The 576,716-nt window shown below is 39.4% G+C and overlaps 5 protein-coding genes across 19 annotated transcripts; 2 read left to right on the forward strand and 3 right to left on the reverse strand.

Annotated features, from left to right (window-relative positions):
• Positions 1-3,045: 3,045 nt before the first annotated feature.
• Positions 3,046-63,158, reverse strand: PAICS (phosphoribosylaminoimidazole carboxylase and phosphoribosylaminoimidazolesuccinocarboxamide synthase). Of its 5 annotated transcripts, XM_049886235.1 has the most exons (18): positions 63,074-63,158; positions 56,039-56,432; positions 48,553-48,639; positions 47,072-47,506; positions 45,484-45,573; positions 35,005-35,076; positions 34,124-34,477; positions 33,721-33,786; positions 26,886-27,022; positions 22,561-22,627; positions 20,494-20,691; positions 15,942-16,120; positions 12,935-13,114; positions 12,723-12,836; positions 11,968-12,051; positions 8,745-8,925; positions 7,343-7,501; positions 3,046-3,904 (listed from the first exon to the last, which is right to left on the reverse strand). In XM_049886235.1, the coding sequence occupies exons 2-18, from the start codon at positions 56,418-56,420 to the stop codon at positions 3,738-3,740; spliced, it is 2,952 nt and encodes a 983-aa protein (XP_049742192.1). In that variant the 5' UTR covers positions 56,421-56,432; positions 63,074-63,158; the 3' UTR covers positions 3,046-3,737. The 5 variants fall into 5 exon arrangements, with proteins under 5 accessions (XP_049742192.1, XP_049742194.1, XP_049742195.1 ...); XM_049886237.1 differs by lacking the exons at positions 56,039-56,432; positions 63,074-63,158 and adding an exon at positions 53,765-53,891 and having other exon boundaries at positions 3,048-3,904; XM_049886238.1 differs by lacking the exon at positions 56,039-56,432 and having other exon boundaries at positions 3,049-3,904.
• On the forward strand, positions 22,905-68,352 carry PPAT (phosphoribosyl pyrophosphate amidotransferase). The gene is made up of 11 exons (XM_049886249.1): positions 22,905-23,546; positions 58,467-58,533; positions 59,031-59,237; positions 60,376-60,488; positions 60,592-60,737; positions 61,230-61,302; positions 61,879-62,030; positions 63,077-63,204; positions 64,166-64,387; positions 66,067-66,187; positions 67,260-68,352. Exons 1-11 carry the CDS (start codon positions 23,419-23,421, stop codon positions 67,451-67,453), a joined length of 1,551 nt encoding a protein of 516 aa, XP_049742206.1. The 5' UTR covers positions 22,905-23,418; the 3' UTR covers positions 67,454-68,352.
• Positions 68,353-78,642: 10,290 nt separating this feature from the next.
• Positions 78,643-109,490, forward strand: AASDH (aminoadipate-semialdehyde dehydrogenase). 8 transcript variants are annotated; one of them, XM_049886228.1, is made up of 15 exons: positions 78,643-79,277; positions 79,770-80,035; positions 81,485-81,605; positions 84,795-85,111; positions 86,104-86,296; positions 95,316-95,557; positions 95,932-96,038; positions 96,574-96,746; positions 97,210-97,402; positions 98,255-98,370; positions 99,905-100,700; positions 105,003-105,166; positions 106,300-106,422; positions 107,198-107,329; positions 109,092-109,490. In XM_049886228.1, exons 2-15 carry the CDS (start codon positions 79,806-79,808, stop codon positions 109,479-109,481), a joined length of 3,297 nt encoding a protein of 1,098 aa, XP_049742185.1. In that variant the 5' UTR covers positions 78,643-79,277; positions 79,770-79,805; the 3' UTR covers positions 109,482-109,490. The 8 variants fall into 8 exon arrangements, with proteins under 8 accessions (XP_049742185.1, XP_049742186.1, XP_049742188.1 ...); XM_049886229.1 differs by having other exon boundaries at positions 78,643-78,910; XM_049886230.1 differs by having other exon boundaries at positions 78,644-78,806.
• An 8,687-nt stretch (positions 109,491-118,177) lies between these two features.
• Positions 118,178-448,060, reverse strand: CRACD (capping protein inhibiting regulator of actin dynamics). Of its 3 annotated transcripts, XM_049886221.1 has the most exons (11): positions 447,894-448,060; positions 294,221-294,368; positions 186,804-186,975; positions 159,827-159,962; positions 150,944-151,108; positions 149,135-149,203; positions 139,802-139,984; positions 135,611-138,701; positions 126,610-126,800; positions 125,523-125,688; positions 118,178-121,019 (listed from the first exon to the last, which is right to left on the reverse strand). In XM_049886221.1, the coding sequence occupies exons 4-11, from the start codon at positions 159,944-159,946 to the stop codon at positions 120,859-120,861; spliced, it is 4,146 nt and encodes a 1,381-aa protein (XP_049742178.1). In that variant the 5' UTR covers positions 159,947-159,962; positions 186,804-186,975; positions 294,221-294,368; positions 447,894-448,060; the 3' UTR covers positions 118,178-120,858. The 3 variants fall into 3 exon arrangements, with proteins under 3 accessions (XP_049742178.1, XP_049742180.1, XP_049742179.1); XM_049886223.1 differs by lacking the exon at positions 159,827-159,962; XM_049886222.1 differs by lacking the exon at positions 149,135-149,203.
• Positions 448,061-467,623: 19,563 nt separating this feature from the next.
• On the reverse strand, positions 467,624-559,731 carry CEP135 (centrosomal protein 135). 2 transcript variants are annotated; one of them, XM_049886224.1, is made up of 26 exons: positions 559,488-559,731; positions 550,729-550,886; positions 548,892-549,082; positions 547,740-547,907; positions 542,977-543,118; positions 540,305-540,389; positions 535,462-535,590; positions 533,913-534,128; positions 530,585-530,650; positions 527,666-527,804; positions 524,545-524,768; positions 519,338-519,490; positions 518,281-518,433; positions 514,776-514,853; positions 505,004-505,155; positions 494,811-494,926; positions 494,573-494,727; positions 493,973-494,028; positions 492,153-492,321; positions 491,179-491,289; positions 490,730-490,915; positions 484,468-484,677; positions 478,382-478,584; positions 477,390-477,494; positions 473,660-473,773; positions 467,624-469,179 (listed from the first exon to the last, which is right to left on the reverse strand). In XM_049886224.1, the coding sequence occupies exons 2-25, from the start codon at positions 550,839-550,841 to the stop codon at positions 473,671-473,673; spliced, it is 3,423 nt and encodes a 1,140-aa protein (XP_049742181.1). In that variant the 5' UTR covers positions 550,842-550,886; positions 559,488-559,731; the 3' UTR covers positions 467,624-469,179; positions 473,660-473,670. The 2 variants fall into 2 exon arrangements, with proteins under 2 accessions (XP_049742181.1, XP_049742182.1); XM_049886225.1 differs by lacking the exon at positions 484,468-484,677.
• Between the last annotated feature and the right edge of the window lie 16,985 nt (positions 559,732-576,716).

The raw sequence follows: 576,716 nt of genomic DNA on the forward strand, positions 1-576,716 counted from the left end.
ACCTATTATTTTTGAGGAAAATGACAGTTTAATATTGAATGCGTAATCACCGGACTCACTATCGTGTCATGATTCTCATAACTCTTGCCACTTCCTCTTTCCTTCCTTCCTTCAGCAATTTAGCTAACTCCTTTTCATCCTTCAATATTTCTGTATCTTTCCAGTCCTAAAAGTTACTTTTTTAAGGAAATCTTTGACCTTTCATAAACATTTCCCTGTTACACTGCTATACAGCTGTCTACTTCTAAGTGCTGATAATCATTTAAGACCTGTCTTTCCAGGTGGTGTAAGTTCTACAAGGCCAAGGACCATATTTATCTTGCTCCCTGCAGTATCCCTAATACCGTATTTGCCTGGCACATACTTGGTGCTCAGTTTTTTAACCGAATGAGGTTTTGCTTATTTCTCTCCTAATCTGTGAGTTCTTCAAGTGCAGAAACTATGTCCACCTTGTCGTTATGTCTGTTGGTGCCTGGCATATATCATGCTTAGTCAACATAGTACAATGCAAAGGCAGCACTAAAGGTCATGTGAACTCTAGTTGCAGAATATAATCGTTGTGAATTAGAAAAAATCATGGGAAGAGCTATAATTTTACACTCACTAGATGGCTATTATGTCAAAATAAGAGGAAGTCCTGGTATATGCCACAACATGGATGAACCTTGAAAACATTTAAGTGAGATAATGAAATACTGTGATTCCACTTATATGAGGTATCTAAAATAGGCAAATTCATACAAAGTAGAGGTTACCAGGAACTTGGGGGGAGGGAAGAAGGGAGTTATTGCTTAATGGGTGATGAAAAGTTTTTTAAATAGAGGTGATAGTTTCACATTGTGAATTAATGCCACTGAATCGTGGCATTAAAAATGGTTAAAATGGCAAATTTTGTTATATTTACAGTAAAAACTTTTTTAAAAATTATGATTCTGCCTTCTCATAACAGTGAACATACACGTAAAATTTTGCATATCAGTTTAAAGGGTTCATGGACATCCATATCAAAGTATAGAGATCTATAGAAATCCTCAAGGCTGCATACTGTAACGTTGTTAGCTACCATAGAGTCACCCCACCTCATGGTGACCCCATGTGTTAGAGGAGGACTGCTCCACAGGGTTTTCTTGGCTGTTATCTTTATGGAAGCAGTTCATCAGGCCTTGTTTCCGAGAAGCCAACCACCAACCTTTGAGTCAGCATGGTGATTTCCAAACGCCGGTTTATGGATTGATGATGAACTATAATGAAGATTTCAGTGATGCTCAACAAATAGAAAAATAAAAAATAGCAAAATAAGGCTAAATTTATGTAAAGAACTTTATTTTGTGACTTTACCCTTTCTACTTTGTGTATGTTCTTTAATTAATCGGCACAGTATTTGGTATTGCTCTTGGGAGGTAGTAGGAAATCACAGGCTAGCCATGGAATATATGAGAAACATTCTCATTGGGAATACTGGGAAGCAGAGGTTAAAGCACAGAAGGAGCTAGTACAGGAAGAGCCCAAGAGAAAGGAATGAGAAAGCTGAGCACAGATGGACCCAATTTTCTTAATATGTTAGATCATCTACCTAAAATATACATTTAATGAATATGGCAAAGAAAAAAATGTGGAAACACTGCAATGGGCTCAATTTGGATGACATCATGCTTTAGCTAAGACTCCTTAGTAACCAGCTCGGATGATGGAATGACATAACACACATTCATCCTCTCAGTGACATCTACTTTAGAAGTGCATCTTGCTACACACACTGCCCAGACTATTGCAAGAGAGAAACTAGTTAAGGTAATCAATTGGGAGATTCTAATTTCTGAAATGATGGTAGGCTGGTGATTGTGAGTATGGCTAAAATATGTATTAATAGAATTAAAAGAGTTTTATGATCCATAGAAGGCACCCAAAGTACCAATTTACATAGCTAAATTATTGTTGTTAGTTGCCATCGAGTTAGCCCTGAAATTATGGCGACCTCGTAACAATGGAAGGAAATGCTGCCTTGTCCTGTGCCATCCCCATTAAGTAGAAACATAAAGAAGTATATTTTTTATATGCTAATAATGTGCTCTTATAAGTTCTAATGTTACTACTTGACCCATAAATTTTAGAAAGTTAAAACAGTTATATCTTAAAAAGAGTGGCAAGAGCTATAGTCTTGGTCTTGTGGATCGAACCATTGTAATCCACTGGGCTTCCACTGGCTGATTTTTAGAAGTAGACTGCCAGGCCTTTCTTCCTAGTCCACCAAGTCTGAAAGCTCCACCGGAACCTGTTCATTATCATAGCAACACACAAGCCTCCACTGAGGGACAGGTGGCAGTTGCACGTGGTGTATCAGCTAGGAATTGAATCTGGGCCTCTACAAGGAAAGTGAGAACTGTACCACTAAGCCACCAATACCCCCACATAGCTAAACAGAGTTTATGAAATCAGCAAAGGTAACTACTTTTTTCCACAAGAAAGTACCGATACCAGAGAAAGCTTCAGAAAAGTTCCTTTTCTATGGCTTTCACCATGCCCTTTCATTTTATTTCACGTCTCCTGCTAAACCCAGCAATAGCACGTGATACAGTGACCAACAACCTTAACTTTTCTTTTAAAAAAGCAAAAACAAAACCATCTATCTTTCTATACAACTCTCAACCCATTGCTGTCAAGTTGATTCCCTGCTGGACAGAGAACTGCCCCACAGGGTTTCCAGGGCTGTAAATCTTTATAGAAGCAGAGTGTCATATCTTTCTCTCGTGGAGCAGGTGGTGGGTTCTAACTGCCAACCTTTTGGTTAGCAGCTGAGCACTTTAACCACTGTACCACCAAGGCTCTTGTCCTTCTATAAAAAAAAAAATTTTTTTTTTATAGCTAGAGATAAATAGAAATACCATTTTCTGAGATACTGACTGCAAATAAAAAAACAGCCCCTTAGAATTTTGTAAAGACCATAAATCAACAAAAACTATTGCTCTCGCCACTCTTCTTAAGATATGTTTTAACTTTCTAAAACTTATGGGTTGATATTTACATCAAGTAGTAACTTTAGAGCTTACAAGAGGACATGACTGGTATCTAAAAAATATACTTCATTATGTTTCTACTTAACAATGACCATATAAACCAAAAAAAAAAATAAACCAAACCCTCTGCCGTCAAGTTGATTCCGACTCATAGTGACCCTATAGGACAGAGTAGGACTGCGCCACAGTTTCCAAGGAGCGCCTGGTGGATTCAAACTGCTGATGTTTTGGTTAGCAGCCATAGCTCTTAACCACAAAGCCACCAGGGGTTCCAAGGATCATATAGTGGGTACCAAACCAAAAACCAGTTGATTCCAACTTATGGCAACCCCTTGTGTTACAGTAGAACTGTGCTCCATAGGGTTTTCAATGGCTATGATCTTTCAGAAGCAGATCGCTATGCGTTTCTTTAGAGGTGCCTCTGCCAACCTTTCAGTTAGCAGTCAAGCACTTAACCATCTATGCCAACCAGGGACCCCTATACAGTGGTGAGTAAGTAAAATGGCTTCATCTAAAAATGCTCATATAGTAACTTCACTACTTATAAAGAAATATATTGATAAATATATACAGATATTCTATTAATCCATGAATCTACAGAACCATTTATTCAATACATTTTATTTGTTTTCCCTAATCTAGAATCTTTTCATCTTGCATGATTTTTTTCTGCTGCTAAACTAGGAATTAATAGTTTTTCTCATAAAAAATGCAATCAAGTTCTTATAAACTGCATTCTCTGATTTTCTTGTCAGCTTGCTTCAAGGAAATCCATGTATTTAATACGCTTGCTCGCAGTTTGGCCCATACCAAATGATTGTTCAATCCAAATATCTGAGCAGCAAACTGAGCTGATCCTTCTGGAGAAAGTATAGTTGAACAGCCAAGACCTAATGATTCAGAAAGGAAAAGACAGAAAATTGAGCTGTCAATACCACACATAGCAAGCATTTTTTATTCACAGAAGTCCTGTTAACTACAGATGATAAAATGCTACTGTATTATTTCTTGTTTAAAGTAGGGTCTTTGGAAGGAGATTCCATCTTTACTGCTGGGGTGGTAAAGTGATTTTAAGAGGAAAAAAGTAACATTTATTTGTGACGAACAGATATTTTATATACATCATCTATTACCCTTCTCATTGAACCCACATTCAAAGAAACTGACTTTCCAGTTTTTTCCTACATATACAACTACTTTAGATAACTGGGGAAAGGGAACAGAAGTAAAACAAGGGACAAGAAAAGTGTTATCTTCTTAGACAAACATAAAGTTTGTTATTGTTCTGATAATCTTCTAACTACTCCATCTGTCTTTGTACTTAAAATATTCTAACATTTTTAAGTAGTAAAAGAAGTCAAATAGAAAGGTAAGAAATGTCAGTTTAGAAAAAAACTCAGGAAGATTTAAAAGACAGCAGAATAAGAAAGTAAGGTCCTTTGGGAGCCATATGCCTGCTCAGGCAGTTTCTTGAGATGGTATTATTATTCTGTCAACAGGGTCAAGATCTAGCTAGCTTATAGATCCAAAAGCTCCATTTTCCCAGCGTTCTTGAAATTCATCAGGCTCTTGGATTCTCACTAGCCACAATCATAAGAGACTAAAGTCAATTTATTAATTTATATTAATAATTTCTGTGGCTGTACCACTTACTTTGTGACACTCACTGGCCAAGTTACTTAATTTTAGTGTCCTTATCTGGAATTGACTCCATGGCAATGTGTTTGGTTTTTTATTTGTAAGATGGGACTAACTAGTGATTACCTTATGTAAGGATTAGTAAGTTAATACAGGTGACGTGCTTGGGGCACTGGGCAGCACATAGTAAGTACTCATCGAATGTCAACCGTTATTATTCCTATACTGGGTGAGGCATTCCACTCTAGTACCTAAACACCTATGCCTACTGCCCAGATGCCCTTCCTGATACCAAGAAAGCTTAATTAGAAAAAAACAGCTTATCTTGTGAGCCTGGCATCAGAGGAAGAGAAATGAACAGTCTTCAAGGTTTCCCATGGGCCACTGTAAAACTGTTCCTCAAAAGGTTGTCCCTAACTCTAGTGACCAAGTCTCCTACATTTCCTGTCTCTCCTTCTTGGACAATACTAGATAAACACTGCCAAATTTTTGCTTATCACATTTCCCTTTTTCTAAGTTCCATGGATAATACCTATACTATTCCTGTGGCATCCATTTGCTTATGGCTTCATTTATTAGCTAGAGTAGATTTTTAACTTGAGAAATTGATATAATCAGATGTCTAGGTAAAGATGGATTGAGCACAAGATTTATTTCTGAAACCCTATTAAAACAACAGTAGAGGGAATGAATATAGGCATAAGGCCACAAGGACAAAGAGATGATAGCAGTAACATCTTAGCAGCTGAGAGGCAAATGGAATGGAACTAATTTAACAGATTCAAGAAAACTTAATCCTAAAAAGGGAGAAGCAGAGAGAGATGAGAAACAACCTGATTTATATTAAAGAATCACCAGAAGGTTGAGGAGTTAGTAGCACTTGATATCTTTGGAGCTGGGGGGAGGCGGAAGATAAAAATGGGGCTACAAAGACAACTGACTGAAAGTCTAAGAAATAGGGCCTCAGATCCCTTTCAACTCTATCTGCTTGAGCAACTATCCATTCCTCACCCTGGCAGAGTTTTCAGTTTTTCGGAAGAAGGCAGAAGAAAGTCTCTGGAGTGAGGGGACACCAGGCAGGGTTGAGGGGCTTAAGTTTACCTACATACTGAGATCACTGGCTTCCCCCACTCAGCCTGAAGACATGCTGAGCGAAATAAGTCAATCACAAAAAGACAAATATTGTATGACTTCACTTATATAAAAAACAAGATTCATAAAGGACCTAGAATTAGAAAGGCAGAAAGGTCCTTGAAAATCTGATTTTCAACTTACAAATAAAACCAGTTTTAGATGTATAAGGTGTCAACGAATTTACCTCCTATGTACTCTTTTTTCAGGCAGTTAACAAAGAACTGTGCTTCAATGAAATAAGAAACCAAGAAAAGGGAAGACGTGATCCAGGAAACAGGGAGTCAAGCTCAAGGAAACGCAAAATGAATCTCCAGGACAACAGTATAAGGAGATTCTAAAACAACAGTGGTACAGTAGGCCTAGAGAAGTCAGTCCAGAGTGGAACAGGTCAGCTGTTGTTAGTTGTTGCTGAGTCAATTCCAACTCATGGTGACCCCATGAGTTACAGAATAGAACTGTGCTCCATAAGGTTTTCAAGGCTGTGACTTTTGGAAGCAGATCACCAGGCCTGTCTTTCAAAGTACCTCTGGACAGGTTTGAACAGCCAACCTTTCGGCCAGTAGCTGAGTACTTAACTTCTGCCCCATGCAGGACTTCAGAACAGGGAACAGGTCAGAGGGTTCAAGTATTTAATGCACTTGACACATATAAAGAAATAGTTTACGAAAGTATGAGGTAAGTTTGGGGTTTAATTGGTATTAAATAATAAGCAAACAAAACAACTCTTACTGAAACAATATTGACTCTCACGACTTGCAAAAAAATCAGATTATATCTTGGACTACGATGAACATACCACAGTTCTTTTATTCTAGGAGATCCCGCTCAATCAGCCAACTGATAAGACTTCCTTGTGTGTCATTTACTTTGGGCCCCAATTTTGAAAAAAAAAAATTGTTTTCTCTAAAAAAGTTATATAATCACATTCACTTTAAAAAATTCAATGCCACGAATGATGTTTTCTTATTAAAAAAAAAAGTAAAATGAAATCTGAATCTGATCTAACTACATTTTTTACCACCAATTTATAAAAAATATAGGGGGTGGAAGACCATTACACATTATCCAGCAATGTGTAATGGGCCAAATCCAAAATGTGGGAAATTTCATAGGACAAAAAAAGGAGGGAGGGAAAACTGTTACAGATTAAGAGACTTATACGAGGCATAGCAACTAAATGCAATGTAAGGGCTGTGTTGGATCCTGATTTGAACAAACCAACTACGAAAAGAAAACTTCTGCATTAACTGGAAATTAGATGATTTTAAAGAAATTACTATTAATTTTTCTTAGGTGTGAAAATGCAATCATGATTATGATTTAAAAATAGAGTCCTTATTGCTTAGGAATTCATACTTAACTACTTAAGGATGATGTCTAGGATATACTTCAAAATAATCTAGCAGGAAGGGGCTATAGATGTAACAAAACTGGTCATTTGTTAATTGCTGAAGGTGCGTAATGAGTACATTGGATCTCATTACGCTAGTCTCTCTACTACTGTGTGCATATTTGTCATTTTGTAATGAAGTTTTAAAAAATTCAATACAACCTACCACTGGGCAGTCGAAGAGAAGACCATACATCCTGAGCCCCCCAGTCTGGCGTGAGGGGAGGACAGCTGATAACTGGATATGCGGTGTTACCAGACATCACTGGTCCCAAACCATTGCTTCTGCCTGCTACTGCCACAAATACAGTAGGAATGCCATCCCCTAAGAAAATGACAAGTTTATAATTATGCTACAAATTCAAGAAAGATTTAAAGGTAGGTTTAAACAAAATAAAACAGGGCTATGTGCCTTAACTCCTTGAGTTCCTTTGGTAGTAAAAAAAAAAGTTTTTTACAGAGACTACTACCAAAAAAAAAAATTTTTTTTTTTTGGTAGTAGTCTCTGGAAAAAGCACATACATCATTATTACATATATATTTAACATATAAGGTCCATTCTGCCACTTAAATAACAAAATAACTATAATAGGTTTTGCCATCTTCAAGGTCTACAGTATGAATGAGATGCCACGGTGTTGGTGAGGGAATGGCCTGAATGAAGAATGATACCACCTGAACAGGTGTCACTCCAGCTGGGTTATCCCTCAACCAACAAGGTACAGGGAAACCCAGCTAATAGAGACTTAGGGGTATTTCTTGAAGCGGTACTAAAGGCAAATTTAATAATATAGTACCCAAACATTTAAGACTTCCAGATATATTTTCTAACATATGTCTTATACATTTCATTCTCTGATACAGTTTATAAATTTGCCCTTTGTTTCCTAAAGAAGAGATTCTTAATCTGGAGTCCAAAATCTTATATATTTGCATTTTTCTGGTGGAAGAGTTCTAGCTTTCATTAGCTTATCGAAGGGGCCTGGGACCTTCCCCTCCTCTAAATTAATAACTGCTCTTCTATAGGAATTACCTTCAGAGAGAATACTCACTGAATGTCTTTTTCCAGTTGAGAAAAGGACATGAACATTCTGGTTGTCTCTCCAAGCTTCCATTATTTTAGATCAATGCTATCCCATCAAGACATTTCTTTTACATACTATATTCTGAAACTACTCCTTAATTTCATGTTTGAGTGCCTCCCAGGAGAGGCTGTTTTAGCCACAGGCATCCCATACTTGACATAAGGCCTATTTTGTGTTGGAGTATATTAGAAACTATGCTAGAGGGGCTTCTTATCAAGTAAAGATGCAAGAGGTCCTCATGAATCTAGTCTTTAATCTCCTTCCTTGCTTGTATTTTCAATTCTTTCTCTCTGCTCATTTCTTTTACATGACCCTGTAGAGCACTGGAAACTCTTTGGAGGGACTGTGAAGGCCTAATATACCATATATTTTTTTTCCCTTGGAAATGTGGCAAAGCTCCTTTTCAGCATTAGTAGTCTGAAACGAAATTTTTTGGCACAATCAGGAGAACTTCCTGAAAGGCTCTGGTTCTCTGAAGTTTACCTTCATACTCAGCTTTAATCCTCAGTGTTTCATCAGGTCCTTTATGAGCAGATGTTACCCGAAGTTCACATGGAATGCCAAAATTTCCACAAGCCTTCTTGATTTTTTCACAGTGACCGAGATCAGAGGTTGAGCCCATCAATACTACAACCCTGCACTGACTTTCTGATTTCAGAAGCAACTGGAAAAGAAAAATATGGACATAAAAAAAGAAGATAAACATAGGAATGAGTACTATAATAATAGCCAATTTACAAAGCTATACATTATAGTAAAATTATATCTGAACAGAGTATTTTCTTTCTTAACAGACCAAACTTACAGAGACAAACAAAATAATATAGGATTTATTTTTAAAAGTAGCCTCCACGTATGTGGAAAGGGATCTTCATAATTAAGACCTACAGAATAAAATTTTTAATTAGATAAATTGTTTTCTGATATAATAAAAAGCAAGGATAAATACTCAAACTTTTAAATTAATATTCAGAAAACTATCAACTATTTCATCCTATGATTTTTAGTACATTCTGCTTGGTGGAGGTTTTTTTTTTATTGTATGACAGTTTTTACTTTTCATCACTCATTTTTAACTTTACAAATAAATGATGATAAAATCTCCTGCATCCGCCAAGTGTCTGTCTCTCCTTTTCTGTCTGTAGAGTTTTAAAGCAGATGTCTCAAAAAAAAAATTTTTTTTTTATTTTTTGTCTCAGTGGAAGTTTTAAGGCATATATAGCCAAATTAGAGTGGTATGTTACAAACCTTTCTAATTATTTGGAACTCAAAATGCAGAATTACCATGGAAATAATGATCTAAAAAGGTGGTTATGACACCTGGATAACAGCTCTCATTCACCTTCTACGGAATTACAGTAACAATACCACCATAAACTTTGAAGTGGCATTTTAAAGTCAAATAAAGTTGCAATTTTGACTATGAGGAATCCATCCCATGCTACTGGAACTCTATAGAGTAGCAGTGGAAAAGCTGGTGAGAACTGTAAGGTATGTTCCAGCAGGGACAGGGATGAGACAAAGACTCCAGGTTTCCCCAATAGGATCTGGGAGTTTATTGGCTAGCTTAACAGCAGGGAATTCTGGCACACCAGTGAGGACAGTCCTGCTGGTACATTTCTTTTTTAATTGTGTTTTAAGTGAAAGTTTAAAAATCAAGTCAATCTCTCATATAAAAATTTATATATACCTTGCTATGTACTCCTAGTTGCTCTTCCCCTAATGAGACAGCACACTCATTCTCTCCACCCTGTATTTCCCGTGTCCATTCAGCCAGCTCCTGGCCCCTCTGCCGTCTCATCTCACCTCCAGACAGGAGCTACCCACATAGTCTCATGTGTCTACTTGGGCCAAAAAGCTCACTTCTCACCAGTGTCATTTCGTCTCATAGTCCTGTCCAATCCCTGTCTAAAGAGTTGGCTTTAGGAATGATTCCAGTCTTGGGCTAACAGAAGATCTGGGGACCATGACTTCCAGCATCCTTCTAGTCTCAGTTAGAACATTAAGTCTGATCTTGTTACAAGAATTTGAGGTCTACATCCCACTGCTTTCCTGCTCGCTCAGGGATTCTCTGTTGTGTTCCCTGTCAGGGCAGTTGTCAGTTGTAGATGGGCACCACCTAGTTCTTCTGGTCTCAGGATGATGTAGTCTCCGGTTTGTGGCCCTTTTTGTCTCTTGGGCTCATAATTACCTTGTCTTTGGTGTTCTTCATTCTCCTTTGCTCCAGTTGGGTTGAGACCAATTGACGCATCTTAGACGGCTGCTTGCTAGCGTTTAAGACCCCAGATGCCTCTCCAAAGTGGGATGCAGGTATTTTCTTAACACATTGTGTTATGCAAATTGACCTAGATGTCCCGACCCCTGCCCCTGCTACTGTGGCCTTCGAAGTGTTCATTCAGGAAACTTTTTGGTTTAGTCCAGTTGTGCTGACCTCTCCTGTATTGTGTGTCGTCTTTCCCTTCACCTAAAAGAGTTCTCATCTACTATCTAATTAGTAAATACTCCTCTCCCTCCCTCCCTACCCTTGTAACCATCAAAGAATATTTTCTTCTGTGTTTAAACTATTTCTTGAGTTCTTATAATAGTAGTCTTATACAATATTTGTACTTTTGTAACTGACTAATTTCACTCAGCATGATGTCTTCCAAATTCCTCCATGTTATGAGATGTTTCAAGGATTCATCATTATCATTGGGTAGTATTCCATTGTATGACTATACCATAATTTATTTATCCATTCATCTGTTGATGGGCACCTTGGTTGCTTCATCTTTTTGCCATTGTAAACAGTGCTGCAATGAACACAGGTGTGCATTTATCTGTTTGTGTGAAGGCTCTTTTTTCTCTAGGATATATTCCAAGGACTGCGATTGCTGGACTGTACGGTAGTTCTGTTTCTAGATTTTAAGGTGGCACCGAATCGATTTCCAAAGGGGTCGTACCATTTTACATTCCCGCCAGCAGCGTATAAGTGTTCCAGTCTCTCCCCAACCTCTCCAACATTTGTGTTTTTTGGATTAATGCCACCCTTATTAGAGTGAGATGGAATCTCATTTTAGTTTTGATTTGCATTTCTCTAATGGCTAATGATTGTGAGCATTTCCTCATGTATCTGATAGCTACCTGAATGTCTCACTTAGTAAAGTGCCTGTTTACATTCTTTGCCCATTTTTTAATTGGGTTATTTGTCTTTTTTGTAGTTGAGTCGTTGCAGTATCACGTAGGTTTCAGAGATCAGATGCTGATCAGAAATGTTACAGCTAAAAACTTTTTCTCAGTCTGTAGGTAATCTTTTTACTCTCTTGGTGAAGTCTTGGATGAGCATAGGTGTTTGATTTTTAGGAGCTCCCAGTTATCTAGTTTCTCTTCTGCATTGTTAGTGATGTTTTGTATACTGTTTATTTCATATGTTAGCACTCCTAGTGTTGTCCCTATTTTTTTTTTTCATGATCTTTATTGTTTTAGATTTTATATTTAGGTCTTTGATCCATTTTGAGTTCGTCTTTGTGTGCGGTGTGAGGTATGGGTCTTGTTTCATTTTTTTGCAGATGGATATGCAGCTGGTACACTTCTTAAAGGTGCCCCTTTCTTTCAAGTCATTGAGAAACAGAAAAGTACCATACCCACCTATATTTTTTTTTCTGAAACAGAAAATTTTCTAGAAGAAAAACACACAAAACTATGTAGATTTGCTACAAAAGTTTACCTCTACTCTCTCTGCAACCCACTCGAAATTTTTCTTTACCATCTGCAGCCCTTTAGCAGTTACTTCTTTGAGGTCACGATATGACTAGAAAATAAGACAGAAGGTTTAGAATACAACTATCTCCTGTTATCTGAACCTATTTGGTTTCTGACTTTTGGGTAGGGATTATCAGAAGTTTGGATATATAATGCCAGATATTTGAAAATGTATCTGAACCTACAAACTCATTTCCTAAATTAGGCTCAAGAAAGTTCAGGTAGTAAGGTACGTTTGTATTTACATTTAATTGTGATTGCTTTTCACATTAGCAATTACAATTAAGTCTCCTGGGAATTCTTATATGTTAAGTATAGAGACAGTCTTGTTTTATTGCTTTTTTTAAGAACAGAAATGGGACCTAATAAAAGCCAGAAGTCTTGGAGTAGAGTCCTAGGTCTGCCACTTACTCTCGTAATTGTGAAGAGACTTATTCTCTCAGAGCCACCTCAGTTTTCAATGAGCAAAACAAGGATAATAGTTGTTCTGTTATTGTTATGAGAGTCTATTAATAAGTAAGAAATATGCTCTATAATTGTAAATTTTATTCCTATCTTTTTTTTCCCCAGGATAGAGGAGGTATTTATCTTTAAAAATAAAAAGTTATCAATAAGGTTCTTATCATAGGGAAAAACAATTGCCTTTACTTTTCCTTCCATTCCATCTTTCTTCTCTATCCCTGGCTGATCTTGTGAAGGGCAAAAAACCTTAAGTGTCACCTGTTTGTCTTTCTGTTGGCTTCGATCTCCTGATGGCCAGAGTCTCCAGGAATCGTTATCAATAACATCAGCAAGAACAATTTCTTTTGTGGTTACGTCAACACCAAATTCAATCTAGAAACAGCGTATCACCGAAGAAATTTTTTAAAGAAACTACACTACTTAAGACATTTCTCAGTTATAATCTTTACTTTCAAATCTCCTTATCGTACCTTCATATCAACCAATGTACAGTTCTGGGGCAACCAGGATTTCTCCAGTATTTCAAAAATAGCCTGCGTGGCATGACTCATGATATCCACTTCAACTTGGCCTATAACAACTCCAGCAAAGCAAAATTTTGCAGCAATCAGCTGTTCCTCAGACCACTGTGGATCATTATTGGCGTCATCCTGAGAATAAAATGTAGAAGTACTATTAATTTAAAACTAAAAATTTTGAACTTGTCAGAAAAACTAGTCTTTTTCTCCTCTAATTTCTGAATTCCTCAGACATATTCGTTTTCTCTGATTTAAAAAAAAAAAATTCCTGTAATTCAAATCAATGATCTTTAATTTGCTAACTCTTAACAGCTACTTTGAAATTAATAACATTTAGCTGACTAACTTATTCTAGGTAAAAAAGTATTTGATAGAATTTACCCTCTTGCTATATACCAATTTAAACACAGCTTTAAGTTTGTGATTTCTATTTTCCCTTAGTAAGATTCACTAAAGATGGTAGGAAGGCCAAAACATATTTCAGTCAGTCAAATGTTTTCAGAATGCAATTTTCATAACCTACTGTAAAAATGACTTGGTGGATGGCGTTTAACCTCCTCTAACTTCACGAGGGCTGGGGTGAAGAATCAAGATCAACAGCCTAGCAGTTATGGATACTTCCTAGATACAACCAAATACCCCATGGGATTCATCTACAGGGTTTGAGGGCTTAGGATCACAGTCTTGTGGGGCAACTCAGACAATTGGTATAATATAGTCCATAGAGACAATGTTCTACATTCTAGTTTGGTGAGTAGTGCCTGGGGTCTTAAAAGCTTGCAAGTGGCTATCTAAGATACAACTATTGGTCTGTACTTATCCGGAGCTAAAGAGAAGGAAGGGAATCAAAGACTCAAAGAAAAAACTAGTCTACAGAACAGCCTACATGAACAACAAAATCATCTACCTGGAGGCAAGAAGAACAAGATGATGCCCGGGCACTACTACAGACCGTTCTGACCAGGGACTGAATAGATGGTCCCAGATAGAATAGAGAAAAACGCAGAACAAAATTCAAATTCCTAAAAAAAGGCCAGACTTACTGGACTGGTAGAGACTAGATGAACCGCCAAGACTATATCCCTGAGATATTCTTTAAACCTGGAATTCAAACCACTCCCAGAGGTCACTTTTCAGCCAGATGACTGGTTGGCCCATAAAATAAATATCACCTGTGAGTACTGTGCTCCTCAAAATAATTGCCTAGACGAAACCAAATGGTTAACATTTACCCTAAACCAAAGATGAAAAGGCAAAGGTGGGCGTATAAGCTAGACTAATGTAAACAGAAGAACAAAAATGGAAATTACAAGAATGCTGATATACTGTGAAGAATGTAACCAATGTCATTGTATAATATGTATAAAAAAATGTATAGAAATTGTTAAATGAGAAGCAATTTCCTGTGTAAACTTTCACCAAAAATACAATAAAAATAAAAAATAACAAAAGATCAATGTCCAAGGCTGATTCCTATGAGGTGTAGGTCAAACATACCTCCACCCTCTGACCTTTTCAACAATTCTGACACCAGCTGTCCTCCCAAGGCACTTTGTACTTTTCTGCTGGGTTCCATAATTTGTTGCAATGGCCACACAGAACTCAGACAATATTAGGGAAGTAACAGGGTACAATTCACGATCAGGAACAAATGTTACAGTTCTTCAGTCAGGGCAGGCCTTTCCCTTGGCGCCTAGGCCCCTGGGCCTGGCCTCTGCCTTGCTCAGTCAAGTGTTACAAAGCTCTTTAGTTCCTCCAGTAAGTGCCCAAAGGCACCCCACTCCACCAGGAAGCCTCCTGCCTGAAGGTTCTCAGCTCTCACTCTCTGGGGTCAGCACGCCTACTGTAACTGCCTTGCTCTGTGGGCTGGGAAGCCCACCATGCCATCTTATGCTGGTCCTTCTGCCGCCGTTTCTCTGGAGCTGCTTCTCCCTGTCTTACACCCTCTCCAATGTTACCACTCTCTGTCTCCTGGGTCTAGGAGGTTCTCAGCACAGGGACCCTAGGTCTAAAAGACGCACTCTACTCCTGGCTATTCCTTCTTGGTAATGAGGTCCTCCTTTCCACCTCTAGGATGGCTCATTTTAAGCCTAGTGGAATGGCGAAGCTTACCAATTCCCTCATTAGGGTTCCATACACCTTATTTGCAAAGTCCAACTCAATCATTTGGTGGGAGTTATAAGACTATGGCAAGAATGCTACATAAATGTGATCCATCCCACCACACCTACTGACCTCATTTTTGATAAGAACTTAAAAAAACACAAGTCTTTAGGGACATTATTTTAGATGATAATGCAAGAAACTTCATTAAAAAAACAGATTTTGAAAGAATAAGATACTTTCATTATATCCTAAGTAGTGTCCCAACTTCACATTATTTATCTTTTATGGATTCTTGATTGGTATAATCATAATCATAAATGGGAATTTAAAGTTACACAACTCACTAATTAAAACACTGAACTAACTGTGCTTCCTCAGCATGAGGAACATAAACCAAGATGGAAAGAGAAAAACAGTTTCAATAAAGAAAACCACAGAAACTCATAACCACCGATTCCTATTTCATTCTTTATATATTTTTGCTTTTAGAAGACATTGATAATACAATTTCCCTGTATTGGATTTCAGTAAAATCCTTTATACTAGCTAGCCTTCACTTTAAACTCTTCAAGAGTACATTTTCTGAATTTTGAAATTATTTTTCTTCCTAGTAATTGCTAATTTTAAGTAATTCATTTTGTTAGTCATCTTAGTCAAAAGAAAAATGGATTTTTGCAGATTTCTTTTAAAAAACTGATTTATCCATTGTTAACAGAAGTACACATTACTGACATAAGTTTCTGGAATGACTTCTGGCAATTTCAAACATTTTAAAAATATTTAAATATTTTGATTTTGTAATTATATGTTCGCTGATACATTATCATAAGACAGAGAAGAATAAAATAATTACCTTGAAAAACATCTCCACTTTAGGTGGGTAAAACTTATATCCTTCCTTGACGCCAGGGTTTCTTTTGAGAAAAGAACCAGTTGCTATTCTTCTACAAACCCATTCAATTGGAATCATTTCACAATGGGGCGCAACGAAAGCTGTCTCCCCACATTTTCTGGTGAAAGCAGTTTTGATACCTACATATTGACGGTAAAAGCATTACAATTTCATTTAAAAAGTTACATCTAATGTACAACAAGTCTACCTTTAAAAAAAAAACCCTCTATATAGCCCAATGTCTTACCCCTAAACGATGCTATCAAAAAAGGTAAAAGTAGGAAAACAAAATTATTGTTTTCTACTATCAAATTCATTAAAGAATATTTCATTTTGATGTTGTGCAGCAAAATATATACTGGACCAGAAAATCTGGGTCCTAGTGTCTTTACCATTCATTGAACAGGTTACTAGGCGTTACCTTTGTCACTGAGTACTGAAACTCTGCAAAGGGCACATGACTTATCTAAGTGGCACTAATATTTCTAAATTCAGTTTAGTTCCAGGATTCTTGGATTGAATGGTCCAGTATTATATGGACCATGTAGAATATCAATGTACTGTTGTTGTTGTTGTTAGGTGCCGTCAAGTCGGTTCTGACTCATAGTGACGCTCTGCACAACAGAATGAAACACTGCCCAGTCCTGAGCCATCCTTACAATTGTTATGCTTGAGCTCATTGTTGCAGCCACTGTGTCAATCCACCTTGTTGAGGGTCTTCCTCTTTCCCACTGACCCTGTACTCTGTCAAGCATGATGTCCTTTTCCAGGGACTGACCCCTCCTGACAACATGTCCAAAGTATGCAAGACGCAGTCTCTCCATTCTTGCTTCTAAGGAGCATTCTGGCTGCACTTCTTCCAAGACAGATTTGTTTGTTCTTTTGGCACTCCATGGTATATTCGATATTCTTCGCCAACACCACAATTTAAAGGCGTCAACTCTTCTTCGGTCTTCCTTATTCATTGTCCAGCTTTCACATGCATATGATGCGACTGAAAATACCACGGCTTTTGGGTCAGGCGCACCTTAGTCTTCAGGGTGACATCATTGCTCTTCAACACTTTGAAGAGGTCCTTTGCAGCAGATTTACCCAATGCAACGTGTCTTTTGATTTCACGACTGCTGCTTCCATGGCTGTTGATTGTGGATCCAAGTAAAATGAAATCCTCGACAACTTCAATCTTTTCTCCATTTATCATGATGTTGCTCACTGGTCCGGTTGTGAAGATTTTTTTCTTTTATGTTGAGGTGCAATCCATACTGAAGGCTGTGGTCTTTGATCTTTACTAGTAAGTGCTTCAAGTCCTCTTCACTTTCAGCAAGCAAGGTTGTGTCATCTGCATAATGCAGGTTGGTAATGAGTCTTCCTGCAATCCTGATGCCCTGTTCTTCTTTGTATAGTCCAGCTTCTCGTATTATTTGCTCAGCATACAGATTGAACAGGTATGGTGAAAGAATACAACCCTGATGCACACCTTTCCTGACTAAACCAATCAGTATCCTCTTGTTCTGACTGAACAACTTCCTCTTGATCTATGTAAAGGTTCCTCATGAGCACAATTAAGTGTTCTGGAATTCCCATTCTTCGCAATGTTAATATTAAAGCAGAAACAGGCCAAACTTCTGAAGAGACTTTTTCTCTTAATGTGTAAAGCAGACCTTAAAAAAAGCCTTCGGCAGTATCAGGAGGAACATAGTGGCCAAAGAAAGTATTGGCCCACCTGCTCCCTTCTCTCTTACTCAGATTGTCATTGGAAAACTATGATGAAGAGCAGACTTGTGATGTTTAGGATGGAAGCTATCTCACGTGGTGGCCTTGGGAAATAACTCTTTGATTATAGTTAGCATGTATCAAGTACTTACTTTATGTCAAGTATTGTTCTAAGCATTATAGTTTTTTGTTTGTTTAATCCTCACAACACCCATAAAGTAGACAGTATTATGATCACCCATCAAAACAGACAAGGACAGAGGCACAGTAGCTATTTGTCAGCTAGTATTAGGTGAAGGAGACTTCCAACCCACACTGTCTATACTCCGTCAGCAGCCCGCTTAACCATTATGCACACTACCTCTCCTACCAGAAGTATTTGTATACAAAGTCCAAAATAATGCTATGGAATTAACATAAACTATGTCTCAGAAATCTGCATGGATTTAACATATCAATACTCCTCTTCAGCTTGCAATGTTAGTATTTCCAATCCCAATCTAATCCTCCAATCTAACATCAACTTTTTCTTATCAGGAAAGGGTTAGGAAATTTCTGAACTTGTTATTTATATACAAAAAGAATCTATGTTTCTAGAATCTCTACACTGTGCTGTTTTACATGGCATCTCATTTAACCTTGCATAAAATTTTTGAGGTAGCTATTATTACTTTTGGAGTCCCTGGATGGTACAAACGGTTAATGCACTCAGCTACTAACCAATCAGTTAGAGGGTGGAGCTCACTCAGAAGTGCCTCAGAAGACAGGCTTAATGATCTACTTCTGAAAAATTAGCCACTGAAAACCCTAGGGAACACAGTTCTACTCTGACACATACGGGCTGTTGCCATGAGTTGAGTCAAACTCAATGGCAATTGTTTTGGTTATTATTGCATTTTACAGCAAAAAGCAGAAGAAGCTTAAAGAAGTTAAGTAATTCCACAATGCCAGATCATGTGTCAATAGGTAATGGAGCCTGGGCTTGGTCTGGCTTCAAGAGTCCTTCTTTATTAGGTCTGGTAATCATTAGACGTATTTTTTCATTTGTCTACCAAATTTGAGCAACTAGGATCTGTTTTTTTTTTTTTATTAACTTTTATTAAGCTTCAAGTGAACGTTTACAAATCCAATCAGTCTGTCACATATAAGTTTACATACATCTTACTCCGTACTCCCACTTACTCTCCCCCTATTGAGTCAGCCCTTTCAGTCTCTCCTTTCGTGACAATTTTGCCAGCTTCCCTCTCTCTCTATCCTCCCATCCCCGCTCCAGACAAGAGATGCCAACACAGTCTCAAGTGTCCACCTGATACAATTAGCTCACTCTTCATCAGCATCCCTCTCCCACCCACTGACCAGTCCCTTTCATGTCTGATGAGTTGTCTTCGGGGATGGTTCCCGTCCTGTGCCAACAGAAGGTCTTAGGATCTGTTTTAATGTCAGGATTCCTAATCTGTTCCATAAACCATTCTGTTTAAGAATTTTTAAAAACTTAGATTTTCTTTTATTTCACAGCGCTATATATAAAACCCGGAAAACACCTTTCAATATTACCTATAAACGAAGTACATTTTAGTTACATTAAGCATGCCAGATACAGTGGTTTAAACGTAATTACTGACACACTTCATTTAAAGTGACCACCTGACCCAGTTTGCTAGGAATGCAGGACTTTCATCTTCTAGTACTTAATAGCGTGTGTGTATGCATGTATCTATAGCAACTAACTTTTTAAATTGTTAATATTTTTAAGGGGTTGATTAAGCACCTTAAATTTTTTTTACTGTGGATGGGGAGAGGGAGATAACGCAGGAGATTTAAACATGGATCAGACACTCATCTGCACTGCGAAAGAACCTAATATTAGTCTGATGCTCTCTCTAGAAATCTACTCATTGGGGAAACCATCAATCAAGGAGGTCTTAAAACAAAAATCTTGCTCTCCATGACTGAGGAACTGTGGGAGAGCCTTTAAATATATAGTAACATATTCACTTTCAAAATATAGGGATTTATGATGTGGATGACAATTCAGGTTTGAAATTTAACATATTTTTTCCTACTAACTTAAAAATGTGAGACAGGATACTTCCTTCCCCTCTTCCTTTGCTCCAAATGTCCTCTACACAATGTTCTAATCTTAATTTGGTCTTTCAAATAGACTTTTCAATTAGAAACAGTCTTCATTCAGTTTTAGAGTAGGAAGGTCAGTAGAGATCTTTGATCTAGTCCAAATCCCTCACTTGGGGAATGGTAGGAGAGAAGATGAGAATGGTTATCTTCAAACACTTTTCAGGGCTTTCAAGTGGAAGAGAGATTTGAAATTCTGTATTGTCTCCAAGAAGCAGAACAAAGAACAACTGTGTAGAAATTATAGGGAGTAAATTTCAGTTTACCAGTTATATCTACCTAAAATTAAAATGGGCTTCCTTTGCCAGTAAATTCCTTATGACTGAACATGTCCTAGGAGAGGGAAGTTGCAGAGAAGATACAGATAAATCATCTTTATCTGATACAAATCGTTAAGATTCCTCTTAATCAAATGATACCACTAATTCCAAAATAAGCAAAATGTCATAGTAAAGTTTAAGAGCTCTCGGTTTGGCTTAAACAAGCCTAGCTTGTATGACATCCCCAAATAACATGTTGTTGATCCAAATAATGTTATTTTCCCACGAATGAGACCAGCATGTGTGCGTGTGTGTGTGAGAGAGAGAGAGAGACAGAGACAGAAGGAGAGAAAGAAGGGGAAGGAAGGTGTGGGGCGAGGGAAGTAGGAAGAGGGTAGATAGCCACTTACCTGCTTCCTGTAACAACTGAAAAATACAACTGGTAATTTTATTTGAAATTGCAGCTTTGCCTTCCAGGTGATTCTTTCTAGCTGCATTTCCTGCTGTAATCTGGTCCTTGGACTGCAGGAGGACTTTTCCTGGACTATCTAACACTTCATAGACTTCCTTTGTTTTACCCTCATAGAGTTTTTTACCAATGTTCAGTACTGCAGAAACAAAATGGAAATATATCAGATTTTAGGAAGAAATTCCCTGAAGCCTAAATCATTTAGAAATATGAATCAGTGAACATCCAGTGTGATTAATAAATAAAAATGAACTCATCTGCTTAGAACCTTATACTTACAATTCAGTTTAATAGTTGCTATTGCAAGGCACCTAAGTTGGAGGCCCTCAATGAATCTCCAGCCTCTTAATGTGGTATCCAGACTTATTTACAAGGTTTAAAAGACCATCAGGATACAGCTTCTGCTTAGTGCTCCAAACTCCTATTTCTCTACTCCCTCCCTAGAGTTCCAACTTCCTTAGGGAACTTCTATATCCCCTTTCCAGACCTTTGGACACGCTTTTCCCTAGGTCTGGAACACTGTTCCCTTCCCCTCCGTGTCCCTACTCATCCTTCAGGCCTCATTGAGTCCTACTGATGGATTTTAGATTTTATCCTAAGAGCAACCATGGGGCTTTTAAGCACTGAAGTAAAATGACAGAACTGTGTTTTAGAAAGGCCTTTCTAAAACACAATTCTGTCTTCAGACTGGATTTTAATAGCTCTTATTGGGATGTCACTGAATACTTCTAAGCAAAGAATTGTCTTTTAGAAACCACATAAGTGACATTTTTGGAAAGATTAGCCTGCCAAAGATATGGAAGCTGAAAAGAAGTAGAAGAGTAAAGATTTTAGAGATTTGATTTATCAGATATCCTGATAGAAGGAAAAATTCTGGTCCAATGCTTTTTTTTTTTTGCTTGTTTTTTCAATGCCTTGGTTTTATGGAATTATTACTCAATATTATCTGGATCTCTCTGTTGAATCTATAACCTTTTAATCTGAATTCAATTTTTCTATATAAAAAAAAGCAGCGACTAAGCAAAACAAGCAGTTTGGGTCATCATAAATTTAGAAATTTGGTGTGTGGAACAAGCCAACATTTTATCAACGTATCACCAACGATCTTCCCGAAGGATCTGACCACTTGGGGACAACATGATAAAAAGGAGCCCTGATGGCAGAGGAGCTAAGCGCTCAGCTGCTAATGGAAAGGCTGGTGGTTCACCAGCCCTCTCCACAGGAGAAAGACATGGCAGTCTGCTTCCGTAAACATTTACAGCTTTGGAAATCCTATGGGGCAGTTCTACCGTGTCCTATAGGGTCTCTATGAGTTGAAACCGACTAGATGGCAACGGGTTTGGAATTTTTGGTAAATATAATAAATCTAAAGTGAAGCAAGGAAACTTCTTTGCCTGGGGGTCTTGGAATCTCCAAAGCCACCATGGCATCAAAGCCTAAGACAAAAAAAAAAAAAAAAAGATCTCACAAAATCTGGAAAGAAAACACAAGATTTTCAGAAGGTTCGTTCACTTAACATAGGAAAAGCAAGATTTGTGTTTTAAGAGTCAACACTAAATTTTCACGTAATTGTTTTGCAATATCTACTGAATCCCAAAAGTGATTTCCAAGCACCTTTCCACCTCCTGGCCGCTTCTAGTTACAACTACTCTCTTCCTCTGTTCTCCTTTTCCTCCACCCCAAAAGCAGTGCCAGGTTTCGGACAATTCGGAGTCCTCCGGGAGAGCTCTGACTTCACGAGGCCCAGGACTTGCCAGGAGCGGCGTGCGCAGGTCCCACCGCTCGCCAGGGCCTGGCCACATGTCCGCGCCTTCGGCGGCCTAGAGAGTGGACAAGCCGCTGGGAAGCCGAGAGCTGCCTGCGGGATGGCGGTGATTTGGGCCTCAGTGCCTGCACGTGTCCCTGTCGAGCCCGCGAGTTCAAACTCGGGGGCCGGAAGGCCACGGAGGGAAAGGAGGGAGAGGCGGGCCCACGGAGTTCCCGGCGAACCCCGACTTCTGTTACTCACCCTCAGACGTCGCCATTGTCTTAACTAGGCTGGGGACAGTTCCCGCGCCAGCAAAAGAAGCAGTGATCTGGAAAAAAGGAGAGGTCAGCAAGGCTCACCAGAGCCGAGAAGCCAGGCACCGCCCACAGGCACGCCCCCTTCCCGGAGCCGCGTATCTCTGCGCTCTTACTCGCGCTCACGTCTAGCACCACAACAGCATCCGACCACTTAGACTTCGGGCGACAAGCTTCTCAGGGGCTTCCCGCCGCGCAGGCGCAGCGACGCTACCCCGCCTCCGGACCGTCCCCCGCCTCTCGCGGGCGCTGTTCCAGGAAAGGCAAAAGTGGCGCGTACTGCAGACCCCTCCCCACTCTACAGAAGCTCGCGGGAGCCGACTCCTCTCTGCAGCTACGCGGGGTCATAGGTTGGAGCGTACCAAGTGAGGACTGCTGGGGGAGAGCATGTGAGGAGGGCCACACTAAGTGTACATCCTCTGCGAGAGGAGCTATGTAACTCCGTTATTCTCATCACCTCGGCTCTGGGTGGAAAATAACGGAGATTCCCACGCGCAGGGAATTTAGCCGTCTGGACGTTTTCACCGGAGGACTAGCTCCACCCCTCCTCCTCTCGGCCCGCCCCGGTGCCGCCTCCTCCGCCTTTTCTCACTGGTGGGCCTGGAGGGGGCGGGGCAGGGAGGCGGGGGGCGAGCTAATCACGCTTGTCTATTGAAAGGACGCGCCGCCGCAGTAGCGAGGGTCGACCAGCCGGGAAGGAAGCCGCTCTCTGCAGCGTCTGGGGCGTCAGGGCTGAGCAGACTGCTGGTTGGCGCTTGGACCTCGGTCGTGGCGGCAGGTCCCGCCACGTGTTTTCGGCGGCGACATGGAGCTAGAGGAGTTGGGGATACGAGAAGAATGTGGCGTGTTCGGCTGCATCGCCTCAGGAGAGTGGCCCACGCAGTTAGATGTGCCGCATGTGATCACCTTGGGACTCGTGGGGCTGCAGCACCGGTGAGCAATGGAGTAGGAGCTGGGGGCCGAGCGGCTGAGGGGTGGGAGTGACAGCGTGTATGCTTGTAAATCTGCCCAAGTCCTGCGGCTTGAGTTGGCGCCCTCGCTCGCGCCTGAGGGCGGGGAGGCCGGACTTCTACTTACCTGGACAGGTACCTTCCTGTGATATCCATCAGGTTGCCAGGCATGTGCGAGGGACTCCTTGCCTCTCTGGACTTTAACTTGTCCTACCCCCTGATCCCTGATAATGTTTAGGGGCTCGCCTCCTGGTCTGTGCACTCCTCGTGAGCCTGGCCAGTTTTGTAAGGCTCCGGTTTGCTTGGGCTGGCCAGGACTGGGCCCCTCCCCGACAGTTCTAATCTCCCAGAGTCTGGAGCGTTCTTGTGATAAGCTTGTGTGGGCTCATGGCTGGTCCAGGTCCTACAACACTTTGAGGTGTGCGCGCGGGGCCTCCAGTCACCACAAGCTTTTGTTTGCAGGGGCTTAGTTACTGAACCGAATTGTGGATTCGAAGGTAGTTATTGCTGTGGGAACTTAGGGACCATAGAGTGCAGACCCGAGGGAACAGGACTAGTTGGTGGTAGTAGTAGTAGTAGTAAAAAAGGCAGTGTAAATTAACTGAAAACAAACCAATCACAGAGAATAGAGCGTCTGGAAAAGATTCATGGGTAAACGTTTTGGTTAATGAATGAAAACGTTTAAAAAGGAGGGAAGGGGCGTAGTCCTCCTATGTTAAGGTACACACTGATTTTGAAAAATGGAGGGGGGGACTTAATGTTTAAAAATAACATTGCATCCATATCTTTCCATTTCTGAGTCGGAATCGACTCGGCGGCACTGGGTTTTCTGGGTTCTTTCCATTTCTTCAAACCTGACCTAACTGGAAGTTAATATAAACAGTTGCCTTAAGTTACTGGTAAGAAATATAAACCTAGGTTTGACGTGGTCTCTGAAAGAATTACAAAGTTTCGATAAGGCAATAAAGTAGTCACAGCTAAAACAGGAACGTGCAATGACACTTATATGCGTTGTGGGTGCAAAGTGTATAAATGCATTCCAAATGATTAGCTTTCCCTCACCAAACTTAAATTAGAAGTAGTCTTTTTGCTGTTTTCAGAGTCCCAAACACTAGGATTTCAGTTTCACATTTTGTGACTCCTTGTTTACAAAGAGCTGAGAGTAACTCAGAATCTGGGATGAATTAAAAAAAAAAAAAGCAACTTTTTTTTTTAACTCGAATAACTGTAATCCTGGATAAGGGTGTGTTGACCATAATAGAGATCTTGTTTTAAGAACATTTGTTTAGAAGACTCAATATACAATCTAAGGAAAAATTAAACTCTGGTTCTGTGGTAGTCCAGAATGATGTTAGTTTGTAACATCCTTAAGAGAAATTTTTCTGGCTGGTTTGTCATGGAGGAGGGGATGATGTGTACAAACTAGAAATCTTTAGAGTTGCCTGGGTCTGGGAAATGTATGAGCTGACATTGGATCTCTCTCATTTTCTTAAGTATATTTACTTTTTTGTTAAAGATACTCAAAGTTCTTTTCATTCACATTCTCTCCTCCCCTTTAAAATATGCCTGCTGAAAAAAAACGTTTTTTTTTTTTTTAAGTTAGATATTAGTACTAATTGGAATTCTAGTACTCATTTTAGGAAAATACTTGGTACATATGGTTTTTTTTTTTAATGACTACAACTTGATTTTTAGATACATGTACCTGTTTTCAACATTTGCTTGTCTGTAAAAGAATTATGGGATTAGAAGACATGAAATAAGGGGAATAAAGATGTGATTGTATACTAGTAGAAGGAGCTCTGGTGGTACAATGGCTAAGCGCTCAGCTGCAAACCAGAAGGTCGGCGGTTTGAACTCACCAGCCACTCCGGGGAGAAAAGACCTGGTGATCTGCCCCATAAAGATTTATAGCCTAGGAAACTCTATGGGGCAGTTCTACTCCATCCTGCAGGCTTGCTGTGAGTCAGAATCAACTTGACGCATACAACATATAGTATTAGAGCAATTTTAAATGGATTTCTCTGAGTTAGACTGTTCATTTGGCTAAGCAAGTCTTCGTTAAGAGACTATGGTGTTGAAAATTGACTCTGTGGTATCTCAACTTATTCTCAATAACTATGTCAAGAAACAGTTGCTTCTGGAGAAGAAATGTACTGATGGGACACTATTTGCTTCAGATTTTTGTAGGCATGGAATCTGTAAGATGCATAGAGAAGACTGGCTCTTGCACATAATCCTATTCAATTTTTAACTTAAAGTCTTCACTCTCTGGAAGAACTGATTCTGATTGAATGAAGAGGGAAACTCCCTCGTGTTTATAAAACATGATCTGCTGCTGCTCTAAACTGGTAGGCAGGGGTCAGAGAGAGATTAAGAACTAATTTTTTTTTTTTTTTTATGGCATCGCATCAAGGAGTGCCAACTAGTAGCATTGCAAGCCTACATAGGTTGTCATAGCTTAATGTACAGTAGAGCTAGTTGTACACACATACACATTGACAAGTGCTGGTCTATTGCAGAAGGGTCTATTTCCACACCCTCAACTATGCTGGCTGTTTCTACGATAACAAGGATTTGTTGTTTTTGTTTTGTTTCATTTTGTATGAAGAAATTTGTTCATTTTCTTAAAAAACGGAATTAGAAGTTGAGATTTCTATCCCTTTCACTTTGTTTTTGGTTCTTTTATCTGTTAGGCATGATCTGATTCAAAAAAATTTAACCTCAGGGACAACAGAATTCCTGAAAGTTTTAACGTTATGTGTTTCATATAAAAATGTGAATAGAGTATCAATTACTGACAGTCATGCACTAGGATACTAGGATAGGTTCATCCTTAAGTACCTCGCTTTTAGCAGCTATTCTGGCTATTTGCATATTCACTGGGTAGTTCTGCTTTCTGTCAGGAAGAATTTTAACTTAATATTGTCAATGTTAAACCAACTGTTGTCCCCTTAGCTATAGGCTATGTTTGTGTGTGTATTCATACCAGATTCATATAACCATCAAATGCTTTCTTGGTCCTGAAAACATTTCACTGGTTTGCAGAGTTCTGGACAAACCAGACACCATCCCCTTGAGAAGCAAACATTTTCATCTTTAAACTACAGTCATATCTTATGGAGACTAAAATGGCCTGGATATATTTGAAGGTTCCATGAAAGAAATTACTAAAATTTCACAGATTTAGCCCATGAGTTAGCTAGTTAGCCTTTCCTTAGTTAGGAAATGAGAAGGCTCTGCTGCTCTGGGTTAGGAATCAATCCCAACAACAGCTGAACATTTCTATACTTCTTTCTAAGTTAGAATTTATGAGATTTACCTGATGAAGCTGGGTCACATAGTGGGGCTTCTTTCTGCAGAAACTTCCTGTAGAATCTTTTGATTCTGTTATGTTTTGAGGAAACTGATTTGCAATCATTTCAGGAGCAATTTTCTTAGGAGATACGGACACTGGTTCTGCAAACAGAGTATATAACATTATCACTAGAAAGATACTTGTGAGAAAGAGGTACACTCAAAGGTCTGTGGAATAAGTTCTGAGTTATTGTCACTTAGCATATTGGAGAACACAGGAGTAGGTTGTTGGAGAACTTGTTTTGCTTGGCAAATTAAAGCTGGGGATATCTTATTTTAATTGATTTTTATCCATTAGTGACCACATACATAACATTTCTATAGTGTTTTACTTTTATACCCCTTTAATCTATACTCTGTATTTGAATTGGAGCCCTGGTGGGGCAGTGGTTAAGAGCTACATCTGCTAACCAAAAGGTTAGCAGTTCAAATCCACCAGCTGCTCCTTGGAAACCCTATGAGGTAGGTCTACTCTGCCCTATAGAGTTGCTAGAAATCAGAATTGACTCGAGGGCAACAGGTTTAGTTTGGTTTATATTTAAATCAAGTAATTTTTGGTTGAGGAAATGACTTATTTTAAAAGTGCTCTTGATAATTGCTCTAGTCTTTGATTTGGAAAGACTTAATTCACTTACTTTTGTAATTATGTAATTTAATGATTCTTGATTTTAAATCGGATGTGTTTTCAATTTTGACCAGACTTTCTAATATAACTATTTTTGAGAACTTTATTATTTGCTTTAGTCTGAAGAAGAATTTACCTACCCCTATTAGAAACCCTGGTGGTGTAGTGGTTAAGTGCTATGGTTGCTAACCAAAAAGTTGGCAGTTGGAATCCACCAGGCGCTTTTTGGAACTCTATGGGGCGGTTCTACTCTGTCCTATAGGGCTGCTATGAGTCAGAATCAACTGGACAGCAATGTGTTTGGGTTTTTTTTTTGGAAGAGAGTCTCAGTGACACTGCTTGTCATTCTGGTCAATACTGGGAGCAACTGCTGAACAGGAGACCTGAAATCTAGTCCCAAGTTTTCCAGTAATACCAGTTTGACTTGGGTCTGTTTTTTCATCTGTTTGGCTAGATATATTTATGGTCCCTTTCCGTGTTCAAATTCAGTGGGCTGGGATTGATATATTTTTGTGGTGGTTGTTGTGTGCTGTGAAGTCAATTCTGATTCATAGTGACCCTATAGGACGGTGTAGAACTGTCCCAAAGGGTTTCCAAGGCTGTAATCTTTACGAAAGCAGACTGCCACATCTTTCTCTGGTGGAGTGGTTGTGGGTTCGAACCACCAGCCTTTTTAGTTAGCAGCCTGGTACTTAACCACTGCACCACCAGGGCTCCTTTGTGTGTGGTTGACCTGTAGCTATTTCCCTGTTCAATAACATACCCACTTGAACCCATTAAGAGTAGGCAAAGAAAAAAAAGAGCAAGCTAAAGAAGGCAAAGGTGGGGCAAATCATCAGATTTGCAATTGGTGTCCAAAAATGGAAAAATAAAATTTCAGCTCACTTGAAACATAAGGGGAGGTGTGAGGAGAGGAGAGAGAGGGGAAATTCCTGCTGTTCTTTAGTACCTTATTAAAAAAATGTCTGTTGAGCACCTACTGTGTACATGTAAGGCACTGTGGTGGACACTGAGAATATTGTACCACACAGAGCAGACTGGGTTCCTGCCCTCCCAGAGAAACCTTGTAGCCAGTTGGTTCAGCACAGACCTCTCTATGCCTCAGCGTCCTCGTCCATAAATTAGGAATAATGATGGTACCTGCCTTATAGGATTGTGGTTTAAATACTTTAATATATGTACAGTGCTTAGAACAAACAGTACCTAGTACCTATATGCATTATATATATATTAGCTTACACAGTGATGACTATACTATGGTACTACAAATAAGAATATATAAATAACTAAAACTGGGATGGATGCTATGAAAGAAAAGTGTGGGGTGTGGACTATTTACATATAATTGGATGTTTCCTATTCACACGACATAGCCATTGATAAATGAACAGCCAATAATCATGTTCTTTTCATTTTTCCTATCTTATCTGATTCCGATCTGTTGTTAGTGAGAGGAGAATGTGGCACAAATGGGAATGTATGTGTGTGATTACATCCTGTTTGTGGTTCTGTTGGCAAATAAAGTTTCTCAGTAACCAGTTTTCTTTCTTTCTGTGTTTCTCTAATAACAAAAGGAGTTGATTGTACTGATGTTAATTATTTTACAGAGCCACAAAACAAAAAAAACTAGTTGCCCTCAGGTTGATTCTGACTCTTGGTGATCCCGTGTGTGTCAGAGTAGAACTGTGCTCCATAGGGTTTTCAATGGTTGTGATCTTTTGGAAGTTGATCACCAGGCATTATTCCAAGGAGCATCTCGGTGATTCTTACTACCTACCTTTCAGTTAGTAGCTGACTGCTCAACAGTTTGTGCCATCGAGGGAGTCAGATAAGCTATAGCCTAAAAAATCCAATGCTGTCAAGTCGATTACAACTCACAGCGACCCTATAGGACAGCGTAGAACTGCCCCATAGAGTTTCCAAGGAGCGCCTGGCGGATTTGAACTGCCAACCTTTTGGTTAGCAGCCATAGCACTTAACCACTACGCCACCAGGGTTTTCAGATAAGCTATAAATTACAGGAAATTATAGCAAGGAGAACCTTATCACTGTAACAGTTTATTTTACTATAATCCAGTGTTTTCCCCCCACTTATTTTAAGTAGTATAAAGAGAATTGTTAATTGAAAAGTAATATTAGAGCAATAGATACATCTGTGCTAATGTCACGTAATTGTTACCCTTTAGGTTTGAAAGGAGTGCCAAAAAAAGTATTTGCAACAAAAATAATATATTTAGAAGAACTCCCCAGAGAGGCTCTTTTTTAATCCAACCAGGTCTTTATTTAAAGGTCAGTGTCAGAAAAGAGTCACACAGACCAGAGACTCCATCAGCCTGAGACCAGAAGAACTAGACGGTGCCTGGCTACCGCCAATGAATGCCCTGACAGAGAACACAACAGAGAGCCCCACGAAGCAGGAGAAAAGTGATATAAAACTCAAATCCACTTAAAAAGACCAGACTTAATGGCCTGAGTGAGACTGGAGGAACCCCAGAAGACGTGGCCCCTGGGCTCTCTGTTTACCAAGAACTAAAACCATTCCTGAAGCCAACTCTTCAGACAAATGTTAGATTGGACTATAAAACATAAAATAATACTTGCGAAGAGTGTGCTTATTAGTTCAAGGAAATACATGAGACTTAAATAGGCAGCTTCTGTCTGGAGGTGAGATGAGAAGGCAGAAAGGGACACGAGCTGGTTGAATGGACACGGGAAACCCGGGGCGGAAAGGGGGAGTGTGCTGTTATGTGACTAGAGTCACATAAATACGTGTATAAATTTTTTGTATGAGAAATTAACTTGAGCTGTAAACTTTCACCTAAAGCACAATTAAAAAAAAAAAAAAAAACAGGGTCAGTGTTGGGAGCCTTGGAGCACTGTACTGCAGTAGAACTGATAAATAATAATAACAGAAAAAATTTAGTACTTGTTTCTAAGAGCTTTTCATGTAGTAACTCATTTCACTCTCACAACAACCCTATCTAAACCAGAATACCAAACCTGTTGCCATCGAGTCGATTTCGACTCATAGCAACCCTATAGGACAGAGTAGAACTGCCCCCATAGAGTTTCCAAGCAGCACCTGGTAGATCTGAACTGCTGACCTCTTGGTTAGGAGCCATAGCACTTAACCACTATACCACCAGGGTTTCCCAACAACAACCCTATAAGGTATCTAAATTGTGATCACCTCTGTTTTACAGATGAAAAAACAGGCACAGAGGCGTTAAGCAGTAAAAGTCTCAGAATTGGTAAATGTTCGAGCCAGGTGATCTCATTCTGTATTCTGTAGTTTTAATAACACAGATCAGGTGTAGGCCAAAAGCAGGCCCACTCTTTTCTTCATGTCTGGATTTCTTTTATTTGGGCCTTGTTTACTAATACAGTTGAATCTGTAAGAGCCAGAACTCTACAGGACTGCCTTGGATTTCTGGGTCACGCAAGTTTTTCCGCTTTGACAGGGTGCAGTTTTGCCACTTTTCTATTGCTCGTATTAGAGGAAAATATTTTAGTTTTTCTCCTCTGACAGGTTTCCACCTTACACAGCTTCCGGCTTTCCTAGATTTATGGAATATCTGTACTAATAACAATGCAGGGGGCAGACCCAGGTTTGATTCCTGGCAAATATACCTCAAGTGCAGCTACCACCTAAATCTAAATGTTCTAGAGAATTTTGTTCTCCTTATTCACAGCCAATTGTATAACAGAAACACTCAATACTGTTTTTCTCCATGTGTGTGAATCGTTGGTGATGCGACTGATTATGTATTCTATTAAACACTAAAGAATAAAACATTCACTCCATTCTGTCAGTGGAGGCTTGCATGCTGCTGTGCTGCTGAAGAGGTTTCACCAAGAGCTTCCAGACTAAGATGGACCAGAAAGAAAGGCCTAGCAATTTCCTTCCAAAAATCAGCCAATGAAAACCCTATGGATTGCAAGAGCCTGAACCTGTCATGCACGGGGTCACCATGAGTCAGGGTAGACTTGACGGAAGCTAACAACAAGAAAAATCATCACAATTCAACTACCATAATGAGCAATAAGTGATTTTGCTTTTTTTTTCCCCCCCAACATTGTTTATATAGTAGGTCTTTCCTACTCCAAAGAAATCACTGGACTTTTTGACATATAGGAAAGAAAAACTCACCATCCACGCCCCTCCCAGTTTATTTCAATTTTGTGTAGGTGGCAAAGCAGGTGTCAGAGCAAACATTCCTATTTGCTTTATGCCGATTTGAAAATATTTAAGTTATAACTCAGTGTTTCTGAAAATAGTTAACTATTTGAATGACTGATAAATATGAGAATATGCTCAATATTTTCATTCCAAAAAAAACCAAAAACTTGCTGTTGAGTCTCTTCCAACTCACAGCCACTCTACAGGACAGAGTAGAACTACTCCGTAGGGTTTCCAAGGAGCTGCTGGAGGATTTGAAATGCCCACCTTTTGGTTAGTTCTTAAGCCATTAGGGAAATGAAATTACACCTACAATAAGATACCGCCGCACACCCATCCAAATGCTTTAAATAAAAAAGAAAAAAAAAAAGGCAGTGCCAAGGGTTGGTGAGGCTGTGGAGCAATGGGAGCGCTCCTACACTGCTGATGGGAGTGTAAAACGGTACTATGGCTTTGGAAAACCGTGAGTATCTACTAAAGCAGGGTATATGCATACTCTGATGCTGCAGTCCCACATGTAGGTCTATACTCAACCAAAATGCATACGTGTTCATTGAGATATGCACAAGAGTTTTTACAGCATCATTATTCATAAATAGCCCAATTTGGAAACAACTGAAATGTCCAACATGGGCTAGATTTTAAAACGTAATGGTCTGTATATTCCTACAGTGGAATACACTACAGCAATAAAAAAGATTGAACTACTGCTACAGGCAAAATCGTGGATGAATCTCACAATGTTGAGGCAAAGAAGCTTGACATTAAAAAGTGTACACTGCATAATTCCAAAACTAAGCTATGGCCGTAGAAGTCAGAATAGTGGTAACCTATGTGGGATGATTAATGACTTCTTTTAAAAAATAACAGAAACCACACCTGTTGCCCTTGACACCATTCCTACTCATGGTGATCTTGACTGTGTATATGTAAGGAAGCAGATGCCTCACCTTTCTTGCACAGGGCTGCTGGGTGGGTTCAAACCACCAACCTTTAGGTTAATAGTCCTGCACAAACTTCTTGCACCACCCAGAGGCTTCTGTTGTGTGCCATCGTGTCCATTCCAACTCATAGCAAGTTTATAGGACAGCTGAACTGTCCCATAGGGTTTCTAGGCTGTAATCTTTACTAGAGCAGATCACAGGTCTCTTCTCCCTTAGAGTGGCTGGTGGGTTTGAACCACGAACTTTTTGGTTAGCAGCTGAGAGCTTAACCATTGTTCTGTCAGGGCTCCTTTGGAGGCTTCTAGGGTGCTAGTCATGTTTTATATCTTGATTGGGGTGTGGTTATGTGGGTGCCTTCACTTTGTTAAACCCTTCACTTATTTCTGCTTACTTAAAAACAGTTTCTATTAATGTATAAAATCCTAAAGCTGGATTATCCTAGCGATCCAGGGAGGTGCAGTGATTTTGCTCTGTGTTGAGTGATTAGCATCAGAGAGAGACTTGAACCCAGGTGTTCTAATTCTTGGTCCAGTGCTTTTTCCTTTATACTGCCTTTTTCTTTTATGTGCTAATACAACATTTTATTACCTTTTCTGGTATCTGCGATGGGTCAGGTTGGAACTGCAATTCATTAATTAGGTTGACTTCTGGGTTTGGCTCATCGCAGACTTACTATGTTACACCCATTACTAACTACCCTTGGAGGAACCAAAAATCAAAGCTTATTAATTTGTTGGTTTCTTTTTTTTTTACATCCTAGTCTTCTTACAGCAATTACTGTAAAGTGTAATTTAAAGGCTCGTATTTTTTTTTTTTTTATTAAAGGCACAGCTATGCAGAAAGGGTTATTTGGGACTGGGAAGTTTCCATAAACTGTTACTTTCCCTGTTAATGATCTACAAGATAAATTATCAGCATTCTCTGTTCTCAGTTCACAAGCAATATATTTAGTCTAATTTGTCAAGGGCAGGAATAAGCATCTCTGTTATCAGTAAAAAGCAACAGAAGTTTTTCTCAGTGTGGAAAAACTTGGCATTTCTCAGGGTCTTACCATCTTCATGTGCTTTTCTCTTCATGCTCAAAGTTCCTGGGTTTTTGGTATGACCTTCAAGTAATTCTTAGAACAAACAAAAAACATGGGAAAAGAACCATTATATGACATCATTTCAAATACATTAATCTTTAGGCATTCAAGTACACTAAAGAAAACATTTAAGCAATTGGATAAAGAAGAATGAGTTAAAAAATAAGGAATAGAGGAATAACTTGGTATAAAATTTGGAAAGCAATCGAAACTCTTGATTTAAATTAAGTATTATCTTGCTAGCTTTTTGGGTCATTTGAATATACAATAGTGTTAGTATTTTATTTTTGAAGCTTTTTTCTTGCCAAGTTAAAATGCAAGGAAGAAACTTTATAGCTTTTTTTTTTTTTTAAGTTAATTTCAAGGTTACCATGTTTCCATTTGGCAGTTCTGAGAGTTGGTCCTCTTAGGATGCAGTCAACTTCTTCATAAAATCTCATTTTTCTTCGAGGATTGCCATTTTTCTTTTGTAAAGCTCTGTATTCATATTTTAAATTTTTATATTTGGTACGACATTGTTTCCAGTCTCTGTCTATTCCAAACTGCATTAATCTTCTGGCAATTTCCTCAAATATTTCTTTGTTTCTTGTAGCCCCTTCAAGCATTTGCTTAATTTTTTCATCAGACCATACGTGTATTAGTGCTCTGACCTCATTGTCACACCAGTGTTTTCCAACCTCTGTGTCATTCACTGTTATGATCCGTAAGTGACTTTTAGCATCTTCTAAAGAAATATAATTACCAGTAAATCAGCATGATTTACAGTTACTTGAACTTATAGATAAATCTTGTATTTTGAATTTTATTCTGTTAAAATGCCCAAATGCCATAAAGCACTGAGAATTACATTAATAATTTTAATATGAGGGTCAAACAGTTTTTATACATCCATAGTCAAAGAAAATGTTAAACATTATAAGGCACATTTGAAATACATTAGTATTTACATTATTAGCATGAATAATTGAGCTACTTTTCATCAGTGGGTGATCTTCATTGGACATTTAGGAATATGGAGAGTCTCAGCGCTTGCTAATTTTAGTAGGAAATGGGAATAAGTATTTCCCTTCCTCCCCTACCATTTTCTTTACCAACTTAGGTATAATAAGGAGACATTTTGGGTAACACACAATAGGGATCTTATCCATAACTACTTAAACTGGTACAAATTAGACCTCAAATATCAAGATAACATTACCCACTCCACCAACCACTGCCATTGTATATAGGTTAATAATTTAGACCGTGTACCTGACTCAGTGATACTTTGTGCTGCTGGGGGGCCACCCACATCTTCTGAGGCAGTACTCATGGTGTCTTCCTCTGCCAGAAAACAAACAAGAGGAGCAATTTAAATTTGCTGTATGTAACATTCTGATTTACTTTTGCAATTAAAGATTGTGCTGGAAAACTAGTAGAGCTGAATTCTAGCGTTAGAACTTGAATCCTTGACACCAAGAACATTTCCCATCTAATCAAATTTTAAAATGGCCTCATAGGGTTCACCTTTTTCAGAATCTTGGAAGTATTCCATCTTAAAAGTCACAAGGCTGTACTTGGGAATATGATAACACTTTTAGATCCAATTTAGTAACCTCTTTGTTATTAGTTTAATGTTGACAGAGTTTTTTTTTTTGTATTTTTTTTGTGTGTGTGTGCTTCAGGAGAAGTTTACCGAGCAAATTAGTTTCTCATTAAACAATTAATACACATATTGTTTTGTGACATTGGTTGCCAACCCCGTGACATGTCAACACTCTCCCCTACTTGACGTTGAGTTCTCTATTATGAGCTTTCCTGTCACTTCCTGCCTTCTTGTCCTTGCCCCTGGGCTGGTGTGCCCATTTAGTCTCATATACATGGTTGAGCTGCATGTATTACTGTTTGTTTTATGGGCCTTTGTACTCTTTGGCTGAAGGGTGAACCTCAGGAGTGACTTCAGTACTGAGTTAAAGAGGTGTCCGGGGGCCATACTTTCAGGGTTCCTCCAGTCTCTGTCAGACCAGTAAGACTGGTCTTTTTTTGTGAGTTAGAATTTTGTTCTACATTTATCTCCTGCTGTGTCTGGGACCTTCTACTGTGATCCTTGTCAGAGCAGTCAGTGGTAATAGTGGGCACCATCTAGTTACGCTGGACTCAGTCTGGTGGAGGCTGTGGTAGTTGTGGTCCATTAGTCCTTTGGACTAATCTTTGCCTTATGCCTTTGGTTTTCTTCATTCTCCCTTGCTCCAGACAGGGTGGAACTAGTAGACATATTTTAGATAGCCACTCACAAGCTTTTAAGATCCAAGATGCTACTCACCAAAGTTGGCTGTAGAACATTTTCTTTATAAACTCTGTTGTGCCAGATGAGCTAGATGTCCCCGAGATCATGGTCCCCAGCCCTCAGCCCAGTAACTTGGTTCTTCAGGGAGTCTGGATGTGACTATGAAGCTTCTGTGCCTTTGCCTTGGTCAGGTTGGGCCGACTTCCCTGTAGTGTGTGTTGTCTTAGCTACCACTTATCAATTGTCTAGTTAGTGTTTTTTCCTTTCCAGCCCTCCACTCCCTCATAACCATCAAAGATTGTTTGTAAACCTTTTGTGTAAACCTTTTCATGAGTTTTTATAATAGGGGTCTTGTTGTGGATTGAATCATGTCCCCCCCAAAAAATGTGTGTGTCAGTTTGGCTCTGCCGTGATTCTCGGTACTGTGTCATTTTCTACCATTTAGTCACCTAATAAGATTTTCCTGTATGTTGTAAATCCTGCCTCTGTGATGTTAATGGGGGGGGGGGCAGCAATTGTATTAGTGAGGCAGGACATTACAAGATTGGATTTGTGTCTTGAGGCAATCTCTTAAGATAATAAGAGAGAGAAGCTAGGGGCGTGGGAGGAACCTCATACCACCAAGAAAGCAGTGCCTGGAGCAGAGCTTGTCCTTTGGACCCACGGTCCCTGCTCAGAGAAGCTCCTGGTCTGAGGGAAGGTTGATGAGAAGGCGGACAGAGAGAGAAAGCCTTCCCTTGGAGCTGACACCCTGAATTTGGACTTTTAGTCTACTTTGCTGTGAGGAAATAAACTTCTCTTTGTTAAAGCCATCCACTTGTGGTATTTCTGTTATAGCAGCACTAGATGACTAAAAGAGGCCTCAAACAGTATTTGTCCTTTTGTGATTGACTTATTTCACTTAGCATAATGCCTTCCAGATTCATCCATGTTGTGAGATGTTTCGCAGATTCATTCGACAAAGAATTTTTATGTATGTTTTCTCATTTGATCCTCATTGTAGCTAAGAGTGCTACATATAAAAAAAAGAAAAAAACTGTAAGACTTAGTGGTCTTTGAAGGTTTCACATTGAGATATTAACAGTCTATAGTGTTCATCCGGAAGAGTTTCGCTAGAGAAATTAAGGCAGCCAGACAGGTGATAAACATTTTAAGGAAGTGAGGGTGCTTAGCCTAGTAAATATAACATGAATTTATTCTAGCGTACCAGTGTATGTATAAATATTTACAGGTCAGTTGTTTGTAACTTGGGAGAAATTCCACCGTATATATATATGGTGGACTTAAATTATTGAAAAGAATAGCAATGCTATGCTAGTAATCTTTCATACCAACATCACTTTCCTATACACTGGGATATTTTTTAAAAAAACAAACATTTTGTTTAAGTAGCTGTTTTCGAACAGTAAAGGCTTTTGTGCAGTTGATTGTAATGATTATTGTAAAACTAGAAAATAAATTGTATTAATAGACCAGTGAGACAAAATGTGGTTATAGGGCCCATAAGCATATGCAGTAATAAAGGTGTTTGAAGAATTCATGTCAGGACAGGGCCAGAACTTCTTATTAAGGACACATTCGCGCAATGAGACTGGCATGAAGTTTAGCCTCTGGCAATAACAAAACCTCAAATGACAGGCTATACTCTTGGAGCCACATAGGACCACCTAATAAAGTATCTGGTGAGTGTGACAAAACTAGATATGCTAACATAATAGAATGTTAACATTAAAGAGAAGTAGAAATTCTTTGCATGTGTGGGAAAAACATATTTAAAAATCCCTTATAGGATGCCCTTTATCACCACTCTTATTCAACATTGTGCTGGAGGCCCTAGCCAGAGCAATTAGGCTAGGTAAAGAACTAAAAGGCATTCAGATTGGTAAGAAGTAAAAGTATCTCTATTTGCTGATGACATGATCTTATACACAGAAAACCCTAAAGAATCCTCAAGGAAGCTACTGAAACTAATAGAAGAGTTCAGCAGAGTGTCAGGATTCAAGATAAACATACAAAAATCAGTTGGATTCCTTTACACCAACAAAAAGAACATCGAGGAGGAAATCACCAAATCAATACCATTTACAGTAGCCCCCAAGAAGATAAAATACTTAGGAATAAATCTTACCAGAGATGTAAAAGACCTATACAAAGAGAACTACAAGACACTACTGCAAGAAGCCAAAAGAGACCTACATAAGTGGAAAAACATACCTTGCTCATGGATAGGAAGACTCAACATTGTAAAAATGTCTGTTCTACCAAAAGTGATCTGTAGATACAATGCAATTCCAATCCAAACTGCAATGACATTTTTTATGAGATGGAGAAACAAATCACCAACTTCATATGGAAGGTCAAGAGACCCTGGATAAATAATGCATTACTGAAAAAGAAGAACAAAGTGGGAGGCCTCACTCTACCTGATTTTAGAACCTATTATACTACCACAATAGTCAAAATAGCTTGGTACTGGTACAATAACATATACATAGACCAATGGAACAGAATTGAGAATCCAGACATAAATCCATCCACATATGAGCAGCTCATACTTGACAAAGGCCCAAAGTCAGTTAATTGGGGAAAAAACAGTCTTTTTAACAAATGGTGCTGGCACAACTGTATATCCATCTGCAAAAAAAATGAAACAAGACCCATACCTCACACCATGCACAAAAACTAACTCAAAATGGATCAAAGACCTAAATATAAAATCTAAAACGATAAAGATCATGGAAGAAAATATAGAGACAATGCTACGAGTCCTAACACATGATAAACAGTATACAAAACATTACTAAAAATGCAGAAGAGAAATCAGATAACTGGGAACTCGTAAAAATCAAACACCTATGCTCATTCAAAGACTTCACCAAAAGAGTAAAAAGACTACCTACAGACTGGGAAAAAGTTTTTAGCTATGACATTTCCTATCAGCGCCTGACCTCTAAAATCTACATGATGCTGCAAAAACTCAACTACAAAAGGACAAATAACCCAATTAAAAAATGGGCAAAGGATATGAACAGGCACCTCACTAAGGAAGACATTTAGGCTGCTAACAAATACATGAGGAAATGCTTATGATCGTTACTCATTAACCAATACCAAACTCAGTGCCGTCGAGTCGATTCCAACTCATAGCAACCCTATAGGACAGAGTAGAACTGCCCCATAGAGTTTCCAAGGAGCGCCTGGTGGATTCAAACTGCGACCCTTTGGTTAGCAGCCGTAGCACTTAACCACTATGCCACCAGGGTTTCCCATTAGACATTAGAGAAATGCAAATCAAAACTACAATGAGATTCCATCTCATGCTAACAAGGCTGGCATTAATTCAAAAAACACAAAATAATAAATGTTGGAGAGGTTGTGGAGAGACTGGAACACTTATACAGTGCTGGTGGGAACTTTGGAAATCGATTTGGTGCTTCCCTAAAAGACTAGAAATAGAACTACCACAGGATCCAGCAATCCCACTCTTTGGAATATATCCTAGAGAAATAAGAGCCTTTACACGAACAGATACATGCACACCCATGTTCACTGCAGCAGTGTTTACAATAGCAAAGAGTTGGAATCAACCAAAGTGCCCATCAATGGATGAATGAATAAATTAGGGTATATTCACACAATGGAATACTATGCATAGATGAAGAACAGTGATGAATTTGTGAAACATTTCATAACATGGAGAAATCTGGAAGGCATTATGCTGAGTGAAATTAGTCAGTTGTAAAAGGACAAATATTGTATAAGACCACTATTATAAGAACTCGAGAAATAGTTTAAACAGAGAAGAAAATATTCTTTGATGGTTACGAGATGGGGGAGGGAGGAAGAGGGGTTTTCACTAATTAGATAGTAGGTAAGTTTCATCTTAGGTGAAGAGGAAGACAACACAAAATACAGGAGAGGTCAATACAACTGGACTAAACCGAAAGCAAAGAAGTTTCCTGAATAAACTGAACGCTTCGAAGGCCAGCAAAGCAGTGGCAGGGGTTTGGGGACCATGGCTTCAGGGGACATCTAAGTCAATTGGCATAATAAAATCTGTTAGGAAAAATTCTGCATCCCACTTTGGAGAGTGGCATCTGGGGTCTTAAACACTAGCAGCGACCATCTAAGATGCATCAATTGGTCTTAACCCACCTGGAGCAAGGAAGAATGAAGAACACCAAAGACGCAAGGTAACTATGAGCCTAAGAGACAGAAAGGAACACATAAACCAGAAACTACATTAGCCTGAGACCAGAAGAACTAGATGGTGCCCAGCCACAACCGATGACTGCCCTGACAGGCAACACAACAGAGAACCCCTGAGGGAGCAGGAGAGCCAGGGGATGCAGACCCCAAATTTTTGTAAAAAGACCAGACTTAATGGTCAGACTGGGACTAGAAGGACCCTGGAGGTCATGGTCCCTAGACCTTCTATTAGCCCAAGACAGGAACCATTCCCAAAGCCAACTCTTCAGACAGGGATTGGACTGGAATATGGGGTGGAAAATGTTACTGGTGAAGAGTGGGCTTATTGAATCAAGTAGGCACGTGAGACTGTGTTGGCATCTCCTGTCTGGAGGGGAGATGAGAGGGCAGAGGGGGCCAGAAGCTGCCCAAATGGTCATGAGGAGAGTGGAGGGAAGGAGTGTGCTGTCTCTTTGGGGGAGAGCAATTAGGAGTGTATAGCAAGGTGTGTATAACTTCTTGTATGAGAGACTGACTTGATTTGTAAACTTTCACTTAAAGCACAGTAAAAAATTAATTAAAAAAAATGCCTTATGTAGTACAGAGTAGAACTGTCCTATAGGGTTTTGAAGGCTGTAATCTTTACAGAAGCAGACTGCCACATCTTTTTCTTTGTGGAGTGGCTGGTGGGTTCGAACCATTGATCTTTCAGTTAGCAGCTGAGTGCTTTAGCCACTGTGCCACCAGGGCTCCTTTATGTATAAAAGATCAGAAGAGAAAGGAAAATGTACTACTTGAAATACCTTATGAAAACTACAACCAAAGCTGAGATGGCCAATAAGCAGGCTTACTAAGTAATGATGTGCAGCAGAGGGGGCAGGGTGGAGGAGGGTATACACAGTAGTGCTCGCTAACAGTAAGTTAGAAAGCATCTCATAATCTAAGATATAGGTTTTAATTTTTTGGAATTTTTCAGGTGCCCTGGAAATTTGAAAATGTGTTTACCGAAGTCACTCTTGTTGGATATAGTGAAAAAGAGACACTGGTGGGAATGTCAGAATGATGCAGCCATTATGGAAGTTTGGCAGTTCCTCAAAAAGTTCAACATAGTTAACATATGACCCAGCAATTCTACCCCTAGGTATATATATACTTGAGAAGTGAAAACATATTCACATAAAAACTTGTATACAAATGTTCATAGCAGGATTATTGATAATAGCCAAAAAGTAGAAACTATACAGATGTTCCTCAACTGATAAATGTGGTAATATCCATACCAAAAAAACAAAAGCAAACCCATTGCCATCATGTAGATTCTGACTCATAGCAACCCTATAGGACATAGTAGAACTGCCCCAGAGGTTTCCAAGGAGCAGCTGGTGGATTCGAACTGCTGACCTTTGGTTAGTGGCTGTAACTCTTAACCATTGTACCACCAGGGCTCTGTGTATCCATACAGTGGAATATTCAGCCATAAAAAAGAATGGTGTACAGATACATGCTACAACATGGCTGAACCTTGAAAACATGCTAGATGAAAGAAGCCAGAAATAAAAGGCCACATTGTATGATACCATTTATATGGCAATTCCATACAGAAAGTCAATTAGTGGTTGCCAAGGATTGGAGGAGGAAGAAATGGGGAGTGACTGCTAACAGGTTTGGAGTTTCTTTTTTGGGTGATAAAAATGTTCTGAAATTAGAGAGTGGTTATGGTTGTACAACACAGTGAATAATATACTAAAAACTGCATTGTATGCTTTAAAATGCTTAATTTTATAATACATAAATTAAAACTCAAAAATTACTAGGGGTTGAGACTAGAAAAGGGAGATAAAGTGAATGCAGGTCAAGAGTTGAGGTAAATACAGTGATGCCTATGAGAAGTTATAAAGGAATATGACCTGCACTGCACTTCACAAATATAAATTTGGATATTAGATTTGCATACTGTGTTACTCAAGAAATACTAGTAATCTTTTTCTCTGAAAACTAGGCGAGGAAGAGCCTGAGTGAAAGAGGGTGGTGACTGAATATTTACTGTATAAGACCTTACATGTCTTAGTAACTTAAGATGTGTAAAGTATTAATCTGTAGTCTGTTATGATTTTTTTTTTATGTTAAAAACAGATAACAATATTTTACACCTTTTAACTTGGCACACACTGGAATGCTCATCCCCATCCAGTGTGAGCCTTTTTGGTCAACTTCTCCACTCCAGTAGCATTTCCTTTCATTTAATAAATTACATTGAATTTCAGTTTTTAGATTTACTTGATTTTCAACCGCCAATTGGCCTTCATTTTTTTTATGTCTCATGTATCTAACTTAGTACCTAGATTGCATCTGCTGAATCGATATACTCAGAAATGCTTCAATAGTACATTTTAATACAAAAGTCTTGTTTGTGTTGCTAACAGACCCTTTTTTGAGTAGCACTATCCAATTGTTTTTTCTTTTTTTTTTATCCATTAGAACTTTCTGCAGTGGTGGAAATACATTAGCCACTGCACATGGATATTGACCACTTGAATGTGGCTAGTGAACTGAAAAACTGAATTTTTAATTTTGTTGAATTTTTATTTATTTAAATTTAAGAGGCTAAATGTGGCTAGTAGCTATGTTTTTTAACTGAAATTTGTAATGAGATAATTGTAGAGGTACCTGCAGTTGTAAGAAATAATACAGAGAGATCTCTTGTACGCTTTGCCCAGTTTTCCCGAATGGTAACGTTTTGCAAAACTAGTACTATCATACCCAGGATGTTGACATTGATACAATCCAACCTTCTTACTGAGATTTCCCTAGTTTTACTTGTACTTATTTGTACATGTGTGCACACATACATATATTAAGTTCTATATAACAATTTTATTACCTGTGTATAGGTTCTTCTCTCAACCATCACTGTGAAGATACTGAACAGTTTCAATACTGCAAGGATCCTTCAGGTTACCCTTTTATAACCATGTATACCAACTTCTTCCACCCCTAGTTCTCACCTCCTCAGCCCCCTCCCCTACCTGGTCCTAATGGCTACTTTTTAGAGAGCAACAAGTCCAGGGTAAACTTTGAGCACAAGCCATGTATCAGTAGAATATGAATTAATAAGATTTTACTTAAATGAATAAAACCATCAGTTCTTGATTCAGGCACATGCCCTACTTCTGGGAAATAGGAATGTTTTTAGAGAATTGGGTATTACATAGACATTTTGAGTCATTGGCCCTAGAAAACAAGATGTCATATTGGGGTGAGGATGCCTAAATTTAGCACCTTTTAAAGAAAGAGGAGCATTTAGCTTCTTAAAAGTTTATTAAAATATTATCAACAGTAAGACTTAGAAAGATCATGACTTTATAATTAACAAGTTGCCTGTGTTTCGATTTATTAGCTTACCTATGTCTGAGCCTTCTTATTTTAGATTTATAATTCTTAGGTTTTCTGAAATATTAGAATCAAGCCTTTATCTGGATCTTCTATTGTATTAAAATAAAAGTTCTCAATATGTTTCATGTGACTAAAGTGCATTACTTTACACAGTAACAGTAATTTCAATATCCAGATGGTATGCAACAAGATTATCTGGATTGTATGCAAAATATACAAAAGTGGTTAAGTGTTCATGTTTAAGGAAAATTATTTCCAGTTTTTGGCTTATTGGAAGAAATAAATTAGACCAAACAAGATTCATGGCATTATATAACTTAAATGTGACCTGCTGGCCACCTCATTGTTAATTTTTGTTAAATTATGGGGATGGTGAAAATTTTAACTTTGGAAATATGTTTTACTACAGCCAAAAGGAAAACAGGCAGTTTTAGAATAATTCATAGAAGAGCAATGTGGTCTTTTCACTTGTAATTTTTTTTTTTTTTAGCCTGATGATTAGCGTGACCTCCTCTAATATATGTTAAACCCACTCCCTTCAAGTCGAATCTGACTCATAGCAACCCTATAGGACAGAGTAGAACCGCCCCATAGAGTTTCCAAGGAGCGCCTGGTGGATTCGAACTACCGACCTATTGGTTAATAGCTATAGTGCTCAACCACTACGCCACTAGGGTTTCCAGTATATGTTAGTACTACTATAAAAAGGAGGTGAGCAGTTCGAACCTACCAGCTGCTCTGTGGGAGAAAGAGGTGGCAGTTTGCTTCTGTAAAGATTAGTCTTGGAAACCCTATGGGACAGTTCTGCTCTACTAGACAGCAGTGGGTACTACTATAGGACTTTTGTGCTTAGTTAAGCATTGCCTGTCTTCACCCCTCCCAGCCAAAACAGATCCAATTATGACCGTTCTTCACTAGACACCAGTGACTTGCAAGAATACCGAGATACTGAGGTATTCCACCTCATGTAAATGACAGCTGATATTGGAGATGGATTAAGTCAGTTTTGTTTTGCTCTTCTGTGTAGAAGAGACAGATAAATGATAAGATTGTTAAACACAAATTTCTCTTTAGGCAAACAGACTCTTCTCTCATAACTTTCTGATTCATTTTATCCCTCTTTCTTGCCTGTGCCTCAGACAAGGGAAAAAATAAAATACATTATTTTAGATCCAAAAGAAGTAGTTATTCAATATTCATGGGCCATTTCTTTTTACTTATTTTAATAAACCAAAAACCTGCTGCTGTTGAGTTGATTCTGACTCATAGCAACCCTACAGGACAGAGTAGAACTGCTCCATAGAGTTTCCAAGGAGTGCCTAGTGGATTCGAACTGCTGACCTTGTGGTTAGCAGCGGTAGCACTTAACCACTACACCACCAGGGTTTCCACTTCTTGTAATAGGAGTAGCCGTATGAAGCTTTGTGCTGAAAGACTACATAGGTTTCTGGTTGGGGCTTGGTGCCCCCCACCCCCGCACCCCATGGCTTTGTATAAAACAGATGAACTATCAGATGGGAAACATTAGACTTCCATCAGCTTCACCCCTAGCATTCTATACCACAGGGCAGTGGTGCTCACTTGAGCATGCATCAGAATCACTGGGAGGACTGCTGGAACAGCTTGCTGGGACCCAACTCCATGGTTTCTGATTCTGGTTGGAGCCTGAGAATTTACATTTCAAAACAGTTCATAGGTGACGCTTATGTTGCTATACTTGGAGAACAGTAGCCATAGGGAACATTACTTTCATTAATAATTCACACTTTCCATTTCCATATTTTGTACATATGAATATTATCCAACACTATTCACATAATGTTATAACATTCTCATTTTTTTAATGTGACAGCACACACAAAAAACAAAGAATATTGTTTTACCTGTGTCAGGACTTTGTCTTAAACTTGTATCTCTTAGGTCTTCTGACATGTTACTAACTGAATCATCTTCAGCTACATCTCCAGCAACGACTGTGAACATAATGGGAGATAAAGTGGTTTGCAGTTTTATTCACTTTCAGAATTTTAAACTCTTCAATGTACTATTTTCTGTTTTAAAGTGAACCTGATACTATGTACCGTGGTTGTTTGCTTTTTGATAATTTAAATTTCCCCACCCTTAAAAATCTTTTTTGTCTTATGGTCACTATAGATATCTCTGTGTAAAGTCTCTAGCTAGGTTCTCTGACACATTGCTGATTGAGCTGCCTCTTCAGTTACTGTATGAACATAATCGTGCCCTTGCTATTGGACTACTTTATCTCCCTCCGTTTACATTCTAATTTTAATGGACAGAGGTATAGTTCTTAAGTAGGTCAGTTTCTTCTTTTGCCCATCAGTAAAACATTTTGGCACTTCTTCCACCATTTTCTAATCCTAACTCTCCATCATTCACTTCCCCTCTCCTCTCCTCCCTCCCCCTAGACATAAACTCTCTCTCTCTCTCACACACATACACACTCTCTCTGTCTCTCATACTCGTAGAATTAGGAATATGTCGTTTAAGCCACATATTAAAATATAGGAACTTTTTGGTTAGTAGATGTCTTCAAGACCATCTTGTCCATTCCCCCCATTTTACAGAGTCAAGTCTACAGGAGACATTTGCTTGGTTCAAGGTCGCATAGAGACTGAGTTAGAACTTAGATTTCCTGACTCTGGCCTGGAACTCATTCAGTTTATTTTATGCTGTGTGTGTTTGTGTGTATGTATTATACCTTAATCTATTGGATTAAATTTGTTTTGAAGAATAGCTTTATGGTGTCCCAGAAGAATTTACTACTTCTAAAACATTCTCATGGATTTTGTATTTTTCTAACTTCTTTTCAACGCATTCTCTCTGTTCACTCACAGTTTTACCACAGTTGGTGTGAAAACTTGCTTTAGTTTCTGCCATCTGAGGTTGCATATTTGCTTCATTAACATGTTTGTTTTTAAACTTTATTCTGGGAATTTAATTTTATTTCCTCCCTTAGTATAACTTTGTACTACTGTCTCTGTTCTGGAGAAGATCAAATACAGGCACTCCCTGAGTTATGAACGTCTGACTCATGGACAACTTGCTTGCACTTTAATTATATGTAAAGTTGCCCTTTCTTAGAAATGACTGAGCCAGTTCCTACTCACAACAAATTCTTTATCATAGTCACCTTCATTTGCTGCACATGTAGTTTTTAAATTACTGAAAAAGCTTCAAGCCTTTTCTTGCACCAGAGTAAGGCTAAATAAGAACTTTATGCACCTGTTTGGATTTCCCTACAAATTCAACTTAAAGACACTGTTAGGAACTGGTCTCTCTTGTAACCTGGGGACTACTCATATACATTGTTTAATGATTAATTTAGCAATTAGCTTGTTTAATAACATTTACTAAGACCTATTTAACTTAGACCATACTCATCTTCTTGTGCTAATGAACATTTTTATGTAATGTAACATGATGCTAGGATAACTTCTCTTCACTTCCTACCTGTCTGATCCTCTTCCATTTTTACATCAGCACATTCTGTGACTTGTTCTCCTTTTCGGAATTCTTTTTCTTGTGATTTTTCTGCTTTATTGTGTCTCAGAATAGCATCCAACTCAGTAAAAAATTTCATACTCTTAGTCATGCCTAGGTCTTGAGCTGTTCTTACAATCTTGTATTCATGTTTTAGGTTTTTGTACTTTGTTCTACACTGCTTCCAGTCTCTCTCTATTCCAAATTTCTGAAGCTTGGTAGCAATTTGTTCAAATATTCTTTTATTTCTCACTGTTCCCTCTAGTTGTTGTTGTATACTTTTATCAGACCAGATGCCTATTAGAGCCTTGACTTCTGGCACAGTCCAGTGTTTTCCTCCTTCATTTGCTACAGTTGGAATAAAAGTTGGATTATTAGGAGGTTCCAATATTGATGTAGAGTTACCTGTATTAGGTGGAGAGGAAAAGAGACATATATGAGTTACCTGCATTGTCTAAGATAAATAATTGGATGGAAGGTTATTAAAGAAAGTCATTTTCTCCATAGGAGATGGGATAAGAAATCATAGCTAAGCTTTGGGGAAAATAATTACAGAACCTGAATCTGTTCATTATCATTACATTCATTATAAATAAAGTTGTGTTTTTAATTAGTCACATTTTGATCATCTTTCTTCTCTATGATTTCTCTCTTCCATCCCATTCTTTGTATACATGGGATGTATATCGGTATATACAGTTGAATATATAGTTTTGTAATGTTTGCTAATAGAATGTTTTAAAAGGTCATGACAAATCAAATATATGTCTTTCACAAAAGAACTATGAAACAAGATCCAAATTGATAATTGCTGGCATTAATGAGGCATTGGGGGTTCAATGATAGAACTCTTGTCTCCCATGCGGGAGACCTGGGTTTGATTCCCTGGCAGTGTACCTCATGCACAGCCACCACCCATCTGTCAGTGATGCCTAGTGTGTTGCTATGAGGTTGAAGTGGTTTTATCCAAGTTTCCAGACTAAGACAGACTAGAAAGAAAGGCCTGGTGATCTACTTCTGAAAATCAGCCAATGAAAATCCTATGGATCATAGTGGTCCAGTCCACAACCAATCATGGAGATGGTCCAGGAATCGGCAGCATTTCATTTCATCGTATGTGGGGTTACCATGAATCTGGGCCTGACTCAATGGCAGCTAACAACAATGTGTAATTTTAGCCATTAGATTTCTTATTATATTTAAAGAGTAAAGGCTGGAAAGTAGAGGACTAATGTTTCAAGTAACTTACATTTGTTAAACAGCTCATTTGTTTTAGAAGTGATTTTTTTTTAGGTTGGTAAAAAGGGGGAAAATAGATTAATTCTAAATGTTTCTATCAGGTAAAATCATCTTTTTCTCAGATTTAAAACCAACCTTGCTTTCCAGTTTAAAAGTGGATCAGTTTTTCTGTACTACACTATATCAGTTTTACCATTATGATCATACTGTACCTAGTTCCAGTGGTCTCACATGAGAAACCAAAAGTAAGGGATTTCCCGAGATGTCTTCTTCATCTTCTAATGCAACAGACATTTTGTCTGGAAAGAGAACAGAGTCCCTTTTGAATATAGGAAATAAACAAAATAAAAATCAGGTTAATATAACTGGTAATGCTAGTGACAAGCTGGATTTGATCATATTCACGAAGGATTATAGGTATGTGATAGACACATTTCGTAACAAAGTGGTACCCACCTGTTGCCGTCAAGTTGATTTCGACTCATAGTGACACTAAAGGACAGTAGAACTGTCCCAAAGGGTTTCCAAGGAGCACATGGTGGATTTGAACTGCCGACCTTTTGGTTAGCAGCTGTAGCTCTTAACCACTATCCCACCAGGGTTTCCATTAACAGGATTTATTTTCATCTTCTAGAATTGTTTGTTAATTTCACACGTTTCAAGGAAAAGAAGGTTGTGGTTAGTTTTTTAAAGTAAATTACTTTTTTTTTTTTTTAAACGGTGCTTTTTATATCTTGGGTGCCTTTAACAAAGAAGGCACTTGATAAATGATGTTACACTAGCAATGTTTAAGAGGGATTCTGCAGTGAGAGAGTTAGTGAGAAAATGATGTTTTACTGGCAAACGTCAAATAGTTTAGGGTTTAATAAGTAATTAATTGATACATATTAAAGTTTCCAGAATTTAAGCCGAAAGCAGTAAAGAAAGAGTTATTTAAAAGAACCATGCTAACTTTGAAAAATGGAAGAAGTCACTCTCTCCCTGACTGACTCATTTTATGCTCGGGGTATTTTTACATAGTTTTGCATAAAATGAGGCATGGGCTACTTTTTAAAGTAATCGAATGAGGATAATATGGAGGAAAAAGTAAAGTACATCCTTCAGAGGATCCCAACATGTGCTAGAATTGTGAATACAGTTGGCACACAAAGTTGAGTCACAACTACACCAAATTTGCATGCTAATCAGGATGTAGTTCAGTGCATTTTGATTGCTCTTTGTAATTTTCTGAATTAAAGATTTATTTATCTTATTAATCATCTTGTCTCCGTATACACTTTCCAGGTTTGTTTTACTGAATAATAGAAATACCACTGTATTTTACATCAGATGATCAAATGTTGTGTGTGATTTTATGGCATAAACATTCATTTGAAATTATGATTCGCCATTTTTATTTAGTTATTCCTGTTAAAGAAAAAGAAAAGGAATGCTGTTTATCATTTAAAAGTTTGTTAGAGATTCCTACATTAAACTAGGAAAATAAATGTATGGGAAACAAAAGTGTCACTGTTTCCAAATGGCATAATTGTATATCTTTTAAGCTCAACATAAAAATTTTAAAAAATTAAATCAAGTTTCATAATTACTTGAGGCTAAATTACAGTTACCCCCACGTGTCTGTCAGTTTGTTGCACTGTAGGGGCTTGCATGTTGCTGTAATGCTGGAAGCCATGCCACTGGTATTCAGATACCAGCAGGGTCACCCATGGAGGACAGGTTTAAGTTGAGCTTCCAACTAGTACTAGGAAGAAGGACCCGGCAGTCTACTTCTGAAAAGAATTAGTCAATGAAAACCTTATGAATAGCAGCGGAACACTGTCTGATACAATGCCGGAAGATGAGTCCCCCAGTTGGGAAGGCACTCAAAAGGTGACTGGGAAAGAGCTGCCTCCTCAAAGTAGAGTCAACCTTAATGGAGTAAAGCTTTTGGGACCTTCATTTGCTGATGTGGCAAGACTCAAAATGAGAAGAAACAGCTGCAAACATCCATTATAATCGGAACCTGGAATGTATAAAGTATGAATCTAGGAAAATTGGAAATTGTCAAAAATGAAATGGAACACATAAACATCAATATCCTAGGTATTAGTGAGCTGAAATAGAGTGGTATTGGCCATTTTGAATCAGACAATCATATGGTCTACTATGCTGGGAATGACAACTTGAAGAGGGATGGCGTTGCATTCATCGCCAAAAAGAACATTTCAAGATCTATCCTGACGTACAATGCTGTTAGTGATAGGATAGCATCCATACGCCTACAAAGAAGACCAGTTAATACGACTATCATTCAAATTTACTCACCAACCACTAGGGCCAAAGATGAAGAAACTGAAGATTTTTATCAGGTTCTGCAGTCTGAAATTCATCGAACATGCAGTCAGGATGCATTGATAATTACTAGTGATTGGAATGTGAAAGTTGGAAATGAAGAAGGATCAGTACTTGGAAAATATGGCCTTGGTGATAGAAACAATGCCAGAGATTGAATGATAGAATTTTGCAAGACCAACAACTTCCTCACTGCGCAAATACCTTTTTTCACCAACATAAATGGCGACTATACACATGGACTTCGCCAGATGGAACACACAGGAATCAAACTGACTACATCGTGGAAAGAGACGATGGAAAAGCTCAATATCATCAGTCAGAACAAGGCCAGGGGCCCACCGTGGAATAGACCATCAATTGCTCATACGCAAGTTCAAGCTGAAACTGAAGAAAATCAGAGCAAGTCCACGAGAGCCAAAATACGACCTTGAGTACATCCTACCTGAATTTCGAGACCACCTCAAGAATAGATTTGACACATTGAACATTAATGACTGAAGAGCAGACGAGTTGTGGAATGACATTAAGGACATCACACATGAAGAAAATAACAGGTCAAACGAAAGAAAGAAAAGACTAAGATGGATGTCAGAGGAGACTCTGAAACTTGCTTTTGAATGTTGAGCAACTAAAGCAAAGGAAGAAATGATGAAGTAAAAGAACTGAACAGAAGATTTCAAAGGGCAGCTTGAGAAGGCAAAGTGAGGTATTATAATGATATGCGCAAAGAGCTGGAGATAGAAAACCAAAGGGGAAGAACGTGCTCGATGTTTCTCAAGCTGAAAGAACCGAAGAAAAAATTCAAGCCTTGAGTTGCAATAGTGAAGGATTCTATGGGAAAAATATTAAATGATGCAGAAACCATCAAAAGAAGATGGAAGGAAAACACAGAGTCATTATACCAAAAAGAATTAGCCAACATTCAACCATTTCAAGAGGTAGCGTATGATCAGAAACCAATGGTACCGAAGGAAGAAGTACAAGCTGCACTGAAGGTATTGGTGAAAAACAAGGCTCCAGGAATTGATGGAATATCAATTGAGATGTTTCAACAAACAGACGCAGTGCTGGAGGTGCTCACTCGTCTGTGCCAAGAAATATGGAAGACAGCTTCCTGGCCAACTGACTGGAAGAGATCCATATTTATGCCTATTCCCAAGAAAGGTGATCCAGCAGAATGTGGAAATTATTGAACAGTATCATTAATATCACATGCAAGCAAAATTTTGCTGAAGATCATTCAAAAGTGGCTGCAGCAGCATATTGACAGGGAGCTGTCTGAAATTCAGGCCGGTTTCACAAGAGCATGTGGAACCAGGGATATCATTGCTGATGTCAGATGGATCCTGGCTGAAAGCAGAGAATACCAGACAGATGTTTACCTGTGTTTTATTGACTATGCAAAGGCATTCAGCTGTGTGGATCATAACAAATTATAGATAACATTGCGAAGAATGGGAATTCCAGAACACTGTAATTTTGTTCATAAGGCACTTGTACATAGATCAAGAGGTAGTTGTTCGGACAGAACAAGGAGATACTGAGTAATTTAAAGTCAGGAAAGGTGTGCGTCAGGGTTGTATCCTTTCACCATACCTATTCAATCTGTATACTGAGGAAATAATCCCAGAAACTAGACTATATGAAGAAGAACAGGGCATCAGGATTGGAGGAAGATGCATTAACAACCTGCATTATGCAGATGACACAACCTTGCTTGCTGAAAGTGAAGAGGACTTGAAGCACTTACTAATGAAGATCAAAGACTACAGCCTTCAGCATGGATTGGACTTCAACATAAAGAATACAAAAATCATCACAACCGGACCAATAAGCTGTATCATAATAAACGGAAAAAAGATTCAAGTTGTCAGGGATTTCGTTTTACTTGGATCCACAATCAACTCCCATGGAGGAAGCAGTCAAGAAATCAAAAGACGCATTGCTTTGGGCAAATCTGCTGCAAAGGACCCCTTATAAGGTGTTGAAAAGCAAAGATGTCACCTTGTAAAATAAAGTGTGGCTGACCCAAGTCATGGTTTTTTCAGTTGCATCATATGCATGGGAAAGCTGTACAATGAATAAGGAAGACTGAAGAATTGACATCTTTGAATTGTGGTATTGGCAAAGAATATTGAATGTACTAGGGACTTCCAAAAGAACGAACAAATCTGTCTCGGAAGAAGTACAACCAGAATGCTCCTTAGAAAGGTGGATGGCAAGACTGCATCTTATGTACTTTGTACATGCTGTCAGAAGGGATCAGCCCCTGGAGAAGGACATCATGCTTGCCATAGTACAGGGTCAGCAGAAAAGAAGGAGACCCTCAAAGAGGTAGACTGACACAGTGGCTGCAACAATGGGCTCAAGCATAAAAACAATTGTGAGGATGGCGCAGGACTGGGCAGTGTTTCGTTCTGTTGTACATAGGGGTCACTGTGAGTCGGAACCGACCTGACAGCACCTAACAACAACAGCAACAAATTACAGTTAAGGAATGTTTTACCTTTCGTTGGGAACATGGATTTGTTTTCTTTGGGAATAGAAAATCCTGAAGTTATGTAAGAATTCTTTTTAGACAGAAGTAAGGAAGATACTGATATACCCAGGTCATTTAACACGTGAGTTTGATTATGAGAACAATAAGGAAAAGCAGGGTCTGCTGTACTTCTATTATCTGGTTTAGAACCTAGTTTTATATTCATGGAAAGGAACATGGAGCTGAACATACATGTGGGGGTGAAGAAGATAAGCTCTTTGCCCAACCCCTTCAGGGAATTTTTTTTTTTAATTGAGCATACCAGGTGTGAATCCCAAAATCTCCCTATGTCCTGGCGATTTTAACCCAAACTCTTAAATCATTACTACTTATGTGTTTGCATAAACTAGGAGGAGGGAAATAGAGTGGAAATTTGGTCACCAGAGAAATGTTTTGGCCACAGTAGGCCAAGGGTATTCAGAGTTTCAGGGTAATGTCCGTGACCAGGACATGGAGCCTCTAGAGTTGCTCAGAGGCATACTTGGGTCCTTTGCCAACCTTCAGGCTACCTGCTGCCTAACAGAGGGGACCAGAGCCTCTGTCCTTACCACTTGCATGAGGTTGATGCCAGCAGTGGAAAAAGGCACATTGATTTTCTTTCCTTCTTCTGTTTACCATACACCAATAAAAATTCTGTCGATTCCGCCATAGGAAAACCAGAAGACCTTATAAATGCATCGAACCTGGAGAAAGGAGGGCTTTCTATGCTTTAGAAAAGGAACTATTGTATCAAAAACTTATAATTTCTGTAGGTCAAATAAAAATCACAAAAATTGTAAGGCAAAGGAGATCATGCGTATTTCTAAGACCCCAATTGACATGAACAGTCAATTTGTAAAAGTGAAGGAATATATAGTGTTTCACATCACTAGTAATTAAGCAAATACAAAATAAAAAATTTATTGATAGCATATACCACATAGACATCGTTATTTATTTATTAAATTAGCAAAGCCGTTATTTTAGCAATCTGTTTCAAAGTTAATCACATACTCCTTGACCCAGTAATTGAACTTCTGTTAGTCTATGCTAAAGTAATGTTACATCTGGACAGAAGGTATTGATTGCAACATCATTTGTACAAGAGGTGACAAAGACCTAAACTCTGGTATATGCTCCCATTAAATATTCTGGAGCTATTAAGAATAACATTTAATCCTAAATTATGATTAATCCTGGGTAAAATTTAAATATTTTAAAAATGCAAGCTAAATGTTAATGTGCTTATAATTTTATAATTAAAAAAAAATAAAGAACAACAACTAGTAGCATTGCGGAAGATGAATGGGAAGAGGCTGAAAACCAGAAAGACCAGTTAAGAGTCTATCTTAATATTCCATGTGAGAGAAGAAGTTATGGATGATGAGAATGGAGCACAGAGAAAATTTATGAAACATGTCAGAAGTAGATTTTTTTAAGGATTTAGTGATTGATCAAAGGTCAAGGCTATCTTCAAACTTTCTATTTGAATAACCAGAAATACAGTGATACTCAGGTAGAAGCAATTTGTAGGAGACTCGAGTTTTATGGGGAAAGAAAAAGAGTTTAGTTTTAGAATTGGGGGTTTGAGGTACCTTAAACGTGGTGAGTTGTAGACATGGGCTTTGTGCTTAGGACCAAAACTGAGAAGTTTAGAACCATGGTGGTGGCTGAAAGGACCGGAAGAAGATCTTAAAGAATTGGGGATATTAGCACCCACATCTTCATCAGACCAGCTTCTGAAGCTAAATGATATGATTAGTCAAGCAGTGTTTAAAGCATTTAAATAATGAAGAATCCAGGGTGATTAACTGAGTAAAAATATTGTAATTGCTGTTTAACATGGTAATGACTGCAAAACTTCTGAGAATACAGAATTTAGTGATCAGAAGTATAAAGGGACTATATAAGTGGGGTGATTTTTTTTTTTTTTTACCAAATGATTTCTTATTGAGCTTTAAATATGAAGTTCAGCTAACCCAAGTTAACCCAGGTGTAATCTAATCTGTCCAATTAACCTCCTTCTCACTTGGTACCTTTATTTACCATTTTTCTCTTGAGTGGTTATATTTATTCATAGATTCCCTCTCTTGAGGTTATGCTTTACTGAGTGCATGTAGCTCAGTTTCTTGCACATGGTGCACACAGACAGTAGGTGCTACAGATACTTGAACTGAACAGCTCTGCTCTTAAAAATAGCATCTGCAAGACTTTGGCTTTGAGAGAAATCTCACTTCTGCTGTTGATTTCTCCCCTTTGCTTGGTGATGAGTGTACTTCCATAGACCAAGAGCAAATTCTTTGTAAATGGTTTTGGGTTTAACAACATAGCAGGTCAGGCACCTTGTTTTGATCTTTAAATCATTTATTTATTTTGCTTTATTTCATTGCTACATGAAGTGGCTTTTTCCAAATCAGTAATAAGGAAGTGTTTATTTGTGTTTAGTATTTTATTTATAAATTAAGGAAAATGGGAACATTAAAATAGAGCTGAAAATTCTATATTACTGGGAGCTGTATTCTGAATTTTTTTTTTTTTTTGGCAGCTCTTGTAAAATGAAAACTTAAAATATTTTCAGAACCCAAATCGATACTTCAGAAACATTTCAGACATGTTTAATGTCATATTAATGTGAGTTTTCTGTATTTTACAGATTTAAAAAGTGATGGTAGTAACCTTTTTTTTTTTTCCAATTAATTTTTACCCTGTGCAAAATAGCATAGCAAGTCAGTTTTTTTCCTCTACCCTGGTGTTTCAGGCTATCTTTATCGTATGGACTTAAAAGTTCCGTACTCTTACAGTTCACTAGTTAAACACAAAAGAATAGTACTTTCTCATTTTACCTTCTGTGGTCTCTGGGGCTGCATTTGGGATCAGCGTTGCCAGGCACCTGCTGTTCGCATCCTCCTCTGTTAATTGTGGGGCAGGTTCATGCTGCAGGATCGCATCCAAATCATGGAAGAACTTCATAGTTTTAGAGCTGTTTCCAGAGTTGTGGGCGTATTTAACTGTTCTGTATTCATATTTGAGATTTTTGTACTTTGCCCGGCACTGCTTCCAATCTCTGTGTACGCCTAATGCTTGCAGCCTTTTAGCAATGTAAATAAATATTCCTTTATTTCTTAGTGTTCCATAAAGTTGTTTTCGTATGTTTTTTTCTGCCCAGACACTCAGCAAAGCTTTAACCTCCTCTTCAGTCCAGTGCTTTCCTGCTCCACTCTCCATGTTGAAAGTGACCTGGAAATGATTCACTATTTCTAGCCAAGGTTTTGTTTCCTAGGAAACCAGACGGCTGGTTGTCAATAAGCTCCAAAGACCTGAATGGATCTTGTTTAACTGGTTCAAGCTGCCTGAGGGGAGTAACTTGAGAAACTGCCAAATCAGCAGGCTTTGTGATTAAAGCAGCTTGGACCTAAATGTTTCCTAACCTTATTCCTATCTGCTTTAAGGAAAAATTACCCTTGAGACAAAAGGGAAAGGAAACCATTTTTTGTGTATTTCTTTTCTTATTACAATTTGCTCTGTTTTACTAAATGACTGTTGATTTTTCAAAATTGTTTTGGAAATGATCGGCAGGGACTCTCTCTGCCCTAGTGCTTATAGTTAATGTTAATATTTTTTTTTCTCTGACATAATCACCAAGTCTTCTAGCATCAGTAAATTTAAGGACCGTATCAATTTACTAAATAAACCGTAAGTCATAATTTATTTACTCTCAAAGAGTGTGTAGTATTATGCATATCTATTTTTAGCATAGTATTTAATGCATGCATAAAGTAAATCATTTTCATTTTGATTTTAAAGAAAAAATGTTACTTTGCTAATACATTTAATGTTGTTTTTATTATTGAAATGCTTAAGCAATAATAATATGTAATTTTTGAAAAAGATCATTTTTACCAAATAACTGAGACATACGTTAAAAATTATTAATACATATTTACATATCTGGTAGAGTTTAATTTTCATTTCTACCCTGATACATATTTGGAACAAAAATTGATTAATAAGCATCTAGTATTTATAGCACTTGTTCAGAATTATTAAAAAATTGTGAGCAATTGGCACCATTATTTTATAATTTGAGTTTATACTCCACAGTAGTACAGATTCTCTGTCTCACATGTGTTACCCTTCCTCCAGCCTACCTTTACCTTTATTCTCTGATCATCACCTAAAACATTAAGGCAAGAAACAAGATACAGACATGGGAAATAGGATAGGTACCAAGTCACCTTAGAGTTTTTAAAAGCAGTATTTATTTTTTTCTAGTAACAAAAGGTGATAGATATTTGTTGGAGAAATTTTGAGAAAAGCAGAGAAGCAAAAATAAGTTTTGTTCATAATTCCTAGAAGCCAGAGAAAATCTCCAAATATAAAAGGAGGTAAAATGCCAGAACTGAGCATTTTACCTCCTTTTATATTTGGAGATTTTCATTTATATGCACATATTCATCCCATTGAAACCTTATTTAGAAGTCATATGGAAACCCTGGTGGCATAGCGGTTAAGAGTTTGGCTGTTAACCAAAAGGTCAGCAGTTCAAATCCACCATGTGCTCCCTGGAAACCCTATAAGGCAGCTCTACTCTGTCTTACAAGGTTACTATGAGTCAGAATCCACTCGATGGCAATGGGTTTTTTATGGAAGCATACTGTCTGAGTTGTAATCCTGGCCGTGCCACCTGCTCTCTGGGTGACATTGGGCAAGTTACTTACTAAGTTACTTCTGGTCCTTTAGTGTCTTTATCTGTAAAATGGGGGATGGTGATAATAGCGCCTACTTCATTGGACTGTTACGAAAGCCGAATTGGACCATTCACGTAAAGTACTTAGGACAGTGCCTGGCATATAACCAAAAAAAAAAAAAAAAACACCATACCATTGCTGTTGAGTCGATTCCAACTCAGTGACCCTATAGGACAGAGTAGAACTGCCCATAGGGTTTCCAAGGAGCGCCTGGTGGATTCTAACTGCTAATCTTTTGGTTAGCAGCATAGCTTTTACTCGCTACTTTACCAGGGTTTCCACCTGGCATATAGTTAGAACTATATCAATAGCTCAGTAGGACAAGATCATCTGCTGTTATTGCTAATCATCTTTATCGTCGTCAGGAGAAGTGGTACTAGTACTGTTAGCACCAAATATGTTGTCGGACTAAGTTCATGAATGCTTGCTGAGAAAGTTATGTTTAATCAAGTTGAGAAAGGCATATTTAATCAAGCTTATCAGTTGAACAGATTTAACAGTTGGCACCTTTTTATATTCACAGGGGCCAGGAGAGTGCTGGTATTGTGACCAGTGATGGAGGTTCAGTACCAACATTCAAAACTCATAAGGTATATTTGAGCATCTAAAAAAATTGATTATAAAGATAACAATAGCTAGATGATAACTTGTATATGGAAGTGGGGGGTTTGAATAAATAATTTGGAATTATAAGTAATGTTTTTTTGATGAGCCATTTCCAACTGTATATCCTAATAGAAATACATTCAAATATATTCTTTATGTCAAGATAGGATGAATTTCCCAGTGATAGTGTACTGTCTAGAACTGACGTACTCAAACAGGTAATTTATTTAAATACGTTAAGATGCTTTGATTTTTAAAATGCAAATTATTTTAGTTAATATTTGATAAATTTTATGCTTAGAACATCTGTTCTTAAATATTTTATAAAACCTAAGGGCTTCACAGTTCTCACAATCACAGTAGCGTTTTTGAGATTATGAGGTACAGTGAAATTTGGGATTGCTTTTTTAAGCAAAGGGCTAGCTTTTATTACTTAGTCTCTGTTTTTTTCTAAGATGTGCTTTTACTTTGACTTTGTAAGGGAATGGGTCTTGTAAATCATGTCTTTACTGAAGACAGTTTGAAGAAATTATATATTTCAAATCTTGGAATTGGACACACGAGGTATGCCACTACAGGAAACTGTGAATTAGAAAATTGTCAGCCCTTTGTTGTTGAAACGCTTCATGGGAAAATAGCGGTGGCCCATAATGGCGAATTGGTGAATGCTGCCCGGTTAAGGAAAAAGGTAAGTTTTTTTGAAATGCTTTTTTCATGATTGTGATAGTTATTGAAAATCTTGTTTAAGAACATTTTCTAGCTGTTGCCACCTGTTGTCTGACTGCAAAGAACAGATGCATCAGAATTACCTGGAGTAGTTGTTATAATCACAGATTTCAATATGTTACCCCAGAGTCTCTGAGTGTTGGGGGTGGGTGGGAGGAATGTGTCTGAGAATCTGCATTTTTCTATGCCACAAGTTGATTCATTAGAGATTTGGAAAAGATTTATGGTTGATACCAGAAGCACAGAGAAATTAGAGTTGCTGCCCCTTTAACTTTGTCCCCACGCTCAAAGCATAAGAAGAAATGGAATATAACCTTGAAGATGACAAGTATGAGAAAAAAATATTTTGGAAACAATTACAGAAAACTAAATGTAAGCTGGGAAAGGATGCTAGAATTTACCTCTGTTTTGCCAAAAAAAAAAAAAATTTTTTTTTTTTTTGCCTACTGAAAATATTCTGTTGCATTCTGTAGTCAGTTTAATTAGCCCATGCATGTCAATGGTGATGTCCTTGTCAGTCAGTCTTGTTCAGAACCTTGAATCCATTGTAGAGTGCATCCAACCAATATTTATTACTTCATCTACATTTAATTAGTCCACATAGTCAACTTCTCCTATCTCTATCAGAAATAATCAGTGAGGATGGGTAACCACCATCACTACCACCACCACCAAACCCAGCTTGAGAGTCACCACTATAGCGTACCACTCTTACCTATGGGAATCTGTCCTATTTGTCAGGGTTGTTGAGGGTAGAAAAAGTTAGAACCATAATCCACATCATCCTAGCTCCTTCATCCCCACCCCTACTTCAGGTCTACATTCCTTCAAACTTACTCTTCAAAAGATTTTTTGTGTATCTTCTAAAGCACTTTTTTTTTTTTCCTGTTTGAAAGCTTTCGGGGACTTCCCATTGCATCCAGCAGCGATTCTTAATTATTAGCATATACTTACCCTTAGTAGGATGCAGGATTTTCATAACTGAATACCAACAGAAGGCCTGAATTTTTTTTTTTTATTATTATCGTGGGCTATTTATTGGGTAAAGGGTGGGGTAGAGCTTCCCCTGTAATGATTAAACTCTTTCTCCTTCTAAACAGCTTCTGCGTCATGGTGTTGGTCTGGCAACAAGTTCTGACAGTGAAATGATTACTCAGTTATTGGCGTATACCCCTCCTCAGGAGCAAGATGACACGCCAGACTGGGTAGCAAGGTACTTGTAAAACTGGACTAAACTTGCAGCTCTAGTAATGAGAAATTAGCCTTGCATGTATTTATAACTGAAGTTATTCATTCAGTTATTTAATTGATTTCAGGATTAAAAACTTAATGGAGGAGGCACCCACAGCATACTCCCTGCTTATCATGCACAGAGATGTTATTTATGCAGTACGAGATCCTTACGGAAATCGTCCTCTATGCATTGGTCGTCTTATTCCTGTATCTGATATAAACGAGAAAGGTAATGAACTTCAGAAGGAATGCAACTTCAAAATGCTTTTCAGAGTCCTTGTACTGCTGGCACACCCTGAAACCCTTCGGTATGAAGTGTATGGGAGAGGAGGGGGTAGGTAAAAAGTACATTTCTGTGTTTCTTAGGGTGTGAGCTGCTTTTCATGGAGTTATTGGACATTCCTATGTTTTCTTGTCTGAATTGCCTGCTTGCACCCTTTGACCAGCCTTTTCATTTCTGTAGTGTGATTTTAGTGATTTTGGTTTTGACTTGTCAGATGACTTATTCAAGCAATGGAATCATCATGTTAGAAGAAATGTTGGGAGATTATCTACTTTATCTTTGACTCAAGCCAAATGAAAACCATGTGCTCTTAAAGTCATAGAAATGGATGTTCTGTGAGCTTTTTCATCTGTTTGCTATTTAAAGAGTTTTCTTGACATAACGTGTTTTAAAAATTCTTAGATATATTAACTGAATTGATTGTCCTATGATTTACAGGGAAAAACCCCTCAGAAACGGAAGGATGGGTGGTGTCTTCAGAATCTTGTAGCTTTTTATCTATTGGTGCAATGTAAGTTTTACATTTAGCATATTAGCTTTTTCTACGTTGATAGCGATTTTTCCATGCAAGTTTTTTTCTAATGTTAGCAAGAAAACATTTATAAATGCCGTTTCTCATGTACATTGTGTTCCACAGTTGCACTGATTTTAACTTTAATATCCAGTTTAAAAAAAAAATTTTTTTTTTATCCAGTAGTACCTTCTAATTCTGAAACTGGCATCTTTCTTTCAAAATGCTATGAAACATTTTAGAACGAAAGGGTCTCCTCAACAAGGAATAGTTAGAGTGGAAAAACTTAAGCCAGGATAAAATGTTCCTGTTAGCCTTTATTCTTTCAAAATCAGTAAAACTTAGGCACTTTATTTTTAAAAATTATAAATTGGAATTTATGAGTAAGAAAAAGATTTACAGAAATTACTGCTGGAGACATATTCCCTTTTTTAAAGAAAAAGGCCATCTTTAGACTTTATATTAAACTAGACTGTTTTCTGTCTATAAGGAAGGGGACTGTATATGTTTTACAGTAGTTATCAGCCTTATGGACTTTTTTATTAAAGGCTTCTTTCTTTAACATTATTTTCCAAGATATCACCGTGAAGTCTTGCCTGGGGAAATTGTGAAAATATCCAGACACAATGTCCAAACACTCGATATTATATCAAGGTCTGGAGGGAATCCAATGGCTTTTTGTATCTTTGAATATGTTTATTTTGCAAGACCAGATAGTATATTTGAAGGTAAGGAAAATTTCTTTGTCTATTGTTGAAAACAAAAATCCTCACAACTGGACCAATAAGCAACATCATGATAAACAGAGAAAATATTGAAGTTGTCAAGGATTTCATTTTACTTAGATCCACAGTCAATGCCCATGGAAGCAGCAGTCAAGAAATCAAAGGACGGACGTATTGCATTGAGCAAATCTGCTGCAACGATCTCTTTAAGTGCTAAAAAGCAAAGATATCACTTTGAGGACTAAGGTGCACATGGTCCAAGCCATAGTGTTTTCAGTCACCTCATATGCATGTGAAAGCTGAACAATAAATAAGCAAGACCGAAGAATTGATGCCTTTGAATTATAGTGTTGGCAAAGAATATTGAATATACCATGGACTACCGAAAGAATGAACAAATCTGTCTTGGAAGAAGTACAGCCAGTATGCTCCTTGGAAACGAGGATGTCGAGACTTTTTCTCACTTACTTTGGACATGTCATCAAGAGGGACTGGTCCCTGGGGAAGGACATCATGCTTGGTAAAGTAGAGGGTAGCAAAAAAGAGGAAGACCCTCAACAAGATGGATTAACACAGTGGCTACAACAATGGGTGAAGCATAACAACAATTGTGAGGATGGTTCAGGACCCGGCAGTGTTTCATTCTATTGTACATAGGGTTATTATGAGTCGAAATCAACTCGATGGCACCTAACAACAACAACAACATTGCTGATATGACTCTTTCTTATCTCATTGAAACATGGCTATTCTTGGCCCATAGGTTTACCTGGCACTACAGAGGCACATAATTATATGTTATAGATATGGGACTGAAGTTAGAACATCACTAATTTTTTCTTTCATTCATTTCTTGATTTTTGTTTTTCTTCTGGGGTAAGGATTAGGATTTTTTTGATCTGTATTAAGGTCAGATTGAAGGAAAAAAAGGGGGGGAATTCCCCAGTTCCTATTTGTTTTCAATCTGTAGAGTTCTGGTAAAACTAGCTTTAAGAATAGCAATATTATACTAAGTAAAACTAATCTATTTCTTTTTCCAAACATACCAGGTCAAATGGTTTACACGGTGAGATACCGTTGTGGTCAGCAGCTGGCAATTGAAGCACCTGTGGATGCAGATTTGGTCAGCACTGTTCCGGAATCGGCCACGCCCGCTGCTCTTGGTTACGCAAAAAAGGTGTATTCTCTTAATTAACATGATCCAGTGAATTGCTCTCCTCGGTGGAATAAGAAATCCTTGCCTGTAAAGAGAAATTGACCAAGTTATTGTAAGGAGAAAGGAGGGCTTGAGGGTTCATTTTGATTTGTTTACAAGAATTATTTGTTTTCCAGCCTTTTCATTCAATGCCACTATTTTAATAAAAACCACAAAAAGGCCCACTCAAAGACTTGAAGTTTGGTCTTCTACTCTTTAAAAAGATAACATTGTGAATATATCTAGAATTTAGTGGTAATATTTACTTATTAAAATCTATTTTTTGAAGTACCCTCACAAGCCACTGGTATATTTGTTCTCTGCTGAGTGTAATAATAAAACTGCTTATGTTTGTTTTTAAAATTATGTTCTCAGTAGTATGCTTAATTTCTTTTTTTATAACCAGTAGCTTGATCCTGGGGTATAATACACAGCATTCACTACCTTGGGTAGTTTAGTTTATTAGCTTGTAAAAGAAATAACATGTATACATTTTAGACAGATAATACCTTGAGAAATTAATAAATTACTTCCTGACCCTCGAAAAGCATCTCCTTTGCCTATTGGTTTTAATTAATTTCTTGTAGCTGATAATTTTTTAAATATGTGAAATCTTCTGAAGGTGATGTAGTTTTTGCCACGTCTTCATACGTTCAGTACTCTCTTCTAAGATAGAATAGCGATACTTGTTTGAGAAGCATTACAAATTCTAGCAGAATGAATCGGTTTACTGACCAAGTGTATTTTAATGATTTTTCTTTTTGCCTTTTTCCCCCCACAGTTCAAATAGTGAAAGGAAATAGTAATCTGGTGATGGAGACTAGAGTAACAACATTTTGAAATTCTACATACATACTGTAGTTGCAGTATAACCCACAGAGAATAAGAGCCGAGAGTATTCTGTATACTGCTGCTCATTGTCCTTTTCATTTTTCTCCATCAGTGTGGACTTCCATATGTGGAGGTGCTTTGTAAAAACCGATATGTAGGAAGAACCTTCATTCAGCCAAACATGAGGTTAAGACAACTTGGTGTTGCAAAAAAATTTGGAGTATTGTCAGAAAACTTTAAAGGCAAAAGAATTGTTCTTGTAGATGATTCAATTGTGAGAGGCAATACTATCTCGCCCATAATAAAGTTGCTCAAAGAATCTGGTGCAAAAGAGGTAAGTAATATTAAAAGATATCCTGAAGCACCAATAATTAACAATGTGATATTGTCATAAAAATTGTAATTCAACACAGTGAATCAAAATGGATAGTTCAGTATAACAAATTCACATTTTTCTAATTAACTGGTTTAGGAATAGCTGTAGTAATTTGAAAAATATGTAATAGCCACCTTTATACTATATGCTAAATTTAATCCTTAGTAAATTTAAAAACTAAATATAAGAGCTTAAAAAATATATAAAATTAATTAAGAGACTAACAAAAACCACGAAATAGAATGCATAAATCTATAGATTTTTAATTACTTTCTTTATTTGAAGACATAAAAGAAATCCCAGTATGATAAATTTGACACATATTTTAAAATTTCAAAACTTATTCTAATTCTAAATATTTCAGTAATTCAAGTTACAGAAACAGAAATGAGATGCCATTTGCAACTAATAATTGAGCAAATGTAAAAATCTATTGTAGGAGAAAGTGGAATGGAAAGCAGAATGGAAAAGTATATGTAGAAAGTTTCAAAGATAATTATAATTATGATTTTCCTGCCTCTTTCTGATTAAGATAATCTTACTCTTTGGAATTTATCCTGTGGAAGCCAGGTAACAGAAATAAAGAGTTATAAAGTAAATTCACTATCTATTACAAAAGTAAAAGACAAAAAGTAAAAAACCTGAAAATGGCTTAAATATCTACCAGTAGGAGAATAGTAAATTGATACAACAGTATGATGAAATATGATGCAGCTATTAAAAGCTATAATTACGAAGACTATTTAACACAGGAAAATCTTTGCAATTATAAAAGGTAAAAAGTAAATGTGCACACTTTTTACCATTAAAAAAAAAAAACCAGTTGCTGTCAAGTTGATTCCAACTCATCATGACCCCTCCCAATGTGTTGCAGAGTAGAACTGCTCCATAAAAGTTTTCAAGGCTGTAACCTTTCCAAAGCAGATCGCCAGGCCTTTCTTCTGAGGCACATCTGGGTGGGCTCAAACTACCAATCTTTTGGTTAGTAGTCAAGCACTCAACTGTTTGTGCCACCCAAGAACTTCTTTTTACCATCACAGCCATGTAAATATACCTGACAGAGGGCAGAAAATAATAATAAATATGGCAAATAGCTCTGTCATAGTACTAAGGCTTTTGTTATAACCTGCTGGGTCATAGTTTTCATTTTAACGGCTTTTATAAGAGGTAAATAAAAGTGCCATTCATATGTAACAAAAGAAAATGAAGATGGCCCTAGGGAAATAAAGTCTTTAAATGAGAAGTAGGAGATTGGAAGGAAGAAAATTCCTTATTATTAGGTTATGGGAACAGTGGACAGCTGTATACAGAGAACCCTTCACACGTGACTGACATTTTGAAATTTTTGCCCAGGATTCTTTGGAGTCTAGAGCAAGGCTGCTCAAGTAAGATTCTTTGGTAATGAATTAATTCTGTAAGTAGTTCTTACTGAACACTGGAGTTCTATATGTATATCAGCTGATTTTTCAGGATTCTTTCTAGTCTGTTATTTAGTGGAACAAATTTTTATTGTCCATATGTCATTAAATAGTCTTTAAACAATTTTATGTTGAATTTGAGCAATGAAAGAGAATTTTGCATAGTTATTGTTACAATTAATATTAAACAATGAAAGCATGAAATTATTTCTTTCCAAGGTACACATTCGGGTAGCTTCACCACCAATCAGATTCCCATGCTTCATGGGAATAAACATTCCCACAAAAGAAGAGCTTATTGCCAATAAACCAGAATTTGGTCATCTTGCAGAATATTTAGGTAGGTATTAAATTTTCTTTAAATTTTATCATTAATCCTTTAAGAAAATCCATAGTGTGTGTCTTTGCACTTTTAATTGAGTAGTGTTCAGTATTTGTTAAAAGTAGATATCATATATGTTGGCCAGACCTTGAGCACTATTCTGAATAGTAAGAGTGCATGGCTTATGTAGATGCCACACTCCATATGTAGACAACAACTGTGTTGGAGAGCAAGACTAAGGTGAGATCAAAGGAAAAGGAAAGACTTCTAGGAAATGGTGGTTCTTGAACTTACTCCACAGGGGTCAGGTTGGAGAAGTAAGGCTTTCCAGGTAGAAGGAACTACATCAGTTAAAATCTCCCCAAGTTCAGATGCCAAGAAAAACAAAAACAGTTCTACCACAGATCCCAATAGAATAATTTGAATGTGAATACAAATCAAAAAGTAAAATGCTTATGTAGGCTTACCAGGAGACTTGGAGATCCACGTTACTCTGGTTAAGACTTCGTCCTTTCCGAATCAGGTAAGGTCTCACAAAGATATTCAGCCAGTGTGCACCAGTTGTTTATGGTTGGCATTTGTTTTCACTAATCATGCCTATGCCTTACCTATTAACATTCTGAATGTCACTCTGATGGGTATCATATTGTGAGCACTCTTTATTGCCAGGAACTACATTACATGCTATATCTATATTATCATAATAATGTCATAAAAATTCTACCCTTATGCAGTGTTTTCCCCATTTACAGATGAAAAAATAGATCTACAAATATTTTGAACCTAAATATTCCTGATTTCAAAATCTGTTTTCTTAATGAAGGAAATTATTCTGGAAGTTTTCTAAATCCATATTAGACTAGAAGCTTCCACTGCTATTTTAAACTGTTATCCCCTAAATTCTAATTAAAAAAAAAAAGGCCCTGAGTTTTGATTTTTGTTTTTTTCTTTTTAAAGAAAAGTCAAAAGAGAAAATTTTATCCTGGCTTAAGTTTTTTTTTTTTTTTTTGTAACTATTCTCTGTTGAAGTACTTCCTACCTTCTAAAGGAGTCTCATGGCCTTTTTATTTTTCCCTCTTTCCCCTTATAGGAGCAAACAGTGTTGTTTATCTATCAGTAGAAGGACTGGTTTCATCTGTAGAAGAAAGAATAAAATTTAAAAAACAGAAAATGGAAAAGCAAGATATTATTCAAGAAAATGGAAATGGTCTGAAATGTTTTGAAAAGAATGGTCATTGTACAGCTTGTCTAACTGGAGAATACCCAGTTGAATTGGAATGGTAGCTGGCAAGGGCAGATATGTTGTTTCAGGATATGAAGTTGGTCAAGAAGTCATAGTGGTTATGCCTTGCGGATTTACTATTAATCGGTACAATGTAAAATACCACATACTTATATTTACCTTTGTACATTTTAGGATTTTTCTGAAAAGGGTACCAAAGCCCTATGATTTCTTTGATAATCCTAGGTAAATATTTTGGTGTTATCTAGGAACTTGGGTGGTCTTTTCAGTTTTATTTACTAGCCTAGTAAAACTGTGATGTTACCAATTATGAGAGCATATACACTTAATTTCAGATCTTCAACAGTAACACAAAGAATTTCTGTTTTAGAGAGGAATGCCAAGTACTGTACCTTCCCAAGAATTCTTACAGAATTTTGTGGAATGTTTCTGAGATTTGTTGAAATTCAGTTATGGAATATTTTCATAATTGAACCTACTAATTGCAATATATAGTATGCTTTTTTTTAATACAAGCACTGGCTAGCCTTTTTCACCTGGTCAGAAAAAGCAGGTGCTAAGAGGCATCCAAGTCCATATTTTAAAGAGTTTGCAAGAGGTTGGACCAAGGTAGATGTGCTATAAATAGGACAGGTGAGTTAAATGTAATGTTACAAAGTGTGAATCCATTATGCCCCATAAGGGTCTAGCCTCTAGAGTTAAGATTGTAGTTATGATCTTGGCTTCCCTAACGTTAAACAAATCTTTTTTTAAAAGCCCAACAAACCTTTTTGTGCCTCAGTTTTCCCCAGCGGTGCAGTGGGATGCTTATCTTATTAAATGAAATAATTAATAGGAATGAGTAAATGTCATGTTTTTGGTAGTTAGAGCCATTATTTCACCCCTAAATTTTAGGATAAAAAAAAAAATTTTAGGATAGTGCATGATTATTACCTTTTTAAAAGTTGATTGTTACTCTGCAATTGAGATTCCATTATGATGGAGGAGTCACAGCTGGGCACTGCTTTGCAGCTCTCCTTGATGTCCTGAGAATGGCTGTCAAAATGTATGGGAAAAGTTTTCCTATGTTTGACTAGAAAGTGTGAGTCATAATACTTAGTGCTCTGATAGCATAAGCCCAGCAAAGTAACCTAGTACATCTGAAATAAAAATAGATTGCATCAAACCTTACATCTTTAATTTGATTAATTATACTTTAATGAACTGCTTGATCAGTTGCAAGCATATACACATCTATGTGTATAAATACACACATATATTTGCAATTAAATGATGAAGTAGAAACACTGTAGGGACTGTTTTGTTTAAGGATCAAGGGAATAGCTAGCTTTTTGGAATAAGAATATCCATATTCAAATATCAACTTATAACCACTTTTTCAACTTTGTTTTATTGGGATCTAATGAATTAGATTTTTTAACTGGTGAAAATATCTTACTTTTTGAGGGTTTTTTTCCTTGTAACATGAGATTTAGAATTTTTAAAAGACTTAGCCACTACCATCCATTTGTGTAAATTTTTAAAAGCATGAGTGTTTGTTCCCGTGTTGTTAAGTTACCACAGTTTAATGTATATAGTGCCCCAATCCATTTAGAAAGTATTTATTAAGAATTGAAGATCTGTTGTCCTTATTTGGCATATAGTTTTGATGTGTTACATTACGGTAGGCCAAGGTAAAATCTTGACAGCTCTTTAAGCCCACCTGTAGTGGCAGGTCAGAATACCCTGTGGCAGTGGCATAAGCAAACTGGCATTAAATAAAGCCCTGGGACCATTTCAGAGTATGTGGCGTGTCATCTTAAATGTATTCTCCAAGGAGGTGGGCAAGACTTTTGGGTCACGTTTAGAACTGGCTGTTCTTACATTTGATTTTTAAAAACAAGAGACTCAGGGAAAGTACTAAACCAAATCTCTAATTTGACTTTTGTATTTTCCATGGTTTTCTTTTGCTTTATCGAGATGTTTTTCTAATGGAAAGTAGTATTGTGACAGTTTGGTGATTCTACAGATTTCTTAATGTTTCTCCATCATGGCCTTTTATTTCACAAGTTTCTGCAGTCTCCATTAAATTACATTTTTTGACAAATTTAATCTCAAATAAAAAATGTTCAATTGCTTTAAAAGTTATATAGAATATTGTAAACTGCAGAGAAGATTAAAAACGTGTTTTCACAGGATCTATATTGTCGCAAACTAAACTAAGCCTAGTTTTTGTGATGTTTTTGGTGATGCCTTGGTGACAAATACATGTGAGTATGTCTAAATATGTGTGTGCATATTTTTTTTAATACTGACTTTTAGTGCAGTATGATGACAGTTCAGTGACAACATCCAGGCCCCATATTTGGCATGAGCTAGTCGGATCTTATTTCTCTGATCCAGGCATTTATTGACCACCTATTAGGAACCAGGCACTGGGCAATATTGAGGATGACCTCTGTAGCTCAAAACTGCTGATTGAGTAGAAGAAACAAAGTACACTCACTCCTTGCTTACTGATGTGCTTAGATTCCAAAGACCAGGGCATTATGCCAAAATTGGTGTTATGTGAAATACTCGAAATTTCCTGCCTCCTCCCTGGCCCCATCCATCCTGGCTGGGCGGCTGCAGCCCCCTATGTACCTGCAGCCTGCGGTGCTCACAGGCTTGCCCCTCGCTCTGCTCCCCGGAATCCAGATTCATGCTGCAGGCTGAATCCAGCTTAGGCTGTGCTGTGTACATGGTAAAGGTCTACCACCTGCATCCTGCTTCTGGCAGCACCCACCAGCTGGTGCTTACATGCGAGGTGAGCATGGGGAAGAGGGAGGGTGGGGTGAGCCCAGAGGAGGGAATGGAGGCATGAGCCAGGAGGAGCCAGAGTGTCTGGTGCCCCCTGGCTCCAGATGGGAGTTAAAATACCCTAAGGGAGGTGCCACTCCTTCTTCCCTGGAGGAGCTGTTGGTGGGGTGAGGATATGTGGGTAGAAGGTCATTAGTATGCAAAAGAGTTGGATAGTAGGTTTTTTACTATTGTAGTAAAATATTGTAGTGAAATGTTAGGTAAGAGAGGTGATAAGTGAGGAGCAGGTGTTAATTCGAAATGCAGTGCTAAGTAAGCATTATGATAGTGGGAAGTACTATGGAAACAGTAGGGGGGATAGGGAGGGTCACAGAAGAGAAGACTTAACAAAGTGTGTGTGTTGGGGGAATACTTGTCAAAATAAAAATAATACGTGCATACACGGGTAGTCGCCAGGTTAGGAGCATCCAGGTTACATAAAACTCATAGTTACGAACCTGTCCATAAAGCCTATTATATTAAAAACTCAAAGTACATATAGTGGTTCATAATAACAAACAGGTGCTACTTCGCAGCATGCATCAAGACGTTATTATTACTGTATTATCATGTTGAAGATGTTTAAGTGTGTCTGGAAGTGTTTCTTTAATGTTTTTTTATGCATACAACTACGCACAGTATATTGTATACTAAGATACATTTGACTGACATTAGATACAGACTGTACCTAACCGTTCCGACTTATGTACAAATTTGACTTAAAGACAGACTTAGGAACAGAACTTGTTCATAATTCAGGGACTGCCTGTAGTATAAATGTTGGGAATCAAGAGGTCACCACCCCCCTCCTGTCCTGCTGTCCAGTGCATCCACATTTAAATCTTTTTCTGTTATTAATTTCTGTGTTTTAAATAGTTAGCTCATACTGCTTCTTAGTGTACCACTTTTAGACATCTGGTTCTACCCTGGAATTGCAAAGTCAGCTTTTATAGGTAGACTTAATCCATTCAAGCATATTGATATTATTGTCCCTCAAAGTCTTGCCCTAGATTCTAGGGCGTTTCTAGAGTGTTACTTGGATCTCTAATGCCTTTTTTCTGTGGGCTTCCAGTAGTGCCTGGTCAGCTCCTCTAGGAGCAACTGGGTTGGATAGTGTTTCTAAAAGAGGTCAAAATGAAAATTGAGACCTGGAAAACCTGCATGTTCCCTTAGAGTGACATTTTAGGATAAGCTGCAATATACAGTGCAAATCTTTGGGATTTTTTTGGTGCAGAAATTGGCTTCCCATATAGCTGGGAAGTTGTTGGATGCCAGGAACCAACGCTTTAATCACTTTGGAATCCAGCATTTAGCATAATGCTGACCTCCCTGCACTGTGGCAAAAGAGAAAATGCACAAGAGAGACCCAGATGGCGGGCTTTTGTACTCCTCCTCCTTAATCACTGACAATTGCTGGTTTGGCTTCACTGTTGACATACTGATGGATGGTCATAGACTCACTGTCTTGCAAACAGCCTGACCTCCCTCATCCCTCTGTTTTTTTCATTGTCACCTGGCAAAAGACCACACCGGAATGAACCCAACCACCAATTTTCTCTTTGCCAGCACCTGAGCATCTGAACATTTGGATAAACCAGGGCTTTGAACCAGTTGATTGCACTTCGACCCCTGCTGAGAATTTGCATTTCTAACGAGTTCCCAGGCGATGCTAATGCTGCTAGTTAGAGACCAGTTCTGAGAACCACTGGTAGAGCAGTGGTTCTCAAAATTTATTATACAATAGAATCACTTGGAGAGCTTGGTTGTTAAAATGTAGATTCTGATTCAGTATATCCGGGGTGGAAATGCAAATTCTCAGCAAGGGTTTGAACTGGAATGAACTGGTTGGAAGCTCCCGAGTAAACCACACAACCCACCGACTACATCCTCTCCTATATTCCCCACACCATTACCCAACCCAGTTGCTCAGGCCAGAAACCCAGGGCTCATCCTTGAAACTTCTCACTCCCACATTCCATGTCTGTCAGTCACCAAGTCTGGTTAGTTCTACCCCCTGAACATGCTTGGATGTCTCTTTTGCTCTCCATCTTCATTACCACCAATCTAGTGACAGTTACCATCTCTCACCTCTTAACAAGTCTCATTCTACTCTTGCTCCACTCAAATTCAGTTTCCATATTCTTCTAAAGTAAATCTGATTGTCACCATTTGTTGTTCTTAGGTTCTTCATATGCAACAGAACAAAACACTGCCCGATCCTGGGCCATCCTCATGATCATTGTTATGCTTGTGCCCATTGTTGCAGCCACTGTGTCAATCCATGTTGTTGAGGGTCTTCCTCTTTTTTGCTGACCCTCTACTTTACCAAGCATGATGTCCTTCTCCAGGGACTGATCCCTCCTGAAACATGTCCAAAGATGGTCAAAATAGCCTGCAAATACTTCACCAACTTCCCATTGCTATTGTGAAAAAAATCCAAAATCAGTGTAGCCTGCTTGTGAGATCCTGTCTTCATCTCATCCTGCCTCTTTCTTCTCTGTTCCATCCACTTAACATTGTAATTCTGGGGAAGTATCAAACGCCTCCCTCTGCACCCTGCTGGTCCTTTGCACGTTCATTTCATTTACACATTTTACTTTTTCCCTTCATCTAACTCCCTACTTATCTCTCAGTTGTTAGTATCGTCATTGTGTCTTTCAGGGACATGATCCTTGATTCTCCCAAAGTAAGGTCCCCCCATTATGTGCTCTTATAACACATATCACAATTGGGACAAGACAGTTATTTGTTTCATGTCTTTTTTTTTTTTCCAAAGATTTTAAGTGTGTTGCCTGATTGTGGTGGTTTTAAAACATGGCCACAAGTTCTTTGATACTCTCCCTTTAAGAGGTGGAGCTTAATTTCTCTCCCCTTGAGTGTAAGCTGCACTTGTTGACTCAACTGTTAGTGGATAGAATGTGGCAGAAATAATGTTAGGTGCTGTCTAGTCGGTTCTGACTCACAGCGATCCTGTGTACAACAGAACGAAACGCTGCCCAGTCCTGCATCATCCTTACAATCATTCTGTGTTTTAGCCCATTGTTGGAGCCACTGTGTCAATCCATTTCATTGAGGATCTTCCTCTTTTTCACTGACCCTCTACTTTACCAAGCATAATGTCCTTCTCCAGGGACGGTTCACTCCTGATAACACGTCCAAAGTGAGAAAAAGTCCCATCATCCTCGCTTCTAAGGAGCAGTCTTGCTGTTCTTCCAAGACAGATTTGTTCATTCTTCTGGCATCACATGGTATATTCAATATTCTTTGCCAACACCATAATTCAAATACATCAATTCTTCTTTGGTCTTCCTTATTAATTGTCTAGCATTCACATGCATATGAGGCAATTGAAGACACCATGGCTTGGGTCAGGTGCACCATAGTCCTCAAAGTGACATCTTTGCTTTTTAACACTTTAAAGAGGCTCTTTGCAGCAGATATGCCCAATGCAAATGATGAGGTTGTCATAAAAGGTATTTTAGTTTCCATCTGGCTGTCTCAGATCACTCACTCTAGAAGCCAGCAGACATGTAGCGAGGACACTCAAGTAGCCCTATAGAGATGTTCACGTGGTCAGGAACTGAGGCCTCCCACCAACATCCATGTAAATGAGCCATTTTGGAAATGGAATGCACCAGTCCTTGTCAGCTCTTCAGATGATTATATTCCCTGCCAACAACTTGACTGCAAGCTCATGAGAGACCCCAAGCCAGAACCACACAAATTGCTCCTGGGTTTCTAACCCATAGATAGTGTGAGATAATAAATGTTTATTGTTTTAAGTTGCTAAATTTGGAGGTAATTTGTTATGTAGCAATAACATACTGACTAATCTGTAAGAATTGGGATTGTCTATCTCATTTGCAGTTCTCTCGAAAAATGAAAGCCATTTTGGAAAATGCTTTTCTCTTTCCTTCTAATAGACTCGGTAATTTCTGTAATAACATTTTATGCCCCAATTGAACTTGAAAAATAAAATGAATTGCTATGGTTGAAAAGAGTTGAGATTTCCACCAATTTGGCCTCCCTCTTGGCCACTCTCCCTATCCCTGAGCCCTCCACAAAACCTTGTTTGAAAAGCAGTGATCTGTTCCAACACTCGTATTTTGCAGACGGTGTAACCATCTTCAAGTTCTGTGGAACTGCCTTTATCTTCTTTCTCCACTGCCATTGCTTTGGTTTAGGCAATTATTTTACCCCTTCCTTCCTTGGCAGTATGATAGGCAGAGTTCTAGGATGATCCCCCAATGACTCTTGCCCTTGTATAATCTCCCTTTGAGTGTGGACAGAGCCTATGAGTATGATGAGATTATCATTTCTGTGATTGTGTTACTTCATATGGCAAAAGGATTTTCCAAGTGAACTCAAGGTCCTAAATCAGTTGGGGGCCCTGAACAAATCAGGAGAGTCCTTAAAATGCACTGGGGCCCTTCTGAAGTCAGAGAGATCTGACATATGAGAGGGCGTATGGAGAGAATCACGGAACAAGGAACTATGGGCTGCCTCTAGGAGCTGAGGACAGCCAGCAAAAGAAAGGGGTCCTCAGTCCTAAAACCTCAAAGAACTGAATTCTACCAACAACCAAATGAACTTAAAAGACCTCAAGCTCCAGACAGGAACGCAGCCCAGCTGACACATTTTCACCTTGTGAGAACATGAGCAGAGAACCCAGCCACACATGCCAGACTTCAGAATTACAGAACCGTGAGCTTATAAATGGCTGTTGTTTCAAGCTGTAATGTTTGTGGCAATTTGTTATGTAGCATTAGAAAACTAATATGCTCAGTCTCAAACTTTTTTAGTTGCCCATGACAAGCTAGATACTTGGGGAAACAGGTGCGTAAGATGTGAGTCCCTGCTGTGAAGGTAATTGGAAATAATGCTGTTACAGGTGCTGTGATAGAAGTATATGTCATGGTCTGGGAGAGGTCTGGGATTGCACCCTACTTACCAGCTAATAGGAGCCCTGGCGGCACAGTGGTTAAGAGCTTGGCTGCTAACCAAAAGGTCAGTTTGAATTCATTAGCCGCTCCTTGGAAGCCCTATGGAACAGTTCTGCTCTGTCCTATAGAGTCGCTATGTGTCAAAATTGACTCGATGGCAATGGGCACAAGCTAATAAGCTAGCCTGTTACTGTTTTATGACAACAGACATGAAATTTCTGGGTCAAAGGCAATGGATATTATTACTCATAGCAAAAACAATAGCCAGAGCTTCATGTTTTCACTAGTTCCCTGTGCTCCCCCCAACGCCACCCCAAGTTCCAGGGGGATGACGGGGGAGGGTCTAGATAGATCCCTCCACACACAGTGGTTTGCATTACTGGAGAGGAACACTGAGCTTGTGGAATTCACCACTTGTATGTAAGTGGAAACAAGCTTACTCTTTGTCTGGGGACATTACCTTAGCTCTAAAGATTGATCACCTCAAACACAACCCTGAAAAATGCCCCAGATAAAGAGCAGTCAGCACTTGGCATTTTCAGCAACCCAGCAAGAACCTGCAGTAACCCTTAGGGCCCGTTACAGATTGCCCTTCCTAGCAGAATGCTGAGTTCATGGGATAGGGTTGCAGGGGGCTGAAGGAGGGCAGGTAAGTTCTCATGCAGCGCCTGAAGAAAGGCATGATTGAGGAGGTGATGGTTACATTGTGTTTTCATAAGAGAAGTAAATGTTCATCAAGCAGATACGGGCAGAGAAGAGTTATTTCAGCTCGAGGCCCAGTCAAAAGCACAGGTGTGGAGACAGAAGAGCCTCATAGACTCAGCCGATTTACTAGCATCTTGTTATGGTAGAGCTTACAGTGCCAGGTGTCGGTTTCGGGCTGGGGGTGGGAGACAAATGGCACGGCTGTGAGAGATCAGGTTAGAAAGGGTCATGGGCCAGACAATGAACTACTGTACCTTTTCTGTATGCTAAGGAGTCTGAATGTCAGGCTGGCAAAGGGAGGCCGCTAAAGCTTCTTTAGCAGCAGAATGATACGACTGATCAGGTGTGTGTTTTAGATTTATCACTTTGGATTACCAGCTAAATATGGTGTATTGAACATACACTTTTACATTTGTTCCCTCTTTAGACTCCCTGAAAATGACATTAAAGGACTTTCTAAAGAGACATAAACCTTCAACCTGTTGCTGTCGAGTCGATTCCAACTCATAAAAAAAAGCGACCATATAACAAAAGGAAAAGCGATAACAAGCACAAACATGTCCAATGGAATGAGAACTTCCAATCAGCTCTTAAATACTCCACTTTTAAATATGAGCAGATAATCAAGGATTGTTCATCAGACACCCGAGGAAAGCCTCTAACATGAGTGAGAGAGCCTAAAACCAACTGAAGGGAGGAAAAATTAATACAAAAAACTTAAGGGAAAGAAGCTGCAAGGGAAAGTCTTCAAAAAAAAAAAAGCATTAATATTAGAGTGAAGAGCCCTGATGGCGCAAAGGTTAAGCACTTTACTGCTAGCCTAAAGATTGGTGGTTTGAATCCACTCAGCCACGCTGTGAGGAAGACCTGGCAATCTGCTTCTGTAAAGATTAACCCGTTGCCGTCAAGTCAGTTGACTCACAGCAACTCTATAGATAAAACAGAGTGGAACTGCCCATAGGGTTTCCGAGGCTGTAATCTTTACAGAAGCAGACTATAAAGATCACAGCCAAAAAAAAACCTACTGGGCAGTTCTATTCTGTCACACAGGGCCAACTCAACAGCACACAAGAATATCACAGTTGAAAGATGATACTGCAATAATGAAACAGATGACTCTGGCAGCAATTCAGTCAGGTGGAGCCAAGCAATACTGGGACAGCTTAAGGAAATCCTTACAACCCAGGAGGTTGACCAAGTAAGACTTGAACAAAGGTATCATTAGTGGAGACGCAGATGAGAGCGTTTTAAAAATGCATAGAGAACTAATCCAAAACTTCTGAGGATAGGGTCTAGGAATCTGGCATCTGTTTTTTGGAATCCCCCCAGGTAATTCTTACATAGCAGCTAGGCACTGGTTTAGGAATTGCGGACTGGCGTTCATAGTGTCTAACTGGATGTGGAAAGGTTAAGAGGGAGAAAAACATCTAGGTTTCCTTAATGGGTGGATGCCTCACTCCCAAATAGAGCAACAAACACAAGATACAGGTTTGGGCCCCCCCCCCCCCCCCGAAAAAAAGGCCATCTTAGCTTGAGTAGCCTGTGGTACGTCCTAGTGGTAAAATCAGTTGGCAAGTGGAGCTATTACTTGCATTACTGTTGCAGTTCCGTGCTGAAGAGCATCCTATGCTTTTTCAAGTATTGTTCTTGCTGCTGGACCACACTCGCAGTCCCTCTTAAATATATATAAAACCCGTTGTCCTCTAGTAGATTTCCACTCATAGCTACCCTATAGAACAGAGTGAAGCTGCCCTGTGGGGTTTCCAAGGGACAGCTGGTGAATTCGAACTACCAACCTTTTGGTTAGCCGCTAAACGCTTAACGACTGCACCACCACGGTTCCTCCAGATATGTGTGTGTGTGTGTGGATATGTGTATGTATGAGTGTACATATATATATAATGTATACGATTTAAAAAAAAGATAAAGCTGGTCATTCCCTTTCTGCTACAGCACAGTAGCTTAAAAACAACGATTACTGCCCTTGACACTCGTTAATAATTAATTTACATGTCTGCCTCTCCAACTATAACAACTCCCCTGAAAGCAAACTCATTCAAGCGTTTGGCTTACCTAACTCCCCCTCAGGCCTGCTTTATTTTCTTCATGTTGTTGATGTTATGCGCCGTGAGTCGGTTCCGACTCAGAGCGACCCTATAGGACAGGGTAGAACTGCCCAACAGGATTTCCAAGAAGCGGCTGGCGAATTCGAACTGCCCACCTTTTGGTTAGCAGCCGAGCTCTTAACCACTGCGCCACTAGGGCTCCATTTTCTTCATGGTTCCTATTACAAGCAAAAATGTTCTTAGTTGTCATTTAAATCCTAATTAAAATATCAGCTTAATTTTACCAGGGACTTCGTTTCCAGTCTTCACCCTGCCGTCACAGCCCCAGCAGTCTGGGGCAGGTGCTCAGAACATGTCGAATGATAAAAACCAGTCGCTGTCGTATCTCACGATGATTCCATCTTTCTTCACAACAACCCTATGCAATTTCTTTATTTCCACTTTATGAACTGGGAGAATGCGGCTCACTAATTATGTTGCCCAGAGTTTTCTGGCTAGTATGAGAGGGTACGGCCTCAAGCTGGTCAGTCCCCCAAGTCCAAGACTCTCCGCGGCCAGTGCGAACCTCTGAGTTCAGAGAAGTCAGCAAGAGAAGCCGCCAGCTATGCTCCTACTTTGGTTCCTCAGCCCCGGCAGGTGTAGGGCAAAGGTCGACGGAGATGACGTCAGTGTGTTGACGCAGACGACTGACGCACTAGCCGGCGTCGCTCAGCTTCCCGGCGGGCCGTGCGGCAGAGTATTTTACGGTTTCTGGGTTTGGTGGGATCCCTCTTTCTCTTTGCGGTTCGTGGAAAAACGAAAGTTCCCTTCGGGCTGCAGGGGAAAGATCCAGACGGGTGTGAACGTCTTCAGAGGTCTTCTGAGTGAGTCGCTGCAGGAGGCAGGGTCCAGCGGGGTTCCGTGTGAGGGGGGCGAAGTCTGGCCTCTCACAGGTTGCTGAGCTTCAAGCCTCGGATTTGAGACTGAGGTCTGGTGCAAAGGCTAAACCCGATGCGTGTGAACTCCCATCACCCAGCCTCCGACCCTCTGCCGCTTCATTCAAATGAAAATAAGCTTGACCCGCCTACCTCTTAGAGTGCTTATCCATATCCACTGCCGTCGAGTGGGTTCCGAATCATAGCGACCCCATAGGGCAGAGCAGAACTGCCCCATAGAATTTCCAAGAAGCGCCTGGCGGGTTTGGACTGCCGACCTCTTGGTTAGCAGCCGTAGCTCTTAACCATTACGCCACCGGGGTTTCCAAGCCCGGAGTGCTTATAAAGGGCAAATGGAAAAATGTTTTGGAAGTTATAAAGAGCTATAACGTGCGTTATTATTAAACGAAGTTGCATAATGTAAGTTAAGGAACAGGTGGATACGGGAAAATAAAGTTTCTAGATGATTTACTCGTTTTAAAAATAGCCAGTAACATAAAGAGTCCCAAAAGTAATAAGTTTTTGACATTCTAAGGCCTGTAGTAACTAAGTAGTATCCTCTGTGATTGCAAATTAAGTAGCTGATATCTTAATGATCCTATTGCATATAAAATCTGCTTACCAGATTTTGCTTTTTTTCCTATAAAGTTCCACAAATGTTTGGGGGCATTCATTGAGTATAGTATTCTGTACTGGAGAGAATGTATTTATAATTCAATTAGAAATGAAAACCTGAGACAAGAATGGATTTTGCCTTTATTCCCTGTCGCAAACACTGAAAAACTGGCATTTAAAAGTAGAAAAATATCATTGGTAAATAGATGTGTGTGGTGAGTTGTAATTTGTCATAATAATGCCCTGCCAAGATCCCTAAAACTCCCTCTTTTTCTAATGGTTCTGTAATATGTACAGTTCTCTGCTACCAAAGATGTTTAGCTCTTCAGCGAAATGACTCTTCAGGAATTGGTACATCAGGCTGCTTCCCTTTATTCGGACGAAATAGCTGTGTGCTTCGATGAATGTAACAACCAACCTCCAGTTTATTGCACCTACAAGACTCTGGTTAATGATGCTTCAGAATTATCAGGTTTTTTGCAATTACACTGTGATTTTCAAGGAATTCAGGAGATTGGTCTCTACTGCCATCCTGGGATAAATTTACCCTCTTGGATTTTAGGGTAATTTTTTTAGTGCTGTAAATTTTATATTATTTAATATGTATTGCAAGTTACTGTTCTTTTTACTATTGGATTTTTCTGCATTATTTGGTCAATTTTGGGCAGGTTAAAGGAGTTTGTATTTCCCCTAGCATTATTTTTAATCATTTAAGTTAATTAATCTGAGGTTATTTAGGAGAAACTAAAGGTTTCATCTAATAGCAGAACATTTAAAAATCTCCAAAATATAAAAACTTTTTTTTTTTTTTTACCAAAGGAAAAATGTTTAAAATTCTTTTATTAGGTCAGAGAAAATGAGTATTTCAGAAATACCCTACACTGAATTTTTAGGCACTCAGATTTTCAGTGAATGATAGTTTGGGTTAGCTGTCCATTTAAATTGAGACATGAATACATTAGAAACACTAAGCCAAACAGATCCTTAGAAAGTTCAGTAGTTTCAATTCTTCCGGAATATATTCTTATGTAGCGATTTCTGTACTAGAGTTCTGCAGTAAATAAAAATGATCAAAGAATTAATTTGAGAAGTTGGTATTCATCCCATAATCTGTCTTATTACAGTAATTATGTAAATGTAAAGCAAAGTAATGTTTAAAAATGTACTTTTCTTCAATCATTGACAGAATAATTTTATTGAGAATTTACTGTGTGGAAAAATCTAGCGTCCCCAAAGTATACCTCAGAAGTATTTTTCATTAAAATGACCAACTGGTCTTTGATCTTGTTTGTGCAAGTATTGCCACATACAAACCAATTTAAAATTTTTTTCCCCCTCTTATGGTGTTCTATTTTTGGTGAAATACTTTTTTTGTAGGGTGCAGATTCTAATAATGAAAGCTACACATGGATGTTTAACTTATTTTGTGTTTTCCTACATGGACAAATGAAGAAATTAGACTTTGCTACCTGTATATTATTTTAGTAGTAGAAAGCTAACCAACTATACTACACTGTAAGGAGGCAGTGGTGGCTCAGTGGTAGAATTCTCACCTTCCATGTAGGAGGCCTGCATTTGATTTCCAGCCAGTGCACTTCATGAGCAGCCACCACCCATATGTCAGTAGAGGCTTGATGCCGTGATGCTGAACAAGTTTCAGCAGAGTTTCCAGACTAAGATGGAATAGGAAGAAAGGCCTGGCGATATCTTTCCGAAAATCAGCCAGTGAAAACCTTATGAATCACTGTGGTCGTATCCTGTTGTGCATGGGGTCACCAAGAGTTGAGGGCTGACTGATGACAGCTAAAAACAACATCATACTATAATAGATTAACTTTGAAAAATCTTGAATTTCTATATTTCTATGTTGTAAAAACTCAGGATATTCAGTTTTCACAGCAAGAGAAAATAACAATATACATAACCAAAGATGTGTTAACCAAAACATTCGGGATTTCTGATGAAGCGAAATGCTTCACATACTCTGTGCTGACTCTTCTTTATTTCTTTAGAATTCTCCAAGTCCCTGCTGCTTATGCTCCTATTGACCCAGATTCACCACCAGCATTATCAGCTTATTTTATGAAAAAATGTAATCTGAAGTATATCCTTGTTGAAAAAAAACAAGTTGATGTAAGTTGAGGCATTTAAATTGCTGTTATGTGTATTACATTTTATCTTTCAACTGAAGTTTTTTTTTTTCTTCCTACTTGCTGATTTCTAACTTTGCAGAAGTTCTCAACCTCAGTGCTATTGACATTTTAGGTCTGGTAATTGTTGTGAGGAGTGTCTTGTGGATTGTATGATGTTTTAGCAGCATCCCTGATCTCTGCCCATTAGATGCCAGTAGCGCCACTCTACCCTCCCACCCCCATCCCCATTATTACAACTAAAAATGTCTCCAGGAATTGCCAAATGCCCCTTGGGGGCACTGTTGTTACTGTCATTAGGTGCCACTGAATGCGTTCCAACTCAGCGACTCTGCACAACAGAACAAAACACTGCCTGGTCCCGCACCATCCTCACAATCATTGCTATGTTTGAGCCCATTGTTGCAGTCACTGTGTCAGTCCATCTTGTTGAGGGTTTTCCTGACCGTTGTGGGCACTAACCCTGCCTTACTCCATTGAGAATGACTGGTCTATGGCATGAAAGTATCTTCTAGCCTTGTAATGTATTGTGCATTGTTTTGAATTTCCTTTTTCTTCCCAAAGTATTTCCTATACTGGGAAGATTTTATAATACTTGAAACATTTTATCTTTTTATATTTATGGCAGTTGGAGTTCCCAGGTGGTGCAAATGGTTAATAGGCTTGGCTGCTCATTACTCAGCAACATTATAGAATTGTAACCACGCTTAGATTTTGAAAAAGAAGATGGCACTTAGACCAGACGACTCTGGAAAACTAGATTTATTTTAAGTTTTTAAGTGACTCTCAACCAAACGTCTAGCCAAGAAACGCTCCTTTAGGACAAGAATTGGTATTATATGTTTAGCAAGATGAAGCCTATGTTTCATTATTAGTTCTTTAGTTCTTGTTTACAAATTAATTGCTTTACTGAAGACAAATGAACATTATGGAAGATACATTCATATTAACCTGTTTTTACCCATTTCCTATATGAACCAGTTTTCATTTGAGGATAATTTAAATGCATTCCACATGTGTATGTGTATGTATGTGTGTGTGTGTGTGTATGCTTATATATAGTAATGAGTATTAAAAGCTTGAGGTATGTGGGAGACTTCCTTGACAGTCATGGATACTAAAGTAGAAAGTGGCAACTGAAGTATTAATTTGATTAATAAATATTTTCAAAGTGAACATATATCAGTATCTGGCCAGTTTTTCCTCTGTCTTCTACTCCTCATTGGTAATCCTTTTGTTGTTGATAAGTAAGCAAAACTGAAATGAGATTGTAACATTCATTTTTCTTAACAATCTTGGTTGAAAGTTTATAAAAGCGGTAGTTGAGTGTGAGAATTAATTGTTAATATCAAGGTATTTTTTTTCTTGCACTTTAGATGAAAGTTTACAGCTCAAGTTAATTTCTCATATAAAATTCTATATGCATGTTGTTATGTGACATGAGTCACAGTCCCTGTAACGTGACAGCATACTCCCCCTTTCCGCCCTGGGATTCTTGTGTCCATTCAGTCAGTTTCTGTATTCTTCATGACCACGTGTAGTAAGGAGTTGGGCACATAGCGAACCCCCATAGAAAGTCTCTTGCTTCCTATTCCATGACTTTGATGATGGTATAAGTGCTCTTCCTTCATTTAACACAGAGCAGTCAGTAAATACCTACTGAGCATCTACTGTATGCCCAGCATCCACTAGAGCAATGGTTCTATGGTTCTCAATCAGAGGTGATTTTGCCTCCCAGGTGACATTTGGCAATGTCCAGAGTTATTTTTGATTGTCATGATGGGGATGGGGATGCTGGTATCTATTAGGTAGAAAGGCCAGGGATGCTGCTGAACATCCTACAACACACAACAACAAAGAATTCTCCAGTCCAAAATGTCCGTAGTGTCGAGGTTGAGAAACCACGAGAGAAACAAGGTGGTTGGGAGAACATAGATATATATGAAAGGAGCCTAAGACATGATTCTTGCCCTCCAACTGCATAAAAGCTTAGTACTCCTGAATCTTGTGAGGTCTATACAGTGTGGTATTGCTCTAAGATAAGTAAATGTAATCTAGTAGCAACAGGAAAATTTTAATTTAGGAGGAGGGTTTTGAGCTAGGTCTTAAGAATACGTAGGAATATATATATTGCAAGCTGCCTCTGTACACAACAAACAAACACAAATGGAAAATATTATAGCTTGCTGGTTGTGACCTTTGTGCTGGTTTTATAATTGTATTGATTTCTTAAATGTGAAAACAGGTTATCTTGCATTAAGGTGCTTTTTATAAATCTAAAAAGATATATTCAAATAGAACCTCACTTTTAGTGTGTACAAACTGAATTCAGCATCTTTTTATCTGCCTCCATCCACCCAATCACCTGAGCCAAAAACTTAGCTTGTTAGGCTCACTTCATATCCAGAAAGTCACCAAGTGCTATTGATTCGTTGTTCATGGACCCTTCTGCCCACTTCTGTTGCAATAGGCTAGTTCTGATTATCTCATACCTGAGATATCGTATCTGAATTGTTGCAAAAGATCCATTAAATGACTAGCTTATTAGAGTCTTGTTTATCAGTCCATCCTCTATGGAGTAGAATCTAGTCTATGCTGTTGCCACCTTCAGTTGGATCCTGTAACTTAAAAGTTAAGATCTTAACGTTGGGTTTACCAAGTTATTAAGGATTTAACATCTGCTGCCAGTAGCATAACTCCCACTTCTCTTTCTTCCGTCTCCACTGCAGTTCTTGCAACTGCAGCTTCATGGAATGGTTAACGTTTTCCGCACCACTAGCTTCCTCAGCTCAGACCCTCTGGCTGTATCCTGTGCCCGAAGTGCCCATTTTCTGCTTTGAAATTTATCCTGAACGCTACCTGTGAAGCAATCTCTGACCTTCCAGGTGGAGTAAAGTTGAACCTCCTCTGTTCCCATTCACATTTTGAGCATACTTCATTACCACACTGACCACATTGCATTTCTGCATTTTTATATGCCTGTTTATTCTGAAGGTAAGTTTGAATGTAAGGAGATTTCTTGTTTATCTTTTTATCACTGGATACATAGCAGATACCCCCCCCAAAAAAAAGCTTCGTTGAAGGAATAAATGAATGTCTCATATTCTATATATATATTTTTAAATGTCTTGTAAGAAACTAATATTGTAAACTTCTTTCTATCTCAAAATAGAAGTTCAAATCTTCCCATGATGCGTTATTGAACTACAATACGTTTACAGTAGAACATAATGACCTAGTACTCTTCAGACTTCACTGGAGGAATGTGGAAGTGAATTTGATGCTAAGTGATGGAAAAGAGAAATATGAAAAAGAAAAAATGAAAAACAGCGAGAGTTCTGGAAACAGTGAAGGAAACTCAGAAGAATACATAGATGTGAGGCTAAAGCATTGCTTAGCTTATGTTCTGCACACATCAGGGACTACAGGGATACCTAAGATTGTTAGAGTGCCTCATGTGTGTATAGTACCAAATATCCAGCATTTTCGGTAAGTTCCTTTTTAGAATCTTTCTTCAGAACTTGTATTTTTTAAAAGGGAAAAAAGAATTTTAAAATATTTCTTCTTTATAACTCTCGTTCCTAAATTGATAGTCCTAAAAAAATAGAAGGTCTCTTTCATCTCAGCTGTATCTGAACTTTGCTTTTCTGCAGACTACAGCTTTACCTGTTTGATCCAGGCCAGGAGCCGAATACAGAATGAATAATTCTGCTTTAATTATTAGTAGGAAGGGAGGATGAGTATTCCTGGCAGAGCTACCAGCAGAGGTATGGGAGAAAGAAGGAGTTTACCTTGCTAGGGTGTGTCAGGGCAGGGCTGAGGAAAGACTGGGATGGTAGGAGATGTGGCCCGAGCAGGGTAGGGGGTATGCCTTGTTAAGAAGTTTGAACTTAATCCAGTAGGTGATGAGGAACCGTTAAAGTATTGGTACATTATTAAGCTTTTCACTCCTGTAGCATTGTGGTGGAGCCCTGGTAGCGCAGTGGTTAAAAGCTTGGCTGCTAACCAAAAAGTTGGTGGTTTCAACCCACCCACTGGCTCCGTGGGAGAAAGACCCGGCGATCTGCTTCCACTAAGATAACAGCCTGGAAAACCCTGTGTGGCAGTTCTACTCTGTCACGTGAGGTCACTATGAGTCGAAAATTGACTCAGTGGGTACCTGACAATAACAACAATGGGAAATATACTAGAAAAGGAATTCAGGAGATTGTAGTTCACCCTTGCCAGGTTGACATATCAGAAAACTATACAGTTGACAAATTATGTCATGGTAAAAAGTGGGTATTGCTTTAAATGACTTTTTAATCCTTACAATTATAAAGAAGGGTTCTAGAATTTACAACACTATTTTGATTTATCTAAAAGAGTTGAATAAAATCTGGGTAGTGCCCAGAAACTCAGTGGTCATAAACAGTCTCCTTTAGGATGCGTGTTTATCAAATGGTTGACATTTTTCATGACTACATTCTCTTTTCCTTTAGGATGCTTTTTGAGATCACACAAGAAGATGTTTTGTTTCTGGCTTCACCTCTGACCTTTGATCCTTCTGTTGTGGAAATATTTGTTGCTCTGTCAAGTGGTGCCTCTCTGCTTGTTGTACCAACTTCTGTCAGAGTGCTCCCATCAAAATTAGCTGCTGTTCTCTTTTCTCATCACAGAGTGACTGTTTTGCAGGTACGTCTTAGGAGGAAATGAAAAAAAAATTTTTTTTTTTTACCGTTCAAGATTTTATGTGTTTTAGAGCATATTTTGTACTTTTATAGTTCTTTGCAATGGACTAATGATGATCTAGCAAGATTATCATCAGCAGATCTTGTTTGACTTGGCTTAGGTAAGGAAGAGAAGGACAGAAGTTTATCCTTTCCATTGTATGTGAATTTTAGCTTTGTTAGGGGTCATCTTTTCCCTCCAAAATCAAATTTCTTATCAAATGATATACAAGTCATCAAGAATTTCTGCCTTTTTGTATACTTTTTTAAAAGAACTCCCTGTGCAAATTTTATTTACAATAATAACCCTACCAAAATCTAGTCTAATATGAAACGGGTCTTAAAAGCTCTCGAAAAGAACATATGCTACTAAGTTTTGAAAGTTAGAAAGAATAGAAAATCTTGAGTTATTGTAGGGGAGAGGAGGAATGTCCCAAAATAAGAAGAAATTTTTGAGGAAATGAAGGGCTTATTTTATTTCTTTCAGTAACAGGAATTTTTCCTCTTGGGAAAGAAGGGCCCAATATTTGGTTTCCTACAAACCTAAAATGTATGTGGGCATTTTATATTTGCATACTCTGGACAACAAGGTTATATTATTTTAACTTGATTTCTTTTAAAGGCAAAATTTTTTAATTAGAGAAAAACTTAGATTGGTAGCCAGGCAGCATGTCAGCATAATAGTGTTATTAGTTTTTGCGTGAATTTTTTCTTTTTAGAAACTTTACTTTTTTTCTGTTATTTGCTAAGTTTTGTTTTTCTGTGCCTAATGTGGTTCAGTAGTAAAGGATTTTGACTTGCATTTTGCCACTAAATTTACTGTTTCATTTTATGAATATCTGAAAGGTATTTTTATGCTTTATCTTGCTGAACATTCCTAGATATGCATCCATTTGTAGAGTTTAAAGGTGAAATTATTCTTAACATTATAAATTACCAGAACGTTTCAGATTTGCCTTAGTGAAAATAGAGAGCAGGACCATTTCAGCTTTCAGGTTGACGAGATTTTCCTTGTAATAAGATGGAACAGTTAAGAACCAGATTTAGGATACCTTATAAATAGGAGCCCCTGGTGGTGCAGTGTTAAGACCAATGGCTGCTAACCAAAAGGTCAGTAGTTCAAATCCACCAGCTGTTCCTTAGAAACCCTACGGGGAAGTTCTGCTCTGTCCTATAGGGTCTCTGTGAGGCAGAGTCAATTTGACAGCAATGGGTTTGGTTTGGTTTTTGGTATTAATAGGGTGAACCTTGTATTTTCCAACCCAAAACTAAAATCTTTTGAAAGCGAATAGAGGTGCTTTCGGTAACACTTTGGGACAGTAGGTATATAGTGGGCTGTGGGGCCATCGTACTCATATTTTGACAAGCCATGACCTTAAATCACCTTTCTGAATTATCAAGTTATCCATTAGGGCTTGTAGATTTTTTGGAAAGAAACCATTTAAAAATATGTTTACACAGGACTTCTGGCTATGGCCAAGTGAGGATAGTGTTAAATCTTCTCTCTTAAAAGCACCTGGAAAGCTGCAGAAAATTGACAGAACAACCATTTCAACACTTTAGGAATCAACCAAAGGCATATATGAATCTGAAAAGTACTTATATTTTTAAAAACTGCTGAATTTTATGTAAAAATAGTAGAAATCTGTGATATTCTGGCCTGGGGCTATTCTCTCCCTTCCCTAACCCAAGCTCAGTCAATATAGAGGTTATGCCAGGGTCTGCTGATTAAAGAGGGCTCACTCATTTAGAATGGTAGGTAATGGACCAGTGCTCAGCAACATTGCTAGTGGAAATGATGGTCTTGAAGGTGAATGAGCCAGGAGGGCCAACAGCTCTAATAGCCTGAGGTGGTTTGGTTGGGGTAAGCACATTCCTGTCTGACCTGGATGCTGCGTGCATATACATTAGAGGCACAAAACAGCCTGTTGGAAAATAAAAGCTGGAGCAGGTCTGCAAATGGCCTGAACTGTGAATTTACTCTCCTATCCACACACAGATCCATCTGCATGGAAAATATGTCTACTTATTGGCTGACCACTAAGCTATGCAGATACAGGGGCGATCCCTAGGAATTAGACTTAAAAATAAACGGAAGAATATGTATTAAAAAAAAAAAAAAAAGCTGAGTGGGAATATCAGTGGCCACATATCACATAAAAGAAAGATTTCACAGATTTAGCCCAGACAAGTTACTAAACAAAGAAATGAACAAGCAAACAAAAACCAGTAACAATAACAAGCTTCAGGGAAAAACTATCAGAGTCCAGAGTTGCTACAGTGCATTACTTAACATGCCCAATTTTAACTAAAAATTACAAAATATGCAAAGAAGTAGGAAATTGTGACCTATATGCCGGGGGAAGAAAAAGCTATCAGTAGAATGTATCTCTGAGTATTCCTCAGAGGTTGGATTCAGCAGACAAAGACTTCAAAACAGCTATATCCAAAGAACTAAAACTGAATTTAAAAAATTAAAGGTAAGTAAAACATTATGTTTAACAAGTAGAGATTCTCAAGAAGGAAATAGGTATTATAAAAAATCAACTAAGTGAGCATTCTGGAGTTGAAAAGTATAATAAATGAAGAATTAACTAGGTGGGTTCAACATCAGATTCAAGAATCAGATTCAGTGGACCTGTGGAAAGTCTAAATCAGTGTGAAGAACAGACAGAAAAAGATTAAAGAAAAATGATTAGAGCTTCAGAGGCCTGTAGGACAGCATCATGTGTGCCATATGTATAATAAGATCCAAAAGGAGAAGAGAGAGAAAGGGATGGAAAAAATATTTAAAGACACCAAAACCAAACCAAACGCACTGCCATCAAGTCGATTCCGACTCATAGCGACCCTATAGGATGGAGTAGAACTGCCCCATAGAGTTTCCAAGGAGCTCCTGGCAGTTTCGAACTGCTGACCTTTTGGTTAACAGCCGTAGCACTTAACCACTACGCCACCAGGGTTTCCATTTAAAGAAACAATGACTGAAAACTCCCCAAATTTAATGAAAACCATGAATTTACAAACCAAGGAAGCTCATTCAGCCCCAAGTAGGAAAACACAAAGAGACCCATATCTGGACACATTAGTCAAACTGTTAAAAGCTAAAGACAAAGAAAAAAACTTGAAAACATCCAGATAGAAACAACTCATGACATAGAAGGAAGCATCAATGCAATCAACAGCGACTTCTCATCTTAAACAGTGGAAACTAGAAGGCAGTGCAATGACATATTCAAAGAGCCAAAAGGGAAAAAACCAAACACCTGTCAACCAAGAATTCTATATCCAGTAAAACTATCCTTAAAAAAAATGAAGGTGAAACAAAGACATTCTCATTGCACAAAGAATGAGATAATTGTTAGAAGACTTGCTTTACAAGAAATACTTCAGGCTTCAAGGAAGTGACTCGAGATGGTGACTTAATCCACAGGGAGAAATGAAGAGTAACAGAAATGCTAAGTGAGTTAATATAAAATAACTATATAATTTTTTCATTTCTTCTCTTCTGTAAAAGGCATAATATTATATAACCGTGTATTATAGGATTTATAATGTATACAGATGTAATATATATGACCAGAGGACAAAGGAGGGGACCATAACACAAACATTAGAATAAAGTTTCTATATTTTGTCAGAAATTAAGTTAATATTAACCTGAAGTACTTGCTAAGTTAAAAAATACATTTTAATCCCAACAGCAACTACTACAAAAAAATTAAAATAATAGTTAAAAATAATTAACTGAGTGATTAAAATAGTACACTAAAGATATTTAACACAAAAAAGTCAGTCAAAGAGGAACTGAAAAGACAGGAGACATAGAAATCAAATAGCAAATGCAAATTTAACCATATCAGTAATTATATTCAGTGTGAAAGGTCTAAATACCCCAAATAAAACTATAGAGATTGTCAGACTGAGTAAAAAGTGAGACCCAGCTGTATACTATCTATGAAAGATACACCTGAGATACAGAAACACGAATAGTTTGAAAACAAAGCAGTGGGGAAAGATATGCTGTGCAAACAATAACCATAAGAGAACTGGAGTGATTATATTAATATCAGACCAAATAGACTTTAAGACAAAAAATATTACTAGAGATAGGGACATTTTGTAATGATAAACTCAGTACATCAAGAAAATATAACAATTATAAATATATGCTGTTAGATGCTATTGAATCCCCACCCCTCCACCCCAACAACCTCATGGCAACTCCATGCACAACAGGATCAGATCATTGTGATCCATATGGTTTTCATTGCCTGATTTTTTTTAGAGCAGATTGCCAGGCCTTTCTTCACTGTCCATCTTAGTCTAGAAGCTCCACTGAAACCTGTTCAGCATCATAGCAATGTGCAAGCCTACACTGATAGATGGGTTGTGGCTCCATCTGAGGTACATTGACTGGGAATCCAACCCAGGTCTCCCTCATGGAATTCAATCCATAACAGAAAATATCTGGAAATCCCTAAATATTTGGAAATTAAACAACACATGTCTAAATAGCCCACAGATTAAAAAAGAAATCACTGGGGAAGTTAGAAAACATTTTGAATGGAAACAACGAAAATACAGTTTATCATGGAAAGTGAGAGTTCTACCATTGAATCTCCACTATCCCCTATAAACATACACACGTAAAAATAAGAGCTTCCAAACACATTAAGCAAAAATGGATAGAATTGAATGGAGAAATCGACAGTTCAGAATAATAGTTGGAGAATAATACCCCATTTTCAGTGATTGGTTGAACAGCTAAATAGAAATCAGCAACGATACAGAAGACCTGTACAACACTATCAACCAAATGACATGTTTAGAAACTCTATCCAGTGAACGTAGAATACACTTTCTTTTCAAGCCAATGTGGTACATTTCCTAGAATAGATCATATATGCTAGGCCATAAAACCAGTCTTAATAAATTTAAAATAACTGAAATGAAATCATACAGAATATGTGTTTCAGCCATAACAGAATTAGAATAAAAAATAGGAAGATGTTTTAGTTATCTAGTGTTGATATAACAGAACTATCACAATTGGATGGCCTTAACAAAAAGAAATTTATTCTCCTAACAGTGTAGTTGTTTCGAAGGCCGAATTCTGGGTGCCACGTCCAAGGGAAGGCTTTCTGTCTCTTTTCTCTGGGGGAAGGTCCTTGTCATCAATCTTTCCCAGTCAAGGAGCTTCTCAGCACAGAGACCCTGGGTCCAAAGGACGTGCTGTTCTTCTGGCTCTTGTTTCTTGGCGGTATGAGATCCCCCTGTCTCTCTGCTCACTTCTCTCTTTTATATCTCAAAAGAGATTGACTCAAGATACAACCTAATCTTGTAGATTTGAGTCCTGCCTCATTAACATAACTGCCTCTAATCCTGCCTCATTAACATCATAGAGGCAGGATTTACAACACATAGGAAAATCATTATCAGATGACATAATGGTGAACAGTCACACAGTATTGGGAATCCTGGACTAACCAAATTGACAGACATTTTTTGGGGGGACACAATTCAATCCATAACGGAAAATATCTTGAAATCCCTAAATATTTGGAAATTAACCAACGCATGTCTGAATAGCCCATAGATTAAAAAAGGAAAATAGAATTTATCAATATTTATAGGATGCAGTTAAAGTAGTACTTAAGAGGAAAACTTGTAGTATTAAATACATGAGAAAGAAGTCTCACATTAATAATTTAAGCTTTTATGAAACTAGAAAAAGAAGACAAGCCCAAAACAAGCAGAAGAAAGGGAGTAATAGTGATTGAAGTAGCATTTAATGAAACAAACACACACATAAAGAAAATAAAACAAAAGTTGCTTCTTTGAAAAATCGGCAAAATTGACAAACCTTTGGCTAACCTGATCATGAAAAAGAAAAAAAAAATTTTTTTTTTAAATAGAAGACAAATTAAAATCAGGCATGAAATAGGGGACATCACTACTGACTCTACAGAAATTAAAAGCATTATAACTCTACAGAAATTAAAAGCATTATAATACTATTAACAACTTTCTGCCAACATTTTAGACAATTTACAATGAATGGACAGATTCCTAAAAGACACAAATTACCAAAATGAACTGGAAATCATGGTGTGATAGATTGCTTTTATATGGCCCTTTCCACCATACCAGATGATTGAGTGGAGCTATGCAGATAAAGTGCTTGTGGCCCTCCAAGAGGGTTAGACAGTTTGCTAATAATGCAGATAAGGTGCATGGCAACCTTGGGATAGGACCATACAAATAAGGTATATGGAACCCTAATGAGGGGATTGGTCAGTTTTGCCAGCAGAGAAGTAGAGAGTGCCATGGGAGGGGCAGCTGGTGCCAGAATTGGTAAAAAGGGTTGGAAGATGGAAGTATTTCTGACCTTCACCTCACAGCATTCAGCCTTGGGCTATTGATGCTAATGGTGATTCTCTCTCCGCTCCTGAAATTAGAGGAGGTCAAACAGCCCCCCACCATGCCAGAAATGGAAAATCTGAATATACCTAACAAATATAGAAATTTAATAATTGTCCCAAGAAGTCCAAGGCCAGATGACTTCCTTGGCAAATGCTATCATATATTAAAAGAAGAAATGATATCAATACTTTCCAAACTCAAGAAATAGAAAAGGAGGGAAGATATCCCAAAATAGTCTATGAAGCTGTTAATGACCCTGATACCAAATCTAGACAGAGATATTAGAAGAAAAAAAAGCTATACCCAAGATCTCTGATGAGAATAGATGCAAACATCCTTAACAAAATATTAGCAAACTAAATCCTGAAACATATAAAAAGGATTACCATATTTTTTACACAGAATGATGCACGCCTTCTATGTTTGCCAACTGCTCCCTCCCGCGTGAAGTATTTTCATAAGCGCCACTATGCCAGTTTTTTTTATATGTTGCTGTAAAAAAAAGTTGTATAGCACACTTATGAAAATACCTTGCGGGGGGAGGGAGCAGTTGACAAACATAGAACATGAGCGTCATCTGCTTAAAAATATGGTATATTCCATGATCCCAGTTCAGGGTAGAACTGTGCAACATAGGGTTTTCTGTGGTGGATTTTTCAGAAGTAGATCGTCAGGGCTTTCTCCTGAGATGCCTTTGGGGTGGACCGGAACCTCCAGTCTTTTCTGTTAGCAGCCAAGTAGCTTAACTCTTTGTACCACCACTTAAAAAAAAAAAAAACTCGTTGCCATCAAGTTGATTCCCTATAGGACAGAGTAGAACTGCCCCCCTGAGTTTCCAGGGAGCAGCTGGTGGATTCAAACTGCCAACCTTTTGGTTACCAGCTGTAGTTTCTAAAAACTTAGCACTACTGGGGCTTCTGTGCCACCATATGATGTAATAAATACATGCCTCAGAATCTACCCAAGAGAAATGAAAATCTGTGTCCAAAGACATGTATGCTAATATGTTCTTAGCAAAACTGTTCATCATAGCGAAAAAGTGGAAACAATACAATTACCATCAACTTCCTGAATGGATAAACAAAATGTACGTACATATAATAGAACACTATTAGGCAACAAAGAAGAAGGAACCCCTGATACGTGCTGTAACACGTAAGAGCCTAAAAACCGTGCAAATTGAAAGAAACCAAATGGGAAGAACTACATACTGTATGATTCTATTTATATGAAATACCAAAAATAGACAAATTTAAGAGACAGCAGATTAGTAGTTGCCTAGGGGTTGGGACAGGAGTGGGGATTAACTCGGTGGTCATGTGGAAACTTTTTGGTAAAATGTTCTAAAACTGGTTTGTGATGATGGTTGCACAACTCTATAATTCCACTGAATTATATATAATGGATGAATGTTAGGATTTGTACGTGCTACCTCAATAAAACTTTAAAAAATGTATACCTACCATATGATCCAGCCATTCCACTGATGGGTATTTATCCAAGAGAAATGAAAGCATATACTTGGATGTTGATGGAAGCTTTATTTACAATAGCCAAAAACTGGAAACAACCCGTATCTTCATCAACAGGTTAATAAGTTATGGTATATCTATGCCAGGACCAGCTACACAATTTCTGAGGCTGAGTACAACATGAAAATGGTGAATACCTTGTTTAGAATTTATTAAGAATTTCAAAATGGCGACAACAGAGCACTAAAACAAGGTTAAAACCCTTCTGAGCACCAAGCCCCATGCAGCTGTACCAGCTGCATGTACATGAAGCCAGCCTTGATCCATACAATGGAATACCACTTAGCAATACAAAAGAATGAAGTATTGATACATGCAACAACACGGGTGAGTCGGTGAAAATTCCGTTGAATGAAAGAAGCCAGAGCAAAACAGAGTACATGTTGTATGATTCCATTGGTAAAAATTCTAGAAAATGTAAACTTGTCTGTGGTGATAGAAAATCGGTCAGTAGTTATCTGGAGAAAAGTCCCTTTGAAGGAAGAATTAAAAAGAGGGCACGAAAAGTAATTTTAGGGAGTGAAGGATATGTACATTATTTTGATTGCAGTGATGGTTTCACTGGTGCACACACATACAAAAATTTATCAAATTGTACAGCTTAAATATGTGCAATTTATTATATGTCTTTTATACCTTAGTAAAGCTGTTTTTTGAAATCTTTATTCATGTTTTCCCCTCTTAGCCTCATTTTTTAACCCTTTCATATACTTTTTTCTTTGTAGAGCTAATGGGAAAGGAAATATGAATTGATTTTCTGGATTTTGTCCTTTATGTGGTTAAACCCTTTTATTTAACTATAGAATGAACATAGCTAATATTTTTGCTAAAGTTTTTCTAAAGCAGAAGATACTGCAGCTGCCCCAGTAGCTTTGCTAATATGATTTGCCATTTGATAAAACTTACCAAATTGTACTTTAATTTCCATGTTGGTTCCAAGTGCTGAGCTTTGAACTTCTAATTACAGTGTTGACCTTTTTAAAGAAGTGAAGGAAAAGAAATAAATTATTTTTAATGTTTCTACAGGCAACACCCACATTGCTTAAAAGATTTGGTTCTCATCTTATCAAGTCAACTGTTTTATCAGCCAGTACTTCTCTTCGAGTGTTAGCCCTTGGTGGCGAAGCATTTCCATCATTGACTGTTCTCAAAAACTGGAGAGGAGAAGGCAATAAAACACAAATATTTAATATCTATGGTATCACAGAGGTGTCAAGTTGGGCAACGTTTTACAGGATTCCACAGGAGATTCTTAACTCTACTTTAAAGTAAGGATTTTAATTACACTGAATAGAGTTGAGAGAAAGTATATCTTTCCAGGACCTGAAAACTATGATAGTGTGATGATTGTAGAAACACCGTTTTGTCTAGTATTTTAAGCTAGAAATCCAGAACCTTTCTTCTGTAACTGGTGTCTGGGTGCTACAAATCCTGCTAGAGCTTCTTGTGACTTAAAGAGCAGTGAATAAATAGCATATATGATAACCTTTCCATCTAACCTCTTCCTCTTGGAAATCTTCAAATATAGTATAACAAAAACTTTTTATTTGTCTTTATTTGGTACAATGTGATTTAAGTACATTGAAAAATATTCTATTTAAATGAAAAATTTTAAATCTGGTTTGGGTTGTGTTTTTCATAGATGTGAATTGCCTGTACAACTGGGATTTCCACTGCTTGGAACAGTAGTTGAAGTCAGAGACACTAATGGTTTCACAGTTCAAGAAGGCAATGGCCAAGTATTTTTAGGTTGTTTTACATTTGAGTGGAGATTTTTTTTTTCCCCCAAGAAAAAAATGTCTGATGTGTTAATTCTATTCTTTTCCTGATTCCGCTTGTGCCCGGTATTCTCTTCAGGGGTGATAATTTTTAGCCTCATCCTCATAGTCATGAAGCATAAGTTACTATAATTATAATTATTTCAGATAACAATGTCAAATACTCAAAGGGAAGATATAGAAGTAATTTAGAAATTACAGCGTGGACCTTTATACTTATAGCCAAAATTCTGTTTAATCTATTTCAGAATTTTCTAAGAAGCATATTTGTATTTCTACAAATAGATTTTGTTTTATCTCTTTACTTACTGCAACTTTTATACCAGATTTTATCAGATAACATTTAACAGCTTGCCCCCCTTTTTAATATAAATATTCGTATTTTAAAACATAATTTTGATGTCTTCTGTCAGAAATCTGAACTTTTGGAGATGTTCTTGATCTGATGGTTTTTAAAATATATTTTCATGAATTTTTTATTACACTGATGTGTTTATATTGTGAAGGTGGCAGAAACCGAGTGTGTTTTCTTGATGATGAAATGACAGTACCACTCGGCACAATGCGAGCCACAGGAGACTTTGTGACTGTGAAAGACGGAGAGATGTTTTTCTTGGGACGAAAGGACAGTCAGATCAAACGTCATGGCAAACGTCTTAATATTGAGCTTGTGCAACAGGTAGAACTATTTACATATTAAATGTCCATTAATATATATAGGTATTAGAGGCAGTGACCACCGATTTTCTGTGCCAAGGTTCTTTATCAGTATTTTTAAACCCTAAATTTTTGTAGTAGTAATAAATTACAATAAAAGGTTGGATAATTCAGTGTGCCCTTATTCCCAGCAGGAAGAGATGATTGTGTTTTAAATGAGTGACAGAATGGACTTTTGTAATGTGAAAATAAATTGGTTTATTTTGTTTTAAGAGCTATTGTTTTTGAAAAATATTAAGAACCCTGTATATATGAAGGCACTGGGTACTGGCTATGCTAATAACTGTAGCAAACTTTTATTTAAATGCTTTGTATATTCCAAAATTTAATTTGCCTGTATTGATTTCAGATATGATAAGATCGAGCATTTAAGAAGTTTGTTTTCAAATGTCCTTATTGGCCAATTGGGATAATCTCTCTCATAGGTTGCTGAAGAACTTCAGCAAGTGGAGTCCTGTGCAGTTACATGGTATAATCAGGAAAAATTAATTCTGTTCATAGTGTCCCAAGAAGATTTAGTAAAGGATTACATCTTTAAAGAACTTCAGAAACATCTTCCAAGTCATGCAATCCCAGATGAGCTTGTATTGATTGATGCTCTACCGTTTACATCTCATGGTAAAATAATTTAAAGCAGATACGTTTCATTGCCAAATAATACTAATTATACTCATAGAATATTATTTAATTGCCACTTAAATCCTTATTAGTAAATGATACTAAAACATTTATTGTGGTAGACCCACTGTTAAATGCTTTATATAATTAACTCATTTTATCTTCAGAAAGGAGTTCTGGTAGTACTGTGGTTAAAGTGGTGGGCTGCTAACCAAAAGGTCAGCAGTTTGAACCCACCAGCCACTCCTCCGGAGAAGGATGTGGCAGTCAGCTTCTGTAAAGATTTACAGCCTTGGAACCCCTATGGGGTAGTTCTACTCTGTCTTACAGGGTCACTATAAATTGGAATTGACTCAGCGGCAGTAGGATTAGTTTGATTTGGGGTCTTCAGAAAGTTCTGTGAGTAGGTGGTATTATTTTCATTTCTAGATGAGGAAAATCAGGCTTAACAAGATTGAATAACTTCCCTAAAATCACATTGCTAGGTAATAATAGAGTTGAAATTCTCTCTAGGACTATTTGACTTCAAAATTTATGCTCTTAATTATATTGTATCGCCTTCTTGTTTTCATCTTTATTTAGTATTTACTTCAAAGTGCAGTAATTGCTCATTTAACAGTGCTGTTTCTTTAGCTTTTTAATAAAGTAACGTTAGCTGCTCCCTCTCTTTTTGCTTATTTGTTATTTGCTGCATTTTTGGTAGTGTGGGTCTGCTTTCTTTAGAATTATCTATGACAAACTCTTTATTCTATAGTAAATCTAATCTTTAAAATGAAAAATGTGTGTATTCTTGTTACTAGTGAAGATATAAAGGCTTTGAGCTGAAGTTAGTCATTTCTCTTTTATATTAAGGCAAAATTGATGTTTTAGAGTTAAACAAGATTTATTTAAACTACATGAATTTGAAGTCTGATTGTAAGCTAAATGGAAAAGAACAACTTTGGGAGAAATTACAGCATTTGTGGAAGGTACAATTTTTAAGACACTGATTTGTTGTTGTAAAGAAATCATTTGGTATCTTCAGGGAACAGAAGCATCCCATATAAGTTTGATACATTTTTCTGAGAATTTTATTGTGCCCAGGTGTAGGTGGGATAGCATCATTTATTCAGTTTGTATTAAGATAGGCATTAGGTTGTCTATTTTGAGATTAAGTTCCCAATAAAGACATTTACCGGAAGTGAGGTAGTCATAAAAGGTACAAGCAGACAATGTCTGTTTTGGCATAGGTTTTCCCTAAGAGGGGCAGTGAAGTGCAATGACAGTCTTGCCAGAGCTGAGAAAGTAGCCAAATCTTGCTATATCACAATCCGTTATACTTACAGCCTACACCATTATTCCACAAGCACTTTCAGCAATAACATACATGCTTCTGCTTCAAGGAATTTTTACAACCACTGGACTTTCCAAAGGAGCCCTGGTGGTGCACTGGTTAAAGCACTCAACTGCTAACTGAAAGGTCAGCAATTCAAACCCACCAGCCGGTCCATGGGAGAAGGATGTGGCAGTCTGTCTCTGTAAAGATTTACAGCTTTGGGAACCCTGTGGGCAGTTCTGCTCTGCCCTATAGGGTCAGTATTAGCCAGAATCACCTGGACGGCAGTGGGTTTGGGTTTGGTTTTGGTTTTCCTGTTCTTGGATCCAACTCCTCATTGGCAAGGCCGTGTCTTTCATTTGGATAGGAGAAAGAGTAATAACTGAAGTATCCATGAGTGCTATCTCTGCCTTCAGCTTCTAGCATTCTGCAAGTCTTGTTTTCCCGCCATTGTAAAAAAAAAAAAAAAAAGCCTAGTTTTCATAAACTGACTAGACTGATTTTTGTGGTAAAAAGTCAGCTTTTACAGTCAGAAATAAATTGAACTAAATTTTTGACCTATTTATATAGTGTATCTTATCCCAACAAATGGGCATACAGAATTCTTCTATTTTCAAGATAATTTATTATTTTAAATGCACATATATATACTATTACTACCAGAGGCTATATATATATATTTTTTAATGTGAGTTCTTCTTTTCCAAAGAGTTCTGAAAAGAGGATGTAATTGTTTAGCCTTCTCTGAAAATAGAGGACATTTAGATAAAGGTCTCGTCCACATCTTTTTTAGATTCTTTGGAAGTAATTTTGATTTATGTGAAGCAGATGAAGATCAATATTACTCCCATATTACATAAATACCATCTGTCAGTAGCTTGTGGGCTGTATAATTAGTAAATCTGATGTGTTATAACTCCATTCTCTTTTATGGGTAGGAAGACTGCTTTGAAGGGAGATATATTTTGCAGTTATAGAGTAAGTTTGTGGCAAAATTTTTAGCATAATGATGATCTTTGGTATCAAAAACAATAATAGTTTGAAATTTTATTATAATTATTAAAAATATTTTATATGTCTTATGTTCATATACTTGATGTGGGTACTACTGTCTCTGTATGTTACCTGTACATGTTGAAGTCTTTAGGCCTCTACTTCACCATGTTTCTCCCTTCTCTCATCTGTAGTCTATTCTGAGTCTTCCAGAAGACCCTTTGACTATTCCTGAAGAATCATTGTTCTTACCTAGCGGTGGAGATTCCTTAAAGTCCATACGGCTCCTCAATGAGGTTGAGAGTCTGGTTGGCGTATCAGTACCTGGGCTTCTGGAAATTATTCTCAGCAGTTCCATTTTAGAGATTTACAATCACATCCTTCAAACAGTGTTTCCAGATGAAGACCTACCATTCAGCAAGAGTTATGGCATAAAAAGAAAATTCAGCGACATTAGCCAAGAGGAAACCAGTGGAAAATCTTTACATCAGAAATCTGTCATGCCTTTAAATTGTGACAACGTAACAAGTGCTTTTATTGCCCTGAACAGAGGGAGTCAGATTTTGTCTCTGAATGCTACTGGGTTTTTAACTAAGCCAGGACATTGCCCTTCAGCCTGTTCTTCTGATTTAATTTCACAGAATAATATTCAGAATGTGAAAAGCGTAAATCCCCCACCTATTACTGAGAAGTCAGAGAAGCCATCCTGTGTTGCAAAGGTTTCTGAAGAGGAGAAACCTGTATTAGGGGCTGAGAAGCTGGAGTTACGAGTGAGGTGGAGGTCAGACACAGGCAAATGTGTAGATGCTTCACCCCTGGTTATAGTACCAGCTATTGATAAGTCATCTGCGACTGTGTACATTGGCTCCCATTCTCATAGAATGAAGGCAGTTGACCTTTATTCTGGGAAGGTGAAATGGGAACAGATTTTGGGAGATCGAATTGAATCCTCAGCATGTGTTTCTAATTGTGGAAACTTTATTGTAGTGGGTAAGTTTCTGAATTTGAGGTTTGTAGAATTAAACCTAATTACCGTATAATAATGATGCTGCTGCTGTTGTTAGGTGACATCGAGTTGGTTCGGCTCACAGCAACCCTGTGTACAACAGAATGAAACACTGCCCTGTCCTGCGCCATCCTCATAATCGTTGTTATGGTTGAGCCCACTGTTCAGCCACTATGTCAGTCCATCTCATTGAGGGTCTTCCTCTTTTTCACTGACCTCTGCTTTATCAAGCATGATGTCCTTCTCCAGGGACTGGTCCCTCCTGATAACATAGTCAAAGTATGTGAGATGTAGTCTCACCATCCTTGGCTTCTAGGGAGCATTCTGGCTGTATTTCTTCCAAGACAGATTTGTTCATTTTTTTGGCAGTCTTTGGTTCAGTATTCTTCGCCAGCATCATAATTTAAAGGCATCAGTTCTTCGTTAGTCTTCCTTATTCATTGTCCAGCTTTCACATGCGAATGAGGTGATTGAAAACACCATGGCTTGGGTCAGGTGCACCTTAGTTCTCAAAGTGACATCTTTGCTTTTTAACACTTGAAAAAGGTCTTTTGCAGCAGATTTGCCCAGTGCAGTGCATCGTTTGACTTCTTGACCGCTGCTTCCATGGGCATTGACTGTGGATCCAAGTAAAATGAAATCCATTACAGCTCTTACCCAGTTGTATTTTGAGTGCCTTCCAACCTTTTTTTTTTTAATCCAACCTGAGGGACTCATCTTCTAGCAGTATATCAGACAGTGTTCTGCTGCTATTCATAAAGTTTTCATTGGCCAGTTTTTTCAGAAGTAGACTGCTAGGTCTTTCTTCCTATGCTGTCTTATTCTGGAAGTCTGGAAGCTCCGCTGAAACCTGTTCCCCAGGGGTGACCCTGCTGGTATTTGAAATACTGGTGGCAAAGCTTCCAGTATCACAGCAAAACGTAAGCCACCACAGTATGACAAATTGACACATGGGAGATAATGATGCTAGGACCAAGTTAAATAAAAACACCAATGTGTGGTGGGTTTGGTTGCTGTCAAAGAATAATGGTTAACCTCATATTCGACAGCACTGGGTCTGGGTTTTCATAGTCAGTATACCATGTTGATTTAACATTGTGGACCTTGAGGTCACTGGATCTGAGCCTAACTCTGTGACTGTTACCAGCACTCTGACCTTAGGCAAGCTGCTGAACCACTTAGAACTTTATTCAGTTTCCTTGATGGTAAAATAGGAGTAATATCAGTATCATATTGCTGCATAAAAAATTAACCCAAAAAACTTAATGGCTTAGATCACAGTTTATTTTACAGTTTCTGTGGGTAAGGAATTTTGGAGCAGCTTAGCTGATACTTGTGGCTCATGATCTCTCATGTAAGCATAGTCATTTAAAAGCTTCACTTTGGGCTGGCAAAGCTGCTTCCAGGATGGCTCACTCATAGGGCTATTAGCAGAAGGCTTCAGTTCTTTCCTGGTTCTTAGCAAGAGGTTTCAGCTCCTTGTCACATGGGCTCCTCCCTTTAAGCTGCTTCAATCTCCTCACAATGTGCAGCTAACCTTCCTCAGAGTGAGCCAAGAGAGAATGAATGAGGAGGAAGCTGCATTGTCTTTTATGACCTAGTCACCAAAGTCACATACTGTTTGTTAGAAGCCAGTCACTGAATTCAGCCCACACTCATAAGGAAGGGGAATAAGATTCTACCTCTTTAAAAAAAAAAAAAAAAAAAACTTTTAGTTTTTTTTCTTTCTTGAGAGGAGGAGTATTAAAGAATTGTGGACATATTTTAAATCCATTGCCATCATCATAGGGCTTTTGGGAGAATTAAATGAGATAACTGCTTATAAATCTTTCAGCACAGTGCTAGGCTCAGACTTAAGTGCTCAACAGGTATTAGCTACTAGCTGCTGCTCCATTTCGTTAAGGTATAGGTGATATTTACTAGGAATATGGGGAAGTGGGATGTAATGTCTCTCCCTCACTACCACTCTCTTGATCACTTGCCCAACTATATTAGATTTCATTTTATATGTTCATCAAATCTGTTCTTCAAAGCTCTTCAAAGTAAGTGCTTAGAGTTACATTTTCCTGCTTGTGCTATCCTAACTGAGATGGACTTGAATCTGAGTTTGATTCTTTCTTTTGGAACATCTAATTTTGAAAATTAACACTGCAGGAAATTTTCAGTTGTACATGTGAATGATCTGTAGGTACTTGGGGATTCCCATCCATGAGTCAACTCACTGAGAGCAAGGTAGTGATTATTCCTATTTGTTTCCCAAGTGCCGAGGCTCAAGGCCTGTGGCACATGGTGGTCACTCAATACTTAAAAAAAAAATTTAGGGTATAATTTATATATAGTATACAGTTCTGTGTGTTTTGACAAATGCATTCAGTCATGTTCCACATCCTTGCCAGCACGTGGTATTGTCATTTTAAAATTTATTTTAGCCATTCAAATAGGTATAGAGTGGCATTTTCATTGTGGTTTTAATTTGCATTTCCTAGTGACTAATGATATTGAGCACCTTTTCCTGTGAGATTTGTCATCCATATATATATATCTTTTTTCATTAACTGTTCAGATCTTTTGCCCTTTTTTTAATTGTGTTGTTTTATTATTGAGTGCTGAGAGTTGTATTCTGGATACAAGCTCTTCATCAATTGTGTTTTGCTTATGTTTTCTCATGGTCTGTGACCTATCTTCCCATTTTCTTAACATACTATCTTTTGAAGATAAGTTCTTAATTTTGATTAAGTCCAGTTGATCGTTTTTTTTCTTTTATGGATTGTACTTTTGGTATCATATTGAGATCTTTGCATAACCCAGGGTCACAAAGATTTTCTTCTGTTTTTCTTTTACCAGTAGAATTTTTTAATTGAAATGAACTGAAAGAAATGTATTACCTACCTGAGTCCTGGGATGTAGGACCTTTCTCTTCCCCATCACTCAGCATGGTACTGCTGTCTTGCTACTAAGCAGTAACTGCCAGAAAAAAGACAGCACAGAAAGTATCCTGGAAATTGGGCCTCAAGTGAGCAGCAGTGGCAGGGACCACAGGCAGAGTCTAGTGGCTCTAGTAGCTTCCCCCAAGCTCCACTTGCACTACTTTACATGAACTGCAGGGAATGTGAGTAATCTCCACGTTTTAGATTTTGGCCACTACTCCTTCTAACGAGGTTATTTTGGCTAACCCAAGGTCAGGGACTCCTACCCTGTCTTCTCACCCATAGCAGTGATTTGAGAAAGGGAGTTTACTGTAGTTGTTAAGAGCACAGTCTTTGGAGCTCAGTAGATGTTAGCTGTTGTTAATAAGTTAGCGTTTCTTCAACACCTGTGCACTTGGCATTTATCCACATCATCTTAATTCCCACAGTAATTGTTGTAGTAGATGTGTCTGCATTCTGCAGAAGAATAAACTGAGGCTCAGTGACACTTGGTAGTGATGGCTAAGATGAGATTTGAATCCAGGTCTGTCAGGCTTCTCTCCACTGCAGCATGCTTCATTGTTTTCTTGGTATTGAAGCACTTTGGAGTACTTTTCAAAAATAAGGTGTACCATGCCAACTAAATAGGTATTTTTCACAAGTAATTATTGTTCAGTTTCTGCTTTACATTGCTGAAATTTAAGTCAGATGAGCTGAACATAGAGCCCATGTATACCTGCAGAGCATCAAATATCAATTGTCATGATATAGGTTAGAGAATCGTTTTTCAAGATTAGCCCAAAGGACTAATGGACCACAAGCACCACAGCCTCCACCAGACTAAGTCCAGCACAACTGGATGGTGCTTGGCTACCACTACTGACTGCTCTGACAGGGGTCACAATAGAGGGTCTTAGACAGAGCTGGAGAAAAATGTAGAAGAAAATTCTAACTCACACATGAAAAAAATAAGACCAAATTTACTGGTTTGACAGAGACTGGAGAAACCCCAGAGTATGGCCCCTGGACACCCTTTTAGCTCAGCAATGAATTCACTCCTGAGGTTCACCCTTCAGCCAAAGATTAGACAGGCTCATAAAACAAAACGAGACTTAATGGGCACACCAGCCCGAGGACAAGAATGAGAAGGCAGGAGGGGACAGGAAAGTTGGTAATAGGAAACCCAAGGTTTAGAATGGGAGAATGTTGACATGTTGTGGGGTTGGCAACCAGTGTCACAAAACGATATGTATATTAATTTTTTAATGAGAAGCTAGTTTTGCTCCGTAAACCTTCACCTGAAGTAGAATTAAAAAAAAAAAAAAATTGTTTCTCAATGACATATCTAAATATCATCTTTTATGTTTAATTTCCCTACAGGCTGTTATAATGGGTTAGTTTATGTTCTGAGAAGTAATAGTGGAGAAAAACACTGGGTATTTGCCACTCAGGATGCCGTTAAAAGCTCTGCAACCATGGACCCAACCACAGGACTCCTTTACATCGGTTCTCATGACCAGCATGCATATGGTTTGGATATTTATGTAAGAATTCACCTCTTTAGTTTCCTGCACTGTAAGCAGAGGAGAGCAGAGCGTGACACGGTCAGGTGCTGTTCAGTCTGAGAGCAGGTGTTAACTGTCACCCAAGTTGAGGGTGCTCTGGGAAGAAGAAGTAGTCTTCATGTCTTAAGAAATTTTTAACTTCCTTACCAAATTTCCTATAAATAAATTTGCTACTCAGAGTTTTGAAATGTTAAGAGTGTAGAGTTACTGTCTTGACAATAGAAAAAAAAAAATGTATATATATATGTCAATAAGACCTGATTGCATAAAAATTAAAAAAAAATTATATGACAATGATTATGAAATTAAAAGAAACAAGTTGGGAAAAATGTTTGAAACTAATGTGACAAAAAGCTAAAACTCATATGTATAAATAAAAACTAAGGAGCAAATACAGATAAATAAGAAAAATATCAAGCTCCATATAGGAAAACAAGGGACTTAAAACATACAGGTCCCCAAAGAAAAAAGGGCTAGTAAATATATTTAAGTATTTTATACTTTTAATAATCAAAGGAATGAAAAACTGAGAAAAACAAATGGCATTAGATTAGAAAAGATTGTGGAATGCTTCAGCCATGCTGATGGAGAGTGGCTACAAGTTATAACTGGTGGAGCTTCTAAGAAAAACACTTAGGCATTAGGTAAAAATTTCATGTCCTTTGATCTAGTAAAATTCTTCTAAGAATGTATTCTGACAGAATAAGCAGAAACATAGACAAATATGGGCACCAAGATGCCTATTTTCAGGTTGTTTATAACACAATGAAATGAGGTCTAAACCGTGGTCAGTAGAGAAATTATGTTCTGATGAAATAATAATATTCATTAAAATTATACTTAAAAATTTTGCGAAACAAGTGAGCAAAACAGGATACCATGTGTGTATTCAGAATGATCTCAGCCATGTTAAATTGCATGTATATGTACCAAAATATCAGAAGAGACAATGCTAAAATTTTTAACAGTGATTATCTCTGGTCTTCCTTATACTGATTCTCCACGGTGGGCATGTATTGCTTTTATACTAAAAATTAAAAGTTATATTAAATAGAATATATGGAATTGTTAACTATCAGTGAAAAATAATTCATTTGCTTTCTCTTTTACAGAAAAAGATATGTGTTTGGAAGTTAAAATGTGGAGGGACTGTTTTTTCTTCCCCGTGTTTGAGCCTGACTCCACATCACTTATATTTTGCTACACTGGGAGGACTTTTACTGGCAGTAAATCCGGTAGGCATAAAATAATATGTATCGATTTTATTACATATCTTTTCTTTAATATTCTTTTATTTTTTGTTTGAATCCTGAACATTTGAGGTAGTTTTCAGTTAGATATGGAGTCTCTGGGTCATGCAAACAGTTAATGTGTTCAGCTGCTGACCAAAAGCTTGGCAGCTCAAATCCACCCAGAGGACATTTCTTGGAAAAAAGTCCTGGTGATCTACTTCCCAAAAAGCAGCCATCGAAAAACCTGTGGAACACAGTTCTTCTCTGACATACATGGGGTCGCCATTAGTTGGGATCAACTTGATGGCAGTTGGTACTGGTTACTGTCAGATATATACTAGATATGACTGACCAGAATTCGTTAAAAATGACTGACATGAAATTTAGAGACTTGAGAAAATTTGAATGTCTGTGCATATCTTTTATCTATTTTTTAAATGGCAGAGCTTTAAAAAACAGTTCATATTAAGAACTTCGCGTTCATCATAAGGACAGATCTTGTGCGCTACTTATCTCTTCACTTGTTTTATTGCAAGTTTTTATCCTATATCTTATTAATAGCACTGATTAATTTTATAGGTGTGTGTATGTGTACTAAAAAAATGTGTACTAGCTTGATTTATATGTGTATTAGGTTCGTCACAATGTCAGCATGCCATTATAGCATTTTCTGATGTTTATAGCTCTGCCTTTGGGAGGTGTATGAGTTTGTTTTATAAAGTATAATTGATTAATAGAATGATTTTAAATGCTGTGAATTGCTTTTCGCCCTTGACAGGCCACTGGGGATCAAGTTTGGAAACATTTCTGTGGAAAACCCCTCTTCTCTTCTCCACGGTGCTGCCTGCAGTATATTTGTATTGGCTGTGTAGATGGGAATTTGCTCTGCTTTACTCATTTTGGAGACCAGGTGAAAATTTCTAGTTTTACATATCTTTTTCAAAGGCATAGTAGTGGGTGACAACTAAAGTAGAATTTGAAACATCATTATTCAACTCTTCGTTTTGAAAACTATTATTCTCTTTTGATTGTTAAGCCATAAGTTTATTTTAAAATGCTTTAGTACGTTTAAAAGATTTTTACGCGAACAATGTTATACTTCTTTTGCCACCCACCCCTCCCCGCAATTTTCAACATATTACCAGTTTTTATTCATTTTTAATTTAACTTGTGTTAAGGTTATGAAAGTTTAAAGAAACCCTTGCTTTTTAATATGAAAACCAAAATCCGTTGTGCACCCAAAATTTCATGATTTTGCTTTCATTCCTCAACTTCATAGCTGACAGTGTACCTTCCTTTTGGGTTATTTTAGCTCTTCAGTTGGGGTGGGGGCATAATCTTTACTTCTTTAAATACCCACAAATGACTATCACTTACATGGCCCAGCTTCAGCTATACACTTGATTTTGGGGGTTATTTTATGGATTTGCAAGTGCTAGCACCAACATAAGTTAGTCCATTTATGATCAGTGTTGCTTCAGTTGACCTAGATGCTTTTTATTCTGCATTCACCCCTCATAGCTTTAGCAGTTCTTTTGCTCTGTGTGATAATTTCTATGTGATGAAATCTTATAGTCTCTTAGTATTTTTATTTACAAAGTAATTTGAATATATTCTCACCATTACATGTCTGAGAAATAAGAAGACACAAATGCCATAGAAAGGTTAGAATGGTATTGTCCAAGTCAGGGACAGAACTGAGATTACAAATCCTGCTTGTGAATATGCCCATTGTTTTGTTTTTGCATTTCATTATGCTGCTGTTACTATGCATTTGTAAATACTACCTTACATTTGTGTCTTTTCTTCCTTTTTCTTTCTTGTGTCAGTTTTATAAAAATTTGGCTGACAGGTTTGTCCATAATAACTTCGAAATAAACAAACAGTATATATCTCCAGGGCAGACACACAACTCATAGCCTTGTTTAAAGCTCTAATTAAATATTGTACATAAGCTCTTCCTTTTGGTCCATTAACTTCTCTGCACATCAAGAGAATAAAGTAAGATAGTTTTTAATAAGGTATATCAAACACAATGCAGTTTTATCTTTGAGCTCATTGTGTCCAGAACTTACTAACTCTTGAGTGGGGTGCAAAATCAGCTTACTTTGTAATATTACATAGCAATGAATCAGGTAATAATAACATCCCACTGCATTTTGTCATGGGTTCTGCCACTGGACAGAAGTCTAATATAAGGATGCTGCTTTTCATAAAAAGTTGTTATTTTTATTGTGTTGTTGTTGTTAGGTGCTATCGAGTTGATTCTGACTCATAGTGACTTATGTACAACAGAACGAAACACTGCCTGATCCTGCATCGTCCTCACAGTCATTGTTATACTTAAGCCCATTGTTGCAGCTACTAATGTCAGTCCATCTCATTGAGGGTCTTCCTCTTTTTTGCTGACCCTCTACTTTACCAAGCGTGATGTCCTTCTCCAGGGACTGTTCCTTCCTGATAACATGTCCAAAATACTGAGATGAAGTCGTGCCATCCTTGCTTTTAAGGAACGTTCTGTCTGCTCCCTATTCTACACTCTGTATGTAGTTACTATTAAAATAGTCTTCATCTTTTAACATTTCCATTAAGAGCCTCTTAAAGCTTTAATCCAAGGGGGATTTGTTGCAATTAGATGAATGAATTGTCTTTGCTTTTATTGCCCTCTTCAGGTTTGGCAATTCTCTACCAATGGACCAATCTTTTCATCCCCATGTACCTCAGTAGCAGAGCAAGAGATATTTTTTGGTTCCCACGATTGCTTTGTCTACTGTTGTAACATGAAAGGACACCTCCAATGGAAATTTGAAGCTACTTCAAGGGTATATGCAACACCATTTGCTTTCCAGAACCACAACTGTAGTGATGAAACATTGTTGGCTGCAGCATCTACTGATGGGAAACTGTGGATCTTGGAATCAAAGAGTGGACAATTGCAAAGTGTGTATGAACTTCCTGGAGAAGTCTTCTCTTCTCCTGTGGTCTGGGAATCAGTACTTATTATTGGGTGTAGAAATAATTATGTTTATTGTCTGGATTTATTGGGTGGCAATAAAAAATAATCAGGTGTAGTCCTTACTAGCATATATCTGAAATGTTTGAAAATATTATTTATTTTATAATTTTAGAGCTATGTAGATAGTCTTATTTTATATTAAAGATTTTATTTTTATTAAGAAATGTTGATTGGAGAACAACCATATTTTACTTCCTCTAGGAGCCACAAAAGCTATTAAGAGGAGTTATTTAGAGAACTAAATACATCAATATATTTAGTAGCATTTTTTTAAATTAGACTACAGATATTCTAATTTCCTAACTGAAAGAGAGAAATAGACAGTCATCAAATGTTCTTTTAAAAGATCCTTCTAAAATTGATGCAGAAAAGGTATTTGACAAAGTTCAACACCTTTTTGTGATAAAAACTCTCAGCAAAATAGGAATAGAAGGAAAATTCCTCAGCATAATAAAGGGCATTTATACAAAGCCAACAGCCAACATCATCCTAAATGGAGAGAGTCTGAAAGCATTCCCCTTGAGATTGGGCACAAACAAGGATGCCCTTTATCACCACTCTTATTCAACATTGTGCTGGAGGTCCTATTCAGAGCAGTTAGGCTAGATAAAGAAATAAAGGGCATCCAGATTGGTAAGGAAGAATTCAAAGTATCTCTATTTGCAGATGATATGACCTTATACACAGAAAACCTTCAAGAAAACTACTGGAACTAATAGAAGAGTTCGGCAGAGTATCAGGATTCAAGATAAACATACAAAAATCAATTAGATTCCTCTACACCAAAAAAAAGAACATTGAAGAGGAAATCGCCAAATCAATGCCACTTATAGTAGCCCCCAAGAAGATAAAATACTTAGGAATAAATCTTACTGGAGATGTAAAAGACCTATACAAAGGAAACTACAAGACGCTACTGCAGGAAACCAAGAGAGACCTACGTAAGTAGAAAAACATACCTTGCTTATGGATAGGAAGACTTAACATTATAAAAATGTCTATTCTACCAAAAGTGATCTATACGTACAATGCAATTCCGATCCAAATTCCAATAACAATTTTTAATGAGGTGGAGAAACAAACCAGCAACTTCATATGGAAGGGAAAGAGGCCCTGGATAAGTAAAGCGTCACTGAAAAAGAAGAGCAAAGTGGGAGGCTTCACTCTTCCTGATTTTAGAACCTATTATACCTCCACAGTAGTCAAAACAGCCTGGTACTGGTACCACAGATACATAGACCAATGGAACAGAATCAAGAATCCAGACATAAATCCATCCACATATGAGCAGCTGATATTTGACAAAGGCCCAAAGTCAGTTAATGGGGAAAAGACAGTCTGTTTAACAAATGGTGCTGGCATAACTGGATATCCATCTACAAAAAAATGAAACAAGACCCATACCTCACTCCATGCACAAAAACTAATTCAAAATGGGTCAAAGACCTAAATATAAAATCTAAAACGATAAAGATTATGGAAAAAGAAAAATACGGACAATGCTAGGAGCCCTAATACATGGCATAAACAGTATACAAAACATTACTAACAATGCAGAAGAGAAACTAGATAACTGGGAGCGCCTAAAAATCAAACACCTATGCTCATCCAAAGACTTCACTAAAAGAGTAAAAAGATTAGCTGCAAACTGGGAAAAAGTTTTTAGCTATGACATTTCTGATCAATGCCTGATCTCTAAAATCTACATAATACTGCAAAAACTCAACTACAGAAAGACAACCCAATTAAAAAATGGGCAAAGGATATGAATAGGCACTTCACTAAAGAAGACATTCAGGTAGCTAACAGATACATGAGGAAATGCTCACGATCATTAGCCATTAGAGAGATGCAAATCAAAACTACAATGAGATTCCATCTCCAACAAGGCTGGCATTAATCCAGAAAACACAAAATAATAAATGTTGGAGAGGTTATGGAGAGACTGGAGCACTTATACAGTGCTGGTGGGAATGTAAAATGGTACAACCACTTTGGAAATTGGTACTTTCTTAAAAAACTAGAAATAGAACTACCGTACGATCCAGCAGTCCCACTCCTTGAAATATATACTAGAGAAATGAGAGGCTTTATACAAATACATGCACACCCATGTTCGTTGCAGCAGTATTTACAATAGTAAAAAGATGGAAGCAACCAAGGTGCCCATCAATGGATGAATGGATAAATAAATTATGGTATATTCACACAATGGAATACTACGCATTGATAATGAACAGCGGTGAATCGGTGAAACATTCATAACATGGAGAAATCTGGAAGGCCTTATGCTGAGTGAAATTAGTCATTTGCAAAAGGACAAATGTGAGACCACTATTATAAAAACTCGAGAAATAGTTTAAACAGAGAAGAAAATATTCTTTGATGGTTATGATAGTGGGGAGGGAGGGAGAGGGGTTTTCATTAATTACATAGTAGATAACTTTTAGGTGAAGGGGAAGACAACACAATATAGGTGAGGTCAGCACAACTGGACTAAACCAAAAGCAAAGAAGTTTCCTGAATAAACTGAATGTTTTGAAGGCCAGTGTAGGGGGCGGGGGCTTGGGGACCATGGTTTCATGGGATATCTAAGCCAATTGGCATAAAAAAATCTATTAAGAGAACATTCTGCATCCCACTTTGGAGAGTGGCATCTGGAGTCTTAAACACTAGCAAGCGGCCATCTAAGATGCATCAACTGGTCTCAACCTACCTGGAGCAAAGGAGAATGAACACCAAAGACAAGGTAATTATGAGCCCAAGAGACTGTATTAACCTGAAACCAGAAGAACTAGATGGTGCCCAGCTACAGCTGATGACTGCTCTGACAGGGAACACAACAGAGAACCCCTGAGAGAGCAGGAGGCCAGTGGGATGCAGACCCCAAATTCTCATAAAAAGACCAGACTTAATGGTCTGACTGAGAGTAGAAGGACCCTGGAGGTCATGGTCCCCAGACCTTCCCCCCAATACAGGAACCATTTCCAAAGTCAACTCTTCAGACAGGGATTGGACTATGGGATAGAAAATGATACTGGTAAGAGTGAGCTTCTCAGATCAAGTAGGCACATGAGGCTATGTAGGCAGCTCTGTCTGGAGGGGAGATGAGAGAGCAGAGGGGGTCAGAAGCTGGCGGAATGGACACAGAGTGGAGAGAAGGAGTGTGCTGTCTCATTAGGGGGAGAGCAACTGGGAAAAGGTGTATATAAATTTTTGTATGAGAGACTGACTTGTAAACTCTGACTTAAAGCACACACACACAAAAAAGATCAGAATATACTTAATGGATTAAAAGCTTAGTCTGTGATGTGACATACCATTTACTCATGTACACTGAGACTCATGACAAAAGATTTTCAAAGGATCTATTTATTGAATTAGGTTCCTCATTTAGTATTTTTAAGTGAACAAGATACCAGCATAGAATAAAATATTTATACTGTATGAGTAATATAAATTTCACATACAAATTTCAAGTTGATACACCTTTTCTCAACTTTTAATATACTTTTTCTCAACTTTTAATATACCTTTTCTCAACTTTTAATATACCTTTTCTCAACTTTTAATATACCTTTTCTCAACTTTTAATATCGGACCCTTGATGGCAAGTGTAACAATATTTCTCAGTTGTTAGAGTTTGGTAACATCTATGGTTCAGTGGCTTGGGAGTAAGGAACACGACAAAAAACAGGAAAGAAAAAACAAAACTATAAAGTGTAATGATTTCTCTGAATGCTTATTTGCTGCTTCATTCGTCCTGTAGCACTTTGTTCATGCTTGCATTTGCCTGCTATTAAGTCTCCCTCATAAGATTATATACTCTTTGATATTAGAGGACGAGGTAGTCTGGTACACTGGTAGCCCCCAGTGAACTGTACCTCCTGGTCGTTGTGCCCTTACATAGCCCCCTTCTGTTACATATGGGTTTGGCCTGTGATTTGCTTTAACCGGTAGGATGCAGTGGAGGTGACACTGTGCCAAGCCTGAGCCTGAGTAAGCCCCAAGAAGTTCTGGCAACTTTTGCTCTTGTGATCTTGGGAGTCCTGGCTGTCATATAAGAAATCTGGCTGCCTGTTGGAGATGCCATGTGGTGAGAAAGAAGCCCTGTGTACACTGAGAACTGAGCAACCCAATTAACAGTGACAGCAAGGCCCCATACATGTGGTCCTGGTTGAGCCATCCCAGCCAACTCCAGCTATTCAAGGCCTCTTCCTTGTGGTGCGAGACATTTAATTCCCGACCAACAGGATCGTGAGAAATAATAAAATGGTGGTGGTTTTCAGCCACTAAATTCTGCACTAGTACTCAGTATGGAGTAGTATATTAATGCAGCAAAAGATGACAGAAACAGAGATTGTGCCTTTGTTTTTCAAATCACTTAAAAGGCTGGATACATGAAAAATGAATGTCTTAATTTTCCTTAAAGTTACATATTATAGCTCATGATGCTTATGAATTTAGTCCACTAGTGAGGAGCCCTGGTAGCGCACTGGTTAAGTGTTTGGCTGCTAACCAAAAGGTTGGCGGTTTGAATCCATCCAGCAGCTCTGCAGGAGAAAGAACTGGTGATCTGCCCCCATAAAGGTTACAGCCAAGAAAACTGGGCAATTCTGCTCTGTCACATGGGACTGCTATGAGTTGAAAATCCCAGAGACTGTGCTAAGGGCTTAAAGTAACAAAAATGCAGTTTGTTGCCAATCTTCCTCCTCACTTCTATCTCTACAGTCAATTGTGGTATCCTTTAGTGTGTCCACCTATCCTTCAGTCCAGCATGCCAGAGTTCTTGGTTGCTAGTCATAGAAGCTAAGTCAGGCTATTTTAAGCAGACAGGAATTTTTAAAAGGAATATTGAGTAGCTCACAGATTTGTGAAGAGGGCTAGAGATTTGTAGCCAGGAACAATGAGTGGTATGGTGATCATAGCATTTTGGCCTGCTGAAGAAATAGCTGTACTTGAAGCTTTAAATGCTCAACTTACGGATGACACTGTGAACACTGGACACTGTTCCCTGCCACCGGCATCACTGCTGCTGCTGCTCCAGCAAGGTGACTGTGCTGCTGCTGCTGCCAGTCTTCCTCAGTTTGCCTGCCAAGGACCAAAAGCAAACCAGTTGCTGTCACGTTGGTTCTGTCTGACTCATGGTGACCACACATGTCAAGTAGAATTGGGCTCCATAGGGTTTTCAATGGCTGGTTCTTTTTGTGGAAGAAGATCACCAGGCCTTTCTTTGGAGGGGTCCCTTCATGAACTTGAACCACCAATCTTTTAGTTAGTGGCTGAGCCCTTAGCCATTTGCTCCACTCAGGGACTCCATGTCTTTTGATCAGTTGTTCCCAATTCAGAATCTCTTCCAAGTGGAACTTAGGTCCCTTGCCCTAGAGGGAGCCTAGGAAAGTACTTATCAGGCATTTCATCTGTGGGGGGAGGTGGGTGCTGCCTCCCACCAAGACCCATGAGTTTGGGAATTCCCCAAACACAGAAAGGGGATTCATGTCCTGGGTAGTCAAAAAACAACGGCATATCTTTGGCCAGATTTTTTAACTATTTTAGATCAGTGCTTTTGGAAACTTCCATGTGCCTATGGATCACCTGGAGCTCCTGTTCAAGTAAGTACCCATTTGAGTCTGGGGAGAGAGGGTGAGAACGATGATCAGGAACAGGGCTTCGCTGAGGGACATTGGAGCCTGAGGCAAAAGAAAAAACCAGTAATACTGACTCAGTCTTTCAGATTTTGATATTTTGTTCACCATGAGAATTTTTTGCATAAATTTTGAATTTTTTAAATATCACATTAAAATTTATCTTGGTTACTGAGTTTTTTGGCACCTGAGGCCTCACTCACTTCTCTCTAGGAATTCAGTGAGATTCAGCAGGCCTTGGATGGGGTCCTAAACTCTGCATTTGTAACATGTTCTCAGTTGACACAGTTGCTGCTGTTCCATGACCCACACTTTTTTTTTTTAATAGTACTTTAGATGAAGGTTTACAGAACAAACTAGCTTCTCATTAAACAAGTTAGTACACATATTGTTTTATTACATTGGTTAACAACCCCACGACACATCAACACTCTCCCTTCTCGACCTTGGGTTCCCCATTGCCAGCATTCCTATCCCCTCTTCTAGTCTGTGCCCCTGAGCTGGTGTGCCCCTTTAGTCTCATTTTGTTTTATGGGCCTGTCTAATCTTTGGCTGAAGGGTGAACCTCAGGAGTGACTTCATTACTGAGTTAAAAGGGTATCCGGGGGCCATACTCTTGGGGTTTCTCCAGTTTCTGTCAGGCCAGTAAGTCTGGTCTTTTTTTGTGAGTTAGAATTTTGTTCTACGTTTTTCTCCAGCTCTCTCTGGGACCCTCTGTTGTGATCCCTGTCAGAGCAGTTAGTGGTGGTAGTGAAGCACCATCTAGTTGTACTGGACTCAGTCTGGTGGAGGCTGTGGTAGATGTGGTCCATGAATCCTTTGGACTAATCTTTGCCTTACATCTTTAGTTTTCTTCATTCTCCCTTGCTCTGGAAGAGGTGAAATTAGTGGAGTATCCTAGATGGCCCCTCACAGGCTTTTAAGTCCCCAGATGCTACTCATCAAAGTAAAATGTAGAACATATTCTTTATAAACTATGTTATACCAGTTGAGCTAGATGTTCCGAGACCATGGTCTCCACAGTCCTCAGCCCAGTAAATTGGTCCTTCAGGGAGTTTGGATGAGTCTATAGAGTGTCCTTGACCTTGCCTTGTATACATTTGCTGGCTTCCCCAGTTTCGTGTAGTGTCTTGTCCTTCAGCAAAGTTAGCACATTATTATCTATTTAGTGTTTTTCCATCCCCACTCCTCCTCTCCTTCGTAACCATGGAAGATTGTTTCTTTTTGTGTGTAAACCTTTTCATGAGATAGTAGTGGTCTCATACCATATTTGTCCTTCTGGAATTATTTCACTCAGCATGATGTCCTCCAGATTCATTCATCGTGTTGAGGTGCTTTGCAGATTTATCATTGTTCTTTATCGTTGTATAATACTCCATTGTGTGTATGTACCACAGTTTATCCATTCATCTGTTGATGGGCATCTAGGTTGTTTCCATCTTTTTGCTATTGTGAACAATGCTGCAGTGAACATGGGTGTGCGTATGTCTATTCATGCAATGGCTCTTATTTCTACAAGTGGAATTGCTGAATCATATGGTATTTCTAGCTTTCTAATGAAGCACCATATCGTTTTCCAAAATGGTTGTATCATTTTGCATTCCCACCAGCAGTGCATAAGAGTTCCAATCTCCATGCAACCTCTTCAGCATTTGTTATTTTCTGTTTTTTTTGATTAGTGCCAGTAATATCAGGGTGAGATGGTATCTCATAGTGGTTTTGGTTTACATTTCTCTCACGGCTAGTGATCTGGAGCATTTCCTCATGTGTCTGTTACCGCTTGAATGTCTTCTTTGGTGAAGTGTCTGTTTATTTCCTTTGCCCATTTTTTAATTGGATTATTTGCCTTTTTGTTGTAGAGGTGTTGGATTTTCCTGTAGATTTTAAAGATTAGACCTTTGTCAGATTTGTCATAGTCAACAATTTTTTCCTAGTCTGTAGGTTCTCTTTTTATTTACTCTTTTGGTAGTCTTTTCATAAGTGTTTAATTTTTAGAAGATCCCAGTTACCTAGCTTATCTTCTACACTTTTTTTTCCTAGTATCTCCAAAGGTAGCCCTGCCTTTATTTTCTACATGGACAACTCAGTGACACTGATTACCTTCTTCAGCTGTGCAACCATTCTCACCTCCTTTTCCAAATCGTTCCTCCCTCATTAATATAAACTCACTGACCCCTAAGATTCCTGTGTAATCTTTTGAGTTGCTGTTGTCAATTTGATTTCATATAAATAAATCTTAAAAGAACACAATGCACAAGGCAGACATTCTTTACTAGTTAGCTGAACTATTTGATTTTAAGAAGGCTTCAGGGGATATTTGGTTTAGGGTTTAAATGTTAACTCAGGGCAATAGTTTCAGGGGTTCATCTAGTCTCAATAGCTCTAGGAAGTTTGGACTCCATGAGAATTTGAAATCTTGGTCCGCATTTTCACCTTTTGATCAGGATTCTTCTATAGAATCTTTGACCAAAACATTCAGTAGCAGTCCACGGCCCACCCTTTGCATAAGAAGGGCTCTAGGATCATTTTGTCTGAGATTCAGACCATGCAATTCCAATTAAAAAAAAAACAGTTGAAGAGTTGGTTCCAACTCATGGTGACCACACATGTTGCAGAGTAGAACTGTGCTCCATAGGGTTTTCAAGGCTGTGACCTTTTGGAAGTAGATTGCCAGGTTTTTCTTCCTAGGTACCTATGGGTGGGTTTGAGCCACCAATCTTTCTGTCATAGTCAAGCACTTAACCACTTGTGCCACTCAGGGACTCCCAATTCTAATTTAGGACCAAGGTAAAAATTTTATTTGTCCTAGATGGTTGCTTTTCTCCAAAAAAGAAACAAACAACCCAGTGAAAAATATAACAGAGTACCATGTAAATGTCTGGCAATTTTCCTCATTCAACAAAAGCTACATAAATATAATGAGACTTCTAGTAGAGAGTCATTGAAATTAGTAGAAAGTTTAACATGAAAAGGAAACTCCACCAGTGCTGAAGATCTTGTGGGTATTTTTTATTGAAAGACATTTTCCCTTCAATAATGGACATTTTACATTAAAACTTTATACAACCAAAATCTCAAAATAATATTAAAATCACACTATTTTCATTTTTAGTCTCTACTTAATTTTATTGTTGGTAAAAAATATTGCAAGACACTTGTAACGCTAATGTTTCTGCTTTAAAATAAGCAAACTAAACGTCACAGGAAGAGACAAGACGTACTATACGTTTGCTGATAACTGGCTAAAATTATAATTTAATAGTAATTAATGTTTGTGTAAGAAACAATTGCACTTGAAAAATTAAAAAAGTAAACAAAAAACCCTCTAGTTTTATATATAAGTCTATGAACAGAGGTTAATCATCTATAACCTTGCTGGGAGAAGTGTATGTATGTTTAAATTAAAAAAAAAAAAGTTAAGCTTGTGTTTAATATAGCAATCATTCATTAAAAAAAAAAAAACTGTCATGAATTTTTATATATGTTTTTACAGAATTTCCCCAGGTTGTTGAGCAGAGAAGACTGCAACAGAACTAAAGCAAAATAACACTTCATTGGTATTTAGTGCAAATTTGGAGTGATTTTTACAAGAAATGTTAGATGGGTACCCTTTATAAATTGTTGAAACTACTGCGACTGTCCTTTCCTCAGTATGCTCATCTTTTAAAGACTCTGATGTAAAACTTTTAACTGAGGTATTTCTCCTACTTTGTATGCAGGCACGGAGTTGACTGTTGTCATTCTTTATTAATGATTTGAGTCCCTTACCCCTTTCTGCCATTACTGTGATATTACCCCAAGCTTATAGGATGAAAGAAAAAGTCAGTTCAGAAGAATTGCTGTAGTACTATAATTTCATGGCTCTAGATGGAAAGAGTCCCATTAAAAAGTATTATGTTAGCCAGGAAACCACTGAAACTAACAAATGCCTACATACAAGATTTAGAAATGAGCATTAGTGTGGAAAGCGTGCAGTGGAATACTAATTTTTTCCCATAGCAATAAACAAAAGTTAAAGTTACATTGATTCTTAACAGTCTGAAGGTCCAGTATATATAATATTAAGTCCAACTTGCAAGAGTATAGTACCAGCTTGACCGCATTTGCCAGCTGCTACAGCAAGGCTGAGCTATTGTTCCCAGAAAGAAAATGTTTTCTATATGGTAAATACTAACTTTGCTGTCATCCTTCCTTCAGGGTATATGACAGAATAACTATACATTGCATATTGAGTAGGCACAAAGGAAAGTATTGAATGGATAATAAAAAAAGTTGTTTTGGTAGGAGAGGAAGGGAGAATGGAATTCCCCCTGCTGCCAGCAAAGGACTTGCACACATATTTTGGAGTCAGAATCTAAGAAAAGAGGAATATGCCAACATCGTGAAATGGAAAGCACCAGCAAAAATGTGGGTTTGCTGGTATGTCTATGTGTCATGTAAAGTCAATTTAGGGAGATAAAAAGTGAATATATGTGACTTTTAAGTTGCCAAGTCCCTTTTTTGTATGCAGAGTAACAAGGCCACTTAAAACTCTGAGATATTTATTAAAAGGAGCAAGGTGAGTGCTCTAAATTACACATGCTACTGAACATCTGGCTCTAAATACGAAAAACTCAATTACGATAAAGCAAAAGCTTCCTGCTGGAAGTCCTTTGTACAAAGGCTCCAATCTTGGCTTCCTGTTAACACTCCCTGAAGACTTATGGGCATTTTCAGAGACAAGTAATGTCAATAGCCCCTCTTATCTTGTCATAAATGGCAGGTTTGGGGTTGTTTTATTATCTTCCACGTCTCACATTTGCTTCTTTGGCTGAAAAGAGCCTCCCCTGCAGAAATGGAAAAACTAGAAAACCTTAGAATCAGTAATTCTCAACCTCTGAGAGAGAGCGGACTTCACCTGAAGAGTTTTTGCCAGAATATACGTTCCTGGCCCGGTCACCACAGGATCTGATTCAGCAGGCCTGGGGTGAAACCTGGTCACCTGAAGAAACACTGCAGTAGATAGGTATTGTCAGAGACGGAAAGAGAATTTATAGCTGATAGCGAATTTCCTTTCTTCGAGATATTAAAATAAAAATATTCCCTAGGAGCCAGTTGGGCCAAGTACTTAAGATGTCCTTAAGGAGGGAATTGGAATAACTGGATCAACAGCATTGTAGAAGTGTGAATGGATTTGCCTTTCATGTATAGCTTTGGGATGTGGAAGATTTAAGAAAACCACACATGGGTGCAGAGCTGGGAGCCAGACTCTTTCTCACCATTCCCCATACTCACTGTATTTGGAAGAATGGGCATTCTTGTTTCCATCTATATGTGATCCCATTACTGTAGAAAAGGGTAGAAACCACCAAAAAGATGGAAGGTAAACACTGTGGATTAAAATTAAAAAATCGGAGCAGAGAATCAAAACCCCATTACAAAGATTGGCAAAAGCATGTGTTCCGACTTGGGTGTGGGAGCGGAAGGACCGTGGAATGGGCACAGCAGGCTCTTGTCAGGAGTGCTTAGTTTGGAGATTTTGTTTTGTGTCCCTTGGATGGAATTTTCTCTTTAGAAGTAAGAGGAGCTCGAGGCACTAAGACCTAGGGTTGTGCAAATACACTCTTTACAATGAACACCACCGGTTCAGTTTCTAAACATTATTTTGGAGCCTATGAGACATGCTTCTTTTTCCTAGCTTGGTTTTTTTTTTTTAAACCTTATATAAAAAATAAATAAATGAAAAGGGCAAGAAAGAAGCCAAAAACAGGCAACAGGAATGGGGATAAGAGTCCTTCTTTACTTAATAATCTGTGGGCAGTCGCTCCAGGCCTTGGCTTTCCTTTTGGCCAAAGCCAGCCAGGCTGGTTCTGTTGACACAGGGGCAGCGTCCGGCGTGGAGAACCTTTTCGTGACTTCTTTCACCACGGGCGTGGGGGGAGCTGAATCCGAGATCTCCACTGGATTTTGTTTTGAAGGAAAAGGAGAAAGGAATAAGTCAGAACCATGTCTGGATTTATCAGAAGTATTTGATTCAGAAAGGAAAACTCAAACACAGAGAAGTTTCCCAGCCCTTTGGTGAGAATGTCCTCATTTCAGATTTAGGAAAAGAAAGCTATGTGATAAAAACTGTTGCAAACAGAATGAAAGTGATCACGGCACGGTCAATTCTAATTTCTGAGAATTTCTAGAAGGCTTATGCTCTGTACAGAGAAGTTATGGCTGTATAACAATAAGAAATAAACAGTTGATTTTGTGATCCTAGTCATACAGCCAGTCAAGTCCACAAAGAAAACAACCAAACCAGCAGTTTGAACCTATCAAGCTGATGAAGTCAAATCTACCTCCTCCACCAGGCACCCCTGATGTTCTCCACCCTCTGAGTCCCACAGATTATGCTTGCTCTCGTGACTTTCAATCTTCTCTAACAATTCCTTTGCACAAATCACTTTGTTTACTAGACCTCATTGTTGTTAGCTGCTGTCATGGTGATTCCATGCACAATGCAACGAAATGCTTCCCAGTCCTGTGCCATCCCCAGGATCATTTGCAAATGGGACTGTTGTAACCCACACAGGGTTTTCACTGGCTGATTTTCAGAAGTAGATCGCCAAGCCTTTCTTCTAGTCTGTCTTAGTCTAGAAGCTCTGCTGAAACGTGTTCAACATCGCAGCAACAGGCAAGCCTCTACTCATAGCCAGGTGGTAGCTGCACTTGAGGTGTTTTGGCCAGGGGCTGAACCTGGCTCTTCTGCATTAAAAAAAAAAAAAAAAGGAAGGCAAGAATTCTACCACTGAACCACCACCTTAGAGGCTTATTAAGGTGGGGACTTGGGTCTGATCTTTGGGTCATTTTCAGTGCCTGTGACAATGGCCTACACATCAGCAGTGCTCAGGAAATACTGACCGAGAAGACAAATACTTCAGAACACAGGGTGGCTTTATTAACCTGGAGCCACTCTGGGTTGCATTAACCCGTTAGTACATCCAATAAATCATGCAAAGAAAGATGTGAATCCTCTGACTTTGAAGTTTTCACATTATTTTTAAAGAAATTATCTCTCGGAGACACCCACGCAATGTTTTGTTGTTAGCGTTAATTGCCTCGGAGTCAATTCTGGCTCGTGGAAACCCCATGTGGTACAAAGAAGAGCTGCTCCACAGGGTTTTCTTGGCTGTAATTTCTACTCTGTCACATGGGGTTGCTATGAGTCGGAATCGACTCAATGGCACCCAATGACAACAGTCGTTTTTTTTTTTGTAGCAACATGGGAATGTTTATTATATAATATAAAGGGGGAAAAGCCACATATATAATAATACAGACACTGATTGCACCATTTAAGTTGTATATTTTTCATTTCTATTATTTCAGTTTGTTTTCTACCCTGCCTCTTCATTTTTCGTACCGTCTTGTTCCTGTCTTATGGCCTCTATTCCTTTCATTAGCTCCTTAGCATCTTAAACATACTTCCTTGAATACTTTATTTCAGATTGTTCCTAGGATACAGACTCTCCTAAAAAAAATTGTGTTTGTTGCACAATCCATTTCCTTGGGTCATTTGCAAAATTTTCTTATGAGCTCTTTGTCTTCACCAAGGGTTGTTCTCTGTGGGACTCCACCAGTCCCTGGTCTGGGAGATGAGGATTTGCTTCTCCTCTGCCTAGTATGGTTCTTGCCCAGTTTTTATGTTAATATCTCAGTGCCTTTGGGATGTGGTTTCCCATCCCAGTGCCATCAAGTGCCATGGGTGTCAGAGTAGATCTGTGCTCCATGAGGTTTTTAGTGGCTGATTTTTCAGAAGTAGATCACCAGGCTTTTCTTGCAACAATCTTAACAGAAGCAGATTGCCAGGCCTTTTCTTCAGCAATACCACTGGGTGGGTTTGAATCACCAACCTTTAGGTTAGCAGTTGAGTACAAACTGTGCCATGCAGGGACCTTATATAATGTTTTGAACCCTTAATTCCTTGTATATAAGATCAAATGAAACAATACGTGTGGAAATGCTATTTTTATTTTATTTTTTTAGGAGCCCCTGCGTGGTGCAAGGAAACTCTGGCGGCGTAGTGGTTAAGAGCTATGGTTGCTAACCAAAAGGTTGGCAGTTTGAATCCACCAGGTGCTTCTTGGAAACTCTATGGGATAGTTCTACTCTGTCGTATCGGGTCACTATGAGTCGGAATCGACTCGACAGCAACGGGTTTGGTTTTTTGGTTTTTGGGTGGTACAAATGGCTGTGCTTGATCACTAGTTGAAAGACTACTGGCTGAAAGGTTGGCAGGTCGAGCCCACCCAGAGGCCTGGCAATCTGCTTCCAAAAGGTCAGTCTTGAAAACCCTGTAGAGCAATTCAACTCTGCAACACATAGGGTCGCCATGAGTCAGGATCACTTAGACAGCAAATAACAACAAAAGTGCTATTCAAATATAAAGGGGTGTATGTGCGTGTGTGTGTGTGTGTGTGTGTGTGTGATCAAATAGTAAACATAGTTTTAATGATCAGACGTCCTTACATTTCCAGACCTCAGCTAGCAGGTAACCAAGGCATAGAAAACCCGGGGTCTCAGGGCTGGGTGCCCTCCTCTGGGGAACAGTGCTGCCCAGTGTGGAAGACGTGACCTATCAAGCCCTGGAAGGAACCTTATTAGGTTCATTTATACTCCAAGTGATTTGGAATAAGCAAATAGTTGGGAGCATTCTTGGATTATCTCTTAATAGAAAAGGAAAAAAAAAAGCGCATTGGTCTCTTATGTGTTACCAACATACAAAAGCTGCTGTTGTTAATTAACATCAGGGACCTAGTGTTGGGAAACCTTGTTCTCTAAAATCACGGCTCGTCAGCAACTCTGCTGTTTGAAATTACATCAGTGAGAATGGAACATCTCACTCCTACCTGGAAGATCTGAGCCCTGTGGGTCACTTATTGATACAGAGAAGTAGCTTCGATTTCCAACCTAGGTGAGGAGCCAGGTTTTCAGATACAACATTCCACATATTTATCTCAACTTTGTCCTTTCAAAGGAAACAGGATGTCAGCTTTTCAGATCAGGCCTCATGACCTTCAGTCTCATCTAATGACTCCTTCGCATGCGTATCACTTTCTTTTCTAAACCCTGTCATAAACAGCCCTGCTTTGCTTTAAGCCCATCAAAACACTGTTGTTGTTGTTGTTGTTGTTAGGTGCCTTCAGGTCAGCTCCGACTCATGGCGACCCTATGTATAACAGAACAATCATTGGTATGTTTGACCCCATTGTTGCAGCCACTGCAAAGGTCTTCCTTTTCTTTTTTGATGTTTTACCATGTATGATGTCCTTCTCCAGGGTATTTTCAATTGCTTCATACATGAAAAAGCTTCCCAATGAAAAGGAAGACTGAAGAAGAATTCATGCCTTTGAATTATGGTTGGTGAAGCACACTGAATATACCATGGACTTCCAGAAGAATGAACAAATCTGTCTTGGAGGAAGTGCAGCCAGAATGCTTTTTAGAGGCGAGGATGGCGAGACTTTGTCGTGTCTGTCTTGCTTACTTTGGACATGTTATCAGGGGGGACCAATCCCTGGAGAAGGACATCAAGACACTGTCCCATTTAAATTTTACCTGAACTCCATCCTTCCCCCAAATCCCATTATTACCTTGTCTCTTCCTTTGTTTAGATGGTTCCTCTGGTATGTGGTCTCCCTTGCTGTAGTAAGTTAATAAATCTAACTTTGTTGGACTACAGATGTGGGTGCTGGAGATGGCTCATATCAGCTTGTGAGAGCCAGTCGTTAAGTGCTTGGGCATTTTTCGAGCCAGTGGAAAGTCACATTGACACTGGTCATGGTGGAAGAATTTACACCATGGAAAATGGCAAATGCTACAGATCAGAGCTCCCTGCACCCCCGGAAGAGCCACTTGTTAAACTTTGATCATTACGCCATTGGCTGTGGGTGAGTCCCTGGTGGTCTTTGTGAGATGAGCTTTATCAGAGTCAAAGTTTATGAATGGGGTATGACAGCCCGTGCTTTGAAATGCCTAAAATGTATGCTAGATAAAGTTGTTTTTGTTAGCTGGTGTCAAGTCAGTCTCATGCACGACAGAATAAAGTGTTGCCCACTTCTGTGCCATCCCCATCCCTGTAATCTGTTATGGATCGGACTGCTGTGATCCATAGAGTTTTCATTGGCTGTATTTTGAAAGTAGATTACCAGGCCTTTCTTCCTAGTCCATCTTAGTCTGGAAGTGCTGTTGAAACCTGTTCAGCATCATGCAAGCCTCCACTGACAGATGGGTGGAGGGTACACATGAGGTGCGCTGGCCGAGAATTGAACCCAGATCTCCTGCCATGGAAGACAAGAATTCTACCAACTGAACCACCGCTGCCATTCATATACTACATATTCAATAGTAGAAAATAAAGTATGCTCTAAGAAGGGGAGCTGTAACTACAGTCAACTAGAGATGGACCTGTTGTCTACCTGTCACAGATGTAGGAAGAGTGCTGGCCTTTTTCAGCTGTTCTCTGTGCTCGAGCCTCACCACTGCCGTCTCGGGCTTCCTCTCTTCTGCTGGCTGAGCAGTAGACTTGGGCAGAGTGCCAGCTCTGCTGACACTGCTACTTTCAGGCTGCGGGCTAACACTGACCTGGGTGGGCAGAGAAAGTCAGGTGAAGCATGTGCTCAAATAAGGACACAGAATGAGTGGTCTTGCAGGCCTTGGGGTTTCTGCCTGCCAGCCCCGTCCACCTCTGCTACCAAGGTGGGGTTGGATTGCATTTTGAGCAATGGGTACTCACCTGTCCCTTTCCCCTGCCCCCAATAATGAAGCAACTCAGTGTAATGTGCCAAAGAGGGAACTTGCTACTTTCCTAAAAGAGCCACACCTAAGACTATAAAAATCAGGGTGGCAGAGCAAGACTCCTGATTTCTTCTCAACTCCTGTTCCAATAAAATCGCTTTTGTATTTCTCACCTAACTGTTGTGTGTGTGGATCACTGCTTCTTAAATACAGCATGTTGTTGTTAGCTGATGTTGAGTCAGCCCCTGACTCATGGCAAACCCATGCACGATGGAATGGGGATCCTGCACCGTCCCCATGATTAGCTGCAGATTGAATCGTTGTCCTCCTTTGGGTTTTCACTGGCTGATTTTCAGAAGTAGATCGCCAGGCCTTTCTTCCTAATCTCAGTCTGTAAGCTCCAGTGAAACCCATGTTCAGCATCATAGCAACACGCAAGCCTCCAATGACACACAGGTGGTGATTGTGCTTGAGGTGCATTGGCCAGGAATCAAACCCAAGTCTCCCACATGGAAGGCAAGAATTCTACCACTGAACCACCACTGCCCTCTAATACATCACGGATTCTGCCAAATCGAGTTCACCTAAGAGCATAATGAAACTGGATGATACTGAAAATAGTTCCCTGGTTTAGCAGTGATCAATTTATTGCTCTACCCTTTCTAAGTAATCTCCACCACCCCCACTAACGTTTATTTTTTTCTCCTTGTGACTTAAAAGAGCCAAGCTCAGGGAGGAAAAAAGAAAGTTGAGGACAAAGCAACTCACGTTTTCTTTGGAGGGTTTTCCTGTCTGTTTGGCTTCTCTGGCTTGCTTCCTCTCCTCTCGAGTTGCTTGCTGTTCCCGATACCCCTTCTGCTTTTGCAGTGCTAATGTAATCCACAGTGGCTGCGCGGTTTCAACTTTCTCCACGAGTTTGGAGCCATCTAAAGAGTGTCTGCTCTGAAGCACCGGCTTTTCTGCGGGAAAAAGACAAAAGCAGGCTTGCAGTGAAACTAACCACTCACTTATCTCTGCCTCTCACCTTAAAACTAAATAAAAGGCCTAAACTTGTGACATTTTAATTAGTATTAGTTCAAGAAATAGTCACCTGCCCCTTCCTAACACAGACTGTGTGCTGACACCTGAGTGACTTCACTGGTCATGGGGGCGGAGTTGGGGGGGGAGGAAACATCTTGGATCAACAGGAAAATAGGCACTTCTCTCCGCCTGAAATGGAAGAAGTTACTCCACTTTGTAAGGAAAAATAACATCTCTGGGGTCATAAAATCTCAGGCTTAAGGGGAACCCAGTCATATGATTTGCTCTTTTTAAAACTCATTTGCTTATTAAAATTTATTTTTAGCAGTGGAACCCCTCCCTTACCAAGCAATATCCTATGTAGAACCCCATTGAATCAGGGAGGAAAAAAAGGCACCGCTCTGCCTAACGGGGTTGCTGAGGGCAGCAGGGCTCTGAGGAACCTGGTAGAAGACCTACCATTTTGGTCTAATGCCCTTGTTTGATAGATGTGGGAATAATAGCAATTAAGAGATGTGCCCAAGGCCACTGGCACTTAGTAACTTGTGACTTCCACACTGTGCTTTTCTTGTGGTTTACTTCTTGCCTACATAGTCAAGGGTAAAAACACTTTACAAAAATGTAGAGCGAAATTCCAACTCAGACCTGACTTGCTGACCTGACAGAGACTGGAGGAACCCTGAGAGTATGGCCCCCGGACACCCTTTCAGCTCACAAATGAAGTCACTCCCAAGGTTCACCCTTCAGCCAAAGATTGGACAGACCCATAAAACAAAACAAGACTAAAGGGGCACACCAGCCTAAGGGCAAGGACTAGAATGCAGGAGGGGACAGTAATAGGGAACCCAAGTTTGAGAAAGGAGAGTGTCGACATGTCGTGGGGTTGCTAACCAATGTCATAAAACAGTATGTGTACTAACTGTTTAATGAGAAACGAGTTTGTTCTGTAAACCTTCATGTAAAGTATAATAAAAAAAGAAAACAAAAAAACTGCTTCACAAGTGGTTGGTATTGAAGGTTAAGTAATGGCGCTCAAAATTGAGTTGAACTAAAACCCACTGCAGTGGAGTCAATTCTGACTCACAGAGCTGGCTTTGACCACTATGAGACCTAGAAAAGTGGCTTAACTATTGAGTTTTAGTTTTATTATCTATCAAATGGAAATGATACCAAAGCAAGAAAAATGTGGAACAGAGTTTTCGATTCTTATGAAGACCAGACTTACTTGACCCACTGAGACTGGGGGAACGTCCGGAGATAATCCTTAAACTCTGAATTGAAACTATCTCCTGAAGTCAGTTTAGCCCAATTAGTAAAGAATGTTTGCCTTGAACACTGAGCCCTTTTAAAGAATTATCTGTATGAGATCAAATTGATAACAGTTAACTCTAAAGCACAGATGAAAAGTTTAGGGGGCAGTGACTTTAAGCAGAAGGAGCCCTGATGGCACAGTAGTTACAGCGCTCGGCTGCTAACTGAAAGGTTGGTGGATCCCACTCGTCAGCCGGTCCACAGGAGAAAGATGTGGCAGTTGGCTTTCATAAAGACTTACATTCTTGGAAACCCTATTGGGCAGCTCTACTCAGTCCTGTAGGGTTGCCATGAGTCGGAATCTACTCCACGGCAGTGGGTTTGGGTCTTTGGAGCCTAAGCTAATGGTGGTGAAGCAACACCAGGAGAGATGGGAATATAAAGATGGTAACGAATGTCATCGAACTGCACATGTAGAAACTGTTGAATTGGTATAGGTTCTGTTTTGTATATTTTCACCAAAAATAACATTAAGAAAAAACTAGAGATGATAATGGCACATGCCTCATCAGGCTGTGTGAAGATTAAAAGAGATCCCAGGCATTTAGAACAATGCTTGGCATATAGTAATCACTCTGGAAAAGTTAGCTGTCATCATGTATAGGACAAAATGACCCCCTTCTCTTCTCGTAAGTAAAAATTGTAAGCTTTCAGAGATTCATCATTCTGCTAATGAATCCTTTACTATCTCAAAGGAAAAGGCTCACCACAGTCTGGTTCTTTTCAAATCCAATAAAAGCTGACATCCTGATTATCTAGAACCTTACTGACCAGGGCTCTCTGTCAGCTGCACTTTGTATTGTACTTCAGGATAAGGAGAAAGATCAAATGACAAGAAAATAAGCTCAAATTAGGGATTCGAGCAAAAATAAATAAAGGTAAATTCTGCTTAATTTTTTATACTTTTTCACTCTATAATGCTGTACAAAGAGAATTCCTATTACTAATGAGCCTTGGGAACTGCAATATCCCTAATCAGCAGATAAAGATTCAGTTAAGATCTTACATAGGAAAGAACGCCGACACATTTCAGAATTTTTTTTAAACAATTGAAATTGAAAGGAGTTTTTGATTAATCTTTAGTTAATCAGAAAATGAAAAAGAATTCACCACCCCAAGCATTCTGCTTAACTGAGATGCTTAACACACATTTGAACTAACTTGAGCTCTTGCTTTTCACCCAAGGCTGGGTAACAAGTCTTTGTAAAATCCGTAAAAATCAAACTGCCAAGCTCTAAGTGATCTGTCTAAACAGATTATGCAAAACAAAATGCAGGACTGAATACTTAAACTAAATTTGCCTGGTGAGGCCTTTAGAGCAACCAGTTTCCTGCCAAAGGCTTTGACTGATGTTTACCAAAAGGTCAAATGCCTTTAAAGTAAAACTGACTAAAATATTTTGAAAAAAGAAACCCCTGTCCCGATTTTTATTTCCTTAGAACAGTAGGTTGACCAGAGAATCCTGGAAGTATGGACAAGACTTTAAAAGAGGTGCTCACATTATGTATGTAGAGGCCCAACAGGTCTGGCTTGTAGCTGGGGCTCAAGAAACATGAAATAGTATGCTAAAACGGGACTCCTGTCTGAGGTTTCGCCAAGGATGCCCAAAAGGTCTATAACGAAATAATCAGTGGCACACATTCTCACATTCCAAAGCGAGGTGCTGGATCCCCTACTAGGCTGTGACTGATGAGGTGGCTGAAACAGCCACATCAAGGGCTTAGAAAAATCAGGGTCGAGGCTGAAGATTCCAGAGTAGAGAATTTCTTTGGAAAAGATTGTTGGATTATGATATATTCCTCCCTCCTCCCTCCATAGGATCGAATTATGTCACTCAAAAATATGTGTTGTAATTGCTAACTCCTGTATCTGTGGATGGAGCCCTGATGGGCCCAGTGGCTAAGGACTCTGCTGCTAACTAAAAGGTCGGTGGTTCGAACCCACCAGCCATCCCACAGGAGAAAGATGGGGCAGTCCACTTCAGTTAAGATTACAGCGTTGGAAACCCTTTGGGGCAGTTCTATTCAGTCCTATAGAGTTGGTTGCCGTCAGGGTTGCCGTAAGTCGGAATCGACTTGAGGGCAATGGGTAGTCACTACTCTTGGAAGCAATGGTGGTTCAGTGGTAGAATTCTTGTCTTCCATGCGAAGACCTTAGTGGGTAGTGGTTAAGAGCTATGGCTGCTAACCAAAACATCGGCAGTTTGAATCCACCAGGTGCTCCTTGGAAGCCATATGGGGCAGTTCTACTCTGTCCTATAGGGTCACTATGAGTTGGAATTGACTCAACAGCAACTTTTTTTTTTTTACTGTGGGAGACCTGGGTTTGATGCTGGGCCAATTCCCCTCATGTTCAGCTCCCACCCATGTGTCAGTGTGGGCTTGCATGTTGCGAAGACGGTAAACAGGTTTCAGTAGAGCGTCCAGACAGACTAAGAAGAAAGGCCTGGTGATCTACTTCTAAAAATCAGTCAGTGAACACTCTGTGGCTCTCAAAGGTCCGACCCACAACCAATCACCAGGTGGTGCAGGACTGAGCAGCATTTTGTGCCGCTGTGCATGGAGTCACCATGAGTCAGTGCTGACTGATGGCAGCTAATAACATCAAGTCACTAGTCTCAAAGATCAGTTCTTGGAGAAAGTGGTACTTAGTATCTGTTCTGCCCACTCTAAGTAGGTAGGACTATCAGAATGGGGTAAGAGATGTATTGAAAGTGTTTACAGTACAAACACATGAGCGATTATTATTGCTGTCTTAATTTCCACTGGGGTGGATTCTGAGTTAATGCCCTAAGTGCTGGTCCTCACTGGCCTCAGCCTCAGGAAAGACAAAGGCTTCCAGGAAAGGGTGCATGTGCAGGCAAGTGCATGCACAAGGTAATTCACTGCAGAAAGAAAATACACTTACCACTCCCAGATTCCTATTAGCAAAGCCCACCCTCCCCATTTGCTAAAAACTCTCCCAGGCTTTTATAGGCATTTGCAGGCATAAGCATGCACAGAGTAGCAAAAAAGTCATAGCTGATGTTGAACAAGGCTGCTTCACGTGCCTGCTCGTTCAGTATTCACGGGGACATTATAGACCATGACTACAGAATAACAAGGATTTATATACTTTTTAATTTAAAAATAAAAACAAGGTAAAGCTTTTCTAATATTTAATACACATTGTGGCACTGGCACCTCCACTCAGTTCATATATCAGAAGGCCATGCCTAACAAATGGTATGTCTCAAGAATCCCGAGGGAAGCTGGGAGTGTTACAAGGTGGACATAGGAGGACTGGCAAATAGTGTCCTCACTTGATTTGTGCTTTTAGCATATTGCGAGGTTCTGCAGTTAGGTTGCTATGAGTCAGAATTGACTCGACGGCACTGGGCACTGGGTACTGGGCAATTAGGTGAGTGTTATGGATTGAATTGTGTCACCCAGAAATCTGTGTTGTAAATCTTAACCCCTATACTTGTGGTTGGAGCCCTGGTGGCACAGTGGTTAAGAGCTCGGCTGCTAACCAAAAGGTCAGCAGTTTGAATCCACCAGCCGCTCCGTGGAAACCCTACGGAGCAGTTCTACTCCGTCCTTTATGGTCACTACAAGTCGGAATCAACTTGGCAACAATGGGTTTGGTTATATATATGGTTTAATCCCATTTGGGACTGGGTCTTCTTTGTTATGTTAATCAGGCAGTATTAATGTAGGGTGTGTTTCAAGCCAATCTCTTTTGAGATATAAAAGTAGATTAAGCAAGCAAGCACAAACATGGGAAGACAGATGCCATGCTACATGAAGATCTCCAAGGAACTGCAGAGCAGAAATTGAAGAAAGACAAGGACCTGAATTTGGATTTCTAGTCCAGCCAGAATGCTCCTTAGAAGCGAAGATGGTGAGACTCGTTCTCACATACTTTGGACATGTTATCAGGAGGGATCAGTCCCTGGGGAAGGACATCATGCTTGGTAAAGTAGAGGGTCAGTGAAAAAGAGGAAGACCCTCAACGAGATGGACTGACACAGTGGCTGCGACAATGGGCTCAATCATAGCAACGATTGTGAGGTTGGCACAGGACCAGGCACTGTTTCATTCTGTTGTACATAAGGTCGCTGAGTCGAAACCAACTCAATGGCACCCAACGACAACAACAAACTGAGAAAATAAATTTCCATTTGTTAAAGTCACTCACTTGTAGTATTTGTGTTATAGCAGCACTAGATAACTAAGACAGTGAGTTTATGGAATACCCTGTTCCTTTTTAACTAAGTGATCCCTTACAAAATGGACAAACGGCTTAAAGAAATTCCTGGAAACAGAAACAACCCAGGTGCCCATCAACAGATGAATGGGTAAACAAACTATTGTACATACATACAATGGAATACTACGGAATGATAAAGAACAATGATGAATCTGTGAAGCATCTCACAACATGGATGAATCTGGAGGGCATTACGATGAGTGAAAAAAAAGGTCAAATATTGTACGAGACCATTACTACAAAAACTCATGAAAAGATACATACAGAGAGGGGAGTGGTGGGGATGGAAAACCACTAAATAGGCAACAAAAAAAGTTGTAACTTTGGTGAAGGGTAAGACAGTACACAATACTGGAAAAGCCAGCACCACTTGCACAAGGCAAGGTCATGGAAGCTGCATAGACACATCCAAACTCCCTGAGCAGCCTAACTACTGGACTGAGGGCTGTGGGGACCATGGTCTTAGGGACCATCTAGCTCAATTGGCATAACATACTTCATGAAGAAAACTTTCTACACTCTACTCTGGTGGGTAGCGTCTGGGGTCTTAAAAGCTTGAGAGTGGCCATCTAAGATACTCCACTGGTCTCACCCCATCTGCAGCGGGGAAGAATAAAGAAAACCAAAGACACAAGAGATAAAGATTAGTCTAAAGGACTAATGGAACACAACTGCAACAGCCTCCCCCAGACTGAGTCCGGTACAACTAGATGGTGCCCGGCTACTACCACTGGCTGCTCTGACAGGGATCACAATACAGGGTCCTGGACAGAGCTGGACAAAAATATAAAACAAAATTCTAACTAAAAAAAAAAAAACAACAGACTTATCAGTCTGACAGATGCTGGAGAAACCCCAAGAGTATGGCCCCCTGGATACCCTCATAGCTCAGTAATGAAGTCACTCCTGAGGTTCACCCTTCAGCCAAAGCTTAGACAGGTCCGTGAAATAAAATGAGACTAAGGGAACACACCAGCTCAGGGGCAAGGACTAGAAGAAAGGAGGGGACAGGAAAGCTGGCAATGGGGAACTCGGGGTCAAGAAAGTGAGTGTTGACATATCATGGGGTTGGCAACCAATGTCACAAAACAATACGTGTATTAATTGCTTAATGAGAAACTAGTTTGCTCTGTAAACCTTCATCTAAAGTCCAAAAAAAAAAAAAATAAATTCCTGGAAACGAACTGTAGATTTAATACACTACTAATAAGAAAGTGGAAGAACTGACTCTTGTCTCAGGCCTTGTCCAAGATCTGTGCCTGCCACTTTAAGAAGAAATCAACTGGACAAGAAGTTAGCCAAAGAAAATAAAAGTTAGCACAATGATTTGCAATGTGGATTTATACCCATTGTTGTTAACAATGAACTTCATTCTACATGTACATGGTGCTCCAGGGGGTATTAGCTAATGATGGCACTACAGGCATACAATTAACAAATTAATTGGAGGTTCATGCTGAACATTTTTATTCTGACGGGGTATTCAGTCAAAGTTGGTTAGCCCTGGTCTAGAGCAGTCGGAGAGCAAAATTCCAGTGAAGGATCTTTGGAGGTAACACCCCCATAAGGCAGGTGGTCCTTACTCTCTCAGGCTTTCTTTCTGCTAAATAACGAAAAATTCAGTTAGCATACCCTGACAGCCCAGAATCTGGATACTGGGAAAGAAAAAGGGGGCCGCAAGTAGTTTTTGTCAGAAAATTATAACAAGCAAAGGGGCTCTCTTAAGTGAAAGCAGATCAGAAGAGTTACTTCTTTGAGGAGAAGGTAAGGGGAAGTGATAGAAGTAGAGAGACTTTGAGGATACAACGAAAGCTAAGGACACAAAAGCTAATGTCAAAATTAAAAATGAGCCCCTCATCCAAGAGCACAGACAGAAAACCTTGGGGAGAAATGGTCTGGAAACTGCTGATCAACAAGCCCATTCAGAAAACCAAGCAAAAACAAGGGAAGATTTAAAAAAAGGCAATAGCATCTTTTGTAAAGTGAGTAACCAAACCAACACTCCTCAGGAAACAGCTCTTTTCTCTGCAAAAATCACCCCAAACTCAAACGATTAAACAGAAAGAGAACACAATCCCTTCCTATAATTACATCTCAAAGAATTTCTTGGAGAAATGCAAGGAAATTCCTGGGCTATTAACCATACTTGACCATCCTGCTCTATGCAAAAAGGAGAGGAAAAAGTTATTAGATGAAGACTCTCAGGGGGTACAAAGTGATCACTCAGCTGCCCAAAGCATTTTGTAGGAAGAACATCAGGGTCAGCCAGAGGTAACAGTCTGGTGAACAGCTCTTTATGGGAGGGCTGCGGAGTGGCAAGCAGGTGGGGTGGGGGTGGGAGTGGGAGACCTGATACTGCATTTACAGAGCCTTTTACATAAGATCGAGACCACGTCAATTTTCCAGATGACAACATTTGAGGAGGGGAGGCCCAGTGGAGATGTCTAAGACCCCTTTACCTCCCATCTTGGTGCAGCTACCATCTAGAAAGAGAACCCAGAACTTTCCGCTGGTCTAGGCACCTCCAGTCTTTATCACCACTGCATGTCTCCCTTATGATGATTAATGACATATATACCAATTAGGGGAAACCCTGGTGGTATAGTGGTTAAGTGCTATGGCTGCTAACCAAAAGGTCGGCAGTTCAAATCTACCAGGTGCTCCTTGGGAACTCTGTGGGGGCAGTGCTACTCTGTCCTATAGGGGCGCTATGAGTTGGAATCAACTCGACTGCAATGGCTTTTGTTTTTGGTATACTAATCAGGACTATATTTCAATATCTACTGGCAACGGGTTTGGTTTTGGGCTGTGAACAAAACACCAGTATAGGTGTTGGCACCTTTAACTTACTACTTGTGTAACTAAGTGTCATTAACAGGTGTGAACTGCATACCCGCAGCAAGTAGTCACTAATTCCAAAATTCTAAAGAATGAATAGAGAAGCAAAGAGCCTCACTATGGCTCATGGGTGAGTGTCTTTCAGGAATAGCAGACCCAACCCAGCCCGGCGCTGTCGAGTCGATTCCGACTCATAGCTTCAGGAATAGCAGACTAGCATCTAATTAAGGAAAGTACTCCCAATACTAGCTCCACCGGCTACTTCGGGCTTTGGGCAGTTCTGGATTTTGCTGTGACTTAGACAACGAGCTGGACAGATGGCATGGTTTCCCCACCCATAGCTACATACCTCTCCTCCCAGCCTCAGGTGTTAGGGAAGGCTTCTCGTGGCAAGCAGCAGGCAGAGCAGGGGAAGAAGGTTTCCTCTCCAGCACCTCTTCCGCCTCATCCCTCTTCTGTCCATTCCTTTCCTCGGGGGATGGTGGCAAGGGTGGCCAGGTGTCACTGATCTCCTTGGCCCTCTCGATGGGCTCCGGGTCGGGCTTGGCTGCTCGGTGGGCCAGCAGCTCTACCAAGTAGGGCCTGCTTAGTTTGGTGAGTGGGGATGATGGTGGGGTCTGGCTGGTGGGCTTGGGAGCCAGTGCTGGTTTCTGTGCCAATGGCATTTTATTTGCTACCTTGTCGTGATCAGCAGCCAGGGTCTGGCTTTTGGGTGGCGGGTGCCCAGGCTGACCCACAGGAGGTGAGTGGCTGGAAGGGCTTTCCACGGAGTCCTTCCGGGTGGTCAGGGCCTGCTTCTTCTCTTGGGTGAGAGGCAGGCCATGCTTGAGGGCCACACTCTCTGTCTCTTTCTCGACACTACTGCTCGCCAGGACAGGTGGACCCCCATCAGCACCGTCCCCTGTGCTGCTGTGCCTTTTCTTCTTCTTTTGTTCTGTCTGGTGGTCAGAGTGGAAGCGCAAGGAGTAGTTGGTCCTCCTCAATTTTATTCCAAAAGGTGAGGGTTTTTCCTCCCCACCCAACATCATGTGGTCTGGCTTCCCATCACCACTTGTGGTCTCGCTTTCTGAAACACTCACAGACTCTGTGTGGGTCACCACTTTCTGTGGAGGGGAAGGAAGGCTTGGAACAAGGAAAGATGGAAGGTCTTTGGCAAATTTGCATCCCTCTGTGGTGTCCGCTGGTTCCTGGTGCATCCCCAGTTTCTCTGGACTCTTCCAGCGCTCATGAGGACTGGCAGCTGGAGGCAGGGGCTCTGTCTCTTCACTGGGTCCTCGCACGGGCCTTTTTCGAATACTTTCTCCTTCTGCATTTTGCTTAGAGGTCTCCATGCCACCATCAGAGAATTTCTGCCAGGCAGACATAATAGAGAACTTTGCACTGCTTGGCAGGGCCTTCCGGAGGTTTCCACGGGAATCACTTCGGCTCCTGGGAGTGTGCTCATCACCCGACCTCTGGTCTCTCTCAGCACGCTGGTCGCTCTCTGCATTCTTCAGGATTCTGGACCGAATGGAAGCCCATTCGGCTAGTGCTGTCACACTGCCTGAAGACTCCTGTGGAAGCTTGGCTTTTCCACTGCCTGTCCGGAGGTCGCTGGGTACTTGGGGTGCGTTCTCCACAGTGGGGAGGTCCACGTGCTTCTTTTCCTCAGACAAGCCCAAGAGAGATTTGCATGCCGTGTCCTTAATCTGGTTCAGGTTAACGGCCGGGCCGCAGAGCTGTGCTCCGGTGACCAGGATGGCTGTGTGGGGGATGCTCAGAGCTGAGGGCAGAGCATGAGAGGCTGGGCTGGCTTTTTGGGCCTTTGGTTCAAGGGGAGCAGATGCAAGCCCTGCATCCTTCCCGGGTGTCACTGGGCTCAGGTTGACTTTGGGGAAGAGGATTTGCTTTCCTCCTGAGGACACCTGGAATGTGTAGGGCCTGGGCATGGTCTGCCTCTCATCCACTTCCTGCCACCTGAGTTCCTCCATCTTCCGGTCTGCTTCTGGAGTGACTGGTTCTTTTTTCTCTGGTGGAGTCAGCATTTCTTCCCTTTGATCCTCTTTTTTCTGAGGAGGTTCTGGCTTTTTCTGAGGAGGTTCTGGTTTAGGGTCTTCTTTCTTTCCCAGAGGTAAGCAATGGCCATCCCCATGAACATACCCCCACTTTCCCTGCTGTTCTCTTGACAGCTTGGCCCCTGGGTTTTGAGTCTCATCAATACTTGGCTCCTCAGAGCTTTCTCTTTGCTTTTTGGGCTTCAAGTTTTTTTGTTCTCCTGGTTTCTCTTCAAAATCTTTCTGAAGTGGGCTCCGCAAGCCCGTTTTTTCTTCTAGCTCCAGCCCTCTCTCTTCATCTCGTCTCTGCAAGGCTTCCTGGTACTTCTTTCTGGCTTCCTGCCTCCTCTGCAACTCCATTTCCTCCTGCTTTTTGAGCTCTTCCAGTCTCCTCGCCTCCTCCTCCTGAAGCCGCTTTGCCAACTCCTCATGTTTCCTCTGTGCCTCCAGTTCCTCCTGCCTTTTGAGCTCCTTCAGCTGTTTTTCTTCTTCTTCCCGTAGTCTCTGCTCCTCTTCCTCCTGCCTTCTCTGTTCTTTCAGCTCCTCCTGTTGTCTGAGCAATTCCAGCCTCCTTTCCTCTTCCTCCCGCCTTCTCTGCGCTTCCAGCTCCTCCAGCCTTCTGCGCTCCATCATCAGTTTTTCTTCTTCCTCCCGCCTTCTCTGCGCCTCTAGTTCCTCCAGCCTTCTGAGCTCCTCTAGCCTCCTTTCCTCCTCCTGAAGCCGCTGCTTCTCAGCCTCCTGCCTTCTCTGCTCCTCCTCAAGCCTTCTGAGCTCCTTCATCCGTTTTTCCTCTTCCTCTTGCCTTCTCTGTGCCTCCAGTTCCTCCAGCCTTCTGAGCTCCTCCAGCCTCCTTTCTTCTTCTCGCTGCCGCTGCTGCCTCTCGGCTTCCCACTGTCTCTGTGCCTCCAGTTCCTCCTGCTTTCTGTGCTTCTCCTCTAGCCGCCTGGCCTCTTCCTTCAGGCACTGCAGCTTTTCAGCCTCCAGGAGTTCTTTTACCTCTCGCTCCCTCCCCTCTAGGTCTGGGCCACCTAGCTCTTCCCACCTCTGCCTGGCCTCTTCTTGCTGCCTGTTCTCCGCCTCTATCTCTAGCCAAGGTTCTTGCTCCCTCCTCTCTTCCTCCTCTCCTTCCTCCTCCAGGAGCTGCTGCCTTTGGTTCTCTTCCCAAAGCCTCCTCTCCAGGGCCTGCAGCCTCTGCTCTTCTAGGCGTTGCCTCTCTGCTGCCTCGGCCTTTTGCCGTTTGTACTTGGCCTCAAGTTCTCGCCAGTATTCTTCCTGGCGTCTTTTCTCTTCCTCGGGATCCAGTGGCTCTGGTTCCTCCTCACGCCAAGTTTGCTTGTCTTCTCCGGGGTGTCCATTCTGGTCCAGGGACAGCTGGTTCACCAGGCCACCTTGCTCATTTTGTCCGTCCTAATGTTGATAAAGGAAGCAAAATTAGTTCTTTTATTTTTTCCACAAGCAACCATTACTGACCCTATTCACAATGCCCTTTTAATCTCAAAGGAAGGGGCAGGAGCTCATGAGTATATCTATCGATAAACTCAGGCACAGGTCACACTGTACATTGCAGGACTGAAGGAAAGAACTTTATGTTTTATCCTTTAGCCCCTTTATTTGAAGGAGCCCTGGTGGCACAATGGCTAAGTGCTTGGCTGCTAACCAAAAGGTTGGCAGTTTGAACCCACTCAGTGACTCCACAGGAGGAAGAACTGTCGATCTGTTCCTGTAAAGATTACAGCCCAGGAGACCACATAGGGCAGCTCTGCTCTATCACATGGGGTCACTATGAGTCGGAATTGACTCGACAGCACCTAACAACAACAACCTTTTATGTATCATCCCCAAATGCCTTTGTCTTAATATGAGTCAACAAGCACAGGAAAACCAATACAAGTTTCAGTACCAATTGCAGTCAAGTTGACTCAGCCTCATGAAGACCCCACGTATGTCAGAGTAGAACTGTGCACCATAAGGTTTTCAATGGCTGATTTTTTGGGGGGAAGCAGATCACCAGGTCTTTCTTTTGAGGTTCCTCTGGGTGGACTCGAATCTCCAACCTTTTGGTTAGTAGCCAAGCGTGTTAACCGTTTACTCCACCCAGGAAGATCAATAGTCTAGCATTAAGAAGATGAGAGAAGTTGAGATCTGGACTTCATCAACATCCCCTGAAACTTATGACTTAGAAGTCCAGCCTAATATAATTGAAGGATATTTTGCTAAGGCACGGCAGAGGAAAGCTGGGCCACTTTTCTCTTGCAAATCAAACTCAGAGCCCCTCAAAGGGCAGCCTCTCCCTCTGTGGTCCTCCAGCCTACCATAGGGCAATACATCAGAAAAGGCTCTAGAAAGTCAATGTCCTGCTTACCCTTGTACACTGCCACACACAAGTTCCCAGTGGGGAGAGACCTAGTTCCTTCTATGGGTCCACCACAATACCAACCCTCTGGGGTAGAGCTAGTGCCTGGGAGCATGGACATCTGCCTGGTCAGCGAGGGCAGGGCTGTACATACCGGTGCAAGTCGCCTGTGCTTCTTTGACACCCTTTGTTTTTTTGGCTTAATGGCCAGTTTGTGCTTGGCGGCACTGTTGTCCAGGCGAGCAATGGCCAGGGGGATGGCATCTAAGTTGACACTTTCAATGGTGCCGGCAGAAGAGAAATGCCTTTTTGGCCGAGACGGTTTAACTGGAGCAACCTAGAGTGGAGGTTGAAAGATAAAGTCAGCCAGAATCAGAAGGCAACTTGCAGGGTGCCCTAGAGTGATAGTACTTGTTCTAGCCTGTGCCATGCCCTGTCTGGCCCAGACAATGTCAGGAGCAGAGAGGGATCGTAAGGTATAGTGAAATGAGCTCTGGTCTTAGAGTTAAAGGACCCGACTTTCAATACTTGTTCTGCCAATGACTACTTGTAGTAACTTGTAAAGGTTATTTAACCTTTCAGGGCCTAAGTTTCCTACTCTGAATGATATGGGGTTAGAATAGATCATTGTCGTGTTGTTGTTAGCTGCCTTAAAAGCCATGCACAACAGAACAAAATGCTGCCTGGTCCTGGGCCATTCCATGATGGACTGCAGATTGAACATGTTGTGTTTGACAGGGTTCTCATTAGCTGATTTAAGAAAGGAGATTGCCAGGCCTTTCTTCCTAGTCTGTCAGCCTGGAAGCTCCACTGAACCCTGCTCAGCATCATAGCAACACTCAAGCCTTCACTGACAGGCTGGTGGTGGCTGCACATGAGGCGCGTTGGCTGGGAATCCAATCTGGGTCTCCTGATAATAAAAAAAAGAAGGTGGGAATTCTACCACTGAACCACCACTGCCCCCTTAAACTAGATCAGGGGACCACATCTTGCTCTTGATCTGTTTGGTAAAGTAACGCTTTACTGGTGCGTACATTGTCCTTGGTTGCTTTTATGCTACAATGCAAGTTGAGTAGTTGTGTATCTGCGACACTGTGGCCCTGCAAAGTCTAAGATATTTAGTGGTTTGCTGATCCCTGGACTAGGATCGTCTCTATGCCAAGAACTCTAGAACTCGAAGAGCCTTTCCCACTGCCGTGGACACCGTGTGTACATGCCTCATCTCCTGGACAGAGCTTTAATCCCTTAAAAGAAGACCATTTGTATTTTTCATCTTTGTATCAGTCCCTTTTATGCCCTAGTAGCAACTCCTTGGTATGTATTCAATAAATAGTTATTGAAAGAATAAGGAGAAATAAAGTATGACATCTGTGACTAGAACATGAAAGTTTTAATAAGAAAAATGTTTTAGCACAATCACTCCAAAGCCACAGAGCACTGAGTGCACTGAGAAGCTAAAAGATGGAGGACCCCAGTGAATAAACAAAGCGCAAAAATGTGCACGTAGGCGAGAGCAATTCTTCAGCCTGCAGTTCTGTTGTATAGATGCAATCATTAGAAAACTGCAGCCTCAGACCCTCAGGAGTACAGATTTAGAAAGTTGGAGAGACCATAGCTCAGCCTGAACCCAGCGGCCACAGAGAATAAGCTGGCAAGAGGCCTGAAACTATAGAGAATGAATTCACAGGCAAGTAGCGAGGGAAGGGCTCCTGGCCACACACCACCACCACACAACACCAATGGGCAGCAGGGGGCGTTCACAGCCCTGCCTGCCTGTGCTGGCAGCTCTGCAGGACACATGGCAGCATTAGCAGGCGGCAGGGTTCATTTGTTTGTGTTCATGCTGTAAGAGTAGAATCAATAGGGTTTGGCTGAAGGGCTTGCATTTTGCAATTACCTTCCAAATTTATGCACAAAAGATAAAAGACCAAGCTAGCTCCTGGAGCAAAATGGACACTCAGTAAGTATTGATTTATGACAAGCCCAGAAATGTGGAAAAACAATTCCAGCCTTTGGCCTTCTAGCTCTCATTTATTTATGACAATCTTTACAACTGGTGTCAAATTATGACCTATTTTTGAAAAGAGGTGAGTTAAACATTTCCATCCCTTCATAGCTGCACGAATAAAAGGAGCTAAAGCCAAATGTGACAGACTGAAGACAGAGATAAGTACCTGAAGCTGAGATTTAAATACGTTTCATTTGAGTTATCACAGCTGGGCCTCTTTATTGTTGGAGCAGTGGCACTGTCTTTTTTTTTTTTTTTTTAATAATGTTTTATTGAGTTTTTGGTGAAAGTTTACATAGCAAGTTAGGTTCCCATTTGACAATTCCCACACAAATTGTTCAGTGACATTAGTTACATTTATCACAATGTGTCAACATTCTCTTTAACTGTGTTCTGTTTGTTTCATTTCCAGTACTCTAGTTTCTCTGCCCCCTTATCTTCTCATCTTTGCTTTCGAGAAATTGCTGACGTTTTGGTCTCACAGTGATAGTTGTTAAGTAGGGAACCGATCTTACGTGTAATATCCCTTATTTTGTGTGGCACTCTGCTATTTCGCTTGAAGGTGATCTCTGGGGATAGGCTTGGTTCTAGGTTTAAAGACTGTCTCAGGATGATAGTATCAGGGTATCCTCTTCTCTGCTGTTGCAGTGTGTAGGGCTTTTTTTTTTTTCCTAATAAGGATTTAAGTTCTGTTCCAAATTTTTCTCCCATTCGATCCAGGACCAACTATTGTGGCCCTGGTCAGAAGGGTCAGTGGTGGTAGCCGGGTACCATCTAGTTCTTCTGTTCTCTGGGTAGATGAGGTTGTGGCTCCTGTAGACTTGTTTCTACTCTGAGCTTTTGGTTACCTTCTTACTGTTTTGCTCCTGGCAAGTCGAGGCACATAGTTGTGTCTTAGATAGCCACTCACAAACTTTTAAGACCCCCAGACTCTACTCACTTCACCACGATGTAGATCATGACTTTTGTGAACTATGTTATGCCAATTGACTGAGTTGTCCCATGAGACTGTAGTCCTAAGCCTTCAAATCCAGAAAATCAATGTTGGAAGCTGTTTGGTTATGTCTGAGGAGTATTCGTATTTGAGTCTTCAATGACTATATGTGCCTGCACCCACATATTTATATTTATACATACCTAATTGGCATTTACCTGGTGGTGCAAATGGTTAAATGCTGGAAACCCTGATGGTGTAGTGGTTAAGTGCTACGGCTGCTAACCAAAAGGTCAGCAGTTCAAATCCGCCAGGCGCTCCTTGGAAACTCTATGGGGCAGTTCTACTCTGTCCTATAGGGTTGCTATGAATGGGAATTGACTTGATGGCAATGGGTTGTTGTTGTTGTGCTTTTTTTTGTTTATTTTATACATACTATTCCTATTTTGCTAAGGGTATTTAACAGGAAATTTTTTTTTCTTTTTCTCTAATTAACAGGAATGGGTGTTGGACTTTGTCAAATGCCTTAAATGCCTTTCCTGCATTGATTGATAAGATCATGTGGTTCTTATCTTTTGTTTTATTTATGTGATGGATAACACTGATTGTTTTTCTAATGTTGAACCATCCTGGCATACCTGGTATGAAGTCCACTCGGTCATGATGAGTTATTTTTTTGATATGTTGTTGAATTCTATTGGCTAGAATTTTGTTGAGGATTTTTGAGTCTATGGTCATGAGGGGTATTGGTTTGTTATTCTTTTTTTTTTGTGGTGTCTTTACCTGGCTTTGGTATCAGGGTTATGCTGGCTTCATACAATGCTCTTCCTTTTCTATGCTCTGAAATACCTTTGGTAGTACTGGTGTTAACTGTTCTCTGAAAGTTTGATAGAATTCTCCAGTGAAGCCATCAGGTCCAGGGTTTTTGTTGCTGTTGTTGGGAGTTTTTTTTTTTTTTTTTTTACCTCTTCAATCTCTCCTCTGTTATGGGTTATTTAGTTTGTCTACTTCAATTTGTGTTAGTTTAGGTAGGTAATATGTGTCTAGAAATCTGCCCATTTTCTCTAGGTTTTTAAATTTGTTGGAGTACAGATTTTCACAGTATTCTGTTATGATTCTTCTTATTTTTATTGTGATATTGCCCGTTTCATTTCTTATTCAGGTTATTTGTTTCCTCTTGTGTTTTTCTTTTGTCAGCTTGGCCAATGGTTTATTGATTTTGTTGATCTTTTCAAAGAACCAACTTTTGGTCTTGCTGACTCTTTCAACTGTTTTTCTACTTTATTTCTTCTCTAGTCTTAATCATTTTCTTCCTTCCGGTGCCTGAGGGCTTCTTTTGTTGCTCTCTTTTTATTTGTTCAAGTTGTAGGGTTAATGTTTTGATTTTGGCCCTTTCTTCTTTTTGGATGTGTGTATTTATTTCTATAAATTGACCTCTGAGCACTGCTTTTGCTGTGTCCCAAAGGTTCTGGTAAGATGTGTTTTCTTTCTCATTTGCTTCTGTGAATTTCTTTATTCCATCCTTGATTTCTTCTATAACTCAGTAGTTTTTGAGCAAGGTGTTGTTCAGTTTCCATGAACTTGATTTTTTCCCTTTTTATTCCTTTTTTTTTTTAATTCCTGTTATTCCTGTTACTGATTTCTACTTTTATGGCTTCATGGTCAGAAAAAATGCTTTGTAATATTTCAGTGTTTTTTATTCTGTTAAGGCTTGCTTTGTGGCCTAATATGAGGTCTATTTTGAGAATGTTCCATGAGCGTTGGAAAAGAATGTATACTTGGCTGCTGTCGTGTAGAGTACTCTGTATATGTCTAGGAGGTCAAGTTGGCTGATTTAGATCTTCCTTGTCTTTATGGAGTTTCTTTCTAGATGTTCTGTCCTTCACTGTAAGTGGTGTGTTGAAGTCTCCTACAATTATTGTGGAGCTGTCTATTTCTCTTTTCAATGTTGTTAGAGTTTGCTTTATGTATTTTGGAGCCCTGTTGTTGGGTGCATATATATTTATTATGGTTATGTCCTCCTGGTATATTGACCCTTTAATCATTATATAGTGTCCTTCCTTATCCTTTGTGGTAGATTTTGCTTTAAAGTCTATTTTGTCAGAGATTAATATTGCCACTCCTGCTCTTTTTTGGTTGTTGTTTTCTTGATATATTTTTTCTATCCTTTGAGTTTTTGTTTGTGTCTTTGAGTCTAAGGCGTGTCTCTTGTAGGCAGCATATAGACTGATTGTGTTTTTTAAATCAATTCTGTCACTCTCTATTTATTGGTACATTTAGTCCATTTACATTCAGTGTAATTATTGATAGGTATGAGTTTACTGCTGTCATTTTTTTTTTTTTTTTGTGGTGTTGAGAGTTTCTTTGTTCCATTTAATTTTCTGTGCTGAGTCATTTTTCTTTATGTATCTTCATTTCATCTTTTTCCTTATTGCTGATTTTGTGTTCACTGAGTTTTTATGTTTTTCTTCTTTTTTTATTTTGATGATAGATTTGTTAGTTTCCCTTGTGGTTACCTTAAAATTTATTTCTATTTTTCTAAGTTTAAACCAATCTTTTATTTCCTGATATTGCCTTATCTTCCTGTCCATATGGAAGATCTATGACTACACTATTTAGTCCCTCTGTTTTAATTTTTTCATCATTTACATACTGACATCTCTGTTTCTCTATTTTCAGTCTTTTAGCTTTGACTTATTTTTGCAACTTTCCTATCTGGGTTGATATCTGGTTGTTCTGTCCTGTGTGGTAGTCTTGGACTATTATCTGATATTGTTGGTTCTCTAGCTGGAGAGCCTTTAACATTTCTTATAACTTTGGTTTGGTTTTTACAAACTCCCTTAACTTCTGTTCATCTGGAAACACCCTAATTTTGCCATTGTATTTGAAAGACAGTTTTGCTGGATATATAATTCTTGGCTGGCAATTCTTTTCCTTCAAGGCTTTATATATGTCATCCCATTGCCTTCTTGCCTGCATGGTTTCTGCTAAGTAGTCAGAGCTTAGTCGTATTTACTGTCCTTTGTAGGTGACTTTTTGTTTATTCCTAGCCACTTTTAAGATTCTCTCTTATCTTTGATTTTGGCAAGTTTGATTATAATATGTCTTGGTGACTTTCTTTTGGAATCTACCCTGCATGGGGTTTGAGGAGCTTCTTGGATAGATATCTTCTCTTTACTGATATCAGGGAAGTTTTCTGCCAGCAAATTTTTAGCAATTCTCTCTGTATTTTCTGTTGTCCCCCTTGTTCTAGTACTTTGATCACTTGCAGGTGTTTCCTTCTGATAGTGTCCCACATAATTCTTAGAGTTTCTTCATTTTTAAATTATTTTATCTGATTTTTCCTCAAATAAATTAGTGTCAAGGGATTTATCTTCAATCTCACTAATTCTGACTTCCACTGCCTCAATTCTGCTCCTATGACCTTCTATTGGGTTGTCTAATTCTGAAATTTTATTGCTAATCTTTTGGATTTCTAGTTGCTGTCTCACTATGGTTTCTAGCAGCCTGTTACATTTGTTGTTCTGTTCTTGTATTGTTCTCCTGAATTCCCCTATTGCTTTGTCTGTGTGTTCCTTGGCTTGATCTGAGTTTTGCCTGATCTCCCTCCTGATCTCTTGAAGAGCTGTTTTGAATTCTTTTGAATTCTCCCTCCAGTAATTCCAAGACCTTATCTTCCTCCGGAAGGTTTCCTGGTTCTTTGTTTTGGTCACTTGCTGGAGCCATCTTGACCTGCTTCTTTATGTGATTTGATATTGACTGTTCTCTCTGAGCCATCAGTAAGTTATTATATTTATTTATTGTATGTTTGCTTACTGTGTCCTAGCTTTTTTCTTTGTTTTGATATACCCAAGTAGGCTGGACGTGTGAACTACTTTGGTTACTGGCGTCTTTGAAGCTCTCACATCAGCAGGTGGTTAGAGCAGCTACTAGGTGTGTGAGCCCAGGAGTCTGTTCAGTTTTCTTGTGTGGATTCAGCTCAGGTGTCCTAGTCATTGGTCACTGTGTGGTGCAGACGTTCACCTACAGTCCTAGATGGGTAGGGCTGTGTGGAGAGGCACAGTAATCTGGTTGCAGTGGAAGCTATGTGCTGAGGAAGGCAGGGGGCTGATGGCTGCCCCTGAGTACCTGGGTGAAAGGCATGTCCTTGTCCCCTAGAGCAAGTAGGTGGGTGGGTTTTGCAGCCAGACTTTCAGCACCCAATGCTGTTGGCTGTAAGGACAGGGAGGCACCACTCATTCTTGGACCTGTGTCTTGGGTGGCTAGACAGAATAGGTAATGCCACCAGCCCTCAAGCCCCTGAGGCGGGTGGATGAAGACCCTTTTAATGGCCAGGGCGGTGTCAAATGTCAGGAATCTTGGCTGCTGCAGTTGAAAATAGGCTTCAGGTATATGCCCTGTTGTTCTATGGTAATGAGGGCCTACACTGTTGAACTGGCCCACACAGGTCTAGGCAGGGGTGAAGGGTGTTACAAGTCCATGGACCCCTTATGCCAGTACCTAGGCAAAGGGGTAGTGTTTTCCCTGAGTTCCCAGCTTAGGGGGCACAGCAATTTTTTAAAGCCTCGAGATTGGTTTGGGCATGGATAGTCCTGAGTTCTCAGCTTAGGGGGCTTGGGATTTTTTTTTTTTTTTTCTAAAGCTGTGAGACTGGTTTTGGCGCAGATAGCCCTTAGTTCTGGCTTAGGGCACATGGCAGTTGTCAAATACTGCCGGAACGATGTTGGAGCAGAGCTGGGTAGGGGGCGGGTGAGGAGAGAGTGGCACTTCCTTGTTGTGAAAGTCTAGGAGGGGGAGGCGTTATTTTGACCCCACACGGTAGGTTAGATGCTTGCACTTAACTTTTGCAGGTCAAGTGCAGCTTCCCCCCGGCTCCGGAGGCTTGTGCAGACTCTCTGCTGCCTGGTCTCTACTGACGTGGTGAAACACATACCGAGCACTACTGCTCACCTCAGCCCACATGTGGCTGGGTGACCCAGCCCACAGGGTGCTGGCTATCTCATGACCGACACTGCTTTGCGGCTTCTGAGCTGTCTCTCCTTCCCTCTGCTGCTGTGTCTGACTCCTCAACTCTGTGTTTGATGATCAGGGCTCCTAGATTGTCATATATAATCAATTCACTTGTTTTTTGGGGTCTTTGCTGTAAGAGGGACCACAGGGAGCATCTGATTATTCCGCTGTCTTGGCCCCACCTCCATGGTGTATTGCCGGATCATAGGGTAGTTCTATTTCTAGTTTCATGAGAAAGCAAGTGGCACTGTCTTGAGCCACAGCTTCAGAAGACTTGGGGGCAGACACTGCTCACTGTGCCATCTGCCAGACATCAGAAGGACATCTGGATGGCTGTGTAGAACAAAAGTTCTCACAGAAACAGATCAGCTTCTACAGAAGAGGTGCAGAAGAGCCTCCACAGGGTTCCCCAGACTCCTCAGGTAAAGTCCCCATTTAGAAGGAACACAGAAAAGTTAAAAAAAAAATGCTAAAGGTAAAAAATACTAAAGGTTTTTTTTTGGGAGGCGGGGGATGAGATCTCTAAATAGAAGGGGAGTCTCCTCCTTAGAGACCTGTGTATCTTCAGATGTTCTGGAATGCCTTTTTCAATGGCTGTCTTAATTATCTAGAGCTGCTATAACAGAAATACCACACGTGGATGGCTTTAACAAAGAGAAATTTATTCTCTCAGTCTAGTAGGCTAGAAGTTTGAATTCTGGGTGCCAGCTCCAGGGGGAGGCTTTCTCTCTCCATCGGCTCTGGAAGGTCCTTGTCATCAATCTTCCCCGGTCAAGGAGTTTGTCAGCACAGAGATCCTGGGTCCAAAGGACATGCTCTGCTCCTGGCGCTGCTTTCTTGGTAGTATGAGGTCCCTATGTCTCCCTGCTCTCTTCTCTCTTTTATATTTCAAAAGAGTCTGACTTAAGACACAACCTAATCTTGCAGATTGTCCTGCCTCATTAGCATAACTGCTCTTAATCCCACCTCATTAACATCATAGAGGTAGAATTTACAGTACAAAGGAAGAGCTAAGGCTGCTAACCAACAGGCCAGCAGTTCAAATTCACCAGCTGCTCTCTGGAAACCCTATGAGGCAGTTCTACTCTGTCTTATAGGGTCATTATGAGTTGGAATCAACTCAACAGCAATGGGTTTTTTAGGGAAAAACACATCAGATGACAAAATGGTAGACAATCACGCAATACTGGGAATCATGGACTAGCCAAGTTGACACACATATTTTGAGGGAACACAATTCAATCCATAACAATGGCTTAACAGTGTCTTGAAGCACGTGATACATTTAGGAAAATACCGATCTCTAGGACACCACACACACGGAAGCTGTGGGTGTGGCTACTTTTCAGAGCAGAGTTTAGTTCCAGCAGTTTCATTGCAACATCTACCTCCGCCACAAGGTTGTTTTTGAAGGAATTTAAAGTAAGGTATGGATGCAGTATTTATAAATGGAGAGTGAGACAGTAGATCACCACCAAAAGGAAAAATAGAAGTTAAAGGAAGGAAACTAAGTAAGTACGTTCAAATCATATTACCTTCTCTTCCATCTCACTTGCAGCTCCACGTAGATTCAAAGGACTGACAAAACTTGGCGTGCCACTGGACTGGAAGAGTAAAGAGAGCACTCAAGTCAAACGTTGGAACAGGAAGTTCTGGGAAAATGACCAAACGCCGTGGGTGCCTGGGCAGAGCCACCCTTCCACCTCCACACCAGGGTGCAGCCTGCTTTGAAGAGCCAGCAGGAGTCATGGTGGAGACTTTGCTAAGGTCCAAACTCCACAAGGGCTACCTGAAACCCAGAGTGCACTATCCTATTCCCCAAGTGCAATACAGCTTCCTCACCTGGGCAAACTCCAGGCTCAGTCCTTGAGTCTTTTCTCCTCTGCCTGAGAGAATTTGAGGATCTGCTCAATGACCACCTTCCAGAGAATAGGGATGGGCTATACACAATGTTTCCAACCTCAGAGGTTTCAGTCTGCCAGCTGCCTTCACCCCCTTCACCTGCTGGACCTCGCACTTGTAACCAGTAGGTAAGAAGAAAAGAAAACCCTGCCAACGCTACATGCAAAGGGCTGAGCTGAGAAGGTGAAAGACTAGGGAAGAGGCAAAAGCATAGATGAGGGAAAGCCAAGCACCAGGATGGAGATTCACACTGCAGTCACTGAGGCATGGCCTTGGAACACCAAGTAACTATACCTCTTTTAATGCCCACTGTACTTTCTATAGGAACCCTAGTGGTGCAATGGTTAAGGATTGAGCTGCTAACTAAAAGGTCAGCAGTTTGAATCCACCAGCTGCTCCTTGGAAACCCTATGAGGCAGTTCTACTGTCCTATAGGGTCACTATGAGTCAGAATCGACTCGACAGCAATGGGTATACTTTCTATAAGGAGCCCTGGTAGCCCAAATGGTTAAGTACTAAGCTGTGAATTGAAAGGCTGGAGGTTTAAACCCATCCAATGGTTTCATGGGAAAAAGACCTGGCAATCTGCTTCAGTGAAGATTACAGCCAAGAAAACTCTAGGGGGCAGTTCTACTCTCTCACGTTTGTCAAAGTTGACTTCACAGTACCTAATGACAACAGCATACTTTCTGTCTTGTATTGCCAATTTTTACAAAAGGGTCGTATCTTCATTTCCAGAGCAAAAATGTCTGCTTACCTTCTCTGCACCACACATAGAAGGGTCTTTATATAACATAGGACAGTGCTTAGATTTGACTTTCTGTCCAGTCTAAGTGGCCTTCAAGCTGGCCTGTTTGATATGTTCTGTATCACTGAACCCCTACTTCTTTCTATTTTCATTTCCCTTTAAATTAGTTGAACTCAACTAATAATTACTCAGGGCTACTTCGTAGGCACTGGCTAAGTCATGCGGAGACATAGATGTGTCAGATCCAGCTGTCCTCAAGGAGCTCAAAGTTTATAGAGATGGAGAGAAAACAGTTCCATGGACAGGGACACGGATGGCCTGTAGATGTATAACAAGTGCTAGGGACACATGCCAAAGGCATCGAGGAGATGATGCAGACTGGGGAGTGGGGCCAGGGTTGTGAGGGAAAATGGAAGACACTGGGAAGAGCGTGTGCAAAGGCTCGTGTCTCCTCCCATCTTGCCCCTTCACCCTCATGTTGGCCCAAATGAAGATCAGGGCAACTGTCAAAGAATCCTCTTTGTGGAGGGCACTCTGCCCGTGGAGCGCCCGCCAGCCCTGGGCTCCTCATTAGAAAAGCTTCTCCTGCCTTATTCACTCTACTGCAGACCCCAGGGCTACTGGATGTCCTGTCTACTGTCCAATATCCTCCCTGACTTATTAGAAACCAGATCATTCCCCAGAGGAGACTTACTTTGTTCTTGGTGTCTGAGAGGACGATGTCCTGCTGAGTCACAATTTCCATGGGACTGGTCAGGAACACATCCTCTTCTAAGCTAGCCTCTCCACCGTGTGCCTTCTTCATGGGAATGGCACTGGGTGGTGGCTGCCCAAATTTGATGTTCTTGCCCAACTGTTGCTGGAAAGAAACAAAGGAAAGACATTCTGAGGCAGTGAAGCAGTACAATAATAACCACAGCTAGGTTCCCCAGCATATCTAGTAGGCACTGAAGTATATCCTGTGCACAAATGATTTCTAGACCAACCACCATGCCTATAAATAACACAGTCCTGTAATGAGTTAATCTGTTTTGCACATTCTTTTTCTTTCCACCTCCTTTGAGCCATGAGCTCTTCACCCAGCCACCTCTTACATGGAGATGTCAACATCTTCCAGTGGGTACAGAGACCACGTTTCTAAACCCAATATTGGGATATATGTTATTACAAAATTTTTTTTTTTGTTTAACCTGTAGATTTATTTATATAAAAAGCCTTTTAAAAGTACAGAAAATTATCTAGGAAACAGTTACATGAAATGCAGGAACCACTGGGGTAAATCAAGACCCTATGGCTGCTGCAACAAGAAGACACTCCAATGCCTTTTGGACACATTCCCCCTGACTAGTCATACCTTGACAACCTTCCTCACCAGCCCCTAGCATAAGGCTCCATCCCAGAGAGAGCCCTCGTTCTCTTTCTTAGGCCTTCATCTCTCTTGGGCCCAAGAAAATCATGTTCTGGTCCCAGTGGGTATTGCTGCCAAGGTGAAGACGGCCCCAGCACCCAGCACGTCTTTCCACAAGCAATGCTGGAATCATGGAAGGGACAGGAAAGATCTTGTCCCAACATTAGGACTTCCTCTTTGCCTTGTTACAGCTGCCCACTGTGAAACAGGGGACAGAGGAATCAAGCAGGGAAGGACAGAGAAGTAGGCAGGAGAAAAGAGCCAAGGAAAGATTGATTGCTGGTGGGGTGGTAGCTAAAAGAATAGGGTGAAAGGAGGAGGAAACAGGGAGGAGAAATCAGGAAGATAAATACTACTTGGAATAAGAGAAAGGCCAGATTAGACAAGGAGAAATATTCCCTGGAGAAAAGTATGTCAATACAATCGGTAAAGGAGAGGACGGGGCAAACTATTTGACAGACTGTGGTGGAGAAAATGAATGACATTGAAGAAGAAAAAGGGGGCTGTGGCCACTTGAGAGGGTACTGATTTGAATATATTCACAATCATACAGATTACTGCTTTTATCTAGATCGGAATTTCTCAATTTGGGCACAACTGACACTTTGGAGCAGATAATTCTTTGTTGTGGGTGCTGTCCTGTGCATTGCAGGATGCTTCGCGGCATCCCTGGCCTCTACCCACTTATGCCAGTAATAACCCACCTTTCAGAAGTTGGGACAAACAGAAAGGTCTCCAGACCCTGCCCAATATCCCCTGGGGGGAAAAATCACCCCCAGTTGAAAACCACTGCTCTATATCCATGTACTTAGGTTTCACAGTCCTTTTATGCTTTAAACTTTTTTCCTCTGGTATTTATCTTTAATCTGGTTAATATTTAACTCCAAAGAGTTGCAAAAAGCCTTAGCAACCACCTAATCCAACCCCCTCACTTTGTAAAAACAAAAAACCCAAAGGTTCAGTGAGGAGAGGTGACTGGCTCAAGTTTATGGAAAGAATGAGTGGCCCCCGTAAGGAACCTGAACCCAGGTCTTCTAAAAGCACATTCGGTGTTATTTTCATTGTACTCCCTGGTCCTCATAAATTTGACACTGTACCTCCTTCTTAAACCAGTTGCCAGTGAGCTGATTCTAACTCATGGCAACCCCAGGTGTCACACAGCAGAACTACGCTCCATAGGGTTTTCATGGCTGTGACCTTTCAGAAGCAGATTGCCAGGGCTTTCTTCCAAAGCACCTGAGTAGGTTCAATCCACCAACCCTTCGGTTAATAGCTGAGCACTTAAGTGCTTATGTCACCCAGCCACTCCACTTCCTTCTTACTCAGGCAGAAATAAAGAGATGATGCAGCATCTTAAATTTCTTATGTAGTTCCTGAGCAGGGAAATCCCTTGAGAGAAATGCCCCCTCTCCCTTTAAACTCAGTGGAGCCAAATCCACCCACTGTTGCCCAAATCCCCCTTAGTCTTGCATGGTGGACAGTGAGACTGCACAGACACAGGGAGATGAACCCTAGACTCCCTCCTGGCACCGTGGGCCCCACAGCATGCCAAGTCAGGTGCATGCTTGGCAAGGCTCCCTCCTGCATCAGGGAAGGAGCACACAGCAAAGCCTGTGTTCAGCCAGTGGAGTACAGTCTAAGCAGCCTGACAGGATGCGGGAAGAAGGCTGGACAAGGGTGTCTTCTAAAAACAAGTCAGGCAGGAAGCAGCAGTTAGTATCTACTCTACGCAGATCAATAAGCAAGCACAATTAGAACAGCTGATGGAGTCAGACAAGAGGACACGGAGTCACAAAGCTACAGGCCCATCTTACTCTGCTGCCCTGAGATAACACATTTGTAGGGGAGGAATAGGACACTGGGCAGAAGAGGTGGGACCAATTCCTGTGTCTCAGGTGAAAACCTTAACAGGAGTTCCCATGGGGATGCCCAGCTCAGCCTTGGTCTGTTGATTCCTTCTCTAAGAGTGTTGGCCAAGAGCTGAAAGGATGTAACATCCCTTAGACTGCAGACTTTCTGTCGTTGGGGTCTGCCATTTCCCAGTGGCCTAGAATGAGTGACATGAGGGTATGTCTCCTGCTTGTACCTGGGAAGAATAATTCTGCAGTATGCTCCCAAGGAGAAACTGCCCTAACTCTCTAACACCATTGAAGTAGGATTTCTGCCACCATCACAAAACAGAATGGACTTCATTAGGACCCTTTTTACAACTTTGACGTTGATCCACACTAATGCTTCAGAGACACAAAGGAATATGGCAAAATGTCATCACATTCCACAAGAAAAAAAAAAAAAAACAACTCCAAAGATGGTTGCCAATGGAAAAAAAAAAGAGAGAGAGAGAAAATGGAAAAGGGAATAGATGGAATAAGAACAGGAAAAATAAGGTATATGAAACAGACCTGGGAAATGCAGAAGAGTAACATTAAGAAAAGAAGTACAGTGCTAAAGAGGCAAATTAAGAAGAAGGGGCAGGGGGCAGAGGGGAAGAAGACAGTGAAGGGGCCAGGAAGGGCTGTAGACTTGATGGCAGTTAAAACCAGCTGGAGGCGGTGGGGGGAGGGAGAGAAGAAGAGACAGAATGAGAATGTGTGTTATATATAAGGGTTGATTTATTTCAGATACGTTCATCCTGGCAAAAGAAACAATGCTGCCGCTGCCTTTTAGAACCAAAATGTGAATCTTAAAAGGAGCTGATTTAAAATTTCCCCAGGGAAAAGAAATCCAAACTAGCGGTTAGCGAGCTTAGAAGGAGGCACTGAAATGGCGGAGGGGAGGACCCAGGTCATCAACGAAATGATGGCCGAGGTTTAGGAATGCAGACTACCTACCCAGACAAAGGGCAGTCCTCCCAGACACCCTGTGGCTGTCAGGGATGAGAGAGGGACCAAGACAAGGGCAGGACTTAGTCCAACAAGGCTGAGAACACTGACCCTCAGGAGCCTGAGGACAAGAGGCTCTCGCCCACAGGTTCTCCCACTCCTTCAGTTCCTGCTCCAAACACTTCCTTCAGGGGACAGGAAGGAGACTGGGCTGTTGGGACATTTTGTGCTATTTACTGACAATTAAAAGGTTACTGCTAAAGCCTGTTTGGCAATCTCAGGTAGCTATGTGAACTGAATACTGGCTAAATGTAGAATGGGAAAAAGAAAAAAAAAGGGGGGGATGCTTTTTTGTTACTTGAATCCTGCCCAATTCAGGCATTGTCATAGAAGGAACTGTGACAAAAGCAATCAGTGAAGACCAGTCTGTGAAGATGAGCTCGCCCTTGAGTTTTCAGAGATAAACAACCCCTGCAGCACGGTGGTTTTCAGCACTCACGGGCTGTGTCTTTGTACACGCTGCAATCACAGTCAGAGCGGAGAGTGCAGACTCCTGCCCATCCTGACAGTCCACGTGGCTTGCGGCTATGAATGGAGTTACTGTTGAGATCGGAATGTGAGCTGAAGGGAACTATATTTTATTCGTTCAAATTGGGCCATTTTGTTGTAATATGGAATGCCTGGAGAGTGATGTTATAGGAATGCACATCCATATTTATAAGGTTTTTTTTTTTTTTTATGGCGTGGGAATTCAAAGCATATCATATTCCACAGCTCTCACACCGCGAGGGGTTAGTTTTTCTCAGATTTTCTAATAGTCATTCTTCAAACTACGTCTATAAGACCTTACAAGCACAAGAAAAATTGTCACTGTCTTCTTGAGCAAACTCTAGATGCTCTCATAGGTAAAAGGAGTTTAACAAAAAGAAAAAGAACTAGCATACTGATTTAAAGACATCCGCTCTGGTGGCACAGTGGTTAAGCACTTGGCTGCTAACCAAAAATTCAGCGATTCAAATCCATGAGCTTCTCTGGGGGAGCAAGATGTGGCAGTCTGCTCCTGTAAAGGCTTACAGCTTTGGAAACTCTTTGGGGCAGTTCTACTCTGCCCTATAGGGTGGTTACGAATTGCAATCTACTCAATGGCAATGAGTTTTTTTGGTTTGCTCTATGAAGATGTTGCTAAGAGCAGATGTTTATTCTTTGCATCCTTGACAGTTGCGTTAGGTGTCAAAATCCTCAAAAGGAGGACTTTGGCATCTTAAAGTAAAATGCAGCTGAGGATGGAGGTTTTCCCGCCTAAGCCAAACAGCCCATGACATAAATAGACTAAGCATTTCCTGACAAAGGTTTGGCATTATTCTAAAAATGCTCTGCAGGCCTAGACTATGATAGCCCTGAGTCGTCTTATCAGCTGCACATACCTTCCAGCTGCAAATGGGATCTCAAATCAACCGGCCCCCTCCGTGACATGATTCTGGGCAGCTGTAAGTAATAAGGTCATTCTAGTGCAAATACGGAAACCCTGGTTAAGTCCTACGGCTGCTAACCAAAAGGTCGGCAGTTCGAATCTGCCAGGCGCTCCTTGGAAACTCTACGGGGCAGTTCTACTTTGTCCTGTAGGGTCGCTATGAGTCGGAATCAACTTGATGGCAATGGGTTTTTTAGTGCAAATACAACAAAGTGCAAAGTTTACAGATCTACTCTGCAGTGTTGTTGCTGGGTGCCCTTGAGTCAATTCTGACTCATAGTGACCCCAGGGGACAGAGCAGAGCTGCCCCATAGGCTACTCTTGGCTGTAATCTTTATGTGAGCAGATCATCAGGTCTTTCTCTCATGGAGCCACTGGGTGGGTTCGAACCACCAACCTTTCAGTTAGCAGCCAAGTGTTTAATCGTTGACCACCACCAGGGCTCCTACTCTGCACTACACCAGGTGAAAAATGATTTTGTATAGGTGGCAGATCTAAATAACTGCAGGGGCCCTTCAATTATCATATGCACCCACCTTTTTTTTTATTTTTTAGATGGGGAGGATGAGGTTTGGAGAGGTTAAAAAACCTTCTCCAAAGCCACATGCCCAGGTGGCCGCAGAGGTCTGGTGTTACCTCTTGCCTTCAGATGACCTTCATCCTACTGGCTGTGGGGGCAACCGACTTGTTATGTACAGAGTCCTCAAAAGGGACGCCATGGTTGTTTTTGTCTCTGTCCCATACATTAAATTTTGTTTTGAAAAACAATAAATAAAAGAAGCCAAGCTCACTGTCATCAAGTCGATTCCAACTCCTAGGGACCCTATAGGACAGAGCAGAACTGCCCCGTAGGGTTTCCAGGGCTGTAATCTTTATGGAAGCAGACTGCCACATCTTTCTCCCTCAGAGAAGCTGGCAGTTTCGAACCTCCGCCAACCTTCTGGTTCACAGCAGACTGCTTTAACCACAGCACCACCAGGGCTCCTCATCATGAACATGTTTTGTTTTCATACTCAGAAAAAAAGACAGCATGTAATTTTTCCTTTAAAAAGTTTGATTGGATGTAACCAGTGTCACACTGATCACTGCATCCAGAAATAGGTGAACGGGAGATGGTTTTGCCATGTATATTTTCACCACGAATAAAATAAAATATTAATTTTAAAAGGTTCAATCATTTGCCACAGAAATACTGGAATGCGGAAGGTTCACTTTATTCAGAAAAATTCACTTTATTCCAGTTTATTTATACTGTATTCAGTCATTCTCCATTCAGGAGAGAGACTCTAACCTTGGATGCGACGTTTTAGGTGAGGTTGACCGTGTGTAGACACTAGAGGGCAACCTTTCCACACGCATGATTACACAGGCCTTTGTGAATTACCAGGGCCGGGACGTTTCTTCAGGCACAGAGAAAAATTGTTCCTTTTTTTTTTTTTAATGGTATTCCAGTAGAAATTTCACTTCAGAAGAATGTTGTAATAATGGTGGCTAATCTTGGAAGGATCATTTAATGTCAAATAGGTGTTATCCATTCTCTCTGTCTCTCTCTTTCAATAAACACACACGTATACACAAAGACAATTCCAGACATAAAAAACATACATGCCTCTGATGCGACTAACCACCCTCATTCCATGCTGGAGTCTACAAGGGGGCGGTCTTTTATGCTGCTTACTAAGCATCAGTACCAGCATAACCTTGGCATGGAAAAATGCAAAGCATTCATGCAAGTGAACAAAGTTACTGCTGTTTCTACGACTTACCAGGAACATACTGCTTAGTCGACTGAAAAATAAAGCACAGTCTTTTGGGGGTGATACAGTTACATCTTAGGTCACTCCAAAAATCACATTGTCTATGGTCATGGGCCCCACTGCCCACCTCAAAAAGCCAAGACTTTTATATTTTAAAAATATATAACTATTATAACTATAGAGCTGGAAGGAGGCTTGTGAATTCATGCGTAAAATGCCAAAAATAGGCCAACCTCACATGAATCGATATTGCCAGAGTGAGAGAATTCAAACTGGATAGTTATGCTTCTTTTCTCAAGTTTCTCTTCCTGTGTTAATAGAATTGTTGCTTCAGGGAAGTTAGGCAAGTTTTACATTTCATTAATTCTGACATCAGATTGTTCAAAACCGTGCCTTACTGCTAATAGAAATAACAGGCACTCACATATTTTTATTGCTTCTGTATTTTCAACATTGCAGAATTATATGTTTTCAAACCCCATATCCACTTCCTGGAGTGGCAGTAGCATATGGTCTGTCACAGCAGATATCACTGAAGACAACAGAGTATTATCTAGCCTTTAAAGAGCTCCAAGAAAGCCCTCATAAATACAGCTGTGTCACAGGGCTGAAATCTTTTAAGTCGTTCCTCACAGAAAGAAGTTATTATGGGTTCAGAACTTCTTAGGAATGATATTCCCGGAACTCAAAAGACTTCAGGAAGGAAAGGTAAGGAGGAAGTTGTCAAGGTTTTCTTTGTCCACCACCATCCTTCCCTCTTCTCCCACCTATGAGAAGTGATAGCTTGTTTTTTTCTTCTGAGTCTATAAAAAGTATAACAGCACAGGCAGCTAGAACCAAGAAAGGCGCCCTCTTAGGAGATACTGGGATGTGAAGGAAGCCTATGTTGGCTCTGAGGGCAGAACTCTGGCCTTGGATAGGGCTACAGGAGATAGAAAGATCTAGGCAAGCTTGGGTGGTTTGGGCAATTTCCCCATTTGCCATATGCTATATTCAGCTGAGTGCGTACAGAATATGTGCCCAGACACAGCTCACAGTATACACAGCTAATGCTCAGAAGAAACAAGAACACTCCAAGAAAATGGAAATTGTTCTCTGACTACAAGGTTTCATCGTATCAGGAGCTACTCAGGCCAGCTGCTCCTTTTTTTTTTTTTTTTTCTTTTTTTGCCTGTTCATTCACTCATTTATCCATTCGTCATTATGGACTTACAGGCAGATGGACATCAGCAAACTGGGGCCCTCTATCCATAATTTGGATAGACTCTTAGCTTACCTATCTCAGAGACACACTTGCTTAGGTACTTCTTTAGGGTGAGTGAATTCTGCCAAGCAATTAGGCAAAACTACACAGTCAGATCCGAAGCATTTCTGCCCCTCTTTCTTTTCTTGGATTCTCTGTTATTCCAATCACATTTAGTGAAGAATTATTATAAAAACCCATCCACTGCCATCGAGTCGATTCTGACTCATAGCAACCCTGTAGGACAGAGTAGAACTGCCCCATAGAGTTTCCAAGGAGCGCCTGGCAGATTTGAACTTATTATATTATATCCTCATTATTATTAAGGAGTTACCAGTTGTGTTCATCTTACATAAGAAAACTGCCCCACTCTGCAAGGTGAACAACGAGGGAAGTTTAAGAGCTTTGTAATATTCCTCTAAAACAAGGTGGCTCAGGAGGAGCCAGGGTTACAAAAACAACAGGAGAACTAAGAGTTGTACCATTCACTATCCAATTATGGAAGCTTGGAAAGTGAATGTTGTTGACATGAACTCTGCATTCAGGAAATACAGTCAACATTTAATGGTTAGGAACTTCTTCCTCTCATCGATGTCCTGCAGCTTCTCCTGGGTACTTGTTCTCATATGTCCAGTCAAAAAAGAGAAAATGATTTCAGATAAAAGGAGAGGGTGTGTGATGCAGGTGGGTACAATGGTGGACAGAAAGCTTGCAGAAAACTGAGGCAGATTCAAGAAAGCAAAAATTCTCACCAGCAGTGACCCCTGGACCTCCCAATTCTCTACTCAAGATCAAATGAGGGCTTCTTCCCACTTCCCTCCGTAGCTGGGCCCCTCCTAAAGGCTATGATCTTCCAATTTCAAGCTGTCTTCTTACCTGAAGAGTTTTGACTTTGCCCAGGATGTTGTCCTGTGACATTGCTTGAACTGTCTGCTCACTTTCTGCTCCCCCATCAGGGATAAAAATACTGTCATGGGAAAATGCCCGGGTTCCCATAGTATAGTTGAAGGACCTGGAATGCAAATCATGTGCTTCATTTTATTAGGATGATAAAATTTCTTTCGGCAATTCAGGTTCCTGTTCTTCCTGACTTGTGGCGCTCTACCCACATTTCCTGTCTCATTAGAAAGTCCTCCCAGCATTATCCTTTTCTGCTGGGACTCAGCCAAGGAGTTGGGTAGATGAAGGGTCCCGCAGGAATAAGACAGCATATCCTCACGTAGCCTGGCTCTGAGCCATCACTGAGAGAACTCAAAGACAGTTATTTATTTGTGGAGGATCTAGGACTGAAGGTAATACAGAAATTTTTAATTGAAGGAACCTTTCCCCAGATGAGTTGGAGCTATCAGTTTTACCCCAGTAAGTCTGCTCAACCAGTATTTATTAAGTAACACGTAGATCTAGAAACAAGAGGCAAGAGTTTCTCTTAGATTACAATCAAATTGAAAGATTGATATACACATCTAAAACAAAGAGTAGAAGAGGACTAGAATGGCTGATACTGACTACAAATGCTTTAGGTTTCAGAGAAAGGGGGAGAAAATTTGTGTTAGGGCAATTCAGATGGGTTTCATGCATTGCTCTTGAGTCCATTCTGATTCATGGTGGTGCCATGTGGGTCAGAGTAGAACTGTGCTTCATAGGGTTTTCCATGGTTGATCCTTCAGAAGTAGATCACCAGAGCTTTCTTTCAAGGTGCCTCTGGGTGGACTCAGATTGCCAACCTTTTGTACCACTCAAAACCAAAAACCGGACCTGCTGCCATCAAGTCGATTCTGACTCACAGCGACCCTATAGGACAGAGTAGGACTGCCCCATAGGGTTTCCAAGGAGTGGCTGGTGGATTCAAACTGCCAACCTTTTGGCTAGCAGCCATAGCTCTTAACCACTGTGCCACCAAGGCTCCTTGTACCTTCTTGTACTGGAAACCCAACATTTGTTGGTTGAGGTTGAACTTTAAGGACGTCTGGGCTTGTACTGGATGGTGAGGTCAAGATCTTGGAAGGTAACTCATCTCTGAGAAAGGATACACCTTGAGGCTGTGGACTCTTCACAGGTGGCAGGCAGAATTAAACACCCTCCACAAGGCAAGCCAGGTACATTTCCACGATGCCAGGCACAGCGGCAGCATTCCCAGGAGTAGGGGAGTACTACTTCTCCCTTTGCCCTGTCCAGAAAACGGCACCAACTGGAGGTTTTATCAGTGACCAAATGCACGAGAACAGCCAGCACTGGGGGAAAGTCGCCTCTGAACTGAGTTACAAAAGTACAGTAGGCAGGGTCCCAGGGCAGCTGTACTTGTTATCTGTCTGAGTCTAAAATAGTTAGAACGAGCAATTACCAAATTATATCACCTAATTTGCCAAATTTCAGGCAAACCAAAAAGCCAAACTCATTGCCTTCGAGTTGATTTCGACTTATAGCGACCCTACAGGACAGAGCAGAACTGTCCCATAGGGTTTCCAAGGAGCAGCTGGTGGATTCGAACTGCTGACCTTTTGACCCTTTTGATTAGCAGCCAAGATCTTAAATACTGTGGCACCAGGGCTCCTGTAAATTACAGGCAGTATGGTAAAAAGAGTATGTGGTTTAGAAACAAAAGACTTAGATTTGCACCTCCTGGCTGTGTGGGCTTAGGCAATAATAATAAAAACCAACACTGACTATGACAAAAATAAAGCTGAGAGCTTTACTTTCACTGTCTCATTTAATCCTCATTACCTCCCTATGAGGTGGGTATTACTACCCTCTTGTTAGAGATGAAACTCACTCAGATAGAAGTAGTAGAGTGAGAAACTGAACTCGGATCTGCTGCAATCCCATACCAGCCAGCTAAAGTATTTCAGAATGGTGGAAGGTCTCAGAATATTGTTACCCATGAATGAAAAAGGGTATGGTTGGGTCGGTGGCCTGTTTATAAGCCAATCTTGACCGAGTCATGAAGTTTATCACCCTCTGCCATTATTTTTTCCAAATGTTCCTTATTGGATGGAACATCCAGCCAGGATTTGATGTCCACCTGTCCCTACTCCCAGATGATCAGATTGAAAAATAAGAGAAAAGGAGCAGTAATAATAATAGTAGTAGTGTAAATTATAATAATAAAAAAAAATAATAGCAGTGGCATATTAATATTATTATCTATAATATTATAATCCCCCATGCGTCTATCAGTTTGTTGTACTGTGGGGGCTTGTGTGTTGCTGTGATGCAGGAAGCTATGCCATCGGTGTTCAAAAACCAGCAGGGTCACCCATGGAGGACAGGTTTCATCTGAGCTTCCAGACTAGGACAGACTAGAAAGAAGGGCCCAGCGGTCTACTTCTGAAAAGAATTAGCCAGTGAAAACCTTAGGAACAGCATCAGAAAACTGTCTGATAACAGTGCTGGGAGATGAGGTCCTCAGGTTGGAAGGCACTCAAAATCCGACTGGTGAAGAGTTGCCACCTCAAAGTAGAGTCGACCTTAATGACATAGATGGAGTCAAGCTTTTGGGACCTTTATGTGCTGATGTGGCACGACTCAAATGAGAAGAAACAGCTGCAAATACCCATTAATAATAGGAACCTAGAACGTACGAAGTATGAATCTAGGAAAATTGAAAATTGTCAAAAATGAAATGGAACACATAAACATCGATATCCTAGGTATTAGTGAAGTGAAATGGACTGATATTGGCCATTTTGAATGGAACAATCACACGGTCTACTATGTCAGGGATGACAACTTGAAGAGGAATGGCATTACATTCATGGTCAAAAAGAACATTTCAAGATCTATCCTGGAGTACAATGCTATCAGTGAGAGGATAATATCCATACACCTATAAGAAAGAGCAGTTAATACAGCCATTATTCAAATTTATACACCAACCACTAAAGCCAAAGATGAAGAATTGAACCTTTTACCAACTTCTGCAGTACAAAATTGATCAAACATGGAATCAAGATGCATTGATAATTACTGGTGATTGGAATGTGAAATCTCAAAGCAAAGAAGAAGGATTGGTAGCTCAACAACATGGCCCGGGTGATAGAAACAATGCCGAAGATCGCATGGTAGAATTTTGCAAGACCAACAACTTCTTAATTGCAAATACCTTTTTTCACCAACATAAACAGTGACTATACACGTGGACCTCATCAGATGGAATACATAGGAATCAAACTGACTACATCTGTAGAGAGAGACAATAGAAAAACTCAATATCATCAGTCAGAACAAGGCCAGGGGCCAACTGAGGAACAGACCATCAATTGCTCATATGCAAGGTCAAGTTGAAACTGAAGAAAATTAGAACAAGTTAACGGGAGCCAAAGTATGACCTTGAGTATATCCCACCTGAATTTAGAGACCATCTCAAGAATAGATTTGACCTGCTGAACACTAATGACCAAAGACCAGACGAGTTGTGGAATGACATCAAGGGCATCATCCATGAAGAAAGCAAGAGGTCATTGAAAAGACAAGAAAGAAAGAACAGACCAAAACAGATGTCAAAAGAGACTCTAAAAATTGCACTTGAATGTCGAGTAGCTAAAGTGAAAGGAAGAACTGACGAAGTAGAAGAGCTGAGCAGAAAATTTCAAAGGGTGGCCCGAGAAGAAAAGTAAAGTATTATAATAAAATGTGCAAAGACCTGAAGTTAGAAAGCCAAAAGGGAAAAACACACTCGGCATTTCTCAAGCTGAAAGAACTGAATAAAAAATTCAGGCCTTGAGTTGCAATACTGAAGGATATTATGGGGAAAATATTAAACGATGCAGGAAGCATCAGGAGAAGATGGAAGGAATACACAGAGTCCCTAAACCAAAAAGAATTGGTCAACGTTCAACCTTTTCAGGAGGTAGCACATGATCAGGAATCGACTGTACTGAAAGAAGTCCAAGTAGCACAGAAGGCACTGGCAAAAAAACAAGGCTCTAGGAACTTATGGAATATCAACTGAGATGTTTCAATGAACAGATGCAGTGCTGGAAGTGCTCGCTCATGTATGCCAAGAAATTTGGAAGACAGCCACCTGGCCAGCTGACTGGAAGAGATCCATATTTATGCCTAGTCCCAAGAAAGGTGATCCAACAGAATGCAGAAATTATTGTACAATATCATTAATATCACATGCAAGTAAAATTTTGCTGAAGATCATTCAAAAGAGGCTGCAGCAGTATATCGATGAGGAACTGCCGGAAACTCAAGCCCCGATTCAGAAGAGGACGTGGAACCAGGGATATCATTGCTGATGCCAGATGGATCCTGGCTGAATGCAGAGAATACCAGAAAGATGTTTACCTGTGTTTTATTGACTATGCAGAGGCATTCAACTGTGTGGACCATAACAAATTATGGATAACATTGCGAAGAATGGGAATTCTAGAACACTTAATTGTGCTCATGAGGAACCTGTACGTAGATCAAGAGGCAGTCGTATGTGGTTTAAAGTCAGGAAAGCTGTGCATCAGGGTTGTTACTTTCACCATATTTATTCAATCTGTATGCTGAGCAAGAATGCAGCATCAGGACTGGAGAAAGGCTCATTAACAACCTGCGTTATGCAGATGACACACCCTTGCTTGCTGAAAGTGAAGAGGACTTGAAGCACTTACTAATGAAGATCAAAGGCTACAGGCTTCAGTATGGATTACACCTCAACATAAAGAAAACAAAAATCCTCATGACTGGACCAATAAGCAACATCATGATAAACGGAGAAAACACTGCAGTTGTCAAGGATTTCATTTTACTTGGATCCACAGTCAACATCCATGGAAACGGCAGTCAAGAAATCAAAAGACGCATTGCATTGGGAAAATCTGCTGCAGCAGACCTCTTTAAAGTGTCAAAACCATGGTCCCCAAACCCTTTCCCTGCTATGCTGGCCTTCAAAGCATTTGTTTTATTCAGGAAATTTCTTTGCTTTTGGTTTAGTCCAGTTGTGCTGACCTCCTGTATTGTGTGTTGTCTTTCCCTTCACCTAAAATAGTTCTTATCTATGATCTAATTAGCAAATACCCCTCTCCCTCCTTCCTCCCTACTCTCGTAACCACCAAAGAATATTTTCTTCTCTGTTTAAACTATTTCTTGAGTTCTTACAATAGTGGTCTCATACAATATTTGTCCTTTGGCAACTAATTTCACTTAGCATAATGCCTTCCAGATTCCTCCATGTTATGAAATGTTTCACGGATTCATCATTGTTCTTTATCGATGCGTAGTATTCCACTGCATGAATACACCATAATTTATTTATCCATTCATCCGTTGATGGGGACCTTGGTTACTTCCATCTTTTTGCTATTGTAAACACTGCTGCAATGAACACGAGTGTGTATATATCTGTTCGTGTAAAGGCTCTTATCTCTCTATGATATATTCCAAGCAGTGGGATTGCTGGGTCCTGTGGTAGTTCTATTTCCAGCTTTTTAAGGAAGCGCCAAATCGATTTCCAAAGTGGTTGTACCATTCTACATTCCCATCAGCAGTGTATAAGTGTTCCAATCTCTCCACAAACTCTCCTACATGTATTACTTTGTGTTTTCCGGATTAATGCCAGCCTTGTTGGAGTGAGATGGAATCTCATCGTAGTTTTGATTTGCATCTCTCTAATGGCAAAAAAAATTTTTTTTTTTTTTAATGGCTAATGATCGTGAGCATTTCCTCATGTATCTGTTAGCTACCTGAATGTCTTCTTTAGTGAAGTGCCTGTTCATATTCTTTGCCTGTTTTTTAATTGGGTTATTTGTCTTTTTGTTCTTGAGTTTTTGCAGTATCATTTAGCTTTTAGAGATCAGATGCTGGTCGGAAATGTCATAGCTAAAAACTTTTTCCCAGTCTGTAGGTAATCTTTTTACTCTTTTGGTGAAGTCTTTGGATGAGCATAAGTGCTTGATTTTTAGGAGCTCCCAGTTATCTAGTTTCTCTTCTGGTGTTTGTGCGTTGTTAGTAATATTTTGTATAGTGTTTATGCCATGTATTAGGGCTCCTAGCCTTGTCCCTATTTTTTCTTCCATGATCTTTATCGTTTTAGGTTTTATATTTAGGTCTTTGATCTATTTTGAATTAGTTTTTGTGCATGGTGCGAGGTATGGATCTTGTTTCATTTTTCTGCAGATGGATATCCAGTTATGCCAGCACCATTTGTTAAACAGACTGTCTTTTCCCCATTTAACTGACTTTGGGCTTTTGTCAAGTATCAGCAGCTCATATGTGATGGATTTATGTCTGGATTCTCAATCCTGTTCCATTGGTCCATGTATCTGTTGTTGTACCAGTACCAGGCTGTTTTGACTACTGTGGTGGTATAATAGGTTCTAAAGTCAGGTAGTGTAAGGCCTCCCACTTTGTTCTTCTTTTTCAGTAATGCTTTACTTTTTTTTACTTATCTGGGGCAGAGGCTACTTTAGAAAAAATACTACAGTACTCTTGGGCTCACTTCAGCAGCATACAGACCAAAGTGCGGACTGTTTTGAAGGGTTCATTTCTGTGCTTAAGTGTGAAAGACTTCAGGAAACTCAACTGAGGCATGGATGGGTTATCCCATTCTGTGGCAATATATAAATTGTTATGCTAATAGCCATGCCAACAGCAATATGAAGTTCACATTTTTAAACCGTTACTCAGAGAAGCTTTCATTATTATTATTTTAAACAATTTCAGACTTACAGAAACATTGCAAGCGTAGTATGAAGGGCTTTTGTTTTTCCGCTGACAAGGTGCTTTATCACCCTCAACCTGGGAAGGCAGTTGAAGCTTAGAGGATTTCTCTGTGTGTGTGTGTGTGTGTGTGTGCGGAAACATATACAACAAAACACACACCAGTTCAACAATTTCTATATGAACAATTCAGTAACATGGATGACACTCTTCGAGCTATGCCACATTTCTCGATAACCTTTTCCAAACTATTTCACCATCATTAATACAAACTCACTGCCTGACTAAGCTTCGCATTTATCCTTTGAAGTTGCAGTTAATTTGATCACATATAGATAATTCTTTAAGAGTATAGTGCCTAATGCAGACATTGTTTTCTAACCAGAGCAAACTATTATTTCATTCAAAGATGACTTCAGGGGGATAGTTTCAGTTCAAGGTTTAAAGATTTCCTCAGGGTAATAGTTTTGAGGGGTCATCCAGCCTCAATGGCTCCTGAAACTCCAGATTCCATTCCCAGGACTTGTTCTTGAATGCCTACGACAACATGAATGAAAAGCCCTCAGAAATAAGTGAAGGAGCCTCTGAGGGCAGTTGAAGGGCCAATGAGTATATGATTGTCATTGTTGTCTGGTTTTGCCTCCAGGCTATTGTAATATAATTGACATCTGTAAATGATCTCCAGCTTCAGTCCTCTCCAATTACTGCTTCTCTCAAACTCTACATTAATCCTAAAGCAGTTAATTTAAAAGCTCAGAAACTTGCAGTGGCTCCCTTTTGCCAAAATCCTATCAGATGAAGCTGCAATGGTTGCTTGGCACTTGTAAGGCTCTTCATGATACTAAAAACCTATTGCCAACTCATAGTGACCCTATAGGACAGAGTAGAACTGCCCCATAGAGTTTCCAAGGAGTGGCTGGTGGATTTGAACTGCTGAGCTTTTCGTAAGCAGCCGAGCTCTTAACCGCTAAAATACTCTAGCTCTGTGAATTGGTCATATAGTGTAGGGATATAGTGCTGGAACTCAAGCCAGAGTGCCTAGCTCTGAAACCTGGTTCTACCAATTACCGCTGTGTGACCTTGTACAAGTCAGTTTCCTTATCTGTAAATGGGATTATAATGGGACCTATCCAATAGAATGGAGCCCTGGTGGTGCAGTGGGTAAAGCACTTGGCTGCTAACCAGAAGGTTGGCGGTTCGAATCCACCAGCCACTCCACAGGAGAAATGTGTGGCAGTCTGCTTCCATACAGATTATAGCCTTGGAGACCCTATGGGACAGTTCTATTCTGTCCTGTAGGGTTGCTATGAGTCAGAACGACTTTACAGCAATGGGTTTGGTTTTGTCCCATAGAGCTGTTGTCAGGAGTAAATGAGTTAGGACATACAAAGAACTTACAACTGTGTAAGTGCTTACATAGCTACCATTACTATCTATCGAATGCTGCTTTCCCTCAAGTACCCTTTGAGGCAAACCCAGCCGCTCACTGCTCCCCAAATACCCTCACTGGGCTCTATCTTTGTTTAGGTTCTTCCCCTCCATGACTGCCCAATGCCAATCTCTCAGTTCAGGTCTTACCCACCCTTCAAATTCCAGCTCAAACTTATCAACCCTATACCGTCTTTCTTGCTTCCCTAGAATAAAGGGAGCTTCCTTCCTTCTGAACACCCTTTGTACATTTTCTTGCTGTTTTATGTTATGGTTACTATAATTGTGCCTTAAATGAGAGGGAAAGTAAAAGTGTTTTGCATATTGTAAAAATGATCACGATATGATCAGACAAAATCATGATAATGATAATGGTATCATCTTTTCTCTGTCACGGTCCTATAAGTTGCATGAAGGCAGAGATCACATCTATTTGTTTCTCCCGAAATGTTTTATACAATAAAATTTGTGAGTAAATTCATTCAGTGGATGCTGTAGCGTGAGTTAGTTTATGAATGTGTTTCCTACAGAGAGGTCAATGAGCAAATGGGAAGCATGATATAAACATCTATATGGGAGGTGGGGGAATGTCTTCAGATCACGGACATCCTTCAGGTAGGGCATGCCTGTATAAGAAACCACTGTGGATGGAAAGCCTGGGAGACCAGCGACTGGGCAAATCAGCAGGACCTTCAGCATCTTTAAAGGTTTCTTTCTAGCCTTCTTTTCAAATCGAATTGGGGAATTATTCTGGGCTTTACTTCTCACTTTTTATTTCAAATCTCCTCTCTTTTACCTGAAGTCCTTGGGTGGTACATACGACTAGTGTGTTTAGCTGCTAACGAAAATGTTGGAGGTTTGAGTCCACCAGAGGTGCCTCGGAAGAAAGGCCTGTTGATCTACTTCCAAAAAGTAGACTGAAAACCCTGTGGAATCTCCTAAACTCATCTTTAAACCAAACAACAGCTAAGCTCGATCAGTAAAAAATATTTGCCTTGAGCATTGCGCTCTTTTAAAGAATTATGTACATGAGATCAAATTTACAACAGCAACTCTAGGAGTTTAGGGGGCAGTGAGTCTAATGGTGGTGAAATAATTTGAGAACAGGCAGAGAAAATGGTGCCACAACATGAAGACTATAACCAATGTCACTGAGTTGTACGTGTAGAAATCGTTGAATAAGTATACATTTGGCTGTGTATATTTTCACCAAAAATGAGTAAAAAAAAAGAAAAGAAAGAAAGAAAAGCAAGTGCTATGGCGCACAGTTCCACTCTACACACATGGGTTCGCCATGAGTTGGAAGTAACTCAATGGCAATTGGTTCTCTCTCACCCGGTTTCTGTGGTTTCCATCTGTATCAGCCACAGTTCTTAGGTGCACGCAACAGAAACTGACTTTGTCTAACCCAAGCAAGAAAGAGTGTACTAGAAGTATACTGGTGGCTCATGAGAAAAAGGAAACTAGAGTTCAGGCTTTGGAAAGGACAAGAAATAAGAGAGGCCTGGAGCCCTGGTGGCACAGTGGTTAAGAGCTACGGCTCCTAACCAAAAGGACGGCAGTTCAAATCCACCATTCACTCCTTGGAAGCCCTATGGGGTAGCTCTACGCTGTCCTATAGGATCACTATGAGCTGGAATTGACTTGAAAGCAATGGGTTTGGTTTTTGGTTTGGGTTTAGAGGCCTAGGTACTTGAACCACAGCAGCAGTCACGCCACAGGAAGAGCCCATTTATAAGTTTTGCTCCTAACATCCTTGATCCACTTGCCAAGTTGAAGCCCTAGCACAGGAAGTTTGATTGGTGATGCTAGGCCACATGCTCATGCCAGGCTGCAAAGCCCTTTGGGCTTCTGTAGTGGAAAGCAGGAACTACGTCCTGTCAGAGGTACACACAGTGAGGCAAATGAAATTTAGTTGCTTTTGGGAAGAAGGATCGGGTACTAACAGCTAAATTCTCAAAAACATCCACCACACTAGGCTTTCAGATCTGTGTCTTGATTTTCCTTTTCAGCCTAGCCCATTTGGATGAATAACATTTATTCAGCTCTCTGGTGCTTTGATTCTACTGCTCCTCAAGGGCTATGTTTCTTTCCTGGTGGCATGTGCTGCTGCCTGAGAGCAAATGAGCCACACTCCATGCTACCAGGATGCCCAAGCCCAGGTCTGGTGCCCCTATGCCCATACTTATCTAGAGGCTCGTAGAGATCAGATAGAGTACACGATGGTCCCCAGTCTGGAGCTGAGGGCACTAGAACGTCAGTGTAGACAGAGAAGGAAAGCACAGAAAACTTAGCCCTCAGTCCTCCTACTGTATCCCTCACCACTGCGCCCCTCATGCCAAGGACAGCGGGAGGAGTTGAGAGGAGCCACCTCCATTCTAAGTTCTGTTCTGTCTGGAACTACTATCTGCAGCAGGGTCTGGTGTGAAGGAACAAGAAAAAGTGAGGGGAAGTTTGCTGGGGGAGGGTGGGGTGTTTCTGGGAACGTTTTCCTCATTTACAACAAATGACACGAGACAGGGATGGCTCCTTTTCTGTTCCTGGTCTTTGTCACTTTGACACCTGGAACTGTGGCAGCCATCTTATGACTATGAGAGGATAAGCCTGAGGACAAGAGCCCACTCCCTGAGGATGCCAGAGAAGAAAGGGAATCAGACTGGATCTGGATGATGTTGCCAGGCTGTTTCATTAACTAATCCTCCAGACTTTCAGATACTACATGTAATTACAATTGAAGACACTAGTGATTGGGTTTTTGTTACAACTGAAATCATCCTACCTAATATGGCCTTCTAACCGCTGCTTAAGCTCTGGGCATATTCTATGAACCGCTGACATCATCTAACCTTGGAGTGGAGTGGAAATGTTCCCCCTCCAAAAAAGGAGAAGGCTTTATGCAGCTTCACAGTTAACACATGCCTAAGGCCAGCCCTTCTACTCCTTCTCCTTTGTCTTTTTTGGACGAGCATCATGTAATTTGGGACCATACATATTGGGTAATTACTATGGTAATGATTAGGGATTCACTTCAGAAATAAGGAAATATAATTATAGTCACATTTCAGCTTGTTTCCACGACAACAGGGGTAATTGCAATTGATCAGCAGTTTTCTTCCTGAACAGATCCGTGAGTCTCATTCAAATGAAACGCTGAAAAGAAATTACTTATCCTCATCAAACAAACTAGAGTTGCTGGAAGAGACTGGAATCAGATTACATTTTGTGTGGCATCTTAGACTTGGTGTTCTATGAAAATTTACGGCACCCAACAGGCTACAGAGGACTACATTACCTGTCAATTACAGCAGAAGCAGGACATGCCATATAAAATTTGAGGAAAAGAAAGTTTGGAATCTTAAAACACAGAATCTTAAAACTTGAAGTCAAAGGATCATCTACGACAGCCTCTAGACTCACTTTTCCATCTACATCACATAAGACAAGCAACTAACCTGTCTCTAAACCTCTGTAGGGAAGGGGACACAGCTTCCATGCTATCTATTCCACTCCTCACTTGCCCTCTTCTGGAGAAAGATCTTTTCATAAATCCCTCTAGCCATCTATGGTTTGCAGGAGACTTTACTTTCTAATTATTGTTGTTGGTGGTTGCTGTGTTCACGTCGATTCTGATTCATGGTGGCCCTATGTGTACAGGGTAGAACTGTGCTCCATAGGGTTTTCAAGGCGTTCGGAAGCAAGTCATCAGGCTTGTCTTCTGAGGCGCCTCTGAGTGGGTTCAAACTGCCAACCTTTTGGCTAGTGGTCCAGTGCTTAACCATCTGTGCCACCCAGGGACTCCTCCTAGCTGTCATTTTAATCAAGTTCCACTTGATTTATGCTCTGGAGATAGAAAAGTAAACATCAACATCCTCTTTATCTCAGTAACAATATTAACCTGCATCTGTAAAGTGACTTAGAGCAAAAGTGTGATGTCACGTACACTTTCTGTGCTTATAATAATCCTGGGAGATAGTTTATCCATTTAGCAGATGAAAGGGCTGGCTTGGTTAAGGTCATGCAGCTTGTGAGTGAAAGCACCTGGATTCACAAGAGGACTCTGACCCCTAACCTGTTGTTCTCACCACACAGTGCATCTCTTCTCATTGCTAAAAGGGACTCAGCAAGCTTCTTTGCTCCTAGACTTAGCTCGGCTCCATTCATTCTCCTCCTTAGCCCCTAATTTTTATTCATTGAATGGTTTCTGTACCTCTTTTCTATTCCCTGTTCAATTTTAGCACATTCCAGGTTCCTACAGAAGGAGGATAAATGATCACGTAAAATGGGTCTTTTCTAACTTCATTTTCTGAAAAGCAGACAGGTCAAGTGTTCTAGCCACACTGTGGTCATCAGAGAACCTGAGCTTCGTTGTAATTTCACTGGTGATATGCTGTCTCATTACACCAATCATGCCAATCATGTAAGTTCAATTTCCAAGGCGTCACAGGGACAGTGATGCTCTCCACCATAGTGGGAGACAGGAGGATGAATTAGATGAGGATTGACTTGTACAGTGGGAAAAGCAGTGTGGTAAAAAGAGTAATATTCATGTATTCATTTATTAAATGAATAATTACTGAATGCCTGCCATGTACTAAGCATGGTGCTGAAAACCAGTTGCTGTCAAGTCAGTTCTGACTAATAGCGACCCCCATGTGTGCAAAGTGGTACTACTCCATAGCGTTTTTATGGCTGTGAACTTTTGGAAGAAGATTGTCAGGCCTGTTTTGGAGGCACTTCTGGGTGGGTTTGAACCTCCAACCTTTTGGTTAATAGAGGGCCTAACCATATGGCCACCCAAGGACTCTTAAGCACAGTGTTAGGGGCTGGAAATATAATGAATGGCAATCCATACAGGCTTACCCTTGTGGAAAGGAAAAGGAAGGTGCCAGCACAATGGCAGGGGGGCCAGAGAAAACCTCTCCCCTGAGGAATAGACATTTCTGCAGAAAATTGAAGGATGGATGGCTAGGATTTAGCTAGATGAAGGAGGTGAAGATGGGAGATAGAGTTGTTCTAGACAAAGGGATGACCATGTGCCAAATCAGCGGGCTTAGTTTCTAGTCATGTCTGGAACACTAATAGCACTGTGATCTCTGAGCCTCAGTTTCTCCATCTGTAAAGTGAAGGTACTGGATTAGGACTAGAAGTTACCTTAAACCTTTAACACTGGTGGGGGTGTGTGTGTGTGTGCATGCGCCACACGCATGTTTGTGTATGTGTGTGCGCGCACGCCACGCGTGTACTGAACAAGGGTACCATGTAAGTAAAGAGTAGATTTTATATTAGCTTTTTTGGAGAGAGGGAACGGAGCCAGTGAGGTCACCCATAGGCAAATATTTGAAGCAGGCAACTTCAAATGTGACCGGTATCTCTTTCCGGTCTCCTTGCTCCCATCAAGATGGCCCTTTCCCACCACAGGGCTCAATGGCCTTACCACACCACAGCTCTTCGTCCTTCTCAGCTATCTGCTCTCCCCTGCAGCGCTGTCCTACTTCAAAATTATCCTCTCCTCTGTTCCACCCCAATTCCTCCTCCCCATTTTGAGATTTTAGGGGAGGAAAACAATCCCCTACTCTTGCCTGACAACAAAAATTTATAGCCTCAGCCAGGTCTGACATCATCAGTAACACATTCATTCCTTTTTTAAAAACATCTTTATTGATATAATTCACATGTCCTAAAACTGACTCTTTTAAGTTGTATATTTCAGTGGTTTTAGTATATTCGCAGAGTTGTGTAACCTTCACCAGGATCTAAATTTAAAACAGTTTCATCACCCCAAGCAACACTAGACCCATTGGCAGTCGCTCCCCATTGCTCCCCTCCCCTCAGCCCCTGGCAGCCACTAATTTCTTTCTATCTCTATGGATTTGCCTTTTCTGGACATTTCATATAAATGGAATCATTTTTATTCTCAAATTATATTCCATTGTATGGATCTGCCACATTTTATCTATCCATTCTTCAACTGATGAATATTTGGGTTGTTTTTAGTTTTTGGCAGTTATGAATAATGTTGCTATGAGTATTTGTGTACAAGTTTTGTATGGATGTATATTTTCATTTCTCTTGAGTAAGCACCCATAAGTAGAATTGTTGGATCATATATCAACTCCATGTTTAACATCCTGAGGAACTGCCAACTGTTTTCCAAAGCAGCTGCACCATTTCACCTTCCCACCAGCAATATATGACGGTCCCAATTTCCCCACATTCTCACCAACACTTATTATTATCTGTCTTTTTGATTACAGCCTTCCTACTGAGTATGAAGTGGTATGGTATCTCATTGTCGTTTTGATTTTCATTTCCCTAATTGCTAACAATGTTGAGCAAGGATGTTTTTATGAGTTTACTGGCCATTTGTATATCTTCTTTAGAGAAATGTCTATTCAAATCCTTTGCTCATTAAAAAAAATTTTTTTTGCCTTCTTATTATTGAGTTTTAAGAATTCTTTATATATTCTAAAAGAAATAAAGGGCATCCAACTGGGTAAGGAAGAAGCAAAACTGTCCCTATTTGTAGATGATATGATACTATACATAGAAAACCCAAAAGACTCCATGAGAAAACTACTGGAACTAATAGAAGGATTCAGCAGAGTCACAGGATGGAAGATAAACATACAAAAATCAGTTGGATTCCTATACACCAATAAAGAGAACTGTGAAAAAGATATCAGGAAAACAATACCATTTATAATAAACCCAAAAACCCATTGCCGTTGAGTCAATTCCAACTCATAGCGACCCTATAGGACAGAGTAGAACTGCCTCATACGGTTTCCAAGGAGCGCCTGGTGGATTTGAACCGCTGACCTTTTGGTTAGCAGCCGTAGCTCTTAACCACTATGCTACCAGGGTTTCCACCATTTATAAAACCCCTAAAAAAATAAAATACTTAGGAATAAATCTAACCAGGGATGTAAAAGACCTATACAAACAAAACCACAAAATGCTACTGCAAGAAACCAAAACAGAACTATATAAATGGAAACACATACCATGCTCATGGACAGGTAGGCTCAACATTGTGAAAATGTCATTTCTACCCAAAGCAATCTACAAATACAATGCAATCCCAATCCAAATACCAACTGCATTCTTTAAAGAGATGGAAAAACTAATCATTAACTTTATATGGAAAGGAAAGAAGCCCCTGATAAGTACAGTGCTTTTAAAGAAGAAGAATAAAGTAGGAGGACTTGCACTATGACCTCAGAACCTACTATACAACTACAGTGGTCAAAACAGCCTGGTACTAGTACAACAACAGATACATAGAACAATGGAATAGAGCTGAGAACCCAGGTGTAAATCCATCCACCTGCAGTCAACCTGATCTTCAACAAAGTCCCAAAGTACATCAAATGGAGAAAGACAGTCTTTATAACAAATGGTATTGGCAAAACTGGATGTTCATCTACCAAAAAAAAAAAAAAAAGAGAGAGAAAGAAACAGAACCCATACCTCACATCATGCACAAAAACTAATTCAAAATGGACCAAAGACCTAAATATAAAACCAAAAACTGTAAAGATGAAAGAAGAAAAAAATAGGGTTGATGCTAGAGGCTATAATACATGGCATTAATAGGACAAAAATCATAACTAACACTACATAAACACCAGAAGATAAGCTAGATAACTGAGCCCTTCTAAAAATTAAACACTTATGCTCATCAAAAGACTTCACCAAAAGAGTGAAAAAAAGAACCTAGACTGGGAAAAAAATTTTGGCTATGACAAATCCAACAAAGCCCTAATCCCTAAAATCTACAGGAAAATCCAACACCTCTACAACAAAAGGAAACCCTGATGGTGTAGTGGTTAAGTGCTATGGCTGCTAACCAAAAGGTATGCAGTTCGAATCCACCAGGTACTCCTTGGAAACTCTATGAGGCTGTTCTACTCTATCCTATAGGGTCGCTATGAGTCAGGGTCAACTTGAAGGCAATGGCAATGGCTAGTACAAAAAGACAAATAATCCAATTAAAAAATGGACAAAGGATATGAACAGACACTTCACCACAGAAGACATTTAAGCAGCTACCAGATACATGAGGAAATGCTCGAGATTACTAACCACTAGAGAAATGCAAATCAAAACCACAGTGAGATACCATCTCACCCCAACAATACTGGCAGACACACACAAAAAAAGACCAGAAAATAACAAATGTTGGAGAGACTGCAGGGAGATTAGAACTCTTATGCACTGCTGGTGGGAATGCAAAATGGTATATCAATTTTGGAAAATGATATGGCAGGTATTAGAAAGCTAGAATTAAAAATACCATATGATCCAACAATCCCACTCCTAGGAATATATTCTAGAGGAATAAGAGCCGTCACATGAATAGACATATGCACATCCATGTTCACTGCAGCATTGTTCACAATAGCAAAAAGATGGAAACAACCTAGATGCCCATCAACAGATGAATGGATAAACAAACTATGGTATATACACACAATGGAGTACTACACAAAAATAAAGAACAATGTTGAATCTGTGAAGCAGCTCACAACTTGGGTGAATCTAGAGGGCATTAAGCTGAGTGAAATAAGTCAACCACAAAAGGACAGATATTGTATGAGACCACTACTATAAAAACTCATGAAAAGGTTTACACAAAAAAAGAATCTTTGGTGGTTACAAGGGAAAGGAGAAGTGGGAAGGAAAAACAGTAAATAGACAATAGCTAAGTGGTAACTGTGGTGAATGGTAAGACAGTACACAATACTGGGTAAGCCAGCACAACTTGTACAAGGCAAGGTCATGGAAGCTCCACAGACACAACCAAACTCCCTGAGGGACCGAATTGCTGGGCTGAGGGCTGTGGGGACCATGGTCTCGGGGAACATTTAGCTCAATTGGCATTACATAGTTTATAAAGAAAATGTTCTACATTCTACTTTCGTGAGTAGTGTCTGCGGTCTTAAAAGCCTGTGAGCCGCCATCTAAGATACTCCACTGGTCCCACTCCGTCTGGAGCAAGGGAGAATGAAGAGAATCAAAGACGCAAGGGAAAGACTTGAGTCCAGCACAACTAGATGGTGCCAGCTACCACCACCAATGGCTCTGACAGGGATCACAATAGAGGGTCCTGGACAGAGCTGGAGAAAAATGTAGAACAACAACAACAAAAAAATATTAAGTTTTCTAATCCATGAACATGTAATTTCTTTGCATTTACTTAGATCTTTTCAGTTTCAATGGTATTTTGTAGTGTTCAATGTATAAATTTTGCATTTCTTTTGTTAAATTTATTCCTAAATATTTTATTATTTTTTGATGAGATTATAAATGTAATTGTTTCCCTAATTTCATTTTCAGATTGTTCATGCTAGAAATACAATTGATTTTTCTTATATTCGTCTTGTATTCTACAACCTTGCTGAACCTTGTTTAATAGTTTTTTTTTTGTGTGTGTGTGTGTGCGTGCATTTCCTAGGGTTTTCTACATAAAAGGTTCAAAACCAAAAAAAAAAAAAAAAAAAACCAGACCAAACCAAACCTGTTGCCATTGAGTTGATTCTGACTCATAGTGACCCTACAGAACAGAGTAGAGCTGCCCCATAGGGTATCCAAGAGCAACTAGTGAATTCCAACTGCTAAGCTTTTGGTTGGCAGCCGAGCTCTTAACTGCTGTGGCACCAGGGCTCCATATATGATTATCCATCTGCAAATAGTGATAGTTTTACTTCTTCCTTTCTAAGATGGGTGCCTTTTATTTCTTTTCCTTGACTAATTTTCCTAGATAGAACCTACAGTGTAATGCTAAATAGAAGGGGTAAGAAAAGTTACCTTTGTCTTGTTCCTGATTGTTAGGGTGACACATTCAGTCTTTTATCGTTAAGTGTGATGTTGGCTGTGGGTTTTTTTTTTTTTTTGTAGATTCCCTTTATCAAGCTGAGGAAGTTTGTTTCTATTCCTAGTTTGTTGTTTTTATCAGGGACGGGTATTGGATTCTGTCAAACGCTTGTTCTGCATCCAGTGAGATGATGATGTAGTTTTTGTCATTTAATCTACTAACACAATGTATCGTATTGACTGATTTTCATAGGTCAAACCAATCTTGCATTCCTGGGATAGATCCCACTTGGTCATAATGTATAATCCTTTTTACATGTTGTTGGATTTCAGTTTGCTAGCATTTTACTGGTGGCTGGGTGGCACAAACTATCAAACACTCAACTATTAGCCAAAACGTTAGTGGTTCAAATCCACCCGAAGGCACCTTGAAAGACAGGCCTGGTGATCTGCTTCCAAAAAAATCAGCCGTTGAAAACCCTATGGAGCAGTTCTACTCTGCACACATGGAGTTGCCATGATGTAAAATTTTCTCTATCTTTTCTCTTTGCCAAGCAATGAAACCTGGGGAAGCAGCCTCCTTTACACCTATATTCATAAGGGATATTGTTTCAGTCACTCCAAACCCTTCTCATTATCTGGAGCCTGGTCAGCTGTCCTGTTCCTAAGCACTTTTCCTGACTGCTCCAGCTCCTGGGTGAGCTCACCCTTCTGGAGTTCCTTCAGTTCTCACTGTGTCTAGAGTTGCCATTTACTATAAAGTGTTGCAACTGTGCATGATAAAGCAAATTCCTGGCGTTGGGAAGAAACTGGAAACAGGACAAGAGGGCCCCAGTATGAAGCAAGGCATGAGGCAGGCAGCTGGAGTCAGGAAGACACCTAAGCCTGATAACCCAGGACCAGTAGGGCAATGCAGTGTCATGTGACAAGCTCTGTAGAAACGTTGCAAGCCGCTTGAGAGGTAGAGTAGTAGATGTTAAGAATATATTCTTCCTTGTTTGAACAGTGGCTCAGTGACTTACTGCCTACATGACCTCAGGCAAGTCACTCTCTAGTCTCAGTTTTTCATCCTTGAAATGGGGATAACAATGCAAATCTCAGAGAGTTACAGTATGCAGCAAAGGATTAACCTTGACCAAAAAAACTTTTGTGCATCCTAACTTCTATGCTTGTGGTTATAATCCAATTTGGAAAGGGGTTGTCTTTATTAAAATAATGAGACAGGATTAGTGTAGGGTATGTCTTAAACTAATCTCTTTTGGGATATAAAAGAGATTAAACAAGCAAGCAAAAGAAGCAGAGATGGGGGAAGAGATATGCCAAGCCACATGAAAACTGCACAGGAGCAGGAGCTCAGAAGAGACAAAGACCTTCCTCCACAGCCCACAGAGAGAGAAACCCTTCCCCTAGAGCCAGAATCCTGAATTCGGACTTCTAGCCTCCTGAACTTTGAGAAAATAAATTTCTGTTTGTTAAAGACACCCATTTGTGGTATTTCTGTTATAGCAGCACTAGATAACTAAGACAGAATTTGGTATCCAGAAGTGGGGGTGCTGCTCTAATGGATATCAAAAATGTGGAAGTTGTTTTGGAATTGGGTAATGGATAGAGGCTGGAAGAATTTTAAGGTGTTTAATATTAAAAGCAGAGCCCTGGTGGTGCAGTGGTTAAGTGTTCAGCTGTTAACCAAAAGGTTGGCAGTTTGAATTCACCAGCTGCTCTTTGAAAACACTGTGGGACAGTCTACCCTGTCCCACAGGGTTGCTATGAGTCGGAATCACCAACTCGACAGCAATGCGTTTGAGTGTTTTTTTCAGAATAGTGAAAGCCTAGATTGCCTTGAAGAAAATGTTGGTAGAATTACAGATGTCAAAGGCAATTCTGGTGAAGGCTCAGAAGGAAGTGAGGAGAGCTACAGAGAAAGTCTCCATCATTTTAGAGAATATATATGGCATTAGTAGCATAACGTTGCTAGACATACGGATTTTAAATATGCTTTTGGTGAGGCTTTAAAAGAAAATGATGAATATATGATTAGACAATGGAGGAAGCATGTCCTGGATTGAATTGTGAACCCCCAAAATATTTGCCAACTTGGCTAGGTCATGATTCCCTTGTATGATTGTATACCATTTTATCGTGTGATGTGATTTCCCTATGTGTTGTAAATCCCATCACCATGATGTAATAAGATGGATTAGTGGCAGTTATATTGATGAGGTCTATAAGATTAGATAGTGTATTAAGCCAATCACTTTTGAGATATAAAAGAGAGAAGTGAGCAGAGACACAGGGGGACCTTATACCACCATGAAAGCAGTGCCGGTAGCAGAGCGCATCCTTTGCACCTGATGTTTGTGTGCTGAGATGCTCCCAGACCAAGGGAAGACTGATGCGTCACAAGGACCTTCCTCCAGAGCTGACAAAGACAGAAAGCCTTCCCCTGGAGCCGGAGCCCTGAATTTGAACTTCTGGCCTACTGAACTGTGAGAGAATAAATTTCTCTTTGTTAAAGCCATCCACTGTGGTATTTCTGTTATAGCAGCACTAGATGACCAAAGGGTGATGCTTTTTATGCGGTGGTAAAGAATTTGTCTGAACTAAATGTTTGGTGGAAGGTAGAACTTGTAAGCGAAGAACTTGGATATCTGGCTGAAGAGATTTCTAAGCACAGTCTTAAAGGGGCCACATAGTTTCTCCTTGCTGCTTATAGTAAAATGTAGGAGGAAAAAGATGGACTTAAAAATGAACTGTGAAAAACGAAAACAGAACTTAAAAGATTTGGAAAATTCTGTTGTCAAACTAATGACACTTTTCTTAGTTACCAAGAAGTGTTTACACAATCTTAAAGAGATTAAGCCTGTGACTGATGAATCTAACTAACTACCACAGCAGAAAACTCACCAGCTTAAACTGAAGGGGACAGAGAAAGAACCAAAGGAGAGAACGCTGTTTGATTTTTGAAATTCTACAGGAAGGAAACAGGCCAAAGGAGATACATCTGTTGTCATCCAAGAAAAAAAAAAAAGAACTATCCCTGAAGCAGCTCCGAGATCAGCAGAACTGTGGAAGGAGCATGGGAAGCAGAGCTGCCTTGGTATCAAAGGTTGGAGCCACAGCCTCTGGGGTGTCAATGGGTAGAGCCATGGCCTCCTAGGTTTCAAAGAGTTGGATCTTCGCCAGCTTGGTTCCAGAGTATGGGGCTGCCTAAAGTGTGGCAGGGACATGGGGCCACTGCTCAAAGCGGAGGTGGCGGGGCTCCCATGACCAAGAGATAGAAGAACGTGGCCTGTCAGGGCTGAGGGGGTAAAACTCAGTTGGACTAGGAGAATGGGGCCATCCAAAGCCAAGGGAGCAGAGTTGCCATCCTAGTGGGCCTGGAAGGCAGAGTTGAAGCCTAGGGCCAAGAAGCCTCCACCTAGAATCCAGAGGGCATGGCCAACACCCAGAATCTGGAGGATAGGGCCATTGTCCTGATGGTTTCAGAGAACAGGATTATTTTCAAGCCTTGGGAGCTAATGTAAATTGTTCTGCTGGGTTTTGGACTTCCCTGGTGCCTGTTATTCCTTCTTTTCCTTCAATTTCTCCCATTTATAATGGAAATGTCTACCTGTTCCATCATGGTACTTGGGAAGCAGATAACTTGTACTCTAGATTTCACAGGTTCACAGATGAAGGGGAATTTTAACCCAGGATGGAACACACCAAAAGTTTCACCTGTATTTGATTTAGATGATTCAGAAGATGGATCATCTTCTTGGACTTGGAGTTGTTTTAAGATTTTTGGGGTAATGTGATGGGATGATTGTGTTTTGCATGTGGCAAGATCGTGAATTTTGGGAGGCCAAAGTGTGGAATATTATTGATTGACTTGTGTCTCCTCAAAATGTGTTGTAAATCCTAACCTCTATGCCTGTGGTTATAATCCCATTTGGGAATGGGCTGTCTTTGTTAAAGGAGCCCTGGTGGCACTGTGGTGAAGCCCTCAGCTGCTAACCTAAAGGTTGGTAGTTCAAATCTGCCATCTGCTCCATGGGAAAAAGATGTGGCAGTCTGCTTCCATATTTTTGTTACAGCAGCATCAGATAACTAAGGCAGAATTTCCTTTGTGGCAAGAATATCTTTGTTCACCAGGGAGCCTTGGGCTACCAGACAGTCTGTGCCAACAATGTGTTTATGGTGCGAACCCTGGGGCACATGGAGGGGCTAGAGACTAAGCTTTACCTCTGGAGGGGCTAGAGACTAAGGTCAGTTATGTGGGCTGTCCGTCATGTCTGTGTGACTGACCTCCAATAAAAGCCCTGGGCATCCCAGCTACCATCACTCATTGTTTTGATCAAAGATCCAGGGGAAAAAATGTGGAATAGAATTGCAAAGTCTCACAGAATCCAGACTTTCTGGATTCATTGAAGCTGGATGAACTCCCAAAACTATTGACCTGAGAAAATCTTTAAACCTTAAACCAAAGACACCCCCTGAAGTCGTCTTCAAATCAAACAATAATTTAGCTTAATTAGTAAAGAATACGTGCTTTGAGCATTGTGCTCCTTTAAAGAACTATCTATACGGGATCAAATTGACAACAGCAACTCAAAAGGTTAGAGAGAAAGCTTAGGGGGCTGTGAGTTTATGTTAATGGTAGAGGAATAATTTGGAAAAAGAGGGTGTGAATGGTTGCACAACTTGAAGAATGTCATCAGTGCCACTGAATTGTACATGTAGAAATTGAATGCTTCGCTGTGTATATTTTTGACAATAACAACAAATAAATTATTACAAAACAAACCCCCCGAGCACCGAAGCTCAGGTGAGCTTCCCTGACTGACAATACTCTATATGTGTTGCCACACATCCTCATTGTCCACATGACAACACTAGGAGAGGACAATGCCTGGTGCCTCCTGAACCCTGGCTACGTGCCTCTTCCTTTTGCTGATTTTCACCTCTATCCTTTCAGTATAATAAACCATAACCATGAGTCTAATGGCTTTTGTGAGTTCTATGAGTCCTGCTAGTGAATTCCTGAACCTGAGTTTGGTCTTGGGGACCCCTGAACTGAGTGTGGGAAATATTAAATAAGTTGACCCATGCAAAACATGTTGCATGAAGTTCAACAAAACCAAAATCAAAACCAACCGCCAAGTTGATTCTGACTCATAGTGACCCTACAGGACAGAGCAGAACTGCCCCATAGGGTTTCCAAGGAATGCCTGGGGGATTTGAACTGCCGACCTTTTGGTTAGCAGCCGTAGCTCTTAACCACTGTGCCATCAGGGTTTCCAAGTTCAATAAGTGGTAGGTTTAATACACGTCACTGGACATGCAATTATGAAAAACGGCCTGTGGTCAAAGGGATCTTGGAAATGCCCCATATTACATCCTTCTTAGAAATATAGAAAAAAGTACTTTTTAAACTGAAAAGTCCTATAGTAAAGAATCCTATTTAATTTGTTTTGGTCCAGAATTTCCTAAACCTGACTGAGATGACCCTCCCCACCTTAAAACACTAAGGAAACACATTATTCGTTGTATTTAATTAATAAGAGAAGTCACATTAAATTGCTAAAAACTGATTATTTTATTGCTTTTATTTCCCCAGTGGCATTTGTGATTTAAAAGAAGCATCCTAGGGGAGAGGAAAGGCTTCTAACCTAGAGAAAAAACTGAATGCTTTAAAAGCCCAAAGGGAATGGAAAATTTCAGGCAGAAGGAGCAGATCAATAAGGAGCTATTTTTGGCCATGGAGACATTTCTAGAATCACAGATTCTTGGAGTTCAACAGCATGTTAAAGTTCACCTCCTTTAAATTTCCATCCAGTGTGGAAATCCCACCTTCATCAGCCCTGAACCCTTCTGGTGCACACTCAGCCTTCAAATTTTTAGGCAGCTCTAGTTATTAGAAAAGGAGCCCTGATGGCGCAGAGGTTAAAGCACTTGGCTGCTTACCCAAAGGTCGGCAGTTTGAACCTACTGGCTGCTCCACAGGAGAAGGATGTGGCAGTCTGCTTCCATAAAAGATTTACAGCCTTGGAAACATTGTGGGGCAGTTCTACTCTGTCCTATGAGGTCGCTATGAGTTGGAATTGACTCTATGGCATCAGGTTTCTAGTTATTAGGAAACTCTTCTTCATGTTAGGCTGACATCTGCCTCCTTTAATCCTCTGCCCAAGGCCATATTACTGGAATTTTGAGTTTTGTATGTTAGTGAGAACTGCCCATTTTGGAGATAGTAAATAAAATGTATGGAAAATTTTTGAATAATTACACAACGTAAAGTAACATGTTTATTAACTGAACAATAAAGTGAAAATAAGAATTTTTGGAAAAAACATTTTTCATTGTCTCCCATCTGGAGGCAGGGCTAATCATTAGTAGTTCCACTAAACTGTAAGCAATGCATGCAATATTTACTTTGTGGGTGGAATCATTTTGCAGTTGTCAATTTCCAAGGAAAAAATGGAAATACACATTTTCAAATTGTTTCTACTTTAAAATATTTCTATCTTAAAGTTTAAAATGTTTAAGAAAACATTTTTAAACTCATAGTCCAAAGCTTATTCTTCTAATCTTCTTTATGAGCTAAGTTTGTTATAAAGACAAATGTTGTATAATTCAAATACAGTGTATGTCTCATAAATGTAGGTTTATAAACAAAGGTCAAAAATGAGAACAGGTGACATTACGATATTTTCTAGAAATGCAGTGTTTGCTCCAATATAGAACTTTCCAAGGCTTTGTAAAACTTAAAACCTTAAAGAAACCCCAAGATATAAATGGAATAGGTCTTAAATGAAAAAAGAACCACCGGGGTCCTTGCTCCTCTGTGAGTCCGACATGATTCAAGAAGAAATCAGGGACTTGGCAAAAGCACAACCTAATATAAAAAGGATGCGTTGTGTTTTCACACGACTGTCCTTTCCAGACTTGATCTAATTTTGCATTAAAATGCTGCTGTTGTTGTTAGTTGCTGTAGGATCACCTCCGACTCATGGTGACCTTATGCACAACAGAACAAAACGTCGCCTGGTTCCTGCCATCTGCACGATTGTTGCTACGTTTGAGTCCACTGTTGTGGCCATTGTGTCAATCCACCTCATGGAGGGTTTCCCTCCCCTTTGCTGGCCATCCTCTACTTTATCAAACATGATTTCCTTCTCCAGTGATTGGTCCCTCTTGATGATGCATCTAACGTAAGTGAGTCAAAGCCTTGGACAATATTTTATGTACCTAGTCTTTCCTGGAAACCCTGGTGGTGTAGTGGCTAAGTGCTACAGCTGCTGATCAAAAGGTCAGCAATTCAAATCTACCAGGGGCTCCTTGGAAACTCCATGGGGCAGTTCTACTCTGTTCTATAGGGTCGCTATGAGTCGGAAGCAACTTGACAAGAACATGCACAGGCAGTTTTTCCAAATCTGTCTTAATCTGGAAGCTCCAATAAAGCCTGTCCACCATGGGTGACCCTGCTGGTTTCTGAAATACAGGTGGCATAGCTTCCAGCATCACAGCAACATGCAAGCCACCACGGTACGACAAACTGAGAGACGGGCGGTGGATTAAACTGCTACTTGGTCACTTTTTAGTAGCTGTACCTCATTCGGATACTGTTCATAGTCCTACTTTACAATTGAAGAAACTGAAGTGAAATCGAAACTGATTCATACTGGACAACACGCAACGATATGTTAGTACAGACATTTCTAAAGCTGGTTTGTTCAGTGCTGGCTGTGTTCTCCTTTCAGTTAAACTCTTCCCTTCAGTTAAATCTGATCTCGCTCTTACCCTAAAGGATAAAGACAACGGGAAACAAATAGAGGCCTGTCTAGAAAAGGGTCAGTATTGGTTAGGACTAACAAACCGTTGTCAGTGAGCACTGTGAAGCTTAACGTGTGCTGCTTGCCTGAGGATTTTGTAATTGTGGCACACCAGTGATGTCTATTCTATTAGACTTTACTTCCTGACACACACATTGGGGAATGTTTTTGTCTTTGTCCTGGAAACACAGCATGGATACCACAGGTTGTATCATCTCTTCTTTCAGCATGGATGAAGGTAACTTATACAGGGCTACTCATCCATAGGGAACATTTTTTGAACGCCTAATACAAGGCTGAATGAAACCTGGCCTCTCAGTGCACGGGACTGACAGTCTAGTGAGAGAGACAGGTAAGTAAATCGCTAATTTCCAACGGAAGTGACAAGTCCTTTGCCAGAACCAGGCACACAGCCCTATGGGAACACAGGCAAGGGCACAGAAATCAGATGCAGTAGCAGGAAAAGCCTTCTCAGAGGAGCTGATTTTTAAGTTGTCAGCATCAAAGCTTAGCCATCTCTGATGCAGACTTAATTCCCAGCGCTCAGATAAGAAAGTACCTCCTGACCCTGCCTTTCTGAGTTCTTAACACATACAGCCAGATTTAGTGCCTAAGCTCTAAGAAGGAAAAAAAGAAAAAGCATAGAAACAAGGGGGCAACATGAGAAGCTCCACCACAGACAGGTTCCAGAAGTTGTTAGAGATGGCCAGGAGTATGAACTGGGCCCTAAGAATTTTGATACCAGCGATGGGACACCACCTTGTGCTTGAGCACTCTGCTTCCTCGACACAGGCTGTAAAAGCTAGTCTGTGACTGCTTTTCCTCTTTGCCAAGCAATGGGACATGGGGAAGCAGTCTTCAATCCCAGGAAACTTGTGGAGCCAAGCCAGTCTGCTGCTGGCATTTGGATCCCTCTGCTCTTCCGGAAAATGAGGTCAGACTCCTACTAACTCCCCAAGGTGACCCTCCACACAAAATGCACCAATTGCCACTAGCATGTCCCAGGTCTTCCACCTTTTAGAGATGCAACACATTTGTGATTCCTCTCCTGCCAATGGAAAACCAAAAACAGCACCTCTCTACTTTGGGATCCCATTCCCCGCCCTGGGACTCCGCTAAAGATCTGGAAGGAAAGTGTAAGTTATTACCTTAGATTGTCCTCTAGGGTTTCCTCATCCGAAGAGAAGGTCCCATTGGTGACACTCTGCTGAGAGTAACTCTTCTTCCCCACTGATTCCTCCCAGGGCAATGAAGTGCCTTTCTTTTTCCTTTTGCCAAACAACTTCTTAAAAGGCTGAAATTTGCCTCCCTTCTTCTTGTCTGCGAATTACAAGATAAACATACGCTGCAGTTTGACAGGGCTGCACCTTACAGCCTAAGAGCAAATTACAGCTGAGTTGCCTCAGACCAAGGCAGCCGGGGCAAAGGGCAGCTATTAGCCAGAATGAGCGACCAAGCCCTGAGCTGGGGACGCCAGGGCCAGCACCGATGCCACCCATGTCCCGTCAGGCAGAATACAAACCAAGGGCACAGTGAGTCTTCTGTCCCCAGGCTCCAAAGAAATGTCTGGGTAGAAAAACAAAGAAGTTCCATGCCTCATGGTGGTCAGCACAGGCCCCCCAGCCCCCCTGCCTTGCACATGCTGCACAAAGGTGGCGCCTGCTTTCTTTAACAAAGCAGGCGGCCAATGCCCTTCTTCACGGAAGAAACTGAGAAAAAGACTCAAGTCAGACAGGTGTTAAAAAAAACAAAACATAAAAATATATATCCTCTTTGAGAATCCTTTTGTTTACCCTTTATTAAATACAGAAGATAACCGCTAACTCTTGGCATAAGCTTTGGCCCCAATTCCCTCCATGCCCATATATTGCCAGTTTATTTCTCTTGTCTCCTTTTAAAATCTACATCGAAAAGCTCCAAAGGAGTTGCTATGAACACCCTGCCATGTATTGCTTCATCTAGTCAGGATCTAGGCTCACTGCCAGCATTTTCTTTAGATTTTAGGCAATACCTTTCACTTCTGCTCCTTCAGATATAAATTCCTTCAGATCATTCCACTCCTACCTTGGAAAAGGGTATATAATCACCCTCTAGTGCAAGAAGCATCTTCTTGGATCTTTTCTTTTTCTTCAAGAAGCTTGAAGAGTCACTTATCCAATGGGCCAGATACACCCTGCTCCTTTTTAAAAATTATTTAACCTTTACCATGTCCCAGGAGCCTTGGTGATATAATGGTTAAGGGCTTGGCTGCTAACCAAAAGGTCAACAGTTCGAATCCATCAGCCACTCCTCGGAAACCCTATGGGGCAGTTCTACTCTGTCCTATAGGGGCGCTATGAGTCAGAATCAACCTGATGGCAATGGGTAAGTATGTACCAAGAGAAGGTCCCTGGGTGGTGCAAACGATTTGTGCTTTTCTACTAACCTAAAGATAGGCAATTTGAACCCACCTACTGGTGCTACAGAAGAAAGGCCTGGTGTTCTGCTTCTGTAAAAATTACAGCCCAGAAAACCCTATGGAGCAGTGCTACTCTGTAATACATGAGTAGGAATTGACTCAATGGCAACAGGTTTTTCCTTCTTCTTCTTCTTTTTTCAATCTACCAAGGAGTCCCTGGGTGGCACAAATGGGTAAGTTCTTGGCTATTAACCAAAAGGTTGGCAGTTCACCTCTACCCAGAGGCACTTCAGAAGAAAGGCCTGGTGATTTGCTTCCAAAAGATTACAACCATGAAAACTCTATGGAGTGCAGTTCCACTCTGCAAAACATGGGGGTGCCATGAGTTGGAATCAACTCGACGGTAACTGGTTTTGTGGTGTACGTGCCAAGAACTTTATGAATATTAACTCAAGTTAATCCTCACCACAACCCTATGAGGTAGACACTACTAACACTCCCATTGTACAGATGAGGAACTTGAGGCAGAGAGATTAAATAACTTGCCTATGTGGTGGGAAACATACTTTTGAAGTTGGAGTCAGGAGCTGTTAGGGAGAAGGAAAGATGAAAGCTGACAATGTGCATGGAAAAATACCTGCACAAAACATAGAAGCACCAACTCCCAGATGAGCAGGTGGGTGCCTCAGGGATCTCCATAAAAAATGAGGTTGATGATGTAACAAGCTAGTCATCTCATTTCTTCTGGCTGTCTTCAGTTCTGCCCTTACTGAGAATTGATGAAAAAATAAAAATTGAAGTGAGGAAGAAGTGGTTCATACCACGCCTCCCTAAGCAGTGGAGTAAGGTTGTGAGGAAGCAGACAGAATAACTGCCCGTTACAAAAAGTAAACATCTGGGATTGTTAGTATAGGTGCAAACAGACCTTCAAACTTCAGCAGTCCCCTGAGACAATGCTGTATTATATGGTACTGAAAAGGAAAGGGTGCTGATAACACATCAAATGCCTCCTATACATACTGCATTGTGCCAGGCATGTTGTTGCGTGCCTTCAACTTACAGTGACTCTATAGAACAGAGTAGAACTGCCCCATAGAATAAAGACTCCTAAGTTGTAATCTTTACAGGAGCAGATTCCAGGTCTTTTCTCTCACGGAGCTGCTGGTGGGTTCAAACCACTTACCTTTCTGCTAGCAGCCAAGTGCTTAACCACTGTGCCACCAGGGCTCCTACTAGGCATGTAGGCCTCAAAAAAGTCAAATTATTTTCACTGTGTATTTTTTCAAAAGTCAAGGAAGCATGCAATACAACTGAGATAACATCATTTAAAAGTCATGGAAACAGAAACTTGGAGGGTTTGTTTTGAATGGTTACTTGTTTAGGAGTGAAGAGAGGCCAGAGATTTTCATGACATCTACTATCAGTTCCCATGAGTAAAATTTCTAGGGGATGACTTTTAAAAGTTATAAGCAGGAGTTTTTAATGACAATCAATGACTGTTAAAAACAAGTGTTGAAAGAACTTACGTAAAATAAGTTAATTTGCCCACTTAAAAAAATTCTATTAAGATACCACAGATATCTTTATGTTGCTATAACTGGTCTTTTGCACTGACCGATAAGTTAAAACTTTCTGTGTGACTGCAGAGACAAAAGTATGTAAATGACACCAGATTTCTGGGTTTGGCAGCATCATAGCAAATGGTGAAATAGTGATTTGTGCTATTTTTCACTTATTTCCAAGGTAAAATTCTTCCTTTATATTAATTGCCTTTTTCCCACTGCAGAAATACCTAACCCTAAATTCTTAGTCTTAGTTGAGCAGGAGCCAAGGGAGTTAACTATAATTAAATACAAGTTAAATCACAGATTCTTGGACAAATTACTTGTGTATTTAGCTAATGGGTGACTTGGTCATGCGCTAAGCTAAGGAGGTTGATTAGTTCCCTCGTATTACCTCAGTGCTCAGAATGGTCCCAGCCACCATATAAAATATTTGCTGCATCGGCCATATTGTTGGGGGAAATAGGAAATGAGCAGAACCTGGAAGAAGTTGAATACACACAGGAGGGAAGGAAAAAGCCTTGGGGACGATGCTGGGACATGGAACTGGGTGGGCTTCTGCAAGCACAAAACAGCTTTCTTCAGGCTACCCATTTATATAGCTGGTCTATTTTAAGATTGCATGTGACACTGCTGGTCTAACACTTTGTGCTGCACAGGACTGTATATTATATGAGCAATAACTTGGCACGAGTTAAAAGAGGCGTATCTAAGGTATGGATGTATGTCAAGCGCCCTGGGTGCGGCCTGGGGGAGGGGAGGGCCGCCAATGAGCAGTTTCTACTGGCCATTGAAGTTTTCATCACCAGCTGTGAGAGATCATCCAGCGATTTAAAACTAATTGCCATACGCACTATTTTCTGTAGATATGTCTCTGCAATGAGTACACACATATTATCCTGGAAGATGTGTCAAAGTCCAAATGTCAGATACAGCACTTTCCATAAATTACAGAGGAACGCTGCTTCAGCAATGCCTTAGTGATTATCAGGAAGCTAAAGAACAGTAAAACTTACCTGAATTCTCCATGCAACAACCAATGATACTCCGCACCATGAATAAAAAAGATTTTAAGTCCTAAACATAAGAATCCCTCTCCAGAAGGCAAGGCAATACCAAATAATAATAGACTGGCTCAACCCTAGGAAAACAGGGGTAAATTTCAAGGTAACCACAAAGAAAGTTAATGGATCTACTCATCAAAATAAAGAAAAACATAAACTCTCAATAAAAACAAAATCTACAAAGACAAAAGAAATGAAAAAGAGATCCACAAACAAAAGGAATTCAGCAGAGAGTAAGAGGAACAAAGAAAACATCAGCACCACAAAAAAAGAGCATCATAAAATGACAGCAATAAACTCACACCTATCAACAATTACACTGAATGTAAATGGCCTAACCAAAAACCCATAAAGAGACAGAAAAAACAGGACCCATCAATATGTTGTCTACAAAAGACACACCTTAGTAACACAGATGTATTAAATCAAAATCAAAATGTATCAAAAATCAAAGGAAGAAAAAAAATATATCAAGCAAATAACTACCAAAAAAGAATAGGAGTGGCAATACTAATCTCAGATAAAATAGACTTTGAAACAAAATCCACCATAAAAGACAAACAGGGTGCTATATAATGATTACAAGGGACAATCCACCTCTAAGACTTAACCATAATGCACCCAGGGCTCCAAAACACATAAAACAAGCCCTAACAGCATTGAAAGGAGACGTTCACAGTTCCACAGTAATAGTAGGAGACTTTAACACACCACTCTTGGTAAAGGACAGAACTCCCAAAAACAAACTCAACAAAGATACTGAAAAGTTCAAAGGCACAATCAGCCAACTTCATCTCATAGACATAGACAAAACACTCTACCCAATGGCTGCAAACTAGACATTCTTTTCCAACACACATGGAATGTTCTCCAGAATAGACCACATCTTAGGTCACAGAGCAACCCTCAACAAAATCCAAAACAGTGAGATAATACAAAATATCTTCTCTGACCACAACACCATCAAAGCAGAAATTAACAGGAAGAGCAAGGAAAAAAAAATGAATTACATGGAAACTGAATAACACTCTGCTTAAAAACCACTGGTAACAGAAGAAATCAGAGAGGGAATAAAAAAATTCCAGGAATTGAATGAGAATGCAAACACATCATACCAAAATCTTTGGGACACAGCAAAGGCAGTGCTCAGAGGTCAATTTATAGCACTAGATGCACACATCAAAAAAGAAGAAATGGACAAAGTCAAAACATTAGCTACACAACTTGAACAAATAGAAAGAACAGGAAAAGAAGCCCACAGCCACCAGAAGAAAGGAAAAAATAAAGATCAGAGCAGAAATAAATGAAATAGAGAATAGGAAAACAATAGAAAGAATCAACAAAACCAAAAGTTGGTTCTTTGAAAGAATCAACAAAATCGATAAACCACTGGCCAAACTGACAAAATAAAAACACAAGAGGATGCAAATAGCCCAAATAAGACATGAAATGGGGACAAAACAACAGACCCAACTGAAATAAAAAGGATCATAACAGAGTATTATGAAAAACTACTTCATCAAATTTGAAAACCTAGAGCAAATGGACAAATTTCTAGAAACACATACCTACCCAAACTAACACAAAATGATGTTGAAAATCTGAACAGACCCATAACAAGAGATTGAAAGGTGATAAAAAAAAACTCCCAATTAAAAAAAGCCCTGGCCCAGATGGCTTCACTGGAGAATTCTACCAAACATTCAGAACAGAGCTTATGCCATTACTACTCAAACTATTTCAGAACTTAGAAAAGGAACTGATACTGCCGAATTCATTCTATGAAGCCAGCATAATCCGGGTACCAAAACTAGGCAAAGACACCACAAAAAAAGAAAATTACAGATCAATATCTCTTATGAATACCGATGCAAAAATTCTCAACAAAATTCTACCCAACAAAATTCAGCAGTGTATCAAAGAACTAATATACCACGACCAAGTAGGATTCATACCAAGTATGCAAGGATGGTTCAACATTAAAAAATCAATCAACATAATCCACCACAAAAATAAAAGGAAAGAAAAGAATCACAGAATCATCTTAATTGGTGCAGAAAAGGCATTCGACAAAGTCCAACACCCATTCCTGATAAAAACTTTTAATAAAATAGGTATAGAAGTGAAATTTCTTAACATAATAAAGACCATCTATGCAAAACCAAAGGCCAACATCATTCTCAATGGAGGGAGGCTGAAAACATTCCCCTTGAGAACAGGAACAAGACAAGGATGCCCTTTATCACCACTCCTCTATAACATTGTGCTGGAAGTTCTAGCTAGATCAATAAGGCAAGAAAAAGAAATAAAGGGCATCCGAATTGGTTATGAAGAAATTAAACTGTCCTGATTTGTGGATGATATGATACTATACATAGAAAACCCAAATGACTCCATGAGAAAACTACTGGAACTAATAGAAAGATTCAGCAGAGCAGCAGGATACAAGGTAAACACACAAAAATCAGTTGGATTCCTATACACCAATAAAGAGAACAATGAAAAGGAAATCAGGAAAACAATACCATTTATAATATCCCCTAAAAAATAAAATACTTAGGAATAATTCTAAACAGGGATGTAAAGCACCTATACAAAGAAAACTACAAAACACTACTGCAAGAAACCAAAAGAGATCTGCATAAATGGGAAAACATACCATGCTCATAGATAGGTAGACACAAGATTGTGAAAATGACAATTCAACCCAAAGCAATTTAAAAATACATTGCAATGTTGATCCAAATATCAACAACATTCTTTAAAGAGATGGAAAAACTTATCATTAACTTTATATGGAAAGGGAAGAAGCCCTGGATAAGTAAAGCACTACTGAAGAAGAATAAAGTAGGAATACTCACACTACCTGACCTCAGAGCCTCCTAAACAGCTATGGTAATCAAAACAGCCTGGTCATTAATCAAAAAAAAAAAAAAAAAACACAAAATAATAAATGGTGGAGGGGCTGTGGAGAGATTGGAACACTTATACACTGCTGGTGGGAATATAAAATGGTACAACCACTTTGGAAATCAATTTGGCACTTCCTTAAAAAGCTAGAAATAGAACTACCATACAATCCAGCAATCCCACTCCTCGGAATATATCCTAGGGAAATAAAATAAGAGCCTTTACACGAACAGATATATGCACACCCATGTTTATTGCAGCACTGTTTACAATAGCAAAAAGGTGGAAGAAACCAAGGTGCCCATCATTGGATGAATGGATAAATAAATTATGGTATATTCACACAATGGAACACTACGCGTCGATAAAGAACAGTGAGGAATCTGTGAAACATTACATAACATGGAGGAACCTGGAAGGCATTATGCTGAGTGAAATTAGTCAGTTGCAAAATGACAAATATTGTATAACACCACTATTATAAGCCCTTGAGAAATAGTTTAAACTGAGAAGAAAACATTCTTTTGTGGTTACGAGAGGGAGGAGGGAAAGAGGGTGGGAGGGGGCATTCACTAATTAGATAGTAGATAAGAACTACTTTAGGTGAAGGGAAAGACAGCACACAATACAGGGGAGGTCAGCACAATTGGACTAAACCAAAAGCAAAGAAGTTTCCTGAATAAACTGAATGCTCCGAAGGCCAGTGTAGCAGGGGCAGGGGTCTGGGGACCATGGTTTCAGGGGACATCTAAGTCAATTGGCATAATAAAATCTATTAAGGAAACATTCTGCATCCCACTTTGAAGAGTGGCGTCTGGGGTCTTAAACGCTAGCAAGCAGCCGTCTAAGATGCATCAATTGGTCTCAACCCACCCGGATCAAAGGAAAATGAAGAACACCAAGGACACAAGGCTATTATGAGCCCAAGAGACAGAAAGGGCCACATGAACCAGAAACTACATCATCCTGAGACCAGAAGAACTAGATGGTACCCGGCTATAACCGATGAGTGTCCTGACAGGGAACACAACAGAGAACCCCTGAGGGAGCAGGAGAGCAGTGACATGCAGACCCCAAATTCTCATAAAAAGACCAGATATAATGGTCTGACTGAGACTGGAAGGACCCCGGTGGTCATGGCCCCCAGACCTTCTGTTGGCCCAGAACAGGAACCATTCCCAAAGCCAACTCTTCAGACATGGATTGGACTGGACAATGGGTTGGAGAGGGATGCTGGTGAGGAGTGAGCTTCTTGGATCAGGTGGACACTTGAGACTATGTTGGCATCTCCTGCCTGGAGTGGAGATGAGAGGGTGGAGGGGATTAGAAGCTGGCGAAAAGGACATGAAAAGATAGAGTGGTGGGAGAAAGCAGGCTGTCTCATTAGAGGGAGAGTAGTTGGGTGTGTGTAGCAAGGTGAATATGGGTTTTTGTGTGAGAGACTGACTTGATTTGTAAATTTCAGTTAAAGCACAATAAAAATTATAAAAAAACCCAAAACAAACAAACAAAACAGCCTGGTACGGGTACAATGACAGGTACACTGACCAATGGAACAGAATTGAGAACCCAGATGTAAGTCCCTCCACCTATGGTCACCTGATCTTCAACAAGGGCCCAAAGTCCATCAACTGGGGGAAAGACAGTCTTTTTAACAAATGGTGCTGGCCAAACTGGATGTCCACATGCAAAAAAAAAACAGGGCCCATACCTCACACCATATACAAAAAGTAGCTCAAAATGGATCAAAGACCTAAATATAAAGCCAAAAACCATGAAGTTCATAGAAGAAAAAATAGGATCAACTCTAGAGGCCCTAATATTCGGCATTAACAAGATACAAACCACAACCAACAACACACAAACTCTGGGAGATAACCTAGATAAGTGGGATCTTCTAAAAATTAAACACCTAGGCTCATCAAAAGACTTCACCAAAAGAGTAAAAGGAGAACCTAGAGACTGTGAAAAAGCTTTAGCTTTTACAAATCAGTCAAAGGTCTAATTTCCAAAATCTACAAGAAAATCCAGGACCTCTATGACAAAAGGATAAATAATCCAATTAAAAAATGGGCAAAGGAAATGAACAGGCACCTCACCAAAGAAGACTTTCAAGTGGCCAACAGACACATGAGGAAATGCTTGAGATCACTAGCCATTAAAGAAATACAAATAAAAAAACCCACAATGAGGTACCATCTCACCCCAGCATTACTAGCATGAATCAAAAAAACAGGAAATAACTAATGTTGGAGAGCTGTGGGGGGATGGGAACTGTTATGCACTGCTGGTGGGAATGCAAAATGATACAACCATTTTGGAAAACGATAAGGCGCTTCCTTAGAAAACTAGAAATAGTAATACAATAAAAACCTAAAAAACCAAACCTGCTGCCTTCGAGTAGATTCCGACTGATAGCGACCCTATAGGACAGAGTAGAACTGCCCCACAGAGTTTCCAAGGAGTACCTGGCAGATTCAAACTGCTGACCTCTTGGTTAGCAGCCGTAGCACTTAACCACCACACCACCAGGGTTTCCTGTAATACCATATGATCCAGCAATTTCACTCCTAGGAATATGTCCTACAGAAATTAGAGTTGTCACACGAATAGACATATGCACACCCACGTTCACTGCAGCATCGTTCACAACAGCAAAAAGATGGAAACAACCTACATGCCCATCAACGGATGAAAGGATAATCAAACTGTGGCACATACACACAGTGGAGTATTATGCAACGATAAAAAACAATGATGAATCTGTGAAGCATGTCATAACATGGATGAATCTGGAGGACATTATGCTGAGTGAAATAAGTCAATCACAAAAAGACAAATATTGTATGAGACCATTACTGTAAATACTCATGAAAATGTTTATACACAAAAAGAAACAATCTTTGATGGTTTGAGGGAGAGGAGGGGTAGGGATGGAAAAACACTAAATAGACAATAGATAAGTGGTAACTCTGGTGAAGGGTAAGACAGTACACAATACTGGGGAAGCCCACACGACTTGAACAAGGCAAGGTCATGGAAGTTCCAGAGACACACCTAAACTCCCTGAGGACTGAATTGCTGGGTTGAGGGCTGTGGGGACCATGGTCTCAGGGAACATCTAGCTCAACTGGCATAACATAGTTTATAAAGAAAATGTACTACATTCTACTTTGGTGAATAGTGTCTGGGGTCTAAAAAGCCTGTGAGCAGCCATCTAGGATAGTCCAGTGGTCTCACCCCTTCAGGAGCAAGGAAGAATGAAGAAAATTAAAGATACAAGGGAAAGATCAGTCCAAAGGACTAATGGGCCACATCTACCACGGCCTCCACCAGACTGAGTCCACTACAACTAGATGGTGCCCAGCTACCACCACTGACTGCTCTGACAGGGATCACAAAAGAGGGTCCCAGACAGAGCTGGAGAAAAATGTAGGGCAAAATTCTAACTCAAAAAGACCAGGCTTGCTGGCATGACAGAGACTGAAGAAACCCTGAGAGTATGGCCCCCAGATACCCTTTCAGCTCAATAATGACGTTATTCCTGAGGTTCACCTTCAGCCCAAAACTGGACAGGCCCATAAAACAAAATGAAAGTAAAGGGGCACTCCAGCCCAGGGGCAGGGACTAGAAGGCGGGGGAACAGGAAAGCTAGTAATATGGATCCCAAGGTTGAGAAGGAAGAGTGTTGACATGTTGTGGTTATTAAACAATGTCATAAAACAATATGTATACTAACCGTTTAAAAAGAAACTAGCTTGTTCTGTAAACCTTCATCTAAAGTACAACTACAACTACAAAAAAAAAAAAAAAAAAAGAATCCCTTTCCAGAGGAGGACCCAGGACCCTGAAGCTTTCTTGGAAGTTTGCTCCAAAGTCTTAATTTTTGGTGATACCTCAGTTTTGAAAAAATATTTTCCTCTTCTTCATTTTCAAAATTAAAAACAAATTTCCCACCAGAAACATCTTTAAATTTTAAATAAAATTTAAAAGTTTAGGTTTTCTTATCACTGTTATTGACTGCTCATGGCAATGGGTTAATTTTCTAGGACTAACTTTATAAAAGGACTCAACTACATTTAGGTCCACCTTACAGTTAGACAGCAAGACTTGATTAAATGGCATTAATAGAAAAAAAAATTTTTTTTTTAATAGGGAATGAAATTTCATAAATCACAGAAGGGTGTTTACTCTTACATTTAGTTGATCCCTCAATTTTATTCTCAAAGTTCATATAAGGTCTCTCACATCAAAAAAACGAGTACCTAAATTTCATGATGCACTTGCTATCCTATGCCACAATAACCATTAGGAAAATTTGAGCATGTATCTATAAATATTCACTAAGTAAACTATTCTATGATCAATTTATGATTTGGGGGGCTGCATTAGCAGTCTGTCTCCATGCAATCAACTGAATTAATTAGATGGTCATGAGTAGCAGTTGTTTTCTTGATGTTACACCAACTGTGGCTCAATGTGAGTATTTTTGTTGTACAGATGGAGCCTAGAAGACCAAAGCAATTTTAACAATGTAGTAAAATGGAGCACTTCTACAGCGTTAATGCGAAATATGCCAAGATACAACTGCCATATAAAAAGGGGTATAGTTTAGGAAAGTATTCTCCAACACTAGAGTATTCAAGATTGCATTTTAGAATTTCACAACACAAAATTTGCTTTTGTGGGGTGTTTTGGGCACTGAGAAGAAGGAAGGAAGAGGTCGTGGGGAAGGAAGCAATGTCACTGTTATCAAATTTGTTTTTAACCGAATGCAGCTCTAGTTAGGGGTTAAGTGTGTGGGCTCCAGAGACAAAAGAACTTGGCCCAAATCCTGATCCCATCATCTCCTGCTAGCTATGAAAGGAACATCTGTTTACCAGCCTCTTTTTTAAATTTGCCATCTTAAGCAGTGAGACTGAATTTACAGAAGGGGAGGCAGTGGGTGCCACATTTTCTTAATATTTCAGCATTCTTCTGTTATAATTTTTCACATGGAAGAACCTATATACATGCATATATACTGCTTTAGGGATGACAACAATTTTTATAAGTATTGAAATGAATTCTTTTCATCATTCAGTAATTACTTAAGGGTTTTTTTTTTCATTAAAAAAAGTCCTCATTATCCATTATTTTATGGACATTACATACCATTTGATGGCTGTATCATCATAATTACTAGTTTACACAGAAGATTCTAAAAATTAAAAATCACTGAGTAAATCTGATTTATTTTCTACTTGTCATAAGGATGAAATTCTTACATTTTCATTTCTAAACCTAAAGTAATATATGCATACAATACCTCTGCATTGGATTTATATGGTACGCTTCCAAATGAGAAGCAGAAATTCCCTATAATAGCTCATTTTAAATATCATAAATATCTTGGTCTGGGGTTTCTCAGAACATGCTCTATGAGCCATTAAAAACCCACTGCCGACAGGTCGATTCCAACTTATAGTGACCCTGTAGGACAGAATAGAACTGTCCGATAAAGCTTCCAAGGCTATAACCTTTATGGGAGAAGACTGCCACATCTTTCTCCTGCAGTGTGGCTGGTGGGTTCAAACCGCTGACCTTTCAGTTAACAGCCAAGTGCTTTAACCACTATGCCACCACGGCTCCTATATAAGTCATTAACCAAAAAACAAACCCAGTGCCCTCAATTCCAACTCATAGCGACCCTATAGGACAGAGTAGAACTGCCCCATAGAGTTTTCAAGGAGCGCCTGGTGGATTTAAACTGCCGATCCTTTGGTTAGCAGCCTGGTTAGCAGCCGTAGCACTTAACCACTAGGCCACCAGGGTTTCCCTATAAGTCATTATCACGTTCTTATTCAAGGCTGGTACATTTGAGAATCCGCCTAAAATAAAATTAAGTATGTATATATTTTTACAATGAGACCTTTCAGTGTCTAAATATGCTGATATCAATATTGTTCTCCAAAAGAGGCAGAGAATAAATATGCAGTGCTTCCCAAATTTGATGGATTATGGAAACTTGCTTTCTAGGGCATCTGTCATAACTAGCATTCCTCTGAACATACTCTGGGAAACATTGCCTTCATCACTTCTTTCAAATATCTTTTAGTTTCTTTAGGTACATGGTGCAAATTGTTTACACATTCGGCTGCTAACCAAAAGACTGGAAGTTGGAGTTCACCTCAGGGTAACTCAGAAGAAAGGCCTGGTGATCTACTTCTGAAAAAATCAGCCATTGGGAACCCTATGGAGCACAGTTCTACTCTGATACAGAGTTGCCATGAGTTACAATCGACTCAAGGATAACTGGTTGAAACCCGTTGTCACCAAGTTGATTCCTATTCATAGCGACCTTATACAACAGAGTAGAACTGTCCCATTGGGTTTCCAAGGTTGTAATCTTTACAAAAGCAGATTGAGACATCTTTCTCCCATGGAACAGCTGGTGGCTTCGAACCACCAACCTTTCAGTTAGCAGCCAAGCACTTGAACCACTATACCACCAGTGCTCCTTACAACTTTAGGTACCATATATTCACACACACACACTCTCTCTCTCTCTTTCACATCCTAAACTCTGAAGCACACTGCACAGTAAACATTAGTGAGTTGACTGAAACATTTTGGGCCTCCCTGGTTAAATAAAACTAATGTTTTAGGTCAAATGCTGATTTCAGACATGCAAATAAACAACATATATTCGGACACCAAAACCTGTAAAACCAAACCAGTTGTCGTTGAGTTGATTCTGGTTCACGACGATCCTACAGGACAGAGTAGAACTGTCCCACAGAGCTTCCAAGGAGTGCCTAGTGGATTTGAACTGCCAACCTTTTGGTTAATAGCTGTAGGACTTACCCACTACGCCACCAGGGTTTTCATATAGCAATTGTCTGAATCCTATAATTTTACTAATTTAAGGGGAATTTTGCAACTCTTTTCTTAGCTCTGGAACATCTGAATATTTTTGAGAAGACATTGATAAATTAAAAAATATTACTAGAAGTACATTGTGATGCACAAGTACTCTGTGGCTATCACATTTTTAATGGACCCCATAATTCCAGTACATTTCAATTATGACTAATGAGCTGGCAGCATGTCACAAGGGCGGTGCTATTTTGAGACAGAGCCCCCATAGTGCTGTATTTTTTACCTTGCTTCCTCCCCTACAGTGTTGTATTGAAAAATCATTTCCTTTTTTGGGCTCCACCCTATTCCCCCAGCTTTGCATTTGAATCCTGCTTTTGCTTGGAGGTTATAGGTAAACCCCATTGCACCTGTGTAATATGATTAAGAATGTTGCTGGCTTAAATTGTATGAACTCCCTACTTGTGAACCCCTTTAAAAGTAACTTGCCTGCCCTCACTTGGAGAGGAGTCTTGGCAGCAGCAGCTCTGACCGACTCCACTTCCTTGTGCAATGAAATAAACGTGTCTTTCCTGTTCTCCTACCTCGGTCTCTCATTTATTGGCCAATAGGAGCCATGTTGAATAAGAACCTGGGGTTTCCACCTGGTAACATTTCTGGCGAGCCAGCCAGGGGCCATCTCCTCGATTCCTGAGGTGGACCGGAAAACAGAATGGCCCCAATGTTTGGCGCCACCAGGAGATTTCTCCTGGAGACCTTGGAAGAGCTCTGAAAGCGGATCTCTCCTGGGACCCAAACGATGGCTCTGTGAGAGATATGAAACACCTGGGTTGTTTGTTAAGTACCTAGGTAAGGCCTTAGAAGTGTCGCAAGAAGTGGGAGAAACTGACTGTTGAGGACATAAGGAATCTAAGGTTATTTGGTAATATATCTGAAACTTTTTAAAAATATGATTAATGGTTATATTTAGAGATATTTTTATCTAAAGTTTTTTTTTTTTAAACTGATTTTATTTGGCCTTTATGTTATGCCTGTAATTAATTTTTATCTGGCCTTTCATGATAAGGGTATTATTTTTATAAGTTAATCTTGGTGATATTAAGTTTTGTCATCTGCAGATAAGCTTTTACTTTTCTGATTTGCTGAAAATGTTTAACCAATATATCGCAACAAAAAGATGGACTATACTGGACTTTCAAAAACGGTTGTGACTAGACTGAATAAAATTTCCAGAGCTCTTATGCAGAAGCTGATGGGTTCACAGACTGTGGCTGATCTAGAATCATGTGGAACAGAAATTAACTACATAAGACTGAGTAAACAAAAGGAATCTATGGGTTGCATGTGGGAATGTTGCTGAGGTTTTAAGGTCCTACCTTCTGGATATAAGAAACCATTTTCCTTTCTCGTAAATTATTTAACTAATAGGTTTAGATATTGTAACTCTTGAATTAGAAGTTCTTCTCTCCCAAAAACAATTTTGTGACACTTTTGCTTCTGAGACAGTGACCCATGACTGTTAATAGGTAAACCAAGGAGGCGCAGCTTGCGCTGGAGAAGAACACTTAGTATGTTTTAAACAGATTAACTGAAGACCTCCAACAGGAGAGATCCATCCTATATCATCTCATTAATCTTGTACTCTCTAATAAAAATCTAGTTGTCACATGTGAATTTTTCTATACCTTCTGTTTCCTCTAGCCTTTTTCCAACTGACAGTGAGTTTACGTGGACAATCTCTTGTTTAGGTTCCCGGTGAATGCATGGGCAACACACTGAGAATTTTAAGATTAGCTTTAGGTATTCATAGTAATGATGCTAGTAAATATTGAAAATGTAAATGTTAAATTGTTACACACCGTAAAAACCAGAGTCAAAAAGAAACCCATTGGTCCAACACTAAGGGTATGGCTGTGGGCTTTAATTCCTAGTTATGGTATAGATGATTTGGAGAAATCTCTAACAAACTTATCATTATAGGACAAGTAACAGACGAAGTTCCTAAGGAGATAAAAACACGACAGTAATCTCTGACCTCATTAGCCGAGGTGACATGAGATAACACATTAGCCTTAGATTTTTTTTTTTTCATTAGCCCAAGAAAGTATAGCCTGTGCTGTAGCAAATACCTCTTGTTGCATTTGGATAAATAACACAGTAGACATAGAACAGGATATACACAGAATTAGGCAGCAAGCTACTTGGTTACACACTGTAACACCCTTGCAAACACCAGATTTATTTGGTTACCATCAGAAATAAGTACATGGGCTAGATCACTAATGCAAGGGATAGTAATGTTCTTAGTCTGCATCCTGATAGTGTTCAAAAAAAAAAAAAAAAAAAACCAAACCCAGTGCCATCGAGTTGATTCTGACTATTAGGCATAATAAAATTCATCTTCTATTGTCTTACACACCTAAAAGGGCAAAAGAAGGCCTTGGGCTAAAATGTTGATGAAGGTTGAGTCTGCTCACTTCAGCAATGTGGTTGACATTGCTTTTACTTAAGATCCTGGTGAAGAACCAGATGAGTTTAAAGAGCCTGCCATGGCCACCATGTAAGGGCTCAACTAAGTCCAGGTATTATTATCACCCATCTTCGATCAAAAAAAAATGATTCAGGAGATAATACTGGAGCCATTATTTCCAGTCCTTGAGCATAAAGAATATGACCCAGCTGGAGCTGGATTCACAAGGACTCATAAAGACACATCAACTGGGCCCTGAGGTATAAAGACAATACCTAAGACAATCCAGAAAAAAGAAAAAAAAGGAGAGAATCTTTTAGGGAGACACTCACATAAACAGGGCATAAAAGCCACTCTTCTTCTTTCAATATTTAATAAATAGTTATAAACTAACAAGAGGTTAGCAGCCACAATGAAAGGCCTAGGTCCAGTATTTGCCCCTTCCCAAAAATATGCCAAACAATTTTGAGCCAGGCTATAGTTCAAAATGGAGACTGGTCTTGAATGATGTCCAAAAAGAAATGGGAGGAGTGAGACAGAGCCCCCACAGTGCTGCATTCCTCCCCTACAGTGTTGTCTTGAAAAATCCTTTCCTTTGCTGGGCTCCCCCCACTCCGACTTTGCATTTGAACCTTGTTTTTGCTTGGAGGTTATATGTAAACCCCATTGCGCCTGTCCAAGTATGATTAAGAATGTTGCTGAGGCAACTTGTATGAATGCCTTACTTGTAAACCCCTTTAAAAGTCACCTGCCTGCCGGCCCTTGGCAAGCAGTCTTGGCAGCAGCAGCTCCAATTGACTCCGTTTCCCTGCACAACAAAATAAAGGTGTCTTTCCGGTTTTCCCATCTCAGTCTTTCATTTATTGGCCAACACGATACATGCCGAGTAAGAACCTGGGGTTTCCACCCGGTAACACTTTGGTACCATGCGATAACAAGATTTAGGACTCAGATTCTACTTCCAGAGGGGTCCTATGGCAGGAACCTTGGGCAGGGATCATAGTGGCCAGCCCATGTTGGAGAATGCCATGCCCTGGACATTGGGGTGTGCTGGCTACGGTATGTATGGTGCTGTTGTTGTTAGGTGCCATCGAGTTGATTCTGACTCATAGCGACCCTATCTATGTACAACAAACAAAACACTGCCCGGTCCTGTGCCATTCTCACAATCCTTGTTATGCTTGAGCCCATTGTTGCAGCCACTGTGTCAATCCATCTTGTTGAGAGTCTTCCTCTTTTTTGCTGACCCTCTATTTTACCAAGCATGATGTCCTTCTCCAGGGACCCATCCTTCCTGATAAGATGTCCAAAATGTGTGAGACATAGTCTCACCATCCTTGCTTCTAAGGAACATTCTGGCTGTACTTCTTCCAAGGCAGATTTGTTCGTTCTTTTAACAGTCCATGGTATATTCACAATTCTTCCCCAACACCACAATTCAAAGGCATCAATTCTTCGGTCTTCCTTATTCATCGTCCAGCTTTCACGTGCATAGGAGGCAATTAAAAACACCATGGCTTGGGTTAGGAGCATTTATTCTTCAGGGTGACATCTTTGCTTTTCAACACTTTAAAGAGATCTTTTGCAGCAGATTTGCCCAGTGCAATGAGTCTTTTGATTTCTCGACTGCTGCTTCCATGGGTGTTGATTGTGGATACAAGTAAAATGAAATCCTTGACAACTTCAATCTTTTCTCTGTTTATCAAGATGTTGCTTATTGGTCCAGTTGTGAGGATTTTTATTTTCTTTATGTTGAGGTGTAATCCATGCTGAATGTTGTGTTCTTTGATCTTCATTAGTAAGTGCTTCAAGTCCTCTTCACTTTCAGCAAGCAAGGTTGTGTCATCTGCATAATGCAGGTTGTTAATGAGTCTTCTTCCAGTCCTGATGCCCATTCTTCTTCATATAGTCCAGCTTCTCGGATTATTTGCTCAGCATAGAGATTGAATAGGTATGGTGAAAGGATACAATTCTGATGCATACTTTCCTAGTTTTAACCACGCAGTAATCCCTTGTTCTGTTCGAACCACTGTCTCTTGGTCTATGCACAGGTTCTTCATGAGCGTAATTAAGTGTTCTGGAATTCCCGTTCTCTGCAATGTTATCCATAATTTGTTATGATTTACACAGTCAAATGCTTTTGCATAGTCAATAAAACATAGTTAAACTGCTTTCTAGTATTCTCTGCTTTCAGCCAGGATCCATCTGACATCAGCAATGATACCCTTCATTCCATGTCCTCTTCTGAATCCAGCTTGAATTTCTGGCACTTCCCTGTTGATGTTCTGCTGCAGCCACTTTTGAATGATCGTCAGCAGAATTTTACTTGCACGTGATATTATTGATATTGATCAATAATTTCCACATTCTCTTGGATCACCTTTTTGGGAGTAGGTATAAATATGGATCTCTTCCAGTCAGCTGGCCAGGTAGCTGTCTTCCAAATTTCTTGGCATAGACAAGTGAGCACTTCCAGCGCTGCATTCATTTGTTGAAACATCTCAATTGGTATTCCATCAATTCCTGGAGCCTTGTTTTTTGGCAGTGCCTTCAGTGCTGCTTGGACTTGTTTCTTCAGTACCATTGTTTCCTGATCATATGCTACCCTCCTGGAATGGTTGAACACTGACCAATTCTTTTTGGTATAGTAACGCTGTATTCCTTCCATCTTCTTTAGAGGCTTCCTGTGTCATTTACTATTTTCCCTGTGGAATTCTTCACTATTGCAACTCAAGGCTTGAATTTTTTTTTTCAGTTCTTTCAGCTTGAGAAATGCCGAATGTGTTCTTCCCTTTTGGTTTTCCATCTCCAACTCTTTCACATGTCATTATAATGCTTTACTTTGTCTTCTCAAGCCACCCTTTGAAATATTCTGTTCAATTCTTTTATTTCATTACTTCCTTTTACTTCAGCTACTTGACTTCATCATTTCTTCCTTTCTATTTAGTTACTCAACATTCAAGAGCAAGTTTCAGAGTCTCCTCTGACATCCGTTTTGGTCTTTTCTTTCTTTTTAATGACTTCTTGTTTTCTTCATGTATGATGTCCTTGATGTCACTCCACAACTTGTCTGGTTCAGTCATTAGTGTTCAACGTGTCAAATCTATTCTTGAGATGGTCTCTAAATTCAGGTGGGATATACTCACGGCCATATTTTGGCCCTTGTGGACTTGTTCTAATTTTCTTCAGTTTCAACTTGACCTTGTACATGAGCAATTGATGGTCTGCTCCGTAGTTGGACCCTGGTCTTGTTCTGACTGATGATGTTGAGTTTTTCCATTGTCTCTTTCTACTGATGTAGTCGATTTGATTCCTGTGTATTCCATCTGATGAGGTCCATATGTATAGTCACCGTTTATGTTGGTGAAAAAAGATATTTGCAATGAAGCAGTCACTGTCTTGCAAAATTCTTATCTCGTGATCTCAGGCATTGTTTCTATCACCAAGGCCATATTTTCTAACTACTGATCCTTCTTCGTTGTTTCTAACTTTTGCATTCCAATCACCAGTAATTATCAGTGCATCCTGATTGCATGTTCAATCAATTTTAGACTTTAGAAGTTGGTAGAAATACTCAATTTCTTCATCTTTGGCCTTAGTGGTTAGTGTACAAATTTGAATAATAGTCATATTAACTGGTCTTCCTTGTAGGTGCATGAATATTATCCTATCACTGACAGCACTGTACTTCAGGATAGATCTTGAAATGTTCTTTCTGATGATAAATGCAATGCCATTCCTCTTCAAGTTTTTATTCGTGGCTTACTAGATCATATGATTGTCTGATTCAAAATGTGTGGTAGAACTCTAAAACAGGATCTGAAGCTTGAATGTCCTTTGTGTCCTCAGCTAAAAAGGTAATTTTCTTCCTTTTCAATATGATGAAATTCTATTTATTCTTCAAGGCTTATGTCCTTAAAGCTTTTTCCAAGTCCCCAACCCTAGTGATAATTAATCACACCTTCTTCTGGGCTCCTTTGCTCTTGGCTCATATTCATACACCACGTTATAGTTGTCTGACATAAAAGACATTACCATGGACCTACTGTTTTGTAACTCTATGCCTTTATGGTGTTGACGAGGAATACTGAATTTACCACGGATTGCCAGAAGAATGAACAAATCTGTCTTGGAAGAAGTACAGCCAGAATGCTTCTTAGAAGCAAGAATGGTGACTTAGCCTCATGTATTCTGCTCATGTTATCAGGAGGGACCAGTCCCTGGAGAAGGACATCATGCTTGGTAGAGCAGAGGATAAGTGAAAAAGAGGAAGACCTCGATGAGATGGACTGACACAGTGGCTGCAACAATGGGCTGAAACATAGCAACGACTGTGGGGATGGTGCAGGACAGGGCAACGTTTCATTCTGTTATAAATAAGGTTGCTATGAGTCAGAACCAACTTGCCAGCACCTAACAACAACATGTCATCATACTTTTAAACAAATTCTTCTTCTACCTGGAATGCCTTTCTCCCTTTACCTAGGGAAATCCTTACCATGTTCCCTGCCCCAAACTCAGTCCAGATGTCATGTTTTCCAGGTAATCTTCCTTGAACATTCCAACCAGAAAGAGTAACTCTTTTCTCTGTAGTACATTTGTGCATTGTACATAAACAAACAAAACAAAACCCCTTTGCCCTCAAGTTGGTTCCAACTCTTAGTGACCCTGTAAGACAGAGTATAACTGCCCCACAGGGTTTCCAAGGAGCAGCTATTAGATTAGAACTGCTGACTTTTTGGTTAGCAGCCTAAGCTCTTAACCACTGTGTCACCAGGGCTTCACATTGTACATACAGCTATTAAAATACTGCAAAGTGCGTGATAGCTCCTCCTTGATTGTAAGTTCTCTGGGTACAGGGAATGTGCCTTACTTATCTCTGAATCTCCAGCACCCAGTATGATGCCTGACACAAAGCAGACAATAATAAGGATCTATTGCTCCCTACTACCACCTGTCAGTTTATTATACCGTGGCTTGCTTGTTGTTCTGATGCTTGAAGCTATGCCACTGGTATTTCAAATACCAGTAGGGTCACCCATGGTGGACAGGTTTCAGCAGAGTGTCCGGACTAAGGCCAACTAGGAAGAAAGGCCTGGTGATCTACTTCTAAAAATTAGCCACTGAAAACCCTATGGACCACAATAGGATATTGTCTGATATAGTGCTGGAAGATGAGCCCCCTAGGGTAGAAGGCACTCAAAACCCAGAGTGGCTGCAAATAATGGACTCAACCATATCAACGATTGTGAATACGGTACAGACCTGGGCAACATTTCATTCTGTTGTACAGGGGGTCACCATGAATTGGAGCCAACTTGATGGCAACTAACAACTGTTCCCTATCTCCTTAGGGCCACATGAGTTTCAGAAATCAGAATTTTTCAAATTTTATAAAGGCATATTTAGACCCCAGTGGAGTCTCTATGAGTCAGAATTTTCTCGACAGCAATGGCTTTGGTTTTCGTTTTTCGGGTGTCTGCAGTAGGAGCCCTGATGGCCTGAAAGGCTTGCAGTTTGAACCCACCAGCTGCTCCACGGGAGAAAGGTGTGCTTCCCTTAAGATTCCAGCTTTGGAAACCCTATGGGACAGTTCTACCCTGTCCTATAGGTTTGCTGTGAGTTGGGATCACCTCAATAGCAACAGGTTTACCTCAGATCACTGCATGTGTTACAAGATATATCCATCCACACGCGATGTTACATACAGCTTTCTGTTCCCTTTCCAATAACCTCATTTCAATACATCACAATAATCACAAGCTGCAACCCTTCCAATGCCTCAGTCCAAAAGCAAACTTTTAGTCTTTTTCAAGGTAAAGCACCACATTATTGTAGTGTCCATGTATTCCATAACTATTTAACATGTGTGGAACTGTGCTACATTTTTTATTAGGTGTGTTTTTTTTTTTGTATCCTTTTTTTAATGCGTCACTGATGAATTTTTGAGTGCTGTGCTCCTATTCCATTTTTCCCATAAGTCCTGTGGTTTTCATTTCATTGATTTTTAGGAATGCATATGTTGCAATATGTATTCAGGTGTAGGCCTGAACAAAACTTACAGAAATAGGTTTGTTACTTACATAGGTCTAGGAAAGGACCTATCAATTAAAATGACAATTATTTGTCCGTTTTTGGTCCCTCTATCTCTTAAAACCACATCAATTTTAATTTTTCTAGTTTTTTCCCATTGATTTTTCAGAACCCCCTTTTACGTATGTTTCACAACAATTCACAGGAGAAAGCAAAGAATATCTAGAAATAGTAACAGAGACAGGTATGATTTCAATGTGAAGCCTCAGTGTTTGGCCACATTTCTCCCACACACTAGGAGACGTGTGGGTGATGGTTCCTTTCACTGTGAGTTCCTACCACTTGAATTTCAGAGGGCGTAGAGAATCAACAGCCAACAGTAGAAGATACTGGCAGGGTGAGCTCCTGCTACACAATAAAAAGACAACCTTTTGTCAACTTGGAACCCATACACATCTCCTTAAACCATGCTTAACCTCCAAATAATGAAAATAACAAAGTCATACTTTCACCTAACATGATAGTCATACTTTCACCACTGTTATGGACTGAATTGTGTCTCCCAGAAAGATATGTTGAAGTCCTAATCTCCAGTACCTGTGAATATGAACTAGTTTGGAAATAGGGTCTTTGAAGATATTATCAGTTAACATGAGGTCATAAATGGAGCAGAGTGGATCTTAATCCAATATGAGTGGTGTCCTTATAAAAGAGAAAAGACAAGGACACATCTAGAGGAAAGAGGGCCATGTGAAGATGGAGGCAGACACTGGAAGTTCAAGGACCTCCAGCCATCACCAGAAGCTAGGAGATGCATGAACATATTCTCTTAAACCCCTCAGAAGCAATCAACATGGCTGACACCCTGACTTTGGACTTTTAGCCTGCAGAACTGTAAGACAATAAATTTCTGTTCTTACAAGCAATCCAGTTTCTGTTACTTTGTTACCACAAGGGGAGGCTAATACACCCATGAGCAACTGAAAACACGTTAACCCTTTCCCCAGAAAAGGATGCAAAGTCCTTGGGTGATGTTCACCCTTCTCCTTTGCTATCCTGTAAATTAAATACTAAAATACAAAGTGAACTGTTATTAACACATTTTATGTTAGATGATAAGAGGGTAAGAGAGGGAACAAAACAAAAAAATATTTGGTTAATATATATACCAAAAAATTTGGAATAAATACTCATAACTATTATAGTCCTTGTCTCCGCAACTGGTCATGTGGTTATAGCTGATCTTTATAGCTATCTGCTTCTACTACCCATTCCATATTTCTTTTGCCCTCAGCAAGCATCTCAGTTGATCATGGTTCTTTGACTGGAAGTATGGTTGGTTCTTTGACCCTTCATTCCTGAATGGTCTAGGCCATTAGCAATCTTGAATTGGGTTGTTGTAGTTTTCCATTGCCTTTAATCACAGGATATGGTAGTACTAATGGACAGGCTAAGGGATCTCCTGTATTCCAGATGTACTCTCCATTACTTCCATTGTATAATAAAAGTTCAATTTTCCGTTGGTAATAAGGATCAATCACTCCAGTCAGTTGACTGAAAAATACCCCTTTCTTTGCTTGTTGATTGAGAGGCTGGGTGACAGTCTCAACTCCCAGTTCAATGGGATCACTGTTGTGTCTCCTGGTGGAAGCATTCCCTACTTTGGCAACAAGACTTCTAAACAAGTAGAGCCTAAGATCAAAAAGTGGACCAAAAAAAAAAAAACCAAACCCGTTGCCGTCGAATTGATTCCTAGTGACCCTATAGGACAGAGTAGAACTGCCCCATAGAGTTTCCAAGGAGCACCTGGTGGATCCAAACTGCCAGCCTTTTTTGGTTAGCAGCCGTAGCACTTAACCACTATGCCACCAGGGTTTCTGGCCAAGGGGACAGGAAGCAAAATTTTGCTAATGCATCACTAAGACTATGAATGAATGAAGGCACTCCCATTTCCATCCCTTGATTTTGAGACCTGTGAGTCCTGGCTACCAGAAAAGGAGCACCATATATTGGACACTGATTTAGAACATATCCTGCATCCTGGAGGACACTGTCCCAGCCCTAGAAGGACACTGTCCCAGCCCTAATAAGTAGCTAGCTGGCATGTAACGGAGTCTTCAAAAGGCCATTCCACTGTCCTATCAAGCCAGCTGCTTCAGGATGATGGGGAACGTAGGAAGATCAGAAAAATCCATGAGCATGAGACCCTTGATGTGAAGTGAGTGCCCTGATCAGAAGTGAAACTGTGTGGAATACCATGATGGTGGATAAGGCATTCTGTAAGTCCACAGAGGGTAGTTTTGACAGAAACATTGTGTGCAAGGAAATACTTTCCAGTAAGAACAAAGCACTGCCCCTTCGATGATAGATGTGGTCCAATGTAATCAACCTGCCACCTGGTATCTGACTGAGTGTCCCAGGGACTGCTGCCATACTGGGGACTCAGTGTTGGTCTCTGCTGCTGGCAGATTGGGCACTCGGCAGTGACTGTAGCCAGGTTGGCATTAGTGAGTGGAAGACCATGTTGCTGAGCCCATGCAAGACCTCCACCCTTGCCACCAGGGACACTTTGTTCATGAGCCCACTTGTCAATGGCAGGAGTAGTTGAGGAAAGAGGTTAACTGGTGTTCACAGAACAGGTCACCTTATCCTCTTGGTTATTAAAATCCTCCTGAGATCATCCTTTGGTGAGGATTCATACCTGAGAGAAATATTTTCGTATGCTTGGACCATTCAGAGAGGTCTATCCACAAACCTCTTCCCCAGACCTTCCTCTCACCAACTTTACAGTCATGTTCCTTCCATCTGACTATCCAGTCAAACCATTTGCCACAGTCCATGAATCAATACAGACTCATACCTCTGGCCATTCTCCATCCCAGCAATATGAATAGCCAGTTGCATTGTTTGAAGTTCTGCCCACTGGGAAGATATCCCCTTACCACTGTCCTTCAGGGCTGTTCCAAAATGGACATTATACCTGTCTACTTCTGGGTAAATCTGCTGCAAAGGACCTCTTCAAAGTGTTGAAAAGCAAAGATGTCACCTTGAAGACTAAGGTGCGCCTGATCCAAGCCATGGTATTTTCAATCGTATGATATGCATGTGAAAGTAGGACAATGAATAAGGAAGACCGAAGAAGAATTGATGCCTTTGAATTGTGGTGTTGGTGAAGAATATTGAATATACCATGGACTGCCAGAAGAACGAATAAATCTGTCTTGGAAGAAGTACACCCAGAATGCTCCTTAGAAGCAAGGATGGCGAGATTGTGTCTTACATACTTTGGACATGTTGTCAGGAGGGTCCCTAGAGAAGGACATCATGTTTGGCAGAGTATAGGGTCAGCAGAAAAGAGGAAGACCCTCAACGAGGTGGATTGACACAGTGGCTGCAACAATGGGCTCAAGCATAACGATTGTAAGGATGACACAGGACCGGGCAGTGTTTCGTTCTGTTGTGCATAGGGTCGCTATGAGTTGGAACTGACTTCACAGCACCTAACAACAACACCACCACCACTTCTGGGTGGATCTACCTAAAGCCTAGTAGCAAGCCAAAAGCTGTTTCTTAAAAGGAGAGTAGTTATCCTCAGAGTTTGGCAGGGCTGTGCTGAAGAATCCTAAAGATGTGTGCTGTGATTCACCTATAGGAGCCTACTAAAGGCTCCAAACAGCATCTCTATCTGCCCCTGACACTTCAAACATTATTGGATCTGCCAGATTACACAGCCCAAGTGGCAGAGCAGGTTGCGCAGAAGCCTGGACCTGTTGCAGAACCTTCTCTTGTGCTGGGTCCCACCCAAAACAAGCACCTTTTTTGGGTTACTCAGTAAATGCGCTAAAGTAGCACAACCAAATAAGGAATTTGTTGCCTCCAAAATCCAAAGAGGAGTTGTGCCTCCTTTTAGCTGTGGGAGGAGCCAGGTTCAATAACTTATCCTTTACCTTAGAAGGTATACCTTGCCATGCCCAGCATCACTTGACCTCTAGAAATTTCACTGAGATGGAAGCCCCCTGAATTTTAGTGGGATGCATTTCCCATCTTCTGGCACACAAATGTCTTACTAATATGTTGAGAGTAGTTGCTACTTCTTGCTCACTGGGTTCAATTAGCATGTTTCCAACTTTGTAGCCTCTTTGATATTATTCCTGTGTTGTTATTTCCTTTAAAAACAAGTAGACTGATTCTAAAAAGATTCAGTGTCTCAATTTGGTACTCTTTCAGTCTTGAACTGTTGACAATTTCATAGTCTTTGTGTTTTTATGTTAGTACAGTCATTAAATTGAGAGTTGAATGGAACTGATAAACCAGACAGGATCCCTGAAGAATATAACCGTTGTTGAAGATTGTTGAATACAGGACACTTAATAATTTTTTTGGCTATAACTCTCTTAATTGTAAAAAAGCTAAGTAGTTAAAAAAAAAGGTAGTTAGGCGGCTGGAAATTGAGACAAATTGCAGTAATTGTTAATATTGAGACTCAACAAAAGTTAATGAAGATAATTATTTGGTTATAGATTCAGAAAGTGATTTATCTAATACTTTATTTTTTTTTTTTAAACTTAGGGACAGGTGCAATATTGGCTTGGTTTAGGGTCAACTTCTCAAACCATGCCTGACTATACAAGAGTTCCTAAAGATGTAGGGCAGAAGTCACTAGTTTTACTACGTGAGCATGCAATTCTTGACGAATTTATCAGGAATTCTAGATGACGCCAGTGGGAAGTGGATGAGGATCAAAGTGATCCTAATGTTTCTTGGACCTATTAGGCAAAGTGCTTGTCTGCTTATTGAATAAATGAAGAAATGATCCCTCCTGATAACACGTCCAAAGTATGTGAGACAAAGTCTCACCATCCTTGCTTCCAAGGAGCATTCTGGCTGTACTTCTTCCAAGACAGATTTGTTTGTTCTTCTGGCAGTCCACAGTATATTCAATATTCTTTGCCAACACCACAATTCAAAGGCATCGACTCTTCTTCAGTCTTTATTCATTGTCCAGCTTTCGCATGCTTATAAGGCAGTTGAAAGCACACCAAGAAAAGCAGATGGGCATAGCCTGTCTATGGAGACCCAGTGTGATTGTATCTAGAACAGATCAGTGCTACCTATGCAAGGGCACTGTTTAAATTGTGTTCAGTGTGTTTCTGGGCCTATGATCAATCAATGAGTATTTACTGCAGTCTTATTGTGTGTCCAGCATTAAGCTGGCACTGACATATCCCAGAAATTCTTAAGTTCCTGAGTTTAGATAACACTAAAAAATTTAGTACAGTAAGTTGTTTCAAAACACAAAGTTTTCAGGATTCTGGCTTCATATGAGAAAATATTGGAACCTTGCTAGGCAAAAAACTCCCCTACAGCAGGCTCTTCTACCTGAGGGTCCAAAGAGTTTCGTGGTAGAGGCGACAGTGGTGATGATGGTGTGTGTGCCTACTGGAGATGCTGAAAAGAAGGTGGCCTGTCTTTCCTGGTCACGTGAAGCCCTGGGAAGTGAGAATGTTCTTTTGGGTAAGAAGATCCTTAAAACCAGCGTTCTTCAAACAGTGGGTCATAGCCAATTTAAAAGGTTGAGCAAGTAATTTGGGGCCCTGGTGGCGAAGCAGTTAAGAGTTATGGCTGCTAAGTAAAGGGTCAGCAGTTGGAATCCACCAGCTGCTCCTTGGAAACCGTATGGGGCAGTTCTATTCTGTGCTATAGGGTCGCTATGAGTCGGAATCGACTTGACAGCAGTGGGTTTTTAAGACAGAAGTTAGTGAGTCATGACGAGCATTCTTCTAAGAATTAAACAGAGTAAAAAAAGAAGAGAAGAGAGTGTAATAAAAAAACAGTTCATCACAGGTTTGGGAGTGAAACTTTTGTTTCCAATTTGTATGTGTGTGTACATGTGAGCATGTGGGTGTGCATATACACAACCTTATACACACATATGCTCTGATATAAAATATATTTCTTGCTCTGGATCAAGTAAAAATATTTGAGAAACACTGATCAAGAAAAATTACCACACTTCCCAGTAATTTAAGCATTTAGATATAACAGTCAACAAATATTTATCTACACAAGCCATTGCATATGCGGCAGTCACTTGAGCTGAATGGAGATGAGAAAGCATTTCATGAAAAACAAGCTCAGGGCTGCCAAGGCGATTAAACAAGCTCTCCAACACTGCCAGAACCAGAACTTATATTCACACTGCTGAGATCTCTCCTTTGGCTTTGATCATTGTGCTTCTCAAGTACCACAACTTTATCTCAGAGTTCGACAAAACCTTCTACTTCTTTAATTAAAGAAAGAAGAAAGCCTATTAAACTTGATTGAGCCTTAGTGGCTGCTGAGCTTGGTTTTTTTGGCATAACTCAAAAACTCATAATTAAAAAAAATTACTAGGCTTTACCTTTTGTATATGTTTTACCTTTAATATAAAAATCTTGCTTGGGTTAAGGGAAGTCAAATCTGCATGCACAGATTCATTTCTGCTGAGTCACATCACTTGATATTTTTAGAGTGACTTTCACATAACAGTTCCAAGGAGTGGGGAGTGATGGTGAAGACTGCCTACGTGCTCTCCATGTCAGACTAGAGAAGTTAAGCTAGATGAACAAAGTCAGATGTCAAGTGAGTGAAGAAACCAGGTATCTCAACTCTGAGTCTGACTTCCATCCACCGCTCAGACAGATGCTCAAACCAGAAGACTCAGACTGTCAAGGGATACTCTATTCCCCTCCATTAGTTTTTGAGGCATCCTTTCATAGAGCAATAGCCACTTTGATGACCCAAGCCATGGTCTTTTTAATCACTTCACATGCTTGTGAAAGATGGACATGAAAAAGTTTGTACATAAAGTCTTCTACAATATTGGTTTCATTCCCCCACAATGGGTCTGCACTCTCCCCATTTCCATCCTAGATTCCCCGTTTCCTTTCTTCCTGATTTTCTGTTCCTTCCTGCCTTCTCATCTTTGCTTTCAATCTCATATAATTCATTGTTCTAAGGTTACATTCCTCTCAGGTACTATTGCTTATTTTATGGGCTTGTCTATGGTTTGGCTAAAATATATGGGAGCAAAAGGGAAAATGGGAGAAAAAAGAAAATAAGGAGGAAAAAAGAATGTTAGGAAGTAGGTAACGAGGGAGATATTTACACAGCTTTAGATATTTTCCAAGTAATTCGGATTTACTCAGAAGATGCAAATAAAGAGTTTATCTCATTTCACCCCAATGCCAGAACATATTAAATCTCATTAGCATGTGGTTGTATTCTGGATAATAAGACAATTATGTTAACCCTGACTTCAAGTTGCCTACAATTCTAGTCACACGAACACATAAACAGGTAATCTTTGCAATATATAGGATACACAGGAAATAACAGGCACATATATAATTTAAAATTAGAGTTCAAAGAACCACGAGATATGGCATTCTGCTTTTTTTCTAGGATGGGTAGAGCCAACCTATATCCTAGTAATGGTGCTGAAGTCCGCAGGTATGGTACAGAGCCCTGGCCTAAAAGGCAAATACACACATTCAAAGAGGCATCCTCCTCTCTCCAAAATGACCCAAGAAGCCGTTATGGAAATGTTAACAGTTTCTGAAAGACAACTGCCAAGGTAGATGTCTGGTATTTTAGTAAAATTTTAGTGCCTCTAAATAATGCCTTTATCCTTGATTGTGTCTTAGTTTAAATCCATGCGCTCTCCCCAGGCAGACTGTAAGCTCTATGAGGTCAAGGTTCGCGTCCTCTGCTTCCTTGTACCCCTTATGTGACCAACTTCATCGTGGTGGGAGCAAAGTAGCGATAGCTCAGGGAAAGTGAGCAGATGACCTGCTAAAAGGTTAAAACACAGAACCTTCCAGGTATGAGCAATTCTATATCCCTGCAATGTGCATTTTTCCTAGTAAGATGCCAGTTCGGACTTAGGACAAGAGTTATTTTGAGAAATATTTCCTAATAATTTGAATGAAGGAAGCTCTCTGAAAACAAATTGCACCGTGCCATCCTTCGCAATACTTCCAACTTTCCTGTCGGAAACAAATAATGCTCCTGGTTTGTCTGCAAGAGCCTGTATCAGGACAATAAGCTGAGTATTCTCTAACGGGACCACACAGTTCTGCTTACTGAGAGATTAATTCCACATTCTGGTGCTGCTGCGTTTTTTTTTTTTTTGGAGGAGGGGAGGTATATAATACAGAACCCTCAGCCTTGCAGAAATCTGCTCTTCCATGTTATTTATCTTGATAAAACACTGTGGTATGTCGTAAGTATGAACTATCCCATGCAAAATCTTCCCCAAGCTTCACAGCAAGACTCTCCAGGCACGTTTTCTTTCCCTGTTATTAACTGGAAGGCTTCCAAACATGGGGAAAGAAGATAGGAGTTGAAATCTCTCATCTAAGTCTGAAAGCCAAAACTGGCTTTTCTCTAGAGGCCTGAGTTACCATCAGCTGCCACTCAACAACTGCCAAAATCCCACGGTTGGAAAAGCGGTTAATATACTATCAACTACTCATAACATAGGAAATAAAGTCAGGGTGAGAAAAGGGGGTCAGAATACTGCTTCATTGCGTAGGATAGATCTAGCAACAGAGACTTCAGGGCTTCAAAAGATGCTGTCTACACCTGGGCACCAGCCCTTAGTTTATGAGGCAGAGAGGACACAATTAGTTACCCTTACTTTTTCCCACAACCCTCAAGGCAGATGATAGTCACAAGGGCACAAAGCTTGGATTATGGTATAGTTCCCTTGCCTTAGAGACAAGCTTATTAAAACGCAGGTAAGCAAGTAACTTACTAGAGGACCAACCCTGAAAGCACTCTAACTTTTCGAGTACTTAGGCTCTCGTTATGGATTGAATTGTGTTTCCCCAAATACGTGTTGAAATACTAACCCCTATACCTGTGGAGCTATGGCTGCTAACAAAAGGGTCAGCAGTTCAAATCTGCCAGGCGCTCCTTGGAAACTCTATGGGGCAGTTCTACTCTGTCCTATAGGGTCACTATGAGTCAGAATCGACTCGACGGCACTGGGTTTATATATCTGTGGATCGCTATGAGTTGGAATCAAATTAATGGCAATGCATTTATTTTTGGTATACCTGTGGATAGAATTTCTGTATGGTGAAAATGGTTAATGTGCTCGGCTGCTAGCCAAAAGGGTGTTCACTTGAGTATACCAGAGGTGCCTCAGAAGGCCTGGAGATCTACTTTAAAAAAATCTTCCATCGAAAACCCTATGGAGCACAGTTCTGATACACCTGGGGTCAACTTGAGTCAAAATCGACTCAATGGTAAGTGGTGGTATACCTGTGGGTATAGTGTGATCACCTTCCATAATATAATCCTATGTAATGTAATCAGTCAGTTGAGCTCATACCTGTGTAGGGTGGATTCTAAACCTAATCACTTCTGAGTTATTTAAAGAGCAGAGTAAACACAGCACCATGTGTGCAGACCCAGGGGGAAGACAAATGCTATCTGGCAATGACGGAGGGAGATGAATCTCCAGGAACTCCAAGGATTGCTGACAGCTACCAGAAATAGACAAAGAAGGATCTCCCTCTAGAGCCACACTCTGTGTTTGGACTGCTAGCCTCCTGACTGGTAAGAAAATAAATTCCTTTTCTTTAAAGCCACCCACTTGCAGTATTTCTGTTACAGCAGCACTAGGAAACTAAGACAGTACTTTACAATAACAGAGTACCTGGGGGATACACCACTGTAGACAATTGCTGCCACAGAGACAAGAAGCTGTATGCCATATTTAGATGTCATTAAGGGTGACACTGGTTGCCTATTTTTTCCCCGTTGCCTAATTTCAGAGGGCAAGTACAGGGCCTGTCCTTGACACTTGGCACACTTACCTTCTGGGGTGACTGATGCCTAAAGCTCCCCAAACAAATAGATGAGATCCTTCCATCTGGTAAATTATCCCAGTCAGAGACATGGCAATATGGGCTACATATGACCCATTTGGTGAATTCAGTAGGGCATTCAGTTTGTTATGGTAAAAACTTCTACAGTCAGAGTCAGGTTAGACACAGCTACTGTTGGGTTGGTTTTTGACATGGTTCCAATTCCAGTAAGGAGAAACGGCCAATGGAGTATCCCACCCAGGATTCTGCCTCTGACAGTTGCTCTGAAGAAACACTGTGTAAAAAACATAACTATACTCTGTGCCCCTGTGCGTGCCTTCTTTCCTGATCTGAAGTTATACCTCAATTAACTTCATTTATATTCACCTTCCACATAGGACCTCAAGTGAAGAGAAATAATCTTTTCATTAGAAGATGTCAACGGAAGAGAGAGGAGATGAGAGGGAAGACATTAGATACTTTGGTTCCATTCAACATTTTTTAGTTTCAGAGGGTTGGGAAATGGCAGCTCATGGACATTTCATTTCCCCTGTTCCTGACAAAATAAAGATTTGAGGAGAACTACATTGCAAAGAGTGAGACGTGGCCGGGTGCTCAGGCCACTAGACTGGGGCTGGTAATCACAGCCTTAGGCAGCCTGCAGGCCTCAGCCAGTGCTTCATACCTCTTAACCTCTATGGCAAATGCCAAACATTGCTTCTCGGTAAGACAGACTAAGGCATAGCTTATATTTTGCCTGAATCTTATTTATAAGCAGAGAGAAAGAGAAAGCAATTAGATAGAGAAAATAAAATTTGTCTAAATACCAATGACCTTAAGTGGAAATCATTTGCTACCTCAAAGAAACATTGAAAGTTTGATTTTTACTTCACTTCCACCAAGGGTAATTGAAGAGTGGTGTTTGACAGAGACTACAGATGCCAGGGTACCATTAGGTATTCTGTTCTTGTGTCTGCCTTCAGGAAACACTCTGTGTCCCAGCCAAAGCCATGACTCATTCTATGCCGCTGGTGTTACCGTAGGAGCTTGATTTGCTGCAGTAGAGCAAACAGTGTGACATTCCTGACAAGAAAGCTCTGCTCTGGCATTTCTGCAAGATTAATTAAATTAAAGTCAGTGTAGAAATCAGAACGTTACTGTTGCCATTTTCCACTAAGGAGATACGACCAAAACACAGCTGCAAGTCCCAAATGTTTCAGTTCAGAAAATCTGCAAACATTTCTGCTTTTTGTTGTTCTTCTTCTTGTCCTTGTTTTTTTTTTGTTGTTGTTGTTACATGTAACAAAATATTATAGTTATCAAACCAAGGTAGATTTTCATTTGAGTATGCGATTTTTCTATACGGACATTCTGAAGAAGTTATGGAACTGCTAGCAACTATATACCAAAGGTAACTGGTGGAGTCTTTGATTTAGATTGATACTTTTCCTTGGTCCAACAATTGTTTACTGCCTATCCACTATGAGAAAGCCTCAGTGAATCCGACAATGTGGAAGATAAAAAGAAAACCCACACTTAAGTCCTCCTTGCTGGGAACTTACTCTTTTATAGGAAGTACTAAGACACCTCTGATATAAGAAAGGAAGTGATAGGTTCTATGAGAGGGGGATGATTATTTCCAAGTGGGAATTATCCCTTCTAGATGGAGGAGACTTTCTGTTGAAAGGGAAGAGTGAGCTGTCCTTGAAGGATGACTAAAACATGGAACATTCAGAAATGAGGGAAAGGTCTTTCTGAGTAATGAGCACAAAGAATTGAAGGTTAGACCACGTAGGGAGTGAGGAGCAGTGAGAAGTCCAGATTGCCTGAAGCAGGGGAACTTGGAGAGCAGTGGTGCTCAGTTTGGTTGGAAGGGCAGTCTGGGACCAGATCTGTAGAAGACCGTGACAGACTAAGGGCTTGGATATGTGAGAATTGTGTTCAGCCTTCATGATTGTGAACAGGAGTTACATAAGAAAATTTAATGATTGAAGTAGACAGGACAGCTACAGTGCTGTGGCAGGGTCCTGAAGGTCCAGTTCTGTGCCAAGTATTAACCCTTCAATTCCTAGACTGTGAGGTGGGAGCCCTAAGAAAAACCTACAGCAGTGAGGGTGAGGGAGCACTTGAGAGTTTTGGCGAAGTGATCTTCACCAATGGGTACAGAGTATTTCAGTATTTTGGCACAATACAGCTACACTGATGTATACCAGTTGAATTTTAGCACTAAGGTAAAACAACACTAAAGCCAATAGAAGTCTTTTTTCCCCACTGATCTTTAGCCTGAACTTCTACTTGGATGTCCCATAGACACCTCAAAACCTCAGTATGTCTAAAACTAAACTCATCATGTTCTTTTCTAAACATGTAATATCTTATGATTATTTCAGAAAATGGCATCGTAAGCCATTCAAGTGCTCATGCCGGAATTCTGGGAGTCATTCATTATCAGGCCTATACCATTATTTGCCAGTATATGAACCCCTTTCCTACTTCTGAGGTATTATGACTATGTGAATTTTGCTGGGAGGCAGGACTACCCTCTCTTTCACATTCTATGTTTCTGCCTTCAGAACTTTCTAAGGTTTCTAGAATAAATCAAATGTAACCAGATATAAGGTGGTTCTGAACCTCCAATATACTCCCATTTTCCCAATTAGACCATCCTCCTGTCTCTTGGTCAAAAAAGTCTTTGGAAGAATCTTTGGTCAATGTAAATACATATTTTAAGGATTTGGGTGAAATAGTTAAATACGTTCTTAAAATACTATATTAATTATCCCTGTATATTTAATTAAATAATATATTAATTTACAGATATTATGTTCTTTAAAGATCACATTTAATGTGATCACATTTCAATAATTTCTTTGATAATCCCTCTTTACTGTTTTCCCTTTTTCACTCTTAATAAAACATATCAGTAATATGTTAGACTTATTGAACTATTCTGCAGGAGAATATTTTTTCTCTTCTATTGCCCATCCCTTTGTCTTTTGTTTTACTTTCTGGGAAATTTCCTCAACTTCCTCTTCCAACGTTTCTACTGAATTATCTTCTTTTTATACGTTTAATTTCCACAAGCTCTTATTCTCTAAATGTTTCTTTTTATAGCCTCCTATTCTTTTTTCATGTATGCAGTATCTTTCTTATTGGAGGATTGAATTATATTCTCTTTGAAGTTTTCTTCTGTTCCCTGCATCACTGCTGGTTCCTTTGAGCTCCCTTTTCCTGTTTCTTCACTCTGGTTTCTACCTTTCATTCTGGATGCTTTAATAAAATGTCTGGTGATTCTTGGTTGTCCAATCATAGTGAATAAATGAAGCACTAAAAAGCTGACTGTAAGCTAGCACATGAACGGGGCTTATAAACTGGTAGGCTTCAGTATGGAGTAACTGGGCAAAAGGTGAGTTTTTTATAATGTATTTGTTAGGTTATAGGCTAAGTTGCTGCAATAAAGAGGCCCCAAAATACAGTGGCTCGAACAAGTTAGGAGTTCATTTCTTTCTCTTTTTTTATGGTCAAAAGCTCAGAATTGGGTTACATTCAACGCCAATTACATAGAAGGATCTCCTTTCATAGCTCTTTGTCTTTCATGGCTATATTGACATTCAGTTGACTCAAATTTTTCCATACTTGACCGTAATTTTACAAATATTCACAACAGTCACAGGATAGTCTCCTTGTTACCCGCTTGAAGGCAATGACTCTCATTGTGGACTCTTGTTATTACCTTTGCTGTCTATCATCAAATTATTTGCATAATCAGGAGCTGATTTCTGATAACGACCACGATCATGTTATTGTTCAACCACAGATCTGACATCTACTTTCTTTCACCTCTTCAACTTTCATCTCTTTCTCTTTTAACACTCACTAGATTAATGGATTAATGGATGGCGCAGGACAGGTAGGTGCTGCTGCTCTTTCTATTCTATTTTGTTGCTCCATTATCCCCTAGGTCTTGTCCTTACCCACATGATTGAGGCTGGTTCACCGGCACTACATCCATATCCTACCCTTGAAGGGAGCAAGAGAAAGAAAAGGACAAACAAATTTCTTTTAAGAAAGTGAAGCAGAAGCTGCTCCCATAACTGACCAAGAATCTGGTTAGTGGCACCGAGTTATAGGGGAGCCTGGGAAATGTAATGTCTATCTGGTAGCTGTGTTCTTTGCCAAAACTTGGGGGAGTCCTATTACCAAAAAGGATTAGGAGAGAATGGATACTGGTCCTCAAAATTGGGGACCCTCAAATGCCAGTATCTGTAAGGTTTTCTCTGGGGTGGTTCACTGTCTGCAGAGGTGGATTCCCTAATCTCTTACCTGGGATGTAGGCATTCACTGTTGACATATACACACTTACTTAACCCTCCTGTTTTCCCTGGGGCACCTCACTCTTACCCAACTCTGTGCCTCATCTCTGGTCAGGTGACTCTCCAGTTTAGCTCCTCCAAAGAATATATTTCTGTTTTTATGTGGGGGTGGAAGAGACAGAGGTGGGGAACTGAGGTTGGGGTCTAACTGATCCTTAGACAGACTTTCTCCTAAAATCCTCATTCTCAGTCTCCCACTTTGCCACCTGTCCTATGATCCCTTTATTTCTAGGCTTTTCAGAGGTTCTTTGTGTGTGTGCCTGTACCTTCAGGAAATTAGGTTTGACCTGCCTGCTTCCTTACCATTCCTCTGCCATTTTTTGGTCTAAATAAAGTCTAGGTCAGGGTTACACAGGCCTCATAGCTTCATCAAAGATGGAGTTTGCATTTCTGTTTCTTGTTCTCTTTATTATTTGGGGGCTTTGGAAAAGGAGAGAAGGAAGTAGAAATAGCTTCACTCTATTGAAGCTGGAAATATTTTTTTTCATCTGTACATGATGCTATCACTGGAAATTTTATTGCAAGCCACAATACCCACTTGCCTAAAATAAGGGTGGTTTTATTTTTCCTTTCATCCTGTGGGTGTATACTCATGAACTCCACAAAGTAACCACTAATTGTATTTCATTTTAAAGTCATCTTTAAAAGGCTTATTTGCAGTGATATCCAAGACTTGCAATTGTGAAGTCATCCTTCCCCCAAATAATTACTAAATTTATATTGAATTTCTTTGCTTCCCTTGTCAAGTGACCTCTCTATAAGCCTACAAGCTAGCAGTGACAGATGTAGTTCGGGCTGTTGTATCTTTCCTAAATGATTCTTCATGGTTCAAAATACAATAATTGAGAGAGTGCGCTGTAACAGAACAGATTTTTACAGACTTGAATATAAGGCAACTCTTCTACTCCAAAAGATAATTTTAGGAACAAAACTTTCTTTATATTTTGGCAAAAAAGAACTGCGCTGTCTTTCACCTCCATATTTTTTGCTTATGTTAGGCCACGTGCTTAGAACACCCTATTCAGTGTCTTCCTCTGGCTAACTCCCACTCGTGGCACCTCCTACAAGAAGTCTTCCTGGACTACTTCCCTTCACCCAAAGGCTGATCAGGTGCTGTGCCTGTGTGTTTCTATAGCACCTTAAATGGAAATAGGGATGGATATTTACTATATTGTAATCAGTGGTTTATTTGACAGTCTCTCTCACTAAACTGTGAGCTCCTGAAGGGCAAGGTCCATTTCTTACTTATCTTTATATTCCTAGCATCCATAAACCCGGTATATGGCAACTGCTAGTTAAGTATTCACTTACAGAATGAACAAGAGAAATGCTAGTTTCCAACTGGAAATGAAAGTTCCTCAAGGAACTTTCATTAGGAGCAGAGGAACTGAAAGGGCTAATTTGCCTTGGTTATTTTTATTCACTCATTCTTTCAGTTACTCAGCATTAACTGAGCCAAGCATAGAACATTTCTGAAAGACTCAATTAAAAAGAACTTCGTAAAAAGAAATTTACCTCAGAGAATTAAGCCATTGATTACTGGTCAAATAAAAAGAACCCTGGTGGCATAATGGTTATGCACTCGGCTGCTAACCAAAAGGTTGGCAGTTTGAACCTGCCAGTGGCTCCACAGGAGAAAAGACCTGGTAATCTGCTCCCATAAAGATTACAGCCTAGGAAATCCTATAGGGGCAGTTCTACTCTATCCTATAGGGTCACTATGAGTTCAAATCAACTCAACAGCACACAGCAACAACAAAAAGACCCTGAAGTTGTGCTTTGAGTATTTGTTTTAGCTAAGGCTCTTTGGTTGCAAAAACAGAAACCCACACACTTAAGAGAAAGGACACGTTTAATGGACCCAGAAAGCACGAAAGCCCTATAATAAGCAGCCACCTTGGAGAAGAGCCATAAAGGGCAGGAAAACGAGTTGCAGCTTTTTGTGAGCACTTTGGGCTATAGTCACCCTTTTCCATATGTCAACCTGATACACGCAAGAAATGGCAAATACTATAACTTGCTGCTGCCACGATGCAGGCCCACCCATCATGCTGACAGAGCACCAGAATATCAAACCATGGCGGATATGCAGACTGACTTAACCACAGCTGCACTAATGGGACTCTGGAGGGCACAACATAGCTAACTAGACCTGTTGTGCTTATCATCAAGTTTATTTATGAGATGTAGAGGAATGGGCCAAAGCAGAAGACACAACCTAGGAATCTTTTCAAGAGCAGGCATACAGTGGGCTAAAGAGAAGGGCAAATATGTGACCTAGTCCAGCCAAAATCAAACCAGTTGCTCTTGAGTCAATTCCAGCTCATGGAGACCCCATGTGTTGCAGAGTAGAACTGTGCTCCATAGGGTTTTCCAGGCTGTGACCTTTCAGAAAGAGATTGCCAGGTGTTTCTTCCGAGGTGCCTCTGGGTGGGTTGAAACCTACAAGCTTTCAGTTAGTAATTGAGCACTTAACTGTTTGTGCCACCCAGGGACTCCAGCCCCCTATGCCCTGCTTAAAATTCTGATTGGTCCTCTAGGATAAGACAAGCAAGGAAAGGGGCAAACAGGGCAAAATGTGAACCACACATACTGAGAAAAACTGTTCATGCTTTTTGATATTTATTCCTCCAGGAAGCCCCTGTCGGGGGCATCCTACTCCCCCAGGCCCAGTCTGTGTGAGGTACCCTGTCCCCTTACCCTGTGCTACAGCAGGTCTTGCGCATTTCTCTATCAGGACATTTATTGTCCACATCTTCACCAAATTTAGGTTAGGAATGATGACCTTTAACAGAAACCATTTCAAATTCCTCTGAGATAAGGAAGGGGCAAACACATTTAATAATTATGAATTTAAAATATTATGAATATTATGCCTTATAGTTCTGTATTCTCGGTGCCCAGAATGTATCTGGATCATATTAGATGAAGGAATAACAGTAATTAAAAAAAGAATGAATGAAATTAAGTATCTGGGATTTAATTTCTTTTGAAAAGTCCTGAAATAGGGTCATAAGTTTAATAATTTCTCATGACTTTCTTCATTTCACGTATAAACATCAGCAGAGTAGATGTCCATCTGTCCTTTTTTAAAGCATTTTTATCTCAGAAGTCTGTAGGTGTTGAGATGATTCAAAGGTAAAGCTTTTTATTTTGGTCCTGATGTTCTTAATAAACAGGAAACTTGGAGGCGGAGGGGGAGCGTCCCAGGAAATCCTGAAGCTGTGTGCCAACTGACTCTGATGGTGGCTGATCTTGCTTTTACAAAGGTTGATTTAACCTGACAACATCTATCCTATTTTTAGATTTAGAAACTTTTTTTTTTTTTTTGGTGCAAAAATGACCTGAATTTGCTCCAGGTTTGTTCTGCTTAAACACATTTAGATGGCTGATATGCTCAAGGCCACTGTTCAGTTAAACTTGCTGGGAAGGGGGTGTTGATGGCTCTCTTTATCATTCTTAGATGAAGACGGACAGTAGATGTTGACTTTTTACAATAAGGTTACTGTCTTAGGTTGTGCTCTCTAGAGAAGCAAAACCAGTGAAGCATGTAGAGAGAGAGAGAGAGAGATTTATCTCAAGGCAATGACTGTGGAGGCTGGCAAGTCCCAAATCCATGGGTCAGGTGTCAGCCTGGAGGCTTCTCCTGACTCATGGGGTTGCAGAGGCTGATGAACCCAAAACCAGCAGGTCAGATGGCAGGCTGCTGGCTCAAGTCCCAAGAATCAGAGGTCAGGTGATGATGAACCAGATGCAGGATCCAGAGGAAGAGAGAGCTTTGCCAGAGCATCCATATATATAGGATACAGGCTACATATATACCCTCAAGAAAACTTCCCTTACATCAGATACTTGAGTAAGGGTATGACTTGAGTCACACCCTCTATGAAGGGTGTGACTCAAGATACACTCCACACTAATCCTGCCTCATTAATAAATAGGAGTTAGAATCTACAACACATAAAACGGAGGATAATTACATAATATAACAAAATGGAGGATAATTACATCAGATCACAAAATGGAGGATGATTACACAATACTGGGAATCATGGCCTAACAAAGCTGACATATAACATTAACCATCACAGTTGATATAGAGACCCCAAAACTTACATGAGGTACTTAACCAGAGTAAAGAGGGGCTAAGGTGGGGTCTAGGCCTAGAAATCCGTTTTGTGTAGAAAACTCGTAGAACCAGAAAACTAAATTGGTTGGAGCAGTTCTGCATGTCAAGAACAATGTGTTTCTTGGTTTCCAAGGAGCTTTTATATAACCTCTACATTTTCAGAAAAGAATATCCTGTGACCCCTCTGTGAATCCCTTACGATTAGCAGTAACTAATCAACAAAGCACCCATATCACTAAGTAGTAACTATCTTACCTCATTAAGCACCAATTAGAACGTTGTTAACTTGTTTCCAAAAAGCTTTAACACAAACAGCTCAACTCTATGATTTGTTCCCAAGGTGCCTTAAGACTGACTATAAGCCACCAATCCAGAGTGCCCACATACCCCTCATAACCCAATCACTGTAAAGATCCTACCTTTGAAAATGATGTATTGATGAATAACCAATCAGAATTTTTCTCAACTTCACTTCCTTCTGTAACAATATATTAGCTACTCTCTAGTCTCTTGAACCCACTGAACAGTGGCAGCTCCCTCATTCGAACAGTTGTCTTGGCTTAATAAAAATCTCTTTTAATTAAATTTACGTCGGGGATCTTTTCCCCCTGACACACAGTCATGTTCCACATCTGTAAATTGAGCACGATGACACCTGTATCACAAGTCAATGATGAGAGGTAAATGGGAAAATGTCGGCCCAACACAGTAGATTCACATGGTAGGTTCTCAGTACATGTTTGTGAAATCAGAATCAATTTAATAAGGAACCTAGCCCAAAGACACCTCTGCCTTTTCCTCATAGAAGGCAATTTTCTTACAAAGAATTTCTTCCTCAGGAGATGGCAGCATAGAAAATATGAAGTTCTGGAAAACAGAAATCCTGAAAGTCTTTCCCACTTCACTCTAACCCGCTCCAAACCCACTGAGGTTCTATGCTGTTGACAGTTTTAGGCCTTCATCATGTTATTTCTCCTCTGCTTCTGGGAATGATTAGAAGCCAAGGAACAACTGGACTGCATGCTAGAAGTCATCTTTTCCTCCCTTGCCTGCTGGAGCATCATGTAGGAAACCACACTTCACTCAGAGAAGTGGAAGGCTCAGCACCATGTGACCACACTGAAGTCACCTTGACACATTAGGAATTAATCCAGAAGAGGATACAATTCAAATTAAGGCTCAACACTCCAGTATCCTGGGCTACATAATGAATTAAAGATAGTACTGAAACGTAAAATAGAAGTCCTATAATTTCTACCTTAAAATGTATATCTTGGATTTGTTTGCATCTTTGCATATCCATCATCAGCACCCTAGTCCAAGATACTATCATTTTTGTCTAGATGACTGTTAACCATTCACATGCTTAAAAACTAGTTGCCATTGAGTCAACTATGACTCGTGATGACCCCATGTGTGTCAGAGTAGAACTGTGCACCACAGGATTTTCAATGGCTGATTTTTTGGAAGCAGATCGCCTACTACTTTCTTCCAAGCTGCCTCTGGGCAGACTCAAACCCCCAACCTTTTGGTTAGCAGCTAAGCATATTAACTGTCTGCACAATCCAGGACTCCATTCACACACTTATCTACCTTGAATTCTTTCTGGGCACAGTAGCCAGAGGGATCTTTCAACATTATAGATCAGATAAGGTCTGGAATCTTTTCACTTGGTCTGGCTTTGTTGCTTCTCCAGCTGCATCTTGGGCTCACTTCCTTCCGGTGACACTGGTTTTTTTCCAGTACTTCAAACACACTTGTCAGTTCCTTCTTTCCTTTGTCCTTTTGCTGCCTCATTGAATATCTCTCCCTTAATATTTGCCTCTATCCACAAATATTAAAAAACAGAACGACAACAAAAACCCATTGCCATTGAGTCAAGTCCGACTCATAGCAACCCTATAGGACAGAGTAGAACTGCCCCATAGGGCTTCCAAGGAGTGGCTCGTGGATTCAAACTGCCAGCCTCTTGTTCAGGGGCCGAATACTTAACCACTGCGCCACCAGGGCACCTAGAGTCTAGTACTTCAACACATATTTGGGGGAAACACAATTCAATCCATCGTTACAAGAGCCTAAGTACTCAAAAAGTTAGAGTGCTTTCAGGTTTGGGACCCCTGGTGGTGCAGTGGTTAAGAGCTTGGCTACTAACCAAAAAGTCAGAAGTTTGAATTCACCAGGCGCTCCTCAGACACCCTATGGGGAGGTTCTACTCTGTCCTATAGGGTTGCTTGCTATGAGCCTGAATCAACTCAACAGTGTTAGGTTTTTAATATTTGCCTACATATCTCCTACTCATCTTTCAGGTTTAGCTAAGTAGGCTAGTCTGGTGCTCAAATGCACCCTAAGCTTCTCTTTCATGATGAGTAGGGCAATTTGCATTTATATATTTATTTTTGTGATTATTTGTTTAACGTCCATTTCCACCAGCAGAGGAAAAGCGCCACAAGGGCAGAGTGTCGGTTTTACAAACCACTTTATATCTAGTAAGGAGCCTGGTGGTGCAGTGGTTAAGTGCCCAGCTGCTAACTGAAAAGTCAGTGGTTCAAATCCACCAGCCAGTTGGCGGGAGAAAGATTCTGCATCTTGGGCTCACTGCTTCTGTAAAGATTACAGCCCTGGAAACCCTGTGGGGCAGTTCTACTCTGTCTCATAGGGTCGCTATACATCAGCATTGACTCGATGGCAGTGGATTTGGCTGGGTTATATTCAGTGCCCAACACAGTGTTAATCATATACTCATTTGTTGGGTATGCACTTTGAAGTAGTATGGAAATATTTTCTAAGAGATAAATGCAGGGTTCTCTTTAGAGAGACAGGGTTCCTTTTTAAAAGATTTCTTCCAGAACGTTATTTTCCCCTTACCACAGTTCCAAATGGCAAATTATTTTAACTCATTGTCACATATATCAAATAGGTTTAGTGTCCATTCAAAGAGGTGATGGGCTAATTAAGCTTTGCATTGTGTTTGTGAAACTTTGAACATAGGGCTTTTTGTGACTCAGTTTTCCCACGAGTAAAAGGAGGAGGATTTGAACTAATTGTTCTCTAAGACTCTAAGATTTCAGAAAATGACTGTCTTATTGCCTCTGCAAAGCATATGAACAGGTAGCTCACAAAAAAAGAAGTAAAAATGGCCAATATACATGTACAAGTATTTTCAATTTCAGTAATAACAAAAACAAAGAGATTTCATCTTGTTTGGAATATTAGCAAAGATGAAAAGAATGATAATACCCTTGTTTGGCAGTATCAGGGAAAATAATTTTCCTGAGTGTATAATATCTGGAGTGGCTATTTGGCAAAATACACCAGACATCCTAAAAAAGTATGTGGCAGATTCTATTTCCAAAGATGGCCATACCAGTATAGACCATCACACTCTATGCTCTTCTTATGATGTGATGTTGACACTCCTCCATAGAGACAGGAGTCTATGTTCTCTCCTCGATTTGGGTGGGGTGTGACTACAGGGAAAGTGATGTTTTGTGATTTCCAAGACTAAGCAAAGGTGACGCAGCTTCCACCTGGCAGTCTATGGACACACATACTTTTGAAATCTTAAGCGGCCATTTGAACTCAGGTACACTGAAGTCAACAAGCTGGAGAGACCACATAAATATTTGGTTCGTATATCCTCAGGCAAACCAAAGCCAGTTGCCATTGAGTCAGTTCTGACTCGTGGTGCCACCATGTGTGTCAGAGTAGAAGTGTGCTTCACAGGGTTTTCAACAGCTGATTTTTCAGAAGTTGACTGCTAGACCTTTCTTCCAAGGCACCTCTGTGTGGATTTGAATCTCCAGTCTTTCAGTTAGCAGCCAATTGCATTAACCGTTTGCAGTACCCAGGGGCTCCATATCCTTAGGCACTGGTGCCTTTATTTCAACAGTTTAATTTTCAAAGACTGGGATTGCTGGGTCAGTGTGTATTTAAAATGTAACATACCCACTACTGGAAACCCTGGTGGTATAGTGGTTAAGAATTATGGCTGCTAAACCAAAAGGTCAGCAGTTCAAATCCACCAGGCACTCCTTGGAGACAGTATGGGGCAGTTCTACTCTGTCCTATAGGGTCTCTATGAGTCGGAATTGACTCCATGGCAACTTTTTTTTTTTTTTTTTAATACCCACTCCTCAATTATCGGTATAGTTAAGTCCCAAAGACCAGGTCATTACGTGAAAATCAGCATTACGCAAAAGTGGAGGATGACCACGTCGGATCACAAAATGAGGATGACTGCATCCTTACATAACTGCCAAACCACCGAGAATCATGGCCCTGTCAAGCTGACACAAAACTTAACCATCACAGTCAGTGTCAGTGTTGCGCTCATCTCGCGCCTCAGTATTTGTTATTGCCAGATGTGCATTGTTAATGCACAAAATAGTCGAACAGTAGATTTACTATTGTCATCAATGCGAAACGTCAGATAACGAGAGAGTTGGTAAGTGAGGAATAGGTGTATACATTGCTAGATTACTTTCCAAAAGCATGAGAGCAATTTATATTCTCACCAAAAAATGTGTAAGATTCCCTGTATCTTGACCAGAAATACATGTTCTCTCTCTCTCAGATGTGTGGAAAATGGCCTCATTGTTATGCACTTTTTATACAGTTAGGAAATTAACCACTTGTTATACGTCGCAAATATTTTTTTGTTTGCCTTTTAACTTTTCTCATGCATACTTTGCAGCATAAAAGTGTAAATATTATATGGTTAAATCTACCAGCCTTTTCCTTTATAGTCACTTAGACCTTTGTTTTAAAAGCTGAATACACTGTCAATGATTAGCATTTGTGGGTGTGGGAACGGTTGAGTACACTAATCTGGACAGGATTGTCCTTTCTATATTGAGCATGTAAAGCATGACCTTCAATTAGTACTTGGCTGCCACCATCCTCGGAGGCTACATGCTCCCATGTCTGTGGCTTCTGTACAAGTGATTTACCTGGTATCTTTGTTCAAAAGAAGCAATTCCATTTCTCAAAGAATTTAGCTTTACTGATGGAGATGTGAGCCGGTATTTAACGAGTCTGTTGCAATGCCTAACATACTAATTTATTTTTTGTTCCTCCCAGGAAATCAAAATAACCTTTAAAACAATCTTTCCACAGACACCTCACAAAATAACTAAGTCTCTAAGTTGTATAATGTTGCAACTTTCTTAAGCAGAATCCTTAAGTGGGTTATACAAACTCAGGCAGCTCCAGCTTTAGATGTTCTATCTGTTTTTGAGGAAAGCTCCGACTTGACAAATGCCCCAAGATTTATTGCTTTAGGGCATTTGGTCAGATATGAGTTAATAAGAGCTTTTGTAATCTCAATCTTCTGTTTTCATTTATCTAATGAAAATGGGGTGAGCCATTTTATTTCTTTCACAATACACACTTTGCAGACACCAAGCATACAATCATCAATGAATTGTTGAAAACATGTCCTTAAATAGGACTCTACCCTATGAACAAGATTGGAGGGCAGGGCAAAGGACAGTACTTTGCTTGTTCTTAGGTGTCACTGAGTTGAAAATCAACTCAGTCACACCATGTGACCGAGTGGAACTGTTCCATAGGGTTTTCTAGGCTGTATATAATCTTTATGGAAGCAGATCACAAGGTCTTTCTGCTGTGGAGCATCTGGATGGGTTTGAATTGCTGACCTTTTGGTTAGCAGCCAAGCACTTTACTGTTGTGCCACCAGTGCTCCTTGTATCTTGCTTAGTTCCCTGTTTTACCTGGGAGAAAATAAAAGAGCTCCCTTAACTTTAATATTACCTCTATGCTGATTTCTAAGTCTATATTTTCAGCCTTAACCTTCTACCTAAGTTTCAGAAGCATTTCCACTGGAAATCACGTCATATATAATTACCTCATACGAAAGCTGATTAATCACCATGCCCTACAACTTTCCAATTTATGTCAATGGTACTTCAGGGTTTTAAACCTTGTAGTCACCTTTGTCCTTGCCTCTCCTTCAACCTATCAAATTCTGTTGACTCTTTAACCATTTGTTCGCTAAACATTCATTGCACATCTACTACATTTAAGGCAGTATTACTTACAGTCATTCCTTCCGTTTCACTTTTACCGGTCACTTTCTGAGTAAGTTAGAATTGTCTTCTGGCTGGTATCCCATATCCCTAAAACAACCCTTTTACTGTTATTACTCATTGGAGTGCTAACTGACTAATCAAGTCCGTACGTCTTTGCTTAGTGTGATGGGTAAGGTTGTGTGTCAATTTGCCTGGGCCATAATGCTCAGCGGTCTGGCAGTCGTATGATGTTGTGGTCACTTCCATGATAGGATCTGCTATGAGTAGGCAATCAGTTGAAAGGGAGTTTTCTTTGGACACCTGGACGGCATTGAATATAAGTGGACATTCTGGCAAGGTTCATGGGGGTTTGCTCCCATTGGATCCTGTAGCTGGCTCCTGTTCGTCCAACCTCCAGTTCTTGCGGCTGGAGCTAGTGGCTTACCTGCGGTCTTGCCTGCCAATCTTGGGATTCATCGATCTTTGCAAGAAACCTTCTCTCTGACTTGCCAATCTAGGTTTTGCCAGCCACTGTGGCTACATGAATCAGGAGAAGCCTCTATCCTGACCCATGGACTTGGGACATTCCAGCCTCTACAACTGCATGAGCCATTTCCTTGATATACATCTCTCTCTATATATATTTATATGCTTTACTGCTTTTGCCTCTCTAGAGAACTCAGCCTAAGACACTTGGCATTTAAGGCCTTTATCATCTGTCCTTCTCTGGCTGATTTCAGGTGTTCTATCCCACCCTCATGTTCTCCTATCATCTGAAATAACCTCGTTTCCCTTCCCCATATTTATGCACAAGCCGACCACTTTATAAGGCCCATTTCTAGTCCCATTTCTTCCATGAAATCTTTAGTTACTATACAATCCATGACTGCTCTCTTTTCCAAGTTTTTTTTAAATTGCTTTCCATTTTCATAAAAATACTTTTTTATCTCAACAATATTAGCTTAAAATAGACATAATCACCATATAACAACTTGTACACAAATGTTTACAGCAGCATTATTAATAATAGCCAAAAGGTGGAAGCAACATAAATGTCCATCAACTAATGAACAAATAAACATCCATATAATAGAAAATTATTCAACTGTAAAAAAGGAATGATGCACTGATACACATGCTATGACATGGATAAACCTTAAACACACTATGCTAAGTGAAAGAAGCAAATTACATAATTGTATGATCCCATTTATATGAAATGTCCAGACCAGGCAAATCCACAGAGCCAGAAAGTGAACCCATGGTTGTTATGGGTTGAGGAAAAGAAAGGAAGGGAGAGTAATAACTAATGAGTATGAGTTTCTTTGTGGGGTGATGGAAATGTTCTAAAATTAAGTAGTGTTGAAGGTTGCATGGCTATGTGAATATACTAAAAACACCGAATTGTACATTTTAAAAATGTGAATCTTATGATATGTGAATTATATCTCAATAAAGCTGTTATAAAAAATTGTTGGCATCTATAAATAAGGTACTAAAAATAGTGAGTTTATCAAGATTACAAGACACAAGATCAATATATAAAAATCAGTTGTATTTCTATGTGGTAGTAACAATCAGAAATTGAAATCATGAAAACAATACTATTTTCAAAATACAACCTATTTTGAGATAAATCTGACAAAAGATGTAGAAGACTTGTAGACTGAAAACTACAAAAACAATTGATGTGAAAAATTAAAAAATGACCTAAATAAATGAGGAAATATACAATATTCATGGGTTGGAAGGCTCAATATTTGTCATGGACTGAATTGTTTCCCCCAAAACTATGTGTAACAATTTGGCTAGGCCATCATTCCCAGTATTGTGTGATTGTCCACCATATTGTCATCTGATGTGATTTTCCTATGTGTTGAAATCCTACCTCTAGGACGTTAATGAGGTGGGATAGGCGGCAGTTATGGTAATGAGGCAGGACTCAATCTACAAGATTGGATTGTGCCCTGAGCCAATCTCCTTTGAGATATAAAAGAGAGAAGTGAGCAGACAGACAGCCAGACCTCATATCACCAAGAAAACAGCACCAGGAGCACAGCATGTCCTTTGGACCTGGGGTTCCTGCACAGAGAAGCTCCTTGCCCAGGGGAAGATTAATGACAAGAACCTTTCTCCAAAGCTGACAGAGAAAGCCTTCCCCTGAAGCTGGTGCCCTGAATTTGGACTGTGAGAGAATAAACTTCTGTTTGTTAAAGCCATCTACTTGTGGTATTTCTGTTACAGCAGTACTAGATGACTAAGACAATATTGTTGTCAATTCTCCCCAAATTGATCTATGGATTCAACACAATTTCAACCAAACTTTTTCATCAGGTTTTTTTTTTTGAAAATTTTTATTGTGCTTTAACTGAAAGTTTACAAATCAAGTCAGTCTCTCATACAAAAACATATACACCTTGCTACATACTCCCAATTACTTTCCCCCTAATGAGACAGCCCGCTCCCTCCCTCCACTTTCTCTTGTCGTGTCCATTTGCTAGCTTCTAACCCCCTCTACCCTCTCATCTCCCCTCCAGGCAGGAGATGCCAACATAGTCTCAAGTGTCCACCTAATCCAAGAAACTCACTCCTAACCAGCATCCCTCTCCAATCCATTGTCCAGTCCAATCCATGTCTGAAGAGTTGACTTTGGGAATGGTTCCTGTTCTGGGCCAACAGAAGGTCTGGGGGCCATGACCACCGGGGTCCTTCTAGTCTCAGTCAGACCATTAAGTCTGGTCTTTTTATGAGAATTTGGGGTCTGCATCCCACTGCACTCCTGCTCCCTCAGGGGTTCTCTGTTGTGTTCCCTGTTAGGGCAGTCATCAGTTGTAGCCAGGCACCATCTACTTCTTCTGGACTCAGGATGATGTAGTTTCTGGTTCATGTGGCCCTTTCTGTCTCTTGGGCTCATAATAGCCTTGTATCCTTGGTGTTCTTCATTCTCCTTTGATCCAGGTAGGTTCAGACTCATTGATGCATCTTAGATGGCAGCTTGCTAGCATTTAAGAACCCAGATGCCACTCTTCAAAGTGGGATGCAGAATATTTTCTTAATAGATTTTATTATGCCAATTGACTTAGATGTCCCCTGAAACCATGGTCCCCAAACCCCTGCCTCTGCTACGCTGGCCTTCGAAGCATTCAGTTTATTTAGGAAACTTCCTTGCTTTTGGTTTAGTCCAGTTGTGCTGACCTCCCCTGTATTGTGTGTTGTCTTTCCCTTCACCTAAAGTAGTTCTTATCTACTATCTAATTAGTTAATACCCCTTTCCCACCCTCCCTCCCTTCCCCCTCTTGTAACCAGAAAAGAATGTGTTCTCAGTTTAAACTACTTCTTGAGCTCTTATTATAGTGATCTTATACAATATTTGTCCTTTTGCAACTGATTAATTTTACTCAGCATAACGCCTTCCAGGTTCCTCTACATTATGAAATGTTTCACAGATTCCTCACTGTTCTTTATCAATGTGTAGTTTTCCATTGTGTGAATATACCATAATTTACTTATCCGTTGATGGGCACCTTGGTTGCTTCCATCTTTTTGCTATTGTAAACAGTGCTGCAATAAACGTGTGTGCATATATCTGTTCGTGTAAAGGCTCTTATTTCTCCAGGATATATTCCAAGGAGTGGGATTACTGGATCGTATGGTAGTTTTATTTCTAGCTATTTAAGGAAGCGCCAAATCGATTTCCAAAGTGGTTGTACCATTTGACATTCCCACCAGCAGTGTATAAGTGTTCCAATCTCTCCACAGCCTCACCAACATTTATTATTTTGTGTTTTTTGGATTAATGCCAGCCTTGTTGGAGTGAGATGAAATCTCATTGTAGTTTTGATTTGCAATTCTCTAATGGCTAATGATCGTGAGCATTTCCTCCTGTATCTTTTAGCTACCTGAATGTCTTCTTTAGTGAAGTGTCTGTTCATATCTTTTGCCCATTTTTTAATTGGGTTATTTGTCTTTTTGTAGTTGAGTTTTTGCAGTATCATGTAAGTTTTAGAGATCAGGCATTGATCAGAAATGTCATAGCTAAAAACTTTTTCCCAGTCTGTAGGTAGTCTTTTTACTCTTTTGGTGAAGTCTTTGGATGAGCAAAGGTGTTTGATTTTTAGGAGCTCCCAGTTATCTAGTTTTTCTTCTGCATTCTTAATAATGTTTTGTGTACTGTTTATGGCATGTATTAGGGCTCCTAACACGTTGTTCCTATTTTTTCTGCCATGATCGTTATCATTTTAGATTTTATATTTAGGTCTTTGATCCATTTTGAGTTAGTTTTTGTGCATGGAGTGAGGTATGGGTCTTGTTTCATTTTTTTGCGGGTGGATATCCAGTTATGCACCATTTGTTAAAAAGACTGTCTTTTCCCCCATTTAACTGTTTTGGGCCTTTGTTAAATATCAACTGCTCATATGTGGATGGATTTATGTCTGGATTCTCAATTCTGTTCCATTGGTCCGTGTATCTGTTGTTGTACCAGTACCAGGCTGTTTTGACTACTGTGACAGTATAATAGGCTCTAAAATCAGTAAAGTAAGTTCTCCCACTTTGTTCTTCTTTTTTAGTAATGCTTTACTTATCCAGGGCCTCCCTCCCTTCCATATGAAGTTGGTGATTTGTTTCTCCATCTCATTAAAGAATGTTGTTGGAATTTGGATCAGAATTGCATTAAATCTATAGATTGCTTTTGGTAGAATAGACATTTTTATAATGTTATGTCTTCCCATCCATGAGCAAGGTATGTTTTTCCACTTACGTAGGTCTCTTGGTTTCTTGCAGAAGTGTATTGTAGTTTTCTTTGTATAAGTCTTTTACATCTCTGGTAAGATTTATTCCTAAGTATTTTATCTTCTTGGGGGCTACTGTAAATGGTATTGATGTGGTGATTTCCTCTTCGATGTTCTTTTTGTTGGTGTAGAGGAATCCAACTGATTTTTATATGTTTATCTTGTATCCTGATACTCTTCATCAGGTTTTTTTTTTTAATTGATTCTCAAATTCATGTAGAATTGCAAAGGACCCACATTTGCCAAAATAATTTTTTTTAAGTGAACAAAACTGGAGGAATAATACTGCCCGATTTCAAGACTTATTATAAAGCTACAGTAATTAAGACAGCTTGGTATTGGCATAAAAATAAACAAATGGAACAGAATAGAGAGTAGGTGAAAGGCATATATGGACAGCTGATTTTTGCAAAGGGACAAAAGCAATTAATGGAGAAGTGTTAGCGTTTTCCACAAATGGTGCTAGTAAAATTGGGTATCTATCTGCAAGAAAAATGAACTTCAATCCACATCTTGCACCACATACAAGAACTAACTAAAAATGGACCACAGACCTAACTGTAAAACCTGAAGCTTCAAAACTTCTAGGAGAAACCTTGGATGAGGCAAAGACTTCTTTGATATGACACCGAAGGCATGATCTATAAAACAACAAACTGAGAAACTGGACTTCATCAAAATTAAAAACTGCTTTTCAAGAGACACTTTTAAGAGAATGAAATGACAAGCCATAGCTTAGGAGAACATATTCTCAAATCATATATCTGATAAAGGACTCATATCCAGAATATATAAAAAGACACTTGCAACTCAATAATAAGAAAACAAATGACCCAATTAAAAAGTGGGCAACAAATTTGAACAAACACTTCACCAATGTAGATATTCAAATAACAAATAAGCATATGAAAAGATGCTCAACATCATCAGTTATTAGAGAAATGTAAAATTTAAACCACGGTGAGATACCACTACACACCTATCATTGTTATTGTTAGCATGTACAACATGTACAAAAGGATTGGATTGTTGTGATAGGGTTTTCACTGACTGATTTTTGGAAGTAGATTGCCAGGCCTTTCTTCCTAGACCATCTTTAGTCTGGAAGCTCCACTGAAACCTGATCAGCATCATAGCAACATGTAAGCCACCACTGACAGCTGGGTGGTAGCCATACGTGAGGTGCATTGCTCGGAATTGAGCCCGGGTCTCCTCTACGAAAGGTGAGAATCCTACCACTGAACCACCATTCCTGAACCACACCTATTACGATAGCTAAAATTAAAAAGACTGGACATACCAATTGTCAGTGTGTATGTGGAGGAACTAGAGCTCATATACTGCCAGTAGGAATATGAAATAACAGAGCAATTTGGAAAACACTTTGGCAGTTTCTTAAAAAGTTAAGCATGCATCTAACATATGATCCAGCCATTTTACTCCTAGGTATTTATCCAATAAAAACATATGTAAGATAAATGAGAGGCTTGTACACCAATGCTCACAGCAGCCCAAACTGGAAATAATCCAAATTTCCATAAATAAATGAATGGATAAACTGTGTTATATCCATACAACAGAATACTACTTGGCAATAAGAAGGAACAAACTATTGATACGCACTATAAAAAAGATGAATCTCAAAATAATTATGCTGAGTTAAAGAAACCAGATAAACCAATGAATAAACATACTATATAATTCCATTATATGAAATTCTAGGAAATATAGACTCACCTATACTGACAGAAAGCAGATCAATGGTTGCCCTATTATGGGGAAGGAGAAACAGAAGAGGAAGGGACAAGACAGACGATTACACATATTGTCTATTATTAGAGAGTTTAAGCAGCCCTGATGGTGCAATGGTTAAGTGTTTGGCTGCTAACCAAAAGGTTGGAGGTCTGAACCCACCATCTTATCTGCTCTGCGAGAGAAAAGACCTGGCGATATTCTCCCATAAAGATTACAGCCGAGGAAACCCTATGGCGGCAGTTCTACTCTGTCATGTAGAGTCACTGTGAATCGGAATTGACTCGACGGCACACAACAACTGGAGACTTAGGTTGGTTTTCACTTTTCTCCATACTTATAACTTGGCTGCAACAAATACCATTCCTCACTAATATTTTTTTGTACATCCTTAAGTATTTTTTTATGATGCAGAGTATACATTCAATACATGTGCTGTACTGAATTGATCACTGAAGGGTTCATTTTAAAAAGCTGCTTGAATATAAGGTCTGAAAAACTAAATTGCTGGATCAAAGAACAGCCAATTTTTAAGACTCTTTAGACATTGGTAAATTTTATTCCAGAAAGATGCCAATTTTCAAAGAGACTGTATTTATTCATACCATAAGATGACTTATTCTTACAAACCACCTGCTGATTTGTAGGTGAAAAATACCGACCTTTCTTTAAACTTGCAGTTCTTTCTCTAATTAGCTTGAATATTTTTTATTGCTTGTTAGCCATTTTCATTCCTTCTTCTAGCTCTTTTTGCACAAAAGAGGTATGCCACACAATTAGCACCCCATTATATACTGTCCTTTTTTATTTGTATTGAACAATCTGGCATTTTACCACCTTAATATACAATGCGGTTATACACATTGCTGTTGACCTTTATGTAGCTGATGTGGAATATTGATAGGGCCTCTTAGATGCCACTATTGGTTTTATAATCCCATCATGCTATGTTATTATTCACTAATTGTTCTTTCCATGTGTGCTCGCAGATATTTTCTATATATTTTAATATAGATTTTAAGTTAATTGTATTTAATGTATTTAGAAACCATTAATTCTACACTGTCAATATAAAGGCAGGTTATATAATGCAGTTACATAAACCAGTGGATTATCTGATTCAAGAAGTAAAAGACAGCTAAAAAATGGAATAAATGTTAATTTGATATAATGATTCCTACTGTAGAGGGTCGCTATGAGTTGGAATCGACTCGACGCCACTGGGCTTTTTGTCTGGGTACTGTATTTCTTACAGACTTTTTTAATATGGTTAAGAGCATATTCCTTTATTTTCAGCTCTCTCCTACACAAAATGTGTGCAGTCAGACTAATAAGCAGGCCATCAACTTGAGAAGATATTCTATGGATTTACCTCTTATTGAGAAGAGCATCATAAATAAAACCAGAATAACCTCCAGGAGCCTAGAACCAGTAACAGGCATTAAAAATTAAAAAAAACTAAACGCATTGCCCTTGAGTCGATTCCAACACATAGGGACCCTATAGGACAGTGAAGAACTGCCCCTTAGGGTTTCCAAGGAGCAGCTGGTGGATTCAAACTGCTTATCTTTCGGTTAGCAGCCGTAGTAGCTCTTAACCACTGTGCTGCCAGGGCTCCATACAAGGCATAATAGGGAATAAAAGGGTAAGCCAAGGCCCCTATTCACAGGTGTTCTCTGTGTAGATCATGCATTCATTCAGCAGGTATCTGAGTACCTGCTAGGTGTTAGCATACAATGGTGATCAAGATAGACAATGGTCCTGCCCTCAGGAAACTTATGGTCTAGAATGTTATAGGATTAATCCTAGTAATAGCCCCAAACTAGAAACTATCCAAATGCCCCTCAACACCTACTGATATAAATATGTGAATTCATACAGTGAGATACAAAACGGCAATGATAATTAGCAATCCACAACTATACACAGCCAGATACAAAGAGTGCATATTACATGATTCCATTTACACAAAGTAGAATAAAAAACAGACAGCACCAATTTGAGCAGTTAGAAGTTAGACTAGGAAGTATGTGGGAAAAAGAAAAAAGAAAAATCATAATATAATGTGATCGTTGGTATTGTTGTGTGCTGTGGAGTCAATTCCGATTCATAGCAACCCTATATGACAGAGTAGAACTGCCCCCAAAGGATTTTCCAGGCTGTAACCTTTACTGGGGGAGCCCTGGTGGCACAGTGGTTAATAGCTTGGCCGATAAGCAAAAGGTCAGCAGTTCGAATCCACCAGCTGCTGCACGGAAGCCCTATGGGGCAGTTCTACTCTGTCCTATAGGGTAGCTACGAGTCGGAATCGACTCTACGGCAATGGATTAATCTTAATAGGAGCTGATTGCCAGGTCTTTTCTCCCATGCCGAGAAGCTGATGGGTTTCAACTGCTGCCTTTTTGGTTAGGGGCCGAACACTTAACCACTGCACCACCAAGGCTCCTTAATACAGTGTGATAAGTGCTATAATAATGGAGAAGTACAGCGCGACATTGCAGTACATCCACGGGACACCTCAGTAAACTGATGCATAAAATATTCAATTCTACTTTTTAAGAGGAATATGACCAAATCCTTAAGGATATTTTACTATTACATTGAATCACCTATAATTTACAAAACTACAGGTGCCCTTTCAATTTTTTTTATTTAATTATTATATTTATATATATACAGAAAAGCGCATATATATTAAGTATACAGCTTTTGAGTTTTTCAACTAACATATCCATGTAACAAGCACCCAGATCAAGAAATTAAACAGTATGAAGATCCAGAATTCTTCCTCATACTTCCTAGTCCAACTTCTAACAGCGCAAATCAGTGCAGCCTGTTTGTTTTGTACTTTATGTAAATGGAATCATGTAATATGCACTCTTTCGTATCTGGCTTTGTGTATAGTTGCGGATTGCTAATTATCATTGCTGTTTTGTATTTCATCGTATGAATTCACATTTTTATTTCAGTAGATGTTGATGAGCATTTGGATAGTTTCTAGTTTGGGGCTATTACTAGTATTGATCCTAGAACATTCTAGAGCACTTGTTTTGGTGAGTATATGTGTGCATTTCTGTTGGGTATTCCCTCAGGTGTGGAGCTGCTCGATCCTAAGGCGTCATCTGTTCAGTTTTAGAAGACAGGCAACGGGAGCTTTCAGTATTATGGAATAGGAAGAAACATATTTTTTTACATTTGCATTGTGTTTATTCAACGAATAATTGAATTAGTAAAGACTTGTTGAACACCTATTATTGTCTAGGCACTGTGCTATGTATATATACTGGCTTCTACCTTTCTGGCACTTAGGGAATATGCATACTCTAATGTTAAATAAAAAGGCAAGGTTTAAAGTTGTATATATAATATGTTCAAAACTATGTGAAAATATCATGATATATAGGAAAATAGCCTGGAAGGAAAATAAATCAGAAGTTAACAATAGTTGCCTTTAAGTGGAAGATCTGTAATTTTTTTCTACATTTTCTGTGGAGCCCTGGTGGCGCAGTGGTTAAGCATTCAGCTACTAACCAAAAGGTCAGCTGCTCAAATCCACCAGCCGCTCCTTGGAAACTCTATGGGGGTAGTTTCAGTCTGTCCTACAGGGTTGCTACGAGTCAGAACTGACTCAATGGCAATGGGTTTGGGTTTTGTTTTTTTCTATGTTTCTAGGAACACCAGGCATATAAATTTCACTGGCATTTGATCTGAATCCATGGGATGACCTAACGGAGGACCGTCTTCTTCAGGAGTCATGATGCTCTCCAGTCTGCAAGGCGTTCAGTGGACGTTTGCTGAATGGTGGATACATATGCGTCACACAACCTATCAAGTTCTTACATATGTTCTGGGACTTTTTTCCAAAGTCTTAGAGTCGCAGAACATCAGAATTGGAAGAGATGTTAGGACTCATTCAGTCCAATTGTTTTCAAATATCTTTAGGTTTGGAACCCTTTATTTGAAATTTTATATTGAAACCTAATACATAAAAGTGAGAGGCCTTGGGAGCTACAGACCTACCTACCCAGTCCTCTGTGGCAGGTCCTAAGTGCCAAGAATCCTTAAGGAATCAGGAAACACTGAAAACCAGTGATCTAGTTCCATCCACTCATTTTATAGAAAAAGAAGCTGAAGCAAGGCCACAAGGTATGTTAGCTGCAGAACCAGATCTTCAGATTTGGAGTTTAATCTTTTCCAACGTACCACTGCTTTTCAAGTAGACCCTATGACCCCCTAATTCCAGGAACAATGTCTTATGCTGCTGTGCCCCCAACCCAGGGCACATGGACATAGAGCAGTGCTCAGTACATCTTTTTTTTTCCCCCTGGGCTTGTGAAAGTTCTTAAGCATAACTTTATTACAAAAATAATATATATTAATGATAAAACATTTAGATAAATATAGATTTAAAAATGAAGAGAATAAAAATTGCTGTTATTACCACCTTCAAGAAATGCTCACTATCAACATATTTGTGGATAACATACCAGTATATTCTCTCTCATAGTATCTTCATTTCTTTTAAAAAATGGTGGTGCAAAGATACACAACAAAACATTCCCCAATTCAACAGTTTCGACATTCACAATTCAACGACATGTCTTCATGTTGGGCAACCCCTATCCCCCTCTTTTTCCTCATCATCCTATCACTATTAACATCAACTCAGTGCCCCCTAAGAAGAAGCCCTCCCTTTTCACCTCCCTCCCATCCATGGCAACCACTAATAAGCTCTGGTTTCTATACATTTGTTTATTTCATATAAGTGAGGTCATACAGTATTTACCCTTTTGTGATTGACTTACTTTGCTCAGCATAATGTTTCCAAGGTTCATCCATGTTGAACTGAATAATCAATAAATACCTTCTATTCAATAGAAGAAGGCCACGTTACCACCCAAGGTTAATCACATGCAGAAAAAGCCATGCATGCTTTTCATAAAAAGAGCTAAGGGTCATTTCAGCCTCCATACCTACCCTCCTCAGCTGACACCAAGGGCATTTCCCAGTATCGATAAGAGGAAGATTTCAGAAGGTTAAACTATAGAGCAACTGGGGTATGTAATGGATTTAAAAACAAAAGCAGGAAGAAGACCTATGTTGAAGAAATTCTTCCTGCCCAGAGCAATGAATGCGGTGAGCAGATGGGGAGGGAAGATGACTATGTTCAAGCTTTAAAGGAGAGATAAAGGACATGCAGAAATAATAAGTAGTAAATCTACAGCACAGGGCAAACATGAGGGCCTGTTCTTCTTTTTGCCAAGAGGTATTTTTATTGCTAGGCAATAACATGTGCACAAAGTTTTATCCTGTTAGTTGTCTTTTCCATCACTCTAAAGGAACTGAGCGCCGGACAGATAGAATAAGACGTTCAGAGAGAAATCAGAGAGTCATGTAGCAGATCAGGGCACCAGTGGAAACAATGGTAGTGAGAATGATCTCAGGAATTCTGCTATATGCTTTCTCTGCTTGGATGAGTTTATAAAAAGGTAAGCCTCCCTTTATTTGGAAATTCCGGTACACTACTGTTAGAATGGATGCTTATAATGATGATCACGGGATAACATTTGTATCAACAAGAAGCTTCAGGTTACATGTATGTCAATATCATTTTACTGAAGATTTTTAAAATTGTTTTTGAGTTACTTCTTAATTTGTTATCCATACCATGGTATAGTACAGGCCCTCTTCCACTCATTCAGGTGTTATTGAAACAAGCTTGTCTCCCTATGTCTGGTTCTCCAATTATAATTCATTTCGCTCAGACCTATCAGTGTAATCTTCCTACATCACCACTATCACAATTCTCACTGCAACTTCTTACATTTATCCACAGCTTTATATGACTCTCAAAACATTTTTCACATCTATTTTCTCATTTTATCCTTATGACATCTCTGTGAGGTCTATTTGCCATTTGACAGATAAAGAAACTTAGGCTCAAGGACTTTAAGTAATGACTCCAAGGTCTTAAAGTTAATAAGTGGCAGAGTTGAAAAAGGGACCTTGAACTTAACGGGTTTTAGTTCATCACTCTTCTACTACACCTGACTTTCCACTCACCCATTGCTGTCGAGTCAATTCCGACTCATAGAGGCCATGTAGGACAGAGCAGAACTACCCCATAGTGTTTCCAAGGCTGTAAATCTTTATGGAAGCAGACTGCCACATATTTTTCCCTCGGAGCAGCTGGTGGGTTCAAACTGCCGACCTTTGGGTTAGTAGCTGAGTGCTTAACCACTGCGCCACCAGGGCTCCTGACTTTCCACTTAAAAAAAAAAAAACAAACCCACTGCCGTCAAATTGATTCCGACTCATAGCAACCCTATAAGGCAGAGTAGAACTGCCCTATAGAGTTTCCAAGGAGAGCCCAGTGGGTTTGAACTGCCAACCTTTTGGTTAGCAGCCATAGCACTTAACCACTAAAGGGCTTCCGCCTTTCCATTAAACCATGTAAAATACTGTAACATGTTCCCTATTCTCCTCTTGACAAATTCCACATCCTCAGAGTGGCTTTCCAGTTCCTTCCCAATCCACCTCCTCATCTGTCTAGCCTCATCTCCCACTTCTCTGTGATGCAAACTTTGTAGAACAGATGCAGCCACAGTCCTCCTCTGTCCCAAATACACCTTGCTCCTGCTCACAATGATCCCATCTTCTGCAATGCACTCTTTTCTTCTCTTTATTGAACAAAATTCAATAGAGTTTTCAAGGCTCGGCACAAGTCTTTAGTGGATATAATCTTCCATTAAAAGGAATTAATGTCTGAATCGCATTTTGACAATTATATTCAAAATATCTTTGTAGCAAACCACAGTTACTAAATTTTTGTTAATATTTGTTAAATTATTTTATATTTAATTATTTAATGTGTTGAAGTCTTATTTCTTTTAAGATGAACAAATTCTTCTTTGGCCTTTTTCTTCATGAACATACATCAACGTCTAGCAAAGAGTCCATCACCGGTTTGTGGTGGCTTGCATGTACCTACAATGCTGGAAGCTATGTCACTGGTATTTCACATACTAGCAGGGTCACCTTTGGGGAACAGGTTTCAGCAGAACTTATGGACTAAGATAGACCGGAAAGAAAGGCCTGGTGATCTACTTCCAAAAACTAGCTAATGAAAACCCTATGGATGGCAACAGAATACTGCCTGATACAATGCTGGAAGACGAGCCTCCCAGGTTGGAAGCCACTCAAAATACACAGTGGTTGCAACAATGAACTTGAGCACAGCAATGTTTAAAAAGATGGTGCAGAACCAGGCAATGTTTTGTTCTATTATACGTGGGGTTGCCATAAGTAAGAGCCTACTGGATGGCAACTAGTAACAATATGACAATAACAACAACATACTCAATAACAAAAGTTGGAAAATTCATTGTTATCTCAGTACAGTATCTAGCACAGTGTGTGGACATAGTCACTGAAATGATTGGGGTTGGGAGGACAAGTCAGAATTTTAGTCTTAGAGGAACTGGGGTATCAGGAGGGCTCGGAGGCTGGGATGTGGTAGGGGCTCAATACCTAAAACTAGGTACACAGTGAAAGCAGAACAAGCAGCAAGGCTGACTTGATGCTCTTTATACATCTTCTGTTAAGAAAGATTAGCTTCAAAACTGGGCTAGTACTGAATTATAAATGGAGCTTAAATTGCTCCTAATGTGTGTGTGTGTGTGTGTGTGTGTGTGTATGTGTGTGTGTATGCAGACAGAGAGAGAGAGTGACAGAGAAGGTAACAAGGTGACAAGGCAAATCATTGGTGGGTTATGTCCTGAAAATAATTACTTTCTGTAAGACAGTTTGTAGGTCTGAGATATAACACACCTACTGTTGATTAAAAGGTCCCTGGGTGGTGCAAACAGTTTGCCTTGGACTGCTAACCTAAAAGGTTGGTGTTTCAAACTCACCTAGTGACATCACAAAAGAAAGGCCTGGCAATCTGCTTCTGTAAAGATTTCAGCCAGGAAAACCCTACAGAGCAGCTCATGGTTCACCATGAGTCAGAATGAACTCAGTGGTAATGTTTTCTTTTTTTTTTTAATGGTTGATTATAAGAAAAAGCACTCATTTCAAAAATTCAGGTAATTCTATAAAGCAGGGTCCAGCCTGTACCTGTTTTTGTAAATAAAGTTCTATTGGAATATAGTTACTCTCATGCGTTTACACACTGTCTATGGCTGCATTTGTGCTACAAAGACAGAGTTTAGTAGTTGTGGCGGAGTCTGTATGGTTCACAAAGCCGAAAATATTTATTCTCCGGCCCTTTACAGATGTTTGCCAACCTCTGCTCTAAAATCTGGTTATGCTTGTTATAAGGAGATCACAAAGCAATTTTTTGGCAAGGAAGACCTAGAAGCTGTCAGTAGATCCAGAAAAGGCTCAGAAAGTTTCCTTCCGTTATTGATGATACATTGTTCTGGTCCATGACGTTACCACTTAATCACGCTGTCTTAGTGTATCTTTGGGAAACTGAGATCTTTTACCCACTCTTGTGTCTTGGGCCTAAATTCTTCTAGCACTTGTGCACTGTGTCTAGCTATGATTATTCTCTGATGCTTATGTTCATAAGAAATGTTACAGGCTGAAAAAGACAATGAGTTGTTTATATAATAGCTAGTTAAAAGTAGTTACAGTAACAACTTGCTTATCTGACATCGGGAAGTAGCAGATTCCTCCTAGAATGTTTACTACTGTTAATGAAATCCTTGCTGAAATGAATTTCATGAACTTTTTATCTTAGCAAACAGAGTATACAGAACATACTTTAAACTTTTTTGCTGACTAAGAATCATCAGGGTGAAATTTGTTGCACCATAACCCTCTGGCGCTGCTAAGGAATGGAGGCTAACTGAGCCAACATGAAAGAGCCAAAAAACTGATTTCATAGTCCTTATACCTGCTTTTCTCCTCCCTTGTCCTCAGGAGCCATTCTGCAATGGAATACCGGGACTGGGAGGTGATCATATCTGCCACCAATCTCACAGCAGATTTGCCAGGTCCAAAAAGTATGTCCATCCTGCTCTTGACAGGAATCAGAATAGATATGGCCCCAGACAGAGCTGGAGAAAAATGTAAAACAAAATTTTAACTCACAAAAAAAGACCAGACTTATTGGCCTGACAGAGTCTGGAGAAACCCCAAGAGTATAGCCCCTGGACACCCTTATAGCTCAGTACTGAAATCACTCCTGAGGTTCACCCTTCAGCCAAAGATTAGACAGGCCCATAGAACAACACGAGACAAAAGGGGCCCACCAGCCCAGGGGCAAGGACTAGAAGGCAGGAGGGGACAGGAAAGCTGGTAATCGGGAACCCAAGGTCAAGATGATGAGAGTGTTGACATGTCATGGGGTTTGTAACCAATATCACAAAACGATATGTGTATTAACTGTTTAATGAGAAGCTAGTTTGTTCTGTAAACCCTCATCTAAAGTACGATTAAAAAAAAAAGTATGTCCATCTACTGGGATGATCTGCTTTAGTTTCATTCACGAAATCATCAAATACGTACAACACTGGTGGTGTAGTGGTTAAGCGCTATGGCTAACCAAAGGGTGGGCAGTTCGAATACGCCAGGCGCTCCTTGGAAACTCTATGGGGCAGTTCTACTCTGTCCTATAGGGCCGCTATGAGTCAGAATCGACTCGAGGGCACTGGGTTTGGCTTTTGGTTTTTTTTGGATCTCCTCCACGCCAGATATAGTCTTAGATACAATAATGACTAAAACATGATTTCTGCTCTTAAGAAACGTAAGAGTTCAACCTTGGTAGAAAACCCAAAGTTCTCATGTGTGATCCTGTGTTGATAAAAGACTCCGCCTCTTAAAGCTACACATTTTGCAACTCATTAAATCTTATCTGATAATGTCTAATATTTCACTTTCAGGGCTCCACTCACCCATTTATTGTCTTCTTGGATGACACTCAACAATGTCTGAATGAACAAGGAGAAAACTCATGAGCAGTCAGCACACACACTTTCCACAGTCAGAATTTTGGCTTACAACAATCGGAGTTTTAAAATGTGGTTTTGAAGAATGCATCCTATTTAAAATGAGAGACTTCCTTGTATGATAAAGCAATACATCAAAGGATGATTTTATAATGACTAATGTTCTGATCTTGAATTACTTTCTAAAGGTTCAAGAGGATGTTAGGTAGAATATGACGTGATATGCCTACTGAACTAATCTGTCACTCCTGTCTCAACTTCACGATAATGAACAACAACGAAGTCCTAAATATTTCTACCAAAGAACGGTGAACAATTTCTCAGATTTTTCCTTTCTAAGTAGAATTTCTCAAATCAAATATAATACAAGGTTCAAAATCAAATTAATACAAAGAATAAGGGGTATCTGGAAAAGAGAAGAGTCCAAGGTTGGTGCAGTTATGCCCTCAGCTGCTAACCAAAAGGTTGGCAATGAGAATTCACCCAGACAGATCAGGAAAAAGGCTTAGAGATCTACTTCCGAAAGACCATAGCCATTGAAAACCCTATGTAGCGCAGTTCTACTCAAACACATGGGATTGCCAAGAGTTGAAACTGACTCGATGGTAACTGGTTTGGTTTCCTTGGGGAAAGGGAAAGATGAGAGATAAAAGAAGGGAGACATAAACAAGAGAGCCGTAAGAAGAGAAAAGGTTCAGGGAGGCAGAGAGATATGGAGGCAAGAGAAAAAAAGGTAAGATCAAGACAAGAAGACATAGAAGAGGAAAGTGGAATATCAGTCAGGATGACTTTATTCACAAAATCACAATGCTGAAAGAAGATCACAAATGATGAGCTATCTACCTGATTTCCTCAGTGAACAAGAGTGTGAAGAGCCTAAGGTGAAGACAGAGGGGCATGGCCAAGATTAACTTGTTAACTGTAGTAACTGGCCAAAGGCTTGTATCCTCTGACACCCAGCCCTCTCCAGATGTGATACCAACTGACTACACCTGACTTCCTGGCTACAGGGAAAGAGAGGCAGTTAGGTCATTTGATACCAGGAGCAGCAAACCAGAAATAAGCACTGGAAAAGCTGAGTTTAAGTCAAAGGTGAATATTTGATTAAAATGGGACTTGAAACTGAAGAAAAAAGAGGTTTGAACCAGGATTAAGTAAGCAGGAGGTTTAGCCAACCCAACAGATAGAAATCAGATGAATAAAAAAACCTGGAATAAAAAAAGAAAAAAAAAATTTTTTTTTAACACTATTTGTAGATGACATGATGAAAAACCCAAGAGAATTAACTGACAAACTACTAAAACAAAAGAGAATTTAGCTCATCGTTTTATTCCTAGTGGGAATGTAAAATGCTACAGCATCTATGAAAAACAGTGTGGCGGTTCCTCAAAAAGCTGAACATAGAACTATAATATGACCCAGCAATCCCAATCCTAGGTATATATCCAGAAGAAGTGAAGGCAGGAACACATACAGACACTTGTACACCAATGTTCACTGCAGCAGTTTTCACAATAGCCAAAAGGTGGAAAAATCTGAATGTCCATCAGCAGATGAACAAACAAAACGTGATATATACAATGAAATATTACTCAGCCACGAAGAGAAATGAAGTCCTGATGTATGCCACAACATGGATGAACCTTGAAAACATGCTGAGAGAAATAAATCAGTCACAAAAGGGCAAATATTATATGATCTCAGGTATATGAAATAAGCAAATACATGTTGTTATTGTGTGTCATCGAGTTGATTCTGACTCATAGTGACCCTATAGGACAGAGTAGAACTGCCCCATAGGGTTTCCAAGGAGCAGCTGGTGGATTTGAACTGCTGACCTTCTGGTTAGCAGCCAAGCTCTTAACAACTATACTACCATGGCTCCAGTAAGCAAATATATAGAAACCAAAGATTATTACTGGTTACCAGGGGTGGGAGGGAGGAGTAAAGGGGGAGGTTTTTTTTTTTTTTTAAATTGTACTTTAGATGAAGGTTTACAGAACTAGCTTCTCATTAAACAGTTAATATACATATTGTTTTGTGACATTGGTTACCAACCCTACAACATGTCATCACTCTCCCTTCTCAACCTTAGGTTCCCTATTATCAGCTTTCCTGTCCCCTCCTGCCTTCTAGTCCTTACCCAGGACTGGTGTGCCCCTTTAGTCTCATTTTGTTTTATGGGCCTGTCTAATCTTTGGCTGAAGGGTGAACCTCAGGAGTGACTTCATTACTGAGCTAAAAGGTATCTGGGGGGCCATACTCTTGGGGTTTTCCCAGTCTCTGTCGGGCCAGTTAAGTCTGGTTCTTTTTTTGTGAGTTAGAATTTTGTTCCACATTTTTCTCCAGCTCTGTCTGGGACCTCTATTATGATCTCATTCAGAGCAGTCAGCGGTGGTAGCCAGGCACCACCAAGTTGTACTGGACTCAGTCTGGTGGAGGCCATGGTAGCTGTGGTCCCTTAGTCCTCTGGACTAATCTTTCCCTCGTATCTTTAGTTTTCTTCATTTTACCTTGCTCCTGAAGGGTGAAACCAGTGGAGTATCTTAGATGGCCGCTAACAGGCTTTTCAGACCCCAGACGCTACTCACCAAAGTAGAATGTAGAACATTTTCTTTATAAACTATGTTATGCCAATTGAGATAGATGGTCCCCGAGACCATGGTCCCCACAGTCTGCAGCCCAGAAATTTGGTCCCTTAGGGAGTGTGGATGTGTCTATGGAGCTTCTATAACCTTGCCTTGGACAAGTTGTGCTGGCTTCCCCAGTATTGTCTGCTGTCTTACAAAGGGAGAGATTTTGCTTGGTGGCATTGAGTTTATGTTAATAGTGGCTGAATAATTTGGAAAAGGATAGCAATAATGGTTGTACAACATGAAGAATGTAGTCATGTCCCTGAAATACACATGGAGAAATGGTTGAATTGGTGGATGTTCTGTTGTGTGTATTTTTACCACAATAAAAAACCAGAATTTAGTAAGTTTGATCGAGTAGGAAATTGATGACTTTCATTACAAAAATACATTATAAGGCATCAATTATAACATCAAAAACAATAAAATACCCAGGAAAAAACTTAGTAAGAAATGTGAGGGAGATACATGAAAAAAATGTCAAGACACTCTTGAAGCACACAGAAGTGACCAAATGGGAAGGCACACGATGGTCTTGGACAGGAAAACTCAGCCTCATGAAGATGTCATTCTCCCTAACTTAACTAACGGTGAAATGCAATTCCAATAAAAGTAACAGTGAGGAAAGCTCTGAAAAATAAGATTAATAAGGTAGAACTAGCCCTACAAGATATTAAGACATTTTATTTTATTTTTTTGCCATCGAGTCGATCCTGACTCATAGCAACTCTATAGGACAGAGTAGAACTGCCCCATAGGTTTCCCAAGCTGTAATCTTTATGGAAGCAGACTACTTACATCTTATTCCCGCAGGGTGACGGCTAGTGTGTTCAAACCATCAACCTTTGGGTTAGCAGCCAAGCACTTAACCATTGCGTCACCAGAGCTCCTTAGATATTTTGCAGACCCTTAATAATTAAAACAGTGTGGAGCTGTTGCATGAACAGACAGATCAATAGAACATAATGTAAAGCCCATTTAGTACATGAATTTAATACATGATAAAGATGGCATCCTAAATCAGTGAGGAAAAATAGACCATTCAATAAACATTGTTGGGACAGCTGGAGAGCTTACTGGGAAAAGATAAAGATGGAACTAAACTCACACTATACACCAGGATAAACTCTGAATGGAGCACAGATTAAAATGTTAAAAATTAAACCATGAAAGTACTAGAAGGCACAAAAAGTGAGACAACCTGACAGTACCTGATGGAAGAACACACCACCTATGAAGCCATTTTGAACAAAACAAAACAAAACCCCACTAACCTAAATTGGATACAACTACCAATTCATAAAAAATATAGAGAATAGAGGGACATAAAAACTACACTGCAGGAATGGAATGCACAGGACAAACTCATGGTGTTATAAAAATGAGATGAAAAAAGGTGGAGAGGGAACCTCTTCCAGATTAAAAGAGGCTTAAAGCCACACTGGGGTCCCTGGATGGTGCAAATGGTTAAACACTCAACTACTAACAGGGAGGTTGATGGCTCGAACCTACCCAGAGGCGCCTTGGAGGGAAGGCCTGGTGATCTGCTTCCAAAAGGTCACAGCCATAGAGTTTTCAATGGCTACTTTTTCAAAAGTAGATCTCCAGGCTTTTCTTCTGAGGTGCCTCTGGGTGGACTTGAACCTCCAACCTTTCGGTTAGTAGCTGAGCGCATTAACCATCTGTACCACTCAGGGACTCTATTATTTGCTCTAGTCAGAATTTAACAAATGAGTAATCATGCCTTACTACCAACCCCACTCCTTTCTCCGAGATCCTAAATTTGAATTTCAGGATTCCAAAAAGAATATAAAAAAACTAGGCTTGCAAAAAAATGTACAGTCCACTGAAATGAATTTAGTGACTTGTCTTCATTCCAGACGGTCCATGAAATCAACATTTTGTGCAACAGCACACTGAGAGCTGCAGTGAGATTTGTACCCTTCTTCCAACAGGCTTCAGCAGGCTGACTCTTTCAAATAAGGGCAAGTTAATGTCAGCCATACACCAACTAAAACCCAATGCCTCATTTCTTAGTGAACAGAGAGAAGTTCAAATAGCTTGGTTATGCAGAACCAAGAGTTGGTCATAGGAGCAGAGACCAGAAATCACAAGTCCTCCTAATTAGATCCCTGTGCTAATCTCCTAGAAAGCAAAGTAAGTCTTCAATATTATTATTTCTTATTGTACATTTAGGAGTATTTGAACTTAAGGCGAAAATGAGTCTATTTAGTTGTGAAAATACACTTTATTGGTGATAAGGATACAGGATGCAGCTGCCAATCAAACTGTTGAGAGTGGAAGAGGCAAGGCCATTTTAGAGCCCCCAGATCAGTGACCTGCTGACCTGCCTTCTGTACTTACGGTAGGTTTCTGAGCACGTTTAACTTTCCTTTTCTTTCTTTTAGTCCAAGGTAGTCCTGCAAATCTCTCTTCTATTTCTTTCAACCAAATGTCTCCAATTAGTGTCTTCGGTCTTTCTCCCTGCAATGTTATCATACCACAAACCTCAACGCACCTAATAATCACTTTGGCTGGCACAGTCTGTTGATTCTCTTATTCAACACCTTTTAATACTTTACCAAACCCATACGTTTAAGCACTCACCTAAATCATTACTGTCTAACTGCCTCTTCTCATCATGTAGTAACCCTGGAATCATAGGAGTTTAAGCTAGAAGGTACCTGAGAGATCACCTAGTGATCCAATTCCCACGCTGTACAGTTAGTAAACAGAGAGCCAGAAAGGCAAATTTCTTTTTGTAACAAACTGTGATCTCAGACACCACAATGCTCAGATAAAAGAATTTCCCAATTCTAGGAGCATCTTCTTATATATTCAAACTCCCTCTTGCAACAGAGAACAGGAGGATGAAGAGGAGAATTGGGGGTGGAGAAGTCCCGTATTATTCATCTTCAATTCTTCTTTCATTTAGAAAATTCTGAGGTGGCCTACTGTGACTGATTCTTTAACATTCCACATTCAGTAAGCTGTATTTAGGGCAGAGAAGGTCAAAGGCAGAGCAGGCTCTGTTACAACAACTCGGACAAAAAGCAGGAAAGATGGTAGACTTAATTGCTCTGTTACAATCCAAAATAAATGAATTGAACAGTATCATTACAAAGAAAAGAATTCTTGTGAGGTTTATTTACTTCGTAATGGTATAATTCTCCCTGTAATCATCCAAACGCCTTTTAGGGCATGAATTATTTGCAGCCATCATAAGAAAATTCCTGCGTATATATCTGAGGAGCGATGGGTCTCCAATAAACCCCACCCAGTGCTTGCAGGATTCAGCTCCAGGTTAACAAAGGAGTTACTTCTGAATGTTAACAGTAGGTATATAGCTTAGTTTTTTAGCTTATTTACAGCAGAAAATAAATCCAAGAGTTTTTCCACTTCAGTATAATTTACATAATTACCCAAAAGCAAATTTTAAATGACACTTCTCTCCAAATACTACCTAGGCCACCATTACTGAAGCATGTTCAAATTACGTAGCTTGAAACGGAGCATACAAAGTGGTCTTTCTCCCTCTCACACACACATACACATAGAGCATATCCCTATATTTGGTCTTGAATAGATAGGAAGTTCCCACAGTTGCTGGGACTATGATTCCAACTGATTTCTATCAGTTTAGCAGATGAGATTGGGACAGCTGCATCTTCAATATACATCATTGTCTTTAAAAGATGCTCAGAGTGAATTACAATTAAATTACAGAGCTTTCAAAAAGGGTTATAATTATAGCATTTATTCACCACATTTACAAGGCCAGATAACACACAAAAGGAACTAAAAGCTGAAGAAAAAAAAGAAAAACCCACCCCACATTACTTACCTCAGCTGGAAATTCGGTTGAGGGGAGAGGGGAAGAGGAGTTAGTTGTTATGCAATGAGCCCATCTATTATAACAACAAAGCTCTGTGTTTCCAGAGGGTCTTCCATTCCAGAAGTTGAAGGCACTTTAGGATATCATCTAGTGGCAAATCATCTCTCTTTTACAATTGGAAGAAGGAGGCCCAGCAAGGTTGCCATGACTCACCCACATTTACAGACGAGCAAGGGAGGAGCTGGGCCCTGAACCAAGAGCCTGGGCAACTCCCGCCAGTGGGCTGAACAAGGAACGCAAAATCAGGACATCCAGATCTGGTCCCTTGTTTTGCTCTCATCTATATGAGCAAATTAATTTATCCAGCAGTATTTATCAGACAGCTATTTGGAAAGTTTGAAAATCGTCCTTCACTTCTGCTGCCAAAATGACACAAGGTAAAAGAGAGGAAGAAAATCCTCAGCTGCCATTTATGCTAGTCAGTTCTGCTTCTAATCAATAATGTATTCAGAATCACCAGAAGAATGGTACAGTTCGCTTAATCTCCTTTAACCAAAGTGTCCAAAAGATATATTGAGGATAGTGATGCCTATGCAGCAAGCAAGCTCCTTGAATACACACACTGAAAAAATGCTAACTAGATCACCATACATAGTTTTAATGAAGCAATCAACAATTACCTATTGTGCCCTCACTATGTGTAAGACACTGTGCTAAAGACCATCAGGGACTCCAGAGATGGGTAAGACTGAGACTTCTTTCTCAAGAGCTGACAGTCTATTTGAACAGACAAGACACACATAAAGATAAAGCAAAATAAAGCAGTACATACATGATATGACAAACTACTTTTGGTCATATGCCAATCTGTTTCTCACCCTTCCTTCCCTGAATGTGATCACAGGTAATGGTGGATTTCTCTTCTCCTTTGGGTTTACCTGAATGGTCTCTTAAAAATTTCAATTGGCCATTCAATTTAACCGTTCTTTCCACTAAACAGTGGTAGAAGTAACTATTTCCATTATATGTAAGCCCTCCTCCCCCCCAAAAAATGACTTAACCTGTCCCCCAATTTAAACCTTTGCTTGATGGCCATGGAATGAATTATTGGGGAAACAACTTTCTCTAACAGTGCTAACCAGGGGATGTTCAGTCGATTCTGACTCATGGTGACCCCACGTGCGTCAGAGTAGAACTGTGCTCCACAGAGTTTTCAATGGCTGATTTTTTGGAAATAGATTGCCAGGCCTTTCTTCCAAGGTGCACCTGGGTGGACTCAAACCTCCAAAATTCCAGTTAGCCACTGAGTGCATTATCTGTTGGTACCTCCTGGGAACTCCCTAACAGTGCTGCCTTAGATAAAATCTACAACTTTACAGGAGTTGTCCTCTGAATATAGACTAAGGATAGTAAAGACATGACGCTATTTTATCCTGTGCCCAGGACTGATAGTACTCAATGGTCATGTAATTCTTTTTCTGCTGAGTGCAAATATAGCCCTCACAATTCTTAACATAGCACCACGACGGCCACTGGCAAATGGTCAAAGTTGACTTGTGGTTGACTTGTGACATGGAAAGCATTTGCAGTTAAAATCAGGTTTTTGTGTCTAATGTCTTAATAAGCTAATAACATTATGGACCATTAAGTGCTCCAGGTTCAGAAGGTGGTGAGCAGAATGTGGTCTCAAAAATAAGTGTGGCAAAGGCTAACAACTGCCCCCAATATCCACTCTCCCTTCCTTAACAGTGTTAAACGCCATGATTTATAGCTGGGTACCTGGTTAAGTTCCGGTTAATGGGATACAGGCAACTTTCAGGGAGGCCAGATGCCACTTCTCTATCTCGTCCTCTAACCTGGTGTCCAGAACACAGATGTGGTGGCAAGCCATCTTGGGCCATGTAGATGAAGAACACCCACTTGAGGTGGTGAAGCAATAAGAGAGAAGGAACTCAGGTCTCAGATGTCCTAATCGAGAAGAGCTACTATGTTGTCCCTGAACTGTCTACCTTTGAACAGTTATGAGACAGAAATACATTCCTATCTTCTTTAGGGCACTGTTAATATTTGGGACCCTGCTCCTCATGGACAACTATATATCTGTGTGAGAACACTCTAAAACTGAGATGGTTCGCATGATTAAAAATGACTGACCCAAATCTGAATCAAAACTCCATTTTTAAATTAAACTTCAGCTTGTCCTAAGTGCCTGTTTCTGCTTTCCTAAAAAACTGTAAAACTTTAAGCCCTCTCAACAAACAATGACCGGAGTAAGAGTGTGGTTGGTGAAGAAATATTCATCAGGAAATGTTCATCAAGATGGTCTGGAGAGAATGCTTGCACAGCTTGCCTCAGGAAGAATGTATATGTAGATATTTCATAAAATCGCTTGCTGGAGTCTGTGTTTGAAAATAGATCAGCTAACCTTGTAAAATTTTAACCTGCAATTGTCTTGTAGCCATGCGTAATCCCAAGCTCCCATGATTATGGTCACTTACTCCCTTACCCATTTTTCTGTAGAAAAAGCTCATCTCTCCTTCAGAATGCTGGAACACTTCATGACTGCACACTGTATTGCCCAGCTATAGCTCTTTCTATTCCTCAATAAAACTTCTTTTCTTTCACTCCTAATGGAGTATGAGATTTTCTACTTTGAATGTATCCTAACTAATAAAGTAGACACACATAAATTCACACTAACCTAGAGATTCAAGTCTTTTGTCAGAAACAAAGAAAGGTAGAAGAGTAAAAAATTGTTTCCAAATAAAAATCAAAGAAAATATTCTTCTAGTCTGCCTTAAATCACAAATTCTATAAATTCTGGATTGATCTAGGTGAGCAAGCACATATGCACACACATTATACATCTTTGCATGTAAATCTGTTCATATAGAATATCTCTAAATCCATAGGTATAATACTAAGCCAATGGGATTACTAAAATCTGTTTCAAAACTACAACCTCTGATTTCTTGCCATCCAAATAAAAAAGAATTTTCTTGTTGGAAACAAGTCTGAGGATCTAAACAAGTAATTAAAAGAAAGCATTTTTTTTCTATAATAAGTGCTCAGCTTTTAATTCTACCCTCTCCCCAACACACATACACATTCATGCGTGCACGCACAGGTGCACACACACACGTTCATACAAATTAAACATTTAAACAGGTTATAAAAGACTTAAGAAAAATTCATGGAGGCTTGATTGTACTGGATTATTACGGCTCTTTTAAAGTATATACCAATAGTCCCTGTCCAACCTCAATCCATACTTTAGAACTACTGCAGTCTGAATATCAGGTTGGATGCTCATGTAGCAACTCAGCATGGCTTTTCTGCTACTCTATTGTAACTTTAAAGTAGGAACATATGTGGCATTTTAAGAGAACAGCGTGAACAGAATTCTATCTCCAAGGTCTCTCTTTGGATGTGTGCACTATATATTTTTGCTGGCTGTGGGAAAGGAAGAGAATCTGATCATTTTTTACATTTTTCGTTTTCATTTTCTCCTTTTTAATGGCACAACCCAGTTTAAAACCCTCTCAAGAATCTGACTTCACTTGTCCTTCTCTTACCTCAAAACTCACCTTTCTCTGGCTTATTCTCAGGCAAAGCTAGCCAGGAGTTACAAAAGAAAAAGCTTATAATGGCCCATTTATCTCTTTTTATATTTCACTAGCTCCTTCTCTTTGTTTAGATGTATACCATCTTAGGAACAAGATCTAAAACTCCACCAACTTAGAACAGGAAGATGGAAGAAGAGTCTAATGGGTCTGTTTGCCTGCTAATAAAGAAAGCAGGTGGATTGCCAGATTCCAGTGACAATTTTTAATCACAAGAAAAGCAATAAGTGAGAAAGAAATAAGTGAGCAAAAACAACCAACAATAAGGGCAAAGAGCTACAGCCTAGAGTAGAAACCAGAGAGGCCTGAGGCACTCAAGGACCCCAGACCAAGGGATTTGGATTGTCATGTAGGAACTATAAAGAAAAACGGATGTTTTAGCCCCAGCGACTTTGCCACTGTGCTTCTTAATTATATAAAAAGAGACTGCTGGGTTGTTCCCTAGGAAGCACAACTGTGTAGGATTATTCGGGCCATTCCCTGCATGAGGATACCCAGTCAAGAATGCTAGAAAAACCAAACCGCTCCAACTCATGATGACCCCATGTGTGCTAGAGTAGAACCATAGGGTTTTCAATGGCTGATTTTTCAGAAGTAAATCAAGAGGCCTTTCTGGGTTTAAGCCTCCAAGCTTTCAGTCAGCAGCTAAGTGTTTAACCATTTGCACCACCCAGGGACTCCAAGAATGCTGGAGTAGGAGAAATTCCAGCTTGCCTGACACTTAACAAGTGCCAGGCCTTGTGCCCAGGCATAGGGCTTTGCCCGCCTGAAGGAAGGACAGTCTTTTCTAAATATTCACAGGCTTCAAGTCATTCACCAATGGGCAAAATCTGCCCAGAAAGGACACTTGTCCCTAATTCTCAAAAAGCAGTTTTGTCCCAAGGTTGAGAAAGATGGTAGCCCCATATGGCGGTGAGTACTGGATGAACTCCATTGAAAAAAAGGAAAGGAGGAAGGAGGTACCCTCTTTTTTGGGGGTACTATCTATGTGCCAGAAACCCTGGTGGCATAGTGGTCAAGAGCTACAGCTGCTAACAAAAGATTGGCAGTTCACATCCACCAGGCGCTCCTTGGAAACACTATGGGGCAGTTCTACTCTGTCCTACAGTTCTACTCTGTCCTACAGGGTCGCTATGAGTCAGAATCGAGTTGATGGCAACAGGTTTTTTTTTTTCCCTAATCTGTGTGCCTTCTCTTAGTAACAGGATACTTCTGGTCAGCAGGTAAGCCTAGAGTGAACAATCAGGGCCAGCTTCACAGGTATTCAACCTGTGCAGTCCCAAAGGGCCCACGCTTAGTTTAACGCTCTGCTATCACTGGGGGGCAGTGGTGGTTCAGTGATAAAACCCTTGCCTTCCATGCAGGAGATCAGGGTTTGATTCCCAGACAATGCACTTCAAGCACAGCCACCACCCATCTGTCTGTAGAGACTTACATGTTGCTATGATGCTGAATAGGCTGTAGTGGAGCTTCCAGACTAAGATGGGCTAGGAAGAAAGGCCTTGCTACCTACTTCTGAAAATCAACCAGTGGAAACCTCGTGGATCTCAATGGTCTGATCCCATTGTGCGTGGGGTCACCATGAGTCACAGGCCAACTCCATAGCAGCTAACAACATCATAGTTTTAAAATTCTTAATAATTTTGAAGGGCCTCTACATTTTCATTTTGCACTGGGCCCTGAAAATTATGTAGCTAGTCCTGAAGGTGAGGGTGGCAGAGTAAAGCTCTGAGGAGTTAGACACAAATGCTGTGACCTCAGGGAGCACAGGTTCAGTATGCAATTCTGGACTGTAGCATGAAGGAAAGAAGGGGACTCAAGAAGCCACTGCCCAGACGCGCCTGTAATCCATGGACTAATAACAGCTGAGCACCCAAGGCCCATCATGAAAATGGAAGACTTCAGTCGTGCTCCAGGGCTGAGAAGCTTAGGGTGGTTAATGTAATCCTAGTGGTCCTCCCACAACTATGAGTATACAGGAGGATCTGCAACCCAGAGAAGAATTACACTCCAGGTACCAAATAGCATAAGTGCTCCAGGTGGTCAGGGATGGTCCTTCTCATTCTCACCCAGCCTCTCCGTTACCGGCCAACCACTAGCGCAAGACAGCAGGAAGGGAGAAACAAAGAGAAAGTTCTCTTTGGCAAGTTTGATCATAGACACTTCTATTTCCTCTTTAATAATGTGAAATTTTAGGATTTCATTGGCATAGCTGTCTGCTCCCCTATCTCCCTCTTTTTAACTCTCAGCATGTTTATCCTTCTCTTTTAGTTCTTATTACATTGTGCAATACTACTAGAGCTAATCTCTTACAGGAAACACTGTATGTAAAAAATATGTACACCCTCCTAATTCAGCATTTAGGTGGTGATTAGGCTGAAGGATATTTTCACAGTAAAAATAAAATCTTTTTGAAATTTCAAATTGATAAGTGAGGTTTTTGGACTTAACTTGCTATCTCTGGGTGACAGAATTATAGGCAATTTTTATTATCTTCTTAAATTTTTAAATTTATTTTAAAAATGTTTTATAATGACCACATATAAATTTTATGGCTGGAAAAAAATCAGTTCAGAAGATTTAATCTGAGTAAAAGCTATTTCCATATATTTTAGAAACATCCTTTTCCATATAAACTGCTGATATGCTGATTAGAAATAATTTTTTCTACTCATTAAAGTTGGCTCCTCATGAACTTCCACTTGGCAATACTTTGATAGCCTAGGTCACATTATTTAATTCTTTCATCTTTAAAAGCTTTTAAAATGTCACTTATTTTTTTTCAGATTTTGGGTTTGAAAAACTTAGAAAAACAAAACAAAAAAGTACCAATCACTCATAACTCCATCAATTTAAAAATCATATAAAATTAAAACTGGAATATACCCTAACCCCAGTTTTCCTATATACGAACTTATCTAAAAATACACACCTTTTAAACAAAAAGGGGGTTATGATATTTCTACTTTCACAGAAAGTATGGCATGAACATCTAACTTCATGGCTTTTTAATAGTTATCTTCATCATGATCTATATTCCTACTGATGGATAATAGGTTATTTCCAATTTCTTGTTATTACAAATATGGCTTCAGTGAACATTCTTGTATATGTATTTTTATATATAATGCTATTTCTTCTGCAAAATTCCTAGAAGTCGAGTTCCTCAATTAAAAGGATAGATATTTTAAAATCTTAATAAATATTACATTAGCCCCTCACAGTGTAGGAGTGCACATTTTCCCGCGTCCTTAATTGCACTTAACATTATCATTCTTTTTAATTTTTCCTACTCTCATTCCTGAAAAATGCTTTCATTCATATCTCCCCGAGCAGCTTTTCATATATTCTTTGGCCGTATGAGAGACTTCCTCTGTAAATGTGTTCATATCTATTCCCTATTTTTTATTATCTTTTCTTGTGGTTCACTCTCACATACCCACTGCTCCATTCCCCATACTGATGCTAGTTCGGATCAACCTTCATAATGTCCGGTGTCCAGACTATCTGTCCTTAGTTTGAGGAGATGGTATTATCTAAAGACATGTCTGCTTTATTCATTAAATTAAGCTTTTATTGTTTTCACACTCTCCTATGCAGGAATAAAAGACATTTATCAACTACCAATAACCAAAACGTCCGAAGTTTTTAACAGTGCTCTGGAAAGTTCAACTACAAAGGTTTAATGGAAAACATCAAACCACTGCATACACAGCCATGAAGTTATTTTCTTCACTTGAATAATTTCATGTGTAGACACACCAGTCAGAAGCACAGCACACCTCATCATGCTTTGAGCTGCCTTAAGGAGACAGAGCCATCTATTCTCACAAGAAATTAAAAAAATAACTACATAGAACACTCTCATTATTCTATGCAAAAATATCTGGATGTTAGGGAAAAAAAAGAAAAACTAAAATCAAATGTACACACACAAAAAATAATGACAAGAGTTTGGTTAGAATGGTGAGTTTGGGAGATGAGTACTTTTTTTCCTTTTCTTTAAACTCTCTAAATTAGGATATTTTAATTTTATCCTTTAAAAATAAATTTCAAATCTAGAATTAGTGGTGATGGTTGCACAACTCTTTGAACATACTGGAAACACTGAATTGTACATTAAAAAGAATTTTATAGTATATGAATGACTTCTCAATAAAACTGTTATTCCGAAAAAAGTAAAATTTAAAAGTGAAAATACTATACTACATTCTTTGTTAATTTCCCATTAACTCTATCTTAAAAATTCCAAAAGGTAGGAGAATATATAAAAGATATAGCATGACAGGTCTCTTTCTCACATCTTGCTTTTGGCAATGATATAGGATGAATATATAGTTGAAACTGACTTCTTAAAGTATCGTGAAACAAGTGTCAGCATAGTAAAAAAAAACTGGAGTGGCTTTTTTTAAAAATAATTTTTATTGTGCTTTAAGTGAAAGTTTACAAATCAAGTCAGTCTCTCACACAAAAACCCATATACACCTTGCTACACACTCCCAGTTACTCTCCCCGCAATGAGACAGCGTGATCTCTCCCTCCACTCTCTCTTTTCATGTCCATTTCACCAGCTTCTAACCCCCTCCACCCTCTCATCTCTGCTCCAGGCAGGAGATGCCAACATAGTCTCAAGTGTCCACCTGATCCAAGAAGCTCACTCCTCACCAGCATCCCTCTCCAACCCATTGTCCAGTCCAATCCATCCATGTCTGAAGAGTTGGCTTCGGGAATGGTTCCTGTTCTGGGCCAACAGAAGGTCTGGGGGCCATGACCACTGGGGTTGGAGTGACTTTTATCCTTGGGCAATTTATAGACCCTGGGTAGTATGATCTATACTCTCACTTTGCTCGTTAGAATTCACAGTGTTAGTATTGGGAGACAGAGTATCGTTAGAGATATCTATTCCTTTTCTACCCATTTTCTTTCTATTCTGGCTTGGCTTCTGGGGTTCCAGCTGATGATTAATGAAAACTTCACTGCGCCACCAGGGCTCTGTGTTGAACTACTTCAAATAAAAAAATAAGTTCTAGGTTAATTAAAAAGCCACAAAGAATTAAATTAACTAATTCCATTTACCACCAGTGTAGTGTCATGGACGAGAGCTCTCTGGGGGCTGGTTATTCTATTAGAATTTCCTATTTAAATGCTAAGCCTCAAAGAAAGGGAACACCCATCTAGGATGTTTAAAAAGATGCCAGAATAAGTATCAAGGTAAAAGTGAAACTGTCTTACTATGATGAATTTGCTACAAGTAGACTTCTGAATGTTTCAAAGTTTCTACTCTTTGAAATGAAAAAGGAAGACAGAATAATTAACATCTTTGAATTACGGTGTTGGCGAAGAATACTGAATATACCAGGGACTGCCAGAAGAATGAACGCATCTGTCTTGGAAGAAGTACAGCCAGAATGCTCCTTAGAAGGATGGCGAGACTTCATCTCACGTATTTTGGACGTGTTTTCAGGAGGGACCAGTCCCTGAAGAAGGACATCATGCTTGGTAAAGCAGAATAAAGCAGAAGATCAGCAAAAGAAGGGAAGACCTTCAACGAGATGGACTGACACAGTGACTGCAACAATGGGCTCAAACATAGTAAAGATTGTGATTATGGTGCAGGACCGGGCAGTGTTTCATTCTGTTGTGCGTGGGGTACCTATGAGTCGAAACTGACTCAATGGCCCTAACAACAACTCTTTGAAAAAAAATATAAAAATAAAATCTACTTTATTTCCAAATAATGAATGGGAACAACAGTATTACAAAATATTTCAGTGTTACAGCAGTCTGGTCTATGGGAAGAGCCACTACCCCCCAACTGGGGATCCTAAAAGTCCAAATTTTAAATTAATTTTCGGTGACATGAAATTTGTCTTTGGAAGTTCAAGGAAGAGAAAACTTTCTGGAAAAAAACTTCAGAAGTTCTTAGAGAGTGAGGTATAAATACATAAGTATTTGTTACACTGGAAACTAAGGACATAATGAAATGTCAGATTCTCTCTCGCCAAGTCTGTTTCTCTCACCCAATTTACTGCTAAAAGCATTAAAAAGGCGCTTTTCAAATAAAAATATCCGTATAGCCAAAGATTTGCAAGTCAGAGCTAGTGGCCTGCTTTAAATAATTGTTGTTGTTGTTAGGAGCCCTTGAGTCAATTCTGTCTCATAGCGATCCCATAGTGACGGAGTAGAACTGCCCCAAAGGGTTTCCTAGGCTGTAATCTTTATGGAAGCAGGTGGCCAAGTTTTTCTCTCACGGAGCCGCTGGGTGGGTTGAACTGCGGGATGGGTTGAACTACCCTCCTTTTGGTTTGCAGCTGAGGCCTTAACCATTGCTCCACCAGGGCTCACTCCTTGCTTTAAATAATACCTGCCACAAATTTCAGAGTTTCTTCTACTTTCCTTTTGCTACCTCTGATGATATTGTTGTGGGTTATATGTCATTTCAACTGGCTGTTTGTTCAGATCATCTTGCGATGGCAGTGTAGCTTAGGAGGGATTATTCATGACTGAGGCAACCCTCTTTAGGAGTGGTCTTGCCTGCTCAAAGTTAGGCTACGGGGGCTGACCTAACTCCCCAAACGCCAATCAGTCCTGGAGGAAGTGAGATGGAGCCCATTAAAACACAAATAAACAAACAACAACAACTCAAGGCTGATAAAAAAAATAGGGGAGTCTACTTGATGAATGAAAAACACAGACAACTTTCTAGTGAACATTAAGAGATTTGTAACTGCTCAGATTTTACTAGATTTGAATCACCAATCACCAAAAAACTAGCACCTTAGGGTTAATACTTTGGTCTCATTTTAAAATATATTATTTTTTTCTATGCCATGAATTTTCCCCTTCGACTTTAAATGCATGCATTTTTTTTTTTCTGTCTTTTTTGTTTGTTTTAAAGTCAAAATGCGGAAGGGACAAATATCCTTTTACCATCCTATGGACACTAAAAGGTCATGGTCATGGTCATGGCTCTCAGAAAAACAATACTTCTAAAGTAACATAAAACACTGCCTGGCACACAGTAGGTAATTAAAAACTCTCACAAATAGAGAATAAGAGCTCTTCTTTTGGAGGCTTACACTTTTACTTCTTCACGAACACTAAGTAGTTCAGTGTGTACTTTCTTTTCCTCTTCTTCTATTTTTTCTCTTATTTCCATTCTAAACACAACCCTCGGCCACCACCCAAGGAACAGATGGGTAGAAGTATCTTGCTGTATAGTGGAAGAGTAGGAATGAGATCATTCCAGGTCTGTTTGTTCCTGGACTAAACTTTAGAGTCAACTTCTACCAAAAAACCTCATGCCCTTTCCTCTGTTCTTTGTGAGATTCATGGTCAGTGGGTTACACATTTCTGATGTCTCAAAGACATGACAGCTTAAAATATATGGCAGATATAATGTGTGCATATGTTGCTTTTAATCCCTCTAGAAAATGAAATCTGGCTTATTCGGGGTTTAAACAAAAGATACTCCAGAAATCAACTCCTTTATGGTCCAAATAACAACAAATAACCATAGAACTGTGCAGATAAATGACACAGTAAAGTAAATTTGTGATTTCTAATAAAGAAAAGTAAGAAATAATAGTCAAGGGAGTCACTTAATCAAGGAAAATAAAATACATTTCCTTAAAAAAAAAATTACATAATAAGGAAAATGTTGTTGTTAGGTAGGTGCTATGAAGTCAGTCCTGACTCATAGCGACCCTATGTATCACAGAACAAAACACTGCCCAGTCCTGCACCATGCTAACAATTGCTGTTATGCTTGAGCCCATTGTTGCAGACACTGTGTCAATCCAAATAGGGAAAATAGGGAGGTGTAATAAACTTTGTAACCTCCTAAGAACGTGATAAAAACATCATTGTCTGAGTCAGAGAAAATTACAGTGGGGTCAGGGTTTCACAAACGCACTGTAAAGTCATATATTGGCAAGAGGGTGTGTGTAGGTGAGGTGGGGTGGGGAGGGAGGGAGGGAGAGGAATTTAGTGCGTCTTCCATAGCTCTAGTTTATCCTAATTACAGTTTTTAATATTCTAGGAATAAAAGTATATAACATCCAAATAAGCTGTTTTTCAACTCTATTTGTATGTGTGTGTGTGCTTTAGGTGAAGGTTTACAGAGCAAATTAGTTTCTCATTCAAAAATGTATACACAAACTGTTCCGTGGCATTGTTCGCAATTCTGCATTGTGTTAGCACTCTTCCCCCCTCCCTTCCCACCCCGGATTTCTCTGTTCCATTTGTCCAGTTTTTCTTCCTTTCCCACCTTTTGGTCTTTGTTTTTGGGCAGGTGTTGCCCATTTGATCTCGTATACTTCATTGAACGAGGAAGAACTTTCCTCACGTGTGTTATTGTTCATTTTACAGGCCTGCCTAATCTCTAGCGAAAGGTGAACTTCAGGGAGTGGCTTCAATTCTGAGTTAGAAGGGTGTCGGGGGTGTATTTTTTTTTCAAGGGAGAGACACTCTGCTCTGGATAAAATGAAACCAAACCAAACCAGATACTCAGGAAATTAACCAACAAGAATGAACTAGAGATATCTTTTTCATCTCTGCCAAGAAAGGTGGGATAAATTCCATCATTGCTACTTTCCCTGTAACTCATTGGAGGGATTTTTTTTTGGGGGGGGGTGGGGAGGAATGAAATAAAAATGTTCTGATCCCTAGTAATAAAAATAGATATATTTTAGAAAAAAAAAATATTTTAGGGCTCATTCAATATATTATGACAATTCTTATTTATACAGTATTATTGAAGGATGAGGTTAACCAAATGTTATCTTGATCAAGTATAAATTTTTTTTTTTAAACTAAAGCATTAAGTGGAAATGTTATTAGAATAGCTGATACATTGAATAGAAGGTAAGCTGTTCTTGATGGCTCAGAGTTCTTACTACCACAATGAGATGCAATACAATGATATCCTCAGGACAAATGGAAGTGTATGGGATGGTCTGTCCTTCTGAACAGCCCTTCTTCCTTAAAACATTTGTGTGCCTATTTTAAAATAGGATTTCTGCCTCCTTCCAGGTTTGGAATGGTCACTTCTTATTTAGTGTGTCTGATTCTCATCATTGCTTCTCCTTTCTAATTTATTGCTTCTTGTGCTTTTAATAATTAAGGTATCAAACACGATAGAATTGTATGTAAAGAAAGAATCACTAGGCTTCGAGCGAGAGCCCTAAGAAGCTCCCCCAAGAGCTTAACTGCAGAGAATAAATGGCATTTTATTTCAGCAGTCCTGAAGTTTGATTTGTGTATATCTCAGTGTTTTGCTGTGTCCCTGACAGTGGAGATCATTGTACACATTATTCACAGGTAAATTCAGATATTTTTGAACATCAGAACAATAAGGACACGTTGGCTTCTGTCTCTTTAATTTGCAACTCAAAGTAGCCACTTTGTACCATACCTGAAACATCAGCACTCACAGCCTCATTATGGACATTCTGTGCAAGTTTAATTTCTTCTGTGGCCATGACTCTGCTATATGTTACTGAAATGAAAAGTACAGCATGCAAATCCATGAGCACAGAGCTGCTAAAATAGGGAAAAAAAAAAAAAAGTGCCCCACATTTCTGTTATCAATTCTGTCCTCTATCATCTACTTCAGAAACCCTGGTGGCATAGTGGTTAAGCGCTATGGCTGCTAACAAAAAGGTCGGCAGTTCGAATCCGCCAGGCGCTCCTTGGAAACTCTACGGGGCAGGTTACTCTGAGTTCTACTCTGTCCTATAGAGTCGCTATGAGTCGGAATCGACTCGACGGCACTGGGTTTCGTTTAGTTTTATCATAAAAAAATATACTTCAGCAAAAGAAAGCACATTACCTTCCATCATGTTGATGCATATAATATGTACTAAAATGGAAGAGGTGGGGGAAACAAAATGATACCTGTAATAAAACACGAACATTATGATTGCTTTTCACAGTCTATAAGAACTGCACATTTGTTGAATTCTAACCCACCCACACTGAATTCTAGTCACCATCAAATTGCTGACCCTTGTCCTAAGGGAGAAATTTACTGTATTGCTCACACCTGAAAAGGAAAAGTAGCATTACCCCACGGATGCTTTTTTCCAGCTTTAATAGAGTCGATGTTTATACTGAATGAAACTATATAATCCCCAAAACTATGCATAATAAGAATATATCTTGCCAAATTTACAACCCTTCCGAATTTCAATCTATTTAATTTCAAACTGATCGCAAATATCCAAAGATTTGTATTCTGTTTTTACAGTATAAAATAGTTTCTCATAATATTCTTAGGCTAAGAAAACAAGCTTATAAAACAGGATAGCAATGTTTTCTATTGTTCCCGCACTATTTCCTAAGTAACTCACAACTCTTCCCAGATATTCTTCTCATTTGTTGTTATTAGCCGCCATTGAGTTGGCCCCCAATTAGTGGCAACCCCATGCACGATGGGACTGGACCACTGAGATCCATAAGGTTTTCACTGACTGCCAGGTCTTTCTTCCTAGTCTGTCTTAGTCTGGAAGCTCTGCTAAAACCTGTACACGCAAGCCTCCACTAACAGACGGGTGAGGCTGTGCTTCAGGTGCATTTGCTGGGAGTCGAATTTGGTCTCCACATGGGAGGTGAGAATTCTACCACTGAACACCACTGTCCCTTTTTCATGCTCATAAAGGTTATTTACTAGGGGAAAAAAAAAAGTCTGGATTGATAATCAAAGGCAAAAATAACTTTTGAAGCATTTACATTTATATAAAGCCAGTTGTGATTCTCTTGCTTTGCCAGTTAAAACATGTTTCCATTTTAAGTTGTGTTTCTTTAGGCTCAGAGTCGTTACTATCACATCGAGATGCAATACAATGATGTCCTCAGGACCATTTATGCCCACTTTGGCACCATCTTATTAACTGGTACGCATAATCACCTAAATTGTCATAATACCATGATGTCACAGGAAACCCTGGTGGCCTCGTGGTTAAGTGCTATGGCTGCTAACCAAAAAGTCGCAGTTCAAATCCACTGGGAGTTCCTTGGAAACTCTATAGGGCAGTTCTACTGTCCTATAGGGTGGCTATGAGTGGGAATTGATTTGAAGGCAATGGGTTTGGTTTGTTTTTTTTTTTCCAGGATGTCATATACTTTTACTCTTCTTATACTTTTTCTAGCACCAACCACATTTTTGAAGCATTAATTTCTTTGTATTTTCATAAACTTTTAATCTTTGGAATCTATATAGCTTTTATCGTTTTTTTCTTACAACATTTTGCCACGAAGCATTTTTGCATCTTTTTCTACATATTTATAACCAAGTTTTGCCCACCCTCCTTTCTAGCCATTGAAAATCCCATACCCTGGAACAGTAGTTGTATTAAAGAAGTTATATGCCCTCCCTACTTATCCATTACAGTGTCAAGTATTTCATTAAAACTCAAAACATCTTTTTCTCTTCTTGGTTCTTTCCAAAGTCTTATTCTTTTAAAGAACTCACACCACCCAAAAAATTTTCAAGTAAAAAACATAAAGCTAAATATTTTTCTTACACGTTTTATCAACATTATAACAATTTTTTTCCTTTAAAAATCACAACATTTAATATTTCCATCGTTTTGTTAATATTATTGAACTTACTGCAATAATAACTGCCATCTTTCTCCTGGGACTTGGCCAGATCTACCCAAGATGTTCAAACTACTTGAAGAGATCTATCCACTTTCAAAGAATCATTTCTCATGGTTTCACTTTTCATTTGCTTACCTCTAAAACGTAACCTATAATTTTAATGATTCCTTATTCAACTTTCATTGCTTTTATGTATTTTTAGCTGCTTCTTTAGCTTAATTATTCTGTACTTGTTGTTGTTGTTAGGTGCCGTAGAGTCAGTTCCAACTCATAGTGACCCTATGAACAACAGAACGAAACACTGCCTGATCCTACGCCATCCTCACAACTGCTGTTATGCTTGAGCCCACTGTTGCAACCACTGTGTCAATCTACCTCGTTGAGGGTCTTCCTCTTTTCCTCTGACCCTGTACTTTACCAAGCATGATGTCCTTCTCCAGGGACTGATCCCTCCTGACAACATATCCAAAGTATGTGAGACGTAGTCTCGCCATCCTTGCTTCTAAGGAACATTCTGATTGTACTTCTTCCAAGATAGATTTGTTCGTTCTTCTGGCAGTCCATGGTATATTCAATATTCTTCAGCAACACCACAATTCAAAGGCATCAACTCTTCTTCAGTCTTCCTTATTCATTGTCCAGCTTTCACATGCATATGATGCAATTAAAAATACCATGGCTTGGGTCAGGTGCACCTTAGTCTTCAAGGTGACATCTTTGCTTTTCAACACTTTACAGAGGTCCTTTGCAGCAGATTTGCCCAGTGCAATGTGTCTTTTGATTTCCTAACTCCTGCTTCCATCGGTGTTGACTGTGGATCCAAGAAAAAGGAACTTCTTCACAACTTCAATCTTTTCTCCATTTATCATGACTTTGCTGATATTAATTTTAAGCCACTCACCTTAAATGTTTGATATCATAAATCTTTTATATGGAATGTCAAAGATCCTCCATGCCTGTATTTTATAAGAAAAAGATCATTACTTTAAGATCAGAAGAAAATCTTCTCATTCCAATTTTTTGAAATTGAAAATCTTCCTTTGATTACCTGGTTTCCTCTGCACAAAACAATGTTTATGTTTTTATTTTCCCCCCAAAAAACCAAACCAAACCCATTGCCATCGAGTTGACTCCAACTCATAGCGACCCTATAGGACAGAGTAGAACTGCCCCATACGGTTTCCAAGGAGCAGCTGGTAGTTTACAATTGACAAGCTTTTTGGTTAGCAGCCATAGCTCTCAACCATTGTGCCAACAGGGCTCCTTTATTTTCCCAAAGCCTTTGGAAAATATTTCTCCCTGATATATAGTATTATACTTTAAGGAGTTTCTCTATCCTTTAGTCTGCTTTCTTTTCATCCCTATTTCTCTACTCTTCCTCATAGTTGACCTCTTCCTACAAGTCTCTGCAGCATTATCAACCTCCCATATTTTGGGTTTCTATTTGAACATTTTCATCATGCCCTAATCAGCGATGACAGTACTTGATAGACGTTGGTGAAGTCTACAGGGCAGTGGGCACAGTGTGGTTAAATGTAAGACACTTAGCACAATATACCTTCCTGAACAGACTAAATTCATTACAAAATGATGAATTTTGTCCTTCTTTCAACGTACAGTAGGTTCACATTTATACAGAGTTTTAAAAGTTTTAAAAAATTTTGGCAGAAAAAAATTACTACAGGGCAGTTCCATCACACAATTTGTCCAATGAATTGTAAAGAAGAAAAGAGAAGAAAACATAATTAAATTCAAGTGCAAGGTCTTTAGTGGTCTTTATTGTTATAACTGCTGAGGTTATTATACAAAGGTTACTATAGAGTTCATGGTGTAGTCATGGATTATATACCACAAATGTTAGGTTTTGTTTTTTTTTTTTTGTCGTCATTGTTCCACAACGCAGAGTTAATTTTCCTTAAGAAATAATGTTATAAGTGGTGGTTGTGATGGACACTGTGATGTGCTGGTGTGACAGTTAATGTTACGTGTCAACTTGGCTAGGCCACGATTCTCAGTGGTTTCGCAGATACCATGTAATCATCCCCCATTTAGTGATCTGATGTGACTAGCCAATCAGTCGAAAGGGGAGTTTCCTTGGAGTTGTGGCCTGCATCTTATATATGGATGTTCTGGCACAGTGTGCTCTCTCTTGATCCTGCATCTGACTCATCATTCTCTGCTCTCTGGTTCTTGGGACATGAGCAGGCAGCCAGCCACCCAATCAGTGGATTTGGGGATTCACCAGCTCCAGCAGTCCGGTGAGCCAGCAGCCTGATGCCTGACCTGACGATTTGGGGTTTGTCAGCCCTTGCAGCCATGTAAGTCAGAAGTCTTCAGTCTGACACCTGACATACAAATTGGGACTTGTCAACCTCCACAACTTCATGAGCCATTCCCTTGAAATAAATAAATCTCTATATATTTATACATACGCTTCACTGGTTTTGCTCCTCTAGAGAACCCAGCCTAAGGTAGCTGGCCAAATCCCCCAGTCCTCAGATAGGTAGAATAATGCTCTCCCAAACATGTCCACATCTTTATCCCCAATATCTGTGAATATGTTACTTCACATGGCAAAAGGAACTTTACAGATGTGGTTAAGTGAGATGAGAAGATTATCCTGGACTGTCTGGGTGGGTCCAATATAATCACAAGGATCCTTATAAGATGGTGGCAGGAGGGTCCGAGTCAAAGAAGGCGATATAACAAAAGAAGCAGAGGTTAAGATAGAGAGAGAGATTTGAAGATGTTACATTGCTGGCTTTGAAGATGGAAAAAGGGGGTCACAAGCCAAGGAATACAGGTGGTTTCTATATGCAGGAAAAGGCAAGGAAATAAATTCTTCCCAAGAGCCTCCAGAAGGAATGCAGCCCTGCCAACCCCCTTTAGACTTCTGACTTTTGGAACTGTAAGATAATAAACTTGTTATGTTTTATGCCACTAAGTTTGTGGCAATTTACTTTAGCAGTAATAGGAAACACATACCTGTCACAAGAAAAATTATTAAGGTTTCTGTAGTCAAATAACTCCGGGAAACCTTATTAACTTCACAATGCCCACAATTTAAGAAGTCCCACAAAAAAGAATCCTGTTTAGCTTTGCTTAAACCAGAATTTCCCAAAGGTACATAACCACAGACATTTTATTAAGGAATACATTTTAATATTCCTCAGAAGTATTGTTCCCTGGAACCTACTTTGGGAAGCACTGGCTTAAGGATTTATGCTATCATAGATGGCATTTGGAAGAGATGCAGACATTCTTGGATTCATTTACCTAGATTGAAATTCCATCCACTGAAGTCATTCACTGAATTATTGAGTGTCCATTACGGCTTAACATCGTGATAGGTTTGGGGTATAAAGACATAAAGGAAAATATCCTTGACTCTAAGGAGATTATCATTTAGTAGTAGGGGCTATGACACATTTAGCAAAAATTATAAACCAGGTAGAAAATATTAAGTTCTTTGTATGTGTATGAGTGACAGAGATGGATGTGGAAACTTAGAGGAATAAAAAGAATCACTTTGAGGGTGTGTGTGCATGTGTCAAGAAATTAATTGTGAAGGAGTTGGCATTTGAAATTGGTAGTTAAATACAGCTAGGACACTGATGGAAACCCTCACAGCATAGTGGTTAAGTGCTACAGAGTACTACAGCTGCTAACCAAAAGGTCGGTAGTTCGAATCCATCAGGTGCTCCTTGGAAACTCTATGGGACAGTACTACTCTGTCCTATAGGGTCGCTATGAGTCAGAATCAACTCAATGGCGATGGGTTTGGTTTTTGGTTTTAGGATACTGATGGAGTCCCTGGGTGGTGCAAACTATTAACTCACTTGGCTGCTAACTGGAAGGTTGGAGATTTGAGTCTGCTGAGAGATGCCTTGGAAAAATCCCTGGCAATCTACTTCCAAAAAATCAGCCATTAAAAATCCTATGGAGGGCAGTTCTACTCTGACATACATAGGGTCGTCATGAGTCTGAATCAACTGGGCAGCAACTGGTCGTGGTGGTGGAGGATATTCACAGGAAAAGATGGAGTGAGAAGTGATGGAGGAGATTCTCTAGTAGCATCAGGGTGAGCAGCCTCACCTACTGCAGGCAGCACCCAAACTAAGAACTGAGTTGTTCGTAGATGGGAGAAAGCAGGTCAAGCCTTCGTAAACCATATCCTGATCGGTGCGATAATAAGAGCTACAAACTGGAGTTCCAGTTCTAGACAGAAAAGCCCACAAAAACATCAATGATCACAAATAAATGAAAATAAACTGATACACAGATATATGCTTTTAAAATATTAGTATTAAAAACAGAATACTTAGTGTAAAAATTGTGAAAAAAAAATGAAGTCTTAAATGCTCTTTCAGGGTATTTTTATGCATGGGATGGACTTTCTGGGTCTTCTTAAAATATGTGCCCTGTAAAATTTAGACTAAACATACTTTTTCCTCTTCTTGGTGAATGTTCCATTTGTAAGTATAGGCCTTCCTCATTGTCCCTCGGATCGCTGAACTTCAATTCAGAAGTAGAATTGTCTATTTCAAAATTGTTCAATTCCAATTCTGAGTGCAGGGATGTAACCAAAAGACTTTGTCTTAACAGTAAACAGTAGAAGCGGTACATTTTCGTGCTGACTTTCGCTTCCTGTTTGGTGTCAATTTTAGTCTCCTTGAAGCAGATATGAACTTACTGTTTGTTCTCTGTAAGCCTAGACTCCAGAACAGTGCCCTTTACGTGGAAGGTGTTCAGTATATGTTTGTTGAAATGGTCAAAGAATCATGGAAGTGAAGTCTTGGCTCCACTTGAGCCAATTTAAAGAGAAAATAAAAATTATTTTTATTTCAGTAAAAAAGAAAGATTCAAAAAAATTAAAAAAGTAAAATTAAAAACAAACAAAACCAATTGACATACAGTGAATTCGGACTCATAGAAACCCTACAGAACACAGTAGAGCTACCCCACAGGGCTTCCAACGAGCGGATGGTGCATTCAGACCGCCGACCTTTTGATCTTTGCCTTGAGATACTCTATTCAGTTGAGAAAATTTTCTGGACTTTTTGGTTAATGTCTAAAAAAAAATTTTTTTAAATTTTACATCTCAGTGTTTGGGGTCTAGAAACAGTATTAGAAATAATACTACCAGTCCTCAAATTTCTAGGCTTTCTCTGTTTCCTGGAAACCCTGGTGGTGTAGTGGTTAAGTGTTATGTCTGCTAACCAAAGGGTCGGCAGTTCAAATCCACCAGGCGCTCCTTGGAAACTCTATGGGGCAGTTCTACTCTGTCTCACAGTGTCGCTATGAGTCGAAACCGACTCCACGGCACTGGATTTGTTTGGGTTTTGGTTTCTCTATTCCCTTTCATTTCTGCTTGCCAATTGTCCACTTCTTTTTCTGATCTCACCCTTTTTTTTTTTTTAACTGTGCTTTAGGTGACAGTTTACAGAGGAAATTAGTTTCTTATTAAACAGTTAACACACAAATTGTTTTGTGACATTGGTTGCCAACCCCGAGATGTGTCAACACTCTCCCCTTCTCCATCCCAGGTTCCCTGTTTCCATTTGTCTAGTTTTCCTGTCCCTTCCTGCCTTCTCGTCTTTGCTTTTGGGCTGGTGCGCCCATTAGTCTCATACACATGAATGAACTATGAAGCACATTCTCGAGTGTGTTATTGTTGGCCCTATAGACCTGTCAAATCTTTGGCTGAAGGGTGAACCTCAGGAGTGACTTCAGCACTGAGTTAAAAGGGTATCCAGGGGCACCCAGTCTCTGTTAGACCAGGAGGCCTAGTTTTTCTGCTTCTGTGTGAATTTGAATTTTGTTCTACATTTTTCTCCTGCTCTGTCCGGTACCTCTATTGTGATTCCTGCAGGAGCAGTCAGTGGTGGTAACCGGGCACCATCTAGTTGTTCTGGGCTCAGTCTAATGGAGGTTGTGGTAGTTGTGGTCCATTTGTCCTTTGGACTAATCTTTCCTTGTGTCTTTGGTCTTCTTCATTCTCCTTTGCTATAGCCAAGATGGGACAAATAGATGTATCTTAGATGGCCATTCCCAGACTTTTAACAGTCCAGATGCTACTCAACACAGTCGGATGTAGAACATTTTCTTTATAGGCTACATCATGCCAGTTGAGCTAGATATCCCCCGAGACCATGGGCCCCAGCCCTTAGCCCAATAGCTCGGGCCCTCGGGGTGTTTGGATGTGTCTGTGAAGCTTCTATGACTTTGCTCTGGTCAAGTTGTGCTGACTTTCCCAGTATCGTGTACTGTCTTACCCTTCACTAAGGTTATCACTTATCTACTATCTAGTTGGTGTTTTTCCTTCCTCACCCCTCCCCTCCTTCATAACCGTCAAAGATTGTTTCTTTTTGTGTGGAAACATTTTCAGGAGTTTTTATAATAATGGTCTCCGAAAGTATCGTCCTTTTGTGATTTACTTATTTCACCCAGCATAATGCCCTCAATGTTGTGAGATGTTTCGCAGATTCATCACTGTTCTTTATCATTACGTAGTATTCCATTGTGTATGTACCATAGTTTGTTCATCCATTCATCTGTTGATGGGCACTTAGGTTGTTTCCATCTTTTCGCTATTGTGAATGATGCTGCAATGAATATGGGTGTGCATATGTCTATTCGTGTGATGGTTCTTATTTCTCTACGACATATTCCTAGGGGTGGGATTGCTGAATCGTATGGGAGTTCTATTTCTAGCTTTTTAAGGAAGTGCCATAATATTTTCCAAAATGGTTCTACCATTTTGCACTCCCACCAGCAGTGCATAAGAGTTCCAGTCTCCCTGCAACCTCTCCAACATTTGTTATTTTCTGATTTTTTGATTCGTGCAATGGCGCAGTTCTACTCTGTCCTATAGGGTCGCTATGAGTTGGAATCAACTCGACGGCACTGGGTTTTCTGGGTAGAAATATAAGAGTGAGATGGTATCTCATTGTAGTTTTGATCTGCATTTCTCTAATGGCTAGTGATCTTGAGCATTTCCTAATGTGTCTATTAGCCATCTGAATGTCTTCTTTGATGAAATGTCTGTTCACATCCTTTGCCCATTTTTTAATTGTATTGTCTTTTTATCATAGAGGTGTTGGATTTTCCTATAGGTTTTAGAAATTAGACCTTTGTTGGACATGTCATAGCCAAAATTGTGTTCCATAGGTTCTCTTTTTACTCTTTTGATGAAGTGTTTTGGTGAGCATAATTGTTTAATTTTTAAAACATCCCATTTATCTAACTTAATCTTTTTTTTTTATTGTGCTGTAAGTGAAAGTTTACAACTTAAATTAGTTTCTCATACAAAAGCATACACATACTGTTAAGTAACCCTAGTTGCTACCCTTATAATATGTCAGCACACGCCTCCTTCCCACCCCGGACTTCCTGTGTCCATTCAAACACCTCCCATTTCTTTCTGCCTTCTCACCTTGCCTCCGGACAGGAGCCGCCCACATAGTCTCATGGATCCACTTGAACAAAGATGCACATGCCTCACAAGTATCATTTTCTGTCTTACACTCCAGTCTAATCTTTGTTTGAAGACTTGGCCTTGGGAATGGTTCTAGTTCTGGGTTAACAGAGAGTTCAGTGGCCAACGTCTTCTGGGGTTCCACCAGTCTCAGTCAGACCATTAACTCTCATCTTTTTACGAGAATTTGAGTTCTGCACCCCACTTTTCTCCTGTTCCGTCAGGGACTCTATTGGGTCCCCTGCCAGGGTGGTCACTGGTGGTAGCCAGGCACCATCTAGTTTTTCTGGTCTCAGGCTGATGAAGTCTCTGGTTTATGCGGCCCTTTTTGTTTCCTGGGCTAATATTTTCCTTGTGTCTTTGGTGTTCTTCATTCTCCTTTGGTCCAGGTGGGTTGGGGCCAATTGATGCATCTTAGATGGTTGCTTGCTTATCTAGCTTATTTTCTGGTGTTTGTGTTTTGTTAACTATGGTTTCTATCCTGTTTATGCTGTATATTAGGGCCCCTAGTGTTGACCCATGATCTTTATAGTTTTTGGATTTATATTTAGGTCTTTGATCCATTTTGAATTACTTTTTGCATATGTTGTGAGGTATGGACATTCAGTTTTGCCAGCACCATTTGCTAAAAAGACTGTCTTTTCCCCATTTAGTGGACTTTGGGCCTTTGTCAAAGATCAGGTGGCCATAGGTAGATGGATTTACATCTGGATTCTTGATTTTGTTCCATTGGTCAGTGTGTCTGTCGTCGTACCAGTACCAGGCTGTTTTTTTTTTTTTTTTTCCAAGTCCCTACAAAAACCAGTTGCCATTGAGTCTGACTCACAGCAACTCCATGTGCGTCAGAGTAGAACTGTGCTCCACAGGGTTTTCTTTTCTTTTATTGTGCTCTAGGTGAAAATTTATAGCTCAAATTAATTTCTCAATCAAAAATTTATACACATATTGTTATGTGACATTAGTTGCAATCCCCACAAATGTGAAAGCACACTCCCCCTTTCTACCCTAGGTTTCCTGTGTCCATATTCAACCAGTTCCTGTCCCTTCTTGCCTTCTCATCCTGCCTCTAGACAGGAGATGTGATTTAGCTTTATGTATCTTCTTGAACTAAGAAGTACACTCTTCATGCATATTATTTTTTGTTTTATAGTTCTGTGTAATCTTTGTCTGAAGAGTGGACTTTGGGAATGGTTTTAGTTCCAGGTTAACAGAGCATCCAGAGGCCATAATTTGGGGGTTCCTCCAGTCTCTGTCAGACCATTAAGTAAGTACCAGGCTTAAAGATTAAGTTAGATAAATGGGATGTTTTAAAAATTAAACAATTATGCACACCAAAACACTTCATCAAAAGAGTAAAAAGAGAACCTATGGAACACAAATTTGGCTAGGACATATCCAACAAAGGTCTAATACCGTAGCTGTACATAGATTCTGAGGTCAGGTAGCGCCAGGCCTTCTACTTTGTTCTTTTTCTTCAGTAACGACTTACTTGTCTGGGGCCTCTTGCCTTTTCATATAAAGCTAATGATTAGTTTTTCCATCTTGTTAAAGAACGCTGTTGGTATTTGTATCGGGATGACATTGTATTTGTAGATTGCTTTTGAGTAGCATTGACATTTTCTCAATGTTTAGTCTATCTATTCATAAGTAAGTTATGTTTTTCCATTTATGCAGGTCTTTTTTGTTTTCTTGAAGTACTATTTTGTAGTTTTCTTTGTATAGGTCTTTTACATCCTTAGTTAGATTAATTTTTAATTTTTTTTCTTTTTTTAGGGGCTATTATAAATGGTATTGCTTTCGTGATTTCCTTTTCGTAGTTCTCTTTATTGGCGTATAGGAATCCAACTGATGTTGGCACAGTGGTTAAGAGCTCAGCTGTTACCCAAAAGTTGAGCAGTTCGAACCCACCAGCTGTTCCTTGGAAACCCTGAGGCAGTTCTACTCTGTCCTATAGGGTTGCTATGAGTTGGAATCAGCTAGACAGCAATGAGTTTTCTTTCTTTCTTTTTTTAATCTTGTATCCTGTGACTCAACTGAATTTTTCTATTAGTCCCAGGATTTTTCTTGTGGAGTCTAGAGGGTTCTCTATGTATAGTATCATATTGTACCTGAAGAGGGATAACTTTACGTCTTCCTTAAAAATTTTGATGCCCTTTCTTTCTTTTTCTTGCCTTATTGCTCTAGCTAGGACTTCCAGCACAATGTTAAATAGGAGTGGTGATAAAGTTTATCCTTGTCTTGTTCCCATTCTCGGAGGAATGTTTTCAGCCTCTCTCCATTGAGAATATTGTTGGCTGTTGGTTTTGTAGAAACCAAAACTTGTTGTGTCCCATAAGTTTTGGTATGAGGTAAATTCATTCTCATTTGATTCTAGAAATTTTTTTTATTTCATCTTGGAGTTCTTCTATAACCCAGTGGTTTTAAAGCAAGGTGTTATTTAATTTCCATGTATTTGATTTTTTCCTTGCTCTTTGCACCATTAATTTCTACTTTTATGGTGTTGTGATCAGAGAAAATTTTTGTATTATTTCAATGTTTTGGATTTTGTTGAGGGTAGCTTTCTGGCCTAAGACGCAGTCCTTTCTAGTGAATGCTCCACGCGCTTTAGAAAAGAATGTATACTTTGCTGTTGTTGCATAGAGTGTTCTGTATATGTCTATGAGGTCAAGATGGTCGATTGTGGCCTTTAGATCTTCTGCATCTTTGCTGAGTTTCTTTCTAGACATTCTGTCCTTTATCAAGAATTGGTGGGTTGAAGTCTCGTACTATTATCACGGAACTGTCTATTTTTCTTTTCAGTGCTGTTAGAGTTTGTTTTACATATTTTGGAGTCCTGTCGTTGGGTGCATAGATATTTATTATGGTTATGTGATCATGGTGGATTGTCCCTTTAATCACTTTATAATAACCTTAGTTGTCTTTTATGGTGGATTTTGCCTTAAGGTCTATTTTATCTGAAATTAGTATTGCCACTCCTGCTCTTTTTTGGTCTCTGTTCGCTTATATTTTTCCACCCTTTGATTTTTAACATATTTATGTTTTTGTGTCTAAGGTGTGCCTCCTACAGACAGCATATTAACAGGTCATTTTTTTAAATCCATTCTTTTCAGGTGCATTTAAGCCATTTACATTTAGTATAATTAGAGATAGGTGTGAGTTCATTGCTATCATTTTGTAGTCCTTTTTTTTTTTTTCACACGGCTGACATTTTCTTTGTTCATCTTACTCTCCTGTGCTGAGTTCTTCTGTTTGTGAAATTTCTTTTTTTTTCATTATTGTAGATTTTGCGTTTACTGAGACTTTGTTTTTCCTCTTCATCTTGATGAATAGGTTTATTAATTTTCTTTGTGGTTATGTTGAAATTTACCCTTATCTTCCTAAGTTTGAACGAGTCTTTTATTACTTGATATTGTCTTGACTTCTCCATTTGAAAATTCTATACCTACACTGTGTATTCCCCCTTTTATTGTTCTGACATGCTGTCATTTACAGATTGATGTCTCTATTTCCCTGTTTGAATCTTTTAGTTTTGTTTTATCCTTGAGAGTTCATTACCTAGGTCAGTATTTGGCTGACACTGACCTGTGTCCTGGATTCAGGTTGTTTTCAATTCTCTAATTGAAGGATTCCCTTTAATATTTCTGGTAAGTTTGGCTTGGTTTTTACAAATTCCCTTAATTCTTTTTATCTGGAAATGTCCTAATTTTGCCATCATATTTGAAACAGAGTTTTGCAGAATATATTATTCTTGGTCGGCAGTTTTTCCTTTCAAAATTTTATGTATATAGCATCCCATTGCCTTCTTGCCTGGATGGTTTCTGCCAAGTAATCAGAGCTTAGTCTTATTATTTCCCCATTGTATGTGGCTTTTCATTTTTCTCAAGCTGCTCTCCAAATTCTTTCTTTGCCTGTGGTTTTGGGGAGTGTCATTATGATATGCCTTGGTGGCTTACTTTTAGGGTCTATCTAACATGGGGTTTGTTGAGCTTCTTGGATGGTCAGGTTTTCATTTTTCATGATATTAGGGAAGTTTTCTGTTAGCAAATCTTCCATGATCCTTCCTTTGTTTTTCATTTTCTCCCCTGTCCTGGAACTTTGATCATGCAGAAATTTTTGCTCTTGATTGTATCCCACATAGTTCTTAGGTTTGATTCATTTTTCTCCATTCTCTTCTGATTTTTCCTGAAACAAGGTGGCATCCATGCATTTGTCTTCAATTTCATTGATTCTGTCTTCCATTGTTTCAAATTTGCTCCTAAAACCTTCTATTGTGTTGTCCATTTCTGAAATTTTTTTATCTTTTGTATTTCTAATTGCTGTTTCTGTATTTTTTTTTAATTTATTTTGACATTTTGTTCTTGTATTATTTTCCTGAATTCCTCTGTTGCTTTGTCTGTATTCTCCTTGATTTGGGCTATGTTTTGGTTGGATTTTTCTGTGTTTTCCATGATTTTGTCTGCATTTTCCCTGATCTCTTTCCTAATGTCTTAGAGAGATCCCTAAATATTAGACCTTTAAATTCCCTAACAGGTAGTTCCGGTGCCCTTTCTTCTGCCAGAAGGTCAACTGGTGCTTTATTCTGGTTGCTTACTGGAGTCCTGTTTTTTTAATATTTTGATACTGTCTTCTGTCTTTGAGGTATTCAGGTATTATTTTATTTATTGATTGTAGATTTGTTTATTTTGTCCTGTTTTATTGTTTCATTTGGGTATGTCTGGGCAGGTGGCCTGGGCATGACTTGTTACTTGCTTTTCTGTGGGCATGACAGTTCTTACCACCTTGTTCGGGTGTGCAGGGGCAGTTGCTCAGCTATGGTGCAGCAGAGCAGGTCCAACATGGGGGAAAGGGGCAGAGATGGGTCATTTGTCTGCTGTATGAACTGGGCTGGGGGCTGGAGCAGAGCTGTGGTGGGCGGTGGTGGGGGGTCCTGAGCCGGTGAGGAGGAGTCTGGGGTCTGGGCCAGTCCTTCTCAGGGATGTGGTAGGCAACGGGGCTGGGGGGTGTTTTGGAGTCAGTGGGGATGGTCCTGGGGTCCAGGCTGGTTCTCCCTGGGGCTGTGGCAGGCGGTGAAGGGAGGGAGGCAAAGCCTGTGGGGAGGGACCTGGGGTCTGGGCCAGGTCCTCTTGGGGCCATGCAGGTGGTGGGAGGGGTCCAGAGCTAGTGGGGCTCTGCCTGGGGTCCAAGCCAGTTCCTCTTGGGGCTGCAGCCAGTGGGACAGAGGAGATAGGTGGACAGGTGAAGGCAGGGGCAGGAGGATTAGATGGAGGGGGGCAATAGGGTGGGTTGGTACTGTAGTTTCTAGCAGTCAGAGTTGCCAGGATGGGGCAGTTATAGCCATTGTTCATCAGAAGGGAGGGAGTTATACGAGCATGCTCCTGTGGTTACTAGGTGAGACAGCCTGGGCTCCTCCCTGAGTCGCAGCCAGCAAACATGGTCTTACTTAGTCCTGGGTGTGTCTGCACCGTACCTTTATCTCCTATTGGAAATCCCAGAGAGGAGGCTTTCTGCATGCGGGGTTGTTGGCTTTATTCCAAGATGGCCACTGAATCATGCCATTTGACCAGGAACCTCCACTCCATATCTTTATTCCTTTCCTGTTTTCTATCAGTTTCTTCTCCTCAGTGACTTTCAATCTAATACCTTCTCCTTTCATTTAAGGTTCAGGATTCCAGGACTGACATCTGTATCTGTCTTACCTGGTTTTTCAGGTCTTGGCATCACCTTAATAGGTGGCATTTTAGAGTAAGAAATTCAATATAGTGTTTTGTTTTGTTGTCAAGCAGGAGCTCTAGAAGCAGTTTTTGAAGTAACCCCAGCAATGCCATGCTTTTTCTACCTGCCATTTCCTGGAAAAGAAGCCTGCACTGTCCCTAGGCTTGATCCAAAGCTACCTGGGAATCAAGCAGTTATTTTCTGAAGTCGCCTTAAAGGAATAGACGGCAGGATCAAAGGAGGGTCAAAGGGACCCTCCTAGGAGGGCTAATTGTGACCTCTGGAGATGGCGTGCCCCCCTTGTTTGTCTGGCAAACACCTTCTCGTCTTTCAAAGCCAGCTCAAATGGCACCTCTGGGAGGCCCTCTGGCTCCCTTTGGCAGTTGTTTATTCTGCCCTTTGTTGTTCCCAGCACTCAGTGTAAAACTCTCTCAAATATCACTAATCACTTTTTATGCAGTTATCTGTTTACATATCTCAGTTCAATTCAATAAAGTTCAATTCACATTACATTGCCCTAGGCATTTTGTTAGATTCTACAATCAAAGGCAGGACTCTGGCCTTTAGCAGCTATCTCTTACTGCAGGAGACAGGTTCTAAAGTGCCATGGAGTCGATTCTGGCTCATTTCAACCCCATGTGACAGAGCAGAACTGCCCTATAGGATTTTCTTGGCTGTAATCTTTACAGATTGCCAGGTCTTTATCCCAAGTAGCTGCTGGGTGGGTTCAAACTGCCAACCTTCTGGTTAGCAGCCCAATGCTTAATCATTGCACCACCAGGGCTCCTAATAAACTTCTTATAGCTCTCTGTAATAGTAGAAGAACATAATGCAGCAGAGTCTGGATGACAGGGTCTAATTTCATATCCATAGTCCCCAGCACAGTGACTGGCACATAACAAGTTCAATACGTGTTAACGGAGAGAGGAAAGGAGATACAGAGAGATTGGGGGAGAGGAAAGGGGGGAGGGGGAGTCAACAAAAATGTCCCCCTTTCCATCAAACCCATTACTTACTCTAAAGGTGATATTTTCAGGCTCCTGGAAGATATCTTTTGGAGCAGACTCATTCCTACCTAGCACATAATAATCACCATTTGATGGGAATGAATCATAATTTGTCCTGTACTTAACTGTCGACCCATGGAGTACATTAATAACAACACGCTCTCAGGTGATCTAGAGAAAAGAGCCTTAAGGGGCTCACATCCCATGAGCCAGTAGCATTGGATCAATACTAAATCTAATTCTTGGGCTCTGCATTATTAGACCCGGATGTTCTTTCACTATCACAAAAGGATTTAACCAGAATTTCGGTCCCCTCAGAACCTTGTTTGCCATCCAGTTCCCGATTTCTCTGCCAGCTTCATCTGTGACTTATATTGGCTTACGTCTGGCAGATGGAGAGTGGTGTCCTGTTTCAAGCCTCTACTGTCTCCATCCAGAGCCCTTCCAGAAGCAGACTCTATTTCACCAACAGAAGGGAGGAGGGAGGGGCGATCAACCTCCTCAAGAGATGACAGTGTAAAGTATTCCTCAAATTTTCATCTGCAACAGCTGGTATCATTTTAACTCCCTTGGGAAAGACTATGCTTTGTTGCTTGGGCTAGCAATACAATCTCTAGCTATCCCAGTGCCAAAATATCAATTACAGGTTCATTTAGAAGATGGGCTAAATTGGAGTTCAGACCTTTAGACAATGACATAAATTGGGGAGGGAAGAAAGGTGCCTGAGGGGATTGTACCTCATGATTGGTGTGAAATAAGGTAGAGTTTTCCAGATAGATTCTTGTAAATACAATGGCTAAATTCTCAATTTGTCCCATGAAGAGAAGCCCACTAGCAACTAAGGTGAGGCAAGTATTCCTGAAGAGATTTTCCTCTTGGACATTCTATTACAGAAACGTTAACACTCCTGTAATACTCAGATCTCCGATTGTAATGAAAAGGGAAAATTAAGGTTTTGTAATTAAAATCATATATTTTTTTAATAATTAAAGGACTCACTTCTTCTTATTGCTCAACAATCTACCACTATTCGGAAATTAAGATTTTATTCCCATTCCCTAGTCATAAGAGGGATTAAGTAGATCTCTAAACTCTGTCACCCTCTGACATGTATTGTCGCTATGAGTCAAAATTGACTCGACGGCACAAACTCTATTTGTCACCCTCTGACATGTATTGTCGCTATGAGTCAAAATTGACTCGACGGCAACAGGTTTGGTTTTTTTTGGGTTCAACATGTATTGTGAAAAGCCTAGAACTTCCCAGAATGTTTGTGGCAGGGAGGTATTTCACACCAATGACCCCTGATTTGCTTGGGGTAGTCTAACTTCACAGTCAGCAGTTGTGGTAGCAAGAGCAGCAACTGTTCATCTGCAGTTACAAAATGCTGGCTAGGTAATCAAAAGTCAATTGAGTGGACTTGTGTTTACTAGACTCTAAAGCCTCTACTAGACCCATGTGATCCAGCTGTGTTCAGGGGGCCCTTGAGTCCTGTTGAAATGGTGAAAGGATCATGGTGACATCAGACAAGGAGAGGCCAGGCAGGCAGGAGCTCTGCTTTATCTGTTTAATAGGTAGGAAGTTTGCATATATTTAGTATTTTTTTTTTTTTTTTTTTAGCGTGCCTAACTGCTAACTGAAAGGTTAGAGGTTTGAGTCCACCCACAGTTGCCTTGGAAGAAAAGGCCTGGCAATCTACTTCTGAAAATTCAGTCATTAAAACCCAATGAATAATAATTATAATAATATATACATATAAAGAAATTAGGAAAAAAACAAATAAACAATGCAGCACAGTTCTATTCACACACGAGGTCACCATGAGTCAGAGTTGACTCTGAGGCAACTGATTTTTTTGTATGTTGCTTAAAAGAAGGTAAAAGACCATTGTTCTAAATCATAAGCTCCTCACGGGCAGAAAAGGTGTTCTATTCATCTTCGTATCCATAGTGCCCTGAACTTAGTAGTAATCATCATAACAGTTAATGCTTGTTTTACACTTAATGTCAAGTGCTACTAACCACTTCATGTGGATTGTGTGAGTCCAAGAATTCTAAGAGGACAGCAGTTATGAAATGAATGAGATTAGATATATGACCATAGGCAAATTAAGCTTTCTAAGCTTTAATTTCCTCGTTCGTAAAGTTCAAGTAAAAAAGTTACCTCAGAGGGTTTGTTAGGATTAAATGATGTAAGACATAATATAACATGAGACTGCTCCTTAGAAGCAAGGATGGTGAGACTACTCTCACATACTTTGGACATGTTCTCAGGAGGGATCAGACCCTGGCGTAGGACATCATGCTTGGTAAAGTAGAGGATCAGCGAAAAGAGGAAGACCCTCAAGGAGATGGACTGGCACAATGGCTGCAACAATGGGCTCAAGCATAACCATTGTGAGGATGGCACAGCACCAGGCCGTGTTTTGTTCTGTTGTACATAGGGTTGCTATGAGTCAGAACCAACTCAATAGCACCTAACAACAACAATATAAAGCACTGGGCACAGTGTCTGACATGCAGTGAGCATTTAATACAAATAGCTATTTTTAATGATTATTTAAAGAGCCTATAATATAGCAGGGAGAAGGTTTATAACTAGTTAGGGTGTTTTTTTTTTTTTTTCTTTAAATTGCATGAGTTGCCTAGTAAGATATTAAGTTCCCTTATTCTGGGTGGATGATTATTTATGCAACTCACCTTCCAGAGTAATTAATATAGGATTAGTGGCTTTCAAATTTTAACAAACATCAAAAATCGCCAGAGGTTTTTGTTAAAAATGGAAACTCCCAGGTTCCACAGCCAGTAATTTTTTAATAGATCTAGGGAGGGTCGATGGCAACGGGTTTGGTTTTGGTTTTTGGGGAGGGTGTAGGAATGTGCATTTTTAACAAGCACCCCTAGTGATTCTGATGCAGTTGGGTGGGAGACACTAAATTCAAAGAACTTGGAGGTTCTTTCCACCTGTAAAATTCTGTGATTCTATGTGTTGATCACACAGAGTAGCCATTTGGGGGAAACATGCATTCTCTTAGGTTGCTGGTGGGAGCATTACTTGGTACAACCTCCACAGAAGGCAATTTGGCAATATTTTTCAAAATGAAAAGTGTGCATGCTCTCTACCCAGGAAGTCCACATCAAGGAGTTTATCACACAGATACAACTGAACCTGTGTGGGCCAATGCATGCACACATATCATTCATGATACTGCTGCTCCCAAACTGGGCTCCAGGGCGCAGTAGTGAATCCACAAGGACATTGCGAGATATTTAATTTTCAGGGAAATCACAACAATGTCAACATCTATCAGACACTGAATAAGACACTAGCTTGAGACAGATCACAGTTTCAGTATTAGATCATCAGACTACTTGGTGGCTGCTCTGATGAAAAACAAATATCCCAGGAAAATAAGTACAGAACAGGAAAGGAGGGTGGTGGTGCCGAATCTGATTGCAAGAATCGAAAAGTTGTCCAAAGCCAAACTGGTGAACACTTCCAAGTAGTTGTGCTTATTTAAGAATGAAATAAAAATATTATTTTTCTTCCAATTAAAATTTTTTTTTTTTCAAATGGCTACTAAGTTGACAGAACATAAATGGCTACTAGGCACTGGGTTTTTTTTTTTAGGTTTGGACCTAACTACTTCAAAAAAAGCAACTGCTCAGTATTTCTTCTTGCCCAGCGGTGCCATGAGAAAATTACTGAGACGCTAAGGGTGCAGTGAAATAAGACAGTTTAGGAACCTCGGCACTATGGCATTGCCTGCAATAGAAAAAGACTGAAACAAATATTTATCAACAGGATTCTGGGTAAATAAATTATGGTATATCCATACAATAGAGTATTATGCAGCCATTAAGAAGAACGAAGCAGCTTTTTGAGTACTAAGATGAAATTTCTCCAAGATACATTACTGGGAAAAAAAAAAAAAAAAAAGGTATACAACAGTGTGTATAGTTTTCAATGATTTGTTATTGAAAAAGAGAAAAACATATATGTGAAAAAACTGGTAACAATGTTTACCCTCTGGGTGGGAGATCTGGATAGCTGCGAGGGGTGGGAAGAAAACTTGGATTTCATACTAGATTAAAAAAAAATTTTGTAAAATGTACCTGTATTAAAATCAAAAAACTTGTTGCTGCCAAGTTGATTCTGCCTCATAGCAATCCTACAGGACAGAGTAGAACTGCGCACATAGTGTTTCCAAGGTTGTAATTTTTATGGGAGCAGACTGCCACATCTTTGTTTCACAGAACTGGCTGGTGTGTTCGAACCACCGATCTTTCGGTTGGCAGCTGAGCACTTTAACCACAGTGCCACTAGGGCTCCTTATACATGTATTATCTGTTCAAAAATATAAGTAAGATATATTACGATAGGAAGAGAATAATGGGAAAATTTTCTATCTTTCTTCCATTTATGAAGAAAGGATTCCAGGGAGAAACTGTATCACACCTGGAGTTTCCTAGGGAAAATGACAAAGACAAAATAACATTAATGTAGTTACAGGAAAAGTGACTTTGCAAAAATCATTATTCAGAAAATCTTCAATTAGAAAAAAATAAAGGGCATGATTAGGACAACAACAACAAATTATATAAAAAAAAATTGAAATGAAAAATTAATAAAGCCAAGAAAAGCAGTGGCTGACATTGATATAAAGACTATGGGTCATTTAACTCAGTAGAAGAATATGATGGCCTTGCTATTTCGGGATCAAAGAAAAGAAATGTTAACAAAGAGCAGAAGCATCTTTGGAAGAGAGGTAGCTTATTTTTAATTCTTTATACTAAGAAGAACATAAGCATCTACATAAAGATCGAAAGCAGTCAGCTGTTAAGTGGAAAAGAGAAGCCTGAGAGCTTCGAGGGAATAAAAACACATTAAGAACAGAGATAAAAAGAAGAGCAAAGAAGGACCTTGAAAAGAAATTACAGGACTACGTACAAAAAAATGTGGTACAAGCAGGTCAGGAACTGTCTAGCTCTAACCAACATCTTCACCTTTTCACCCCCATGCCGTGTATTTAGAACCTTGGACAAACAAGCTTCCCAAATCCTCCCACAACCGAATTTCTGAACCATTCAACTTGTCTCACATTCTACTTCTTGCTATATTTCTAATCTTTCCAGTTCTGACCTTAAGATTTTTTTTCTAACTCTGGCTCTGTCTCACCTACTAACTTAATGCTTAGCTTTGAGTGACCAAGATTTAGACATTCCCCTGGCAGTACTGCATTTGGTCACTTCATCCACATTCAGCCCAGCCCAGGGATGTCACACCTCACTGTGTGCCTTTACAGGTATGTTGGGGGCAAGGGGCACGGGACTAGACAGGTCATGGAAAGTCTCGGTTCTGCTTCTGAGTATCCTTCTTTTTCTCAGGTGTATCCTTCAAAGCCAAAGGAGCCCTGGTGGCTCAATGGTTAAGCACTTGGCTGCTAATCAAAGGGTTGGTGGCTCAAACTCACTCAAAGGGCTTGGTAGGAGAAACACTAGGTGATCTGCTTCCATAAAGATTGTTGTTATTAGGTGCCATTGAGTCAGCTCTGACTCATAGTGACCCTATGTACAACAGAACAAAACACTGGTCCTGCACCATCCTCATAATCGTCATGTTTGAGCCCATTGTTGCAGCAACTGTGTCAATCTATCTAGTCAAGGGTCTATCTCTTTTTCAGTGACACTCTACCTATTAAGCATGATGTCCTTCTCCAAGGACTGGTCCCTCCTGATAGTACGTAATCCATAAACATTACAGCCTAGAAAACCCTAGACATGGGGTGGCTATGAGGCAGAATGGACTCAATGGCACCCAACAACAACATTCTTCAAGGCTTAGCTTAAATAAGACTCTGTTGTTTATTTATACTCAGTAATGACTAATGGTTAAGCATTTAGCCTACTAACCAAAAGGTTGGCAGTTTGAACCCACCAGCCACTCCTTGGAAACCTTAAGGGGCAGTTTTACTCTGTCCTACGGGGTTGCTGTGAGTCGGAATCAACTCGACAGCAACGGATCTGGTTTTTGGTTCTAATGACTAAACAAGTTTCATAAGAATCTTTAAATACAATGAGAAAGCAAAAGCTATTAAGTGCTTTCAAATTCCCCTAATTCTATTGCAATGTGCCAACTGATTCACTTGGCTATATCCATAACATGTGTGTCTATGTGTTTATTTCTTTCTTTAATTTATCTCCCCCCATGTGTGAAAAGAAACCATGTGGTTCTGTCACAAAATGTTCTAGAAGCCATAGAAATTACAGTATTATTTTTCCAGAAAAATTCCCAAATAAGAGAAAAAGTACTGTTCCCCACATTTGTTATGCAAAACGGGGAACGGGATATGGAGGCAGAAGAACAAAATGGGTCCTCGACTTTCCCTTTGATAGGGATTCTGGAATAAAGCGTCAATTCTGAGCTATCTCAGAGTTAAGCAATAGGGACTGCAATGCCGTATGTGTGGTGTTCCTGTCCTGCGGAGGGGGCCATCCCCTGCCACCTACATCCTTACATCCTAATATCACTGCCATAGTAGCATGTGAGTGGTATGGTGAATAGGACTAACCTGGATCTTCTGCACACTATGTAACCTTGGGCAAGCCATTTAAGCTTTTTTCCACTCATAAAATAGGGATCACAATGAAAACCCCCTTGCCATCAAGTCGATTCCAACTCATAGCAACCCTATGGGACAGAGTAGAACTGCCCTACAGCGTTTCCAAGGCACGGCTGGTGGATTCAAACTGCCAACTTTTTGATCAGCAGCCAAGCTCTTAACCACTGTCACCAGGGCTCCAAAATAGACAGAGTAGTGTCAATTTATTAGAATGGTAGGTGGTAGAGCTCTAATTTATTTACTTATTGTGTGTATGTTTTATGACAGAGGAAACACACTAAGGATAAACGTGGGAGACAAGTAGAAAACAAAGTTACGTTTCCTACATATCTAAATCATGGAAATGACATCATTTCCTCCTGAGCTGGCATTACCTCTTCAAACTCACCTCCCACTATTCTCCCTGCACTAGACTTCTGGATGATTCTTGAACATGCCAGCCTCTTCTCTCTTCAGGAGCTTTACATCAACTGCTTCCTCTACCTGGAACACTCCCCAGGCTAATTCCTGGCTTCATGTCACTTCCCACTGAGGCCTGCTCTGGCCCCTCTATTACTGTAATTTATAATCCCATCCCCACCCAGCACCCCCAACCCCCCTTACTCTGCTCTTTTTTTTTCCTTTTTCCATGGTGTTATTGGCTTCCGATATTTTGAGTTATTTATTTATTGCATTATTTATTATCTATCTCCCTCCATGCTAGAACATAAGCTCCACAAGGACAGGGGTCTTCACCTGTTTTGTTTACTGATATAGCTCAAGCATCTAGAATAGTACCTAGTTCACAGTAGGTGCTCAACAAAGATTTTTTTTTAATCCACAATTTATTTTTTAAATTAATGACTTTCTTATTACAGAAGCTGTACATGTGCATTGTAGAAAATTAAAAAAATAAAAACTTCAAATTCTCATCACTCAGTAATATCTCCAAAATTATTATCAGCCAGAGTGGTTTGTATCTTCTCTCAAGTGACTACCTACGAAGTCCCATCTATCTTGGTAGGAATAACACCCATATTATAGGATTGGTGCATGGATTAAACGAAACAAGGTATCTAAAATATTCAGTAGAACACTTGCTATTTAACCAGTTGCCATCCAGTTGATTTCAACTCATGGTGATTCATGTGTGTCAGAGTAGAACAGTGCTCCCTAGGGTTTTCAATGGCTGCGTTTTTGGAAGTAGATCACCAGGCCTTTCTTCCGAGGGGCCTCTGGGTAGATTCCAACTACCAACCTTTCAGTTTACAGCTGAGCATGTTAATTGTTTGCATTACCCACGGACTCAGTAGAAACTAATACATGTAGTTGTTATTTTCTTTGCTTTGTCCTTGTCTTTAACTTCCATCACTTCTCCCGATTTCCCAAAAAGAAAGTAGCAGATATCTATAGCTAAAAGAATGGTATGATGCTGCTCTGGACAGAGACAGGTGAGAAACACCTCCCACCCCCAGCACTCAAAAGACAAAGTCCCCAAACTCAAAGTACTCTATGGTCCAACAACCATGAGACCCAAGGCCACTAACTATTCTGTAGAATTTTATAACAACAACAAAACAAAGCGATAATGATGACATTTTTATTTAACACTCCATCATTTACAAAGCCTTTTAATATATAATATTTTCTTGTACAAAGAAGAAGGCTGAGAATTTAAGTGATTTGCCCAACTTTACTCAGCTGGTAAGTAGAAGAGCTGAAAATTAAAAATTAAATCTAGAACTGGAAGATCATGAGAGGCGTGGATCTTTTAACATGAAATTTAGTGAAATACATACTATCCATTTTTAGAGTTCCAGTCACAATCAATGAAATACTCTTTAGTACTTCCTCCATGAACTGTGGGCACATCCTCTAAACAAATGACTTACCTATCTTAACAGCCACACGTCCTTTTCTTGTTGGATAGCTCCCCACCAAAATTTTCTTCTGGTGAAAAGGAGAATTCACCTCCAGTGGTAAGTGTGTCAGGAAATGGGGTACATTGTTGAGAAAGCCTGTGCTCTCTGCTCTTTTGAACTGTTGAGAAAAAACAAAACATCAAGAAATTATGTCTTCGGGATCACAATAGACAGTTCCAGACAGAGTTGGAGAAAAATGTAGAACAAAATTCTAACTCCAAAAGAAAGACCAGACTTGCCGGCCCTAAAGACGGAAGAAATCCTGAGAGTATGTCCCCCGGACACCCTTTCTGCTCAGTAATTAGGTCACTCCTGAGGTTCACCCTTCAGCCAAAGACTGAACAGGCCCATGGAACAAAACAAGACTAAAAGGGCACACCAGGCCAGGGGCAAGGACCAGAAGGCAAGAAGAAACAGGAAAGGTGGTAATAAGGAACCCCAGGTTGAAAAGGCAGAGTGTTGATGTGTCATGGGGTTGTTAACCAATGTCATAGAATAATGAGTGTACTAACTGTTTGATGAGAAACTAGTTTGTGCTGTAAACCTTCACCTAAAGTTCAATTAAAAAAAAAAAAAAAAGAAATTATGTCTTCACTCCTCTCTATGGAAGTCTTTACAATGAATCTCTTTTCCATTCCCTGGCAGAAGCCAGTATGGAGAAGTGTTTTTTGTTTGTTTGTTGTTTTGCTGAGTTTCCAATTAGGTTTAGTAATATTAAATTTGCATTCCTCAGCCTAGATTTCCTCTAGGGTTTTAAAATCATTGATTGTAAACTGTTTCCACTTTTGAAAGGACTAAAACAATTATATCCATAAATATCGAGACTCCTATCCTTCTCAAAGATTTCTCACATTTATTCTTCAAGGTAGGTTAGCAAAGCTTTAAGGAGCTAGAAGACACAAATTAAAACTACCAGAGAAGTAAAAGCAGTAATCATTAGATTATTTTCTTCCCCACCTTTTTATTCCAATACAAATCACTGAGTTCACTAGATTGATAGCGCTCATTTCAGGTAGGGCATGCACAGTCCTACACCTGCCTAAATGAAAACTGTAACGTGGTGACTGTACATTTTAACGGGACTGGAGGTGGGAAGAAACACTGGTGGCACAGTGGTTAAGAGCTTCGGCTGCTAACCAAAAGGTTGGCAGTTCAAATCTACCAGGTACTTCTGGGAAACTCTGTGGGGCAGTTCTACTCTGTCCTATAGGGTCACTATGAGTCAGAATCGACTTGAAGACAACGGAGTTGGTTTGGTTTTTGTTGGAGGTGGGAAATACCCAAGAAACAATTGTAGATTCAAATATGCCCTTTATTAGGCTTAGTGAAACAAGAAAACATTCTGGGGTAATGATGCAAGATGAAACCACTCTAAATCTTGGAATGCCAACAGGTTTCTGGCTCTTATGAGGAGTTCACTGTGGGTGCTTTGGATTCCCAGTTCTAGTGATGAGGGACTCACTTTATCAAACCAACTTCTCATTTGAATTTTTATCAGAAAAGATGGATAAAAATTATTTTTAAAACCTGTTTAAAGGCACTGGACGACACCAAGGCAGTCAGGCCAAGATCCCAGGGGGAATGAAAATAAAATTGTGACAAGTCAGATATTTTGCACCACCCAAGGACTCCAGCTTATCTATACCAAGTCAACCAGGGCTTAAGTATATATTCTTAGGCAGCGAAACTATTTTTAAAAGCAAGAAAAGTATTACTATAATAGCAAGGATAGTGGTTACCTTTGGGGTAATGGAAGCGGTAAGGGCTGAAAGGGGACATGAGGGAGATTGTGGACGATAGTTTCTGGTTGTTTACTTTGTGAAACATCATTAACATCTACTTATTTATTTTACACAGAGTCTTTGGGTGGTGGAAATGGTTAATATGCTCTGCTGCTAACTGAAAGGTTGGAGGTTCAAGCCTACCCAGAGGTGCCTTGGAAGAAAGGCTTGGTGATCTACTTCCAAAAAATCAGCCATTGAAAGCCCTATGGAGCACAGTTCTATCTATTCTATTCTGACACATGTGGAGTTGCCATGAGTTGGAATCGACTGGACGGTAACTTTTTTTTTTTTAACTGTGGAGAAGCCTACCTCCAGTTACCATCTGAGAACCTCAAATGATGCTAAAAAGCAGTTGTACATCTGTTGTTGTTAGGTGCCACTGAGTCAGTTCCAACTCACAGTGACCCTATAGGACAGAGTAAATTGCCCCATAGGATTTCCAAGGAGCAGCTGGTGGATTCAAACTGCTGACCTTTCGGTTAGCAGCTGAACTCTTAACCACTACACTACTAGGGCTCCTGTTGTACATCTACGCAATGTAAAATGCTATATAATAAAGACTCACAGCTACTCAGGACTAATTCATTGTTATATAAGTGAGCATAACACTGTGATGTAACTTGTATTAATGCACCTATACTTGATGAAGCCCAGAAGATAGTTGCAAAGGTGTGTCCCTTCAGTGTTCTGCTTTGGGACATGTTCAGAGAAGCTTTTTGGTGGTATTGTGAGAAGCAGTTCTCATAAGAACCCTCAGAATATCACAATGCTGATTTTCCTCACCCTTAATGTACCCTTTTATGTCAAATAAACCATGTTAAACAGAGATCTTCAGAATCGTATTTTTTACCTGCATCACTAACAAGCTAATGGAGGGTCAAAAATATTGATTAACCTAAAATAAAGTTGAAGAGAGGGAAAAGGAACAATGAACAAATGGGACAAGTAGAAAATAAATAGTAAGAAGCTATATTTAAACCTAAGTATATCAGTAAATATACTTATATGTTAAATGTAACTGGATTAAATACTCTAATTCAAAAACAAAGATTATCAGGCTAGATTAAAAACAAAACTCACACCTGTATGAGACCAAGCCATCAACAATTACTTTAAAACAAAGATCAGGATGTAAGGGAGCAGAGAAACTAGATTAGTGGAAACAGAACAACCAGATGAAGGTAAGGAGAATGTACGCATATTAAGAATGTAAGCAATGTCACTGAATAATATGTGTAGAAGTTGTTGAATGGCAACCTAAACTGCTATGTAAACCTTCACCTAAAACACAATAAAATATTATTTAGAAAAAAAAACCCAATATACTCAAATATAAACACGCAAAAAAGTTGGAAAAAGGTGCCAAAAGAAAGTTAGGGTAGCTAAAATAACATCAGACAAAACAGATTTTAAGACAAGAAGCAACACTAAAGACAAACAAGATCATTTCTTAAAGATAAAAGGGTTGATCCACTAGGAAGAATTAGCAATTCTATACTTGTTCATACATAATAACATAGCCTCTAAGTATATAAAGCAAAAATTGTCAAAACTAAAAGCAGGAGAGGCAAATCCATAATCATACAGAGAGATTTTAACATACATCTCCAATAACAAAACAAACAAATCAGTAATGATACAAAAGATCTGAACAACACTTAACAAACTCAACCTTAGTGACCATTATAAGATACTTGGTGACTACTGCAGACTACATATTCTTTTAAGGGCCACATGAAACATTCACAGAAATTAACTACATGTGGCCACAAAAAAACCAAACCAAACCCATTGCCATGGAGCCAATTCCAACTCATAGCAACCCTAAAATAAAGTACACTTCGATGGACAGAAATTTCAATGGATAGATATAATAATATAGACTACTTTAAAACTTTCTATTTTGAAATTAATTGTAAATTCATGGGAAGTTGCAAAAATAGCACAGTAGTGTACTTTTTAAAAAGCAGTAAAGTTTAAGATCAGTGCACGTGTACAATCTGATATATTTTGATAAAGGCATCCAACTATGCAACCACCAACAAAACAACAGAGCATTTCCATCACTCCAGAAGGTTCCTTCATGCTCTCAGTCAAAGCCCCACCACAAAGACAACTGCTGTTCTCATTTCTATCACCATAGTTAGTTTTGCCTGTTCTTGAAGTCATATAAATGGGTTCACATAGTATGTACTCTTTTGTGTCTGGCTTTTTTCACTCAGCATAATCTGTGAGGTTCATCCACAGTGTTTCGTGTATCAGCAGTTTGGTCCTTTTTATTGCTGAGTAATGAACAGTTCATTATATGAAGCTACCATAATTATTCATACATTCTCCTAAGGTTAGACATTTGGTTGCTTCCACTTTAGGACTACTATGAATAAAGCTGCTACAAACATTCGCGTACAAGTCTTTTTGTGAGCATGTATTTTTATTTCTCTTAGATAAATACGTAGGAGTAGAACTTCTAAGTTATAGGGTAAATGTATGTTTAACTTTATACAAAACTACTAAACAGTTTTCCAGATTAGTTACAACATTTTATGCTCTTCTTGGCAACATACATAGAGTTCCAGTTTACATAGTCTTATCAACACTTGGTGTTGGCAGACTTTTCATTTTAGCCATTCTAATGTGAGGTTTTGATTTGCATTTCCCTAGTGTGTTTAGTGACTAATAGTAGTGGCTTTTTGTGTATGTTCTTTCGTGAAGTGTCTGTTTAAGGCTTTTGTCCATTTTAAAATTGGGGTTTTTATTATCGATTTATAGGAGTTCTTTATATATTCCGATACAAGTTCTTTAACAGATACATGCAAGTGCATATAGTTCATCCCAGTCTATGTTTTTGCCTTTTCAATTTCTAATGGCATCTTTTGATGAGCAGAAGTTTTTAATTTTGATGAAGACTACTTTATCAATTTCTTTATTTTTTTTTTATGTTTAGCACTTTTTATATCTGCTAAAAAATCACTGACTACTTCAAAGTCTCAAAGATAATTCTATGTTATTTACTCAAAGTATTATGGTTTTAGGTTTATGGGTTATCTCAAACTAATTTTTGTATGTAGTGTTAAGTAAGGGTCAGAGGTTCATTTTTTCCCCATATGTTTATCTACTTGTTCTAGCAATAGTTGTTGAAAAAACTTTCATTTCTCCATTGAATCATCAGAGCACCCTGATTGAATATTAATTGATGTATATCACAGTACATTTACAATTAGGCTATAAATAAGTATACAAATAATAAATAACCAGATAATCTTCAAATACTTGAAATTGAACAGTATACAACTATATAACCTATGGGTCAAAAAAAGAAATTACAATGGAGATTAGAAAAATATTTTTACTTAAATGATAAAAAAAAGATGACAAATAAAAAACTGTATAATACAGCTGAAGCTATATTAGAAAAGAAGGCTGGAAATCAATCACCTATGCATCTATCTCAAGAAATTAGGAAAAAAAAAAAAAAGAAGGAAACCCAAGAAAGGACAAAAATAATAAAGAGCAGAAATAAATGAAATTGAAAACAATCATAAACAGAAAAAAACCAACAAAACCAAAAAGTTGGTTCTTTGAAAAAGACTAATAAAATCAATAAAGCCCTACCAAGCCCTTAGAAAGCAGAGCCAAAGCTTCACGTCTCATAATTTCCCAGTTTTACCCTGTGCACGCAAAGGCTTTGCTATCATTCTAATCAGAAAACCCTCGTCTTTGAATATTAAAACAGGCTCTTGTCTTGCTTGCATTAGGCCCCAGGAACCATCCTACTTTCCTTTTTTCTTACAGCAGACACGATGACCACCTCTTATTCCCAAAGATTCTTCTTCCTGTATAACATCAACTTCACACAGGTCATGTCCTTAGTTCTCTTGTTTCCAAAAACAAACATGAAGTTTGTAAAAGTTTTGCTGTTCTTCTTTATAGTGAAAACACAGAGAATAACAGAAATAAACACGGGAACATTGCAAAAAGTTCCAGGATCTCTAATATAGGCTCTTTGTTAAAAAAAAAAATCCACATTATGAAGTTAAAACAATGTTGATATAATACTGGACATGACATCAGCTCCCAAAATGCGAAACTGTCAATAAGACTATGAGAAATATCAATTTTTATCCACTATTATTAATAGGAGCCCTGGTGGTACAAACAGTTAAGCGCTCAGGTGCTAATTGAAAGGTTGGTGGTTCGAACCCACCCAGTGGCTCCATGGGAGATAGACCTGGCTATCTACTTCCATAAAGATCACAGCCTAGAAAACCCTATGGGGTAGTTCTACTCTGTCACATGGGGTCACTGGGAGTTAGAAATCAACTCAACAAACACCCACCACCAACATATTAGGAGTGAACTCCATCCTAAGTGTATGTTGTGACTTAAAAGAGCAGCAAATAACAGGATAAAGCAGTGTGATTACCAGGACATTTAAAATGTAAGCCTCCAGAATGTGAATGCCAATCTCTACATATTTTCCACGATGTCATATCATACTGATACTCAAGCAAAAGAGAAAAAGCTATACACCATCAATGAAATATTTGTTCTTCCTGAAACCATAAAAATAATTAAAATTATACACAAAAAAATCAGCCACTTCATTAATATATATCGATAATTAAATAATGCACAAATAAAAATCTGATAATCAACCAAAACGTGTTCCTTAGCAAATATCATTTTCATAGTAAAAAAAAAAAAGTTGTAGATTTGAGAAAATAAAGATTAAAAAATTACTCAACATGTAAAATTTATCATATCATTGGATGAAAGTACAAATGTTTCTATTCTATTTGAATAATGAGCTTTTTTGTGGGCCACTAAATAAAGAAGTATAGCAGAAGAGATATAGGTTCTAATAATAAATGACTTCTCTAATAAAAAGAATATTTTATGGAGAACCTATACACACTGACAGTCCCTGGGCGATGCAAATGGTTTAAGCATTTGGTTACTAACTGTAAGGTTGGATGTCTGAGTCCACTCAGAAGTGCAGTAACTGACATATACGTGGATAAAATTTATTAGCTGAATTTAACCAAAAAACCTTTATATAACTGGTGGATGTGACTTCAAATATATATATCATGATTTATTAAATATAGACAATGATGCCCTTCCTCTATTTGGATCAAACTCTTTATAAGTTATATTTTTCAACTCTTTATTTCCTGTTAGTGGCAACTGAGAACTAAGCTTAAATGCTAAGTCATAGAGTAGAACTTTCTAAAGGGCCCCCAATAACCTACCAACTGCCGATATGGGCTCATCCTCTGTCCTAAAGGAGTCTCCTTCCATAGGGCTCAAGGACCTGAGGCATTGAAGAGTGGTGGTAATACCTAGGCTTCTTATACCTTTGAGGCTAGCTCAAATCTCAGGAAGTTTATCATTTTCATCAGCAACGTGGGGTGGCATTAATTATTCACTGTTAATCCAAATTTATTAGTGAACTGTACCTCATGCTAAAGGAAGCAACAACTTTATATACTTGTATATATGGTTCCATGTCTAAAATCTGGTATTCCTTTTATTAAATTTCTTCTCATTGAGACCAACGAGGCCTAGCGAAGCTCCAGACAAACATATTTTATGACTAGCAGCAAGGCGTTAGCTAAACTAAACAAGCTTCATGGAAGCTCTTATGGATTGAATTGTGTCCCCAAAAAGTATGTGTAGTAAATCCTAACCTCCATGCTAGTGGTTATAATCCCATTTGGGAATGGGTTGTCTGTGATATGAATGAGGCAGGACTGGTATAGGGTGTGTCTTGAGTCAATGTCTTTTGAGATATAGAGGAGATTAAACAAGTAAACGAGAAGCAGAGATGAGGGGAGGAGAGATGCCAAGCCACATGAAGATCGTCCAGGAGCAGAAGTTCAGACACAAGGACCTTCCCCCAGACCCAACAGAAAGACTTCCCCTTCTCCTAAACTACAAGAATATAAATTTCTGTTTGTGAAAGCCACCCATGTATGCCACCTCTGTTACAGCAGCACTAGATAACTAAGACAGAAGCCCATCTACTGATGTGCTAAGAGTAAGTTGCCCTTATTTGAAGCTCTCGTCCAACAGTCATGAAGATATGGTGTTAGAACCACACTTGTAGGATTCATTTGCTTCTGCAAGTTATGATGCCCATGGCCTGGCACTTGAGAACAATTTAAGAGAGAAACTACAGCTGAATTACTCTGAAAGTTTCTGCCAGGAAGTAGTTAGTAACTGTGCTGCATGTCATGGAAACTAAAGAAACAGAAAATTTCAAGTTGTTGGTATTAGTTGCTGCCTACTTGACTCCAACTCACAGTGACCTTAAGTATAACAGCATGAAACATTGTCTAATCCCGCACCATCTTCATGATTGTTGGTATGTTTGGGTCCACTGTTGTGGCTATTGTGTCAATCCATTTTGCTGGACAAATCTGCTGCAAAAGATCTCTTCAAAGTGTTAAAAAGTAAAGATGTCACTCAAAGGACTAAGATGGACCTGACCCAAGCCATGGTGTTTTCAATCGCCTCATATGCATGTGTAAGCTGGACAATGAATAAGGAGAACAGAAGAAGAATTGATGCTTTTGAATTATGGTGCTGGCAAAGAGTACTGACTATACCATGGACTGCCAGAAGAACAAACAAATCTGTCTTGGAAGAAGAACAGCCAGAACGCTCCTTAGAAGCCAGGATGGTGAGACTATGTCTCACATACTTTGTAAATGTTATCAGAAGGGACCAGTCCCTGGAGAAGGAAATCATGCTTGGTAGAGGGTCAGTGAAAAAGAGGAAGGCCCTCAAGAGATGGACTGGCACAGTGGCTGCAACAATGGGCTCAAGCGTAACAATGACTGTGAGGATAGCACAGGACTGGGCAGTGTTTCATTCTGTTGTACACAGGATCACTATGAATTGGAATCGACTAACAACTACCACTGTAACTCATAAGGAGCCCTACTGGTGCAATGGTTAAGTGCTCAGCTGTTAACTGAAAGGTTGACAGTCTGAATCCACCAGCAGCTCCGCTGGTGATCTGCTCCCATAAAGATTGTTGTTGTTGTTAGGTACTGTGGAGTTGGTTTCAACTCATAGCAACCCTACAGGACAGAGCAGAACTGCCCCATAGGGCTTCCAAGACTGTGATCTTTATGGAGCAGCTGGTGGGTTTGAACTGCCAACCTTTCGGTTAGCAGCCAAGTGCTTAACCATTGCAACACCAGGGCTCCTTCCTGTAAAGATTACAGCCTAGGAAACCCCATGGGGCAGTTCTAGTTTGTCATATAGGGTTGCTGTGAGTCGGAATCAACTCAACAGCACCCAACAGTAACAACAACTGTGATTCATGATTACCCATTCCAACAGAGCAACATCAAATGCATAATCCCCACCAAAAGCCTGCGGGGAATCCCACTCTTTAGAGCCAAATCGATTCTACCATGAACTTTTACTTCACTCAAACCAGAAAGCATGTCATAGGCAGGGAGTGGCAAGCCAAGAAATGAAGGGGGTCTTCTGTGTTTGTAATGTCGGCATCCGGGAGGTTATTATATTACAGAGGGTGGAGGAGGAAGGACAGCAGAGAAAAAGCAGTGTTTTCTGCTCTGCTGCTCAGTGAAAGTACAATCAGAACTCGAGCATCATACACTGAACTCATTCAGTTCTTTGCAGTCAAGTAGTTCCCAGGAAAAATACCTCTGCTGGTTATCTGAATTGCAGATGAGTAAGCTGATCTGCTAGGGAAACCCTGGCTGCCTAATGGTTAAGAGCCACAGCTGCTAACCAAAAGGTCACCAGTTCGAATCTACCAGGTACTCCTTGGAAACCCTAGGAGACAGTTCTACTCTGTCCTCTAGGGTCGCTATGGGTCAGAATTGGCTTGCTGGCAATAGGTTTTGTTTTGTTTTTAACTGATCCGCTTCTTTATTTTCACCTTCTCAAAGGCACCTCTTCATAGGTACAGCTTAGGAAATAAACTGTTTCTCCCTGCTACTTGGCTGGAAAACAAATAACCATGAATTTCCTACATTCTTAGAAGAAAATCTAGGGTTCAGGCATTAAAGGATGTGCCTGGTATGCGGTCATGAACCTACTCACCAGGTGTGCAAGGTAGAATTTTAAGACAGAAGGCCAAAGATTTTCCCCTTCTGAAAGTTCTCTTCCTGGAGCTAATGCTAAGAATCCATGCTTTCTGACCAGATGATAAAAATTATTTATACTTTAGGACGTTACTTAATTATCTAGCACTGCTATAACAGACATACCACAAGTAAATATTTGACAAACAGAAATTTATTTTCTTACAGTTTAGGAGGATAAAATTCAGGGCACTGGCTCTAGGGGAAGCCTTTCTGTCTCTCTTGACTCTAGAGGAAGGTCCTTGTCTCTTTCAGCTTCTGCTCCTGGGTGATCTTTATGTGGCTTGGAATCTCTCTTAATTCCTCTCTGCTCTGCTTGCTTGTTTAATCTCTTTTATATTCCAAAAGAGATTGACTCAAAATAATCCCTACACTAATCCTGCCTCATTAACATAACAAAGACAGCCCATTCCAGAATGGGATTATAACCACAGGCATAGAGGTTAGGATTTATAACACATATTTTGGAGGGACACAATTCAATCCACAACAGATGTTATTTCAATTCCATTAATTTTAGACATGATGCCAAGGCAAGAGTCCTCAAATATGTAACTTTCTTAAGGTCTCTCCTGAATCTCCATACTTACTTTTATTTTCTCATCTCTGCCCATCTCATTTTACCTTGTAAGGTGTTCCTTTGACTCCTTATTTGCTGAGGTTTAAGAGTACAGTATAGAATCTTCTCTTGACTTATTGACAGAGAAAAAACGTCCTCCCCATTTGTTTGTTCTCCAGAGGTGGGGACAGACATCCTCCACTGATTCATTCACAGTCTAGTCCTCGATTAATCTTAAACCAGTTGTCATCAATTTAACCTTGACTCATGGTGACTCCATATGTGTCACAGTAGAACTGTGCTCCCCTGGGTTTTCAGTGTCTGATTTTTCAGAAGCAGATCACCAGGGCTTTCTTCTGAGGCAGTGCTGGGTGGACTCGAACCTCTCACCTTGGCAGCTGACAAGTGTCTTAGCATTTTGCACTATCCAGGGACTCCTGATTAATCTCATCAGTCACAGTAATGCCTTTGCTCTGTGACCCATCAACATAACCTAACCTAATCCATTGCCGTTGAGTGAGTTTTGTCTCATAGGAACTCTACAGGACAGAGTAGAACTGCCCCATAGGGTTGCCAAGGAATGGCTGATGGATTCGAACTGCCATCCTTTTGGTTAGTAGCTGAGCTCTTAACCATTGTGCCACCAGGGCTCCGAATCACCATGAGTACCTGATAAACACACAGATTCCAGGGTACCATCCCACATTTACTGAATCAGAATTTCTGAGCATGGAGCCTTGTTGTTGTTAGTTGCCATCAAGTGGATTCCGACTCATGGGACCCCACGTGTGCAAAATAGAACTGTGCTCCATAAGGTTTTCAAGGCTGTGATCTTTCAGAAGCAGATAGCCAGGCCTATCTTCCAAGCTTCTCTGGGTGGGTTTAAACCATTCACCCTTCAGTTAGTAAAGCGCTTAACCATTTGCACCACCCAGAGATGCCTGTGTTACATTCATACAGCTATTAAAAAGAGCACGACAAATTTATATTGTACTGCCCTTAAAGGCCCTTTTCTCTGCCTTCTTTAAAAAACATTTTAATTATAGTTTACATGCAATTTTGTGCTTCCATGTTTTCCTTTTTTACAACTATCCTTATATAATAAGCATTTTTCCATATCACTAAATTGTCCACAACATCGTCATTTTAACTGCCTGCATAATACTCCACAGAATAAGTGTTTCTTAATTATCTGTTCATCTCTTGTTGGATATTAAGATCTTTATACTGTATGCAATTTTATAAATATCACTGCAACAAATAACTTTGCTACACATAGCTGTTTTATATATTTTGGATTACTTTATAAGGATAAAGTCATATAAGTGGTAAAAAAAAAAAAGTAAAGCTAGGTTAAAAGGAATAAATATGTTTATGGCTTGTAATACAAACTGTCTCCCAAATATACATTAATTTTCATTTCCATTCACAATGCATTAGCTGTAGCTGTCTCCATCTGAACTCTTTGTTTGCTAACCTAATAAAGCAAAATATTAAATCTCTTTCTGTTTTTTATTTCTTTGACCGTAAGGTAAACATTTTTCTGTATGTAAATTAGTATTTCCCTTTTTTATAAATTGTCTATTAATGTTATTTGACCTTTTATCTCATGAGGTCTAACAATGTTTCTATATAAATAGAATAAAACCAAACCAAACCTGGTGCCATCAAGTCAGTTCCAATCATGTTGCTTCTAGAATGGCCAGAAACTACCATCTGGGTCAGGGCATTCCAACTACCTGAGTTACTTCTGCTTCTCCCACTTGATTTCAAACATTAGCCCCAAGGTTCTTACTGGGTTTGTCTTTGAGAGTAAACAAATGGAGAATATCTGACTCAACTCCCAGCATTAACTCCCATTCAGAACTTAACCTGAAAGCAGTTTATTGGAACCTTTTACACCTAGTCTCCCTTTATCTCTGCCTGAGAAACTCTCTGTAACGGTTTTGCTAAGATATAAAACTAAAACTCAACTTGTTGCTGTTGAGTCCATCCTGACTCATAGTGACCCTACAGGACAAAGTAGAACTGCCCCATAGGGTTTCCAGGGCTGTAAATCTTTACGGAAGCAGACTGCCACACCTTTCTCCTACGGAGCGACTGGTGGGTTCGAACCAGAAAACTTTCAGTTAGCAGCTGAGTCCTTAATCACTTCGCCACCAGTGCTCCTTCTTTGCTCAGGTATGTTAAAGTATGATTAACAAAACAAATAATTGCCATCCAGTCAGTTCTGACTCACGTAGACCCCATGTGTGTCAGAGCAGAACTGTGCTCTATTGGGTTTTCAATGGCTGATTTTTTGGGAAATAGATCACTACGCCTTTCTTCTGTGACACCTCCAGGTGGACTCAAACTTCCAACCATTCAGTTAGCAACTGAGCATTTCATTGTTTGCACCACCCAGGGATTCCAAGGTCTAGTTTACATACTGTAAAATCTCCCTTTTTTAAGCGTGCAGTTTTGACATGTATACAGTCATGTAACCATTCCACAGTCAAGGTATAAAACATCTCCATCTCTCTAAATGTTCCCTCATGCTTATTGCAGCCTATCCCCTCCTCCTGTTTCCAGTCCCTGGCAACCACTGATCTGATTTCTGTTCCTAGAGTTCTGCCTTTTCCCAAATGTCATCTAAATGCAGCCTTTTGAGTCTGGCTTCTTTCACTTAGCATAATGCTTCTCAGATTCATCTATGCTGTTACACGTATCAATAATTCACTCCAGAGTGCACATATTTTGGAGCTATATTTAAAGTATCCTCTTTAGCTCCTAAAAGTGAATGTCTGACTCTTCCTCCCTATTTTTATATAAGCTCCACGTGAGATTCAGAATGCCCATGAGCTCATCTCCTTAGGCATATACTACATTTCATCATGGCAAGCAAAATAAACTTTTATAATTCATAAAATCTAATTATTGGGGAGATATTGTAGATTTGTAACTTACTGAATATATACTGGTCCACCCATTGACCCACTGCCATCAAGTCAATTCTAACTCATAGCGACCCTATAAGACAGAGTACAACTGCCCCACAGAGTTTCCAAGGAGCGCCTGGTAGATTATAATTTTTTTTTTTCATTCCCATTGTGTTAAGAAATAAAAGCACAAAAGCTACTTGGTCCCATTAGAAAATTTAATACAACACAAATTTTAAAAGTGCTTCATAAAAATGAAATGCAGCAATTTTAATAAAACTAGGTAAAAATTGCTAGTTTATTAACATAAAAAAAATGTAAGAGATGCCTATATGAGCAAAGATTGGTTTATTTGCTCATCTCCTTTGGGATCACTAAACAGCAAGCATTAATTTTACATTACAAAAAAATGATGTTGAGCTGAGTAATCCAAAATACATAAACTGCCCTCATCAATCTTCACAACATCTTGTGGTACAAGGGAAAATATTATTTATCAATACCTATAGCTTTAAAATTAAGTCATTGACAAAGGTTAAATTCTTACTCAAACTCAAATGATCTTTTTCTCACCTTGGAGCTAACTTCTTGAGGGCAAATACTCATTTTATTTATTTTATAGCCCTGTGTCTCCTGGCACAGAGAAGATGTTCAATATGAGACTGGTTGAATGAGTCAGTATAACATGGGAATTAAGAATATAAGCCCTAGAGCGGGGATCAGCAAACTATAACCCACAGGTTAAATCGGGCCCACAGCCTATTTTTGCAAATAAAGTTTTACTGGAAGACAACCATGCCTATTTGTTAAAAGTATTGTCTATGGCTACTTTCAGAGTCCCTGGGTGGCACAAATGGTTAACTGCTTGGCTATGAACCTCAAGATTGGCAATTAGAACGCACCCAGAAGTGCCTTGAAAGAAAGGCCTGGAGAGCTGCTTCCGAAAGGTCAGAGCCATAAAAACCCGATGGAGAGCAGTTCTACTCTGCAACACATGGTGTCACCATGAGTCAGAGTTAACTTAATAGCAACTGGTATGGTTGCTTTCATGCTACAACACCAAAGTTGAGTAGCTCCATCAGGGACTACCTGGCCCCAAATCCTAAAATATTTACTATCTAGCCCTTTACGGAAACAGTCTGCCAATCTCTGCCTTCAAGTCACACTATCCAGGTTCACATCTCAGTTTTCCCACTTGTTTGTGATGCTGGACAAGCTGCTTGATTATTCTAAGCCTCTGTTTTTTATCTGTAAAATAGGGATAATAGTAGCTATCTCTGAGGCATCAAAACTCAAGCCCCTACCAAGAACAACAAGTTAAATGGAACTTTGGTTAATTATTCACAGATTGTAAATAGTTTACTAGATTTTAAGTTCTGTGACAGATAGGGTCTTGAAGCCCTCATCTTTGCAGTCCCCCGCCATAAACGCACAGTGCCTCAGATACACTAAAACCAAACCAGTTGCCGTCAAGTCGATTCCCACTCATAGCACCCTCTAGGATAGAGAACTGCCCCATGAGGTTTCCAAGGCTGTAATCTTTAGGAAGCAAACTACCGCATCCTTCTCCTTGTGGTTCAGCAAGCACTTGGCCACTAGGCCACAAAGGCTCCTGCCTCTGACATAGCAGTCTTCAAGAAGCATGTCTTAAGTGGAAAGTAAAAGTTGCTATTAGGCAGTGGCATCACTAGGGTTCGTGTCACCCAGTGTGGTAACTCATCGTGTCCCCTCTCCCCACCACCCAGGGTGGGTGTGGGCAGCTGGGAAACGCCCCCCAGTGGGCAGAGCATCCTTGCCCCTCCCAGCCCCTTCTCATCCACCACCCCCCACCCCGGTTCCCTGCAGCTCCTGCTCTTGCCCACTGACCAAGGCAGAGGCCCTCCTCTCCGCCCAATGGCACACACCGCACCCTGACTAGCGGGTGGGGGGATGAGTTACCGCACTACCACACTGGATGACAGGTGACACAAACGCTAGTAATGCCACTGCCTTGGCGGCCCCTCCCCCCGGCAGCATCACAGACCGAGATCATTTTATTGTTATCCCCTCTGACAGTGTCGGCGGGTGCAGCTCACACCCCACTCCCCCCACTTAGTGACTCCACTGCTTTGGGTGGGCTCTGAGGGAATAATTTTTCCCAGTATCGAAGTATTAGTTTTGGCTCTATACTTTCTTGCTCATAGGAGAATATGAAAGGGCAAGAAGAATTGTGAGGGTAGAATTTAAATGATACAATTCACACATCTAAATTTAAAAATAAAATTAAAGCCTACCTACCTAGTAGTAGTTTAACAAAATTGTGTTGTTTAAAAAAGTAGGTATTTGTAGTGTCCCATTCCATGGTTGGGCTGTGGTTAATATCACCTAAAAGAATACAGGGGCAGAAGGGTGCCAAAATACAAACTAGGTACCAATAGTTTTAAAAGGAAGATTTCATTTGCTAGAAACATGAACAGGTTGCTGGGCATATTTGAGAAAATCATTCTTTGGCCCCAAATCAAATCGATCAATGTTGCTCTTTATTTTCCCATCCTCAAACACCAGAAAAAAAAGACAGATTTGATCTTTCCACAGTTCCTCCTAATTTCACACACTGCCTAAATATATAAATTTATGCAAAAGCAAAATGCTATTTTAGTCCTTCCTGATAAAATCACTTTCATTAAGTGATCTTCTTATAAAAACAAACATCTCAAGCTGAGTTACTCCTGCAAATACAAAGACTGAGAGCTAGTTATTATGGTTACCAGGAATAATGAACATTTTTCACCTAATTGTTTTCTTTACAGACATTACTGAGTTTATTTTTTCTTTTAACTACAGATCCTAGTTAGCATGAGGAATCTCTGTAGTTTTAACCATAACCCCAGATAAAGCCTTCATACTTTACCCTCCGCTACATCTTCCTTCTGTGCTAGTGAGCGGCTTCATAATAAAAGATAATGAGGAAATATGCACAGGATGCCCTGGTCCATTTGAGAAACTGCAGGAGGTTCTAAAGGGCAGAAGTAGAGGGTGCAGGAAAAGGAGCGCTGAGAGTGACATTGGACAGAAAGGCAGAGGGTGACACCATAAGAGCTTACCATGTGACAGGTAAATCACACAGCAAATCATTTCATTTTTGTAGTACCTGGGTAAGGTATATTGTCACTATGAGTCAGAATCGATTCAATGGCAACAGGTTTTTTTGTTTGTTTCACTGATTAAGAAATTGAAGCTCAACTGCCTCCTTTACCATGAGACAAGAACTAGATGGTGCTTGGCTATCATTACTAAATATTTTGATCAAAGATTCTATAGAAGAATCCTGATCAATGGGGGGACGGGGGGGACAGAGAAACACAGAACAGAATTTCAAATTCTCATGGACTCCAGACTTTCTGGAGCCATGGAGGCTAGATTAACCCCTAAAACTATTGCCCTGAGATAATACTTACTTTAGACCAAAAATATTCCCTGAAGTCTTCTTACAACCAAACAATAGTTTAGCTTAACTAGTAATAAATGTATGCATTGAGCATTATGCTCTTTTAAGAACAATCCATATGGGATCAGAGTGACAACTCAAAAGTTTGGATAAGAACCATAGTGGGTAGTGATTTATGTTAATGGGAGAGGAACAGCTCAGAAAAGGAACATGAGGCAAAACACCACATGAGGCAAGACACCACAAAAACAGAAAATTACAGACCAATATGTTTTGTGAATATAGATGCAAAAATTCTCAACAAAATTCTAGCCAATAGAATTCAGCACTGTATCAAAAAAATAATACACCACAACTAAGTGGGATTCACACCAGGTATTCACACCATGGTTCAATATTAGAAAATCCATCAATGTAATCCATCACATAAATAAAAGAATTATATGATCATCTCAATTGATGAAGAAAAGGCATTTGACAAAGTTTCAATGCCCATTCCTGATAAAAAACTCTCAATAATATAGGTACAGAAAGGAAAATCCTAAATGTAATAAAGGGCATTTATACAAAAACAACAGCCAACATCATTCTTAATGGAGAGAGGCTGAAAACATTCCCCTTGAGAACAGGAACAAGACAAGGATGCCCTTTATCACCACTCTTATTTAACATTGTGTTGGAAGTCCTAGCTAGAGCAAAAAAGCAAGAAAAAGAAATAAAGGGCACCCAAATTGGTAATGAAGAAGTAAAACTGTCCCTAATCTGCAGACGATATGATACTATACACAGAAAACCCAAAAGACTCCATGAGAAAACTACTGGGACTAATAGAAAGATCCAGCAGAGTAGTAGGATATACGATAAACATAAAAAAATCAGTTGGATTCCTATACACCAATAAGGAGAATAAGGAAAAAGAAATCAAGAGCAAAACCATTTATCATAGACCCCCCCCCAAAAAAAAAAACCTTAGGAATAAATCTAACAAGGAATGTAAAAGACTTGTACAAAGAAAACTACAAAACACTACTGTAAGAAACCAAAAGAGCTGTACATAAATGGAAAAAACATACCACGTTCATGGATAGGTAGACTCAACATTGTGAAAATGCCAATTCTACCCAAAGCAATCTGCAAATACAATGCAATCCCAAACCAAATACCAACAGGATTCTTAAACAAGATGGAAAAACTAATCATTAATTTTATATGGAAAGGAAAGAGGCCTTGGATAAGTACAGCACTATTGAAAGAGAAGAAGAATAAAGTAGGAGGACACGTACTTCCTGATCTCAGAACCTACTATACAGCTATGATAGTCAAAACAGCCTGGTACTGGCACAAAGTCAGATACATTGACCAACGGAACAGAATTGAGAACCCAGATGTAAATCCATCCACCTATGGTCACCTGATCTTTGATAAGGGCCCAAAGCCCATCAAATGGGGAAAAGACATCTTTTTAACAAATAAAACTCAGAATGGTGCTGGCAAAATTGGATGTCTGTCTGCAAAAAAATGAAGCAGGGCCCATACCTCACACCATACACAGAAACTAATTCAAAATGGATCAAAGACATAAATATAAAACCAAAAACTATGAAAATCATAAAAGAAAAAACAGGATCAATGCTAGAGGCCCTAATACACAGCATTAACAGGCTACAAACCATAACAACATACAAACTCCAGAAGATAACCTAGATAACTGGGATCTTCTAAAAATTAAACACTTAGGCTCATCAAAAGACTTTACCAAAAGAGTAAAAAGAGAACCTACAGACTGGTAAAAAAAAAAAAAAAAAAAAATTGACTATGACGAATCTAACAAATGTCTAAAATCTACAGGAAAATCCAACACCTCTACAACAAAAAAACAAATGACTCAATTAAAAAATGGGCAAATGAAATAAACAGACACCTCACCAAAGAAGACATTTAAGAAAACAGATACATAAAGAAATGATTGTGATCACTAGCCATTAGATGAATGCAAATCAAAACCTCAATGAGATACCATCTCACCCCAGCATTACTGGCACGAAACAGAAAACAACAAATGTTAGAGAGGTTGCAGGGAGACTGGAACTCTTATGCACTACTGGTGGGAATGCAAAATTGTACAACCATTTCAGAAAATGATATGGCGCTTCCTTAAAAAGCTGGAAATAGAAATAAAATATGATCCAGCAATTCCACTCCTAGGAATATAGCCTAAAGAAATGAGAGCCATCACACTAATAGACATGTGCACACCCATATTCATTGCAGCATTATTCACAATAGCAAAAATAAGGAAATAATGCAGAGATGCCCATCAACGGATGAATGGATAAACAAACTATGGTACACACACACAATGGAATGCTACCAAAGGATAAAGAACAATGCTGAATCTGCAAAGCATCTCACAACATGGATGAATCTGAAGGGCATTATGCTGAGTGCAATAAGTCAATCACAAAAAGACAAATATTGTATGAGACCACTACTATAAAAACTCATGAAAAGATTTACACACAAAAAGAAGCAATCTTTGATGGTTATGAGGGAGCTGATGGGTGGGGAGGGAAAAGCACTAAATAGACAATAGAGAAGTGGTAACTTTGGTGACGGGTAAGACAGTACACAATACTGGGGAAGCCAGCACAATCTGCACAAAGCAAGGTCATGGAAGCTGCATAGACACAGCCAAACTCCTTGAGGGACCGAATTACGGAGCCGAGGGCTGTAGGGACCATGGTCTCTGGGGACATCTAGCTTAGCTGGCATAACATAGTTCATAAAGAAAATGTTTTACATTCTACTTTGGTGAGTAGCGTCTGGGGTCTTAAAATCTTGTGAGCAGCCATCTAAAATATTCCACTGGTATCACCCCGTCTGGAGCAACGGAAAATGAAGAAAACCAAAGACATATGGGAAAGATTAGTCCAAAGGACTAATAGACCACAACTACCACAGCCTCCACCAAACTGAGTCTAGCACAACTAAATGGTGCCCAGCTACCACCACCAACTGCTCTTACAGGGATTACAATAGAGGGTCCCAGACAGAGCTGGAGAAAAATGCAGAACAAAATTCTAACTCACAAAAAAAAGACCAGACTTACTGGTCTGACAGAGACTTGGGAAACCCTGAGAATATGGCCCCCGGACACCTTTTTAGCTCAGTAATGAAGTCACTCGTGAGGTTCACCCTTAAGCCAAAGAATAGACAGGCCCATAACACAAAACAAGGCTAAACGGACACACCAGCCCAAGGGCAAGTACTAGAAGGCAGGAGGGGACAGGAAAGCTGGTAATGGAGAACCCAAGGTTAAAAAGCGGAGCATGTTGACATATCGTGGGGTTGGTAACCAATGTCACAAAACAATGTGTATTAATTGTTTAACGAGAAGCTAGTTTGCTCTGTAAACCTTCATCTAAAGTACAAAAAAAAAAAACAAAAAACTATATAAGACCAAAAGGTCAACAATTACTCCAAAGCAAAAATGAGATGGTAAGGAGACAGGGAAACCAGAGGATAGGAGATGGAACAACCAGAATGCAATTAAAGAAAATGTTGACATATTGTAAAAAATGTAACTAATGTTGCTGAAATATTTGGGTAGAGGCTGTCAAACTGTCTGATTTACTGTGTGAACTTTCACTGAAAATACAATAAAATAAAGGAGGGTGAGAATGGTTTGTAGAACTCCAAGAATGTAATCAATGTTACTGAATTATACATGTAGAAATGGCTGAACTGATGTATGCTTTGCTGTGTATATTCTCAACAAGATTAAAAAAAGAACTTGAGGCTCACAAGGTTTAAGCAGCTTATCCAAGGTCACCAGGTAAAACCAGGGCTCAAGACTTGGTTCAGTGCACCCTCTCTTTTATCTGGTGCCCTCAACGATGCAACACCTGTCTTCTTCTGTCTTCTGCGGAAGGGCAATGAGGGTCTATTCACATTAATTCATATTAATATGAATGGTTTAATTAGCTTGCCTTAAAAAGCAGGTAGAAAAATCATATAAAACCATTCTCTACTTAAAAGATGTTGCTGTGTGCTGTTGAGGCCATTCAAACTCATAGCAACCCCACAGTGCAACTATGTTTGGAAGTATTTTGTCTAGCTTTGCTAAAGAGACGTTCTGCCAAGAAACAGGGAAAAGTGTACTAGAGATATAGCAGTAAGTGCTAGAGATTTTTCTACCCTGTGAATACCAATGATAATTTTTCATGAAAATTTTATAACAAGACTTTAAGAGTGGTTCTCCTCCAGAAGGGTAAGATACCACAAAATATAAAGTAATAATTGCTAACACATAACACAGCTACTTCTGTGTAGGGGAGATGGGAAATGTCCCACAGAGAAAATGACTTTGGGCTGTGTATGAAGAGACAAATTTTTGCCAGATGGGGAAGCAAGAAAAAAGACAAGAAAAGAACATTTGCATATTCTGCAAAAGATTTCTTTAAAGTTTTAAAAAACAAAAATGTCACTTTGAGGACTAAAGTGCATCCATCTGACCCAAGCCATCGTATTTTCAATCACCTTATACATCTGAAAGTTGGAGAGTGAAAAAGGAAGACAGAAGAAATGATGCTTTCAAATTGTGGGTATTGGTACAAAATACTGAATATATTGTAAGCTGCCAGGAAAAAACCCCACTGCTGTCGAGTAAATTACGACTAATAGCTACCCTATAGGACAGAGTAGAACTGCCCCATATATTTTCCAAGGAGCAGCTGGTGGATTTGAACTGCCAACCTTTTGGTTAGCAGTCAAGCTCTTATCCACTGCACCACCAGGGTTCTAGAAGAACCAAAAAATCAGTCTTAGAAGAAATACCACCAGGATACTCCTTAGAAGTGAGATGGGGAAATTCTGACTCACTTACTCTGGATACATCATCAGGGAGGACCAATCACTAGAAAAGGACATTAAATGTGGTAAAGTAGAGGATTGTCAAAAAACAAGGGCAACCCTCAATGAGATGATTGACACAATAGCCACAATAGCTCAAATATATCAAAAATGATGAGGATGGCACAGCACTGAGTAACGTTTTGTTTTGTTATGTAGGGTCACCATGAATCAGATCTGACTCAATGGCAACTAACAACAAAAAAGGCTCAGGGAGCAACTGTGCAAGTCTGTATTTCTGTCGAGTTCACAAAACAATACTGTCTTAGTTATCTAGTGCTGCTGTAACAGAAATACCACAAATGGATGGTGTTAACAAACAGAAATTTATTCTCTCACAGTTTGGGAGGCTAGAAGTCCAAATTCAGGGCACCAGCTCCAGGGGAAACTTTCTATCTCTGTCGGTTCTGGAGGAAGGTCCTTGTCATCAGTCTTCCCCTGGTCTAGGGACACTTGGTCCAAAGGACGCACTGCCGTCCTGGTTCTTCATTCTTGGTGGTAGGAGGCCCCCCCATCTGTCTGCTTGCTTCTCTCTTTTATTTCTCAAAAGAGATTGACTCAACACACAACTGCATCCCGTAGATTGAGTCCTGCCTTATTAATATAACTGCCTCTAATCCTGCCTCATTAACATCATAGAGGTTAGGATTTATAGCACATAGGATAGTCACAGCACATCACAAAACGGTGGACAACCACACAATACTGGGAATCATGGCCTAGCCAAGTTGACACACATTTTGGGGGGGACAATTCAATCCACGACAAATACTAAAAAAGAAGATGTGCTTTAAGGTTTGTCCTGAGGGGGAAACCTCATGCCACCAAGAAAGCTGTGCCAGGAGCAGAGTGCATCCTTTGGACCTGAGGTTCCTGCACTGAGATGCTGCCAGACTAAGGGAAGACTGATGACAAGGACTTTCCTCCAGAGCCGAAAGAGATAAAGCCTTCCCCTGGAGCCAGCGCCCTGAATTCGAACTTCTAACCTACTGGACTGTGATATAATAAACTTCTCTTTGTTTCAAAAGGAAACCCTGGTGGTGTAGTGATTAAGTACTATGGCTGCTAACCCAAAGGTCGGCAGTTCAAATCTGCCAGGTGCTCCTTGGAAACTCTATGGGGCAGTTATACTCTGTCCTATAGGGTTGCTATGAGTCGGAATCGACTTGACAGCACTGGGTTTGGTTTTTTTGGTTTTGTTTAAAAAAAAAAAAAAAAAGATTTGTCCTGAAATAGCTCTCTACCTTGACTCAATACGCAAACTCAGAATTCAGCCAGAATCCTTAAAGAGGTGGTCGATGGCAGAGCCAGCATGGTGACATCACCCTGATACACATTCTCCTTTCTCCATGTTGACGTATCATTGCACAGGTGGCAGCCCACCAAAAAGATAAGGCACTATTTTCCCCTAAAACAAATATCAGGCAGGCAATTTGTGGGTCTGAGGCAGATATTTATCATCAGCAGCAAAATACTCATAAATTGCCAATTCAGCTGAAATTATGACAACTTCTCAAAAATGTCCTTTTCTGGGATTAACAGGCAGAGTACAAACAAGGTCCATCTTTACCCAAGAAGGTCAGAACCTACTGGATGATCTTTATCCTTTCCTTTGAGGGAGCTCTAAAAAATATTTACTTACAGGATTTTCGGTAAGGGCCAAGAGACATGCAGGCAAAAACACTGTTTCAGCAAACTGAAAGAACACAAAGCAGACCACTCATTTTCAGAAAGCTACACCTACACAATCCAAACATCTTAAAGAACGTATTTATACTGTAGGAACCATAGACACAGCATAGAGAAACACAGCATTGGTTATTTTTACGGGATCAGGGAGAAGAAATTCTACTGTCAGCAACCAAATTTAATGGGCTTTAGAGTAGCTGTTTTATGACTGTAAGAATATATATGTGGATGTGCGTTTATTTTATACTTTACCTCATTCTAGAGGGATTTGAGGTGGCTTTCAGCAAGTACATGGGTAACCAAATAACAGTAAAAAATATTAACAGAAAAAAAAATCAAGTCATGGAAAATATAATGAGAATGGAAACTCAAGATCACTAAAATGGAAGGCACAAATATGCATGCCAGAGCGGAACCTCAAATTTGACTTTGGGGCTCCAGGGAGTCAAAATGAAAAGAGAGGCACAGTTAGTTACATCATTCTCATTAGCAGAAAGGAGGCATACAACACCTCAGGAAAAGCAAACTTTTCCTGGCCCTGAATTTTAAAAGGAAATTCGCAAATAGACTGTTACTTGGGGGACAGAGTTGAAACAGTAGGCACTGCCCTTAAGGTTTCTATAAAGAATGCAGTAACTGATTCCACATGTTTTGTTGTTTTATTTCCTTTGTAGCATCCTTTAAGGAGCCCTGGCAGCATAGTGGTTAAGTACTCAGCTGCTAAACAAAAGGTCAGTGGTTCAAACCCACCAGTGGCTCCTCAGGAGAAAGATGTGGCGGTTTGCTTCCTTAAATACTACAGCCTAGGAAACCCTATAAGGCAATTCTACCTTGTCCTGTAGGGTCACTATCAGTCAGAATCCTTTAATAAAAAAAAAACTGGATGAAACGCTAAACACCACTCCATAAAGGCAATTTTTAAGCAGCTAAGATTATTTTCCTAGCAGTGTTACCTTCCAACAGACTGAAAGACAGGACTTGAGAGTTGAAAAAAGGACTTTGGATGAGTGACATTTTCTCCAGTGAATCTTATAAAAAAAAAAAAAAATTAATTAATTTCTTCATACACTTCTTGTGCTTCTTGTAGGTGCTAGGAATCAAGCTAGATGCTGGGGATTCAAAGGTATAGTAAGATACTGTCCCAAATCTTGAAGAACTCATGGCCCGGTAAACTCTGATTTTCAAAGATATTGTTTGTCAGGACCATAACGCCAAGAATTTTCACTGTGACTCTTCATGGTAACTTGGAAGAGATGACGCAAGGAACAACACTGGCAATGCTTTGCTAGAGGCACTTCTTACCTGATTTCACACATTCATTTGTTTAACAAATGTTTATTTAACAAATGTTTATTCAGTATCTGTTATTTTCAGGCGTTGTTCTTGGCACTGGAGTTACAGTCATAAAAAACAGAAATAAAAATCTCTGCCATTATGGGGTTTACTAGAAGAGATAACCATGTGCCAGCCACATTTCTAAGTGAATTACATACACTAGTTCATTTTATCCTTACAATAAACCAAGAGATACAGTATTATTACTATTTCCATTTGCAGATTAGAAAACTGAGGCAGAAGAAGGTAAAATAAGTTGCCCAAATTTACAATAGTAAGTGGCAGAGCAGGGATTTAAGCTCAGGTAGTGTGGCCCAGTATCCATGGTTCTAAGCCCTGCCATGACTATCCCTAAAAGTAGGTGCTCAGAAAATATCTATTGAATGAATGAACAGAAGAGAGGAAGCCAGAAAGGTCACAGAAGAAGTTGGGAAGAAAGCTGTAAAAATAAATCCTGACATTTAGAAAACCCTAATGGTCACAAAGTACTCTCAAATGAAAAGTTACTGAAGCTTCATTACCACTTCATTCCAATGTATTCTGAGTCTTATTATTCAGAGGAGAAAACTGAGCTCAGAGTCACACGGTTGGCAAGTGGTAAAGTAGCTCTCTGTGCTCTTTCTAATGTACCTCAGAGGAAGGATGATATACTAAGTTAAAGGTTCTCCAAGGGAGAGACATTGAACTGTATCTTTAAATGAATGAGTGGGATTTTAAAGTCACAACATTTCCAGAAGGCTGAAGAAATCAAGAAAACCAAAGTGTTACCCAAAGAGTATTAACTCAATAAATATTTTAAACGAAAGTATGTTTATTTCCATGGGTTCACAAATCAGAATGCTGATATGAAAGGCAAGTTTGTATGGAGGGAAATTCTCAGGTCCTTAGAGAGTATGCATCAGTCTATTTAGGTATCACAATTAGTATCCCTTTAGAATGTAAGTTCCTTGAAAACATACTATGCCTAGAATAGTAACTACTAATACAATTTAATACTAAACCATTCTGCTGCATTGCCTCAAAAAGAACACACAAAAATGTTCTCAATCAACAACTTGTGCTTATCCTTGAGTTTGATAGAATGAAGACCTTGGGGCTAGACTGCATAAGTTTGAAGCCTGGCTCTGCCATTTACTGTCTGTGTGAACTTGGGACTCAGTTTCCTCATCTGTAAAATGGGAGTAATAATAATACCAACCCAATAGGGCTATAGTGGAGATTCAGTGAATTAATAAATGTAACGTGCTTAGAACAGTACTTGGCAAATAGTTATTAGCTCCCGTCAAGTGGATTCCAACTCATGGCCACCCCATGTGTGTCAGAGTAGAACTGTGCTCCATAGGGTTTTCAATGGCTTAGCACTCAGTAAATGCTTGCTTATGTGTTACACACTATACTACTGTTTCCAAACACTCACTCCCCTTCCTGTAGAGAAGATTACAAACCCACACTGGTTTGTAGGGCCTTCTTGGGGAGGATTATTTATCCGCAACCCACTGACAATGGGCTTGAGCATATGATTTATAGCCTATGACAAGAAATGACTTAAAGCATGTCTTAGGCTGGCTTCTCGAAAAGTAAAACCATTAAAGTATGTAAATATATATGTATAGAGAGAGGGGGAGATTTATATCAAGGAAATGGCTCACGCAGTTGTAGAGGCCGAAATGTCCCAAGTTCATGGGTCAGGATACAGGCTTCTCCTGATTCATGTAGCTGAAGGGACTGGCGAACCCAAGATGGGCAGGCCAGAGAACAGGGCTCTTCCTCATAGGCTACGAAGATTGATGAAGCCCAAGATCGGCAGGCAAGACCGCAGGTAAACTGCTAGCTCAAGTCCAAGAACTGGAGTTCGGAGGAATAGGAGCCAGCTGCAGCATCCAGCACAAGCAAAAAGGCCCCAAGTCTTAACAGAATGTCCACTTATATTCAATGCAGGCCACACCACCAAGGAAACTCCCTCTCAGCTGGTTGCCTACTCACAGTAGATCTCATCATGGGGGTGATCACATATCAAATCTCAACATGAAAGTGATCACATTATATGACAGCCAAAACACTGGGAATCATGGCCAGCCAAGTTAGCACACAATCTTAACCATCACAAATCATATCAGAGCAGAAGATTAAGAGCCAGTGCATGTATCTGCTGGCTTTCGTCTCTTTTCCCTCTACCATGAGCACAGAATATCCCAAATAGAGGATGCTCCTTCAGCCTAGATGCTGGAATGAAAAGACACAGGAACAAGGAGCTGAGCCAATGCCGACATACAGTAGTCATGTAATGTGGGTGAGAAATAAACCTCTGTTGTCGCAAGCCACTGAGATTCTGGGTCTATTCGTTACCACAGGACAGCTGACAACTAGCACAGATATTATTATTATTGGATTGAATTGCTATTTTAACAAAAAAATTATTTTGGGAAATAAAAAAAAAAAAGTTAAAAATCCCAAATCTTCAACCATTTGTCACAAAGGATCTGTTGTTGTTGTTGATAGGTAACATCAAGTTGGTTCTGACTCCTGGCGACCTACGACTGGGCAGACCAAAACACTGCCCAGTCATGCGCCATCCTCACAATTGTTATGCTTGGGCCCATTGTTGCTAGCACTGTGTCAATCCATCTTGCCAAGGGTCTTCCTCTTTTTCACTGATCCACTACCTTACCAACTGTCTCTTTATTTAATGCTGCTATAACAGAAATACCACAAATGGATGGTGTCAATAAAGAAAAATTTATTCTCACAGACCAGTAGCCTAGAAGTCCAAATTCAGGGCATCAGCTCCAGGGGAAGGCCATCTCTTTCTGTTCGCTCTGGAGGAACGTCCTTGTCATCAATCTTCCCCTGGACTAGGAGCTTCTCAGGCACAGTGACCTCAGGTCCAAAGGATGCACTCTGCTCCTGGTGCTGCTTTCTTTGTGGTATGAGGTCCCCATGTCTCTCTTTTATATCTCAGAAGAGATTGGCTTAAGATACTATCTAATCTTGTAGATCTCATCAATACAACTGCCACTAATCTATACACACAGGGAAATCACATCAGATGACAAAATGGTAGACGAACATGCAATACTGGAAATCATGACCCAGCCAAGTTGACAGATATTTTGGGGAAGCACAATTCAATCCATGACGTTCTACCCTTTGGCTTCCAAAAATTCATGTCCTTGCCACATGTAAAACACAAACGCCCCGTCATCTCATAGCAAAAGTCTTAAATCAACTCCAAGTCCAAAACCCAAAAATTCCTCTTCATCTGTGAAATCTAGAACACAAGTTATCTGCTTCCAGAATAGACACAAGCTAGACATTTGAACAGCTGAAGACTAGCACAGATATTATTATTATCATTTAATTGCTATTTTAACAAAAAAATTTCATCTGGGAAATTAAAAAAAAAATCAGTAGTTAAAAATCCCAAACCTTCAACCATTTGTCACAAAGATCTGTTGTTTTTGTTGTTAGATGCCATAAAGTTGGTTCTGACCCATAGCGACCCTACTTAAACCAAAAAAAAACCCACTGCCGTCGACACAATTCCGACTCATAGTGACCCTATAGGACAGGGTAGAACTGCCCCATAGAGTTTCCAAGGAGCGCCTGGCGGATTCGAACTGCCGACCTTTTGGTTAGCAGCCTTAGCACTTAACCACTATGCCACCAGGGTTTCCAAGCGACCCTACTTAGAACAGACCGAAACACTGCCCAGTCATGCGCCATCCTCACAATTGTTACGCTTGGGCTCATTGTTGCAGCCACTGTGTCAATTCACCTTGTCAAGGGTCTTCCTCTTTTTTTTGCTGACCCTCAACCTTACCAAGCATAATGTCCCTCTCCAGGGACTGGTCCCTCCTGATAACATGTCCAAAATACATGAGACAAAGTCTCACCATCCTCAATTCCAAGGAGCATTCTGGCTGTACTTCTTCCAAGACGGATTTGTTCATTCTTCTGCAGCCCAAGGTATATTCAATATTCTTTGCCAAAACCGTAATTGAAAGCCATCCGTTTTTCTTCAGTCTTCCTTAGGTACTGCCCAGCTTTCGCAAGCATATGAGGTGACTGAAAATATCATGGCTTGGGTCAGGTGCACCTTACAAAAGGTGAGTAATTGAGTTCCTATTCTTTATTGCTGCTTCTTTTTCCTTCACTTAGCAAACATATCCCTTGACAAAACTTTATAGCCAATGATAAGCATCCCTGCTAAGCTCTTTTTTTCCACTCTACATATACATCCTCCTTAGAAGCCATCACTTACAAAATGTGAGTGGAGAAAGTGGCTTTCAAAAGGCCTCGCTTATAAGCTCTATACCTTGTAGGCCAAGCTACTTTTCATTTTAAAGATAAGGGAATTCATTAATGCCTATTTCATCATGGTTTATTAATAAGTTCTCTCATCGATTCTGTTTTTTTCCTGTCGCAGCCTTTTGTAGGCTTTAGAAAAATTAGATTCTAAAAATCATTTTATTCTCTTACATCAACAATAGCATTTAATCTTCTTCTCCATGCTTCAAAAAGGGTATGTTTCTTCTTTTAGGTGATTGTACGGTGTGCACTCCTAGCGATATTAATTACTGAACCACTGTTATTCTCTTCTAACCCTGCTAGCATTTATCATGATTTGTATGTTGATTTCAGTGTTTATGTTCATTTACTCAACAAATAGTTACTGAGTGTCAACCACGTGCCAGGCTAGGCTCTGGTGGACACACAGGTGAATAAGCTAGGCCAAGTTGTCTTCCATGAGATTGGAGTCTAATGGGGAAAAAAGGACAATAAGTAAGTAAATAACCAAATGCTTGCAAATCATGTTAAGTATAATGACAGAAATAGGGTATTCTGAGGAAGAATAATGAGGCATGGGATTAGAGAGCCCTAGTGGTGCATTGGTTAAGCGCTTCGCTGCTAACCAAAAGGTTGGAGGTTTGAACCCACCAGCAGCTCAGTGGAAGAAAGATGTGGCAGCCTGCTTCTGTAAAGATTGGAAACCCTATGGGGAAGTTCTACTATGTCCTATAGGGTCAGTACGAGTTGGAATCAACTTGAAGGCACACAGCAACTCTGATAATCAAGGAAGACTCTCTGATTAAAAGACAATTAAAGTGAGGACTGAAGGATAAGAAAAGTACAGCTATGCAGGGAAGCTGTTCAGGTGAGGCCCTGAGGTTGAAAAGAGCTTAAAATGTTTAAGGAACTGAAAACAGGCAGTGTTTCCTTTGTTCTCTACATTTTGGCAAGGGAAGAATGGTTTGAGATGGGGTTGAAGAGCAAAGCATAAGTCAGACCGTGTGGAACCTAATAGGTCACACTCATGTGTTTGGGTTTTATTCTGAAAGGAAAGCAAAGACACTGAAGGGTTTTAAGCAAGAAAGTGACATGATCTTATTAGCATCTATAAAAGATTGTGGAGAATGAACTAGAGTGGAGCAAGAGTGAAAATAAAGAGACCAGTTAGGATGTTACTGTAAAAGTCCAAGAGGAAGATACAAGTGAGCTAGCAGGAACTGTAAAGAATGGAAGGACATGAGGCATATTTTGAAGGCAGAATGTATAAAATTTGCTGACAAATTGAAGCTGGGTGTGGTGGGGAAGAGGGCAAAGAATAAAGGATGACATCTAGGATTCTGGTTTGAGGAAGTAGAAGGATGGTGTTTGAGAAGGTGATGAACATTTAACAGATGAAGTCAGAAATTCTGTTTTGAACAAAGATAATTTAAGGTGTCTGTGAGATATACAACTAGAGATGTCACATAGACAACTGGATAGACAGGGATAGAATTTAGAAGAGAGAACTGAGGAAGCAATAAATTGGGAGCAATCAACTATAGATGAGGAGGACATTTCAATGAGAGGATGGCCTAGCATGGGAGTCAATGCCAGAAAGTAAGGAAGTACTAAAAGTCAAAAATACAGAAGCCAGCCCGACGTAGCCCTCACTAGGTAAAAATAGTTATTACAAAAAGAAAAAAAGAGTAATTGTATAGTAGAAAAGCTCAGCAATCACCACCTTAATCAAATATTCAAAATTAACATCATCATTAACAGGGTGAAATCGAAATCATCTGCCATCTTAATTGCCTCCATGAAATGCTGCCTCCTTTGCCATGAGACCAGAAGAATTGGATGGTGCCTGGCTACCATTACTGGACATTTTGATCAAAGATTCTACAGAAGAATACTGATCAAAAGGGGGTAAATGCAAAAGAAAATTTCAAATTCTCATAATACAGACTTTCTGGAGCAATGGAGGTTGGATGAACCCCTAAAATATAGCCCTGAGATAATCTTTAAAACTTAAACCTTAAACCAAAAATATCTGAAGTCTTCTTAAAGCCAAACAACAGTTTAGCTTAACTAGTAAGGAATGTCTGCCTTGAGCATCATGCTCTTTTACGATCTATCCAGATGGGATCAAATTGACAATAGCAACTCAAAAAAATTGGATAGGAAACTTAAGGGGCAGTGAGTTTATGTTAATTCGGGAAGAACAACTCAGAAAAGGAAGGTGAGAACGGTTGCACAACTAGAAGAATGTAACCAATGTCACTGTATTATATGTGTAGAAATTCTTGAATTGGTGTATGTTCTGCTATATATATTCTCAACAACAACAAAAATAAAACACACATTTAAAAAAGATCATCTACCACCTAACCTGATAGGATAAAATGAGAATATCACAGCATCATCTTTTGTGATAATGCTGGAAAAATACCTAACCTGAACCTAATCATGAGGAAATAACAGACAAATCTGAATTGTGAGACACTCACCAGAATAATCTGTAATCTTCAAAAGTATCAAGATCATAAAAGCCGAGGAAAGACTGAGGAATGGTTCCAGATTAGAGATCAAAAAGGCAAGGCAACCAAATGCAGTATATGATTTTGAACTGTATCCTTTTGCCATAAAGGACATGATTCAGACAATTGGCCAAACTTGTATGAGGTCTAAGGATTAGATGACAGCATTGTAATAATGTAAATTTCCTGATTTTGTTGGTTGTATTGTGGATATGTAGGACAATGACCTTATTTATAGAAAATATACACTAACCTGTTGTTGGGTGATAGGGCATTATGTTGGCAACTTACTCTCAAACGGTTCAAGGAAAAACAGTTATTTGTACAGTACTTGCAACTTTTTCATAAATTTGAGATTGTTAAAACACATGCATACAATAAGTTACAATAATATACCTATGTACTCAACTGGTAAACATTACAAGTCTGACAAATATCAAGTACTCTTGAGGATATGAAGTTATGAAAACTCTCACACATAGCAGGTAGGAATGAAAACTGGAAGAACCATTTTAGAAAACCGTTTGGCATCATCTACTAAAATTGAAGGTGCACATACCCTATGACCCAGCAATTCCACTCCAAAAGAATTTCTTGAATATATGCTCCAGAATGTTTATGTCAGCACTGTCTACAAGAATTTTAAAAAATAAAGAAAAAGAAAAAAACTGGAAATAAATATCAGTAGTAGAATAGATCGATAAATTGTTTATATATTTATACAGTGGAATACCAGACAGCAATGAAAATGAATGAATTAGAGCTACACTCATCAATAAGAACTTCATACATGATGTTGAATGAAAGATGCAAGATGCAGCCATCTCATAAAGTTCAAAAATAGAGAAAACTAAACTACACTATTCAAGTGATAAAACTTTAAGGAGGTAAGGAAAAGATTATCACAAAGTCAAGATAGTAGAGGCAGAAGAGAAGGGGCTAAGATGCAAAAGGAAAAAAGAGCAGAGGTAGTTTCTGGGTGCTGGCAATGTTCTGTTTCCATAGGTGTTCATTTTATCATTATTTGTTAAACTGGGCAGCAGTTCGTTCTGTTGTACACTGAGTCGCTATGAGTTAGAACCAACTTGATGGCACCTAACAACAACAACATTTATGACCTGTACAGTTTCTGGATGTTTGTATTTCATAATTTAAAAATTGATAAAAACAATTGCTTATAGTCACTGAGTGCTTACTACATGCCAGGTACTGTATTGAACATGTATACACATTTTATCCTATTTAACCTTCCCAAGCCTACAAGGCAGGTACTATTACTATTTTGTTCATTTTACATATGTACAAACTGAAGCAAACTTAGTGACTTATCCAAGGCCACGGCACTAAAAATAGGTACACAAACCCATCTAGACTGACTTTGGAGTTTGCAAATTTAACCACTAAGCTTTGCTTTCGAGTATTGCATTAATTTTTCTGTATTTTTCAATAGATGTTATTAGAATTTGGGCTTCTCGAAGGATTTCTCTACAACTTCACTCCCAGAAAACCAACCAAACCAAACCCACTGCGGTCAAGTCAATTCTGACTCATAGTGACCCTATAGGACACAGTAGAACTGCCCTGTAGAGTTTCCAGGGGGCGCCTGGCAGATTCCAACTGCCAGCCTTTTGGTTAGCAGCCCTAGCATGAAACCACTAAGCCACCAGAGTTTCCACAACTTCCCATAGTATTTATTTATTATGGCACTTTATGATTGGGATATAACTACTGTGCACTAACTGAACAATTTGTCATTTCCAACAGAGCCATAAACTCTTGTGTAATGTACTTGGTACAGGCTGCTCAGCCATATCTTGAACAGAACCTGAGCCATTTTTCCTTCCCTAGCCTGTCTCTTTCTCCAAGTATGATTTTGCTGTTTAGTTCCTCTAAAAGTTAAAAGTTAACCAACGTTTACCCTAGGACCGTGGAAAAACAAACGATGTCAATCTAAGCCTATCAGACAGGACAACACATCTGTCTTGTGACCAGGAACCAGGATGGTACCAGTCACCCCCTGGGCTGATGGGATAATGACAGGAAAAAGTCAACATGTTTGAGATGTGACCACTGAAACCACACAGAAGGAGAATGGACATTCCACAAGTTCCTAAAACCCATGTTCCCTTCCCTATAAAATCCCCAGCTAGCCTCCAGTTCAGGGAGACAGGTTTAGGAGGAGATTATTCCCCTCTGTCTCCTATATATTGATACATAATAAAGCTCTTGCAACACACCTCATCCCTATCTCAAGAATTGGCTGTTTGCGGCAGGTGGCTCTAACTTGTGAAGTTGTGGTAACATACTGAGAAATTTTTCAGTTTTCCAGTCAATGTTGAGAGATTGAGTTTTCAACTATAAGATACAACTCTTTCAAAAATCATTTAAACTAGGAAAGCATGCTGAAGCTAAAGTGAAAAGATTTACATGTGTTTAACAGCAAGAATGCATGCAAGTACATTACACCAACCCCAAGGAGGCCAAAGGACTTGAGACAGCATCCCATCAACTGTCTACTCGAAGAAATTTTATATAGCCAAAAGAATTCAAACTGGCTCTGCAAAAACAAGTTTGTAGTAGATAAAGGTCCACTGAGCCAATTTTACTATATTGTACTTTGAACACAGAAATCACAGATTTTGGTCTCTTTATTGGCTTTGTACTTATGCAATGTCTTTCTCCCTAAAACACTTCCTTTTTTTTTTTTTTTTTGCCCAAACACTATGCCATCAAATTCCCATTTTTCATAAGTAAACTTATTTCCAAATTTACAGATAAACAAATGTAGAACATTTAAAGGGATTTTGGAGGACAAAGACCAAACAGAAATCAGTATTTTTTTTTCTATTTGAAACATGTACTCATTTCAACCTGTGGGAACTGCAAAGTTTGAAAATGTTATTTTTCTTCTTGAAAGACTACAGCAATCATAGCAATAAGCTTCATCTTTTGGATAAATCTAGCTAGTAGTGGCAAATAAGGTTGAGATCAATTAGCAAAACTGTCAGAGGGACAGTAAAGGAAGTAGTGTTACCGAAAAAAAGAGGAAAAAGGTCTCACTGTTTTTTTTAATTCTTGCCATGAACAGAAAATACATATTTAAATACAGTTTAAAAACCTAAGCATAAACATCGAAACAGGATATTTTACTGATGAACCTGATCAATTCAGCAAAAGACATGAAAAAATAAATAAATAAAAGGAACAACATGAAAATATAATAAACACAAAACATAAAAGATGGAAGGGAGAATAACAAATATAAAAAGATGCTCAACATCATTAGTCATCAGGGAAATGCAAACAAAAACCACAATGAGATACTACTGCACACACTCACTAGAGTGGCTGTAATTAAAAAGACTGATAATAACAAGTGTTGGTAATGATGTGGAGAAACTGGTAACTCACACACATTGTGGTGGAAAAGTGAAATGGTATAACCCACTCTGGTAACCAGACTGGCACTTCCTCAAAAAGTTAAACATAGAGTTACCATACGATCAGCAACTCCATTCCTAGGTATATGCCAAAGAGAAAGAAAACATAGTTCTACACAAAAACTTATACACAAATGTTCATAACCAAAAAGTGGAAACGACTCAAGGGATCATGAACTGATGAAAGGATAAATAAAATTTGGTAAACCATTCAATGGAATAATATTCAGCTATTGGAGAGAATGAAGTACTGACACATGTTCAAACATGGATGAATCTTAAAAACATACTAAGTGAAAAAAAATTCAGACACAAAAGACCAGGTATTATATGATTTATATGAAATGCCAAGAATAGACAAATCTATAGAGATACAAAGTAGATTAGTGGTTGTTTAGGACTGGGGAGGCAGGGGAGAATTGGAGAGTGACTGTTAATGGGTATGGGATTTATTTTTGAAATGATGAAAATGTTCTAAAATTGACTGTGGTGATGGTTGCACAACTCTGTGAATATACTAAAAGTCATTGAATTGTACTTTTTAAATGAGTAAATTGCATGGTATATGAACAGCTCAATAAAGCTGTTTAAAAAAAGAATAAATATATCACTATGAAAAAATAATAGGTGAATAACTAAATTCCTGTACTAAAAGAGTAAAATTCTCAGCATAGGTTAAAAAAAAAAAATCTTACCACATATTAGTGGCAAGGAGTACATTAGATAAAAATTGCAAAGAAATTATGAAAATAAAAAAACTGGGCAAAAAATGTATATATCATACAAATGCAAAAAAAAATCTAAGAAAGTTTGGCAACATCAGTATTAGATAAAATATTCTCTGATCATGCCTATAACAAGAGAATGAAAAACAACACATTTATATTTAATCACTTATAAATTAAAATCAGAGCAATTTGATGAATCATTTACATATTTAAAAGAACTCTTTTGAATAATTCTTGGGTCAAACAACAATCAAAATTGAAGTGACATATTATTCACAAATTAACAATAAGGGTAAATAATATTAAAATGTGTAGAATGCAGCCAAAACTATACAAAGAGGAAATATAACAACCTTAAAATGCTCTTTCTAATAACCTTGAAAGTTGCTAATAAAGTAGGTATTTAATTTTAGAAAATTAAAAAATCAGTTAATTAAACCAAAAGTAGGACAAATTAATAAAAACAAAAGCAAAAATTAATGAATTAGAAAAGAAAGAGAATGAATTAATAAGTAAAACTAACAACTGGTTCTTTGAAACTACCAAGCTATGTGCCACTGAATTACTAGGTTCTAGGAGATGTTAATAAATGCTCTATGGAGAGAAAAAGGTTTTGTTGCAAATATATTTGAAAAAACTCTGCCTACTAAATCTTCCCTTTAAAAATCATAATGTATAGAAACTTATTCAAGACTCTGAAAAATTCTAAAGTATGTAACTGTGTCAAACAGGCTCAACCCAGTCTCACAAACTTATTTGAACACGAACACTTTCACTTCTCAATTTATCACCATTCTTTGGAATGGTGTTCCATGGAACAGCCATTTGGGAAAAGCTGGCATAGGTAATTCTCTGGTATGTATAACCTGGAACAAGGGGAAAAAAAAATGAATATGGAGCATTTGAAATGAGTAATGAGATTTAAAACAGGTATGGGAGAGATTAAAATACTAAGAGAATTGTACGTAAGCTTTATATTTAATTATTTTGAAATACAGATAAAATGGATCATTTGTTCCAGAAAAATATGCATTACCATAATTTGTTCAGAAAGGGGCAGAAAATGAATAATCTAACTAGGAAAGAAATGTAAGAAGTTATGATTAAACACTACAAATAGAGCACCTGGCCCAGGTAATTTTACAATCAAAATCTATTAAACCTTCTAGAAGGAGAGCTTCCTAATTCTCTTGAATCCAGTTATACTAGTTCTGACCACTGTCATTCCTCTCCAGGATTACCACACAAATTTCTAACTGGTCTCCCTGGCTCCTGACTAGTCTTAACCGCCCTTCTTACACCCAACCAGGAAGATTTCTCTAACGAAGAAATCGGATCATATCACTTCTCTGCTTAAAACTCTTTAATGGCTCCTCATTACCTTAGGATGGAAGTCCAACTTATGAGTATGTTCTACAAGTCTCTGCATGTTCTACCCTTCGGTCAGCATTCTAGCCTCATTTCTCAACTCTTCTTTCCTCCCACTTTTGCTCAACTGAACATTTTTCAGAAGCACCACATTATCCCTCACCTGTAGGTCTTCCACAAGCTTCTGTCTCCCGAAAACACTCTCCATTCTAAGCCCAACTAACTCTTTTGAATGAACAACTCCTAAATGTCAGTTTAAATGTTACTTTTCTGGAAAGCATTTTCTGATTTTCCCAAGTCTAGGATAGAGGCTTCTCCTATTTATTATCACACGCCCTGTACTTCCCTTACTGTAGCATTTACCACGCTGTGTTTTAATTTCCTGTTTTCTTAGCTTCAACCCTCAATAACGGCAGAGCCTCAATACAAACTCCCTCAATATAAGCTCCAAGACAGCAGAGACTTTATCATCATGTTCACCATTTAATCCCCTGTACCTAACGGCCAGCTTCCTAGGCACATAATAGGAATCCAGTATAAGTTTATTAAGAGAATGAATAAAGAATAACATCGACATCAAAGCTGAAAAAGACAGCACCCACAATTAAGCTGTGGCCAGTCTCATCTACAAACACAGATGTAAAATACAAAATAAGATATTGGTACGTCAAATCTGGCAATACAAGAATAATACATCATGGTCAAGAAAGTTTTACTCTTAGAATGTAAGGATAACTCAACATTAGGAAACCTAAGAAAAATATACATAATTTTGATAGATTTGAAGAACAGTTGATAGATCTCAAAATTCGTGATAAACAGTAAGTCTAAAATAAGGAACCCTGGTGGCGTAGTGGTTAAGAATTATAGCCGCTAACCAGAAGGATGGCTGTTTGAATCCACCAGTCACTCCTTGGAAATCCTTTGGGGCAGTTCTACTCCGTCCCATAGGGTTGCTATGAGTTGGAATCAGGTTATTATGACAACTAACTATTTGAGAAAAAATTAAATAGGTCATTAAATTATAAATTATTCCAGAACACATTCATTTAAAGAGTAAATATTTTTTTAACTAATTAGAAAAATCAAAGAAAAATTTATAATACTGAATAAAATGTTTTATAAGCATGAAAACAAAGCCAGGAAACATGAGAGAAAAGACTGATAGATATAATTACAAAAAAACTTTAAATTTCACCCAGGATTAAACACCAAAGAGGATTAAAAAGGGGAGGGGGGGTAGTGGGAAAAAAACAAAGAAAGAAAAGTTTGGAAAAGATTTGAAAATTATTTCTAAGGATATAAGGATATGAATTTTTTATTACACAACTGATAGTACAAAATGCCATAAACTTTCAGAAGGGCGCTCTGGCAATATTTCAACAAAAAATTAAGAATGAAGAAATGGAATGAACATAAATGTCCATCATTACAGAAAAAAAAAACCCACTGCCGTCGGGTCGATTCTGAAAGTGGTTAATTAAATTATGACATAAACATACAATGGAATACTACTTAACCATTAAATATCATAATATAGGTCTATATTTCTTAATATGAATGAACACCCATGGTATATTAAAAAGCAAAAAGGTTTAAGAAAAAAATATGTATAGCATAATCCCATTGTAAAAAATTTACACGTACAAAAGAATGGAAGAATAGACAATAAAATATTAACAATGGTTTCAGTGTAGGAAAATGGGTGATTTTTATTTTCCTCTTTAAAACTTATATTCTGATTTTTCTGAAGAACACTTATTACTGTCATAATTAGAGAAAATATTAAAGCAAATAATTCAGTCAAAAAAAAAATAAGTTGAAATTTGTAACATTACCTCATAGCCTGTAACCCACTGCTGTTAAGTCAGTTCTGACGCATAGCGACCCTATAGGACAGAGTAGAACTGCCCCATAAGGTTTCCAAGGAGCGGCCAGTGGATTTGAACTGCTGACCTTTTGGTTAGCAGTCATAGCTCTTAACTACTTCGCCACCAGGGCTCCACATTATCTCATAAGTAAAAATAAATACCTAAACTTAAAAAAGATTATCTTTAGAGAACTTTTATTCCAGGTTTTAGAGTCTCTCTTGAAAGCTTTAGTGATAGGTGAATCATAGATAACACTTGACTACAAGAAAATATTTCTAATATGTTTTGCAATCCTCTGCCTAGCATTTCAAGAGCTTGCATCAACTGGCCCGCTTTATCTTTCAGTTTTCTATTACTCCCTATGTAAATTTTCTGTCAAGTCAGTCTTTGTTTCTTTAGTGGGAAATACCAATATCTGTTTGGTGTTTGTCTCTGGTACGTAGGGTTTAAATAATTTTAGTTTTGTTGTTAAATGTTTGGGTTTGACTCTTTATAAAATGCTGAGTCATAATGCCTCTGGAAGGAGTCATAATGCCTTTGGAAAGAGCTAGTTAAAATAAAATGGGTATCCACTTAAGCCATGACAAAATAATGTGGTTTTCCTTAGGTTTGTTCTACTTGGGATTTGTTGAGCTTTTCAGATCTGTGGATTTATAACTTTGAAAATTTGGGGGCATTATTTCTTCAAATATATTTCTGTATTCCCTCTGTGAGAGCCATGAACAATACAAGATGACTCCTGCCCCCAAAGGACTATGAGAGGGAACCAGAGTATCTAATCAGACCTTGACCTGGGCCAGGAAAAAACACATCAAGCACCTTACTTCATGCTAATGTCAATTGGAACTGATTAACTAGTACACAACCCCATGCATCATATATTAGGCATGTTTGTTCCTGGTTCTCCTGCACACATCCCTAGGTATATAAACTCACACCCCACACTGCCTGGCATAGACCTCTAGCTGGGTGACTATCAGCACTTCAGCAGACTGTCCTAAGAATCTTGGTACCGACCTAAGTATGTAAGTACCCTAATAAAGCTAGATCTGATCAACCTGGCTTCTTCTGCCTCCTTTTTCGGAAGCTGACCTGTGCCCCTCAGAGCCACTCCTGCCGCTGGTCCGGTGGGGTGCAACACTCTCCTTCCTTTGTGGGACTCCTTTGACAGATATGTTAGACCCTTTAATATATTTTTTTCTTTTTTTAATATTGTCCCAAGAATAATATTCACAGATTTTGTAAACAAAATATATGAAACAACTGTTTTCAGACATTGGAAAATTGGTAGCATAGGAATGTGATCACTGAAATAAAGGGAAACTAATGAGGCCCCACCCCACTGCCATGGAGTCAATTTCAACTCATAGCAATCCTACGGGACAGAGTAGAACTGCCACATAGGCTTTCCAAGGCTGTAATCTTTAAGGAAAGTGACTGCCACACCTTTTTCCCGAGGAGGGTCTGGTGGGTTTGAACTGCCAACTTTTCAGTTAGCAGCTGAGTGCTTAACCACTGTGCCAACAGGGCTCCTTGCAAAACTAATGAGGAGAGGCTTTTAATTTTCCAGATTCCATCTAGAGTCCAGGAGTCTCAATGAGGTACAACTATAAGGAGGCCCATGTAGCTAGATTTTACAGCTAGATTTTATAGAGTACTAGAGAGAAAGAGGGTTCCTTGTAGCACAGCGGTTAAGAGCTTGGTTGCTAACCAAAAAATTGACAGTTCAAATCCACCATCTGCTCCTTGGACACCCTATGGAGAAGTTCTACTCCGTTTTATAGGATTGCTATGAATTGGAATTGACTCAGTGGCAATGGGTTTGGTTTGGGGTTTAGAAAGGAGGAAGATGAAAAGAAAGAGAGCTCCAGAGATCTAAAGAAGAATATTCACGAGGTTTTGGCTCACTACTGATTTATTTATGCATGAGAGGAAACTACTTGAAGCTGGGCAAAGAAATAACAGAGAATAATTCTTTTAGCTCACCTAGGGCTTTCTTTTTTTAGGGCTGGGAATAATTTGTGTTCCACAAGCCAACGTAAAAAGAACTTGAAATACATGAAGTGTTAAGACAGAGTCTTCAGAAAGGTATTGCCCTAGTAATAAGGGAAATTAGCCCTAGAATAAAGGCTACTCTGAACCTGCCCTGAAGAAGCAATTAATTCCAAGTAACTTAACTGCATGTCAGAACAAAGCTGAACACTATTTAATGGAATCCAGTGAAATCTAGGGTATAAAATTCACAGTATCTGCCCTCCAATAAAAAACCACCAGGCACGAAAAGAAGCAGGAAAATACAACCTATGACCAAAAAAAAGAAATCAACCTATAGAACCACATCTAGAAATCACAGAGGTGGCTGAGTTAGCATATAAATCAATGGCAACAGGTTTGGTTTTATATTGTATGTTCAAGAAATGAGAAGAAAAAAAAAACCTAAGAGTGAAGCAAGAAATGAATGACTAGAAAAGAACTAAAAGGAACTTCTAGAGATGAAATATATAATATCTAAAGCAAAAAATACATGAGATAGAATTAACAGCAAACTAGACATTGAAAAAGAAAAGATAATGAACTTGAATATATATTATTAGAAACTATCAAAACAGCACAGAAAGAAAGGGGGGGGGGAAGACAGATACAAAATGTACAGAGCATCATTGACCCCTGGGATAATATTAAGGGGTCTAATACATCTATCACTGGAGTCCCACAATATTTGAAAAAACAATGTCCTAAGTTTTTCAAAATTTGTTGAAAACTATAAATCCATAGATCTAAAAAGCTCAACAAATCCCGAAAAGAATAAACCTAAAGAAAACCACACCAAGGCACATCATAATAAAATTTCTAAAAACCAGTGCTAAAAAAAAAAGCTTTAAAAGCAGCTATATGATAGCTTCACTATCACCAAGAAATGAGTTAGGAATGGAGCACATTCTTTGGACCCAGGGTCCCTGCGCTGAGAACCTCCTAGACCCAGAAGACAGAGAGAGAGAGAGAGCTGTAACACCAGAGACAATGAGAGACGGTGAGAAGCAGGGGCAGAGAAATGGCAGCAGCAGAGGCAGCAGAACCAGGAAACCGGCAGGAGATGATGTGGTGGGCTTCCTGTCCCAAACAGCGAAAGTGTCGAGTTGGGCAGGAGGCTTCCTGGTAGAATGGCGTGCCTCTGGACACTTGTCAGCAGAGTGAGGCTTACCAACCCGTGGAGCGAGAGAGTTGAGCACCTTCAGGCCAAGGCTTACTGGGGGAGCGGGGGTGCCTCCAGGCACTTAATGGCAGAGCTAAAGAGCTCTGTAACACTTGCCCAAGCAGGGCTGAGGCCAGACCAAGGGGCCGAGGGGCTGAGGGCCGAGAGGCCGACAAGCTGAGAAACTGTGGGCTGAAGGCTAGAGAGAGGCCTGCCCGCGGGCATGGCTGAGAAAAGGCTATCCTGAATTGTAACCTATTACTTCTCTAATAAACCCACAATTGCATTGTCTGTGAGTTCTGTGTGGCCACTGCAATGAATTACTGAACCCAGTAGAGAAGTAGAGAGTGCTAGTAGGGAGGGACGGCTAGTGTCAGAATTGGTAAAACGGTTGGAAAGAGGTGGTATGTCTGACCTCCACTTCTTAGGAATCAGCTTTGGGCTGTTGATGCTGATCTTGATTCTCTTTCCGCTTGTGAAGTTAGAAGAGGAGGTCAGACACCTCTGCAATGTTATTATTATTTTTTTAATAAGGGCCTTTAAATGATTTGTTGATTCTACATGGTACAACAAAACAGAGTTAGAGATAAAATTAAATGCCAGTTAAATTCGGCTACTAGCAACAACAAAAAACCTCATACACAAAATAATCAAAGCAAGCTGCTGAAAGGTCATAACATAATCTTGTACAAAATAACTTGTAAACGCAGCAAAATCAAAACCTGTGATTTAGGTTTTCAGTGGGCAAAACTGTGAGAAGGAAGATGGTTGCATTGGTTAAAGACCGGGCACCTGACAGGACTGCACAAAAAGTGCAGTCCAGCCATCGCCTCTGCAGTGGGAGCCCCAAGTGGCCAGCTGACTCCTGTTCAGTGTCTTCTAAAGAGATAGAATATTAATTAGCGATCATGCTTCTGACAAGCCGTGATTGTGAAATGCCATGTTACATATTTTAGTAAACTGGTAGCACTGTTCTGTGAAAGTCGGTTGGTTTTTGTTTCTAAACAAACTCGAGTGTTAGTTACACCACTTTGGAAGAGAGAAAAAAAAAAAGGTAAGGGGCAAAATCTCGAGTTCTAAAACTGACTTCTTAAAACCCCAGGATTTAATAACAAATGATCTCCCCAACAGAGCCCTGGTGGCACAGCGGTTAAGAGCTCAGCTGCAAACCAAAAAGTTGGCAGTTCAAATCCACCAGCTGCTCCTTGGAAACCCTATGTGGCAGTTCTACTCTGTCCCATAGGGTCACTATGAGTCAGAATCGACATAACGGCAATGAGTTTGGTTTTTAAATCTCCCCAACAAAACACCTGGTTATGTGATTCTCAAAAATAGCACTCTAAAAGCCAGGGTACAAAAGTGGACCAACTTTTCAAGCCACCACATCCAACAGCCCTGGAGTTGTCAGCGCAGTACCTCAATGCCAACCATCCGGCCACCAAGTGTCTGTCTATCTGTGATGCTCCTGATGGTCTACACAAACTAACTGGTCTTTCTTTGGCATCCTGAAGTTCGGCAACCTCCTTTGATAGGGTTTTGCCAATGAGAACAAAGGTGCCTGCCCCCAGACACGTTACTTACAGAGGAACAAAGCCAACAATGACAGCAGCCTTCCAGCCAGAAATGATTCACACCATGAATAAGCGAAGCAACATCTTTAAAATACATAAAGGAAAAAATTGTCAACCTGGAATTCTATATCCAGTGAAAATATTACATAAAAATGAGGGCTTTTCAGACAAAGAAAAGCGGAAAGAATCTATCACCGCCAAACCAGAGCTACAAAAAATGTTAAAGGAAGTTCTTCATGCACAAAGAAAATGATATTAGATGAACATCTGGGTGTACGCAAAGGTGCTTCTGAGTAGATTCAAACCACCAACCTTTCAGTTAGCATTCGACTGCTTAGCTGTTCGCACCACCCGGGACACCTATATAACGTATATGCACCTACTAGAAGAGTTTCAAAATACATGAAGCAAAACCTTAAAGAACTGAAAGGAGAAATGGAAAAATCCATGATTATAATTGATACTTTAGAACTCCACTCTCAGTAGTTTATGAACCAGAATATAGAAGATTAGCGAGGACTTGAACAACACTAACTGACATTTACAGAGCTGCCACGCAATAACAGCAGAATACGTGGACTTTTCAAGTGCATTTGGAACTCAATATAGACCATATTCTGAGCAATAAGTTCTCAATATATGTAAGATAACTGTAATCACACAAAATAAGTTCTCTGACCACAATGGGATTTTAAAAATCACAGTAACAAATGTATATGGAAAAGTCCCCAAATACTTGAAAATTAAACAACACATTTATAAATAACTTACAGCTCAAATAAGAAATCACAAAGGAAGTTAGATAATACTTTGAAAATTTAAAACAACGTATCAAATTTTGTGGCAAGGCAGTACTTAAAGAGGGAATTCTTTTAGATTAAGTGCTAAAATTAAAAAGAAAAAAGGTCTTAAATCAATTATTTAAGTTTCCACCTTGACCAAACTCACAGCCATCAAGTCAATTCTGACTCATAGTGACCCTAAAGGACAGAGTAGAACTGCCCCACAGGGTTCCAAGGCTGTGATCTTTACAGAATCAGACTGCCACATGTTTCTCCCAAGGAGCAGTTGGTGGGTTCGAACTGCCTATCTTCTGGTTAGCAGCTGAGTGCTTTAACCACTGTGCCAGCAGGGCTCCTCCAGGAAATGAGAGAAAGAAGAGCAAATTCAACACAAAGTAAACTGTTGGAAGAAAATAGCAAATGTAAGAGCAGAAATCAATTATAGAGAAAAGCCATAAAACCAAAAGCCAATTTTCTGAAAAGAGAAATAAAATTGATAAATCTCTGGTTAGACTGATCAGGAAAGAAAGGACACAAACACAAATTACCAATCTTAGGAATGAAAAAAAAAAAAAACACATAGATCTTATGGATGTGAAAAGAATGACATAACAACGTAATGAACACCTTGTCAAAAATTTGACAACTTATACAACATAGACAACCTTCTTGAAACATACACACTATCACAGCTCACTCAGAAATAAACAACCTGAATAGCCCTACATGTATTAAAGAAATTTAATTCTTAGTTTAAAATTCTTTCCACTAAAATAGCAGCAACTGCAACAAAAAGCCCACGAGAATAAAGCAAACGAACAACAACAACAACAACAAAAAGCCAAGCAATTGAACAAAACAAACAAACAAACAAACAAAAAAAACCCTCCATGCCCAGATGGCTTCACTGGCAAAATGTACCAAATGTTTAAGGAAGAAATAATACTGACTCTTTGCAAACTTTCCCAGAAAACAAAGAAGGGGAAATACTTCTCAACTTATTTTATGAGTCCAAGATTGTCTAGATATTAAAATCAAATAAAGAGATTATAAGAAATAAAACTATAAACCACTATCCCTCATGAATGTAGCCATAAAATCTTTTAACAAAGTGTTAGCATATAAAATTCACCAGCATACAAAAGGATGGTACATCACGTCTCAAATAGGTATATCACAGGAATGCAAGGTCTGCTTTATTCTTTAAAATCTATAAAATCCACTACGTTAGCAGACTAAAAAGAACAAATGATCATTTCAATAGACACAGAAAAAGCACTTGACAAAACGCAATACACATTCATGTTAAAATCTCTTAGGAAACTATGAGTAGAAGGAAACTTTCTCAACCTGATAAATAGCATTTATGAAAAACATATACGTAGCATCATACTTATGCTGAAATAATGGATGCTTCCCACCTACTTTTGGGAACAAGGCAAGAATATTTGCTAACACCACTCATAGTCAACATTGTACTAGAGTTTCTAGTCAATGCAACAGGCAAAGAAAATAAATAAATTGCATAAAGACTGGAAAGGAAGACATAAAACTGTCCTTATTTACAGACATCATGATTGTCTATGTACAAAATCCTAAGGAATGGACAAAAAAGCTAGTAAAACAAAGTTGTAAGAAACAAAAACAACATACAAAATCAATTGTATTTCTATATATTTCCAAAGAAAATCAGGAATTGAAAATTAAAATGCAATACCATTATAATAACATCAAAAAATTAAATATTTATAAAAATTAATTTAACCAAATATTATAAGACCTATATACTAAAATCTACAAAACATTGCTGAGAGACATTAAAGATCTAAATGAAAGGAGGGATATACTCTGTTCACAGGCTGGAAAACTCAAAATTGTTAAGATGGCAATTCTCAAATTGATGTATACATTTGAATCAATTTCAATCAAAATCCCAGGAGGGTTTTTTTTTTTGGCGGGGGGGGGATAGGGTGAGGTCCAAATTGATAAGCTGATTTTTCAAATGTATATAAAAAATGCTAATTATCTAGCATAGAAAAAAAAAAAATAGAAAAGGAAAATAAGTTAGAAGAGTTCCACTACCTGATTCCAAAACTTGCTATTTATCAAAGCAGAGTGGTATTGACATAAATGTATACAAATAAATCAAGGAAACAGAAGAGAGTCCAGAAATAGACTCACACACAAATGGTCAATTAATTTGCAACAAAGATGCCATGGTAATTCAATGGGTAAAGGATAGTCTTTTCTACAAATAGTGCTCAAACAAGTGGATATCCTTATGAAAAAAGGACAAGGCTTACCTCTTATCTCAGACCATATTCAAATATTAACTCAAAATAGACCACAGACTTAAATGTAAAAACTAAAACCATAAAACATCCAGAGGAAAACATGGGAAAAAATCTTTATTACTTTGATCTAGACAAAGATTTCTTATATAGAACACAAAAAGCACAATTAAAGAAAAAAAATGACAAATTGAATGTCATCAAAATTAAAACTCATTGTTTTCAAAGACATTGTTAAGACAAAGGGAAGCCACAGAATGGTAGAAAACATCTGCAAAAACTCTTACGACTCAATAACAATAAAATACCCACTAAAATATAAACAAAAGATTTGAAAAGACATTACACCAAAGAAGACCCATAAACTGCAACTACCACAAAAAAAAGATGTAAAATATCAGTTATTAGGGAATTGCAAATTAAAAACACAGTGAAATGAAACTAAAACCCACCTGTAGTCAGGTGTCGAAGAGTCAGTTCCAACTCACACAGATTCTATGTACAACAGAACAGTACTTTGCCATCCTCATAATCTTTGCTATATTTGAGCCCACTGTTGCAGCCACTAGAGGTTGGCAGTTCGAATCCACCAGGCGCTCCTTGGAAACTCTATTGGGCAGTTCTACTCTGTTGGTATAGGGTCGCTATGAGTCAGAATCGACTGGACAGCAGTGGGTTTGGGTTTTTTTTGTTGTTGTTGCAGCCACTGTGTCAATCTGTCTCGTTGAGGGTCTTCCTCTTTTCTGTTGACCCTCTACCAAGGACAATGTTGCTGTCTAGGGATTGGTCCCTCCTGATAAAAAAAAAATTTTTCTTTTTTTAGCATGTACTAACTATGAGAGACAAAGTCTCACTATCCTTGCTTCTATGGAGCATTCTGGCTGCACTTTTTCCAAGACAGATTTGTTCTTTCTTCTGGCAGTCCATGGTATATTCAATATTCTTCACCAACTCCATAATTCGAAGGCATCTATTTTTCTTTGGACTTCCTTATTCTTTGCGCAGCTTTCCCACGCATATGAGGCAACTAAAAATGCTATGGCTTGGGTCAGGTGCATCTTAGTCCTTAAAGTGACACTGTTGCTTTTTAACCCTTTAAAGAGGACTTTACAGCAGATTTACCCAATAAAATATATCATTTGACTTCTTGACTGCTGCTTATAGGTGCTGATTGTGGAACCAAGTAAAACGAAATTCTTGACAGCTTCAATCTTTTCTCCATTTATCTTTCTTTATGTTGTTTATTGGTCAGGTTGTAAGGATTTCTTATTTCTTTATGTTGAGGTTTAATACATGTTGAAGGCTATAGCTGTTGATGTTCATCAATAAGTGCTTCAAGTCCTCTTTGATTTCAGCAAGGTTGTGTCACCTGCATATTGCAGGTCATTGAGTCTTCCTCCAATTCTGATGCTGTGAGGATTAAATTCTTAGATAACAGTTGCTAAATAAATTGAACAGAGGGTTGTGCAGAAGTTGGATTCTTTGGGAGCTAAGAAGATTAATTAGATTGGGTGACCTTGAGCATTGATAACCATAACCCAGAAACCCAGTGCCGTCGAGTCAATTCCGATTCATAGCGACCCTACAGGACAGAGTAGAACTGCCCCATAGAGTTTCCGAGGAGCACCTGGTGGATTCGAACTGCTGACCTCTTGGTTAGCAGCCGTAGCACTTAACCACTACGCCACCAGGGTTTCCTTGATAACCATAACAAAAAAAAACCATAGTCCATGTAAATAACAAAGAAGTAAAAATCTTACTTTCTATCATTCTAACTATTTAAGCCCTCTAAAGGACCAAACTAAGGCCATGATAAGGAAAAGAGTAGAAATTGAGCAAAATGTCTGCCACAAGCTTCTGTTCATCTAGGTCTACATCTTCCTCGTCAGGTTGGTGCTATTACCTGGCAGCTTACACTCAATGCAGTGAGTCTGGTTCTCACCTAAACATCCTTGACCCTGAGCCCTAATTATCAAAGTCTCTGTTGATAAAGGCTTTCTCATTCACTCCCCTGCTTATTTGGCCTTGCATTTCCATTGATTCCTTATTGGCTGACTGTGCTTTAGACTTCCCTTGTACCTGAGTCCTCCTGTTTTATTTCTATTTACCTGGTTTCTCACCTATAGTCTGCACGATGCTTACTTTTCAAGCATGCCCTGCACGCAGCTTTCCAGTCTTGTCCTCCAAGTGTCTGTTATCTGTTCATTCCACATTCATTGAGCATTATTTATGTGTCTCAAGGAAAGGAAATATGAGTGTATTAGTTGCCTACGGATGTCAAAACAAAATACCACAAAGTGGGTGGCTCTAAAGAACAGAAATTTATTGTCTCACATTTCTAGAGATTAGAAGTCTAAATCAGGGTATTGGCTGTGTTGACTCCTTCTGAGGACTCTGAGAAAGAACTGTTCCATGCCTCTCTCCTTGCTTCTAGTGCTGGCGGGCGATCCTTGGCCTTCTTTGGTTTATAGCCACATCTTCACATGGCTGTTGTCTCTTTGTCTCTGTATATCTTCTCTTTTATAAGGGCATCAGTCACATTCTCTTTCTGTCTAGGGTATGCCTGTTCATTTTCCTGATATTGTTTTTTGAAAAGCAAAAGTTTTTAATTTTGATGAAGTGCACTGTATTCCATATAGCTGGAATTTAGTAACTACCTACTGATTGATTAGAGGGGAAGAGAGAAAAGTTATTCCAGGAAAGTGTCTAACAACCTAAACAAAAAAGTACGTATCTACTAAGTAACCAGTCTTAGGCTGCGTGCATTGGGAAGAAGGTGTTTGCCCTCTAGAAGCATACAGTATAGTTGACTTATACTGAAACCATTATACAACAATACTAAGTGGAGTTGTGGAAAAGCCAATCAGAATATAGAGGGACAAGAGAAACGTTTTATGGACGACCTAAGCCTTGAAGAAAAAAAATCTAAGATGTGAATTGGAAGAGATGGATAGAGAATTTCAGGAAAGGGGTAAAGTCCAAGAGTTGCAATCTATTTGCAAGGAGAATACCTTCAAATGTCAATGTCTAATCTGATCTCCCTCAGAGTAGATAAGAATCCATTGGTCTAGATGAATCCATGAAACATCTCATAATATGGATGAAACTCGAGGCCATTATGTTGAGTGAAATCAGTCAGTCGCAGGAGGGCAAATATTGTATCAGATCACTATTATAGGAACTCAAGAAAATGTTTAAACACAGAAGAAAATATTCTTTGATGATTATGAGAGTGGGGAGTGAGGGAGAGAGGAATTCACTAACTAGATAGTAGACAAGAATCATCTTAGGTGAAGGGATGGACAACACACAATATAGGGGAAGTCAGCACGACTGGACCAAAGAAAAAGCTAAGAAGTTTCCTGAACACAACTGCTTTGAGAGACAGAGTAGCTGGGGCTGGGGCCTAGGGACCGTGGTTTTAGGGGGCATCTAGGTCAACTGACATAACAAAGTTTATTAACAAAATGTTCTGCATCCCACTTTGGTGAATGGCATCTGGGGTCTTAATCGCTTTCGAGCGGCCATCTAAGATGCATCAATTGGTCCCAACCAACTTGGAGCAAAGGACAATGAAGAACACCAAAGACACAAGGAAAATACTAGCCCAAGAGACATAAGGGCCACATAAACCAGAGACTCCATCAATCTGAGACCACAAGAACTAGATGATGCCCAGCTACCATCAATGACTGCCCTGACAAGGAAGACAACAGAGAGGCCCTGATGGAGCAGGAGAAAAGTGTGGAGCAGAATTCAAATTCTAGTAAAAAGACCAGACTTAATGGTCTGACTGAGACTGGAAGAACCCCCAAAGCCATGGCCCTGAGATGCTCTGATAACCCAGAACTAAAACCCTGCCCGAGGCCCACTCTTCAGACAAAAATCGGATTGGACTATAAAACATAAAATAATAATCGTAAAGAGTGTGCGTCTTAGTTCAATCAGATACACGACACTGTTCGGAAGCAGGATGAGAAGGCAGGGAGGAACGGGTACTGGTTGAATGGACACAAGAAACCTGGAGTGGAAAGGGGGAGGGTGCTGTTACATTATAGGGATTGCAACTAATGTTACATAACAATACGCGTATAAATTTTTGAATGAGAAATTAACATGAGCCGTAAACTTTCACCTAAAGCACACACACACACAAAAACAAAGATACACACACAGACACAAAAGAATCCATTGGTCTCCCTGAGTGTCCAACAACATTTGTCTCCCTAAGTGTCCAACAACATTTTGAGATGAGGAAACTGAGACTCAGGAAGGTGAAGTAACTTGGACCAGTCCACTAGATTCCAAAGCCCAGGTTATGCTATGCTCCAACCCAACCAGGAGATGAAAGCTGTCACTCCATTACCAGATTTTAAGAATTTAATGATGGTATAATGGCTTAAATGTATACTAACATAAAGAAACAAGGGCATAATAGTAATGCATTTCATCCATGTGCTGCTTTATGATTCACAAATCATTCTTCATCCATTCTTTTATTTTTTCCTCACAACAAGCCCATGGGGCAGTCAGACAAGCATTACTATCTCCATTTTACATATAAGGCAACCAAGCCTCAAGAGTGACAAATGGTCTCAGATCCTTTCTTGAAAGCAGAGGAAAAGGAAACAAAGAGACCAAAAGGAGCAAGGGGACCATATAGGAGAAAGAGAGGTTCAACTAAACCTTTCTAAGAGTGTACATAACCACGCCGTGTAATAGAAACATAAAGGTGCGCCTCATATGTAACTGTAAATTATCAAGTAGCCACATTAAAAAAAAGAGATAAAGTTAATAATATAGTATTCAAGTATCTTTATTCAAAATATTGTCATTTAATGTATAATGAATATAAAAATTAGTAATGAGATATTTGACATTCATTGCACCAACGCTTTAAAATTCAGTATGAATTTTATACTTATAGCACCATTCAGACTAGCCAGTTGCATGTGTCTGATAACCACATGTGACCAGCGGCTAACGTAGAGGGCCCAAAAACCCATTGCCACAGAGTTGATTCTGACTCACAGAGACACTATAGGACAGAGTAGAACTGCCTCTTCAGGTTTCCTAGGCTGTAAATCTTTACAGGAGCAGATTGCCAGGTCTTTTCTTCCACGCAGTGGCTGATGGGTTCAAACTGCTGACCTATAGGGTTAGCAGACAAGCATTTAACAACTGTGCCACCAGGGCTCCTAATATATTGAGCAGTGGTCACAGTAATGTTGCATGATCTCATTATCCTCACAGTAGAATCGATTTGACAGCACTTGGTTGGGTTTTTGGGTAGTCATATTATATAGGTACACTTATCCCCCAAAATAAGGTAAAGCAACATGCTCAGAAAGGTTCAGTGATTTACCTAAGGTCACAATGCAAAAAGTAGAAGAGTTCCAACTCTACCCTGCTGTCCTGAAATTCTAGACCTTTTTCACTGTAGCTACTGGTGGGAGGGTCAATTGCATTGGAAAACATTTTGACAACATATGTCAAGACTATTATACTGAAATTTTGGAAATAACCTAATGTCCAAAGTATGGGAATACAAGTGGTCTCTTTACTTTTTTCCTCCTTGCATGCTAGTCCCTTTTGGTCAGGGACTGTGTCTTAGTCACTGTTTTATCCCCAGTGCCTAATACAGTGCTGGCACATAGTAGACACTCAATAAAAATTTTTCTGAATTAATTGAGTATAATTATGGTAATTAGTCCATACAGAAAACATCAACCAGCCATTAAAAGCTACTTATTTATGAAACACTGAAAAATACTTCTTAAATTATTAGGTTTTTAAAAAGTGGGATTCCAAATAGTATAAATAGTAAAGAAAAAAATTAACAGGGAACTAATCAAATTTATAAAATTGGTTATCAATTCAGTTCACTCAGTTCAACAAACTCTAGTACTAGTGCATATCACGTGATTCATAAAAATAGTTATCAATTTAGTTCAATCAGTTCAACAAACCCTTGTACTAGTATATAACATGTGCCAGGCACACAGAGAGAAAAGAGACAGAGAGAGAACATACATATTGGCAAATTTTATATATATATATAAAGTCAACTGATGATTTTTGCTTTAAATTTTTAAAATTCTCTGAATGATCATGTATTACTTTTATGATAAAAATTACTTAAAATAATATAAGAGGAGATGACATGAAAGCTGTGATAATGAGCGTATACTGCAAGTTATATTATATATGCTAGATCTTCCAGGGCAGACCTAGCATACATAGTCAAGTGGAGGAAAATCTTATGATTGGAAAGATCATCATCAGTTGTAAAAGGTGCATAGTCATCATTTCCACTGGTCAATTAAAGAAATATTCAGTGAGCTGGGCACTGTGCTAGTGGCTAGAGATGGAAGAGAGAATAAGGAGAACACAGTGGAACTGCTCAAGGAGCTTACAGATAATACCCTACAGAACGATAAGTCCTGAGGAAAGAAACACAGAAAAGAAGCTCATCATCCAGACTGGTGGGTGTGAGGTGGAGGAAGTCCCAGTAAAAGCCTTCTAGAGGAAGACCTGAGCTCATGTTTCTTTAAGAGTGCTTTAAAAGTCTGAAAATTTTCTATAAGAATTGTTCAGTTTTCTTTTTTTCATTCTAGTGATATTCTAAAAAAAAATAATAATCTAAGCATTTTCTAGATCATGTGGATGCTCACTTGATAACTGAGTGTGGTAGGCAAGACTGTGGGGAGGTTTGCAGCCTAGGGGCGGTCTGGTGCCCAATTCCACGGGCTTGTAACCAGAAGAGTTAGCATTATACGTTAAATCCTTGTGGATCTTAAACAGAGTGACATGATTTAAGATAACACTCCTGTTAGACGTGTGAGACTTGATTATGCAGAAGGACAAGAGGAGAAGCAGAGGTACGAGTTCAGGGGTTATTAGTTCAGGCATGAAATAATGATTGTTTGGACTATAGGGTTGCTATGAGTTGAAATTGACTCCATGGCAATGGGTTTGGTTTTGGTTTTGGTTTTTGGACTAGGGGTGCTGGAACTGGGATTGAAAGAAATGGGTGGATTTTTCAGGACATAATCGAGATTTAATTTCCTTAAAAGAAAAACACAAGTTTAGAGCTCAGGCCTAAAGGATGTGTAGGAGTTGGCCAGCAAAGGAGTAAAGAGAGGAAGAGAGAAGATAGCATGGCCTAGAGGTGAGAGAGAGCATGATAGTTTCAAAACGCTGAAGAAAGGTCAGTGGGTTTGGATCTTATGAGGCTAGGGGCATGAGTGGAGTCAAATGTTGCCATATTAAGGAATCTGAACTTCAAGCTAAAAGCAGTGACGAGACTTTGAATGGTTTTAAGCAGAGAAGTAGCACAATTTTTTCGGGAAAGATGCACACTGAAAAGTGTTCTTTGGATTTGGTAACAAGGAGGGAGTTCATGATATGGCAAGGGCAGCTGCGTGGGATGGAGCAGGTTTTGTCTTAGGCAAGGAAAAGAATTGTGCAGCTATTGAACATTATGCACTAACCAGGCAGTGAATGAAAACATTAAATGAAGTAGACAAACTAGAATGTAAAGTCTTTAATGCCAAGCTAGCTGGAAGTTCTGTATTTTGATAGATTCTGACTCATGGTGACCCTATGTGTGCCGGGTAGAACTGCTCCATAGGGTTTTCAAGGCTGTGGCCTTTTGGAAGCAGATCAACAGGCCTGTCTTCCAAGGCATCTCTGGGTGGGTTGGAACTACTAACCTTTCGGCTAAGTAGTCAAGCACTTAACTGTTTGTGTCACCCAGGGAGTAGAGACATACAGACAGACAAATGGATAAAATGGAAAGATATAAAGAGGTAAAGAAGGGAGGATCCATTGAGTTTTGATCTTAAGAAAAGATTTAGGATAATTTTAAGGCGGTTTTAAACCAAGATTAGAACAAGAATTGATTGATAACAATCAAGGATTAATTAGAAGAAAATTAACTGTAGTAAGACATTTATATTCTTTTAAATCCTGCTTGATATAATTTTCCTACATGTATCATATGATTTATTACTGGTAGTAATTGGAGACTTAGGGTTTGGGGATTTGTTGAGCTGATGGTTACAGTTTTATAGAAAAACAACTTATATAATTTACATAAGTAATGTTCTACTGGAACCAGTTATTTACAAGACTGTTCTCACTGTAACCTAACCCATAGTCATGCTTAAAGGTACAGCTCAGACAGAAGCTCCCTGCAGGGGACCTTCCATAAAGTCAAGGTCGGTGCTGTTGTCAGCTGCTGTGGGGTCTGTTAGCCATAACTTTTTCTTTGGTTTTCTATAGCACGATATGCATAATTCTATTTCTTTACTGGTTTTGTGTCTGCCTCCCACACCCTACTATAAGCTCTTTCAGGGCAGGGATTCTGTCTTATTCATTTTTGGATCCCCAATGCCTAGCTCAGTGCCTGCCTAGCACAATGCCTGATGATCAGTAAATTCCATAAATGCTTATTAAACTGCTGGATCACTGAGATGTCTTCCAGTTTAGACCATGTAGCCATCACCTAGGCACCAGCATCCAGCTGGTGGCAGTACCTGCACAGTGCAGTCCATCAAGGAGGAATGAAACAGTTTATGGAGAATCAGTCTTACAAGCCTGAATCTGTCAAGTAATAGCAAATCCACATATACTAAATATCTAAATCCATACAACAAAGAGCCCTGATGGTGAAGTGGTTAAGAGCTCAAGCTGCTAACCAAAAGGCTGGCAGTTTGAATCCACTAGCCACTCCTTGGAAACCCTATGGGGCAGTTCTACTGTGTCCCACAGGGTCACTATGAGTCTGAATCAACTTGATGGCATACAATAACAATGGCACACAACAACAAAAAATACAACAAAAAGCCAGTTCATACAAAGCCTTAATGCATTTGTCTTTGTTCCACAAAATTGATCAGAAAATTAATTACCTGTGATGAAAATTACTAGAAAAATTTTTTTATAAATAGATATAATTCATTAGTTCTGTTAGACAAAAGCAAATTTAACAGATTACAAAACTGTCTGACGTATCTTCTGGGCTATATAGAATAAATACTATTTCAAGAAAGTTTACCTCAGAAATTTTTTTTTCTTGTTGATCCAAACAATATTAGTCAGTATACCCAAGTTTGTTATTTATTTGAAAGTATTTTTAGCTCTTTTCCAGTTATCACAGAATATGGCCTTTAATTTTTAAAAAATATAGATCATTTTATATGGCAGGTTCAGAAGCTTCTTAAGGAATATTATTACTTATAACTTATTTGAACTATTATTTATCCAACCATTTTATAAAACCAAAAGTGAAGCACCTTCCTACTTGCATTTCCAGTTTGGTTGCATCTCAAAACAGCAGAAAATAATCCAAACGCCCTCATCAAGAAGAATTTACAGCGATGGAATGGTTTGGCCAACAAATTAATTACAAGACCAGGCATCAGGCTAAAGAATTCTCAAATCAGCAGTGACTAAGGATTGCTTTACACATAAAGAGAGAGAGAAACAGGAACTCTAGTTCTCCTGGTAAAAGCTCTGTGATCTGAGGTCTCTAAGTCATGCTTTGCAGACTACTTGATACTCTGCGAAAGGGCAGTAAATTAAATCTAAAAGTAAATCCATCCACCTACAGGCAGCTGAAGTTTGACAAAGGGTCAAAGTCTATTCAATGGGGAAGAAAGAGTTTGTTTAAGAAATGGTGCTGGCAAAACTGGAAATACATATGCAGAAAAACAAATGAGGATCCATATCTCACATCATCCACAAAAACTAACTCAAAATGGATCAAAGACCTAAACATTAAAGCTAGAACTATAAAGTTCTGGGAAGATGACATACGGTCAAAACTAGAAGACATAATTTTTTGGCACAAATAGTATCAAAAAAAACTAAAAACGCACGAACAACAGAAGATAAATTAGATAATCGGGACTTCCAAAAAATAAAATACTAATGTTCATCAAAAGTCTTTACCAAGACACTAAAAAGAGAACCTGCAGACTGGAAAAAAAATTGTTGGCAATGGCATATCTAATAAGGATCTAATCTCTAAAATGTACAGAAAAATTTAACAACTCAACAACAAAAAGAAAAACAAGCCAATCCAAAAAACGGGTAAAAGACATGAAGACACATCACCGAAGAGGACATTCAGGCAGCCAACAAATACATGAAAAGATGCTCGTGATCAAAAAAAAAAAAAAAAAGCCATTAGATAGATGTAAATCAAAACTACAATGAGATACGCTCTCACTTGCAAAAATGGGAATTATCAAAAAAACAGAAAACAACAAATATTGGCTAGGTTGTAGGGGGATTGGAACTCTTATACATTGCTGGTGGGATTGTAAAATGGTACAACCACTATGGAAAACAGTATGGTGCTTCCTCAACAAGCTAGAAATAGAAATACCTTATGATCCAGCAATCCCACTCCTAGGTATATATCCTAGAGCTATAAGAGCAGTGACATGAAAAGACATATGCACACATATGTTTACTGCAGCATTATTCACAATAGCAAAAAGATGGAAACAAACAACTTAAGTGCCCATTAGCAGATGAATGGATAAACAAAATTGTGGTATATACATACAATGGAATATCATGCAACTATTTTTTATAAAGATTAGGAGTCTGCACAACATCTTATAACATGGATGAATCTGGAGGACATTATGCTGAGTAAAAAAAGCCAATCACAAAAAAGACAAATATTGTATGGTCCCACTATTGTAAAAAGTCAAGAATATATACACACAGAAAGCAAAGTTCTTTGATGGTTACCAGGGATGGGATGGAGAAGGAGGGGAAATCACTTTGTAGACAGTAGACACGTTACTTTTGGTGGGAAAGGCAATCCCAAATATGGGTGAAGTCAGCACAACCTGACCAAGGTAAATAAAGACACTAAGAAGTACACAAGTAAAAGGGACAATTTTGGTAAATGCAACAATATATACTATTTTGCAACAACAATAAAAACAACCAAAATATTTGTGTGGTTTTGTAGGTAGATATGGATGCATATATGTGTATAGGAAAGCATATGTGAGTAAACGCACGTGCATGTATAGGTGTATCTGTAGGTATATCTATATACACGTTTGTGTGTGCTGCATATATATCCACATATACAACAAACCACATAGGGAGCACAGTTATGGAGGCTTCCTAGACATATCCAAACAATTCGTGGGACTGGTTTACTGGGTTAAAAGGGCTGGGGCCAGAGTCTCGGGAGACAACTTAGTCAACTGGCATAGTCCACAAAGATAATGTTCTACATCCTAGTTTGATGAGTAGCATCTGGTGTCTTAAAAGTTTGTGAGCAGCCATCTGAGATAGAACTATCGGTCTCTACTCACCTGGAGCAAAAGAGAATGAAGGAAACCAAAGACTCAAATAAGAAACTAGTCCACAGGACTAACAGCCCACATGAACCATGGCCTCTTATAGCCTGATACCAGAAGAGCTAGATGGTGCCCAGCTACCACTACCGACTATTCTGACAAAGGACACAATAGAAGGTCCCGAATAGAATGGGAGAAAAATGTAGAACAAAATACAAATTTCTAAAAAAGGCCAGACTTACTGGACTGATAGAGACTAGAGGAACCCCCACAAATATTGTCCTAAGATACCCTTTGAACTTGGAATTGAAGCTATTTCTGCAGGTCACCTTTCAGCCAAATAATAGGTTGGCTTATAAAATAAACAATATCGCCCATGAGTAATGTGCTCCCTTAAACAATTAACCATAGGGACCAAACGGTCAACATCTACCCAAAAGCAAAGATGAGAAGGCAAGGAGGGAAAGGGAAGTTAGATCAACGGAAACAGAACAAAAAGAATGGAAATAATGAAAATACTGACACATTTTAAAAACTGTAACCAATGGCATGGAACAATTTATATAAAAATTGTTAAAAGGCAACCTAATTTGCTGTGTAAACTTTCACCTAAAACACAATATTATTAACTTTTTTTAAAAGAGCAGTAAATTAAAGACATCCATTATTTTATAGACTTTCAGTCTAGACAGTCTGGGTCTAAATCATTTCCTAGTTCACTTACATTTTAATCAGCCTATATTTTTCTGGCATTATTTCTTAACTTCCAGCCTCTCCATCACACACATACATACACCAGGGAATATTTATAAGATAAGGTGTAGTGACAACTCCCATCTTATTTCACTCAAATTCTTGTCCCTGCCTGTACTTCAATCATCTCTTCCACTACAAGAAAACACTAGAGAAAAGCTACTACCATTTTCCTCTTCCACCCACTGTGATACCATGGACAATGTAGTAGAAGTGTCCCTTTGTACAAACAGAGCCTACAGACAGCTCCAATATGTGCCACCCTGGAGCTGGCTTTGGCTCTCTGGAGCAAGGCCGAGATTTAAGGAGGCTTTCCAGATGGAAGGTCATGATGATGTGCTGAATAACAGCGTCTCCGCAGAGAACCGTGCATTGACCCTAAAGAACTGCATATGGCTCACTGACAAGTGACGCATACTCCCAGAAGACATCAGGTAACCCATGACAGAATTTCATAAAGCCTGCCATGCACACGCAGATACCTATCTTAGGAGACCCTAAGGTAACAGGTGTTATAAATAGGGAAAGCGCCCATTCATAGGCAGAAAATTCTATAAACTATTCACTTCCCAAAGCATCTTGTGTGGCCATCTTGGTATCCAAAAAATACCAGCCACTTTAAATGTTAAACAGTAGGGTGGAAGAAGAGAGAGCAAAAGGAATTCTGGGAAATATAGTTACAAGAAAGAAGAATTTTAGTCTTTTTAAGCTGGAAAACTCAGGTGCCCTGCTTCTGTGGACTCTTATTCTTAGATCCACTTCTTCTCTCTTCACTTCCACAAAAAAAAAAAAAAAGCTATTTTTTTTTATCTGAAGGTCTTTTCCTCTCTACATTCCAGAACTTATTGTGAGATATAAATGAGGATAAACCTATTGTCTGTCATAAGAATTAAAAGAAAAAAAAAAAACTTTAGGCTCTAGTCTTGTTTCTGTTAGTGTGTAATATGAAGGAAATTACCCAAACCTTCATGATCCTAAGCTTTGTGGCAGAATTAGAACACAACAGGGGTGCATAAGCTGGCTTTCACAGATATGACTGGGCTTTACAAGTCCTTTAAAAGTGTATGTAAACATTTTTTGAGAATCAGCATTTTTCTAGGGCTAGAATCTACTTTCATCATATTTACAAAACAGGCTGAGACTCAGGAAAGGTAAAGAACTACTAGCTAGACAATTTCTAAGTAAAAAGTTGTGAACTAAAGAGACTACAATTATGTTTCTTAGACAACCCCAGAGGAAGTGAAATTTTAAGTCAACTGAAAGAGGGGGAAAAAAAAAAAGCCTACAAGTTTTCATCCTTACAGAATGGAGAAACTAGAAATACTGTTTATTCAACCTTCTATAACCCTACAGGATCTGTGAAAAAAAATCCTACAGGACAAAGAAATACTTCTTCAATAAATGGCAAGGAAAGAAAGAAAAAAGGGAGGTGAGACGTTTATGGATTAAAAGAAACATACCAACCAAGTGCAGTGTAAGAACCTTACTTGGATCCCATTAAAATTAATCAACTATAAAAAGTCATTTATAAAATATCAGAAAAATTTGGATACTGACTAGATATTAGATTACATTAATGAATTGTTAATTTTGGGGATGTGATAATGTGGTTGGGATTACATTTTTAAAGAGCCCTTTTCTGATAAGACACACACTGAAGAATTTACAGATCAATTAATATGATGTCTGGAATTTGCTTTAAAACATTCCAGTAGGGGTGGTAGTCAGGGTATACGGATGAAACAAGATTTGGTTATACACTGATAATTGTTGAATCTGGGTGCTAGATTCACAAGAGTTCATATACTATCTTCTCTACATCTGTGTATGCTTGGGATCTTCTATTGTTAAAAGCATACTCTTTAAGTAGAGAAGCCCCACTAGTCATTGCTGTTGTTGTTGGGCCCCGTCTAGTCATAGGTATAGACAAATGCTGGTTATCTGGGATCTGTGGTTGTTCAGATTCTGAATTTAGGTATGTTGTTGTTGTTAGGTTCTTTTGAGTTAGCTCTACTCATAGCAACCCCAGGTACAACAGAACGAAACGTTGCCCCATCCTGTGCCAGGTATAATTGATTTAATTTCAGTAAATGTTTACTGAACGCCTGCTAGGCTCACGTGCTTCCAGAACTGGGTGATTCTTGTGAGCCCTTTCAGGTACCATCGAGAGTGTAGTGGTTAAGAGTGTGGTCTCTGGGCTAGATTGCCTGGACTAGAATCATAGCTCTGTCACCTACTAGCTGTGTGATTTCAGGCAAGCTGCTTGCCCTCTATACCTCGGTGTCCTCCTCATCTACAAAATGAGAACAGTAACAGTACCTAAACGGATCAATGTGAAGTATTTAGAAGAGTATCTCACAAACAGTAAGCACTCAACAAATGTTATCTATTATTATTAACATTCATCAATGGTCATATTAAAAGGAAGCCCATGATTTATACTCTACTGCCATTGAAATTCTCACATAAAACACTGTTTTTGATAACTCTTAAACTTCTAACAGTAAAAATGGAAATGGCATTTCATATTTCCTAAAGTTTAATGGATGTGGCATTTGGCTGTGACATATCTATGCTTTTAACAGTTGGAAGAAATATCATGATCCTTCATATTAATTGACAAAAAAGATACAAGATGCAGAATAGTAAGACATTATCCCAGCTGCTCTTTAGTGAACCAATTTATTTGGAAATGCATTTTGTCCTCAGGCAGTACATCACTGATTTTCATCTGTGGATATAAGGTCACACCACCATAAGCAGGGCTAGAAGATGCAAATCAAGCTAATATACCAATAACTATTTCTTCTACTGAAATTTTGAAATAGGATGAAGGCTAAAGCATAACAAAGAAGAACTTCCTGCCTGTTCTCTGAATGTGAGGGTTTGGTGAGATTGCTGTTGTTACTGAGGATAGAGAATAAAGGTCAGAAAAGAAGGGAAAGAGGAGGTTATATTTCTATCGTAGGCAGTGGGAGATAAGTGAATCCAGGGAACAGGTCAGGATCCACCTAAGGGCAATGCATAATGCATAAACATACAGCAGTGTAGGTTACAAAGCGTGGACACATGAAAGAGAAATTTAAAAATGAATAAGTCAAATCACTTTGATCAGTGGGGTACCAAGTAACAGGCACTAAGGGAATGTATTGTCTGTAAACAATTTAAAAATATTATAAAGCTGACTACAAGCCAGTCTGCTTTTTATTATCACCACACACTGGTAATTTTAAACAATGTCCATGATAAAATATTCCTCCCCTGAAAAATCTTTTGTTGATGTAAGTACTAAACAATTGCTGCAGTCATTGTTGAGTGTTAGTAACATATATGTCAGCTTCAAATTAGTACATTTTAAAATTTTGTGTCTCCAATAAACATTTATTCTACTGGGAAGCTAATTTGGAGAACGCCCTGTTATACATCTGAGAAAAGCAGATACAGCTACATTGATTCATTTTCAGAGAGTTTGCAGTGGTTCAAAATCATTCAATCTGGCTTCAGACACAAAGTCTGTGTAACTGCTGTGGTGCTACAGAGTCCTGTATTTAATCAGCAGATTCAGATATACAAGGATACCCTAGTAATTGGACATGTGAGGAAACAGAATTTTAGTTACTTCAATTCTGTCAATCTATGTGACCATCTGAAATTTTTTATTTGTAATTAAAAATGTAGAACAGTGAAATAGTGCAAACTGCAATATTTTTATTTGGTAGATGCAATTTTCATTTTATAAAGGAAATATTTTGTTGAGTTTGAATAATTTTTTGAAATTTAAATTTATGATTGTTTTTGTTTGTGTTAAAACTAAAGAAAGAATCCTAACACTTGTGGTTATTACTGATCTTAAAGGATTATCACCAAAAATAGTTTTGCTATATAGAAAGGGAATTTTAAAAAAATTATCTGCCCCAGGATAAATGAACTCTTTTTGAAACCCTTCTGTTTGGAGATTAATCACTTGTTAGTATTTAAAAAAACAAAAACAAAAACAAAAAACCTTGATAATAAGTGTCAGAACTAGTAGAGCTGACTGGTGCTATGTTCTGGCTGTGAAAAGCAAGAACTGATAAATCTGTATGTTATTTTGTGATATCATGTGTTTAAATCAAACATGTTTTAAAGTGCAGGGAATCTCAAATAAAATATAAAAGTGCCTTTCACAAAAGAAACAAAATAAGACCCACTTTTTTAAGTGCTGGCATTAACACTACTGAATCATGGTTTATATATGAACATTTATACATTTTAAGATCTATCCTGAAGTACAGCACTGTCAGTGATAGGATAATATCCATACGCTTACAAGGAAGACTAGTTAGTACAACCATTATTCAAATTGTGCACCAATCACTAAGGCCAAAGATAAAGAAATTGAAGATTTTTACCAACTTCTGAAGTTGATCAAACCTGCAATCAAGATGCATTAATAATGACAGTTGACTGGAATGTGAAAGATGGAAACAAAGAAGAAGGAAATGTGGTTGGAAAATATGGCCTTGATGATAGAAATGATGCCAGAGCTCACATGATAGAATTTTGCAAGGCCAACAATTTCTTCACTGCAAATACCTTTTTTCAACAACAAACGGTAACCATACACGTGATCTGGCCAGATGGAATACACAGGAACCAAACTGACTACGTCTATGGAAAGAGATATGGAAAGAGATGAAGGAAAAGCTCAATATCATCAGCCGGAACACTGCCAGGGGCCAACTGAAGAACAGACCATCAATTGCTCATATGCAAGGTCAAGTTGAAACTGAAGAAAATTAGAACAAGTTAACGAGAGCCAAAGTATGACCTTGAGTATATCCCACCTGAATTTAGAGACCATCAAAAGAATAGATTTGACGTATTGAACACAAATGACTGAAGACCAGATGAGCTATGGAATGACATCAAGGACATCATACATGAAGAAAGCAAAAGGTCATTAAAAAGAGAGGAAAGAAAGAAAAGTCCAAAATGTATGTCAGAAAAGACTCTGAAACTTGCTGTTGGATGTCAAGTAGCTAAAGTGAAAGAAAGCAACGATGAAGTAAAAGAGCTGAAAGAAGATTTCAAAGGGGGGCTCGAGGAGACAAAGTAAAGTAATATAATGAAATGTACAAAGACCAAGAGTTAGAAAACCAAAAGAGAAGAACACACTCCAAATGTATCAAACTGAAAGAACTACAGAAAAAATTCAAGCCTCCGGTTGCAATATTGACGAATTCTACAGGGAAAATATTAAATGACAAAGGAAGCATGAAAAAAAGACGGAAGGAATACACAGTCACTGTACCAAAAAGAATTTGTTGAGGTTCAACCATTTCAGGAGGGAGCAAATGATCAAGAACCAATGGTACTGAAGGAATAAATTCAAGTGGCACTGAAGACATTGGTGAAAAAGAAGGCTCCAGGAATTGACAGAATACCAACTGAGAGGTTTCAACAAATGATGCAGCGCTGGAGAAGCTCACTCGTCTATCCCAAGAAATATCCCAAGACAGGTACCTGGTCAACTGATTACAAGAGATCCACACTTGTGCCCATTCCAAAGAAAGGTGATCCAACAGAACACAGAAATCATTGAACAATATGACTGATGCCCCATGCCAAGTAAAATTTTGCCGAAGATCACTCAAAAGCAGTTTTGAAGGAAGTACATCAACAGCACATCAATAGGGAACTGCCAGAAGTTCAAGCCAGATTCAGAACAGCACGTAGAGTAGTGACACCACTGCTGATGTCAGATGGATCCTGGCTGAAAGCAGAAAACACCAGAAAGATGTTTACCTGTGTTTTATTGACTATGCAAAGTCACCTGACTGTGTGGATCATAACAAATTACAGATAACATTATGAAGAATGGGACTTCCAGAACATTTAATTGTGCTCATGAGGAACCTGCACATATACCAAGAAGTAGTTGTTCAAAAAGAACAAGGAGATACTGCGTGATTTAAAGTCAGGAAAGGTGTGTGTCAGGGTTGTATTCTTTCACTATACTATTCAATCTGTATGCTGAACAAATAATCAGAGAAGTTGGACTATATGAAGAAGAATGTGGCATCAGGATTGGAGGAGGACTCACTAAGAACTTGCCATATGCAGATGACACAACTTTGCTTGGTAAAAGTGAAAAGGACTTGAAGCACTTATTGATGAAGATCAAAGATTACAGCCTTCAGTATGGGTTACACCTTAACATGAAGAAAACAAAATTCCTCACAACTGGACCAATAGGCAATATCATGATTAACGGCGAAAATATTAAAGTTGTCAAGGACTTCATTTTACTTCAATCCAAAATCAACACCCATGGAAGCAGCAGTCAAGAAATCAAATGACGGCACGAGAAAACCACTGGAACTAATAGATTCAGCAGAGTCACAGGACACAAGATAAACATACAAAAATCATTTGGATTCCTATATACCAATAAAGAGAATGATGAAAAGGAAATCAGGAAAACAATACCATTTATAATAGCCCCTAAAAGCAAACAAACAAAAAAATACTTAGCAATAAATCTAACCAGGGATGTAAAAGACCTATACAAAGAAAACTACAAAACACTACTGCAAGAAGCCAAAAGAGATCTACATAAATGGAAAAACATACCATGCTCACATATAGGTAGACTCAACATTGTGAAAATGACAATTTTACCCAAATCAATTTACAAATACAATGCAATCCCAATCCAAATACCAACAATATTCTTTAGAGAGATGGAAAAACTAATCAACTTTATACGGAAAAGGAAGAAGCCCCAGATAAGTACAGCACTACTGAAGAAGGATAAAGTAGGAGGACTTGCACTACCTGACCTCAGAACCTATTATAAAGCTACAGTAGTCAAAACAGCCTGGTACTGGTACAACAACAGACACATTGACCAACGGAAGAGAATTGAGAACCCAGATGTAAATATACCAACCTACAGTCACCTGATCTTCAACAAGGGTCCAAAGTCCATAAAATGGGGAAAAAAGGTCTTTTTACCAAGTGGTGCTGGCAAAACTGGATGTCCAAGCCAAAAAAAAAGAAAGAAACAGGACCCATATCTTACATCACATACAAAAACTAATTGAAAATGGATCAAAGACCTAAATATAAAAACCAAAACTATAAAGATCATGGAAGAAAAAATAGGATCAATGTTAGAGGCCCTAATACAAGCATAAACAGGATACAAACCATAACTATCAACACACAAACGCCAGAACATAAGCCAGATAGCTGGGATCTCCTAAAAATTAAACACTTAAGCTTATCAAAAGACTTCACTGAAAGAGTGAAAAGGGAACCTATAGACTGAGAAAAAAATTTTGGCTATAACAAATCAGGCAAAGGTCTAATCTCTAAAATCTGCAGGAAAACCCAGCATCTCTACAACAAAAAAGACATATAATTCAATTAAAAATGGGCATAAGAAAATGAACAGATACTTCACCAAAGAAGGCATTCTAACAGACACATGAGGAAATGCTCGCGATCACTAGCCATTAGAGAAATGCAAATCGAAACCACAAAGAGATACCGTTTCACCCAACATTACTGGTAGAAATAAAAAAAAAACAGACAATAAGAAGTGTTGGAGAGGCTGTAGGGAGATTGGAACTCTTATGCACTGTTGGTGAGCATGCAAAATGGTACAACCATTTTGGAAAATGATACAGCGCTTCCTAAAACAAAAACAAAACTTATCCCCATCGAGTCAATTCTGACTCATAGGACAGAGTAGAACTGCTCCGTCGGGTCTCAAAGGAATGCCTGGTGGATTCGAACTGCCAGCCTTTTGGTTAGCAGCTGTAGCTCTTAACCACAACGCCACCAAGGTTTCCTTAGAAAGCTAGAAATAGGAATATCATATGATCAAGCAATACCACTCCTAGAAATATATCCTATAGAAACAAGAACCATGACTAGACATATGCACACCCATGTTTGTAACAGCAAAAAGATGGAAACAACCTAAGTACTCATCAACAGATGAATGGATAAACAAACTATGGTACATATACACAGTGGAGTACTACACAACAATAAAGAACAATGCTGAATCTGCAAAGCATCTCACAACATGAATAAATCTGGAGGGCATTATGCTGAGTGAAATAAGTCAATCACAAAAGGACAAATATTGTATGAAACCACTACTATAAAAACTCATGGAAAGGTTTACACACAAAAGAAACAATCTTTGATGGTGGGGAGGAGTGGGAGGGAAAAATACTAAATAGATAAGCGGTGACTTTGGTGAAGAGTATGACAGTACACAATACTGGGGAAGCCAGCACAATTTGTCCAAGGCAAGGTCATGTAAGCTCCATAGACACATCCAAACTCCCTGAGGGACCAAATTATTGGGCTGAGGGCTGTGGGGACCATGGTCTCAGGGAACATCTAGCTCAACTGGCATAACATAGTTCATAAAGAAAATGTTCTACATTTTACTTAGTTGAGTAGTGTCTGGGGTCTTAAAAGCTTGCAAGTGGCCACCTAAGATACTCCACTGGTCTCACCCCATCAGAAACAAGGGAGAATGAAGAAAACTAAAGACATAAGGAAAAGATTAGTCCAAAGGACTTATGGACCACAACTACCACTGCTTTCACCAAACTGGGTCCAGTAAAACTAGATGGTGCCTGGCTACCACCACTGACTTCTCTGATGGGAAACACAACAGAAGGTCCCGGACAGAGCCGGAGAAAAATGCAGAACAAAATTCTAACTCACAAAAAAAGACCAGATTTACTAGCCTGACAGAGACTGGGGAAACCCTGAGAGTATGGCCCCCAGATACCCTTTTAGCTCAGTAGTGGAATTACTCTTGAGGTTCACCCTTCAGCCAAAAATTAGACAGGCCCATAAAACAAAACGAGACTAAAAGGGCACACCAGCCCAGGGACAAGGACTAGAATAGGCTGGAGGGGACAGGAAAGCTGGTAACAGGGAATCCAAGGTCAAGAAGCGGGGAGTGTTGACATCTCGTGGGGTTGGTAACCAATGTCACAAAGCAATATGTGTACTGTTTAATGAGAAGCTAGTTTGTCCTATAAACCTTCATCTAAAGTACAATTAAAAAACAAATCAAACAACACACTGCATAGGGCAAATCTTCTGCAAGAGACCTCTTTAAAGTGTTAAAAAGCAAAGATGTCACTTTAAGGACTAAGGTGCTCTTAACCCAAGCCATGTTTTTTTCAATCACCTCATATGCATATGAAAGCTGAACAATGAATAAGGAAGACTGAAGAAGAATTGATGCCTCTGCATCATGATGTTAGCAAAGAATACTGAATATACCATGGACTGCCAAAAAAATGAACAAATCTGTCTTGGAAGGACAGTCAGAATGCTCTTTAGAAGCAAGGACGGCAAGACTTCGTCTCACATACTTTGGACATGTTATCAGAAGGGAGCAGTCGCTGGAGAAGGACATCATGCTTGATCAAGCTCACAGAAGGTCAGCAAAAAAGACAAAGACCATCAACATGAAGGACGGACACAGTTACGGCTGCAAATCAAAAGGCCAGCATTTCAAATCCACCACCCACTCCTTGGAAACCCAACTGGGCAGTGCTACTCTGTCCTATAGGGTCACTTTGAGTTGGAATCCACTTGATGGGAATGAGTTTGTTTTTTGGAGCCCTGGTGAAGAAGTGGTTAAGAGCTCAAGCTGTTAACCAAAAGGTCGGTGGTTCGAATCCATCAGTCGCTCCTTGGAAACCCTTTGGGGCAGTCCCACCCTGTCCTATAAGGTTGCTATGAGTCAGAATCAACTCAGTGGCACACAACAACAACAGTGGTTAAAGAGCTTGGCTGCTAATCAGAAGGACAGCGGTTGGAACCTACCAGCTGCTCCACAGGAGAAAGATGTGGCAGTCTGCTTCCATAAAGATTTACAGCCTTGGAAACTCTACGGGGTAATTTTGCTATGAGTTGGAATCAACTTGATGGCAGTGTGTAGGTGACTGTGTGAACTGATGTGAAGAAGGGGAAGACTTTCTAAAATCATTTGATCAGCTGCTTAACTAATAGACGATATTTGGTAACTTCTTAGAAAATTAAATTATGCTCTTCCAGCACTTTTGTGGTTAATTTTAGATTTTAAAATTATGTGAATCATTCATTTAATTAACAAATGAAAATAAATGTTTGCTCTGTGCCTGGCATTGTGCTTGTTGTTGCTGGAGGTTCAAAGATATATAGGATCAGCATCTCTGCTATTCAAGGGAATGATAAATATAAACAAATAATTATAAAAATGTGAACAGTGAGACAATAGAGATATGTGCAAAGTGTTACAGGAGCAAAAAGAAGTAACTCAAAGTAAGCTCCAAACATCAACTACTTGGAAACCAAGAAAGAATTCTGGCATGCACGTCAGAATTAAATAAAAACAGTGAAGGCTGATTGAGCACCGACTTTTTCTTCACATCCAAGAAGCCTGATCATTTTAACTAGTTTCATCTTCACAAGGCCTATTTAATTAATTTCATCCCAATATTATAAAAATCAGAATGTTATAAATAAATTACAGGTGGCATTGAAAATAGCAGATTAGAGTGGAGTCAGCCTAGAGACAAGACCAGTTAGGAGGGTACTGTAACACTGACCATTGAGAGATGATGAGGACGTGAACTTGTGCAGTGACCATGAGGGTGGAAAAGAGAGGGAAAATTCAAGAGAGATTTTTTGGAACAGAGCTAAAAGGGCCTGATTATGGGACGATGGAAGAAAGGAAGGGGAACAAATAAATTTCCTTTGGGGGAGAACATAGTGATGGCACTAACCAATGTGGAAAGGGGAGAACGAGCAGATAAGAATGAAAAGCCCCTAAGTTTATCTTTGTACACACTTTTTTATGAGGTTCCTAAGGCACAACTATATGCAGATGCCTAGTAGAAGATGGAAAAGCAGATTTGGAGTCATAAGAGGGGTGAGGCTTAGTGACATAGTTTTACAAGCTGACTGTTGAGAGATGGGATTGAAAACATGAGACTGGATGATATTAGCTAGGGAGAGTACGTTTAAGTGGGAAAGACTGAGAACAGGACTTGATTATATATGGTTTTGCATTATTCCTTAAATATTTACCTTGTCATAAAAGAGTATAAACTTTCCTAAATTACAAGTCCTTATCTTTTACTGCTTTTACCCAGTGCAATACAGAACAGAGCATGAGCTTTGGAGACACAGTCCTAACTCTGCCACCAGGAGCTGGGGAACCATGAACAAGTTATGTAATCTCTTTGGGCCCCAGTTTCCTTATCTGTACAATAGAGATATCATAGTAACCACCATGGATGGTTTTTGTGAGGATTAGATGAGATAATACATGTGAAGTGCTTAGTACAGTGTCTGGCACAGAGAAAACGCCCAACAAATGTTAGCTACTATGATGACAACAATGACGAATTTCTCACAGAACTTACAACTTACTACAATGCTGGTGGCCGTGTGACAGGAGCTTAATAAATACTGCCTGTGTGGAAGTGGGTGTGTTGTTCTATATGTTTTTAAAAACTATTTTCATCTCTCAATGGATATAAACTGTACTTTGCTGAAATGAGTAAAATATAGTTTGCTACAGTTAAATAGACTGAGGACTTTCTCTGATAACATACATACAACTTCCACCATATAAAAGAACTTGACTGGGAAATTACTGCATTGAAAGAAAACTGAGCTCTTGTATTTTTTACCCACTGACATTAAGTAGTGAACTATTTATTGCCTCCGATGCATTTCTACATTAAACATGGTAAGTATTCACAAACAAAAATAAAACAAAACCCAAAACCCTAAGTTTCCTCATCGTCCATGACAACAAAGAATGATGAAAGAATTAAGCCCTGTTCTCTCAAAGCTCTCCTAGTTTATGGCTCCATTATCCCACTTATTAAACTGTATTCTGGTTAGCAATATTGTGAACCTGTTTCTTCCTATAGATTAACACCTTGATGTAAAAAAAAATGTGTCATATTCATTACTGTACCCACAGAATCCAACCCAGAACTTAGCATGCAGTAGGTCAGTGCTCCTAAGTGAATGTATGAAGTAACAATGGAATTCAGAAGCATACAGAATGGGAAAATGGTTAAGCTGATGATGTACCTTATCATAATGGCATTACATTTATACCCACCATCATTAATGATGAAAGTCTGACAGTTGTATAGGAATAAGTTTTATAGAGGACTGGCTTTGTTTTAGTTGTTAGGTTCCTGTCAACCCGATTTTGACTCACAGCGACCCCATGTGACACAGTAGAACTGTCCCTTAGGATTTCCTAAGCTATAATCTTTACGGGAGAAAATCGCCAGGTTTTTCACCCAAGAAGACGTGGAGTAGCTTCGAACTGTCAACCTTTCTATGAGCAGCCAAGCATTTAACCATTGGGCCACCAGGGCTCCTTTTTGTCTTAGTGGGGAGTAAAAATTCAAAAAGTATTGCTAACTTTATGGACCAGCAACTTTAAAAACAAAATTTCAGTCCTTGAAAGAAACAAAAAAGATGTATTATGGAACATATTTTTTAATTGCATAAGTTAACTTAGGACATTGTTGTTAGTTGCCATGAAGTCAGTTTCTACTCATGATAAGCCTGAATGAGTTCATTTCAACTCAGAGTGATCCTATAGGACAGAGAAGAACTGCCTCATAGGGTTTCTAAGGCCGTAAATCTTTAAAGGAGCAGACTGCCACACCTTTCCCCTGTGGAGCAGCTGGTGGGTTCAAGCTGCCGACCTTCTGATTAGCAGCCAAACACTTAACCGCTACACCACCAAGGCTCCTGACTACTTGACAAACTTACTGATGAGAACTAAAATTGCTGCAACACAGTCTGTGAATATTCATTCCTTTAAAGAAACCTTCTATTAAGAAAAGATTCCATTATAACATTTTTCTCTGGTGACAGTGATCATCTTATTATTATTATTATTGTGGTAAATATACAGGTAACAGACCATTATAATTTCTTAAATGACCACCACAGTGCGGTATAAAGTGACTTAGAAGGACCTGGGACTGAATTACAGCTCCATTACATATTTTGACCTTATAAAATAAAGACAATAATGCCCACCCCATAGAAATGAAAACAACACCTGCACTGTTACAGATAAAATTTGTCCCATTTATTTTCTTCTTACAAAAGTTCCCTTTCCCCTACGCTGTTATAAAATTAAAACATCAGTGTTACCCTTGCTGAGTCAAAGAGCAAGAGTTGTGTCGCTTACTAAATTTGATACAATGTACATGCACACAGGAGAATGAATAGTTCTTATAATCTCTTACCACATAGGACTAGTATAGCTTATTATCACCTTACGCACTACCAGAGATGGCTAAGCTTGTTAGTTAAAGCAATTATTTAAGAGTATTGGCAAAGGAAAACAAGGAACGCAAACACCTAACACTGACTGGCAAGGGGACAGATTAGCTCTTTTTGATTCTGAAAATGGGTCACTGTATCCTCAGCAGTAACCTTGGAATTCTAACGACTGTAAAACCCAGTCTGTAAAACAGAATGCTGACCAGAGGCACACAGCAGTGGTGATGAAAACAATTTACTTTGCCAGGCCTAACTACATTAACGTCAAATAATTTGCAAGGTGTGAAATCGTTTTTTTTCAAGCAAGAATTAAAAAAAAAAAAAAAAAACCCATTGCCATTGAGTTGATTCTGACTCATAGCAACCCTACAGGACAGAGTAGAACTTTCCCATAGGGTTTCCAAGGAATGGCTGGTGGATTTGAACTGCCAGCCTTTTTGTTAGCAGCCGTAGCTCTTAACCACTGTGCCGACAGGACTCCTCTAGCAAGAACTGAAGGTCCTAAAACAGCATTCTCCTGGGTTCTCACTTCCTCATCCCTCTTGCAATTACTAACTACACTTAGTAAAATCAGCAGTGGGCTGGGAAATCGATGACCCAGGCTGGGTTCTTGGCTCGTCTTCATTACTTTAGTCCCTTTTGAGCTTCCATCTCCTCAGTATAAATTAGGAGAGGTTGGACCACATGGTCTCTGAAGTGCCTTTCAACTCTAAATCTCTAAGAGTTTATGAACCCTTTAGTAAATGAATTTTCATTTTATTTTATTAAAAATACCGGTTTTATATTTTTTCTATAATAACTTTGCATTTAGGAGCACATTTATTCCCAGTAAGATAAGGACAGCAATTATTACCTTCATTATACAGAGGAAGAAACTGAGACCTGGAGGTTAAGATGATTTGTCCGAGGTCACCTTGACATTCTGGGATTTAATAAATGCCATTATTTTTTAAAAAAGCAAACTGACTAGGTCCAGAGAGAAATAAAGGTATTCTTAACATTTTAGTTTTAAAATAATTTGGTTGTGAGGTATTTAGGGTTATGATTTGGGCTCGATCGGCTCTAACACAGGTACCAACAATGCCTAGTTCATTATGAAAAACAAACAGAAAACAGTTGCCGTCAAGTCGATTCCAACTCATGGCAACCCCGTGTTTCACAGTAGAACTGTGCTCCACACGACTTTCAAGGCTGTGACCTTTCGGAAGGAGATGGCTAGGCCTTTCTTCCAAGGTGCCTCTGGGTGGGTTTGAACCACCAACCTTTCAGTTAGTAGCAACCACTTAGCAGTTTGTGCAACCTAGGGACTCTATCAGTGCATTATAGGGGCAGACAAAAAAGGCAGACTTTTCTGATCCTTCCAGTCTCAGCTCAAATGCTACACCCTTCAAAGAACCTTCCCCATCCCCTATCTCTCCCCATCCCCTATCTCTGTCAGGATTACTATATATTGGACTCCACTGACCTCTACAGCACTTCATTGATGTATTTTATAGCACTTCCCTGTATATAAATATTTACGTATACTTTTTCTTTTATTATAATTTCTCTCCATATATCCCCCAAACTGCTTACAATGATAAGTATCTATAAAATCGATGATTCTCTAGAAAAATAGCTTTCAAACTTTTTTCACTACAATGTACACGTAAGAAATACTTTATATTGTGAGCCACTATACACATACTATAGATATACATACAAACACACTCACACTACATATATATGTATATAAATATAAATATACAACTAAAACAAGTGTTGCAAAGAATACTTTTCCTAACCAAGTGAGATACACTCTGGTATTTTGTATTTTTTTCTATTTTGCTCTATTTCATTTTTTAAAAACTAGACTGATTTTATGGATCTCCAATGAGTTTCACTCTATGGTTTGAAATATAATGCTCCAGAAGAGTTATTTATTTAAGAAAAATAATTAAGGGAAAATGTATATTCTGAAATTTATTTCATAGTTTGACTAGACAAAAGTCATTCACAGTCTACTTATCCCCTGCCTTCCCATAGATGCTGAAAATCTAAATATCTTCCCAGACTCACTTGCAGCTAAATATGGCCATGACCCATTTCTGGCCAATGCGATGTAAGTAGAAATCACTAGGTGGATCTTCAAGGGAAGTTTGTTAAAGGGGCCAGATTTGGCTGGCATGCCTTTTCAGCCCTTTACCGTTCTTCCCCTTCTCCTTCCCTGAGATGTGGATGCAACAGGATGTTGCACTATGTTGTGGAGGGCAGTAAGTACCTACTGACAAGCATGAGAATAAGGCCCACAAGGATGAAGGGAAAAAGAGAAATAGCCTAAGTCCATGGTGGCATAATTGAGCCACTAGATCAGCCATGGGCTATCTATCCAGACATCTTATTATATGACACAAAGAAATCCCTTACTTGTTTAAGTCACAGTTAGGTTTTTAGTTAGGCAGTCCCTGGGTGGACCAAATGGTTAAGTGCACAGCTACTAGCCCCAAATGTTGGCAGTCTGAACCCACCAAGAGGTGTCTCAGAAGGTCACATCCTTGAAAAACCTATGGAAGAGTTCTATTCTGTATACATAGGGTCATCCTGAGTCAGAATTGACTTGATGGCAACTGACAACAATTTTTTGGTTACTGAACATATTCCAAACTGATATTACACTCAGTAAATATATATATGTATAGACCAAATCCATTGCTGTTGAGTCTATTCCGACTCATAGCAACCCTAAAGGACAGAGTAGAACTGGCCCATAGGGTTTCCAAGGAGCACCTGGCGGATTTGAACTGCCGACTTTTTGGTTAGCAGCCTTAGCTCTTAACCACTACGCCACCAGGGTTTTTTATATATATAACCCATTACAAATATATATTTACACTCAATAACATAGATATAAATTTACTGAGTATAGTATCAGTTTGGAATATATATATTAACTAAGTGTAGCATCAATTTGGAATATATACACACACGTGCGTGTGCACACATGCAAACACACACAAATATATATATTCCATGGGAGGTAAATTTTTTTAAAAAGGTGAGTGTCTTCTCTGAAATTTCTTTTGGAGGGCCTCAAATGCCTTTATTTATATGAGGAAGGCTTTGGAGATCTCTAGTATGGGAAATATCTCGTCATCAATCCATGTAAAGGAATCCTCATTATAAAAATTTTGATCATGTATTCATTTCATCCCCAGTCACAGTGGTAGTCATTGTGGATACCACAAACCGAATCTTCGCTCCAAGAATCTTACAGTCCGGTGGGAGAGCAAAGGTGTAAACTGGCTTGCAGAATGCTATGAGTAAGTGCCATGCTAAGGTGCTATCAGAGCACTGGGAGGGAACAGACATGAGGTATACGGGCTCATGTGACTCTCATAGTGTCACAGCCAATGACAACCAGCACATTTTGCTCAATGGTCATAGCTCCTTCGCTTCCCCCCTAAAAATGTATTCAAAAATGATTTGAAAAATTTAACAATGGAGAGAAATATGTTTCCATGGCCTCCAATGAAACCATTGTCTGATCCCTAAAAATGTTTAATGAATAAGAACTTCATTTTTTCCAATTAAATCTCCAAATAGCTTTTTTCAAGCTAGGAAAAAGGTTTATTGCCTGTCATCTCACATCATATTTATTTTGCATTTGTGGGTTAAACTGGTGCAACTGTGGGTGTTAATTGACTTCTATTTTATCGTTTGAAAATATCAACAACCAAAGATAGCTAGTATTTTTATTCACCAACACAAAATAGAAAAAGGAACGATAAGACAGTAAATTCTGTCACAGAAAAAAGATAGAAATTTAAAACAACACATACTAGAAACAAGAATTTTTATAAACACAGTGACTAAGTTAACCAAATCAAGCTTTAGAGCAAATTCCACATTAAAATTACATTGACCTCAAAACAATGGGTTACCATGACAAGCTGACTCTTTAACAGATAAGACTGGTAGGTCTTCTTAAGTCTATCTGAGATGGTTTTTAATTAGTTTTCTGGGTAGTCTTAGATATAATATCTTTACTCACAATGACCATATTTTCAAACAGAGACTAATTGTTGAAATTGAAGCTAACCTAAAAACCCAGTAAAAATTGAACTCACCTAGCCTGAAGAAATCCGGGTGCAGAAGAGTGAAGGATCATGTCAAGCACACAGATTTCAAACAATGTGGTCTAGGCGCTGTTTCTATTTGAGCCCATCAACATCTTTGTATACTCTCTTCCAGCTTTCCCTAATGCTAACAACCTACAGCACCACAGTATGATATTATCATAAACCAGGAAATTAACATGGGTACAATACAATTAAACCACAGACCTGATTCAAAGTTCACCAGCTTTTACTCTAAGAGCCATTTTCTGTTCCAGGATCCCACATTGCATTTAGTTGCTATGTCTCCTTAATCTTCTCCAATCTGTGATAGTTCTTTAATCTTTTCACACTTTATATGACCTTCGCACTTAGAATGAATACTGGTTAATTATTTCGTAAACTGCCTCGTGGCAATATGAATTTGTCTGATGTTTGCTCATGATTAGAATGAGGTATTTATTTTTGACAAAAATATCACAGAAGTGATGTTATGTCCTCCTCAGTGCACTGTATCAGCAGTGTTGATATCGTATTATTGGTGGTGTTAACCTTGATCACTTGATTAAAATGGCGTCTGCCATGTTTCTCCACTGTAAAGGTATTATTTTTCCCTTTGTAATTAAAAATAAATCTTTGGGCAGATACTTTGAGGTGATGAAAATACCTTGTTTTTCCTCAGACTTTTGCCAACTGATTTTAGTACCTATCAGTAGATTTTACCTGTTCTAATTATTACCGTGGTGTTTGCCTAACGGTGATTTTGCTATTTCCCTTGTTTTTCCTACATTTATTCACTGGAAGTCTTCTTAAGGAAGAACTGTCTCTTCTCCCAAATTTAGTTAGTTAAGTTATATCAGTATAGACTCCTGGATATTTATTTTAATCCAATGCTACGATTACTTACATTGCTGCTCAAATTGTTCCAACTCTGGCCACCAGGAATTCTTTCTGATTGGCCCCTGTGTTCTTTTGACATGCCCATGCCGTTGTTTGAGTAGTTCCTTATGTGTTTGTATGACAAACTATTCCAAGCTCATTTTATATTTTCCCTGTCCCAGCCCTGGAATCAACCACTCCTCCAATGAGCCCTGGCTGTCTTTATTGGAGAATGGTATTTAGAAACCAAGAGCTGAGCATTAGGTATGCCCACTGCTACAAAAGTATTATTGCTCCTAGTCCCTCTCAGTGTACAGGAAACATATATGTGAATACTAACACACACATGCACACACATCAACATTTATTTATATAGCTACTTATCTGTGTGTGTGTATAAAAACCGCCCCCCCCCAAAAAAAAACTTGTTGCCGTTGAGTCAATTCCAACTCATAGCGACCCTATAGGACAGAATAGAACTGCCCCATAGGGCTTCTAACAAGCGGCTGGTAAATTCGAACTGCAGGCCTTTTGGTTAGCAGCTGTAGGTCTTAACCACTGTGTCACCAGGGCTCATGTGTATATATATGTATATACATATTGTTGTTGTTAGGTGTCGCTGAATTGATTTCAACCCATAGTGCCCTTATGTGACAGAACTGCCCCATAGGGTTTTCTAGGCTGTAGTCTTTACAGGAGCAGATCACTAGGTCTTTCTCCCACCAAACACTGGGTGGGTTCAAATCACCAACCTTTCGGTTTGCAGTAAAGCACCTAATCACTGCACCACCAGGGATCCTTATACACACACACACACACACACACACACACATAACAATGAGCTCCCCAACTCCAGTCCAACACTACAGGGTTTGTTCTAGCCTTCCCCATTTTCTTATTTGCAACTTCTGCCTCAAACAGTGAAAAAACTGGCTCTCGTTATCTACAATACATTCACTTATTTGTCTATATACATGAAGTACATAAAGAACTGCTGGCATATACCCCTGTGAAAAACAGATTTACTAACTATCGTACAGTATTTGTGTAGAGTTCTTTTTGTATGCAGTCAAAATGTTGACAGTATCAAGTCTAAATCCTGTTCGTTCAAAATATTTAGGTGAATTCTTCTCTATCCCCTTCAGTGTGGATATGTTATTTGTATGTAATACAATTGGGTCCATAGATTACTATGTGTATTCTATCTTGGGTTACCCTTACGTCATGGGTTGGTTGTAATTTATTGATGTTAAGGTTATGTGAAATATTACTACGGCTCTAAAAGTCAAAGCTACATATAAAAGTATACTCAGAAAGGCACAGCTCCCTCCTCATCCCTACTACTCTGTTCCCATTCTCCACTTCTGTCCCTTCTTTTTCCACTCATTCCTTGTAGACAACCAATCTCTTTAGTTTCTGGTTCATCCTTCCTGCATTTCTTTTGCATAAACAAGCAAATACATGTGTGTTTTCTCATAAGTCTTCCTTTAATATATGAAAAATAGTATACTCTAGATATTCTTCTGCACCTTGCTTTTTTCACTTAATAGTATATCCTGGAAATCATCCCAAATGAATTCTTGGAGACCTTCCTCATTCCTTTATATTATACAACTGGTTAGTAGTCCTGTAATTTAATGGAGCCCTGCAGTAGTTAAGAATTCAGCTGCTAACCAAAAGGTCGGCGGTTCAAATCCACCAGCTGCTCCGTGGGAGAAAGACGTGACAGTCTGCTTCCATAAAGACTACAGCCTTAGACCCCATGGTGCAGTTCTACTCTGTCCTATGGGGTCACTACGAGTTGAACTGACTTGATGGCAACAGGTGTGGTATTTTTCGTTTGGCTAGTAGTCCACTGTGTGGATATATCAAAGTTTATTCAACCACTCCTATGTCTGGGCACTTAAACTGATTCCAATATTTTGCAATTACAAACAATGCTATAATGAATACTCTGTGCCTATGTATTATCATATAATTAGAAGTGTATCTTTAGAGTAGATTCCTAGAAATGGAATTGGTGGGTCAAAAGGTAAAAGAGCACATATAACTTGTTATGAGAGAGTACTGACAAATTTCCATCCAGAATGCCAATTTGCATTCCCACCAACAGTGTATGAGAGTGCCTGTTTTCACATAGCTTCACCAGCAAAATGTGTTGTAGCATTTTTTTAGTTTTTGCCAGTCTGATAGGTAAGAAATGGTATCTCAGTGTTTTAATTTGGTTTCTATTTCATTTTTGTTTTCTTAATGTTTCTTCTCTGGCACACTCATTCTTGTCCCACGGATGTATTATCCCCTCTTACCGCTCTGAGAATACTAATGATAGTTTCTTAGAAGTTTATCCTTGTATAGTCCAGTTTCCTCTAAGGCATGGCAAAAATGAAGTGCAACTGGAACTCTCAGGCACTGCTGGTGGGAATGTAAACTGATATGCTCCTTCTTAAAAACTAGCTTAGCATTATCTACTAAAGATTAAAACAAGTATTCCCTTTGACCTGGCAATTTCACTCCTTAGTATACATCCAATAGAAATGGATGCATGTAACAAGACACATTTCAAGAATGTTCATAGTAGCATTATTTGTAATAACCAAACGCTGCAAACAATCCAAATGTGCATCAATAGTATAATAGGTACATAAATGACTATGGTGTATCATTCTCTGGAACACTATACAGGCAATGAAAACAAATTATAGTTACAAGTAACAATATGGATGAATCTCTGAAACACTGCATGAAAGAAACACTGCATAGACACGAAGTACCATATACTGTATGACTTCATGTATATGAAAGCAAAACTAGGATACAAAATAGCAAAATTAGTGTCTAGGGATATATACTTAGGTAGTAAAATTATTAAGAAAAGCAAGAAACATATTACTATAAAAGCCAGGAGAGTAGCTGGTTACCTTTAAGGTAAGGGAGGGGGTAAGGCCTGAAAGAGGACATGAGGGAGATTCTGGGGTGCTGGCAATGTTCTGTTTCTTAAGCTGGGCAATAGTTTCTGGTTGTTTACTTTGTGACAAAACATTAACATATATTTATTTGTTTTGCACACTTTTCTGTATTTCAACACACAACAAAAAGCTTGAAGGATGGTGTTATGGACTGAATTGTTTCCCCCAAAAGTATGCATTGGAATCCTGACCTCTATACTGTGGATGTAGTCCTATTTAAAAATAGGGTTTTTATGTTAATGAGGCCATATCAGTATAGGGTGTGTCCTAAACCTAATCACTTCTGAGTTACAAGGAGCCTCACAGGCACAGAGACAAGCAAGCACAAATGAGAGAAGAAATACGCCACACCACGTGAGGAATGCCATGAAACCAAGAAATGCTGAAATGACCTTCCCCTCGAGCTGACAAAGAGAAAGAGTCTTCCCCTAATGTGGGTGCCCTGAATTCAGATTTCTAGCCTCCTAAACTGTGAGAAAATAAATTTCTGTTTTTTAAAGCCACCCACTTGAGGTATTTCTGTTAGGCAGCACTGGCAAACTAAGACAGGCAGGGAAAGAAGGAGAGAGAGATGGTGGGAAGGAGGGAAGAAAGCGAGGCAGGCAAGCAACTACGCTAACAAGCCTGTTTTGACCAAAAATACCATATTTTGCACAAATAATGTGTGCATTCTGCGTTTGTTTGCTGGCCATGCCCTCCCCCCACGAGATGTTTTCATAAGAGCACAACCCTAATTTTTTTACAGCAACGTGTGGAAGAGGATTGGCAGGGCAGCACTTGTGAGTGCCTCTGGGGGGTGGGGAGCATGGCCAGCAAACAAATGCAGAAGGCACGCATTAGCTGCATAAAAATGCAATAACTGCTCTGATTAACTAGTTACTGTTATTTATGTACACCACCCAACACAAACACTCCAGAAAGGACTCTTTTCCCTCAAAATGTCAGAAACAAGTAGTTTCCTGGGCAACAGGACTCCCATCATTCGTAAAGCCAACACAGTCTGGGGATCTACACATGTAGTATTTATGTTTAGCGATCCGTTTGGTTCCATAGGACTGAGAAATCTGCAAGTAACTAGCAATGGTCTAATGTTTGAATCCTAACTTAGACAAAAAATGCAGGCATCTTAAGAGGAAAAGATTCACACACAAATGTTTCCATCTCACGGCCTACAATATCTTCTCCATCAGAATCAATACATTCTCTTCTTGCCTCCCAGCAGTAAATGCCCATCTCAGCCAGAAGGACAACTGAGCGTGTCCACCTTCCCTAAGGTAGAATAAACACCTAGGTTCAGGATGAATGAGGAAGTTCTAACTTGTCACTACAAGAGGTAGCCCTAAATGGATTGATGGAACAGGCAGTTCTGACAGACCTTGGCAGAATCAAAGCATAAAGAATTGACAAGTTGAAAAACTGAAAAGAAGGAAGAAAGAGATAAAGTCTGGTAAATTAGAAACCAGAAGAGAGATGAAAAGGAACAATCGTAGCTAATGTTTACTAAGTGCTTAGGTGCCAGACACTGTTCTAAGTGCGTTGTAAACACAACCCTTTAAAAAAAAATTAGGGTAGGTACTTTATAAACCAAACTAAACAAGTTGACATGGAGTTGACTCCAACTCATAGCGACCTCATGTGTGTCAGGGTAGAACTGTGCTCTATAGGGTTTTCGTTCAATGGCTGACTTTTTGGAAGTAGATTGCCAGGACTTTCTTCTGAGGTGCTGCTGGGTAGACTTGAACTGCCAACCGTTTAGATAGCTGACGAATGCTTAGCCATTTGCTCCACCCAGGGACTCTGCCCCCATTATAGAAAAAAAGGGGGGAATGGCAGCTCTGAGAGGCTAAACAACCTATTCAAGGTCATTCAGTAAGTAGCCAATCCAGGATTTGAACCCAGCCAGTCTGATTTCAGCACCAGTGCTCTTTAAATATTATACACAGCACCTCCATTAGAAGTTCATGTGTATTGCTGGCGAGCTTCACCAGTTATCTTTGGTGTCATCTAAGGCATTGCTATTATAAGTTGCATAGCCTTGGCACGAGAACAAAGGGCTTGGCCTTAAAGATTCCTTGTGCTTCTATAGTACATACATTTGTGCTTTCCATCAAGACAACTATCACAGCTCAACTATGGTCATTAAATATTCTCATGTTCTTGTACAACCCAAATGAGATCTGATTATTAAAGACCAAACTATTACAGAGGTACCAAGAGAAAAGATGAAAAAGAATAATGATTCCCCTCAGAGCATTCAGATATGCTGGCCTGCTATTCGCTTTAAGGAACTATGTGACCTGCTCTGACTATAAAACAGCTTTCTTATGGCTGATCACAAAATTTCCACACAGCCAACACTGAAAGAGTTTTCAGAACAGAATATATCAATCTTGCCAGCCCTGAAACTTGCCACATATAATATGCAGATTGATAGTGTCAAAAAGACTAAGAAAAGTACAAATCTCCTTCAGTCAGGATGAGTACTTCTAAATGCTCATAGTGTCCACAATGTAGTTTTATAATTTGTAGAGTAGGATTTACTCTTGGGACATGAACTTCATGTCTCCTATTACTGTGATCTTTTAGTTGTTTACGGTATAGAATCCTGAGACTCCCCAGGGCCTTTCCTAACTCACGCAGAAGCTTAAAACAATGGAGAGGATTTACCTAGAAGATGTGTGGCCTGAGAACAAATGAGATTATAAAGAGCTTTATGAAGACAAGAAGCCCAGACTTGCAGGTAGTCAGTCTCATCCGGGCCCCTGACAGGGATATCAGGAAGGACACAGCCCAGAAAAATGCTTTATGCGCCATTACTCCTGGATCCTGAAAGTCCTTCAACAGGAGACCAAACTATAATACAATAACTTGAATGTACACCAGCAACTTTCTAGAAAGCAGCTTTTTAAAATTATTATTGTTATAAAGATATATCTAACACAACATTTGCCTATTCAAGATTTTTCATGTGTACGATTTAGTGACACTAATTACATTAATCATGCTGTGCAACCAACACCTATATCCATTGCCAAATATTCCATCACTATTAACAGAAACTCACCCCTTCTCAAACAATCAGAAAGCACTTTTAATGGAGACAATAGCTTGGAGGTGGAAGTTACCAGGTCACAAAAAGCCTTACTTAAAATCGAGCACTAAGAAAAAATGCAGCTATTTCACAATTTTACCAAAGGCCAGCCATCCAGCCTAGAGCTCAGGAAGAAGCAGTTAAATTTTACAGGGATGGATCTGCAAAGCAGCAAGATCAGAAAGAAGAGAGCAAGGGTATGTGTAATAAGTACACAACAAACATCATATATTTTCCACACTTACAATCATTACTGGCCTTCCTTCATGTTCTAGCTAATGTGCAGACTCAGTGAATTTTGACAGACAACAAAAATATTAAAGGTTGGAAAGGATGCTGTCTCTTCACAGAAAAAGACAACACAGGTTTGCTAGATTGAAAGGCATCAGATAGTAATAACAACATAAACGACACCCAATGTAAATAACAGAAAGCTTATTCGGTGGCAGCCAAATTCTATACCCTTCCCCCATATTATCTCTTTTATCTTGCACAACCATATGAGGTTGTTATTCTTACGTGCAGTCAAGTCATTTCCAACTCACAGTGACCCCACAGGATGGAGTGGAGCTGCCCTATGGGGTTTCTTAGGCTGTAATCGTTACTTGAGCAAATCACCAGCTCTTTTCTCCCAGGGAGCAGCTGGTGGGTTTGAACCGCTGAGCTTTCAGTTAGCAGATGATGCTTAAACATTGTGCCACCATATAAGGTATGGCCTTTAATTATAGATTACCAAACCAAAACCAAACCCGTTGCTGTCGCATTAATTCCGAATCATAGTGAACCTACAGGACAGGGTAGAACTGCCCTGCAGGGTTTCCAAGGAGCAGTTGGTGGATCTGAACTGCCGACCTTTTTAATTACAGATTAGATCTTATTATTTCATTAAAAACGAGAACAGATTCATACTTTGCTCCTACCAAATAACGGAGACTCCCTAAGCCTTGAATATTTTTACTCAAAAAATGGAAATAACTAGATGCTCTTAACTACCTTAAAGTATCATTTGGAAGATCAATAATACACTCCAGGTAAACATCTTCCTTTTCACATCAAAAGACACTATGCTTATGTGGAGATGGGTAGTTTTATTTCATTAGCGTTAATGCTCCTATTTAGCTCCCTTGTAGCACCGTGGTGTGGTAGCACTTTGCTTTTAGGGAAAGTGAAGAGCTCACGGAGAGGGATCCACCGAGAACCCTGAGCTCCCAGGGCAGTGAGCAAAGTGAAGATGTGTGGAGGATGTTCTTAGCTCCCCGCCTAAGAAATAGATGCCAAAGCTAAGCAGAAAATGTGACAATTCGTTATCATCCATCTTGAAAACATGTGTTCGCTACCTCTTGCCAAGCGAACAATTTGGAGATAATTTATTTCTATGGCTAATGAATTGAGAATAACACAGAAGAATTGTGGCTATTTAACATCATAAGAATCCTGGATACCTTTATGAAAAGGTAAACGTGCTTCCTCTTTTCTTCCATCCTAGGGACTGCGGGGATTACAAAAGACATAGAATAGAAAATCTAATAATAAAAGTGAGATTTCTCCTTGGACAGAGGATCTCACTATTTGGACTATGCCAGGAGTCCCCTCATTCCTTAAGGATTAATGGAACAAAATGATCAGCCATATATAGAACCCACATGTGTCTTGTACAAATAAAAGTAATCATTTGAGGGGGAAAAAAAAGAAAAAAGAAAACACTTCTTATTCTTCTAGTGTATTCTCAGTCTGAGTTCTCCAAACCAGAATCTCCACACCCTGTGATTATGGTTTTCCCATGAGTTACTAATACTGCTAGGCTGGAAGTGGTGCTACCTACCTGGGTCCTTACTCTCTGAGGTTTGGAGCTCCTCCAGCCTGCTAGTTATACTGGAAACCCTCAGAAGGAGTTCAAATGGGAGCGTCCCAATTAGGTAGATACTGATCTACCTCTCCTCCTCCCAATGTCTAATCTTCTTTTTTTCTTTTTTCCTCCTATTTCGCTTCTACCTCTCCTCTTGCCATATCCTTTGAGGCTTGAATATAAATCTTTAATACAGTCCATATGTTCTTTCCTAAAGAATACAGTTGTAGGGCTAGGTTAAGACAGGAATGGGTGAGTCCAATTAGATACAGGTTTTGCCTCCAGGAAGTTAGATAAGATGGGCTTTTTAAAGACTCTGACCATTTATTCATTCACTCATTCCACAAATATTGATTGAGTTCCAACCATATGTCAAGCACACTGCTAGAAGCTAGGGATAGAAGGGCAAGCAAAAACAGAAACAGTCCCTGACCACATGGGACTTAAGGAATAGTAGGGAAGAGAGACGGTAATAAATAATCATACACAAAATTGAAAATTTGCGACTGATGAATGCTATGAAGGGAAGGTATAGGGTTTGCGAGCATAAAGCAAGGATGTGGCCTAGGAGCAGAGTCAGGTAAGGCTGCCCTGAGGAAGTGACAGCTGGAGCAGAGACCTCAATGATGAGACAGAGGGAGATAACTCCAGACAGAGAGAACAGCAATAATGAAACAGCTCTGTTGAGGAAGGGAGTTCAGCAGGTATGAAGCCAAAAGTAAGCCAGTAGGCAAAGTTAAACAGTTATGACTTTGTGGGGAGCAAGTGGAAGCCCTGAAGGGTTTTAAGCAAACAGGTGGTGATTTGGGTTTTTAGAAAGTTCAGATACAACAAAATCACATATGTTACACACACACACATAGAGTTGTCATCTAATCGACTTGACTCCAACTCATGGCGACTCTAGGTGTGTCAGAGTAGAATTGTGCTCCATAGGGTCTTCAGTGGCTGATTTATCAGAAGGAGATCACCAGGCCTTTCATCTGAGTTGACTCTGAGTGGATTCAAACCTCCAACCTTTCAGTTAGCAGCTGAGCATATTAATCATTTGCATCTGCCAGGAACCCACTAATTAAACTCTTCTGACCAGTCTAGTTTGGCCCTAGACTCAATTCTTAATGATACCAAAAAGGTAATTCTTTCAAACAATTGATTTGACCATTTCGTATAATAGAAAAAACAGTGGGCCAGGTGTCATGGCACCTGGGTTTTTGTTTATTTGGGAACCACGAACTAGTCACTAAATTTCTATATTACCAGTTTCCTCATTTGTAAAATGAAGGAGATGGATATTAGGAGCACTCAGTCTACCCCAGATCTGTGACTCTGATTAAGGGGGAAAAAAGATACACTTTTTTAAAAAACCCAGTGGACAGTAAACATGAAATGCTGGCATTCATTCATAACCAGAGAAATTAAAATGCATCAGACTGGCAAAACATAAATACTGGCAATGATGTGGAACAAAAGGAACTCATACTATGAAAGTGGGAGTGTAAACTGATATAACCACTTTGTAGTACATTTGACAGTACCTGGAAAAACTAAAACTGTATACACCTTATGCCTATAAATGCTCACATATATGCACAAGGAAACATATATAGGAATATTTATAACAGCATCATTTTTGATAGGGGCAAGCTAAAAACAGCCTAAGTATCAGCATAAGAATAGGGAAGTGGAGTATAGTCATAAAACAGAAAACTATATAGCAGTGAAAATGAATGAAATGGAGTAATATATATAGCAACAAGTTTTTTTAATAAGTCTCATAAACAAAGCTGAATGGAATAAAAACAAGTTGAAAAGGATAAGTCAACATTACATTTTTAATATTATGTTCAATATATGTGCAGTGATACTACACATTGCTTAATAATATATTCATTTTAATTAAAGTAGGAAGATATGCATGGGAATACTGAATACCAAATTAAGATTGTAATCACCTCAAGGAGAAGGGAGAGAAACGTGACCAGGGAAGAAGCTTCAACTCAATTTGTAATAGGTTAATAGCTTAAAGTGGGTGGTGGGTGCACAGGAGATTATTGTTATTCTTAGAGTCTTTTTATATGTGGAAAATACTTCATAAAAAAAAAAAAGGACAGAAGGGAGGTAGAAAGAACATCAGGTTGCTTCTCTATATCCATTTTGCCAAAACAGTGCAACTTGATTATATGTTGATATAACCTTGGGAAGAAAAAGAGTTGAGCCCTGCCTTGAACTAGAAGGTAAGAGACCTAGGCTCTGGGTATGGATGTGCCGATAACCCATCCGGAGACTCTGGGTGAATCATCTAAACACTACAGGTGTTAGTTTCCATCTCTATAAATAAGGAAATTGCAGTGGATGATTTCTGTGGTCCTTTCCAGATCTAAAATCACATGGTTTTCTACTGAGCTCTTCATCTCCCCATCTCAATTGTGGCTCTGGCACTGGAGCAGAGGGACAAAGGCATGGTTTCCCCACTCACCTTATTTTTAAACCAAATTGAGGTTTTAAGACTTACATTTAGAGGCAGAGCCAACATGGCACTATAGACAGAAGCACCGTCCCTCTACAGCAAAGACCTGAAAAACTAAGTAAAACAGATACAAACCACCCCTGGAACCCTGTCAAATGAAAGGATAAAGAACTTGATCAAGCACCAAATGGAATAAGAAACTGAGAACAGAGAACGAGGAAGGCTACAGAGTGGAGGTTCCCTACAAGCTAATGTGGCATGGATTCACCACCTTGTATATCAGTCACTAAGGAATGCAGACAGGGAGTATGGGAAGGCAACTTCATGGAGCTCCCAACAGAAGACAGAGCACTTGATAACCAGGGATACATGTTTTCCCACTCCCCACCCTTCTTCCTTGTACGAAGCCTCTGCTGCTTTCCAATGGGCAGGGTTGCCTGGCCAGAGAGATGCGAGCTTATTGCTGCCTGGATTTGCCATCTTGGACCTCAGCCACCAAGGGTTGTAGACGGGGAGCACAGAAAGGCAACTTCATGGAGCCCCCAACAGGAAAGAGGGCACTGGGTAACCACAGATACACACTTTCCCATCCACCATCCTTCTTCTCTCTACTTGACCTGCACCACTTTCCAATGGGCCACGGTGGCTTGACTGGAGACACACCAGCTCATGCTGCCTGGATTCGCCCTGCCCCCACTGGCCGACTCCTTCAGCACCATCCGTTTGTTTTTGTTTTTGGGTTTTTTTTCAGTTTCTTATCTCTCCCTTTCTTCTGCCCACCTAGCCACCTATGCTATTTCTGCCCCTTCTTGATGGGCTATGCCACACTGCTTGGCTAAAGAGCCACCAGCACACGGGTTCCCCTGGGCCACACCACCCCACCAGCAGGCTCCCTCAGTTGCATTTTTTTTTTCGGTTCTTTATCTCTCTCTTCCTTCTCTTTCTTTCTTCTGTCCACCTAGCCCTATGTGCCACCCCCATGCCTTCTTGACAGGCTGTGCCACACCACTTGGCTAAAGAGCCACTGGCACAGGGCCTCCTAGGGTCCATGCCACCTCAACTGTCAGGCCCGTTCAGCACATTTATTTTCTTTCTTTTTCTTATGTTTGTTTTTGCTTTTGGTTTTGTTGTTGTTGTTGTTTCTTCTCTCTCCCTTCCTTCCTTTCCTTTCTCTCACCTACCTAGCCCTGTGTGCTGCCTTCCCCCCACCCCTTCTCCATGGGCTATGCTGTACCACTCAGCGAGAGAGCCTCTGGCAGATGGCCCCCCTGGGTCTGCATCGCCCCCACAGGCTGGCTCCCTTAGCATCTTATTTTTCCACTTCTCCCTTCTCCTTCTCCCTCCCATCTAGGCCCTTCACTGCCTCTGCTCCTTCCCGACCAGCCGTGCCATGCTGCTTAGCAAAAGACATCAACTCACCGCCAAGCCAATTCCTCCTCAACCCAAATGGCCAGCTCCCCGGCACTATATTTACTTTTTGTTGTTGTTATTGTAGTTTTGATTTTGTTCCGTCTTTCATTTCTTTCCTTTCTTTTCTCCTGACAACATACCCCCATGTGCCACCCATGCCCCTTCTCGACAGGCCAAGGTGCACTGTTTAGCTAAAGAGCCACCAGCACATGGCCTTGCCAGGTCTGTCCCACCTGCCAAATTCAACTGCGCCACCATTTTATTCACTTTTTTCTTTTTTTTGCTCCTCTTTCTCTCTCTTCTTTCTCTCACCCACTTAGCTCCCCACATCACATCTTCTCCCTTCCCTTCTGCTTATCTGTACTGCACACTGAGCACCACACACCAGAGCAGAATAAGCGTGGACCACAGGACCATGTCCTGTACTATCCCCTGGCCCTGCCCTGTTAGCCACAGTACATGCCACAAATGACCCATCCCTGCCCCACCCCCGTGCTGGGCGTGCCCTGCTGCACCACAGCTGAGTGACCAGCCCTGTCTACCTGGACAAGCTGGTGAGAAGTATTGTCCCCATGGATGAACAAGCAACAAAGCATGCCCAACCCACTGACCCAGATATAACCAAATAAAACAAAAAAGCAGGATGAAACAAACAAATCTACAATCAAATGAAGAAAATAATTCCTGAATATCCCAAAGACAGCAGAAGATATCAAAACATATTTAAAAAACAGGACAAGATAGCTCCAGAAAACGATAAAAATAAAACACCAGATGACGTTCTGGTACAAGAAAAGGCAGTGGTACTACCTGATAGGGAATTCAAAATTCTAATATTCAGGGCTCTCCAAAAGATGAAGGAAAATGCAGGAAAAAAAATAAGGGAAAAATAGACAAAAATCATGAAAAATACAGACAAAATCAGGGAAAACACAAAGCAATGGGAGAATTCAGGAAAATAATACAGGAACAAAATGTCAAAATAAATGAACAACTAGAAATCATACAAAAACAGCAGTTAGAAACCCAAAAGATAAACAATAAGATTTCAGAAATGGATAGTGCCATAGACAGTTTTAAGAGCAAATCTGAAACAATGAAAGACAGGATCAGAGAAATTGAAGACAAATTCTTGGATATCATTTTGCTTGAGGAAAAATCAGAGAAAAGAATGGAGAAAAAATGAAGGAACCCTGAGAACGACATGGGATACAATCAAAAGCAAAAATTCGCATGTGATTAGAGTTCCAGAACAGAGGGAGAAAAGAGAAAACAGAGAGGATCATTGAAGATTTGCTGAGAGAAAACTTCCCTTATATCATCAAAGATTAAAAGCTGACCATCCAAGAAGCTCAACAAGCCCCACAAAGGATAGACCACAAAAGAAAATCAACAAGACATATCATAACCACATTTGTCAAAACCAAAGACAAAGAAAAGGCTCCAGAGAGCAGTTCAAGGAAAACAAAAAGTCACATACGAAGAGAAAACAGTAAGACCAAGCTCTGATTACTCAGCAGCGATCATGCAGGCAAGAATGCAATAAACCAAAAAAAACTAAACCTGTTGCCATAAAGCCAATTCCAACTCATAGCGACCCTAATTGTTATTAACCTTCCCCTAGTCAAGGAGCTTCTCAGCAGGGATGCTGGGTCCAAAGGACGTGCTATGCTCCTGGTGCTTCTTTCTTGGTAGTGTGAAGTCTCCATGTCTCTCTGCTCACTTCTCTCTTTTATATCTCAAAAGAGAGTTGGCTTAAGACACAATCTAATCTTGTATATCTCATCAACATAACTGCTGCTAATTCAGCTCATTAATGTCAAAGTGACAGGATTTACAACACAGGAAAATCACATCAGATGACAAAATGATGGACAATCACACAATTCTGGGAATCATGGACTAGCCAAGTTGACAAATATTTTTGGAGGAAACAATCCAATCCATGACAGAGGCCTCACACTACCCGATTTTAGAACCTACTATACAACTACGGTAGTCAAAACAGCCTTGGACTGCTACAATGACAGACACATTGACCAATGGAACAGAATTGAGAACCCAGATGTAAATCCATCCACCTACGGTCACCTGATCTTCAACAAAGGCCCAAAGTCCATTAAATGGGGGTAAGACAGTCTTTTTAAAAACTGGTGCTGCCAAACTAAATGTTATCTGTTAAAAAAAAAAAAAAAGGACCCATACCTCACACTATACACAAAAAATAATTCAAAATGGGTCAAAAACTATAAAGATCATAGAAGAAAAGATAGAGTCAACACTAGAGGCCCTAATACACGGCATAAACAGAATACAAAGCATAACTAATAACACACAAACACCAGCAGATAAGCTAGATAACTGGGATCTTCTAAAAAATTAAACACTTAATGCTCAACAAAAGACCTCACCAAAAGAGTAAAAACAAAAAAAAAAACCTACAGCCTGGGAAAAAAAAATTTTGGCTATGACAAATACAACAAAGGTCTAATCTCCGAAATCCATGGGAAAATCCAACACCTCTACAACAAAAAAACACATAACCCAATTAAAAAATGGGCAAAGGAAATGAACAGACACTTCATGAAAGAAGACATTCAGGCAGCTAACAGACACATGAGGAAATGCTCATGATCACTAGCCATTAGAGAAATGCCAATCAAAACTATAATGAGATAGCATCTCACCCTGACGTTACCAGCATGAATCAAAAAAACAGAAAACAACAAATGTTGGAAAGGTTGCGTGGAGACTGGAACTCTTTTGCACTGCTGGTGGGAATGCAAAATGGTATAATTATTTTGGAAAATGATTTGGTACTTCCTTAAAAAGCTAAAAATAGAAATATCATATGATCCAGCAATCCCACTCCTAGGAATATATCCTAGAGAAATAAGAGCCATCACATGAATAGGCATAGGCACACCCATGTTCACTGAAGCCTTGTTCACAACAGCAAAAATACGGAAACAACCTAAGTACTCATCAACAGATGAATGGATAACAAGCTATGGTATATACACACAATGGAATATTACGCAACAATAAAGAATAATGATGAATCCGTGAAAAGTCTCACAACATGGATGAATCTGGAGGCGCATTATGATGAATGAAATAAGTCAATCACAAAATGACAAATATTGTATGAGACCACTATTACAAAAACTTATGAAAAGGTTTACACACAAAAAAGAAACAACCTTTGATGGTTATGAGGGAGGGGAAAGGTAGGGCAGGAAAAACACTAATTAGACAATAGATAAGTGATAAATTTGGTGGAGGGTAAGACAGTACACAAAACTGGGGAAGCCAGCACAATTTGACCAAGGCAAGGTCATGGAAGCTTCATAGACACATCCAAACTCCTGGAGAGACCAAATTACTGGGCTGAGTGCTGGGACCGTGGTCTCAGGGAACACCTAGCTCAATTGGCATAACATAGTTTATAAAGAAAATGTCCTACATCCTACTTTGGAGAGTAGCGTCTGGGGTCTTCAAAGCTAGTGAGTGGCTATATAAGATACTCCACTGGTGTCCGCCTGTCTGCAACAAAGAAAAATGAAGAAAACCAAGGACACAAGGGAAAGATTAGTCTAAAGGACTAAGTGACCACAACTACCACAGCCTCCACCAGACTGAGTTCAGCACAACTAGATGGTGCCTGGCTACCACCACCAATTGCTCTGACAGGGCTCACAATAGAGGGTCCCAGATAGAGTGGGGGAAAAATGTAGAACAAAATTCAAAGTCACAAAAAAAGACCAGACTTACCGGTCTGACAGAAGCTGGAAAAACTATGTGAGTATGGCCCCCAACACCCTTTTAACTCAGTACTGAAGTCACTCCTGAAGTTCACCCTTCAACCAAAGGTTAGACAAGCCCATAAAACAAAATGAGATTAAATGGGCACACCAACCCAGGGACAAGGACAAGAAGGAAGGAAGGGACAGGAAAGCTGGTAATGAGGAACCCAAGGTCAAGTAGGGGAGAGTGCTGACACATCGTGGGGTTGGCAACCAATGTCACAAACATTATGTATATTAATTCTTTAATGAGAAACTAATTTGCTCTCTAAATCCTCATTTAAAGTACAATAAAAAATTTAAAAAAAGATCTTCTAGAGCAGAAATGAGCTCACAGGGGCTTGTTCTCAAAAAAAAAAAAAAAAGACTTGCACTTACTGCACAAAAGAATTTCAAATTCTCATGGAATCCAGACTTTCTGGAGCCATTAAGGTGGATGAACCCCTCTGAAACTACTGCCCTGAGATAATCTTTAAATCTTAACCAAAACTATCCCCTGAAGTCTTCTTTAAAGCAAACAATAGTAATTACTTATTAATTGATAACTATTTATTAATTAATAAAGAATGTCTGCCTTGAGCATCATCTCTTTTAAGGAACTATCTATACGGGATCAAATTGACAACAGCAACTCGAAAGGTTAGACAGGAAGCTTAGAGGGCAGTGAGTTTATGTAAATTAGGGAGGAACAATTGGGAAAGGGGGGGTGAAAACGGTTGCACGATTTGAAGAACACAATCGGTATCACTGAATTGTACATGTAGAAATTACTGAATTGATACATGTTCTTTTTTTTTTACTGTTATGTATATCCTCAACAACAAAAATAAAATAAATTATTAAAAATTGCATTTGCTTATTTACCTGTAAAATATTATGTTTTTATTCCCTGGTCACATTTAAGTTAATAAGGGAGCCCTAAATCTTCCCACTGACAGGCTGGTAGGGGGAGGAGTTGTCATGGATTGAATTATGTTCCCCAAAAAATGTGTGTATCAATTTGGCTGGACCATGATTCCCAGTATTATGTGGTTGTCCTCTATTTTGTGATTGTAGTTTTATGTTAAACAGGATTAGAGTGGGACTGTAACACCCTTACTAAGGTCACATCCTTGATTCAATGTAAAGGGAGTTTCCCTGCGGTGTGGCCTGCACCACCTTTTATCTTACAAGAGATAAAAGGAAAGGGAAGCAAGCCTCTGAGATAGGGACCTCACACCACCAGGAAAGAAGGCACCAAGAGCAGAGTGCATCCCTGGATCCAGGATTCCTTTAGAGAAGCTCCTGGTCCAGGGGAAGACTGATGAGAAGGACCTTCCTCCAGAGCTGACAGAGAGAGAAAGCCTTTCCCTGGTGCTGATGCCCTGAATTTAGACTTCTAGCCTACTAGACTGTGAGAAAACAAATTTCTCTTTGTTAAAGCCATCCACTTGTGGTATTTCTATTATAGCAGCACTAGATGACTAAGAATCTGGTACCAGGAGTGGAGTGCTCTCTAACAACAAAAAAAAAGGAGTAGAGTTATCTGCTCTAACAGTTACCTAAAATGTGGAAGTGGTTTTGAAACTGTAAATGAATAAAGGAGTTGCAGCGACAGAAGAGAGCAGCAGCAGAACTGGAGACGAGTACAAGGCAGCACTGGAGCCCACCCATGGAGTGAGAGAGCTGAGTACCTGTGGGCAGGAGGCTTCTTGGCAGAGTGGGGTGCCTCCGGGCACTTACCGGTAGAGCTAGGCTTGCCAACCCATGGAGAAAGAGAACTGAGTATCTGTGCTCAGGAGGCTTCGGGGCTGAGTGGGGTGCCTCTAGTCACTTATCAATGGAGCTACAGAGCTTTGGAACACTTGCCCCAGCAGGGCAGATGTAGGCATCAGGCCTGAGGAGCTGAGATGCCAAGAAACCAAGAAGCAAATGTTGAAGAGACAAAGAACACAAAAAGCCGAAACACCTCAATCTCAAAAGGTAAGGCCATGATTTCTGGGGTTTCAAAGGGTGAAGCCATGGCCTCTGGTGTTCCTAAGGGGAGAGTCACTGCTCAGATAGACTAAGAGAATGGTGTGCCTAAAGTAAAGGGAACACATTTGCTGTCCCAGTGGGCCTGAAAGGCGGAACTGAAGCCCAGGGCGGAGGGGCCTCCAATCAGAATCTGGAGAGCATAGCCAATGCCTATAGTCTAGACGGCAGGGCCTTTGTATAAATTGTCTCAGAGAACGAAGGATTATTTTCAAAGCCTTGAGGGCTAATGTAATGTGTTCTGCTGACTCACTTGGTGCCTGTTATCCCTTCTTTTCCTACAGTTTCTCCCATTTGTAATGAAAATGTCTAGCTTGAGACGGTTCTGCCACTGTACCTTTGGAAACAGATAACTTGTATTATAGATGTCGCAGATGAAGAAGAAATTTTGGATTCTGGACTTAGAGTTAAGACCTTTGCTATGATATGATGGGATGAATATGTTCTGCATGTTGCAAGGATGTGATTTTGGGGGAGCCAAAGGGTAGAATGTCATGGATTGAATTATGTCCCCCCAAAAATGTGAGTATCAATTTGGCTGGGCCATGGTTCCCAGTATTGTGTGGCTGTCCTCCATTTTGTGATTGTAATTTTATTTTAAGAGGATTAGAGTGAGATCCATGTAGAGGGAGTTTCCCTGGGGTGTGGCCTGCCCAGCCTTTTATCTTACAAAGGATAAAAGGGAAGCAAGCAGAGAGATTGGGACCTCATACCACCAAGAAAGAAGCACCAGGAGCAGAGCGCGTTCTTTGGACCCAGGGTTCCTACACAGAAAATCTCCTAGTCCAGGCGAAGATTGACAAGAAGGACCTTCCTCCAGAGCCAACAGAGAGAGAAAGCCTTTCCCCGGTGCTGACGCCCTGAATTTAGACTTCTAGCCTACTAAAAAAAAAAAAAAACTAGACTGTGAGAAAACAAATTTCTCTTTGTTAAAGCCATTCACTTGTGGTATTTCTATTATAGCAGCACTAGATGACTAAGACAGGAGTAGAAAGTAGAGAGGAAGCAGCAAAAACAAGATTGTTAATTTAAATTCATTAACTGCTCTAGTTCTATAACTGCTTACTTTGTATCTCTAAAATACCAAACTTTTCATAATTAACCTAGGGACAATTTGTATACCAAAAAAAAAAAAAAAAAAAAAAACAACCAAACCTGTTGCCGTCGAGTTGATTCAGACTGGTAGCGACCGCACAAGACAGAGTAGAACTGCCTCATAGGGTTTTCAAGGAGTGCTTGGTGGATTCCAACTGCCAACCTTTTGATTAGCAGCTGCACTCTTAACCACTATGCCACCAGGTTTTCCAATTTGTATACACTGCCACTTAAAATGGAATAAATTATTGAATTTAGCTATGTATGCTATTCAAGCAAGGTTAGTTCTTACAGATGTTGAAATTTTATAATTATGACTTTTCACAAAAACTCATTCATTTTCTAGAAATAATTTGGTTGGAAAAACACCACACAACTGGTTTCCAAGGACCAACATCTGGTGCCAAAAATTACATACATATGATTTCTCCAGCACATTATTTCAATCGACTCTGCTAATCGAAACACATCCAGTTTCAGAGTTAGACCATAGCAACACATAAGGCATTGTATGATACACAGTTGGTCAGTCTGTCCCACTGCCAGCATGCTGCTCACTTAATTTAGCCCAGTGAGTGTCAAATTGAACTCTGCTGGCTTGGCCCAGGGAAGTCTCAGTGTCTGCTAACCAACACAGAGCCTCTTTTCTTGAGCCTGTAAGTCACAGGAAAGAGAGCCAGGTCTCATTAGGGCAAACCATCAAAGGACACTGGGAATCATGGAAACTGGCCATTTTGGAGCAGTCAATATGCCAAAAGCCTAAAATGCCCCAGTGTGAGCAGCTGAAGGATACTCAAAGTCACAGACATGCCTATTTTTAACCTGAGGAAATTGTGGTTTTGGCCAAGTCATACTTAGCCTGGTCTTACACCAAAGGCAGGTGAGTACATTATCAAAGTGTGTCCCAAAATAACAGGGATTCATAAGGTCTAACTCCATTTGAAACAACAAAGGAGCAAGAGGAAACAAAGAACATCAAATATTAAAGTCAGATCACGGCCCTAAGAAATGGTACTTAAATAATTGTCACTAAAAAACCCAGTGCTGTCGAGTCGATTCCGACTCATAGCAACCCTACAGGACAGAGTAGAACTGCCCCATAGAGTTTCCAAGGAGCGCCTGGCAGGTTCGAACTGCTGACCCTTTGGTTAGCAGCCCTAGCACTTAACCACTACACCACCAGGGTTTCCATAATTGTCACTAGCAGATAGATACAAGCCCAGGCTACCCAAAGTCATCCATGTGACCCTAAAGGTAGCTACAATACTATTGAAAGATGAAGGTACAGGTTCCCAAAACAGATTGTTTGGTGATTCAGACAGAGTCTCCATAATTAACCTACAACTTCAACTGAAATCTAAGCAGCCATCTGTTCCTCAGTGAATGGCCAATGAAACCAGACCAATGCTGTTTCTAATATAATTAAAAGGGTGGGAATTCAGCAGGGAGCTCATGCTGTTTACCTTGGTAAAGGATAGTTACTGGTGACTGCATCAGGTTTAAATGTGGAGATCTCCTGGGAAACAAGCTGTTGACCCCTGGGAATTACCCTGTTGACATCTTAAATTCTTGTTATTAGTAAGAAGAAAGAGGGTTAATTATATCAGTTATTAAAAATAGAGCAACAGTGCTCTAAATCTGTGACAACTAAAATTATTCTTAAAGAGTAGGTCAGAATAAGCCTCAGTAGTTAATATTCTTTTTTAAGTTGATAACACTTTATAAAATTACCCACCATCATAATATTTATTTACATTTTTACTAAAAATAGTTTAATATGTAAGAATTAACATTAAACTTATGTGTCATCATATTATCCTATGAAAAATCAAGGCAGGCTTTCCAGCCCAGATCTCTCTCCTGAACTCCAGTCTCATATGTTCTTCTGCCCCTTTAGATCTCTACTTGAACATCTAATCAAAACCAAATCCACTGCCGTCGCGTCAATTCTGAGTCATAGCTACCCTATAGGACAGAGTAGAACTGCCCCACAGGGTTTCCAAAGAGCAGCTGGTGGATTTGAACTGCCAACATTTTGGTTAGCAGCCATGCTCTTAACCACAATGCCACCAGGGCTCCTGAATGTCTAATAGACATCTTCAACTCAATATGTCCAAAAAATGAACTCCGGTTTTTCCCTCCAAATTTGCCCCTCCCACAATCTTGCTCATCTTAATAAACAGCAACTCCATCCTTCCAATGGCTTAGACTAAAAAACTTTGGCAGTACCCTTAACTCCTCTCTTTCTTTTACCTCCTCATCTAATCCATCATCAAATTCTGTTGGTTCTACCTTTGTAAAATATAAAATATATCAAAACATATCTAAAACTTGAGTGCCGTCTCACTACTCCACCACTATCACCCTCATCCAAGCCACCATCATATCTCAAATGGATGATCAGTAGCCTCCGACCTGGTCCCTCTGCCCTTCAAAGTCTATTCTCAACACAGCCATCGTGTTGTTGTTGTGGGCTGTCGAGTCAATTCCTATTCATAGCAACCTTGTACAAAACAGAACTGCCACATAGGGTTTCCTAGGCTATAATTCTTATAGGAACAGAAATACCAGGTCTTTTCTCCCATAGAACCGCTGGTGGGTTCAAACCACCAACTTTTCGATTAGCAGCCAAGTGCCTAACCAATACGCTGTCAGGGTAAGATCATGTAATTTCTCGGTCAGAATCCTCCAATGACTTTCCAGCCCTCTCAGGTAGAAGCCAAAATCTTTGCAATGGCCTGTAAGGCCTTGCAAGAGGGACCAGGTCACCTCATCTCCCACTACTCTCCCTCCAACTTACTCCACTCCAGCTACACACTGGTCTTGCTGGTCCTTGAACAAACCAGGCATACCCCCACCTCTGAACCTTTCCACATGCTGTTTCCTCAGTGCGGCTCATTCTTTCCCATGATAGCCACATGCTACCACCTCAAGTTCTTCAGTCTTTGCTCACCTTCTTAGTAAGCCTCTCTTAGCAACTGTATTTACAATCTCAACAGTCCCTATTCCCTTTCCCTGCTTTTTCTCTATTGTGGTCATTGATATTTTTTCATAGCAATACTGATAGTACTGAAAACACTCTGCATGTTCTCAACTTTAGTTTATTATCTGTCTCCCCCTACTAAAACGTAAGTGTATGAGAGCAGGGATTTTTATACGCTGCTATAGCCTCAGAGCCCAGAAGAGCTCCTGGCACATTGTAGGCAATAAATATTTGCAGAATGACTAAACATATTACTGATTTAAACTATATATTGTATTACATTTTTAATTTTGATGTAGTCTAATTTATCTATCTTTTTATTATTTATGCTTTTTAATGTCTTGTTTAAGAAATCCTTCTCTACCCTGGCATATCACTATGCTATTACTCTAAAAAGAAACAAAAAATACTATTTAATTAAAAAATCATTTTTTCAACATTGGCAAGATACTTGACTCAATAAATGTTATTTGGATTGAACTAGAATTGAAGCAAACTTTCTTATTGTATGCTATTGATTTCTGGTGACTATTGAAAAAGGGAGCCAAATTCAGTCTTTCAAATGATATCAGCATGGCTGCCAGTGTCCCAATTTGAAGTCCAGAAACCACCAGCCATAGTGCATACATTACTGGCACAGAAATAATGGCCACTTGGGAAGGAAGTACCTCTGTGTTTCTGCCAAAATAAAGAAACCATCAGCATTTTATTCCAATGAATCACTATCTAAAATGGCCTTGGGCCAGAAGGGCCTCTAGTTACCTAATCCCTGGAAGCATAAACAAGGTCTTCAGGATTCTGCTATTGTCACTTTCCTTTGTGACTTTTGTAGAAACAAGAGTATCTAAAACATTCAGAGGATAAGGCATCATTTGGGCATTGAAGGTCTCAAATGGAACCTGGCACCAGCATTCCCATTCAGGGCTTCCACCGGAAGGACTTGCCTACCAAGCGGAGAAAGACAACATTATTAGCCTGGATGCAGGAAACATGAGGTCAGGCTCTGTGTGACTAGAGAAATCTACAGGGCTACTTTGGATATCAGAAATCTCTTTATTTGTAAAATGGGAATAATTATTTTCATCCTATAGAAAAGATTTCAGAAACCTCAAGTGAAAGGAATAAGGAAAAAATGCAAGTTAATACAGTGTCATGAACCTACACAGCAATTTCTCAACAGTCATTCTTTGAGTTCCAAACACAATTCCCAAGTACCCACGGGCAGGCATGACCAACTTCTGTCACCTCAGCAAGCTGGAAAAGGGAAACAACATTTGTTAATTAAAGGCTACTTTTTTAGCACACAGTAGATACTCTACCAAATCTGAGTTAATCCTCCAAACACCCCTATGAGGTAGTATTGTTAATTCCATCTGACAGGTGATAAAGGACCAAGGAGAATCAAATAAATTGTTCAAAGTAAAACAAAACACTAATAAGTAGTGGAATTGGCACTCAAACGACATCAGTCTGATTCCAAAGCACTTGCTAATTCATCTATACCAGCTCTGTCCAGTAGAAACCTAATACCAACCACATACATAATTTAAACTTTTCTAGTAGTCGTAAAAAAGGTAAAAAGAAACCACTGAAATTTAACAACATGTTTTATACAACAGATGTTATCGATCCATTATGCAATCGATATAAAAGTTATTGAAATACTTTAGATTCTTTGTTTTATACTAACCCTTCGAAATCTGGTGTATATTTTATACTCAAAGAACATTTCAATTAAGACTAGCACATTCAGTGCTCAATAGCCACATGTGGCTAGGAGCCACCATATTGGGACGCTGACTCCCTCCTATAGGCGAAGTGACTATTCCTCAGGGCCCACGGCTGAGAAGTATGGAGAGGCATGTCGCTGGAAGCACTGCATTCCCTTCTTTCCCTGGGCCAGTCGCAGGGGCATCTCAGCTCAGAAGTCCCTCTTCAGTGACACCTTCCCTGAACTGTACTCACTCTCCACCCTACCCATCACCATTCTCCACACCATACTCTTTTTTTCTTCACAGCACTTATCACTAACTAAATTATTCATTTATTTGTTCATTTGTTTATTGTCCATCTCACCCGACAAAAATTTAAGCTCCATGACGACAGACCCTTTTCTGCATCTGGCATCACCCTATTTCCAAAGCTTGCAACAATGCCTGACATGTAGAAGGTAATTGGATATCTGTTGAATTAATGAACTGCTACAGTCAAAGGCCACAAATTCTCCTCTCCACAAACTAGGAAATGCATTTACCATGGAAACAATGTCATTTAAAGTTAATTTCTCCGAATAACCCATCAAAGTCTACTTAACTCATAAGGAAGCCAAAACCTGGGGCCAAAACCTGGGAAGAAACAGCAGAGTGTGTGACAACGATAGCAAGTGTCTACTAGTGGTCCACCAGAGTAAAAACACATCCAAGGCCCAGTCCACTGTAGTCACTTTTATTTCCCCAAGGCCTAGACAAGCCCCTGGAATACAACAGGCCTTCAATATAAATAAATAAATAAAGTCTAAGGAGAAGTATCAATTTAAGCGACCTTTTAATTATGGGTTCAAGAATCATTTGTGGGCTATCCTGGGAATTTAATCAACAATTACAACACTATCTGTGGAAAAATATGTTGCAAGTGGCCTCTCTGAATCCTGACTTTGGGTTAGGTCTCATGATATACATGTCTGTATTAGAAAAAACTGCTCTGATGTCAAGCAGGAAACCCTGGAGGCATAGTGGTTAAGTGCTATGGCTGCTAACCAAAGGCTCGGCAGGTCAAATCCACCAGGCGCTCCTTAGAAGCTCTATGGGCCAGTTCTACTCTGTCCTATAAGGTCACTATGAGTCGGAATCGACTCGACAGCACTGGGTTTGGTTTTTTTGTTTTTGGGTGCCAAGCAACAGATATTCAACCCAAACTAGCTTAAGCAAAAAAGAGGAACTTATTGTTAGGATTCTGGGTACCCCAGCTGGATCTCAGGAAGAACTCTAACCAGAAACTTAAAAGCTGCCAGAACTTTCCATGTCTGGTATCTGCTCCTCTGAGTATTGGCTTTTTCTTCCCATTTGCTATGCTGTAGCTTCCTCCATTCCTCCAGGCCTGTTGGTGAGAATCATGGCTGCTAACAGCTCCCAAGCTTTATACACCACAGTTAAAAAAAAAAAAAAACAGTTGCTATTGAGTTGATTCAGACTCATGGTGACCCCATGTGTTTCAGAGTACAGCTGCACTTCACAGGGTTTTCATGGCTGTGACTTTTTGGAAGCGGATCACCAATCCTCTCTTCTAAGGCGCCTCTGGGTGGGTTCCAACCGTCAACCTTTTAGTTAGTAAAAAAACCAAATCCACTGCCGTCGAGTCGATTCCGACTCATAGCGACCCTATAGAACAGAGTAGAACTGCCCCATAGAGTTTCCAAGGAGCGCCTGGTGGATTCAAGCTGCTGACCTCTTGGTTAGCAGTCATAGCACTTAACCACTATGCCACCAGAGTTTCCTAGTCGAGTGTTTAACTGTTTGCGCTACCCAGGGACTCCTTTACTACAGTTTGTGGTTGTTGTCAGATGCCATCAAGTCAATTCTGACTCACAGTGACCCCATGTGACAAAGTAGAACTGCCCATAGAGTTTTCTGGGCTGTAATCTTTACGGAAGCAGATCACCAGGTCTTTCTCTCGAGGAACCACTGGGTGGGCTCAAATGGTCAACATGTCGGTAAGCACCACCAGGGCTCCATATTACAGTTCGGACATCCAGAAATTCTTGGCCTTCCTGTCTCAGTTTCATTTCAAAAATTCCTAGATGAGGACAGTAATTGGCTCCACTTGACTGGTGCTCACTCTTGGACCAATCAACTGTGACCTCAGGGTTGGGTCATGTTGTACCAACGTTAACTATGTGAATAACTGGGGGTAAGAGATGACTCCTAGAAAGGGGTGCCAGGCAGAGGATCCCACTGCAGTCTGTTACAGCTGCCCTAAACCTTCTACTGCCCTTTTCATTAAACTCAGTGAAGGCAGAATGTGTGTCTCTTCTACCCCCACACTATCCTTTCACCGGGAATAGTTTCTGGCACACAGATATACCTCAGTAAATGTCTGTTAAGTTGCTTTTGGGCAACTCAATTGACCAATGCAAGTTGTAGGGCAGCTAAGGTCCCATGTCCAGCATAGTCTCTGCTTTTTACTCCACCAGGCCATCATGCGTTTTGTACTTTTGCTCACTTGAGGAATTGGACTAGATTGTAGGCGATTTGTGTAGAACTAACGATCATGAAGTGAGCAATGTTTCATTCTGTTATACTTTAGGTTGCCATAAGTCTGAGCCAATGCCATGGCAATTAACAACCACAATCTACTTAAAAGTAGCCTCTTGAGCAGCAGAGGTGAGCCACAGCCATAATCAATTCAGGAGCATGTGTGAACAGGCCCCAGGGATGCCCAGAAATACCTTAGGCGGAAGGGAACGAACCTTGAAAAGATCTGGGTGTCCGGCAAATGTAGGTGAGCAAGGGACCTAGTGGGATTTGGGCACTGATGCAAATATGACCTCATATGTACCAGAGACTTCTGAGGCCCTGGTCAAGGCTTCTCAAAATTGAGCATGCAAAAGGATCACCTGCAGGGCTAGTTAAAATGCTGGGTCCCACAACCAGAGACTGTGATTCTGGGGTGGGGCCTGAGATTCTCCATTTCTAACAAGCTCCTGGGTTTAACTGATGCTGCTGGTCCAGAGACTACATTTTGAGGACCACTGGTAGAGGTGATATGATAGAAGTCTGACTGGGGAACAGTGAGGGCACAAGGAAGGGACTGCTCCCTTCTGGATGGGGAAGTCAGGAAATCTTCACAGGAAAGATATGTGAGTTGCAAAGATGTGTAAGTGTTGGTCAGGCCAACAACGGGAAGAGAGGAAGTGTATTTGTTTGTTTATCTTGGCAGCAGCTTAGGCTAAACTGATCACGTGGTGATCCACAATCCTTAAGAAGCTTTAATGAACAGATTTGCTTTGCTGCCCACCATTGCATGGAAATGCTAATTTGAGGTGATGCAGTCTTAACGAATGTGTTAATTTTACCAAACAAATATGATGAGAAAAGAAAATAAAAAAAAGCCTGTTAAATAAGTGAAGCTATTTTAAAATGAAATTTGAAGGTGAAGACATATAGCTAACCTAAAACTCACTGAAAAGTCTTTATACAAACTAATGGTAGATTGAAACTCTATCAGTCCATGAAATAAAACTCCCTTCTTCATAGGTAGGCACCTGAAGCAATGCAATTGGAATCCAGTATTGCTGACCATAAAACCCTATAATACTCTAACCAAAATGATTTTGTCCAAATGATTCCTGTACACACACTCACTAGCTCCCTCACAGGAAGCAATGCCATAGGCGGCAACTTAACAGTAGCCATTCTATCAAGAAAAGTGATAGGGCTCAGGAAAAAAATCTGCAAAGTGAACCCTCAAGTAACAAAAGCAGCAAGGGAGCAGTGAGGGAACAGGAAAGCATCGTGTTTACAGCTTCACAAAAGGAAGGATAAGAAGCCCTGTGACTGGGGCAATACAAGCTCCTTTTACTTAGAAAGTGACCCAATTTACCTGGCACAGGAAATTCTACTTCAAGTTAAGGTTTGAACTTTTCAAGACAGGTAAATTTGGACTCCTAAACTTTTACTGGACATTCTAAATGTTGCACTTCTACTGGGCATGCTAAATATTAATTCATTTACTCCTTCAACCTAAAGCAAAATAGCTCTAATTTGTAACTGAAGAAGCTGAGGTACAATACTGTTAAAGCTAAAATAACTTACCAGACCCTGGTCTGTCAGCATATCCACATATGTAAAATCAAATGAAAAACTGACTAAAGTAATACTCATACCTGTTATAGCCTTTTCACAAACCATTTTCACATACAGTGTAATCATTTGTTCAATTATTTTTATGCCCGTTTTGAAGATGAAGAAAGGCTTAGAGGGAATAACTTGCCATGAATCAGTTTAGCTGCAAACAGCTAAAACATTCTTCAACCCAGGTCTTTGATATTAAGTCCATTTTTCTTTCGACTGCTTCAAAATCACAAGATAATTTAGGTAGAAGTATTTCTTATATCTACAATTACGGCAAGTTGCTATTTCATTAGGTATGTGTAACTGTTGTTGTCGGTGTTAGGTGCAGTTGAGTCGATTTTTGACTCCTAGTGATCCCAAGTGACAGAACAGAACTGCCCCATAGGGTTTTCTAGGCTGTAATCTTCAAAGGAGCAGGTTACCAGGTTGTTTCTGTACAACTGCTGTGTGGGTTCGAACCACCAATCAACGAATGGTAGCAGCCAAGTGCTGACCCATTGCCCCACCAGGGCTTCTGTGTACGTATAACTAGTGTGTGTGTATAAATACTGACAAAATCCCAGCTCTCCTACTACACTCCAAAAAAAAAAAAAAAAAATCAAGCCCCTTGTTGTCTAGTTGATTCCGACACTCATAGCAACCCTATAAGACAGAGTAGAACAGCCCCATAGAGTTTTCAAGGAACGCTGGGTGGATTTGAACTGCCGACCTTTTGGTTAACAGCCATAGCACTTAACCACTATGCCACCAGGGTTTCCCCTGCTACACTAGCTACATGATATTGAGCAAGTCCAGGTCTTTTTTAAAGATACTTAGCTTCTCTGAACTTTAGTGTCCTCATTTATAGATTGGATATATGAGTATCAACCACACAGGGTTGTCTTAAGGGTTAAACAAGAGTGAGGCTTTGGGATACAATGAGTGATAAACAAGACCCCTCTGCCTTGGAGAAGTGCACAGTCCATGAAGGAGACAAAAGTATCAACAAATCATGTCACTAAAAGTGGTAAGACAGAGTATTCCATAGGATTTTCAATAGCTGATTTTTCAGAAGTAGGTCATCAGCCCTTTCTTCCAAGGAATCTCTGGGTGGACTCAAACCTCCAACTTTTCAGTTAGCAGAAGAGTGCATTAACCATTGGCACCACAGTTCCAGACTGCCACGGATATTAGATAAGAGGGGCAGAGAAGAGGAGAAAAACAGGAGGGGTACAGGACCTTTCTGGGGGGTGGAGGGGAAGTCAGGAACTTTGGAGTGCTTGGTCCAAAATGTCCTCTCCGCCTGGCCTTGTGCTTCCGGAAGTCATTCCACCCATACCTGAGGAAAAGTTGAGTGGAGGGAGAAATTCCAGTACATTCCGATATGGGCTAAGGGGACTCTTTAAATATACGTTTGGACAGTTGCTTAGTGTGAATGACCAGGGTGCAACACACCAAAAAGGAAGGACTGGAGTCCTCCTGAACATTCACTCACCACCTCTCTTTCCCTTCTCCTCGCCCCCTCCCAGAATTTTCCTTTGTGTTGTGGGGAGGTCTGCTAGCTGAGGGCTGATTTCTTTGCTTGGACACCTAGGAGCAATAAAATGGATGCTTCCCTTTGTGTGAGTGAAAGGTCACATCTCCATCTGCAAAGAAAGCCATTCCTCTACCCTGTTTGCTTTTCTGGGAAATTTGTAAGCAGTAAGAAATGTGGAGAGTGCTACAAATGGTAAATAGTAATCTGCTCTGAGAGTGGGAGAAAAATAACAGAAGATAGGTGTGAAATCAAATTTAAAACTGAGAAAACTACAAAAGAGGAACTATGCCATGAATAAATACATAATATTTAAAGTTTTTTTTTTTAAAGCAAAAGAGAAAAAACAAGTAAAACCCTTGCTACCATCTTTTCTTTTTTTTTTTTTTTACCATCTTTAGCTGGTTATTCCTCAGGGAGAGAATATATCGGAATCATATATTTAAAGATTGTTCAGTTCAACTGCTCCTTTTAACTTTTCTTTTTGTCCTTCTCCTTTCCTGTTATAAAGACCAGAGGTCAGCAAACGAAGACCAGCAAGCCAAATCCAGGCCACAATCTGTTTTTGTATGGCCTGTCAACTAAAAATTTACCAGCACCAGTTGCTGTCAAGTTGACTCCGACTCATGGCAACCCCTTGTGTGTCAGGGTAGAACTGTGTCCATAGGGTTTTCAATGGCCGATTTTTCAGAAGTAGATCGCCAGGCCTTTCTTCTGAGGCACCTCTGGGTGGACTCAAACCTCCAACGTTCTGGTTAACGGCTGAGCACATTAACTAACCATCTGCACTATCCAGGGACTATGAACTAAGAATAGTTTTTATATTTTTAAAAGGTTATAAAAAACAAAGAACATTCAACAGAAACCATATGTAGTCTGTGAAGTCTAAAATATTTACTACTAATCCCATTACAGAAAAAGTTTGCTGACCCCTTATAGAGATGAATAGAAACCCTAGCAGTATAATGGTTAAGACCTATGGCTGCTAACCAAAAAGTGGGCAGTTCAAATTCACCAGGTGCTCCTTGGAAACCTACGGGGCAGTTCTACTCTGTCCCATAGGGTCGCTATGAGTCAGAATCGACTTGACAGCAATGGGTTTGGTTTAGATAGAAATGAAAGTCACGAGCTGTTTAGCAGCAGAGCTTAGACAAGAATGTTTCTCTTGACTCTGAGTTCAGGGTGTGCTCCCACCCACACAGGGTAATATGATATGACTGTCAGCCAAATATAGACTTGCAATAATTTCTGCTCGAAGGGAAAAAGAGATGTCTTTAGGGTTTTCAGAAGAGCCACATAAGCAAACTTTACGATGAGAATTCTGTTGTTGTTTTTGTTAGGTGCCATCGAGTCAGTTTCGACTCACAGCAACCCCATGTGACAGAGCAGAACTGCTCCAGAATGTTTTCCAGATGACCAGGTCTTTAGAATCATCAACCTTTCAGCCGCGTGCTTAACTGTTGTGCCACCAGGGCTCCTTGATGCGAATTCTACTAATATTTTTTTTAAGGACTCCTGCTTGAGTAACAGAGCCCTGGTGTAGTGGTTAAGAATTTGGCTGCTAACCAAAGGGTCGGCAGTTCAAATCCACCAGTTGCTCCTTGGAAACCCTATGGGGCAGTTCCACTCTGTCCCCTAGGGTCACCATGAGTCAGAATTGACTCAACAGCAGCAGGTTTGATTTTTTTTTTGGTGATTAAGTAAAATCGAACTGGAAAGAAATACTTAGTGATGTGCAAAACTCATCTTTCAGATTCTCTCTCTCCTCTCCTCTTATGCTCTGAAAGTGCTCCCTGAAATCTAATCTCTGTGACCTCGATAAGGATGTCTGTGGAGAAGGTATGTCAGGAAGCATGATTTGTTCATGGCCAAGCACCGGCACTCCACCCAGACCCAACCAAAGTCACACACACAAAACCAAACTGTAGAGCCACGGAGAAGCACATAGAGGTACCTCAGTCACACCACCTGAAGTTAGGGCTACGCCCAAAAGATACTTTCAGGTGATTTATATGGTAGTAGTTAAAATTTCTCTCTTTTGATACTTAAAACGTTTTACATGTAACCTATTCACCTTTGATGAAATTATATAGAATAATCAGAACTTCCCTTAAGATGTCAAAGGAAAATTCAAATGATAATAACCTCTGCATAAAACTTCCCATACTAACAAGAATAATTTTCATTTTCACTCTCTATCCTGAATGACCATTCATAAATTCTTCTTGCAGCAGATATTTGTATCATTCACCAAAAAAGGGTAGCAGTAATGTATTTGTCTTTAGAGATCACAACACATCCCACTCACCTCATCAGACATTTCTCACTGCCCATGGCCTCATTCTGCCCCACAACTGTAACAATATTCTGAACAACATTATAAATACCCTAAAAGGCAAGAAGCTGAACAAGAAAGTAAAAGCAAATTTTATATTAAGTATTATTTTAGAATGTTAAATTAAGATAGATTTTGGAAATCAACTCTAGTCCTTTCATAAAGACACTGGAACATAATCATAAATGACAGAACCTAGGTCTAATGTCTGAACTGATGTCCCTTCCACGTGCTCTTAAGGAAAGATCACATAAGAGTTAAAAAAAAAACAGGAACACAAAAGTCTTGGATAGAATAGGAAAAAATCTAGAACAAAACTCAAATTCTTTAAGAAAAAGGTAGACTTACTGGACCCGCAGAGACTAGAGGAACGCTTGAGACTATCGCCTTGAGGTAGATACCCTTTAAACTTTGTGCTGAAACCACACCCAGAGGTCACCTCTCAGCTAAATAACAGATCGGCTCATCAAATAAACAATATTGCCCGTGAGTACTGCATGCCTTTAAAAAATCATCTATATGAGACCAGACAGTTAACATTTACCCTAAAGCAAAGATGAGAAGGTAAGGGGCGGTGGGAGAGTCAGGGAGCTAGATTAATGAAAATGGAACAACTAGAACGAAAATATAAGAATGGTGACATATTCTGCAAAATGAGGTCAATGTTACTGAATAATGTGTACACAAACTGTTAAATGCAAACCTAATTTGCTGTGTAAACTTTCAAAGACACAATAAAATACTATAATAATTTAAAAAAGAGTTATAAAGAGGAAGGTGAGAAGAAGAACGAGTAAAAAACGAAAAATTATCAGCTAAATACAGCTCCCAACTTTTCAACCCAATGCAGTTTCACAGCTTTTGAACTCTCTTAATTATTACTACTTGTGCAATTAGAGTTTCATTGGTCTTTTGGGACAAAGCAGAGTGGAGGGCCTGGCAATGTTTCCTCTTAGAATACACATACCAGGTTTGTTGGTTCTCTCATCTAAACCCTTGTTCCTCATAGCTCAACTGTAAAATCAATTCATTTTTGCGTTCTCATGGATTTCTACTAAACACATTTTGAACAGACCCTCAGTGAGGTAGACTGACACAGTGGCTGCAACAATGGACTCAAACACAGCAACAATTACGAGGGTGGCGCAGGACCGGGCAGTGTTTCCTTCTGATGTACACAGGGTCACTAGAAGTTGGAACTGGCTCAACATCACCTAACAAGAGCAACCACCAATTTTTAAGAAACTTGACAATTTTGGTCAATGGCTATAAATCCTATTTATAAAACAAAAAAACTCTAAAGTGTTTTTCTATTCTAAATGGAGCTTACTGTTACGTCAAGAAATCCCTGACGATTTAAGAGTAGGATAGAGTAGGTAGGCTAAGGTATGGTATGGATGGAACACATATATGTATTCATTGTATATTTGTTTACAAGTTTCTCTCAGCAGCTCAACTTAACCTGTAATTACAGTTAATTTCTCATATTTTTCCACTAAGGGGAAAGAACCTCTTTTGGGAGCCTCTACTCTTTACAAAACAAGATGTCACCCTGAAGACTAAGGTGTGCCTGACCCAAGCCATGGTATTTTCAATCACATCATATGCATGTGAAAGCTGGACAATGAATAAGAAAGACCGAAGAATTGACGCCTTTGAATTGTGCTGCTGGTGAAGAATGTTGAATATACAACGGACTGCCAAAAGAATGAACAAATCTGTCTTGGAAGAAGCACAACCAGAAGAATGCTCCTTAGAAGCAAGGATGGCAAGACTGGGTCTTACATACTTTGGACATGTTGTCAGGAGGGATCAGTCCCTGAAAAAGGATGTCATGCTGGGTAAAGTACAGGGTCAGCAGAAAAGAGGAAGACCCTCAACGAGATGGATTGACACAGTGACTGCAACAGCGGGCTCAAGCATAACAAGGATTGCGAGCATGGTGCAGGACTGGGCAGTGTTTCATTCTGTAGTACACAGGGTCACTGTGAGTCAGAACTGACTTGATGGCACCTAACAACAACACACTCTCTACAAAAGTAAGCAACTGTACTCCACCACCGATAAAGCGTTCAGGCCATTATTTGAGCTACCATTTCGTGAATAACAAATTGTAAAAGCCATTTTCATCCTGGAAACATCACAAGGTGCAAGATCCTCTCCAAAAACAGAGAATGAAATAAAGGCAATTTTCCTACTTCTGAAAAAGATTCGGGTTTCATTTGCTATTGGTCAGTACCTTGGTATCATTTCCACAGTTATCACAATAAAGAAAAAACATTCTCACCTCTTAACAGCCTAGAAGTCGTCTTTGATTTCTGTTTCCCACTTCAAATCCGCTGGCAGATCCTGGGTGGCACAAATGGTTTGTGCTCTATCACTAACTGAAAAGTTGGCAGTTTGAACCCACCCAGCAGCACCTTGGAAGGAAGTCCTGGAGATCTGCTTCCATAAACATTACAGCAAACCCTATGGAGCTCAGTTCTACTCTGTACACATAAGGTCCCCATCAGTCAGAATCGGCTGCACAGCAAGGGGTTTGGTTTTAGTGATTTGTAAGCTCTATACCCAAACCCAGTGCCGTCCCAAATCCAGCCACTTCAGTCCATCTCCCCTACCTCCGCCCTTATAAAAGACACTATAATCTCTTGCTTAGACTTCTCCAGTGGTCTCCCCAAGTGTATCCCTGCTTCCACCCTTGCCTTCCTTAAATTCATTTTCTCACAGCATCCAGAACGAAACTTTAAACCATTAAACCAGCTCATGGCCTCCTTTGCGTAAAGCCCTCCCTTGGCTTACCACTGCAATTAGCATTCAATCCAAACTCCTTGCCAAACGTCCACAACGTCCTATATGATCTGCTCCCTACCAACCTCTCTAGTCTCATCTTTTTGTTCCTCAGACAAGTCAAGCTCCTTCCTGCCTTAGGGCCCGTACACAGCTGCTCCCCTTGCCTGGAATGCCCACATCACTGCAAGGTGGTTCCTTTTTGTCATTTAGGGCTCAGCTTAAATGTCACCTCTTCAAAGCAGCCTACACTGACCAAGAATCTAAAGTATCCTATCCAGACACTCTCTCCTAGCCCCCTATATTTATGTTCTGCAGAGGTATCATAGGATGTTGTTGTTGTTGTTATTAGGTATCGTCGAGTAGGTTCCAAATCATAGTGACCCTACGTACTACAGAATGAAACACTACCCGGTCCTGCACCATGCTCACAATCTTTGTTATGCTTGAGCCCACTGTTGCAGCCACTGTGTCAATCCATCTCGTTGAGGGTCCTCCTCTTTTCCACTGACCCTGTACTTTACCCAGCATGATGGCCTTCTCCGGGAACTGATCCCTCCTGACAACATGTCCAAAGTATGTAAGACGCAGTCTTGCCATCCTTGCTTCTAAGGAGCATTCTGCTGGTTGTGCTTCTTCCAAGACAGATTTGTTCGTTCTTTTGGCAGTCCATTGTATATTCAACATTCTTCACCAACAGCACAATTCAAAGGTCTTCCTTATTCATTATCCAGCTTTCACATGCATATGATGCAATTGAAAATACCATGGCTTGCTGAGGTGTACCTTAGTCTTCAAGGTGACATTTTTGCTTTTCAACACTTTAAAGAGGTTCCTTGCAGCAGATTTACCCAATGAAATGTGTCTTTTGATTTTCTTGACTGCTGCTTCCATGGGTGTTGATTGTGAATTCAAGTAAAATGAAATCCTTGACAACTTCAATCTTTTCTCCATTTATCATGATTTTGCTTATTGGTCCAGTTGTGAGGATGTTTGTTCTTTATGTTGAGGTGTGATCATACTGAAGGCTGTGGTCTTTGCTCTTCATTAGTAAGTGCTTCAAGTCCTTTTCACTTTCAGCAAGCAGGGTTGTGTCATCTGCATATCGCAGGTTGTTAATGAGCCTTCCTCCAGTCCTGATGCCCTGCTCTTCTTCTTCTAGTCCAGCTTCTTGGATTATTTGCTCAGCATACAGATTGAATAGATATGGTGAAAGGATACAACCCTGACGCACACTTTTCCTAACTTCAAACCACGCAATATTCCCTTGTTCTGTCTGAGCAACTGCCTCTTGATCTATGTACAGGTTCCTCATGAGCACAATTAAGTGTTCTGGAATTTCCATTCTTCGCAATGTTACCCATAATTTGTTATGATCCACACAGTCCAGTGCCTTTGCACAGTCAATGAAACACAGGTAAACATCCTTCCAGTATTCTCTCTGCTTTCAGCCAGGATCGATCTGACATCAGCAATGATATCCCTGGTTCCACGTCCTCTCCTGAATTCATCCTGAATTTCTGGCAGTTCCCTGTCAATACACTGCTGCAGCCGCTTTTGAATGATCTTCAGCAAAATTTTGCTTCCGTGTGGTATTAATGATATTGTTCGATAATTTCCGCATTCAACTGGATCACCTTTTTTGGGAACAGGCATAAACATGGATCTCTTTAACCCTGGTGGCATAGCGGCTAAGTGCTACGGCTGCTAACCAAAGGGTCAGCAGTTCGAATCTGCCAGGCGCTCCTTCAAAACTCTATGGGGCAGATCTACTCTGTCCTACAGGGTCGCTATGAGTCAAAATTGACTCGACGGCAACGGGTTTGGTTTTTTTTTTTTGTTCTAGTCAGTTGGCCGGGTAGCTGTCTTCCAAATTTCTTGGCATAGATGAGTGAGCACTTCCAGCACTGCATTTGTTTGTTGAAACATCTCAATTGATAGTCCATCAATTCCTGGGGCCTTGTTTTTCACCAATGCCTTCAGTGCAGCTTGGACTTCTTCCTTAGTACCAAGGTTCCTGATCATATGCTACCTCCTGAAATGGTTGAAGGTCAACCAATTCTTCTTGGTATAATGACTCTGTGTATTTCTTCCATCTTCTTTTGATGCTTCTTGCATCGTTTAATATTTTCCCCATAGAATCCTTCACTGTTGCAACTCGAGGCTTGAGTTTTTTTCTTAAGTTCTTTCAGCTGGAGAAATGCTGAGCATGCTCTTCCCTTTTGGTTTTCTACCTCCAGGTCTCTGCCCATGTCATCATAATACTTTACTTTGTCTTCTCAAGCCACCCTTTTAAATCTGTTCAGCTCTTTTACTTCATCATTTTTTCCTTTTACTTTAGCTACTCTAAGTTCAAGAGCAAGTTTCAGAGTCTCTTCTGACATCCATTTAAGTCTTTTCTTTCTCTCCTGTCTTTTTAATGACCTCTTGCTTTCTTCACGTATGATGTCCCTGATGCCATTCCACAACGTGTCTGGTCTTTGGTCATTAGCGTTCAATGTGGCAAATCTATTCTTGAGATAGTCTCTAAATTCAGGTGGGATATACTCAAGGTTGTACTTTGGCTCTCGTGGACTTGTTCTAATTTTCTTTAGTTTCAACTTGAACTTGCATATGAGCAATTGATGGTCTGTTCCACTGTCGGCCCCTGGCCTTTTTCTGACTAATGATATTACGTTTTTCCATTGTCTCTTTCCACAGATGTAGTAGATTTGATTCCTGTGTATTCCACCTGGCGAGGTCCATGCGTATAGTCACCATTTATGTTGGTGAAGAAAGGTATTTGCAATGAAAAAGTTGTCGGTTTTGCAAAATTCTGTTGTATGATCTCCTGTATCATCTCTATCACCAAGGCCATATTTTCCAACTACCTATCCTTCTTGTTTCTAACTTTCGGATACCAGTCACCAGTAATTACCAATGCATCCTGATTGCACATTCCTTCAATTTCAGATTGCAGAAGTTGGTAAAAATCTTCAATTTCTTCATCTTTGGCCTTAGTGGTTGGTGCATAAATTTGAATAATAGTCATATTAGCTGATCTTCCTTGTAGGTGTATGGATATTATTCTATCATTGACAGTGTTGTACTTCAGAATAGACCTTGAAATGTTCTTTTTGAAGATGAATGCAATGCCATTCCTCTTGGTCATTCCTAACATAGTAGACCATATGATTGTCCAACTCAAAATGACCAACACCAGTCCATTTCAGCTCACCAATGCCTAGGATATCGATGTTTATGCATTCCATTTCATTTTTGACAATTTCCAGTTTTTCTATATTCATACGTCATACATTCCACGTTCCAATTATTAATGGATGTTTGCAGCTGTTTCTTCTCTTTTTGAGACATGCCAATCAGCAAATGAAGGTTCCCAAAGCTTGACTCCATCTACATCATTAAGGTCAACTCTACTTTGTGGAGGCAGCTCTTCCCCAGTTGTCTTTTAAATGCCTTCCAACCTGGGGGGGCTCATCTTTCAACACTATACCGGATAATGTTATGCTGCTATTCATAAGGTTTTCACTTGCTAATTCTTTTCAGAAGTAGGCTGCCGGGTCCTTCTTCCTAATCTGTCTTAGTCTGGAAGCTCGGCTTAAACCTGTCCTTTCCGGGTGATCCTGCTGGTATCTGAATACCAGTGGCATCGCTTCCACCATCACAGCAACATACAAGCCCCCATGGTACAACAAACTGAAAGACAAGTGGGGGTATTATAGGATTTTTCTTGTTAAACGGTTTTTGTTTATTGTCTTGTTCTTCTACCAGAATGTAAGCACCTGGACAGGAGAGATCTGTTTTTGGTGGGTGTCTTGGTATCACTGTCCACTGTCTTGTCCACTACCTGGAAAGGTTCCAGGCACTTAGAAGGCTCTCAATAAGCATGTGATAAATGAATGAATAAATGAAAATCTCACAGACCTCTCAAGCCTTCCCTTACCACTCTAGCCTACAAACAATATTTTTCCTTTACAACTTCAAAGTACTAATTTGACTTTTAATGTCTGTCACAGGTTTCTGGGTGGCAAAAACCATTTGCACATGGTGCTAATTGAAACCGTGACAGTCTGAACTCACTCAGTGACACCATGGAAGAAAAGCTTGGCCATCTGCTTCCATAAAGATTACAGCTAAGAAAACCCTACGGAGCACAATTCTACTCAGTAACACATGGGGATGCCATGAGTCAGAATCAACTTGACAGCAATGGGTTTGGTTTGGTTTTGTCTATGACATCTCGTATGCTGCTCTTTTAAATTAATATTTAAAAAGTTTTCATGATGTCATCATTATCAACCACAAATATTAAATATGTACCTCTTATACCCAGTCTTTCACCTAGTCGTTTCCTTAGTTGAGCACCAGCTGAAGAGGCTGGCTTCCATTTAGGGGCTCTGCTATATGGCAAAGAATAATGAATATACGATGGGTGGCCAAAAAAAATGAACAAATCTGTCTTAGAAGAAGTACTGCCGGAATGCTTCTTGGAAGCAATGATGGTGAGACTTCATTTCACATACTTTGGACATGTTATCAGGATGGACCAGTCCCTGGTGAAGGACATCGTGCTCGGTAAAGTAGACGGTCTGCGAAAAAGAGGAAGACCTTCAACAAGTTGGATTGACACAGTGGCTGCTGCAAAGGGCTCAAGCATAAAAATGATCATGAGGATGGTGCAGGATCAGGCAGTGTTTCATTCTGTTGTACGTGAGGTCTCTATAAGTCAGAACTGACTCAACAACAGCCAAGAACATAATAATATATGTATTTACTGAGTGGATGAATGATAGGCAGGAGAAGCTCAGTAAAGATAGAGACAGGGGCTCTACAGACATACCTGCAAGCAGGTGGGCAGACTGCAGTAGTGGGATCAAGGATAGAACTGCTTGCTGTAGGAACCCTGGTGGTGCAGTGGTGAAGAGTTCAGCTGCTAACCAAAAGGTTTGCAGTTCAAATTCACCAGCCACTCCTTGGAAACGCTATGGGGCAGTTCTACTCTGTCCTATAGGTTCGCTATGAGTAGGAATCAACTCAATGGCATTGGGTTTGTTTGTTCTGGTTATACCCATAACCCACTGCTGTTGAGTCAATTCTGACTCAGTGACCCTGTAGAACAGAGCAGAACTGCCCCATAGGGTTTCCAAGGCTATAATCTTTACCATAGCAGACCTCCACATCTTTCTCCCGAGGAACAGCTGGTGGGTTCAAACCACTGATCTCTCAGTTAGCAGCCAAGTGCTTAACCACTGGACCACCAAAGCTCCTTGTACTGCCCATAATTGAATGAATAAAGGCAGAAAACACAAAGCGCTTTTGTCAGAAAATTAATTAGCCCTTTTACATTCTACCTCAATGAGATCTTTTTATTTCTGGGTATCATGCTGTAAAACTGCCCAGATCTTTCAAAATAAAACTATTTGTGATACGTTCTGCAGAGAGCGTGCAGTTGGTTCTAGCTGCAGACATCACTGTACATCTGCCTATTGTAGAAGAACTGACTGTCAAGCATTAGGTGGCTCTTGGGCAGAGAAACACTAAGTACAAAGTATTGGTAACCAGAAGAACTTGAACAAAAGGTGTGTCATTTGATCTAAAGTAACAAGATAACTGGGGTAAGAGAGAAACTGAGTGGATAGATCTAATGGGGCTTGAGAAATGATCCATTTTCAGAATTCTGTCTTCACAGAGAACAGCATCACCACTCTAAACACATCAATTGCCTTTGTTAATAAAGGTCCGGTGTCCTGGTGGCTGGTCACTAAAAAAAAAAAAAAGGGTAGGTATCTTTAAAAGTAATAAATATTTTAAGTCTTGTCACTTTGACTTTGCCACTGAAACCATCTGTTGATGAGAGAGGGGCCTTTATTTTGTAATTATATCTTCTGGAAAACTGACCTTCCTAATGAGGTGGTAACGAGTTGGCAAGCTACCACCATTCACCCAGCATGTGCAATACTCAAGTTCAAAGTAGGTTCCAAAAAGGTAGAAGCTACTCTTTCATTTATAATCAGAAATTATCTGGCAAAAAAAAAAAAAAAATTCTTTAATCACCAATGTAGTAACATGTTTGTATGTATTGTAATGGCACTGTAGAAAATAAAAATTTATGCATTACTTCCTGGGCCCTGGTTTGCTGGGTTTCCTGGGCACAGGTGACATCTGGTCTTTGGACTTATGCCATAACACACCCGTAAGAAGAATGAAAACCTGGTGCAATTTAACATCCGATCCAGTCCACTTGGTTGCCTGCAAATAATGCAAGATGATTTATGGGCGTTCAATTTAAAATTGTTTAAACCATCTCTGAAAAAAAAGAAAAAAAAAAACAGCATTGTAAGGGCCAGAAAGCATGATCATATTTCCAGAAACAAGTAAATTTTGAGATAATTTCTTGCAGCTTTTTAACCTCTATTTCTTTTAATGCTGTTCCGAAAAGGCATTTTAATATATTAAATACTCAGTAGATAACACAAATCACAAACCATTAGAAAACAGTGTTTCTAAGATGCAATCTTCCTCATTTGGTCACATATATCCGCTCTCAAGTCATTCTCCTACAGCCCAAGCTCTGAGAATTCAAACTATTAAATTGTTCAAATGGTAAACCTATACTTCCCTTCCGTTGTTGGGAAAAAGAGAAATCTGTTATTGCTCAGTTAACACTGAGGTTTTCACATTTTTAAAGAAGAGGATTATAAGAAAAAAAATTGGGGGGTTAGAAATTAGTTTGGTTTTAAACCACATGAAACAAACAACTGTCAGGCAAAGAAGACAGAAAAAAACATCCTCTGAAGGGAAAAAAATACAGTTGAAGATTCAAATATGAAGCAATTAAAAATATTTTTTATATTTATTTTCATTACAAATTTTTTTTTCTAATTTTCCTCCCACAAATTAAATCAGAAAGGAGATGTTTTAATAAATATATATACCTTGGGAGTCATTCGTAACCTTTGGTATACACAGTAAACTGAAAAGCCCATTCAGCCTTAAAGTTGTTTTGGGAAAACATCCAGACTCTGGTGTCTGGGCCAGCATGGTGCCTTTAAATGGCCTCCCTGCCCTGGCAAGACACGCTGGACTGCACATCAAAGGAACCTTCCACCACCAGCCAAGTGTCTGCAGACCTCGTTTCCTGAACAGCCTGACTTCACCTGCTCAGTGTTTCTTGCTCCATTTTCCGGACCTGCAGTCCCCTCTGAGTGTTCCATCTGTGGATTCCTCCCTGGTAACTTCAGGTTGATAAATACTCCAGTCTCTCCCAGATGCCTCCCAGCCACCCTTCTGTGTCTCCTCCTTGGTTGAGCACACTCCACTAATTGCTTCCAGGTTAAACTCTCTCAGCTCAGCTAGCTGAAACATACCCTTCTCTCATATACCCACCCAGCAAAGGATAACCCCCACCAGGCCTATCCTGGCCTCACAGATGAGACCCAGACAATGGAAACTCAAAGGAAAAGGGAATCTCAGGGTCCGTTGGTCAAAAACAGACCCCAATGGTATCCTGTTCTGTACCTTCTCCTAAAAACCTAGAAACAATTTAGTAAATTGGATAATAATATTTTTTTTAATCTGGATGATAAATTAAGTACAAATATAAAAACCCAAACCCATTGCTGTCAAGTCAATTCCAATTCATAGCAACCCTACAGGGCACAGTAGAACTGCCCCACAGGGTTTCTAAGGCTTTACGAAAACAGACTGCCACATCTTTCTCCCAAGAATACAAACACAGGCAATGAAAAAAGTAAATTAATTCATTCCAATGCTCTGATCCAATAGTCACAAGCCAGGCTTTTGTTTCATTTTATTGTTAGTATGAAAACAATACAGTAACAACATTAAACAAAATTCCAAGAAAGAAGAATGAAACTTACAATCTGTAGCCATAAAATACCAACTATTGATTAGGGTATATTCCTTTTCAGTCTTTTACCTTATTTTTAGACCAGATCTTTTCATAGATCAGTGCCTTTGTGTATTCCTCAGTCTGGAATTTTCTTTCCCACTTTTCAACTGGCAAATTCCTTACTGTCTTTTGAAAATCCAGCTCAAATATGACACCTTCCCAAAATACTCACAGGCAGAGCAGCTGCTCAGCTCCTTGGGCCTCACAGCAGTCTGTTCTTGTCTCCATTGTAACACTAACTCCACTGTGGTAGAATCTACCTGCTTTCATGACTGTTTTTCAATACATTTTAAGTTCCATAAAAGCAGAGACCTTTCTTTTTCATCTTTACATCCCAGGACCTAATAGACTAACTGCTATGTATATGTGGAAAAAAGGCATAAAACAATTACAATCATGGTGTACATATAATTTGGATTCAGCTTTGTTAACTCCATGTTACAGCATAAACTCTATCCAATGCCCGCCTCTAGCAACTGCTAAAAAAGAAAAAGGGAAGAAGAAATCTGCCTGCATCACAATCTCCAGTAAGAGATTATTGGGAAACTACAAACGAACAATATGGGTCAGTTAAAAAGAGAAGGACCCTCAAAGAGATGGACTGACACAGTGGCTGCAACAATGGGCTCAAACATAGCAAAGACTGTGAGGATGGCGCAGTACTGGGCAGTGTTTCTTTCTGTTGTACATAGGGTCACTAACAGTGGGAACTGACTAGATGGTCCCTAACAATGACAACAAAATAAAGGAACCATTGGTGGTTCAGTGGTAGAATTATTGCCTTCCATGCAGGAGACCCGGGTTCAATTCCTGGCCAGTGCACCTCATGCACAGCCCACCCATCTGTCAGCGGTAGCTTGCGAACTGCTATGATGCTGAACAGGTTGCAGTGGAGCTTCCAGACTAAGACAAACTAGGACGAAAGGTCAGAGGATCTACTTCCGAAAATCAGCCAGTGAAAACCCTATGGATTAGAAGGGAAGACAGGGCAATGTTTCTTTCAGTTGTGTATAGGGCTGCCATGAGTTGTGGGCTGACTCCACGGCAGCTAACAGCAGTAATGTAAAAAAAACACACACACACACACAAGGCTTTTTCATTGTGGCAGACAGTATTAAACCCTTTGGGGAACAAGTCAAGGTGTGAGTAATTATGTACATACATACATACAGAACGTTAAAGGGGTCTATAGCACAGTACATAGAGCAGAGCCCACCAGCATTCTTTTGTACTGAGACAAAATTACGCCCATTATGACCGACGATGTGGATGAATTTTTAGAGAAGCAGCATGGTACAGTTGAAAAGAAACTGACTTTGGGTGCTAAAAAGTAATTAGCTGTATGTCCTTATTCATAAATTCAACAAAACATCCCTGACAGCTTGCTAGGTGCTAGTAGTTTAGTGGTGAAAGATAGGGCTCACCCCTCACAGGATGGCCAGTCTGATAGATGAAACAGACAGTAAGCATGGAGTCACAATACAGCATGGCTAGCATCATGGTGGGGAATACCAAGCGCTAAGGAAGCATACTGGGGGGTCAGGGAAAACTTCCTAGAAGACATTAAGTCCTGGAAGAATTTAGCAAAAAGAAGGGGTTGAAGGAGGGGGAGGAAACGTATTTCTAGTCTGAGGGAACAACACGTATAGAGGCCCAGAGGCCTCTATAAAATAGGAATCTTAATACCTAATCACCTTACAGGAGCCCCGGTGGCACAGTGGTTAAGAGCTCAGCTGCTAACCACAAAGCTTGGCAGTTAGAATCCACCAGTTGCTCCTCAGAAGTCCTATGGGACAGTTCTACTCTGTCCTAAAAGCTCTCTATGAGTGGGAATTGACTGGATGGCAACAGGTTTGTTGTTTTTTTTTTTTTTAAATCACCTTAGAGAGTAATTTTGAGGTTCAAATTGGATGCTGATATGGAAGGATGAATTCCTTTGCAAAAAGCCCTTAAAAGATTATAAAATTGTAAACCAGTTTTGCAATTCTTCAATAGAAAGTTTGAAAGCAACAGATTTGTAGTAAAAAGAACGTAAAATAGAGTAGGTTACTCTACATTAGTGTTTCTCAGCCTTCTTTTTATGATCGCTCCCCCTAAAGAGGCCTTGTAGACAATTTTTCCTAATCATCCCCCCTCCATGAAATTTAAATTTAAAAATCATAGATATACGTTGGTTTATATACTGTGGCCCTTTGGAGGGCCACAAACCATTGTAATATGTAAGATTTTATGCCCCAACCCCAAGAACCAATTTTTGTCCCTTTGGAGGTGATCTTGCCCCTATTGAGAATGAACACTTTACATTAAAAAGCAAACCAAGTCAACTTACAGCTAATGGGCATGAGAAAATAAATAATTCTGAACTAAAATTTAATGTGACCCCAATGTAGCTAATAAGATTGTTTTTTTACCTTTCTGTTACTGTTTTCTGAATCTCATGCCTTTTTTTTTTTTTTTTTTTAACAATAATTAGGTTACATTCTTTTAATCAGGAAAAAAAGGAAACTATGTTTTTTATTATCTATTTGTTCATCTATTTCCAACTAGCCAGTCATCTTCAAGATCTCTGTCATCCAGTGCCAGGCACAACAGAATTAAACTCTAGAAAATTGTTAAAGCATAGATAATTGTTTGCTAGTTGTTCCTAGGGGCCTCTGACCCTGCCCTACCCTCTCAAAAGATCCTCATCAGGGTGAAATCAAGATAAATGGACAAGGCCACTGACTGGAAAAGAAGTCACCAAGAGGCAGCTGGAGATGTGTGTGGACCTAGAGAAGGGCAACCCCTTCCTGGCTAAGTATATGTACATAAATCTTAGGCTTTATTTCTTTTCAGTTCTTCCCTCCCGCCCCCCTTCCTGTCTCCTTCTCTCTTTCTCATTTTCTTTCTTTTTTGCATAACACAAGTGCTTTCTTCAAGAGGAGAGAGGCCACTGCCCCATCTGTTCTGTGCCCCTCCATTCTGGGCCACCCTCTAAATTCCACTTTACTGTGTTCTCTGTTGCATTGTGGCCCAAGTGCCAGTGGTCTTCTGAGTAGTTCCTGTCTAAGGGTTGTAACCTCTGCTTACTGCAGACTGTCACCCGCATCACCCATGAAAAGGTCAAATTAGCCAATCAAAAAACTCCAGGTATAGCTTCCTGTAAGGACCCAGACTGCTGAACTTGAAAGCTAAAATTAAAAAAGCATGGCAACTGCCCTTCTAACAATACTCCCCTACCGGTCACCTGCACACTTAAACGGTGTCTGGCTTTATTTCTTTAACAACACCAAATGGTTAAAACATCAACTCCATTGTCCAGCCACTAGTAGCTGAGACCCTCAGAAGTATCTGTTATATCCTAGACTTGGGTCTGACTGCTTGCCACAAAGTTACTTTAACTGCTAAAATCATAACTGTAAGACACAGAGTTCAGTTCATTTTGAAAACAGTTTAACCTAGGGTTATAATAAATCATATTACAGCCATAATGAACATACAGAAACTCAGCAAAATGTGCTAGGGGGATTCAGAAAGAAAAGGAGGAGAGAAAAGGGAAGAAAGAGGGCAAAAAGAAGGTGGAAAGGGGCAGGGAAGGGAGAGAGGAAAGGGGAAACAAGAGAGAGAGAGAGATAGAGACAGGAGAGAAAGAGAGTGGGAGAGTAGAAGAAACAGGATGTCTTAGTTATCCAGTGCTGCTGTAACAGAAATGCCACAAGTGGGTCACTTTAACAAAGATGTTTTCTCACAGTTTGTGGTTGTTCTTTGGTGCCATCAAGTCGGTTCCAACTCTGTGATCCTATGTACAACAGAACAAAATACTGCCCGGTCCTGTGCCATCCTCAAAATTGTTATTATGCTTGAGCCCATTGTTGCAGCCGCTCCGTCAGTCCACCTCGTTGAGGGTCTTCCTCTTTTTCACTGATCTTCTATTTTACCAACCATGATGTCCTTCTCCAGGGACCGGTCCCTCCTGATAAGATGTCCAAAGTACTTGACACGAAGTCTCCCCATCCTCGAGTCTAAGTAGCATTCTGGCTGTACCTTTTCATTCTTCTAGCAGTCCACAGTATATTCAACATTCTTTGCCATATAGCAGAGCCCCCAAATGGAAGCCAACTTCTTCACCTGGTACTCAACTAAAGAAATAACTAGGTAAAAGACAGTTGTGTCACCAATGAGAGATGGTACTTGAGCTCCAACATGGTACCTTTCTAAGGATTTTCAAGGGTAATTTCACCGGTGTTTGTTTTGTCCCTTTCCTACTGGCTTTAGAACCTGACCCAATTAAAAGACTCCACTGTATGCAATTTAAATGCTCCTTTTTGTAATGTGAATATTAAAAGGAGAAGACTAAAGTCACAGTAATCAAGTCAGTGTGGTTCTGACATAAGAACAAGTGTATACATCAATGGAATAGAATTGACAGTTCAGAAATAACTGATTTACTGCCAACTGATTTTTGGCAAGGGTACCAAACCAATTCAACAAAGAACAGTCTTTTCAACAAACAGTGCTGGGACAATTAGATATTCACATATAAAAGAATTAACTTGAACCCTATCTCACACCATACCCAAAAACGAACTCAAAATGGATCCAAAATCCAAATGTGAGAGCTAAAATTATAACATTCTTAGAAGCAGTCCTGGTTAGAATAGGAGAAAAATGTAGAACAAAACTCAAATTTCATAAAAAGAGCTGGACTTTTGGACTGATAGAGACTAGAGGAACTCTCAGGACTATTGTCCTAAGATACCTTTTCTTCCTGGAACTAATGCCACTCCCAGAGGTCACCTTTCACCCAAATAATAGATTGGCCTATAAAATAAACAGTAACACCCATGAGCAATGTGCTCCTTTAAGCAATCAACTGTAGCAGACCAAACGGTCAACATTTACCCAAAAGCAAAGATGAGAAGGCAAGGAGGGTCAGGGAAACTGGATGGATGGAAACAAGGCAGCCAAGGTGGAAATGGTGAGAGTGCCAACACTCTTCAGGGACTGTAACCAATGTCACGGAACAATTTGTGTATGAGTTGTTGAATGGGAATCTAATTTGCTTTGTAAACTTTCACCTAAAACACAATAAAATACTCAGAAAAATTCTTAGAAGAAAGCATAGGTGTAAATCTTTGTGACCTTGGATTTGGTGATGGTTTCTTAGATATTAACACCAAAAGCAAAAATGGTAAGAAAATAGATAAACTGGACTTCACCAAAATTAAAAACATTTGTGCTTCAAAGGACACCATCAAGAAAGTGAAAAGACATCCCTCAGAATAGAGAAAATATTTCCAAATTATATACCTGATAAGAGACTTGTATTCAGAATATTTAAAGAACTCTTACACCTCAATAATAAAGACAACACAATTTAAAAATGGACAAAAGATCTGAATGGACATCTCTCCAGAAAAGATATACAAAGGGCCGATAAGCACATCAACATCATTGGCCATCAGGAAATGAAAATCAAATCCACAAAGAGATACCACTTCACGTCCATCACAATGGGAGAAATTGGAACCCAAATAGACTGCTGGTGGGAAAGTAAAATGCTACAGCTACTATGGAAAACAGACTGCCAGTTCCTCAAAAAGTTAAATATAGAGGTGCCATATGACCCAGCAGTTCAACTCCTAGGTACATACCAAGAGAAACGTAAACATACAACCACACTACTTACACATGAATGTTCATAGCAGCATCATTCATGGTAGCCAAAAAGTGGAAACAAATGTCCATTGACTGATGGATAAATAAAATAGGGTAAATTCATACAACGGTACCTTATTCAGCAATTAAAAAAAGAAAAAAAAACCCACTGATACATGCAACAACATGGATGAACCTTAGAAACACTATGCCAAGTAAAAGGACACATATTGTATGATATCATTTATATGGCAAATCCATAGAGACAGAAAGATTAGTGGTTGCCAGGGGGTGTGGAAAGAGGTAATCAGGAGTGACAGCTAATAGGAGCAGGGTTTCTTTTGGGAGTGATGAAAATGTTTTGGAATTAGATAGTGGTAATGGTTGCACAACACTGTGAGTATACCAAAAACCACTGAATTCTACACTTTAAAAGGGTGAATGGTATGGTATATGAATTATACCTCAATAAAGCAGTTTTTTTTTTTTTAAGGAGAGACATAGGAACTACATGATAGAACAAAAGTGGATTTTCTTCTCTAATCTTGCTCATTACCAAATAGGAAGCAACCCTGACATTAAAGCAAGTAGGTCTCCATTTCTAAGGTAAACTGTCTTTCACTAATGTTAACAACTTCACCTAAATTACCTTCAAATTAAAAACTATGAAGGAATACAATTGTGGTATGCTATTGTCTGATACCCATAGAGCATTTCTACTCTGTACCACATTGGGTTGCCATGAGATGGGAACCTGCTTAAAGGCAGGTAACAACAACATTGTCTGATACGGGGCAGTGGTGGTTCGGTGCTAGAATTCTTGTCTTTCATGTGGGAGACCCAGGTTCAATTCCCAGCCAGTGCACTTCAAGTGCAGCCACCACCTGTGTGTCATGGAAGCTTATATATGGCTATGATGCTGAACAGGTTTCAATAGAGCTTCCAGACTAAAACAGACTAGGAAGAAAGGCCCGATAATCTGTTCCGAAAAAAACCAGCCAATGAAAATCCTATGGATCACAATGGTCTAATGCCATTGTGCATGGGGCTAACTTGACAGTTGCTAACATTGTCTGATATAAAATTTCAGATCCATTCACTCACTTAAAGTTTTAACGAACACCTTCACAGTACACAAGATAGAAAGCCTTAGATAAAACAAAATAATTTATGAGAGTGAAAATATAAACAGAAGCACAATTAATGTTTCTCATACTATGGACTTTAGTCACGGATCAGACCTTATCTAAGCCCAGATATTCAATTCTGAAGCTTTTACAACCATAAAATAAATAGATACTACCTTTGCTAACAGTAAGTGTTAACATCACAACATATTAAAACAGTGGAAAACAACCTAGGTCATCTACTGACAAGGTAAAACAATTTCAGATAGAAGAGCAAGGGTAAATCCAAGAGGACTGATCGTTCCTGTCACCACAGAAGCGCTGGGAGAAGCCCTTGAAGCAAGAAACTGTCTATCTAAAAAGATATGGGGGCTGTTGCGGGTACCCATCACCATTGTCTGTATCTTTCTTGCAAGGAATTAATTTTCCCTTTTCCTGGGTTATCACAAGTTTATCCTAGTGTAAAAACTTTAGAATGAAAATCTTACCAAAAGAAGCCAAAAATTTGATTCTTACAAATGATGAGTACAAACAAGGCTACTGCACTGAAAAAAAAAAAAAAATTTTTTTTCTTAATTCAAATAATGTTATGAGGAAGATCCAACTTTAAAGTCTCCTGATTGTTGCCATTCATAAAATTCTTACAAGGTCTTTTTACAACACGGTAATAAATGGTGGCAAAATGTCACACAGACCATGCCTGGTACAACACACTATGGTTCTCTGTTAGCAGGGCCCCACCAGAACGGGCTACTAATAAGATAAATAAACAAACAGCCCTTCTCTTGGGAACCCAAAGGTACACCTGACTGTGAAAGGGGTGTGCATGCTGGTTTCCTGAGTATCTACGCAGCGGGCTCTGCTCTGCAACACCGGCAGGGAACGTCTGAAGGAGGCAGGAGGGGGACTGGCAACTACTGTTTTACTCCTCCCCCTAAATACCACTACCCATTTAGCACCCTACACACCCAGATAGTGTCCTGGGAATCGTGCTAGAGAATTCCAAAGTGAAAAGGGTCATGTGGCTCAATAGTTCAGAAAAAAATTCACAGATGGGGTTACCAGTTGCCATCTAGTTGATTCTGACTCATGGTGACCCCCTGTGTTTCAGAGTAGAACAGTGCTCCACAGGATTTTTAATGGCTGTGATCTTTCAGACGCAGATCACCAGGCCCTCCTTCCAAGCTGCCTCTGGGTAGATCCGAACTGCCAAACTTTCAGTTAGTAGCCAAACACTTATTTGCACCACCCAGGGGCTCTTTACATATGGTGGTGTTAAAACCCAAAACCAAACCCTTTGCTGTCAAGTCAATTCTGACTCATACCAACCCGGAGAACTGCCCCATAGGGTTTCCAAGGAGTGGCTGGTGGATTCCAACTGCTGACCTTTTGGTTGGCAGCTATAGCTCGCTGTAGCTCTTAGCCACTGTGCCACCAGGGCTGCAAGGTGATGTCAGAGCCCTGAAAATGGACAAGAACCCAAGAAGGGAAAGAGGAAGTGGAAGGGATTGCTGGCAAAGTACACCTGGAAAAAGTATGCAGGGAGGAGGAGGAGGAGAAGACTGGAGGCATTGAGTAGAGAGAGGGTCATACAAGAAAGTGGCGGGTGAGGAGGTTGGAATGGAAATGGAGCTGGAACCAGCAAATGGAGGGCCTTGGGTACCAAGCTAAGGAATTTGTACTGACTGTTTTTTGAGTTTTAGGGAATCACTGCTGATTCCTGAGCATCTGGCTTAATTTTCTTATCTGTAAAATGACGGTTTAGAACTAGAAGACAGCTATTAACTAATAAAAACAAGCTGTTCACGCATTATATACCAGGCAGTATCCTAAGCCTGTACATACATTATCACATTAGCTAAGCCCCTTCTAGTCCCAACGCATTTGAAAGCGTCTATCTCTGTAAATGATTCTAACTTCTCCCTTCGTATGGTATATTCTCTCTTCTGGAACGGAGGAAGATGAGGAACAAAGACACAGCTGCTTTGCTACGCCAGTACTGTTCTAGCAGTCTCCTTTTCTTCAGTCTTAAACAAGATAAGGGGTCCCTCCCCCATTCTTCCTTTCTCCTCTAATATAAAATGTTCCCTGGGTGGAGGCCACCTGGGGTTGGTATGGAAAAGAGGATGAGTGCCTTAAAAGCAGGAGGCGTCTAACTCAGCACATTACTTTCCCCCTTTATACTGAGAGCTGAGAGAAAGATTCAGTGCCTTCCCCAGACTTCTGCCAGAATGAGCTCACTAGCTGGTCTTCCCAAATCCTCCTCACCTGCTCAACCTCCGAACATAGCAAAGCACTGGGATTCAGTCCACGGACATATTGTCTTTTCTAGACGACAATCTCCCCAGTGATCTCATCCAGTCTTACTTCTTTAAACACCAGCTCTACACATAAAGACTCTCAGTTTTATACCTCCAGCCCACATCTTTTCCCTGAAATTCAAACTCATTTGTCACCGCAACATCTCCACATTGATGTCCAACAAGCATAAAACTTAAAACGTCCAAAACCAAACTCCTGATCTTCCCACACAAAACCCATTCTTACTGCCTCAGTTTAGTCTTACCATTGCAGTGCAGAACAAAAATCCTGAATTGTCATCCTTGATTGCTCTTTCTCTCACACCCCACATCCAAATTACCCATAAATCCTACTGGCATGACCTCTAAAATATATCCAAAATCTGTCACTTCATCATCACTATCACTATGGTCCAAGCTACCAATAACCTTCTAAATGGTCTTACCCTGTTCTCCTTCAGTCTATTTTCAATGCTAGAGTGATCCTTTGAAAATATAAGTTATGTCAGTCTGATACTTAAAGCCCTACAATGGCTTCCCATCTCACTGGAGTAAAAGCCAAAGTCCTTCAATGGCCCAAAGGCCCTACAGTCTGACCCTCCTTCTTAAGACCTTCTCTCCTGCAACTCTCTCCTTCTCCCTCAGCAAGAGCTGCAGTGGCTCCCTGCTGTCTCTTGGACATGCCAGGACCTATACTATCAGCGCCTGTTTTTCTCTTAGGTAATTAACCAAAAGAAAACCACTGCTATTGAGTCAATTACAACTCATAGCAACCCCACAGGGTTTCCAAGCCTATAAATTTCTACAGAAGCAGACTGCCACATCTTTCTCCCTCCACGCGGCATCTTTCAAACTGCCGGCCTTTCAGTTAGCACTCAATCATTTTAACCACTGCACCACCAGGGCTCCTTCTTAGGTAATTAATGCTTATTAAATACATTTATCCTTGCTAATAGTGGGTTACCCCTTCCAGGCAAAGTATCGCATTTTTAAGACGAACCTCTAGAGACAGGTGTCCAGATCCGAAGAATTGAAGCAAGTGATAGAAATGTTAGCTTTTTACAAAGCAGGTTTGGGAGCAGGCAGGCCAGATTCTTTAGCAAATCAAGTGGTACCAGCAGCCCATTGCGGCCCTGAGGGAGATAAGAAATCAGCTCATCCCCTCTCATATTTTCTATCTCTGGTAAATAATCTCCTGCTGCTGACTTTTATCTGGAGAAGAATCATTTATCTGGGTTTTTTCTTTTTCCTTTTTTTTAAATACATTTCTTTTTTCTTCTTTTGAATTTCCATTTTCTACTCCTAATATCCCATAAGAAATAGAGGCACCTTGATGAAGACTTCCAATCTTTCCTGAAAAGGCAAGCATTTTATGTAACCTTGTGATTCAGGCAAGCCTTGTTGTATTCTGAAGCTTTCCATCTGAACTATCTTGGCTACTTGCAACTAAATTAAATTTCTTTTTAAATGCATCTGGCTCTAATCTTTACCCTTCTTTGTTTTAACCCATTCACTACATTCTCCTATTAATATCTTCTTCTGTTCCTTGTTTTCCGGTCACAGTATAACACCCAGGCACAGTTACATAGTCCTCACTCTTTCATTTATTCTTTCATGCACTGACTCGGCCAGCTATTTATTTAGCTTCTTCGATGTACACAGCACGGTGAGAGGCCTTCTGTGTACTTTATATTTTGTGTGTGTTCCAGGCAAACACACAGCTAGAGCAAAAGAATCCTGCTTACTCGAGTCATCGCTATTTTTTGCCTTTCAAGCGTTTTCCCACATTTGAGGGAATGGTGACTTCAATTTAGATAAGCTATTGATCCCAGTTTACGTGGAAAATTCCTCACACAGAACCTTGCAGTTTTGATATTTACTTAACAATGCTCTTAAGAAAAACTCAAAGATAAAAAAAAAAAAAGATGGAGGTAGGTAATAGTACAATTATCAGATTTCTTACCTCTTGAAGAGGCATTCAAAACTAACCAACTGCAGTGGCTGCCTTCTGGTGTTTGTGGAGAACCATAAAACCCTGCTCTGCACTGTATGGCCTCCTACGGACACCTTCAAAGTTGCTGGCTATGAGCCCAGCAAGTAAACCGGGACAGCACACGCTCTGTTTGAAGAAAGACTGACCTGCACTTTATCTCACAGGAGGTTGTAGGTTTTACAGAGGAGTTGAGGCTTACCTGTAGGGGCATGAGGAAAAGGGAAAAAGGTATGTCCATCAATGGCCTCACCCTACAAACGAGTAACTACATAAGGAAGGTAATGAGTCATGGAAGATAACAGTCCGCTGCCACCTGTGCGATCAGAAAGGCTCACGTCGAGAGGTTCCAAAGGGACTTCGTCATCTTCCTCAAGGACTGCAAGCCCTTGCTAGCCTACTGTATTTGGCTTGTCACCCCTCACCCATCTCTTAGCAACCACAGCTGGACCTCCCAAGCAACAATGCCAAACCTCAGATGACTTCACTCATCTTCAAGGGTGAAGCATCACCTCAGATATTTGTGACCAGCCCGCATCCAGATACGGTTAGCAAAAAATGCACTGCATTTTTTTTTGGGTCGTGCTTGAAATTTTGGAGAATCTGTAAAAAGCAGTTACAGTTCGAGATGAGAATAGGAAGCTAGAATATGAGATAAGGAATTAGTGAATACTTTAAAATTAAGGTAAAAAGACCTGAGAAAAATCTGTGAATGAGTAGAAGGAAAAAAAGACAGAATGGCTTCTCAAAAAGGGAGTAAGGACCGGAAGTATTTTATTTTGTAATGATAGGAGAGGCTTAAGGATATTTATATTAAGAAAGGAAGGAACCAGTGAGCGAGGAGAAAGGAGATGATCTAAGACCAAAGTTTCTGAGGAGGTGGGAGGTAATACACTTAAGAGAACAAGTAGAAAGTTTGGCTTTGGAGAAAGGAAAGCTTTTCCTCTGAAACATTAGGGAAGAAGAGCTTAGATAAAATGAGATAAGGGAGGTGCTGCCAACCCAAAGTCTGGTAGTTTGAATTCATCCAGAGCACCTGGGAAGAAAAGCCTGGTGATCTATTTCCAACACTTCACAGCCACTGAAAACCCCATGAAGCACAGCTCTCCCCTGAAACACATGGTCGCCATGAGTCAGAATCAATTCAGTGGCAAATGCTTTGGATTTTGGTTTTGTAAAGTATACTGTTGTTGTTGTATGTTGTCGAGTCGATACTAATAGGACAGAGTAGAACTGCCCCACAGGGTTTCCTAGGTTGAAATCTTTATAGGAACAGATTGTCGGGTCTTTTCTCCTGTGGAGCAGGTGGTGGATTTGAACCGATGACCTTTCAGTCAGCAGCCAAGCACTCAACCATTCAGCCACCAGGGCTCCTAAAGTGTACTAATCCACCCTAATGTCAGTTATTATTATGCAGCACCTAGCAAATGTCAAGAGAGCAGGCATTCAAAAAATGCTTGTGAAAATAACTGAGAGATAGAGAAAACCTGGATAGTGCGGTAGTTACGGGAACTGAAACAATTGAAAAGGACAGGAAGAAAGAGAGGCATGTTCGTGCTGAATGGACTCCATTTCCTCAGAAAAGCAGGACATTGAGTCATATAAGAGTGAAGGAGGGAGAGGTTGGTTTGAGGATTTGAAGGGTATGAAAAAGGTTTGAAATAGCTGCTTTGAAAAATGTAATAAGAAGTCAAGAGTGACATAATAAAAAGTCAATGCAATTTTTAATTAGTGTATTACTGGAAACCTTTTAGTCCTGATTGCTCAGTTGAGGGCAGGTAAAATAAATATGTAACAGAGCCTGTGAAGACAGTGAGAGCACGGTGAAGCATTCCAGGGTTTGGAAGAGCTAGTGGGCAATAGCTGGGGTTCAGAGTGGGTATTTAAGAATGCTAGGAAGGAAAGTTCTGATGAGTATTAAAACGTTTACTCGTGAAGCCTAGGTTGAGTAGAGAGTAGGTGTCATGGATTGAATTGTGCCCCCCCAAAAATATCTGTCAACTTGGCTAGGTCATGATTCCCAGTATTGTATGATTGCCCACCATTTTGCCATCTGATGTGATTTTCCTGTGTTGTAAATCATTATGATGTTAATGAGATAGATTATCAGCAGTTATGCTGATGATATCTACAATATTAGATTGCATTGTGTCTTAGGCCAATCTCTTCTGAGATATAAAAGAGAGAGGGGAGTAGAGAGACAAGGGGACCTCATACCACCAAGAAAGCAGTGCTGGGAGCAGAGTGTGTGTTTGGACGTGAGGTTCTTGTGCAGAGAAGCTCCTGGACCAAGGAAAGACTGATGACAAGGACCAGAGCCGACAGAGAGAGAAAGCCTTCCCCTGGAGCTGGCACCCTGAATTCGGACTTCTAGCCTACTAGACTCTGAGAGAATAAACTTCTGTTTGTTAAAGCCATCCACTGGTGGTATTTGTTATAGCAGCACTAGACGACTAAGCAGCTAAAGCTGGAGGGAGGCTGATGCATTAGGAAAATACCAAAAAAAAAAAAACCAAACCCACCACTGTAGAGTCAATTCCAACTCACAGTGACCCTACAGTACAGAGTAGAACTGCCCCATCGGGTTTCCAAGGAGTGACTGGTGGATTCGAACCGCTGACCTTTTTTGGTTAACAGCAAAACTCCCAACCACTGTGCCATCAGGGCACACAGGAAAATGGGAAGGGGTAAAATAGAGGAAAAATCATAATGAAGGCAAAAAAGAAAGACTATCACTATGAGTAAATGCTCGAGCTGAAAGGCAAGAAGGCTGGATCAGAAAGAGAAGCTCCAAGTTTGTAGCGCTTGGTGCAAAAAGTCTACATTATAGCTATGCTGGTAAGTGGAGATGAACCTGATGAGCTATAAAGTTCTCTCCTAAATCCTGGTTGTCTAAATACATTGTGTCTTCCCTTCAGACAGTATAGAAATATTTAGCAATGCTGGAAGAAATAAGGTCTGCTAAGAGGAAGACCCTCTTAGGAGATGGAATGACACAGTACCTGCAACAATGGGCTCAAACGTAGCAACGATTGTGAGGATGGCACAAGACCGGGCAGTGTTTCATTCTGTTGTACATAGGGTCGCTATGAGTCAGAACCGACTCGACAGCACCTGACAACAACCGCAACAAGGTCTGGGTTTGAAAGGAAAAGTCCTTATTTCTTCTCTTGCTACAAGGATTTGGGGTGGTATGTAATTTACATTAAATTATTTTTAGCTCTGGGACAGATAGTAGCTGAAGGAAAGAGGCCAAAAAAATACTGCAAGACTCTTTAACCTGAGGCTAGGTACAGAAATGGCTTATTCCTTTTATACTGAAACATACTTGGTGCGGTAAAACTCTAAAATGTCCTCTGAGGAAATACTTATTTCTCTATTGCCTTTTTAAAGGTACTGGCTCTCTAACCAATCAAGTATACTCTATTTTGAGAACCTATAAAAAAATTGCATAAAGAAGTATATATAAACACACACACATTTATGTAGATAAAAATTCAGTGACCGGAAAATTATTGCCAAAAAGTCAGTTTTATGATGTTATTATTTCACTAACTAAAAATGAGGATTCAACTGTATCCAAGAACAACTCTTGTTCTTCTTATTAGAAGACAAAAATGCCCCCCCCCAAAAAAAGATTCTATAACTGACTGGTTGTCATGAGATTTGTCCATTTTTGAGAGCTGACGTGGTACCCTGGGAATGGAAAGAGGTCATGATGAATAGCTTCATCCCTACTTTGCTATCAACCTGTCAATGCTAGTTCCACAGTCCACTACACTTGGTGACAATCTCTGCACAAAAAGTGGGCTCTTCTATGTACCCTTCATATAGATTAAAGACAGAAGTATAAAGGTTAGGCTCCCATCTTCCTACCTCTACTGAGGCATGTCAGGAAACATCACTATTTCTAAACTTCTTAATGACCTTCATTCTCCTGCAGAATTTTTGTTTTGATTTTACCTACTAATATTCAAGAGAAAAAAAAAGTCACTGTCGAGTTGACTCCAACTTATGGCGACCCCATGTGTGTCCAAGTAGAATTGTGCTCCATAGGGTTTTCAATGGCTGATTTTTTTGAAAGCAGATCACCAGGCCTTTCTCCTGAGGCACCTCTGGGTGGGCTCGAACCTCCAACCTTTCAGTTAGCAGCCTAGCATCTTACTTGTTTGTACAACTCAAAGACTCCTAGAATTTTTTAAAAAAGGGATCACATACTGAAAATTTACACTATTCTCCTCATCTTGTTTTTCCATCTATCACTGTATAAGGATAAATTCCTGAAAATCAGTATTGCAAGTTTTTTGCTTACTTGCTAAGTTTCACATCTTACCACAAAACAGCCTTTGCCAGATTAAGACAGTCAATAAGTATAGATTGGTGTTTTCTTCCCATTGTCCTAAGTATGGGTTTGTGGATAGTAGTAAAGGCAATTTTCTTCATTTTGACACTGAAAACCGTTAAGACACCACCACAGCTTCAGTTTGTAATCAAACAAAGACAATTCCAGTCAAAACAGCAAATTTCTTGAGAAACTTGGATATAGTAGTTACAAATAGAAACTTTATAACGAAAAACATCTTGTAGTTGGAATCGTAGTACGTAATCCTGTCTCCACAAGAAGCAACAGAGTAAAAGCATATTTGGTTACTCACCAAACCAGCGGGTAGCTTTTCTCTCACCAACATGACCTATGAACACACCAGGGCTCTACCTGGGGCAAAATGTACAGTTAGTTCAGAAGAAGATGTGACACGAAAAAGCAGGCAGGCACCATGGGCATAATACTGGTGCTGAATCAAAGGGGACAGGGAAAACCAGAACTGGAGGTTATTGGGAAAATTTAGGTGGCAACATGGAGGGAAGAAACAATACCCGACTCCACTCTATGTTAGATGTCTTAACTGTAGAAAGCCCTATGCATCCCAGGATTCACTCATGGCCTTGCCCCCTGGTTCCCAGAAAGAGCACTTGTAAGCTCTCAGGGAGCCTGCCTCCCGGCTGTGACTCAGAAACTTTGTTCATCTTGAGCCTTCATCAAATAGCAGCAATATTACTATCTACTTGAACAACATGCTCACTGTTTGGTTTTTATATTAATTCCCTTTTATATTCATGTGTAAATAAATATTATAGTTAATAAAACATTTGAGGGAAAAAAACAGAATGTTGGAAATTCAGATACAATAAGCAATCAAATCCTAACATGATCTCTTAGTACAGGTTCCAAGACACAATTCCTTTCCCTTTATCCCTTCCTTCTTTCTTTCCCTTCTTTCCTTCCCCCTCCCTCCCTCTCTTCTTTCTTTCCTTTCTTCCCCTTTCCTTTCCTTGCCGCTTTCCAGCTCTACACCAAATAAGTAAACATTCTGAAGAAGATAAATACATGAGGGAATTATAATGAGAATTTAATTTTTTTTTTAAATAAGTTACATTTACGACAGGGACTGTTAGAACAAGGTGATCTAGAGTACAAGTTGTAAACAACAGCACACAGTACTGAAGACTCAGGAGGTACTTCTTCAGTAAAAGGGAAAATGAAGAAAGAACAGAAATACATTTGCAAACTGTAAATTCGTAAGTCATTCAGCTCTGTAACAACACCATGTAACCATCTTTAAGGATAAGATGAGTTAAATAATTCAGGCAGAGCCAGTTTCACTGGCTGTGAATTGCTATCCAAGGAAACAAAGCAACATAGCCTCAGTGCCACGCCAGTATGAGGTCAGGGATCACATCTTACACTATAGCTAAAAGTATAGTCTGAGCAAAAACTATAAAACTCTTAGAAGAAAGTACAGGTGTAAATCTCCATGACCTTGGATTAGGCAATGATCCCTTAGATATGACACCAAAAGCAAAAATAACAACAACAACAATAACGAAATAGATAAATAGGACTTCATTTAAATTAAAAACATTTGTGCTTCAAAGGACACCAATAAGAAAGTGAAAAGACGACCCGTAGAATGAGAAAGTATTTCCAAATCATTTATCTGATAAGAGACTTGTATCTAGAATATATAAAAAAAAAACTCTTACAACTCAAGAACAAAAAGGTAACCCAATTTAAATATTGGCAAAGGATCTGAATTGACATTTCTCTAAAGATGATCCACAAATGGCCAATAAGCACATGAAAAGATGTTCAATATCATTAGTCATCAGGGAAGTGCAAATCAAAGCCACGATGGGATACCACTTTACACATACTAAAATGGCTAGAATCGAAGTCAGGTAACAAGTGTTGGCAAAACTCTGGAGAAATTAGAACCCTCGTGAACTTCTGGTGGAAATGTGAAATAGCGCAGCTACTTTGGAAAATATCCCAGCAGTTCCTCAAACGTAAGCATTACCATGTGTCCCAGCAATTCCACTCCTAGGTATACGCCCAAGAGAAATGAAAACATATGTCCACACAGAAACCTGTACACAAATGTTCACGGCAGCACTACTCATAGGAGCCAGAGGTGGGAACAGCCCGAATGGCCACCAACAGACAAATGAACAAACAAAATGTTTATATCCATGCAATGGAATATTATCCCACCGTAAACAGGAATGAAGTAACTGATACATGCTACAACATGAACTTTGAAAACATTATGCTAAATGAAAGAAGCCAGTCACAAAAGAACATATACTAAATGATTCTACTCAAATGAAAGTCCAGGATAGGGAAACCTGTAGAGACGGAAGGCAGATTAGTGGTTGTTTAGGGCTGGTGGGGGTGGAGGTGCAGCATTAGGAAACTAAGAGGGATAGATAGCTAACGGATATGAGGTTTCTTCTTCAGGTGATGAAAATGCTCTAAAATTGACTATGGTGAGGGTTGTACATACACGTGAATACACTAAAAGTCACTGAATTGTATGCTTTAAAGGGTGAACTGTATGGTATGTGAGTTATATCTTAATAAAAAAAAAAAGCTGTTATAAATAAATAAATGTAGAGTATATGCCTCTAGCTTTCCAACTCTGCAGACATAATTTGTAGGAACTCAATTTAAAACTCTACATGAACTGTCCTCAATAAACGGTGAGTCCAGGTCTCCCATCCTAATACAGGCAGTCCTCAGATTACGAACGAGTTCCATTCCTAAACCTGTCTTTAGTTGAATTTGTACATTAAGTCAGAACAGTTAAGTATGGTTTGTATATAACATCAGTCAAATGTTTTTTCTTGGTATATAGTATAACTTTCTATGCATAAAACATTAAACAAACACTCCCAGATACACTAAAACATCTTTATCATAAAAATATGGTAATAATGTTGATGCTCATAGCAAAGTAGCACCCATTTGTTATTACAAACAATTGGATGCATTTCAAATTTTTAATATAATAGGCTTTACAGGGTTGGTTCATAACTATGCATTGTACGTAAGTAGGACATTCATAACCTTGGGACTGCCTGTATCTGACATACAGAAAAGCCAGTTCTAAGCATAACTTTTCTACTGCTGATTATTCCTAAGCTGCTAGATCACCAAGAAAAAGGGTCAGAGCCAAAGAAAAATGTTTGCATTCTTCAGCCCTTCAACTGATTCAACAAGAACCATCTATAAACCAAACTACAAAACCTCAGGATGACTCATCACCATTGAGTTGATTCCGACACATAGCGACCCGATAGGACAGAGTAGAACTGCCTCCACAGGGTTTCCAAGGCTGTAATCATTTACAGAAACAGACTGCCATATCTTTCTCCCACAGAGTGCCTGGTGGGTTCAAACCAGTGACATTCTGGTTAGCGGCCAGGCACTTAACCACTGCACCAACAGGGCTCCTTAAAACCTCAGAATAGGTTGTTTATTAATGATTCTTTTAAAAAACCATAACATCCCTGTTTGATGAATCTGTGAAATATTTCATAATATGCAGGAATCTGGAAGGCATTATGCTGAGTGAAATTCGTCAGTTGCAAAAGGACAAATATCATATATGACCACTATTATAAGAACTCAAGAAATAGTTTAAACAAAGAAAATATTCTTTGATGGTTACAAGAGGGGGGAGAGAGGGAAGGAGGGAGAGAGGGATTCACTAATTAGGTAGATAAGAACTACTTTAGGCGAAGGGAAAGACAACACACAATACAGACGAGGTCAGCACAACTGGACTAAACCAAAAGCAAAGAGGTTTCCTGAATAAACTGAATGCTTCGAAGGCCAGCGTAGCAGGGGCGGGGGTTTGGGGACCATGGTTTTAGGTGACATCCAAGTCAACTGGCATAATAAAATCTATTAAGAAAACATTCTGCGTCCCACCTTGGAGAGCGGCGTCTGGGGTCTTAAACGCATCTAAGATGCATTAATTGGTCTCAACCCACCTGGACCAAAGGAGAGTGAAGAACACCAAGGACACAAGGTAATTATGAGCCCATGAGACAAAAAGGGCCACATAAACCAAAGACTACAACAGCCTGAGACCAGAACTAGATGGTGCCTGGCTAAAACTGACAACTGCCCTGACAGGGAACACAACAAAGAACCCCTGAGGGAGCAGGAGAACAGTGGGATGCAGACCCCAAATTCTCATGAAAAGACCAGACTTAATGGTCTGACTAAGACTAGAAGGATCCTGGTGGTTGTAGCCCCTAGACCTTCTGTTAGCCCAGTACGGGAACCATTCCCAAAGCCAACTCTTCAGACAGGGATTGGACTAGACTATGGGACAGAAAAAGATGCTGGTGAAGAATGAGCTTCTTGGATCAAGTAGACACATGAGACTATGTTGGCATCTCCTATCTGGAGGGGAGATGAGAGGGCAGGGGGGTTAGAAGCTGGCAGAATGGACACGAAAAGAGAGAGTGGAGGGAAGGAGCGGGCTGTCTCATTAGGGGGAGAGCAATTAGGAGTCTATAGCAAGGTGTATATAAATTTTTGTATAGAGACTGACTTGATTTGTAAACTCACTAAAAGCACAATAAAATTTTTTTTAAAAAAGTAAAAAAAAAAAAAGCATAACACCACTGTTATGATTATATAACAGGCAGGAATGGTCTCCTAAGATGCATTCCAATTCCAATTAAAATGGGGCTGTCCCAGAGCTCCCACTTAATTTTAACTTATATTAAAATAAATTAGAAGAGCCATTCGATAAATTGAGCCATCTTAACTCTGGTTGGTGAAATGCTAGCATCTCCCCGACTTACATAAGCCACAAGGCTTAAGATGGATAATGTGATGAGAGAATGAGATAGGGTCTCTTTACCAACACAAGTGGCATTTTTAGGAACACTGAAGAAACTGTTCTCTAAAATGAAATTATGCTGTACTTAGTCAAGCTATTTAAAAGATGGACTGCTAAAAAGATCCTGCCCATCAATAACCATATGGGTGGAACTAATCGAAACTGTCAGAACAACATCTATTTGGAAACTGATTTAAATCGATGTTGAAGGGATTGGACTGCCGTAGCTTTTCATTTAATTAGACCTATGATTTTAGATTTGAAAGAGGTTCCAAATATTCCCATGGCTTCTTCCACTTCATTCATAGCTCTCTGAGCTACTCTATCTAGAAATAGCAACACTTTTCTCTCCACTCACCCAACTTTACTTCCTTGATAGCACTTATCACTACCCGATATTGAATTATAGACCTATTTGTCTCTCTCCCACCAGAAAATCATCTCCTGTCAGTGTGTTTGGAGTCCTAGCAGTGCAGTGGTTAAGAGCTTGTCTGCTAACCAAAAGGCTGGCAGTTCTAATCCACCAGCCACTCCTTGGAAACCCTATGGGGCAGTTCTACTCTGTCCTATAGGGTCGTTATGAGTGGGAATGGACTCTACAGCAATGGGTTTTTTTGTTTGGTTTGGTTTGGTCAGGGTGTTTACTCTTGTATCCCAGCACCAACGGCAGCGCCTGGCATAGTTTTACTTCAGAGAAGTGAAGCACCTTGCCCAAGGTCATTTGGGTAATTCGAGACAAAGCTGGACCTTAATATCAGACCTCTTAATTTCCAGTCCAGCATCTTACCCATGAAGCAGTACATAAAATTTGAGCTCTAATTCCAGCGAAGACCTTGTGCAGGAAAGGGGCCCTTCATCTCTCTGGGCCTCAGTTTCCTCAACTGTAAAATGAGGGCTTTGACAAGATAATACCAAAGTCCTGTGAGTTCAAAGATTCCACATTCTCTGAAAAGCATTTTGCTCTTAAACAGGAGATGATAACCAGTAAACCAATGTTCATAGCAGCACTATTTACAATAGCCAAAAGGTGGAAACAACTTCAAGGTCTCATCAACATATGCATGGATGAACAAAATGTGGTACATATATACCATGGAGTATTACTCAGCCAGAAAGAGGAATAAAGTCCTGATAATGCTACAACACCAAGGAACCCTGAAAACATCATGCTGATTGAAATAAGTCAATCACAAGACAACAAATACTATATGATCCCACTTATATGAAATAGGCAAATGCAGAGAGACCAAAGCTTATTAGTGGTTACCAGGGGAACCAGGAAGGGGAGTTATTGCTTAGGGAGCAATGAGTTTCTATTAATAATAGAGAATAATTTGGAAAAGTATAATGGCAATGGTTGCGGCAACGGCTGTGGGTTTTTTTTTTTTTTTTGGTTTAATGGTTGCACAACATGACTCACGTAATCAATGTCACAGAATTATATACGTAAAAATTGGCAAATGTTTTGTTAGATATATTTTTATCACAATAAAAAAAAAAAGGAGACCATTACTGTGTCCTCATAAAAGAGAGAAAGGTGACATTATATTTAACAAAGAATATCTCCCCATTCGCTAGGCCTTATAACTAAAGTAGGTTTATCAGTGAAGAAGAAAACTTTTGATAAAAGAGTAAGTTGAACACAATACAGGAGAGGTCAGCACAACTAGACAAAACTAAAAGCAAAGAAGCTTCCTGAATAAACTGAATGCTTTGAAGGCCAGTGTAGCAGGGGCGGGGGTTTGGGTACCATGGTTTCAGGAGACATTTAAGTCAATCAGCATAATAAAATCTATTAAGAAAACATTCTGCATCCCACTTTGGAGAGTGGCTTCTGGGGTTTTAAACGTTAGCAAGCGGCCATCTAAGATGCATCAATGGGTCTCAACCCACCTGGAACAAAGGAGAATGAAGAACTCCAAAGACACAAGGTAATTATGAGCCCAAGAGACAGAAAGGACCACATAAACCAGAGACTGCATCGGGCTGAGACCAGAAGAACTAGATGGTGACCAGCTACAACCGATTATTGCCCTGACAGGGAGGCACAAAGGACAGCCCCTGAGGGAGCGGGACAGCAGTGGGATGCAGTCCCCAAATTCTCGTAAAAAGCAGACTTAATGGTCTGACTGAGACTAGAAGGACCCCGCAGGTCATGGTCCCCAGACCTTCTGATAGCCCAAGACAGGAGTCATTCCCAAAGCCAACTCTTCAGACAGGGATTGGACTGGACTATGGGATAGAAAATGATACTGGTGAAGAATGAGCTTCTTGGATCAAGTAGACACATGAGACTATGTTGGCATCTCCTATCTGGAGGGGAGATGAGAGGGCAGGGGGGTCAGAAGCTGGCAGAATGGACACGAAAAGAGAGAGTGGAGGGAAGGAGTGTGCTGTCTCATTAAGGGGAGAGCAATTAGGAGTATATGGCAAGGTATACATAAATTATTGTATGAGAGACTGACTTGATTTGTAAACTTTCACTTATAGCACAATAAAAATTTAAAAAAAAAAGTAAGTTGATTATTACTCAGCCATAAAGAGAAAAGAAGTCCTGATGCATGCTACATTGTGGATGAACCTGGAAAATATCATGCTGATCAAAATGTCAGTCACAAAAGGACAAATATTGTATGATTCTCATTTATATGAAATAAGCAAATACATAGAAACCAAAGCTTATCAGTGTTATTAGGGATGGGAGGGAGGCAGAAAGAAGGAGTTTTAGCTTAGGGAGCACTCAGTTTATGTTAATGGTGGTAGAATAATTTGGAAAAGGATAGCGATAACAGCTATACAACATGAAGAACATAATGTCACAGAATTATACACGTAGAAATTGTTGAACTGAGAATGTTTTCTCATATATATTCTCACCACAATAAAAAAAAGTTGATTTCCATCACCTAAAACTTGTGCCCTCACTTCTCCAGGCCACCCTCCACACTTCTTCCAGAGTCATTCGTCCAAAGTAGATGTCATTACACAACTCCCTGCTTAAAAATGTCAGCGCTCTTTAGCCCGCCTTTCAAATCTCTCCAAATTTTGCCTGACCCACTTCTCTAGCCCTACCTCCTGCTGCTCTCTTCCAGGCCTGATGTTCCTGCCACCCAGTCGTCTCACTCTCAACTCATTATGGCTTTTATGTTTGCCCTATCTTTGTTCATTCTGTTCCTGGCAGATGGAATACCTTTCCCCCCCTTCCCCATCTACTTATCCTTCAAGGCTCAGCTCAAATATCACTTCCTCTGTGAGCTTCCTCCTCATCTTTTCTCACCAAAATTATTACTCCTTCCTCTGACTTCTCATCATACTTTGACCTCCTAGCATAGCACACTTTTCGTTCTGCCTTGTCTTGATTCTTTACAAAATTGTGAGTTCTTTTTCACTTTTACATTCTCTAGCAACCACATAAGCAGCCAGACAGCAGCTGGGGCAGGAGGAAAAGAGGGAATACAGGGGGCATGTGCCCCCCTTCCAGGTTCAGTGTAGCTCCCAATGTGATACCAAGTCTCTCAGCATCTCAGCTAACTCATCAAGGACCCAAAGGGAAAAAACCTGTTAGCGCCAGAAATGGGGTATGACATTAAACTTATGAAACCTGCTAGTGAATGTGGCATGGAATCAGCTAGGGAATCGTGAAACTAAAATTTTAATGCATTTGTTCTAACAAGGCTACATTGTTACTTTTTTTCCCCAAGTTAGAAACTACAACAAAACTTATGAATTCCTTGGGCTAAGACTTAACCATTGCCACATTCACTGGAGCTGTACTCCCCCGACCTTTGTTCTTTTCATGGTGCCCAACATGACGTACGTTGAATACATGTTTGTTGAAATGAGATAAACTGGATTTATGACGTCTCTGTGGCTGGATGGGGTGTGAAGGAGAGTCATGGTACTTTTCATTAAACTTCACATCATAGGGCACAGTGACTTATTTTGGCCTACTCAAAAGTAACCCTTCAGAAACTGCTGTCTTGTTTTATTTCTCTGTACATAAGATCAGCCAGGTTGTTTATAACAGACAAAACCATAGAAAAATGATCATCTGAAAATATTTATATGATCTTTCTGGAAGTAATCACATGTCTTCTTTCAGCCTCCACACTCTGTCCTTACTAAATAAATTCATGTCTATTAAATTAATATCTATTTATGTATGTATTATGAGATTAATTGAAGAGTCAGAGGTTGCTTGACAAAGTGGTTATTCATCTGTCACTGGGCCACTGACAACAAATTGATAGTGACTTAGAACTCTGCTCAGGCCAAAAAGAAAGACTAGATCTGAAGCTGCATAAACATCTTTACACTCACATCTGAGCTGCCTATATTGATTAGAAAAAAAAAAAAAAAAAAAACTCCACAAAAAATAACAGACAACAAATTTGGTCATGAGGTTTTCCTCCTTTTTATCTTTGCCAGCTAAAGACCTTGGCATTACATTCACAAAACTGACAGGATGTCCACATTCTGGGGTCACGGCTGTCACGCCAGTCAACCCTGCCTTTTCTTCCCAGATTAGAACATCAGGAACACCCAGAGGCAGTAATTAACAGGTCATAAACTCTGGGCAAACTCTTTCTTCAGAACACTGGCTGGGCCATCTCCCTTAATTTTACCTTTCCCCCTTCTAAAAGTGAGAACGCTGCTGTTTTGCACATTAAGAGTCACTCAGAACTATCTGAAATCTTTTTTATAATAAGAAATACATAATAAAGAACCCACTTGAATGAGCACCATATCTTATTTATACCAGAGTTACAACTCTTAATGTTCAATATTTTAATGTACTTTCCTCAGGAACCTAAATGAAGCTTGCAGGATCTTTAACCTATAGGTTGTTGTTGTGTGTCATCGAGCTGATTCTGACTCATTGCAATCCTATATGGCAGAGTACAACTGCCTCAAAGATTTCAGCCCCATTTCCAAGGCTGAAATCTTTATGGGAGCAGATCACTAGGTCTTTTCTCCCACAGAGCTTCTGGGTGGGTTCCAATCACCAACCTTTCGGTTAGCAGCCAAGCACTTAACCGTCATGCCACCATCCTTTCTAACCTATAGGAAGGTAAAACTAGGCCTATATATCAACATTATAAACAAACACATAAAAGCTCCCCTTCCATATACCCATATAGTGCGTGCGTGTGTGTGCGTGCGTGTGTGTGTGTGCGTGCATGCATGTGTGTGTGTGTCTGTGTGTATACAAACGGCATAACGCCTAACAAACAATGACTCAGGCATAAATCTTGTTCCCTGAGATGCATATAACCACCATGCACTGAATGGTCCTCTGTTAGCTGAGAGAATTCCTGTCTTCCTGAGCACCTAACCTATTAGCAGGGAGAGATTAGAGGCAACGGAAAGAACTCAGCTCCCTTATATAACCTCCTAACCTTAGCCTTCTCATCTGTAAAATGACGGGGTTGGTCTAGATCAACACTGCCAACAGAAACATAATGCGATCCACAAATGCAAGTTATATACATAATTTTAAATTTTCTAGTAGACATATTAAAAAGAAACAGGTGAAACTAATTTTAATATTTTATATAACCCAACAGTCAAAATAATATTATTTTAACATGCTATCAAAATTAAAAATTATTAATGACATATATTACAATCTTTTTTCATACAAAGTGCTCAAAATTTGGTATGTGTTTTAAACTTGGAGCACAGGTGCTTCAAATGCTAAACAGCTACATGGGACCGGAGGCAACCATATGGGATGGTGCAGATTTAAATAATCGCTGATATTTCTCTTGGTATTAAAAGCTATTTCACTGACGGGAATAAAATTTTTGTAGATCAAAGTATGTTTAGGAAAACTATAAAATGTTTCCCTGGAAATTGCATTCTCTGTCCATTTATTCTTATTGAAAATGGCGACGTACCACTTTCAACCTTACCCCATTCTCACTACCATAGTCACTGTTTTACAAACCACAAGGGAGGTTCAGAACATTCAGGACGACACCCTAACAGAGCAGGAGAAAAGTGGGGTGCAGAACTCAAATTCACATAAAAAGACCAGACTTAATGATCTGACTGAGACTAGAGAAACCCCAGAAGACATGGTCCCCAGACTCTCTGTTAACTCAGAACTAAAACCATTCCGGAAGCCAACTCTTCAGACAAAGATTAGACTGGCCTATTTTTTTTTATAAGACATAAAATAACACTCGTGAAGAATGTGCTTCTTAGTTCAAGTAGATACACAAGACTAAACGGGCAGCTCCAGCCCGGAGGTGGGATGAGAAGGCAGAAAGGGATAGGAACTGGGTGAATGGACACAGGAAACTCATGGTTGGAAGGGGGAGCGTGCTGTCACATTATAGGAATTGCAGCTTGATCACATAACAGTATGTGTATAGATTTTTGTATGAGAAACTAACTTGAGCTGTAAACTTTCACCTGAAGCACAATTTAAAAAAAAAAAGAACATTCAGGACAATGTAAAATTGCTGGATGAATGAGACTTTTAAAAAATGGTAACTAGAAGAAAAAAAAAAGCATTAAAAAAAATTTAACTAGAAAAGACAGAATTCAAATGAAATGACAAAGAAAAATATTTGCTAACCATGTTATCTTCCATACATTAGGACAATGCTATGAAACACATTTGCACACACTTTTAGAATTGTTCAGCACCCACTGAGAGGGATTCATGCAGCTCCTCCCACACTGTCTTGCTTATTAGTCCCTTTGTGATCAAAGATCTGCCTTCGACAGATGGCTGGTCTGGGTGAAGAGTACAATGTGAGATCACAGAACAAAGCAAAGCTAACAGGCCTATCCAGGAATTGAACCTGTGACCCTAACCTCATTAACTTCAGAAAACAGTTAACCCGTCGCAAACTTGCACGGTCAGCTGCATCATAAATGATGCCAGGAGAGCCCACTGTGTCTGTCATATTGACACTCTGGTAGAGAAAAAGTCCTTCTAAGTTCATTAAGAACTTTTCAAAATGAAAGCATTTCTGAATTCAATCACTGAGGGTGGCATGGAATTCACGAGCAGTGTCTTACCAGCTCTGCTGGATCTGTCACAAGTTTCCCTCAGAACACCGGCTGAGATGGTAGGTGGTCTTGGTGATGAAGTTTGAAGTAAGGCTGTTTCCTTTCCCAAAAACAGTGATTTTAGGACCATGGCCTCTATTTCTCCCAAGCGGGTTAGCAATTACATGCAGTAATTTCCACAGACTACTCATTGTTGTTATTAGCTGCTGTCCGGTCAGCGCCCAACAATGGCGACCCCATGCACAACGAGAACAGACTTTTGTCATCTGTGGAGTTTTCACTGGCTAATTTTTGGAAGTAGATAGTGAGGCCTTTCTTCCTAGTCATCTTAGTCTGGAAGCTCCATTGAAACCTGTTCAGCATCACAACAACACACAAGCCTCCAATGACAGACAGGTGGTGGCTACAACTGAGGTGAATTGGCCAGAATCCAACCCAGGTCTCCTGCATGAAAGGCAAGAATTCTACCACTGAACCACCACTGCCCTCAACTATTCACTGGATCCAATTTCTCCTACATTTAAATAATAACCCAGTTTTCAGGTAATCCTCTGTTTCACTCCCTCCCTCCCAATATCTTCACTCCTCAGTTTCAGTCAAACCTTCACTCAGGTGAATGAGTGAAGCCAGGGCATGGCTCTCGCCTCTCTATAAAATGCTCAACACCTTTTTACCAGCTTGTCCTTTCTTCTTGTTACTTGGAATAATTCCTCTTAGTAGCTGCTACCTGCTCTTCAATAATGCGCTAACAACCTACCTCTAGTGAGCTACGTACTTGCCTCTGATTTAAATATTTTCCAAAGTCTTTTAGGGATCAATTTCTGTATCTTTTCCTCAAACACTTAACATTTAGTACAGTACAAGTTTCAGAAACAGGTTTACTGAAATTTCCATTCAAGCCCCAAAATACACTGTTTGAAAAATACTGCAAACACCTCAAAGAGCTGGTAAAGATTTTAAAATTTCATTGAAAATATTTCTGCTTTTCATTTTTTTTTACATTTTAAATGGAATCACCTTTCCACATTCAGACTGACTAGAATAAAAAAAAAAAACTATTCCATATGATTGTTTTATTTGGCTTCTTAAATATGTCTGATAACGTGATTATAAGGCATTCAACATCTATTAAAGATTTTTACTCATTTTTTTATTTCCAGTTGCTTAATTTTTTAAAATTTATTTATAGATTAAGAGTTTGTACTCTTTTGTACTTCTAGTATGTGTGTGGAAACTATGCATTTATATATATGCTTATGCATCTGCCTTAAAGCCACTACCTACCTAAACCCTAAAGCCACTAGTACAGTAAATATTTGAACTGATTCTCTTCTTCTTTTCTCTAAGAATTTTCACAACAAAAATAAAAATGGCACAAAACGCAATAGTAACTGAAGTTTAGTATTTGTCTGAACATACATGTGACAATGACCACTCTACAGTTGGAACATTTCCTGTTGATGCTCATAAACACTATACCAGAGTCCATGAAGAGTCACATGTTAGACAAAGGAATAAATTAATAAAATAACCATAAAATGTAGGCTTATTATCACACCAGTTGCCGCCAATTCTGACTCATGGAGACCCCATCTGTGTCCGAGTAGAACTGTGCTCCCCCGGGTTTTCCGTGGCTGATTTTTCATAAGTAGGTCGCCAGGTCCTTCTTCTAAGGAACCTCTGGGTGGACTCTAATCACCAACCTTTAGGATTGCAGCCAAGCACATTAACTGTCTGTGCTGCCCGGGGACTCCTAGGCTTACTACAATTGTACACAATTTCATTAGCTGCAACACAGCTTTTTGAGTGCCAAACGAAGAATGAAATCTGAGGTCCAACAATAAATGAAATTTTACCTATATTCGCTTTATCTAACTTTAATAGAAAATGATGACTGATGAACAGACAATACACAGATTTTCAAACCATATAAATAAACCACGAAACTGCTGTTCTTTCTCCAGTGTAGCATCACGATCTACATAAATTCTGACTTTAAAACTATCAGCGTGGAAAAGTTGAAACTGAGTTCAACAAATAAACTGTTTAAATATACAATTAAAAGCTTACGGCTCCATGTAGACAGAAATATCCAAAGCTACAGTGCAAACAGTGGGAGCATATTTATATATCTTTCAGCACCTGGTGGTGCCTTGGTGGTGCAGTGGTTATGCGTTCAGCTGCTAAAGAAAAGGTCGGCAGTTCGAATCCACCGGCCGCTCCTTGGAAACCCTATGGGGCAGTTCTGCTCTGTCCTATAGGGTCGCTATGAGTCGGAATCAACTCGACGTCAAAGGGTTGGGTTTGGTTTGGTTTAAGTACTACTTATAAAATATATTTACTCGAAATTTTCTTTAATTCTTCCTGATACTATTTTTAAAAGAAGAAAGTCCCAGAAATATGAAAAATAATTTTTTAAAATCTTACTGAAATTTAAGAAACATTTGCAAAGAAATGAACTACAAAAAAAAAATTAACAGGACAGTTGGTGGTAGTTTCTTATAAGCACTTTTCAAAATAAATACTTTTACTCCCTCGTGATTTGACACAAATCAATAGACCATAAACTACTCTTTGTGGCTCTTAAGTCTTCATTTTGCACCTTAACAAAAGCCGACACTCATTCTTAATGAAGTCTTTTTATAGGTACACTGATATTTCATGTCTTTTCTGAAGATATATTAAACCTTTGGCTGCTCAATAAAACTGAAGAGTTAATTGACTCTATCACAAAAACCTGAGAAGCTATTGCAAAAGGGTTAAAACAAAGGCCAGCTAAAGCCAAACTGAATGACCAGTCTACCCACTACGCCTGTTTACTTTATCAGAGTTGAAATTTTTCTTCACATGGGTCCTTTCGAAGGAAGATGTACTACTATGGGTTTGCTTTATAAATTCCCAATACTGTCATTCAAAATTATGTTAAAAACGCAGTGATAAATCTTCAGGCATCCCTATGAGGGAACATCAGAACAGCATGCAGGGATTAAGAGGGCAGAGAGGCTTTGGGGATCAAACAGAACTCTGTTTGAATCCTTGCTTTATCCCTTACTTTGTGACCTTGGGCAAGTTACGAAAACCTTTTTGAGTCTTAATTTCAGTTATCAAATGGAGATACCAGACCTACTTACTGGACTGTTGTGAAAACTAAATTATTCAAAAAAAAAATTATATAACATATTTAATAGATTGTTTAGCACATCACAAATACTCAGTAAATGATTGTAATTACTAAGCAAAGTTTAAGAAACTATTAATTGAATATTTAAATTCCAACTGATGCTATAAACCATCTGAAGAAAAAATACGAAGATTCAGTGACAGATTTTTCTTTCATGCACTTAACCTGCTTATCTATTACATTAGTGCTTTTCAAACTGCAGGTCCTGAACCATTAATGGGATATGAAACTATTTAGTGGATTTCAGCCAATACTTTTTAAATAAAATTGAATAAAAAGCATAAGAATTCACTGCACATAGGAGATCTAAGCATTGCTTCATGAAATTTTTTGAAAGTTTACATATTCATTCTATGTCTGCAAATTGGGTAGCACTGTAAAATATAATTCTTACTATGCAAAAAAAAAAAAAAAGCTTAAAAGCCATTGCTTTACAACCACGAGTATAAAAATAATAACACTGAGTGCTTACCTTGTATGAGACATTGTGCTAAGCACATGCAGAAATCATTTAATTCTCACAAAAATCCTATAAGGTAGGTACTATTGCTTCCCCCATTTTACAGATGAAGAAAACTGAGGCTTGAAGATAAAATCACTTGCCAAGGATACACGGTTAGTAAGTAAGAAAGTCAGGGTTCACATTCAGACACCTGACTCCTGAACTTGCACACTCCTGAACAAACCACGTTAGGTAAGTACTAGGTTGTAAAATATACCTTTTCCTTATATAAAAGTTATTTGAAAGGTAGAGCTTTTCATGGGGACTAATTTGAGTGTGATTTTCTGTGGGTACAGCATATTTTAGAGAAGGATGAGTGATTCAGAGGCAAAAGCACTAGGTGTGAGATTCAGCTTCTGTCCCTGGCATTGTTGCTTTCGTGGCTTGGCATTGGCAAGGCATTTAATCTCGCTGTGTCTGGATTTCCTCACCTACAAAATGAGAATGATAATATCTGCCCTGCCGCCCCACAGGCCATTGTGAGAAAAGTCTATTCATGTATAACTTGTGGAAATGTTCTCTTGTTATACGAGACCATCATTAATACCACCCAAGAGGCCCCACTCTTCATAGAAAGACACCAAACACAATTAAAAAAAAAGGTCACCAAGCTTTCATAAACTATACTGTATTTTTACACAAATAATGTCCACCTTCTGCGTCTGCTTACCAGCCCTGCCCTTCCCGGCATGGTATTTTCCTAAGCACGCTATGCTAATTTTTATTTTATAGCAACACGGGAAGAGGATTGGCATGGCGGCGCTTGTTAAGGGTGCCTCACTGGGGAAGTGTGAGGTTGGCAAACGAACGCAAAGGGCACGCATTATTTTTGTAAAAATACGGCATGTGGAAACACTGCACAATTCTTGGCACACAGGCCTACAATAAATGTTTATTAAACTAAAAAAAAAAAGTGTAAATCAATTCCATATGTATGCATGTTTTATTCATCTATTTTTTATTTTTCATTAATTTATTTTTTTTAACACAACTATTTATTGAGCACCTACTATGTGCCAGATTAGAAATGTGGACTAGAAAAAAAAAAAGTCCTTTACCCTGGAGAATTTCATATTCATTTCAAAGATAAATTTTTCCAATATTGTGTAAGAGAAAACTGTAAACCCCTGCTGCCTTATTCAGCAGTAACAATAACATATTTATCATGTTGTTGTTATTAGGTGCTGTCGAGTCGGTTCCGACTCATAGCGACCCTATGTACAACAGAACAAAACACTGCCCGGTCCTGTGCAATGCTCACAATTGTTGTTATGCTTAAGCCCATTGTTGCAGCCACTGTGTCCATCCATCTTGTTGATGGTCTTCCTCTTTTTTTGCTGACCCTCTACTTGACCAAGCATGATGTCCTTCGCCAGGGACTGGTGATCCCTCCTGATAAGATATTTATAAAGAACTATGCAATAGCTTTTGATTCTCACACCAATCACCTAAGAATGTCAAATAAGCATTATCTTCCTGAGTCCAAAACCAGCGCTCTATAAGTAAGTACTGCTAAGACTTTAGAATGAAAGTTTCTTAATGTTAGATGACTGTAAAAATGAGCTTTTGAAGAAAATACATTTTAAATAATCAGTAGAAAGAGGCAATCCAGTAGCACAACTTCTTCCCTTTACATTTACGAGTTGAAGTACTCTCGGATGCAACCATATCACCTGTATAAGATGCATTTTTTCAAAACGTTTCTTTAAAACACCTACCTTTGAATTTTTTTTCTTACAGGCAATTTTCTGTTAAATATACTGAACTAGGATTCAGTTTTCTCATAAAATAAAAGAGATAGTAGCCAAGGTATCTTCGCTTTGTTGACTTGTTAAAAATACTCAATATTGACAATTGTGCAGGCAGTCCCCAGGTGACAAACATCCGGTTTATGTACAACCTCTATTACGAACCAATCCCTGTAAAGCCTATTAAAAATTCGAGGTACATACAATGGTTCATAATAACAAATGGGTGCTACTTTTCAATGTGCATCAAAATACTATTGTTATTATTACTGTATTATGTTAAAGATGTTTTATTGTATCTGGAAGTGTTCCTTTAATGTTTTTATACATAGAAAGGTACACTGTATACTAAGACAAACAACTGACTAACTGACCTTAGATACAAACCCTCCCTAACTGTTCTGACTTACATAGGAATTAGACTTAAAGACAGATTTAGGAGCAGAACTCCTTTGTAAATCTGGGGACTGCCTATATTCAGATTCCTGAGTCACAATGCCAAATAAATGTTAGCTATTTTATATATAATTCAACAGCTGCTATAAGCGCTTTTTACAGGCGAACATTGATTTAACTGACAACTTAATGAATTGAAAATTTGCTACAGGATATTTACTAAGATCCTTTTATTAAAATTGTCTTATCCTTTGTATCCTAACCACTCCCTCTCCACCACCAACACACACACACACACACACACACACTCCCTCACCTACACCAGATCAGTTTCTGAGCCATTATTCAAAAACCATATTAAAATTTCACAACACATGGTGGTTTCCTACTAGGTTTCCTTTTTCCCCCAGGCCCCCATCAATGGGTTTGTAACTAATGTTCTGTCTTAAAATCCAGAATTCAGAAAATAATTAGGATGCCTCCATTGTAAGAACATCTATTATAAAATTCAAAGGTCTGCCCTTCTGTTTACTGATAACCAAGAATAAAAGCCATGCCTCACCCACCGTATTTGTAGGGTTAGGAGGTCCAATCTCGCCGCTACAGAGCTCTGCAAGAAAGGACGGTTATAGCACCAGGAAAACCATCGCAACAACCCCTGCGAGATGATAAGGAAAACACATTTTACACCACTGGCAACGTGCAGTCTCCGGGCTCCAGTTCTTAGTAAACAGGGAAAACCTTTGTCTTGCTTCAGCCATCAAACTGGTGGCTCATTAGAATTGGGGCAACGAGAGTTGGTGCGAAACGGCTTGGCAGAGGTTAAACAAAGCAATGCAGCTCTGGGGGAAGACAGGGTTGAGCCTGGTCAGCGTCCGAGGTCCCAGACGGCGAGGTCTCCGTCTGCCTCCCGCCGCAGCCGGGAGTCGCGCGGGGGACGCCCGGGACAGGATGCCGAGGCGCGGGAAGGAGAGAGGGAATTACAAGATCCCACGCTCTCAGCAAGTTCCCCGGGCGCAGCCCGACGGCAGGTCCCCTTGCCTGGGATCCAAAGCCGCGCACCCGGCGCGCAGGTCCGCGCCCCCCGCGCGGGTACGCCGCCCCGAGAGTCCACCGCCGGCCGTGCCGAGCCCACGCCCCCAGCGCAAGGTCGGGAATCCCGGGGTGCCGAGGGGGCCCGGCTCGGCGGGTCGCGAGTGGAGAGGAGAAGCCCACCCGCTGTCCCCATTGTCTGGTCCTGGCCCCGGGCCGAGAAGGCGCTCACCTGAGGTGCCCGGGGCGGCTGGGCGGCGACGGGCGGTCCCGGGCCGGCGGCGGACGCGGCTGCACAGCCCGCGGAAGCCGCCGCAGCAGCAGCAGCACCAGCAGCCGCAGTAGCAGCAGCACTAGCAGCAGCGCACTCGCCTCTCAGGCGGCCGCGGCCTCCATTGCTCTCCCCGCCGTCGCCACCGCGCGGCAGTGCGCACCCAGCCGGGCGCGGCGCGGTCACATGCTCCGCCAGCCCCTCCGGCGCTCGGACCCGCAACTCGGCCCCGCCCGGCCTAGTCCCCGGGTCTGTGGGCGCCGCCGCGGGCACTGGACGCCCCGGGTTCCCGCTCCCGCCCTCCGGGAAGGGCGCGCACCGGCCGGCTCCCAGGAGACTGCCGTTCCCGGGGGCGACCAGAAACAAGAAGCGTGCCACAGGGAAGGACGTGGGATTGATTAATTCTCTTCCCACCACTGCAGAGGATGACCTGAGGGAGGATTGGATGTGCCGGGTCTGAGGTCACTGTAGTGGGCTCACAGGGAGGCCGCACCTTGCGTGGGACAAGAACCCGGACCGGCAGTCAGCACTCCACGACATGCGATTTCGGCCCTTGGTACCTGGACTAACTGGGGCAACCTTGGCCCCAGAGGGAGTCTCGCCTTTTGGCGATCCGCGCCCCCCCCCCCCCCCCGGAGAGCTGCCAGCCGTGGAAAATAGCACTGGGACTCCTGTCCAACAAATTGGAAGTTGCCACCCTAAAATAGAAAAGATCGAAATTCCATTGCTGACTCTCTGTACATCTGAACAGAGTGACAGTGACGTTGGACATTATTTTCTCCAGCCATTATGAACTTAAATATTGACGTTAATGTGTTAAAGAAAATAATTGCCATTTCCTTTTGTGAGGTAACGGGAAACATTGAGAATTTTTCTCTATATTTTTTGCTATGACTAGTTCGTTGGAGTTCTTGGAAATCAGTTTCTGATGGTCTTTTTGTTCACTGTGAATGCAAAGATGTCTTTAGGAGTAATTTATTGTCATTATTAAACAGGAAGCTTAAAACATTAAAAACTCTGGTAATGTTGAAAGATAAACCTCATACTCCGTTGAGTCAGATGTCCAAATGCCTAAAACAGGGTAAAATTTTTATGCAAATATATGACTTAGAAGAAGAATCATTCATACTGGGAGAATCTAGGGCATTTTGCCTTTCTAACTGGGGTTTTCTAGATAAACATTTTAATTAAATACCAGCATAAAATACGACTGTATTTTTGTGAATATGAGTGTCATTCCATTTATCGGTGCTTACTTAGGAGACGGAATTGACTGGAAGGGCACTGGGTTTGGTTTGGTTTGGTACTTATTTCAAACGATGTCTGCTAAAGTCCAAATAATAATAAGTTTTATAAATACCAGTAAATTCATTGCCATCCAGTCGATTCTGATTTATAGTGACCCTACAGGATAGAGTAGAGCTGTTCTATAGGGTTTCCAAGGCTGTAATCTTCACCGAAGCAGACTGCCACGCCTTCCTCTTGCAGAGCGGCTGGTGGGTTCCAGTAACTGACCTTTTGGTTAGCAGCGGAGCGCTTAACCACTGGGACACCAGGGAGGGTTCCTTACCTTATAAATAGTTGAGCAAATACCTTTTCCTCTGATCCAGTAGCACTAAAAGTTCCTAGAAACCAAGAATAACGAAGGTCTTTTTCTTGATACAGTCTTGCCAATTACATGAAAGTCCACTCTGTAAAAATTCAAACATATATAAATCAAGTGTAGGTCTATTCTTGTTTTATTTTGCAGAGCAAAATTTATACATCCTTAAGATATTGGAAGGGTTCTGGAGAACTTAGAGCATTCTAACTACTGGACCTTGTGTCTTATACCTGTTAAACCCATTGCCATCTAGTCAATTCTGACTCATAGCAGCCCTATCGGACAGAGTAGAACTGTCGGGTTTCCAAGGCAGTAATCTTTACGGAAGCAGACTGCCACATCTTTCTCCTGAAGAGTGACTGGTGGGTTTGAACCACTGACCTGTCAGTTAGTAGCCAAGCACTTAACCACTGCACCACCAGGGATCCTAATAGGTCTTGTGTGTCTTATAGATGTCAGAAATCAGAAGCTATCAGCCACCACTCTTCACAGCTGTTGTTGTTTCATTCACTTTTCAAACATACTGCTCCACAGCTACTACACACAGGACTGTAATAACAGTGTGGTACCCCACCCAAATATCAGTCTACTATTCCACTTCTTTGATACCTAACTCCACCACCTGTCTATGTCGGTTTGTCATACTGTGGTGACTTGCATGTTGTTACAGTGCTGGAAGCTATGCCATCAGTATTTTAAATACCAGCAGGGTCATTCATTCATGGTGGACTGGTTTCAGCAGAGCTTTCAGACTAAGATAGACTAGGAAGAAAGACCTGGTGACCTACTTTTGAAAATTAGCAACAAAAACCCTATGGATCACAACAGAATATTGTCTGACATAGATCTGGAAGATGAGCACCCCTTGGTTAGAAGGCACTACACAAGGGCTGCAGCAGTGGACTCGAACATGCCAGTGATCATGAAGACGGCAAAGTACCAGGCAACATAATGTTATCCATAGGGTTGTCACAAGTCAGAGCTAACTTGACAGCAACTAACAACAAAAATAGCTAACTACCTTTCAGTTAAGACATAGATTTTCAGAGATTGCAGTACAATGCAAAATGTCATAGATTGAATTATGTCCCCCCCAAAAATGTGTGTATCAACTTGGTTAGGCCATGATTCCCAGTAGTGCGTGGTTGTCCTCCATTTTGTGGTTGTAGTTTTATGTTAAGAGGATTAGAGTGGGATTGTAACACTACCCTTACCCAGGCCACATCCCTGTTCCAATGTAAAGGGAGTTTCCCTGGGGTGTGGCCTGCACCACCTTTTATCTCTCAAGAGATAAAAAGGAAAGGGAAGCAAGCAGAGAGTGGGGGACCTCATACCACCAAGAACGCAGCACCAGGAGCAGAGTGTGTCCTTTGGACCTGGGGTCCCTGTGCCTGAGGAGCTCCTCAACCAGGGGAAGATTGAGGACAAGGACCTTTCTCCACAGCCGACAGAGAGAGAAAGCCATCCCCTGGAGCTGACACCCTGAATTTGACCTTTTAACCTACTAGACTGTGGGAGAATAAATTTCTCTTTGTTAAAACAATCCACTTGTGATATTTCTGTTATGGCAGCACTAGATGACTAAGACGCAAAAGAAAGATGCTATTTGACAGAACATTAGGAATTTTAAAAATACTTAAGCATTTAACTGCTGTGTTAAGGATTATAGTAAGTTTGTGGGAAATTATATAGTCAAACCAGTGGTTCTGTGTGTGATTTTGTCCCCTAGGAGAGATTTGTCAGTGTCTGGAGACATTTTCAGTTGTCACAACTGGCAGAAGAGGAGGAAGGGGGTTACTGGCGTCTAGTGGGAGAAGACAGAGATGCTAATAAACATCCTACAATGCACAAGAGTCCACCACAACAAAGAAAAGAATTGTCTGCCCCAAAATGCCAATAGTGGCAAGGTTGATAAACCCTAAGTTAGACCAATGAGTACCAAAGCCTTTTCATTCTATAGTCTACCATGTCTGCACATCATCCCTTTCCCATGTCCGCACATCATCCCTTTCCCTGGGCATACATACAGAATTCTCTTACTATTCAGAGAAAAAATATAACAGTAAAATCTTTAGCGACCCTATAGGACAGAATAGAGCTGCCCCATAGGGTTTACAAGGAGCTGCTGGTGGATTCAAACTGCCAACCTTTTGGTTAGCAGCTGAGCCCTTAACACTGCGCCACCAGGGCTCCATTTTGCTAGGAAGAGAGGCTAAGGAACTGAGTTAGAAACAAAGCAATTGTACAAATAAAGGTCATATAGGTAACAAAGACAAAAAAGATAGGAAAAGCTAAAGTAGTAAAAATATTGTGCTGTCAGAACTATCTTAAGTGTTCTTGCAATTTCTTCTGAGCGCTTTGTGTCTTCCCAACAGCCTTGATCTTCGAAGTGAAAAGATTGAAGTAGACAGACCATAGTTTAGAAACTTTACATTTAAAAAACCCATTGCTGTCAAGTTGATTCTGACTCCTGGCAACCCGGTAGAACTGCCCCATAAAAATAGGGTGGCATAAATTAGAAATTTCCTATTCACACCCGCCCCTGCCCCCACAGTGAATGGGCTGCTGTGAATGTTTGGAGTCCAAAATGAGTTAAAAACAAAACAAAACAAAAAACCTCAGTTGCCATTGAGTCGATTTAGGCTCATGGTGACTACATGTGTGTCAAAGTAGAACTGTGCTCCATAGGGTTTGTACCCATGTGGTGTAAATGGTTATGGTAGCACTAGGCTGCTAACTTAGGATTGACAATCTGAGGCCACCAGAGGCACCTCAGAAGAAAGACCTGGTGATCTCCTTTTGAAACAGCAACTATTGAAAAACTCTACAGAGCCCAGTTCTACTCTGACACACATGGAGTTGTCATGAGTCGGAATCAACTCTATGGGAACTGGTTTTCAAGGTGAGAAGGGCAGGCTTATTTAAAGGAGCCAATGGGCAGGCATTAGCTCCTGGGATGGAACAAGAATTCAGAACACATATCCTATTCGTAGCACTGACTTTCTATCACTAAACACGAGGCCTTGGGTAAGTTACTTAGCTTCAGTTATTTCCTCTAATTTGTAAAATGGGGGTGATTGCTCAATCTTACATATCTTACTTCTAAATTACAAACTTATGACCATAACTAAAAATAAAGTAATAGAAAAAGATACACTAGGCAAATACCAACAAAAAAAGAAAGAAAGCACATGGGAACAACTGAATAGCCACATGAAAAAAAAATGAAATTGGACCTCTACCTCATGCCATACCCAAAAATTAACTCAAAATGGATCATAGACCTAAGTAAAAAAAAAAAAAAAAAATTTTTTTTTTTTTTAGACCCAAGTAGAGGAGCTAAAACTATAAAACTTTTAGAAGAAAACATAGGTGTAAATCTTTATCACCTTGGGTTAGAGAATGGTTTCCTGAATACAACACCAAAAGTACTAGCAAAAAAAAAAAAAAAAACAGATAGTATTGGATCACATCAAACTTTAAAACTTGTACTGCAAATGATGATGTCAAAAAAGTAAAAAAAAAAAATATGATCTGCAGAATGGGAGAAAATATTTGCAAATTATATATATAGTAAGGGACTTGTGTCCAGAATATATAGAGAACTCTTACAACTCAATAATAAAAAAAAGACAAATAGCACCTAAAAACAAAGCTTTAAAAAAAAAAAGAAGCTAGAAATAGAAATACCATTGCTGTTGTTGTTAGGTGCAATCAAGTTGGTTCCGACTTACAGTGACCCTATGTACAACAGAACAAATGCTGCCTAGTCCTGCGCCAACCTCACAATCGTTGCTATGATTGAGCCCATTGTTGCAGCCACGGTGTCAGTCCATCTCATTGAAGGTCTTCACCTTTTTGGAAGACCCTCTACTTTACCAAGCATGATGTCCATCTCCAGAGACCGGTCCACCTGATAACATGCCCAAAGTGTGTAAGACAATGTCTCGCCATCCTCGCTTCCGAGGATAATTCTGGCTGTATTTCTTCCAAGACAGATTTGTTTATTCTTCTGGCAGTCCATGGTATATTCAATATTCTTTGCCAGCACCGTAATTCTTCACCAACACATAATTCAAAGGCATTGATTCTTCTTCTGTCTTCCTTTTTCATTGACCGGCTTTCACATGCGTATGAGGTGATTGAAAATACCATGTCATGGGTCAGGCACACCGTAGTCCTCAGAGTGACAGACGGCTTTGCTTTTTACACTTCAAAGAGGTCTTTTGCAACAGATTTTCCCAATGCAATCATCATCTGATTTCTTGACTGTTGCTTCCATGGGTGTTGATTGTGGATCCAAGTAAAATAAAATCCTTGACAACTTCAATCGTTTCTTTGTTTATCCTGATGCTGTTTATTGATCCATTTGTGAGGATTTTTGTTTTCTTTACATTGAGGTGTAATCCATACTGAAGGCTGTAGCCTTTGATCGTCATCAGTAAATGCTTCAGATCCTCTTCACTTTCAGCAAGCAAGGTTGTGTCATCTGCATATTATAGGTTGTTAATAAGTCATCCTCCAATCTTGATGCCCCGTTCTTCTTCATACAGTCCAGCTTCTCGGATTATTTGCTTAGCATACAGAGCGAATAAGTATGGTGAAAGGATACAGTCCTGAAGCACGCCTTTCCTGACTTTAAGCCATGCAGTATCCCCTTGTTCTGTTGGAACAACTGCCTCTTGGTCTATGTACAGGTTCCTCATGAGCACAATTAAGTCTTCCGGAATTACCATTCTTAGCAAAATTATCCATGGTTTGTTATGATCCACAGAGTTGAATGCCTTTGCAGAGACAATAAAACACAGGTAAACATCTTTCTGGTATTCTCTACTGTCAGCCAAGATCCATCTGACATCAGCAATGATATCCTTCGTTCCACATCCTCTTCTGAACCCGGCTTGAACTTCTTGCAGTTCCTTGTCGATGTACGGCTGCTACCATTTTTGAATTATCTTCAGCAAAAATTTACTTGCATGTGATATTAATGATATTGTTCAATAATTTCCACATTCTATTGGATTACCTTTCTTTGGTATGGGCACAAATGTGGATCTCTTCCAGCTGGTCGTCTAGGTAGCTGTCCTCCAAATTTCTTGGCATGGACGAGTGAGTGCTTCCAGCATTGCATCATTTGTTGAAACATCTCAATTGGTATTTCACCAATTCCCGGAGTCTTGGCTTTTGCCAATGCTTTCAGTGCAGCTTGGACTTCTTCCTTCAGTACCATCGGTTCTTGATCATATGCTACCTCCCAAAATGGTTGAATGTCAACCAATTATTTTGGTACAGTGACTCTGTGTATTCCTTTCATCTACTTTCTATGCTTCCTGCATTGTTTAATATTGTTGCTGTAGAATCCTATCATGTTGCAACTCGAGGGTTGAATTTTTTCTTCAGTTCTTTCAGCTTGAGAAATGCCGAGCATGTTCTTCCCTTTTGGTTTTCTGACTCCAGGTCTTTGCACATTTGGTTATAATACTTTACACCTTCTCAAGCTGCCTTTGAAATCTTCTCTTCAGTTCTTTTACTTCATTTCTTCGATACACTTTATCTACTCTAAATTCAAAAGCATAGAAATGCCATGTGATCCAGCAATCCCTCTCCTTGATGTATATCCTAGAAAAATAAAAGCCATGACATGAATAGATATATGCACACCCTTGTTCACTGCAGCATTATTCACAATAGCAAAAAGATAGAAACAACCTAAGGGCCCATCAACGGATGAATGGATAAACAAATTGTGGTACATACACAAAATGGATAAAGAACAACAATGAATCGTTAAACATCTTACAACATGGATGAATCTGGAGGACATTATGCTGAGCGAAATAAGTCAATTACAAAAGGACAAATACTGTATCAGACCACTATTATAAAAAGTCAAGAAAAGGTATACACACAGAAAGAAACATTCTTTGATAGTTACCAGGGATGGAAAAGGGAGGAGGGAGAATCACTAACTAGATAGTAGGTACATATTAATTTTGGTAAAGAGAAAGGCAATACATAAAATGGGTGAAAGTCAGCACAGAGTGGCCAAGGCAAAGGAAGACACTGAAAGGTACACAAGAATAAAGGGCAACTACAGTAAATACACAATTCTACAACAACAATACTAACAATTTCCAAGTGGATTCATAGGTAGATATGTATGCTAAATATGTGTGGAAAGTCGTAAGCAAGTACACCCGCATGCATACATAGATATGTTGTGGATATTTCTACATATGTATTTGTATGTGTTGCGTGTATATTCATATATTCACGAACATATATGATAGAGCAGATAGACTGTACATTACGCAAACTACTTAGATACAATCAAACACCTCAAGGGACTGAGTTACTGGGCTTGAAGGCTAAAGTCCATAGTCTCAGGGGTCATCTAGGTCAATTGGCACAATATAGTCCATAAAGGCAATGTTCTACAATCTACTTTGGTGAGTAGCATCTGGGGTCTTAAAAGCTTGCAAGCGGCTATCTAAGATACAACCATTAGTCTCTTCCTGTCTGGAACAAAAGAGAGTGAAGAAAACCAAAGACTCAAGGAAGCATATGAACCACAGCCTCCATTAGCCTGAGACCAGAATAACTTGATGGTACCCAGCTACCACTACTGTGTGCTCTCCAGGAATGCAACAGAAGAACCCGGTTAGAGTGGGAGAAAAATGTAGAATAAAATTCAAATTCATAAAAAAGACCAGACTTACTGATCTGGTATAGACTGGTGGAAACCTCAAGACTATAGCCCTAAATCACCCTTCTAACTTGGAACTAAAGTCACTCCCAGAGATCACCTTTGAGCCAAATAATAGACAGGCTTATAAAATAAACAATAACACCCCTGAGGAATGTGTTTCCTTAAGCAATCCACTACATGAGATTGAAGGGCAACCTTTGCCCAAACTAAAGATGAGAAAGCAGGGAAGGGCAGGAAAACCAGATGGATGTAAATGGGGAACCCAGGGTAGTAATGGGGAGAGTGCTGGCAGATTGCAGGGACTGCAACCAATGTCACAGAATAATTTGTGTGTGAATTATTGAATGGCAAACTAGTTTACTGAGTAAACTTGTGCTTAAAGCACAATAATATGTTCAAAAAACTTTATGGATCAACTGTGATGTGAAAAAAAAGTTGTTAGAAAAAAGAAAGCATAAGCAGAAACTTTAATATCCGATAAAAGAGATTTCAAGGTAGAAGTATCAAATAGGTCAAAAAAGAAATAGTACATAATGCTAAAAACACAAGCCAACAAGAGAATATAATAATCTTGAAACCTTATGTAACTAACAATAGGGATTTTGAATTATTTAAGGCAAAAACTAAAATAAAAGGAAAAATAAATGTATTTACCTTCATAGTGAGAGATTTTTCAAGCTTTCTTAGAAAATGACATATCAAGTAGACAAAGATAATTATACAGAGAATTAACAAGCTTGATCTTAAAGATATCAATATATACGTACTTTCCCCCCCGCAAAAAAACAGAAAATATGCATTCTGTACAAAAACATTTGGAACAGTCGCAAGTTTTAAGCCCAAAAATAAATAAATAAATAAACCTCAATATATTACAAAAAATCCATTCAGGATACATTCTTTGATTAAAATTTAATAAATTCAATAAAAAGAAAAATCCAATTTACTTGAAAATTTAAAGCTTTCTTTTAAGTAATTCGAGCTTAAGATAGGATGACCATACTATCCACTTTACCCAGGGCAGTCCTGGTTTGCACCTATTTTCCTAACATAATCATTTCACTCTCAAAATGTTCTAGTTTGGATGATAAATTCATATAGTGCTCTCAGTTAAAGAGGAATTCAGCACTGACCATAAAACAGTTATAAATTAAAACCTGTGAGAGTGCAGTCTAAGACGTTCTCAGAGGGAAATTTTTAGCCTTTAATGCATGTTGTTGTTGTTAGGTGCCGTCAAGTGCGTTCCAACTCATAGCAGCCCTAAGTACAACAGAACGAAGCACCGCCCTGGCCTGTGCCATCCTCAAAATCGCTGCTATGTTTGAGCCCATTGTTGCAGCCACTGTGGCAGGCTATCTCCTTGGTGGTCTTCCTCTTTTTCCGCTTACCCAAAGAGCCCCTAGCAAGGGAGGCTAATGTGACCTTATGTATGGGACCTTTTGGGCTAATTCAATGTTGTTGTTGCTTGTACCTCTGAATATATAGTAGAAATTGATGCGTTATATGCTTGTACCATAACTGCCAGAGGGAATTATCCCCATCAGGCAAGAGCTGAAGGTAGAATTATGATAGTGCAACAAACTTCCCTGCCATATGCCACCAGGAGGTGGTCAGCATTTAGGGTGAGGGTCTCTATCCTCTGATTTCAAAGTTTCACCACACACATGTCCTGTTGGTTGGCAACTCAGAAGCCTCAGTCTCAACAACAATCACACCTTTGCCAACAGGTGTGGCTGATAAAATCCATGAAATTCAGAGGTCCCCAGGAACACCTGAGTAGCACAGTTAAGCACTCGACTACCAGCCAAAAGATTGGAGGTTTAAACCCACCCAGAGATGCATCAGAAGATCGGTCTGGCCATCTGCTTCCAAAAGGTCACGTCGTTGAAAACCCTATGCAACAGTTCTTCTCTGCACACATTGGAGTTGACTCAATGGCAGCTAACAACAACAACAACAACTAGGGTCGCTACCACCAAAAAGCAGGTCCAGCACCTTACCGGATTTTTTGTGTACTGCAGACACTATGTGCGTTACTTGGACATTGTACTTGGTCCTTTAAATAGGATAGCCCTCAAATCAACATTCTTTCAGTGGGTCCCAAGCTAATAGTAATGACTGCTCTCTTTGTTCCCTAGATCCTACACTGTAGCCTGGAAATAATCATATGGTCTACCTGAGTCAAGAAACTACAGCAGGCATGCAAAAATAAAGGACAATATGGTAAATGCTATAACATACACAATTTTGTGACAACAGTAATAACAAGCAAAAAATACACAAGTGGTTACATAGGTAGATATGTATGCTATATGGGTGTGGGAAAGTATATGAGAGTACATGCATGTACATATATAGGTATATTTGTGGACATATGTATATACATGTTTGCAGGTGCTGCATATACATTCATATACACAATAAAGCACATAGGAGAAAAGTTATGGGTACTTACTAGGCATATCCAAACACTTCATGGGATTGATTTACTGGGTTTGACGGCTCAGGACCATAGTTTCGTAGGACAACTAGGTCAACTGGTGTAACTTAGTTCATAAAGATAATATTCTGCATTCTAGTTTGGTGAGTAGTGTCTGGAATCTTAAAAGCTTGCAAACGGCCACCTAAGAGACAAACAGTTGTCTCTTCCTGTCTGCAGCAAAGGAGAGGGAAGAAAACCAAAGACTCAAGAAGAAATGAGTCCACAGGACTAATGGCCCATGTGAACCATAGCCTCCTCTAGCCCGAGATCAGAAGAACTGGATGGTGCCTGGCTAACACACAATAGAAGGTCCTGGTTAGAATAGGAGAAAAATGTAGAACAAAAATGAAATTCATAGAAAAAGACCAGGCTTACAGGACTGATAGAGGAACCCCTGGAACTATTGCCCTAGTGTAAACTTTCAGTTTCACCTAAAACACAATATTCAAAAAGAAAAAGGAAACTACAGTGACTGGTAATCTGGCCTGCTGCTGTGCGTCTCATCAAACCCATCCATGAGCTATTAAGACAGAAAAACTCATGTGGGCATGCCTGCTCCTGAATCATTTTACTGTGCCTAATGCCATCAATGGCAGCTCCCAAACATGGACAAACACACAGATCAGCACAATCTTTTTCAATCTTATTTATACAAATTCACGTTTTTTTCCTGACTACTGGGCAGACTTGGGTTTTGCCATGTACGGTTATCAAGACCACAACTACTCAGTGATACTGCCCATGTTTCTTAACCAAACCAATGGAAAGGTGGCCCAAATCAAGTTTAACAACAGGCCTTGAACTGGAGTGACTTGTGTCCCCTGGGTTCTGTTTATGTGGAGGGAAAGGAGGCCATGAACTGCTCCACCATTGTGGATGAAGGTTAACTTTTGGCCCATCCACTGTCCCACTGACAATGACACTAGAGATTAGTAAATAAGTCTAAATTCCCTTGTATGAGTCACAATGGATCATAGACTGGCTTTAGGTTACATGCCAGACATCCAAAACAACACCCACTGCCACCCCATGGTAGTTATTTACAGTTGGCTGAGTCTGGGCCCCTGGGAGGCAAGAATAAGGTCAATCCTGCTGATTAGCCTCCTCCTGCTGCTTGGAATCTTATTGATAAAACTGGTGCCTTCCAGTTGATTCAGACTCATGGAAACTGCATGTGTCACAGAGTAGAACTGCTTCATAGGGTTTTCTTGGCTGCAGTCTTCACAGAAGCAGGTTGCCAGGCCTTTCTTCTGTGGCACCACCAACCCTTAGGTTAGTAGATTAGCACGGACCATTTGCACTACCAGCAACCTATTCTACTGGTAGTAGACTTACTTAAATGCTGTATAAAATCAAAGACTACAGCCTTTGGTATAGATTACACCTCAACATAAAGAAAACAAAAATCCTCACAACTGGACCAATAAGAAACATTGTGATGAACAGAAAATATAGAAGTTGTGAAGAATTTCATTTTACTTGAACCCACAATTAACACTCATAAAAGCAGCAGTCAAGAAATCAAAAAACATATTGCATTGGGAAAATCTGCTGCAAAAAAACTCTTTAAAGTGTTAAGAAGCAAAGATGTCCCTCTGAGGACCAAGGCACTCCTGACCCAAGCCATAGTGTTTTCAATCACCTCATATTATAAAAACTGGGCAATGAATAAGGAAAACCGAAGAAGAATTGATGCCTTTGAATTATGGCGTTAGCCAAGAATATTGAATATACCAGGGACTGCCAGAAGAACTAACAAATCTGTCTTGGAAGAAGTACAGCCAGAATACTCCTTAGAAACAAGGATAGCAAGACTTCATCTCATTTTCTTTGGACATGTTAATCGAGAGGGACAGTCCCTGGAGAAGGACATCATTCTTGGTAAATTAGAGGGTCAGTGAAAAAGAGGAAGACCCTCAACGAGATAAATTGACACAGTGACTGCAACTATGGGCTCAAATACAGCAATGATTGTGAGGATTGTGTGAGACCAGGCAGTGTTTCATTCTGTTGTACATGGGGTTATATTGTGCATAGGGATATGAACAGCCTCTGTTGACCACATTTTGCAGGGTGGCCAATGGAGTGGCATACTTATATGAAAATTCAAGTTTGGCCAAGAACATGTAGGGTGGAGGGATAGATTGCCCATGGCAGAGGCAATCTTTCATGTACTCTGAGCATCCTGCACACTCTTGCTGTGTATATGGCGCAATGAATTACTTAATATGGTCCTTCTAGGCAGGTCTTTGTAACTCACACACAATGATTCAGTGAGTGGGACTACTCAAATAAGGTGTACGGAAACTGCGATGGTTGGGGTCATGTGCCAACTTGGCTAGGCCATGATTCCCAGTATTGTGTGGTTGTCCTGCATTTTATGTGTTGTGGATCCTGACCTCTACATGTTGATAAGGCCAGATTGGTATAAGGTATGTCTTAGGTTGCAGCCCTACAGGAAGGCATGACCCAAGTCCCACCCTTACTAAAGTTTCGTCTTTTTCTAAGATGTGGCCTGCATCTAAGATGTGTGTCCTGGAGAGGCTCTCTCTCTCTGCATCTGGATCTTATATCTGGTTCATGATCAGTTGATCTCCCTAGAGACCTGCTGTCTGACCTGCCAGTTCTGGGATTCTCTGGCCTCCTCAGCCCCTTGGGCCAGGTGCCTAACATGTGACCTCATTTGCCAGCTTCCGTAGCTCTCTGAGCCAGCAGCCTGTGGTCTGAACTTCTGGTTTGAGTTTGTTAGCCCTTATAGCCCCATGGGTCACTGGAAGCCTACACCTGACCCACTAATTTGGGACTTACTAGCCTCCACAACCACGTGAGCCATTTCCTTTTTAAGGTTCATGAGTTCTGTGAGACACTGCACCAAATTAGGGAACCCAAAGACAGGAGGGAGAGTACTGAGGGGAAAGGAAGTAGTTGATATTAGAGATGATGGAGTGGTGCAGCAAATCGGAAAAGATGGACGTTTGGGAAATCTTTAACCTCCACCTCATAGGAACCAGCTTTGTGCTGATCCTTATAAAAGAAATTATTCATTTAGTGTGCCAAGAATGCAAAGTCCTGACTGTTCTTCATCCAGGCTATTTCTCAGCATTGTGTTTGCAGTGAGCAACCTTGAGAGATGAGGCAATGTCTCCTTCTGGGACAAGGAGCAGGCACACTTACTGCTTGCTATAAAAGAGGTGGATTCCTAACCTCAGTGTTCTTACTACGCAAACCCTCTGCATGCATACTATTCATTTGGGCCCCTCCACATCACCCTTGTGGGACTTGAGGGGCAAGGGAAACCAATGCATACATAATGCTTATGCTGCTTGCTGTGCCGTGAGTAATAAAGTCCTTTGTCTCTGACCCGAGACTCCTGTTTTCTGCCAGCATCCATAAAACAAAGAACAAATCAAGTTCTATATTGTTTCTTGTACCAAATTTCTATATTTTCTATTTTCTTGGAACTTAGCCATTTCACCCATTTTATTAGTCCTTCCTCATACTTTTATGATGTATTTGTAGTTATGTCTCCTTTTTTGTTTTGAATTATGTATATATATTGAACTTTAGATGAAGGTTTACAGAACTAGTTTCTCATCAAACAGTACACGCATTGTTGTACGACCCTGGTTAACAACCCCAAGATGTGTCAACACTTTCCTTTTCAACCCTGGGTTCCCTATTACCAGCTTTCCTGTTCTCTCCTACCTTCCAGTCCCTGCCCCAGGGCTGGTGCGCCCCTTTAATCTTGTTTTTTTTTTTTCCATGGGCCTCTTCAATCTTTGGCTGAAGGGTGAAACTCAGGAGTGGCCTCATTACTGAGCTGAAAGGGTGTCCAGGGGCCATACTCTCACGGTTGCTCCAGTCTTTCTCAGGTCTTTCTTTTTGAGTTAGAATTTTCTCTAGCTTGAATTATGTACATTTTTTCTTGATCAGTTTTGTTTCCAGTAGTTATTAATCCTTTTAAAGAGCCAACTCTTAGTTTTGTTAATCTCAATTTTTGTGGTTGATGTTATTTTTTCTCTACCTCATTGTTTTGTCTTTTATTATTTCTTTTGTGTGTGTGTGTGGGAGGGGAAGGTTTGCTGTGCTCCTTTTTTCCAATATCTTGAGTTAAATTGTCACTAATTTGTTTTCAACAGTTTTTATTTCCTGATTAATATATTTAAAGCTATATGCTTTCTTCTAATTACTCCTACTCTAGCAGTGTCCCATAATACTGATTCTAGTGCTTTTGTTATCATTTAATTATCAGCTCTAAATATTTTTTTTCCTTTCTGATTTTCATTTATACCCAACAGTAATTTAGAAATGTTTTTTTTAGTTTCCAAACACATTGAAGTTTTTTTCCCTATCGTTTTATTTTTTCTAATTTTATGCATTACAGTCAAAGAACATGGTTTAAATGATTATGTAATCTTTTTAAATTTGAGGCTTCCTTTAAGGGCAATATATAGTCTATTTTTTAAATGTTAAAGGTATGCTTGAAAAGAATGTGTATTCTCAGTTCGTTGGGTATGGGGTTTTATAAATGTATATACATATGTAAGCTGTATGTTTATGATGGTTATAACTTCTATTGTTACTTTCACTGGTATATAACACCTTCCCTACTTCTTTTTTTCTGAAATTCTATCTTGTCAGATAATAAGATTGGTACTCCAGTTTTCTTCTGGATTATATTTGCTTGGTAAACTTTTTACCATTTTTTTTTTTTAATTTTCAAACTTTGTGTCTTTTCAAGTATGTGTCTCTTGTAGCTGATATATTGTTGAATCTCTTTAAAATTCATTGTCTTTCGTTGAGTTTTATTCATTTATATTTATTGTGGTTACTCTTATATAAGGATTCATTTTCACCATCTTCTTTGGTATTTTTCATTTACTGTACTTTCATTTTGTTTCTTTTTTCTTTCCCTGAATTCCATTGTAGAGATCAAGTTTTCTTCTGGCTGGTGATTTAAAAATGAAAAACTTACAAAAAAAGTCTAAGTTAAGAGTGATTCCACCATCACCAGTTATATCTCCATGGAAAAGTTACTCAATCTCTCTTGCCTGTGCCCTCATCTGTAAAATTAGGAGAATAAAGGTATCACGACCTTGCATAGTGGTTATGACAATCAAATGAGTTAACACATATAAAACTCTTAGAATAGTGTCTGGTAAGAATAAAGTTCTTTATTGTTGGCTGTTATTATATTGTTATGATGAACCAAAAAAACCTGTTGCCACCAAGTTGATTCTGACTCATAGCGACCTTACAGGGTAGAACTGCCCACAGGGTTTCCAGGAAGTTCTTAACCACTGCACCACCAGGGCGCCAGGGTATATACAGCACTTGCAGTGGCTGACAGTTCAGCTGCTAACCAAAAGGTCAGTACTTTGAATCCACCAGCCACTCCTTGGAAACCCTGTGGGACAGTTCTACTCTGTCCTACAGGGTCTATGTGAGTCGAAATCTGCTCAACAGTACTGTGGTACTGTTATGAAGGTTGCTCTAAATACCCATAGTTGTGTTATTTTGCTGTTGATTTCTTAAACTTATCAATATTTGTATCTTCCCCTAAGACAAGTATTTTACCTCTTCTTATGTTCCTTTGTTCTTTTTCTCCTCCTCCCCACCCTCCAGAATCTTGTTATTATCTGGATTCTAGACTCTTTGTCTTAAGTTATTATGGATATACTTTCTTTACTTTGACCTTTTTTTCACTCTTGATTAAGACACATGTTCATCTTTAATTTCCACATCTCTTGCAGTACCTCCTAGACTTACTTCTCTAATTGAGTACTTCTTCCCAAAGTATTTTTAATGTGGATCTTCACTTGACATTCTGAGACTTTGTATTCCTGAGAATATTTTTATTACACCTTCAGATTTGGATGACAATATGACTAGTTATAAAATAATAGGTTCAAAATTCTTTTTCAATACCCTGAAAATACTGCTTTGCTTGTGTTTCCAGTGTATTGTTCATTTTTAGGTTATCTGCTTTCTCTGGGAGCTTTTAAAACTTCCTGCTTTGATATTTTAATATTTCATTGTGGCTAGATGTAGGTTTTCCATCTCTATTTGGTTTTCTATGAGCTCTTTTAATAAGGATCTCAGATGTTATCCTTCAATTCTGGAACATTTATCTCCATTATTTCTTATTCTCTGCTCTCCTTTTTTATATTTCTAAGACTCATTATCACCTGGACGTTGGCACTCTGTTCAAATCCTCCAAAACACTTAGCTTTTCCTTTACACTTTCAATCTTTTTCTGATGCTTCTTTTAAGAATATCTCAATCTTATCTTCTAATACACTAATTTAAGCTGTATCTATCCTATTGTTCATCTTAACTCCTGTGTTTTTTATTTCCACTATTACCTTTATCATCATACCTCATATTTTCACTTTGTTCTTTTTTGTATTGTTTTATTCTTATTTGATACTGATCACATCTTCCTTTGAGAAGGGATTGTGTTCAATGTGTTCCAAGAATAGCAAGGAGACCGATATGCCCGGAATAATCAGAAGAAAGAGTGGTGGGAAATAAAGTCGGAAAGGTAAAAAAAAAAAAAGCCGGGGGTAAATTATGAATGGTATTGTAGGTAATGATCACTCTAGTTACTCTGTGAAGACTATGGAGGGTTAGGGTGGAAGCAGAGAGACCATAAGGAGGTATTGCAATAGTCCAAGAGGATGGTTTGAACTGAAGAGAGTTGAGGACAAAGAGGAGGTGAGATGTGGTCAGATTCTAGATAGACGTTAATAAATTGGATTTGTGGTATGAAAAGGAAGAGACTAGCTCTGAAGTTTTTGGTCTGAGCAACAGTAAGAATGGTGGTGCTATTTACTGATTTATCATGACTATAATGCATTTGCAGCCCTGGCGGTGCAGTGCTTAAGAGCTGCAGCTGCTAACCAAAATGTCAGCAGTTTGAATTCACCAGCTGCACCCTGGAAACCCTATGGAGCAGTTCTACTCTGTCCTATAAGGTGTCTATAAGTTGGAATCAACTCGATAGCAATGGGTTTGGTTTTTTTGTTTTTATAACACATTTAAGTGGAGGTATTGAATAGGCACTTAGATATGTATCCAGAATTCAGGAAAAAGTCCAGGGCTAAAGAGAGAAATCTTGAAGGTATCAGCAAAAGAGGAAAGATGAACTGAACCCCAGGGTACTTCTACATTTAAAAGTTAGGAAGAGTCAAAAGCATAAGAGACTGAGAAGCAGTAGCCAGGTAAGAAAAGAAAACCAGCATGATTTGGTACTGGGGAATCAAAATGAAGAAAATGTTTCACAAAGGAGAAAAAGCATGTCAATTACTGCTGAGAGATGGAGTAAACGGAAGATGAATGGCCTATCTGATTTGACAACATGGGAGTTGTTGGTGCCTTACCAGAATGGTTTCACTGGAATGATGAGAAAGGATGACTGTAGTAGTCCAAAGAGTTAGCATGCTTGTTTTTCTCCAGCTATGTTCAAATGCTTAGGTACAAACGCATACTACCAAACAGAAACCCACTGCCTTTGAGTCAATTCCAACTCATAGTGACCTTATAGAACAGAGTAGAACTGCCCCATAGAGTTTCCAAGGCTGAAAATCTTTACAGAAGCTGACTGCCACCTTTCTCCCATGGAGCAGCTGGTGGGTTTGAACTGCTGATCTTTCAGTTAGCAGCCAAGTGCTTTAACCACTGCGCCATCAGAGCTCCTTCAGATGCATAGCATGCATGGTTGGGTATAAATAAGATTGGGGTTCACAGTTCGGAGGGACAGGGAATTTAGGGCATATGCAAAAACTGATGTCTGTGCGGTTGAAGAGTGAAGTGAGGATGATGGAATTATAGACACAGAAGAGGTGGTAGGGTCAATTGTCTGTAGATGCTGGTAGAATAAAATCATTGTTGGAGTAAGTATATTAAATGAAGTAACCAGGAGAGATGAGTAGGATGCTAGAAATTGAGATTTTGGAAGCAATGACAAGACTGCGTAGTATTTTTCAAACCACAGGTTGAGTTCCACAAATGGGTCATGAAGTTAATTAGGTGGGCTGAATTTGCATTTTTAACCCTGGCTGCAGATCAGAATTACCTAGAGAACGTAAAAAAAAAAAAAAAAAAAAAAGCTACACCTTGCTCCTAGAGATTCATTTAGTTGGTCTGGTGTAGGATTCAGCCATGAGATTCCCATTAAAAAAAAGTTCTCCAGGTAACTCCAACACGCAGCTACAGTCGATAACCATTAGTCTAAGAAGATAATGACACAAAGAATGATAACACAACTAATGGTAAAAAAGACAGCAAGCCAGGTGCTAAAATCTTCTAAGAATTGAGGAGGGTAGTATGAAATCAGATGTGTGATAGAGAACTGCAGTAAGGTGGGGTAGCAGGTGGCTTAATCCAATGGTAATTAATGTTCTCAAAAAGAGCATTTGCAAGTGAGAAAAATGTACACACACAGCCTGTTCAACCATTTTGTGGAAGGGTTACTAATAGAAACTTTGACTTCATATATTTTGAACTAACTGGAAAAAAATAAAATCAGTAAAAAAGTATGTCTGGCACCTAATGTCCATATCCCTCCATATCCCACCATGATAAAGTCTGATTTGAGTAAATTTTTACTTAATTTTAGAATTAAATAATATTGTTAATGTAAAATCCACAAGAAACTATTTGAAAGAAAGAAAATTAACTACACAGTTTATTGCAAAATCTATGTCAAGCTCCATTACTTAAAATTATTTAAAACAAAACTTTCAATATCTATAAAAGGTCAGAACATTCAGTATTTTGAGATAAAACCCATTAAAAAAATTATAGTATCATGGTTATAAAAATAACAATTATGGCAAGTTAGATATTTTTAAATTATTGAAAAAATTAAAAATAAAATACCTAACAAAATATGTTTGAACATTGCTTTGGGGGAAAAGGTGGGAACAAATATTTATTTTATTTACATATTTATTAAAAGATTTTCCATGTGACACTGCAGTCACACTGCTGTTATATTTTGCTATAATACATAAATTCACACAAAGGAGATGGGGTACCTCAAATTACAAAGATGGTGGAAAAGGAAGTCACACCACATCCAATTATCCACTGAATTATTGCAAAGGCCATAACCAGAACGTATAAGGCTATTAATTTTAGAAAATGAGTTCCCAGATAAACACACAAACTCTAGTTTTTTAAGACACAGGTGGAAACAAAATGTACCAAAAATAATTGTTCTGACTCTTCTTCCACTTTCCTACGTTAGTGTTTAAGTTCTTTCTCAGTCATAATGAAATTTATTAGAACAGGATTTTCTTCAAATGTGTATGGCTCAATGGCTCAAACACGATTAGTTTCTGTATCTGACATTCTACTTTGTACTTCTGTTCTTTTCTTATTATCGTAAGTGGACACGCACCCACACATACCTAAATTATTTAAAATCACAACTTTGAAAGTTAATTGTAAAAAGCTGTTTTCTATTTCTATGCCACAGTTCAGTATTTAAAAATGATTTTGGGAGACTGATAAATTATAATATACAGGTTTAGAAGCAAAAAACGAATATTATTGTATATCTCTGAATAAATTAAAAAATGTTTTATTTACCCTACATAACTTTATATATATATTTTTTTAATACACCGAGGAATTTTATTATTGAAAAAAGTCCCAAATTTCTGTTCTATTGTTTTAAAAAACTTTGAATACAGCTTTTAGTTTGACTTTGACAGAATCTGTATTATGTGAAGAGTCCAAGTGATAGCCAAAATAATATTACGTACAGTACATAAATGTATCTTTTTCATCACAGTTCTTCCTATTGACAATAATACATTATATACGGTGATCACTATTTTAGCAAGATTTTTGCTAAGTCTATTTTAATACTAGGCCAAAATATATTCCCCCTGATGACACACAGTAAATCTGTGAATAATTAATTTTATACTTAGAAGATAAGTTAAATGTGATGGAACAGCATCAAAGTTAGTAATTCTTCAGGAATGCGTTAAAGACATAGGTTATAAACACAGGCATGAAAACCAAAAACACTTTAAAAACAAAGATTGTAAAAATATTTTATACATACATCATGGCTCATTAAGAAACATGTTATCAAAGCATAATATGAATAATACGTTAATTCGCAGTATAAACACACTCTGAGGAGTAATTTAAGTCAGTAATAATAAAAATACATATATTACAGCTATCACTATTAATACATACTTTGTTCTGTTATATATGAAAATATACACATGGATATTAAATTATTTTCAAACTTTTTTTTACATAAATATTCACTGATTTAAAGAAAAGTTGACAGAGGTAGAATCTGTGCCAATGTTCATGATTTTCAGGAACAAGTACTTCAAATACTTCCATTTCTATTCTGTCCTTTTAAAAATCCATACAGCCAACTTACTGAAAGCCATTATTCTGAAAAGGGAGGAGAAGGTGACTGGGAAGAAAAATGATAAAGTTACTCAATATAGTCACGGAAAAACTGAAATTCAGCAATATTTTAATAGATATATAGTTTTATATATATATATATATAGGGTCGCTATGAGTCAGAGTTGACTCGACGGCACTGGGTTTGGTTTTTTTGGGTTATATGACATTGAATAGTTACTATGTACCATTCTATACTTCAAAAAGATATTCCTGGCAACCTACAAAGTACATTAAACCCAGAAAACAAAACAAACAGGATAAAAACTATTGTATGAGCTCTTATTAAATTATATTTATTTTTTTATGCACGTGTGTGTTTATTATAAACATACTAAATGAATGATACAAATACAGTGACTAGAATAATCTAGTATAGCATGTTACTGAGAAAAATTACTCAAAAGAAGGCAGAGTATGATGTCTTCAACCCTTTCCTGTTGAGTCGATTTTGACTCATAATGACCCTATAGGCCAGAGTAGAACTGTCCCATAGAGTTTCCAAGGAGTGCCTGGTGGATTCAAACTGCAGACCTTTTGGTTAGCAGCTGTCACTCTTAACCACTATGCCACCAGGGTTTCCATGATGTCTTAGTTTCATAAAATTATATACAAGTACTATAAATTATGTTGTCTGAATCTTAAAATAGCATGTTATGGGTAGTCAAATATTTTTGCTAATAAAAACAAAACCAAACCCGTTGCCATCAAGTTGATTCCGACTCATAGCGACCCTACAGGATAGAGTAGAACTGCCCCATAGAGTTTCCAAGGAGCACCTGGCAGATCTGAACTGCCAGCCTTTTGCTTAGCAGCCATAGCTCCTACCCACTATACCCCTAGGGTTTCCCCATTTTGACTAATAGTGTTACCTTAATATGCAATCTAATCACTTTAGGCAATTAAAACACACACATAAAAATATGAAAAAGCTCACAAAGGAAATACTGAAAAGGTAATTATCTTCCTCTCAATCTAGAAAGATTTATCAGACATGTCAAAAATTGAAACAAAACACTATTTATAAGAGAAAAAACTTGGAAATATATGTCCCATAAAAGGAGAATGATGAAATAAATCACAGAATACCCATACGATGAACTGTTAGATCACTATTTTAAAATGGAATTTTTGAAAATGTTTTTATTAATGGGAATAAACACTCATAACAATATAAAGAAAGAAAAAACAGAAGAAAATGAAACAAACAGAATGAAAGTGATTTTGAGCATATCTGTTAAATTGGAAACCCTGGTGACATAGTGGTTAAGAGCTTCAGCTGCTAATCAAAAGGTTAGCAGTTCAAATCCACCAGGTGCTCCTTGGAAACCCTATGGGGCAGTTCTACTCTGTCCTTTAGAAATGCTATAAGTCGGAATAGACTGGACGACAATGGGTATGCATTTTTATTATAGATTAAATAAATACTGGAAGGAAGTATACCAAAATGCTAACTGCTGTTATCTCTTGGATTGTAGGAAACCCTGGTGGCGTGGTGGTTAAGTGCTACGGCTGCTAACTAAAGGGTCGGCAGTTCAAATCCGCCAGGCATTCCTTGGAAGCTCTATGGGGCAGTTCTACTCTGTCCTATAGGATCACTATGAGTTGGAATCGACTCGACGGTACTGGGTTTGGTTTTTTTGTTTTCTTGGGTTGTAGGATTAAAAGTGATTTTTGTTTTCTTTACATTTTTCTGTATTTTATGTTTTCTCATTGAGTATGTACTAGATACAATAATCACAACAAAAGTGTATCTTAAAAATACAGAACATACAATTTTTAAAATGTAAAAAAAAAAAGGATTATATATTTTAACTACTACAGAGACACTGTAATCACTTGTAAAGACAATGGTTTTAGAGTTGGGAAACCTTCATAGTTGGGCTTAGTATTCATTTCTGAGTGCTTATGGGGAAGCCTTGGTGACAATGTTCAGAATATATGATTGAGAATGGGTAACCAACCAACGACCTTATTAGCATACTCTGAATTCGTTCATGATTGTAGAAGTTTTCTAATTCATCACTACTTTAGGAATTGCTGCAATCCATATGTTCTATACCAGTGGTTCTCAAAACACAGTTTGGGAATTCCCAGGGGTCTCTTAGACCCTTTCGGAGGAGTCTACAAGGTCAATCCAATTTTTGTAAGGTCACTCTGAGTAGGAGCTGACTCAATGGCAGCTAACAACAAATGACAAGGAGTTATTTCCTTTTTTATTCTTATTCTCTCACAATTGTACGTATGAGTTTTTCAGAGGCTACATGATGTGATAGGCCAGGTAGTAAATAACTTCGGTTTTGGAGGCTACAGGGTCACTGTTGCAACTACTAAACTCTGCCGTTGTAGGAAAAAAAATAATATACAATATAAACAAATGGGTGTGGCTGTGCTCCAATTAAACTTAACTTACAAGAACAGGCAGCAGGGTGGAGTTGGCTGAAAGACCCTACTTAGCCAAATCCTGATCTAAAAATGCAGCTATCAATCAAGCATGAGAAGATGTGTCACAACAGAAATAAAGCTTTATAACGAGAAGCTAAACCTCCATCTAATCATATGCAAAATAACAAAGCAGCTTAGAAATTATGAGGTCACAGTGATTGCATAAGTGGCCCTCAAAGTGAAAGAGGGAAAAAAATGTTTTGAACAAAAACATTGCCATCTGGAATTATTTAGTAGAATGTCTTAGTAGAGTCCTAGGCTCTACAAACAACAATAACCCAAAAACAAACCTGTTGCTGACGAGTCGATTCTGACTCATAATGACCTTACAGGACAGAGTAGAACTGCCTCATAGGGTTTCCAAGGCTAGGAAGCAGACTACCACATCTTTCTCCTGTGGAGCAGCTGGTGGATTCAGCTGCAGACCTTTAGGTTGGTAGCTGAGTGCTTTAACCACTGTGCCACCAGGGCTCCTACGAACATCAATAAACCCTGGGATATCAGTTGTTAGGTGCTGCCGAGTGGATTCTGACTCATAGCGACTATGAGTATGTTAAAGCACAGCATAGAACGAATGTTCACAATGAGGATTCTGAGTCATTGAGGAAACGTCCAAACTATCCTTTATGTACTTCTATTGGAAGAGGCAAGAAAATGCATAATTTTTAAAAAGGCTGGCTTTACTATTTCTGTCAACAATAAGGCATTGTTCACCTTTCGAAGACTGGGTCTGACTCAGCTTCTTTTGCATTCATTCCCAGTCCAATGAGTTGGCAAACCTGACTCTTTCTCAGTCAAATCTGCCCACCTCTCTACAACCACTCTGGAAACCTGTTTTGGCATATTTGTAATATTAGAGCTTGTACATATGTATAGCCAGTGACCCAGAATTTCACTTCTAAGTATACATCCAAAACACACACACACATCTGCTCACCAACACATGGGTACTAGGATGTTCATTACAGCACTATTTGTAATAGCCCAAGCTGGGAACCATCAACTGCCCACCAACAACAGAATGAATACATGGACTGTGGAATGTTTACACAATGGAATACTATAGAACAACGAGACTGAACAGTCTACAAGTACATACGACAATATGGATGAATTTCACAAATGTACTGTTGAGCAAAAGAAGCCAGAAGTGTATGATTTCATTTATAAAGTGTCTAAAAACAGACAAAATGAATCTATGCTTGTGGCTTGCTTCATTAACTGGATGCAGGATACATATACATAGGTGTGTTCAATCTGTGAATATTCATTGAGCTATACACATATGATATACCACTTTTCTGTATGAATATGATCATTTAATTTAAAATAATCTGTCCTAGCTTTCAATTATTATTATACTGATCCTAAACTGTCCTCATTCCACACCTCTTACTCGTCTTCCTACCTCTGGTTTCTATCCTCCTCAATTTGGCCCATACACAGTTGTGAAGTTAATCTTCCACAAACAATACTTTCGTCATAATGCTACTGTTGTACATGTCCTATACACAGGAGGACCTTCAGTGGTTCCTCCTGGTTTACAGAATCAATCTGCAATCTCCAACTTAGCAACATATTCAATGTATATTCTATATATCCCCCTCTACCTCCCAAACTTTCCCCTCATCATTCCCCCTTAATCTACCCTTCCTGCCAGACCGAGTCTACTGCACCATGGGCATTCCCGTTTCTATGGTTTTATTCACTTTTCCCACCTATTGCTTATACCCTGAATTTGGTACTTCATCAAATACTACCCTGTAATATCTTGTATTGTCATTTAACGTTTTACTGTGGATGATTTCTTTTTTAATTGAGGTATAATTTACTCACAACAATGTGCACGAATCTTAAGTGTTCAGTTCAATGAGTTTTGATAACTGTATATACCTCTGCAGGCAACAACATTAAGACATGGAACACTTTCACTAACCTAGAAAGCTCCCCTGAACACTCGTCTAGCTAATCTCCCCTTCCTCCACAAAGTTTTATCACCACAGATCAGTATTGCCTGTTCTTGGTATTACACACACACGTACCTTTCTGATAATTATAAGTTTCTAAGTTCAGGAGAATTTGAAGGAGACCTCAGGGTGGAACTAAGGGGCGGTGTAGGAAGGCCATGTCGACGCATCTCTTGGATTGCTCGTTCTCTGTTGGTAAAGATCAAACAAGAGAAATAACACACTGTGAAAAACCGTAAAGTGCTATACAAATATGAAGTATTGTTACTGATATTAAAAAAAAAAAAATTATTAGCTAATTATTTTCTACTAAATTAGTATTTTTACTAAATTTAAGTTCTATGTCCTTGTATGATCTTTGAGTAATTGATAAATATTTCACTCAAAAGACTAAGAATTTAAGAGATTATTTAAAGCAATTATGGTCAAACTGTAACTGTAGGCATAATAATAGTTCCAGTTTCCAGTGTCTGACACATGGCAATCCCACATGTACCAAAGTAGAACCACGCTCCATATGGTTTTAAATGGCTGATTTTTCAGAAGTTGATTGTCCAGTCCTTTCTTTCACGGCATCTCTGCGTAGATTCAAACTTCTAACCTTTCAGTTAGCAGCCGAGCGTGTTAACCGTTTGCAGCACTAGGTCGTCATTAAAATATTTTAGAAGCAAAAGGCTCATAATACATTTAGTGAAAAAGTGGGTTATAAAACAGGATACTAAGTGTACAGACAACACAAACACACACACACACAAATACATAACTAGATGTTAAACTCTAAGATGTTAATAGTGTTTATAAAAGGTAGAACTTACAGATAGCTTTGATTTTCTTCTTTATACCTTAATATTTTTTAAAAAATATACCACGAACCTGTTCTATCTATTCTTAAAAATTAAGTGCCTGTACATGTACAGGCAAATTCCTTAACTTACTTACCTTTCTGAAGTATTTGATTTTGTTAACCACTCTTGGCTTCTATGACACACTAAAAAAAAAAAAATGACACACTACCCTCTCCTAATTCTCTTTCTACATATATGGCCATTCCTTAGTCCTTTTACTGGATCCTTTTCTTCTGCCTACACTTTAAATGTTGGTGTCTTCCCATGCTTTAAATACTTACGTATGCCAACAGCTCTCCCAAATCTACATCTTCAGTTGTGCCCTGTGCTCCAGACATATATGTTTCTATTGCACATTCCACAGGGACCCCAAGTGCCCTAAATTGATCTTCCCTTACTGATTCCAGACTAGGTTAGATATCATCTATCAATGTTCCTATAAAATCCTGCACCCATCTCTGTACCTGCAGTTCCATGCTGCTTTTAAATGGTCTGTATGTGTCCTCCTCATTATACTGAGTTCCCTGGGCATTCATCATTCATTTGGTATTCGTGGTACTCGGCATAGTGCCTGGCCCTAATGGAAACAATATTTGGACTATTGTGCAGAGGCATTGTCAGTAATAATGGGCTCTTATATCACACTAAGCTGAATTTAGAAAGGCTGGGTACTAAGGTGTGTGCAGTTTTACACGTTCTATGTCAGATCAACCTTACATGACAACCCTCTTCCCCTTCTCAGGCACATATATTCACTCACCTTCCTCCTATTAATTCAAAGACGGTCATTTGTACTGCAGTGTAGGGGGTAGATCATGTACTGTTTGCACTTCACTTGCTTCTTACTAAAGCCCTAGGACCCAACTCACTCCTGAGTATAGATTTTCAAGTTGGTAGGGTCCCTCCTCTGCCCTTTTTTTCTCATCTCTTCCTGCATGTATGTCTAGCCCTCTTCCTGCCTCAAAACTCCCAAATGTCAGAAATGAATCTGTACTGCTTTCCTTCTGAGTCTAAACCCAGAGAGCACAGTGACTGTATTGTCACCCCTTTCTGGGCTATTCAGGCTACGGTCTAGATCTTTTTCTATCTTGAGTTTTTCAGTATCCAGGGTTTTCCAGCATTTCTACCTAGTTGTGTCTCTCAAACTTTTTTCATTATCATCCCACAAAGGAGCCATTGTAGACATTTTTTTCCTTATTTTCTGCCCTGTGAAATTTTAATACCACAGGTATACTGTATATCTGTTTATGTACTGTGGCCTTTTGGAGGGCCATTGCAATATCTAAGGTTTTCTTGCCCTCCCCAAGAATCAACTTTTTCCCCCTTGATGGAGGGCAGTATTGGTCCTTTTAAGAATGTATGACCTAATTGGATGGTTTGGAGTAGGAACCACATGGTCATGTGGCAAGCCTTCTTTGGGGACTAAGGGCAGGGAAAAGGGGGAAGGAAGAAGGGACTTCTAACTCTGGCCTATAGAGAGTTTGGAAACCCTGGTGGCGAGGTGGTTAACAGCTATAGCTGCTAACCAAAAGGTGGGCATTTGTAATCCATCAAGTACTCCTTGGAAACCCTATGGGGCAGTTCTACTCTGTCCTTTAGGGTTGCTATGAATCAGAATTGACTTGACAGCAACGGTTATAAAGAGTTTAGGATCCTTGAGTTGAAGACAATTTGTCATTAGGAAATGGAAATCATTATATATGTATACTTCAGCACATTCAGAAACAATATCTTCTAAATTATAAAAAATTAATAACACTTCCTTCATTTCATTGTTGCAAGCTCAGGCTTCATTCCTCTTTGGAAGCATAAAGATCGACTTCCTAGCAAATTCGGTTTATACTCCAAATAGCACATCACTCAAAAGTTTGTGATGCAAATGGATAAAAATAAAAGAACATAAAAATTGGCCTAATAAGCAACTTGATCATTCTTTGATAATGAAATCTCAGGAATGTTGATGTCTATGGTATTTACACAGGAGGGCAAGGTTATACAAAAGTAACTTGACAATTAATTTGCAAATTAGACTTCAATTTTAACTCTTAAAGCAGGTCTCATTCCTGTTTGTATCACTTGGGGATTCAAATCTTCAACAATATAAAGCACATGAACTGAAATATAAGGCAGCATGAAGATGACTAAGCTGTAGGGAATATACTGTAGAGGTTACAAGCACAGGGTTTAAAATTAGACACACACGCCTGGATTTTAGTGTTGCCTATGCCATTTACTATTTGTGTGACCTTGGGCAAATCACTTCACAATCTTAAACTGGGGTTTCCATATCTGTAATACAGGCTTAAAAATAGATTGTCGGAAGGATTAACCTGATACATATATATTATTTGGCACATATTTGTTAACTGCTGTTATCATCATCATCATCTTTATGATGACCTGTATTTGGAGCTTCCTACTTGGACCATATTGTTTTTGACCCTGTAGAATCTCTGGTGGAGTCTCTGGGTGGTACAAATGGTAAACACGCTCAGCTGCTAACTGAAAAGATTGGAGGTTCAAGTCTACCCAGAGGTGCCTTGAAGGAAAGGCCTGGCAACCTACTTAAAAAAAAATCAGCCATTGACAACCATAGGGAGCACAGTTCTACTCTGACACATATGTGGTCACGAGTTGGACTGACTGAACAGCAACTGGAGGTGGTAGCAGAATCCCTCTTAGCTTGTTGGTTCCCTATCTATACTCTTTGAAATACTGTCCTTATTTTCCCCAGAGGAATACTATAGGAAACATGTATAAAATACTTGTTATTTTGTTTACTGCAGTGATGTTGTCTTCCATAACACTTGTTGCCTTTTTAGGAAAAAATACTAAAAAGAATTTCTCTTAGGTATTAATACTAAAAAAAAGTGGGTTATTTGTAAGCCATATAAAATCCTTTTTGGAATAGGATAGGGAATAAATAAAAACATTGTCTAATGCTAAATGCTTTTTCTTACCGTTCATATCTTTCAGTTGAAATTTGTCTTTTCAGAGCATCATAATCTATTTGTAATTGCGCCACTTTAGTTCGAAGCATGGTGTTTTCCCGGCTTTGGCAAGTTCTTTAAAAACAAATTTAAAAATCAAAAAAATAAGTAAGAAAAATTCTGTTTTGAAATCATATGCTATAGACTTTTTGTTGTTGTTATTAACAAATCAAATGGAGGTGATGTTTAAGGATGGAAAAAGTAACTCTCTGAGCCTCTGGAGCTTCTATTACAAAATTTTCCTTTTCATCCATCTGATTCATTTAACAAACATTAACTGAGCTCATACTATGTGACAGGCACTGCAGTAATTCTGGGGACACAAATCTGAACAGGACATGAACTGTAACACTGCAATGTAAACTGTCTTCAACTTCCTTGAGCCTAGCCTGAAAATAACTAAGCCACCGGGAATATACTGTAGAGGTTAAAAGCATGGGATTTAAAATAAGACAGACATGCCTGGAAAGAGAAATATTTCTCTTTTTAAGAGCTAATTCTCCCACTTGTGCTATCTACTCTGGGTTTCTTCCTTTCTTCCAACAATTATGCTCAAAGTTCTCCATCCTAAAGACACCATTATCAATATCCTAAAAGGTAATCAATACGCTTAAGAGAATCAAATCTTATGGCCTTTTCTAAGTCTTTTATTCTAACCTCAATACCTAAAACACTTTTTCCCACACTGATTCCTCTGTTCATTCCTGAAATTTAGGCATTTTTCTAAAGTCCACTCTTTTCATTCACTCCATCAGGCCACCTCTGTGCTGAAGATCCAAACCTATACCTCCAAACATGACATCTCTCTTGAACTACTTCTCTAAATTTCCAAAAGCAGCAGACACGCCACTCAAGTATTTTAGTTGTGTACTACCCTTCACACTTTCCCCTTCCCTTCCCCCTACAAAAGGAAACATTTTTGACAAGCTATCTTCCTCACCCAGGTTGATTTAGACACTTACAATTTGCTTTCTGAAAGGGTTAACTTCTCTTTAAGTAACTGAATTTCTGTATCCTTCTCATGGGATGATAGATGAGAATGAAATTCTTTATCTCTATTTGTAGCCAACAATGATTCAAGGTTTTTAATTGTATGTCTCTCACTTGTTAGTTGTTTTTTAAACAGGTCTGCTTCTGATTTTACATTTTCTAATTCCACCACAACCTACAGGAAAAACAAAATAAGATTATTTTGGCACAATTTTAGACTTACTCTGGAAAACTCTTTGATCTTACAATAGAGTTCTGCAGTGTTGTTCATCCATCAGTTGCTTCATTTTGGGTTGTCTTAGTTATTGAGGCTGCAATAACAGAAATACCACAAGTCGATGGCTTTAACAAAGAGAAATTTATTCTCTCACAGTCTAGGAGGCTGTAAGTCTGAATTCTGGGTGCCAGCAATAGAGGTAGGCTTTCTTTCTCTGTCGGCTTTGTGGGAAAGTCTTTGTCATCAATCTTCCCCGGTCAAGGAGCTTCTCTCTTTTATATCTCAAAAGAGATTGACTTAAGACACAACTTAATCTTACAGATTGAGTCCTGCCTCATTAACATAACTGTCTCTAATTCTGCCTCATTAACATATAGAGGTAGGATTTATAACACACAGGAAATTCACATCAGATCACAAAATGGGGGACAACCACACTGTATTGGCAATTACGGCCTAGCCAAGTTGACACACATTTTGGAGGGACACAGTTCAATCTGGGACATGGGCATTGGTTAAAGATTTTGAACCACTTCCTTAACCATAAGAAAAATACCTCATTTTCAAATTAACTTTTCATATTTTTTACTAAGGGTTTATTTGATAATAAGACCTATTCCAGCCCTCAAATAGTTCTCGTTCATGCTATTTTTCAAGAGATGGTTATTAACAATGAAATCCTAAAACGTGGTCAGCTGTGGTGCAGTAAATTACTTAATATGGCCCTTCTAGTTACAGTCTTTGTGTGAGTCCCACACAATGACTGGATAGGATTATGCAAATGAGGTGCTTGTGGCCCACCAAGGGGATCGGACAGCTTGCAAATAATGGAAATAAGGTGCATGGAACTCTTTTGGGAATGGGACCATGCAAATAAGATGTATGGAACCCTAACAAGGAGATTGGTCAGTTCTGAAATCCCACTAACCTTAGCCAATCCAGAAACAGAAGAGGGGCCTCACTACCACCAAGAAGAGCCAGGAGTGGAGTGCATTATTTGGACCTTGGTCCCTATGCTGAGAAACTCTTAGACCCAGGAGACACAGAGCTATAGCAACAGAGAAGGCGTGAGTTGGTGAGAAGCGGCAGCAAGTGCAGCAGAGAAATGGCAGCAGCAAAACCAGGAGACTGGCAAGAGATGGTGCTGACCCATGGTGTGAGAGAGCTGAGTGCCCTCGGGCAGCAGGTTTGCTGGCAGAATGGGGTGCCTCCGGGCGCTTGGCAGAGCAGCTGTCACATGAATCAAAAGAGCTGAGCGCCACTGGACTGAAGCTTACCAGTGGAGTAGGGTACCTCCAGGCACTTAATAGAGGAGCTAAAGAGCTTTGCAGAACTTGCCAGAGGTCAGGCCAAGGGCTGCAGGGCTGAGAGGCCTGCCTGCGGGCACAGATGAGAAGCTATCCTGACCCAAGAACTGTATCTGGAGTCATTCCTGATTCTGTAATTGTAACCTGTTGCTCCATAATAAACCTCATAACTGTGAGTATGGTCTGTGAGTTCTGTGTGGCTACTGCAACAAATTATCGAACTCAGCAGAGAAGCAGAGAGTGCCATGGGAGGAACAGTCGGTGTCAGAGGTGGTAAAAAGATTGGGGGGTGGAGGTATATCTGACCTCCGCCTCATAGGAATCAGCCTTGGGCTGTTGGTCTTCTCTTCCCCCCTTGTGAAGTTAAGAGTAGATCAGATGCTGCTGTCATGCCATCTTTACACTGGCCTATCAGCAAAAAGAAGCCCTGGTATCACAGTGGTTAAGAGCTCGGCTGCTAACCAAAAAGTGTGCAGGTCGAATCCACCAGCTACTCCTTGGAAACACTATGGGGCAGCTCTACTCTGTCCTGTAGGGTCACTATGAGTCAGAACGGACTCGATGCAATGGGTATCAGCAACAAGACCCTTCTGGTATACTAAAACTGTGCACTCTTGACTACATCATCAAGCCAGTATTTTAGGCTCTCAGTAACAGAAAATATACTACTAGATGAGTGAAAACTGAACACACACATGTTTGAAAACCCACACTGGGTTGTTTAAAGTAATGCCTCAGTCTGGGAATGAGAAGTTCCAGCTAACCAGACTTTTAAAATTACGTTAGATATAAATTCTTGGAGATTTTTATTGGAAAAAATATTCTACTTAGGAAACAATGAACTGCTCAAGTCTTTGTTCAAGCCTAACTTCTTTTTTTTGTGATTATTCAGGTAAGAATTTTATTTGCTTTTCCTTCTCAAGGCCTCTTCTTCATTAGTACTCCAAAATAAAAAAAAAAATGAGTGAATAAATAAACACATTATTAAGTTTAAGGTTAGCAAAATATATTCCTTTTTAACATCTGGACCTACAGAGCATTAGTTCTGGAATACTAAAAACTGATGGTAAGCAAAAGAAGCCTAACTGAGATTCAGGGTTGTTTCAATAAGAACGAACAATTTCATGTCTCATCCCTATTTCTTGATGAAGTGGAACATGTTATCTCTCCCAGAGCCCCATGAACTACTCAATATATATTGGACAAAAGGAAGAAAGTGACATTCTCTCAAAACTAGCCAGGCTGACTACCATGGATAATTTAGTATGTAACTTCACAGTCTATTTTCTCTGCATGTATATATATATTTTTTAACAAAAATGATGATGCTTTAAGTAATGTTTTGCAATCTGCCCTTTCAATATCTTAATAAGAACAGATTTTTGTAACCTTTTAAAATTGCTGTTGATTGAGTATTCTGTCATTTCAATGGGCAACTATTAATTACAATTTAGGGATATTATGCTGTTTTGAGTTTTCAACTATTAATAAACCACTGAGATGAACATTCTCATAGATCAATCTGTGCGCATCTCCATGGTTCCATTTAGTCCTGGCAATGTGACTGTTGAGCCAGAAAGTTCACAAAGCATATGGTTGTTGATATGTTTGCCCCTGAGTTTCAGGTTCATGGTGAACATCAGAGTTACTAAGCGTCCTCCTCTACCAGCTGGCAGGAAGATCTTGGCTCTTGGGGTAATCCAGGCAATTCTTCTCACTTTCAAATTCTTACTGAACACAGACTGCCTGACATCATCACTGACATGTCCTGCTACAGAAATTACTCTACTGCTAATGTTTGTTGTACTTAGGTGCTACAGAGGTGGTTCCAACACAGAGTGACTCAAGGTACAAGAGAAGGAAACACTGTCCAGTTCTGTGCCATCCTCACAATTGTTGTTATGCTTGAGACCACTGTTGCAGCCACTGTGTCAATCCTTCTCATTGATGGTCTTCCTCTTTTTTGCTGACACTTTACTTGACCAAGCATAATGACCTTCTGCAGGGACTGGTCCGTTCTGATAACATGTCCAAAGTAGGTAACACAAAGTCTTGCCATCCTTGCTTCTAAGGAGCATTCTAGTAGTCCTTCCAGAACAGATTTGTTTGTTCTTCCAGCAGTCCATGGTATATTCAATATTCTTTGTCAATACCATAATTCAAAAGCATCAGTTCTTCTTTGTTGTTACTGTTGTTAGGTGCAAGCATAATGTCCTTTTCCAGGAAACGATCCCTCCTAATGATTATGTCCAAATTATGTGAGACGAAGTCTCGCCATCCTTGCTTCTAAGGAGCATCCTGGCTGTACGTCTTCCAACACAGATTTTTTGGTTCTTTTGGTAGTCCATGGCACATTCACTATTCTTCGCCAACACCATAATTCAAAGGCATCAGTTCTTCTTCGGTATTCCTTATTCATTGTACAGCTTCTGCATGGGTATGACGTGATTGAAAACGCCATAGCTTGGGTCAGGCGCACTTAGTCTTCAAGGTGACATCTTTGCTTTTCAACACATTAAAGAGGTCACTTTGCACAATGCAACGCATTGCTTGATTTCCTGACCACTGCTTCCATGAGTGTTACTTGTGGATCCAAGTAAAATGAAATCCTTGACAACTTCGGTCTCTTCGTTTATCGTGATGTTGCTTATTGGTTCAGTTGTGAGGATTTATTGTTTTCCTTATGTTCAGGTGTAATCCATATAGAAGTCTTTGATCAGTAAGTGCTTCAAATCCTCTTCACTTTCAGCATGCAAGGTTGCATCATCTGCATACTAAAAGCTCTCAATGAGACTTCCTCCAATCCTGATGCCCCATTCTTCTTCATATAGCCCAGCTTCTCGGATTATATGCTCAACATACAGATTGAATAAGTATGGTGAAAGGATACAATCCTGATGCACACCTCTCCTGACTTTAAACTACGCAGCATCCCCTTGTTCTGTTTGAATGACTGTCTTTTAATCTATGTACAGGTTCCTTACGAGCACAATTAAGTATTCTGGAATTCTCATTCTTTGCGATGTTATCCATAATTTGTTATGATCGACACAGTTGAATGCATCTGCATAGTCAATAAAACACAGGTAAACACCTCTATGGTATTCTCTTCTTTCAGCCAGGATTCATCTGACATCAGCAATGATATTCCTTGTTCCATGTCCTCTTCTGAATCTGGCTTGAATTTCTGGCAGTTCCCTGTCAATGTACTGCTGCAACCACTTTTGAATGACCTTCAACAAAACTTTACTTGTATGTGATATTAATGACATTGTTCAATAATTTCCACATTCTGTTGGATCACCTTTCTTTAAAAAGGGCACAAATATAGATCTCTTGCAGTTGGTTGGCCAGGTAGCTGTCTTCCAAATTTTTTGGCATAGACGAATGAGCACTTCCAGCACTGCATCCATTTGTTGAAACACCTCAATTGGTGCTCCATCAATTCCTACAGCCTTGTTTCTTGCCAATGCCTTCAGTGCATCTTGGACTTCTTCCTTCATTACCATAAGTTCTCAATCATATACTACCTCCTGAAATGGTTGAATGTTGACCAGTTCTTTTTAGTACAGTGACTCTGTGTGTATTCCTTCCATTTGCTTTTGATGCTTCCTACATCATTTAATATTTTTCTCACAGAATCCTTCAATATTGCAAATTGAGGCTTGAATTTTTAATTCAGTTCTTTCAGCTTGAGAAATGCTGAGCATGTTCTTCCCTTTTGTTTTCTAACTCCAGGTCTTTGCACATTTCATTGCAATACATTATTTTGTCTTTTCAAGCTGCCCTTTGAAATCTTCTATTCAGCCCTTTTACTTCATTTCTTCCTTTCATTTTAGTTATTCTATGTTCAATGTCAAGTTTCAGAGTTTCTTCTGACATCCATTTTGGTCTTTTCTTTCTTTCCTGTCTTTTTAATGACCCCTTGCTTTCTTCATGTGTGATATCCTTGATGTCATTCCACAATTCACCTGGTCTTCGGTCATTAGTGTTCAATGAGTCAAATCTATATCTGAGACGGTCTCTAAATTCAGGTGGAATATACTCAAAGTCATACTTTGGCACTTGTGGACTTGCTTTAATTTTCTTCAGCTTCAACTTGAACTTGCATATGAGTAATTGACAGTCTGTTCCATAGTCGGCCCCTGGCCCTGTTCTGACCAATGATATCGAACTTTTCCACTGTTTGCTTGCTAATGTTTAGATTCCTTATTAGTTGAAAAGGCATGAATACCAAGTCTTATTTTTAAGCAAACAAATATATCGGGATATGCCCCAACTTACAATCTATAATTAGAAGATGCATAGTCTCCTAAGTGCCTATCTAGCCACATAACAGAGAACACCAAATTTCCTCACCACGTTTTCCAGAGAAGTCTAGAAGAATCTAGTAGTCAAATCTAGTTGACAAAATCCTGTAGTCAAAAGTAACTTGCAAGGGGAAAGGATATATTAGATAGTGAATAATAAATAAAACAATTAGAGTAGGGCTTAATAAAACAATGTGCTATGACAGTATTTTTTTAGTTCTCACCCTCTCAAACTCAAGGTTTTTGGAATTCAGTTGTTGAGTCATAATATCCTTGCCTGAATCAAGCTTAATGCAAAGTTCTCTAAGAGACGATAAATCATTTAACACTGCTGCCTTCTCTTCTTCCTGATGTCTAAGCTCTTCTTCTAATCGAGACATGGCTTTTGCCATCGATGAGATCTGAGATTCATAAGCATGATGCGCATTTATGTGCTGAGAAAAGAGAAAGAAACAGGCAAAAAGTTAAAGATAAGTAACCCAATATGTTTAAAGGTTTGAATCTGTGCAGCTACAACCTCGCCTTATAAAAATATGAAAACCAATTTTTGCTCTTGGGATATTTCCTACTATTTCAAGATGGCCTTTCATAATGCTTTATAAAAGGAATTGTGTATAATTATTAATCACAAGAACTATGTGCATTAACACATGTATCTGGACAATGCAAAGAGGAAAATTATTGTGTTGGAATATTGTGAATGAAGGAATTTTGAAGCTACATACAATTCTTCCTTTACAACTTTTATTTGTTATAATAATGCCTTTTCAAGAAAAAGTAATACATGTACTTACCACTCCCAATGTGTCTTTAGTGTAAATTTAGAATTTCGTATATATAAAACTAAATACCTGAAGTCATGTTTAAATTTTATTTAACTTAATATACAATCTCATACAATTTTAATAAATTTGAAACAAGCAAAATTTGAAATACTGATATTCTATTTTTCAGAATTATCCACATTTCAAATTCTTCAAAATTGTGAGTAATAAATATAAACTGATACAAACTCTACTTCTAGGTTTTGGGAAGAATTTCACACTTGAAAAATGAAATCATTTTAATAGACTTTACTGAAATGAAACAACATTAAAAGTCTGTGCTGTGAAGATTTAATAAATTTTAACAGCTTCGGAAAAGTAAATAGGTGAATATTCCAAATATTAATGAACTAATCAAAGTTCCTGAAGACAAACCAAGTAAAAATAGGTAAAAACAAATTTCACGTACAACATAAGAACATGAACAATGAAGAAGAACAAAAGAATTAAAGGGTTGTTTCTTCTGAGGAATTCTTTTGAAGGTGGAAAAACGTTCCTTTCATTATATATTATATTCTTTTTAATAGAAAACGCTTGCAGAAAGTCAATACTTTTCCTGAAAAATGAAGACTACAGAACTATACCAATAAAAGAAGACCAACAGTCAATATCCTATATTAATTAAATCCAAAAAACCAAACCCATTGCTGTTGATTCTGACTCATTCAGACCCTATAGGACAGAGTAGAACTGCCCCATTGGGTTTCCAAGAAGCAGCTGGTGGATTCAAACTGTCAACCTTTTGGTTAGCAGCCTGAGCTCTTAACCATTGTGCTACCAGGGCTCCTAATTAAATCCACGGTTTCTATATTTAACTGAACTCCAAATTTTATTAAGAGATTTTTAGTAGACTGTCTTTATGATAAGAACTTGTTTAAGATTCTAGAGCTTTATATAATTCAATAGAAAAAGCTGTATTTTTATTAAACAAAATCATATCATAAAAATATTAACTTCTTTTAAAGGGAGAAGGAATAATGTCTTCAATTTCCTCACCAGCCGCTCCTTGGAAACCCAGTTCTACTCTGTCTTATAGAGCCGCTACGAATCAGAATCGACTCGATGGCAACAGGTTTGGTTTTTGGTTTTGTTCCTGGAATGACAAATTTTTTTAATGTAACAATAATAAGAGGCATAATAATGCTCTCAACGTATACCTGCATCTATTTATACACAGAGATCTGCAAGTTCCACAAAACTATTTACCTTTTACTATGTAGGATGAAATAACCAAATTAATCTCAAATACATGATTTATGGAACAAAAGTTTTTTTTGTAAATATAAAATGCTACTAAGTTGATTTCAAGGCCCGCAGTTCGACCTAGTACGCGTTACTGAGACTACATGGAGTCAAAGGACAACTACATTTACTGATACGTGAGGAAGAAGTTCTATACCATTCTCCAGGAATCTTATTAGGTCTATTACAGTCTAGATCTATCTAGTCTCACATTAAGTCCCAAAATTTGGCAATCAATCATTTTTGCCCCCCACCCTTCCCCAACTGGACTGGACATAGTTTAATGACTCACTGGATTTTACTGTGCTTTAAGTGCAAGTTTATAATTCAAGTGAGTTTCTCATAGAAAAACTTATACACACATTGTTATGTGACCCTAGTTGCTCTCCCTGTGATAGCACATTCCTCCTCTCCACCCTGTATTTCCCATGTCCATTCAACCTCCTGTCCCCCTCTGCCTTCTCATCTCACCTCCAGACAGGAGCTGCCCACTTAGTCTCATGTATCTACTTGAGCTAAGAAGCACACTCCTCACCAGTATCATCTTATGTCTTATAGTCCAGCCTAATCTTTGTCTGAAGAGTTGGCTTCGGGAATGATTTTAGTTTGGGGCTAACAGAAGGTCCAGGGGCCATGTCCTCTGGAGTCCTCCCGTCTCAGCAGACCATTAAGTCTGGTCTTTTTACCACAATTTGAGTTCTGCACCCCACTTTTCTCCTGCTTCATCAGGGAGTCTCTGTTGTGTTCCCTGTCTGGGCAGTCATTGATGGTAGCCGGGTACCATCTAGTTCTTCTGGTCTCAGGCTGATGGCGTCTCTACTTTATGTGGCCCTTTCTTTCTCTTGGGCTCATATTTTCCTTGTGTCTTTGGTGTTCTTCATTCTCCTTTGCTCCAGGTGGGTTGGGACCAATTCGTGCATCTTAGATGGCCACTTGCTAGCTTTTAACACCCCAGATAACACTCACCAAAGTGGGATGCAGAATATTTTCTTAAACTTTGTTATGCCAATTGACCTAGATGTCCCCTGAAACTATGGTCCCCAGACCCTGCTCCTGCTACACTGTCCCTCAAAGTGTTTGGCTGCATTCAGGAAAGTTCTTAGCTTTTGGTTTAGCCCAGTTGTGCTGACTTTCCCCTGTACTGTGTGCTGTCTTTCCCTTTACCTAAAATAATTCTTTAGTTCACTGGATTTTTAATTAGATTATAAGCTCTATGAGCATTTCTGTCTCATTCCCTACTCTATATCTTGAACAGTACCTGTTGTATAAAAGTTCAATAAATTCATTCAGCAAATATTTATTCAGCAATGTCTCTGTGCCAAAGATCAAGTTTTAAAACTAAATATATATTTTTTTATCTACAAACTGTCATTCATAAGATTCAGAGACACTTTACTATGCCATTAGCTAGCAGCTCAATGTAAAAATATTTAGTTTATAGGCACGGGCAAGAGCAGCAGAGATGAACAAACCAGTCAAAGACCTAAAGAAATCAGAACTGAATAGAGCATTTCTACATTTGACCATGATGGAGTGCTTGGTACTGGACTTTTCCTCCCATGGTAATTTACTAGAAAATGTAAATACATATATGTATAAACAAATAAAAAAAATTACGTATTTACATATATGTATAAATATTTATATTTTACATATATATATATTTTTTAACTTGTTTTCAGAAATTGGACAAGTAGCACAAGCCACTGATCTTTCAAAGACAAACAGATGAGGTGAACTTTAGAAGGACCTTTGCTTCTTGCCTGGAGGCACCTTACAGGCTGTGGGACACAAAACCAAGCAGAGTACAACATTCACTGATTTAAAATAGATACAGGAATTCATACAGGCCAAGAAATTTGTGGAAAAGTATCACAGAGAAGGGAGCAACACAAAGAGCTTCAGAAATCTATACTGTGTCTCCTTGTATCCTCAGCTGAGTTCTAAGCTGCACACATGTAAACTCCATGAGGCCTGGCGAGGAAAAATACCTGAGAACTGAACAATCCCCAGAGCTCACACAGGCTGGCAGACATCTGAATTCTAATTAGTCAGAGGGGACAGACCACTACCCAGAGCACTCAGTAGAGGCACTGGAAAGGTCATGCCTTAATAAGAGGGCTAAGCTAGCGCTAGAGTAAAGTCTATTTTAAACCTACTCAAACAAAGCTTTAAGGAGCCCTGGGGGTGCAGTGGTTAAGTGCTTGGCTGCTAAGTGAAAGGTTGGCGGTTTGAACACACCCAGTGGCTCCATGGAAGAAAGACATGGAGATCTGCTCCCAACCCAGGAAACCTAGGGGCTGTTCTTCTCTGCTATATAAGGTTGCTATGAGTCAAAATTGACTTGACAGCATACGACAACAACAAATAAGTAAGTATACCATGCTTATGGGTTGGAGGATGCAATATTGTTAAGAAGTCAGTTCTCCCTAAAATGATCTACAGATTCAATGCAATAACCAATCAAATTCAAGTGTTTTCTTTCATAGAAATTAAGACGGTGATTCTAAAATTTATGTGACAATACAAACAATATAGAATGGCCAAAACAATCTTCAAAAGATTAACAATGTTGCAGAACTTAAACTACTCCATTTCAGGATTTAAACCTATAGTGATTATGAAAGTATATCGCTGGCTCTAGTAGAGACATTTAGATCAATGGAACAGAATAGAGTCCAGAAACAGACCCGCACATATATAGTCATTTGATTTTTGGCAAAGGTGCCTACGTAATTAAACGGGAAAGAATATCAACTTTATGGGGGAGGGTCTTTTCAACAAATGATAGAAATGAATATCCTTATGGAACAAAATTAATTTCAACGCACGCCTCACACCACACACAAAAATTATCTCAAAATAGATCATAGGCCTAAATGTAGAACCAAAACTATAAAACTACTATTAGAAATTGTAGGTGAAAATCTTTGCAACCTCGGGGTAGGCAAATATTTCTTAAATAGGTACTACCCAGTGGGCCAAATGGTTAATGTACACCATGGTTACCCAAAAGGTCAGAGGTTTGAGTCCACCCAGAGGCACTTCAGGAGACTTGGAGATCCACCTCCAAAAAATCAGCCATCAAAAACCCTATGGAGCACAGTTCTGAGTCGAAATCAACTCCACAGCAACTTTTAAAATTTTTACATGAGAGTAAAAAATGATAAAATTGGACTTCATCAAAATTTTAAATTTTCTTATCTTTGAAAGGCACCACTAAGAAAAGACAATCACAAACTGAAATGTTCACAATCTATACATGTGACAGAGTACTTTTACCCATCATTAAATTAAGTAATGAGAAGACAACCCACTAAAAAAAATAGGAAAAAAATTTGAACACATACTTTACAAAAGATTTACAAATTTCCAGTATGTATATGAAAGGATGTTAAACACTGTTAGCTATCAGAGAAATGAAAATTAAAACCACAGTGAGATACCAGTACACACTACCTAGAGCAACTCTGAAGACAGATAATACCATGGGTTGAAGATACGGAACAACCAAAACTCTCATACATTGCTAGAGAGAATGAAAAATGGTACAACTTAGGGAAAGTTCTGGCAGTCTTTTTCAAAACTAAACATGTTATGATATAGCATACTCAGGTATTTACCCAAAAGACAATATAAGCCCACACAAAAATCTGTATGTGGATATTTACAGCAGCTCTATTCATAATGGCCCAAAACTGGAAGCAACCCAAATGTTCATCAGCAGGCTAATGGATAAACTGTGTGGCACACTCCTACAGTGGAATACAACTTTGTAAAACCAAGGTAACAGATTTCTAATTCAGGCAATAACATGGATAAGCCTCAAAAACACATGTTGAGCCAAAGAAGCCAGACATAAAAGCATATAAACTGTATGATTCCACTTAGATGATATTTAAGAATAAGGAAAACTAACCTTTAGTGAAAGAAAGCAGAGCCACGGTTGCCTGGGGCACAGGGTGATGAGGGGACTCACTGTAAATGGACACTAAGACGCTTCTTGTGGGGGTGTCTTTTATACCTTGATACTCATGGAGATTCCACAGGCACAGACACTTGTCAAAACTCATCATATTGTACACTTAAAATGGGTACATTTTATTGTATGAAAACTATACGTCAATAAAGTTGATTTAAAAAGAAAACATTATAGCTAATTAAAAATCCCTACTCCAATAAAGTTAGCAAGTGGAAAGGGATGGGTCAAAAGCAAGACTGCAGTTAAATTAACAGGAGAAAATTCATATAAAAAAAAAAAAGTAACGAGGCTTCTAAGAAAATTATCAGAATCAATAATAAAAAAATTTACCATTAGAACTTGATTTATCAATGTGTACTATTAGGTCACTTCAGTGAAGTGTCTGAACATTTTTGCTTTACTATATCATGTCTTTACAAGATAAAATGAATACATTACCTCCTGAATTTCTTTTTCTAATAGGTCCACTCTTTCTCGAAGGTGTCTCCTCTCAGTGTCAATAGAAAGTAGTTCGAGTCGAACTGAGCTGCTTTCTCCCTCAGCTTGATGGGCTTTAACCTCCCAGTCTTCGGCACGGTTATGAAGCATCTGAAATCTATCTAACAAATCTTGATTTTCTTTTTCCTGGTTTAAGTATAATGAAATTGTTTCTAAATTAGTAACTGTCACTCATTGTCACAGCATGTCATAAACACACATACATGTTTAGATTTTTGTTCTTGAGAAAGTATAAGACATCTGTGCAGACACTGTACTAAGATCTGTAGGAAAATATACCAAGATCTCTACTCTCAAATGTTTAAAATCAAAATATGGGAGGCAAAATAAACAAACACAAAAAAGTTAAAAAAAAAATCTTAAATCCAACCTAAAAATGTGTTTTTCACCTTAGTAGCCATTAAGCTCTCCCATCGTGACACCTCAGTTATATAATTATGAACTCTATTCTTCATTTCCTCTTTTTCTTGCACTGCTGCTTCCAATTCCATCGAGATTTCCTATAAATCAAAAAATTGAAGACAAAATTAAAATAAACATAGTACCTAATGAATATGAGAGAGAAGGAAAACTGTTCCCTAAGTTTTAATTTCAAGTATTTTTTCCTGGTTGATCTTGACTTTTTAACCAAAACTTTACATCTCCCCTGATAGTCCTGACCGTGTAAATCTGCATTTACACCAAGGCCTAGTTATGGTCAGGGTCAACGTTTTTTTGATTCATATATCAATAATATGCTTTATAACGAATAACATTAAAGGTGATTTTTTTTAAAAAAAAAAGTAAGTTATTTAAACCAGGAAAATTTATGGTCTTCTGGGTATACTCAATCCTTTAGCACAACCAGCACAAACAAAACCTATAACTTTCAGTGTTTTCCATTCTAAAACATTACATTTATTTGCAGGTATATCTTTAACCCAGTGGATGCAAGTATGAATAACTAAAATCTACTATGGGTCTTTAAAATACAGAAACTTTGCCTTGGGACTGATGCTAAGGTCCTCATCCAGAAGAGGATTTCTACCACAGAGAATACTACGCTTCCATCTTTAAGATTTCTACCACAGAGAATACTACGCTTCCATCTTTAAGATTTCTACCACAGAGAATACTACGCTTCCATCTTTAAGATTCCTTGCAACAAAGACCAAAATGGTAAAGAGGCTACAATTGTACCATTAGACACCCTGTGACATATATTAGGATTCTAAACCATGTTTTTAAATAGCTTGATAAATGACATTCTCCTTAAAGAATTGTTTATTAATATTTACTAAATTTTAGAAAATATTTGGAGCTTTAAAATTTAGCAATGAAAAGCTACTGTAAAATTATCAAAGTTTACTCATTGTGTTCATACCTGATTTTCTCTTGCCATTGTAGTCAGATCATCTTGTAATCTTCTATTTTCCTTCAAAGATATTTCTCTAGATCGTCCTACTTCATCAAGTTCTTTGTGAGCTGCATCAAGCTGGCGCCGGAGGCTGCTTATCTCACGGTCTCGGTTAGTCAATGTATCCTTTAGATGACTGTTGTGATATGGAAACAGTAAATAATACTTTTTGAAAAATTGTAATCCATTTTTTAAAAATTGTTTCACTCTGAATTAACTATGCTTAGAATACAAGAAATTCTAACTACTGCATTCAGACACTTACTAATAATTAGGTAATACAGATATTTTAGGTCTCTACCAACATTAGGTAATACAACTAAAATATCTGTATTATGTAATTAATAAGTGTCTGAATGCAATAGTTATAATTTCTTGAATTCTTAGGTCTCTACTAACACCATGGAGCCCTGGTTGCACAGTGGTTAAGACGTCAGGCTGCTAACGAAAAGGCTTGCAGCTCAAATCTACCAGCTGCTCCTTGGAAACCCTAATGGGGAAGTTCTACTCTGTCCTATAGATTCGCTATAAGTCGGAATGGACTTTACGGCAACAGGTTTGGTTTTGGTTTTTACCAACACTATATATACAAAAATAAATAAATAAATAAAATTATTATTATTATTATTTTTATATACAAATTAGGAAAACCTGGTAGCATAGTGGTTAAGAGCTACGGCTGCTAACTAAAAGGTCAGCAGTTCAAATCCATCAAGTGCTCCTTGGAAACTCTATGAGGCAGTTCTACTCCGTCCTATAGGGTTGCTATGAGTCTGAATCGACTCGACAGCAGTGGATTTAGTTTTTTATATACAAATTAAGTTATAAAATAAATGTATTATTCTAAAAGTCAAGTAAGCACAAGAAACTTTCAGGTGCCATGAGCAGAACATGACAGATTCAAGAGGCAAGTATTTATTAAATATTTAAGCCCCACTACTATGTAAAATGTTTTAAGAGTATCTAATGTACATATAATTAGTGAGTTTCATCTTGAAGTGGCTTACAATCTTTCTGGGGACACCAGAGATAAAATGAAAATTTTGTACTATTGTTCCAGATAGGTTTAGATGGACAATACATTTAAAACTGGCTACTAAAGTAAGTTTCAACAATTAGGGCCTGAGCAGGGTAATTACAGTAGAAATAAAGAGCAAGGAGGTATGTAGAGGGTCAATGAAAAAGAGGAAGATCCTCAGTGAGATGGACTGACACAGTGGCTGCAATAATGGGTTCAAATGCAGCAATGATTCTGAGGAAGGTGCAGGATGGGGCAGTGTTTCATGCAGTTGTATATAGGATCACTATGAGTTGGAACCAACCTGACCACACCTAACAACAATAAGGGGTTTGTAAAAATGAGCCTGGTGGTACAATGGATAAATGCTCAGCTGCTAACCAAAAAGCTGGCAATTCTTGGGAGGAAAGATGTGGTGATCTGCTCCCATAAAGACTTCAGCCTAGGAAACCCTATGGGGCAGTTCTACTCCGTTCTACAGGGTCACTATGAGTTGGAATAGACTCAATGACACACAACAGGTATATAAAAGAAAAATTACTAAGACTTAAGTGCTTAGATGTGGATGATAGAAAAGGGGAGAAAGTTAAAGAAAATAACACATTTTCGAGCCAAGGAGACTGAAAAAATGATGCTACCATTTGCTAAATGGAACAGCCAAGTTGAAAAAGGCAATACTCCTATTGTCTGACTGCTACTTATATAGTTGATAGATCTGTAGTCAATGAAAATTTTTAGAAAAGCTGGATGTCATTTCATTATTACTTACTTCAAAGATGAATCATACTCTGAGATTGTTATCTTCATATGAGCAATAGTTTTTTCCTACAGAAATTATGAAAATATGTAAGATTCTAAACCATTCACATAGAAATGTCTTTAGTTGCATGTATATAATTTATCACATCTATTCAGTTCAAATCCAACTATATAAATTATGCCATAAAAGAAAGCTCCAAATAAACATATTCCCAAGTCCCAAATTGTACTTCACATATCAGTATGTTTTCACCCACCCTACGAACTTGAATGGTTTGCTGTGATAAGATCTGATAAACAAAACTGCATTCTAGATGGGAGAACTTTTCAAGATTCAAATTACTGGGATAAAATGAATTACATATTATCCTTTAAAAAATGTCTCTTTCTCCCAGAGTGGCTGGTGGGCTCAACCTGCTGACCTTTCACTTAGAGGTCAAGCACTTCAATCACTGTGCCACCACAGCTTCTTTCAAAAATATATATATTAAATATACTAGGTAGTTAATACATTAAATATATTAGAAGACATGGTCTTGGATCTTAGGAACCTGTACATGAGAGATAAGAACTGCATATAGTAAGATAATGATATTTAACAGTCACATACTTTATTAGCTAAGCTTTCTTCTAAGTTTGCAATCTTTTCTGTCTTCTCATCTACAGTCTCCTGAAGAAAGTCTTTTTCTTTATCAATAACACCAATAGTCTTTTTCATTACATTAGTCTCCTCATCCTGTGAAGTCACCTTAAGGTTTAGTTTATCTATAAGTGAAAGGAGATGTTTGTTAGAGTAAATTAGGATTAGCAAAAATAATTATCATAGTAATAGATTTAAAAACACTTACCTATCTGTTCTTCCAGTATTTTAATTTGCGACTGGGCTGATTCAAGTTCACCTCTTTTTACGGTAAGTCGGTGCTGATAATCGTCAAGTGACCGCTGTAGCTGCTCATTTACTAGCCTAAAGAGCCAGTGGACAAAAATGAATGATACTCTTCATCTCTGATAGGAATATTTTTTAAATGAGAGATCTTAAAACATATTCTGATTTCTTAATTATCTGATTTTATTTCTTAGAGCTCTTCCAGTTGCATATTATTATTTCTTGCTGTCCACCATTCTTCTTCAAAATGGTTTTATCTTTTCCAAAATAATACAGTATAAAAATTAATTGTATAATCTTTACTAGAGGCTTCCTGGTAGCTTTAAAGCCCTTATTGGTCTCCTAATATATCCAAGTAATTGCTGTAAACCCTCTTTCCCTTAAAATCTATTTCCAAAAGTGGAAGCAAAGAACAAGTCCCGATCCTGTTTTTATAGCGTGGCCTGGCACATCAAAGGATTATCCATAAATTCTGACCCATCGGTTTCTAATTTTGCTTCTTTCCATTCTGACTTTTCTGGTAGGTGGTCAGCTAGAGTTCACAGTAAGCAGGGGAAGCAGGTATTTCTTGTAGTGTAACAGGAATTTAAGACTAAAGATTAATTTCAGGGAACGAAAGGAAGGGCGCACTGAGGGCTAGGTGGTAAATAATAAAGATAATTTTACAGGAATCTCTTACTGATCAGTAAGGTTATGTTTTAGAAATAATGTTCCTGGAAACTGTAACAGCAGGAATTTGCTCTCATGTCACCTGGAGTCTTCGGGATGCTTTTATCCCTGACCTAGGAGCTCTTAAACTTGCCTTGCTGGGAAGATGTGGTTCTTCCTGAGGCTATTTATTTATTAGGAACTTCCCATAGGTTCATTTTAGGTTTTATCTGAGGATGGGACAGGGAAGAATATAATAAGGAAGGCTTCACTTACCCACTGCTGTCAAGTCGATTATGACTCATAGAACTGCCTAACAGGGAGAAGGTTTGGATTATGAAACTACTACTAAGATGCGACATCTCCATAGAAATGGAAAAATTTTACTGACAATACTGAGGTATTCTACAAGACGAAAGACATAACTCTGATGGTTCTAATATCAAGTGAATGATGACCAAAAAATAGGGAGGAAAGTCAGGCTGAGACTAACTTCTTTAGAACCATTCAACCAAACAGATTCTCAGAAAGACACTAGGTTCAAGGAATTTTACTTTATAAAACTATCTGAGAGGACCAGATGGCTGCACTATACTCAGCTGTTCCTAAAAGCTACGGCTATTGATCTGTGGGGTATGACTATAGGTGGCAAAGAGAGAAGAGAGCCAGCTTATATTCATCATATTGGTACTTTATACACGTTTCATTTATTCCTGACTATTCCATGACTAGGACTATTACACCAATTTCATAGAAAAAAGTAACTAATAACATCCAAGGTCACAAAGGTAGTAGTAAAAGGCAAAGAAAAGGGTGCAAATCCAGGCTAGTCCAGCCTGATATCAATGTTTTATTACACCACATTGCCTTCCATGCAGAGTACAGGGAAATCGACATCCTCTACATGGAAGAGAAAACGTAGGACGGCAAGATATAAAGAATCCTTTCAAAAACAGAACAGCCCAGAGGGATTGTAATATAGAACACTGAGTGGCTGGCAGTGCTTGAAATCCTAGGTGGAAATGTAAAGATCTCTTTACATCTATGTTTATAAGCAATCCAAAAGTTCAAAAGCGTAAGTTATTACCTAATGAAAGTGGAGTTGATAAAGGAAGACAGGATAACATCTTGATTCATATGTGGAGGTAGATAACACCTAAAAGTTTTGGGGGAGTCTGAAAAACAGCTTTGCCTTTTCATGTTCTAGTATGGAGGGAAGGGGGCAACAGGGATTACATAGCAGACCTTGAAGACGACTTTTCTGACTGAAGCATTGCTAAGATAAAGGTCTTCTGAATGAAAGAATGGAGGAGTAAACGTTCACAGGGAAGAGTAATTGGGGAACTACCGTATCATTTGTTCATAATGGAGTATGGAAAGAAAAATTTGAGACTCAAGTTCTTAGTGAAAATGAATCAATTTCTTAGCTTCAAAAGTGCTATAAATATAGCAAAGTAAAGTGACGACTTCCCACCACAGAGGAGAGCAACAGACCTGAACCTAGGTCCCAAGCTCCAGCTCTCTAGTTTCCAGCCATGTGACTGCGTAGGTCTGTCTCTCTCAGCCTAAAATTCCTCAGTCATATTGCCTTACATGGAGGTATGTATGCTGTAATTTTAGGGGGCAAAAAAGAATTATTTCCCTTCATGAGGGAGTATATTTTAAACAAAGACAGCATCTTACAGAGTCATTTATAGATAAGAAGAGTTCAAGTTCTAAAATGGAGCTAAAGCTCTAAGAGGGGTAAGTTTAGAATTTTAATGGCCTATTAGAGGAACAAAGAGCCTTGGTGGCACAGTGGTTAAGCGCTCAGCTGCTAACTGAAAGGTCAGCAGTTTGAACCTATGCAGCTCCATGAGTTCAGCAGTCCTGGTTTAGGGCTCTGGCTAGTCTTCAAGTCTTGGTTAAAAAAGAAAAAAAAAAAAAAGGCATGTCCAGAAGATGGTTCCTAGGCATTCTGGGAGAATCTACGAGCTTTTTTTCCCTTATTAAAGACCCACTGCCATCAAGTTGATTCCGACTCATACTGGCTCTGATGGTTAATGGTATGTGTCGACTTGGCTAGGCTATGATTTTCAGTGGTTTGACAGACGTTGGACTGACTGCTCTTCTATAATGTAGTATAATGTAATCACCTCCATGATGAGATCTGATATAATGTAATCACCTCCACGATGAGATCTGCTTTGAGCAGCCAATCAGTTGAACGGGGAGTTTCCTGAGGGGTATGGCCTACCTCCAGTATATAAATGGATGTTCCAACAAGGCTCACTTTCTTTCTGGATTCTGCATCTGACTCATCATCATCTGACCAGCAGCTTACCATCCGACCTACCAATTTTGGGTTCATCAGCCCCTGCAACCATGTGAGTCAGGAGAAGCCTCTAGTCTGACACTTGATGGGATTTGGGACTTGCCAGCCTCCACAACAGTGTGAGCCATTTCCTTGAATTAAATCTCTGTATGTGGAAACCCCGGTGGCATGGCAGTTAAGTGCTACGGCTGCTAACCAAGAGGTCGGCAGTTCAAATCCACCAGGCGCTCTGTGGAAACTCTACGGGGCAATTCTACTCTGTCCTATAGGGTTGCTATGAGTCAGAATCGACTCAACAGCACTGGGTTTGGTTTATATATATTTATATATATATGTTTCACTGGTTTTGTTCCTCTGTAGAATCCAGCCTAAGACAGCGACATTATAGGACAGAGCAGAACTGTCCATCAGGGTTTCTAAGGCTGTAATCTTTATGAAAGCAGACTGTCACATCTTTCTCCCAAGAAGCAGATGGTGGGTTTGAACTGCAGACCTCTCAGTTAGCCGCAGGGTGTTTAATCACTGCACTACCAGGGCTCCTTCTTTCCCTCATTGTTGTTAGGTGGCATTGAATCAATTCTGACTCATAGTGACACTTTAGAAGAGTAGAACTGCCCCATAGGGTTTCCAAGGAGCAGTGGTGGATTTGAACTGCCAACCTTTTGGTTAGCAGCTGAACTCTTAGATAAGGGTTATTTGATAAGAAATGGTTATAATTCTCTCAGCAAATAAATACTTCTCAAGGGAGACAGTTATATTTGGTTTTCTGAATTCACCGAAACAAATTCTAGTATAATAACTATTATCAGCACAACTGATACCTATTGCCACAATCATAACTCTAACTAGAGTGCATAAGCCATTTCCAGGAAAATTTACTAAAGCATTTATTTTATCCTGGATTAAGTATATAATCCTCTGGTTTTGAACAAGGTACACAAAGACTTAGAATAACATGAACTGAAAATAATCTGACAGTATTTTCAGTCATAGGAGTCTAATTGTTTACAGCCTCATAAAATAGTGAGGATTAAGGCTGTTTACTATGGGGTTGATTGAAAAAACCTAGTTGTCTAACTGGACAGGAAACAATTTATCTTCAAGCAGAGGTTGGCAAACTATGGCCTGTTGCCTGTTCCTGTAAGGCTAGTTGTTAAGAGTGGTTTTTACATGCTTAAATGATTGAAAAAAAATTTCTAAAGAAGATTAACATGAAAATTATATGAAATTAAAATTTCAGTGTCCATAAATAAAGTTGTATTGGAACACAATCACACCCATTTATTTATGTATTGCCTGTAGTTGTTTTCATGCTACAAAGGCAGGGTTGAATAGTTGTTAACAGAGGCTGTATGGCCTGCATACTCTAAACTACTGACTATATGGCCCTTTATAGAAAAAGTTTGCGATCACCACTCTAGAGGCTGGCTGGCAAGTTCTAGGGGGCTAATAGACCATCTTTTCTGGGTAGAGAGAAGTTCCCTTATAGCATTATGGAATTTTGAATTTTAAATAAAATGCCACGTCTCATTAAATATTACAATTCAAGGGAGACAACTACCATTTACTTAAAGAATAGTTAGAAAATGAGATTTTATATTGTGTCCTCTGATCCTGGACCAAGAGACCAGACCAAAGATGCTCTATTTGGACGAACTGAATCTGTGCTTGTTACAGAAAACCCTGTTTGGTGGCACTGAAATTTGGTGAAAATGCTTGACTCAGGAAGAAGATGGGTCTTTCATGTGGCAGGAAAAGGAACATATGCCTAATCTACCTGAGTATCAGCTTCGTAAATGTTTTCACATCAAGGGAATGGGAACATGATGTGATTACAAGGACAGCAAGACTTCTATTAACCACATCGAAAGTGGTACAAGTTTTGGATAAAATGGCTTCACTTTTATAAAGTGCTTTGTATTATGGTTTCTACTGGGTTCACCTTCAGATCAGGACCCTACGGCCTGATTTAAGGTTCTACCCACATTTACTGACGTGGAGAGTGTGACGGACGCACTTCCCTAAGAGACAAGATAAGTCATACCTTCTGTTGAAGCAAAACAAAGTTGTGAAAGCATGCAATTTCCCCAGGTTACGCAAGGTAGAAAGAGAAACCCTCATTGCCCCCTCCTATGGGACTGTAACCGAATAACTCCCAGGTGAGAGAAGTGGCAGACTGAACTCACAAGCGAAAAGAACATTAGTATAAGAAAGAAAACTCCAAAGGAGCTGTAGGCTACAGGATCCAAGAGAAGGCATTCTCCTGAGGGGAAAGGAGAGTTGTAGCTATAAGCTGAAGGAAAAGGCAAAACAGATTAAATGCCAGATCCATCCAGTTAGAAACAAAAGAAAAAAAGCAGACTAGTAATTCTGGGTGACAGAAGTATACTATCGTATGCCGGACCTAAATATAGACACAGACCAGAAGAAGAGGCTGGCCCGTCCAGCTCTCCTTCATAGGGTGTATACAATTCGTTGCTGTTGAGTCAATCCCGACTCATAGCGACCCTACAGGACAGAGTAGAACTGCCCCCACAGGGTTCCCAAGGAGCGCTTGGTGGGTATGAATGGCTGACCTTTTGGTTAGCAGCCAAAAAAGGAAAGGAAAGAAAGCAGCTTTTACCTTAGTTCTTCCTAAAGTCAAACCTGAAGTCAGGGTAGCAAAAAAGCAAAAATTGGAGATGCCTTTTGAGTCGCTAATACGGCATTCCTTAATTAACTGTGTAGTGGGGGAAGCTGATAGGAAAGGGATGTGAAGAACGGAGGGCCCTTCTATATTTCAGAGAGTGTGAAATTAACAACCTATTGATGAAAGTGGCAGTCATTTTAGACAAACTTAAACTGTATTAATGTGAAATACTCAAAAAGGAAAGGAAAGGGAGGGAAAGAAGGGAAGCAAGGAAATGAAAAAAGGTTTCTGAAAATTATTTTTGGATTTAAATTTCCTATCTTTCTGCCTTGACTCCAAAAGCAGTCTCTCCATTTATAGTCACCCAACTCCAACTGGTCTCACTTTGCCCACCCCTAGGTGTCCCCCCTCCTACCACATCCATCACTTCACTAGCATCATCGGCAACCTGAAATCCACAAGTCCTTTTTCCTTCTGCCACAGCCTGACCAGACTGCAATCCTAGGTGATACTAAGCATCTGCCTTCTCTGCTCCTGCTCCCAGCCTGCTAAATATTACTAGAGAAATAACACATAAATATGCAGATTTATGGCACTGTTATAGCGCTCTGTCAAGTTGATTCCAACTCATAGCAACCTTATATGACAGAGCAGAACTGCCCCATAGGGTTTCCTAGGCTGTAATCTTTATGGGAGCAGATGGCCAGGTCTTTTCTCCCATGGAGCCACTGCTGGGTTCAAACAGCTGACCCTTGGGTTAGCCGCTGAGCACTTAACCACTGTACCACCAGGGCCTTTATACCTCTGTTGCTGTAGAGTCAATTCCAACTCATAACAATCCTTAATTTATGACACTAATTCATAAATTTCCAACTTTAGCTGGATTGTACATTAATCCTGTCACTACTTGTCCATAGCTGGCTCTCCTATACTCCCCACTATGATTGTGAGGTACTGTAAGAACTGAAAATAAACCTTTGAAAATGAAAATTAGAACCTCCCTGGTGACCTTAGGGAGAAGGGTTCCATATCTTCATAATTCTCAGAAAGTAAGCCCCCGCTCATTTTATAGCTTGACCCTATTTCTATGACTTGTGGCATAGCTGCACTACATGAGTAAACACACAATATGCAGAATTTTTTTTTATTGTACTTTAGATGAAGGTTTACAGAACAAACTAGCTTTTCATTAAACAGTACACATATTGTTTTATGACACTGGTTAACAATCCCACATGTCAACATTCTCCCTTCTTGACCTTGGGTTCCCTATTACCAGCTTTCCTATCCCCTTCTGCCTTCTAGTCCTTGCCCCTGGGCTGGTGTGCCCTTTTAGTCTTGTTTTGTTTTACAGGTCTGTATAATCTTTGGCCAAAGGGTGAACCTCAAGAGTGACTTCATTACTGAGCTAAAAGGGTGTCTGGTAGCCACACTCTCAGGGTTTCTCCAGGCTCTGTCAGGCCAGTAAGTCTGGTCTTTTTTGGGGAGTTAGAATTTTGTTCTACGTTCTTCTCCAGCTCTGTCCGGGACTCTCTATTGTGATCCCTGTCAGAGCAGTTGGTGGTGGTAGCCAGGCACCATCTAGCTGTACTGGAATCAGTCTGGCGGAGGCCATGGTAGATGTGGTCCATTAGTTCTTTAGACTACTCTTTCCCTTGTGTCTTTAATTTTCTTCATTCTTCCTTGCTCCCAAAGGGGTGAGATCAGTGGAGTACCTTAGATGGCTGCTCATAGGTTTTTAAGGCTGTAGATACTACTCACCAAAGTAGAATGTAGAATATTTTCTCTATAAACTATGTTATGCCAGTTGAACTAGATGTTCCCTGAGACCACGGTCCCCACAGCCCTCAGCCCAGCAATTTGGTCCCTCAGGGCGTTTGGATGTGTCTATGGAGCTTCCCTGACCTTGCCTTGTACTAGTTATGCTGGCTTCCCCCGAACTGTGTGCTGTCTTCACCAAAGTTACCACTTAACTATTGTCCATTTAGTGTTTTTCCATCCCCACCCTCGTAACCATCAAAAATTGTTTCTTTTTGTCTGTAAAACTCTTCATGAGTTTTGATAATAGTGGTCTCAAACAATACTTGTCCTTTTGTGATTGACTTATTTCACTCAGTATAATGCCCTCCATATTCATCCATGTTATGAGATACTTTGCAGATTCATCTCAATGTGCAGAATTTTTGGATTACAATTGTCTTTCCCTTCAAAATTGAGCAGAAACGACTGCATTGTCTTCGAGCACTTAGTTTTGCACTGGAGACTACTGACATATACCTGGCTGTCTTTTCTTCCTTTATAGATAACTGTTTTGGTTATCCGTCTAATCTAGACAGTTAAAAAAATTTTCAAATCCGTGAGATAAAATTTCACCAGGCTCATGGATGTGATTAATGTTACCAAATTCTACATGTAAAAAACAATGAAATGGGAAATGTTTTGTCATGTGTCTTTTCACCTCCCAAGAAAATTTCACCAGATACGTAACTGTAGGTCTTGTTTCATTATGTTTGTTTGATAATGTGGGAGCCCTATGATATATGGTCTCCACCCTTTTCTTTCCCAATTATTTCTGTGATTCTCACTTCTGGTTTGTTTAGTTTACTACTTATTCTTGGAATTCTTAGTTCTAGTGTACTAGATCTCTGTCTTTTTTCTCATTATTGCTTCTTTTTATCCTTCTGAGTTTTGGGTGAATTTGTTGTTTTCTATTTCATTAATTCAGCTTTCTGCAATATCTAATCTACTGTTCACAAACTCCTTCAGTTTTTAATTTGTCAGTCATTTTTAAATCATTACAATTTTTTCTGATCTCAAATTGTTACGGCTTTGTGACTGATTAGTTTCATAGATGCAAAGTCTTACTAACTCTTACAGTGTGTAATTTAGAGACAGTTTCTCTGATTCTTCAGAGTAATCCCTTTCTTCTGAATAGTATCTTTTTACTATTTGCAGCTACCCAGTCCAGAGAAAGCCTAACTTCAATGGCCTTTTGTTTCCTTCAATCTTCTGTATTCTAAGTTGATTAATGGCTAACCAAAGATCTAATCATCTACAGGAAAAGTTATGCATTACTGTATCTCTCTCACCCCCATACAATTAGCCATCCAATTCTTTTGATTTTATGTAAAACATGTCTCCTAAATCTGGCCTCTGTTCTCCAAGTTTTTTGCCACTGTTTTAGTCCAGACCCTTAGTCTCCATTGTTTGCCATTAGTCTCATTAAGACTCCAAACCCATTTTCCACATTTCCACCAGAGTTCGCATTCTAAAAGGTCAAAAGTTTCTGTTTGTTTTCTATGTTTATAAGGTAAAATCCAGAAACTGCTGCTTATCATAAAAAGTTTTTCATAATCTGACTCTACGCTGTAGATATAGCCTATTTTCTCGTACTGACCTTACCATTCTTCAGACACATCCAGACCCTTTAAGATCCTGTATACGCTTCTCCTTTTTCCTAAAACGGAGTTACCAACTTTCTTCGCTTGAGGATTTCCTGAACATCACTGGAAATCCTGCTTAAACATTACCTCCGTGGGGATACCTCCTTAACTGCCAGACTATTAGTTCCTCTGTCCTGTGTGTATCTCCATTTCTATGAAAGAGCATTTAGCACAGTACATTATGATGTATCAGTGTACACATCACAATTGAACATGACTTCCTTGAAGGAAAAGTTTATCTTCTTCATCTTTATAACTCTAGTGTCACAAGAAGCACTGAGCCTTGTGACACAGAGTAATGACTCCATAAATATTTGTTGACTAATTAATAAACAATAATACTAAAACAAAAGTAAATTCTGTGTGACCAACACAAGAAAAAGTACGTAGCTACTTGTAGCATCCAATCAAAAGGTTTCTTCATAGTTAAGTCGTTCTGTATGCCCTCCCTAACACAAAACCATCACTTCAAAATTCTTCTCTACTTCATATTATTTAAGGAGTCATCTGAGAGTATAAGAAAGCAATAGCACCTACACTAAAATAGTAAATATCCTCTTAAATAACAAAGGAAAAGGAAGAAACCAGGATAAAAGGCAAGGAGCAGAGAATAACATAAAAATATCTCTGGAGTTCACACGGAAACAAAGGTAAAGGGTCAGGGGATTTCTGTTAAGTTAGAAAGTAAAAAGAAAAAAAAAGATGGATATACTGAATTTACATTACATCGAAAGGTACATGAGAAGGAAAATGACATAGGTGGCTAAACATTCTGTGATATTCAGCAAACCTACGCTATGAGGTATAAATGATCTGAAGTGCTTTTGAAGGGAGATTTTCGAAGGAGGTAGGTATGAAAACCTGCCTGCGATCACATTAATCTATGAATGCTTTAAAAAATATAGATACTTGAAACCCACTCAGATTCACTTAATGCATCAGAACCTCCAGCGAGCGGCCCCTAAATCTATACTTTTCAAAAGCTTCCCAAGTGATTCTGCTGCAAGGCCAACTTTAAGAAGTGCTGCTCAAACACCCAACTCAAAATGATCGGCTTATGAATCTACATAACCACAAATATGTTCCCAGAAGTGAAATAACAAAAATTTCAATAAACTTACCTAAGTGAGTTCATCTCTGTTTTCTGATGAGATGAGTCACCAGCAACATGGCTAAGTTTCTGAGCTTGGAGTTTTACTTTGTTCTCTAATGATTCTATTGTTTCGTTCATTATTAACACTTTTGACTTCAATTCACATTTTTCATTTTCAAGCTATAATTTAAATTAAAAAAAGTTAATAGGTATATGTCTTTTTTCCTTAGGCATTCTTTAACAGTATTTCTGGAAGAAACTAAAGAAATAAATTAGACTTATTTAAAAATATTTTAAAAGCAGTGATACATTTTAGGTTCAAGGTGTCAGAATGGGCATATACACATTTATACACCCCCTTCAATATGATTTAAGTAACAGGAAAAATACAAAAGAATATATCCAGCCTCTTCCAACCTGAGGCCGGAAGAACTAGATGGTGCCTGGCTACCACTATCCACCGTTCTGACCAGGGACACAACAAAAAGTCCTGGATAGAATGGGAGAAAAACGTACCACAAAACTCTAATTCTTCAAAAAGGCCAGACCTACTAGACCGAGAAGAGACTAGGGGAACCCCCAAGGCTACTGCTCTAACACACCCTTTGAATTTGCCACTGAAGCCAATCCTGGAGGTCACCTTTCAGCCAAATAACAGATTCAAACCCAGAACCCAGTGCCGTCGAGTTGATTCCGACTCATAGCGACCCTATAGGACACACAGATTGGCTTATAAAATAAATAATATCACAGGCGAATACCGTGTCCTTTAAACACTCAACTATATGAGACCAGATGGCCAACATTTACCCAAAAGCACAGATGAGAAGGTAAGGAGGGGAAGGCAAGGATGAATGTAAACAGAACATGCAGAAAGGAAATAATGAAAATGCTGACACATTGTGAAAATTGTAACTAATGTCATGGAACAATTATAAAAATTGTTAAATGGGAACCTAATTTGCTGCACAAATGTCCACCTAAAACACAATAAAATATTTCTAAAAAAGAAGAAGAAAAAAGAACATATCCGTAACAGCAATGAAAATAGGTAAGGAAGCCATTAGCAGAACAAAAATTTTGAAAAAACAGTCAGTAGATATGACTGAATTGATGGAAAGAACACAGCGGAAAAGACTGTAACCCAAACATAAAATTGGCAAGACTTAACAAAGAACTAAAATTTTCCTCAAGGGCATAAAAGATAATCTGACTTAATGTAAAGATACACCATGTCCTTTCTACCACTGTGGGACTACGATATTGTAAATATACCAAATCTTCTACCAAATAATTGTAAATTCAACACAATTCCAATAAAAATCCTAAGAAAGCTTTTTTTTTTTTAAAAAAAAAAAAAAAGGAGTGGCTTTAATTTCATAAACTGACTCTAAACTTCGTTTAGGAAAAAGGAAAAGAGGAAATATTTGGGGAGAGAAGAATGCTTCATAAGATATAAAGATACAAGATATAAAAACAAACTAGAAAGCAACTGTAATTAAAACAGTATGGATTTCACATACAAATGGACAAACATGTACATGAAACTGAATAGAGTAAAAACACTATGTACAGATGTAAACTCAGAAAAGGTAGCATTATAAGGTACATGGGAAAAGGATAAACCCTTAAAAAAATGGGTAAGGAGAACTATCATTGAAAGACAGAAAGCTAGCAAGAATCCTACTTTATTTCATATACAAAAATAAATTCTAGATGGAAAATAACCTATAAGTAAAGCTCAAAACCAAGAAATATAAGTCTTTTAGTCAAAACTGTGCACTGACATGTTTTATCTCCTCTCCCTCTGGAAACACCACTAAAATGGGAATAAAGGAATAAAAAAGGTACGAACTCATAAGGACAGAGAACAAGAAAAAAAAAAAGAGTAAACAAATGACTTCACTAACTTGTGGCAGAATAGTGATTCAGAGTGGAAAAAATTACAGTCTACAGCAGTCTCTCAACTTAGGAACTACTGACATTTGGGGCCAGGTAATTCTTTTACCTGCCCCTTAGACTGACAACCAAAAATGTCTCCAGATAGTGCCAAATGTTCCCTATAAAAATCCAAACCCATTGCTATCAAGTCGATTCCAACTAATAGCGACCCTATAGGACAGGGCAGAACTGTCCCACAGGGTTTCCAAGGCTGTAATCTTTATGTAAGTAGACTGCCACATCTTTCTTCTGTGGAATGGCTGGTAGGTATGAACCACCAACTTTTTGGTTAGCAGCTGAGCGCTTAACCACTGCGTAGAATTGACTACAGTTGAGAAGCACTAATCTAAAATGACCACTGTATGGAATACCAACAAGTAGCCAACTTATTTACTGAGAAGAGGCTCAACATTTAGAGGTATGAAGTAGAGGGTAGGGGTCAGGAATAAAGTCAAATAGGAAGACTGGTTGAAAGTCTGTATACCGGGACCCTTAGAACTGAGGTATTTCTTACCTCTTTCTAGAAAATATTCTTAGAAATACAACCAAAAAAAAGAAACATTAAGAGATAGAGGGAATCTCTCAGAAAAGAGAAAATAAAGGATAAAGGATAAGAACTTTAGATTATCTCTTCAGGAGGCCTAAAACCAACTAGTAAAAGTTCTAAAAAGAGAAAACAGGAATATAGGAGCAGACATCTCAAAGAAAGTTGTAAGACAATGGAGGACAGTATTCAAAATTTTTAGTGAAAATAATTTTCTAATCTATATTTCCATATACCTAGCCAAATTCTAAACCAAGTATGAAAGCGGAATAAAGACATTTCCAGACATGTAGAGTACCAAAAAAAAACCAAAAAACAATTCTCCCAGAATGAAGGAACAAACCAAGAAAGAGAAAACCCTGGGATTCAACACAAGAGAAGGGAAAAGGGAAAGTCTTAAGACAACAGCCACTGAGAGACATTAAGTCCACAATGTAGCAGGAAGACTGAAAGCTCAGGAAGGGAGTCTTCAAGGAAAAAAACCAAACTGGTATGTCTGAGTATTAAAAAATATTACTGATACCATGCAGCAGAGATGTTGAAGCATTTGACAAAAATTAGTGTAAGTTTAATGAAAACAAGGTTTAAACAAAAACAGAAATGCAATTTTTAACTCCAGGAAAAAGAAACTCTACAAGAAAAAAAGGCATGGCAGTGCTGTAACACTAGGCTTAGCAGTGAAAAGCCAGGGGTCAAGGTAATATAAACTACTGAAGTAAGCAAAGTATGTAATAAAACTGTCTTGAGGGAATGGTGAAAGAAAGGAGGAGGAATGCTAAGCCATCATCTCCTGTCAAGGAAAGTCACAAAACAATGCTCATTTGTATCAGTAAAGTAAGACTAAGCTGTATATACACATTGTTTACAAACAAGAAGGTAAGCACCAGAAGAAAGAGTTAGAGAGTTGAGGATGGCAGTTTTGAGGACAAGGAAGGTGGGAAAGTAACTTTTTTGCATTAAAAAAGTCAGAATTCCTTGCGTATATCTTACACAAATAAAGAGTACATGTCTAGGCTAAAAAAAGTAAAAATAAATATGTGTACATCCATCATCTGGCCTATAAAAATATACCTAAATCTTTAAAACTACTTGTGAGCAAATCTCAGTCTCTTCCCTCAATCTCTGCCCACAGTAACCTCTACTCTGAATCTTGCATTTCTCATTTCTTGCTTTTATTTAGTGTATCACATTTGTATGAATCGCTAAACAATACTGTTTAATTTTGTATGTTTTTGTACTTTACATAAGTGGAATCATACTCCATGCTTTCTTCTGTGACTTGCTTTTCTGGTACATTATATTTGTGAGGTGCATACATTGCTGATGTTTGTAGCTATTGTTCATTTATTTTAGCTGCTGTATAACACTTCATTGTATCCATTTTCCTCACAACTGACATCTAGACTGTTTTTTGTTTTCTTTCTTGCTACCACAAACGGTGTTACTACAACTGCTCTGGGTATACACGGCCACGTGTTTGTTTAGGGCAGGGGTTGGCAATCTTTTTCTGTAAAGGGCCAGAGAGTAAATATTTCAGGCTTTGTGGGTCTGCGGCCCATTGCTGCTCCTGTGTTGTAACATGAGAGAAGTCACAGGCAGTATCTGCACAAGAGTGTGGTTGTGTTCCAATACATTATCTATGTAAAAAAGTTGGATGGAGGCCGGATGTGGCTCCGGGGCCAGTTTGTTGACCCCCATCTAGGGTACATAACAGGAAATGGAATTACTAGTTAACAGGGTATGCCTTTGCTAAATAATGCCAAATTTTTCTCCAGAGGTACCAACTTACACTCCCAGGAGCTATACATACTTGCTAATACTTATTCTAACTTCTTAATTTCTGATGACCTGATGGATGTAAAAATGGCATTTTACTGTAGTTTTAATTTGGACTTCCTTATTACTGAGGTGGAACATCTTTTTATGTTTATTAGCCATTTGTAATTTCTTCCTCCATGAAGTATCTATTCATATCTTCTGCTGATTTGTCTTTGGGTTAGTGTGTATCAAGTTATTCTCACAATAAATGGCTCGTCTGTTCAATTTCTTTATCGCTATTTGATAAACAAAGATGTCCTTGTCACTGTTGCCCCATTTATCTATCTTTTTCTTTAGGAAAGAACACTTTTGTCTCCTGAGCAGTGATTAGGAGCACAGACTCTGCAACACCTGCTAGCTGCGTAATCTTGGGCAGGCCTCCCCCTCTCTGTCTCAGTTTCATTATCTGTAAAATGAGGATAAGAACAGCATTTACTTTGTATGGTTGTTGTGAGAATTAAAATAATGTGTATATAAATGTGGAGAAAAGCACCTGACACATCAGAAATGCTACATAAATGATTGCCACTATTATTATTTCTCTAAGGTCAAAAGGTTTTCTCCTGTATTTTCTTTTTAAAAATTTGAAGTTGTATCTTCAACACTGAAGGCTTCAAGTAACCTTGAATTGGTTTATGAGTATGGTATATGTGAGGCAGAATCTAATTTCATTTTCTTTCATATGGATAGTCAATTGTCCCAGAAACAATTACTGGATAATCCTTCCTTCCCACATTGATCTGAGTCCGTTTATATACCAAGTTCCCACATATTTGTGGGACTGTTGCTAAGCTGTCTATTGAGTTTGATCAGTCTCTCTTGACCACTCTGCAACACCACACTGTCTTAATCGTTCTAACTCTAAAGTTCTCATGTCTGGTAGTGCAAGTCCCTTACCATATTCTTCTTTAAAATTTTTTTGACTCTTGGTTGCTTCCATGTAAATCTTAGAATCTACTGTCAAGTTTCATACACGCATACACACGCACACATGCCACACGAACACACATACCCATAACACCTTCTTGGGATTTCAGCTGGAACTGCGTCAGCCCTATACACCAATTTGGGGAGAATTTACATTCTTTTTAGAAACATGCTATCTCTCTCCTTGTTTAATAATATATCTCTCCGTTTATGTAGGTCTTCTTTAATGTTTAGAAACCCTGATGGCGTAGTGGTTAAGTGCTATTGGCTGCTAACCAAACGGTCGGCAGTTCGAATCCTCCAGGTGCTCCTTGGAAACTCTATGGAGCAGTTCTACTCTGTCCTGTAGGGTCGCTATGAGTCAGAATCAACTCAACGGCACTGGGTTTGGTTTGGTTTTTGGTTTTCTTTAATGTTTTTCAATAAGGTTATAGAATGTTTTCTCTAAAGGTTCTGAAAACTTATTCATAGGTGCCCTGTATTATTTATCACCATTAAAATAGTATCTTAAAAAAAAAAAAAAACACGGTATCCTTTCAAAATGTTTGCTGACCATACATAGCTGTCCTGCCCCATATTGAAACCACAGCCACATGTGGCTACTAAATATTTGAACTGTAGCTAGTAAAAAATGAGATATGCTACAGTATAACATACATAGCAAAGACTTAGTCTAAATAAAAGAATATAAAATAATCAAATTTTTATATTGATTTAGATGTTGAAATATTTTGGGTTTAAATCTTGTTTCTTTTTAAATGTAGCTACTAAAAAATTAAAAATTTTGTATGTGGCTCACATATTTCTATTGCACAGCACTAACATACAGAAATAAAACTGGCTGTTATATGCTGATTTTATATGCTCCATTTAATTCTAATTATTTGTTGACTTTTACATTTTCCATATGGATAAAAATACTGTTTTACATAGTTTCTTCCTTTCTCATCCATACACTTCTCCCCTCTTACTACATTGGCTACGATCTTCTACACAATATTGAATAAAATTGGTGTTAACTGGTACCTTTGTCTTGCTCCTGATTTTAAATGAATGCTTTCAATGCTTTATTATTAAGTACACTGTTTGTTCCAGGGTTTACCAGGTTAAGAGGCTCCTTACCTTTCCTAATTTGCTAAAAGTATTTTTTTTTAATGGAGCCTTGGTAGTACAATGGTTAAGCATTAAGTGCTCAGGTGCTAACTGAAAAGTTGGTGGTTTGAACCCACCCAGTGGTCTGTGGGAGAAAGACCTGGTGATCTGCTTCTGTAAAGATTACAGCCAAGAAAGCCCTATGGAGCAGTTCCATTCTGTCACATGGGGTCACTATGACTCAGAATCAACTCGACGGCACCTAACAATAACAACATCGTTTTTAAGTCATGACTGGATGCTGAATTAAAAATGCTTCTTCTCCATTTATTGAGATGAGTATATGCTTTTCATTGTAAATATAAATGTGGTATGATTTCTGAGGTGAAATCAAACTTGCATTCTGGGATAAGCTCAACTTGATCACAATGTTTTATCTTCTTTATATATTGCTGAATTTGGTTTGGTTTGGTAATATGCTGTTTAGCATTATTTATACACCATGAAGTTAACTGGCCTGCACTCTCTCACATTACCTTTGTCTACTGTTTTATTAAAATTATATTGCCCTTATAAAATAAGATGGAGAGTATTCCTCTCCCCTCCCTTTAAAAAAAAAAATCTGGAATAGTTTGCTGTAAGACTGGAATATGCCCTTTCAGTGTTGGTAGAATCTACTGCAAATCTGGGCCTAGTATTTTCTTTGCGGAAAGATATTTTAATTTTAACTACAGCTTAAGAGATCAGAAGAAGGTTCCCTGGGAATCTTCAGCTGAGTAGAGCTCCACAAAGAAACTACTGAAGGCTATTTCCTGTTCCCATTAGCCAGTGGAAGTCCTCATAATTCATGGGGCAAAAGATAGTGTATTCAAAAGGGCTTTTTCTCAGTAGTGAGATAAAATGACTAAGTGCTGCTCTGGTCCCACCTAACAAAGCTTAAAAGCAGAACTGGAAAAGGTCAAACTACTTCTATACGACTTAACTGTATCCCAGAAGACAGCTCAAGCAAAAGAATACAAAATATCCAGTGAGCAGGAAGATAAAAACATAATGTCTAGTATCCAATCTAGAATTACGAGGCATGCAAAGAAGCCAAAACAATGTGGTCCGTAATGAGGAGAAACATCAATCAATTCGAAAATGACACAGATGACAGAATTAATTAGTAAATAGATAAAAGCCATTATAACTGTATTCCCTATGTTCAAGAAACCAGAGAAATACTAACCATGTAGAGATATCAAGGACTGGAAAAAAAAAAAAAAAAAAGACTGAAATCCAACTTCTAGAGATTAAATCTACAATGTCTAAAATAAAAAAAGTATACTGGATGGAATTAACAGCAGATTAGATGTTACAGAAGGAAAAATTAGTAAACTTGAAGACACGGTAATAGAAAGTCGCCAAAATGAACAGAATGATAGAGAAGATTGGGGAAAAAGAAAAAACAAATACAATAAGCTGTGGCACTACTTCAAGAAGCCAGATATATAAAATGTAATTTGAGTTCTAAATGGGGATGAAGAAAACAGTAATAGTATTTGAAGATATAATGGCTGAAATAGTTCTAAATTTGAGGAAAATTATAAACCTACAGATTCAAGAAACTCAATGAATTCCAAGTTTAAGAAACACAAAGCAACACCCAGGCACATCATAAGCAGTAGAAGAGAAACAGTTAAAATCAGTTAGAGGAAAAAGATACATTACATACACAGGAGTAAAGAGAAAAAGGGCAGCAGGTTTCTTGTTGGAAATGATGCAAGGGAGAAGATAGTGGACAATATCTTTAACATTCTGAAAGGGAAAAATGCCAACCTAGAATTCTATACCCAACCAAAGTATCAAGAATAAGGGCAAAAATAATGTTTCCTTCTAATTTTTACATTTAATGACTTTTAGGAAACCCTGCTGGCATAGTGGTTAAGTGTTACCACTGCTAACCAAAGGGTCGGCAGTTTGAATCTGCCAGGCGCTCCTTGGAAACTCTATGGGGCAGTTCTACTCTGTCCTGTAGGGTCGCTATGAATCAGAATCGACTCAATGGCATTGGGTTTGGTTTTGGTTTTGTAATGACTTTTAAAACACCGATATTTTAAGTTTTTCTAAAACACTGAGGCTTGGCCAATAAACCTTCATTTAGACATCCCTAGATTCAACAATTATCTCATTTTGCCACAATTGTTTCAATTACTTTTTGTTCTCTGCTTGGCCAAAATCCCCGTAAGCATCATATATATCAGGAAGGACCTCTTTTCTCTCTCTTTCTCAATCTCTCTCTCTTTCTCTCTCTCTCTCACACACACACAGCTTTTCATTGTAATGTTGTTTGCAAAAGCAAAAAAAGAAAAAAAATGTAAAACAACCCGTAACAGATGATTTTGTGTCTAGAGCCATATCTCCTTTGCCCCATGCATGCTGACCAAATCCCACCTCAAATAATTTTTGACTCTGTCTGCTTTTCTGCCTCAGGGCTTTTTCCAAAGGAGGAGCTCATTCACTGAGTCCAAAGTCAGTCAGCCAGAAATCTGGGAAGTTAACACTTCTAGAATAATCCTTATGCGTGAAAAACAGGGTTAGGTAGCTAAATACCCTAGCCTCCCATCCTTTATTCAGAGGTACATTCTATACATTTCCTCAGAGGGTTCCCAGAGGAATAGAGACTCGGTCCACAGCAGCAACCAGCTCAATAAAATATCCTTTTTTGGCTTTTTTTACTTTCCTGTCTGACTCACCCAGCTCCTTCACTTCTGATTCCTGGGATAACTTGCCAAACTACTTGTACCCACATTCTGGTCTCAGGCTCTGCTTTCAGGGACACCCAAACTGAGACAAAGCCAATATGCAGCCTTTAAAAAGACTAAAACAGAATTTTGCGTACTGAGATGGAACGAAGTCCACAATCTACTATAGAAAAAAAGTGATACATATGGCATGACCCAATTTCTGTTTCTATATGTGTGGAATGTGTACGAATATGTTAAGTAAATGCATTCCAAAAGTACTGGCAAAACATGTAACAAATTGTTTAAAATGCCATATCTAGGGAAAGCAACAAGGAATGAAAGTGGACTTTCACTTTTCTACCCTATGTATTTTTTTTAATGAAAGCAAGAACAATAAAAATAGCCAACATCTACTGAGTGCTTCCAATATGCCAGGGGCTCGTCTAAATTCTTCATATGTATTAACTAATTTAATCCTCACAATAGCCCTAAGAAGTTATAGAATTATTCCTATTTTACAAATAAAGAAACTGAGGGACAGAAAGTTCAAGGAATTTCCCTATAGGTAATGTGTGGCAGAGATGAGATTTGAACCCAGGCAGTCAGTCTTCATAGCACACACTCCTAACCACTGTTACACAGCTTCCCTAAGCATATTATTTACAATTTAAAATGCATGCAGCATATTAAACTATAATTGAAACAGTCATTCAGACAACACAATATACACCAAATCCAGTTTGACTAATTACCTGATGATTAACACATGTCAAATGTTCAATAGTTTGTTCTAATTCTGATTTTCCCAAAAGACTCTTCTCCTGGAGGTTCTGAAAGAGATTTTTATAGAAAATGTTCATTTATATCAGATAATAAAACAAAACTATCAAAGTAAAGGATGCAAATCTACAGTACTATTTTATTCTATCTGTCATTTTATACTCAGAAATATTTTAGAGGGAAAATCAGTAGATGTTAACAAAAACAAATTTTTTGGTTAAAAAAAGCACAAAAGATCCTTATTTATACACTCTACCTCGATGTGTGATTGTAGCAGAAAACACAGACTGCTATGGAGTCATTTGTAAAAATTTATTTCAATCAGTCCATTAGCACAACTATAAAGGGAAAAAACAGCCGGTTAAGTATCAAGCTCAGGAGTATGTCCTCAGGAAAGGAAAAGTAATAGGGACAGGGTGCAAAGGAGGAAAGATGATGTTAGAAGGACACAGGAAACAGAATGCTACAGGGCCATGCAAGAGATCAGAGTTCCAAGAACAGGCTGGTCAACAGGGTAAACACAAAGGTTATTTTTCTGATTACATTATCTTATTATCCAAACTCTGTTGCTAAGTCTAGGATTAGTAACACAATGTGGTACCCACTGAGAGGTTTTCCAGTGTGAATTCACACTTCCATCCATGTTATTCAGTGAAAATAAATAAATGTTCCAGAAAAATCCATATACTAGAGATGAGTTTTTAAAGACATCTCATGTTTAGATTACACATTTGGCTGAAAGTATCACTTGTTACAAGTATTTATTCATTTATTCCATCATTCAACCAATATAAATTGAGTTTATACTATATACCAAGCACCAAACAAGGTGTTAGTGATACAGTAATGCGTAAAATGAATACAAGTCCCTGATTTCATCTAGTAGGTGCCCTGATGGTATAACGGTTAAGGGCTTGGCTGCATGGCTGTTATCCGAAAGGTTGGCAGTTTGAACCCACCCAGAGGTTCTGCAGGAGAAAGACCTGGTGAATCTGCTCCCATAAAGATACGGCCTAGAAAATCCAGATGCTACCTAACAATATCAAAGCCTAGTAGAAAAGACAAACTTTAAAAAAAGAAATTACAGTAAAGCCTATGGATATTCTGTAAGGAAAATGAACTTTATGTCGACATACAGAAAGGGATTCTAGAGTCCAGTGTTCACTTCCTGTCTGAAAAAATGATGTTTAACCTGGATCTAAAAGAAAAACAGGAATTAGACAAGTGGATTGGAAGGAGGAAAGGAATTTTTCAGGTAGTCAATAGTCTATGTAGAAGGTTGGAGGCAAGAAAAAGTACACTAAGGCTGGACCCTTGGGGTGAGTGAGGGAGTGGCGGGGTGGGGGGTGGCAGAGATGTGTTTGGGAAAAAGTACCATGTTGTATTGCTAACTCTAGATTAGCAACAGCAACAGTTTGGGATAAGGTTATATAACCAGAAAAACAGCCCTTGTGTTTTACACCATTGACCAGCCTATTCTTGGAACTCGGATCTTTTGCATGGCCCCTTGGTATTATTTCCTGTGTCTTTCTAACCTCATCTTTATTCCTTTAGAAGTAGCAATCATCCTCTCAAAGGAGGCCAATCATTGAGGTCCTTTAAAACAACTGATGGATTTTAAGTAGGATGTGACACGATCAGAATTATATTTTTGAAATATTACTCTGACCTCAGCGAGAAAAACAGATTTGAGAGGATAAGACTGGAAGTACAGAAGCCACTAATACAGTAGTGCAGGTGAGAGACAATAATGGCCTGAACAGGGTGGTGGGAACGGAATGGAAAGAAACAAACATTCATGAGAAGTGGCGTGTGTGGGCTCTGGAGCCAGGCTCCTTGCAACTTCAAGCTGGGGGACCTATTTAACCTCACTGAAACTCAGAGACCTCACTGGTAGATAGTATCTATTTGAAAAGGGTACTATAAAGATTTAATGATAGCCCTCATAAAAATCATTTAGAACAGCCTCCCAAATGGGTTAAGTATTATTTAAGAGATAGCAACAATAACACTTGGTGATTAATTAAGGGATATGAGGCTTCAGGGAGCAAGGAGTCAGTGATGACGCCTGGATTTGATAGTGGGGACAGCGGAATAACAGTCAACACTGAAGTAGGCTTATAGATGAAGATGTTAAGTTCAGTTTTTAAGTAAAACATCTATTCTAAACTGATAAATCCTGTCTCCCACAACCCAGAAGGCATTTGGTAACGTGAACGTTACTTTTTCCTAGTTCTCAGTACTATTTCATTTTTTACTCTATTTTTACATTCCTTAGTCATTTCAACAGATATGGAAAAGGTTAAGTCAGTGACTTAAACTAAAAGCTGTCATATTGTACAGTATTAAAAAAGATCTCAATTAAAAGCATTCTGAAACGGAACTGTTAGGCTAAAATTTTAACTGAAACTTATGTCATAAAGACTACTCTCATAATGCTTAAGTGTCTTTATTCCTAATTTTAGCTACTAATCCCAAAGCATTAATTCAGTAATATTTATTGAACGTAAGCTGTGGTCTCCATAATACTAATACCAAAAACCCAAAACCAAACCCAGTGCCGTCGAGTCGATTCCGACTCATACCAACCCTATACTTGTATGAATTCACTTATACAAAATGTCCAGAATAGGTAAATCTATAGAGACAGAAAATAGATGAGTGGTTGCTTAGGGCTGAGAGGCTTGGGGGAAATGCTACCTGATAGGGGGTTTCTTTCTCAGATGGAAATGCTCTGGAATTAGGTAGTGTTGATGGTTGCACAACTCTGTGACTATACTAGAAACCACTGAATTGTATACTTTAAAAGTGTGAATTTTATAGTATGTAAATTATATCTCAATAAAGCTTTATATAATATCCCTATACATAAGGAACTTCCTATTGAGTGAGTTTAGGAGTTGGCAAATTTTTTCTGTAAAGAGCCAGATAATAAATATTTCAGGCTTAGTGAGCCATACTGTCTCTGTCGCAACTACTCAACTCTGCCACTGTAGCACAAGGTAAGCCAAGACAATATGTAAACCAACGAGCGTGGTGTTCCGATAACATTTTATTTATGAACAATGAAATATGAATTTCATACCATGTGTCATGAGGTAGTATTATTCATTTGATATATTTTTCAATCACTTAAAAATGTAAAAACCACCCCTAGTTCATGGCAATACAGAAACAGTCAGCAGGCTAACTAGGCCCGTGTGCCGTAGTTTGCCAACCCTGATACAGCTGCACATCCTAAAAAGCTACTTCACAGAAAAATGTATATAAGGAGCTATCTTTTCTTCAATAAGATGGAATAAATTATAAGGATAGTCTTTATGACTACCCTTATAATGCTTTAAGTGTTTTCATTCCTAATTTCAAACCCACGGAATGGCCAGTGGGTTTAAACCACTGACCTTTCAGTTAGCAGCCAAGTGCCTTAACCACTGTGCCACCAAGGCTCCTTATGCATATTAGAAATAAAGTACTTACAATTAACTTTTCTCTTAAAGCTTCCTTTTCTACCATACTTCTTCTTAAATCAGATAATGCACATTCTTTTTCCTCTTCCATAAGACTGATAATATTTGGGGAGACTGTGGTCTGGGTGGATTCCTGTCTTAGAGCAGATAATTCTTCCTGAGCCTTTAAGAATTAAAAAGAAATAATAAAAAAAAACTTTGGATAAGCTTCGAGGTTCAAAAAAAGAAAAAACACGCACTGAACACACGCTACTGTTGCTCTCTTCCCAAATCCCAACAAAGTAAGAGTAAGATAATTAAATAGTAAGAATAAAACCAAAAAGATAGGGAGGTTGAGGGAAGTGCTGGCCACAAAATTTGGGGAACCAGAAAGCAGATGGACAAGTAGCAATTAACTAAGGCAAACCCAAGAAAGTGGAAATCTAAGCCAACAGCGGAGAGAGCCCAGAAGTGGATCACTTTGTACTAAAGAACCCAAGAAAAGCTCAAAATGAGAAACACCTCTTTCAATTTGACCTTTAACTTGCATGTCCTTCCCCTTTAAAAGGAGCAGCAGGAGTTCATGGAAGACAGGCGTAGGAACAAATTGAGGTGACAGACACCATGCTTTGCTCAAACTCACCTTGCCCTCTGACAACTGAGGCTTTGTAACTGGGCCAAGCTCTATTGATGCCCTTTTCCCTAGAGAATTTTTTACTAAAGGCTAAGTTCTTAATATCCAGTATATCTAAATAGTGAGCCCTACCCACTGTTCTACTGTTCTACCCAACATGTCCGAATCCCAAGGATAAACTTGGCTCAGCGTCAGAGACCTGCTCCAGGTAGTTTGAGAAGGATGCTATCACTAACCATCCTGATAGATAATTCAGAAAACAGGAAGGATAAATATGAAAAAATAAGTCTCTGCTTTGGCAGCAGGATGATAGTACAAATGGCTATTTATAATTCTAATTAAGAAGAATATCACAAGGTCCATATATTAGAGTAATGTGAAGGACATATACTGACTTCATTATAGTTAAATGGATCTATATAAACCTTTGACTTAGTTATAATTAACTTCTTACTTGATTATATAAGACACTTAGTTTATCTCTTTCTGCTGTCAATAATTTAACATTGGCCTGTATTTCCTCCATATGTTTTTCAAATCTTTCTAGCATACAATGAAGTTCATCTCTTTCTCTTGTGACGAGACGAATTTCTGAGTTGTAATCACCCTGAAACACAATCAGAAAACAGAAGTTATCATTTGTTATAATTATCACCACATGGCTGTCACTGTTGTTAGGTACCACTGAGTCGGTTTCGACTCATAGCAACCCTACGTACAAAAGAACGAAACACTGCCTGGTTCTGCGCCATCCTCACAATCATTGCCATGCTTGAGCCCATTGTTGCATCTACTGTGTCAGTCCATCTTGTTGAAGGTCTTCCTCTATTTTGCTGACCTCTACTTTGCCAAGCATGATGTCCTTCTCCAGGGGACTGGTCCCTTCTGATGATAACATGTCCAAAGTACGTGAAACAAAGTCTTGCCATCCTTGATTCTAAAGAACATTCTGGCTGTACTTCTTCCAAGTCAGATCTGTCACAGGATACCGGTTATAACCATAAACCAGTTGCCATCCAGTTCATCCCAACTTATGGCAATTCCATGTGTGTGAGAACAGAACTGTGCTCCATAGGGTTTCAGTAGCTGATTTTTCAGAAGCAGATCATTGGGCTTTCTTCAGAGGCGCCTCTGGGTGGACTCGAACCTCCAACATTTTGGTTAGTTGCCAAGTGCATTAACCGTCTGCACCACCCAGGGACTCAAGATAGTTAATACTTTTTTTTTTTTTTAATCAATAATGAAAGCAGGAGCAAGAGCACTGGCAGTACTGAGGCAAGTTTCCTGGCTTCCTAGTTCCCTGCCCTTCAAGTTCTCAGGAAGGGACCCAGCTGCCCATGATACTACTTGATCATATCCCACCAGATTCTTCAACTGTTAGTTCTCCTGGGGCTGTTTATACTAGTGGTACTTTAAGTATGGTCCCCAGACCTGCAATATCAGCATCTAGGAACTTGTTAAGACATGAAATTTGGGACCCATCCCAGACCATCTCCAGGTGATTCCAATGCCTGCTAATTTTTTGAGGACCATGCTAATTTTTTCTCTCCAAGGGAGGGACCAGAAGAGTACGTGTGTGCCTGCTCACCTAGTTCGAGTAACTACAACAGCCTAGCACAGTATTTCTGTGACTGAAACTAAGACACATTTTCCAGGCACATCAAGCCCTAATTTTCCCAGCTTCAGGCCTATCTGAGGTCTACTTTACCATCAGATAAATGTAAATATTTCTATAACATCAAAGGTGTTCACTGTATAAGGAAATAATTCCAACATTTCCAAAACAAGAATACACCTACTATTTCAGTATAATTCAAGAACTCCTCTCTCTTCACAGCTATTGTGGAAAAAAAAAAGATGGTAAACATAAACTTGGGATCTACTGGTATCATAGTGCTGAAATATCAAATGTAGAAGCCCCAAGTAGGGATAATCTGATACAATGGAAAGAATTCTGACCTGTGTTACTCAGTATCTATTGTGTACATACCACGTCCATGGAGACTTAAACAACAATAGTAAATATATGGGAAGTAGCCCTCACCTACCACTTGGAAATACATTATTTTCTTTGTTAAACATGCAAAATTAAGGCATAATGAATGAGATTAGCTAGTTAGAAAGGATGCCTTACAGGACAAGGTGTCCTATAGGACAAAAGCAGATCAGGGTTTGAGGACTTAATCAAGGTTTAAGTAAGTATAAAAGAAAATCTGTAACCTAACCAATAGTATTAGCATATCTAAAGAAAAAACGTTTAAAGAAAGGTATGGTCCGTAGATTCTAGAAAAGGAGAGCTCAATGAATAAGGAGTTGACAGTATATTTCCATTACTCTCTAGGTCTCAGCTTAAATGTCACTTTCTCCAAGCAGTCCATCCAGAAGACTCAGTCTAATTTGTATTCCCCTCCACAGGCTCCCATAGCATTCTCAATCTTTCCTGTATTCTTATTTCATTAACATTTATCATGTGAAATTATAAAGTTATTTACATGATTATACGTTTAATGTAAGTCTTCACCAATAAAATGTAAGCACTGTGAGGGACAGAGTAGGTATTTAGTCGTGTTCACCATATCTTCAGTACCTAGCATGGTGCCTGGTATAACATAGAATTCCCTGAACATTTACTGACTGACCTTCTTAAGCAGGAATTCTTAGCTCTTCTCTAAATAATCTTGCATGTAGATTTATTTTTTTAATGTTACTGTGTAATAATTGTTTATAACTCCTTTTCCCACCACATTGTCTCTAATGCATGTGCACACACACATACATACAGAAGTACACATACAAACATGCACAAGGTTGAAGGCTATAAGGACAGGAACTGTAACTTCTTTATCTCTGTATCCCCAGTGTCTCATTCATAGCAGACCCTCAGTATACATCTGTTGAACAGAACCTAATGTTACCACCTAGATCTGATGTACTTTAATACAGCAAATAATAAGGAAATGAAACATTTACTGGACACTAGATATTGTGCTGGGCCCTTGTCTTAGTTTGCTAGTACCTTTGTAACAGAAATACCACAAGTGGGTGGTGGTAAAAAATGGAAGTTTATTTTCTCACAGTTCAGGAGGCTAGAAGTCCAAATTCAGAACACCAACCCAAGGTAAAGGCTCTCTCTGTTTGCTCTGGGGGAAAATCCTTGTTTCAGCTTCCCTAGCCTTGGCGTTTTTCTTCGGATTCCTTCAAGATCTCCACCTGGCATCTCTCCCCAACCCCACAATTTGTGCTTGCTTTTGTGTCTAATCTGTTCTTTTTATATCTCAAAAGTCATTCGGTTTAAGACACACTCTATGTGACATCATTAACATAACAAAGAAAACCCTATACCCAGTGGGATTATATTCCTAGGTATAGAGGTTAGAATTCCATTACATACTTTTGGGAGACATAATTCAATCCATAATAGCCCTTATGCAAATTGTGTCATCTAACCTTCACAAGATGTTGTAGTTACTTTCTTCACTTTGCAGATGATGAAACCAGGGCTCCAAGAAGTTAGGTTATAAGGCCAGTTTGCAGAGTTGGAATTTAGATCAAGTCTCCAACTCCAAAGCACTTTCCATTACACTATACTCAGAACTCATGGTGGGAACCATGGTGAGGACAAGGTGAAAGGAGACAGTGCCTCCCTATAGACAACAGAAAATCTACAGGCGTTTGGTCAATGATAATCACTGATATTAAAAATGCCAATATTTTCCTGAGTTATTACAACACCAATGAACTGTGCGTTGTTGTTGTTAAGTGCCATCAAGTTGGTTCTGACTCATAGCGACCCCATGCACAATAGAACGAAACACTGCCCTGTCCTGAGCCATCCTTACAATCGTTGTTATGCTTCAGATAACTGTTGCAGCTACTGTGTCAACCCACCTCGTTGAGGGTCTTCCTCTCTTCCGCTGACCCTGTACTCTGCCAAGCATGATGTCCTTCTCCAAGGACTGATCCCTCCTGACAACATGTCCAAAGTATGTAAGACGCAGTCTCATCATCCTTGCCTCAACTGTGCCTTAGTTTACCATAAAGTGGAGGTTGAAACCTCACAGCTTACATCAACTCCAGGTTTAGAGAGGTCTTTGTCAACAAAGTGTTTTTAAACATGCTTAAAATACTGACTTTTAGACAGGGCATACATTCTCTAGTTCATAGCACAACTGTCTTACATCCCACTCATATACTTACCTACCAGTTATCCACTGCCATACCAATAAATTTGTGACTGGTCATCTAAAATGCTCTGAACACTCTGATTTTCTGAGCTTTAGAAAACAGATTCCTTACCTGCGCTGAGTAACATAAAATTTCAGAAAAGTAAATAATTTACTAATTCTCCCAGTATATATATATATACCTTACCAATATTCTTTCTTTGTCTTTCAAAAATGAAACCACTGAATCAAATATTTAAACACTTTAAGAAATTTACCACCTCAGTGCTATCTAATAGACAGTCAATTAAACAGATCAACTACTTTGTGGAAGATTTTTCTACACAATAAAAATGGTCAATTCAGTGATTTACTTTTCCTAAGTCCTAAGTATATATGTATTTTAAAAATTATTTTATTTTTGTTGTTGTTCTGAGTATGTATGTATTCTAAAAGAACTAAGTAACACATAAATTAACTTATGCTATATGTTTCCACCTACAAATTCTGTTTATAGTAGACAACATAGCAGTGTTTACATTGATAAGTATAAATAAAATTCAGCCATTAGCCAATAAGATTAAAAATCAAAGTCTAATAAGAAAAAGATTCAAACCTGTTTGAGAATGGACACAGGATCTTCATGGAAAAGATAATGGAATTGATATATTCAGCCAAGTCTGAAATCCAATGTTTTGAGCTTTAATGACTGTCATGATTTTAATGAATTTTCCCCCAACTCCCTCCAATTTTACCTAGTGTGTAGATAACGCTATGGTCATATAAGCTTCAAAGCTTAAAAAAAAGAAAAATCTGAAGAACTCAAATGATAATCATAAAATTGAAAATAATTATAACCTAAAATAGAGACACATGATTTTAGCTTCTCATGAAACACGGTTAATTTTAAATAATATACATAAAATAATATCAATTAGCTGATACACAAAGTGAACATTTCTAGACCACCAACTTGCAAATACAGTCATAATGGAAAAATGGAACAATCTATCCAGCACCCATTTCCTGTTTCTACCCTTCTCCCATTGCATGGTTAATACGGAAGATGCCAGGTTAGTACAGTGTAATCAGCCTTCCTGACTGGTCCAAGGCTGGGAATTGAATGAAGCCATGTTGCCTGCTATGTAGACAAAGCCATTCTGCTTTGAGAGAGAAAACACAGCTGACACAGGAAGAAGTACAGCTTGGAGTGAGAGGAAATGTCCAGCAGTTTCAGCTTCCAGAAGTCCACATGTCTTCTGCATTCTTCCCATGCGTCAGCTATTCAATCTATCCTAGTTTCCTGGAACTAGTATGTTGCCCTGTGTGCCTAAGCATTTTAACTAACTAATACAATGTTCCTACAGTATAGGTCATCGAAGAAAACAAAAATCAAAATTAAGAGAGTTCTTAAAAACAAGTATACCTAAAGTTACATTTAATACAATAATAAGCCAGAAAACTTTGTTCACATGATACTCTTATAAAGGAGTAGTACCTTCTCTGGTGTTTTTAAAATGTGAACTTTTTCACGCGTAAAATACTTTGTAGAGCAAGATCTTCGCTGTATCATATGCTGGAGTCTTTCTAGCTCTTTCTTATAATAATCTCGTTCTTCTTCTATGCCTTTCAGAAATGTATCTAAACGAGAAGGTGACCTGTCTCGGCGTTTTATTCCATGTTCTAGCCTCATCCTCTCAACTTCCAAAGTAAGTTCTCTTTCTGCAAATTAAAACGGTTAAATCTTAAAAGAATGTTGCATATATAATGTATAATCAGCCAAATAAATTAGGTCAATACTTTAAAACTTCTTTAAGATCGCAAACTACTAAAAATTACGAGCTGTTTTAAATCACCTATAAAGGCTAGATATATCAAAGACACTAGTACTTATAGGAAAGGAAAAAGAACAAAAGCAAAAATTAAATTATAAGCTTAAATAAAATCCAGTCAGTCAAAGTCTCCCTGCTTTTGTTTTATCATAAGAATGGATACTATTTAGTACTACAGAATGAAGCAACACATGGTTCTTTCTCGGTGCTTGAAAATGCACTACGAGAAAATCTATCTACATATAGTTAATCATAATATGCACAATTTGAACATTAAGCTTGAATTTAATATAGCATATGCATAAAGAGCTCACACTTGAATGTTTCTCCAAATAAACACAATTAGCCTTTAGCACATAAACTGCCTTCTCATAGGTCAAAAAATCGTATACAGTTCAACCTAATTTAACTGATGCTTATTATAACTCTGAGGCTTAAGTACCATTTTCAAGACACATTCTGATTCAGTCCCATTTCTTCCTTCATTCAGCAGATACTTATTGAGCATTTACTATATGCTTAAGTGCTGGTTAAAAATACAAGTGCGTAAAACAGAAACCTGTTGCTGTTGAGTCAATTCCTACTCATAGCGACCCCACAGGACAGGGCAGAACTGCCTTATAGGGTTTCCAAGGAGCGGCTCGTGGATTCAAACTGCCGACCATTTGGTTAGCAGCCAAGCTCTTAATCACTGCGCCACCAGAGCTCCCCATAAAATACAGTCATAGTCAAACAAATAATTATTTTAATTGTAGTAGGATAAAAGCTACAAAATAATATACAATGCAAACTGGAGGATGAATTGACAAATTGACAAATTCATTCTGAGAAGAGGTAACCGGAGAGGTAAGAGGAAACTAGGCAAGCCAAGGAACAGACAACTGTGTTGGACACTAAGAAGTCAAATAGGTTAATGAATGAAAAGCGTCCACTGTATGTAGCATAATAGAGGTGACTGATGGCCTTAAAAAGAGCAGTTTTGGTGGTAACATGAGAAGAGAGGCCAAACTAGAGTGGACTGAGGAGCTGAAGGGTAGTGGGTGATCAAGCTGAAAGAAGTATGGTGATTTTTCAAGATGTTGAAGCTACAAAGAAGAGGAAAGGGTGGATGGAGGGGAATGGGTCAAACTTCTTTTTTTTTTAAATGGGAGGAGAGTCAGCATGTTTGAATGCTAAGAGGAAAAAATCAGTACAAACACTAAAATTACGAAAAGGAGATAATGTCTAAAGTTCTTAAAATTAGAGAGGCTAGGACCCAGAGAACAGATGAAGGCACAAGCCTTTCATGAAACAGACACTCCTTCACTTTAACAGGAGAGAAGGAAATGGGCAGGTTTACAGCCTGGGGGCAGGAAACTGGAAACTGAAGGAATGTCTGCCTGATGGCCTCCATTCTCTCAGAAAACCTGAGGTAAGACCATCCACTCAGAATGAGGGTTGGAGTGGGAGTCACAGGTTTAATGAGAATGGAAAGCACTGAAATGCTTGCTGCAGAGAGCGGGGGATGGCACACTAAGACAGAGTAAGATTTCCATACAACATTGAGGGTTCTGCTGAGGCTGGGGACATTTAATTTACAGTGGTATCAATGTGTCTGATGCATACTCAAGCACTGTTTAGCTGTCCACATACAAGCATGTAGAAGATAAATCGTTTGGTTGTTCCCTGGCTACGGTTTTGGCAGGGGCATGCACCTAAAATACTGAGAACCAAGGGAGTTTGAAGTATCTGAAAGATTATACCGAAATGACAGGCTATAGATAGCTATGAGAAAAAGTAAACAGCAAACTTTTATACATGGTTCTATGTACTTTAATATATCAGCTTGTTTAGTCTACAAAACAATCTTTTGGGGCAGGTGCCATCATTATCCCCATTTTAGACAGGGAAACTGGGGCACAGAGAAGTTCACTTGCTCAGGGTCATACAGCTAGTGAGTGGCAAACGGGTTAAATACATCAGCTGCATGGCAGGTGAAGGGCCCTAGGATATCATCTCTTAACAGCACACTGGTCTTCTTTCACTTTCTGAGACATACCAAGTTTGATGGCACCAAGCTTCTGCACTTGCCTTTCTCTCTACCTAGAAAATTCTGCCCCTAGATCTTCATATGGCTGGTGTCTTCTTCAGCCCCGCAATCAGCAATCTTGAGCACATCCCCTACTTTATTTTAATACCTCTTATCATCTAAAATTAACTTGTTCACTTATGTTCTACTAGTTTGTTTCCCTAACTAGGATAAAGGGTCCAGAAGAATAGGGACCTTATGCACCTTGTTTATCATTATATACCCCATACCTAGAACAGAGCCTGCCACACAACAGGCAATTCAGAAGCATTTGTCAAATGAAGGAATGAATTGCATGTTCCTTAGCTCTAGTCATTTAGGACTTGTACCTGACAGACAGCCTATCTCAATTGCGTGTATACTTTAAGGTGACATAGATGCCTTTCCTTAAGAAGATTCTGATTTTCAGATGGCCCACTATTTCAGAGTGCTTTTCCTCTTAGTACTAATTCTATTATCCTCTGCCTCAAAGAAGAACATACTTCTATTGGGAAATTACTCAAGGAGGACTCCCTGAAGCAAAGAGTCAAAATATAAAAGAAAATGCTAAGTTCCTTGAGGGAGATTCCCACCTTATCTACAGTACCTAGTATGGTTTCTGGTATCTAGCAAGCACTCAAAAAATATTTATTGAACGAATGAAGATCACCTATTAAGAATAAAATACATCAAGAGAAAGTCACAATCACGTTTTCAGTTATCAGCATTTTATATCTTACCTTTATCTGCAAAAGTTTCAACTTTTTTGGAAAGTCTTTGCTTTTCTTGTTCAAGTTGACAAACAACAGTTTCAAGATCTGATTTTATAAGCAATTCTTCACTCAGTCTCTCCTTTTCTTTATGGCATAAGTCTAATTCCTGCAAATTTTAATATTATAATTAAAATTTCTAACTTGATTAATATAAATATTATAATACTTTAAAATGAAAGGTATTTTCATAAGCACATTTATGTAACAGTAATTCACCTGTAATTTTTTTTGTGTGTATATATATATATATATATATACTCTTTATATTTTTTATATACTCTTTAGTACATATACTATATTTTATACACACACACACACAGAGCTTTAGTTAGCCATTTATGGTCTCAACTACAGTTAATTATCAACTGTGGCTAAAAGCACCATAAAGCCCAAATATCAACAGTGCACCTTTCGGAGTGGTAGAATCATTAGACTTTATTTTCTCCTAATTTGTTTGGCATAGTGTCTATTTTTTCTAAATATGTATTTGTGCAACAAAAATTGTAAAAGCTTTTTTAAGTTTAAAAGATGGCAGTAGTAAGCTATAGTGTTCTAAGGCTACCAGTATGTATCCTCAACCGCCCTGGTTATTCTCTGGGCCTCGTGTCCGCAATGGGGATAATAAACGCAGTGGCTGGACACAGGGTCACTGGGGAGGGAAGACTGATGGATGTGGGGCAGTTTGCACAGTACCCAGCACACAGTGCACAGTAAGTGTTAGCTATTAATATCATCATTATAGTATAACTTTAAAATATATAACCTACAGCATTAATATCAACAGCCATGGAGGCAGCAGTCAAGAAATCAAGACACATTGCATTGGGCAAATCCGCTGCAAAGGACCTCTTTAAAGTGCTGAAAAGCAAAGATGTCACCCTGAATACTAAGGTGCACCTGACCCAAGCCATGGTATCTTCAATTGCATCACACGCATGTGAAAGCTGGACAACGAATGAGGAAGACCGAAGAAGAACTGACGCCTTTGAGTTGTGCTGTTGGTGAAGAATACTGAATATACCATGGACTGCCAAAAGAATGCACAGATCTGTCTTGGAAGAAGTACAACCAGAATGCTCCTTAGAAGCAAGGATGGCGAGACTGCATCTTACATACTTTGGACATGCTGTCAGGAGGGATCAGTCCACGGAGAAGGACATCATGCTTGGCAGAGTACAGGGTCAGCGGAAAAGAGGATGACCCTCAACAAGGTGGACTGACACAGTGGCTGAAACAATGAGCTCAAGCATAACAACGACTGTAAGGATGGTGCAGGACCGGGCAGTGTTTCGTTCTATTGTGCTTGGGGTCACTATGAGTCGGAACCCACTCGACAGCACTTAACAACAATGACAAAGCATTAATGGAAAAATAAGAAAGGCCAGAAAGTCACTACAGCAGCCTCTTATTGTAAGCCAACACTACTGAAGCTTGGCCACAGAGCTTTGAGACAATCATTATGAATTACATTCAACTTTTTATAGCATTCACAGGAAAACCAACAACAAATATCTGAGCATCTACCATATGTCAGGTACTGTTTTAGGCACTGAGGATGTAGCAGTCAACAAACAGCAAAAACCTCTGCCCTCTTGGAGCTTACATTCTAGTGAAAACATCATTAAAATACCTCATTTACATTTTCTGACCCCATGGGAGAATTTTACAATATCTACGGGACTCCAGAGTAGACAACATGTAGCAGGTTTAGCAAATCAATCATTCCACTGAATAACTGGATTGGACCTGCTAAAATGCTGAAGGAAAAAGCAAATCACTACGCATACAAAAATCAACAAGTATCTGAGCACCTACTATGTGCCAGTGTACCACTTTTTAATTCCTCTTATGTCACCAGAACATTGCAGCTAGGTAGTAATAAAAAGCGTATGTCATGAGAAAACTTGGAAATTAGCATTAGTCTTTGTTTCTAATCTTAGAGGAAACTTCTGCAATTTAACAGACTATATATAAAAAAAGGAGTAACTCTTGGGTGACCATCAAGGATCTCTACCTTTAAGCAAAACATTCTTTCTGCCAGTCCCAGACTGTAGGACTACATGCTATATGCTGGATTATTGGGATGATTATAATTTTTCTCATTTTGAGATTATTAAAACAAACTGCGTGATCAGGGAAATGGTTTGCACTGGCAAACAAAGCTAATGAAAGAGGGTGGAGTGCTTTCAATAACAGTCAACAATTTTATCAAGTAATCATCAATTTCTAGTTTTAATGTTGGTAAATTATCAATTTCTAGTTTTAATGTTGGTAAATTTACAAGGCATAAAATTGACAAAAGAATAAAATTCCTAACAGGTTTTCTGAATTTGAATTTCACTTGCCACCTACTGTATATGAAATTAAACCCAGAAAAAAAGCACTGTAAAAATAAAAAAGAGTAAGTATATCCATACGATGGAATACTACTCATCCATACAAAAGAATGAAGTACTGATTCATTCTATAATGAATGAGATCCAAAATACTATGCTAAGTGAAAGAAGCCACACACAAAAGGCCATGTAACTGTATGATTCCATTTATATGAAATATCCAGAGTAGGCAAATCCATAGAAATAGAAAGTATATTTGTGCTTAGGAGGGTGGGGGTGGCAGGTTGGGGAACAAAATGGGAAGTGACTACCAATAGGTAGAGAGTTTCTTTTTAGGGTGGGTGAAAATATTCTGGAATTAGATAGTGGTAATGGTTGCATAACTTTGTAAACATAATAAAAACCACTGAATTGTAACCCTGAAAAGGATGAATATCACGATATAAATTATATCTCATTTAAAAATATATATCTGTATATGAGCCTATATATACAAGTATAAAAAATTTCTTATTGTAAATGCTGGCATTTCAATATGATATCTACTTACCAGTTGAAGTTTTGATATTGTTTCTTCAAGATCTTGCATTTCACAGAGTTTTCTTTTAATCTCTTTCTAGGAATAAAAAAGCGTATTAATACACGGCTGGTGAGAACGTAAAATGGTGAACTGCTGTGGAAAACAGTTTGGCTGTTCCACAAATAATTAAACACAGAGTTACCATATGACACAGGAACTCCACTCCTAGGCATATCTCAAAAGAAATGAAAACGTTAAGTCCACGCAAAAGTGTGTGCATAAATGCTTATAGCAGCACTAGTCCTAGTAGCTTCAAGGTAGAAACAATGCAAATGTCCATCAGTGGATGAACGGATAAACGAAATGTGGTAAGTACATACAAATGCATTACATTTGGCCGTGAAAAGGAATGAAGTACTGATATATGCTATAACATGGATAGACCTTGAAAACATTATGCTAAGTGAAAACATTCAGTCACAAAAAAACTACATACTGTATGATTCCATTCATATGAAAGCCCAGAACAGGGAAATTTATAGAGACAGAAAGTAGACTCGTGGTTGCTTAGGGATGGGAGTGGATGGGGAGTGGAGGGATGATAGATAAATGGTACAGGGTTCTTTCTGAGGCGATGAGAATGTTCTAAAATTGACTGGGACCAAAGGAGGGCTGGGATGTGATAATGTCTGCACAACTCCACACAATATACTAAATATATGCACAATATACTAAATACAGGCACAATATACTAAAAAACAGTGAATTATATACTTTAAATGGGTAAACTGTATGGTATGCGAATCATATCTCAATAAAGCTGTTAAACAAAAAGCCTATTAGGTAAATACCTAAAGTCTAAGAATACTTACCACCAAGTCATAATGCAGATGAGGTAATTTTTTGAGGGGTTCATGTTCCCCCTCACCAGTGAGGCAGATCTAAGGTTTCAGCCCTAACACTCAATTTCGAGGAGGAGGAGGCAAAGTTGAGGCTTATCTTTAATCTCCTGGTATCCTGAATATTCCTAGGGATCTATTTGTAACATCTGAAACAACTGGGCAACTCGGAAATCATTTTTTGCCTGGATACTTGTAGGACTTTTCTTGAGCCTTGATTTTTAGGATACATCTTATGGCATTATCATTTCCTGATTTTCCTATCCTACTTGTTTTCTCCCTATCTGCCATTACCAACCTGGATCCCCTGTACTACAAATAAAAGAGCAGAATGACAAGGCTAAGATATTACCTTGTTTTCTTGTATCCACTCTCATAAGAATCTTTTATTGAACCAAGTTGTCATTCCTGAGCATTGTCAACAGGATATGAGAAGCAGTATTTAGTATATTACGTGTATAGCATAGAACAGGCTGAGATGCAAAAGGAAAGAGACGAGATATAGGAGTGTTGCAATGAAACTAAAACCACAAAAACAGAATTAAAACCACACTGAGTGAAGGTTAACACTGCAAAAAATCAGTTCAGTGATGCAGAGCAGACATCTTCAAACTGGGTTATACCTACCTCTGGGATAACATGAAAACTTTCTAAGTGACATGTAAAACTACAGTATGTACACAGTTTTAAGCTATCAACACCTAGATCCTTAACTTGGCTACATAAAATCGTTGCCACCAAGTCAATTCCTACTCATGGTGATCCCATGGGTTACAGAGCAGAACTGAGCTCCATGGGTTTTCTTGGCTACAATCTTTACAGTAGCAGATTGCCAGCCCTTTCTTCTGTGGCACAGCTGAGTGGGTTTGAACTGCCAACCTTCTGGTTAGTACTCAAGCACAAACTATTTGCACTACCCAAGAACCTTCTTAGCTATGTAAAACCAAACCCACTGCCGTCAAGTCAAATCTGACTCATAGCGACCCTATAGGACAGAGTAGAACTGCCCCATAGAGTTTCCAAGGAGCAGCTACTGGATTCAAACTGCTGACCTTTTGGTTAGCTGTCGAGCTCTTAAGCACTACGCCACCAGGGTTCCTCTTGGCTATGCAGCACTCCTTAAAAATGATCTACCTAACAACATGCTTATGGTCTCAGCATCATGTGAATTCTCCTTTCCCACCTTGTCATTTACAACTGCCTTTCTCTCACTTATCAAAAAAAAAAAAAAAAAAAAACACAGGCATACATCTCACTTATGCCATAATGGCACACTGTCTTTAAATACAAAGAAAACTTTTGGAGCACCAGAAAAAAAAAATAATCTGAAATGTTGGGGCTGCATGAAGCCTTTAATTGAAACACTATTTCCTCCTATTATATCTAATTAAGAGAAATACTTCCAATGTAATTTTACTTTTTAATAATTATCAACATTTGTGGTATATTTGTCATTCACTAGTTACTAATAACTGTAATGATAGCACTATTCAGAGGAAAATCTTAACACTTTGAACTTTATAATCACAGAAATTCTTGGAAAAAAATTCAATTTACACCTATTTTTAATGCGAACAGATGATCAAAAAAAGATATCCATGCCTAAAAACATATTACAATGGAATAAAATTTTGTGGGGGAGTAAAATGGAAATAGGATTTCAAGGAAAGGTGGGAAATATAGAAAACATCTGACTGTTAAGAAAGAACTCAGTCATGTTATGTACCGTTCTAAAAGGATAATCCACCACCCACTGCTGTCGAGTCAATTCCAACTCATAGCGACCCCATGGGGTTTCCAAGGCTGTAAATTTCTACTGAAGCAAACTGCCACATCTTTCTCCTGGGGAGCTGCTGGTGATTTCAAACTGCCCACCTCACGGTTAGCAGTTGATTGCTTTAAACACTGAGCCATCTGGGCTCCTTAAAAGGACAATGAAGAGTATCAAATTGCCACTAAAATCTGACACTTAGATTACACTGGCTATATTTAAAAGAACAATAGGTCAGTTTTACTTTAAGATGTCAATATTTACAAAGACTGGAAATTATATCCTTTGCATCTATTTAAACTTAAAGATGAAAATGTTAGCTATCAAATTAAAAATGGATGTACCTAGTTTTGAAAAATAGCTTTTCTGAAGGGAAGCACAAAGCGACAGAGAGAACAAACTCCGAAGCTTTCCCGTAACGCAGGGATAAAAGGACAGAGATGAACAAACATCCTAAAAGAAAAGAAGATAAAGTCTGGACATCTAGCCAAGAATAGGTGTGCTTCAGAAAGACACCTAAACAATTAGAACAAATGCAACTATTTAAAGGTGTAAACATTTTAGAAAAAGTTGAATTACCACCCCCCGCCCCAAAAAACAAGACTCAAGTACAGATGTCCAAAAGGCTCAAGTTCACTATGTCCTAGGAGAATTAACGAACATCCCCACAACCAAGATGTACCATTACCTTTGCTTCTCCAATTTCTTTATCGGCAGTCTCAAGCACTTGTTCTTTATGTCTTTCCAGCTGCTGTGCTAACTGGTCTATTTCCGTTAATTCCTGGCAGAGTTTTTCATTTTTGTTACTTAAATGAACAACTTCAGTAGTGACTGTTTCCTTGGTTTCCATAAGCTCTTGTATATGCTTCTCCAGGTCTTTATTAGCTTGCTGAAGAAAGTCAACCTACATTGAATTTGTAATTCGTTAAGGTATATGAATTGGAATATTATCCTAAATCATGAACTTTTAAACAATATTCCAAAAATACATTTTAAAAGATATCAAAAATTTAAGTCACAGCTGTTTTACTTGCAAATTTACATTGTTCTGATTTGCTAAACTGACAATGTGTAGTTTGGATAAAAACATATATTCATTGGGTTTGATTTCCAAGCATAAAAGAAAGGATATTTAAGAAACTTGCATGAACTTTTTCCCAACACAGAGTTCTGAAAATATGACAAGAATATCATTGATATTACTCTAGACTGTTCTGTCCATAAAATAGCCACTAGCAGCTACTAAACACTTAAAATGTGGCTAGTCCAAATTATATGAAATATAGTATGTCAAATATAATTTGTGAATGTATCACACGAAGAAAAAGTGAATTACTACTAAAAATCAATATTAAAAAAGATAATATACACACAGGATCACAAAGACAATACAAAACAAAAAAAGAATGTAAAATATGTCACTAACAATTGTTAATATTGATTACATGTTGAAATGATAATATTCTTGATACACTGGAATAAATAAAATACATTATTAAGATTAATTTTCCCTGTTGCTTTTACTTTTTAAAATCAGGCTCCTAGAAAATTTAAAATTACATACGTGGCTTATATCACATTTCTATCGAACAGTACTGCTCTAAAGCTACCAGTTAGTATTTCTGACATGCTCTGTTCTGGCTGCAGCCTAGGCAGCAAAAGTTCTCAAGTTCACAATTATGCTTTAGTGAGCACCTCTGCTCTCTTACCCTTAGGTCAAATGAATGGCAAGGGAATCTACTACATAGGTAGAAATGCACTATACATTTCACTTTTTACATTTTGTAAAAATCTTTTTCTCATTATAAAAGAAATGCACATTTACAAAATTTTTTAAAGTAAAGAGAGCCATAAATAATATCCCATCACTCAAAGATAAACTTTATTAGTATATTTTGGTTATTCTCTTCCAATGCTTTCTATCTGAGTGTATCTACACATTTTTGAAAAGCAAATTTAAGATCATATTTTACCTACGGTTTATTCTCCTCTTTTAAATATTTAACATTAAGATATGTATATGTTCCTGATATTAAACATTCTTCAAAAATATGATTTTTCAATAGCCATACTCTAAAATATGTAACCATTCCTTTATTTCTGAAAATTTTGACTCTATCAAATTTTTCTCAGTACAAATAATACCTCATTAACAACCTTGTCACTTTTTAAAACCCACAGATCATTACAACACTAAGATTTTACATACTCAGTGAAAGAATTATAAAAGTCATTACCTGAACATTTAAATGAGCAATAAGCTTCTCGTTGGTTTTATTTCTACTCTCCAGAGTGAGAATATCAGGGCAGCGACCACCATCCAATGCCATTGACAGCCGTTCTATCTCTTGTTCTCTTAGCTCAATCTGGATACACAAAGTGGAACTATCATTTTAAAAAATATGATTTTGAACCCATATGAGTAACACCGGACTAACAATTATTTGGCCATACTTTCATTTTTTCTTATGTCCTACAATGTATACAATAGACTCATATATGTACCTACATACACATAGGATTATGAAATGCACACATACAGAGCAAAAGTAAACAACACAGAAAATGACAACAGAAGTACTGTCAACATAGCTTTCTGAAGCATTTTTACTGACTACATTCTTTAATTCAATAATTTGTGGATTTTCTTCCTCCTCTAGGATTAGGCAATGTTTATACCTACATACATGCTCAAGTACTGGAACTGAGTCCCAACTACCTCAGTGCCTGGTGAAATAAACTGGAATAAAGGAATGACTATCACACTAAGAAAAGTCAGTTATTACTGAAACTCAACATTAAAAAAAGATAAACTGAGGTGAACTGAACTAGATATATACTACTTAGAAAACAATAGATATAAGCAAAAAGATCACTATGAACCATGAATTCACACTCATTCGCATGCAAGAATTCACAAAAACCCACACATTTTCAAGCTCTGGTTTTCTTTTCCAAAAAAATTAAAAGTAAAAACCAAGCATTCAAAGCACCAAACAATTACTGAGCACAGTACTAGGTATACAATGATGAATAAAACATGGCACCTGACCTCGCAGAACACAGAGCTCTGCAGGGAAAACTAGCAGGTAAATCAGGAATTATATACAGCAGGGTGCTAAATGACAGAATAAAGGAAATTGGTAACTGGCACTAAAGTAATTTAGGGAATGAAGCAATTTACTCTGCATGGTATATTAGTGTTTGTGGAAATCAGTGACGGTCTTACCAAAGAAATACGTCCAAAAAAGTTATAAATATACCCAAAAAGGCCATAAGGAGAAGAAAGGAGGGCTATTCCAGGCAGGGACACAGAAGCATAAAACAGTAAGAAATGTTTGAGGGAGGAGAAACAGCGCAGTATGCTAGATCCTAAAGTGCAAGGGAACTAGTGGTTGGAGATTAGTCTGAAGAGTTAGGCAGGAACTAATTCTAAGCATTGAACACCTTGCTAAGGAGCTTAGCCTTTGTGAAACAAAGAGGTTTGTTTGTTTTTAATAAAAAAAAATGACACGATCTGAGTTTTTGAAGGACTACTCTGGACCAAGGATGGATTTGATGGGAATAAAGCCAGAGGCAGGGAAACTAGGGTACAATGGGTTCCCTTATGCAGCCTTTCTGGGTCTGGCTTTGCAACCCACCTAAGATGATTGACCAGGTTGCAATCCTGCTAGGAAAACCCCATCTTGAAATTGAGGAGAAGTTTCCCTAAATAAATGGCCAATCCCAGAGAGGTTTTGGAGGCCTCCTGATCAAAAAGCGCTGGCAGGGGAGCACACCCTTTGAACACGGGATCCTGTGCTAAGAACCTCACATGCGTGGTAAAGAGCTGTACACGGGTAAAGCGCTGTAACACTGAGCCAGCAGTAACAATGAAGACCAGCTTGTATACCAGACCGGGCCCAGTGGCAGAAGAAAGCAGTGGCGTGAGGCTAGCAGATGCCTAGACAACCCTGTGTAGGGGTCTGCCTAAAGCAGGGCAGAGCCAGTGGTGCAAGGCCCAGTAGCAAACATGTGTGGACTCTGGGCAGCATGGTGGGAGCTGTGCAGGGCTCAGGCAGTATGGCAGCCTGAGGCCTGGAAGCTGTGGTGGTACAAAGCCAGGACCTAAATTGCTGTGCACCTGCTGAGTCTTGAGCCACAGTTCGCTTGCCCAGTGACATAAAAATGGACATCAGTTTTGGGGGAGGGTAAACGGGTCCCATTTGAGATGTAAGCAGGTTCCTCTACTATAAAATGGATCATACATAGTGGGGAAGGGAGCCTGGTTCACTATAAATCTGCTCCTATTGTTTACCATTTGCTTTCTATAATAAGGGCTTTCATCTGTAAACACTTTGTGAGTGTCTTGTGTGTACGGTTCAATTATACTGGATGAACATAGCACCCATGGAGTGGTTGATGCCACTGAGTGGAATCCTTATCCTAGCAGTCTTACTGCTGCTTGAAATATTTAATCAATCTCTATGTGCAACGCAGAGACCTGTTATAGGAATCTGTACAAGAGATGATCAAGACCTCAAATAAAACAATGGTATGAGGTTTAACAAAATAAATAAATTTAAGAAGTATTCAGGTAGGAGAACTGACAGAATGTGGTGAACAGTATGTGAAGAGAAGAGAACAAGGTCTAAAAAGGCTCCAGAATGTAGGCTTGGGCAGATGGTGATACTACCAACTAAGGTAGAATAAAAAAAAAAAAAAAACAAATTAGAGGATGAAAAATAGATGTGAGGAAGAAGGTAGGCTCGGTACTAGGCCCATGAGTCCAAAGAGCCTCCATCTAAGTGGTAATGCCTGTATGAAGTTGGATACATGGGTCTGAACCTCAGCAGAGAGGTTTGGGAGTCGTTAATATACAGACATTATTTTAAACCAAGAGAGTAGATGAGGCCACCTGAGAAAACATAGGGAGAAGAGAGTCAAAGGCAGAATTCTGGGAAAGAGTAATGTTTCAAGGAGCATGCAGGGAAAGAAAAGCAGAGGATAAATGATAAGAGGCAAAAAAAAAATAGGAAAATTAAAGAAAATGAAGTCATAGAAAAGCCTCAAAGAGAAATGATCAATAATGTCAAATACCACAGAGTAGGTTAAAGAAAATAAAGGCTAAAAGTATCCTTTGGATTTAGTGAGTAATGTCACTGGTGACATTAACTAGAACAACTGATGCAGTGGGAGGCACAAGCCAGACTGTAACAGGTTAAAGAATGAACAGGAAACAGAAGTAGCGACACTAGGTGAGACCACTCTTTAGAAAAGTTTGCATGAGGGGAGAAGAAGCCATTAACAAGAGGGACAGGTAGTTAAAAGAGATTTTTTTAAATGGATGTTAAGGATGACAACAATAGTATCTCCTCAAAGGACTATCATGAAGATTAAAAGAATAACTGTAAAGTGGCTATATGCGTTTGGTAAAGAAAGAAAAAGAGTTGGTTAAGGGGAACAGAGGAAATGCGGTGGACCAAGCACAGGTAGGAAGATTTAGACTTAGGTGGGAAGAACACCACCGTACCCACGAGTCTTAGGGAGAGCATGAGTGTGAATACTGGTAATTTTAAAGGTAAGAGATAGGAAGTTTAGTCAAGACGATGTCCTGAGAAAAGGGTATAATAAGTTGGGGAAAGAGCTTGAATAAAATAGCAAAATTTGAAATGTGCTGGGAAAAAAAAAAAAAAAAACCAGGAAAAACAAAAAACCCCAACTAAATAAACTCAAGTTAAAAATATAATTGATAGAAAGAGAGAAGGCTCCAGGGATTGGACAGGACTATAAGATAAAAAATGATACTGGTGAGGAGTGAGGTTCTTGGCTCAAGTAGACACATGAGGCTGTGTGGGCAGCTCCTGTTTGGAGGGGAGATGAAAAGGCAGAGGGGGACAGGACCTGGCTGAACGGACACGGGGAATACGGGTGGAGAGAAGGAGAGTGCTGTCTCATTAGGGGGAGGGCAGCTAGGAGTATATAACAAGGCGTATATAACTTTGTATGAGAGACTGACTTGATTTGTAAACTTTCACTTAAAGGACAATTAAAAAAAAAAAAAAAGAGTAGGTTCAACTAAGATCAATAACCACTACAAATTGGAGTTGGTGGTTTCAATCAGAATTCTCAGGCAATTTTCTCCAAATACCTCAAACACCTAACAGAGATGGTAAGCACTGGTTAGTTTATGTTCATCAAGTACTTTGAAAAAATGCAGTGAAAGTGTCGATTATGAAGTGGAAAAACACCAATTATACTCAACTCATGTGCATAATGATATTTTCAACATCTCATAAAGAAAGGTTTTTGGGTTACTGTATTACTATTCCCTTTAAGTAAATTTTTATCCAAATAATCTTCAAAGTACTTTACAAACTTAACAGTTACACCAATACATAAACTACATCTACATTTATATGTGCAGATTCACTTCACTCCAAAAAATGCAGTCATGTGCAGAAAATGAAAAATGTGTTACCCAATTTAAACTCCAGTAAGCATATTAAGAAAAACGGCCTGTAATTACTCAAATCGGAATTTAGCCAAGACACCAACAGGAGGCATGAAAGAACAGAGCTCGTTACCGTTATGAACGCTAACGCTGCTTCTCCTGATTCCCCTGCTTTCGTCAGAAAACTTATGAGGTACTAGTGCTTACAGTAAAAGCACACACAAGATACAGCAACAGGGAGGAGTAACTTCCAAAGGCTTAAGCTGGAAATGACAAAATCTTTAACCAATTAAGAGTAAGAAAACTATAAAGAATACTACTATAAAACATAGCACACTTTAATAAATACCTCCTAAGACAGAAACAATAACTTGGTTGTAAAATTATGCTAAGGGGAATGCAAGATTCACCTAGAGGAAAAACAAAACAAAACGAAGGAAAAACTACTGTTTACTTCAATGCATAATGGACAGAATGGACTACGGCAATCTAAAGCCATCCAAGCCACTTCAGCTAGTAATGCTATTAACAAACTTATGAAAAAGATAAAAGTTGTATAAAAAACCAGAAGATAATATCAAATGTAACCCAATTATATTTACGATCACCATCTCAATCCCTACGATGCAAGTAAATAAAAATCCTACCTGCTTGTTATAATCTCTCACTCCATTTTCCATTGCTGCTAACTTTTCTTGTAACTGGCAGACTTCCTGTTGAAGTTCCTGAATCCTGAAACACATTTATAACTCATGTGAGTATCGTTTTGTTAAGAAATACAAAATGACAAGAAACGAAACTAGATGCATTCTTTTATAAAGTCTCTATGTTCTGCTTCTCAATGAGGTATGAGGTGCTGTGTCAAAGGGCTCCAAAGTCTCAGCATTTTAAACAGTGTATCTCCTGTTGTTGTTGTTAGGTGCCGTCAAATCGGTTCCGACCCATAGCGGCCCTATGCACAACAGAACGAAACACTGCCCGGTCCTGCGCCATCCTTACAATCATCATGCTTGAGCTCTTGTTGCAGCCACTGCGTCAATCCACCTCGTTGAGGGTCTTCCTCTTTTCCGCTGACCCTGTACTCTGCCAAGCATGACGTCCTTCTCCAGGGACTCATCCCTCCTGACATGTCCAAAGTATGTAAGACTCAGTCTTGCCATCCTTGCCTCTAAGGAGCATTCTGGCTGCACTTCTTCCAAGACAGATCTGTGTATTCTTTTGGCAGTCCATGGTATAGTCAATATTCTTCGCCAACACCACAATTCAAAGGAGTCAACTCTTCTTCGGTCTTCCTTATTCATTGTCCAGCTTTCACATGCATATGATGTCATTGAAAATACCATAGCTTGGATCAGGCGCACCTTAGTCTTCAGGGTGACATCTTTGCTCTTCAACACTTTGAAGAGGTCCTTTGCAGCAGATTTGCCCAATGCAATGCGTCTTTTGATTTCTTGACTGCTGCTTCCATGGCTGTTGAGTGTGGATTCAAGTAAAATGAAATCCTTGACAACTTCAATCTTTTCTCCGTTTATCATGATGTTGCTCATTGGTCCAGCTGTGAAGATTTCTGTTCTTTATGTTGAGGTGCAGTCCATACTGAAGGCTGTGGTCTTTGATCTTCATTAGTAAGGGCTTCAAGTCCTCTTCACTTTCAGCAAGCAAGGCTGTGTCATCTGCATAACTCAGGTTGTTAATGAGCCTTCCTCCAATCCTGATGCCCTGTTCTTCTTCATATAGTCCAGCTTCTCATATTATTTGTTTAGCATACAGATTAAATAGGTATGGTGAAAGAATACAGCCCTGACGTACACCTTTCCTGACTTTAAAACAATCAGTATCCCCTTGTCCTGTCCAAACAACTGCCTCTTGATGTATGTAAAGGTTCCTCACGAGCACAATTAAGTGTTCTGGAATTCCCATTCTTCGCAATGTGTGTATCTCCTAGGAGAGTTAATTTTAGAAGAATAAAAACTGAGTGGGAAAAGAATTTGAAACTCATATACATCATACAATAAAATACCTACCATCTTAGTTATCTAGTGCTGATATGACAGAAATACCACAAATGGGTGGCTTTAACAGAGAGAAATTTTCTCACAGATTAAGAGGCCAAAAGCCCAAACTCAGGGCCCTGGCTCTAGGGGAAGACCTTTTCTCTCTGTTGGCTCTAGAGGAAAGTCCTTGTATCTTTTAGTTTCTGCTCCTGGGTGATCTTCCTGTGACTTGGCATCTCTCTTCCCCCATTTCTGCTTGTTGCTTGCTTTTAATCTCTTTCATATTTCAAAAGAGACTAACTCAAGATACACCCCATACTAATACTGTTTCATTCATATTACAAAGATAATCATTCCTGAATGGGATTATAACTACAGGCACAGAGGCTAGGATTTACAACACATACTGTGGAGCAGTCGGCAGGTGGGGGCGGCGGGGGGGGGGGGGGCCGGATGCAGTTCAATCCATAACACCTACTATCCCATTCTGATATAACAGTGAAATAATAAGTAATAAGGATTCCTCTAAAATATCGCCTTACTTGATGATGAAATTAAATATCAAAGCAACTCTATAACAACCAGAACATAATTAAAAAGAATGTTGACCATTATGAAAAATGTAACTAATGTCACTGAACAACTTGTCTACAAACTATCAAACAGGAACGTAACTTGCTGTGCAAACTTTCACTGAAGACAACTGGAAAGGCTTTGAGCTTTTTCTTGCACTGAAAAACCATAAACCCATTGCTGTCAAGTCAATTCCAATTCACAGAGACCCTATAGGACAGAGTAGAACTGCCCCATAGGGTTTCCGCAAAGTGCCTGGTGGATTCGAACTGCCAAACTTTTGGTTAGCACCCGAACTCTTAACCACTGTGCCACCAGCATTTCCTCTTGCACTAAACTAAAAACCAACCAAACCCACTGCCCTGAGTCGATTCCGACTCATAGCAACCCTATAGGACACAGTAGGACTGAGCTCACAGAGTTTCCAAGGAGCACCTGGTGGATTAAAATGCCGACCTTTTTGGTTAGCAGCCATATCTCTTAACCACTAGGCCACCAGGGTGTCCCTTGGACTAAAGTAAGGCTAAATAAAGTAAGGCTAAATAAGAGCTGTAGGCACCTATCCTGACTTACCTATAAATTCGACTTAAAGACCCAGGAAAGGATCTTGTTTGTAACCCGGGGACTGCCGGTACTTAATGAGGGCCTGTGCAAGGTGCTGTGCTAAGCACTGAGGACATAGCAGTGACGACAAAGCCATAGCTGATTCAGTAATCAATTAACTAAAGCCAACAGAAAATTATTCAGTGCACCTGTTATCAGCCACTTGCAGGAGGTCTGCAATATAAGGGTCATCTGGCTGAGGAACTGGATATGAAGTGACTTCAGAAGGAGGAACTGGTTCGTCAATTTGCATACGCTGGCGCCTGAAAGCAATACTTCTTTTCTTGCCACCTAAAACAATAAGTGTATATACTAAAAAATTAAGAAAAAATAAAATAATGCATTGTCTTAGAATTAAATACAGAAGATAACTTCTTTTTAATAAAGTATGTCTCTAGCTCATGTTGTTAGGTGCCATCAAGTCAGTTCTGACGCATAGAGACCCTATGTACAGAAGAACTGAACGCTGCCTGGTCCTGTGCCTTCCTCACAATCACTGCTATGTTTGAACCTATTGTTGCAGCCACTGTGTCAATTCATCTTGTTGAGGGTCTTCTGTTTTTTTGCTGACCCTCTACTTTACCAAGCATGATGTCCTTCTCTAGGGACTGGTCCCTCCTGATAACATCTTCACAGTACTTGAGATGAAGTCTTGTCATCCTTGCTTTTAAGGAGCATTCCGGCTGTATTTCTTCCAAGACAAATTTGTTTGTCCTCCTGCAAGTCCACAGTATACTTGATATTCTTCACCAACACCATAATTCAAAGGCATCAGTTCTTCTTTGGTCTTCCTTATTCATTGTCCATCTTTCACATGCATATGAGGCAACTGAAAATACCATGGCTCGGGTCAGGTGCACCTTACTCCTTAAAGTGACATCTTTGCTTTTTAACACTTTAAAGGGGACTTTTGCAGAAGATTTGCCCAATGCAATGTGTCATTTAATTTCTTGACTGCTGCTTCCATAAGTGTTGATTGTGGATCCAAGTAAAATAAAACCCTTGACAACTTCAATATTTTCTCCATTTTTTCAATGCATTGCTTATTGGTCCAGTTGTGAGGATTTCTGTTTTCTTTATGTTGAGGTATAATCAATACTGAAGGCTGTAATTTTTGATCTTCATCAGTAAGTGCTTTAAGTAGTCTTCATTTTTAGCAGTTGTGTCATCTGCATATTGTAGGCTGTTGAGTCTTCCTCCAATCTTGATGCCACATTTTTCTTTAGATAGTCCAGCTGCTAGGATTATTTGCTCACCATAGAGATTGAATAAGTATGGTGAGGGATACAACCCTGACACACACCTTTTTTAACTGAAACTACTCAGTATCCCCTTGTTCTGTTCAAGTGGCTTCCTCTTGGTCTAAGTACAGGTTTCTTATGAGCAGAATGAAGTGTTCTGCAAGGCTTTATATATATCATCTTGCCAGCATGGTTTCTGCTGAGTAGTCAAGAGCTTAGTCTTACTGGTTCTCCTTTGTAGGTGACTTTTTGTTTATTCCTGGCTGTTCTCAAGATTCTATCTTTGTCTTTGGTTTTGACAAGTTTGATTATAACATGTCTTTGCAACTTTCTTTTGGGATCTACCCTGTGTGGGGTTCATTGAGCTTCTTGGATACCTATCTTCTCATCTTTCATGATAACAGGGAAATTTTCTGCCAGCAAATCTTCAACGATTCTTATTTTTCCTGTTATCCTCCCCAGTTCTGGTACTCCAATCACTTGTAGTTTTCTCCTCTTGATAGTGTCCCACATAATTTTTAAGCTTTCTTCATTTTCTTAAATTCTTTTTTCTGATTTTACAGTGAAGTGTTCTGAATTCCCTTTCTTTGCAATGTTATCTATAATTTGTTATGATCCACATGATCAAATGCCTTTGCATAGTCAATAAAACAAAGGTAAACACCTTTTTGCTCTCAGCCAAGATCCATCTGACATTAGCAATGATATGCCTCACTCCACAGCCTCTTCTGAATCCAGCTTGTATTTCTGGCAGTTCCTTATCGATGTACTGCTGCAACCACTTTTGAATGATCTTCACCAAAATTTTACTTGCCTGTGATATTATCGATATTGTTTGATAATTTCCACACTCTGTTGGATCACCTTTCTTTCTAATGGGCACAGATATGGATCTCTTGCAGTCGGTTGGCCAGGTAGCTGTCTTCCAAATTTCTTGGCATAGAGGAGTGCTAGCTCACATTTACCTGTCCATAAAATATTTTCTCCCTCACATGTAAATTACCCACCTTCATCTTTAACTGAACAGTGCATTCCTGAAAGCTTCAAGAAGACATGGTTATAAGAAAGGTTTTATTTGCCTGAATGCTTGGCTCATATGCCAGAATTTACTCTGTTTGTCCCCTAGATGGGGACCAGATGTCAGAAAAATTAAAAGCTGAGTGGGCCTGTGGTGTTCTCTATTATGAGCTCAAGAAATCATCACTAACAGAAAACTGCCAAATGCAGAGCCTAAAGCAGTCAGAACTAAAATACACACACTTATTCTACTGTCAAAAGTTCAGATGACTGAAATTTTAACTAGTAAAAGTAGTATGTAATGGAATGTCATCAGTAATAAAAATCATTTTATAATCGGAATCAGTAGGGAATGTTTTCTTACCCTTAAAAGCAGCAAAAGTAATTTTTTTTTTTTAAATGTATACACATATCCTGTGTTGGTCCAAACCAAATGGATAATTTACCTCTTTAAGTATCTAACGAAAGTTAGAAGTGTACTTGAACAATCAGAAGATTCACATGAACAACATAACCTACAACTTTGTCATTAGAATCCTAACAAATTTTGTATAATGTAGTCCCCGGATTACCAACAAGTTCCGTTCTTAAGTCTGTCTTTAAGTTGAATTCGTACATAAATTATAACAGTTAGGTATGGTTCATATCTCACGTCAGTTACTCAAACGTTTGTCTTAGTATACAGCACTTAGTGCACCCTTCTATGCATAAAAAACATTAAAGAAACACTTTCAGGTACACTAAGCCATCTTTAACATAGTAATACAGTAATAATAATAATAATAATGTTTTGCTGCATGTTGCAAAGTACCACTCGTTCATTATTAGGAACCATTGTATGTATCTCAAATTTTTAATTTAATAGGCTTATGGTGGTTGGTTCGTAACTATGGATTGTAAGTAAGTCAGACATTCACAGCCTGGGGATTGCCTGTACTCCTAGCTCTCATTTTAAGGATGAAGAAACTGAGTCAAAAGTATTCAAATGATCTGCTTACAGTTATACACCTAAACAAAAGTAATCTTTCCTTCTGGATTTTTCCTCCCTTACCTCCTGGTTTTCTTCCTCAGTTGCTCCTTCTCAGTTTCTTTCAAAGACCTTCTTCCACCAGTCTTAAATGCCAATTTCCGTAGGTTCCATTTTGGGTTCTGCTCTCTTTCCAATCTACACAATCTTATTAGCTATTCCTATCACACCATGACTGATGAGTCCCAAATCTGAATCTCCATCTGGGACCACACTTCTGAGAACAGATTCACATACATATTCCACTGCTTACCAGAAATCACAACATGAATGTCCCATGGATACAGCATCCTCAACATACCCAAAAGTGGACTCTTGCTCTGCTTCCCACATTCTCTATCTTGAAAAATAACACCATCATCCACCCATTTATTTACTGGAAACAGAAATCTGAGAATTCCTCTACTTTCCAAATCTACCACATTCAGTCATAAATTTCTATTTATCACACTTCCTGAATCTCTCTTGAATGTGTCCCATTCTTTCCTCAGAAAATCTGGTTATTCTCTTTCTGGGCTTAATCTTCTAGTTACTTCTGAGATTTTCTCCCCCTTTTCTGTCTTTGGCTCACAATCTCTCTCTCCATCTTATTTCCTGTCAACTCAAATTCCAATGATTTTTCCCACATCCTGGCCTCATAGTTCCTAATCCCTCAAACTCTCATGAGTTTCCTCTCTACTCAGGTTTAGGCTCAAGGTAACATGACTATGCTTTAGGCTTTGTCATCATTCACAATTGTGCCAGATTCTAGATCTTCATATCTGAAATTCCATTCTGACTATAATCTTCATTCCAACCAAATTACTTTTGGGTCTTGCCATTCCCTTTAGTTCCTCAGTCTCTACCCAGTCTCATAATCTAGCAACCTTCTATGCCTCACTTCCATAATCTTGACCCCATGGTTCAGAAATCTCAATGATGCTGTCACTCAACAATACTGTAGATTCCTCTGCCAACCCATGACTGGGCAACCACCAACACTGGATATGCCCTATCATTTCTTTTTTTTTTTCAGAACTGCTGAGCACAAAACCAAAAAATAAACTATAAAAGCACATATTTCCAAATTTTTCTTTAATGTCTATGGGTTAGCTTTATAACAAATAAATAACAATAGGAAAAAAAAAAAAGAATTAAATACACAATTAGGGAAATAAAACTCTGTCATTGAAGTTAGACCACTTTTATCTAAAACCAAACAAGCCTACTGTCGTCAAGTTGATTCTGACTCATAGAGACCCTGTAGGACAGAACAGAACTGTCCCATAGGGTTTCCAAGGCCATAAATCTAAACTGAAGCTGACTGTCCCATTTTTCTCCCAAGGAACAGCTGGTGGGCTCGAACTGCGGATTTTTGGTTAGCAGCCAACCTTTGACTACTGCACCGCCAGGGCTCCTGTACATGTAACTAAGAAGCTGCTATTACATATACTTTTATACAGATGCACTGTATGAAATACTATCTGGATCTTCAAATATAAATAAGAAGTTTATGTGACTATCCAAATATATCTTTTCAAACACTGAACTCTAAGCACGAAAACCCTAAGTCCTACTTCAGTCAACAGTTTTAGCAGCTTTAAAAGATTAAACTTTTTTTTTTTTTTTTTTTTTAAGAAATACTTACCTGGAGTTTGTACTACTGCCTGCAAATTCTTTTCTTGAAGTAGCTGTATTTTTTCATCCTTAGCTTTGCTCTCTTTTTCCAAAAGTTTGAGCTTATGAACGTACTGGTTATTTAGAAATTTCAGGTCACCTGTTTCACTTGTACACTTCTTCAGTGCAGCTTTCAACTCTTAAAAAAGATCCAAAGACTATTTTGAAGATTAAGAAATCTATGAGGTTGTCCCACTTCATAAAGCAAAAAAGTTTCATCAATTTGAAAGGTTCCACCTGATTCTTATGCATGCTTTGTTTGAAAGCCTATTTACCTTCTCCATTATTAACAAAATTGGAAATAAGTCACTAAGCACAAAAGGGGATTATATTTTTCTACTGCTCAATGAGCCTACTATAAATCACAGCTTTCAATCTAGTAAACTGGGTATGAAGTGAAGGGATTATGAATTCATGCCAGGTATTAGAGCTTTCTACTGAATGGAAGGAAATTTTATAAATAAGATTGCCATATAACTAACCTTTTCCCAGTATCTTTGAAATCATCCTAGTCTACCTTCTAGCTAAAAGACCAGCTATTAAAGAATCAGAGTGATACCTGGCTTTCACCTTTACCATTCTTATTTTCAGTAGGAGAAAAGCAAAAGGTGTTCAAGAACATTTCTTCAATTTCAGCACATAATATTTTACATAATAATTTTAACTCTAAAAATTTAATGCGCATATAGTGTGGACAAATATAGCTAAGGAATACACATTCATATTCCTTCTCAGGAATTCTTCAACACACCTTAGAGTAGTTCAGGAGCTATTAGCAGAAGGACTGCCACATTTTCTAATCAATGCTTTTAAACTTAGACTTTAGCCTTACCTACTGCATCTTGCTTAGTATGGGCACATCATCAGGAAAGACCAATCACTAGAAAATGACGTAATGTTTGGTAAAGTAGAAGGTCAGTGAAAACAAGGAATACCCTCACTGAGATGGATTGCCACAATGGGTTCAAATATATCAAAGATCATGAAGACGGCACAGAACCTAGCAACATTTCATTCTGTTATACATAAGTCACCATGAGCTGGAGCCAACTTCATGGCAAGTAATAACACCACCACATATAAAACAAAATTTTGCATTAAAAAAATTACCAATTTCATTTACCTTTAGTTTTTTGGCCTGATTGTTCTCTTAGTTTCATTAATTCCAGGTATAATTCATTATTTTCCCTGCACAATCTTGCATTTTCAACTTTATAGGGTTCCAAAACAAAATCAAAATTGGCACTTTCTTTTTCAGCTTTCACAGCAGATAATTTTGATTTCCGAAGGCTCTCTGTTGTATGAACTAGGTCACTGAAATTAAAGAACAGAATATGTAAACACAAGGAAGCATTCCATTAACTTTCTAGTAACTAAAAACAGATTTCTGAACAAGGCTAAAATATGTTGTTTATGACAAATGAGCCCAAATCTTAAAAAGATTAAAAAAAAATTTTTTTAAAGAATACTAGTACTGTTTTACGGTACCAGCAAGTTCTCAAAATTTTCTCAAAACAAGGTTAAAAGTTATAAAATATACACATACGAAATCATCTGAATCTCCCTTCTCACTCATTTACCATGTCTAGTCACCTGATGCAGTGGAATCTGTGAAATTTATTTGCTCATTCAGCATATATTTATATATAGGGTCACTATGACTCAGAATCAACTCTAAGGCAACAGGGGTGTTTTTTTTTTTTTTTTTTGGTGTATATGCTAATCATTAGGGGTACAACAATGAATAGGAATCAGTCCTTGCCTCCAAGAACACAGACCACTGGAATCTTCACTCAGTAAGTATTTATTGAGCAGGGACCACTGTCATGGAGCTTATTAGTCTACTGACAGTTTATTAAACAGTTATTATTTCAGTGCCTTCTAGGTGTCTAGCCCTGTTATAGATCTAGCAACAACAAACTCAAAGTCTTGGTCTCATGGAGTTTACTTTCTAAAGGAAAGACAAAAACAAGTTTCCAGTAATGATAAGCAGTTAAGCTAACACGTAACAGATGTGACAGAGTCGTGTAGGGCATATAAACTTAGAAGCTAACCACACACAAGGGCAAAGGAAGAGCACGAGGAGAAAGGGGCTTTACAAGCAGACAGAACAGCACGTTAAAGAGTGCATGGTATGTTTAGGAACCTTCAAGTAGTTTGATACATGTCAGATGGAGCTGCAGATAGAGGAAGGGCTTAGATCATGAAGGGTTTAGGAGGCCATATTAAAGATCACAAAATAACTTTTATCCATTCTTTCCTTTCCATCATCATTGCTTATAATCCTATTCAAAAATCTCCTAAGGAATTTCTCTGCTGCAGTCTCAAACCATTCCAGTATAGCTCTTATAGGGGAAAAAAAAAAAAATCACAAAGAACCTTCGGTAACCTGTAATAGCTGAAGTAATGACCAACAACATATTAAAAAAAACCCACTGCTGTCAAGTCGATTCCGACTCAATAGCAACCCTATAGGACAGGGTAGAACTGCCCCAAATGGCTTCCAAGGAGCACCTGGTGGATTCAAACCGCTGACCTTTTGGTTAGCAGCCGTAGGTCTTAACCACTATACTACCAGGGTTTCTCACAACATATTAGAGAACCATTATTAATATAATAGTAACTAAAGACCAGTGAGCAGACACAGAACTTAAGGGAAGACTGTCCCCCGACTATATTAGAAAACTACAAGTTAAAAAAGTACAATTCTCTTCACAGAGAAAACACTCAGAAATGTATACTCTTGAAGAATGAGGACCTCCCCGCCCTTGGGTTCTGCAATGTGGAGGTCTTAAATTGATGACAGACAGGGGAGTAGGATCTAAGGGAGACCAGGTGAGCTCTAGACAACTTACGAACTTTTCAAAAATCTAACCATTTCTTTACTAAAGGATGAAGTTCAATCACAAACAAACAGGATTAAGAAATACTTAGATTTAGAATTGTATTTTTGTCTTTACCTGAAAAGTTTTTCTACCAAAGGTAAGCACTCTACTGTCAGAGTCTGGCGGTATCCCAACTGATCCAGTCTTTTCCTAATATTAACATACTTTCTTTCTGCAGCAGTAGTCATCTTGTCTTCCAAAACCACTTTTATTCACTTCAAAAAATTAAAGTCCTAAAAGAGATGAGTAAAACACCATTATATTTTTACAGTTATATTTTATTATAGCTATTATTAAAAGAAAAGATTCTTTCAATATGAAGTAATTATTTGTTTCTCTTCAGGTAGGTAGCCTTGTAGAACATTTACAGTGATTTAAATCCAATGTTTATATTTGTGATCACTATGAGTCGGAACAGACTCAACGGTACCTAACAACAACATGATATTCATGTAAAAAAAAACCCATCGCAATCAACTTGATTCCAACTCAAGTGACCCTACAGGACACAGCAGAACTGCCCCATAGGGTTTCCAAGGAGCACCTAGTGGGTTTGAACTGCAGACCTTTTGGTTAGCAGCAGCAGTTCTTAACCACTATGCCACGAGGGTTTCCCAATATTCATGTTACTGCATTAAAATAAATATCTTTCCATAAACCTAAATATAAAAGCTAAAGCAATAAAGCTTCTAGAAGAAAACAAAGAATACTTTCCCAAGTATGAGGTAAACAGAATTCTTAAAGAGGTTTCTTTTAAAAGCATGAAACAGGTGTTCTGTTGTATATCCTCTCAACAACACCAAAGAAGATAAATTATAAAAAAAAATTAAAATGTGAAAGAAATAATTTTTAAAAAGCACAAAACAAAATTTAATAAACTGTACTTGATCAAAATTAAAAACATCTGCTCATCAAAATATTTCATTAAAAAAGAAAATGCAAACCACAGAGTGGGAGAAAATACTCAAAATATCTGACAAAAAATTCCTATATGGAATATAGAAACAACTCTTATTATGATTACTTTTTTTACTGGGTGCCATCATATGGGCTCCGACCATAGTGACCTTACAGGTATCAGAATGAAATGTTTTCTGACCCTGTGTCATCTGTACAATCATTGCTATGTTTGAGCCCATTGCTGCAGCCACTGTGAACATCCAAAAGAACTCCTACAACTCTACAATAATGAGACAAACAACCCAAAAAGAAAATGAGCCAAAGGCTTGACTGGGCACCTGGCAAAAGGTATTTGAAGAGAATAAACATGAAAAGGTACTAAACACCATTAGTAAACAGGGAAATAACAAATTAAAACCACAATGAGATGCAATTTCGCCCCCTCTAAAACAAAAACAAAACAAAAAAACCCATTGCTGTGGAATCCTTTCTGACTCACAGTGAGAGTAGAACTGCCCATAGGGTTTCCAAAGAGTGGCTGATGGGATCAAACCATCCACCTTTTGGTTAGCAGCTAAGCTCTTAACCAAGGCTCCCATCCCCGATAGAATGGCTAAAATTAAAAGGACTAACAACACCAAATGTTAGCAAGGATGTAGAACAACTACAACCCCAACACAGTGCTGATACCCCAACCCCACTGCTATCGAGTCAATTCTGACTCATAGCAACCTTACAGGACAGAGTAGAACTGCCCCACAGGGTTTCCAAGGAGCGCCTGGCGGATTCGAACTGCTGACCTTCTGGTTAGCAGCCGTAGCACTTAACCACTACGCTACCAGGGTTTCCACAGTGCTGACAGGAGTGTGAAATCCTGTTGGAAAAAGTCTGACAGTTTCTTATAAACTTACTTCTGCCTACTGTTTACCCAAGGAAATGGAAACAAATGTCCACAAAAAGACTTTACAAGAATGACTATAGTAGCCCCTAACTGAAAACAATCTAAATATCCATCAGCAGCAGAATCAGCAAGCAAACTATGATACATTCATACAATGTAATACTACTCAGGAATAAAAAGGAAAGAACTACACAATTCCCGCCAATGACACGGATGAATCTCAAAAACACTTGAGCAAAAGAAGCCAAACACAAAAGAGTATATATGTATGATTCCATTTATATGAAGTTCAAGAACAGACAAAATTAATCTATGGGGATAGAAATTAGAACAGTTGCCACCGGAGGGCTGGAGAAGTGACTGGGAGGGTTAAGAGGCAACTTTCTAGGTAATGAAAAGATGAAAATATTGCATATATTAATTAGAGGAGTGGTTACACAGGTGTATATATTTATCAAAACTTTTCAAATGGTACACTTGAGATTTGAGCATTTCACCATGGAAATTGTACTTCAATTAAAAAATACAAACACACAAGTGTCTCTGTACGTATTTTTATCCTTGTCTATTTTAATACTTAATATTTCCACCACTTGTCTTACTGTGGTAGCCCTGTGTGTTGCTGTGATGCTGGAGCTGTGTCACTGTTAATTCAAATACCAGCAAGGTCACCTATGATGGACAGGATCCAGCAGAGCTTCCAGACTAAGACAGGCTAGGAAGAAGGGCTTCACCATCTATTTCTAAAAAAATTGGCCAGTGAAAACTTTATGAATAGCAGCAGAACACTGTCTGCTATAGTGCTGGAAGACGAGCCCCTCAAGTTGGAAAGCATTCAAAATATGACTGGGGAAGAGCTGCCTCCTCTAAGTAGAGTTGACCTTAATCACATGGATGGAGTAAAACTCTGGGACCTACATTTGCTGACATGGCAAGACTCAAGATGAGAAGAAACATCCATTAATAATTGGAAGATGGAATGTACAAAATATGAATCTAGGAAAACCAGAAGTTGTCAAAAGTGAAATGGAATGCATAAAGAATGATATCCTAGGCATTAATGAGCTGAAATGGACTGGTATTGGCCATTCTAAATCAGACAATCATATGGTCTACTATGCTGGGAATGGCAAGTTGAAGAGGAAGGCATCCCATGCATTGTCAAAAAGAACATTTCAAGATCCATCACAAAATACAAAGCTGTCAGTGATAGGATAATATCCCTATGCCTACGAAGAAGGCCAATTAGTATGACAATTATGCACATGTATGTACTAACTACTAATGCCAAAGAAGAAGAAACTGAAGATTTTCACCAACTTGTACAGTCTGAAATTGATCAAACATGCAATCAAGATGCACTGATAATTATTGGTTGGAAACAAAGAAGGATCAGTAGTTGAAAAGTACGGCCTTGGCGACAGAAACAACAATGGAGACTGCATGATGGAATTTTACAAGACCAATACTTATTCACTGGAAATATCTTTTCTCAACAACATAAGCGGTGACTACACACATGGACCTGGCCAGATGGAATATACAGGAATCAAATCAACTACATTTGTGGAAAGAGATGATAGAGAAACTCAGTATCATCAAACAGAACAGCCCGACTGGGGAACAGACAATCAAAATCGCTCATATGCAAGTTCAAGATGAAGATGAAGAAAATTAAACCATCCCTGAGAGCCAAAGCATAACCTTGAGTATATCCCACCTGAATTTAGAGACCATCTCAAGAATAGATTTGATGCATAGAACACTAATGACCGAGGACCAGACGAATTGTGGGACCACATCAAGGACATCATACACAAAGAATGCAAGAGATCATTAAAAGATAGGGAGGAAGGGAGGAAGGGAGGGAGGAAGGAAGGAAGGAAAGACCAAAATGGACGTCAGAATAGACTTTGAAACTTGCTCCTGAACACAATGTGGCTAAAACAAAAGGAAGAAATGACCATGTAAAAGAGTTGAAAAGAAGATTTCAAAGGGTAGCTCAAGAAGACAAAGTAAAGCATTATAATGAAATGCACAGAGACCTAGAGTTAGAAAACCAAAGGGAAGAATATCCTCGGCATTTCTCAAGCTGAAAGAACTGAAGAAAAATTTCAAACCTCCAGTTGCAATACTGAAGGATTCTATGGGCAAAATATTGCAGAAAGCATCAAAAGAAGATGGAAGGAATACACAGTCGCCATAACAAAAAGAACTGGTCAAGTTTCGACCACTTCAGGATGTAGCATATGATCAAGGACCAATGGTACTGAAGGAAGAGGTCCAAGCTGCATGCACTGAAGACACTGAGGAAAAACAAGGCTCTAGGAGTTGACGGGATATCAATGGAGATGTTTCAACAGATGTACGCAGCACTGCAAGTGTTCACTCATCTACGCCAAGAAATCTGGAAGCTACCTGGCCAACCAACAGGAAGAGATCCAACAGAATGGGGAAATTATTGAACAATACCATTACCATTAACGCCACATGCAAGAAAAATTTTGCTAAAGATCACTCAAAAGCATTTGCAGCAGTACACTGACAGGAAACTGCCCAAAATTCAAGCCAGATTCAGAAGAAGACTAGAAGGAAGACACCACTGCTGATGTCAGATGGATCTTGGCTGAAAGCAGAGAATACCAGAAAGATGTGTACCTGTGTTTTACTGAATATGCAAAGGCATTTGACTGTGTGGATCATAACAAATTATGGACAACACTATGGTGAATGAGAAAGCCAGAACGCTTAACTGTGCTCATGAGGAACCTATACGTAGACCAAGAAGCAGTCCTTGGAACAGAAAAGGGGATACTGTGTGGTTTAAAACTAGAAAAGGTGTGCGCCACAGTTGTATCCTTTCATACTTATTCAATCTGTATGCTGAGCAAATAATCAGAGAAGCTGAACTATATGAAGAAGAATGGGGCATCAGGATTAGAGAAGACTCATTAACAACCTGAAATATGCAGATGACACAACCTTGCTTGCTGAAAGTGAAAATGACTTGAAGCACTCACTGATGAAGATCAAGGGCTACAACCTTCGGTATGGACTATATCTCTACATAAAGAAAATAAAAAATTCTCATAACTGAACCAATAAACAACATCATGATAAACGGAGAAAATACTGAAGCCGTCATGGATTTCATTTTACTTGGATCCACAATCTACGCCCACGGAAGTAGCAGTTAAGAAATTAAATGACATACTACATTGGGCAAATGTACTGTAAAAGACCTCTTTCAAGTGTTAAAACGCACCATGAGGACTAAGGTACACCTGCTCCAAGCCATGGTATTTTCAATCACCTTATATGCATGTGAAAGCTGGACAACAAATAAGGAAGGCCAAAGAAGAATTGATGCCTTTGAATTATGGTGCTGGCAAAGAATACTGAACATACTGTGGACTCCCAGAACGAATAAATCTGGTTTGGAAGATGTACAGCCAGAATGCTCCTTAGAGGCAAGGACGGTGAGACTTTGTCTCATGTGCTCTGGACATGTTATCAGGAGGGACCAGTCCTTAGAGAAGATGTCAAGAAGGACAACGAAAAAGATGAAGACCCTCAATGAGATGGACTGACCCATCGGCTGCAACAATGGGCTCGAGTAACAATGGGTTCAAACACAGCAATGATTGGTGGATGGCACTGGGGCAGGCAATGTTTTGTTCTTTTGTACACAGGGTTGCTATGAGTCAGAACTGACTTGATGGCACCTGACAACAATTTTAATGTCTTGTGTTTTTTTTTAACACATTCTCTATCAAACTGCCTTAAAATAGAGTTATCCAAAGATCATTTCTTTAGAAACTTTACTCACTTCTAAACTTTGCAAGGAGCCCTGGTTGCACAGTGGTTAAGCACTCAGCTGCTAATCATAGGTTGGCAGCTTGAATCCACTCAGGGGATCCACAGGTGAAAGACTGGCGATCTGCTCCCGTCAAAATCACAGCACAGAAAATTCTATGCAGCATTTCTACTTTATCATACTGGGTCACTATGAGTCAAAACTGACTGGCCAGTGCCCAACAACAACCTTTGCAAACTAAATGTAAGTATCCATATTTCTAAACCAAATAAAAACTTTCATATCTCTGTCATTCTTCAGATGTATACAATGTGAATCAATGTGAATGCACACAAAATTTGGTCCTCACAACTACCCCGTGAGGGAGACAGGGCCAATATCATTATCTTCATCTAAAGATGAGCAGACTGCTCAGGAAGGTACCTTTACGCAGGCCACACAGCCACAAGCAGATGGGCAGTCACAGGAAGCCAGGTCTCTGGAGTCCTGGTCTAATATTCTAGTTTCTAGACCATGACCTATTGAAGCAGTGGTTATAGCACTCCGCTACTAATTGGAAGGTCGGCAGTTCAAACCCACCAGGCGCTCCATGGCTGAAAGATGGGGCAGTGTGCTTCTGTAAAGATTTATAGCCTTGAAAACCCTATGGGGCAGTTCTACTCTGCCCTATAGGTTCACTATGAGTCTGGACTGACTCAACAGCAGTGGGTTTGGTTTTGGTTTTATACCATCTGCCTCAACTTACCAAATCACTTCTAAATTAGTGCCTCTCCTTGATTATTCCTTTCTACAACTCTTTCTCCTTGTTCTTGCTAACCTTTTGAGTGGCTTCCCCGTGGGCTTTCTAGGTTCCTTCCACAAGAGGGACCTGGCTGACACAGGGTGTTCTAAAGAAACTCCTGTAGACATCAGACATACAGCTGACAAACCAAGAACTAGCAGGACCTACGCAACTCAAGCCTTGCTCCTGCTTATCGGAACCAACTCTGATTACCCAGAAACAATACTTCCTCACAACCTGCATTGAGAAGGGGAAAGAATCAAAAACCCATAGCCGGATAACATGGTTTATAAGGAAAATGTTCTATATCCTACCTTGGTGAGTAGCATCTGGGGTCTTAAAAGCTCGTAAGCAGCCATCTAAGACACGTCTACTGGTTCTACCCTGTCTGGAGCAGGGGAAAACGAAGAAAACCAGAGACACAAGGGAAAGATCAGTCCAAAGGACTAAATGTAACACAACCACCATGGCCTCCACCAGGCTGGGTCCAGCACAACTAGATGGTACCCGGCTACCACCACCAACTGCTCTGACAGAGATCACAAGAGAGGGTCCCAGACAGAGTTGGAGAAAAATGTAGAACAAAATTCAAAGTCGCAAAAAAAAGACCAGACTTACCGGTCTGATAGGGACTAGAAAAACCCTGAGAATATGGCCCCGGACATCTTTTTAACTCAGTACCAAAGTCACTCCTGAGGTTCACCCTTCAGCCAAGGATTAGAGATGCCCATAAAACAAACAATAATACATGTAGCTCAACCATGTATATGAAACTAAATGGGCACACCATCCTAGGGGCAAGGACAAGCAAGCAGGAGGGGACAGGAAAGCTGGACGAATGGAAATGGGGAGCCCAAGGTTGAAAACAGGAGAGTGTTGACATGTTGTGGGGTTGGCAACCAATGTCACACAACAATATATGTATGAGAAACTCATCTGCTCTGCAAACGTCCACCTAAAGCACAAAACTGAGAGGGAAAAAATCATAGCTGGGGCCTCAACACACAGGATAGATTTAAATCCTCCTGGGAAAGACACAAACATGTCTTTCTTCCCACACCCATTCAAACATTCTGGCTATACTGTAAATTTCTACCAAAAAGCATAAAAGGTTGGATTTTGGGGTGCCAAACGTGTACTTGTTTGGAATTGTCCATCTACCTAATTTTGGGCAGCTGACATCTGAAAGCCAGTATACCTTATTTTTACAACATCCACTGGTTGGTGTGTATGCACCAAAGTAACAAAAACGTTAACTGAGGTTATCTCCAAGTATGGAAATTTGGTGGTGGTGAGGGGACTGATCATGGAAAATAGTGATTATTGCTAGAATTAATGAAACTTACAGAATAATTAACACATTGAAGATAATGAAGATACAGTAATTGTTTTTAACTTTAAAATGTTTGCTCATATTTCCTTTTAGTGTAGAGAAGGCTAAAGCCTAATTTTAAACTTACATGTTAAGGCGTTAAAAAATAGGATAGCTTTCCTGCTACTTGTTTCTGGATTTCCTGTGCTGAAAAGTTCCCGAAAAGGAACCATAAGTGTTCATTCCACAGCTCTGTTAGTCCTTTGGCAGTCTGAAAATTGAACTGTATATGGTTTTTTTTAATGGGTTAAATATTTTAAAACGAAAATTGCCATAGAGATTATGAAGTGCTAGTACTGAAGAAAGGTTCTGGAAATCACTTTTCTTTCCTTAAAACCAACAAACCCGTTGCTATCTATCGATTCCGACTTACAGCGACCCTATAGCACCGCGTAAAACTGTTCCATAGGGTTTCCAAGGCTGGAAACAGACTGCCACATCTTTATCTTTCTCCTGCGGAGGGGCTGGTGGGTTCGAACCGCCCACCTTTCGGTTAGCAGCCGAGTGCTTAACCATTGTCCCACCAGGACTTCTTTCTTTCCTTACTGAACCTAAAATAGCACAAGCTGGAAGGCAGAAAGGAATGTTTTCTAAGGTGCTGGGCAAAAGTTAATTAAATGGCTCTCGTCCTACTCTTTTGGGCATTTTTGTTTTTACAGAGAGCATGCATGAGTCTTACTGTAACAGAGCATTTTAAATGTTAAATAAGTCAATAGCAGGCTAGTCTGCACGACGCCCCAGCCGGCCAGTGATGAGCTGGACAGGAAAAAGTCAGAGGGTTCAGCATCCCCAGGCCAAGCCGGGTTTGTGACTTTGCAGTCGGGTGCTGAAGGGAAAGGGGTGTCGGAAGCAGGGCGGCCAGGGTCCTGTCCGCGCCTCGACCGCCTCCTGCCTGCCCATCCGCCCCGACGGGCCACCCGGACCCGGCCCCGCTCCGGCCCCACTTCCTCCCGCGGCCGCGCGGCTTCTCGGCAGCGCCCAGGCCTGGGCCGCGGGGGCCGCACGGCAAGCGCAGCCGCTGCCAGTCCCGCCCGGCCCTCCAGCTCTCGGCGGCCGCACTCACTGGCAACTCCGGCCGCTGCTCCCTCCTCCTGCGGCCGCATCGCTTCTCAACACCTCGCCTCCCTCGCTAGCTTCTTCCGCCCGGCCACCGGCTCCAGCTTTAGGGCAGTTTGAAAATGGCGCGGACAGACGATCCGGACGGTCGCGGAGGAGGTGCCGCCGTTGCCTCGGTAACGGGAGAGGAGGCGGACTCGCAGCGCGGCGTGGACGCGCCCGGCGGCGACGGCGGCTATGGCGGCGCGGGGCCCCGGTGCCCGGAAACGTAACGGCCGGACGGCGCGGAACCGTGGCGCCCCCTAGCGGACGGGACCCGCGGCTGGCAAGGCACGAACCTCCGCTGGTGCTTGACGTGGGATCCTCCTATCAGGCGGATACGTTGGTCATCTACTACGTGCAGGTTAAAAGCGGGGACTTCCCTCTAGCCCCGGCGTCCTGATCCCAAGAGCGGATTAGCCCTAACCCACAAAGTGAACGCCTACAGACCGCGTAATCCCCCAGTTTAAATACCGTTTTCGCAGTTTTTTTCCTGTCACCCAACGCAATGAATTGTTGCCCCCACACTGTGGCCCCGTAACGCTGTGTGTAGACACATACTATAGAACTCATCCCATGAAAACATAATTGTTTATGTCTTTCCTTCCCCCACCCTTAAAAAATCCTGACTTCCTTGACTGAGATCATTTTACTCAGCTATGTTTCTCAAAAAAAAAAAAAGAAAAAAAAAATTTGTTCTTTTTTTTTTTTTATGTTTCTCTAGCATCCATGCAAACATTTGTGAATGAAATTAAATTCAAATAAAATGATTATAGAGATCCTGCTGGCATATGGAAAACACATGGACAAGTCCTGGCATTCTGTTTCCTTCCTGAAACTTTCTAATTGGTCAGAAAGGAGCTCAATTCCTGCCTGTTCACTACTCTCCCTTCCAAGTAGGCCTTCTGCTCTGAAAATGTACTTGCAATTTGTTTATCATGTGACTACTCTGTGGGTTGTGAATAACTTAGCACACATTCATATATGCTTTAACGTTTCCATTTTGTATGCCCTGTCCGGTTTTTTGCATGAGTGGTTTTATGGAATTTCTGGAGGCAGTGCGTTGGATTCTATAGATGGCTTTTGTATTACGTTTTGCACATTTACAATTAAACACACTTTTTGGGGAGTAACAACTAAATCATTTTTGAAAAGAGGTAACAATAAATAAATATCATAGCAAAATGGCTTTGCAATAACTATCCAGTCAAGATGATTCTTTAACTTTGCTCCAAACACAAAACAATTAGAAAATATAAAAATAAAAACCAAAAAAAAGACTGCAAATAGGTGAGTGGGACTTCTTGGCTCCTGATCAGAAGCAGATAGTGGGACCAGAATTTTTTTTTCTGCGGGATAAAGGGAACTGTTAAGTGCACCAAGTGACATGTAAGACCGGCGTCAGGCTCACTGCTGGACTCCAAGGCCTGAGGTCAGAATCCCTGGCACGCAAAGGAGTCTGGGAAGGAAAACAAAGCAAATGTTGCTGCCCACCACCCATGGTCTGGGGCTTTGAGCAAGCTGCAGGCCTAGGGAGATAGGAGGAAACAGACACAGTGTGGCAACAGAAACAGCCTGCTGCCCAGACTTTACGTTACTCCAGGATCGCCGTGGAAGGAGCCCTGAAATGCCCTTGTGAGACTCGCTTGGCGCTTTATTGGAGCTCAGAGATCTGGTGAGACACCCTCAAAACTGAAATAGGGAGGAGAGAGAGCCAGATGTAAAGAAAAAAAGAAAGAGGGGGAGCGCGGGGAGGTGGGGGGAACTCACTGAAAATGAGCCTGCAAACCAAAATGTAAAAACAATGATGAAGTCTAATGCTAACAACAATAGCCAACAAAATAAACAATAAAAGAATGAAATATCTCCGGATGAAACTAAATAAAAGAATCTGACAAAGTCTTTAAAATGAGTATATTTAAGGTGTGGTTAGTGGGTAGATCAAGGTTTTTCAACCGCAGCACTATTGACATTTTGAGCTGGATAAGTCTTTGGTGGGAAGTACAGTCCTGTGCATTGTAGGAATGTTTAGCAACATCTCTGGATCCTACCTCAGTTGTGACAATCAAAAATGTCTCCACTGCCCTGACATGGAACACAACAGAGAATCCCTGAGGTTGCAGGAGAACAGTGGGATGCAGACCTCAAATTCTCCTAAAAAAGACCAGACTTAATGGTCTAAGACTCAAAGGACCACGGAGATCACGGTCCCCAGACCTTCTGTTAGCCCAAGACTAGAACCATTCCCGAAGCCAACTCTTTAAATGGGTTGGACTGGACTATAAGACAGAAAATGATACTGGTGAGGAGTGAGCTTCTTGGATCAAGTAGACACATGAAACTATGTGGGCAGCTCCTATCTGGAGGCGAGATGAGAAGACAGAGGGGGACAGGAGCCGGTTGAATGAACGCGGGGAATACAGGGTGGAGAGGAGAAGTGTGCCATCTCATTAGGAGGAGTACAGAGCAAGGTGTGTATAAGTTTTTGTATGAGAGACTGACTTGGTCTGTAAACTTTCACTTAACCCAGTAAAAAAGGACAAAAAAAAAAATGTCTCCAGACATTGCCAAATATCCCCTGAGGGTCAAAATCACCCCTGGTTGAGAACCACTGGTCTAGATGGATGAAGGAATAATTGCCATTAAAAATAACAAAAACTATTAAATGAAACAAGAAGAGATGAGTATGAAAGAGAACTAATCAGAGAACTTGGAAAGTAAAAGTATAATCATAAATTAAAAAAAAATTATTAAAGCAGCTTGCCTATAGATTACCAAACTAAACCCATTGCCATCGAGTGGATTCCAACTCATAGCATCCCTACAGGACAGAGTAGAACTGCCCCGTAGGGTTTCCAAGGAGTGGCTTTTGGATTCGAACTGCCAACCCTTTGGTTAGCAGCCAAGTTCTTCTACCACTGCACCACCGGGGCCCCAAGTGTAGATTTGACACTGTTAAAAGAATTAAAGAATTCACCTAAGACTTAGTGCAGACAAAGAAGATGTATGAAAAAGCAATGAAAAAAATATACGTATCGGCTTGAGAGGCTCCTCAAAGGTACTAGAGGGATAGTAGCTACAGAAGGCAGAATAGCCCCCCAAAGATGTTCACACCCCGTGAATATGTGGTCACATGGCGATAGGAACTTTGCAGATGTAATTAAGATTACAAGCCTTAAAATAGAGAGATTATCCTGGATTATCTAGGTGGGCCCAATGTAATCACATGAGACCCTAAAAGGCAGGAAGTTTCTCTGACTAGAGGCAGAAGAGGCATGTGGCAGAAGTGAGATTTGAAGGGTGAAAAGTACTTCACACTGCCATTGCTGTTTTGAGAATGGAGGGGGCAATGTAATGAGGAATGGAGGTGACCCTAAGGAGCTTCGAGAGGTCCCCAGCTGACAGCCAGTAAGCAAACAGGAACCCCAACCCTATGGCTGCGTGAGGTTGAATTCCTGCCAACAACCTAAATGAGCTTGGAAGCAGTTCCTCCCCCAGGCCCCCCAGGCTGGCTCACACCTTGATTTCTGCCTTATGAGACCAGAAACAGAGGAGCCAGCCCAGTCTGTGGACTTTTGACCTACAGAACTGTGAGATAATAAAATTGTACTGTTTTAAGATGCTAATTTGTGGTAATCTGTTAGAGTAGTAATAGAAAACTAATAACAGCAGAGATGCAATGTTGGAAGACATAACAGCTAAGAATTTTCCAAAATCGAATCAAGGGACAAATGTTCAGATAAAAAGTTTGCATCATCCTAGTTAAAGATGGCATGTTGAGTGTACACATTGGCCTTAGCACCTCTTACCTTCACCCTGCTAAAATAACAGTAAAGGGATTTTTAAGGAACATTTTAAAAGTCTTTAGGACAAAGAGAATGGGAGAGGATCCAATGTCAATAAAATTTTGGAAGCTGGAAAGCCATTGGATAGCTGGAAACTGACTTCTTAACCCTGAAAAATCTGAATTCCAACCAGCAGTCGGAAGAGATAAGAAGCAACCCAGCTACTCTAGAAACCTCAAAAGGCCCAGGAACTGGAGGCACCAGATGCCCCTGGAGATGGAAATGAAGGTGGAGCTAAAAGCAGGGATGTCTTTGGTGGTGGGTTTCCCATTGCCCTGCCTGTAGGGAATCTTGACCTGGTTCCATCTAGAAAAACCAGTTGCCCTTGAGTCAGTTCTGACCTGTGGTGACCCACGTGTGTCAGTAGAACTACACTCCACTGGGTTTTCAATGGCCAGTTTTTCAGAAGTAGTTCACCAGGTCTTTCTTCTGAGGCACCTCTGGATGGACTTGAACCTCCAGGCTTTTGGTTAGCCGCTGAATGTGTTAACAGTCTGTACTATCCAGGGACTCCTGGTTCCATCTAGCTCCACCTTTGCCTTCCTTACCCTCAGCATTCTGCAGGTGTTGCCTGCAGGGCCCCGTTCATAGGATGGGTCAGCTGCAACCTGAGTAAACTCTCTGGAGATAGGCAGGCATCATTCATTCCGCACATTAACAAGCTGTTTGCTGGCTGCCATCAGTGTGTGCTCCTCTCCAGATAGTGATGAGAAAGATAACTGATAATGCTCCTAAGCAGAGGTGACATAAATGCATGCACTAACCTGTCTCCTGGAGACTCCTTGGCACTTGCTTTCTCAGGGTGTAGGGTATGGAGGGTGGGGAGTTCCTAGACTCTGGACTTGAGTGCTGATTCTGTTAAGTTGATCTGGTCCTTCCCTACTTTTCCTCCTTGTATTAATTTCCTAGGGCTGCTGTAGCAAACTACCATAAGCTAGTGGCTCAACACAACAGAAATTTACTATCCCACAGTTCTGGAGGCCAGAAGTCCAAAATCTTGGTGTCAGCCGGGCTGCACTCCCTCTGGAGGCTCTTGGCCTGTGGCCACATCCATCACTCTAATCTCTGCCTTCGTCTTCACAGGGACTTTTCCTCTGTGTGTTGTCAAATCTCCCCTATGTGTCTCTTTATAAGAACACTTGTTACTGAATTCAGAAACCCTGGTGGCATAGTGGTTAAGAGCTACAGCTGCTAACCAAAAGGTCAGCCATTCAAACCCACCAGCCACTCCGTGGAAACCCTATAGGGCAGCTCTACTCTGTCCTTTAGGGTTGCTATGAGTCAGAATCAGCTTGACGGCAATGAGTTTGGTTTGGCTGTTATTAAATTCAGCACCCACCTGGATAATACAGGATGATCTCTTCATCTCAAGATCCTTGACTTAATTACATCTGCAAAGACTCTTTTTCCCAAAAAAGGTAACATTCACAGGTTCTGAGAACTAAGACGTGGACATATCTTTTTTGGGGGAGCCACTATTCAACCTATTGGCTGCCTGGGTGACGCAAACAGCTGAGGACTCAACTACTAGCTGTAAGGTTGGCCATTTGAACTCACCCAGAAGCTCTTCAGAAGACAGCCCTGGCAATCTGCTTCTGAAAGGTCACAGCCTTGAGAGCCCTATGTTTTTGTTGTTAGGTACCGTCAAGTTGGTTCCAACTCATAGTGACACTATGTGCAACAGAACAAAACACTGCCTTGTCCTGTGCCATCCTCATGATAGTTATTATGCTTGAGCCCATTGCTGCAGCCAATCCTTTTCATTCACAGCCTTCTCTTTTTCCTTGACCCTCTATTTTACCAAGCACAATGTCTTTCTCCAGGGACTGATCCCTCCTGATAACATGTCCAAAGTGCGGGAGACTTAGTCTTGCCATCCTTGCTTCTAAGGAGCATTCTGCCTGTATTTCTTCCAAGATGGATTTTTTCATTCTTTTGGAAGTCCATGCTCTTCGACAACACAGTAATTCAAAGCATCAATTCTTCTTTGGTCTTCCTTATTCATTGTCCAGCTTTCACAAGCATTGAGGTGATTGAAAACACCATGACTTGGGTCAGGCGCATCTAAAACCTCAAAGTGACATTTTTTTTTATTTTTAACACTTTAAAGAGGCCTTTTGTAGCAGATTTGCCTAATGCCATACTTTATCTGATTTCTTGACTGCTGCTTCCGTGGGCATTGATTGTGGATCCAAGTAAAATGAAATCCTTGACAACTTCAATCTTTTCTCCGTTTATCATGATGTTGCTTATTGGTCCAGTTGGGATGATTTTTGTTTTCTTTATGTTGTGGTGTAATTCATACTGAAGGCTGTAGTCTTTGATCTTCATTAGTAAGTGCTTCAAGTCCTCTTCACTTCCAGCAAGCAAGGTTGTGTCACCTGCATAACCAGGTTGCTAGTAGGCCTTCCTCTAATCCTGAGGCTCCGTTCTTCTTCATATAGCCCAGCTTTGAAAGCCCTGTGGAGCAGTTCTACTGTGCACACATGTGGTTGCCATGAGCTGGAATTGACTCATCGGCAACCAACAACAACAACATTCAACCTACTGCACTCCTCGCTCTTGATATCTTTGTTAGTCTGAGGGAGCAGATAGACAAAAGATTGTGTCACATATCCTACAGAGCCTTACATGTGCATAATGGTTTTTCTTTTTCTTTCCTCCCTCCCTTTTTCATTTTACTTTAAAGCCAGGAATTTTCCAACCTTGTTTATTTATTTCTCTGTGTTTGGAGCAGGAGAGGGATGGTGAGACCATCCAGGTGATAGTGAAAGAATTCAATGAAGTTTAAAAGTCTTATTCTGCCATTGCTTTATAGTATAATAGAGCAATACAGTGAGATATGAAATAGTGTCTTATTGGAAGTAAGATTCTAAAGTCAGCCAATGAAACAAATATCATATACTATCAAATATGTATCTTTAATGCTAGACTCACATTCAGAGTGATGAGATGCTCAATTTCCAGAAACACAAGGAAATTGTGCTTGACTGAGAGAACAGCAGAATTGCATCCTCTGTCTCAATTTCACTGGGGGGCATAAAGTAAAAGAGTGGGCAGGGTTGCCAAAATATTCAAAATTGTGTTTTTTCTTATTATTATTTCTATGTTTCTTGGCTGAGAGCATTTTCTTGAATCTTTGAAAGTAAAATGGTTGTATGATGGAACTCCATTCCGTATAAACATAAGTGCCAGCTGATGGCACAGAATGAATATTACAGGAGTTCAGAAAATTTTAGGAAATGCTCTGAGGATGAGAGCAACCACTCAGTTTCATTGAGCAGCTGGGACTTGGCTTTGGACCTTGAACAAACTAGAACTTAGATGCATAAAGAAGAGGAAGATTATTCTGCCATTGCTCTACGGTATAGTAGAGCAGTACGGAGATTTGGGTAAGAGAAAAAACGAAGAGAGGAGATAACATGATGGGAAAGGTATTGATGGGAAGCATGGTTCCTTCAGTAATAGCAAAAACCACAGACAGTCTGGGACAGGGAGAAACAAAGGGCATAGGTGATGACAAGACTGGAAATGAAACGTGAAGTCAGATTACTAAAGGACTCACAAATGTTTCAGAGCTTGAATTTTATCCAATAAGTAGTGGAGAGTTATTGAAAGATTTTAAACTGTAGAATCACATAATGAAATGAGTTTTGGTAAAAATTAACCTGGGTAAGAGAAGGATGGAGTCCTTGAGTGGTGCAAATGGCTAAGTGCATAACTATTAGCTGAAAAGTTAGCACTTCTAACTACTCAGAGGCAACTCAGAAGACAGACTTGGCAATCTTTTCCCAAAAGGTCGCAGCCTTGAAAACCCGATGGAGCAGTTCTGTTCTGCACACATGGGATCACTATGAGTAAGAATCACTTGGATGGCAATTAACAACAACAACAGTAGAAGAATGGTGCGGAAAACAATGTTATTTAGGACAATAGTTGGAAGACTATTTTAATGATGTAATAAAGGCCTGAGGGAAAATGACAGGAATATTACAAGGAAAAAATGGGCAGGGTTTAATGACAGACCAGCCTTCGTGAGTGAAGAAGTGGAAGGAACCCAGGTAAATGCCACAGTTTTGACCTTCAGAGACTGAAGACTGTGCTGGTGCACAGACACCAAGATGGCACAATCAGGAAGCCAGCTGGAAGTGTGCTGGGAAGGAGAGAGGGGGGGCCGATGGTAAGCTTGGTCTGCAATATAAGGGGTTTGAGGTGATATTACAGAAATACCTGGAAGCAGCTGGGTGTGTGCAGGCCATGTGTAGAAGAAAGTAACAGGGATACATTGAGGTTCATTTTTTTAGGTTTCTCCTCTGTATTTTCCCAAAATATATTCTGTATATCTGAATGTTGTTAACTGTGATCACTTATTATCCTGTTGTCTTAGTCATCTAGTGCTGCTATAACAGAAATACCACAAGTGGAGGGCTTTAACAAAGGGAAGTTTATTTCCTCACAGTAAAGTGGGCTAGAAGTCCAAATTCAGGGTGTCAGCTCCAGGGGAAGGCTTTCTTTCCCTGTTGGCCTTCTTATCAGTCCTCTACTGGACTAGGAGCTTCTCTGCACAGGGATCCCGAGTCCAAAGGACACACTCTACTCCTGACACTGCTTTCTTGGTGGTATGAGGTCTCCCACTCTCGGTTTGCTTCCGTTTCCTTTTTATCTCTTGAGTGATAAAAGGTGGTGCAGGCCACACCCCAGGGAAACTCCCTTTACATTGAATTAGGGATGTGGCCTGAGCAAGGGTGTTACACCCCATCTTAAATCCTCTTTAACCTAAAATTACGATCACAAAATGGAGGACAACCACAGAATACTGGGAATCATGGCCTAACCAAGTTAATACACACATTTTGGGGGGGACATAATTCAATCCATGACACCTGTTCCCTCATTAGACTGAGCTCCTTAAGGTACAAAGACTAATATATCCTTTGTACCTTTAGAAGACTGATGTGTTCTTCTCTGCACGTGTAAGTCAAGTAGTGTGTCTGGCACTGTGGATTTATCCAGAGGCTAAAATATAAAAAATAAAAAAAAAAAAAATTTTTTTGTTTTAAAAATATCAATATTATTGACAGCAAATTCAGGTCCTTTGATTTAAGCAGCAGCAACTCAGTTTCTCTGTTGCCACAGGTGTATGGTTTGGCTGGCAACCCGATATTACAGGCAGATAAGGGTAATGTTTACAGTAGTTCCAGTCTGTCTGGAGCCACAGTGACTTAGCTACGAAGGACACTCAAGCTTCGTGAATGATCAGATGTTATGAGAAGCTACTCTTTAGCAGCAGAGACACAGGAAAATCACTCACCAGTTAAAAGCACAATGTTGAAGCATCTTGATAATGGAGGAATTTATTCTGTGTTTCTATGAAGACATCAGGAATTCTCATGTCATGATGCTAGTGCAAGGAATCACACTTTTAAATCAGTATTTGAGGTCAGTAGGAATAGAGATTTTTGAGATCTCTGCATGAATGAAAATACTGATAAACACTACTACATTAAAAAAAAATACCTTCTACATGTCTAAAGTGCTATGGTCAAAAGACAAAGGATAAACTGGAAAAAATATTTGCAACTCATATCATAGGCCCAGTATATAAAGAGCTCCTACAAACTGACAATAAAAAGACTAACAAATAATAGAACATATTAGAAAAATAATTCTTAATGTGCAAAGATATGAAAAGCTAACCATCAAAAGGTTTTTGGCCATATGAAAAGAGACTCAAACTCACTGAAAAAACAAAACAAAAAACAAACAAAAAAAACCAAAACCCACTGCTGTAGAGTCAATTCTGACCCCATATCAACCCCTAGAGGACAGAGTGGAACTGACACATAGGGTTTCCAAAGAACATCTGGTGGATTCAAATGGCCAACCTTTTGGTTAACAGCTGTATCACTTAACCACTGCACCACCAGGGCTCCCACTGAAAATAAAGAGGCATGTAAATAAAAACTGGGGAGTTCCTGAGTGGTGCAAATGGTTAACCAAAAAGTTGGAGGTTTGAGTCCACCCAGATATGCCTTAGAAGAAAGGCCTGATAATTTACTTCCAGAAAATCAGCCATTGAAAACCTATGGTACAACAACAAAAATAAATTATATATATATATATATAAAAGAAAAATCTATGGAGCATAGTTCTACCCTGACAAACATGAAGTCACCATGAGTCAGAATCTACTTGGCAGCAACTTATTTTTTTGGTAAATGAAAACTGAAACGTGAAGGATGAGTAGGTAGCCAAGTGAAAGGTAGAGAAAGACAATAAGCTAAAATATTAATAAACAGATAATAGCCGTGATGTATTGAGTGTTTGCTAGGCTCTGTTGTAAGTGCTGCTTTACATGATCCATGCTTTACATGTACTTTCATTTAATTGCCATACTAACCCTATGTGTAGGAAGTATTGGTATCCTTATTTTACACATGAAGCTAAGAAACTTATCAGAACTCTGAAAGTTAAAAAAAAGATCCTCTAAATTTGGCCAAGGCTGTCAAAGAAGGGAGCTTGATCGGCCAACGGCCAAAGCAGAGACTAGTCAGATGATGATCAATTAAACTTTGTGGAGACACAGAGTTTGCCAGAAATCTATACTGTCAATTATACCAACCTCCCACATAAAGCAGATTTCCTCTGCATCCTTTCCAACAGATGGTCATCCTAGCTGTTATCTAAATACTTCCAATGACAAGAGAACTATTGCAATGCTAAATATCTTTGTTAGAAAAATTCTTTATATGAAGCTAAAATCTGCCTCTCCATAAGCGTGAGCAGTTTGTTCTGAGCAGCCAAAAGAAAGTGCACCTTTCCCTCATGCATGCAATGACTCTTCGCTAAATACCCCAGATCCTCCAACTTTGTTCATGACATGGCCTCCAAGCCCAACACTTACCTGACTGCCTCCTCTCTACTAGACACACTACAGTTTCTCAATTTTCTTATTAAATTTTACACCCAGAAATGATTGCATCAGATCAGGGCTGAGTGCTGGGATATATTTACTTTCCTGACTCTATGTGCAAAGGAGCCCCGGGAACACAGTAGTTAAGTGCTCAACCAAGAGGTTCAGAGTCAGTGGTTTGAACCCACCGGCCTTGGAAACCCTATGCGGCAGTTCTACTCTGTCTCACAGGGTCACTACGAGTCTGAATTGACTAGATGGCAGTGTTGTAATGAGTTGCACACTCAATGAATATCACCATAGTACCGATCACATTAGCCTTTTTAGCAACAAGTCATATATTCTCTAGTGAGAGACCATGCACAAGCCTATTTCTATGGCTTAGTTTTAAATGTCTATAATTACTTTAATTACTTATCTTGAATGCAAACATGAAGTTTCTGCAACAGAAGTCTAAATTATTACCTTTTACTACTGGTTCTGAGAAAGGGAGGGAAACCTTTGCTAGCTAGTGCAAACCAATTTCCCTTGGAGAGAGAAGGAGTAGGTACCTGGCTTCTAACCCTTGGAAATATAAACAAATGTCTCCAGGGGGAAAGTAAGACAAGGCTTTCAGGTGCACAACTCCTAGGATGTCTCCTTGGTTGCAGGTTTTACCCTCCTTTGAAATGTAAACATATACCTCTGGAGAGCTAAATCTCTCCAGACTTCTTTATCTATTCAGTCATAATTTAACTTTGAGGCTTGTTCTTTAACCTAGGTTTCAGTAAGATTTGTTCAGTAAGTCCTAACTGTGCAGAAACATGAAAATACTCACTTCCTGACTTGGGCTTGATCAAAGTTTTTTTCTCAGGCCTATACTGTTCTCCCTGTTCCCTGCCCCTCCCCCCTCCTACACTTTCTTATCACAGATCTTGGGGACTCAGCCCCAGTATCAGTTAAGACTCATTTGGCTGCCTGTTTTATGTGAATATTTGGAGTCCCTGCATAGCTCTAACGGTTAAGCACTTGGCTGCTGACTGAAAAGTTGGTGATTCAAGTTCACTCAGAAGCACCTCAGAAGAAAGGCCTGGCAACCTACGTCCAAAAAAATCAGCCATTGAAAACATTCTTCTGTGGTTACGAGACGGGGGAGGGAGGTAGGGTGGGAGAGGGGCATTCACTAATTAGATAGTAGATAAGAACTACTCTAGGTGAAGGGAAAGACAGCACGCAGTACAGGGGAGGTCAGCACAATTGGACTAAACCAAAAGCAAAGAAGTTTCCTGAATAAACTGAATGCTTCGAACACCAGAATAGCAGGGACAGAGGTCTGGGGACCATGGTTTCAGGGGATATCTAAGTCAATTGGCATAATAAAATCTATTAAGAAAACATTCTGCATCCTACTTTGAAGAGTGGCGTCTGGGGTCTTAAACCCTAGCAAGCAGCCATCTAAGATGCATCAATTGGTCTCAACCCACCTGGATCAAAGGAGAATGAAGAACGCCAAGGACACAAGGTGATTATGACCCCAAGAGACAGAAAGGGCCACATGAACCAGCAACTACATCATCCTAAGACCAGAAGAACTAGATGGTGCCTGCTTACAACCGATGAGTGTCCTGACAGGGAACACAACAGAGAACCCCTGAGGGAGCAGGAGTGCAGTGGGATGCAGACCCCAAATTCTCATAAAACGACCAGACTTAATGGTCTGACTGAGACTAGAAGGACCCTGGTGTTCATGGTTCCCAGACCTTCTGTTGGCCCAGGACAGGAACCATTCCTGAAGCCAACTCTTCAGACATGGATTGGACTGGACAATGGGTTGGAGAGGGATGCTGGTGAGGAGTGAGCTTCTTGAATCTGGTGGACGCTTGAGGCTATGTTGGCATCTCCTGCCTGGAATGGAGATGAGAGCGTGGAGGGGGTTAGAAGCTGGCGAAATGGACACTAAAAGAGAGAGTGGAGGGAGAGAGCGGGCTGTCTCATTAAGGGGAGAGTAATTGGGTGTGTGTAGCAAGGTGTATATGGGTTTTTGTGTGAGAGACTGACTTGATTTGTAAATTTTCACTTAAAAAAAAAAGCACAATAAAAATTATTAAAAACAAAACAAAAAAAAACAGCCATTGAAAACCCTGTGAAACACAGTTCTACTCTGAAACATATGAGGTTGCCATGACTGGGAGTGAGTGGACTCAAAGACAACTTGATTTGGTATCTGAATACCTGACTGGCTTCCAAAGAGCCCACAACATAAAAAAAAAAGAGTCGGGTTTAAATACCTGCCAGGGCCAGAGAGCAGAAGCTTCTCACAGCAATACTGGTCAAGTGAGAATTTCCTGCCCCCTTTACATCTTCTCCTTCCATTAATAAACTGGGGAGAAGAGACGTTGAAGTGCCAATGTGAAAAAAGTAAAACAAGTAGCCATTTTCCTTTCCTCCTCTGCCCACAGCAGCCCAGGCTGGGGGCTAGTGATAAGATCTACCATTAAGCTAAAATTAAAAAGTTTTGATTGTGATAAAGATCTAGATATTTGAATTGCTGACCAAGGACTTAGTCTACTTCAGACAGACCGGAAAAGTCTTGGGTTCTGCCTGAGTTTTTATCCAGGGGTTAGGAAAAAAAACTGGTTGTGCTGATACAGTACAAAATTTATTTTTGAGCCATCCTGAGCTAAACTGTTGTTGTTAGCTGTCATCAAGTCGCCCTGACTCATGGCAACCAAGGTGTGTTATGGAATAGAACTGTTCCATAGAGTTTTCTTGGCTGTAATCTTTATGAAAGCAGGTTGTCAGGCCTGTCTTCTACAGAGCCGTTAAATGGGCTCGAACCATGAACGTTTCCGTTAGCCGCTGATCGGAAATTGCTCTCGCCAGCCAATCTGAGCAAAGCCAAACTACTTACTGTTTAAACATTGAGCGTAAATATGTCGTTGGCTTCTTTTTTTCTCGAAGGGGGAAAAACCATCTGAAGAGGAAGTTTCTGACACCCAGAACCTCCCTCACCTTACTCTTCCCAAGTCCTCCCAAATTGGATAATAACAAAAAAATTTTTCAGAAATATCCTCTGCAGAGAGACTTACAGTCTCCAAGAGGTGGTGCAAATATAAACGCATTCAAGAAGAGCTGGAGAATGAATGTCAAACACATAATGGGGTACTTTGAAAAACTGGCCATATTACAGGGAACACTCTTAACTTTGGAGTAGACATAATGGGATCAATCATTCACTCCACCCCCCGGCAGATCTTCCCAGGTTTCACTGGGAAGACCACTTCCGGGGTGGATGTTCCCTGGGTCTGATCCAATATAGCAATTACTTCAACTAGGTTGATGCTTCTTTTCATAGCATTTAATACTCTGCATTGTAATTGTGGAAACCCTGGTGGCATAGTGGTTAAGTGCTACAGATACTAACTAAGAGGTCAGCAGTTTGAATCCGCCATCTGCTCCTTGGAAACTATGGTGCAGTTCTACTCTGTCCTATAGGGTCGCTATGAGTGGGAACTGACTCGAGGGGAGTGGGTTTTTTTGGTATTGTAATTGATTTTTAAATTTATTTAGCAGAACTGTGCATTTAATTCACACTACTTCTCAGAAGTACGGTGAAAATGTAGTCCCTTTATTAACTAATTTGGCCTTCTTTCTGGGTTCCCACCTGTTGGTAAGGAGTAAAAATAATTAACTTTTAAATCCCATTTGGTTTAAACTTAGTCTGATTCAATAATTTAAACAGTCCCTTTAGGTGATGTTAGTCTCTCTAGGAAAAAAAAAAATGTTCTATCTGTCACATTTCTCACCCTTTCAGCTCCAAGGTGGTAGCTAGGTGTATGATGTGGATTGTTGTAGGGTTGCCTGACCTTGTGGCAGAGAGGAAGACTTGTGACCCTGGGCAGCAGTGCCCACCGCTCCTTCAACTCTCGTCCCCCTGCTTGCTCCCAGCATCGCTGGCATTGCAACTGAAGTCTGTGGGTGGTGTAATTCATGGTGTGGGCTAGCCGGTGGCCCTCTCTAACCTACCCAGCCATCCTGGGCTCCTCCTAGCATCGTATACCCCTTCGAGATCTGGGTATGACTCCCATTCAATCCTGGCACATCTTACAGTCCCTTACCCACCTTACCTACACTATAGATCCCCAGCCAGATTCTCAGATAGTTCTGGGTCACAAAGGCCCCACATGGAAACTATAGGTGACTTTAAAGTGACACTTCATGACCTGCCTGAACATGCTGCCTCCAGGGGGGTTGATACGAGACAGCCTGCAACAAGGCCTCTTCCCAGAGTCTCAAATGGGAAGCATTGGAAGGAGAAATCCTTTCTAACCTTACTCCTTTCTCTCCCCTTCCCACAATCCTGGGACTGAAGGGGAATGGGGTCTCCATCCCCCACTTCCTCTATAACACATCTTGCTACTACCGTAGAGGAGTTAGACCCATGTCCTTGCTGCCCTAACAGGAGGGGTGTCTTCTCTGTACTATGAGAGAACTCTATGAACTTAGTCAGTCCTCCAGGCTCGGTTTCTAATAAATGGGGGATGAAAATGAATAAAAGAATACAGAAAATCCTCTCCCAATACAACAACCTTATTTTGAAAGTCAGAAGCTGAATATTAATCTCATCTTTTTTTTTTTTTTTTTTTGCATTATACACAAATTGCTTAGAACAGGGCCTAGAATATAGTAAGCAATAAATGTTATCATTCTGTAACAAATATTAATCTTCTGGGACAGCCTAGTGTTTGGGGCCAACTAGAAAAAATATGTGTTAGGAAAGGCAAAAGAGAAAAATCGTATTAACCATTTCTAAGATAGTAATCTTATTAACATTTATATTTTATCACACTTCAAAATTATCAACTAATACATGCTTGTAGAGGAATTCAAACAATAAAGAAATAACAAGAATATAAAATAGAAGTCCTTTTCTCCTTTTTTCTTGAACATAACTACTGTAAGGAGCCCTGGTGGCCAAGTGGTTAAGAGCACCAAAAGGTCAGCAGTTTGAAACCACCAGCCAATCCTTGGAATCCCTGTGGGGGAGTTCTACTCTGCCCTATAGGGTCACTCGGAGTCGGAATCAACTCAATGGCAGTTTGGTTTTTTTTCCCCTTAAAGTCAGTGAACTTGTCTGTCTAGCCCCACCAAAAAAAACCAAACCCACTGCAGTCGAGTCGATTCCTACTCATAGCGACCCCATAGGACAGAGTAGAACTGCCCCGTAGAGTTTCCAAGGAGCACCTGGAGGATTCGAACTGCCAACCTTTTGGTTAGCAGCCATAGCGCTTAACCACTATGCCACCAGGGTTTCCTCCAGCCCCACAGGCCATCAATAAATGCTTGATGAAAGAATAAATGCTTCAATAAATGAATGAATACAGTGGCTAAATAGTAAAGAGTAAGTGAAAATCTTCAAGAAAAAATATACTTTTACACAAACTTCTAGGATGCTACTTAGTTTTCTTTTTCTTTTTTTTTTTTTTTTTTTACCTTTTTTCATGGGACTATGTCCTATTAAAACAGAATAGAGATGAAATAATTAGGCTTTATTTACAGTTTCTTTTGACCATTCCCTGTTGTGCTTTACTTATCTAACGCTGAGTGATAGAGCAAGGAGATGGCATTTCATCAAGGCGTCCATGTTTTTATGTGAATATCTGAGACCATGGCAGTAGTGTCCAAAGCTTTCATGGCTTATTTTAGTTTTGTTGTGTTATAAAGTAAAACCAACACAGCCTTCTGCTGTCTGAAGTGTTAGAGTGAAATCAAATGCGCTGATGATTGATCAATTGGATTTGTCAATGTTTTAAAAGGTAGTAATATGATTCTTTTTTAAATTAAATAAGAAGTAACTTGGGCAGTCTGATTGAAATAGGGAAGTCTTACAGGTCTAGTGAATAGGCTATTGGCATATGAATAAGAAATAGCACCCAGTTTATGTCCAGTTTCCAGGGTTAGTGAAGGATCCTAAACCAATTTCTTGGAAGGTCAGCAGAAGATAGAGCCCTTATTCCTTGCTTTGTCCTGAATGGGCATGTAGCAAACCGCACTTGCCCAGGTGACTGTGACAGGGAAGTGGACATGATGAAGTCAGATAGGTCGGGGTTTGAATTGTGGCTCTGTCACTTTGTGGTAATATGACCTTGGGAAAACTGTTCAACCTCTCAAAGTGCCCATACCACGGGCTTTTTGGGAGAATTAAACTAGATAATACATTCTTACCACAGTTTTAGTGGGTTTTTTACCACAGTGCTTGGCACATAGTGCTCAAGGTTAACTACAAATTACTACCATTAAGAATGAGAGCTTCACCTTTGTTAACCAGTATATGTTTGGGTTGCTGCTGGAAAGAGCAAAACTTCACCACTTATATCCACATCTACAGTAGTCTAAACCAGCACCTGTCCTCCTCCTCTCACTGTCTCAGAGGTGGAGAAGGAAAGATATGGTGGTGGCA

The sequence above is a fragment of the Elephas maximus genome, chromosome 5, assembly GCF_024166365.1.
Source record: "Elephas maximus indicus isolate mEleMax1 chromosome 5, mEleMax1 primary haplotype, whole genome shotgun sequence".
In the NCBI taxonomy this organism is placed as follows: domain Eukaryota; kingdom Metazoa; phylum Chordata; class Mammalia; order Proboscidea; family Elephantidae; genus Elephas; species Elephas maximus.

Bases quoted from the DNA above. Each gene is read 5' to 3' on its own strand.
- PPAT (XM_049886249.1), top strand. From the start codon at position 23,419: ATGGAGCTAGAGGAGTTGGGGATACGAGAAGAATGTGGCGTGTTCGGC. The intron at 60,489-60,591 runs GTACTTGTAAAA...AATTGATTTCAG, and splicing joins ACGCCAGACTGGGTAGCAAG to GATTAAAAACTTAATGGAGG. The intron at 66,188-67,259 runs GTAGGTATTAAA...TTCCCCTTATAG, and splicing joins TCATCTTGCAGAATATTTAG to GAGCAAACAGTGTTGTTTAT.
- PAICS (XM_049886235.1), bottom strand. From the start codon at position 56,420: ATGGAGAGTGGAGCAGGAAAGCACTGGACTGAAGAGGAGGTTAAAGCT. The intron at 45,574-47,071 runs GTAGGAAGTGAA...TTATGTTCACAG, and splicing joins AATGGAAGAGGATCAGACAG to TCGTTGCTGGAGATGTAGCT. The intron at 33,787-34,123 runs GTAACCTTGAAA...GTTTGTTCTAAG, and splicing joins AACTGCCAAATGGAAACATG to AATTACTTGAAGGTCATACC.
- AASDH (XM_049886228.1), top strand. From the start codon at position 79,806: ATGACTCTTCAGGAATTGGTACATCAGGCTGCTTCCCTTTATTCGGAC. The intron at 81,606-84,794 runs GTAAGTTGAGGC...ATCTCAAAATAG, and splicing joins TTGAAAAAAAACAAGTTGAT to AAGTTCAAATCTTCCCATGA. The intron at 96,747-97,209 runs GTAGAACTATTT...TCTCTCTCATAG, and splicing joins ATATTGAGCTTGTGCAACAG to GTTGCTGAAGAACTTCAGCA.
- CRACD (XM_049886221.1), bottom strand. From the start codon at position 159,946: ATGGGAACCCGGGCATTTTCCCATGACAGTATTTTTATCCCTGATGGG. The intron at 151,109-159,826 runs GTAAGAAGACAG...GTTTCTTTCCAG, and splicing joins GCAAAGTCAAAACTCTTCAG to CAACAGTTGGGCAAGAACAT. The intron at 121,020-125,522 runs GTAGACAACAGG...AACAAAATCCAG, and splicing joins TCTTCCTACATCTGTGACAG to TGGAGATCTCGGATTCAGCT.
- CEP135 (XM_049886224.1), bottom strand. From the start codon at position 550,841: ATGACTACTGCTGCAGAAAGAAAGTATGTTAATATTAGGAAAAGACTG. The intron at 549,083-550,728 runs GTAAAGACAAAA...CTTTAATTTCAG, and splicing joins TTGGTAGAAAAACTTTTCAG to TGACCTAGTTCATACAACAG. The intron at 524,769-527,665 runs GTAAGATATAAA...TTTAATTTGCAG, and splicing joins TGAAACTTTTGCAGATAAAG to AAAGAGAACTTACTTTGGAA.